Here is a 576,716-nt window from a genome sequence, read left to right on the forward strand (position 1 = left end):
GTTCTTGGATTGGAAGAATCAACATTGTGAAAATGACTCTACTACCCAAAGCAATCTACAGATTCAATGCAATCCCTATCAAACTACCACTGGCATTTTTTACAGAACTAGAGCAAAAAATTTCACAATTTGTATGGAAACACAAAAGACCCCGAATAGCCAAAGCAATCTTGAGAACGAAAAACGGAGCTGGAGGAATCAGGCTCCCTGACTTCAGACTGTACTACACAGCTACAGTAATCAAGACAGTATGGTACTGGCACAAAAACAGAAAGCTAGATCAGTGGAACAGGATAGAAAGCCCAGAGATAAACCCACACACATATGGTCACCTTATCTTTGATAAAGGAGGCAGGAATGTACAGTGGAGAAAGGACAGCCTCTTCAGTAAGTGATGCTGGGAAAACTGGACAAGTACATGTATAAGTATGAGATTAGATCACTCCCTAACACCATACACAAAAATAATCTCAAAATGGATTAAAGACCTAAATGTAAGGCCAGAAACTATCAAACTCTTAGAGGAAAACATAGGCAGAACACTCTATGACATAAATCACAGCAAGATTCTTTTTGACCCACCTCCTAGAGAAATGGAAATAAAAACAAAAATAAACAAATGGGACCTAATGAAACTTCAAAGCTTTTGCACAGCAAAGGAAACCATAAACAAGACCAAAAGAAAACCCTCAGAATGGGAGAAAATATTTGCAAATGAAGCAACTGACAAAGGATTAATCACCAATATTTACAAGCAGCTCATGCAGCTTAATAACAAAAATCAAACAACCCAAGCCAAAAATGGGCAGAAGACCTAAATAGATATTTCTCCAAAGAAGATATACAGACTGCCAACAAACACATGAAAGAATGCTCAACATCACTAATCATTAGAGAAATGCAAATCAAATCTACAATGAGATATCATCTCACACCAGTCAGAATGGCCATCATCAAAAAATCTAGAAACAATAAATGTTGGAGAGGGTTTGGAGAAAAGGGAACCCTCTTGCACTGTTGGTTGGAATGTAAATTGATACAGCCACTGTGGAGAACAGTATGGAGGTTCCTTAAAAAACTACAAATAAAACTACCATATGACCAAGCAATCCCACTACTGGGCATATACCCTGAGAAAACCATAATTCAAAAAGAGTCATGTACCAAAATGTTCATTGCAGCTCTATTTACAATAGCCCGGAGATGGAAACAACCTAAGTGTCCATCATCGGATGAATGGTTACAGAAGATGTGGCACATATATACAATGGAATATTACTTAGCTATAAAAAGAAACGAAACTGAGCTATTTGTAATGAGGTGGATAGACCTAGAGTCTGTCATACAGAGTAAAGTAAGTCAGAAAGAGAGACATAAATGCTGTATGCTAACACATATGTATGGAATTTAAGAAAAAATAACGTCATGAAGAACCTAGGGGTAAAACAGGAATAAAGACACAGACCTACTAGAGAATGGACTTGAGGATATGGGGAGGGGGAAGGGTAAGCTGTGAGAAAGAGAGAGAGAGGCATGGACATATATACACTACCAAACGTAAAGTAGATAGCTAGTGGGAAGCAGCCGCATAGCACAGGGAGATCAGCTCGGTGCTTTGTGATCGCCTCGAGGGGAGGGATAGGGAGGGTGGGAGGGAGGGAGACGCAAGAGGGAAGATATATGGGAACATATGTATATATATAACTGATTCATTTTATTGTAAATCAGAAACTAACACATCATTGTAAAGCAATTATACTCCAATAAAGATGTTTAAAAAAATGAGGTGCTATTTATCATTACTGTATCAGTTAGGGAAATGCTAGATGCTGTAACAAATGAACCCTGATATTCCAGTGCTGCAATGATATATAGAAATATATCAGTTTACCCATGTAACAATCCAGTGTGGGTGTCTCTGGGAGTGGATAGCCTTCCTCTGCACAATCATTCAGGGATTCAGACTCCACCCATCTCATGACTCAGCCATCTAAGCCTTGGAATCCTATGTGTGCAACTGGTGGGTGAAGAAACAAAAAGGTGGAGAAGGGTCAGCTTTTTCACTGCCTTAGCTCAGAAGTAACATACGATAATAAGTGCTTGTGCCAATTGGTTTTTTTTACCCTTGGCCTGTGGCTAATGCATTGCTTTAGAACAACAATTTAATGAATATAAAGGGCTGGTTTGGGGAGGCTCTTTTGAATTTCTATTTGTATCTGGTCACTCTATCTGTATATTGACCACTTAAGCTTTTCCACCAGCTTCCTCTTGGTTAGATACTGGACCTTATTTTTTGTTGTCTTTGATTGTGCAATAGAATTCTTCGAAGCCTCATGACATAAAAACACGTAATTATTTTATCAATATTATGCTCATGGGTTCTATGGGTCAGGAATTTAGGCAAGCGAAGTAGGGATGACTTGGTTCTGCTTCTCTGTGACTGGGGACTCAGCTGGGAAGGCTTGAACACCTGGGGACCTACTCAGATAGCTGGGAGATGGAATCATCTGATGGTTCCTTCACTCACATATGTGAAGCCTAGGCTATTTGGGACTGTCAACTGAGGTGCTACACAGAGCATCCTTATGTGGTTTTTTCTTTTTAAGATTTTTTTTGATGGGGACCAATTTTTAAAGTCTTTATTAAATTTGTTACAATACTGCTTCTGTTTTAGGTTTTGTGTTTTTGGCCACGAGGCATGTGGGATCTTAGCTCCCTGATCAGGGATCGAACCCACGCCCCCTGCATTGGAAGGCGAAGTCCTAACCACTGGACCACCAGGAAAGTCTCCTCCTTATGTGGTTTGAGCTTCCACACAGCATGGCAGCCTCAGGATATTCAGTCTTCTTACGTGGTGGGTCAAGACTCCAAGAGTGAGTATTTTTAGCAAACAAGGCAGAAGCTCCATAACTTTTTATGATTTAGCCTTGAAAGCCACATGACATCACTTCTATAGTACACTATTGGTCAAAACAGTCATAAGCCAATCTTGATTCAAGGGAAGGGGACATAGAACCCCACTTGATGAAAAGAATGTCAAAAAGCATAAGGCCGTGTTTTAAAATTGATATACACTGGCACATTAATTGACATTCCTTTGCACATAACATAAAGCAGGCCATTCAGCTAAAGGAGTAAAGTTTCATTAAAAGCACAAAATATCTCTAACTTGTGATTTCTGTAATTATCTCTTACCAGCCTGCGTAAGTAAAGTGAATGAGGACAATTATATTTGCCCCAAACTGTGAGATATGCTACACATCCCCGGTAATCCATTTAAAAGTCTAGGTTTCTTCTATTGGATTTTAACATATTTGACTGTGAGTCAATATGGAATTCTCTCTAGACCAACATGTGGATTCTGTTTGCTCTCAAAATGTGTCTAAATCTTCAAGCCTTACTGCAGACCAACCAGTCCATCTTAAACAGGATTCATAATTCTGAGTATGCATGGGTCTAGATCAGGGTCTTCATCTCAGGTCCACAGATGAAATTCAAGGTGATCTTAGATGGGACCAATTACATATTTACTTTCACTAACCTCTAACTGAAGCACAGCATTTTTTCAATTATGAATGTAAACAACAAACCCCATTAATATTAGCAGAACCTATGACTCTGGGACTTTGCCATCAAAAAAATAAACCAATGATACTTCCAAATATTATTATATTTGTTACAGTTATCTTGAAACACTATTTATGCTCATTATTACTTGGTAATTATCATTGTCATTAATCGTGCTAGATTGCATGTGACTGCAGTCTTCCTGTCTACAGACACATGTTCGACAAAGCTGGAGAGTTATCCATGCAACTCTGGCCCCAGACATGGTTCAGCCCCCACCCCACAAAATCCTGCTTTCTCACCTTGTCACCAGTCACATACATTGCTTTGCATTATTCTCTACCATCCACAGTTGTTGAATGGCCAAAACATGGTAGGAGGTGAGTTATTTTTTGTGACTTTTTGCAAAACTAGACAGTCTAAAGGTGAATTCACAGCCCTCCATAGGGTGGTACACCTTTTCTTCCTGGAATTCTGGAGGTGGCTGTGAGTGAGGATTCAGGTGAGGCTGTTGGAGAAGGAGCAGTGAGTATGAGCACAGGAACTTGGGAGAGTGGTACAAGCCTTGGTAATACTTTTATGTGGAAGTTTAGGGTTGGACAGGGCCATGCTGTGGAAAGGCAGAGACTTTACAATATTATTGTTTTGGGGGTAGGTGATACATGCACATGGCACAAAATTTAAAAGCTACAAAAGGAATTCAGTGAAAGGTGCTCATCTTACTCCTGTCCCTCAGCCATCACTTTCCTTCCCTAGTGACAACAACTGCCATCAGATTTTTGGGTATCGCTCTCATCTATTAAATCTCTATGCAATCAACACACATACCATGGCTTCATTATGGAAGAGCCTCCAGTTGTTTGAATATCATGAAAACAGTGCATTACATTATAAAATTCTAATTGCATGAGAAGACATCAATTTCAAAATAAAAGGCCCTCTGATGCTTCTCCTTGAAGAAAATTCTTAGAACCATTTATTTTTTTTTAGTGCTTCTGATCTCTAGCTTCGTACTTTGAATAAAATGCATATACCTCTATTTCTTCACTTACCAAATTTAGATAGGATCTAGTATTCTCTATTTTGAAATACTTTAACTAAATCAACTGAAACGTTAAGTCCTCCCTTTCCAGTTTTTAAAATAAGCTATTCTTACCTTTTTTTTTTTTTTTTCTCTTTGCGGTACGCGGGCCTCTCACTGTTGTGGCCTCTCCCGCTGCGGAGCACAGGCTCCGGACGCGCAGGCTCAGCGGCCATGGCTCACGGGCCCAGCCGCTCCGCGGTATGTGGGATCTTCCCGGGCTGGGGCACGAACCCGCGGCCCCTGCATGGGCAGGTGGACTCTGAATTACTGCACCACCAGGGAAGCCCTATTCTTACCTTTTAATTCTTTTTGTTATTTATACAACTTTAAGAGCTATTACTTTCATAGTGTTAATGTTAAAAACATTTGTTTTCTGCTCCACAAATGTGATTCATTGTTCTATGCATTGTCCACATGTTCATTCTTAACATTAAAAATAATCAAAATTTATGATATTTTATTATGTAAATGTTATTTATTGCCTGATTATTGTGATTGGACACTGAAAGAACAAAATATAACCTAACCTGCTGTCACTAGAAGCAATATTAATAATAACACTAGTACATATGGAACACTACCAATCTCACTTTTTAAATTTAATAAATAAATATTATTTTAAATAAATTATTATTTTAAATAAATTTAAAAATAAAATTTAAAATTTATTTAAATTGAGATAGTGACATATAACACTGTGCAAGTTTAAGATGTATGATGTGTTGATTTGATACATTTATATATTGCAATATGATTTCCATTGTAGCTTTAGCTAACATCTCTATCACATCACACAATTATCATTTATTTTTTGCAGTGGGAACAATTAAGATCTAGTCTTTTAGTAACTGTGAACTTTATAATACAGTATTGTTGACTATAATCACTATGCTGTGCATTAGATCTCCAGGACTTATTTATCTACTAGTTGCAAGTTTGTACCTTTAAACAACATCTCCTCAATTCCCCACCCCTACCTAGCCTCTGGTAACCACCATTCTACTCTGTTTTTACAAGTTCAGCTTTTTAGATTCCACATAGAAGTGATATCCTACAGTATTTGTGAGATGTCAGACAGAGAAGGACAAATACTGTATGGTATCACTTCTGTGTGAAATCTACCAATCTCACTTTAAAGATGAGGATGCAGAGGTCCAGGGGATTAAGAACCGTGCCCAAAGTTTACATAGTATTAAGTAGAGCAGGGTGGACAGGATTTGAAACTGGGCAGTAAGATTCTAGAGCCCATGATCTTAACTACTGTACTGTTCTGCCTAAGCAACAAAATCAAATGGATTATCTTGCCTTATACTCCATCAATTTCCTGTCTCCTAAAATTCCTTTGTGATAAAGAATACATGGAAATGGTTGAAGTAAAATGTAAAAGTAACCCCTCCACCTTTCCCATAACCATCACCCGCCCCAAAGGAAACGAACATGAACAGTGTGGTGGATATATTTCCAGTCCTCTTTCCATGTAATTTAATGGACTCATGTGTTCTATACTTTACCAATTGACTTGCTTTTTGATTTGGAGATCTTCCCATATCAGCATATAAAAATCTACTACCTTCTTTTTAAAACAGCAGTATGAAATTTCTTTAAATGGGTATATCATAATATATGCAATTACTCCACTGCTGATGGATGTTTGGATTGTTTCCAGTTTTCAATATTGTAAACAAAGCAGCGAAGAACATCTTAGTTCATGCTCTTTGGCACATGTGCATTTTCTCTAGGATAGGTTGATAGCAATGAATTTGCTAAAAGTGTAGACATATTTAAAATTGTGGTAACCCTTGCCAAATTGCTTCCCACTGCACACAAAAGACTTTAAAATGTATACTTCTACATTGAATGAGAAGCTTGTTTCTTTATAGCATCTTCAACACTTGAAATCATCGATGTTTTCTTTCTTTTTCTTTTTTTTTGCCAAACTGACTGGCAAAAATTGAAATCTGGTTGTTCATATGCATTTGTTTTATTATTAATGCAGTTCACTATCTTTTTATTGACATTTCACCATCTGTTTATTGACATTTGTAATTCTGCAAATTGTCTGTTCATAGCCTTCACTCATTTAACTATTGAGATATGGGCCTTTTGTAGATTTTTTTAGGAAATACTTATATTTTGGATAGTATCTTTCATTTAGTATGTGTACATACTTTCCTCCAATGTGTTGTTTGTCTTCCAGTTTTATTTGTGGTGGCCTTTGTCATACAGAATTTAAAACTTTTAAGTAGTCAAATCTGTCAGTCTAGCATACATATTTCAATTAGCATCCTAAACCCAACATGTCTAAAACTGCATTTCCCACTGTTCCCACAGTTACCTTCTCCTCTTGACCATTCATCCACTCATTTATTCAACAAATGTTGCAATGCCTAGGGGACAATTGAGTTTTATTTTGTTTTGTTTTTATCACAAGGGTGACTGGCAAAAGTCATGACCCATGGTTTTGTAATTTTTTTAAAAGCAAGAGAGAAGTTCAAAGACATTTTAAAAAATGCAATTATTATGGACTCTGCTTAGAAGTGGAAAACAACAGATTGTTCAGATTGCGTCTTTGCAAGTTCCTGCACTGAAATATCATTGCAAATTACTAAGTGTGTTGCCTCAGGATAGCTTTCTCAACCCTGATGTTGTCAAAGTTTATTTGGTTCTCTTTGGCTCACTAATCTCCAAACCAGACCTCTTTGCAGCCCACAGAGACCATGTTTTTTATTCTAGGCATAACAAGAGTAGGATGAGTGTGGAGAGAATGGTGCAAACTTCTGCACGAACCCTGGGCAGGTGTTCCCTCACTGTGGTGGAGATGGTTCCTTAATCCTTCTCATGCTGGAGTAGGAGTTGGGAAGCAAACTTGGGGGAAGGTATCCGTTTGAAAAATGGGGTTTCTTTCCTTTCTTCTTGGGATTTCCTCTCCATGCTTCCTCCTCCTGCTATCCCTCCCACTGGTCCTGTCAAGGAAGGGAGCAGGTTGCTTTATGTTCATTCTTGCCCTCCCCCAGCATCCTTGGCTGTCCTTTGGGAAACTCACAGCAACTTCCCATCACAGAGCCCTTGACAACACTGGAACCTGGATTGACTCACACCCGTGAATTTCTCTTCCTGAAACCTTAGGATGCCATGGGGTCCCCCAGCTGATCTCATAAATGTGGTGTCACATTGTAAATCAAGCAGCTGCAGAGTGGCCAGAACATCTGCTTGGTTCTGCTATTCTCTTTACACTAAAAGGAAACTAGCTCTAAAGAGGTCAGTAAAGTGTGAGCATTGCCAGTTATTACTCTTCCCAGGCATGGACCAGAAATATCAGTATCTTTTGTTTCCTAAAAACAATACCTTAACACACACACACACACACACACACACACACACACACACACACACACACAGCATAGCTCCATGGAACTCTGCCTAAAGGATTAGATAGTAGGAAAAGAAAATGAACAAGCAGTTTCCTGGAGTTTATTCGGATCTTTATTCATCTTAACAATTTAAAGATGTTGGGAGCAGTGATAGAAAGTAAATAGAAAAACAGAGTGCAAGACAAGAACTGTATCTATAACTACTAGGTTGGGCATTTCTCATTAGGCTAGACTTTGCTGTGGTAACAAGCACACCCTCCCTTCAATTTCAGCAAACTGAACACCAAAAGGTTTATTTATGGCTCACACAAGCTTGATTGGGTTCAGGCAACCCTCCCTGGGCCGTCGACCTCTACGCTTGTGGGAGAGGAACGGAGTGGCAGAGAACCGCACACAGCTCTTAAGGGTTTATTCTGCACGTGACATACGCCACTGTTGCTCACTGCCAGAAATAGCCACATGGCCACACCCCCTGCAGGGAGTTTTGGAAATGTGGAAGAGCACAGGGATATCTGGCAAGTAGTAAATGTCTCTGACACCCCAGGCTATATTTGAGGCAGACAGAGATAACAGTTCCTCCTTGTTATTACTTAAATCTTAGCTTTGGACTTAGCAGCTCTCCCTTCCTCTCTTCTTCCTTCTTCTTCACTTCTACTACCAATATCCATGACCATATGCTAAAATCCAATCTTAAAAGAAAGGTATAAAGTCAATATGACTTAAAAGATGTGTATGTAGAAGAATATCTATGGACTATATATTGCTCTGTATACATAAAGTTATTCTAATTCAAAATATAGATTTTTTAACTAGAAGTTCTCAACCAAGCAGATTCCCAGCCCCTAAACAGTTTTTACAGTAGACCACTTGGTCAGGAGTTCAAACCCATCCTCACCGTACCCTGGCAATCACTTGGGACACTAGTTAAATATCCAGATTCCTGGGTCCCATGCTAAGTTCACTTAAACCAGAATTTCACTGGGTAGGGCTCATTTTGGAAGAACGCCACAGATGATTCCAATAAACACTGAAATTTGAGAAAGCTAACTTGTATTAATTTTCCCAGGAGTATTTGCATCTTTTAAAAGGAAGGCTGAAAGAAGAAAATATTTCATATGAAGGAATGATTTACTAAAAGTTGAAATTCAAACTCTAGAGGGGGAGTGGTCCTTGGGTGAGGGGCTTTCTAGATTTGGTCATATTAAATACGTTTGCTTATTCAGCCATGTAAACTTAGCGTGTACAGTTTTGTTTGTATTGTTTTGTTGGTTTTTAAAATCTCTTTCAGATATTTTATTGTATTCTTGGGTTGTGCCTATGGGGTCTCTCTCATGGGAGATAGTTTCCTATTATAAGCTTTTCATTTCTGGTTGTGAGCGCATCTTCAGTGGGGGCTATTTTCTTTCCTACAGGGGTCTCTGGTTTCTGGAATGTGGAAGCATCCCTACAGAGTGGATTTTGTTTGTTTCTACCAGGTGTCCGATGGGTTTTACCTGCTTAGGACCATTTATGTGCAGCTGGCATCATGGCACCATGAAGGTGCCCATACAGGAAAGGGTATATACATGGGATCCCTAACTCACACATGGCACAGGCATGTAATTTTTAGTTCCATTCATCCGAAGCCATGGGTGGAGATAACACTTCCCTGCTGCAATTGTATTGGTTTTTTCTAGACCCTTCTTCTCAAAGAAAGTAGCCCTTCCAGGGCTCAAGGCCATATATCTTATCCCCTCAGAACTCCTGGATTTTCCCTAGTACCCGCAACTCCCTTCTTTGGGCATCCATGGCATCAACTGTAGGATCTAGCTCTGTAGCTTTTGATTTCTCCTTTATTTCCTGGTTCCTGATTTGAAATCAGAATAGAATTTTTTAATGGTTCTATTTTATCCACTATGTGTTTGGAGCCAGACCAAGGAAAGGGAATATACTCTATAGAGCCTCACTCTGACCTTTTCCTGAAGTTTTACAAGACTTTTTAGGAAGCACATTCCTTTGTGGTTAGTTGTATTCATTTGTTTTGTATCATCATTGCTGTTTTGTTTGGTGAACTTCCTTTGCTCTTGAACAGTATTTGATGGTAAAAGGTCCCATTTTAGGCAGAAAACAGACCATTAATCACATTCTCTCATGGGGCTTAGTTCATTTTCCTCATATACCTGTCATCACGTTACATTGTGGTTGGTTCCAGACAGCGTTGCCTTCCATTCTATAGGCTTCTGGGTCCAGAGAGCAGATCTTTCATCTTTTAATCTCCAGTGCTGGACAGGAAATGTTTGTGTTGGTAATAAGACAGGAAAACTTGATGATGATGATGTTGATGGTTGTGGTGATGATGGTGATGATGATGGTGGTGATGATGATGATGGTGATGATGATGGTGATGATGATGATGGTGATGATGGTGATGATGATGGTGATGGTGATGGTGATGATGATGGTGATGATGGTGATGGTGATGGTGATGATGATGTGTGCTACCACACAAGAAGAGCCTCACTCAGAATTCTGGTTCTGGTATGAATGGTTAGAACATCCTTCTTGGATTTTTGGATTTTAAAGTGCTATTAATGGCTATTAATTAGTCTGTGTAAATTAGCACCTTCTCCCTGCCTGGATGCTCACACAGCCTTTAGTTTCAGAGAATAACCTACCTGAGGGAGTGGGAATACATAGAAATTCGGGAAGACACTTGTCTCCTTGTTCTCAGTGATGGTCTCGGTCCCCAAGTACATGCTCAGAGGACTTCTGTTAGATGTTCTGCTTGCCCAACTCCCTCCCTTCTTTCTTCCTCTTTCCCTTCCTCCCTTTCTCTATTCTTCTCTCTCCTTTTTACCACTATAGGTGAAAGTGCTTAACCGAGATAAACTACAGTGTTTTATCAATAAATATTTGATGAGTGAATTCTTTTAATTATCCTTAAAAGGGAAAAGTATTGTCTACCTTACTTTTTAATACAGAGGCAGCCTCTAAGGTGTAAACTTATCATTTACTAAGAGCATCATTATCCATTTGGTACTTGTTGCTAAGCATTTGACACCTATGGAATCATCTCAGAAACCACCTGTGAGGTGGGGGATATGAAACACATGTTGAATCCTACTCACCTGAGGCAGACAGTAATTTATCCCAGATCACACACCCCATACATTGTAGAGCTGAGCTTGGAGTCCAGGCTGTCTGGCTAGAAAGCCTGTTCTCCTAGTCATTGCACCACACTGCAAACAGTACTCATCTGCTGAAGAGCCACTTCACACTGGAGTGCCCACCGGGCCCAATCACATAGTTGGGATCCTTATATTTTTATTCAAGAGTGATATAGAGAGATAGAAAGTGCTGGACCCCTCATCACCTTCCAGGTTGGCAAATTTAGGAAGGAGACAGGGAACCAAAGCAGTCAGGTTATCTATGGTAAGTCTGAGTCTGAAAGCTTAGGTCTGTGTCATGGATTTATGGTCTAAATATCTTGGACTCTGCTCCTGGTTTCTTGATGATAGTGTTATATTTTAAGAACGTAATGACAGCAATGTTAAAATATTAATATTAGAAAGATAAGGTAATAGGCTCAAAAGAATACTCAAAGTAAGTTTTTTCAATGATCCAAAATCAATTTTGAGGTGAAAGCAAGTCTATTTTACAGTAAAAAGAGATAGAAATAGAGAGAGAGATGGAGATAGAGAGGGAGGGAGGGAGGGAGAGAGGGGAGGGGGGAGAGAGAGAGAAACAGAAAATACTGACCTTAATACAGGCTCTAGAGAAACTGGTGGTCTGTGTGTGAGACGTCTGGCACTGCAGACAGGAAGTCTGGCTAAGGCAGCACTCTCAGTAAGAGATGATGCTCACCGGTTCTACCTGCTCTGGGGACCAGGATGTAGACTGTGATAATGCGTGCGTTTGTGTGTAGGGCCCACTGGACCTGATATCTATTCATTACAGTATCTGGTAACTCTACATTATTAAGGACGATTAGGTAGAGGATATGCACAGGCTCCAGGAAATTGGTTTGTGAAAATGCTAGCATGCAATCTTTGTCCCTTCTTCTGGCTTATCTCCTTTCAGGTCACTGAAATTTAAATAATGATTAGAAATCCAGGAGCCATCTTAGACCATGAGGTGGACCATGATGGAGCAAAGAAAGTGAGCCTGGATCCTTGACCTCATGGAGAGCAGTACTGGCTCTGGACGGCTTTGGTTTAGACAAGAAAAATGTACTTTTAGCTAATTCAAACTATTGTCAATGTGGGTTTTATATCACTTGCAGCTAACCCTAATTGTAGTTGATCCGTCCCATACCAAATAACTCTCAATGGACTTTACACAGTGTGAGTGGAGAAAAGCAAAGCCTACTTCATGATTCGATCATTTGGAGGCTAGCAGACCAAACCAGAGAAATCCTGTCTGGACAATGGTGGAAGCATTCACCCTGCTTGGATACTTTCCCCAGTGTTCTTTACCTGGTTGACTCCTTCCCATTGTGATAGATGCAGAGGGGAAGACTTTGCACTTTTCTAAGGTACTTCCACTTCTCACTGTCTGCCTTTTACCAGGTGCCTTTGCTGTTTCCATCAGAGAATAGTAGGTTCCTGCTTATTCCATCCCATGTAGTGTAAATTAAGAGTTTGGTGGGGCCTATCCCTTGCATAACAGCAGAATACTAGAAGAGTCTAGGTGATGCTGGCAAGCCTGATTCCATTTCTTTTTCTCTGGAGGGAGAGTGAGTGAAGGTAACGAGATGGTAGGGGCAAGATAGATGCTCTGGGACAAAGCCCACTTTGCTTTTTGAAAACACACAGGTCTCCTCTCTGGACCAGCCAGCTCTGCTAAGTGTATCTAGGATAGAAACTAAGGGGGCTTCTAAGAGTTAATGGAATTGAAGTCCATGAACATGTCCAACAGGAAAACTGCAAAATACAATGAGATGGCAATTACACTGAAGGTTTTGCAATTACTTGGGCTGTTAGTGAGGGATCTTAACTGCTGCTTAACCCCTCTGGGCCAGGAAGCGGCTACTTCCTCCTTATGAATGAAATGGTATCTCTTGTGACTTGGCTCTGAAACAACTCCTGCTTAGAAGCTGATATTGCACTTGTAAAAATGTTACTAATTTTTGAATAATGACAATACACTCTGCCAGTCTTTCCTAACTTGGGCCACTTTTTGCTGCTCTGGCCTTGCTGTATTTGCTGTATGAGAGTTTTATTGAAAGACTGTGCTTGGGAAGATATGATTGTCTTTAATATATTTTTTTAGGGAAGCATAAACAGCATAAACAAACAGGAAATAAAAGTAATTTATATTTTTATAATTTGGGATATATGGGTAACCTCACATATAATTATACCCATAGTAATAGCAGCACTGACTATATGCTGGATACTTTGGGCTCAGGACAGGCCACCCCAAAATATGCCAAAGTGGCATATTGATTACTTAGAATTAAAGTTACTTGAGAAACGGCCAGTGGAATGAAAATTATATTTAAAAAAACTCATTCTGGCACCCTCTTCTTTCCCCTGAAAGCAGGAAATAAATCTCCCATGTGAAGGTATCCTCCTTATATCAGGAAGACAGAAAGTATCTTTTTCACCAGAGTTAGGGAATTCAAGGCTAAGAAAGCTGAAGAGACAAATCTAGTTACTTCTTCCTTAGTTTGCTACCCCAAGCACTAACCCTTTTGTTTTGTTAAGTATTCATGAAAAATTGTTTCTTTGTCTAAAAATGATATATAAACAGCCTGCTTTGGTCACTTTGGGGGTTCCACTTCTATGAGACCTCTGTATGTGTGAATTAATTTTTTTTCTCCTGTTAATTTCTCTGTGTCAATTTAATGATTACATCAGCCAAAGGAACCCAGAAGGGTGGGGGAAATTTCCTCCTTCCTGACACCTTCTAAGCACTTCTTATATGTTAACTCACCTCATACAACAATCTCATAAGGCGATTGCTATCATTATCCTCATTCCAATTTTCAAATGAGGAAACTGAGGCACAGAGAGATTAATCTGTCCAAGGTCACACAGTTAGTATAGGAAGAGCTGAAATTTGAACTGGGGAGTTTTATCTCCAGAATCCAAGCTCTTAACTGTTGTACAGACCATCTCTTGACATTGAATAAAAACACATGCTTGCTCGCTAGTGTGCGTGTGCACGCACATGATGTTGAAGAAACCTAAAAGGCAAATTATCTATCCTCAGATTATTCTTTTTAATAGTTATTTTTTTCTTTTTTTTTTTAACATCTTTATTGGAGTATAATTGCTTTACAATGGTGTGTTAGTTTCCGCTGTATAACAAAGTGAATCAGCTATACATATACATATATCCCCATATCTCTTCCCTCTTGCGTCTCCCTCCTTCCCATCCTCCCTATCCCACACCTCTAGGTGGTCACAAAGCACCGAGCTGATCTCCCTGTGCTACGCAGCTGCTTCCCACTGGCTATCTATTTTACATTTGGTAGTATATATAAGTCCATGCCACTCTCTCACTTTGTCCCAGTTTACCCTTCCCCCTCCCCGTGTACCCAAGTCCATTCTCTACGTCTGCGTCTTTATTCCTGTCCTGCCCCTAGGTTCTTCAGAACCTTTTTTTTTTTTTTAGATTCCATATATATGTGTTAGCATATAGTATTTGTTCTTTTCTGACTTACTTCACTACGTATGACAGACTCTAGGTTATGAGTCTGACTTACTTCACTTTCTGACTTACTTTCTGACTTACTTCACTATGTATGACAGACTCTAGGTTATGACAGCAACTTGTGCATGATTTTAAATAGTCACAGAGATTAAAAATGATCCTCATTCTCCAAAATTACAGTTGACACTCTCTGTGTGTCTTTGGACAAGTAATTCATCTTTCTAAGCCTTTTTTTTTTCTTATTTTGAATTCAGGATAATAATTCCTTCTTTACTGAGTGGTTAGGGACATCAAGTAAGAAGAGTATATAAAATGCCTGTACCAGTTGGGACTTTTTCAGTTGTCAGTGACTGCAAACCCAACTTAAATTGGGTTTAAGCAAGAGAGCTTTTGTAACTGAAAAGCCACAGGGTAAACCACAGGCTGAATTCATAGCTAAAAGGAGTGATCAATATTGTTTGTTTTGTTGTTGCTTCCCCACTTTTCAGTTCCGTTTTGCTCTCTTCTTTTCATTCTCACTTTCATGTGCGGTCAAGATGGTTCCTACCCCAGAACTTTTCAAATTCAAACCCAACTGGAAAGCAATGGCTTTGGGATTAACGGGAATTAGTTATGATTAGCTCTGATTGGCTTGGGCTGAGTCACATGCCCCTGCTCCAACCAATCACCATGGCTGGAGAAATGCTTGCTCTTATTGGCCAGGCATAAGTCGTGTGCTGGAGTCAGGGGTGGAGTCTCCCTGGAAGCAAAATCAGGTTGCTTACCCTTCCGGAGATAATAGTAAGTGGATGCAGAGCGCAAGAAACTACTCTCCACTATAGTGCCTGGCCCACGTGAGGAACTCAACAAATGCTAGGTTCAGGCCTGTTCTTTTGTTTGTTTGTTTGGTTTTGTCTTTTAGCTTTTTGAAGACAGTTTTATTGAGGGATAGTTGACATACAGTAAACTGCACACGTTTAGAGTGTATAATATCAAAAGTTTTCACATATGTATATAGCCAAGGAACCATCACCATGATTAAGATAATAAACATATCCACCACCCGCAAGAGTTTCTCCTGCCTTCTATAATCTTTCTCACTCAACTTTCCCCACACAACACACCCCCAGCCCCTTCCAGTCCCATCCCCAGGTAATCACTGATCTGTTGTTATGGATTAGACACATTTTCTGTAATATTATATAAATGGAATCATACACTATGTACTCTTCTTTTTTGGTCTGGCTTTCTCTTACTCAGAATGATTATTTTGAGATCCATCCTTGTTGTAGTGTATTTTAATAGGTCATTTCATGTATTGCTAAGTAATGTTTAAGTTTATGGATATACCACAACTAGTGTATTCATTCACCTGTTTAGTAGATATTTGGATTACTTCTACTTTTATTGCTATCTTTCTATACATTACTGACATTTCAAATAAAGTTGCTATGGGCCTTGTGCTGGAATCCTGGGGAAGAGAAGCTCTATTTCTGTTGGGCCCGGAGGGGACGTGAAGTCAGCCTGTGGCAGTTGGTGGCCATCTTGCTGTCATAAAGCAGGCCTGTTCTTGTATTCGAACGCACACGATGCCATTCTGAAGCATCTTTTTCAGGGTTATATAAACTTGAATAGCATTCGAGAACTTTCTTTTAACAGGGTAATAGATGACATCATTAGAATTGCAAGAAAGTACATTCTTAACTTGATTTTTTTTTTTTTTTCTTTTTTTCAGTACGCGGGCCTCTCACTGCTATGGCCTTTCCCGTTGCGGAGCACAGGCTCCGGACACGCAGGCTCAGCGGCCATGGCTCACGGGCCCAGCCGCTCCGCGGCATGTGGAATCTTCCCGGACCGGAGCCTGTGCTCTGCAATGGGAGAGGCCACAACAGTGAGAGGCTCACGTACCGCAAAAAAAAAAAAAAAAAAAAGATGGGGAAGAAATGGTTCTATAGATAAAGCTAGGGGCTGGCACCACAAGAAGGAGTCAAACTAGGCAAAAACAACGGTCATTTACTCTAGGCTCGGTACCTTTATGCCTTTTCTTATAAAATATTAAGACTTTACAAAGAAAGGCCATGTTGCAACCTAGAAAATAGGTACAAGATCTTTTTAGGCCCAGGAAAAATCTAATGATTAGCCTATTTGCCCTATCAAGCTACACAGTAATAAAAAGAATTAATTGAAGGCAAGTTTTTTACTTCATCAGTGCAATTATTAAGTTCTAGGGATAGAACTTATTTCCATCCCAATAAATTCCTTAACTGGCAATCCTTGAAAAATACCATGAAACTGTGTGTGTTGGCTAGTTTTATGTGTCAGCTTGGCTAGACTGTAGCACTTAATTATATTCAATCAAACTCCAATGTATGTGTAAATAAACATATGTATCTGTATATACATATGCTGTATATACATATACAAATACATGTTACACATATAGGTATATACGAATATGTATACATGTATTTGTATATATAGATCTGGATGCCTCTTCTACTGGTTCTGTTTCTCTGGTAGAACCGTGACTGATACACCATGCAATGTCAAATTATGGTTTGTAGTTGAAAAATGACATCGACCATGATGTTAGTGAGTTTTTAAGTCAAAGTTGAGGCAGAAACCCATTCCCCTTCAGTGTACAAGTTATGTGATTTGACTGAACCTGTAGTGTAGTAGTCTTATTCACATATTTCAACAGGAATGGTACCACTTTTTGTAGGTCCCTAAAAAATAAAGCGTCACTGTAATACTAGAAATAAATACTTGATAATACGTGAAATATAGCGCCTTTCTACTGAGGAATTTAAATGACTTCACGGGCATCATCTCATGAATTTACATGTGATGGTAATGAGGTAGGTGGCGAATATGACTATCCCCACTTTATAGACTGAAATTGGGACCCGATGAATGTGACTTGGTCCAAAGCTATGTTGAAACTCACTAACAGACTATGAATAGAAAAAAAAGTCTTGCAGGCTTTGGGCCAGTGTTCAGCCAGTTCAAAGAGTCGTGTCCCTGTCGCCTGTATGGGAATCACCTGGAGTTATTAAAATGCAGATTCCTGGGCCTCGCTTTCAATATACTGAATCAGAATTCTGGCAAGTGGATCAAGGAGTTTGCCATTTTGGTGAGCTCCTTAGACAGCCCTTAGCACATTAAAGGCTGAGAGCTAATCCTTAGGTGTAGTTTTTCACCTCATCTATACCTTCACTGTTTGGCTTCATGGGTGTATAAATTGAAAAATTTAGGAACTCAATCCTTGTTTTCCTGGTTCAAGTAGGAAAAAGAAACGAAAAAAATTCTGGTTTATTTTATTTTTTAAAAGCAGACATTTAAATAATTCTCATTATTTTCAAGGAAATTTAGGCTATCTATGAGTCACTGACGCGTATGTTCTGTCAACATCCTGATCTCCATTTATTGGCATTTGTATGATGTGTTTTGCCTTTTTAGCCCTTCTTGCTCACCGGGGAGACCTCTTCTGCTGCCTCCAAGAGGTTATATGGGTCCTTTAACCAAACAAATGCACAGACATTTGTAAGCCAAGGACATTTTTGCTAGGGTAGCACTGGCAGAAACTGCAGAGCAGCTCGTAAGCTGTCTCAAAGACGGGGGAATGTCTGATGGGGTGAATTCACTTTGGCACAATCATTTGATCCACCGGCCAAACAGACTCAGCTGGCAGTGGTGCAAACATTGATTGGGCTGATAGCTTTAATGTCCTTATCTTTTGTCATTGTTTTCTTTTTTAAAAGTTTGACAAAAAGAGGTTTCTATACAACAGAAGTTCTTAAAGGCAAGAAAAGGGTACTTTTCTAGAAAAAGAGTATAGGCTATGTTTGGACCTATTGTACATTTTAGAATGTTACAATAGACACTGTATAGAATGTTACAGTATCTGGAACCTAGATTAGAATCTAGAATGTTACTGCACACTGGTATTTGTAGGATCTCTTTGTAAGCACAAAGCTCTCAAGATCTAAAAGGGTGGAGCCATGGACATGGCTAACGGCTGGGTCTGTTCTACTAGTTACCACCCCTTGCCCTCCCACCAGCTCTCGTTTTCCTGCTCTTAAGGTCACAAGGCAAGTGAGAGAAATATGACAGTTAGGAGTGAGAACCTCTCATCACTATGGGCAAAATCCCACTTAGTGGAAAATGATTCACAAATCTTTACTACGTAAAGGTCCAAAATTATAAATGTGCATTCAGTCCCTCAAATCCCATTTTATACTACCCCCCACCCAAGATTCCAAAATAGATGATAAAAATAAATGAAGGTGAAACTCATATATATGCTTTCACAGACATTTCAATATGTAAACTCAAATTAAACAGTGCAAAAGCTCTGTTGCAATCATGAAAAACTGGACACAACACAAATGCCTATTTGTGTTGAAATGCTTAAAAATATAGAATATTCAAATAGTGGAATTTCATGTAGATGGTAATCAAGTGAGGTATCTCTATATGAATAGACATAGATGTATCTAGCATGTATTTTTCAAGCAAACTACAAAAGAGTAGAGTCTGATTCTATTTTGCAATATAATAACAACCAGACATATTAGCATGTGCATATGAAGAAAGCCTGGAGGTAAAAATACAGGGTGGTTAAGCGATTTGGGGCTACAGGAGATATTTGCTTTGTACATTATAAATTTCTGTCATATTCAAGTTTCTTATAAAGAACACAATTACTTTCTTAGAGCACATTTTATTTTATTTTTTAATACAGCAGTTACTATTAGTTAGCTAATAGTTAGCTATTTAGTTAGTTAATTAGCTAGCTATTAGTTAGCTATTTAGTTAGCTATTTCATACAAATTAGGGTATATATGTCAATCTTAGAGCACATTTTAAATGTCTAAAAAGTGAAACACTAAAAAATTCCTTTGGGGAGATTTTTCTGCATGGCACTAGCTTGGTTGAGGTTCCTATACCATTGGTCTAATGAAGTTTAGAAAAAATACCATGGGCGTTTGGGTCTCAGGGAAGCAGATGCCAGGACAGAGTTGGGACTGCAGCCGGTCTGTGGGGTATAACATCTGTGAAAGGAAAAGAGGGGAAGCAGGGTTGGGTGGAAGAAGCCATCAGACCCCGATGAAAACACCCTGGGAAGAACTGGATGCCCTTTAGACAAGTCCCTCACTGGGGCCTTGTACTGAGCCCTTGTACCACTGTTCAGCATGGTCATTGTCGGGGGTTGCCCCGGAGGAGACTGACCTGGGCAGGAAAGCTGAGATGAGCCCTGCGAGAGTTATCACTTGGAGGCTCGGGCTCCTGGAAGCCTCAGGGCCAGTCCTTTCTTGAATGGGGGTCTGAGCTCTGCATTCCTGCACTTACACAGAGCCTCCTTCACTTCGTCATGTGCAAGCTTAGGCATTTATGGTAAAAGTGGTTTGGATGAAATCTTCAACTTTCTCTGGGCTACAATACTTTTCCATCTACAATACTTACCTTTTCCATCTAACCATCTTGCCTCTGGTTCAGCTACATTTTGAAAATTTAGTTTAAGAAGCGGCTTATTGTATGTGAAAGTCATAAAGAATAAAGTTTTTTATATTAGAATATATAGATATTGTTAAAAAGCAAAATTCAGCTGAGTAAATTTTTTTTTTTTTTTTTTGGCGGTACGCGGGCCTCTCACTGTTGTGGCCTCTCCCGTTGTGGAGCACAGGCTGCGGACGCGCAGGCTCAGCAGCCATGGCTCACGGGCCCAGCCGCTCCGCAGCATGTGGGGTCTTCCCGGACCGGGGCACGAACCCGTGTCTCCTGCATCGGCAGGCAGACTGTCAACCACTGTGCCACCAGGGAAGCCCGATTTTAAAGATCTTATTGTCTCTATACAATGATTCATGAATCAGGCAGCATCTGATCTAGCATATGGAATGAGCTCTGAAGGGCTGTACAAGGCAAGAAATTTCATAAGCAGGGGAGAAGAAGCAAGGAAGTTGTACTAGGCAAAAAAATCGGATCAGTTACTGCAAGATTACTTCCCTTTTAGGGGATGGCAGGGGTTTTTCAGGCATATTTCAACAAACTAATGCTTATCAGGTGATTCCCAATTGACTGGTTTAAGATTCTGTTTCTGGGGGAACTGAAACTGTAGTCAAGTCTTCGTTTGGTGATGTGGGGCTTAGCCTAAGCGACTCCATTTTGGGCCTGCTGACTTATTTTTAACAATATATACACGTTTACTTTTGTGCACTTCTCCAAATGACTTCAGAGAAGGTATTGGGAAATATCAATCGCAAACACTTAAATACATAAACACTTTACATTCATTCACTTTGCATCCTTACAACAGTCCTCTGAGGATGTTATTATTATTATCCTTGTTTCATAGATAAGAAAACTAAGGCACAGAGTGGCTAAGCCACCTCCCCCATGTCACTCAGTAAGAAGTAGAGTCAGAATTCGAACCCAGGGAGTCTGGTTTCAGAGTCCATATTTGTAAATACAACAATAAACTGCCTCTTCAGTGAACTAGGTTTCTTTACTGCTGGTTGGAGATATAACATGTGCACAGGAAAAGAAGTATCAGTGGTATTAGGTAAGAACTACCCACTAAGACAGGGGTCCCAGAGGCTATGCAAGGAAGCCTCAAATGCTGATGAGGACAGGACAGATCCAGTGTAGGCGAGGCTGTCACTGGGACCAATGCTTTAGCCTCTATTAGCCTTTGGTGTGTTAGTATGAAGAGAAACTTGAATTGGCCACCTCCAAGTGGAGCAGCCTCACCTTGGACTATAAATGGATGGCGTTCACCTTGGAATGTAGTGAGAAACACCTCTTTCTGACTGCTCATGTGTCCTGAGAAGTCCCTTGGACCTACCACGAAATCTGTGAGATCCTATACAGTTTCCACCCCTCTCCCCATTTCCCTTTGCTGTTCTTCCCTGGGCAAATGAGAATTAGGCTGATAAACAAGCTTTTTCAAAGACTTGCCTTTTGTTTCTATCCCTAAGTAGTCTTGGGGCAAAACTTCTATTTCAAAGAAAAAAATTATTGAGAGTAGTAATTACAGGTATTGAAATTCAGACTCCACACAGCACTCTTTGTTGCTCCAATTATGAACAGTGTTAAAGTAGGGTCACTTATCTGGGAAATTATTAAAAAGAATTCAGTGTACATGAAAGCCTCAAAAGTCCTTAAAGGCAGATGTTAGGTAAGGGCTGGTTCCACGATGCTATCTCTTCTTCCTCACTGACCCCTTGCTCCCTGTCTTCTAGCAGATAAATACCTGTTTTGAACAGCAACCTTCTTCTTTAATAATTTCAGCAAAATGTTCAGGAAAATATGTTGCTCATTCTTGACCAGTGATTGGAATTTTCCCCTGAATCCTGATGCTATGCTAACCAGTCTTTTCCTGAGCCAATCAACTACTTTGCCGGAGTAGAAAACATTTTCCTGACTCTACCTTTTCTAGAAGATTTAAAGAGTGAGGGTGTCTTTGCAGCAATGCTTACTTGGTTCAGAGACAAGTAGATTTGCAGTGTCTGACTATGCCCCAATAAAATATTTTTCCTTCTCGTAGTTTAGTCTATTGACTTACAACCAAGACCATCAATTAAAAGTTAATTCTTGTGGATTTCATTGACTTAGTGAACCTGTTTGTCAACACGATCTGTTGGTTTGCTGGTCAAATCATTAGGGAGTTATAAATTCATGTTTGGAGTTTTATTTTATTTTTTTTTGTGGTACGTGGGCCTCTCACTGCTGTGGCCCCTCCCATTGTGGAGCACAGGCTCCGGACGCCAGAGCCTGTGCTCCACAATGGGAGCCAGAGGCCCCCGGAGCCAGAGGCCACAATGGGAACCAGAGGCCCCCGGAGCCAGAGGCCATGGCTCACGGGCCCAGCTGCTCCTCCGGCATGTGGGATCTTCCCGGACCGGGGCACTAACCCGTGTCCCCTGCATTGGCAGGCGGACTGTCAACCACTGCGCCATCAGGGAAGCCCTGGAGTTTTATTTTTAATAAGAAAGAGACGACAGGGAAGAAAGCATGTCATAAGCACAAGTCTGAAAGATTGACTCTGTTAGAAAAGTAATTTCAGCAGTAAGTCTGTATCATCTTTGTGCTTGAATAGCAGCATGTGATTTAACCCCAAACAATTAACACGTGTGGTAATAATAATAGTAATAAAAACATGGAAAGGCAGAAACAAAGATATTCATTTCCCTAAGAAAAATAATTTTATAATCACAGAATTCAAGTTCTATAGTATGAACTCCAGGGAGGAGAATGCCTTGAGGATTGGTTTGATATGCTCTCCAACAGGTATCTCAAATAGGAAGATGTACCCAAAAGAAAAATTTGGAACTCGAACAGTGAAGACTTTCTCTTTAGTCTGGAAAAACCGAAAAACGGCCATTTATACCTTGTGCTGAACTTGGAAAAAACTCTAGGTGCTTCGAGGTTTATTTTTGAAAGAGAGTAAGAAAAAGGAGGGACAGAATAACAGAGAGAAAGAAAGAGGAAGAATCTGGGATTTTTTTTTTTTTGGCCAAAAAATGTTAAAAAACAACGAATGTTGCTTTAAGATAGGTGGTGATAGTAAGGTAGTTCTTTTGGTAATCTTAGGTTTGAGGTAATAATTCTTGGCTCGTCCTATGGAAGCGGCAGGATACTAACAGCAGAGATTGCTGGCTCCTTCCACACCCTTTGACAAACATCCTTTCTCTGACAGAACAGCTATGAATCATTTCAAATAAGGCTGACTCAGCTCGCTACGTTCAGACATCTTTGATATGATCCTGAGGGGAGAGGTGGAGGGAATAATTTAGGGAAAATTTTTTTTTCGGTACGCGGGCCTCTCACTGTTGTGGCCTCTCCCATTGCGGAGCACAGGCTCCGGACGTGCAGGCTCAGCGGCCATGGCTCACGGGCCCAGCCGCTCCGCGGCATGTGGGATCCTCCCGGACCGGGGCACGAACCCGCATCCCCTGCATCGGCAGGCGGACTCTCAACCACTGGCCACCAGGGAAGCCCCTAGGGAAAACTTTTATACCAAAACCTGAAATATAAAAATTTAACCTGAAGTACAAAAATTTAAACTAAAAACTATGAAGTATTAGAAATGATAGTTTATAAAGGCTTTAAGAATATACTGTCTTTTTAGATTAAAAAGAAATATGTATTCATTACAGAAGACAAGGAAAAAAGGAAGAGTAGAAGGAGGGGAAAACACTATGTGTTACTTATACACAGTTATTTGTATTTTGAGATATTTTATGTTTTTCCTTGAGAATAGCTCATGTGTTTGTTTGACGTAATTTTTTGGCATAATATATGTATTTGTATTCTACATTTTAAACTTTGGGTTAACAGTAAAGATTTGCTGACCGACCAACACAACACTAGAATTTTCTGTGTTATTTCAGACTTTCATAAATGTAATTTTAAAAGGCTGTATTCGATGTATCATGTAGTTATGGCATAGTCTGTTTACCCATCCTCAGATTTGGACCTTTCCATTGTTGCCAGTTTTTTACTATGATTCCAGGTGGACCCTATCTGACTATCAGACTACTCGCAGTCAAACCAGGTTAATAGGCCAGCTTGCAGCAATCTGTCCTAATACAGCTAAACCTACTGCAGCTTCTGGGTATTACATGTCACGCAAGCCCTGCGGTAAGCTTGAAACACATAAAGATCAAAAAGAATGAATAAGACATGGTTGTCCTTACATTCCTGTAGGATAAAACCTATGTAAGCAAAAAATGATAATGTAGGGAATCAGAGTCACAAGTGAGACATGAAAATTGTGCGGGAAGTAACTCTTTGGGGAGTCAAGAAAGGCATCTAGGAGAAGGTGACATTTGAGGTAGGACTTGAAGGCTAAGTGGGCATTTGCTCATCAAGGAAGCGAGTTCCTCCATACTGGAGGAAGGGTTGCGGAGGATCAGAAGACGAATAGGAATTGGAGATTTAAAACTGAGTAGGTTAAAACCTGCAGTGGTTCCTAATGCAGAAACATCACTGAGTTGAATCTTTAAGGAGCAAAGTTTCATAACTGATAGAAGAGGGAGGAGAGGAGATGAAGGAGAAGAAAGGGTACTCCAAATGGTCAGGATTGGCATGAGCAAAGCTGAGGAGGAAGGACCTTGGAGGCTCTTTTTGGGAAATAAGAAAGGTACTTTGGCTGGAGGTACGTGAGGGTGTTCGAAGAGGAAGGGTGGAAACAGCTGTAGAAGGATGCTAGCATCAGATCATGGAGAATCTTGAGGCTAGGTTGAGTTTGGGAATGAGAAGCCAAGAAACGTTTTTAAATAGGTGAGTGACAGATGAGAACAGAGTCAGTAGACGGGTGAGAAGGTGATGATAGTAAGGTAGTTCTTTTGGTAATCTTAGGTTTGAGGTAATAAATACTTGAACTGGAGTAATGACAGTGACCCCAAAGAAAGAGGCAGATCTCAAGGGCTACTTCAAAGAAATAATCAGTAGGAATTGGCAACTATTTAGATGTGGTGGGAGAAGAGAAAAAAGTGTCAAAAATGACTTAAAAGTTTTGAGCTTGGGTGGCTTGAGTGATACAATTGGGCAGAGTGAGTTTTGTGGAGAAGATGAGTTCAGTTTTTTTTTTTTTTTGCGGTACGCGGGCCTCTCACTGTTGTGGCCTCTCCCGTTGCGGAGCACAGGCTCCGGACGCGCAGGCTCAACGGCCATGGCTCACGGGCCCAGCCGCTCTGCGGCATGTGGGATCTTCCCAGACCGGGGCACGAACCCATGTCCCCTGCATCGGCAGGCGGACTCTCAACCACTGCGCCACCAGGGAAGCCCAGGCTGCTTGATTTAAAGAAGTGACTGGCATCTTCTTCCACGTAGCTTGTTGATCTTCTCATTATGCTAGTGAGAGAGAAAGAGGGATGTAAGAATGACTCAGATTTCTACCTCAGACAGTCAGATTCATGGTGACACCATTAGCAGAAGAGACCACTCCAGAAGCCTGTGCCAGGAGCAGGTGGGAGCAGTATTTGCACTGTGGGTGCGTGCAAAGATTTTGTGGGGCATTCAGAACCAGAGGGGCATTTCCATGGGGTATTTAGTGGGGATGTTGGGTAGAAATAAACCATGTTGGGCTAGAAATGGGTCTTTCATAAATATTTAGAGGGTTTGCTTCACATTCAGAGCATTGTATGATAACTCTTTTTATAACCCACCTGTACCATTGAGAGGCCAAATTTAGTCCTGTTGAGGGGTGTGGCCAAGGAAGAGATGTGTTACTGGGTCTACTCTCCTCATGATGCAACTGAATTTCTTATTTGTAAGTTCTGGCAGTTTCCTGTACGGCAAAGAAAGATGTCTAGAAAATTGCATTTTCTTGAAGCTATGGGCATTCCGTGCTCTAACTCAGCTTTAGCTTCTTATAAGGGAGGAGTTTAGTGGGAGAGTTTTCCTCTTTTTGTGACTCTATTTGGTGAATTATTTCACCTTTAAGAAATGGGAGGGGAGAATTGAGGTCTGAATAATTTATAATGCATAACTATTACATGCAGTGAATAAGTTTTAGCACACTATCAGTGTAAGTAACAAGAAAAATAACTGGCAAAACGTATGGGATCACACCACCGCAGCTGTGAGAGCGATTTTCAATCGTGTAGAAATTTCAGGATCCCTCCGAATGCTGACAAGTTATAGTTTTCTGGTAGTTTCTGCAAATAGATCCTCCATATAGAACCTTCTGTGTCCCACACTCAGCTACTTCAGTCCCATGTTGCCTCCTATATGTCATCTCCTCTTTAGTCCTTCAACAGCTAACTTTCACTTTCAGGAAAAGGACCTCTACAAAGGTTCGTGTAGCAGAGACTTGCTATGTGCTCACCAAACCCATTTCCTCTTCCTGGGCACCCAGCTGAACTGCATCCCGCAGCCCACCTGCTTGTAGATGGAGTCATGTGAGTAGCACTGGAGGAAGTGATGCCTGCTGCTCCAGGGTGACACAGAAAGCATCCTGGTCCATTTAGTATATTCCCTCTGCCCTGCTCTCTGCAGTTGGGTGATGCCGGAGCAAGTGGGTATTGAAGATGGTGTAGATGAGCATGAAGGAGCCTGGATCCCCTGAGTCACTGTGGGAGGAGACTCGTCCAATCAGGAATATCTGCTTTGGACTTGGCATAATGAGAAATAAACTTCCATTGTGTTAGACCACTTGGAATTGGGGGTTGTTTCTTAAAGCATTTAGCTTGTCCTGGCTAATACACTGAGCCACTCACTCCACTGTCTTTGTGAACATTCATTATTCATCAGCTAATCTCTAAGGCAGGTGACTCACAGTTCACTTAACGTGAAGGAAAGTCCTGAATCGATGGGATTTTGGGGAATGACAAAGACACTTTTGTTCCTGGGATGTTTGATTTAGTTTCTTCTGAGGCCATTGGATTAGTCAGTAATTGTGAAAGCCACTGTATGAGGTCATTTAAGTGCAATCCATTTTGGAGGGAAGGAGAAGGGCCTGCGTTTTCAGTTCAGGTGCAGTGATGCACAGTGTGCTATGTTCTGTTGCAGAGTGTAGCATAAATGATATATTATTATTTATAGTTGAAGTGCTAGAATTTGTGAATTTTAAAAACTTTTTATTTTGAAATAATTACAGACTCAGAGGAAATTGAAAAGAAATGTACAAGGAGGTTCCATGAGCCTCCTTACCTCCTCTCGGCCCAGTGTTTATATCTTGTATAACTATAGAACTATATCAAAACCAGGACACTGACATTGGCACAATCTACAGAGCTGATCCAGGTTTCACCAGTTATACCTGTACTCAGTTGTGTGTGTGTGTGTGTTGTTGCATGCATTATATCACACACGTAGCTCTGTGTAACTGCCATTCATAATCAAGATGCAGAACTGTACCATTACCACATGGATCCTTCATGCTCACTCCTATAGTCACACCCACCCTCCAGTCCTTAGTGTTCTCCCCTCTGCCAATCTTTAACACTTGGCAACCACTAATCTGTTCTCCATCTCTACAATTTTGTTATTTTGAGAATATTATACAAATGGAATCATATAGTATTTGACTTTTTGTCACTCAGCGAAATTCCCTTGAGGTTCTTCCAAGCTGTCGTGTGTATCCATAGTTTATTCTTTTTTATTGCTGAGTAGTATTCCATGGTGTACACATACCACAGTTTGTTCAACAATTAACCCACTGAAGGGATTTTCAACTATTATGAATAAAGCTGCTATTATTGTTCATGTAAAAGTTTTTGTGTGAACATAGGTTTTAATTTCTCTAGGATAAATGCCCAAAAGTGCAATTGCTGGGTCATATGGTAAGTACATTTTTAGTTTTAGAGGAAGCTGCCAAACTATATTACAGAATGGTTGTACCATTTTATATTCCCACCAAAAATTAATGAGTGAACCTTGTCAGTATTTAATGTTACCGCTATTTTTTATTTTAGCAATTCAGATAGGTGTGTAATGATATTTCCATTGTGGTTTTCATTTGCATTTTCCTAATAGTTAATGATTTTGAACTTTTTCTGAATATTTATTTACTATCTGTATTTCCTCTTTGGTGAAATATCTGTTCATGTCTTGACCCATTTTCTGATTGGATTCTATACTTTTTTCATGCTGAGCTTTGAGAGTTCTTTGTGTAATCTAGATATAAGTCCTTTTGTTAGCTATGTGGTTTGCAAATGTATATTCCACTCTGTAATCTGTCTTTTCACCCCGTTAACAGGATCTTTGACAGAACAGATCATTTTAATTTTGATGAGGTCCAATTTATCGATTTTTTCTTATGGATTACATTTTTCATGTCAAATCTAAGAACTCTTCACCTAGGCCTAGATCCCAACCATTTTCTCCTATGCTTTTTAAAATAACAGTTTTACAATTTTATGTTTTACATTTAAGTCCATGATCCATTTTGAATAAACTTTTGTATAAGGAATGACGTTAAGGTCAAGGTACTTTTTTTTTTTTTTACAGATGTCTAATTGTGTGAGTGTTTTTTGAAAAGAAATGAGGTAAGTCATACCATCAGTGATACTACCTTACTTCTGTTTTCACAGACTTTCTTGAATGAGAGACAGGGGGACAGGATGGAGGTACAGCTATCGTATCTATTTATGCACCCATGTTTCAATAAAAATTTTGTGTCAGGCATAGAGGAGGGTCTTAAACTAGCAGCCACAGGTCGATTCTGGCCTCCATACATATTTGTCCCACACAGTGTTTTTTAAAAAAATTTGAGCCAACTTTAAAAAATTGTGAAGATTTCACATGCAAATGTAGATTTATGGATTCTCCTTAAACATCAGAAGATTCAGTATTTTAGAGCCATTTTACTCCCTGACAACTGTGTCCTTGAGTTGAGTTCTTTGGTTGGGACATGGCCTTTCCAGTGTATGACAATCCCTGTGGACTCCCTGGCACTGTGAGCTCTTGTCAGTGTCACCTCCCCTAGTTATTTTTTTCTTGGCATTATTGTTTTAACTGTCCAGTGCTTGTTCCTGTAGGGAGCTCTCTTCGCTTACTTCAGCCCATTGTATGTGTGATCACTTTAGGTTTCTCTTCTTGGCCTGTGGTTCTTTCCTTTCACTCTGTTTCCCCTACCTTTCTCCTTTTCTCTGTCTTTCCCAGTTTATTGATTTAAGCCCACTTTCTACTGTGATTGGCTCTAAAATGTCACCTGAGAGTGGCCTATCTGGGTGTTCCTAGATCCTGTGGGATCTTGGCCCCGCAGGACCTCCCGCCAGGGTCAAGACATATAGTACACCATCTGTGTGTGGTCAGTTTCCAAAGTGGAGATGGTGGTAGGGTATGGAGAATACCCACTAGGTCTTTGGTTTTAAACTACCTGTCATGCCATAGTTATTTAATGCCCCCTGAGCATTTAGTGGCCCATAACTTGAGCCACTGAGCTCAGTCATAAAAGCATAGGTCGTGGCATATCAACTATAATTATTCTAAGGCACACTTGGTGTCATTTGGGAAAAAAAGACTTTCAACCAAGGGATGACTCATGGCATCCTGGAGAGAGAAGGCCAAGAAAGAGTAATGCCAAAGGATGGGAAATTTCAAAAGCTTCTGGGAAAACTTAGGTCAGAGAACGTCAGACCTGGACTCCAAAGCTTTCTCTCAAATCCCACAAATCACTTTTGATTTCAAAAGAAACAATGATAACTGTCTTGAGCACAAGATGGCAGTCTTAGGTCTGCTTCACTCCTTGCGGCTGTCTGGAGAAAAGTGATAGGAAACAGAGCAGAAACAAAACTGCTCGTGGTGCTGAGAAATACTGAAAAATAAATAGTAATCAGGAAGGATGATGAGGGAAGGAAAGACACGAAAATAAATGCAAGGTTTTTTGTGCTGTGTTTTGCTTTGTTTTAAAATTTGGCTCCATTGCTTGTCTTGGGTCTCTGCTAAATACGTGTGGGCGTGGGTCCCACGTGCATGTTTTGGCCGTTCTAGAGCAAAGGTCTTAAGAAAGTCAAGGGATGTAGGGGAAGCAGAGACCATATGTGCTGGGGAGGTGGCAGGCAAAGAGCCCTAGTTCTGGGATGGAGGGGGCCTTGGGCTAGACTATGATGACCTCTTTTCAGTGTTCTTGTGAAAATAAGAAAATGAGAAGTATCTTCTTTATACAAAGAGCTATGCCAAACTCTAGCAAGCAAACATTTAGCAAACTCATAGGCAAATAATAAAAAGAAGAGTAAAAGACCCTCTTTTTCTCCTGTAGCCACTGAAATCCAAAATGAAGGAGGAAACTACTCTGGGGCACCCTCTTTTCTGCACAGAAAATCATATCCCAGGATGAAAAGATGAACAAGGAAGAAAGGCTAACTTAGCAAGAAGCTCTTTGACATTCTCTAATGAGACACCCAAGATAGCCCAGGTGGTATGGTAGCCCAGTCCTTACAGCCAACCCAGAACCGTGTCAAAAGCCCCAAAGCAAAGGAAGCTGACAGGCTGCTGCTGCTGGGATGAGGCGAGATCATTCTGTGCCTTGCCACTTCTCATGATGGCCATCTGCAGGGCAGTCCCTCTTAGAGGCACAGAGGTAACTTCTCTGATGACTGTTGTTTCTTCCATCCTGCAAAGGGTGGGCTACCTCGACACTTTCAATCCCTCAGTAACTTTCAATGAAGTGATGTGATGCCTCCATTGTATGACTTTCTTCACTTACAAAATGAGATTAATAAAAGCAATACCATCACTTTTGGAGGTGATATCCATCACATAAAGAAAGTTTCAGAGTTAAAGTTTCAGACACTCAAATACAATATCTAATTACTCATCCAAGAGTCCTGTGAGATAGGAGATGTGCGAAAACATTATCCTTGTTTGTTAAATGTGGAGTTACAGGCGCAGAAAGGCAAGTTGAGAATTTAAAACTGCACATCCTTTTGCTTCATAAATAATCTTGTGATCTTTCTTTGAATATTCTTTTTCAGTTATTTAGAGAACAAAGAATTCAAAGGACACTGTAGAAACAACAAAAGGCAGTGGCCGATAACATCTTTGGGGTCGTAAGATTACTGGGGATGGCTCTCAGGATGTCGCCTCTTAATCTAAAAGTACCAAGTGACAGAATGTTTCAAGTTGAAGTTAAAAAATATTGCTTTTTTGGGTTGTGTTTTATGGATCTGATAACACTATGTGAAGATCATTAGAAATACCCTGGAGTACGGAAAACCCAGAAGTAGCTTTATCTACCCTGAGAAATTGAAATAGCCTTTGGGGACAGAATCTTCTCTTCTGCTCAGCTCACTTGTGAGGGTAAGAAGAGCTGGTGGTAGGAGAGCATCTCCCATCTCCAGGACCCTCTCTCTTAATCCACAAGAAATCTTACCCTGTGCACAGGAGAAGTCTTCCAACAGTAGAGAAGGTATACTGAAACTTTAAAAGGGCAATAGAGGAAAGGCAAAAGCTGCGGTTTCTATAAAGGGCCTTGCAGAATCTCCAAGACCTCTGACAGAAAAGAGGTACTTATAAGGCATGAGGTCAGTCAACATGAAAGTCCTTTTACCACATAGGTGAAAAACAGACTCTCAAGAAGAGGTAGATTTTGTTCTACAGATTTTTTTTTTTCTGGGATGACTTCAGAAGTGCAATTATGATACGGACTTTGTGTCTGTAAGGGTGTCTATTCATCAGACTTAGCATTGAATAGTTCTAAGGTCATATAAAGCCAAGGGCTAGGGTCTTTCCGTAGAAGGAAAGAAGAAGAACAAAAGTTTCAGGGTCTGTCCGATGCAGGTCTTGGCAGGAACCGCCAGTCACCCTTCAGAGATGCTGCTGCTTTGCTGAAGGTAGACCGGTCATAGGGCAGACTCTGATTAGAGCAAAAGGAAGTGGTAAGAAAGCAGTCACCAAGTTTTCTTAGAGTTTAGTTTTGGGGCAAGAGGCCAGCATAGACAGTTGGTGCTAATTTTGTGAGTAGAGTAGAGGAAAAGTGTAGGCAGTGACCACCACTCAAGCAGCATGTAGTTCCACACACAGGCCATGCTGCTTCTGGCCTCCTTGCACTTACTCACGTCATCCTCCTGGTCATTTCTGCTGGAGAATTCAAGTGCATCCTTTAAGACTCAGTTCAAGGGTCATTTTTTCATTGCCTCCTTGAAACCTTAGCTGCATCTCTGATGGAGATCTCTGTTCCTCTTTTGTTTCCTATAGCTCCCAGCACATGCCTTCAGTCTTACATCTTGTAAATTGAAAAGATCTACTTTGTACATCTTCCTATAGGGCTAAAAGTGCTTAGAAGACAGGGATTATGTCTTATTTCTCTTTATATTTCCAGTGCTAAGCAGTTTCTGTCAGTTAAGAGAATCGAAGTTCTGATGGCTAAGGAACCACCATTCCCAAATATCTCCCTCGAAGTCAGGGTATGAGAACTGATGTGGGTAGCTCTCCACTGGCTTGTAGATGTTGCTGGTTGTAAGGAAGTCTCAGAGTGCCTTCAAAAGTTCCAGGTTATAGGAAATATCACTTTCACAAGCAAAAACCAAATATTATTGTTTGTATCATTACAGAAATTATCTTTTTGCTGGAGACCAGTTACTTTACAGATGGACGGCTAATTAATTAATTATGTAATAGTGGTTAAGAATCTGCAAAGAGAAGTATAAGAGACATGGAGAAGATTTAGTGCCCAGTGAAAATAAGGTAGCTATACCTCCATTTCTTTCTCATAAAATCCTAGAATATCAGTGCAGAAAGGGACCATTGAGGGTATCTACTTCCTTATGATTTCGGCTATCCATTGCTGTGTAGCAAAACTACCCAAAACTTAGTGGTTTAAAACAACAACATTTTACTCTGCTTCACAGTTCTGTGGGGCAGGAATTCAGGCAGGGTCAGCTAATTCTTCTGTTCCTAGTGGCATCAACATAATTCACTCAGTGGTATTCAGTTGGTGGACAGATTGGTCTGGAGGGTCCAAGAGGGTTCATTTTATGATTTTATGAATGGGGTCTGGATAGGGTCTAGGTACGTCTGGAAGGCTGAGTGTAGCTGGGACTGTCGACAGAGATGTTTTCCATCACGGTAGCCTCGGGGTAGTTGGGCTTCTTACATGGTGATTCGGAATTCCAAGATATAGCAAGAAGCAGAAGTTGCATCTCCTTTGGTTACCTAGCCTCAGAAATCACATAGTGATTCCTTTCCTACTTTATATTAGTTGAGGCAGTCACAAGCCTGCCCAGATTCAGGGGAGGGGCTATGGAGTCTACTTCTCAGCAGGAGTGGTATCAAAGAATCCACAGTCCAGCTTCCAAACTGCCATACTCATTTTACAGATAGGTAAACTTGAGCCTTAGGATAGGTAAATTATTTTCCCAAGAGCACCACGCAAACTACTAAGTGGCGTCGTTGAGAAACAAAACTCAAGCCTAATGATTTCTATAGCAAAGATGAGAATATTGTGAGACGCTGTGGATAGACTTCTTCTATGTCAGCTCACTCTTTTTTGTTTTTTTGATAATGAGAAAAACCTTTAGTTAAAGCTACTGGAGGGCTTCCCTGGTGGCCCAGTGGTTGAGAGTCCGCCTGCCGATGCAGGGGACACGGGTTCGTAACCCGGTCCGGGAGGATCCCGCATGCCGCGGAGCGGCTCGGCCCGTGAGCCATGGCCGCTGAGCCTGCGCGTCCGGAGCCTGTGCTCCGCAACGGGAGAGGCCACAACAGTGAGAGGCCTGCGTACCACAAACACACACACACACACACACACACACACACACACACAAAAGCTACTGGAAAGAACAGACACAAACAAGTTATTTTCCCTATAGATTTTTTTTTTGTTTAGAATAATGGTCAAAATTTAGAGCTATCCTCAGAAATGAAAATTAAGACAGTAGTGCTTGCCTCTCACAGTATTATGCTTATATTTATTAAGAAGTCCTGTGTAAAATGCTGACTTTTAGAGCTGACTTGAGGGAGCAATGTGGTAGAAAGATGGTTTTTCTTCAGGGACCGAAAGGGAATGTGTCAAGGTGTCACCTGAAGTTCAAGTTATCCATTTAATTCTGCTTTAAGTTAAAGATTATGTAGTCAGGAAAAATCTAGACAATATCTTACTGAAGTTCTGTTTAGGAAATGATGGTAAATGCTGTTAATTGGTCCCCAGTGTCCATTCTGCTTTTCTTCTCCTGAGTAATAGAACCCTCTGCTTCAAATTTCTCAGAACATTTGGTCAGATGCAGTTAAATGGCTATATTTCCCAACCTCTTTTGCAGTAAAAGAATGGCCACTTGGCTAAGTTCTTACCAGAGAAATGTAAGTGGAAGTGATGTACAACTTCCACATCATTTCCTCAGAAGGAAGTTGTTTGCCCTCCATTTCTTGTCCCCTTTCCTTCTTACAGGCTGGTGAATCAGTATATGAGGACACACCCTGGGAAAATGACCGAGGAACAAGATAGAAGGAGTCTGAGTCTGTGGATAAGCCCATGGAACAGGTACATGAATCCTTCTTGGAATGTGCATTCTTTCTGAACTGTGACATGAGAAAGAAATAAATTTCCTACTTGTTTGAGCTACTGTATTCAGGGGTCTCTTTATCAAAGCAGGTTAACTTCTACCCTACCTATTACAGAAATGGAAAACCTTAGGGATATAAGCTTCCAACACAGGTGTTTCCCATCTCTGTTAGTTGAAATTACAACTTTGGAAGAGAAGACATGGGCACAGGCATGAGGGGCCTCTCATTAAGACAAAGCACAGCACAAAGTTTGAGCCTCTCAAAGAGCATCTCTAATTGGAAAGGAGTGTCAGACAACCCTGCTTCAGCCTGATTCTGCCCCGTTGTTCCTCTTTTCTGTTAGGATGCTTCCACTTCAGTCATGGATAATACCATTGTCCTGGTCCTGAGGAAATGTTGCTTGGTTATTATAGGGGTTCCTAGGACTCAGTGGATGGGGAGGGAAGGTCACTCATGACAAGCCCATGGAAACCCACAAGATTGCCCTGGTTGCAGCACTAGAGATCATACTGGCTAAGTATGGGCTGTTGAGAAGACTGTTATGTATCCTAGACTTCAGAGAATACTTTTTTCTTTTCTTTTCTTTTTCTGAGGAAAAAGAGATAAAATTCTTCGACTAGCTGACTCCATAAGAGAATATTAATTTGAGAGAGAAGGGAAGCTCTAAAATATAAAATTCTGACCACATAGGCATGAATGATCCCCATGAGGAAGAAATGAGACCTTAGGTAACTAGGCTGTGGGTTTTGGTGTGAAACAAGTTGGAAGGTGAGGTATATAGCCAATTTTTGAACACAATAGAGCTTCACAAATCTGTGAGAACAGTAGCAGAAGGACTTGAAGCCCAGAATGCATTAAGGTTGTAAAAAAATACAGAGAGCAACAAAAAAGAGCTATTGGAACCAGGCTTAGAGTACGAAGAGGAAGAATGAAGAGACAAGCTCAGAGCTGGGGCGGATGGTGAGACAGATCATAGAAACAACACAGTATTATTCACCTCTTATTCTGTGTTCTCTGGTGAGAAAAAGGATCTGTACATTGGAAATGGTAGAGGTAATATGGTTAACAAGAATTTGACATCTTAGCTAAGTGAGACCTGAAAGAGATATAACATTTTTTAATGTAACATTTTAAACAGCTGCAAAGATGATAAAGGTCATTACTGGGCTTATTTATGTCATCAAGGAACAACAGATGATAATACTTGGGGAGAGATGGTACATTGAAGAAAAGAATAGAAAATGCCTCAGTTATCCAAAAAGGACCAAAAGTGGGTTCCAGAATGTACCTAAATTACTGTTCATTCTGTTTCTCAGGCCAATCCTCCCTTGTCTACTCTACTCTTCTTCTCTTGAAGAAATGTGTCTTTCCACATCAGGGGAAGGGGAATGATTGTAAAACTGGCCAGGTGCCGTAGCTGGGTTTCACAAGCCTAAGCTATGAAGGAGGAATTACTATCCAAGACAACCCAGTGCCACAAGGACTGAAAGGGCAGTCAAGACAAATTCATTTGAAGAAGCTGATATTTTAATATTGGAGAAACAGGGTATAAGGATGAAAAGGGACCAAAGGAAGAAATGGGGGTATAGGTCACAAAGCCATATGAGTACTTGTTTGACATCAGGTTAGAATGAGGACAGATCTGGAGTTGGCATGAGAGATGAGTTCAAGGGGATTGAAAAAAAAGAAAAAGAAAAAAACCCCATACCACAAACAAAACAACAACACCCTCTTCCCCTAAACAAAGAACTAGTAGTAGACTAGTGGGCAATACTAGCTTGGTCTTTATGCAGTTGAGTGTGTGGCACATAGGTGGCTCAGGCCAAGGGTCAAGGGAGACATCAGATGGAATTCAGTTTGGTGAATTCTTAGCTGGTTAAATAGACACATTCAATGTAAAGATGAATTAACTAGTTAAGGAATGAATGTCAGCCTAGATAATGTCTCTAGTTGAATGTCTGGACCTGTCATGTTGAATAATTTTTATCAGTGATTTAAATGGATGCATGAGAAGCATATATATTAAAACTGCAGGTGAAAAAATATAGGAAGAACAATGGGGTTGTTGGATGGAAGATTCGAGATTTTGTAAGCCTCAAAAAAACTCAATGATCTGGGTCATTGATTCAAAGATAACAGCAATGGGGTTTTTAGGAAGGATAAATGTTGAGTTGATAACTTAAAAACAAAAGTAAATAAAATTTTCCACACCAAAAGAGTAAAAAGAAACAGATAAAAGATGTATTGATATATTTTATGTAACCTAATAAATTCAAAATATTATTTCAATATAAAATCAATCAATATAAAATTTTTTGAGATATTTTTCCTTCTTTTCTTTCTTTCTTTGTTTTTTTTTCTTTTTCTTTTTCTTTAACTAAATCTTTACTCTTAAGTGTGTATTTTACACTTACAGCACATTTCATTTTGGACTGGCCACATTTCAAGTACTCAGCCACTCAGGCTACTGGCTACCGTATTGGACAGCATGGGTCTAGAAGGATATTGGTCATAAACTATGGACGTTGAAGATCACAACCATGATGTTGAAACCTTTGGAAACAGGTAATAATAAATGGATAAAGAACCTGGAGATGTTTAAAAAGGACATGAACACTACATTTGAATACTGAAAGGGGTGTGACATGGAGAAAGGGTTTCATCGTTTTTTCTTTTGCAGCTAAGAGGTTAAAACTAAGGAGCAATGGATGAGAATTATTAGGGATGCAGATACAGACTTCCATAAAAATGGAACTTTCTAGTAATTAGAGGTGTGCAAAATGGGATTAACTTTAATTCGACCAACATATTATTGAGCTCCATTCAAGGTATTCTGTTAGATGTCAAGGTTACCATGACAAATAAGAGAATTACTTCCCTCAAAGAGTTGGTGACAATTTAATGACTAACTTTAATATAATCTGTAAAGTTCTTATTACTAACGTGCTGATAAGGGAGGGTTGCTGGAAGTGTTCAGGCCGACTTAGAATTGTATCCCCTTGTAGAGAGGATTTCTGCAAATGACTGAGACATTGTACTTTGCCAGTGGATCTCAAACTTGTTTGTGAATCACAGTAAGAAATGCCTTCATAACACAATCCAGTGCACCGCATAATGAAAGAGAGCTTGTGTGATATACCTGTGTGATATACCTTGATGTTTTGTATTCTAGTATAGCCTAGTCTATTTCATTAGAAATGTCCTCGTCACAACCCACTAAGTTGACTTATTAATGGGTTGCTACTTCAGTTAGAGGAACTTTTAGTTAAGTATCTGTAGAGGTCTGTTATAATTGAATGCTTGTACCTTTTTACCTTTAAGGGTTTTATGGCTCTAAACACTGTTCTTTGCATGGATTGTAATTGCCAGTTGAATTGGAGCCAGGAACTTGACTGCCCTAATAAATCTAGGCTGGGTGGCACAGAAAAGACATACCATAACTGTTTATTGAGGAATAAGTAAACTCCTTTGTAAAAAACAGAGTTCTTTGATGGTGTGATAAGATAGCTCTTGATCAAATAGGACAACACAGGGGCAGGTATGGGTATTGATACAGGACTATTGACATAGACTAGGAAAACAACTTAGAGTTTACCATGAGACCTAGTCAGACTGATGGTTCAAACTTATATTTCAGGGTCACCCAGTTATCCGTGACTTCAATTTCCTGGAGCTCTGTCAAATATTCTCCATATGCTCTTACCTTTAGGTGTTCATAAAATCTCCATAAGTCTGTTGACTTAGCATGTGTTAAGTGTATGACTAAGAGTTAAAAGTGGAAGGTTTGGACACAGGGAAGGAAGGAAGTGGGATGAGCTCATGGGTGTGGCTATGGTTCAGGGTGACAGGGCAGCGTGGAGTTCACCAACTATGTGGGGAGAGATGGGAAAATGTGAGACCCTAACTCAGAGCTGGAGGGTGTGAGGTTGAAAACAGTTTGGAAACTTTCTGAACAGCAAAAGAGGGGATTGGGGTGAGAGGGAGAGTGGAGCTAGTCATGAATATCAGCCTCTGGCTCCAGTGTTGAAGGTGCTACATCCCCAAACACTTCCCATTTATGGATGCTGTGGTACCTGAAATTCCTTTGGATTATGTCTTCTCCCCAGTGTCCTCTACTAACATACAGATATTCCCGGGAAAGTGAAACATCCAGTGGTGAACATTATTTAGGTTGTAAACATGCTTTAGATTCAGTTCTTTCCACCAAAGGGAGGGACTCTAGAAATAGGATAACACTGGATCTGAGGGGAAAAGAGGCAGCAAAAAGAGGAAAAGGTGAAAAAAACAAAAGGCATGTGATGGGTAAGGAGGTTACTAATGCCAAAGAAACATTTCACAGGTTTTCTGATCTGTCCTCCTCTTCCTTCAAACAGCCTCTCTGATCTTTCTAGGTTACCAATGTTACATTTGGTGTCAGTAATTCTCTGCCTTTCTCCATATGCACACACCCACAAAACACATCATCGGCTTTCTTTGTAGGGTCAGACTATATATTACCATGTGACTTGCCTTATTCACTTAATATACTATGGACAAGCCTCCAGGTCAATGCATATAGTTTTAACTCATTTTAATTAGGTGTGTAATGTTAAAAAAATGGAAGCATTGTAATTTACTGAGTTTCTCTACTATTAATGGCCATTTGGGCTCTTGTAGGTGTGAGCCACTATCTTTTGAATGATGGTTTCCGCAAACATTTTTCAAAATGTGAAAACTATTACATTGTAGGTCCCTCTAAAATTAGAACATCACTGAATCTGAGTTTATTAAAAAGTTTCCAGACTTTGTAATTGCTTCCTTAAATTGGAGGTGCTAATAGCATTTCAATGGGAACAAGAAGCTGATGATAGGAGGATCTAGGACAGTGTTTCTTTCTTGCTTTTTTTTTTTTCCAAATTTTTATTAAATATTTTTATGCAGTTTTAAGATCACAGTTAAAGTACTTTAGCATGTTATAGCTTTACAGAGGTATAATTGAAGTATAATAAACTAAACATATTTAAACGTACAATTTGATAATATTGAAACCATCACCACAATAAAGATAATGAATACATTCATCATCCTCTAAACTTCCTTGTGTCCCTATTTCATTTCTCCTTCGGGCTCTTCCCTGCCCACTCCTTGCACCTCACTAGCAATCTCTGATTTGTTTTATGTCATGATAGTTTACATTTTCTATAGATTTATAAAAATGGGATCATACTGGGTATACTCTTTTTGTCTGGTTTCTCTCACTTAGCATAATTATTCTGAGATTCATCCATATGGTTGCAGGTATCAGTAGTTGATTGCTTTTCATTGTTGAGTGGCATTTCATTGTATGGATATGCCACAATTTGTTTATCCATTTACCTAATGATGAATATTCGAACTGTTTCAGTTTTTGGCTATACAAAAAAAGCTGCATGAATACTCATGTTAAGTTGCTGTGTGGACATATCTCCTCGGTAAATTCATAAAAGTGGAATGGCTGGGTCACATGGTAGGTGTATGCTTCAATTTTTAAGAAACTGTTCTACTTTTCCAAAGTGGTTGTGTCATTTTACTCTCCTACCAGCAGTGTATGAGAGTTCCAGTTGCTCCATATTCTCGCCAACACTTGATGTGGTGAGTCTTTTTAATTTTAGCCATTCTAAAATTACAATGAGATGTAGGTATCTCATTGTAATTTTAATTTGCATTTCCCCAATGACTAATGATGTTGAGCATCTTCTCTTGTGCTTATTTGCCACCTGTATACCTTCTTTGGTAAAGTGTAGGTTGAAATTATTTGCACACTTTTAAAATTGTTTATTATTATTAAGTTTTGAGAGTTCTTTATAAACTCTCCACAAGCCCTTTATTAGATATTTGATTTGCAAATATGTCTCCCAGTTTTGGGCTTTTATTTTCATTCTCTTAAAAGCATGTTTTGAAGAGCAGAAATTATTAATTTTTATAAAATTCAATTTATCCATTTTTCCTTTTATATATTGTGCTTTATTTCTAAGTATTTTATATTTTATGCTGTTGTAATTAGTATTATTTAAAAAATTTAATTCCTTATTTTTTTGTTGCTAGTATATGATACAATTAATTTGTAAACATTTAACTTGTATCCTGCCAACTTGATAATTCACTTATTAATATGAATAGCTTTTTTTGTAGATTCTATTGGATTTTCTATGTAGGAGATCATGTCGTTTGTTTATAAAGGTAGTTCTATTCTTCTTTTCCAATATGGATGTTTTTTATTTATATTTCTTGACTTATTGCACCCACTAGAATCTGTAGCAGAATGTTGAATAGAAATGGTGAAAGTGGATATCCTTGTCTCCTTCTTGATATTTGGGAAAGAGCATTCTGTCTTCCACTTTAAGCATTATGTTAGCTGTAGAGTTCTTTTGTAGATTCTATTTATCAATTGAGGATATTACCTTTTATTTCTAGTTTGCCAAGAGTTTTCAGGAATAGATGTTGGACTTGGTCAAATACTTTTTCTGTGTCTTTTGAAATGGTGATATAATTTTAGCTTTTTAGTCTGCAAATATGGTAAATTTCATTGATTGATTTTTAAATATTAAACTAAAATTCATTTGCTTGATCATGATGTTTTTGGGTGTATGGTGTTTTGCTGGATTCAATTTGATGAAATTTTGTTTAGAATTTTAACAGTTATATTCATGAGGGATATTTACTTTGTTGTTTTCTTTTCCTGTAATGTCTTTGTCTGATTTTGGTATCAAGGCAATGCTGGGCTCACGGAATGAGTTGGAAAGTGTTCCTTCCTCTTCATTTTCCTGGTATATTTTGGTACTATTCATTTTCTGGTCTTATTTTTCCTTAATTATTTTGTGGAATTCACCAGTGAAGCCATCTGGGCCTGGAGTTTTCTTATAGGAAGATTTTAAATTATAAATTTAACTTCTGAAATAGATACAGGACTATTCAGGTAACCTATTGCTTCTATAGTGAGCTTTGTTAGCTTTTATCTCTCATTTCATTTAAATTGCCAGCTTTATCTGCATAGCGTTGTTCACAATATTTTCTTATTATTCCTTTAATATCCATAGACTCTCCAGTGTTGTCATTTCTTTCATTCCTGTTATTGATAATTTGTGTCTTCTCTCTTTCATTTCTGGTCAGTCTGGCTAGAGGTTTATCAATTTTACTCATCTTCTCAAAGAATCAGCTTTTGGTTTCATAGATTTTCTCTCTTGTTTTTCTGTTTTTTTGTTTTATTGCATTGTTTTCCATTCCTCTCTCCTGTTTACTTTGTGTTTAATTTGTTCTCCTTTTTCTGGTTTCTTAAGGTGGAAATTGAGGTCATTTGTTAGAAACCTTTCTTCTTTTCGGGTATTTAGTGCTATAGAATTCCTCCTAAATACCTGAAGATGCTTTAGTGGCATCCCACAAATTCTTTTTCTAAAAATTTGTTTAACTTCTGCCTTTTTTTCCAGCTTTATTGAGCACAAATTCTGATATGTGGTATTTTCAGTTTCCCTTCTGAATGTTTCTTTGACCCTGTTCCCTTTTATCTTTTCTTCCCCTGCCCTCAGGTAGTTTCATTACCTGCATGTGCTAATCAGTACTTTGCTGAATATTTAAGAGGGACCGTCTGCAGACCTCTGGGGTGCTCTCTCACTACATCACTCTCTTCCATGCTACTCTGTCCTTGTGAACTCTGCCCTCCTTGATTTCCCTGGACTCTCAGCTATATCTCGTTAACTCAGGGAGTTGGACTTTGCCTGGGTTCCCTCACCCTGAGCCACAGCCTTCATTGTCTTGTGTCCACTGTCCTGAAAATTGTTGTTTCAGGTGTTTTGTTCAGTGTGTTGTTGGTTTGACTGGGAGGTTAAATGTTCCCTATTACTCCATCTTAGTCAGAAGCAGAAACTGGCAGTATTTCTGTTTCTGTTTTAATAACCCAGTATTGAATGTTAAAATCAATTTATTGTGTTATTACAAGCATTAGAAAATGGAATCGTATAAAATAGAAAACAAAATATCATTGTATTCTATGCATTAAGAGAAAATAAGTTTTGTTTAGTGCATATGTGTATGTGTGCCTTGGATTGTGATATAAAAGGCATTTCTTTCTGTAGGCCATGGTGAAAATAGTTTGAGAAACATTGTTCTAGGTACATCATGGTCCAGTACAGGCAAGAGTCTGCAATACTTAGTCTCCATCTCTGCCTTGAAGTGTTCATATGATCTAGGGAAAATTATCTCTGTTTTATTTTGTCCACCTGAAAAATGTTCACTATCACCTACAAAGCCATGGTCTGAGAATCCGTGATATCTCTGTGAAATACCTTGTAGGTCTTAAACTGAGATAGATTCATAATTCTATGGGTTGAGAAACAGTTACTGATTGCCCAGTGTGTTTCAGGCACTGTGCATGAAAATGTTGAGGTACCAGCCTTAACCAGAGGGAAGCCTTCCCTGACCTAGTGCCAGAACATACCTGGCCACTAGAGAAGGCAGAAAGTCAGGCTTCAAGAAATGCTGTGAGTTTTCACAGCACAGGGAAGATTGTGGAGACAGGAAGGAAGGTGTCCAGGGATAATCATTCAGGTAGACTTGCAGGGTTAGAGGTTAAGAAAGTGAGAATGTGGGGACTTCCCTAGTGGTCCAGGGGTTAAGAATCTGCCTTCTTAGTTCCCCAACGCGGGCTCCATCCCTGGTCAGGGAACTAAGATCCCACATGTCCTGGGGCAACTAAGCCCACGTGCCACAACCAGAGAGCAGCCCAGCGAGCTGCAAGGAAGAGCTTGCTTCATTGCATGCAGCAATGAAGATCTGGCAGGTGCCAACTAAGACCCGACGCAGACAAATAAACAAATAAATATTTTTAAAAAAGAAAAGAAAAGAAAAACAAAGAAAGTGAGAATGTGGATGGCCTATTTGAGGAATCTCAACTTCAGTTTATTTCATTAAACACACACATATACTTTAATACCCACTGCATCCTTGAGATGTGTTAACGAAAAAATAAAGATCCTTGCTTTCATGCAGTTTACATTCTACTGGGAGAGATACAATAACTAGTAAATATAATAAGTAAATGATCTGTTAAAAGATGGTAAGTACTATAGAAGAAACAGGGCAGGAAGGGAAGGGTGATTAGAAGTGAGGCCGCCAGTTTTAATTTTAAGTGAGAGAAATTCAGTGGGGGCATATTTAGAATCTAAATATAATAGTATTATATATCTATTATAATACAAATTCTAAAGATATCCCAACATAATTAGAATCTTCTGGTCTGCACACCACTCTAAAACTGTCCTTTGGATGTTGCACTGACAGTTTGCAGCCACTAGGGTGCAAATGGGCCATTTCTGGGAAAAATGGGATGAGAGTGGAGGTGTGAGAGAGATGTGGATATTTCTGTATACACTCTTCCCCCAGGTGTTCCGCAGGGGCAGCTCCATTAAGGACATCGGCAAGGCAGGAGGAGGAGTGTTATTGTATGACCTGGACCAAGACATTTTTGCCCTTGGCTTCCCTACTTTGGCACATCCTCACCCAGCAGGGGCCGAGCTAGAAATGAACTTCAGTCTGGCCATTCAGCATCCAATGCGTGTCACAGCCGAGTGATGATGGAGAGAGGAAGGCCTACTGGCCTTGTCCTCCCGCCCTGCAACGAGATTTTTGGATGCTGCGCAAGGATTCCCGCTTACACTGAGCGCCCAGGGTCTGTACGAAAAGCCCCACTAAATGCTCTCAGTTCCCTTGTAATATTTAAGGCGTTGCCGAGATCTGAGCATTCACTTTGACGTTCGGGGTTCTCGATCCTTCCCACCCCAAGCATCTTCGGACAGATTGGTGACCGTTCTTATCTTTTGGATGAGATCCCATCCCGTCGCCCTTTTTCGCGCGGAGGGCAGCCCGCCTTTTCCCGGGGCGGAAGCTAGGCGAGGACTGGATAGCCGAGCTCGAGTCGGGCAGGGGCGCGCACGCGTCGGGCGCCGCCGGTTGCGCATCTGGAGCCAGAGCGCGCCCCCCGCGCAGTGCGCGGCGCGGCCGCGGCAGTGGGTTGGTGCTCCCAAGCGTGCCGGGAGCTCTCTTCCCGCGCGGGGGCACCAGAGCCCTCGGAAGTGTGAGGCACTGCGGTGCATTTTCCCAGTTCCCTTTTAAATGACTGCGGAAAAACAGACTCTCCGAGCCGCAAATGGGAAGACGGATTCTCAGACAAGGCTTGCGAATGCCCCGCAGCCATCATTTAACTGCACCCGCAGAGCAGTTACGGTTTGTCACCCGACCCTCCCGGATCGCCTCATTTGTCCCTAGTGAGATCCCGAGGCTCTGCCCGCGCCGGGCTTCTCAGTAGCTGGATGTATGACGTGCTCCGGGCAGCGCGGGCGCAGGGCACGCGTTCGCGCACACCCGCGCATACACGAAAAGGCGCAAGGTACGGCAGGGGAGCAAGGGCTCTGGGTGCCCCGCGTGGGGGTGGGCATCGCGGGGAATGAAGCTAAGATCTGGGAATGGCTTCATCCTGACAGGTTGAAGGATGAGAAAAAATGACGCGGCGCCACACATCGGACAGGCCAGGGTTGCTGCCGCGCATTTAGGGAACCCAATACGCGTCAGGCGCGCTCCCTTTCCCTCACATGTCTCTGTTTCCCGGGCGTGTGATGCCAGAAAACAGCAGGAAAAAGACCCACTTAGAGAGCTAGAGTTGCGTTTGGAGACTCCCCTTCCTCTGCCAAAGCACAAACAGGAAGACCCTCCAAAAACACCGATCCCCAAATAGATGGCCCGGAATGGGGGCGGTTATCCTTGGTTACCAATGCTGGACACGTTTTGGTGTTTACAATATTTATTTATTTTTAGGATAGCTCGTCCTCCCTTTTAGGCAGGATGGGAAAGGAGAATGCAGCCTGGAGGGAGAAGGGAGGGAGGATTCCTATAATAAGAATCAGCGCATTTTTCAGAGCTGAACCGAGACCGGTTTCCATTTCAAAAAAGGAGACGGCCTCTTCTGCGTTATTAGAAGAGACCGTGGTGTGTAGGGACTGGGAGGCGTCAGAGCGGAGCAACGGTTCATCTCAGAGGTACCTGGATCTAAATGCACGCACACACAAGCACACACAGGCGCGCGCGTCTATACGGCCGGGCTGTGTGCGGGTGTGCGCGTGTGTGAACTCCCACATACTGCTGCTGTCTGCTTCTGGCCAGTGGCACCGATGCTTCCCTCCTCTCTGCTCGCCCCCAGATTCCCCTCCTCTCCCTGTTGCTTTTGTCTGGAGGGTGTTATGGGTTTGTGTGTGTATGAGCGTGTGTGTTTTTGGATTTCAGACTAATTTTCTGGAGTTTCTGCCCCTGCTCTGCGTCAGCCCTCACGTCACTTCACCAGCAGTAGCAGAGGCGGCGGCGGCGGCGGCGGCGGCGGCGGTTCCCGGAATTGGGTTGGAGCAGGAGCCTCGCTCGCTCCTTCGCTCGCGCTCTCCGAGCTCCGTGCCCAGCGGCAGGAGGAGCCTGGACCCAGGCGCCGCCGGCGGGCGGTAGGTGCCAGAGCCCGGGTGAGCAGCGCGGACAGTGCCCTCCGTCGTCTCGGCCCTCACTGTCCCCCGCTGGGGCGGCCGCGGCGGCTCCCCAGGTGGGACGCGCCGCGCCACCTGCCCGCGCCCCCTGCGCCCAGGGGCCGTGGCGGATTCTGCAGCATCATTCGGGAGCCCCGTCGCGGAACCATCGTCCCTGGCAGTCTCCGCGTCTCCCTTTAAAGGGTCCTCCCCCTGGTCCGTGTCATGGAATACTGTCGCGGGGACCCTTGCCCTATTTCCCCTCCCTCAACCTCAGGCTCAGGGAAAGAGTGAGCACACCGGAGGCCCCGCGGCGTCAGTGCCATCGAGGAGCCAGTTTATTCCTGGGGCCGGAGCTGGGCACTCATGCATCCACAGTCCCCGGCGGGGCTCGGGGTGGGGGTGACGCGAGCGCGGAGGGAGAGTACCCCAATTCGTGGTGTATGGGGTCTTCAGCTCAGTCTTACGCGTGTCTGTTTGTCCTCAGCCCCGAGGTGCGTCCCGGATCTCAGCGCGAGTCTAGCCAGGAGCCTGCGCCCCAGAGCGTCCCGGGAGCGCCGCGGGCCGGTGCTCGGCTCGCTGGGCCATGCAGCGGCGGCCGCGGCGGAGCCCCGAGCGGCGGTAGCGCCCCCTGTGAGGAGGCCCGGGATGCCCCTGCCACTGTGAACGGTGCCGTCCGCCAGGACACGCTCAGCCCCGGACACGCTCGGCTCTGCACCCCTGAGACGAGCACCAAGAGGAGACAGCGGCGAGCGGGGCAAAGGCCACCCAGCACCGGCAGGGGAGACCGACCGGTGCCGCGCAGGGACACGTACTCAGTCTGACTCGGGCTGGCACTGGTGGCTAGGAATGTCGTCCTGGACGAGGTGGCATGGGCCCGCCATGGCGCAGCTCTGGGGCTTCTGCTGGCTGATCGTGGGCTTCTGGAGGGCCGCTCTTGCCTGTCCCACATCCTGCAAATGCAGCGCCTCTCGGATCTGGTGCAGCGACCCTTTTCCTGGCATCGTGGCATTTCCGAGGCTGGAGTCTACCAGTGCAGACCCCGAGAACATCACCGAAATGTGAGTTGCTGGTGCTTTCCCTCCTTCCTCCTCTCCTGGCCTCTAGGGCCGGGGCTGGCCAGGCGGGTCCGTCCTGGGCATGAGTGTTGTTTCAAGTCTGGGGAGAAGTCAGAGGTGAGAGGTGCAGGGCTGGACCATCTGTCAGTTACCTGTTTCACTGCCTTGGGGCTGCTGACACGAGAAGTGTGACAATTTAAAATGTTCCAAATGTCTACTATATTATATTCCTATGCACTTTATATTTCAAAGCCCTGCTGGGTGTACTTTAGGCTTTCCATATGCAATAACTTAGTTTTGGATATTTTTGTTTCATAAGGTGCTCTGTATATATTGTGTTAGGAGAAGTTCCAGTCATATTTATGAGAAAGGAGGTTAAAATAATTAACTTTAGAAAAATCTGTTGAAGGAAGTTAGAGTCCCCCCACTTAGCTTCATTCTTTGAGGTTTGGAGTTCACCAATTTCCCTTTTCATTTTATATATCAGATTTTGCTTGGGAGATTGCATCCAGAGATGGCCTTGAAAATGATCTGTAAGAGGAGAAGTTCTGAGAGTTGAAATGCACTGGCTCAAAAGAGAAAATGTGATCGTTGGAAGCCTAAAAGCCTGGTCTGATTTAATTTGGACTTGACTTCCCAGAGATATAATTTTGAGACCATTTGGATTATAAATCTTAATCGCCCATTGAATAGTTCCCCAGGACGAAGTTGGATGATAAAGCAGTGTGTAATAATCTGATGAATGCTACCTTTAGCCTGGGACCCCTAGGTCCCTGGAAATGCTTGAGCTTGTCCTGGTCGAATGGAGAAGCAGAATTATGTATTTCTGTCCTCCTATTCTGATGCCTTGTGACAAATCCATTACCAAGTAGGAATTCACCAGTCCTTTCTCCAGCATGCCCCTGTCCCCTCTATTAGAGATTCCCTGCCCCCCCCCACCTCCCAGGGACTTTGCCATTTTATGTGTTTCATTGACATGAGATTTTATTCATCCATATAGAGGCTTATAAGGCCAAGTTTCTCCTGGTTTTCTTGAGGCTGTTTGACACCACGATAGGCAGCCCTGAAAGTAGGGCTTGGGCTGTGGCCTTCCGGTTGGCGAGTGCGCATGCATTTCCTCCCCCCCACGGATAACGCCCACCCTGGTTGTGCCAACGTAGTTGACCGAGACAACCTGTTTTTTAATGTAAGTAAGAGACCTTCCCAGTCTCTGTTGTTTGTTCTGCTGGTGATGCTCCTGTTAGAAGGCTCAGGCAGAAGGCAATGACAACAGAACAGAGCAGAAACGTGCCGGCGCAGCAGTGCTGAGATGTGCCGGGAGCAGCCAACTGTCAGTCTGGCTCTGGGATGCTCGGATGGCAATCGTTTTGGCAAGGAGGGCAGAGGCAGGGCTGGAGAGGAAGGGTGGGTAGGGCCCCGACTGCGCTGGCCCTGGCTTGGGCTGGTGGAAGCGTGCCAGGCTGGTCAAAGTGTCCGTGGCCCTCTGTCAGGATCTGTGTCTTTTTCATGAGATGGGGTGTCAGTAGTCAGATGGAGGAAGCCATATGGAATTCAGAGCTCTTTAGACTATTCTGAGGCCATGGGGAGTGTCTGTATACAGTTCGATGTTGTTTTCTTTTGTGATTGTTTATAAATTCTGTATTAGGTGATAGATACGTAATGAAGGAGGAAAACTAGGGCCTATTTTTTTCATTTTAGTACTTTTTAAGGCCATAATTGGAGGAAAAATAAAACTCTTTAAATTTCAAAAATATTACTTTACGCCTTAGTGGTCTTAGCTGCCTGATATATATGAAATTAACAGACTTGAGTAGAGCTTTCATGTATTAGTTCTCACAATTGTTGTTGCTTTTTTATCTGATGGCAGGTTCCTATTTTCAGGCTTAATTTTTTTTTTTTTTTACATTTACCAAAGCATTTGTCACAGTTATTCATTTAATAATGGCTAACCATAACTCCTAATTTCTACTCATTTTCTTCTTTTGATTTGAAAATCCACTGAGACTGATAGAACGGAGAGGTGTGTAGGCTAAGTGTTCATGATGGAGAATTAGGTTAGAAACATGAGTCAGGCTGATAGGGGTGAACTCTGAGAAAAAGTACTTTTGTCTGCTCATCCCCTCAGCTTTATTTGAGCCTGGGCAGTTTGTGTCCCAGTGTCTTTGTCTGTAGAATGTATTGAAATCTTTGTTTGGAAAGCACTTTGTATAATTGTTTTGAATTTTGCTGCTTTGATATCAAAGTGACATCAGTGGTAGGGCTTGTTTCACTCTCATCCTTATATGACACCATCTGTGCTGTCTTTCTTACATATTAATATTTGCTTAAACAGCTTTTAAATTCTCGGCCAGTGGATACCAGCTGCAGTTGAAACCAAATTACACTTTTTTTTTTAACTTTGTTATTAGACCCAATGGTATTCCTAAAATAACCTGTTTTAAAGTTCTAGTTTAATGGAGTTTAGCTGAAATTATATGTTTCTATCTTTTAAAAATAGGACCAATGTAACTAAATAAACCATGATTAGAACTTGCTGAAACAACAGTTTACCCTATCATTTAAAAATAGTAAATCTTTTAATATCTATATCTTGGGGGGAAAGCACAACCATTGTGCCTTTTAAGGTGCAGAGAGAGCGCCTGGTAGAACATTTTACAAATATATGTATAGACCAATTAAGGGAGAGGATTTTATTTTTTGATGCTATATGCATATTTTAAGCCACATTGACATTTCGTTTTCAGTCACTGTTTGAACCTATTTTATTAAAAATCTCCCCTTCACAGTATCTGTCTCATACTCTTTACCCACTAACGTGACCCCTGTCTAGATCTACTTCTGTCTATAGATACATATCACAGCTGCCTAACATCACACTGCCAGTATGTGCCAGCTTCTGTTATTTGGAGATGGTTACACCAAAACAGTGCTAAGTTAAACTTACGAACAATACTATTGTCACATATAAATGGGATTCAAGAGTAAAGTCTGTGGTTGGAGTTATGTAACCAGACCTTTAAGTCTCAGAATGTGGCAAAATGCTTTGCAAAGGACAAGTTCTGTCTCACCTAGTGGTAAAAGGTATGGTTGAAATATAAAATAGGTCATGGATTTGTAAAAATTGTGGTCAGAAACACATGACATAGAGTCTGCCGTATCAGAAGTGTTAAGTATATTCACATGGTTGTGAAAGGGCATTTTTATATTGCCCATATTTTATGAAGACCAGCACTGACCTTTTATTTCTAATTTTCCTTGGTGACATTTGCTGATTTTGGATTAATATTTGGAGACCAGTCTAATATTTTTCCTCTTAGGACAACATAAATAGAATTTGTAGCTTCTGCTGCCAGAGCCTCTGTATGCAATTTATTGTTGGCTTGGTTAAGCAGCTGTAATGTTATGTCATTAACCCATTGATTTTGGCTCTCTCACCTTAGTAAGCTTTTCCATGGCAATTAATTGTACTAAAAAAAATTCTGGATCCATTATAAGGGTTCAGTGAAAGGCATCGGATTTTATTACTCTGATATTACTTCTCAGCCCCTCCATTGGGGCTTCTAGAACCTTGAATTGTGCTTTACATGCATTTAAGAACCACAGACTAAGTTTTGAGTGTGGTTGCATAAGCCACACTGGACTTATTAATAAATAAGGTGGTCTTATTTACATCATTCATTATTCAATACAACTTGCAAGCTGGAGTTGAAAGCATGTTGTCTTCCTGGTGAAGGTATTTACAGAATTCAGCTCAGCACAACCATTTGAAATCTTCTTAGTTTCATATCTTCTATCTCTACATTGAGGAGGTTTTTATTACATTGGGTAAAACAACTGAGAGATCCCCTGACCTTCTGACCCTACTTTCTTCCACCTCCCCCTTTCCATCACCTCTCATTGACTATAAAGGAAAATGTGTTTGATTTTTTTTTCTTCTCCGAAAAGTGATATTTCCTTATGGGAATTCGGAGCATTAGAGTTAAGAGAAGAGCCTGGGTTATATGCTATTAGAAGCAAGTAATGGGAAGTTGAGATGATGTGGTCATAGCTCTGCAGCACTGTGTTTAGTTCTGTTTAAGATCTTTCAGTGTTTCTATCCCATAAACCTCTGTTTGTGTTTTTTCAATATTCCCTTGTAAAGACATTTTCTAAGCCGAAAAGTTGGCTGAGCAGCTGAGAGTTGAGGTCTCTTTCTCCTCAGGAACATTCTGTGTGATTTCTTTGACTATCTCTAGGTCATAGGGCTATAAAACCTAGAGTTTTTATTTAGCTGGGGAAAGGGAATTGAATTTCTTTTCTTTTTCTGTTTTAGGTTTCTTTTTCTTCTTTTCTTTCTTTCTCTTTCTCTCTCTCTCTCTCTCTCTCTCTCTTTCTTTCTTTTTTCTCCCTTGCTCCCTTCTTTCCTTTCCTTTTTTTTTTTTTTTAACCTTTGGTACCAAGCAAGTGCCTCCTGTTTTAACTCATTGCTCATCTTGCCTGTTAGGAAGAGAAACATTATCAAGCCATTACTGAATATCATACCCTGACATTATCCCTCCAACTAACTTTACCACTTTTCTAGAGACCTTCTTATAGGTTCAAAAGCTGTGGGGTAGAATGTGACATTGAACCTGCTGTTCCTTAGAGCAATACCAAGTTTTGGTTCTTCTTAGTGTTTACAAATCAATTGGGTGATTTGGGGGAGTGGTTATTTAGACATGGCGATGTTTTTCTTGTTTGATGTATGTGAGAGAAAGAAAGGGATAGAAAAAACCTGAGCCTTGCGTTATTAATAGTTGATTGACCATTGTCATAATTTATTTGGTCTAAGTCTTTAAAACACAAATCTCACTACCCAGGTGGCAGAGATCTGAGCTCTGCATTGGCCTGATAATTTTAGCTCCATATTTGATTTCTTTATTTTTATTTTTTAACATCTTTATTGGAGTATAATTGCTTTACAACAGTGTGTTAGTTTCTGCTGTATAACAAAGTGAATCAGCTATACATATACGTATATCCCCATATCTCCTCCCTCTTGCATCTCCCTCCCACCCTCCCTATCTGATCCCTCTAGGTGGTCACAAAGCACCGAGCTGATCTCCCTGTGCTATGCAGCTGCTTCCCACTAGCTATCTATTTTACATTTGGTAGTGTATATATGACCATGCCACTCTCTCACTTCATCCCAGCTTACCCTTCCCCCTCCCCGTGTCCAGATCCCACATAATCAGGATGCCTTCTCACCACTCACTTTGCTCTCTGGGCTGTCCAAAGGACTGGGAAGTCATAAATATTCATCTCAGAGATGAAGGAGTGAATGAATGCATGTGTTTGTTCTAAAACTGGGAAGAAAAATAATGCATAGGTACTAAGCTTACATATTTCCAAAGAACCCCATATGTTACAGAAAGCTGGAGTCAGGAGTTACCTGATCTTGAAACAGCTCCTTAATGTTTCTGGGCCTGAGCTTGTCAGATGTAAACCTAGGACTTTGGATTCCATGCTCTGATTCTGAAGCTCCGCAAAGCTTTCGTTCAGGAGAAAGTGCAGTTTATACATCAGCTATCAAGTAATAGTGGTGCTGTGTGCTCAGAGCCCAGCAGTGAGAGAATCTGAGGACTTTTAGTGTCATCATGTCCTATGTGCATGTTTTCAGTATCTGCTCTGAATTCTCCAAGCCATCCATGTCTTTTTAAAAATTTTTATTTTTAAAGACGCAGACGTAAAGAATGGACTTGAGGACACGGGGAGGGAGAAGTTGTAAGCTGGGGTGAAGTGAGAGAGTAGCATGGACATATATACACTACCAAATGTAAAATAGATAGCTAGTGGGAAGCAGCCACATAGCACAGGGAGATCAGCTCAGTGCTTTGTGACCACCTAGAGGGGTGGTATAGGGAGGGTGGGAGGGAGACGCAAGAGGGAGGGGATATGGGCATATATGTATACATATAGCTGATTCAGTTTGTTATAAAGCAGAAACTGACACAACATGATAAAGCAATTATACTCCAATAAATATGTTAAAAATTTTATTTTTGATTATTTTTATTAGAATATAGTTGATTTACAATGTTGTGTTAGTTTCAGGTGTACAGAAAAGTGAATCTGTTATACATATACATATATCCACTTTTTTTTTAAGATTCTTTTCCCATATAGGTTATTTCAGAGTACATCCATGTCTCTTTAAATGTGAGCTGCTCAGAAGACTCGTGGCATGTTAGTGCTGGGCTGATGAGACCAAGGCCACAGGGTCACTTAAAATCAGGATCACGGGAAAAAAGGGGCTTTAGAAATGCTTTGCTCCAACCTCCTCTGCATGAACAAGGGGCAGTGAAGAGAGTCGCTTTTAAGGACACGGTGCATTAAAGACATCGTGGGGCCTAGAAGCTTCCTCCTGGCATCCCGAAGTGCCAAGGTCCTCACTTTAGGATGCCTCCCCTCTGTTCTGTGTCCTTGGACTGGTCCTGACTCCAGCTCACCATCTGAGAAGCATCAGAGATGTGCAGACAAGCTTGGTCTGGCTAAGTCCACGTGAACCCGTCTCCACTGGAGACAAAGCAGTTAAAAAGTTCATGAGCTCCTGATCCCAAAGCAATGACTTGATCTTTACATGGGAAGAAATACAGTTTTTTTGTTTACTTTACTGTGAGTGTGTTTGTTTGTTTTAATTTTAAGTCTTCCTCTTCTGTAAGTAATGCATACACAAAAGTCAGACTACAGAGAAAAGCCTTCATGAGTTGGCTGCAGTGAGGGACGCTGACCTTGCACCTGCTGGACCATCTTGGTAGGTTGGGATAGGAGGGAGGGCAGAGCAGACACAGCAGAATGGAGGCTGCTGCCCTGGAGTCCTTGCCACAGTCAGGGGTGGTTATGTACGTGGAGGAACCCACAGCCCTGTGTACAAAGTCTGTCTTAGCTCCCATGAAAGCCCTGTGGCCAGAGAGTACTATTCTTTCCAGCCTTCTCTTTTCCCCTGACTTCTCACTGCCCCAAGATTGATGGCTGAGCCAGTGAACAAGCTTAAGGGGTATGGACTCACGTTCAGAATTCATTCTGCTACCATTTACGCAGCCTGCACTAAGGCTTTTCCAGTTATGAGCACACTTCTGAGACATACACAATACCTCTGGTTTCACGCAGGGCTTCTCCCCAAGGGGCCTGGAAAGCACTTTACAGACATCTGCTTATTTAGTTCTGAAGTAGGTGGGAAGGTCCTGACAGCCTCGGAGGGACTGTCAGGTTGATTGGCTTGCCCAGGGCTCTCTGGTCAAGCAGAGAATAATCCAGGAGAGAATTTTATCTAGCGTCTGGCTTAGGGCTTTGTCTGCTCAGCCCCACCTGCCCAGATTTCGCCTTGAGAGTACAAGCAATTTTAGGAGGAGTAGATATTCAAATGTTCACAAGTTAAACAGCATGGCAGCGGGAAGGAGGTGGACTGAGGCTTCATCCATGTCTTTTCCCTTCTACCATCATCTCCTCCTTTGTAACCTGTTATACTATTAAAAGATAAATGATTTGTATGTCCTTGGGAATATGGCATCTTCTAGTATAGGGTAAAAATTTTAATAATCACACATCATTTACAGTTCCCTTTTTTACTGCAGAGAATGACCTATTGCTATCTAGTACCCCACCCTTTCCTGTAATCTTCATATCCCAATAATTTCTTGGGCAGGCAGACACCCCGCCCACCAGAATTCTATTTATGTGTGTACCATGTGTCTATGAATATATACATATACGTATAAAACTCTACTAGATGTGGTCCTTTCAGACTTAATTATCTTGAATTGTACAATTTTTCTAACAATTTAGGATTTACTTCCTTAAACCATCCAGACTTTAAAAAAAATTGAGATATAATAGACTTACAACACTACATTAGTTTCAGGCATGCAACATAATGATTCAATATTTGCGTATTTTGCAAAATGATCACCACAGTAAATCTAGTTAACATCCATCAGCACACATAGTTAGCACATTGTTTTCGTGTGATGAGAATTTTGAAGAGCTACTCTCTTAGCAAGTTTCAAATATATAATACGGTCTTGTTGATTATAATCACCATGCTGTACATTACATCCCCACCCAGACTTTTAAAAAATTTGTTTTAATCATTCTGCATTTCTCTCGATGAGGACCTGACAGGAGGTCTTCTCTGGGTGAAATATGTGAGCTTTATAGCAGCGAGTCCGTTAGCCGACCTGGCTACTCAGAAACCCATGTGTCTGTGCTCTTTGATCAGTCCTCCACAGAAACAAAAATTTTATTTCAGTGAAGTATTTTTGAACAGTTCTACAATAGCGTCATTTAAACCAAAAGACATTAAAATTTTGGTTTTTGACCTCTGAAATACGGTGCACTTTAAAAGGTGGGTTCTTCTAAACTCTAATCTTTGTCATAAGAGTTGTTTCTGCTTCATGTGCCCTGGAGTTCCCTGCTGGGAGGTGGTAGAGGGGTCTGGGCCCAAATTCTCTGACTGTGGCGCGCCGTGGGGGCAGCTCGCTTCCCTTCTTGAGCCTGGGCTTACTTACCATTCACTCCCGGGGCCGGGGAGTGGTGGGCCAGAGAGCTTGACACGGTGGCCGCTAAGTTCTCTGGCAAGGCATGGTAGAAAAACAAGCACCTCTCTCCAAACAACCCAACCAACCAACCAACCACATACCCTTTTTGGTCTGCTTTCAGCTTTACTTCACAGTCCCTCTGCTGTCACCCTGAACTCAGAGTGTCACGGGGGATTTTGCTTCTGGCGTGTTGTCCTTGCACTCTAGGTTTGGCCTTCTCCCTCTGTGACCCTTCAGTCTCCTTCCTCTGTTTCTGGTGATGTTTCTTATCCCCCTCCCCGCTGCCCCCAACGCGCACACACAGACACAGACACACACACACACGCGCTCAGGCAGGTGCTTGGCTGCAAAGCCCCTTTCGTGGATTGTGAAGAAATCTTGGGTTACAGGACCTGTGGGTCATCACCATGGTTCCACCTGAACCTGGCCTACTAAGGTTAATGTAGTCAGAGAGGCAGCAGCATAAAGGAACCTGGTGTAACTGAAGGGGACCTGGATGGGGGGAGATGGGAGTGGGGGTTCATATCCACACTCTCACAGCATCAGAACCTGGGATCCTGGGTGAGCCGTTTAATCTCACCAGCCAGTCCCCTAATCCTGAAACAGAAGGTTGGGATTCAGATGGACTCTAATTTCTGAAAGGTTCTGTGGTTCTGAATCAGTCAGCCATGGGCACCAGTGTTTCCTTTTCTGTCCTGGAATTCGCCCTTGCCTCCTCCTCTGGGCCAGCCCAGAGCTTGCTCTAGTCCTCCTGGTGGCTTAAACAACAGAGTCCTCTCAGTGAGTTTCTCTAAGTCCACCTCTGTAGCTCAGGTCAGATGGCTTTGCAGGTTACCTGCTCCCTGCCAACCTGGGTGGCAGTGCTCCTAAGGTTTCCCACTCATTGAAACAAACATTTTTTTGATCGTTTTCTTAACGTCTACTCTCTACCTGCACTTTTAGGTAATTGCATCAGCTAAGCCATATGTTCACATGTGATCGGAACACCCGCCACTCTGGTGTGTCCTGACCTTTTCAGCCCACTCTTGGTGCATTCCTGTGGGTGGTGCTCCGGAGGGATCTCTTACTGGCTTGCCTCTTTGCCAGTCTCGATCTTCTATGACCCCCAAAGCAGGAATGTGCACTGAAATCAAATCTCATCTTCCTGCCCCCATCAACTTTTCCTTTCCTTCTGACTGGAATATGTTTCCCGATTGTCATTTGGGCTGCCTGCCATCTAATTCAAACTTCATGCAAACATTAGTTCAGTTCAACTAGTGTTTATTGAGGACATTAGTGATGCTACAGACAAATAAAGTACTTTACGGAAGCAAGAAGCCCCTGAGTAGTTTATATCTAGTGGGAGAGACAGATCTAATTTTAATATGATGTGATAAGGACAGTCAGTGCACATGAGGCTAAAACCCACATTTATATGGTGATTGTTTCAGCTTCAGCCAGACGTGGGGCCCATCACAAAGGGTGCTCCCTTTCAAACGTGCATACATTACACTGTTAATAGTGGGAGCCGTAGACATGTAGACTGGATGTGAGCAATCCCCATTTCTACTTCCTATGATGGCAGTAACCCAGCTGAGTTTGGTTATTTTTTCTCTGTCAATATTTGTGATGTTCTTGTGGCCTCATCCACTTATATTCCATTTGAACAAACTGCCTGTATCTGAAACGAACCTTTTTCTTCCAGTAGACGGGAAGGGCTGGAACGCCTTTGGCTGAAACTAGTCACTCCACCTCTATTACAGATCCCATCCCCTCAGACTTTTCACTGTTGATGACTATCCTTCTCTCATCTGTATTTTCAGTCTCTTTCTCTTGTCAACATCAGAATTTAAGCAGGACCAGGTCCCTTCCTTCTTAGAAAAGTTTTCCTTTAGCTCTGTCCCCTCTCCTTCCATTTCCCTTTAGTCTCGGCCCTTTCCTCTCTCCCTTCCAATCCTGATCTTAGAAGACTGGGCTGTATTCGTTGTGTCTGTTTCCTCCCCTCCCAAACCAGTCTCAGCCCACTGCTTCATCAAACTTGCTCTGCCTTCCCCAAAGACCTTCACAGGACTAAATCCAAGGCGTATTTCTTTGTCCTTCTCTCATTTGCTTCTTAGCAGAACTTGGCCTCATTTCTCACTCTCCCTGAAGCATCCTTTTTCTTTGGCCTTGGTGTCAATGAACTTTCCTTGTTTTCTTCCTATCCCTCTGGCCAGGGAGAGTCTTCTTACTTAAGGGCTTCCTTTTCCCTGCTTCTCTCCTAAAAGTTGATGCCTCTTTGGCTTCGTTCCTAGGGCTGCTTCTTTTCCTGGGATATGTCATCCTCACCTATGACTTCCGTTGCCTTCTGCATGCTGTTTATGTCCTAATAATCGTCCCCATCAACTATCAGGGATGACCTTTGGGTCGTCTGCCTACTGAACATCGCTCCTGGATATGTCATAGTGCATCACGCTCGACATTTCCAAATTAAATCATCATGGTCACCCCAAACCATCTCCAGTGTTCCCTATGTTAATGGATGGCGCCACTGCCCACTTGGTCAAAAGGTTTTGCACGTCCAGAACCTTGGCTTCTTCCTCTCTTTAACCCCTGTATTCACTCAATTATCAAGTCTTGCCAATTCACTTCTCTAAATATTTCTTAAATTTGTCCAATTCTTTTTATCTCTACTACCCGCATTCATTCTCTCGTTTATTCTTCCTTCCAACAGATATTAACGCATCTGCTCTGTGTCATGCTAAGTACTTGGGATCTGGTCGAAAGAAAGACTGACCTGGTTTCTTCTCCTTACCAAGCTTGCAGTCTGGGAGGGGAAATGAACATCAAACAAGTACTTACATAACCAAAAAGTTAATTCATTCCACCGTCATTTTTGCCTACAATGCTGCAACGGCTTCCTACATGGCATCCTGGTCTCCAGTCTTGCCCCCTCTCTACCCATATACCACACTGCGCTAGAGTGTTCTTTCCAAAATGCTATCTTATGTCACTGCTTCTAATTGCCCCATGGCTCCCCATGTCTCTTAAAATAAAGTCCAAAGGTATTTTTTTTTCAGGTTAAAACAAAACCAAATCAAACCAGATTGTCAGTATATCGCTATATAGCAAAGCATGTAACTATCACACATAGACCCGAATAAACAGATCAACGTAACAGTTGCTTTCTACACTAGCAGATCTATAATGGAGAACAAATTATAACTGGAAGCTTGCTTGGTGATCTTGGAATTAGAGCAAGGGCACTTAATTCTGCATTTAAAATGTTAAATGGCATTAAGCTAAGCTTGCCTGAGGCATCTATCTCCATAATGGGAGAGCCTTCACAAAAGGGAATGCAGAACTTGAAGTACTTTGGCCCAGACCTGTGTCCCCTGGATCGACACTCCTTTCTCTCTCCTTCATTCACTGCCAGGCACCAACTCTGATTGACACATTCTTTCTTTAGAAAGGTTAGTGCCTTTAGCCAAGACTTCCTCAAGCCTGGGAGCCTTTCTGAGTCTTTAAAGTGATTTTGCACATTTTTTCTTTGAAATGCATTAACTTTATTGTATGGAATTTTATTAGTAATTAGTTTTTTTTTAAAAAGTAATATTTGAATGTGATAAGACATATGATCAGTATAAAGAAGTGTATCATGAGAAGTTAGTCTCCAACCTACTAATCCCTCAGCCTCTCTCTCCAGTAGAAACTTTGATTTTAGTTTGTGTGTCTGCTTCTAGAAATAGTCTACTCATAACATGAGTATGTGAGTATGTGTGTATATATATATATAATATATATATACAATTTTTATGCAAATGAGGGGCATGCTATAGTGTTCTACATCTTGGTGTTTTTTTTACTTAACAGCATATCTTAAAAATGTTTCTGTATCCGCATATGTACTCAAACCTTTTTTTTTTTTTCCCACAGCCACACATTACCCATTGAATGAATAGTTTTTATTTAACTCACCTCCAGTTGAACAACCTTGTGCTCAAGTTCTTGCACACGTGCATGATTTTCCTAGAATTTGAATTGCAGGGACATTTGCAAGACATTTGTGATTTGATAGATATTGCCAAGTTGTCTGGCAAAAAGATCACACCATTTTATTTTCCCACCCAAACTGGAAGCACCTCTTTTTCTACAGCCAAGCCAATACTGTTTGTCATCAAACCTCTTGACCTTTGTCAATCATATTCTTGGGAAATAGCATCTCATCATTGTTTTATTTCACAGTTCTGTAATTATGATCTAGGTTAAAAATCTTTTTATATACATGTAAGCCATTTGTATTTCTTTTCCTGTGAACTATGTATCCCTTAACCATTTTCTTTTTGTTTTTTTTTTTTTTTTTTTGGCATTACGCGGGCCCCTCACTGCTGTGGCCCCTCCCGTTGCGGAGCACAGGCTCCAGACACACAGGCCCAGCCGCCGCGCGGCATGTGGGATCTTCCCGGACCGGGGCACGAACCCGTGTCCCCTGCATCGGCAGGCGGACTCTCAACCACTGCGCCACCAGGGAAGCCCCCATTTTCTTTTTCTATTGGTTTGGTGACCTTTTCAAAAAATGGATTCCTAAAATCTGTTTAACAATAAGAAAAATTTATGCTTTGTCTAATGTTTTGCTTGTCTAATGTTTTGCTTGTCTTCTGATGTTGATTATAGTTCTTTTTTTGGTAACGCAGAATTAAATATTTTTGTAGTAAAATTTATTATTTCCTTATGGCTTCTGTATTGTAAATGTAGCTAAAAAGAGTCTTCCCTTCTATAAGAGATTAAAATAAGTCTCCTATATTTTCTTCTGTTACCTTTACTATTTCATGCTTCTGTATTTAAAGCTTTGCTCTATCTGGAGTTTTAAAATATAAGAAGTGAAGTAGCAAAAAAAATTGTTTTATATTTTTTCAAGAGCTAATCAGCCCATCAGGTCTCTTGACACCATTGATTATATAATTCGAACTTTCCCTCACTAATTTAAAATAACAATTTGATTAAGTATGAAGATCATCTTTGTATTTTGGCCTATTTTGACATCTGTCCTCTTCTGTTAATCAGTTTGTCTGTTTACATGCTAGCACTAAACTTTTTATCTCCTAAAGTTTCGTATACATATATATAAATTTTTCTACCTGAAGTATTAGTCTTACTCATCAATTACCTTCAGAATTTTCAAGAGTATTCTTGCATGATAATTTTTTCCATATGAATTTTAGGAACTGCTTGCCTAGCTCCCCCCGCATGATATTGATGTTCTAAATTAGGGTAACATTATATTTATATATTAAAAACTCACAATTTCTTAACAAGTCTTAAAAGCCTTGCATCCTCAAATTCAAACCCATTTCTCTAGCCTCATTTTTTGCCTCTCCCTTTCTTTAATACGATGATGCAGCCTCCTTGAGCTTTAAATTCCCCTATGGAGCTCTAGTCTCCCAGGCTTCACACTGGCTGTTCTCTCTGCCAGGAACACCATTTTCATGGCTTCTGCCTCCTGCTAACTTCCTCTGCCTCTCCACCTCTGGGCTATGTGTCTCTTCTGTGTGTTCTTATAGCCCCCTACCCAGTGTTTCCCAATCCCACCATAGGTCACCTAGTATTGTAAATGTGCACCTGAGTACCTGTCTCTACACCCCCTTAGAATATAAACTGCATGAATTTAGGCAGGAACCATGTGGATCTTGTTTATTGCTGTTCCCCAGCACAATGTTCTAGATCTCCATGTTATACACAGACTCAAGGATATATGCATATGTATTCCCCTCCCCTACAAATCTATCATTTAGAATTCCAAATTAGAGTATTTATAGGTTGTTCTTTGGGATGTCAAAGTGTAAATTTCTAGACATGACTTTTATAAAGTCATCAGATTAAGATGTTTGTTTACATAAATAACCTTTATGGAATTAAGTAGTGCTATGTTGGTTCATGCACAATAAGAAATCAATTCATCGTAGAGACAGTATAGCTGGAAAGGAAGAAAGGCAAAGCTTTGATGAGGCAGGCTGATTGTGTATCCAACAGGAAGGAGAGACAGGGAAGAGATGGAGGGTGAATGTAAGCAGACGAAGAGAGATGCAGAACAGGCCAGCTCAAAAACAAGGTAAATCCAGGGAAGAAGAATCATTCCAGGAACATCCGATCTCCAACAAACAAATGGGTCTAATGGGGAAGATTTGTGCCTTTTCTGTTGTGTAATAGCTAATAATGCATATCCCAGTGGATCAATTCCAGTTTTCCCTGTGACTGCATTTATGGTGCTTCACTTAAAAAGCGATTCTGGAGGGAGGAGATACGGGCATATATGTTTATGTATAGCTGATTCATTTTGTTATACAGCAGAAACTAACACATCATTGTAAAGCAATAATACTCCGATAAAGATGTTAAAAAAATAAAAAAATAAAGTGCAGGCGAGCAGGACAGGGTAAAAAAAAAAAGCAATTCTGGTGTGAGATTTCTGATGTGGTTTATCCTTCTTGTAGTATGGATGGTAGAGGCTGTTCATTTTTCTTAAAGAACTGCAGACATCAGGAGTATAAACAATGTGTCAAGTCCAATTTAATGAAGCATCTGATGCATATACTGTTGCACCTTTACAATCAAGCTGCGTTGGACTGATCCTATAATGTTTCATGGGACTTCCTTTATATTTATAATAATTGACATTATCAGGCGTCTTAGAAATTTCAATAGTTGTTTGCAAAACTGATCATTAAACAACTGATAGACGTACGAGATTGGAAGGCTTTTAAAAATAGAGTGGGGAAGTATATAGGTGAACAGATTGTGTTGAATAATCCAAAAAGATAATTTTCCTTTGAGATAAATAACATCCGTTTATTTATGTTTACACGATGCAGTATGTTCATAATATGCATACAAATGAAAATAGTTTAGACTCCACGTGTATTTTGAAATTTAAGCTTAAAAAGGAATGGGTATTATGGAACCAGCATATAATGTTTAATTCTTATGAGAAAAGTCTTATTTTTGGTTGAGTTGTTGGCTCTCATGGTAAGCCTAGGTGGCCCTCTGGAGTTTAACTTCTTTGCCATCTCATTTATTTTTTCAGGGAATTGCTCTCTCACCAAAATAAAAAAGTGTTTTCTGGAGCTTAATTGCCTGGAGCCTTGAAGGCACTACTGAGCCTTTTATTTACCCCAGCCTACCCTAGAGTCCACTCTGTCATGACTCTCCTTTCATTGTAGTTTATATCTATACATGTACAGTTCAGAGTGCCATAGACATTCTCTTGACGAAGTCATCTTTTCCCTCAGATAGCTGAAATGGAGGACAGGAATTGACTGTTTATACATGCATGGATAGATTGCTTGATTGATCTATTCATTCATTCATCTAGTCAATTAGTTAACCAACAAATATACTGTGAATATGTCCTCCCACCAGGTGGTTTTCTGGGTCCTGGGTAATAAGACTTAGGCCAGCTTCTCTCATCTATATGGTCTGTTGTAGGGTCTCCAGTCAGATCATTGTCCTACACATTTGAACTCCATCAACAGCCCTACAGACAGCAGCCTTGGACCCCCCGACCCCAAACACCTCCCCCCCCACACACACACATGCAAAGTTGTGCCTAGGAGCACGTATATCTATAACAGGAGGACATACCCACAGAAAAGGCCTGTGTGGGCCTTGGGAATGGGCTTAGGGTCTTTGGGTAGGAAATTCTGAGATCCTACTAGGTCAAGAAGGGAAGGAGTGATTTCCAGGTGGGGGCATCCCATTGCCTCATGTGGAGGAACTTGGCTGGAGGAATACCAGAGTGAGGGCCTCTGACATGCCTGGGTCCATTGTCCAGAGTTAAGGGCACCAGGGACAAGGCTGTCTGGGCCTCTGCCTTGTGGATCTGACCTCTGCATCATGGTGGTTTTGAGCCATGATGATGCTCTGGAATAGAGGAAGTGCAGGGCTTCTGCACAGGAGCATGCAGGGGGGTGGCCAGGCTCCCCAGACTGCTCCTCCCATTGCAGCACCCTCACCTTCTTCAGGGGAATTCTCAAGCATGGGGGTCCATGTTTCCAAGAAGAGCTGTGCAGGATTCCTTCCCTGACTTGTGTTACAGCGAGCTTTGTGATATCACAGACACAGACCAGCAAAGCATAGATCCGTCCCCAGAAGTTAATGGGGCTTGTTAAACATCAGTAGCTACCTGTTTCTACCTTTCTCTCTTCCCTGTACAGATTCTATCATTGACCCTGAAAGCTCTAGATCTGAATGTACTATTTTAAGAATTATTCAGCTCATTATGGCTGAATAATTTTTTTACTGGCACCCTAGGAGGATCCTAGGATTGTGGAAACTGTGCCTAAAAAGTTCCTTTTCTCATTATATACTTTTATCCAAATTGAAAAATCACTGAATATGTCCATTGCCACGCATAGGTGGATCAACAAATTAAGTTTTCATTTTCTTTGGGAGTTCGTGTCTGGGAATCACACAGGTTATGAGGCTGGGTGGCTGGGAGGTTTAAGAGCCCTACTCTGAAGCTGGTCTGCCCCTGCTACTCTGGACTAGTTTATAAAGCCCTCCGTGTCTCCATCTGTAAAAGTGGACAGTAATAGAACCTTTCTCATGGGGTTTCTGTGAGGTTAAAATGAGCCGATGCATGTAAAATAATTGTACCAGTGCATAACGCATAGTTAGAGTTCGACTGTTCATTTTTATTTTTATTGTCTGGTTATCCTCAACTATGTTTTGAAGGAGAGTAGACTCTCTAGGTCTTGGGGAGGACAGAAAAGCAAAAGAATCTGTCTTGAGTGTGGCACTGAACAGGCGCTGGGGTTAAAGAGGATAGATGTAAGAGGGTGTTGGTTCTCCTTAGGTGCCTTTTCCCTGGTTTGCATGTTACTTTCATCTTGGCATGCTCAGCTGATTGGAATATTGACCGGAGCAGTGATGGGTCAGATTTAGCCACGGGGACTCAGGTCATGATCTTTGTTCTGCAACTGTTTTCTTCAACAGTCCTGGTCCATTTCATTTATTAGGTTGTTTACAACAGCTCCCCTGCACTCTGGAGGTTATCAATTTGTATTCCGTTTTCTCTTTTCATCGTCTTTCTCTCTTTTTAATTGCAAGGCCTTTACAAAATATATATCTTCCTTTTTTCTTTGTCTTAAAACTCTGGTAAAATGTACATAACAGAATTTACCATCTTAACCATTAAAAATGTACAGTTTGTGTCATTAAGTACGTTCACATTATTGTGCAACCAGCACAGCTATCCAAATAATCCACAACTCTTTTCATCTGCAAAACTGAAACTCTGTACCCATTAAATGATAACTCCCCACTCCCCTCCCCCTAGCTGCTAGCAACCACCATTCTACTTTCCATCTCCATGAATTTGACTCCTCTAGGTACCTCCAAAATATACGTCTTTTCTAGCAACGATATATCCCTTGAATTAAAAGTTTTTATAAGAGATTTGTTTAGGACTTTTTGATGCACTCACACTTCCTTTCTGTAAAATAGCTTCCCTTTATTGTGGCCTTACATGACCACTTATGACTGGGATCCCTTTCCACCAATATCTTTGTAGTTTAACTCCAAAGAAAATAATCTCTAACCTTCTATAAAAGCGACTAAAGGTTAACACGTGAAGGGAAACCAGTGAAGATGAACTTGGAATTGTTCCTCACATGCTATCACTCTCCTTAGTCCCACAGCCTATACATGTGGGCCGAGAAATTGTGTCAAAATCAAAACAGACCTTCGAAGAGATCCTAACATTTTACTGCTTGAATCATTCTCTTTTCTTGACATTATGCCTGATGCTCATTTTTCCCTGTGCCATGCTTGATCTATCCTGAAGTTGGAGCAGAAATATTAGTTCCAAAAATTCTCTTGCTATGGAATGATTTGGCCCGATTGGAGGCCAAGAGCTTTCAAAAGTGTGTTCTGCTGTGATTTGTGCTGACTTGAATGCTTCTTAGAATTCTTAAGTCCTGGGCTAATCATTGGAAGTTTTTCTTCGCTTTTCATCAACGAAACGTTGACTGACGTGAAATAATGGGAAAAGAGGAAAAAACTTTTTTGGAAAAAAGATAATTTTGTGTTCAATTGGAGTTGCAAGATTTCACTTTTTATAAACACTTTGAAACACACAAAAATAGTGGATAATATGGTTTTCCAATTCATTTCTTGAAAACAACTGTAAGATGATGCTATCATACCAGTATATTGATCGTAATGGCCATATAATTTGTATTGGACGAGTATAGAAATGTCACAGTTCATCAATTTATCATTAGTATTTGAATAACTGCTGATAATTATTTTACACAATAAGGTTAATAAGGTAAAAATGAGAGGGAGGAGTGAGGAAAAAAAAAGAGACAAGAACTCCAACTAACTCTAATGGTTGACATAGTTGCTGTAATTGAGCACACCATTTGTCCTCAACTTCCTGGCAGTGAAAAGAGAAGCTCATTATTAAGGAGGAGAATGCCTACTAATTCCACAGGAACATAGCTTTGTTTGGCACTCTGTTCTGAAAAGAGTTTCTTTTGCAGAGAATATGAGTGATGTAATTCACAGCTTTTATGAAAAATGCAGAAAGTAGATTTCATTTTCTTCTTACTGAGAAAGTCAGTGAAAGTTGGGGGAAGTGACAAGGATGACAATTCTGCAAGGACGCTAACGTGGTCCAAGAATTTCATCTCCCGATGCTGTAATTATAAAACTCATACAATGCAGGATCTTAGTTGCCCATCCCCTCATACCCTTTGCTGAGCCAGGCTTTGCTAGAAGCTGGACTGCAGATGATATGAAGTTGTCCCCTCTGACCAGAGCTGGAATATGTTAATTTCTGTTCCTGGTTAAAGCCAGATCCATTCTCTTTGGAAGCCAGACAAGCAGATGGTGGGGCTGACATCCTTTTACAAAGACCAAGCAGCCTGGCTTGTGTGCGCATCCAGGTGGAAGCCACCCTGTCTGCGGACGAGATGAGATGTGGGGGTACCAGCAGGCTGCAGATCCAGGCTTGCCTGGGGAAGTAGCGCTATGACTGCCTCGGAATGTGGACAGATGCTTGATTGAGACGGCAGAGATCCACCCACAGAGCACAGCAGAGATGGTTTTAGCCTAGAAGCTGTTAGGAGCAGGTGTGACCAGACGGCTTCCCAGCCAGAGGAAAAGCCCTCTCAGGCTCCCGGGGTGCCCCCAGCCTTGAGAGGGATGGCCCCTTGTGGGCCTGCCAGGATAAATTAGCTGCAGAGTGTACCCCGAGGGACCCAGTGAGCTGACTCATATTTCTGGTGGTTTCATATTGACTGACGTTAGAGTACACCTGTCCAAAATAAAATTTTGGCTCAAACATCACTTAAGCCTCTTTCTTGATGGCAGTGCTATATCAGGACCATTTCTATCCTGGGTTCTTCATCTGATATGGCGAAACCATGCCATGGTACACGGTTAGTTAATTGTCTTTCCATTTGCTATGGCAAGTTACTATGATCTATCGAAAGATCTGAAACCTAATGTAAAATATTAAATAAATTAGTGGGAAGGAAAACAATTTTTTGTCAGGAAAAACACATCCCTTGCTCCTCTTGGGGATTCTGTACCATTGTACCAAGTATAAAATTATACTTGGCTATGTCTGTGTCAGTTTTAGTTTGTTTCTAAACAGAGGAAGCTTCTAAAGGTTCTGGAACAGGTAGAAGTAACTGCTTTAAGAAAAGGAGGTATTTTTATTGTGGTCTTTGTGTCATTTTATCTGAGCAAACTCATTTAGGGATCTCTGTTAGGGATCTCTGTGCATGGAGATGACATACCGATGTAGGAGAAGGGTAGGAGCATTGAAGTCTCAGAGGAAATTACAAGCAAGAATTAGATCAGGTGTCATAAAAATCTTTCTATGAGCCAGTGAAATAGCTGAGGTCAGAATGTGACCAACTGGAAATGTGCTGCAGACCCCCAGGAGCAATGTTACTCAGCTCGCCCTGACTGTTGCCAGGAAGAAATGCTAGTCCAGTTTGGAGGACCTTCTGGCTTCTTAAGAGAATGTGGAAATTCAGATTTTTAAAACGGGAAATCTTCCCATTTTGAAAAGTTAGCAGCTAAAAAGAAAATTTATTTATTTTAAATATATTGACACCCTGCTCACCCTCCAGTATAAGATTTACACGTCACATTATTTGTAGGCTGGGGTCAAATGCTAAATTTTCATGGAGGCTATTATTTAGTTAAGTCAAATTAAACTTACATTTTTTCTGCTGGAGACGGATACGTTTTAGGTAGAAAGCCAACTCTAAGGGTTTTTTCATAGTTAATCTTTCTGGTCACAAATTGCAGTGTTTCTTTTTGGGCACCCCCTCATTGAGAGAGGTGGATGAGAAAGATGCTATATAAATACTCAGAGAGAAACTCAGTGTGTAATTTTTTCTTCATAATATGTTGCAGAAATTTTCTTATAATTTGAGTGCTGATGGGAACTGAGACATTCTCCAGGCCAGGTTTCCTGTTCCATGCCCGTGGGCCCTGGAGGCAAGCTGAGATTCAGTTCACCAGCTAGTTAGTGACCAAGCCAGTCCCTGAACCCCAGTCTGCTGCTTGCTGTTAATAATCAACAGTGACTGTGGTCCTCATATGGGCTAGGGCAGTTCTCTTATTGTTCCAGCAACTCCCTGAGGCAGGTACTGTTACTACCCCATTTTAAGACGAGGAAACCGAGGTGTAGGGACTTGCCCAAGGTCACATAACTGGGAAGAGGTGAAGCTAGTGGAGTGTGTTTATCCCTCACTTTACACCACTTATTATTTTCCAGGCACTTGAATTCTTTTTTTTTTTAATTGAAGTATAGTTGATTTACAATATTTTGTTAGTTTCAGATGTACAGCAAAGTGATTTGGTTATATATATATATATATATGTATATACGTATATTCTTTTTTTCCAATTCTTTTCCATTATAGTTTCTTACAAGATATTGAGTATAGTTCCCTGTGCTATACAGCAAATTCCTGTTGTTTATCTATTTTATATATGGTAGTGTGCATCTGTTAATCCCCTACTCCCAATTTATACCTCCCCCCATTCCCTCTTGGTAACCATAAGTTTGTCTTCTATGTCTATGAGTCTGTTTCTGTTTTGTATGTACAATACATCATTTGTATTATAAAACATCTTCTTTATCCATTCATCTGTCGATGGACACTTAGGTTGTTTCCATGTCTTGGCTGTTGTAAATAGTGCCACTATGAACATTGGGGTGCATGTATCTTTCGGAATTAGATCTTTTGTCTTTTCTGGATGTATGCCCAGAAGTGGGATTGCAGGATCATATGGGAGCTGTATTTTTAGTTTTTTAAGGAACCTCCATACTCTTTTCCATAGTGGCTGCACCAATTTACATTTTCCCCAACAGTGTAGGAGGGTTCCGTTTTGTCCACACCCTCTCCACAGGCACTTGAATTCTTAAGTTCCCAAGGAATTTAGGCTATTCTAGGAAGCTGCGCTTCTCAGAGCTTGGCATTGTGGGGAGCTGCAGTTCTCAGAGCTTGGCATTGTGTAAGGATCTGAGAAGATATTTTATTTATTTCCTGTTACCTCTGTAGGTATAACACATGAGAGCAGCCTGTAAAATGTCCTCATTCCTTTTCATTGACTATTGTTTTCAGGCTGTGATTATTTGTCAAGATGCATTTTGCAGAAATGTTAGAAAGTATTCTTCATTGTAGGTGCAGGACTCCTAAGTCCATGGTCCTGGTGGGGCGGTGGAGTGGGTATGAGCTCAGAATTCAGAGGCAGGTAGATTTGGGTTCAAATCCTGTTTTGGCAGTTATGTAATCCTGGGGATATGACCTAGCAAGGTTGGGCCTCAGTTACCTCTTCCAAAAAGTGGAAGCAATCATAGTGCTCTCCTGGTAGCTTTGTCGGGTTAAGGGAGACACCCCCTGGGTACCTCAGTGCCTGGCACACAGCACTCTCTAAAAGGAAATTACTGGGGCTGCTTCTATTCCCGTGGCCAAAAAGAAGATGGAGGTGCTGCAGCTAATCAGCCTGTGCTCGTAGGCTGGTGCTGGAATTCAGGTTCTGAGTCCACTTATTTGGTGTTCTCTGCGTTCACGTCGTCACAGGTGGGGTGGTGGACCCTCTCTTAGGAATGGAGGGATAGATTGAGAGGTTCTTCTTTTGAATTCTGCTTCGGCCCATCAGGGACTGCTTTTCAAAACTCTTTCTTAGCATTTTGCTGAGCAACTGAAGCTACCTGGTTACGGACTCAGGGAACAAGGACACATTTTAAAAAATGGATTATTCTCTTCCCCGTGATGGAAATCTTATGGCAGAGAGGATCCTGTCGGAGCCGAAATGCCTCACTCCATGGCTGTAAGCCTGAGCACGTATCACAATCTCTTGTGACATTTGAGTTCTATCTACTTTTATTAGCTTAATTATTTATTTATGTGGTGGGGGTGAGGTGAGGGTAGCCAGGGTAGTGGGAAGCAATTCCATTTTGAAGAGCAACCATTAGAAATACTCACGACTCTTTCCATTTCTTTTTGATATATCGTCAACCTACAGGTCAGGTAATAAAGCCTAAGGTAAAAGGAAATTTTACTTTGGAGCAAGCCTGCTGTTAAGCTAATACACAGGAAGAAAAGATGCATTAGAAACCACTCTTTGTTACTTGGAAAGATTGCCCGGAGGAATTATTTGATAGGTTGTTCAAGCCAATGTGAAATCTTTTCAAATGAGATGAGTATCCTTTCTAGGAACCTGTAATTCAAAAATGTTTCCGTGAATTTTTCCTAAAATTATCTGTTCTTTTTTTTCCCCCAAAAAGCCACCTACGGGCTTTTTGGTAAGCCTAAGGAAAGGAAATTCTTTACCCTCAAGAGAATGTCATAATGAAGGCCCTGGATGTCATGTTGAGAATGGAAAAGCTTTGGTGACAACACAAAATAAAATGGCAAATAGTGTGGACTTTGCTTATGTTCACATTTTTTATCTGTTGACTTTCTGGGCACCCTTCAAAGCCTGACCTCATGGAAGCCTTCACTGCCCAGTGATATCTTGTAATTCCTTCCACTGTACCCTCGCAGTGCACATACTTGACCTCTGCTTGGAAACTTCTCCCTTTTGCTCATCAAATACCGTGGCAGTGAGCACAGACCTTCAGGAGCATCAACCCCTCAAGGTCAAGAAGAGCTGGATCTGAAGATTCTTTCTAGCCTTAACATTTCTGAAACTGAGATGGCAAATGAATGCTCATATTCCGAGGGCAATTAGTTTTCATCATTTACGAAAAATAAATGAGTGTTTGGTTTGACTGTGTTGTATGCTTGTGATCTAAGCTTGCTTTCTAGATTGGACAAATTTTGCTTTCAGAATTGGCTGTCTTCCTCTGTTATGGTCGTTACTTTTTTTCCTTTTTTTCTATGTGACAAATGAAGTTATGTTCTATTACCACAATCTTCATTTAGTGTCTATAGTGTGTATATGTCTGGTCTTTCCAGTGAGACAACAAAAACTCCAGTGGAGGATCTGTGGGTCAGATTGATTGCTTTAAGTCAGCCAGTGTTCTATGAGCATCAGCTCTGTGTTCGGAAATGGACGTGCAGTTTGATGAATAACACTCTTCCATCTGAGGAGTTAACAGTTCAGCAGGAGAGTTAGGTATATTAGTACAAAAATACAATGATGGGTACAAAGAGTACCTCCATCCCCTCTGATTCTTAATTATAAAGTTAAGAAGGAGAATAAATGCTAAAGAAATGCTTGCCAACTGATGGAATAAACATGTTTTGATTGGAAAAAGGCTTTTTGATGTTGCCTGTGAATCAAGCAGCATCTCAGATATTGTAGGGACCCAGAAGAGTTTTAGGTGAATTCATTGAGAAGTTCCAACTTTAAGGGCAGAAGACAGTAGTCTTGGGATGTAGTAAAAGTAAATAACAACAATAAAAAACAACCCTCATAATGTGAGGCCCAAGAAAGAGTACTATAGATGGCTTTTAGAAAGGAAGAAGGCATATTTGGGCAAAACAGGATGGTCGAAGGCCGAGAATGATTCCACACAGATTGCAGATGGAGGGGTGGGCCTGAGGGACCTGGAGGCCAAGGAGGTAAGGGAGAGAAACTCTTAAGGTTGGAAGGGCAGAAGCTCGAAAGTTTGGCTGAACTCGTGTGAGCACTGGGGCATGGGCTCTAGGGGGAGGGCTTGTACCTTAAAGCCCCTGGGGCCTAAGCTTTCCAGATCGGTGGGCTTGGGTCAGAGGAGTTAGGGGCTGTCATGGAGAGAGAGGTCTGTACCAAAATGCTTGTCCTTTCCACTGCTTCAGTGGGAGTGGGACCCTTCTTGGGGATTCTATTAAGCAAAGCTTGACTTAGTAAAGAGCCCTCAGAGCTGGCCAGCACTTTGACTGGAGTGACAGGGAACAGTTTTCTGGGGGAGAGCCTACCGCATTGCCTGTCCACACATCTTTCAGCTGTCTGTCCTGGCCTGGTCTTTCCTCTCTCCTTCCTAACCCTGGGTTGGTCTCTGCAGCCGCTGCTTTTCTGATCACTGGCAGTGATGAGATGGCAGAGCTCGAAAGACCTGGTGTTGCCAAGGTCCTTCTGGAGGCACGTGGAAGTCACCAGTAGGGGGCAGCCCAGCATGCTCCTTAGTCTTCTTGGTCCCGTCCAGGGGCTCTGGGGCAGGGATCAGAAGGCTTTTAGACTGTTTGCTTTTGGGTGGTCCAAGGAACCAAGGACTTGGGCCCTGGTGTATTTGGTCACCTAGTAACTGAGAAGCCCTGGGGTCCAGCTTCCCTGCGGTCTTTTCCTTTGCAGCTTTTTTTGGCTCTCCCTCTTTCTTTCCCCCCTTCCTCCCTCCCCTCCCTCCTTCCTTCCCTTCCTTCCCTCTTTTTTCTTCATACATTTAAAAAATTCATAAAAATGTAATGATATAACAATAACTTCAGGTGCATATATTCAGAACTGACACTTTAACATTTTTGTCTTTTTTGTTACAAAGGCTTTTCTCTTTTAAGAAAAGAAATAGTTTAGTAGTTTAATAAAACAGTTTAACAGTTTCAGTTTCTTTATCCCTGTTGCAGATCCGTCTCCTTTCCCAAGGTGACTTTCCTTGCAATCTTCCTTTTGTACTTTACAACTATCCTTGACTATGAACACTATGTGGTATTGTTTTCTGTCTTTTTAAAAGTTCACATCAGTTGTTTTATATGATATGTACATATCAGTTTGAAATTTTGCTTATTTTTCTTTCTCACTTAGCATGAGTATTTCTTTCTGCTCAGATATAAAGATCTGGTTCAATCTACCGTAATTATTTAACACGCCTCATTTTATTCTCTTTCTTAACTGATGGACACTCTCCGTGCAGCCAGATTTTTATTCTGACTGTGTTACCATGAATGTTCTTGTATATGTCTCCTCGTGTGCAGGAGTGAGCATTTCTCTCAGGTGAAAACCTAGAAATGGAATTGCTGGACTCTGTAAAGCGTGTGATGTATAATTTTCCAAGATGCTGGCAAATTACTCTTCAAAGTGCTTGTGCCAATTTAGACTCCCTCCAACAATATAAGAGAAATACCCCACATCCTTAGCAATGCTTTAATATTGTCAGATTTTAAACATTTTGTCCAGCTAGTGGCAGAGGAATGGTAAGTCCATGTGACTTTGGTTTGCATTTCATATTCCTTGAGGGGTGAGCAGATTTTCATATGTTCCTGGGTCGTTGAGGTTTCTCCTTTGTGAATTGTTTGTTATTAACTTTACTGGCTCCCATTCTAACCCTATGATTCCTCACTTAATGGTGTCTAAGGAGTGTTTCTTAAGGGGTAGATTTCATGAGCAATTTATAGCCCACGGCTATGTTGTGGGCCTTTCTGCAGATGGTAACTTATGAAAGGGAATTCTTGGCATCTAGAGGGGCAATTGCTGACCTTTTAATCCAGCTCTTCTGTTGCTTTTTTCCATTTTGACCAGGAGAAAAATTCATTCTTTATCCAGGGCATCCCTGCCTTCACAGTGGAAGAACATTCTTTAATGACCATTTTTAATACTTTCACATGGTTCTTTTGATGGTTTTCAACAAAATCTTTTGTCTGGTCTTAGATTCAAGAACAGGTACGCTTTGCTTAATATCTGACTTATTTTCACCTCATGAACACTGTGAAGTTACCACTGGCTAAATGTATCCCCCTTTCCTTCTTTTCAGGGGCAGTGGTCACTGGAAAGCTTACAATTATGCTTGTGGCCCTTTCCCAGCATTTTAAACCCAATTCCTAGCTCCACTGATGTCTCTGCCCTGGCTCTTCTTTCTATTATGCCTTTCATTTTTATTTATGTTAGCTTGCTGTATTTTATTGAATACAATAGGAGAGTTTATAAATTAAAAATCTGACAAAAATGAAATACCAATAAAATAAAGGGCATAAATAACTAAATAAAAAGTTAAAAATAAATGCCTTGTGCCACAGACATTGACTAAATACCTCCTGAGTGTCAGGCCCCTGTCATAAGCATGGAGGATGCAGTGATGAGCCAGCAAAGAGAGCTGGAGAATCTCTCAGACAGTTTCAGAACAGTGACAGCCACCATGCTAGCGCAGCTGTAAGCAGTGAACAAGCTTCTCGGGAATTCTGGTTGTGACCCCAGAGGAAACCTTGCCCACGTTATTTGTCCTTTTTTCTGCCAGTTGCATGAAAAAAAGCATTAAAATGTAGGGCCCTCTTGAATGCAGCTCTTATTGGGAGACAATTTAGAAGAGGGAGATCACTGTGGTTTCTACTGAAAATGTTAGTGGATTGAAAATCTTGGAAAAATGTGTGATAATTTTGAAACATTTCATAAAAACTCTTAACGTTGAAAATTGTTGTTTGAGAACCAAGATCTTTGAGCAGAAGATGCCCTTCTATCTTGGACGTTTTTTTTTATGTAACAGGGGCAATGTTTATGTGGGTCCTTTTAAAATTATTTATCTTTGGTGTAATTTTGTTCCCTCAGAGCATTTACTTATTTTGCTTTATTTCTAAAATATATTTTCTAAAAATGGGTGCCCCAATACTTACCATGTATTTTGACATCTATTTTTTTTCCTTCTTTTGGATTGGGTAGAAGGAATCTGTAGATGCTGTATCTCCTCCCTCATTGGTTACTGTTGTTTTCATTTTAATTCATGTTGTTAACAGTAGAGCTACATATTTGTTTTCAGTGTCTTAATTGGAATGTTATGTATCTTAAATTTTTTGAAGAAGAAAGGAGAAAATCCATCCTAATACAACTTCCTGGAGTGCCTTTGGAACTCCAAGTGTTGCCCATCCATCCATCCATCCATCCATCCATCCATCCATCCATCCATCATCCTTGAAGACCTACATTGTGCAAGGTTCTTTGCTAGATGCTGTGGTGCATGTTAAGAATTATAAAGCAGGATCCAGCTGTCTTCAAAAAGAGATCGTGATCAAGAAAAGCGAATAGACAGATACTCAGATAACTGTAGCACAGGGAAATTCCATGGTAGTAGGTTTGATAGCTTTGTGTTTGTGTTACCAGGGATTTTATTGGTTGCAAGTGACAGAAATTCAGATCAAACTTCTGTTAGTGACGGCTAACCTCAGAGATGATTGGATCCAAAAGCTCAAGTAACATTTTCAGGGTTCTGTCTCTCTTTATATCTCTTAGCTCTCTTTCCTCCTGTGTGCTGACTGCATACTTGGACATTCTCTTTCCTTGTGCCGGAAATATTTCTCATAGAAGCGCCAGGCCTATGTAATCTTTCAGCTATAATCCCAGAGAAAGAGAGACTCTGTCATGGCATTCATGTTTTAATTTAAGGGAAGCTTCTCATTAATCTAGTTGAGGTCACAGGCACATTTCTAAGCCAGTCCTCATGATCCAGGGGATAGAACTCTCCACGCAGCCAGAGTTACCAGTTTACTCCTGTATTTGAGGGTTTGGTGAACGGGGAAGAGGAGATTTCTGTAGAGAGCGCACTAGGGCAATGTGGGGTTTGTGAGCTGTGGTTCCTGAAAGGAAAAATTGGTTTTATTACTAACAAAAGCAGAACGAGGGGATCCTGGGCCAGGAAAAGAGAGAGCTGGAAGGAAGGGAGGGAGGGAGAGAGAGAAAGGGGGAGGGGAATCTTCTTCAGTGTTTCAGGAGGTAAAAGGAGGGAGTGACTGCTTCTCTTGGAATGTGAGGAAAGATGTGTTTTGTCCTCTGTGTGGTGATGCCAGCTTCCCTGTGGCTGTCACCATAAGGGTGAAATGCTTTTGAGAGGTAGTAGATGCATTTCCAAGTTATTTTCACCTCTATACACAGGGGATACCTTGAGTGGAGGGGCAAACTGAACTTGTTAGTTGAAAGAGTAATAAAAGTTTAAGAAAAGAAGATGAAACCGGGTGATCCTGTCATTGACAATGAAACCTGCTCAACCATGGTTTCTCCTCAGTCTCATTTGGTTTTGCTGCCCTTGCTGTATTTAAAATAAATGGTGGGGCTAGGCGGGTGGGGAGGGATTGCCTTGAGCAGCCTGGTGAGGTTGGATGGAAATTACCCATTTTTTTATGGACTGCCTGAATTCTGAGTTACTAGTTTGCACTCTGCTTTTTTTTTTGCAGTTACATTGCAAATCAGAAAAGATTAGAAATCATCAACGAAGATGATATTGAAGCTTATGTGGGACTGAAAAACCTGTGAGTACTCAGGGCTTGCATACCTTATCTCAGAACTTTTTCTTATGCTGTGTTACCGTCAGAGGGACAGTCGTCTGTTAGCTCTAACATACATGCAATTATGTGTTTTCTTAGGACCATTGTGGATTCCGGATTGAAATTTGTAGCTCATAAAGCATTTCTGAAAAACAGCAACTTACAGCACATGTAAGTAAAGGTTGATTCTTTTGCTTCCCAGGACCCAACTTATTCAATATTTTCCCCCTCTGTTTATTTTTCCTTCTTCTCCAGCTCTAAACCTCCTTTTAAAAAGTTAGTGTAGCTTTGACAATAGCTTAGAAGCATTAGCTTTGATTTCTGAATAGCTTTAGAGGGGTACTTAGAACAGCCTGCTTATTCCCTTTCATGAATTTCTGGGCCATTTCCATCTTGGACAGAGCAATAGGCCAACAGCAAGGAGTCTGATGTGAAAACTATGTCCTGGTACAGCGTCCTCGATTCTTTTCCTTGGAATCATGACATGTTCCCTGGAAGACATCAAACTAGTGGAATTGAAAGAAACTGACTTGGCCTTGGCCTTTTTAGGGAACTAAAAATTGCTAATGCTCTTCCTCCCCCAACAGATCCTCTTTTGAACCTTCTTTTCCCAAAAGCTATGTGTCATGATTGATGGAAGCGGAGAAAACTCAATCATGGAACATGCCAGAGGTTCAGGCAACTGTAACAATAGCAAATGCTTCCACCGAAGTCAGGGTGATACCAACTGAAGTCAAATGGAAATACGGACAGTGGGAGCTCTTAGGTTGTTTGCTGCTAAATCTTCTTAGATGATGGCAGTTGGTCAGTAAGGTGTGGCCTTCCTGAGACGTTTCTTCATGAAACAGAGGATCACCCTTAAGCTCTGATGGGCGCCTTCCACCCCGAGTTTTCAGTAGGAACTTCTGTGGCAGGAAGGTTGCCTGCATTCATTGGCCCTTTTGTGCTTTGCAGATGCTCTGCAACAATACCTTATGTGTTTCATAGACTACGATCTACATACAGAACTCTCACGTGGTTGATCTCACTTGATTTTTCTGACAGTTGGTAGGGAGGATCTTCTTGATTCCCATTTCATAAGTGCAAAATCAGACTCAGGTCCACAGATGGGAAGTGGCAGACTCAGGGCTCACTCCTGGCTATCTTCTTTTAGTAAGAGGACAGAAAATAAAGTGTGTTTTCCATATAATGAGAGAATCAGCCCTTCTTGTAACATTTGTCCTCTTTCTTTTTCTTGGGGAGAACTGTTCCCTGACTGATTTCCAGGTCAGTTTGTAAAAGAAATCGTTCTCTTCGAGCAGATTGCCTGGACGCTCTATGGAGATCTGTGGATCTTACGAAAAACCTTAATTTCATCAAGCCAGTACAATGACTTCATATTTCATAGGTGGCATTAATGAGGAAGTCAATTTAAAAATAAAGTCAGTAGAATTAAGATATAAAACTTTTGGCAAAAAGGTGACAAAACTCCAAGGAACTTTATTAACACATTTCATGTAGAGGCTTTTTGGCAACATCTCCGTAGTTGGTTTGCCTGCACAAATTCTGATGTCTCGCGTAGGCCTTGCTAGCATAAACAAGAGAGAAGTTGGACACAAGAAAAAGGCAAAATGCTCTAATGCAATCACTTAAGTGTAATTAATGACCTCAGTGGTTACATTCTGGTATTTTCATTACTGCTGACTGCAGCCCTGAATTACTCAACGACCACGTTTTACTGGTTGTTTTACTACATCACTTCCCCTAACGTAGTGATCTATATAGTGGGCTATGGTTAATTGTTTTAGAAATAGACCTTTTTATGACTTTGCTATGCCTCTTATATTTTCCCTACTTTCCTTGTTCCAAGTTATTTATATGAAAACCAAAGCCACCTTTTGTATTTTTTTCAGGCTGATTTACGGAAGAATAATTTTAATGGTATTCTGTGTGCTGTACATACTTACATAAAGCCAAATATTAGTCCCAGTCTCCCGAAGAGGTGTCATTTGAAAATAGGAAACCAAGGAGATGGACGTATCTTACACAGCTTCTTTAAAAGCCAATAGTTGGGAAGCCCAGTTACTGATCAGACCGCAAAAATTACTGGTATTTGTAGCCATTGTCAAATGGTAAAGCAGTAGGAAGTCAGGCTAATATTCAGACAGTTAGAAAGAAGTTACAATGTCAGTAAGCTTCAGATATTCACGTGATGAAAGAGGCTCCTAATCGCCAAAATAGAAATTAAATTAAGCAGTTGGCTCTAGGGAATGGCAAGGAGGAGGAAATTAAGTCAGTTGTCTGCCTTTCCAGACCTGGGTCTCAACTTCTGCTCATGACTGAAGGTGCTGGCATGTTCTCCCTGATTGCCGCACGTAGTAAACGGCATCTTTAGTTGAACATCAGCACCATGGCTGCAAGGGAGCTGATAAAGAAATGTGTATGAGAGGCTGTTTCTCCGTACCCTTGGGATATAATGATTATCTCTCTGAGTTTCTCCAATAAAATAAAAATGTACACAAGAGCATCTATTTCACTTTGGGTTTTAGCGGAATTCAGACTGGATCCTGTCTGTCACTTTCGTCATTTCCTCCCCTAACCTGTGCATATTTAGCTTCCCATGCTGACTGTCCAGAGCCCCTAGGACTGGTCCCTGAGTTTATTTCTTGGTGCCTTTAATTCCTGCCTGGCCCCTGAGAACCCAGAAACTGTGAGAAAAGCCAGTATTTGTGTTTTCCAGGGACTTTGCAGAGGTGCTAATTAGCTCCTTTGCAAAAGTTCTATAATCAAACAGTAACAGGACTGTTGATTTTTTTTCCTTCCCTCCTCCTCCCATTTGGCTTTTGGACCCAATAATAAGTATGGTTCATACAACTCATCTTGTTCTTTGGCGTGTAACCCTGCTCTGGGCTGTGCTGCTAGCAGCCTGACAGGGCAGCTGCCCCGGTGCCGGCCTTGCTAGCCGACCCGGAACCTTGACAATGAGTGTGTCCTCTTTCTTTGCCTCCTCGCTCCTCTTTCTTCTTGGGAGGAAGAATAGGGTTTTTGTTTCTGTTTTTGTTTTTTTTTCCTTCAGAAGGATGGGGATTTCTGATGGAGATGAAAACATTTGTGCCTCACAGGCTCTGGTGAAGACAGGCAGAGTGACTTGTCAGTGTATTATACTGCAGTGAAACCCATTCTTAATTCACGTTCCAAAAGAAAAGATTTATGTGGGCACATTTTACAACTTCCCGCTGGATTATTTTTTCACGTGGGTGAGCACTTTACACTCAGTGTGAGGAGAGAAGATGCCAGCGTAGAAGGAAGAGGGCACCCTCTTGTAGATGGGGGTTTGGATGAGAGGAAATCTCAATATAGAATTAAGCTGGGAGTGGCCGTGTGCCTTCTTCATTGATGAGATGCTAAAGTGGCATTTTCTTTATCCATCAGCTGACTAGTCTTAGTTCATGTATTAGCTCCCCCTGGTCTTTAACCCTTCTGTGAAAGAGACTGGCCAGACAGACCAGCAGACTTCAGCCCGCGATTTGGTGAGACAGACGCAATAGACTAGCCTCAGTGAGGCCAGGATTGCTGTCGCGGCAGATTTCCCGTATTTACCTGACTCTCAGACCGGCGCTCACCTTCCTGAACGGGAATCAGGTACTGAAAGGCTCATGGCAAACTGTTGAGGGCTCAGCTGTTTTGTAAAATTTGATGTTTGTTTTACATTCATGTGACTCATGAAACACACGTCTAGAGGACCAAGCACTGCACACGCTTTAAATAAATTTGACCGGTAAACAAATTCACAGAGCGAGTCAGCTGCCAGGATTAAGGGTCTGAATTTCCCAGCTCAAGGTCTCATGGCACTGATCATTGGAAACCGAAACTCCCATTCCCTTGAATAAAACTACATATTTGGAACACGTCAGTAAATTCATTATTATTTTTCAGTCACAAATAGGACATCTTTTCATCGTCTGGTTGGTCCACATCTTAAAATGATATGTTGCTAGAATATTTCCAGATAAAATTTGACATAGTTTTATCTGATATTTTGTTGTTATTCTCATCACGAATTTATCTAGTTATTTGGAAGTCATATATAAACAATCTCAGCAGAGTTTATCAATCAATAGGTGTTATCTTTCCTATTAGGATGTGTTAAATTCAGTTAATATTCAGAGTTTCGTGTGTCGTGTAATTTCAAAATATTCATGATGCTTTTTAGTTTTCAAGTATCTTTTCCCCTAGTGAGTTTATGGTTTAAATTTAACTTAGTTTAATTTAATTTCCCTATTAATTGTTCAGTAGATCAGATATCTCTAGGAGGTATATAACTTGGCTCTGAATATGAAAAAGAAAATTTTGGGTAAAAAAGAGATTCAAAATAACCATTACGAAAATTAGGCCCCCTCAACCCCACTCTCAAGCAAGAATTATAGGAGAGGCAGGGAAAACTAAGGTATTACTCTAGGTGAAAGGAAGAGATTACTGGATCTAAAGTACGGCATGAACCATGATCACATAAAATTACATTTTGAAAAAACCTCTATTTGAATACTTTATTCCTGAAATGTACACTTGTAATTCACATTTAATGTTTTTGATTCCTTTCAGCAATTTTACCAGAAATAAACTGACGGTATTGTCTAGGAAACATTTTCGTCACCTTGACTTGTCTGAGCTGTAAGTAATGATTTTGTATGGCATTTGGGGAAAAAATTTCCAAAGGAAAGTGTAATCACGTATTTTTTAAAATAAGTGATGCTGCAGGTCTATTTTTATATCAAAACTCATGAAAAATGACTTCTTAAATTTTGGTCATTTGTTCTTTTATTCCTCCATGAAAACATGATTCAGCAGTAAAAAAAAAAAAAAAGAAAGAAAAGAAATCTCAGTAGTAATATATCATTTATAATGAGTTTAAATGTTGTTTTTACATAAAAGACTTGTTTTCTAAAGGAGGGAAAATGAGAAAAAGATGAGGGTTTTGTGTGAAAAAGGCGGCAACATGTCTCATAGCATCTGTTTGGTCCTTGTTCTGTCCAGGCACTAATGGAAAGCAAACTCATTCAAGGAGAAACAGCAATGGGCAAAACTCGTCAGTTTATACCCCGACGACAGTGCCTGCGCTCCCTTAGTGAACATTTGGGGAGAGGCAGTCCTCTCCCTACCCGACCATCCTTGTGAGATTTCCTTCTAGGTCTGCCACTGCATTCAGGATTTATCCTTATCCCCAAATCCCCTTTGCTGAAAAATGATAGGGAAGATATTGAAATGTATCGATTACTAATAGCCAGCATTTCCAAGTGTGCTTAATTCTTGTGTTATCACCGTGAAGCAAATATAAACTGTTGACATTCCTATGGGTCAGGTACCCAAAGAACCTTAAAGCACAGGCTCTGTGTGTCAGAGGTGGGCCCAGATGGACAAGGCCTTTGAATACCAGGCAATAGCTTTTGCTAAAACTATCTGTTGCCTGAGTTGTAGGGTCCACCCCTATTCACAAGGAAATCGTGCAGATTAGAAGATGCCACTAGTAGTGCGATAACAAGTTAATAGGTAGTCATGAGAGTTACATGGTGGCAATTCTTTTGGGAGAGACTTAATTCAGGGAGTTGAAGCGCTGGCTTTCTAACCCAGGGATACGCATAAAAAACTTAAGGAAGTTATGTGCAATAAAGTAGGCTACTCAGTGTAAAAATTTTGAGCATCATTGCAGAGAATTTTCTTGATGGGTTAAAAATTAGAGTTCTGATTTCAAATTCACATGTCTCAATACCACCCCTGCAGCATATTTAATTAATTCATTCCACAAATGTTAATTGTGTATCTGTTGCAAATCAAACTAACATGGCACTAGGCCATAGGGATATAAGGAGAACGGTATCTGTACTCCAGGACTCTGCTATCCAGGGGGAGCGGTAGAAGCCTGAACAAATTAAGTACAACACGCTCTAACAGTCGCTGCGAAAGGAGTTTGTACAGTGTGTGAGAGGAAGAAGCCAGCTGTCTGCCCGTGCCGTGTGGTCAGACGAACGTTGCTGTCTTTGTAGCTCAAGATCCCTTTGCTTCTTTATCTCTTCTGTGGATTCAGTCGTACCTGCTTTCAAAAAAGATTTCTTAGTTTTTCATGGACTCAGAACACCAGGAAACCTCTTGGATTAGTTGGGGTTTAAACATTGTGGATATCATCTGCATTATATTCCATACCTAGTAGTCTCAACTCTTATTTTGGTCTTGGAGGGATATTTGGAGGCAATCAAGCAGACACAAATTAAACGAGTCTGCCAGGACCACATTTTCTCCAAGGAAACTCCTGGAAAAGTCTCCAGGGATTCCCTGAGATTGTTAGAACCCAACCAGAAAACCACAGGAGTAAATGATGTTGCAAAGCCCAGGTCCTGTCCTCATGGAAATCTTAAGTATTGTGGTTAATGCCAGGCAGAGCCTATGTAATGATTTTAAATGGCCTCATTTAAAGGCTCATTGCCATAAATGGAAGTCATTTTAAACAGGCCACTGAGTGTTATAAATAAGCATTTAAAGATTTTTTTTTTTCTTGTGGTTTTTATTTTCCTCTTGACTACTTCCTCCTTGACCAATCACAGGCCACAGGAGTCCAGGCAGCATGGCTGAATAGTGACTTTCTCTTTGCAGACCCTCCCACAATGGGCTAAGTAGCTCAGTCTGGACCTTGGTTGCACTTGCTCTCGGAAACCCTGAGCTTGGCGTGCGTGTGTGTGTGTGTGTGTGTGTGTGTGTGTGTGTGTGTGTGTGTGTGTGTGTGTGAAGGAGGTCTAAGAGCTCCCTTCCAGGTTCTGTCTCTCACATTCACTCCAGCTTTCTTGCATCAGTCAAACTGAACTGTGGTTGCATCATTTGGAAAGCTGGGAGTGCACCCTCCTGGCTCTCACACTTTAGTCTTAGCCTTGTATTCACAGTCTCGTTTTCAATTCAGATGAAATTGCTCTGCACTCTACTGAAGTTCGAACTTATTAAGTGATAACACTTGAATCTCTAGCCTGGTTAGACATAAGTATGTTAGTGTTCCCGAAAACTTAACGTTGGCTTCTTCACTTAAGATCTTCATAACTGTATAATATCTGTGATAAATTTGTTACGGTATCTTATTTTCCCCCATCTTTTGAGACATCTTTTTCTATCCTATATTATAGTTATTTCTGTTCCTACCTTGTTTCCCTATGGGTCCGAAAGGTCTCACATCACTTTGCATCCTTTAGCCTCTACAGGGGTGTTTGCACATAGCAGAATATCAGTAAGTATCAGATAAATGAATGAATAATAAGTACCGTTATGCTATAAAGATGGGTGTGACTTCCAAAGATAGCCGGCTAGAAGAAATTCATAATGCTGTTAGTGCTTCGTAAACACTTCTGTAGCTAAAACTGAAAAAGAGAAGGCTGACTGGATTTCATTTTTGTTCCATGTAGGATCCTGGTGGGCAACCCATTTACATGCTCCTGCGACATTATGTGGATTAAGACTCTTCAGGAGACTAAACCCAGTCCAGAAACTCAGGACTTGTACTGCCTCGATGAAAACAGCAAGAATATTTCCCTGGCAAACCTGCAGATATCCCATTGTGGTAATTTACTTTTAAATCAATAAGTTCTACTTGCTATTAATTATTCTAATTCCCTGGGTGTGGTAGAGAGTCTGGGAAGGTTACCACTACCTGGATTTTATATGTATGCTGTTGATAGCTCCACTGAGTTGGGCCACTTTCATGTGCAGTGTAGAGAAATCAGCTGGGAGAAACTTTGCTGAGTGTTCTTTGCCAGTAGAATATTAATTCTGAATGGTTGACTTTAAAGTGCACAGAGAAAAAAAATACACTGTTTATTCCTTTGTTTCTTTGTTCGTTTGTTCATCCATCCAACTATTCATCCAAAAAGTACTGGCTGAGAGTGTGGTACTTCACTGGCCACAGATATACTTGGTTGGCACCTAGGCCATGCAGAGGAAGGATCTCAGGGGGATCAAGTGTCCTGGCAGCACAAGAACATGCAGCTCAATCCAGAACATTCCCTTACACTTGTCTTGTTGCCGGATGTCAGTGTATCTTGATGGGGCACCACAAATCCGCCCTTTGACTTGCTTTCCCCCATTTCTGGGTTTACAATCTCCAGAATTTAAAAGGGCATCATATGATAAAATTACAGCTCTGTGAATGCCAATGTGTTTACAAGAAGGGAAAATCCAAGTGTTCTGGTTAGGATTTTACTGCTAAGGGCTCTTGGGACATGCCTCTGCAGTACCCACATATGCATATTATTCCTGAGTTGAAATTTTAATCAGTCAACCAGTTAATCAGTTAACAATTAAATGTGATCTTCTCGCCTAGTGGCTGGTGACACAGCAGAAAGCCACATAGCACCTGGTTCTTGCCCGAGAGGAATCTGTATATTAACCATAAACTTCCAGGTCTTTGTTTTCAGAGGATCCTGTTGTTTGGAGTCAATTTTTATTTAAGGAAAATATAGCTGCTGCTCTTTTTTTTTTTTTTTTTTTGCGGTACGTGGGCCTCTCACTGTTGTGGCCTCTCCCGTTGCGGAGTAACAGGCTCCGGATGTGCAGGCTCAGCGGCCACGGTTCATGGGCGCAGCCGCTCCGCGGCATGTGGGATCTTCCCGGACCGGGGCATGAACCCGTGTCCCCTGCATCGGCAGGTGGACTCTCAACCACTGCGCCACCAGGGAAGCCCCCCTAGCTCCTGCTCATTTTTAATGAGAGTGTAATAAAGGAGTGTTAAGTGTTTGTTTCTTCCCCTGCAGGGTCTTAGAAGACAGCAGTTACTCTTCCCACAGATTTTTGTTGTAACGAGAGCCCTTTGGTTTCATAATGGGGGAATTAAGCTTTGTTCCCTTGTCAGCTTCCCTTGACTTTCATTATTAGCCAGTATTAAAAAATTTTTTTAATATCTATCTTTTCCTGATTGATAAGAGGATAACTGTTCTCTGTTCTGGTATAAATTTGTACCGCTGAGAGAAATTGCCCAGAGGGACAAGAAATTCAATGTTGAGTCACCTGGCTGCTTGGCCAGCTCCCAGATCCCCATGGCTGTGTGGCCACATTGTTTCAGCAACCACTGAGAGGAAAAAAGAGAAAGCATCTGACTCCTGCTCTGATTTCACAAAAGGCCTCTTAATAGACGTCTGCTTTGCCCTTGCCTGAAACCAATTCTCTTTTTTTTTTTAATTTTAATTTTTGGCCATATTGTCTTGACAGCATTCCTGTAATGTACCCACCTAATGTGCTGTTGATAGACCGCTGTGACTGGAGCAGGGGAGGGGTAGGAGTGAGCTGGTTCTAATTTTTCCTGACTACTTTGTCAATTTTCAGTGTTTTAAAATTTGTTTCCTACGAATTTGTCAATGAATTGTGTGTATGAGAGTGAGGCTTTGAATCCACTGTCAGAGGGCATGTGTTTGATTGATTAGGATTGAATGATTACATTTATGGTAATTTCAGGGTCAGCAATGCTTTTCAGAAAGCAACATTAGAAAAGGTGAACTGATAGACTTACTTTTTTGTGTTCTTAAACTGCCTTGTTCTTTCTCTGCTAATTTTTATTTTCTTTCCCAGTGTTTTTTACTTATTTATAATTGCACACATACTATTGATACATTTTGTTGCAAAAATATTTTCTACATTTACACATAAAGCTTATCTTTACTTGTTTGTGACCATTTCAGGTCAGAAGCCATCGATCTATCCTATCTTTTTAATCATTGTGTGTTATTCACGGTAGAATATATCTTTTTTTTTTTTTTTTTTTTTTTTTGCGGTACGCGGGCCTCTCACTGCTGTGGCCTTTCCCGTTGCGGAGCACAGGCTCCAGACGCGCAGGCTCAGCAGCCATGGCTCCCGGGTCCAGCCGCTCCGCGGCATGTGGGATCCCCCCAGACCTGGGCACGAACCCGTGTCCCCTGCATTGGCAGGCGGACTCTCAACCACTGTGCCACCAGGGAAGCCCTAGAATATATCTTGATTATGTTAAATCTTCCATATTGATGGGCATTTCCCATTTTACTACAAAAGTGTTTCAACCAGCCTCCTTATACATGATCTTTGTACATACATACAGATGCAAAGATTTTTCTAGAGTACATAGCGGGAAGCAGAATTTTTGGTTAATATGGTTTGCACATTAAAAAGTGGTTGTACCAATTTATAGCCACCCCAGCAAAGTATACCTTGATATTAGCCAACTTCTTATTTTTTGTATCTCTAAAACATGGTATGTCATTGCTTTTTAGTTTGCACTTTCCTGGTTGCTATTGAGTATCTTCTATGTTTATTAGACATTGTGATTATTCTTCCTTGAATGGCCTATTTATACCTTTTGTCTATTTTTCTACAAGTTTATTCCTTTTCCTTCCTTTTCTTCCACTGACAGTGTTCTTTGTTTTATTTTTTCTTAATTTTTCGAAAGTTATAAATTATGTTTCTCTGTTTGTAAATACACAGTGCCAAAATTTTTTTTTTAAGAAGATGTTGGGGGTAGGATTTTACTAATTTTATTTTTATTTTTGCTGTGTTGGGTCTTCGTTTCTGTGCGAGAGCTATCTCTAGTTGTGGCAAGCAGGGGCCACTCTTCATTGCAGTGCATGGGCCTCTCACTATCGCGGCCTCTCGTTGCGGAGCACAGGCTCCAGACGCGCAGGCTCAGTAGTTGTGGCTCACGGGACTAGTTGCTCCGCAGCATGTGGGATCCTCCCAGACCAGGGCTCGAACCCGTGTCCCCTGCATTAGCAGGCAGGTTCTCAACCACTGTGCCACCAGGGAAGCCCAGTGCCAAAATATTTACCACACATATTTAAACATATTTTCTGTAAGTATCTAGAAAGAACCCCCAACAAGATTAAAAAAGATACTTTTGCTTCCCTTTACTTTCTCCTCCCTTCTCTGATTGTTATCATCTGAGATTTTATTTTTTATTTATTTACTTTTTAAAATTAATTAATTAAATTTATTTAACACACATAGAGCTAATTCAAGTAATGAGATTTTATTTTTAGACTGTTACTTGATGTTTTTGAGGATTTACTGTTTCTTTTTATATCATTGATTTTTGTATTCCACTACTTCCTCTTGGAGTGGTTTTTCTTTTTGCTGGAGTATATCTTCTAATATTTCTTTCAGAGAAATTAAAAAAATAAAATTCACGTTCTTGCCCAGTGCAAAAGCAGCCTGTATTTTTTCTTCTCATTGGAATTGGCTGAGTGTAAAATTCTAGACTCCAGATAACTTCCTCTTAGAATTTTGCAGATATTATACCACGTTCTCTGTGTGTTCATTGTTGCTGATGAGAAGCCCGAGGCCAGTCTGATGCTTATTTCTTGATAGGTAACCTATGCTTTTCTTTTTCTCTAGAAGCTTTTAGGATTTTCTTCTTATCCATGTTATTCTTAAATTTTACTACACTGTAACTAGGCATGTGTGCATGCTTAAAATTTTATTTTGTTTGACATGCAGTGAACCTTTTCAATATGAGTGTTCACATCTTCAGTTCTGGAAGAATTTTCTAATTTATTTAGATGGTTATTTACACTTCAGGCTCCTCTCTCCATACCTCTCACCCTTCCTGTAATACTTTCCATCTGCTTGTCCTTTTGTGCTGCATAATGGGAGAATTGTTTACTCACTACTTTGCCCTTCAGCTATTTCTCCAGCTACTGAATTTTCCCTTCTGCCAATTGATTTTTAATTTCTGAAATCTCTAGTGACTTTTTTTTTTTTAGTGACTGAAATACGCTTTTCCATACTGGGGTTCACCATATCTCTAGGGTACCTAGCATGACTGACTTTCTCCTGTAAACTTCCCACACTCATTGCTTCTACTTGGGGGCAGCTGCAGCAGTTGTTGGATGCTGTGCCTGAGGTGGGAGGGCAAAGGTAGGATGTGGAGAGTTTATTCCTGTGTGCTTCTACTTGTTTTCTTAACCAGTGACCCCGTGGCTTAGTGGAGGGGAGGCCCCACTCTGCCCTGCCGTCCACCCCTAGTCTCAGGTCAGCCCAGCAGCTTCCCTGTTTTGTGTGGCACATACTCATGTGTCTGTTGGGAACTGTGCTGTTTTTCTTTCATTTAATTTCCCCACTTTCTCTTGTTCAGGAGTTTCTCATTGTTCTTATCCACCAACAGTTATACCTTCTGATTTTCCAACGTGGTTCTGGATTTTTAAAAAAATGAACCTAATTTCTAGAGATTTGAGATGAGAGGGGGAGCCTTCAGTTTGGGTCTTAGTCATGTATTAATTTTCCTCTTGATGGTTTCCCAACTTTGGTTCTTTAAGAGAAGTTAGGCAGATTGAGCAGTAAATTATGCTACATTGTTGAATTTAAATTCTGTCTCTGAAATTCCATGTTGGAGAAGTTGGATAATATCCCCAAGTCTTCAAGTTAGATGTCTTGTTTAAAACATGAATTCATGGTCAGTTGGCTTTTCTTTTAGGTCTCACCCTCAGCAGACTTTTAAAATATACCTGTTGTGTTTAAGTCACAGTTTCACGGAGGTCATCGTACTTCCACTTTTTTCTTTTTTTTTTTCTTTATGAAGCTTGTTAGCTAACTCAAAAAGTAACTCATAAGAGTATGGTCTTGTGTATTTCATCACTGTAAACCCAACAATTTGCCAGTAACTACGGCCATTGTATTTGGTTTGCAACTGGTAATATTTTAATTTCCATAAAAAAGAGCTATTGGGATTTCATTCCTTTATGAGGTGGGCTTTCTTTAAAAAATACCTCTTTTAGTATTTCATCATGTAAGCATTATATGATGAACAAATTCTCTACATTTTATAAGCAAAAATGTCTCCTCCATGGTGCCTGATGTATCCCCTGAACATAACAGTCATTTGATTAATGTTTGCTGAATTGATCAATTAATAAATGCATGATCCACATCATATTAATGATCAGATTGAAACAGATTTTTGATATAATGGTGCAGATATTTCAGTTAAGTAAAAATAACTGAAACATTTATATTATTCTAGCCAAATTATTCCGTATTTTAGCACTTCGTAGTTCCCTTTGAAATGTCTGTCATCATTGCATTTTGAAAGAATCTCCTTTCTTTTTCCTCTGCCGTTAGCGATTGAGCGAGCATGGTAGGCAGGGCTGGGAAGTTTAGCTGTGCCATTCCCGATCCCATTAACAGCACAGTCAAAATGTCTCACAATATTTTTCTAACAGCCCCTCCTGCTGTGAATTACTGTAAATTTATTCATGCTGTGAAACATGTTGTGGTCTGTTTCTCCACCAGGTCCTTTTTAACCTTAGAAAAACTTTGTTAATTACCAGGCAACAAAACATATTCATGTAAAATTTCCACATTAATCAGAAAAAAAGGGGTGCTATGAGCAGTGGTTCTGAAGACAGAAACTGAATTACACAAGTGTTAGTGAAGAATAGTTATTTTTCCAGATTGTGCTGATTTATCACTCCAGATAAAAGTGTTCCTGCTACTTCTTTTAGTGTTTTTCAATGACATTATTTATAACATTGTATATTCTAAATTCTTGTACTCAATTCCTGTACATTTGTTTGATCTTCAGTAGTTAGGTTTGCAGTACAAACCTTTCAATCTTTTCCCCTGGCTGGATGGCATTATTAAAGAACAGTGTACTTTATACTTTAATTTTTTTGTACTATAATTATGATTTAAATCTCTGGAAGAGAGTTTCTTCAGGAAGTGTTAATAGTGGATGATATGCTCTGTTCTAAGCAGACAACAAATATATTTAAAAGGCAGTATTCTTTTGGGTCAAATCAAAACAATCCCTCAACCCATTTTACTGGTAACTAGCTACCGTAGAACATGCTAGCCCCACAGTGAAGATAAGATGGTAATTCAGTTGAGGGTTGAGTGTAGTTACTATATAAAACACTCTTAATGGTCCCATGGATTGAAATCAGCTTTGCCTTTGGTTTCTTTATTTATAATGACAATTTCAATTTTCCATTTTTCCAACCTTCAAACTTTTAGTGTAGAGCCTCCTTACAACACATTGACAAAATATTATTTATGTTGGGAAAGGTCGGTTCACAGGTGCCCAGGAGGAGAGGCCTGTTTCCTTGAGGTAAACTGATTTGAATGATTTATTTTTAAGATTTACTTTTGGTTTCCACTATAATTTGTAGTATGCATGTCTGTTTAGCATATTTGTACATACTCCTTCTTTTGTTTTAAACTAGGAAAATAGGATAGTAATTCTATTTTGTTAGCATTCACAGAAGATTAAAATGAAATGCTGTATTAATACTCCATGTATAAATTAGATTGGTAAAAAACATTGTTTTCCTAGCATCTTAGCTGGATTGATTTTTTTTTTTTTTTCTGAAAAGCAAATACAAAGTCTAGTTTACTGCTTTGCTTCCTTTTATTAGAGATCAGGTTTTACCCACTAAAACACAGCAAGCCACACAGTGGACCAGTGCTTTTCTTTGTCTTTTTAGAAAGGCAAATAAAGCAGGTTTTCTAACCTGTCAGCTGCTATTCAGATTTTTGTGTTTAGAAGTTTTGTGGTTGCTGTCACTGTCATGACATGGCTCACACAAGCCTAGAAGCACAGTTTCCCATTTGAGCTGGGAAAGTCACTTTGCTAATTTTCTGTCATTTTTGCAACCAGGTGTAAGGCAGCCACTTCTAAATAGGTCAGGCTCATTCTGGCTTCATTCCTGGTTGTGAAATATGTATGTTTAGGGGACACAAAAATGGGAAGATATTTCTTCCCAAGAAGAGAGAAAGTGAGTGGAGAGAAGACAGAGAGCTGACAAAAATCATAATTTACTTGAATATTTTTATACCCATGGAGTGATGATCCAATAAGAAATGAACAGAGCTTAGGCTTACTAAAATGAGGTGAAAAAGAACACAACTCAGGCCTACAGGTGGATATTGAAAAATAAAACCCTAACTTGACCCATCTCATTTATTGCAAAGCCAAGTTAATATTTCAAAAAGTTTAGAGGTTAGTTTTCCTCAATTATTAGGAAGTGAGAACGTGCATACTTTGAATTAGTGATCAAAGGGCCTAGTCAATATGGTCAACTTTCAAGAAGTGTGCACCAGTGGATGGCGCAGTGTCAGTGGCTGTTCACCTGAGTATGGTTGGAAAGGACATACCAGCCAGTAGACCTCAGCAGAAAATCATCAATCATTCAGTGAAAAGGCTGACTGTCTTTAGACCAGGGCTTCCCAAACTTTAATGTGCATATGAATCACCAGCAGATCTTGTTAAAAATATTGCTTCTTTTCCAGCAGGTCTGGGTTGGGGCCTGAGAGTCCACATTCTAACAACCCCCTTGTTCCATAGATCACACTTTGAGTAGCAAGGGTTTAGACAATGGGTGTTGGACTATTCGTTGGGTTTTTGCTTGTACAACTATTATTCTTACACCTGACAGGAGCCTGAGCAATCATCTAGTCCACCAAACTTTCCCCACTCTATGTTCTGTGCAACTCTAATTCCTTGAGATGCTCTGTGTAGGAAAAAGAAAAACCCAAGGTTAAAGAAAAAAATATAGAAAATTCTGTAACTCTGGACGTTCACTGTGCACATTACTATATTAAAAGCTCTAAGAATTCCTGCTCGAAAAGAACCATGTAACTTCCATTGATCTTATGGTCCTCAAGGTTGTTTGAGTACATACCATTTCTTTGTGATATCATGTTATGGCTTTGCTATTTTTACTTGAAGTAATTTGACAGAATATCAGATATACACATGTATAAATTCAGATGTAAAATATATTTAAAGCTAAATATCCATATTGATATTGGTAATAACATTAATAGCTAACGTTTATTAAGGACTTAATATGCACTAGACCTCATCTGAAATATTTTCCATATTATCTTATTAGGCATCCTAAAAGCTCTAGAAAGTAGATGTCATTAGTATCCTTATTTCCAGTTGAAGAAATGAAAGCTTACCAAGCATCATGAGTAAACATCTAATGAGTAGGGGTTGGCTTTAACCCACATCTGTCTGTCTAGGGCCTTAACCAATACACTGATCAGCTGCATCCTTTACTGGGCTCTTCCATGCCTCAGAGGTGTCTGTCTGTCCGGGCAGCTGGTCTTCTCTGATCTCCAGCGAGGTTTCCCGGCGTGTAAAGGAGGACAGCCCTGATACTTAAGTCAGGATCCCATTACCATAGAAGCTCTTGGAGACATTGCTGAGCTTTGCTCTGTACTTGTGCTGATTTCAAATCTTATTAAGCCAGGAAGTAGTGCCTGGCACATGGTTTATCCTGCCTTGGCTATTCATGCTTCCCAATTCATTTTTATTGTGCTAATTAAACCTCAAGTGGTATTTCAAGTACAGATTGTTTTTTCCATTATTGAATCTTTGGCCAGCCTATTAATGCTGTAGAATTAACGTGAGTCAGATGCTTACTCATTTGTGGAAGACTTTACATTTAAAAGATCTAGACTTGGCCAATTTTGCACAGATTCCTTTGGAAACTGCTATGACGGGGTGATACAATTTCTCTATAAATAAAGGAGACTCACTCTTCTCTCACAGATAGACACGTAATTATTTTTTTAATGAACCAAATTCCTAGATTATGGATATGTATTGGTATTTATAGTCTGTGCTAAAATGGATATTACAGTCTGGGAAGGGTAGTCTATTGTAGTGGTGAACATCTGGATCTTTGAGTTCAATTCCTAGGTAGTTGGGCAACTTTGGAAGATGTATTGGACTTTTCCAAAACTCACATTCTTTATTAATTAAATGAAGATAAATACTTAACTTCAAGCTTGGTTGTAAGGATTAAATTAAATGAAACAAAAATGTAAAGTACTAGACAGGAGTTTCTGGTTCAGTGAATGCCCTATAGATGTTATTGCTAGTACTATAATTAAGCAGACATTTTTAGAGATATTAATCATGTAAATTTAGGCTTGAAGGAAAAAATAAACGACATTAGATTTTACAGGGGAGATTAAGATTATAGCATAGCATTCTCTGCTGAGACTCTCTTTATTTTAACTTCTTTTCTTCTTAGAATTTCCACACTTTTAGATACATTTATACAAGGTGGAAGTTTACACCATCGGTTTATATTCGAGGTGCCAGGAAGGGTGTCACCAAGATCCATTGGTGGAGTCTGCTGGTGGGGGAGCTCATACCTCAAGAGCAAGCACCATGGCAAGCCCTGGCTCCATGGTTTCTCCAGATTCAGCCAGATAAATCTATAAATACAAGAGAATGGGAGAGGAGTCAACACAGCTTTGTGTTTCTGCAGTTGCCATTGGAAAGTAGATGGATGAGTAGTGACTGACTTAAAGGCTGAGAATGCTGGTTACCAAGTGGACAATGGGGAAAGCCAAGAGGAGAGCTTGGTGTATATTGCAGAACTACTGCAAGGCTCAGGAAGTGAGAGAACAGGTAACACCAAACACAGGAGAGTGGTTGAAAGATTTTTGTTCCATACATCTCAGGTGTAAAAACTGGAAGTTTGTTCTCTAAAGAGGATAAAACAAAGGCCCAGAGGAATTCCAGGTAGAGCTGAGGCTGTGAGAGACATAGAGAGGATGATGGATTTACAGACAACTGAGTTTTGACACAGGTATCCTCCAATTTTTGGAAGTTTTCTTTACACCACTTCGCTTTTCTGAACGTAATCGGAAGAGGATTTTTGCTTCTCCTAAAAAAGGTGAAAAGCAAAAATAGCATTCAGCATTTGTTTTACATGGAGCTCTTTAGAGGCAGCGCACATCCCAAGCAGGGAGGGGGCACCACTAAGCTCCTTCCTGGGAGCTACACTCAGCATCTCATCATCACGCCGCCATAGCTTTGACTGTGTCTGTGAGAATCTGTGCTTTATTTTGATTTATTCTGTGCATCTGTTAGAAGGAGGTGTCCTGAGGTAATTACTTCTTTACTTTATGTCATTTCGTCAAAAAGTTTCATAGGAGCGTTCTGCGTTCTGATAGCCAGGAAAACCTGTGTTTCCAGCCTCTTCCTCTTCCAAACAGTACACTGCAAGAGAATTATCTGAATAATTTGATCAATCCCATCCCCAGAAGGAGTTAATGATACTGACATCAGGTGGTACCCATTACAGAGGCCAGTAATACTGCCCTAGTGATGCTGACAGTTAATAAATGTGCAATGCTTCTATTACCCCATTCTTAAAGATGAAAGAACAGGGACTTCCCTGGTGGCGGAGTGGTTAACACTCTGCGCTCCCAATGCAGGGAGCCTGGGTTCGATCCCTGGTCAGGGAACTAGATCCCACAGGCATGCCGCAACTAAGAGTTTGCATGCCACAACTAAGGATCCAGCGACCCCCAAATAAGGAGCCCACCTGCTGCAACTAAGACCCAGAGCAACCACATAAATAAATAAATAAAATAAAATCTACATTAAAAAAAAATTAATGAACAGTCAAGGATCACCAACTGTTTGAGAAAAGTTTATAATATGAAAGAAAACCACAAAACAGAGAGAAAAAAAAATTGCAGAAACAAAGTTGATATAGACAGAAGAAAAATTCACAAGAAATTATAATTAATATTTCATAGATATTAGAGATCAACAGAGATATTGCATCCGTGAAACAAACACATGGTGTTAAAAAAATAGAAGACCATTCAGGAACAACAACAAAAAGCCTTGGAAAAACTAAAAGTATGACAGAAATAGAGCAAATAGACAAAAAGATGGAAAATAGGAGAGAAAAGATTGAAAAAGATAGGCCACCCAGAAGGTCCAGCCTCCAAATAATAGGAGAGCTAAGTGGTGAGAGAAAGCATTACAGCGTAGTTGAATTGGCATCATTTTTTTTTCCCTTTCATCGTGGTGCATATCACAGTGTTGTGTCCTATAATTAAAGCTGTCTTAAATTTGATAAAATATGATAACTATTACACACAATGGTTCAGCTGTCTGTAGAGTTTATGTATTTATAGTAAACTTTATTGTACATTTAGACAACAAAACTTCATAGCGGGCTTCCCTGGTGGTGCAGTGGTTGAGAGTCTGCCTGCCGATGCAGGGGACACGGGTCCGTGCCCCGGTCCGGAAAGATCACACATGCTGCGGAGCGGCTGGGCCCGTGAGCCGTGGCCGCTGAGCCTGCGCGTCCGGAGCCTGTGCTCCGCAACGGGAGAGGCCACAACAGTGAGAGGCCTGCGTACCACAATAAAAACAAAAAAACAAAAAACTTCTTAGCAGATGGTAAGATATGAAGACAGAATAGTGTGAGTGTGGTATGGGCATGTGGGGAGAGCTGGCTTTCTGTGTGAACATGAGCCTAGTTCTCACCTTCCAGGGTGAGAGGTCAGTAGATAATGTTAAAACAGAAAAAACAAGAAGTAGCAATATAAACATGATATTTAGTGATATAGAGATCAATACCCAAAGAAGTTAAAAGAGGTGAAATGAGTGCTTCTGGGAATAGGAAATAGTGCCACATGGGTACTATTTCTCACATAGTAGTTTGAATATTTTTGTTTCTTTTTTTCCCCTGAGTTTGTAGTTGTTTTTATATTTTCTCAGTTTTATTGATATATAACTGACATACAGTACTGTATAAGTTTAAGGTGTATAGCATAATGATTTGACTTACATACATCATGAAATTATCACAATAGGTTTAGTGAATATCCATCATCTCATATTGATTCAAAATTAAAGAAACGGAAAAAAGTTTTCCCTGTGTTGTACATTATATCTCTAATATTTACTTATAACTGGAAGTCTGAACCTTTTGACTACCTTCATCTAACTTCCTCTCCTTCCACCCACCCCCCAACCTCTGGTAGCAACAAATCTGATCTCTTTTTCTATGAGTTTGCTTGTTTGTTTGTTTGTTTTTGAAGTATAACTGACCTACAACACTCAGTTTCAGGTACACAACATAGTGATTCGGTATTCTGTACATTTCAAAATGATCACCATGCTAAGCCTAGTTATGATATGTCACCGTACAAAGATATTACATAGTTATTGACTATATTCCTCGCTATACATTTCATACCTGTGTGTATTTCGCAACTGGAAGTTTGTATCTCTTAATCTCCCTCACTCATTTCTTTCCTCCCTCCACCCCTCTCCCCTCTGGCAACTACCTGATTGATCTCTGTACCTGTAACTCTGTTTCTGTTTTGTTATGTTTGTTAATTTGTTTTGGTTTTTAGATTCCCCCTATAAGTGAAATATGGTATTTGTCTTTCTCTGTCTGCTTATTTCATTTAGCATAATACTCTCTAGGTCCATCCATGTTGTTGCAAATGGCAAGATTTCATTCTTTTTTATGGCTAATATTCCACTGAATATATACACCACATCTTCTTTATCCATTCATCCACTGATGGGAACTTAGGTTTCTTCCATATCTTGGCTATTGTAAATAAGGCTGAAATGAACATGGGAGTGCAGGTATTTTTTCTGATTAGTGTTTTTGTTTTCTTTGGATAAATACCCAGGAGTGGAGTTGCTGGATAATATGTAGTTCTATTTTTAATTTTTTGAGGAATCTCCATACTGTTTTCCATAATGACTGCACCAATTTACATTCCCACCACCAATGCATGAGGGTTCCCTTTTCTCCACATCCTTGCCAGCACTTGTTGTTTGTTGTCTTTTTGATAATAGCCATTTTGAAAGGTGTGAGGTGATATCTCAGGGTGTTTTGGTTTGCACCCTGATGATTAGTGATGTTGAGCCACTTTTCACGTGCCTGCTGGCTATCTGTATGTCTTCTTTGGAAAAATGTTTATTTAGATCCTCTGCCCATTTTTTAATTGATTTTTTTTAATGTGGAGTTGAATGAGTTCTTTGTATACTTTGCGTACTAACTCCTTATCAGATATATAGTTTGCAAATATTTATCCTGTTCAGTAGGCAGCCTTTTCATTTTGTTGATAGTTTCCTTTGCTGTGCAAAAGTTTTTTAAGTTGGTTGCAGTTACATTTGTTTATTTTTGCTTTTCCCCCACTTTTCTGAGGAGACGTATCCAAAAAACCATTACTAAGACCAATGTCAAAGAGTATACTGCCTTTGCTTCCTTCTGGAATTTTTATGGTTTCAGGTCCTACATTTAAATATTTAATCCATTTTGAACTTATTTTTGTTCGTGGTATGAGAAAGTAGTCCAGCTTTGATTCTTTTGCATGTAGCTGTCCAGTTCTCTGAATACCATTTTTTGAAGTGGCTGTCTTTACTGCATTATATATTCTTGCCTCCTTTGTAGTAGATTAACTGCTCATATAAGTGTGGCTTCATTCCTGGGCTCTCTATTCAGTTCCATTGATCTATGTTTCTATTTTGGTGCCAGTACCATACTCTTTTGATTACTGTAACTTTGTAGTATAGTTTGAAATCAGGCGGCATGATACCTCCAGCTTTGTTCTTCTTTCTCAAGATTATTTTGGCTATTTGGAGTCCTTTGTATTTCCATACAGATTTTAGAATTATATGTTCTAGTTCTGTGAAAAAAACATTTGTAATTTGATAGGGATTGCACTGAATCTGTAGATTACCTTGGGTAGTATGGTCATTTTAGCAATATTAATTCTTCAAATTCATGAGCACAATATATCTTTCCATCTGTTGCTGGTGCCTTCAATTTCTTTCACCAGTGTCTTATGATTTTCCAAGTACAGGTTTTTTACCTCCTTAGTTAGATTTATTTTTAGGTATTTTATTATTTTGATGCAATTGTAAATGGAGTTTTTTCTTAATTTCTTTTTCTGATAGTTCATTGTTAATGTATAGACATGCAACAGATTTCTGTGTAGTAATTTTGTATCCTGCAACTTTATCAGATTCATTGATGAGCTCTAGTAGTTTTTTGGTGGTATCTTTAGGATTTTCTACATATAGTATCATGCATCTTCAAACAGTGACAGTTCTACTTCTTCTTTTTCAATTTGGATATATTTTATTTATTTTCCTTGACTGGTTGCTGTGGCTAGGACTTCCAATACTATGTTGAATAAAAGTGGCTAGAGTGGGCATCATTCTCTTGTTCCTGAACTTAGAGGTAGTTTGAGTGTTTTATATAACAAGTTTTGTAGAATTATAGACTTTTTAAACTATGTGACTATGTATTTTGATTAAAAAAATGCATATTTTGAAAAAGTCACCTAGATCATACCACTGGCTTCAAGGAGATTTAAAAAAAAATAAACCCATTTCTTATATCTTGCCATGGCATGCTTCTTACATTGGGAAGCTTAATTGTCATGGAAGTTGTCATCAGATATTAGAGCTAGAAAATTTTAGAGCTAGATCTTCTAATTGAACAGTGTAATTTTACAGAGAAGAAAACACATTGAGAGGAGAAATGACTCACCCAAAGTCACACAGTATGTTCCAGATTTAGGGTCTAGGGTTCCTGACTCCTGACCCAGTGTTCATTCCGGTTAACTGCAGTGCCTCTTGATCATTTGTATACACTTCATTGCCCTGTTCAACTCAGAGTATTAGGGGGCTGTTTGAAACCCCGTGAAATATATAACATTGCTCTCTATTGGATGCTGGCAGGAAGGAAGGGCTCTGAAGAAGTCACACCAGCCACTGAAAGCCAGATCTTATTGGGAAGTCCTCTATCAATGGTGGGAATACCATGAGACATATACTGTATAAGTCTTGCTATAGTGTAGTTTCAGTAATAAATAATAATGGCTTTGTCAGTAAGGACTGCATTGTAAGAGAAGGATTTGTGCATAGTATGGTGAAGATGACGGGTCAGATACCACTAGGTGGGCAGATTAATTGCAGTTTAATGGCCGTTGAAGATGAATTGCCTTTTCTGACCTCTGGGTTCCTCCTGAGGGTCATAGTTCCATGGAACACAGCTGTTGGGGTGAATATAGTCCTAAGCAGAGTTTCTGATACCAAGGGAGGGTCTTGCTTGACTGGCAGGACGTGATGTATTCTGAGACCCACCTTCATGTTAAAAATACTATGATTAAAAGCAGTATAGGGTCTCCCTGGTGGTGCAGTGGTTGGGAGTCCGCCTGCTGATGCAGGGGACACGGGTTTGTGCCCCGGTCCGGAAGGATCCCACATGCCGCAGAGCGGCTGGGCCCGTGAGCCATGGCCACTGAGCCTGCGCGTCCGGAGCCTGTGCTCCGCAACGGGAGAGGCCGCAGCAGTGAGAGGCTCGCGTACCGCAAAAACAAACAAACAAACAAACAAAAAAAACAGTATAAACCTCCAAATGGTGTAATAGTTTAATGAAGTGATAGCATTAATAAAGAAGAGCCAGCTTTTGAAATATCAAAGTATAAAAATGATGCTGTCCTGAAATATTAAGAAATGTTTATAAGCATCAGAATTTCATCCTGTAACAAATACTTTCTCAAGGTTTTTCCAAAAAAGAACTTTTCATTGGAATAACGATCCATAAAACTTTTTTCATCATATCATAGATAGGGTGACCAATTTTACCTATAATATTTAACTATGATTTATATAGCTTTGAAACATTCTAATGCTGTTATGGTTCAAGCTTCATGTCTTTGAAAAACGCTTTGAAACTGACTTCCACAGTTGGACTCTTTCAAAATGTAGGTCTGATTTTTAAACTTATATTTCAAAATCATAGTTTGTCTCTTTCAAAATCTAGTTCTGGTAGTAAGTTAGATTTATGAGTTATTTAATGCAAAAAGTGGATTTATGCAAAAATTGTAGATGCCTCCCACACTTTTGTCCTTGACTATAAAAAATGGAAGAGAGGAAACTGAGGGAAAAGTAAGATGATCTACAGATAAAATGACTATTTATGTGCAACAACTGGATTGATAACAGTAAAACAGAACAAGAGCTAGAAGACATAGCTCTATAAACTAGTGGAGTTTTTAAAAATAAAAGGTTACTCTGCAATGATATTTTTAAGAAGTGTGCAAAATTTATTTTCAGATCTCATCACATATCTTTTAGTTCACATCAAATCCGTAAAGCTCATCAATCTGGCAACTTTTCAGATCAACATAAATCACTCTCAGAAAGTAAATAATTATTGAGTTTAAAGCAGAAAGAGTTTTCAGCTTGTTGCTGTTATTTTGATAATGCATCTAACTATCTGTATATGTCTTCCTTTACTTTCCTTGCTGCACAGGTTTGCCATCAGCAAATTTGGCTGCACCTAACCTCACTGTGGAGGAGGGAAAGTCTATCACATTAACTTGTAGCGTTGCAGGCGATCCAGTTCCGAATTTGTACTGGGATGTTGGTAATCTGGTTTCCAAGCATATGGTAAGGCTTGTGTTTGACTGTGCGTTCATAGAGATGAGAGTGTCTCAGAACTTGAGATTGTATTAACCTAGTGAAAATCACTTAATATTTTATAGGGCCACATAGAGAGATTTACAATGAGTTTTTGCTGTGCATTTACTTTCTATCTATTCTTATTTAACAAAGACTAATGCAGGTTGCATTTTAGTTATTTGTACTCCATAGATTGGAAAGTCTGTAGGTCTCTAGTAAGCTTTTTATGTCACTGTGAGCAAGGTGAGTGACTCTCCTTGTGGTCTTTTCCCTCGGAGGAAAGTAGGTAGGAATTCAAGGATTAAATCAACTTTCACACATTAAATAATTGAAATCTAGAGAAATAGAATAGCTTCTGATTAACTCCTTTGCCTAAGCCCAGTTAGGCTAGAAACTTTTTTCTAATGTTATAGATGATTTTCTGCAGTTAGGGGAAGAAACCCCAAATCTTGTTACTTTGGTTTCAGTCCTAACCAAGATTATGTTTGTCTGTTAATTCATTTGTAGAATGAAACAAGCCACACACAGGGCTCCTTAAGGATAACTAACATTTCATCTGATGACAGTGGAAAGCAAATTTCTTGTGTGGCAGAAAATCTTGTAGGAGAAGATCAAGATTCTGTCAACCTCACTGTACATTGTACGTAATCAGATCGGCATGTGTTTTTAATAGCAGATGATTGTGGCTACACCTACATTTGTGGTTGGGGCACTCTGGGTGCTGCTTTAGTGCATTAAAAAAGTACATGCAGTGTTTTGTGTATCCTTAATTAAGAAATATTATCAGCCCCTTTCACTTGTCCTATTTCTTCTAATCTCTCTTGTTCACGCGTTATCTTTAAGCTTCTTCTCCGATTTTAAGCGTGTCCTCTTGTGCCTTCCCCTGTCTTGTCTTGATAGAACGTATTTTGAGCTGGTTATCCTCTTTTTGTTAATAAGTTGTAGTTTAAATTCTGATAAACCAGTTTCTAAATTTTTTTTCTCTGTAAAAGCAATATGAACCTTTAAAGTTGTGATACCTAAAGTACTGAGCTGGCTATTCACAAACACCTAATTATACTGTTGATACAAAAAAAAAAATTACCCCATTTATTTGACATCAAGCTTCTGTGGGGAATTGGAGGAGTCCTACTTAAATGACTGAAAATTATTATCACCTGCAAAAAAACTTTTATAACTGTTTTAAATTTCTCTCTACTGAAGACATACGATATTAAAGTTTCTTAAGCATATGTGCATTATTTTCCAGTATCATAAGCAACACAACATATAACTTAACATTCCAGATGTTGCATTCAGTGTGAACGGTGTATGTATTCAGTAAAAAATACATAATCTTCACATGAGTGGAAATTCTGAGCTGCCATGGTATAAAGTAACGAGGTTTTACTCTGTTTGGATTAGGATTTGGATGAGAAAAACACGAGTGTGCATGTGTGTAAGTATGAATATGCATTACACACATGTAGGCACAAGGTTTGATACACTGGTTGACATTCACTTATAACACACATCCCGTATGTGATTGTTGGAGTGAATGATTGAAATCACCAACCTTTTGTCACTGTCAATACTACCCCGACGCCCAGAAGGTCCTGGACTCATAATTTCTCATCATTTTGACCCACATGGAAGCTTGAAGTCAATGTCATCCCCAAACACATGCAACCAGTTTCCAACTTTATGTCCTTAAGTCAACACCTCACATAAAGCTAATTTGAGCGTGGTGACAGGAAAAAGTGAGGCCTAGGCATGGGCACCTGGGCTGGTAGGAGGAAGGTAAGTATTGTCCCTGCCCCATCATGGTCCTTGTGTTTGTGACACAGACCTATAAGTAAGGGCACTCCAATTCAAATTTTTCTCAGTTTAGGTTAATATCTATGTAGTCTCCATGGTCTTGAGAATTGGCCTTGTCTATCAAAGTTTAGATAACAAGTAGAAGGAATAAGTGATAAAGAATATTAGCAACTGAGACATCCTTTGCAGTGATCCCACTCAGAGTGTATTTGTTAGCAGGCTATGATCTCCCCCGCTTTGTGTGATGAACATATACAACCAGGAAGCAGTGCATGAGGGGAAGGGCTACTGGATTAGGTATTAGGAGATCTGGATTCCTGTTCCAGATTTTCCTCACTCAGTAACCTTGACCAAGTCACTTAACCTTATTGCACTTGGGTTTCTTCATCTGAAAAATGATGCTATTAGGTCTCAAAGGTCTCTTCCAGTCCTTGATTTTATAATTATCAAAGTCAGATCACATAAAAATAAACAATTATGAGGGATTTTAAATAGCTTCACTCAGGATAAGTACTCTGTTTAAAGATGCTACTTGATAATGTTTGTTTCCCCTAAGAATAAAGTGCTTTATACTTCAGGTTAAAATAATCTTTAGTTTGTTTGTTCAGGTTTAGATAGGACCTCAGACATTTAAAGGATCAAAACTTTGATATCTCCAATTCCAGCAAAAATGGGTGTACTGTAATGAAAAGTAGTGCTTTTAAAGAGAGTTTCCTATTGACCATCGGTGAAAAATACTATCAGTTTATCAGACTTTATAATAGTCAATCAACATCGATAGCAACATTCATTGCATTGACCAGTTTTACTTGTTTTAGAAAAGTTATGCAAGATCAAGGCTTCAGGCAAGATTTGCAAAGTCAGTTTTGTCGTTATTTGTATTATTTAGTGAAGTCCTGTAAAAATAGTAGTCCTCAATGTTTTGGTGATTAATCTCCCTAGTATCAAAGGCATATATATTAGAAACCAAAGTCAACTTCAAATGAACGCTTTCCACTGTCAGAAATCTCAGGGATCTGTTTGGAGTTGGTTCTCACACTGAATAGATGTGAAAATGACTACAATGCATGGGCTTTAAGCAGAGCAGGGAAAGGAGTCTCTCTGAAGCTCTCTGTAGAAGTTAAATCAACCTTGATGATGATACAAAATATTGATGGATTCCAGAGTTGTGGGTCATGTGTTTTCTTAAACCAAACAATGGTTGAATAAAAATCCCCTATTGATGACACAGAGATCTGGAGATGGGGAGAATTCTGAGCTTTCTGATGCTATTAACTCTCTCTTTTTCAATTTAGTTGCTCCAACTATCACATTTCTCGAATCTCCAACCTCAGACCACCACTGGTGCATTCCATTCACTGTGAAAGGCAACCCCAAACCAGCGCTTCAGTGGTTCTATAATGGGGCAATTTTGAATGAATCCAAATACATCTGTACTAAAATCCATGTTACCAATCACACGGAGTACCACGGCTGCCTCCAGCTGGATAATCCCACTCACATGAATAATGGGGACTACAAGTTAGTAGCCAAGAATGAGTATGGGAAGGATGAGAAACAGATTTCTGCTCACTTCATGGGCTGGCCTGGAATCGATGATGGTGAGTACCTGATGTTTTTGCATCTGGGGAGAAGATAGGGTATATCACTCAGTTACTGACAACATCATGCCAAAGCCAAGTCCAGGGGCAAGGATTCATACTCTTTCCATGGAGGTGATGGGGATGAATAACTTTGAACAATATTCTGATAAACACACATTATTTTTCTCTCGAGTGTTACATGAGATTTTGTATCCACAATGGCAAAACCCAAACAAATCTGTGAGTGGGTGAACTGTATTTGGTTGGCTCATGAACTATTTAAGATATATTTTCTAGTCCCTTATCCATTTGGGACTCAGAATCCTGCTCTGTCATCCATGGATGAGAAACTAGTGTTGTGGAATGTTTTGCTTACCTGGGCTGACTGCGTTGTGGCATCCTTTGATGGGATCCTGAATTGTTTTTCTAGGAGTGGTAAAAGTTCCAATCTGACCAATGGTTTGGGTTGGGAAAAGGATGGCTGGCATCAGGAGTCCGGTACATGGTCAGCAGAAGAATTTCAGTGGGAGCCTCAGTAAAAGCAGGGATGATGTCATGCATTTACCTGCTCCAGTTACTCTTGCTCAGTGAAGTATTCTTACTTGATTGATTGTGTTGCCCAAATACCTGGCACTATTGTAGAGACTGAGCCCTCTGGATACTGGGACCTGTACATGATTAGAATTCCTCACCATAATAGTCCCGAGTTAATCAAAGCCACACAAAAACAGCCTTGCAGAGGGGAAGAGAAAACAGAAACTTGGAGGCCCATGGGGTAGGGGCTGCTTGGGCAGCATGTACTAGTGTGGCTCGCAGGGCAGCCACATGGACAAAGGTGATGGCTGCAAGCCACCTTCACCAAACGAGAAGGCAATAATTCTCATTACACAATACATCTTCCTGTTATCCTGGTATTTATTTAACAGCATTTTAATTAATTAATTATTTATTTATTTTGATTTTAAACTCTTTATTTATTTTTTTGCATCTCTATTGGAGTATAATTGCTTTACAATGGTGTGTTAGTTTCTGCTTCATAACAAAGTGAATCAGTTATACATATACATATGTTCCCATATCTCTTCCCTCTTGCGTCTCCCTCCCTCCCACCCTCCCTATCCCACCCCTCTAGGTGGTCACAAAGCACCAAGCTGATCTCCCTGTGCTATGCGGCAGCTTCCCACTAGCTATCTATTTTATATTTGGTAGTGTATATATGTCCATGCCACTCTCTCACTTTGTCACAGCTTACCCTTCCCCCTCCCCATATCCTCAAGTCCATTCTCTAGTAGGTCTGTGTCTTTATTCCTGTCTTACCCCTAGGTTCTTCATGACATTTTTTTTCTTAGATTCCATATATGTGTTAGCATACGATATTTGTCTTTCTCTTTCTGACTTACTTCACTCTGTATGACAGACTCTGGTTCCTTCCACCTCACTAGAAATAACTCAATTTCATTTGTTTTTATGGCTGAGTAATATTCCATTGTATATATGTGCCACATCTTCTTTATCGATTCATCCAATGATGGACACTTAGGTTGTTTCCATCTCCTGGCTATTGTAAATAAAGGTGCGAAGAACATTTTGGTACATGACTCTTTCTGAATTATGGTTTTCTCAGGGTATATGCCCAGTAGTGGGATTGCTTGGTCATATGGTAGTTCTATTTGTAGTTTTTTAAGGAACCTCCTTACTGTTCTCCATAGTGGCTGTACCAATTCACATTCCCACCAGCAGTGCAAGAGTGTTCCCTTTTCTCCACACCCTCTCCAGCATTTATTGTTTCTAGATTTTTTGATGATGGCCATTCTGACTGGTGTGAGATGATATCTCATTGTAGTTTTGATTTGCATTTCTCTAATGATTAATGAAGTTGAGCATTCTTTCATGTGTTTGTTGGCACTCTGTATATCTTCTTTGGAGAAATGTCTATATAGGTCTTCTGCCCATTTTTGGATTGGGTTGTTTGTTTTTATGTTATTGAGCTGCATGAGCTGCTTGTAAATTTTGGAGATTAATCCTTTGTCAGTTGCTTCATTTGCAAATATTTTCTCCCATTCTGAGGGTTGTCTTTTGGTCTTGTTTATGGTTTCCTTTGCTGTGCAAAAGCTTTGAAGTTTCATTAGGTCCCATTTGTTTATTTTTGTTTTTATGTCCATTTCTCTAGGAGGTGGGTCAAAAAGGATCTTGCTATGATTTATATCATAGAGTGTTCTGCCTATGTTTTCCTCTAAGAGTTTGATAGTTTCTGCCCTTACATTTAGGTCTTTAATCCATTTTGAGCTTATTTTTCTGTATGGTATTAGGGAGTGTTCTAATCTCATACTGTTACATGTACCTGTCCAGTTTTCCCAGCACCACTTATTGAAGAGGCTGTCCTTTCTCCACTGTACATTCCTGCCTCCTTTATCAAAGATAAGGTGACCATATGTATGTGGGTTTATCTCTCGGCTTTCTATCCTGTTCCATTGATCTATATTTCTGTTTTTATGCCAGTACCATACTGTCTTGATTACTGTAGCTTTGTAGTATAGTCTGAAGTCAGGGAGCCTGATTCCTCCAGCTCTGTTTTTCTTTCTCTAGATTGCTTTGGCTATTCGGGGTCTTTTGTGTTTCCATACAAATTGTGAAATATTTTGTTCTAGTTCTGTGAAAAATGCCAGTGGTAGTTTGATAGGGTTTGCATTGAATCTGTAGATTGCTTCGGGTAGTATAGTCATTTTCACAACGTTGATACTTCCAATCCAAGAACATGGTATATCTCTCCATCTATTTGTATCATCTTTAATTTCTTTCATCAATGTCTCATAATTTTCTGCATACAGATCTTTTGTCTTCTTAGGTAGGTTTATTCCTAGATATTTTATTCTTTTTGTTGCAATGGTAAATTGGGAGTATTTTCTTGATTTCACTTTCAGATTTTTCATCATTAGTGTATACGAATGCCAGATTTTCTGTGCATTAATTTTGTATCCTGCTACTTTACCAAATTCATTGATTAGCTCTAGTAGTTTTCTGGTAGCATCTTTAGGATTCTCTATGTATAGTATCATGTCATCTGCAAACAGTGACAGCTTTACTTCTTCTTTTCCGATTTGTATTCCTTTTATTTCGTTTTCTTCTCTGATTGCTGGGGCTAAAACGTCCAAAACTATGTTGAATAAGAGTGGTGAGAGTGGGTAACCTGGTATTGTTCCTGATCTAAGTGGAAATGCTTTCCGTTTTTCACCATTGAGGACGATGCTGGATGTGAGTTTCTCATATATGGCCTTTTTATGTTGAGGAAAGTTCCCTCTCTGCCTACATTCTGGAGGGTTTTTATCATAAATTGGTGTTGAATTTTGGTGAAAGCTTTCTCTGCATCTATTGACATGACCATATGGATTTTCTCCTTCAATTTGTTAATATGGTTTATCACATTGATTGATTTGCATATATTGAAGAATCCTTGCATTCCTGGAACAAACCCCACTTGATCATGGTATATGATCCTCTTAATGTGCTGTTGGATTCTGTTTGCTAGTATTTTGTTGAGGAGTTTTGCATCTATGTTCATCAGTGATATTGGCCTGTAGTTTTCTTTCTGACATCCTTGTCTTGTTTTGGTATCAGGGTGATGGTGGCCTCGTAGAATGAGTTTGGAAGTGTTCCTCCCTCTGCTATATTTTGGAAGAGTTTGAGAAGGATAGGTGTTAACTCTTCTCTAAATGTTTGATAGAATTCGCCTGTGAAGCCATCTGGTCCTGGGCTTTTGTTTGTTGGAAGATTTTAAATCACAGTTTGAATTTCAGTGCTTGTGATTGGTCTGTTCATATTTTCAATTTCTTCCTGATTCAGTCTTGGCAGGTTGTGCATTTCTAAGATTTGTCCATTTCTTCCAGGTTGTCCATTTTATTGGCATGGAGTTGCTTGTAGTAATCGCTCATGATTTTTTTTTCTTTTTTTTTTTGGTACGCGGGCTTCTCACTGCTGTGGCCTCTCCCGTTTTGGAGCACAGGCTCTGGACGTGCAGGCTCAGCGGCCATGGTTTATGGACCCAGCTGCTCCACAGCACTTGGGATCTTCCCAGAACAGGGCACGAACCCGTGTCCCCTCCATCGGCAGGTGGACTCTCAACCAATGCATCACCAGGGAAGCCCTCTCATGATCTTTTGTATTTCTACAGTGTCAGTTGTTACTTATCCTTTTTCATTTCTAATCTATTGATTTGAGTCTTCTCCCTTATTTCCTGATAAGTCTGGCTAATGGTTTATCAATTTTATTTATCTTCTCAAAGAACCAGCTTTTAGTTTTATTGATCTTTGCTATTGTTTCCTTCATTTCTTTTTCATTTATTTCTGATCTGATCTTTATGATTTCTTTCCTTCTGCTAACTTTGGGATTTTTTTGTTCTTCTTTCTCTAATTGCTCTAAGTGCAAGCTTAGGTTGTTTATTTGAGATGTTTCCTGTTTCTTAAGGTAGGATTGTATTACTATAAACTTCCCTCTTAGAACTGCTTTTGCTGCATCCCATAGGTTTTGGGTCGTCATGTCTCCATTGTCATTTGTTTCTAGGTATTTTTTAATTTCCTCTTTGATTTCTTCAGTGATCACTTCGTTATTAAGTAGTGTATTGTTTAGCCTCCATGTGTTTGTATATTTTACAGAACTTTTCCTGTAATTGATATCTAGTCTCATAGTGTTGTGGTCGGAAATGATACTTGATACAATTTCAATTTTCTTAAATTTACCAAGGCTTGATTTGTGACCCAAGATATGATCTATCCTGGAGAATGTTCCATGAGCACTTGAGAAAAATGTGTATTCTGTTGGTTTTGGATGGAATGTCCAATAAATATCAATTAAGTCCATCTTGTTTAATGTATCTTTTAAAGCTTGTGTTTATTTATTTTCATTTTAGATTATCTGTCCATTGGTGAAAGTGGGTGTTAAAGTCTCCTACTATGAATGTGTTACTGTCAATTTCCCCTTTTATGGCTGTTAGTATTTGCCTTATGTGTTGTTGGGTGAATAAATATTTACAATTGTTATATCTTCTTCTTGGATTGATCCCTTGATCATTATGTAGTATCCTTCTTTGTCTCTTGTAATAGTCTTTATTTTAAAGTCTATTTTTTCTAATATGAGAATTGCTACTCCAGCTTTTTTTTGATTTCCATTTGCATGGAATATCTTTTTCCATTCCCTCACTTTCAGTGTGTGTCTCTGGGTGTGAAGTGGTCTGTTGTAGACAGCATATATATGGGTCTTGTTTTTGTATCCATTCAGCCAGTCTGTGTCTTTTGGTGGGAGCATTTCATCCATTTATATAAGGTAATTATCGATATGTATGTTCCTATTCCCGTTTTCTTAATTGTTTTGGGTTATTGTAGGTCTTTTCCTTCTCTTGTGTTTCTTGCCTAGAGAAGATCCATTAGCATTTGTTGTAAAGCTGGTTTGGTGATGCTGAACTGTCTCAGCTTTTGCTTGTCTGTAAAGGTTTTAATTTCTCCATCAAATCTGAATGAGATCCTTGCTGGGTAGAGTAATCTTGGTTGCAGGTTTTTCTCCTTCATCACTTTCAGTATGTCCTGCCAGTCCCTTCTGGCTTGCAGAGTTTCTGCTGAAAGATCAGCTGTTAACCTTATGGGGATTCCCTTGTGTGTTATTTGTTGTTTTTCCCTTGCTGCTTTTAATATGTTTTCTTTGTATTTAATTTTTGACAGTTTGAGTAATATGTGTCTTGGAGTATTTCTCCTTGGATTTATCCTGTATGGGACTCTCTGTGATTCCTGGACTTGATTAACTATTTCCTTTCCCATATTAGGGAAGTTTTCAACTATAATCTCTTCAAATGTCTTCTCAGTCCCTTTTTTTTTTCTCTTCTTCTTCTGGAACCCCTATAATTCGAATGTTGGTGCGTTTAATGTTGTCCCAGAGGTCTCTGAGACTGTCCTCAGTTGTTTTCATTCTTTTTTCTTTATTCTGCTCTGCAGTAGTTATTTCCACTATTTTGTCTTCCAGGTCACTTATCCGTTCTTCTGCCTCAGTTATTCTGCTATTGAACCAGTCTAGAGTATTTTTCATTTCATTTATTGTGTTGTTCATCGTTGCTTGTTTCATCTTTCGTTCTTCTAGGTCCTTGTTAAATGTTTCTTGCATTTTCTCTATTCTGTTTCCAAGATTTTGGATCATCGTTACTATCATTATTCTGAATTCTTTTTCAGGTAGACTGCTTATTTCCTCTCATTTGTTAGGTTTGGTGGGTTTTTACCTTGCTCCTTCATCTGCTTTGTGTTTTTCTGTCTTCTCATTTTGCTTAACTTACTGTGTTTGGGGTCTCCTTTTCGCAGGCTGCAGGATCGTCGTTTCCATTGTTTTTGGTGTCTGTGCCCAGTGGCTAAGGTTGGTTCAGTGGGTTGTGTAGGCTTCCTGGTGGAGGGGACTAATGTCTGTGTTCTGGTGGATGAGGCTGGATCTTGTCTTTCTGGTGGTTAGGTCCACGTGTGGTGGTGTGTTTTGGGGTGCCTGTGGACTTATCATTTTAGGCAGCCTCTCTGCTAATGGATGGGGTTGTGTTCCTGTCTTGCTAGTTGTTTGGCGTAGGGTGTCTAGCAGTGTAGCTTGCTGGTCGTTGAGACAAGCTGGGTGTTGGTGTAGAGATGGAGATATCTGGGAGATTTTCGCCATTTGATATTGCATGGAGCTGGGAGGTCTGTTGTGGACCACTGTCCTGAAGTTAGCTCTCCCAGCTCAGAGGCATAGCACTGACTCCTGGCTGGAGCACCAAGAGCCTTTCATCCACACGGCTCAGAACAAAAGGGAGAAAAAGTAGAAAGGAAGAAAGAAAGGGGATAAAATAAAATAAAGTAAGATAAAATAAATTTATTAAAATAAAAAATAATTTTTAAGAAAAAAATTTTTTAAGTAAAAGAAAAAAACAACACAAAAAACGGACGGATATAACCCTAGGACAAATGGTGAAAGCAAAGCTGTACAGACAAAATTTCACACAGGAGCATACACATACACACTCACAAAAAGAGGAAAGGGGGAAAAATCATAAATCTTGCTCTCAAAGTCCATCTCCTCAATTTGGGAATATTCGTTGTCTATTCAGGTATTCCACAGATGCAGGGTACATCAAGTTGATTGTGGAGATTAAATCCGCTGCTCCTGAGGCTGCTGGGAGAGATTTCCCTTTCTCTTCTTTGTTCGCACAGTTCCCGGGGCTCAGCTTTGGATATGGCCCCGCCTCTAAGTGTAGGTCGCCGGAGGGCATCTGTTCTTCGCTCAGACAGGACGGGGTTAAAGGAGCCGCTGATTCGGGGGCTCTGGCTCACTCAGGCCGGCGGGAGGGAGGGGCTCGGAGTGCGGGTGGAGCCTGCGGCGCAGAGGCTGGCGTGACGTTGCACCGGCGCGACGTCTCACCAGACTGAGGCACGCCGTGCGTTCTCCCAGGGAAGTTGTCCCTGGATCACGGGATCTTGGCAGTGGCGGGCTGCACAGCCTCCCCGGAAGGGAGGTTTGGATAGTGACCTGTGCTCGCACACAGGCTTCTTGGTGTCGGCAGCAGCAGCCTTAGCGTCTCATGCCCGTCTCTGGGGTCCGCGCTGTTAGCCGCGGCTCGCTCCCGTCTCTGGAGCTCCTTTAAGCAGCGATTTTAATCCCCTCTCCTCGCGCACCAGGAAACCAAGAGGGAAGAAAAAGTCTCTTGCCTCTTCGGCAGGTCCAGACTTTTCCCCGGACTCCCTCCTGGCTAGCGGTGGTGCACTAACCCCTTCAAGCTGTGTTCATGCTGCCAGTCCTCTCCCTGCGCTCCGACCGAAGCCCGAGCCTCAGCTCCCAGCCCCGCCTGCCCCGGCGGGTGAGCAGACAAGCCTCTCGGGCTGGTGAGTGCCGGTCGGCCCTGATCCTCTGTGAGGGAATCTCTGCGCTTTGCCCTCTGCACCCCTGTTCCTGTGCTCTCCTCCGCAGCTCCGAAGCTTTCCCCCTCCGCCACCCGCAGTCTCCACGCGCGAAGGGGCTCCTAGTGTGTGGAAACCTGTCCTCCTTCACAGCTCCCTCCCACTGGTGCAGGTCCTGTCCCTATTCTTTTGTCTCTGTTTATTCTTTTTTCTTTTGCCCTACCCAGGTACGTGGGGAGTTTCTTGCCTTTTGGGAGGTCTGAGGTCTTCTGCCAGTGTTGAGTAGGTGTTCTGTAGGAGTTCTTCCACGTGTAGATGTATTTCTGATGTATCTGTGGTGAGGAAGGTGATCTCCACGTCTTACTCTTCTGCCATCTTCCAAAAAGCCCCTCAACAGCTTTTTAAATGCACAGGCTTCCTTAGTGTGCTCAAAATGTGATTTGAATTACATAAGTTTGATTTACAAACAACATTTCAGGAGCACATAAAAGAAGCTATGTTTGGATGACTTACCCAGACACCTTGGCAGTTGTTGTCTGTTTCATTAAATCTTCCTCTTAATTGCGAGTTTAGTTGCTTGGCTACATTTGCTGTAGTAAATAGCTAGATTGCTATGTTTCTTTTCCTGCATGTTTGGAGGGATAACAGCTTTATAGTTAAATTCAGAGACTGCTTTTGGGACAAGTGCTTTTTGTCTGTTTTTAAATAAACTTTTGATTTGTGAATAATTTTAAATATACCGAAAAGTTGCAAAGATGGTATCCAGAGTTCCCAGATACGCCTCACCTTGTTTCCCTGATGCTAACATCTTGCATTACTTACATTTGTCAAAACTAAGAAACTGACATTGGTATGTTACTCTTAACTAAACTTCAGACTTTATGTGAATTTGGCCAACAACTGACTTTTGAAACAGTTGGAGGTGAACTTGATTCCAGGGTGAAGGTCTAGTGTTTAAAAGTTTTAGAAGTGGTCTGTGTGCTTTGATATGAGCACTGTTCTGTCAGTGTAAAGCCAGTAGCTTCTATTTTAGATAAGATTTTGATGTATTTTCTTTTGAACATTTCTGTATGGTACCAATATTTGGTAGAACTTATCTCCTCTTATCTCTGTGGCCTCATTTTTATCGATCACTTTGTTAGTTTTAACTTAGCTAGTGATAGGAAAGAATGGTTTTCTGGCATAAGAATATTTTGGAGTCTCTCAAATATTCCCTTAAAAGGAAATATGTATTTATCTAAAACAAAAATTAAGCCACATTTTATAAAGATGTTTTCTTCTCTCCTTTTTTTTTCCATTTTCTTGTTCATTTATTCCTTTTTATCAGATCTTCAATGTAAATACGGCTTTTAGAAAAGTCTGATTTTTTTTTCTTTTTAAGTATTTACTCAAGGACCAGCTATCAAGGAGTAATAAATGAAAGTGGAAATGAAAGAGACTTGGCCCGGGTTGATCATGGATATAAATGGCCCTTATGGGCCATAAACCACTTTGACCAATTAGAGTGTGATCTTACTTGGCTTTGTGTGATAGAATCTTTGTGGGTATTTATGAGATTTGTAGCCGTAGCCCACAGATAATGGCTTTTCTTAGAATTGTTTTCTTTCCCTCTTAACCCTCTTTAAAACTAAAGAAAAATCGACAAATAGCATATATATATGTAATTTCCCTTCTGGTCTAAATGTACATTCCAAGTTAAGGACATCAGGTCACATTTGGATTTATAGCCCTTCAGTATTTCTGCTGTCATCTTATAGTAATTGCTCAAGAAGTTTAGCTCCCACAAATCTTTATGATAAGAAGTTTCAGCTACTTTTTTTTCCTAGTTGTTTTGATGAGATCCCCTTCTTTCACACTGGGAGTTTCTGGACTTACCAGGAAGCAAGCAGCTTGGGATCCCTGTGAAGCTGGTTGCATCACCGTATGAAGCCAGAAGAATTAAAATGGCAGCTCTTTCGTCCTTGCATGTGTATTCCTCATTCAGCTCAGAACTGAAATTTCTGTGAAATGGTCCCTTTGCTTAGGAATTCACCCGCTATTTGGAGATAGAGAGTGAAGCGTGTTGAAAGAAATTAAAACAGAAATAAAAACAAATAAAAAGTCCCTGATAAAAGAAAAATGGATGAGCATGGAAGATGATGGCTGACTGAACCTAGTGACAGTCCCGATTGCCTCTCGCACAGCATGGTGTGGGAACGCGGGATGTGGTGGCAGACACTCTGCTTTCCACTTGGAGCAAGGATGGGGCAGAGAGACCCCGAGCCAGCATCAGCCAGGCCAGGAGGGTGCCATTGATGGCATGTGAGGTTGGGAGGAAGGCAGTAAAGATCCCCATATAACGTCTCTCCAGGGTGCTGGGACCTTGCAGAGTCCGACACCAGACACCAGCCCTAGCCAGGGTGCTGTGAGGAGGGACAGGTGTTATCAGGTCTCCGGATGTCAGCAGGGCCCGGGTACCAGGCCAGTGCTTTTTCTATCTGATCATCATTGGCAGCCTGGCTAGCAACTGAGAAAGGGAGGAAAGACTTTCCCAAACTTCAAACACTAGATGGATTGTTTTGGATCCCATGCTTAGAACTGAACTCTGCTCTGGTCAGTTTTGAGTTATGTCTAAAGCACGACATGCAGTGCAATCTAGAGAACGGTGGTGTTTATCTTTCTAACACATGGAAGAGCACAACTGGTGACAGTCAAATTAATTTCATTTTGTTTTGGTTTTCCATCGGCCCTTTACAATTTAGTCAGTAAGAGTAATCTTCTCGGGTTCCTAGAACAGTAGCATCGCACTCTATATTGCACGTTAGAATCAACCGGTGAGTTTTAATTGTTGTTTTATCTTATTTCATTGTTTAAGACACATTCCTGGGGCCCATCTCTGGCAATTCTGATTCAGTGGCTCCGGCTTTGGCATTTTTCATTTTTGAGATTCCCAGTGACTCCAATGTACAGCCAAGTGTGAGAGTCACTGGTCTGGATGGGAGCTCTGACCCAAGTAAGATTTTTCTGCTCATTGTTGAGTAACAGACAATCCTTTGGTCACTTGAGGTTGCAGACAAAATCTCAACTGAGAAACAGGATGTCTCTTCTGAGTTAGAAACCAACTCTGGACTTGGTTTGAGGGTCAGTGTCCTCTCCCCTCCCAGTTCGGGCTGGCAGCATGGGGGCGGGGGCTGGAGCTCGCTAATGAGGCGGAGGGGTTGGGCTTGGGGTACAGAGGGCGGGGAAGTGTGCTGGCTGGTGGCTCTGTGCTCTTGGGACCTGGCGGTGTTCAATGCCGATTCACCGATCTTGTTTCCTGGAGACCTTTGTGGAGATTCCTCTCTCTGCAGCACCCTCTCCTGCAGTTCCCACGACATAAATGCATTTCTGTTCTGGCTGCTGGAAGCACCTCCTTCCTCAGCACCCAGGAATGCAGCTTTGTGCTTTTGGGGTCCCTCTGGCCCTCTGGACTCCCTGTGCAGACTTCCTCCATCTGGTCCACGCGGAACCCTAGTGATCCTTTGTCCTGCCTGACATTTCTGGGTGTACAGGTGGAACCCAAACGTTCCACCACAGGTGGCCTGAGCCTTCTCTGGCAGAGCCAGACACTTGTCCTCTGAGCCTTTCACCTGCAGAGAACACAGGACACGTCCTCAAGCGCAGCCGGTGGAAGCCCCATGGTGGGGTGGTGACGTTGGCAACACTTCTCCCCAAAGAAACTTCTTTATAAGTCCTTCCTTTTTCTCTTCTCTCTGGGACCTTTTGAAGTCTCAGCGTGAATCAGATGTTTCAAAGGACAGTGGATTCAGTTCTCAGCCATTTCCTTTGTGAATTCCGCCTGTGAGTGTCTCATGTTCACTTTGGTGTCGGTTACTAAGGCAGGAGAGTCTTGCTTAACATCCTGTTGTACTAGAATCCTAGGATTTTGAACAATTTGTCAGATCTGTCTGGAGGTTTAACAAACAGAGGGCGCTGGGCTACCCACCAACAGGCAATAAAACAAAGCCCTTTCTCCCAATAATAGAAAACACTGCAACCACCCATAAAATGATGAAAGATGAAGAAACACTTGGGCTTTCATTTCTGTCCCCTGCTTCTGTTTGTGGTGGTCTTTACCCTGGCTTCTAATTCCCAGGGATGTCCCCGTCCCACTATTAGGCAGGATCTACTCATGGAAGGCAGGAAGGAAAGCTGTTCAGCTGAAGGTGTGCACAAATGGCAGGCAATAAAGAATTAAGCACCCCTTCGAATGTTCTCTTTTTGTGGAAGCTGTTGAACAGAAAAACTAAGTGGAATAGGTAGAACCTCAAGAATTTTACTTTTAATGAGATAACTCCTGTCTTTTGCTGTGGATCCAAATGACTCATTCATATCTGGTGTTTGAGCTTGGAATTTAAACATAGTTTTCCCCCTCTCCTCATTATTCCAAAGGAAGCTTGGCACAGGGGGAAGGGTTTGGGTTTGGAACTCAGATCTGATTCACATAAGAGTTCTGTCTTTCACGACCTGTGTGGCTTTGAGTGATTTTCTTACCACCTCTAAACTTAGCTTTGCTTCTCTGTAAAATGTAGGGTTCTAGCACCTCCTTAGAAGGTGGTTGTGAAGATGAGCGTCTGGGAGTGCCCTCAGGGTACCTGACCCAGAATAGGGAGGAGCTCAGTGTGGTCCTCTCCTGAGGGAGGTGTGAGAGCATAATGACACGGTACCCATCCTCACGTCCCTTTGTGCTTATGCTCTGTAGCCTTTAGGAAGAAACTTGCTGACCAGAAACGCTTTTCTCTCAGCTTTGTCCTCCCTCATCTAGAGGCTTGGGCTTGCCCAGAGAAGAGGACCTCCAGACTCTGCCCCCTGACTACCTGAGCTTTCTAGACTAGGCCCTTTCAGGAGAAAACTAAGTCAGCGTTGGGCTCCTAGAGAGGGTGGGTGAATGTGAGCTCTCTCAGGTGTCTAAGCTGTCTCCTCCCCCTCTCCATTTGGAGTGGGGTCCAGACATGTGCCACTGGGGACAAAACACACCTCTTGTCCTTACCCCTAATATTTTCTGCAGTCGCTGCCCTCCCCCCTCAATATTTAGGTATGCTATTTTCAGGTTTGCTCTACGCTTCACTTGGGGCCTTTTGACTTTGGTCAGACTTGCCATGGAGTTGTAAACCAGGGTTTCTCAAACTCTGATGAGCAATTAGATCTCCTGGGAATCCTGTTCAATGCAGATTCTGATGCTATGAGTCTGGAGAAGGGCTTAGAGTCTGCATTTCTAACAAGCTCCCAGATGGTGCTCAAAATCCATGGACCACACTTTGAGTAGTAAGGATAGTTCGCTTCTGCCCTGCAGAACCTAGCCAGGGTCAGTGGTGGTGGTGGTGGGGTGTGAGCACTGAAAGAACTGGTCAGGCATCCATCGAGGTTACCTCACTGACTCTCCAAGGGTATTAACCAGCAATAATGATAAAAATATGGAATAGTTGGTGCACAGAGATGCACTCTAATTGGGCTTGGCAAAAGGTAGGATGGCTTAAGGAGGCTTGGGAGAGTGAATAAGTAGAGACAGCAGTGCAGGCACAAACATAGAAAGCATGGGGTTATCTGAGGATTCTCTAAAGATTCTGCTGTATCCTATTTAGCTTACAGGTCAAAAATAAGACTTGTCTAAGATGAAATTGATCCATTATGTGGATGTCACTGGAATTCAATCCCACCTATAGAGAAGTCCCTTCATGAGCACGAATGTGTGGGTGGAGACTGAGTGGAGATTAGGAGTGGTGAGGGCACCTTTTAAGCACAATTCTAAGCAGAAATTCATGGCAGAGAGAATGCTTGCGAGTGCCATGAGGAAGAAACCTGGAGCCTTTGTTACCATCTTTTGATTAGATAGCACAAGTTCTAAGAATTTTCAAGGTCAGATATTACTGTAAACGTGAACACGTTGATTGCTTAAGAGTGGATTCTCCTGTTGAAATCATTAATCAAATGATTAATACTTTAGGCTTGGAACAAGCCTAGCCAGAGCACTAGATGATAAAACACCCGGGTTTTAAAGCTTTCCATTCTTTAGGCTGTACATAAAGAGTGCCTTTAAGGCCCACTCATTCAGGAAGAATGTCACAGCTCAAGAATGCTCATTCACATAAGCAGTGGGAGTCAGTGACTTATGCTGCCTAATTTGGGAGCAGTTGCCTCCTATGCAAAATGCGCGTCAGGAGCAAACTATAAATATTGGAAGAGTTTTCCCCACGGCTTTTCATTTGTGCCGTTTTATCCGAAGACTCATGACGTCTGGATGAGCTAGAGCTCTCTACAGCACTTAGAATTGCCCTCGAACCGGCCTGTTTAGGTTTGGTGTACTTAGGCCAAAGAATGTACGGTGGGGAAATTTCTCCAAATGTTACACATTAAGAAAATATAAAGCCCCCCACTACTTGTTCTTAAGGCCATTTGTCAGGACCCATGTCTTGTCCTGGGAGTGAAAGGACAGAAAGTTTTACTTGCTTTTCTGCCTTAAAAACGGAGAAGGGTATGGTTCAGCTATAGACTCATAATAATCATGATAATTAAGATTTATACTTAAATAGCTCTTTTTGTCTCAAGAGTACTAATGTTAATTAATTATGCCTCCTGAAGCTCCTGAGGAGTTGCCAAGCCAATGCTATTATCCTCTTCTGTCGGATGAAGACTCCTTTGTTACAGAAAATGGGAAGAGGCTCCCAGTGCTTCATGGCACAGTAATGGTTCATCCAGAAAGAAAACCCAGACGTCCGAACCCCCGAGGTTTTCAGGCCCCGAGTTCAGCCTACCATTTAGACAGGGAAGAGGAGAAGGATCTGGAAATCAAAAGGCAGACTGCCATGAGTTAGAAAACACTGTTGACAAAGCAAGGGCAGTTTATTTGAAAAGAACAAATCTTTTGCTATGCCTTTATCATATGGAATTCTTTGAAATATTTTTTAAGATCACACTAAAAAGAGTCTGCAAAAAGAATTGCAAGAAAAGTCTTAAAAAAATTTTTTTTGAGCATTAGAGAGAGACTAAAAGCTTAAAGGAAAGAAACAGATGTGTCTCTTGGCCTCCACTATTATTTTTATCTTTAGAGCAGAATGGAAAGTGAACCCTCTGGTCAGGCTACCTATCTTCCCACAGTTTTTTTTTAATCCTACAAATGTGCTTTTCCTTTTACTGTAGAGTTTTACAGTTAAAAAGTCATAAAGATTTTCTCATGAAGATTTATATAAAGTCATAAGATTTACTCACCAGCTATAAATGAGATTAGAAAATGGAAGTAAACAGGTCCTTGCATGAAGTCATTTAGCATGGAATTAAGAGGATGGCGGAGTGCTTTGGTTTGATATTGTTGAGGGGAGAAAAATGATTTTATCATCCATGTTTAGAAGCCTAAATGCCCAAAGGGTCTGTGTCTTGGAGGTGCAGACGTGGCACGTTGAATACAAAGCTTTGTCAGGAGTGTGTGTGTGGTTATAATACAGTTTCCATTGCTCTTTTCACTTGGGGCGTTTCAGATTTCAGGCTGCACCCTGGACCTTAGTCCTCTTCCCATAATTCCTGACAACATGCCTTGGATCAAGAATGAGGTACTGACAGAAATGGAAGAATTTGTTGCACCCATCTTCTCAGACCATAAAGAGATGCAGTCCTTTTTCCCTCCCCTTGAGCTTTGGTTGACCTTTTGACTTTTTTTTGGCCAATAGCAAATGGGAGAAATAACACTGTGTCAGTTCTGAGTCTAGACTTTAGGTTGGCTGGAGATAAACACCAACCTTGGGAAAGAGGTTGTGGAGGATTACAAAGATATGGAGAGAAGCCCAGCCAGCCCCAAGCTGTCCCGGTCATACCAGCCGAGGGGCATGGAGGGAAGGGAAGCCAACTTGGATCTTGCAGTCCCAGCTGGGCTACCCCAGTCAACATCACGTGGAGCCCGCTAAGCACTGCCCAAATTGAAGTAGGGCAAATACATGGTTGTTATTCTTATTGTTTTAATAATAAAAAAAAAAAGCACGAGATACTAGTGAGTGTAGCACCTGGAGATGCTCAGCAGACTCTTGGGAAGACAGTACTTGAACATCAGACAAGCAGACATTGGCACTCGTCTGGTTTTGGTTGGTGTAGCTTCTGCTCTTGGGTGAGCTGTGGAGGTAGAGATGGTCTGCTGCTTGTTCAGAATGCCAGTGGGTTAAGGGAGTTCCAGGATGTCCATATTTTATTCTGGAGATTCCCAACATGAAGCGTTAGGTCTTGAGGCCACCTCTGCTACCTCTGTCTAAGATTTCTTACTTAAACAGAGCTACTCGGATAGCCTTCAAGGAAACATAACCCTTCTCAAATCTCCACGACAAGTGCATTACTCAAGTGCATTTATTTTTCATTCATTCTCTTTTCACTGGCTTTTTCCCTTCTAGCTCATGTTTGTCTTTTCTCACTCACCTTTTAATCCTGATTATCTCCCAACAGCGGTTCCTACCTTTAGCATATAATGGTACATAATGAATGAATTTAAACTAAGTAAATTAGACTTTAAAATGGCAGGGTATCTTCAAAATTTGACCATTGCCAAAAGTCTAAAAAGGAAATGGTGATTTTTTTTCCTGTGTCTGCATTTAAAATGATGTTAATAACTACTGTGCTATTGGTGTGTAAACCTCACTGGAGGTTAGCTTGACTGAGAAGTTGCTAGAAGCAAAATAATCTGCTTGATAAGCTGGGGTCAGCTGGAGTAATGTGACCCTGGCTTTTCATAAAGTCCTGGTCTGTGCATCCGTCCACACGGCAGGCCTCCTAAACCTTCGTACAGAAAGAGGCGTTTCTTTCTTTCGATGAGTAGGTCCTCGTCAGAAATAGTACAGTATGGTAGGGAAGGAAAAAAAAAACCCATTATTGTTCCTCCTACGTTGTCTTTCTGTGAGTTTCATAATCTTGCACTAAATTTGGCTAATCCTGACAATGAAAGTGAAATGACAATATTTCTCATGCATCTGGGACAATGAAACTAGGAAAATATAGTGCTTCTCAGAAAGTGTAGACATGACCTAATGGTTTTGATGGTGAATTTGGTAGAAAAGGCATGCACTGATATGAATCGGAAGTCTGGAAAAGGACCTGTTTTCCAGATTCTGAGCTAACCTATTTCCTTTTGATCCCACCCCAGACCCCAGTTTTCTGTACCTGACATTTGCTAAATTAAATTGATTCGACATTTTGGATCTTCCTGGGGCTTTGTGTGAGTAACGTGTTTGGGTGTTCCCTGTCTGCGATGAACCTGAATACACCTGTATGTCAGTCATATTCACTGAAACCCTTTCACGTGTGTGGTGTAGATACATCTGGCTCTGAATCCTGAGTCTTTTTACTTTCTTATGGAATCAGGTGGTGGCTACATGTGGAGTTGCTGAGAGCATGAGAATACATCAGGGTGACTGACTGGTCCCAATTTTAGCACTACAAGTCCTATGTCCAGGGAAAGCGCTCATCCTGGACAAATTGCAAGGATTTGTTCGGAACTATCCCAGTTTTAAAACTTAAACTCCTTGGCCTCAGGCAATCTTGGTTGGTTGGTTGGTTAATCTAGTACAAATGAGGATCCACATACTTATATCCAAATACTTAAAAAATATACATCCAGTTAAGGAATTGTTAAATAGGTTCTATCCTCCTACCTTGGCAAATGTATGTTCATAATGACCTGAAAGCCTGGGTCTGAAGATCAAATTCTCAGACTCTTGGAGTTCCAAGCCAGAACATAGTGGTTTTGGTAGAGCTGGTCCCGGCCATGTCCCCTGCCCTGTGCCTCCGGCTACATGGCGAGAGGTATAATGAGAGGGGATGGGTGTGCATGTGGACACCTCAGCCCACCCGTTCTTGCTCAGTCATCACCCCACCCTTGGGGTCTTGAGTCAGAGGGAGGGAGCTCACACTGATGGTGAGGCCGCCTGGAGCTGACCAATGTAGGGGAGAGGCTGCCTAGTCCCAGCAAGTGTGTGGGGGGCCTGTGTTGAGGGAACTCTGGGTCCTGGGGACCTGGAGTCAGGTCTAGAAGTGAAGAGTAGACTCTAGTGGGCGGATGCCTTGCAAATTCAGATGGTAGGTTGAGGGCACAGTGAGAAGGGGATCTGAGTGGGTTCTTCTAAAGTAACAGATTACTGAGCAGTTCAAAGAATGACTTGCTCTCTTGGGATTATAGAACCTTTCCTTCAGCAGGGGTGGAAAATCCTCACCTTGAGGGGACACCATTAGGTCCAGGGACTTTGCAAAGAGAAAGGACTTCAGGGGATGAGTGGGTGTCCTGCAAATGATATTCCCAGGGCTGCTCCTGGGATATTCTCCTGCTTTATTCACTGAATTACCCCTCAACCTGCAGGGCAACTTTCAAGATCCTTCTCAGGAATGTCATATCAGCTACAAATAATTCTGACAATGCATATTAGCATTTTGTAATGCAAAGCTACTTTGAAGTGGTGTTTGAGATTATAGAACTCAAAATACAATTGAAAATGACTGGAATCGATAACTTAGCATGAATTCATCAGAAGTGGCTGCACAGGTTGTGCACTGCACAATTCCAGATGGTTCCATTAACATAGATGATAGTCTTAATGGTGCCCCCAGGAGTTGTACAAAGCATGGACTGCATGGCAGTATGTAGCATTCCTGAATCGAAGTGCCCAACAATCTACTTAATTTTTCCCCTGCTAAAATAGATATTCTTCTAGTTGAACTGGGTTGAAATTCTAATTTAGCATTAGGACTAATTTTATTTGGTTCTTCATTTAGACTAACCTTGATTCTTTACTGGGGAACACATGAACAGAAACTTGGCTCAAGTTTCAGTTATTTTAAGTATTTTTCTGCTAAGAGTTCAGAAATGAAATGAGAACCAAGTAAACTTTATGGTTTACAAATTTTACTTTTTCACATGGTAAGGAAAGACTAAAAGCATAGAAAGTGGCTTTGGAAATTCATTGTGTAATCACTTAAATATTACATCAAAATTTAATTTTAATTCCAAGCAGGCTTTCATATAGACACCCAGTTACTTCTCAGTGAAGAGTAAGTGGCAAATGTTTTTTGGCACCGTTTTTTTTTTACATCGTTTTTGGAGTATAATTGTTTTATAATGGTGTGTTAGTTTCTGCTTCATAACAAAGTGAATCAGTTATACATATACATATGTTCCCATATCTCTTCCCTCTTGCGTCTCCCTCCCTCCCACCCTCCCTATCCCACCCCTCCAGGCGGTCACATAGCACCAAGCTGATCTCCCTGCGCTATGCAGCTGCTTCCCATTAGCTATCTACCTTACGTTTGGTAGTGTATATATGCCCATGCCTTTCTCTCGCTTTGTCACAGCTTACCCTTCCCCCTCCCCATATCCTCAAGTCCATTCTCTAGTAGGTCTGTGTCTTTATTCCTGTCTTACCCCTAGGTTCTTCATGACATTTTTTTTCTTAAATTCCATATATATGTGTTAGCATATGGTATTTGTCTTTCTCTTCCTGACTTACTTCACTCTGTATGACACACCCTAGGTCTATCCACCTCATTACAAATAGCTCAATTTCGTTTCTTTTTATGGCTGAGTAATATTCCATTGTATATATGTGCCACATTCTTCTTTATCCATTCATCCGAAGATGGATGCTTAGGTTGTTTCCATGTCTTGGCTATTGTAAATAGAGCTGCAATGAACATTTTGGTGCATGACTCTTTTTGAATTATGGTTTTCTCAGGGTATATGCCCAGTAATGGGATTGCTGGGTCATATGGTAGTTCTATTTGTAGTTTTTTAAGGAACCTCCATACTGTTCTCCACAGTGGCTGTATCAATTTACATTCCCAGCCAACAGTGCAAGAGGGTTCCCTTTTCTCCACACTCTCTCCAGCATTTATTGTTTCTAGATTTTTTGATGATGGCCATTCTGACTGGTGTGAGATGATATCTCATTGTAGTTTTGATTTGCATTTCTCTAATGATTAATGAAGTTGAGCATTCTTTCATGTGTTTGTTGCCACTCTGTATATCTTCTTTGGAAAAATGTCTATTTAGGTCTTCTGCCCATTTTTGGATTGGGTTGTTTGTTTTTTTGTTATTGAGCTGCATGAGCTGCTTATAAATTTTGGAGATTAATCCTTTGTCAGTTGCTTCATTTGCAAATATTTTCTCCCATTCTGAGGGTTGTCTTTTGGTCTTGTTTATGGTTTCCTTTGCTGTGCAAAAGCTTTGAAGTTTCATTAGGTCCCATTTGTTTATTTTTGTTTTTATTTCCATTTCTCTAGGAGGTGGGTCAAAAAGGATCTTGCTGTGATTTATGTCATAGAGTGTTCTGCCTATGTTTTCCTCTAAGAGTTTGATAGTTTCTGGCCTTACATTTAGGTCTTTAATCCATTTTGAGCTTATTTTTGTGTATGGTGTTAGGGAGTGATCTAATCTCATACTGTTACATGTACCTGTCCAGTTTTCCCAGCACCACTTATTGAAGAGGCTGTCCTTTCTCCACTGTACATTCCTGCCTCCTTTATCAAAAATAAGGTGACCATATGTTTGTGGGTTTATCTCTGGGCTTTCTATCCTGTTCCATTGATCAATCTTTCTGTTTTTGTGCCAGTACCATACTGTCTTGATTACTGTAGCTTTGTAGTATAGTCTGAAGTCAGGGAGCCTGATTCCACCAGCTCCGTTTTTCGTTCTCAAGATTGCTTTGGCTATTCGGGGTCTTTTGTGTTTCCATACAAATTGTGAAATTTTTTGTTCTAGTTCTGTGAAAACTACCAGTGGTAGTTTGATAGGGATTGCATTGAATCTGTGGATTGCTTTGGGTAGTATAGTCATTTTCACAACGTTGATTCTTCCAATCCAAGAACATGGTATATCTCTCCATCTATTTGTATCATCTTTAATTTCTTTCATCAGTGTCTCATAATTTTCTGCATACAGGTCTTTTGTCTCCATAGGTAGGATTATTCCTAGATATTTTATTCTTTTTGTTGTAATGGCAAATGGGAGTGTTTTCTTGATTTCACTTTCAGATGTTTCATCATTAGTGTATAGGAATGCCAGAGATTTCTGTGCATTAATTTTGTATCCTGCTACTTTACCGAATTCATTGATTAGCTCTAGCAGTTTTCTGGTAGCATCTTTAGGATTCTCTATGTATAGTATCATGTCATCTGCAAACAGTGACAGCTTTACTTCTTCTTTTCTGATTTGGATTCCTTTTATTTCCTTTTCTTATCTGATTGCTGTGGCTAAAACGTCCAAAACTATGTTGAATAAGAGTGGTGAGAGTGGGCAACCTTGTCTTGTTCCTGATCTTAGTGGAAATGCTTTCCATTTTTCACCATTAAGGACGATGTTGTGTGTGTATCTGTCATATATGGCCTTTATTATGTTGAGGAAAGTTCTCTCTATGCCTACATTCTGGAGGGTTTTTATCATAAATGGGTGTTGAATTTTGTCGAAAGCTTTCTCTGCATCTATTGAGATGATCATATGGTTTTTCTCCTTCAATTTGTTAATATGGTGTATACGTTGATTGATTTGCGTATATTGAAGAATTCTTGCATTCCTGGAATAAACCCCACTTGATCATGGTGTATGATCCGTTTAATGTGCTGTTGGATTCTGTTTGCTAGTATTTTGTTGAGGATTTTTGCATCTATGTTCATCAGTGATATTGGCCTATAGTTTTCTTTCTTTGTGACATCCTTGTCTGGTTTTGGTATCAGGGTGATGGTGGCCTCGTAGAATGAGTTTGGGAGTGTTCCTCCCTCTGCTATATTTTGGAAGAGTTTGAGAAGGATAGGTGTTAGCTCTTCTCTAAATGTTTGATAGAATTCGCCTGTGAAGCCATCTGGTCCTGGGCTTTTGTTTGTTGGAAGATTTTAAATCACAGTTTCGATTTCAGTGCTTGTGATTGGTCTGTTCATATTTTCTGTTTCTCCCTGATTCAGTCTTGGCAGGTTGTGCATTTCTAAGAATTTGTCCATTTCTTCCAAGTTGTCCATGTTATTGGCATAGAGTTGCTTGTAGTAATCTCTCATGATCTTTTGTATTTCTACAGTGTCAGTTGTTACTTCTCCTTTTTCATTTCTAATTCTGTTGATTTGAGTCTTCTCCCTTTTTTTCTTGATGAGTCTGCCTAATGGTTTATCAATTTTGTCTATCTTCTCAAAGAACCAGCTTTTCGTTTTATTGATCTTTGCTATCGTTTCCTTCATTTCTTTTTCATTTATTTCTGATCTGATCTTTATGATTTCTTTCCTTCTGCTAACTTTGGGTTTTATTTGTTCTTCTTGTTCTAATTGCTTTAGGTGCAAGGTTAGGTTGTTAATTCGAGATGTTTCCTGTTTCTTAAGGTAGGATTGTATTGCTATAAAGTTCCCTCTTAGAACTACTTTTGATGCATCCCATAGGTTTTGGGTCGTTGTGTCTCCATTGTCATTTGTTTCTAGGTATTTTTTAATTTCCTCTTGGAATTCTTCAGTGATCACTTCGTCATTAAGTAGTGTATTGTTTAGCCTCCATGTGTTTGTATTTTTTACAGAACTTTTCCTGTAATTGATATCTAGTCTCATAGTGTTGTGGTCGGAAAAGATATTTGAAACAATTTCAATTTTCTTAAATTTACCAAGGCTTGACTTGTGACCCAAGATATGATCTATCCTGGAGAATGTTCCATGAGCACTTGAGAAAAGTGTGTATTCTGTTGGTTTTGGATGGAATGTTCTATAAATATTAATTAAGTCTATCTTGTTTAATGTATCATTTAAAGCTTGTGTTTCCTTATTTATTTTCATTTTGGATGATGTGTCCATTGGTGAAAGTGGGGTGTAAAGTCCCCTACTATGAATGTGTTACTGTCAATTTCCCCTTTTATGGCTGTTAATATTTGCCTTATGTATTGAGGTGCTCCTATGTTGGGTGCATAAATATTTACAATTGTTATATCTTCTTCTTGGATCGATCCCTTGATCAATATATAGTGTCCTTCTTTGTCTCTTCTAATGGTGTTTATGTTAAAGTCTATTTTTTCTGATATGAGAATTGCTACTCCAGCTTTCTTTTGGTTTCCATTTACATGAAATACCTTTTCCCATCCCCTTACTTTCAGTCTGTATGTGTCTCTAGGTCTGAAGTGGGTCTCTTGTAGACGGCATATATATGGGTCTTGTTTTTGTATCCATTCAGCCAATCTGTGTCTTTTGGTGGGAGCATTTAGTCCATTTACATTTAAGGTAATTATCGATATGTATGTTCCTATTCCCATTTTCTTAATTGTTTTGGGTTCATTATTGTAGGTCTTTTCCTTCTGTTGTGCTTCTTGCCTAGAGAAGTTCCTTTAGCAGTTGTTGTAGAGCTCGTCTGGTGGTGCTGAACTCTCTCAGCTTTTGCTTGTCTGTAAAGGTTTTAATTTCTCCAACAAATCTGAATGAGATCCTTGCTGGGTAGAGTAATCTTGGTTGCAGGTTTTTCTCCTTCATCACTTTAAATATGTCGTGTCAGTCCCTTCTGGCTTGCAGAGCTTCTGCCGAAAGATCAGCTCTTAACCTTATAGGGATTCCCTTGTGTGTTATTTGTTGTTTTTCCCTTGCTGCTTTTAATGTGTTTTCTTTGTATTTAATTTTTGACAGTTTGATTAATATGTGTCTGGGAGTATTTCTCCCTGGATTTATCCTGTATGGGACTCTCTGTGATTCCTGGACTTAATTAACTATTTCCTTTCCCATATTAGGGAAGTTTTCAACTATAATCTCTTCAAATACCTTCTCAGTCCCTTTTTTTTTCTCTTCTTCTTCTGGAACCCCTATAATTCGAATGTTGGTGCGTTTAATGTTGTCCCAGAGTTCTCTGAGACTGTCCTCAGTTCTTTTCATCCTTTTTTCTTTATTCTGCTCTGCAGTAGTTATTTCCACTATTTTGTCTTCCAGGTCACTTATCTGTTCTTCTACCTCAGTTATTCTGCTATTGATCACATCTAGAGTATTTTTAATTTCATTTATTGTGTTGTTCATTGTTGTTTCATCTTTAGTTCTTCTAGTTACTTGTTAAATGTTTATTGCATTTTGTCCATTCTATTTCCAAGATTTTGAATCAACTTTACTATCATTATTCTGAATTCTTTTTCAGGTAGACTGCCTATTTCCTCTTCATTAATGTCTGGTGGGTTTTTATCTTGCTCCTTCATCTGCTGTGTGTTTTTCTGTCTCCTCATTTTGCTTATCTTACTGTGTTTGGGGTCTCCTTTTTGCAGGCTGCAGGTTCGTAGTTCCCGTTATTTTTGGTGTCTGTCCCCAGTGGCTAAGGTTCGTTCAGTGGGTTGTGTAGGCTTCCTGGTGGAGGGGACTAGTGCCTGTGTTCTGGTGGATGAGGCTGGATCTTGTCTTTCTGGTGGGCAGGTGCACGTGTGGTGGTGTGTTTTGGGGTGTCTGTGGACTTATTATGATTTTAGGCAGCCTCTCTGCTAATGGGTGGGGTTGTGCTCCTGTCTTGCTAGTTGTTTGGCATAGGATGTCCAGCACTGTAGCTTGCTGGTCGTTGAGTGTAGCTGGGTGCTGGTGTTGAGATGGAGATCTCTGGGAGATTTTCTCTGTTTGATATTATGTGGAGTTGGGAGGTCTCTTGTGGACCAGTGTCCTGAAGTTGGCTCTCCCACCTGAGAGGCAGAACACTGACTCCTGGCTGCAGCACCAAGAGCCTTTCATGCACAAGGCTCAGAATAAAAGGGAGAAAAGGTAGAAAGAAAGAATTAGTAGAAGGAGAAAGAAAGAAAGAAGGAAAGAAAGAAAGAAAGGAGGGAGGGAAGGAAGGAGGGAAGGAAAGAAAGAAAGAAGATGAAGTAAAATAAAGATAAAATATAATAAATTTGTTAAAATAAAAAAATAATTAAGAAAAAATAGGAAAAATAAAAACAAAACAAAACAAAAAAACGGACGGATGGAACCCTAGGACAAATGGTGGAACCAAAGCTGTACAGCATAAATATTGCTCTCCAAGTCCACCTCCTCAATTTGGGATGATTCGTTGTCTATTCATGTATTCCACAGACATCAAGTTGATTGTGGAGCTTTAATCCGCTGCTTCTGAGGCTGCTGGGAGAGATTTCCCTTTCTCTTCTTTGTTCTCATAGCTCCCAGGGGCTCAGGTTTTGATTTGACCCCGCCTCTTCGTGTAGGTCGCCGGAGGGCGTCTGTTCTTCTCTCAGACAGGACGGTGTTAAAGGAGCCGCTGATTGGGGGCTCTGGTTCACTCAGGCAGGGGAGAGGGAGGGGCTCGGAGTGCGGGTTGAGCCTGCGGCGGCAGAGGCCAGCATGACGTTGCACCAGCCTGAGGCGTGCCGTGAGTTCTCCTGGGGAAGTTGTCCCTGGATCCTGGGACCCTGGCAGTGGCGGGCTGGACAGGCTCCCTGGACGAGGTGTGTAGATAGTAACCTGTGCTCGCACACAGGCTTCTTGGTGGCGGCAGCAGCAGCCTTAGCGTCTCATGCCCGTCTCTGGGGTCCGCGCTTTTAGCCGCGGCTCGCGCCCGTCTCTGGAGCTCCTTTAAGCAGCGCTCTTAATCCCCTCTCCTCGTGCACCAGGAAACAAAGAGGCAAGAAAAAGTCTCTTGCCTCTTCGGCAGGTCCAGACTTTTTCCCGGAATCCCTCCCGGCTAGCCGTGGCGCACTAACCCCCTGCAGGCTGTGCTCACGCCGCCAACCCCAGTCCTCTTCAGGCGCTCTGACCGAAGCCCAAGCCTCAGCTCCCAGCCCCGCCCGCCCGGCGGGGGAGCACACAAGCCTCTCGGCCTGGTGAGTGCTGGTCGGCCCTGATCCTCTGTGCGGGAATCTCTCCGCTTTGCCCTCCGCAGCGCTGTTGCTGTGCTCTCCTCCGCGGCTCCGAAGCTTTTCCCCTCCACCACCCGCAGTCTCCGCCTGCGAAGGGGCTTCCTAGTGTGTGGAAACCTTTCCTCCTTCACAGCTCCCTCCCACTGGTGCAGGTCCTGTCCCTATCCTTTTGTCTGTGTTTATTCTTTTTTCTTTTGCCCTACACAGGTACGTGGGGGGTTTCTTGCCTTTTGGGAGGTCTGAGGTCTTCTGCCAGTGTTCAGTAGGTGTTCTGTAGGAGTTGTTCCACGTGTAGATGTATTTCTGGTGTATCTGTGGGGAGGAAGGTGATCTCCGCGTCTTACTCTTCCGCCATCTTCCCGGAAGCCTTCACCGGCTCTTTTTGACAGTGATTTTAAAAAGTTAAAAAATTTTTCGTTTTTTGCAAATTCTCTTAGGAATATTTTTAAATGAATATTCTGACCATCTTGGAGACTAAAGACACATCCAAAATAATTAAATGATATACTCTTGAATTTCTCTGTGATATAACATTTATTTATAATCTCAGTAGAGAAAGTACGTTTGTTTTTCTATGTTGTATTAGGGTAAAAAAAAAAAAAAGTTTATTCTGTCATAGAAATGTCCCTGAAGACCAAGTGGAGAGCAAAATTGTGCTTTAGGTATTATTATCTAGGCTGGTTAATAACGTGTTTGTGAATACAGATGGACCTGCCACAACATAGTTTGAAAGTAACCCCCAAATCATCAGAGAATAACAAAAGTGGTATAGAAATGATCTGTTTCTGGAATAGAAATACCAAAGTTACAATTAAAATGACCAAGTGTTTAATAGAAACAGTTTTAAAAAAAGGAAATGGTCATAATTCATTGATTGTTGAATATTTTCTTGCTAAAGTGATTTGTAAATTCTGTTTATCCTTTTCTTTCCTTTTTTGGAAGAGGGATGGAGGTTGTGGGCTTGGAGAGCGCAACAAGGTTAACATGAAGCAAACCTAGAATTTCAAATTTTATTCCCCTGTCCTATAAAATAGTCTATTCAATTAGAAAACTTTCAATGTATATTTAGCTGATTTTAGTGAGTATAAGTTAGTAATTTTTTAACTTCAAATGCATACTTAACAAGATATCTTTGTTTTGTTTTCTTTTTAGGTGCAAACCCAAATTATCCTGATGTAATTTATGAAGGTAGCTATCCTGTGGTCTGTATTTTTTTCAAAATGTTTGTCTAAAATGAAATAAAACAATTAAAAGAAGAACTAACTTTAAGCTCAGTTAAATATATACTTCAAGCATGACATAGGCCAAAATAATATTTCAAAAATCATTCAGTATTGATGGCTGTTTTCCCTTGATATTTACAATGCCTGTAAATAACGTTTTCTCTCTCCTGCTTGTTCTTGGAAGTAGTAAATCCATTGCGCTGCAACAGACATTTTGTTTCCATAATTGGGAACTAATTACCTGTTTAAAAGCCATGACTACCAAGAAAAGGGAGGTGTATCAGTTTCTGGCCGTGACAGTAAAGCCAATTCAAAATTATGTTTCTTACAAAATGAGGAAGGCTGGCTCACACACAGGAGCCTCAGAGGCAGGGCATGTTTTTTTTTTTTTTTATTAAATTTATTTATTTATGGCTGTGTTGGGTCTTCGTTTCTGTGCGAGGGCTTTCTCTAGTTGCTGCGAGTGGGGGCCACTCTTCATCGCGGTGCGCAGGCCTCTCACTATCACGGCCTCTCTTGCTGCGGAGCACAGGCTCCAGACGCGCAGGCCCAGTAGCTGCGGCTCGCGGGCCTAGTTGTTCCGCGGCGTGTGGGATCTTCCCAGACCAGGGCTCGAACCCGTGTCCCCTACATTGGCAGGCGGATTCTCAACCACTGCGCCACCAGGGAAGCCCCAGGGCACGTTTTAAGGTTGGTGAAACCAGCAGCTCAACCATGTCATCAGGGATCCAAGTTTTTTTTTTTATCTCTGCACTCTCCTGCCCATTGTACTGGCTTCACTGAAGGCTGGTTTCTCTTACGGTTTTAAGATGAGTCATTCACATTGATGAGAGAAAGGGAAGAGCTTTTGAAAGTGTTCCAGAAGAAAGAGAACTTTCCCAGAGACCTCCACCAAGCCCTCCTGTATCTGATTCAAGACTCAGTTGGGTCATGGTCCATTTTTGCCTCCAGTACTGAGAAGAGGGCTGGATTACCCTTGACTAGCTAGACCCACGCCTAGAGTTTCGATCAGCTTCCCCAGAGGATGTGCTTGATCCCCTTGAATAAAATGGGATTCTTCTAGGAATGTGGAAAGGGAGAAACCCAAAGATTCACTATATTAGCTTACCAAATATCTTATATTTGTTATTTTAATTGAATCCCAGGGCTGTTTTACTAGGTATGAAAATCCATCTTTAACAGTTTTCAAACCACCTTCATGACCAGGAGGCTTCCGTTTGGGGAAGTGGCAGGCTAAATTTCAAGACTTGGCTTGAAATTTAAGATTGATTAAAACTTACATTGATTAAAAGGATACATTTATATATTTATTCTATAAAATCTATTCTTTAATTTTATATACACGCCTTGACAAATGTGTATATTTATATTTTTAATATAAATATAGTTTATAATTTTAATATAAAACAATTCTCTGTATGTTTATTGTACATGTGTATATTTAACTTGAGCTAATTTTAACTAGGGAATTACATTGTCTTTACCTGCTTTATGCATGTTAAGCCATCTTTCCTCCAAGCTGTGGTTTGGATAATTTTGTGCATGTGATTTGTGTATTTTTATTTTTATTTGTTCTGATATGGCTTAAAGAAGGTATGTCAAATTGTGTCACAGAGAAATATGTTTGAATTGTGATTTTCAGTTTTAAAATTATGTTTTGGACTCCTTTCCAATAACTTTTAAGACTCTAAAAATGTCATCTTTCCATTGGTCTCAGATCACACTTTGGATCTTTGGGCTACAATGTCATGATATTAAACTATAGATACTTTAGTGGTTTAATTTTGCATGAGTAGCTGGATATAATATGAAAAGGGAAAATAAGCAAATAAATGATATCTCCTACTGTTTGATTGAAATATTAATAAGTTCTAATATATTCAAAATGAAAATGGTGAGAATGTAGTTTTGCAGTTAAAAATAAAACAACTACAGATAGAAAATATATGCTTTTTCTGTTAATTTTCATTCACATTCAAAGGAACCCTCTGCTAGTAAAATTATAATTTAAATTGGTTGCCCTAAGGCCAGCTTGATAATTCTACCAAGGGAAGATTAGCTAGGGCTGACTTAATGAGTTTGTTTGTTCAGGATGGAAATTGAAGGCACCATACCTATTTAGAATAAAAATACAAAAATTTATAAACAACATGGTCTGCAATAAGCTTACCAAAAACTTTTTATGACTTTTATATGTAATATGTTAATAAAAACTTTGCCTACAAAAAAATCATTTACTTATATCCTGATCCCTGTAGACTAAAATTGATTCAGAAGAGCAACTACATTTGAGAACTGAGAACATACCCTCACAATTCTAAATGTTGTATCGGTGAAGTTCCCTACACATTAATTCTGAAACTGATATATTGGCAATTCAGAGCTCTTCAAAAAAGTTCAGATGTGGACCCAAGTTCCCTATTGGTGCCGATTCCACATTCTACCTTGAGTGCTTCTGCCTCGGAAATCAGAGGTGCTGATTTCAAGCCTGGTTCATGTCTAGGCTCTGTTGCCTTCTTGCCAGTTGACTTTAGACTAGTCATTTAACATCCCTTAGCTCTCATTCTGCAGCTGTAAAACTTGTGGTTAGACTCGATTTCCAAAGACCCTTCCAGGTCTGTAAATCTGACTCTTACATGATCGATTCTTTTTTGTATTTTCATTAAATACTTTATCAAAAAAGGAATATATTCTTATGTGCAAAGAAAAATCCTAGACCTGGCTTGGAATTTGACCAAACAAAACAATGATGTAAAGATCTGGGCTGAATATAATTTTCGCATCGCACAGTCCTAACGCTGCAATGGATTTAACCCAACGGCGGGTCACGCTTCTCCCCAGCCACGCTGTCAGTGGTTTGGAATCTTGTAATTTGTCTTGCTTCATTCTGGGTTGTACTGTGGCCTCATGTTTGTTGGCAGCCTAATGACAACTTCATACTTCCTTCTTTTTCCCCTTTCTCCAATTTAAGATTATGGGACTGCGGCAAATGACATTGGGGACACCACGAACAGAAGTAATGAAATCCCTTCCACAGATGTTGCTGACAAAAGCGGTCGGGAACATCTCTCGGTGAGTGGGATACTTAAGTGTTTCGTGGAATGGTTCTGAGCATTTTGGATGCTTGAATGTTGAAGGAATGGAGCTGCTTCAGTGCCAGTCTTTCAACAAAACATTTTTATTGTTCAGCTATAAATAGAGTGTTGAAGTGTGGAGGAACTAATGGAAAGGTTTAAGAGAGTGATAAAGGTACCATATAGCCTGTGACCTACTGCTGGTGATTCCTGTTTTAAATATCTGTCCTTTAAAAGATTATTACTAGAAGAGCAAGAAACCAGCTTTCTCATTCAGGGACATGTAGAGTTCTTTCTGTCTCCACACCTGTCTCCTTAAATATTTTAATAAAAATTTCAGTGCCCACCAAATGTAAGGAATCCAGTAGGTTCTGGAAGGGACAGGCCGTGGGGGGATATAAACATACGAATGAAACACATATCTGTCCCTTTGGAGCTTACACTGAAATTAAGTCAGAGACCTGAGATGTGAATATTAGCACCTAAATTACAAACAGAGGCTGAGCAAGGCAATGCGAGAGAGCGAAGGAGAGGGGCAGGCGCCCTGTTCCTTCCTGCTGGGAGAGCCAGGGGAGTCTTTGCGGGACAGGTGGCCTTTTCCATGGCCTGTGCGGAATGCCTGGGATTTGGACATAGCGGAAACGAAGGGCAGGGCGTTTTGGGTGTGTGAGCCTGAGCCTGCAGTCTGGAAGCATTCTTGCTTGGAAGGTAAGGCGTATGAGGGAGGGCAGTCCGAGGCAGGGCCACGAGGTCTTGAACCACAGTGCCAGGTAGTTAGCTTTATGGCGCAGGGAGGAGCATTGAATGGGGCGTGAGTGAGCAGCAGGGCTGCATCTCCCTAGGACTGTGTGGCGGGGCTGGTCTGTCAGCTGCTCAGGTCAAAACCCAGCAGATTCCTCCATTCTTTTCTTTTCCTCCCTGTCTTGTGTGCCCAGTCTAACATCCCGTGAGTTCTGCCTCCTTGTAAACCACCAACCCATCCATATCTCCCCACTTCCCCAGCCTCAGCCACAGGCTAACCCAGGGGCTGGCAAACTATGGCCCTCGGGCCAAGTCTGGCTTATGCCTGTTTGGGGGCAGTCTACAGGCTAAGAATAGTTTTTACATTTTTAAGTGGTTTGAAAAAAAAATCAAAAGAAGCGTGACATTTTGTGACAAATGAAAATTTTATGAAATTCACATGTCAGTGTCCATAAATAAAGTTTTATTGGAACACAGTCATGCCTATTTACATATCATCTGTGGCTACTTTTGCGCTACAGGGGCATGTGGAGTAGTTGCAGCAAAGTCTGTATGGCCTGCAATGCTGGAAATATTTACCATCTGGCCCTTTGCCGAGAAAGTTTGCCACAATTGCTTGTTCCTGGATGACTGCCACAGCCTCCTACCCTGTCCCCCCTCCCACTCTTGTGATCTTCTGGCCTTTCTCCATATAGCAGCCTGAGTGACTTTTTTAAATAAGTTTTTTATTTTATAAGTTTCATCTGTACTACCTTGTGATCCAACATCTGAATACACTAAAAAGTGATCATCGCCAGAAGTCTAGTTGGTATCCATCACCATACAGTTGACCTCATTTACCCATTTTGCCCACCCCCAGCTCCCTTCCTTTCTGGTAACCACTAATCTGATCTCTGTATCTATGAGTCTGTTTCTATTTTGTTTTCTTTGTTTGCTTGTTTGTTTTTTTTTTGATTCTACAAATGAGTGAAATCATATGGTATTTGTCTTTCTCTGTATGACTTATTTCAGTTAACATAATACCTTTAAGGTCCATCCATGTTGTCACAAATGGCAGGATTTCATTGCTTTTAATGGCTGAGTAATATTCCATTGTGTATATATACCACATCTTCTTTATCCATTTGTCTATTGATGAACACTTAGGTTGTTACCACATCTTGGCTATTGTAAATAGTGCTGCATTGAACATACAGGTGCATATATCCTTTTGAATTAGTGTTTTCGTGTTCTTGTATAAATAGCCAGAAGTGGAATAGCTGGGTCATGTGGTAGTTCTATTTTGAAGTTTTTCAGGAATCTCCATACTGTTTTACATAGTGACTGCACTAATTTACAGCCGCACCAACAGTGTATGAGGATTCCCTTTTCTCAGCATCCTTGACAACATTTGTTATTTCTTGCTTTTCAATAATAGCCATACAAACAGGTGTGAGGTGATATCTCACTGTGGTTCTGATTTGCATTTCCCTAATAATTAGTGATGTTGAACATCTTTTCATGTGCTTATTGGCCATCTGTATGTCTTCGGAAAAATGTCTATTCAGATCTCCTGTACATTTTTAATCTGGTTGTTTGTTTTTCTATTGTTGAGTTGTATGAGTTCTTTATATATTTTGGATCTTAACCCCTTATCAGATATGTGATTTGAAAATATCTTCTTCCACTCAGGAGGTTGAATTTTTATTTTGATAATGGTTTCCTTCACTGTGCAGAGCTTTTTTGATGTAGTACCATTTGTTTATTTTTGCTTTTGTTTCCCTTGCCTTTGGATTCAGATCCACAAAAACATTAAAACTAATGTCAGTGAGGTTACTGCCTATGTTTTCCTGTAAGAATTTTATGGTTTCAGGTCTTACATTCAAATCTTTAATCCATTTTGAGTTAATTTTTGTGTGTGGCATGAGATAGTGGTCTAGTTTCATTCTTTTGCTTGTGGCTGTCCAGTTTTCCCTGCACCATTTATTGAAGAGACTATCCTTTTTCCATTGTATGTTCTTTGCTCCTTTGTTGTAAATTAATTGTCCATATACGTATGGGTTTATTTCTGGGTTCTCACTGCTGTTCTCTTGATCTGTGTGTCTGTTTTTGTGCCAGTACTATATTGTTTTGATTACTATAGTTTTGTAGTACAGTTTGAAATCAGGGAGTGAGATACCTCCAGCTTTGTTCTTCTTTCTCATGATAGTTTTGGCTATTCGGGTTCTTTAGTGGTACTATTCAAATTTTAGGATTATCTGTCCTAGGTCTATGAGATATGCCATTGGAATTTTGATAGGGATTACACTGAATCTGTAGGTTACTTTGGGTACTATGGACATTTTACAATATTAATTCTTCCAGTTCTTGAATATGGAATATCTTTCCACTTATTTGTGTCTTTTTCAATTTCTTTCGTCAGAGTCTTATAGTTTTCCGTGTGTTGGTCTTTCACTTTTGGTTAAATTTATTCCTAGTTATTTTATTCTTTTGGTGCAATTGTAAATGGGATTATTTTCTTAATTTCTCTTTCTGATAGATCATTATTAGTGTATAGAAATGCCATACATTTTATCATGTCATCTGAAAATCATGACAGTTTTTACTTCCTCCTTTCTGATTTGGATGCCTTGTATTTCTTTTTCTTGCCTAATTTCTATGACTAGGACTTCCAACCCTGTGTTGAATGAAAGTGGCAAGAGTGGGCATCCTTGTCTTGATCCTGATCTTAGATGAAAAGCTTTCTGCTTTTCACTACTGAGTATGATGTTAGCTGTGGGTTTGTCATATATGGCCTTTATTATGTTGAAGTATGTTCCCTCTGTACCCACTTTGTTGAGTTGTTATCATAAGTGGATGTTGAATTTTGTCAGGTGCTTTTTTCTTCATTTATTGAGATGATCATGTGATTGTTTACCCTTCATTTTGTTAATGTTCTGTATCGCATTGATTGATTTGCAGATATTGAACCATCCTTGAATCCCTGGAATAAATTATATTTCATTGTGGTGTATGATCCTTTTAATGCATTATTGGATATGTTTTGCTAATATTCGTTGAGGATTTTTGCATCTGTGTTCATCAGGAATATTGGCCGGTAATTCTCTCTTTTTTTGTGGTGTCCTTGTCTGGTTTTGGTATCAGGAAAATGCTAGCTTTGTAGAATGTGTTTGGAAGGCTTCCTTCCTCTTCAATTTTCTGGAAGAATTTGAGAAGGACAGGTCTTAAATATTCTTGGAATGTTTTGTAGAATTTGCCATTGAAGCCCTTTTGTCCTGGGCTTTTGTTTGTTGAGAGAATTTTGATTGCTGTTTCAATTCCCTTACTAGTAATTTGTCTATTCAGATTTTCTTTTTCTTCATAATTCATTCTTGGAAAATTGTGTTTCTAGGAGTTTATCCATTTGTTCTAGGTTGTCCAATTTTTTGGCAAATAATTGTTTATGATAATCTCTTATGATCCTTTGTTTTTCTATGGTGTCATTGTTATTTCTCCTCTTTCATTTCTGATTTTATATATGAGTCCTCTCTTTTTTTATTAGTCTAGCTAAAGTTCTATTGATTTTGTTTATTTTTTTAAAGAACCAGCTCTTAGTTTTATTGATCTTTTCTACTTTTCAGTCTTTATTTATTTCTGCTCTGATTTTTATTATTTCCTTCCTTGTACTAATAATGGGCTTCATTTGTTATTCTTTTTCTAGTTCCTTTAGGTGTAAAGTTAGACTGCTTATTTGGGATTTTTCTAGTGTCTTGAAGTTGGCCTGTATTGCTATGAACTTCCCTCTTGTAACCACTTTTGCTTCATTCCAAAGATTTTGGTATGTTGTATTTCTGTTTTTATTCGTTGCTATGTATTTTTTTTAAATTTCTCCTTTTATTTCTTCAAAGACCCATTGGTTGTTTAGTAGCATGTTGCTTAATCTTCACGTTTTTGTAGTCTTTCCTATTTTTTCCTTGTGATTGATTTCCAGTTTCATACAATTGTCAGTGGAGAAGATGCTTGATATGATTTTAATCCTCTTGTATTTATTAAGACTTGTTTAGTGACCTAACATGTGATCTATCTTGGAGAATCTTCCATGTGCACTTGAGAAGAATGTATATCTACTGCTTTTGGGTGGAATGTTCTTTGTATGTCCAGTAAGGTCATCTGGTATGCGTCAAAGTCTGATGTTTCCTTATTAATTTTCTGTTTGGATAATCTATCCATTGGTGTAAGTGGGGTGTTAAAGTCCCCTACTATTATTGCATTACTCTCAATTTCTCCCTTTAAGTACATTAATATTTGCTCTGTGTATCTTGGTGCTCCTGTGTTGGATGCATATACATTTGTAAATGTTACATCTTCTTGCTGGATTGACCCCTTTATCATTATGTAATGCCCTTTGTCTTTTATTACTGTGTTTGTTTTGTCTGTTATTCCAGCTTTCTTTTTTTTCCATTTGCCTGGAATATCTTTTTCAATCTCTTCATTTTCAGTCTTTGTGTATTCTTTCTTCTGAAGTGAGTATCTTAGAGGCAACATATAGATAGACTATGCTTTTTTATCTGTTCAGTTGCTCTTTTAATTGGTGAATTTAGTCCTTTTACATTTAAAGTAATTATTGACCAGTATGTATTGCTGTCATTTTGGTAGTTGTTTTATGGCTGTCTTTGTAGTTCCTTTCTGTTCCTTTCTTATTCTCTTTCTCTCTTACCTTGTGTTTTGGTGGTTTTCTTTAGTGTTATGTTTAGATTCCCTTATCATTTTTTTCCTGGATTTACTATAAGTTTTTCCCTTGTGGTTACTATGAGGTTCACATATAACATCCTATGTAAGTAGTAGCCTATTTTAAGTTGGTAGCAACTTAAATTTGAACACATTCCAAAGCTTTATCTTTCTTACTCCCCATTCCTCCATTTTATACTTGTGATGGCACAAGTGGAGGCTTTGTTCATCTAGTTTTCAGGTCCCTTTCTGAGGGAATTATTTCATATTTAGTTGAAAGATTTGCTGTGTCCATGGTAGGAGATGAGTTTAGGATCTTCTTACACCACACTTGAGCCTTCTCCCTTGAGTGATCACTCTTTTATTATCATTCTCACAGTCTTCCCAATGCATTGTAATAAAACTTTTGTTATAGAAACCAACTCCTCATGGTGGTTAACAGGGCCCTACATATCTTGACCTTGTCTGTCTCTCTGACTTCATCTCCATACTCTCTTCACTGTTTACCAACTATCTTTTTAAAATACTCTCTTGCATGTTCCAGGCTTACTCTTGTCTCACAGCCTTCACATTTGCCGTTCCCTTTAGAAGGTATGCACTTCCCAATGGTCATCACATAGCTTTAGCTAGAGTGACCAGCAGCAGCCATTACCCTGTTTCATTTTCTTCTGAGCAGTTATTATTGTGTGTAATTACCTTGATTATTTATTTGTTTACATGTTCAATATCTTTTTCCCTTCCCTGATTCTTTAGTAAGATTCTTAGTATAGGCAACTCAGTGTTTTTCATGGCTGTATCCCTAGTCCTTAGAATAGTGCCTGGCACCTAGGAGGTGATTAGACTAATGATGAACGCTATAGAATGGGTTTCAGAAGAGAGGGATTAGAAGTGGGGTGATGATGATTTAGGTGTCTGGTGCAATGATAAAGAGATGTGATGGGTATTTAAACCAGGGCCATGCAGTGGGACCAGGAGGCTCATAAATAGATACAACTTAACTGCAACTCAAAATATGCACATCCAGTATTTGGAGACACACACCACACACACATTTTCACAGATGACTATATGCATTGCATTGAAATAACAAGGGAAACTGTTGTGTTAAATCAACTGAAGAATGTTTTCTAATTCCTGCCTTATGCATTTATTTCAGTTTTTACTCTCATACCAAACCACTTAATGTTTCTTGGTTTGAGAACGTTGTTTGCATATGTAAGGAATCCAAGGAACATGTGTTAAGCCCACAAATGTGTATGTATTCCAATTACTAAAAATTATATACCAACTTCAGTTTTCTCTTTTGAACCCAAATGATAAATTTAAGCCCCCAATTGGCGTATCTTGATGTTTGAACTATCTATAGTAGTGTCATTGGAAGGCAAGATGAGTGAAAATAATCTTCATTGAAAGTCTGTATGTTTCGACTTCACCTGTGACTCTTAGAGATCTGCATGAGAGATACAAGGCAATGTTTTGTAGAATTTAAAGAAAACTTTTAAATTATGTGTGGATCAAATATTTGATACATAACAGTCCCTGATCACAGGAAAGATCATTAGATTAGAAAAAGAGTTTCAGAGTCAGGGAGCTGATACAAAATTCAAAGGTGTTTTCAGAGCATTTGCAAGACAGCCTTAAGCAGTCACCTTTCTGGTCTAGCAGATGCTCCTCATGAACCCTGCTGGATTTTCAGAGGAGAGCAGCTCTTTGTTCTGTGCTGAGAGGTAGCCTCAGATAAAAACCAACTAACCAACCAACCAACCAAACAAACAAACTCACTCCTGCTTTTCTCCCATGTGAAGACCACCCCCACCCCAGCACACATGCACAGAGTACATGAAATTCTGTATTTATCAAATAACTTGTTTTTGAGGAAATGATTCTTCTCATTGTCACAGGAGTTTTTGTTTATTAAAGGATTCTTTACGTTTAGAACTGCTTCAATAGGTTTAAATATTTGTTAGCAGATCATCAGCTGCTTTTCTGGAGAAGAACACCTTTCCATTTTCTAAGATGACTTAAATATTCTTTAATGAAGTAGATAATGCAGGGCAGGTATTATTATCCCCACGTACAAGTGAGGAAACAGAGGCTGGGAGAAGTGAAGCACCTGTGAGGTCTCACAGCTGGTAAAGGCAAGGTATCCTGGGTTCATTAGGACATAGGTCTCTTGAATGCCAGCTGAGTACTTTCCAAAGTGGGTAAGACTGTGGTTCTGCAGAGTGATCCTGGGACTCAGGGCAAGTCCTCCAAATGTCTCTCTGTCCCAGGTTCCTTATCTATAAAATAGTGTTTGAACTCATTTATTAATGAATTCTTCTTTCATCTGTAGAATTTTGGAATTTAATAATAGGGTAGAGAAACTTATAGCTAAAATATTATGATCTCTTTCCCTTGCAAATGTTAGTTAGAAATAAAGATTGAGAAAGAAACATCCGAAATCATTAGGTAAGTTTGAGGGAAATGATCTTGGTTAGAACAAGTTGATTTATAACTAGCCTTTTAGGAATCACTACCACTCTATTTATATATAGGCCACAGAGACAGAGTTAAGTTTGTACTCAGACATCTGCAAAAGCATTCTGTGGGACAGCCACTCACAGCTGAAGCACCAGAGGAGAGAATGATTACACCTTTGCTCCATCCTAGCCAACTGTTTGGCATGTGCTCTTTTCTGTGCTTTGTAGCTTATTTAATGCTGTCCCCATCTGACCCCATCTGAAGGTGCTGTGGAGGGATTAGCCATATGTTTTTATTATCCTGCCTTCGCTCTCAGCCACATGCTTTGGAGAGGCAATGTAGTGGGTAAATCACACATAAATCACAGGTTTTATACTTGAGCAGACTTTGATTCCAATCCCAAGTTTGAGAGGTATGATCTTGGGCTGCTTATTTATTTATTTATTTTATAAATCTCAGTTTTATCATCATCATCATAGCCAACATAATTAATTACTTATTATAGTAAGCACTATGTCAAGCCCATTATCTGCATTGACTAATTGAGGATTTATAACAACCTGCAAGGTAGTGTTATCATATTTTCTATTTTATACATGAGGTTTATGAGATGCTGAGAGGTTAAGTAATTTGGAAACCATGTAGTTAGTAAGTGGTAAATCTAAATTTCAAACTCAGGAACAATCCATATTCTTAATCTCCACTTGACACTGCCTCTCACTGTGGGCTGGGTATATCAGTCAGGATAAGCTATGCTGCAGTAACAAAACCCCCCAAATGTCAGTGGCTTAAAACAACAGACGTTTATTTATTGCTTCATTACACGTATCGGCTGGGAGCTCTATCAGCATCATCCTCATTCCAAGATGAGGCTGACAAGGCAGCCGCCTTTTGAAAAGTTAGCATTTATTATGGCACAGAGAAAGAGAGCACTACCCTTGCACTGTTAACGCTGCTATTATTGATGAATAATTTTTTTTGTGGGGGGCTCTCCTGGGCACTGCAGGATCTTTAGCAGCATCCCTGGCCTTGACCCACTAGATGCTAGTAGCACCTTTCTCCCAGTTGTGACAACTCCAAATTGCCAAATGTCCCCTGGGTGCAACATTATCCTCGGTTGAGAACCACTGCTTTAGTCTAAGATCTTGCAGTAAGCAGTGAAATCCTCCTCCTGGCAGTGATACAAGTCTCAACTCATTGGCCAGAACTAGTCACCTGAACCCATCTCACCACAAGGAAGCCAGGAAGTGAATCCTACAAAGGGAAACACAGGGGAAAACAGAAATGTTTGGGAAACAGCACTAATGATTACCGCAGATGGGGACAATAATAATATGTCATATGGACTGTTATGTGGATTAAATGAAACTTAGACATTTAAGTCAGTATGGACATCTAGGACAGTTTAGGCAAACTATATCCAAATCCAGCTGTCCATCTGTTGTGGTAAATAAAGTTTTATTGGAACACAGACATGCCCATTTGTTTGCATATTGTCTGTGGCTGTTTTCACACTACAGCAGGGGAGTTGTCTAGTTGCAACACAGACTGTAGGTCCCCAGAGCCTAAAATATTTAATATATGACCCTTTACAGGAAAAGTTTGCCAACTCCTGGTTTATAGAAACAAATTTATTTTGGAAGCAGGACTTTGGGGTAAACAGCCAAAATGGAAGATGATGCATAGTCCTGTGTCGATCTTTGTTTCTAAATTGTTAGTGTGTACTTAGCATTATGCACTTGTGCCTCTGTGATCCCCAGCTTGGGGCTGTGACAGGATTCACAAAGATCTGCATCTACTCTCTCTCCTTGTATGATTCACAACTTGCAGCTACACCTTTAAGTTAAAAAAACAACTTTGTATTGATCTTTCTCATACATACAGAAAAGTTCACATGTCATAAGTCTACAGCCTCATGAGCTTTCACAGGCTGTGCTCACCCACAAGTGCCTTCCTGCTCCCTTGCAGACCTACTCACTGCTCTAGGGCACCCTGACTTCTAAGAGCAACAGTAGTCAACTTAAAAAAAAAAAAATTTATCATGGACAGTTTTCAAACATGTACAGTGGTAGAGAAAATCATGAATGAACCCCATTATATCTTTCAGCAGCTTCAAAAATTATTAGTATTTTGTCATTCATGTTTTATATACTCTCTCTCTCACTTCTCTCTCCAGATAGGTAGGTAGGTAGGTACATAGGTAGATAGATGGATGGGGAGAGATAAAATATCTATTATCTATACATTATATAATAATATAGGATGTATTAGTATATGTTAATCTGTATAATATCAATTGGGTCCCCATTTTTATAAGCTTTAACTTATCTTTTCTCATTTGTAGAGATAGGGATAATAATAGGACCTGCATAAATCTTCCTAGGGTTGTTAAAGATTAATTGATATCCATAAAGCTCTTAGAAAAGCAGGTAGTAAGTATTCAATAAATATTAACCATCTCCATCAAAATCAGCATCACCTGGATTTAAGAAACTAATTATCAAGACCATAACTGCCCTCCCTTCCTTTCTCTAGGTCTATGCTGTGGTGGTAATTGCATCTGTAGTAGGATTTTGTCTGCTGGTAATGCTGTTTCTGCTGAAGTTGGCAAGACACTCCAAGTTTGGCATGAAAGGTAAGAAGGGTTGTGTTTATTTTACTTCTTATGTGGAATCATTTTTGGCTTGTGACTAATGCTAATTACCACTAAAGAAGGAAGCAGCTAGATTTACGATGACTAGGGGTGAAGGCTGAAAAAATAGGAACAAGGCTATGATACTACAAATCAAGACAGAGCAAAATCATGTTGATTATTCAGCACTACTCATTTTCCAATGAGGACAGTTATCCCAGAAGACACAGAACTGGTTTCTTGAGTTTCAAGTGCCTAATAATGATATAAAAAAATAGTACCCGAGTTTTACTTTTGTTTCAGAAAGGCAGGCCAGGCTGGGTGGCAGTAGGCTAGTTATGGACACATGTATTTTGTGTAGAAAGGTCCTTTCTGTTGTACATTTGACTTCTAGAATTTCCATGGTGTGCTTTTTGTGTTGCTGCTGCTTTTTCAGAGTCTCATTTTGAAATTTAAAGTGTTGGGAAGCAAAATAACAGCCTTTGGAGGTACATTGATGCTTTGTGAATGAGTGGCTTTTTATTTTAGTGGAAAAGTTCCTAGTGCTCGATTAAAAATTAGGGTCTCTGTTGCCTCTCAGTAGAACATTGGTCTCTTTTAGAGGATTGAAAATTCATTTTGGGGGACAGGGGAAACGTATTTAAATGTTCTTGTGATATAAGTAGCCAAGAGTTTCAGTGATTAAAAAGCATTTGCTCTGAAATTTAAGCGTATGTATTGACTCATATGTTATCGTTAAATTCTGCGTGGTCTCTTATGAATAGCCACTCGCTTGGGAAATCTGTGAGGAAGGTTTAGTGGTGTCTTTCTTAATTGTGTTGGGGAGACAGTCAGGTGGGCTTTCTTGATCTGTACGGTTCATTACAATTACCATTAATGTCACTTGCTTACTTGAAAGTGATCTTTAAGTAGCAGTAAATTGTCCAATGTACACTGGGCTCTGGGGTGAATCAGATCCATTTCTGATGCTTTTTCCTCTGCCTTTGTTGGTGCCCATGACCAAGATTCCCAAACCTGAAATGAATGAGGAGGAGCCGTGGTAAATTAAGCCTTAAAAAAACACCTAAACCTTCTCCTGACTCCCTGTTTGGCCTGTTGATCCTTGACATTTCTTTTGAAGGAGGGAAGACCTCTCATTCTCCAGTTATGAATAAGGCTTGGGAGAGGGACTGTACTGCAGTGATTTTAATTAATCCTATGGTGGTGGTTTGCAAACTTGACTTTGCCTCAGAAACTCATGGAGAGCTTGTGAAAACACAGATTTCTGGGCTACCCTGAGAGTTTCTGATTTAATAGGTCTGCGGTGGGCCTGGAAATGGGCATTTCTGATGGTTTCCAAGGGATGCTGCTTTTTCCCAAGCATTCTCAGAGAATCACCTTTCTGTGGGATAAACATGGGTTCCCAGGTCTCTTTCCAAGCATGACAAGATGTGGGAGAGGCATTTCAAACCAAACCCACCCATGGCTTCAAAGACCTTTCTGGGTCCCCATGTTCGGCTGGCGCCCAGGTCTGGCCTAGGCTTCTCCTCTCTATATGTTAGCCGCCTCCCATGGGATTTTGTTCTCTTCATCCTGATCAGATGCTTTCTTTCCTTAGAGGCACTTGGGGTGGATGTCCCCGAGCAGAGTGTTTACTGGACAGAGCCAGATTCTAGCTCTGTCACTTTCCTGTCTTGAGGGTTGACTTGGAAACTTTCATCTTGTGGGCTCTTCAGAGAAAGGGTATGTTCAGGTCCTACTGGGAGCTCAGAAAGGCTTTGGGAACCCTAGGAGCAATATTTGGGAGTCACTCCCCACCCCCACTTTGTGTTAAGAAAACAACAGAAGAATGATCTGTAAATGTGAACTCACTCTCTGTAGTGCAGTGCTGGAGGAGAATAAAAGGCAGACGTTTTGTTTCAGAGAAGATTGTATTTCATATAGTGACTCTGTCACTAAGACTGACAAAGTCTTTTATTTAGATAATTTGGGGTGACCACTGCTGAAGCACCTACATTTTCCGGGTATAACCTAAGGGTATCATTAATGATTGGTAAGAAAGATTTTACTTAACCTTGTCACAGATCCAGTAAATGACTTTCTTCAGGCAGAAACTACTAGAGCATATGTTTTACTCCCTTATTTTTAGACATAAATAAAATTATTTTTAAAATTTTGTCTCAGAGACTCAGGTTCTTGTTTAGAATAGCTTTTTTCTCTATTTTTAGCTACACGTCTAACTGTGCCATGGTTTGGACAAAATGGGCCTGAGTTGAGGTTCTTGTTTTATTGGTCAAATGCTGAGCTGTAATTTAGGGGACCTAGAAGAGAAGACGAGGCTCATGTAATGAAACTACCTAAAAAGTGGTGTTTAACAATTAATGTAAGTTAAAAGGACCTCTTGTATAGCATAGGGGACTATATTCAGTATCCTGTAATAACCTATAATGGAAAAGAATCTGAAAAAGATATATATATATATATCACACACATATATACATATATAGATGTAAAACTGAATCACTTTGCTGTACACTTGAAACATCAACTATTCTTCAATCAACTATACTTCAATCAGCAAATTAATGTAACTTAATGTACTTTAAATGCTATTAGAGCTGTTGAAAAAACATACATTTTTAAAAGGGGAGAATGTGTAAAAACACTATTATACTTCCTGAAATAACCAGAAAACATGTCACTTGTGATTTCTGAGTAACAATGGTATGAAATGTGCATATCCTTGGCCAGAACCAGTGCCTTGGTTCTGTGTAAGAGGCCAATGGCTGACGTGCAAATGAGCTATTCCAAATGTAATTCTTGCCCTCCTAAGCACCTTTGGGGAGATTCTACCGCCATGCGTATTCCCTTGTCCTGGGGACAGATTGAGACTGAAGGACGGCAGCCAGCCCACTCACAGGTGTTTCCAGCTTTTTGCATCCCCAGCATTGCGCACTTCAGCCTCCACTGTTTCAATCCATGGTAGCAGCGTTGGGATTATAGATTACGGTTTAATACTATTGATTCAACTGATTCCCAGGGTAACACAAACCAGAAATCTCTTAAAATCACACTGCAGCTGCATGCAGGGCAACTCAAGATTTATGGATCAACCCTAGAATCCAAACATCATTGGTGGCATTGCTTTCCATGGGAAGGTGATCCCTAAATTCCAAATCAGGGAGTTAAACCTAGATCTTAGAATACAGCAGTGAGCTGTGCTGTGTTCTTTGGAGATGGGTCTATGTGACTGTAAGCTTCATAGGATTTTTTTTCATCTGTTCTGTCAGTTCACTATAACCAAATCCTGATGGTGCAATCTAGAACATAGAGGCCAGACTGTGAACTCCAGAGTTCATATTGGTCTTGTTCATCATTACTAACCCAGTGCCAAGGCCAAAGTTGGCAGTTGATAAATATTAATTGATGGAATGAATGATCACAGAGAGTTTTCAACTCCATCCACTTTAGGTTGTTAATTGGAAAACAGTTAATGTTTGGAGGGCAGCTTGTATATGAATGGTTAAAGAGAGATATTGGAGCTTTTCTAAGCTTCTAAACTTAAAAGAAATTATTCCAGATAAGTAATGGTCATAGACAGGAGGTCATTTTTTCCAGGTTTTGTCTTAGGATGTGTGGGTTTTCACACACTGTTTTAAACTGTTATTGTTGTTGAAGTTTGGAGGATTCATTTTGACTTTCCATTTTGCACGTGAGCCTCTTCAATTTCTGCCTCTCTCCCTCCAAATGTGTGGCCTCGTAATATGTGTCTTTGTCCAGCTTTGAGGCTGGCAGAAGTGCCAGATGGTGGCTCTCATCTTGGTGTTAACCTAGAAATTATGTTTCATTATCGTTTGATATGTTTTAAGCCTCTTGTTGCGAGTGTCCAATAGACTACCAGCCCTGTTTCAATAAAGATGTCAAGAGGTAGAATTTATCCTATTCCATTTCTCCATGCTCATTTCTGTGCCTTAACACCATCCTTTTGGCTTTTGGTTGAATATCTAGTTATCATAATTGCAGAGTCCTGAATAAAGCTCCTCTGTTAGCGTTTGGCCATCTGTATAGGGATTATTCATATGCGTGTTTAGTATGGGTGCATGAACTATATAACACATCTATCTAAATCTATGCCTGTATCGATACCCTGGAGGTAAATGTATAATTTTATCCCTTTTCTTTGAAGAATGCCTGTGATTTATTTTAATTTTCACTGAAGTAGGGCTCAAGGACCTTTCCAGAGCAGCTCTATTGCCAAAGGAACAGGCAATCAAGCCTTTGAATGCTCTCATTTTTGTTGTAACCAAGTCTTATGTTTAGTTCTCACATTGCTTCCTGGCTCCCTTTCTTCGTTGAAAATGTAGAAGTGCACATAAAGAGGAAATGGAAGCATCTAGGGGCACAGGGGCTGCCAAGTCTTCTGAAAGTGATCCACATTGGGAGCCCCGCCTGATGGCATTGATAATGAACAGGGTTGGGAAAAAAAAAATAAGGGAATCAAAAGGGTGGAGGGGGATTGGCAGTCATCACACTGGTGAAGAATAGCTGTGACCATCAGCTTTCTGTTACTTGCGTTTCCTGATGGAAGTCCACATACGATATTTATTCTCTAAGTACCGATGCATCCTTTGTCCTTCTGGAGTAAATATAAAAGTGACCTGAAGCGGTCCCGCAGGAGGAACTGGAATAGGAAGGCTTTTCCCTTATTCAGGTTTGATGGCCTGCAGATTTCCTCTGCAGCCTCCTGTCCTTGACATAAACCGCTCATATGTCTTCATTCCTGCTAATTGAGCAGTAGGCATTTCCAACTCATAATTGACCAAAAAACTACACTGCCTGAGAACACAGAGCCAGGTTTTAACTCCAGATTCAATGTCCCCAGTTTAAGTTTCTCCTCTTATATAAATGATCTTCTAAATGTCTTTCAACAGCAACCAAAAATTTGGTTCTTTAAAAATAGTCATAAACATAGTGGGACCAAAGCTAAAGAGGTTGAAGGTTAAAGCCTTTTATATGAGCTGAAAATAATTCTGGAAAATTTAGGAGGTTGACTTTAGCAGATATTTGGATCAACTTTTAAAAGAGGGAAAAATGTGACTGAAAGCCAGAAACACAGTTATAGAAACTTCTGTAAGGACAGACTGTTTTCCGTATGATCCTTCCCCCCCCAACCATTTTTTTAAAAAGACAAATAACATTTAAGTATTATAACAGTAACACATGAATGCGTTCTCATTTTTCAAAATTTCAAGCACTTTAGAAATACATAGAGCTAAAAGGGAAACTTCCTCTTCATCTTCCTTTCCCACTACCATTTCCACTCCTAGGGATAACCTTCTTTAACCATCCCCAGTGCATATATTATGTCAATAATAAGATATATAGCTCCATTCATTATGTAGATAATCAAATATATTCATTTTTGTTTGCATAAAGACATTATATTACCAATCTTGTTCTGCATCTTTTTAAAGGTAACTGTTTGCCTGTAGATCTTTCTGAATCAATTCTTTTCTGAATTCTATTCCATAGTATTTCTGAGTACTCTGGTGTCAGGCTACCTCGGTCTGAATCCTGACTCCACCCATTACAAGTATGTGACTTTGAGCAAATTTCTCATCCTCTCTTACCCCAGTATTTCCATCTGTAATGGGGCAATAACTGTACCCACCTCAGAAGCTTGTTATAAGATAAACAGAGTTCATGTATGTGAAGCACTTTGGAAAGTTACTGGCATTTAGTAAATAAAAATAATACCTTACTTATAAAGACAGACATTTGGAAATGGATTGCTGAGAGAAAAGGTTTGTATATTTTAAATGTTGATTTTAAATGTTGATAGATTACCTTGCAGGAATGCTTTATCAATTTACACTCCCACCAACAGTAGATGAGGGCATCGTTTTATGTTTTCACCCATATCAGATATTATCAAACTTTTTTAGTTTTGCCAATTCACTTACAGTGTTATTCTGATTACTAATAAGGTTAAGCATTTTTGTCATGTGAAGAATAGAAAGAAATGTTTATTTTTATTTGTTGACTTACCTTATAAATTATATGTACTAATCTTTTATTGGTTATATACATTGCTCATATTTTCTTCTAATCTTTTGACTTTTTAAAATAGTGTCTTTCGGCAAACAGGAAGATTTACTTTTTTTATAGAAGGAAACCTGTCCATCTTTTCTGTCTAAGTTTTGCATTTTGCTGAGGAAGTCTTCCCATCCCTGAGGTTGTAAACATACATTTTAATATTTTTTCCACTAGTTTTACTTTGTTTGTGTTTTTTCTTTTACATGCTCTTTAATCTCTTTGAAATTCTTTTTTATTTTTAACTTGATGTGAAATACTGTCTCTTTCAGATATATATGTAATAAAGATATTTGCGTGACATTTTCAGAGAGACCAACAGTACTATTTTAACTTTCTGGAATCAGAAAGTCATTAATAAAAAGAAATTTTGAAGAGTTTAGTGATTAACTTTTTTTTTAAAGTAAGTAATAGGCTTTGTTTGTTCTCTTATTTTATTCTTACAAAAGAGTATCAGAGAATATAGGGTTTTTGTTTTTTTTTTTAACTGCCCTCCCCGGCTTCAGTATATTTTAGCATTCTCTTAATAGAGAACAAAATTTGTCAATAACAGTCAAGTCCTTGGAAATTTCATAAAAGACATTCAGTTGAAAGAGTTATTGAGTAATTTGACAAAGTGGAAATTAATCAAAAGAAGAGTTAACCCAAGTGTGCTTTTCTTGTCCTTTGGAGATGTTATATAAAGCTTTACCCTTATATTCGTGAGGTGAAGATCTACTTTCTGAAGTCTCTTCTTGTAGGGTCACCATTTGGGTTATGCCTCTGTGAGGGCAGAACGTGCATATTCTTTGCAGCATATTGAAAATGGGCCCAGAACTTTCAGGAACTGGCTCGATCAGGCAAAACAGGAAGCAGAAGTAGCAGCGTTTTTCTCATTAGCTTTCGGAGTACACTGACCTTGAACTTTTAAAATTCCCTCTCTTACGTGGGTATCCCATAAGCCCAGTGTGATTCATGGGAGAACCCAGGTTTGCCTGTAATGTAGAAAGTGCAGCTGTATTGTTTAGGGACTTCCCACGCTACTAGTTTCACAAAAAGGTAAAGGGTCCCTTAAGAAATTAGATTTTGTACTTAAAAGTCAGAACTTGCTACCCTCTCTTTGGTCCTCCATAAATCCTGTGGTGAACTCACTTTGACCTCCTTACACAGATCATCACGCACTTTAAAAAAGACTTCCCAAACTGTAAAGTCTGCTACTTTTCTTCTTCTTTTCACCCTTCATTTCTCTTTTTTTTACCTTTCACTTTTTTCCCTGCCATTTTGTCTTTCCACATCTCTGTGCATCCTAATTTTACATTCTTCCCTCCCTATTTTGGTTTTCTTCCTCCTCATTCCTAGCATCTGATTTTGGTGGACCAGCTTTTCAGAATTTGTGAAGACGACAGATAATAACTTGGCTTAAATTGTAACATATGCTCTGACTTTATCCTACTTTATTTTGAGCAAGAATACTGAATGACTCGGGGAATAAATTTAGCTCTAAATCAGTGGAACTGTCACGTGGTAATTCAGAAGACAGCCTGTTTGAACACTGCACATCCTTCATGTTTGTAAGTTGTTAACTCTTAAGTCTTCAAACCGACGAGTGTATAGAAATGTAATATTGGAGACTTATGAATCAGACAAGTTTGGGTACAAATCTCATGTCTCCCACCTGCTAACTATAATTTTAGGCAAAATTTTAAACTCTGTAAACCGTAGGTTCCTCTCTGGTAGATGCAATAATACCCATCTCTTAAGTGATTATAAGAATTAAATCAGTGCTTAGTTTCATGCCTGGTGCGTTGAACTAATTCTTTGAGGCAGTTATTGTTCAGATTTATGTTTTAGTAATATATCACTAAGGAAAAGAGTATGAGGAGAGTCCTGTCTGAATTTATACTGATTCAGAATTGCAGAAAAATGTCCCAAATGCATACAGTGTATATTTAAGGTTTATTAGTTGAATTTATAGAAAAAAATTGTAATTTTAATGTGTTATATTTTATGGGTATGTATTATGAATATAAAGTTGCTGAATCATATGCTTATTTTAAGTCTTTGAGTCCTTAAAGATACTGTGTGCGAATAATTGCAAATTCTTTTTTTTTTTTTTTTTTAATTGCAAATTCTTAACTTTACTGTCCTTTGAACAATTCATCTGTTTGAATTGTTTTGGGGTTTATGAAGACTCCGTTTTATCTGTTGATTGATTTGGTATGTAGACTTTTGTAGGGAAGGGGCAGAAAGAGCAGGCAGAGGTGGGATGGGGAAGAGAGCCCCTCCCTCTTCCCTCAATAACATCAGCTTAAGTCTAGAAATATGAGCTCATGGAGCCTTCTGTTCTGATGTGCTTCCTTTTTTCAAGGGGGGATTGCAAATGCTAAAATAATTTAACAAAAATAGGCTTTAATTTTTGATATACAGTAAGTCCCCTGCATACGAATGAGTTCCTTTCCAAGAGCACGTTTGTAAGTCCATTTTGTTCGTAAGTCCAACAAAGTTAACCTAGGTACCCAACAAACACAATCAGCTATATAGTACTGTACTGTAATAGGTTTATAATACTTTTCACACAAATAATACATACAAAACAAACAAACAAAAAATAAAGAAAACATTTTTAATCGTACAGTAACTGAAAAGTACAGTACAACAGCTGGCATACAGGGACTGGAATCGAGTGAACAGGCAAGAAGGGTTACTGATTGGAGGAGGGAGAGGAGGTGGGAGATGGTAGAGCTGAAGGATCGTCAGCAATAAGAGACGGAGGGCAAGCTGCAGTTTCACTCACGCCTGACGTTGATGGAATGCACGTTTGCATCTTTGAGAGTTTGCAACTTGAAGGTTTGTGTGTAGGGGACTTATTGTATTTACAGCTTCCTTGAATGGGTCATCCAGGACATCCACCTTACACAGAAACAATGTTAGCTCTTTGTATATAAAATAAAAAGTTAAAAACTTCCAAAAGAAAAAGATGAAAAGAGCATTCTGGAGAAAATAAATTCTTCCTTATGCAATTGATTGTCACTTGTGTTATTATAATCACAGACCAAGATGCTGCATTTCCAGAGAAGCCAAGGCTTTTGGCAGGCAAGTGGTGGTGGAAGATCTTTGTTTTTATCAAGACATCAACACAAATAGAATTACATTGGCTTGTTCTGTGATCACCTAGGAGCTTTAGTGGTCTGAGGACAGACAGAATGAGAGAGAGAGAGAGAGAATGAGAGAGATTAATATCCTGAGTTGAAGGCAGAGATGTCATCTCAGCCCTAACTGTATCAGTGGAAGGAAGGAAGGGGACTCAAGTTCAGGGCGGGAGTGGAGTGGGAGGGGAGAATGTTGGGAATGAGGTGGTATTCCTACTTACAATCATGGTTGTCATCTTTAGTAGTTCCGGCAAGACTTGAGTAGAGTAAGCCGTGATTTTCCCGCACTTACTTCCTGCATCATCTGTAAAAGAAAATTGTGTAAAGACCAGAATTAGCAGTATGGGACCAAAAGACATCTGAGGGTCTCCTCGAGCTTTAATATCTACCATCCTGTAACATAGCCATTTTTCAAAACAATGACACACTCACTAAAAGAGTCTGCCATGCATTTCTGATGATGTCCTTTATTATTATGGCGTGTAATGATAATCTTTTTTTTCTTCACTGTGAAACCACAATCTATTATTAACATATGAAATATTGTGTCTATATGGTCAATGCTAAATAATCTTGGATATGTTTTCAAATTTATGGTCATCTTAAGAAAATATTGCCTCTCAGTTATAAACAGAAGATATTTCTTATTTAGTTACATTCCCAATAATTCTGTTTACTATTAATTTGCATGTAGCATATGCCCTGGCAGGGGTACCTTTGACATCCCAGCTCCAGAAAAGAGAGGCAGCCCTGCCTAGCTCTCTTTTCCTGGAATGGTGTGGGTTTTTCGAGAAGCAGATCAACAGCTGATCTGCTTCCCAACTCTTTTGAGTCAGACTTCACAGCATGGCTTTTTAATTTTATTTGAATAAATTTTTATTTATTCATATTTAAAAGCCACACACATTCCATAGGCTGTAAACAATTTCTGTGTTACACTCCATGTAGCTATGAGTGTGGACAACTGCAAGGTCATTTCAGATGGATATTTATGTGCATAATCTATCCCTCACACTATATCTTGGTTCTCCTGTGATGCTATGGCAGTGGGTGAAGGAATATTAAAATGTCTAGGATAGGATGGAGAATGGGGCAGGCACTTATCTCAGACACAGACTGTAAGATATGTGACTTTATTTTTCTATATATGAATTAAATGTCTATTTTTTGCCCTTTTTGCACGATGTAGTGGAAATCTAACCTCCTACCATTCTGTGTAATCTTAAAAATTATGGGCAATCACAGAACGTTTCATGTTCGTCCCATCAGGTCCGGTTCTCTCACTCTCATCTTCATTTCCTCAAGTGGAGTGTGGGCTTAGGGATGCTGAAGTGCCACTGCACGGAAGGGGACATTCTGTGGCCACTGGTGGTCATTTCTCCATGTTGGTAGCTGCTGTGTTGTCCCACTTGTCCTCGGCTATCAGTTGGTGTAGTTCTCAGCTGTACATCCTGTGTTCCTAGCCAGGGTCCGCCACTTTCACACACCTCTCTGTAAGGGTATCAATGAAGCTTTGGGGACACAGGAAATGCTGGAATACTGGCCCGGGCTCTCTCTGGAGAGAGACCAGAAATGGTCTCTCATTTCTTCCATTATAGGCTTGAGATTGTCTTCTTGGCCGCCTTTTCAGGTCCACCCCCACCAAAAGGGGTTCCTCTTTTCTTGAATCTCCAAACTTGACTAGAGGTTCTCCGGTTCCCCAGCCCCCATATTTCACTAGGGGACAGGTTACACACTTCCTCCTTCCTGTCTCTAACTTATTTATCTCCCCTCTGCCTCTTGCTGCTTCCCATGGGGACAGAGGAATATGACAAGCAGTTTTTCTTGATTTCTTCTTCCAAATAATTTTTTCATACATGTGAATCTTGTGTTTTTTGTCCAAATTTTTATTACGAGATTTTCAACATGGAGGAAAATTGAAAGACTATTCCATCTGTATACTCAATACCTGCATTCAACCTCTGATTAACATTTTGCTGTCTGATTATGAGTTGCCCATATCATGTCACTTCACTCCTAAACTCTGGCACATTTCTCCTACAAGCACAACGCCAACACCATTATCACTGTACTCGAGAAAGTTAAAACAACTCTGTAATAGCAGATAATACTTAGTCCAGCTTCAAATTTCCCCAGTTGTTCAACTTGCCTTTAATAGCTATTTATATTTCAAACCGAGATCTACTCAAAGTTCACCACACTGTATTTGCTCATTGTCTTTCCTTGGCCTTTTTCAGTCTGGATTGCTACCTCCATTTTCTCCCCCTCTGGACATTGACTTTTTGAAGAGACCCGTCAGTTGTTCTGTAGAATGTCCTTCATTCTGGTGGTGTTCGATAGTTTCCTTGTGGGATTCTTGAACTTGTCATTTATTCCCATATTTCCTGTGAACTGGAACTTACTTCTAAAGGCTTGATTAGATGCCAGTGAAATGTTTTTGGGAAGAAGACTATAGCAGAGGTGCTGAGCACTTCACAGTGTACCACAGTTAGAAACACATGTCACCTTGATACACTGTTACTGTAAGTTTGACCACTTTTAAAAAATGGTGGCCACCAAAAATGTCAATAGTGACCTTTCTTTGAAAATACAAGTTTCCCTTTGCAGTTGGTAGATAATTTGTAGAATGATAATTTGACATCTAGCAGATATCTTCGTTCCCCAAAACTTGAACATAATGGGCTTAGTACCCAGTTCTGACCCTTTCCTGAAAAAATTATTTTATTTCTGAGGATTGCAGAGGGTTGTTTTTCTAATTCAATCATTCCTTCTACATACTAGCTTCTGCTTAAGAAAAAAGGAAAAAACAAAAAAAGAGCATCCTGGTCTTGACCAAGAATTTCCACTTCTTAATTTTAGTTCTGCCTGGATCCTGGATAACCCTTTCTTGAGGCCATGGAGGTTTGGTATCCAGCTGCCTACACTAGGAGGGTCATGGGGTTACAGAAAAGATTTATGGCCACAGTATTACTGTATCCAAAATATTATTTTATTTTATAAAATATTTACTTTGTGCTTCTCAAAGTCATCGAGCTTTGTGGAAATTATTCTATTTTTCCTTTTCATGATGATTAAACATTAAGTAGGTATAATAAACCTAATTGCTTTAGGATTCTTTCCTGCAACTTTGTGGTTGTTGGTAGAGTCAAAGACAGTGAGAGCTGCCAGTGAGTTTAGGAATCATCCCAAGTCCTTATTACAGAGATGAGGACATTGGGGCCCAGAGAGCTTAAGTGTCTTGCCTAAGGTTACACAGCTAGTTTGTGGCAGATATAGGGCTGGGAGCCAGGCCTCATGACTCCAGTTTTACTGTTTTATGCTGTGAGACTAAGAAACATTATAAGAATAAACAAATTTTATTTCCATGTCAAATTCACTGCTTTTTATGTACTGCCATTGATGTCACTAGTACATGTTGCCACTGGTATGTGTTGCTGTTGGATGATACTGTATTTCTCAAAGCTGGGGATGTATATCCTCAGTGGTAGCAAGATGGTTTGAAGGGATATTTGGGGCTAACACCTTTAATATTGATAGTTCTATATTTAGTATTTATTAGAAAAAATATACCTGGCACATCATACCCTTGGTTTCACGATATTATTGTTTAGGATAAAGCTTAAGCTTAAAAAATATGAAATAAAGAAAAATATTAAATAAATAATTCTGATTTCAATTTTAAAATGATTATTTGAGTAGGACTGTTCTAAGGCACTGGAAATTTAATACTGAACAGAACAAAGTTTCTGCCTCATGGAGCTTAAACTCTAGTTGAGGGGAGAGACAGAAAAACGGAGAAAGATATCTAGATGTAATCTATAGGTAATCTCAAATGCTATGAATAAAGTGAAACAAGGTAAGAGGAGGATAGTGAGAGTTTTGTTATTTGTAAATAGTTAAAAATGGCCTTTGGTAGTTTGATAGGGATTGCACTGAATCTGTAGATTGCTTTGGGTAGTAGAGTCATTTCCACAATGTTGATTCTTCCAATCCAAGAACATGGTCTATCTCTCCATCTCTTTGTATCATCTTTAATTTCTTTCATCAGTGTCTTATAGTTTTCTGCATACAGGTCTTTTGTTTCCTTAGGTAGGTTTATTCCTCGGTATTTTATTCTTTTTGTTGCAATGGTAAATGGGAGTGTTTCCTTAATTTCTCTTTCAGATTTTTCATCATTAGTGTATAGGAATGCCAGAGATTTCTGTGCATTAATTTTGTATCCTGCTACTTTACCACATTCATTGATTAGCTCTAGTAGTTTTCTGGTAGCATCTTTAGGATTCTCTGTGTATAGTATCATGTCATCTGCAAACAGTGACAGTTTTACTTCTTTTTTTCCGATTTGGATTCCTTTTATTTCTTTTTCTTCTCTGATTGCCGTGGCTAAAACTTTCAAAACTATATTGAATAATAGTGGTGAGAGTGGGCAACCTTGTCTTGTTCCTGATCTTAGTGGAAATGGTTCCAGTTTTTCACCCTTGAGAATAATGTTGGCTGTATAAAATAGATAGCTAGTGGGAAGCAGCTGCATAGCACAGGGAGATCAGCTCGGTGCTTTGTGACCACCTAGAGGGGTGGGATAGGGAGGGTGGGAGGGAGACGCAAGAGGGAGGAGATATGGAGATATATGTATACGTATAGCTGATTCACTTTGTTATACAGCAGAAACTAACACACCTTTATAAAGCAATTATACTCCAATAAACATGTTAAAAAAAAAAAAAAGACCTGTCTGATCAGATGACATTTGAGCCAAGAGTCCAAGGCAGCGAGGGAGTGAGCACGCTGATACCTGAGGGAACAGCATTCTAGGCAGAGGAAACAGCACAAGCAAGGGGTGGAGGCTGGGGGGAGCTCTGTGTGTTGAAAGAACTGCACAGGCCAGTGTGGCTGGAGCAGAGTGGGGTTGGGGTGGGGGGAGCAGTAATTGGGACCAGAGAGGAGACGGAAATGCACAGGGACTTGCAGGCCTTCAAGAAGGCTTTTCCCTGAGTGAGGGCTAATGTACAGAAGGTACTTGGATGAGGCCTAAGTTGTGAAAGTGTTTGTGAAGAATTTAAACGTGGATGACACTGAGGTATTAATGTACTGAGTAAGAATCTAATAACAAAAGATGACTGGGGGAAAGGGTATTTCTTGGAGGTAGGAGTGAGAAGTTCATGATACAAGGGTGTGGAGAAAATTCCTTGTCAGGCTCAAGATCACGACCATGATTCCCACCTGTTCCCTATCCCCAACATTCATACACATATACCCACACATACACACATTCAACACACACTCTGAAATGATGGTTTGTAGAGTTTTTTGTCATCAGCATTACCCAGCATTATATACGCATAGGATACTGTGATTGTTGGTTTTCACAAGACCATGGCCACTTGAGAGCAGAAAGGGGTAGGACCCAGGCTTTGAGTTATCTTATAATTTTTCTTATCTTCACTCTGATTCCTTTTATGCAGCCCAGTTCACTCCAAGGGCTGGGTCATTATACTGTAGTTAATTTCATGGCTGATATAATTTGAGTAAATTCTCTCTTTTTGAGATCTCAATTGCCATTGGGAGAAAAGCACCAACTGTTTGAAAACTCAAATGATGCATTTTCACAGTGAGCAAAGACATTGTGGAGATTCTTCTGTTTTTTCTTACCATGATGATTAAACGTTAAGTAGAACCTATGTTCTCTGCATGGTGTTTCTTATTTTTGGCTTGAAACCCAGGGCTAGAACTTAAGGTCGGGCTGCACTTTTTGAAGCTGTGCATTTCCAGAGAGGAGGAAGCACTTGCTTTTCCTGCTTCTTATCCTCCCAACAAGTTACTGATAACACTTTGCCGTCTTGTGGTGTCGATAAGTCTTCTTTCTTGAATCACCAAGGGAGGTGGGCTTGGTACAGTGTAATTATTCTATGGCCAGTTCTCCAGATCTCCTTAAATGTATTTTTCTATCTCTATGCTTCACCCTCTTCTTATTCTCTTTCTTTGGGAAGAATCTGACCATCACCTTTGGGGACATTCTTTCCTCTTCTTTTCTCCACACCACTGTCCCTCTCCTCTGGCTGGGGTGGTCTAGAGCAGAATCCTCTGCATCCTTCCCCCATAAGATCTGTGCATTGGGTTCTTCCCAAGTCTTTGTAATTGTCATGTAGATCTTCCTCCTTATCAAGTGCCTAGTGATATGTATTTATTCTAGTCTATTTTCTCACCCATCACCTAATATGCTAATGGATTAGCAAATTCAAAGAAAAAAAACTCAGATATTACCAGCAAAAAAGCATATTTGAAAAGACACATCTGCCATGTACAGACTTGCATAATGAGAACCTAAAATGGAAAACAATGGCCACGGTTTTGGATAATCCCATTCTTTGGTACAGATTCTTGGACAGCATTAATTTTGGTTGGACTTCTGAGTTTTCCCTCTGTTCAGCATCTTATACTACACATCATATTCTTATCAATTCCAAACCTTTTTCATTACAAAGCAATACATGGGAAAGCAGAGAGCTATAATCAGACTCTGAATTCTCAGAATTCAAATATGCCGAGAGTGGGGGACACCAAGTCTTAGTAGATTCATCCTATTGTTTTAGCACCAACTTTAGCAAATGTTTCACCTTGAAAGGATAGCTCATTGCAGATATTTTGTAACAGTAGTAAAGGTTGACAATTTTGTTTGAAGAAGACAGTCATTTTTAGGCTCTGTCCTTTCCCCTCCTCCCACCCTCCCCACACCCATAGGTGTGTCTGCTGAGCTCCTGAGGTGTTCTGAGAGTCCAGAAGTAGAACACAGCCCCTGCCCTTTGGTGGAAACCATTGTGGTTACTGGCTATTTATTTATAATTGGAACTTATTAGGTGCAAAAACTTGAAGTGCCCATTAATCATCAGTGTTATCTGTCTGTTGGGCTCCTCAGAAATTCTCCATGAATTTTATTTTAATGTATCTGTTGACATAATTGCCTTAAATTATGAATTGCTAAATTATAAAGCTTATTGGAAATTTTTGAAAAGGGGGTGTATGGAACCATTTATGACCCTAAAAAATTAATTACATGTGTTATTTAAAAAATATTGTAATATTTCATGTTTTTGTAGTCATTTATAATAAGATATTAGTTAATCCTCAGGTGACCTTGTGATCCAGTCTACCTATCCAATTGGCTGTCTCCATTGAGTCCTTATTACCTGAAGTCCTAAAGTCCCCTTACCCTTTCTACAGATAAGGACGTGAAGGTATAAGAAATTATATTTTTACATTATAAGAACTTATTTGAATAAAGCAGTCTTGAATCTGTGTAATATAGATCTTTCTTAACCAGATGCGCAGATTACACAGCTCAATTTAAATAGCATCCCAGGATCTCTAGCTACATGAATGGTTAAATGAGTATGCATGTGTGAAAGAGCCCAGGAGTTGCTGCTGCCAGTTTTTTCTTGGTAGTTGAGGAGTTGCCCACTGCCCTTTCTCAATCATTTCTGTCTGAACAACGTCTGTGCCCTCTATTAGTGACTGGCACAACTTTCTTCAGTAGAAATCCATAACCGTGTAGGTTGAAGAGCTCATTTTTTGATGCCTCAGGGCAAACCTTCAAAATTGAATTTCATACTCCTAGGAAGTATTTACTTCAAACTTAGCTTTGTACATTACCAAAGAAAAATGAATGTATTTGCAGTGAACTGTACATTATTTGGTGATCACCCAACTCCAATGAGCAGAAGGCAGAGTCAGCACAGATGTGGGTCCATGAAATTCTCTTGATTAATGTTGCACACGTTGTCTATGCTCTGTCCAGCTGCCCTCAAACTCCTCTCACCGGTCCTGTGCACTTTCCCTGGTTTCTGTGTACAATTGCTTCTATGGGCTAGCACCTGAGACCTTCTTCAAAGGGCTAGCCTTGAACTAGTGGGCCTCCTACCCCAGCCCAGGGCACACACATGTGCGCGCGCGCACACACACACACACACGCACAGCTGGAAGTGGCTGGAAGTTCAGTACCCTCCTCTCTCTTCCCTCAACCCCTCCTTTGCTGATGACTGACTGGTTTAGGAGCAGAAAGCTCACTCCCTTGCCTTTAGGCTGGGCCAACTCCACTGGGTAATTTACAAGTTCTCTGTAGGATCTGTGGTGTAATTTACACTCCAGAGCTTCCAGCAGGATCCAGCTGGAGGCTGAGACTTCACCTGAAATTGCAGCCTTGCTTGGATTCCCTTCGTCTGTCTCCTGCTTCCCCCTCTCTTGGGAACCCTCCTTTAATAAATCACTTGCCATGAACACTGCTCTCTCAGCATACTTCTGAGCAACTGACCTAAGACAGCATTTTTTGTAGGAGCTCTAAGAAATTGAATATGTTATGTGATGCTTTTTATCAACATATTTAAATCTATTTAAAAATCTCTTGTTTGCTAATTTGGGCTACAGTCTGCAAGTGGGTGATCTTAAAATTTAATTAAAATTTTAAGTGAGGTATAGATTATAGTTACCATTTATTGAGGGGAACCACTGTGTGCCACTTTACTGACACATTTTCTTTGATTTTCATAGTAATCTTGCTTTTTAAGGATGAGTTAATTGAAGTCCAGAGACGTTTATTAACGTGCCCGAGCCACAGAGCTAATAATTGGCAGAACCACAATTCAAACCCAAATCTTTCTGCTTTTAATGATTTAGCTTTTTCAACTGCTGCCCTGCTGACTCTCTTACCTTGTTGGAGTATTAAAATGTCTATTTCTATATGCTATCAAAGAGGCATTCCAGCATCAAAGTTCATGACTTACTAAAATTGGAGGAGACTGTCTCTTTATTAAGTGATAACAAAATGCATTACCAAACACCAAACTTAATTTCCCAGAATGAGAGTGATTGAAAATTATATCTAATAAGTGTTTGAATCAATTCACATCAATTTGTTGTGTACAGAAAGTTCTCTGTCCAGTTTATGACAGAATCTGGAGTGGTTCATAGAAAAATAAAATTACAGAGAAGGTGGAAAACAGGACAGGGCACCAGGAATGCACTTCGGGGGCAGAGGATGGAGGTTTCTCTTTTGGTTCTCCTTCTGGGGTGGCTACGCTCAGTCCTGTGACTGTATTGTACCAGTATGCTATTTAGAAAATGACTTCCCCAGGCCTCTAAGTGGAGCATAGTGTTCTGAAAGCCCTAACTCATCTCACACGAGTTATCAGTCTGTTCCACTGATAAGGAAACGATCTTTAAGAAAGGATCTTTAAGAAAGATCCTTAAAGAAAACAATGAAGAGATAATGGCAATGATGTCATGGTCATCGAGATGGACATCCATCAGGCATCTGTGTTGGGTTCTGTTTGAATTATTCATTGCTGACACAAACCCTACACATGTAAAAATTTCAGCAAGAATACACAAAAACCATATCAGAAACTTTTAAATTTTCTGTAAGGTGATGTCAGCACTTGTTACAAACTGAAGCTGCTCTCTCTTTCTCAAGGGCCCTCCTCTACCCCTTTGCCTGATTATTTCTTACTTATCTTTTAAAGATGAAGCTTAGGCATGACCTCCTCCAGGAAGCTTTCTCTGATACCTCACGATGGACAAAATCCTTTTTTTGTGGATTTGTATTTGTACCATGAGCAATCATCCAGAAGAATGCTTATCCCATCATATTGAAAGAATATGCTTACTTGTTAGTCCTCCCATTAACCTAAAAGCTCTCAAGGTCACCAATTTTGTTTTATTATCCCTCTGTCCCTAGTACTTGGTATGGTGCAAGTCAGAGTTAACAGTCAGTAAATGTGTTTTGAATTGAACTATAAGGAAAGCAGAAAGCTCCATGTCTTTTTGGTATACATGATATGTTCTTGCAAGTTGTTTTAAAGCCATCCGAGTGACTTGGGCAGAGAGATATTGAAGAATTAGAAGGCAGTGGAAACACTAGGTCAGGCTTTTAGGGCAAGAGGATCCGGGAGAGAGAGGAATGTGGGTTGTGTCCAGTAGGCTGGGAGAAGTTTGGTAGGCAGATGCCATCTGAGGGCTACTTGGGGTCTTGATTTAAGAGGTGAGAATTATGATAGAGGACAATGAGGAAGAGAACATCCTTTGAAATGGTAAAGGATGAAATGAAATTTGCATTTGAGGCCAGATAGGGTAGCAGAAGGAGCATGGACTCAGGTTTGACGCTAAGTCCTGCTGGGTTCTTTTCTGGTGGCTTAACCTCTCTGAATTTCTTTTTCTTTCTTTTTAATCTGTAAAATGAACATACCAGCGCCAATTTCATAGAGGAATCTTGATTTATTCTAAAGATTAATAAGATAGTGCTCAGCAGATATTAAGTGTTCCCTGAAGTTCCATAAAGTTCAGATCCTTCCCAGTGGTTTCCTGTCAACGGTTGAAAGGCGATTAGTTGGGAGGGATAGTGATGGGAGAATAGAAAGTGTGTAGCAGTGGACATGCATCCATTTGTTTGTTCTTCCATTAAACATCTTGCTGAGGGTGTACAATGTACCAGGCACAGGGAATACATATATGTACATCACTGTTTGTCTTCAAGAAGTTTGTAGTCTAGAGGAAGAGTGACATCTAAGAAGGTGACATGGCAGTAGGTACTCTAAATAGCCCCACACAGGAGGGGACTGATTTATTCTGTTTAGAGAAATCAGAGAGCACTTCACAAGGTTGTCAGCTCTCAAGTGGAGTCCGAAAGGATGAGTAGGAGGTCACACATGGATGAATTGGAGCAGGCATCTGTCAGGCATGGAGGTCTGTATCGGGGTAGTTTGGCTGTTGCTGGAGTGGAAGATACAAGAGGGCAATGGCAGGAGATGAGGATGGAAAGATGGACAAGGACCAAAATGCAAAAGGCCTCCCTGCATGCCGTGGAGTTTAGATTTAGTCCTGAGGTTACAGCGGAGCCACTGAATTTAGGGATTGATGAGGAAGTCGTTGAGAGGCAGGGTTAGAAAATCTCAGTGTGAAGAATGATCTTGTTTATGTTGATTTCTTGGCTCCTGCCACGACTTTTTACTTTTTTCCTTGATTTGCTATTAAATTTGGAAGTGATTAATAAAGCTGTTCATTTGAGTTATAACAACATTACTAATTAAAAAAAAATTCTGTTTTCATGGTCTTCATATTGTTTTGATGGACTAAAGTGGTCATGCTTATTAAATAAATAATGTGGGATTTGTTCATTTCTTCAGCAAGTACTTAAGGAGAGCCTGCTCTGGGCCAGCCTGTGATAGACCCTGAGGACATAGAGGGAGATGACATTAGATTGATAAATGTATAGGGCGTGGGAAAAACATAGTTGTGAGTGGAGGAGGTGAGGAGAGTCCTGTCTTAAGGAAGTGATCTCTCTACCTGACTGCTGTGGGATGGGGGAGTCAGGGGGTCCTTGTTCAGCAAATTTGAAATGTTGTTTTTCCATTGCTGACCTTAAGTTTTTTGGAATCCAGTAGATAATAGAGACTGTCTCTCAATCAATCACGCACTCAAAATGGCAGCATTAAAACTACATCTACCACCACTCATTGGGTGTATCTGAAGTCAGTTGTAGGGAATGATGCCCTGTGTGTGTTCGTTTTTCTGGCATTTCCTCAGAAGGATTATGATATTCAGTTTCCAATCTAGAAATCAGAGAATTGGATTTGAGAATAACTGCATCTGTTTTTTCCCCTTAGCCCCCCAAAGAACATTTAGCTTTGTTTTTATTTTTCTTATTGAGTTCCTACTCTGTGCTAAATGGTTAACAGATCTGATCTCTCTTAATTCTGTGAGATAAGGCATCATTATCTTTATCTTTTAAATGGAGACCCTGAGACCCAGGGAGGTTGTTTCACTTGCCTGAGGCCACGTTCCACCTAAGAGGTAAAGTTGAGGCTGCCTCAGGACAGTCATGCCTGGTGCTCTCTGACCTGGCCTCATTTCTGCCTCTCTTTATTTTCTGTGACCTTTTCTGTCTCAATATTTTCTTTCTCTCCCTCATTCATTTGGTAAATGTCCTCTGTTGGGACTGACCACAAACAAACACAGCCGGGTGGGCAGCCCTTAGAAGGGAATATTCAGGTTTGAGTAGATGGGACTAGGCAATGCCAAGTCAGGAGAGGCCAGTGGCCTCATCTCAAAGAGTAATTTTGAGTAGCATGGATGCTTTTCCCGCCAAGCCCTCGAGGGACATGGGTTAACCTCACCTGTGAATCTGAAAGCCCTGGCTGGTGAGGGGGCTCTATGTCTGGCACTTTTTGTACTTTGTCTCATCAATGGCACCATCTGTTAGATGTCACTGACCCCCTTCTACACGTGAAGAAACCAGAGGCTTAGAGAGGTTACGTGACTTGCCCAAGGCCATGAGGTTTATTCAAGGTAAAACTAATTAAAACATGATAGCTTGACTCTGGTATCCAAAATCTTCATGCCAGAACTCTCTCAGTGTGAATTCCTTAAGACACTAGCAGGGGGAGGGCTAGTTTCTGTGGTCCTGTGGTCAAAGATAGAAGACCCAGCACCCCCCAGCCCCTTCTCGGAGAGTCAGGTTATACATTGCCTATTAAAGACCATCTCTATTGAGACTGTCCTCAGTAAAGAAACCTTTGAACTCTGTTTAACCCAGGATTTCCTAAGCATATTCAACCACAAAAATCTCTTCAAAAGTAAGTCACTGAGCTCATGAGAAATTAGTGTGTGGAATACTGAAATCCACCTTGCTGCCTCCCCAGCTGTCTTTTTGTAGAGAGACAGTGAAGAGGGAGAGGGTAGAAAGGAGAAGACCAAAGAAAGGAAAGAAGGAGACAGTGGAAGAAGGAAAAGGAATAAAGTAAAAGTGTGACCAAGTATTTCCCGATAAAATTGTAAAATAAATTTCCACCTTTCTTTTATTTCTAGGCCCTCTCCCGTGCTTTTCAAATTGGCTCACTAACTTTTCCCCAAGTGAATAAGATGAGACAGAAAGATTGATTTCTTCGGGCTGTTGACAGTATTAAAAAATGGTCCATGAGGCTGAGAGGCGGCCTGTGCAGGTGAAACCTATGGCCAAGATGCAAGAGTTAGGAAGTGGCCCAGTGGGGACCAACTCTGCTTCCCTGAACTCCCATAGCAAGGGAGTAACAGGGTGGGGACCACAACCTAGGCCCCTGACTCTCTGCCCGCTAGGCTTTCTCTCACAGCACGTTTGCTTTCTCAGAGTCAGTCTTATGTCCACATATTATTTTCTCTTTCCCTGTTATGCTTAACCCATCAGCATTAACTTCGCCAGAGATATAGTTATCAGCGACGTAAACTGTAAGATCGTAATTGGCCCTGTTTCTTTCATTCTTGCTACAGTTAAAACACTGTATTGCCTAGGAAGGTCTTTTCCTGCATGTTCCCTTTGCTCCTGGTTCTTTGAATAGAATGTGTTTATGATTTACAATGAAGGATAATTCATAACCAATATTGATATTTCCCACATATAAGTATACAGGCACCCATAATTGTGTACTCAGGAATGTTTTCATTATTCTTTCCTAAACCAGTGTAATAGTTCTATGATTCACGTGGACTTCCTGGGTTGGTGGAGATATTTGTATGAAAAATGTTAGCGTTTATGCAAATGTCAGTGTTAATATGTATAGAATTTATATTAGTTGCTGTTAGAGCCTTGCTGTCAAAGTGTGGTCCTTGGACCAGCATCATCCGCATCACTTGGGAAATTGTTAAAAACATAGAATCTTGGGCTTCTTCCCCGACCTACTGAATTCAAATCTGCATTTTAATGAGATTCCCAGGTGTTTTATATGTTCATTAAAGTTTGAGAAGCCCTGCCTTAGAGTACACACAGGGCATTAAGGTCAGTTTTGTTTATGCCCACTTTACCTAGTTTCACATGGCTACCTTTAATAGAGGGCAATGGCTCTGCAAGTTCCATCCCAGTAACTTCATTGTGGGCTGTCTTATACATGATTGCCCAAGAGAGCTATAAAGAATCTCTGAGGCACACAATTCATCCTCATTAGATAGGTAGGTGGGTAGACAGATAGATAGAGATATAAATATAGGTGTAAATTGCTTCTTAAAAGCTTTATAGGTAGCAGGTATTGAAAACTGTGAAGGGGCTGAGATGTTATTCTGCTTGCAAGCCAGAAAGCTGGTGTGCCACAGTTTCACAGATGACAGCAGAAGACATGAGACTCATGGGTCAGAGTCCGGGGGCTGTATTACTCTTTCCACAGGAAGCAGCATGAACAGTGTATTTACGTCAGTTTTCTCTGCCCCATGTCTCACGGTGGTGATACAGATGGGCCCTGATGGAAGCCTGCACATATTCTGATGGCGTTAGAGAAAAGGACCCCTGAATTTAGGGAATCTGAATCTCTTTAAGTGGGCAGTAAACACAATTTCCCTTTGCTCCAGAGATTACTCTCTCTGTCTCCTAAGACTGTTCACCATACAAACATCCTTAAAACGATAATCCAGAGCAAGTGGCAGTGAGTGCCTCTCTTTGTAAGATGTATGGAAATGCAAGGAACCCAGGGAGTACCATCTCCCAACACTAGACAGTAGAACATCTTTATTATTAGGTTTTAGGGCCAATAAGTATTTTTTTGGAGGCCATGGAAGAAACGTTTCCAAATCCCTGGATTGTACTGAGGGTTGGTTCTATCAGAAAGACTCTAGGAGGGAAATAACTTCCAGTCTGGGCATTCAGCTAAGCGCCTTACAGGAGGGGAGAAGTTCTATTAAGAAAACAGAGGGTTTGTGCATTATAAACAGTGGGGTTGCTGGTGTCACTTGCACCATTTAAATGCTGAACCTGTTCTTGTCTTCAAGTTTGAGAGATAGGACATAATTCAGAGAGCTCTGAAGAGACTCTGAGGGATGTTTACAAGATTGGCAAATAGTAGTAGGGAGAACAGCAGACATAAATTTGGGCTAATGGTAACTTTCTGATACAGCAGTTTTCTTGCCTGTAAGTGGATTGTCTTGCAAAGTAGATTTCCTTTTGCTTTGAATGTTTAAGTGGAGGCTAAACCTTCCAGAAAATTGTAGAAGAGATTTCTTCTTTGACTTCTGGAGTTTTTCACTGCTCTCAAAGAATTTAAGAGCTGGAGAAGAGAAAACTGGAGAAGTTTTACAAAGCATATGACAATGATATATTGATAAATGTTTAACAGATGAAAGGGGCGGTGTGGGATTGGGGCCATTTTGTAGCGTTTGCTGTTTTCCATGGTGTGAATATTCCCACTGTGGCTGATTTCAAGCTGTCAGCATGAAGTCAGTGGCTCACAAAATTCCTAAAAAGTTAAGAAAGCAGTGTGAGCTGGTTCCAACAATCCATTGCAAAACAGTCATAATTAGTAATTTTTTGACAGTGAAGGCAGCCTGACCATGCAAGTTTGCTGATAGAAGCTTCTCAAGATCTTTCACAATAATGTATGTCCTGTTTGCCCCTGGAGATTCATAGATGGACTTACCTTAAGGCAGGATGACAGCCTAAATGATTTTTTGAAGTTCATTTCAACAGTACGATTTCATTTTTTGTAAAAAGTCTTCCTTGACGTGGTGGGTATCACCAGCCTGGCTATTCGCTTCCTTTAAATAAACCAACTGCCAACTCAGCATATTTCTCTTCTATGGAAAGGCCCGTAGGTGTAGTTTGATTGCCACTGATATTTCTGGAAGATCAGGAGGCTATTCGGGCGCCAGCCAGTGTTGATTCCTTATAACTGGGTGGTCTGTAGAATCATAAAGACTCATAAATCCGGGAACCAGGCACCTGCATCTGTGGTTGGACCGGGAGCAGGATGAATCCTCTTTGCACTAATGAGGCTTTGTGCCTCTTTAAGAGACTTACCGTGGAATTCCCCTTGGGCTCAGTTTGGCTGCAGAGTCTTGTGAAGTCCCTCTCTGGAGTGCTTTACTGTTGTGTTGACAGAAACATTTTCCCAGGGAGTTTAAGTGTGAGCCCAGACACTGCAGTTCCAATGAAGCTCATGATGTGCAAGTCGCCCTCCTGAGTGAACTGCCCAGCTCACGCTGGGGGACTGGGTTTCATGGGCACCCTTGTGATGTTTCCATCTTCTGGCCTATCTGTGCCCATTGTGTGGAGCCTGACATGATGGACTGACTGCTCTCCACTGCGCCCTCTCCCCCAAGCCATGGAGGGGCAAGTAGAAGTAGCCAGCTCTTTGCACTCAGCTCACCCCAGTGAGATGAGCTTTTCCTGGCCTCTGGCTTTCCCCAGGCCTGTCTCTTCTTCCCCCAGCATTTACCAGAAGGGAGGACCTTGACTTTAATGCAGACTTGAGTGCCTCCTTCCCTCTCCCTTGGGTGGTATTGATTGGGAGGCTTCAATTATTTATCAGATTTATAAAATGTTCATCTTGCCAAGGTCTCCGGGCACATGGACAAGAGTAAAAATATTAATGAGTAATAATAATAAAAAGGCCCACCAAACACAGATGCACATTCTGAAGGGTCTACATCAACTCCGTTGGAAACCTGGTAACATTGATTCAGAGCTTGCATTACAACTTGATTCTTTTCTAATAATATGATGCACCCATTTCCAAGGGGGCTTGCTTTCCAGCGTAAAACAAATGCATTAACAAGCAAAGAGGTGGAACACGTAGATTTGCTGTTTAGGCTAAGGCCAAATTGAAATGACATCTCATCTGCCATGTTCGAGATGTCAATTTCTCCCCATCCCCCACACTCCCATCTTCCCTTTCTTGGGGAAGGCAAAAATAGAAGTACATTTTTAAAAAGAGGGTTTTGCATTATCTGTCCCAGATTTTTGTCTAGACACACTGAGACAAATTATCTTCAGGAGTTTTCTTGCTCTGCAAGAGGGGAAGATTCTCTGAGAAGGGTGTGTGCTATGCCAACCCATATGTCTGCTGCACATTCTTTTGCCCCTGTCTGGGGAATGGCACAGTAGTGATGAGTTGTTTTGAGCTAGGTGCCCATGACTTACTTGCTCCTCAAATTTTCAGGAATAGGAAGGTGAGGCATTTAGTTAGATAGGAGAAGAGTGTGTAAGTTTGAGGAACTTTTCTCAGTGTGTTGGATCTGAAATTCCAATGCCACAGTGGACTTTTTCTTTGGAGAAGCCTCCCGCTCTATTTCTATCCACTGCTGAGAAAAGCAAACAGCAGAGGTACCAAGAAGAAATCAGGACACTTCTAATCACGACCACCAGCATTAACAACCTACACCACTGGTGGGTCAGAGAAGCATCCTTAGCAGCTAGATTTTGCAAATAGAAAATAAGTCACTATAGTTGGGACTATACATTATTTTTTTCCCTTAAAAATCTAGTTATGGTTAATATGTTTGCCCTTAAGGACCCTTTGGGCTGTGGTACATGTCAGAGTTCCACCAGTACAGGAGAAGGGAAAATACTTGAGCTACCCCCTTAAGACAGAAATTGTTGAACTAAGGCCCACAGGTCAATTCTGGCCCATTGTTTGTTTTTGTAAATAAAGTTTCATTGGCACACAGCCCCACCCATTCCTGTAGAAATTGTCAATGGCTGCTTTCATGCTACAGAGTCAGGGTCGAGTAGTTGTGACTAAGACTGTGTAGCCCAAAAAGCCTAAAATATTTGCTATCTGGTCCTTTACAGAAAAAGTTTGCTGACCCCTGCCTTACAAGAGCAAATAGAATAGCTAATAAAATAACAGCCCACCATTCAGCACTCTACAAATCTTGTAACAGGTCACTGCTTTGACTTCTTTTAGGCAGGTGCATAAGCAGTGAGATGGGGGCGGAAGGCAGTTCTAGCTGAAAGGAATACCAAGGCCCAACTCCCTGTTGCAACTTTACCTTAAGTGTCTGTGATCCCCACTGCGGATGCTTTTGCTTTATATACAAAATTAGAGACAGTTTAGAAAGAGAATGAGATTTGTTCATAGCTACCGTCAGGGTCAGGACTGGTGCTAGACCTCACTGATTAATAGTCTTTATTGATCAATTGATTTATAGTTAAGAGTTAACATATCAGATGATTATAGGTAAAAATATAAACTATTATACTTGGGTTTTTTTTTTTTTTTCTATCTGTTTTGTAAATTAAAAAATGAGGGCTTCCCTGGTGGCGCAGTGGTTGGGAGTCCGCCTGCCGATGCAGGGGACACGGGTTTGTGCCCCGATCCGGGAGGATCCCGCATGCCGCGGAGCGGCTGGGCCCGTGAGTCGTGGCCGCTGAGCCTGCGCGTCCGGAGCCTGTGCTCCGCAACGGGAGAGGCCACAACAGTGAGAGGCCCGTGTACCGCAAAAAAAAAAAAAAAAAAAAAAAAATGAGAAGTTTTCTGCCTTGGATGGGTTGTGGTAATTTCAGGGTTATGGCTGACGTTGTGTGCTATGTTCTTGGGAGGTAAACAAAAAAAAAAAGGAATGATGTTGATACGTATTCTCTTAGGAATTCAATATTTGAGTCCTTTTGGACAGTTTGTTATAGCGTTACGCTGATTTTATTTTTTATAAAAGACTGTTGGAGTCACAGTATAAAATGGTAGATGTGTGACATTTGTATATGCCATTGTTTTTTTTCTTCCTCTTTTCAGAGCTTTTCCAAAGAAGGACAGCCCTGTTTCTTCTGTCTTCTAGTGTCCAGACCTACATGTGCAAAGTAACTGTGTAGTCCGGTCAGAAGAAAGATGATACAATGTTTGAGAAGCAGGCATTTTTTTTTTAAAAAGGATAATCCTTGCTTTTGCAGAGTCTTTTAATACTTTTAGGATGTGGAAGAATTTTAAGAGTGTACCAGTTATAGCTCCTCAAATTAATCTAAAATTAATGATATCCCCTAAAATTAAGAGCTGGGTGCTCTTGACATATACGTTTTGTTGACACTTGACACTTGTTTGTTGAGTTCATAACATTCTCCAGCATATATTACCTCTTAGAACATAAGAATAAATTTCCCATAGTCATATAACATCTTTCCGTATATACAGAGCATCTGATTCAAGAACAACCCACTAAAAGAATTAGTCTTTATGCTTCCTGTTGAAAGTGTCAATGTCCAGATTCATATACAAATTATGTGCTTTAGTCATTCCAGTATAACTAGCACTCTTTCTCTTGTACCCTGAATTTAGCCCAACAGTTTAAAAATATTTATTTTCAATGAGATGAATGCCCTCTGGTGGCAACATTACCAAATATTTGCACTTGGCTATATTTTGGGGGCCCATGTAGGACTAGTACAAATATATCAAGTATAGTCATGGGGCAGTCTAGGGATATAATTGACATAGCTCACAGTTATTTATTTTTTTAAGCATATGCCCCATTTAAGTGCAGTAAATAGAAGATATAACATCAAGTTGTAGGGGTCTTTTTTATATTGACTGAAATCAAAAGATTCAACAACGAGCTAAACTAATCCCTTATTATGATAATTCCTTTAATGCCATTTACTTTAACTTGGGAATCTCTTAGCTGGTAAAGTCATTTATAGCAGGGTCATTTGTAATGATTTTTTAATGGAGGACTTTTAGATAATACCTTGGAGGGTGTTTGAAAACTAAATAGTTGTATAAGAGAGAATTGCTTAAAGGAGGTAAGATACCCTGCTAGGAAGAAAGCCAGTGGGAGGGAGGAGTACGGTTTGACACTGAAGTTTCACCAAATGGCAACTTTATGTCATTTGTTTCATTAACTGCTAGACAATTCATCTTCAGTTCAACAGCGAATGCTTACCGAGCCAGGGACGCAGGCCTGCCAAGACTCAAGTTTTTATAGAAAGCTTTATTTTGGAAATTTCTAATCTGAACACACTTGAAATCTAGCTCTCAGAAGACTTTGTAAAATCATTTATAAGAAAGTAGGGAAAAGAGAAAGCAAGAGTTAAGTATGAGGTGTGGCCCCTCTTTAGGGGACAGAATTGTGAAGAAAGAAGAGGTTGTTTACTTATGCTGTTGAGTACCCCTCTGCCCAATAATACCTAGTTTTAATGTGACCGTAGCTCCAGCAGAAAAGCTGTAGCTTGTTCCGCTTCTCCATTTTTCCCATTTGGATTGGATGGAAACCTTTGGATATGAAAAAGAAAATCATCAAGGACCATCTTGTGTTGAAAGATGATGTTCTGCATACTTAATAAGCTGAATCACCCTTTCCCTTTTCAGATATGGCTCATGTCCATTAAGCCGTGGATGCGGATGATAAATACTATTGTACTTTTCATATCACCAAGTGCCACATTTTCCGAGGCAGTGACGTCTCTTTGCCTCAGCATTTGTAAGGGACTGCACTCTGGAGTCTTAACAGCCTAGCCTGACGCTGTCTGTTAACTTGCAAGTACTTACAGATATGTTAATGGCTTGGTGAGAATTGACTTCTGTAGAAATTATGTTTCTTAAACCAGTGCCTTTGATCAAGCTTTGATGCTTAATCTTATGTTATCCACTGGCTTGTATCCTGCAGTGGGTGGGAATTTGGGATTTGACTTCCCTAGTGTGAAAAGGCAGATCGTATATGAGAGTCCAAGAGAGGCTTGCTGAAGCTTCTTCTGGGGGACCTGCAAGAATTTCTCAGATAAGAAATCCATGGCTGTTGTCATCCTATGGACACCCTCTCACTGCCCTCTACACCCCAGTATCAGAGACCAACAAAGTGTAATGTAACAAGCACTCCTGATGACATTTCCACTCGTAGGTATATATTTAGGAAATGCTGAGCAGCCTGTGAAGGGACATTTTGTCTGAACAGGGATTGACTTTCTTTTCTTGACAATAATAGTCTTTCCCTTAATGTATTTTGCTGAAATGGTTTTGAACCCTAAACAGTGTTACCCAACTTGATCAATCCCATTATTTACACAATTTGGCTCTGAATAACTCTCAGCTATTTCTATGAGTCAGATTCACCCCCAAAGGTTGAGTGTTTACTGTCATCTCTTCTTACTTACCTTTATTCATTTACAAACATGTGTCCGTACTAAGCATTGGATCAGATGGTTCCATCTCCAAGGAGCATACACTTTACTGGGAAAGTAGAGAGTCAGTGGATACTTTAAATATATCAATAATTTGAAAGGTGCTTTGAGAGAAGGTAAGTGCAGGTTGCTGTGGGAGCCCTGAAGAGGAATATCTAAACTGGCCTAGAAATTAGTCCTAGAGAGGAACACTGGAGGGGCCTTTGGAGCTGGCAGTGTGAGCGTTGGGAGAGGGGCAGAGAGGAGGAGTATGGGAGGATGCTGGGTAGGAGTTTCCCGTCTTAAGACATGAACGTATCAGAAAGCTTGTGGCATTCATACATTTGCAAGGACTTTGGTTTGGCTGAGCGGAGTGGGTGTAGAGAATTGGGCGGAGAGACTGGAGGAAAGTTGGGGAGACTACCTTGGAGGCCTTTGGGTACCCCATGGATAGGATTTGTCCCAGAGGATTTTGCGTGAGGGAAGCATCTTAATGATGTACATGTGGTAGGAAGATCTTGGGGGCAGTGAGAAGAGTGGGTGGGAGGGCTGGGGACCGGGACTGGAGGTGGGGCCCTCAGCAGGGTTTACCGAGTTCAAGTGATTCAAACTAATATTAGCGGGTTTCCAGGGTAAGATTTTAAAAATGAGTTCCAAAAATGCTGTGGCAAAGGCAGCATGGTTGAAGGAAGCAGCGTGGCCCGATGGAAAGGCATGGGCAGAGTATGGCAGATCTGGGTTCAAATTCCCGTGTGGCCGTTGCTAGCTGTGTGGCTTTGGGTGGTCTTCTCATCTCTCTTAGCTGCTTTCTTCCTCTTCTGGACAGTCGGGGTGGTGCTTCTTCTTCAGAGTGTGTTGTGAGATGAAACGAGTTTGTATCTGTTTGTTACAAACAAACGTGCAGAGTTTGATAGCTGCTCTTGAAGGTGTGTGCGTGTGTGTGTTGGGGCATGCGCAGGAAGAGAGAAGGAGAGGGCCTTCACCCAGATACGTATTTTCTGGGTGCTGATTCAACACTGTTTGTTTCCAAACAGTGTCACACACTCAACCAGTCGTCCTTCAGTGGTTGCCACGTGCAAGGTCCCAGGCCAGGACTCTGTTCCTCTCAGTGACATCTCCTGAGGGGTGGGGGCAGAGAGTGTTTGAGAATTAATGTTCGTCAACTAATTGTTTGTCAACAAGTGTCCAATGTCCAGTATGAATCAAAATACTAGAACACCACTCATCTGAGTTATTACCATTTTAATTCAGATCAGTTGGGAAAAATAACCCTTTGGGGGTTTTATTCATATCTTATTATTTTTTCCTTCTCACATTTTAGTTACCTTGGGGACTGAACACTTATAAAATGTTTTAGGTGAACCCAGTAAGAATCCATTTTCTCTAGGAGGTTGGATAAATGGAGAGAGAGAGGAAGCAGAGAGTCATAAATACTATTTAATGCGGGTTCATGCATTTCATGAGAGAAGGCCCCTTCTTTATCTTCTCATTGTATTCCTCCTCAGGTCTATAAACAAGATGGTGTTAGCAGCGATTTAAAAATGCAAATAGCGCCACAGAAGTTTTAGAAAGGAATATCTCCACTTCTTTTCGCCCATTTAAACAACAGGAATGGTAAACCCCAACCAAAACCATGCTCCACAGGTCAAAACCGTTTATTTCCTGGAATAGCTTGGCTGCCCTAGTCCAGCTGTCTTTATCATCCACACTGGTTAAAAAACAGGAACTGTTCTGAATCTAAAGAAGAGTGTATTCACTGACTCATTGAATGTTTGTGAAGGGCCTGCTATGTGTATACATGGAGAACGGAGTGTGATTATGAGGCTAAATAAGCAGTAGCCCTTGCAGTCAAGTGGCCTCTGTATGACTCAAGGCCAAGCTAACTAATTTTTAAGAAGAGGGACGGAGGTATTGCCTTGGACCTTCAGAGAGAAAGATTACTTCTTGCTCATGCTAACAAAATGCTTTCATAGAAAAATTGGCTTCTAACTGCGCCTCCAAAATACTGGCCTAAAGAACCTTTGAGTTTGAGAAATCCCTAATTACACAGTGTTAATGGTACATGCTTTTTAATTGTGTACTGTGCCTTATTTTTTCCTATGAGATTTTTGTTTGTTCTTTAGTAACTTAAATTACGTGAGAAAAATGTCCTTGGAAGGCATCCATTGTTGGACTAACTGTTCTTAGAACATCAATTTGGAGAGCCAGGGAAAGCTCATCATTGCAGACAAAGGATGAACTGAAGTTACTTTCATTCCCAGCCAACTCGGTGACTTACACCACAAGCACCATGCTCTTGGAGCCTCTCCCCTGGCAGCGTGCACCAGAATTTAGTGCAGCTTTGGTCTGAAAGGAACTGAGAAGTCTCTTAGAAACATGACCTGAGAATTCCAAAAGTCATGCATGCTTCTGTACAAAACCAGAGAAACCAGAGCATGTTGTGTCCCAGTGTGAACCCTTAGTCTTTACATTGTTCGCTGCCAACCCCAATCCTCTAAGGGTCTCACATTCCCATAGTGCCCTGGGAATGATCAAGATGGTGAAATTTATGTCTTCCTTAAAATAATCATCACCACAAATAGCTATCAATTTTTGAGCATGTGCTTTGTTCCAGACACGACTCCGTACTTTACATGTGTTATCTCATTTGATACCATCAACAACCTCGTGAGTTAGATGCGGAAGGTACAGGTCAGGAAACTGAGATACAGGAGATGAAGTAACTTGCCTGATAAGTGGTGATACTGGGATCCAGATCTGGGCAGATATCAGTTACAAATTGTCCGTGATGTTCAGTATTAGTATTAATTCTTTTAGTTATTCTTTTCTGTTTTTTTCCCCCCTTTTGGTTTTTTGATCCATCTGTCTCTACTTCTGGTTCCTTTTTCTGTTTTTCTCCAAAATAGGATGTGTTGTTTTCTTTATCTTTATAGGCTAACCTTTTAATCTTTTTAGCCGAATAATATCTAACCAGAAAAATGTAAACTTTGTGAAAAGAAAGGTGCTACCTCAAAACTAAAAAAAGGGACAATGGGAGAGAAGGTTATTTTTAAGAAAGATTTTATGTTGCATATGTTTGAATTACAGGCTTCCAGGTCCCAGAGATCATCACACATCTGTGATTGCAAATGCCTTGTCTGCTCTAAGGAGCTGTGGATTTGCTGGGGGTGGGGGTAGGGATTCTCTAACAAGGAATCATAGGCTTCTTGAAAAACATGTTTAAAATCCACTCTCAATTTGAATCCCTTTTTTGGAAACGTCATTGTTCCTGAACTGAGGGAGAAGCAATTCTATTTCCACACTAGTCAGATTTCCGGAAGCTCGAAATGATGCTACCGAAAACAACGCATATTCAAATGACCAGGTGCAAAATGATCTCATATATAATGACAGAGACGACTGAAAAGGGCCAACTCGGGAGTCTCAGGACCCCGGGGACATGGTTCCTAGACTGAGCTAGGCACTGGCTCCTTACCCATCTGTGAAATTAGGATGATGTGAACAGATCTCTCAGGTATTTGGGGTGCTGGGGCATGGTGAAATGCGGCTGCCTAAACAGTAATGACTGTACGGATGGGACTTAATGAACTCTGTATGTTCTTTCCTCACCTTATCTTTTCAAATGTGAAAAGTTAGGCAAAACACTGGGTTTTCAATTCCAATGTCCACCCCTTCTTAGCCGTGTGACTTTTGGGGAATTTCTTAACCTCTCAAAAACCTCTGTTTTCTTCATTGCCAAACATGGTGATGATTATTACCCTACTTTACAGAGTTGCTGTCAAGACTGAATAGGAGAATTTCTATAAAAGCCTTTTATGGTGGGTGGGATAGTGTGCAGAGAGGTGCTTGGTCTAGCTCACTAGTCAGTTTCTTGGGTTTGAACTTGGGCTCCAGCACTGACTAACTTTGTGAGTTTGGCCATGTTACTCCACCTTTCTGTGCCTCAATTTTCTCACCTCTAAAAGGCAATAATGATAATACTACATATAGGGCTGTTATGAAGATTGAATGAATTGATACATGTGAAGCACTCAGAAGAAAGTGTAGCATATGGTTAACGTCACTTATTAGCTATATGACTGTACATAGTAAGTGTAAAAATAACATGCAGTAAGTTGATTATTATTACTGAGTTTAATGATTAGGATCACAATTGTAATATTTTATTATAATATATATAATTTCCTCATATAATATTACCTTTGGGAATTAAAATATTTTATAGAGACCAGGAGTAGTATACTTGATAAGAAAGTGAAAGTGAAATTTTTAAAGAAATGGGAAAATGGGAGGAAAATAAAAATGAACAAGAATGTACATTTGGCTGATACTGATCAGATTTATTGAGTCCCTCTGCCATTTTTCAGGCATTTGGTTGAGTGTCTGTCTGTTCTATATGCTGGGCTATAGAGAGGAGAAGTTCACCCTGGAGAAGTATTTGCTGAATGAATTTGCTGAAGAGCCAGTCAGAGAGAGCCATGTGATACGCTCTGTCATCCGTGTCTGTTCTGGGGGCTTGGATGGGGGCTCTTCCACCCCAGCCTCAGAGACCCAGGGCTGGTTTTATGTAGAAGAGGGCACTTGAGCTTGGCTGTTGAAGGTAAGAGTCCCCCAGGCAGGGAATTAGCAAAGGGAAATCTGTGCAGAGGTTTGAACTTGAGGGATGAGGGCAGGGTGGGGTGCTCTGGGGGAATGGTGTCATGTGTGACTGAGACAGATGCATGAGGACAGAAAAGTGTCCAGTACTCTCCAGGTAGACTGACCAAGGGCAGCTGACAGAGCGGGAGAGGGTGCTTGGGTGGCCTGGGATGGACTTGTACCTATAGGGAGCCTGGAGATGACTTAGGTAGGAGAGGGGCTTCATCAGCCTTGGGAGCTACCATGAGTTGAGGGTAGGGCTCAGGTCCTTCCAGAACAGGTGTCTGTTTCTCAGCAGGGAGAAACAGACCAGAGAACACAGACCAGACACCTGGATTGGGAAGGCATAGCTGTAGGAGAGCTGCCAGAGAATGAGGAACAGGGAGCCTTGGGGACCATAAAACTGTGGAGGGGGAGGGGAAGAGATGGCCAGATGGAGGCTAGAGAGGCCTGAAAATGGTGTTAGAGGAATCAAGGGAGTAGAGGCATTTAGAAGTAGGCTGTGCTCACCAACACCAAAGGCCTCAGCTTGGTCAACTGGAAGAGGCTGGAGAAAAGGCCATTGAGAAATTGTTGCCAAGGCCTTTGTGGTGGCTGTGAGGGGATGGCCAGGAGCGGCAGGGCCCAGAGGCCCAGCTCCAAGCGAGCTGAAGAACGTTTCGGTTCTGACATGGCCGGAGCTGAGGTGTCTGCCTCTCCTTTGCGACGAGAAGGGGAGAGAAGAAGCAGAGAGGCTCTCGGGGACCTGCCCGAGAGAAGCTGCTGCCTGTCCTCAGGTGTGGCCTGAAGAAGTGACCACTAGGCGAACGAGCTTCCACCGAGCAGATTGTGAAATTGCTGAGCTCTTGGGGAGTAGCCAGAGGCCCGGGTGAGGTGAACTGAATTAACTGTGTCCATGCCAGATCTTGAGAGCCCAGAGGTGACACTCAGCGTTTGGTCTAGGGATACCAAAGAAAGACAAGTTTGCATCATAGAACCTCTGGGTGTTTGACCTGGAAATGCGGGTCCGAGGCCGCTAGTTCAGCTTCCTTGGGGAAACTGAGGCCCTCAGTGACCCTTGAACTTGCCAAGGTCAGCTTGGAGTTAGTGGCAGTCTTAAATCCAGGAGGGCTTTCTTGCACCTGCAGACACTCCACTACACACCCCTCCAAAGCCTCTGTCTTCTCTCTTCACCCCCTGCTTTGTGCCCTTTCTTGCCCTCTGGCTACAGAGATTATCAGTCAAGCTCATCTTAACCCTAAACTTTATGACCCCTTTTCTATCTTCCTACCCATAACAGCTCTTGCTACTCTCTTCCCAGGGTCTTGATAGGTGGTTGGTTAACAAAATAGCTTGTATATTAGGGATACGTAATAAATAGCTTGTGTACTAGGGTGGCAGTGGATGTAGTGGATGTGACATTCTATTTCTTCCAGGTAATACAGTTGCATTGCATTTTAAATATGGGTTTCTCCCCAGTGCATAGACATACTCTCAGTCTGTAATCTAAATGGTCTATATGCCGATCTCAATATTCCATCAGAGAAAACTTTTAGCTAGAAAAATGAAGTCAAGCAAACTTTTACTTAAAAATCATTCTCTTCTTTGCTGTTACCTTCTTAATAAATTTCTTAGGGAGGCTTAACCATCAGTCCCACAAAAGGAGCAAAAAATAATACATCTTTCCAAGGCAGTTGATTGTGGATCAATTTTTCCTTGGCTGTTTTAAGTAGTGGTGAAAGAAAATTGAACTTTCTTCTCGAACATGTTGACAAGAGAAATTTTACTGTTTCCCACCAAGATGTAAAGATGAAGATTCCTGGCTTGGGTGAGGGACAGGGGACTTGAATAGAAGAACAGAAAAGGAATCCATTAATGATTTAGAAGACTGTTTCACTTCCCTACCTTGAAACAGAGAAACAGGGCTTGATCAATATTCTCAAGGTCACTCAAGGATGGTATTTGCTATGTCAGCTAGTCTTTTTTAGAGTTTTGAAAACCATCCCATGCATCCATCCTGAAAGATTGGGGTGGATATGGTGCAGGGAGATGGGGTTTTGAGTGTGGGGTCAATGCGGGTGTTGGAGGCAGTGTGGGTATGTGTGGTGGATATATGAAGGGGAATCTACAGTACAGTTTCAGGGGCTTGAAAGACTAATTTAGTTCAAGATAGAAACTAGGGAATTCAGAGAGAAACCCCTCTTATGATTGCCGATCTGCACCGATGAGGCAATTACTATTACTAAAATGAACCCTGGCTGTAATGTGGTTTTATTAATCGATGTGTCTCCTCTTCAGTTATTTCTGTGTCATATTTTCATTGGCTCTTTCCTTTCAAATGTAACATTGCCCCCTAGGGATTTGCCTAGTAGAGTCATACATTCTGTTTATTTACTTTAGTATTCATTGGCTTAGTTGAGCTTTTTAGAACAGAGGCTCTGTGACTGACTACTGTTAGAGAAATGTGAGCACCTTACCTCTTCTGCTGAATGGAGCAAGTGTGACGCTCTCTTGGTACTTACGAAGGGGACGTTGATGGTTGCACAACCCAACATCAAAATGGTGACCGGGAGATAAAAGGGGGCCTGGCCTATGACCCCTCTCCCTCCAGGAGATGTGTTCCCTTTGATCATCTCATTATTTGAGGACTCTGACCAGAATATCTAGATTAATACTTAGAGTTAACTGCTTTTGCCCTAATATTTACTTATAGTTGCTTATGTCTCCATCAGCCAAAAACCAAACAAACGAAAAGAGCCAAATAACTGACCATTCTCTCTGCAACATTCCAGAGCAATCCTTGGTTCCATGCAGACTCAAAGGTGCGCAGAACCAACAGTGATAACAGTTATTTTTAAACGTTTCTCTCCAGAGAGTTTTTCTGACTGTGGACACCTCAGGGGTAGACACCCTGAAAACTTCTGGAGAACACATGTGGTTTCCAGTCAAAATACTATGCAAATACTTTCAAATGTTTTCTTGACTGTGGTATTTCCTCTCTATTCATTACCCGAAGAATGATGTTTTGTCATTTATTTAGAAAAAAAGCAAGTGGAGAAATTCCTCTTTCTGATTGGATTTTACAGTCTTATGAGGCAACACCCTGGAGATCAGAATCTCATATTTTAGGGAAAAAGGTTTTTTATAGTTATCTCTGGGTTTGAAAGATGTTGTCTAAAAAAGCAGCTCAAGCTTGAAAAATGTGTGGACTCTTTCAACATATGTAGCCACTGGGAACATGGTAAAACAACAAGAAATGGTTTAGTTTCAGATGGGACGTTATTTCTTTGAAGCCTGTCCATGAGCAGACAGGCATTTGAGGGGAAGTCTCTTTACCCTAAGATTCCGCATCCTGGGAAGAGAAAGTGGTTTTTTTTGTTTGTTTGTTTGTTTGTTTTTGCGGTACGCGGGCCTCTCACTGTTGTGGCCTCTCCCGTTGCAGAGCACAGGCTCCCGATGCGCAGGCTTAGCGGCCATGGCTCACGGGCCCAGCCGCTCCACAGCATGTGGGATCTTCCCGGACCGGGGCACAAACCCGTGTCCCCTGCATAGGCAGGTGGACTCTCAACCACTGCGCCACCAGGGAAGCCCGAGAAAGTTATTTTTAATCCCAGTTGCCATCATGGAATATGAAAGAGAAAACCTGATTGTTCTTTCATCGAATGCTGCTGAATTATCCTCCTAGTTTTAATCAACTACAGCAGCAATTCCACTGTGGAATATTATGAGCAGAGTTAATTATAACTGTTTAATGAGGCAGATCCCAATTTTCAGTAGATCATGACCCTTCATACATTAAAGGAGAGAGATAGTTCACATTTTTATTCAACTGACATTTGGTTAATATACTTCAAACAAGTTTTGGATATACCAAGCTGATTATGAAATGGACTTTGTCCTGTTCATAAAATGCTGTTAGTAAAATAAAAAAATACTCATGTTGTTCTTGTCATTTACCAGCTCCCTGATGTCAGTTTCCGTTTATCAAGAGAATCCTCCATAAGAAATATCATTGTATTTCTGTAAAGGTCACTAAGTTAGCAAAAAAGGACTGGCCTTTACCATCAGTCACATTCAGATTAAAATCCCTTTTGGCTACCTGCTATCGTTCTGGAACAATAATAACAATACTACCCTTTGCTGAGCCATCATCAGTTTGAGCCATATGAAATTATCACTTTCCTCGGCTAAGACAGTGGTTAAACAGAGGCCTTTTCATCTGGTTCAGACTAATGCATGTGCTAAGGCATCCATCTAGGAGCTTATAGATATCATCTCATCTGGTTCTTTCAACACAGTCTTAAGGAAGATGTAATTATCACCATTTACAAATGAGAACACCTAGCCTTGCCCAAGGTTAAGAAAGTTGCTCAACGTCACACATTAGTAAGGTGGAGATTTAAACTCTGAGCTATCTTTTGACCTCAGTGTTTCATAGCCTCCCTGTAGAATAGACGTTATATAAGCCCCCTAAGCCTCGATTTCCTCTTCTGTAAACAGGGAGAGCAGAGCTGTCATGAGGATTTGAGATGACACGTGGGAAGTGGTTCCCACTGTGTCCATTATGTAGCGATGCTTAATAAAGTACATCTGTCATCACCGTCAGCACCACCATCAGGGTCTAACATGCCACTCACTCAAGGGTGTGTACAGAACACACACAATGAGACAGTAAAGGAAGGCAACTGTGTGTGTGTGTGTGTGTGTGTGAGATTACTGAGGTCTCTTCTCTATTTTCAGTCACTCCTTGCACACATTGTAGTGGTTTGAGCCTAACACTGGCACATGCATTTCACCCACTTTGCTATTTTCAAAACAAAAGAGAAATTTGGGTTGAAAATGCCCTATCGAGAACAGAGGTGTCTGTGACAAATTGGCTTAATTGAAAACAACTAAAAAAAAAAAAAATCTCCTGGTTTAGGGCGGGTGGAGGGGGGATCAAATTAGCCGTGGAGAATCTAAGTGGAGGGTTTTATTGATTGCCGTAGGCATGACCTAAATTGCAAAGCGTGAGTCATAATGAAAGTACTACTATTTCTGCGCTACTAATTGAGAGGCAGCATTTTTCATATGGTGAAGTTGGGGATGGTGAGTGCGGCCAGGAATCTTCTCCCAGCTGTGTCCCACTGGCGCCGCACTGCTTCAGGACCATTTGCCCGCCCTGAGGCATTCGTTTCTCCAGTCACAAACACAGATGATAATTTTATGAAACGAGATTTTGAATTTTTCCAGAAGACACTTGGGGTACAGCATATAGGTAAGCTTATATTACACAGGTTGAGATATTTTAACATGAAAGAATTTCCATGCTCTTCTATTTCAGAGGGAGGGAGGACAGCTAACCCTCCTACTGTGTGGATTACAGAAACAACTACAGAACACTTGTGGGCCAAATCTATTTCTGTGAATAAAGTTTTACTGGAGTATGGCCACGTCCGTGTGTCATTGTCAATGGCTACTTTTGCACTAAAACAGCAGAGTGGAGTGGTTGCCTCAGAGGGAGACCATGTAGACAGTGCAGCTGGGAATCTTTGCTACCTGGCCCTTTTCAGAAAATCCATGCCAGTCCCTGATGTGGAACACAGAGGGGGTGGTTTCAGATAACCTGTTTGACTCCACACAAGCTCAACCTGCCTTCTTTTCATGTCCAGAGATGCAAGTTTGGCAAGGAGGGAGGCTTGGTGGTCTCAGGTGTTAATGTTTGCATCTGCCTGGGGCTACATCCAGGAATATTTTAACCCTCACCTTCAGCATTTGACAGTATTACCAGGGGACATTGTATCTATGAAAACACCCAACTACAAGAAAGAAGATTTGGGAGAAATTGACTAGTAATGAGAATGAGGCATCACCTCAAAATGGGGGCTTCCGTGTCCTTTGCCATTGGTACATTTATTTATGGGACGAGGGCAAAGGCTCTTGAGGACTCTTTACTTTCCTGTTTGGGAGAGAGAGTTAACAGGTTACAAAGGCAATTCAGATGGGCTAACAAAACGGCACAGTGAAAACGAAAACCAAACCGAAACAGTACAATGCAGTATGCGTTGAGGTTGGATATAGCTGTGTTTTATTGTTTGTTGGAGATTGGGAAAATTACTTATCTTCTGTTTCCTGGACCCCCCTCCCCTGCCCCACATTTCTTTTGTCTCCTTGATCATGTAACTGAGGGCAGCATTCTTCTCTCGGGGTCTCTTCTGTGACCCTTTCAGAGGCATGGGGGAGGTTTTGCTCCCCCACTCCCTGGCTGTCTGGGGCCCCAGGGTGGCTGTCCCTAGGGCATTTCTGTCCTGTCTCCCCACTCAGCCCCGCATTATTGTAACATGGGTCTTTGAGGAGAGTTCCAGGTGTCACACAGATGCCACAGTGTCACTTGAAAGCTGATTACTTCTCTCTGGTTGTAGGTAGGGCTCTTTAGTTTAGAGTCATTCTTTCCCTCCACCTTTTCCTCTTTCCCTCTCCCTACCCCTGAGAATAACGAAAAAAGCCCAAAGCTTCCTTGAATTGTGTCATTTAGAATTGCAAGCAAAAACAAGCAACCACTTAGACAGAAGTTTATTTGTTTCACACAGCCAGAATTCCTGGATCCAAAGCTTGTATGGTGGCTTAATGGTGTCTTCAGGGACCCTGGCTCTTTCTGCCTTTCCTTTCTCCTATCCTTAGCAGGTAGACCTTTTCCTCATGTTCATGACCTTGTGGTCTCAAGATGGCTGTGTTGCCTCCAGGTTTCAAATCTACACCCCAAGTAGAAAGAAGGAAGAGGGCAGTGAGATTTGGCCTTTTAATTCCAGAAGAGAGGACCCCCGCCCCTGGACTTCTAGCTGTACCTCAATGACCAGGATCGTGGCCCATGCCCACCCTTAGCTTCAAGGGAGACTGGGAAATCAATTATATTGGCTTTTCTCCCTCAAAAAGTAGAGGGAGACAAGGGAAAAGGGGTTTGTGGATGGATTTTGCATAGCCAACCCACGATATCTGCCAAAGGTCAGATAGAAGCACTCGGAGAAAGAGCAGTAAAGCTGTTTCAAAGGACGGTATGAGTCTATGATGTCATAGGATTACAATTTGTGCAGTTTTTCTGATAGTTCAAAAACTCTGGCTGACTCAGATCATGAATTTAGTGAGACATTGGCTTGGTGGAGTATTTGGGCATCTTCTGTGAACAAAGGAATCACCAAATCAATTCATAGTTTAATAGTGGAAATAAGATGGGGTGGTAGGAATCAAATTCCACTGTCTTAGGGAACAAACCTTTAAAGCCTTTTAGAAGAAATCTCATGAAACCAGTTGATGAATTATGTCATTTTAAGTTCTTCGTTACTTTTGGGTAAGGCTGAATTACCCCCTACTTGCCAAAACATGCTGGAAATGCTTTATTGGCTTAATTTCGATTCCTATATGTATACGAAAGTAATAAAGCTGCATTTCTTTAAACATATTTCATAATTTAGAGCTTTCATAAATTCATGCTGGCTTTTCTTTCTAGTATGCCATAAATTAGATTCTACTGCATATCGATCATATCGTGGTAAGAATATTGAAACAGTATGAACATTCATTTAAGGAGGAAGCTTAAGGTAGCAAAGAGTAGAGGAAATAAGGTAAAAACACTATCAGGCAGGTGGTTGCATTAATCAAAGATCGCAGACTGTGGCCCATGGGCTAAATGCAACCTGCCCTCTGTTTTTATAAATAAAGTTTTATTGGAACAAAGCCAACTCATTCCCTCACATATTGTGTGTCTGCCTTTATGCTACAGTGGTAGAATGACACACTAACTGTGACAGAGACTATATATCCCACAGAGTTGAAAATACTTACTATTTGGCTCTTCCCAGAAAACATTTGATAACCCCTGTATAACCAGTCATGGGTGATTCTGTGATAGCTGAACACAGTGACTGGGTTCCACTTCCCCTCCACGTGGAAATCAATTTAATGTTTCAGTAAAAATAAAATAAAGTAAATAGGTAATTTAGCAGAAACGCATTCAGAACTCCCAGACCAGATCCACTGGGACATTTATTTTCAAATAAAAATCAACTGGTTCCATTTCTGTCTTTGGCTTCCACCAAAAGAGAGAGGCTCTCACCATGTTGACATTTTGTTCCAGCTCTGAGTCTGTAGCCAGCACCACAGGGCCCTGAGTTTGCCCTTTGCCAGCTCTGTGTCCTTGAGATGAAAGGGGTAGACTGTCTGGGGTGCGTGGGCTGCAGGGTCTCTTAGTTCCCTTTCTTCACTAAGTTCTCTGATTCTGTGACAACATAGATCATTTCTTATCTAAAACACGAGGATTCTTTTTATTCACGATATCAACCCTGAATTGTCTTCTCCGTTTGGTGCATGTATTGACCAGAATGTCCAACAAATTAGGTCTGTATTAGTAAACATTCGCAACTCTTTTTGAACATACAACATTAGCTGTTTCGAAGGGACAAAAGCTAAGAGCTACAGTGCAGAAATAGCTAGTACTTACTGAACGTGTATTAGATGCCAGACCCTGTTTTAAGCACTTGCTATGTATGTATTAGCTTATTTAATCTGCAGGAGCCCCAAATTAAATACTATCATTAGCTCCATTTCACAGATGACACTGAGACAGCCTTCCCAAGGTCGCACCATCATTGTGTGTTCTAGCTTCAGACCCTTACTCTCAGCCACTCTTTCTCCTACCTTCCCGTGGGTCAGATTTTGCATAGCAGCTATTCTCCATCTTCACTGCAATCAAGGGGGAAAACAAGTATGAGAGATGCAGCCTGGAGTTCCTAGAAATTACGGCCCCTTTTGAAAATTAGAACAAGACTTTTTTCACTTACCAGAAACTTACTCTGCACCATCAAGATCATCCTCAAGGGTCCTCTTCTCAGCCTCTTCCTCTCCTAAGTCAGATAAAAAAAAAATTTAGGACAATAGTTCAGGCAATACAGGTTGGAAACTGGGTCATTTTTGTGAAATCATCTTTCTTTGCCAAAACGATTTTTGAATTCTTTCTCGGAATTAAAAAACAAACAAGCAAACAAACCATGTGGAACAATCTGTGGCAGATGGTTATTTTGGCTCTAGGTGAGTTTTTGTCATTGTACTTTGGGACAGAGAACTCTTGCTTTGTATAATCATCTGTTATTTCAGCAAACTGCCAGCTAGGAATTATTGGAGCTATGATGGTTTAGGATGGGAATTCTTCTTTTTCCTAGAGATTAGCACAGAAACTCTCTCCATGTGAAATCTGTAGGATTTTAGATGCTGCGCTACTGAGTATAAACCAGAAATCTAAACAGTTCAGTTGAGGGTGGGAGAGGTGAGATGGAATTAGTTAAAGCACAAGTTAGCCCTCTTCTCCAGGTTTAGCTTCCCCTGGAAAATACAGCACTAAGCAGCTAAACCTCAGTGCTTTGTGACCACCTAGAGGGGTGGGATAGGGAGGGTGGGAGGGAGATGCAAGAGGGAGGAAATACGGGAATATATGTATTCGTATAGCTAATTCGCTTTGTTATACAGCAGAAACTAACACAACATTGTAAAGCAATTATACTCCAATAAAGATGTTTAAAAAAAAAAGAAAAAACAAAACAAAAAAATAAACAGCTAAACTGTGGTGTTCATTACGAGCACACGTCCCTAATTAATTTATTTTATGTTAATTAAGTTTATAATTATATAGTAAAACATTTACTTTCTCCCTCAAGAAATTGACCGAATCTTCTGAAGGGACTTTGTGACTGTAATTTAGGTGCAATTAGCCAGTTAAATTTAGTTAGGGTTTGGTTCATTTAGCTACTGCTGGAAGGTGTTAGATGGGAGGAAACGAGCGACGTCTCAGAGGCAAACCTGGATCTAGAGGACGTGTGTCTGGAGGCTGTCTCCTGGCCTTGGAGCAGCTGGTGCAGGTGTCTAGGACAAGGGCAAGCTGAAAATCTATCAAGGTGAGGTTTCATATTTTTTATCTATGTGTATTCCTCAGTTGTGGAACTGTAGACTCCTAGGACTGTGGATGAAGGCAAAATCCTTTTGCAAATTTGTTTTGTGGTTCTGGAAGTGAACTGAAGCCATGGAATGGTTCTCAGATGTCTTCCACCATGGGTGTGAAATCCCTGAATCCCTGGCACTGGCCAGTCTTCAGACTCAGTGATATCACCAACCAGTGGCCACCATTTTGGCATCAAAAAGCATCTTACCTCCTGAGAGTGGTGGGAGAGGACCCTTGGCCAGCCCATTGGCTCTGGTAGCTATGGTTCGGCACAGCCCTCCTCCAGCAATCCCAGGGCTTCTAACTGTGAGGACCACCCTTTTGCAGGAGTGTGAAGATGGAAGTTTTGGGCAAAGTTCTCTTATGGGAGTTTTTACTTTATAGCTCATAACAAAGAATTTATCTGGACCTGTGCCTGAAAATGCAGTTGAAAGCAGTTGTTTGCAGTGGCTGTTGAATTGACTGTATGCAGGGTTAGAGTGTCCTGCTCGTGACTGTGACTGGAAATCTGGAAAGCACTGAGGCAGGATTATTCTAGTGAGTAGCACAAGGGCATCCCAGCAACACCCCAGTGGTGGGTGGAGCAAGGGTTCATCTACTTTAAAGTCCCCTTGGTTCCTGAGGCATTTGTTTCTTGGTGGATGACAGAGGTCCTTACTTTGGATAGGAAGCTGGAGAATTTTTTGTCCTAAAGTGCTAGGCTGAATTACACAAGATAATTTAAAAAAACATTTTGGTATCCTGTTATCACAATGGAAGGTGGCTTATTACTGTGTGACTAGTGAATGAAACATATACTTACAGTAAGGATTTACTGTATAGCACGGGGAACCATATTTAATACCTTATAATAACCTATAATGGAAAAGAATTTAAAAAGAATATATATATATGTATACACACACATATGTATAACTGAATCACTTTGCTGTACACCTGAAACTAATACAATATTGTAAATCAACTGTAATCCATTAAAAATCATATACTTAAACGACATATGATCACTTAGCCCCCTTCTGCCTTTGTTTTCATCCATAAAATGGAAGTGCTAACCTTCCTTTTCATTTCACAGTAAGCAAATGATAGCCCCCTTCCCAAAAGAAGTGTGTTAAATGTGACTCATATATACTTGAAAAGGTGTAGGGAAACCAGATTTTTATAAATTGCCATATTTATCTTGCTTACATTATTTAGTAATATTTTCAGAAATGGTGTATCTTCATTTCTGATTGGTACTTAGCTTTAATGTTCTTTGCCCCCAGTGTTTTATCAGAGTAAAACAAAACAAAACAACCACAGCAGCACAATGGCAAGATAACTTCCAATAAAGTAGAATCTATATTAGGATTTTTAAAGAGGAAACCACATCATATTGAAATTTAGAACATAAGTTCCACTCGAGAAACAAATATAGCGATGTCAACATATGCCGCAGTTCTTCCCAGTCCACAGGAGAAAATGAGAGAAGGACCCAGAGATGCAGAGACAGTAAGACATGAGAGAAGGAGAGAGAAAAAGAGAGAGAGAATATATATCCCCAAAAAGTCATTTTGACAGCCCAGAAAAATGAATCAGGAAGATGGGAAATTGGGAGATGAAAGTGAAAGACACTTGGTTACACAGCCTGGAACCAGGCAAGCATTTGTGAAGGTATCTTCCAATCTTGAGAGCTTTAAGGATATAGTCATTAATTGGTTCAAAGTCATAGTGAGCATTTACTACAAAGTCCTAAATGGGCTCAATGAAAGTGGACCAAGGTCAGGAGAGAGATTATTCCAACTGTGTTTTGTTAATCAGTGGGACAGTTTGGAATTTCTAAGGCTTGGCACTTTGTCTAAATGTCATAATTCTAGCAACTGTCTTGAGCTGAGGAAACTGTAAATGGCATGGAGAGTATTAGGTACTCATATCAACTCTAGTCATCACAATATATTAGATTTATTTCATCTCTGTTCTAGAATGGGCAGTTGAGGCAATTAATATTCTAATTCCAGTGGTAGCTTGTGAGTAAAGTTCTAGGGTCTTGAATAGTTAAACGATGGATGGTAAAGGGCCATAATTATGAAGAATGAAAGAAAAAACTTATACTCCAATCATTCCTGCTATGCCCATGTAATTATACTCTGTCCTTTCGTCTATGTGACATTTTAAAATTGTTACAGCTTTCACATAAGGCGATGTGTTTGTCCCTCACATGTCTTTCTTTGAATGTCTCTTGTGCTTACGTAGACGGTGATTTCTGTTTTGAACTAAGAATATGTGTAGAGTTACAAGGTAAATAGCCTTTCCCTTTTAGTCACTTTGACTCAGCAAAGAACTTCCTTAAGGTATGGAAAACATTCCTTAAAATAATGTCAGATGTTTGGCTATACTAAATTTTCATTAAAAGAAAAAAAACCAAGAATACATTGTTTTTCCAGTGTCTTGGTTCTAGTTGCTTCTTGGCATGGTTGCTATAATTCTTAACCAAGCTATTATATTTGGTATGCCATGTATGCCATGCATACTTTATTTAAAAAGGAAAATAAACTGAAATCTGGTGTGTGTAAAAATGCACTCTTGAAAATTCAGAGTTTTCTCCATGTGTGAGTTGTACCTGAACCAAAGAAATATGAAGGGACTTTCTGTGTTACCACATGAAAGAATCAAGGCATCGAGAGGATCTCTCCATCTCTCAGATAGGGGTGTTGCCATGCCAACTCTGAGGTTGGCATATGTCCAGCTGCCGTAAGGCATTGCTGCAGGGTTAGTCAGGGTAGTGAGGTGGGAGGGACTTTTTCCAAAATGAACTCTTTGACCAAATAAAAATGTCACAACAGTGGAGACTTCCAGAACTTCGGGGTTAATTAAGTCATGTCAGGGGTTCTGCTGGCTGCCTAAGTCTGAATGCATATAAGGCTGTGACTCTGGGATTGACTTTGCACTTTTCAAGTTTCCTATCGAGAATAGAGTGTGACCTTCATTTTATTGAGGCTTTTTGAAATGGGTCACCTACTATTCATAAGGAGCGTGCAGACCATTGGCTGTGGCACCAGAATCCTGTGGGTTCTACCTGATGGAGAAACACTTTTGGAGCATAGATCCTGTTTTTGGTGGCGGGAATGGGCTGGTACTCTTTTAGACTGATGAGCAGTTCTGGGATATTACCTTATAAACCTTGCTAGGGTAAGAGATGACCACTGGAATTTGAGTTGGATTCACTTCTGAAGGGTCTGATCTGGGACTTTTAACTTTTACCTACAAGAGAAGTGTCAGGTAATGTCCCACATAGGCTCACCAAGGGCAGGTGAACCACCTTCCAGACCCAAAATTCCCCGTCACATCTCAGATGCTGTGGAGCAGAGGCACGTTTTATTTCTCATTCTAGTGAGATAACATCTGAGATGATGGAAGTCCTTCTGCTAATGGTGTCCTGGAGAAAAGGTACCAGAGAAAAAGGGCACGTTTGGGTGGAGGACCTCCTTCCCGCCCCGTGATCATCTCCTGTTTCTGAATTTGGGCACATCCACTTCTCTGGATAAAAGGCGGAGGGCAGAGAAGGATCTCTGAAGCCAGGCAGCATGCTGTGTGTGCCTGCAGCAGCCATGGAGGCAGAGCTGTGGTCTGGGGGCAGGAACCAGGGCAGCTGGAGGTAATGTCATTGCCTGCGGGGCTGGGCAGTGAGGAGGGAGTGATGCAGCAGCAACACATGAGAGAGGGAACCGTTGCAGCGTGGGGGAGCGGCCGCACAAACTAGACTCCTTGAAGAGCCACAGGTAAGTCCTCAGGACGTGGCCTCTGGCAGTTTCACCTTGTCTGCACCAGATCATCGGACGGCACTCCACCTCCCAAGATGTCCACTGCCAGACAGCACAAAGGCCTTTGTTTCCGAGCCCGTTCTCAGGCAAATTTGGATAATTCATGTTTATTGTTGTCAGTTCATGGGGATTATCAACTCCACTTCTCTTTGTTTTGCCTCCTGGAATACTTGGTGCTTAGCTGAGGTTTCATTATCTTGTGCACTTTGCTAATTTAAATGGAGATGAGATTTATGAGGTACCTCTATTCAGGTGAAGGTAATTTGTTAGACCTTCCTCTGCTTTACTGGAACCGTTAGTGGGTCTGACTTTTCAGCTTTGCAATAATAAGCAGAGACACTGGGCACTCCAAAGACACCCCAATAGTTGCTTCCTTAGCAAGCATCCTAAGTATTAATAATCTTCAAACTCTGTTTCTGAAGTGTGGCTTGGAGTGCCTAATGAAAAAGCGGAGCTCCAGGACAAATTTTATTTTTACCTACTCTCTTCTTTGAAGGATCAGCTTAAACTTGGACATGGATTTGTGGTACTGCTCTGAGACCTTATTATCTCCATGTTCACTTTCCAATAACTGGGGTTACCCTCTTTACATGCTCCCAAGTGTATCAATAGCAATGCTTTTCCTTTAAGTCCTCCTCTTCCTCCTCCTGCTCTTCCTTCTTCCATCTCCTACTTTCATCTTCATTATTGTCACTATCTGCATCACCACCCTCATCATCATTACCACTGTCATCATCATCACCACCACCATCACCACCTACATTGTCATCATCACCACCATCATCACCACCACCATCACTACCACACCACCACCACCTCCATCATCATTACCACCATCTTTATCACCACCTCCATCATCATTACCACCATCATCACCACCATCACCACCATCACCACCACCACCTCCATCATCATTACCACCATCTTTATCACCACCTCCATCATCATTACCACCATCATCACCACCATCACCACCATCACCACCACCACCTCCATCATCATTACCACCATCTTTATCACCACCTCCATCATCATTACCACCATCATCACCACCACCATCACCACCATCACCACCACCACCTCCATCACCATTACCACCATCTTTGTCACCACCTCCATCATCATTACCACCGTCTTTATCACCACCTCCATCATCATTACCACCGTCATCTCCACCACCATCACCACCATCACCACCGCCACCTCCATCATCATTACCACCATCTTTATCACCACCTCCATCATCATTACCACTGTCATTATCACCACCTCCATCATCATTACCACCATCATTATCACCACCTCCATCACCATTACCACCATCTTTGTCACCACCTCCATCATCATTACCACCATCACTATCACCACCTCCATCGTCATCACCATCATCATCATCACCACCATCACCACCATCATCACCACCTCCATTATCATCATCACTACCATCATCACCACCACCACCACCTCCATCATCATTACCACCATCATTATCACCACCTCCCTCATCACCACCATCATTATCACCACCTCCATCATCATTACCACCACCATCATCATCATCACCACCACCACCATCATCACCATCAGACAGGCTCTGGCTGACCCATGTCCACTTCTTTTCTCTTGCTTCTGTTATGCATTATTTACTTTTCTAGAAATTTATTTCCAGATCCATTTTGGTCTGTGGGCAGTGGTTTCACCCACAACTGAGCAGAGAGCTGAGCAACTTCCTTTGTGTGTGTTTGAGGTTCTTGCTGGTTTCTGTAGTTATAGGTTAATTGAGCAATAGGTTTTATGTCATTTGTTTCCTGTTTGGACACTAGACTGTAGTACTCTGGCTTCAGGTACTAAGAAGAATCACTGTCTGGAGTATTTTGGCAAAAACAAATCTAGACACAAATTTATATTTGTGACAGCAGCAAGTACATGGTCTTCTATAATGAAATTAATAATGCCATGCTTATGCACTGAATGTTTGAGTCATTGGTGAGTGTCTGGTCTGAGAATCATGAAGCAGTGTCTTTAAGAAGATGTCATTTCACCTTACAAAGAGCTACCCTATAGATTTTGCAATATATGTTTAGTGTCATAAGCCAGAAAGCAAGACACACCCTACAGGAGAACAATAGATTGATTCAGGTTTCTCACTGTGGTTGTAGTGAAAGCCTTCTGAGTATTTTAATGCCCCTGAAACCACAAGCTCTATCTTTTTTTTTCCTATTCTGCCTACAGCACTTTTAGGTGATTCCCCAGATAACGGCAATGGCCTGGGTCTTTGGATAAACTCCCCATCCTATGTGAAGTCCCTGACATGGTAGTGCTTGTGGCCTTGGACACTTTTCACCAGGCCACTTTTCATAAGGCCCTGCTGATCAGATCACATCCTCCTTAGAATCATTGAATTGTAATTGTGCAGTGGCTTTTGCTTTCCTTACATATTCGAGCTTTGCCAAGAACTTTGTGTTTCCTGCTTTAATTTTCAGCTCATAACTAAACTTCATTTTGCAAAGTCAAACCAGAGCTTTAAGAGCTATGCTGACTACCCTCAGCCATTTGCTTTAGTTTTTTGCCTCCAGCTAACAAGTGGACAACAGCTTCCTTTTTTCCATTCCCACACCCCTTAATTTTGATTATCATGAGAATTAGAATGAACTAAGTCTAGCCCTTTTTCCCCAGGAGCTTAAAGTGCTTCAGGAGGAACTCACTGGGTGTTCTTGTGTCTAACCCTGCAAGCTTCAGTACACTTCTGACCAAATGTGTGATTTTGTACAGGAAGTTTGAAGTGATTTGATTAACCCAGTTACCAATGAGAAGCAGTGGACCCTACATTGTATTGTCTCCTCTCCTCTCTTCCATTTTGGTTCTGTTACCAAGTCCATCAAAGTTCTCCAATAAAACTCAGAGTTTAGATATTACTATACTAAAACTTAAAATGCATTCTGTCCTTGGTAGCATGCGAGGCAGCATAGGGCATAGAAGATGTGGAGACGTGCTCTCTCTGCCCTCCTGTGCTTAAAGTCTGGGATGCAGGAAAGTAAACAGAAAAATATGAGTTTAGCAAAAGTACAAAAGAAGAACATGTGAATGAATGGAAGAGAATGCCAGAGAAGTTAAGAAGGGGTGAACTAAATTCTCATAGGAGACGGCTTTTACAATGGATCCTCAAGAATGGTGAAGGCTTGCTTGGTGGAAGGAGATCTTAGGAGACGTGATGGTGTGTAGACAAAAGGAACATCCTTAGGAAGCAAAAGGGGTGTTTGAAGAATGGTCAAGCAACTTTTGGAATGAGTGCAGAGAAGAAAGTACCAGGACCTAAACTTACCTATTGGGAAATTTCCGCCACAGGTGTTGGTGATACCATTTTAAAAGATGGACTGACCATCCAGAGGTTTAGATATCAGCTCTCACTGTGTTCCTGGGTGACCTTGGACATATCACAACAGCCATTCGGGCTGAGTCACCTATAAAATAAAATTGAAAAAGCATGACAGCAAGGGCTAGTTGATGCAACAACCAACAGATATTAAATGTTCCACAGATGTCAAGTTAGGACAATCGGGGTTTAAGCCCAGGTGCTGAAATAAAACGGAATTGCACCTGGCTCAAGTCTAACATTGTGAAGGAAACCTTTTGCCCCCACCATTTCCTAGGTACCTAATACTATGAGAACACAGGAGTATATTCTCTGATTTTTACCTGGTAAACATTTTCCAGAAGGCTCTGGGGACATTTGCTTTGTTTTGCTTTCCAATGAAGGTGAGCTGCTATCCTGGCACCCTAGCCGCCATCCTGTCTCCAAAGTGGCACCGTGCCTTGCAGACACCAAGCTGGCCGTTTTCTACTTCTCCAAAGACAAATGTGATAAGATTTGCTTTTTTAGATTGCAGCTGCATCTTTCTTCCGCTCCCTTTGCATCCTTTCGACTCAGCAGTTTTCCTTTTTGCTCCAGATAAATTGCTGTTAATTTAAATGTACTGCAGATCCTTGCCATTTTATGGCTGATTGCTTCTGAGTAATAGGAGGAAAATGTGTGCACGTTTGAATGTAAAGAAATCTAAATGAGCCGGAAGCCAATGGCAAAGAAAGCACAGTGCTTCACTGACCTTCAGCCCCCACCCCAGTCCTTCCCTTTGGAGAGGTCAATGAGCAGATCCGGAATCAGCAAATAGCAGAGACACATCCGGGTTTTTCTTCTCTGCTTTCAACTTTACATCACATTTCTCATTCAGCACCTGCTTTATCCTTGTTCTTATTTAGCTCAACTAAGTGTAAGCAGTGGTGGCAGAGTTTCTCTAGAGTTGTTTTTGATAAAGGAGCTGTTGTCACGATAACTACCGTACACCATCGGAATTCTGCAAACGCTTCATAATGTCACATTGTCAAAATATCTATATTTCAGGCTCAGAAGCTAGACAGCTCATTTGGCTGCTAAACCCACAAGATGTTCAGCCATTTGTTGTGGTCTAAAAACTTTCCCCCTCACTAGGAGAAAATAATTATCTATTGTTTTATATCATTTTGTGGCCCCTTTTGTGAGTTTCTTATAACATGAGAGGGCATAAGTCATAAGATCCCGGTAGGTAAATTGGGGCCCTAATTGAATTTTACTGTCAACCCCTTGGAAACATGAAGCATTGGATGCATTTCCTTATAAATAGTCAAGTCTTTAAATCAAACTAATTTTTCATGAGATGGTGGCATATCTTAAGTGTATCAACAGTATGTGAAAATCAAGGGTATGGAGAGGAGGTTGACGTGCCTTCCTTGAGGTGAGGGGTGGTATAAGTGATGCTTTGAACAGAGACACTGCGTGTTGCTTATCATTGTAACAAGTTGGCTTTTCCTCAAGAAAGTCATCGAGTGTGTTTTTAGGGTGGCTTCACTTGCTTTTCTTGCATGGGTGTGTGGAGCTGAGATGTGTGTCTCTGAGAAGGGTACAAAGGCAAAGCAGAAGAAGGTTAAAGAGCGACACGACATCAGCCTAGATGGGGAAGATGCTGTTGCAGCCTGAGTGGATGGCAGTCCGAGAGAGCTTGCATTTAGCCAAGCAAATTGTGTCTCCCAACTGGAATAATTAAAGAGCCTGTAGTGGAGGTTGGGGAAGTTCATGACAGAAGAAAGTGGCAAATAGAAGTAAAGGAAGAGCGGCCTGGCTCCGATTAAACACTCTGACATCAGTACACTTTTCAAGTTCCTGTACCATAACCCCAGCGGAAATAAGATTTTCATTAGCAGTTTAATCTGTTCTGTTATCTTCATCAAATAAACCCTTCAGAATTGCATGTGCAGAGAAACTGGTATATTGAATCAACAAATCATTTCGTTTGGGGGTGATGTCTTCTATTTGTATCACCAAGTGTTTCCTGTTTTGGCAAACTTGGCATCCTCAAATTAATCCACTTGTTTCAGTGGGAAGGAATTTGAGATCCACCCTCTTAAAACCTGAAAGGATAGCTCAGGTGTTTGGTTAGTTCATTTGGTATGCTCGAGCTGTGTGCCCACTGTGTACTTCTTAAATTCTCAGTGCTTTGTGGGAGATTAAATCCATAAACGATGTTTGGCCTCTGTCCCCAGTTATTTTCCTGAGACTTGGAGGGGCGGGAGAGAGAAATGCGATGGAAATTAAGCTCCGTGGACTCTTTTAGTGTTGTAGTAAATGATGATACAGATTAGTGATGGTAATGACAGCTCTGGAGGCAGATGACACCAGCACTTGGCAGACCAAACACCAGGTTGAGGAAGATCGAGAGTCTGGAGGGTAGGGTTTAGAAGCGTCTTCCAAAGCTGAACTTTAAAACGTCTTGGAAATATCTTGGGGGTCTCTACTATGATGTCATCTATTTTGTCACTTAGGAATCTGATGAAGATTCATGCACATTACCCACAGAATTCTATGTGATAGACCCTTCCCTGTTCCTGCTGGGTTTTCATAGGCAAGCTCACAGAGAGTTTGTCCCTCCACATAAGGTCATGGCAGGGTAGCTATAGCAGCCGAGCGCCTGGGTCAGAACCTGAGCTCCATCACACACTAGCTGTCTAACCTTGAGCAAGCTGCTTCACTCTCTGGGCCTCAGTTTTCTCACCAGTAAAGAGAGTGCAATAATAGAACCTATCTCCTAGGGTTATAGTGACATTAAAAGGGCTGATTTGGCAAAGAGCTTAGAAGACAGCCCCACAGAAAGTAGATTAGCTTTTACCTGTTGTGTAAGTTATTCCCTCATCTTTCTCCATCTGTGGCCAATGAAGTATTTGAAGTCAAGGAATCCATTTTCTTTATTTTTGCACCATGCATTACAGTGTCTACTATTTGGTCAGTTCTCAGTAAATGTTTGTAGAATGAATTGATGTTAAGTATTATATATGTTTTATATATTATATGTACTAGACACTATATGTCTTATATTGTGTAAGTAACGTATATACATACAATATACTTCATGCTGTATACCATATGCTATGTAATAGATTATATATATGTGCCATAGGTATGGTATGGTACTTAAATATAGGCGGTTAATTATTTAATAGTAGGATTTCTGAAAAAGAATCTAAATCTTCATGTGGGCTCAATATTGTACTGGTTAAAGCCAGCCAGTTCTCTGATATGGCTGAGTAATTAATCAGTTATTTTAGAAATAACTTGGTTTTATAGGCGGGAAAAGAAAATGAGAATTTGGGTAGATATTTGTTGTTGAATTTTATTTTTTTCCCTATATATAAAAATTATTCAGGAGTCATCTTATGTTGTGCAGAGATTTCTCCTCCTTAAATTAAGACGTTAACATCTGATACAGTTGTGGGCGGGAACGCGTGCAGAAATCCTTTGCATTTCTCTCCTGTGTTTCATGTGCCACGTAAAATCAGTCTTAAGTTTAAAACTAAGTTGCTCGGTAACGAGACTGCCATTTTCTCCTGATTTCTGTTTTGTAATTATATTGTATTTATGTTTTCAAGCATATTCCATGTTGTGTCTTAATTTTGATTTTTATTTATTATGTTCTTTTAATAGTGACTGTACTTGCTTGTTAATTTCCATTGATTTTTCTTTTGAGCATGACTTATGTTTTATTTTGTGTTTCTTTTAGGTTTTGTTTTGTTTCATAAGATCCCACTGGATGGGTAGCTGAAATAAAGGAAAAGACAGAGAAGGGGGCTGTGGTGCTTGTTGGTTGATGCTGCCTTGTAAGCTGGACTCTTGGGGCTGGCATTGGCTTCTCCCGGGAAGTGCCACTGATCTGGGGTTTTCTGGTAGATGTGGGTGGTGTTTGCAGGAGATACTGCACGAAGCCTGCAGGTGCTGTGAGCTGTGAATGGGGGACACCAATGCAGAGACAGCTCACAGGCAGCTAAGAAAGTCAAGATAACATCTTAAATTAATGCTTCTCTTTTGTTCTCACAATCGTTCAAATACAAAATGGAAATGAAATGCCATTGGATTGTGCTTCTCTTTGGAAAGGTGTGCTGTTTGACCATACTGGAAATGTATTGATTTTCAATGTTTCTGTTTATTAAAGGTGAACTGTAAAGTTTAAAAAAATCTAAATTTAGGGACAGGTGTAAGTACACACTAAACAGTCTAATCTCCATTTAACATGAATTTTAGCATTGTTTTCTGCTGTTGTTTAATCAGTACTGAATTCAAAAAGTTTCACTTTCCCACCTAGAATGCAGTGACTAAAAGAGTTAAGGGCATATCCACCATCGCTGTGGGGACTCGGGGGTATCCCTGAGAGGTTCTTTCCTTCACTGGTCATGAAGGTCCAGAGCCACGCAGTCAACAGTAACGATTTCCTTAAAGTTTTCACCAGGCAAAAAAAAAAAAAAAGAAAAGAAAAAGCTATTTGGTCAGGGGCTGTGGATTTCAGTTAGTCATAGTCAGTTCCAGAAAAAGAGTGAAATATATGCATATGGTGCATATGTCCTTTTATTTGACCTCTGTGATCCACCTGCTTTTTAGAAGTTTGCCGAGTAAGAAGGCCGCAGCATCTCATGCTGTTCCCATGACAGAAGTGCAGCTTTTCTACTCTGAAAAGGCCTGTGAGCAGAATGGCTGGCCTGCTGTGAGCAGGAGACTATATTCTAAGAAGCCTAGTCCCCCTACAACGTACTACACTCTGCTGGGTTTTCCTGGGCTGGACGGTTCTTCCTGACCCCAGCAGCACAGAGGTGGCAGGTCGCTAATGAATATGTGCTTTATAATGTCCAGCTTCAATGCTGCAAGGGCAGCCTTAGAGCTACAGAATCCTGCATCTCTGCCTTAGTCTTATGTGGACAACTGTCTCACGCACTTGGCCTTCACGGTGGCCTTTGTACGCTTTGCTTAGTGTGCAGCAGGCAGGATCCCTGTCCTGAAGTGAGGTTTGGCTGCCCCTGCCCCGCTTCACACCTTTCTTGTTAGGGGAACTTCAGAGCCAGGCCTGGAGCATTTTGTTTGAAAACACAATTGGCTCTGACTGTGAGCGTCTGCATATAGATGCCACAGCTGAACTGGAAACTTACTGACGTTTTCAAAAAGCCTTTTCTGGAGGGGAGATGGTTACTAAGGTTTTGCAGTTCAGCTTTAAGGTTTTATAGTTTTTTTAACTAGTCCAACATATTTGGAAACATTGTTTTGAATCCTGTGTAACCAAGGCATTAATCTCAATAAACCAGGATCCATTTAGGCACCGCTTGATATAAAAAGGTTATGCGTGATGAATATTTTATACTCTGTCTTTTACATTAGCCACTAAGTATGTTATTGCTTGATGCAGACATTTCACGGAGTCCTATGGATTACAGCATTTGACTTGGCTATTCTATACCCACTCCTGAAAGAAGGGCGGTTTCTCCAAAGCATAAACAGGCTGCTGTTCTCAGAAGTTGTCTTTCCAAAAAGATATTTGAGTGTGAGGGCAGCTGACCCTGCGTATGGGGAGGTCTCAATATTCTCTGAATTCCCATTTTCTTGCTCACTGTTGAATGGCTGTTCCTGTCACTACTTAGATTTTGATCTTTCCCCAAAGTGTTGATTTACAAAAAGGCCAGCTAATTGTAGAAATCCTGCCCCCTGAAAGAAAAATGAAATTCAAACTGAGAGCCAAGCAGAGGCTGTCAGGACAGCAAGCGTTCTTAAATATCGGCCATTTGGTACAATTTTTTTTAAAGCTTTTATGTTATTCCGTGGAGCTATAAAAAGGCAGTGAACAGTTTAAGGACTATTTTAGAAGTATCCCAGACCCTAAAAAAAAAAAGAATATTTGCCCTCAGCAGCTAAAAGAATTGCAGGGTAGATTTTTGTTTTAAAATGGAGAAAAGTGGACAGATAAGGCAATTGAATCTATCAACAAGCAGTTGACATCTCCTAGGGAACGATGAAACCATCAGGCTATTGGAAAATGGTTTCATATGGTCTTGTGTTCTTTTCATTTTTTTTTAATCCCTGAAGACCTCAATCAGCAACCCAGCTTCTCATTTCTATACTCCAGACCACCTCTGTCATCCTTTGCTTTTGATGTCCCCTATAAGGAGTCTTTTTCGAGCTTCCTAAAGGCACGTATTGTGCATATTTTCAGCATTACAGAAGGAAAGGCGGCAGTTTTGCTGAAATCAAGTCTGTCACCCTCCAACAAGGCTGTGGCATTTCAGTTCGAGGCAGGTACCCTAAATGAACAACGTGAGCCAGATAAGTGAACACCCTCCGCTCCAGTGGGGCAGCTGTCACCTAGACCCAGCCAACTCGTGCCTCCCAAGGATAGGCCCAAATTTCCAAACCTTCTGACTCTTTAAGAGAAACTTGAAACCTGGACATTTTATCTGAAATGTCCCTATTTTTAAAAAGTTGGCTCAGTTATTTTTAAAACATTATGTAGGCCAACAAAACATGTCTGTGGGCTGCCAGTTTGTTACTTTGGTCTTAAAGCAAGATCATTGTTCTCTTAACGTATCCCACTATCTTGCCTTTGCTAACACACTTCCTGGCACCGCCGTCGAGCGCTTTAGTACCCTTGAGTTTAGCAACCCAGGGATCTGCAGCATGTCACTTAATTTGGGGCTGTCTTATAGCTTCGCTAGCTGGGACCTTGGCTCTCTCACCCTGCCTGGAACTCTCTTGTAGCAATGCTTTCCCCCAGTCCCGCAGTGGGCCCCACTTCCACGTGGCCAGAAGCACCTAGTGAGTCCTACTTCCTGTTTTGTCTGACACGACTTTCTTTTCACCGGTGTTCATGTCGCTTGGCCCTCTCAGGGGCAGCCATGTTCAGATGGGAAAGCACATGGCCCCATTTCATGGATGTCCTTAACATACCGATAGGGCCATTGGTAAAAGAAAAACAGGTGTGTCATCTTCAAGAGGCGTGGTTCAGGTCCTGTATCTTGAATCGGGTCCCACTGAGACCCTCCGAGGCAACTGAGAAAGATGAAGAAACTCCCACTGTCATCATGTGATACATCAGTCTGAGGCCAAAGGAGGTCCATCTCTCAACAGGCGAAGTGAATCCCCACGTACTTTAGAGACAGTCGGATTCAAGGATTTTCCCTCCTGGTCTCCAGCAGGGACTGGTTTCATTTTGACCCACGGAGTCTTCTTTCCAAGAGTAAGGAGCAGAGATGAGACGTGAACAATCCCAGCTCCAAGCCCGCAATGCAGAACCCAGAGCTTTGCTTTTAGCTCCAAGTCCTTCAGGTAATCCTGAATCACACCCAGAGTGGTTGAGGCTTGCAGCTCCCCCTCAGACAGAGCAGAGGCCATCAGGATTCAGCAGCTGTAGGAGTAAACAGCTCAAGGAGTACAGGCAGGAATTCAGGTCACTGCCAGGAGTGAGGGCCAGCATGATGGAGGCGCTCCTGCTTTTCCTCTCCTCTTTATTTTTTTCTTGATTGTCTTAAAAACCTTGGCTCTTTTCTCTCTCTCTAACACTCCAAATTGACTCCATGACAAACTGAGAGTTTATTTTTATTTGCTTTATTGGTTGCTTTGCACACACCAATTTTTTTTTTTCCCATTGCAAAATGGAATCAAAGCAGTAACCGGGACTGATACTAACTCTTCTCTCCCTCCACCCGAGAGTGGATGATTTCCGCTTTCACCTGCTCTATTGTTTTCTGTCTAGAACTCCTCCCTTTGTTTTCATCTAATTTCCTCCCACTACAATAGAAGCTCATTTTATCTTCTTTTGTCCAGACTCTAGGTAACAGACAGATTCCATAAAATCCAGGGTCTTCACAGGGTTGCTGCATGCAGCCACGTGTGCTGTGCCATTCCTGTGTGGTCAAGGTCGGCGGACCCCTTGGGGTTCTGCCACTCAGCAGACTGGACTCCCAGGAAACTAGGACAGAGGTAGCCGTTCTATTAAGTGTGTTCTGTTGTGTTCACACACCTACAGCACCTGCAAACCATGTCAGGTTTATTCAAGGGCACCTGGGAAGGTTAAGGACCCTGCTGGACAGGGCAAGGATGTAATTTTCTGCAGGGTGCTGCCAGGCTGAGTTAAGTTAACAGAGTTCCCAATCCAGAAAGTGACATGAAAACGGTTGTTACAGAAGGCAGTTTTCATCTCAAGTTAGCCCATTTCCTTGTTTTGGTCTTCAGGAACAAAGGGACCTTCCAGCCATCTGATTTTGACAGAGAAATCACCCTGAGTTTAATTCAGGCTAGTGTGGCTTGGAGCCTTGGGCTGGTCATTAGTGAGCACCCAAGATGGGTTGACATTGGCTATGTCAGGAGTCTTAGTTTTCACAGAAAAATAAGTGTGTGAAAGGCAAAGAAAAGAACAGAGATTTTCACCACCTTTATTTTAAGACAGTCTATTTATGAATGGAGCTTCTGTAAACAAATATAAAATAGCAAGAGATTCTATTCACAGTGTATACATATGTCAGATCATCACACTGTACACTTTCAATATCTTACAGTTGTCTTTGTTGATTATACCTCAGTGAAGCTGAAAAGACAAAAAGGAAAAAAATAGCAAGAGACTCCAGAGAACGGCAAATCCTCATGTCGTGTTCAGATCCATTTGCTGTAATCCATATAGGCAGCTTGTGAATCATTCTCATGCCCTGTTTTTTTTCCCCATAATGTTCCAGGTCTTAAAGTCATTTTTTTCATGTTTCCTGTAAATAATGGATAATCATTTTTATTTTATTTTTAAGTGCTGTTTTAACAATGTGGATAGACCATAAATGTACTTGCTGAATTCATTCATTTTTTTTAACAAACCAATAAAATTTTATAATTTATCTCCATGTGTCTTGCATTCTGTGTAGGGACTTGTATGTTTCCCCCCTTCTTCAAGTACATACCATCACCCCTTGTGTCGTTGGTGGTGTCCAAGACTAAAGGTGTTAGAAGAAAGTGTGAGAAATGTCACTGGGAGTTTGGGGGGAGTCCCAAATCCACTGTAGATTCTGAAATAAATCTCTTCTAAAAATACGACTTTTAAGATTTTCATCAATGTGAGTAATACATTTATGGTTTACTGATTCCTGCATCAGATCTATTTTCATTGGCTAAAAGGCAATCCTGAAAAACAACAGAAAAGTTTAAGGGAATTAAAAAAATAAAACTTATATCCAGTGAGAAATTCTTCGGTATTTTCAAAACTTGGAATGACTCGGCTTCCTGAAGGAGGTATACTTGGTGCTCTGCCCCTCCATTCTAAGTAACTTTGTGGTCAAATGGACATGATGACCTGTGCTTCATGGGAGGGGGAGAGAGAGGAAGACACGTGGGCACGGAGATAAGGTACCATCTTGAACCTTGACTGTTAACCTGGTGCCCGTACTTCACACTCCTTTGGTCTCCATTTCCTGCCTGGCCACACTGTCTCTTCCTCGTTTTCCCCTTTTCGGATAGGAGCTAAAAGCAAGGTTCCCAGCTCTGATTCATTTGAGACTGCTTTCACCTTCTCGTAACCTTGCAAAGGTTTTTGCTCCAAATCGAAGACTTAGGGATTAGAAAAACGTGACCTGATGTTCTACTGAGCCAAGTATGCTGACTGTCTTCAAAGAGCCTGGTTAGTGCTGGTGACTTGTGCTTTCTCTAAAGGCCCTTTTAAATTTGCTGAGCTGAGAACAGGTTTTTTTGGCCATTGGAAAGTTGTATGGTAATTTGAGGTGGTAGGCATTGGATCCCAGCTTTGCTCACAAACTGAATGACCTTGGGAAAGCTATTTCATGACTCCATTCCTCAGATGAGGATGATAGTAGTAGTGCCTCCGCACTGGGCTCCTATGAGAGTTGAATGAGGTGGTGCACGTGGGGGGGCACTTGGTATCACTAATAAAAATACTCGGAAGGACGTGGGTTTGCACTGCGCCTGGGTGTGCCTCCGTAAATGCCCTGGCATCACAGACTCATTTGCCTGTATTGGTCACACGGCGATTGCGTGGGTACAAATAACGGAGTCGAAGTGAAGGGGAACTTCCCTCCCTGGGTCATTCTGGATGTGATCCAAGCAGTGAAGACCACTTTGGAACGTTCTCAGGAGATATCCTAAATTCTGTTCCTAGATTCCCTCCAGGTGATTCTTGCACATTGATCATAACCAGATTTGGTTTTGATAAAAGAGGAGGACATGGTCTGTTCCGGCCTATATTATGATTATTCAGTGAGTTCAAATGATGCTCTGTAGTTTGAGGATTCTGGAAGAAAAGCATTGAAGGTCATATCCCAAATATGGTCTTCCTCTTTTGTTCTCATTTCATTAATTCAGAATTTTTAATCATTTGGATGGGGGTCTCCATTAACTGACTTTTGAATTATCCATTTGAAAATCTTTGCCTAAGAATAAAAATAACAAACAAATTGGCTGAGAGATTGTTTGAAAGGAAAGACTTGCTTCAAGTTCCCTTAGAAACAAGTATTTACAGGCAGTGGGTTACAAATAACTTTTCTGCTTCCTGAGGTAGTTTTTCGTGATAGCTCTAGCAGGTAACACGTGATTGGTCACGTTTGAAATAATAAAATTTCATTTATTTAGGAAACATTTGGTAATTTGGGCTTTTTTCTTGTTAAATCATTTTAAGTAAGTGGCACTGAAGTTTTTACCAGCACTTAATTTAAGGTACTTTTACTGTTGTTACCACCTTTTCTAGCACATTTTAAAGCAATATTTACCATAGGATCTAAAAGGTAGCCATAGTTAATAGATGTTGATTTCCAACTGTGTGCCAAGCCCTGTTTTAAGTGCTTCACCGTTCTCCCAACAACCCTATGAGGCAGAAGCTAATATTGCTCCTATTTGAAAGGTTAGGAAACTGAGGAATCGAATGACTGAGGGGCTTGCCCCAGGTTACCTAGCTAACAAGTGGTAACACCAGGATTTGAATTCAGGTAGGCTGGCTCTGAGAGCCGGTGCTTGAAACACCTAGCAGGCATGGGGGGGACCCTTGAGCAGGGCCAGGACTGGGGTGAGGCCAGAGAGGTGGCTACGGCACCCTCAGGATGATGCAAATGCCCAGTGGTCACTCCTACCAGCACTAGCAGTTGAGCAGAGATTATTGTTGTCAAAATGCAGGATTGGGGCTTCCCTGGTGGCACAGTGGTTAAGAATCCGCCTGCCAATGCAGGGGACACGGGTTCGAGCCCTGGTCTGGGAAGATCCCACAGGCCGTGGAGCAACTAAGCCCATGCGCCACAACTGCTGAGCCTGCGCTCTAGAGCCCATGAGCCACAACTACTGAGGCTGCCCACCACAACTACTGAAGCCTGCGCTCCTAGAGCCCGTGCTCCGCAACAAGAGAAGCCACTGCAGTGAGAAGCCCGCGCACTGCCACGAAGAGTAGCCCTCGCTCGCTGCAACTAGAGAAAGCCCACGCACAGCAAGGAAGACCCAACACAGCCAAAAATAAATAAATGAATACATAAATTTATATTCAAAAAAGATGCAGGATTGTAAGGCTAATTGAAGTCACTGGAGAGGCTCTTCTATCCCAGTAAACACCTCCCCATTACCCCCAGTAATTCGTGCCTCTCACAAAGCCCTTGCCAATCTTGACTCGCCAGTCTGTGGCACCATAGTGAACTTGGCACGTGCTTTCTAAATTTTACCTTATGAAACAGAGAAGTTGCATCCAGTATGTGTTTGTTGCTAATTAGCTAATGAAAACCCAGAGCATGTTTGCTTTGTCCGTTGTACCTGAAGAAGGATTTGTTGGTTTTCATGGTTGTAAAGCGAATTTTCTCTTCTCTCTTGAGCTGGAGTACTTCTCATTCAAAAGGAGCAATCACTGCTCTTCAGTGAGTGTATGTGATGGCAGGGAAACCACCTTGGGGAGGGTGTGGGTCTGGGACGTGGTGGGAAGCTTCGCTTGAGGACACATCTTGCCACCTCCTTGGAGAGGATCTGCACTTTGGAACAAGGTGTTGGGAGATGCCTGAGCGGCTCCTTGCCTCGGAAACACAACGAGACAGGCCAGCATCTGAGCAGTGTGGTCACATCGTCGCTCCTGTCCCCTCATGTCTTGTCTGCAGCCAGTGACTGAGAGAGACTGCCAAGGGCACATGCTAATTTTCCAGTCATTTGGTCAAGTCACATCTCACATACCGCGAGACCCCGGTGCCTGTGTTTACTGAATTAAAATTTCTGCTCAGCCATAAACTAATGAACAGACAGTTCTCTCTCTCTCTCTTCTTTTAAAGAATTTATTGTATTCTCAAGGAGGAAAGGCAAAGCCTCTTTTGTGTTGATTTGCCACCCTTCCATCCCTTTCTACTAATTCTCATCATACAGTAATTAGTCATGCTGAATCGCTAAATGAAACTGTAGATTAGATTGCTTTAAGAATTGGCATTCAGCTTCAGATAAAGCTCATGCAATTTCACTAAAGACCCTTGAGCCGGGTGGGAAGTATAGAGGCGCCAGCACTGTTTGGCCTTTTGGGGGAGTTCTAGGTTTTTAACATGAACTAAGACAGTCTATTAGGGTGCTTCAGGCTTTTCAGAGATTACTCCCTGGACAACGTTTTCTCTCTGCATTTGCCCAGGCACCTGGATTTAGGGGAGGCCAGCTACCTCTCCATGGCCCTCCTGCTCTAAATACTGTTGAGTTGAATGCCGATGGGCTCCTCTGTCCCTTCAACCCTAGAGGTGGGAAAAGCTTCCCACTATGGTCCGTCTCCATGCCTCACTGCCTCTTGTGCGTCCCTTTAACCTGCCCGTATGTCTCTACATCATCCCATGAATTCTTTTTACTTGACACGACTCCAACTGAGACATAAGTATACTAAATTCTTTAATACATGATCTTGTTTTATCTTAGATCAAGTCTATTCAAAATTCAATAAGTATTAATTGTTAATTATAGGTCAGACATGAGCCAGGCATTGGGGGGATTACCACAGTTATCAAAACAGACACCATCTTTGACCTCCTGGGCTATGGTTATACAGTTACGGTGTCTGTAATGTTGACACTGTTATCATGCATACTTTACACACGAGGAAAAAAAGGCTTGGAAAGTTAAGTAACTTGTGCAAGGTCACACAAATAAGATCTCTCTGCCTAGGAAATCCATGCTTTTGGCCCTGACTCTCTAAGGACAGTGCTTTTTTTGTCTCTTGTGGGAGCCTCGGCTGCCTGCTCCGAGATAGTCATCAGACCTCTGCGCTTCACCTTGGTGGCTCTAATTCTTTCTGACCCAGTGTAAACTGGTGAAAGCTATCCCAGACCTTGGTACCTTGGTACCTATTTTCTCTTCTCCTTTTATTATTTTTCCCCTCTACTTTTCCTCTGGTTCCCTTTCCACCCAACACAAACACACACAAATATGCTTTATCCTTTCTTTAATTTTCACAATTAAACTTTAAATTTACAATTGGTTGGGTGGAATATGTTCATTGAAGTGGGATGGTGTGTGTGTCTGAATGAGAGAGAGAGAGAGAGAAAGCAAGAGAGAGATACCATCAAGGAAAGACTCAATTCACACACACACACACATACACACACATACACATATATACACATACACTTGTGGAATAGGAATATTGCATATGTTAAGCCTTGTTTGAATAAATGGGAAGTTAATCCCAGTACCTATACCATTTTTACCATTATCCCCTCCCCATTAATGCTCACTTGGCGTTAATGCTCCTTTAAAGAAAGACTTTCCATATTGTATTTTTTTGCTTTTTGTTTTTACTCCCTTATAAATAGCAAAAAGTTTTGCTGAGAAAAAGTTATTACAAATCCCAAAAGGTTGGTGTTCCATTCTGAGCTCCAAGATAGAAGGATTGAGTGGATTTCAAACTTGGCAAAATTTCTGACTTGGCAAATGCTTCCATCCTTATTTATGACAGCTTGGAGACTTCCATTTTCCAGGGCTTATAAACGATGCTGCTGATTTTGTCTCCCTTTTCTGTTTTGCTGTGAATTATGAAGTAACCAGCCTGAAGCCTTCCTTTTAACATTAACCCTCTTAGCATCATAAGTGTGTGTGTGTGTGTGTGTGTGTGTGTGTGTGTGTGTGTGTCTTACTGTGTTCTTTCTTTTCTTGGTTGTAAGGCACATTTTGCATTTTCACACAGGCAGTGAACTTCCCTTTTTCTGCCTTTCCACAAAACGACAGTCGGAAAGGTTGAGGTCTGGGGTGTGGACAGCAATTTTCTAAAGGACTGTACATCTCGTCCCCAAATGGCAATTTAACAGCTGGGACTCTAGAGCAAGACAGGTAATCTGGAAAGTCTCAGGAAGTTTTTCCCAGAGGTGTGAACTCATCTTTTGGGGATCTCCCTGCCCATTTTCTCAGTAGAAAAGTGTCAAAACGGAGGAACTACTGAGAAGCTGTCTCCTCCTCCTTTTTCTTTTTCTCTCGACTCCATACCCAGTTCCTTGAAGCCCACTCATCTTAAGCTCATTTTGTAAGTACTTCCTTCTTTGGATTCCTGTTACCTCACAGAACTCGGGAGCCTCTTATTATTAGGTAGAGCTGACAGATTTTTCGGAATACAGGCAGGAGGAATTTTCAAATGCAGAATGTGTCCTTAGAGAAGCGGGCGCCAAGAGGGGATTAAAGCTGCAAGGATTTTTAATCAGGAGAAACTCTTGCATGAGAAAATGGAGAAGGAACTGGAGAAGACAGCGGAGCATCAGAGTGCAGTGCAAGCATGGCCACGGGGGACGGGGGGAGAGAAGAAAGGCTGGGTCAAGCATCCCAGACTGCCATTCAATCTGAGGAAGTGTGGGCAGAGCTATTAGGGGTAGATCTGGGTGATTTGGGGCTTCTGGGAGTCTGTGAGCCAGAGTGGGCCATCAGAGGTGTCCCTGGTCTCCTGGGATGCGTCTGCCTTAGAATTTCTGACCACACTCAGTCATTGGTGCTGGAGCAGCCCATGGGGGCACGGACTCTGTGCAAACGAGGGGGTGGATTTCAGAGTACAGATGGATTTCAGGGTGTGGCTTGATCAATCATGCTCCCTGAAGTTGAGGGTCCACAGAGTGCTCTCATACAATAGGACCAGTATTATCTGAGCTCCACTTAAGCAATGTACTGGATAATTTCTGCTTCCCCCACTCTCTGTAAATCATACTGCCCATCTGACAGTGCCCTGAACACTCCTGCTTGGACCATTGGGTTCCAGTATTCAAGGGAACCGTTACTTCCTTAAATGACCTCCTACCAGTTACACTGGTTTAAAGGGCTTCAGCTATAATCAGTTTTTTTTTTTTTTTTTAACTACACAGACTGGGCAAGTCAACATTTTGAAATTTTTGAAAAGTTTAAAATGCAGCCATCCTTTTATTTATGGCAACATGAAGCAACATCTGAAACTAAGACCTGCTTTTGTTTTTCTCGTCTATCTCCCCAAACCACCAGTGATTCGATTTCGTTTCAATTTGTGTTCCCTGTCAAACAAATGTTCTGTTGTGGCAGCTCTCCTCATCGATTCAGCTTCTTTCGGAAGAGTGTTTATGGAAGTGTACATCAGTACCTTGCCAGGCATGAGGAAAGAGCTGGAGAGGAAAAGACAGAGGCGTCCTCTTACACAATTCTTCACCCCTGCTCTCCGGCAGCCTGGAGTTGAATCATTTTCAAGAAAAATCCTTATTCGGATTCAGCAGACTTTACTGAGTGCTTTCTATGGGGCTGCACCATAGGTTGCCAACTCCACTGACTCCGGAGACCAGAAGGGTCATGGGAATGAGTAGGTGGGCCAGCGGGGATTGGCCCCGTGCATGGGCACAGCTGCCCTCCGCCCCAGCCAATGTTGCTGTGCAGCAATGCAGACTCAGGGTAGCCAGATCTTCTGATTTTTCAAGGCAAGGGGAGATCTGGGGTTTTGTGTGAAATCTCCCAGTTTTTAAGTGTTGGCAAGGCCCTTCACATTTTTTACAGTCTCCACGAGCCAAACAAAACACGTCTTTTTGCCAGATTTTGCCTCTTGTGACCCTTGTACTGGATGTTCAGCGTGCTGCCTTTAGGGTACGTTCCTCCATAATGGCCTAGAGCAGACACTGGTCTTTTGGTTGAGCTTCCTGGAGGCTGACTCTGCCCTGAGGATGCCCTTGGGAGTGACGGGTGAAGGGGGTGTCCCAGGGATGCCTGGGGGAGGAGTGGGGAAGGCAGGACAGGGCAGGGGCCTCACAGGAGAATGGTTTCAGACAAAGCCCGGTGGAGGGGGAAACCCTGAGTGTAAGTTGCCCCCCAGAGATTTGGTACTTGGGTTTTCGTATTCGTGTACCCACAGATCATTGGCTGAGGGTCCCAACAGGCAAAAGTGGGCTCCAGTAGCTCAAGGGCAGTCCTCCAGCAAAGAGATGCAGGCGCTGGCTGCTGCCCGGGCTGGGCGCACAAGAGCAGGGGCCCCAGGGGCCCCAGCACATCCCACCACCGAGAGCTGTGACCTTGCCAAGCCCATAGGTAATAAGAATCACAGGTCAAGTCAGAATTTGAACCTCGATCTTCTGACACCAGTCCAGTCCCCTGCTTATTGACACTTTTTCCAGAAAGAGATCAGGGTGCAGAGTTTGGATTATCTTAGATCCTGACTACTTGGTGTGTTGACTCCAGACTCCTAGCTGGTCTCATCCTCTTGGGTTGCCTGGAGGGAGGACAGCGTGGCTCTTTGGAGAAGGCGGGGGGCAGGTCGATAGAAACTAGGAAGGTGCTGTAAGCCAGCAACTTCCTAGTCAGAACTGAGAGGGCTCCTGCGAGCCGGAAGCTTGGAGCTCCCAGCTCCAAGTTTTCCTCACTGAGTTTGGTGGTTCATATCTGAGATGCCGACAGTGTTTGGGGTGCTCTGTGCCCCAGTGCTGAGCTCTGGGCTTACAAGACACATCTTGCCTGATTCAAACCTAGAGTGTCCTATTTCCTTTGGAGAGCTGAAAATTCTTCATGTGTTTAATTTAAAGATATACCCTCTAAACTCCAACCAGTTCGCCTTGCAGGGAATCCATTGGAGGCAGGCAAAAAGGTAGAAGCTACAGCACCATCTGCTAACCAGACATCTCTGGAGTGTGAGGGACCCAGAGGCAAAAAAATCAGATTTTTTTTTTTTTTTGCGGTACGCGGGCCTCTCACTGTAGTGGCCTCTCCCGTTGCGGAGCACAGGCTCCGGACGCGCAGGCTCAGCGGCCATGGCTCACGGGCCCAGCCGCTCTGCGGCATGTGGGATCTTCCCGGACCGGGGCACGAACCCGTGTCCCCCGCATCGGCAGGCGGACTCTCAACAACTGCGCCACCAGGGAAGCCCCAGATTTTTTTTTTTTTAACGGAATTCACCATGTTGGCCCCTGCAGCCCTTGCCCTGTGTCCTCTGCTGTGGTTAACGGCTCACTCCTCCCTCCAAACCTCCGGGTGAGCCAGGACGGCTTCCTCGCCCTCACCTCTTGAAGGCCGTCCTGAAGTCAAGTCAGGTCTTGCTCCCCAGTCTTTCACACCTGCCCTGTGTTTCCCACTCCCATCCCCCCTGCCTTCCCTCAGGCCCTTCATATTTGAGAGGAGCAAACGGGTGTTCTTGTCCCCTTGCTTCTATCCCCAAGTCCGAAATTTTCCTCCCAAGATACAGACTTGCGTTGGTTGGGCCTGTACTCATATACCTCTGGCAACTGACACAGCTAAGCGGATCATGTCCAAGCTCCTCAAAAGGGCATTTTCCGTCCCGCCTGTCTTTGTAGCCACGTCATCCCCATCTATCACCTCTATTCCTCTTTCCCAAGGCACTCACGCCACCTGGTTTGACCCTCCTCCTCTCACCACCTGTACATTCAGCTGTCAGAGTCCTGCCACTTACTGACTGGGTGACCTTGAACTTGGCATGCCCTTCTCAGTCTCAGATTTCCCCTCAAGAAAATGATGGGGGCAGAGGTTGAGCTTGTGGGGTAACTTGGATAATTACATGGGAAACTTATGGCAGGTCAGTAAGACTACATGTGACATGTTGTAGGTGCTCAGTAGATAATAGCATTGTCACGATGATTATCCTTACTTTTGTCCTTTTTCAAGACCCAGCTCAATCCTCGCCTTTCTCCCAGAAGCTTCCCCAGAATGGCTCACACAGAATTCACACCTTCTTTCCTATCCTCCCGTAGTAGCATTGCTCCATATTTGATCCTCTGGTGAGGAGAGCCTGGGTCCTCTCTTGCTGCTTTATATTGAATTTGAGATTCTTGACAGAGGTACTCACTGTACTTGCAAAGAAGCAAAGGAAGTATATGTAATTCTCAGTTGAGTTCACTTTTGTAGAGATTCGAGCTGGTTTTTGGATACAGCTGCGTAAGGCCTCAGGCTGAAAGGCTTGTTCAGAAATAGGGAGATTCTGAAGTGAAGAAGATCAGTAAATTTTTAGGATCTGGAATGCAGCCTAATCCTCACCGTGTACAGTACAGACACAGTTTTCTGGGGAGCGTCTCCATTCCGTGCACCAGGAATATTTTAATGTATTAGTTTCCTAGGGCTGCTGTAACAAATGACCACACGCTCGGTGGCTTCCAACAACAGTATTCTGTCATCATTGTGGAGGCCAGAAGTCTGAAGTTGAGGTGTTGGCAGGGTTGGTTCGTCCTAGCAGATCTGACAGAAGGTTGGTCCCATGCCTCTTTGCCAGCTTCTGGTGGCTGCTGATACTTCCGGGAGCTCCTTGGCTTGTAGACACATCACTCCAGTCTCTGCCTCTGTCTTTACATCGCCGTCTTCTCCCTGCGTCTCTGTCTTCTCTTCCTCTTAAAGGATAATGGTCACTGGATTAAGAGCCCACCCTCAATCCAGGATGATGGCATCTTGAGCTCCTTAATTGCATCTGCAAAGACTTTTTTCCACATAAGATCACCTTCCCAGGTTCTAGGGATTAGAATTGAAAATATCTTTTTGGAGGCCACTATTGAACCCACTCCCCTTGAGAACAGAGTTTAGCTCAGAGGTTGGTAGCATACTGGATTGCACACAGTGGGGCTGCCAAGCAGATCTAAGCTCAAATCCCTGTTCTGCCCGTGCTGCGGACCCAAGTCTCAGCTTCCTTTTCTACAAAATAGGGACAATAATTTCTAACACACAGGTCGAGGTTTAGTTAAGTATGTATATACCTGGCACATAACAGATTCACAATGTATTTCTTGTCTGTAGTGGTTCCCACTACTTATTCATTCATTTAATAAAAATTTAAATCTCTGCCTATCAAGAGACATATCACATGGCCACTAGCACTTAGAAATGGTTCAGTGTTTGTTGAATGAATAAGTGAATGCTCAGATCTGAAGCCTGTCAGTGATGCTTGCTCTGTTCCAAGCACTGGAAGAGGTTCTGGCAAGTCTCTTAGGCCTGCTTTCTGCCTGCAGGATGAACGTTGATGCCAACTCTCTAAGGGAAGCTTGTTTTTGGATGATTTAAGTCCTTAAAGAATATTATTTGCATTGTCATTTTGCTTCAGTGGCCCGCACATGAGGCCATGAGAATGGGTTCCATGGGGAATTCATGTCATGAGGCAACATGGAGTGTCCCAACTAAACAAAATCTTACAGTGCAAAGTGGAAAACTCAAATGCCTTTAGGGGCCAGGCAGGTAACAGTGTGGGCGGGGAATCACCCGGAGAGTACATGTCTTATATAAAGAGGGCAGCTGCTGCTCTTATCCATTCAAACATAGTTGTGTACCTTCTACATCTACTACATGCCCTGCACTGTTCTTGGTGCTCAGGCCACAGGACTGGACAAGGCGAAGCTCTGTCCTCATGGAGTTTATGCTCTCTGAACCCATCTCCTCTCACCAGCCACACAGGAATCCAGGCCTGTTGCTGCCAGATAATCTGCTTTTTAAAGAGAAGAAGCCAGAATGTTATGTCAAATCTCCTGATTTTTAAATGTTGGCAAACACTGTACATTTTTAAAAGAACACTGTGCAGGCCAGAAAGAACTTCTCTCTGCACTCAATTTGGCCTCAGGCTGCCAATTTGTGACCCTTGGAGTGGAATCTCCTGACCTTTAAGTTAAGAAGCATTTTTCTAGTGTCTGATTTTAAGCTAACTCTCATTTTTCCTGACCTCAGTGGAAGTTGCTAATGCTTTATTGCTTGTTGTCTGTGTCCTCCTGGATTGAATGATTCTTCGGTGCTTCATCCCTCTATTTCCAGGTGAGCTAACCTCCGTCTATCAGCTTTTCCTTTCTAATGACATCTCCAAATCTTTGCTTTTTTGAGTTCTCTCAAGCTCGTAGAAAGCTCTGAGCACTGTCATCTGCCCTGAGCATTTCTTCTCTGGAGGGTCAGAATCTACCCCAAACTCTTCACTAAAATGCTTATGGATTAGTCTGCGTCTAAGCCTCTCTTTCTGACTCTGCCATCCCAATTTTCACAGCCTCTGAGTTGCACTGACTCCCAACCTTAGGTGTGATATTAATTTCTCTCAGAGGGACATGGGTTTAATAGATTTTTTAAATTAACATTTTGTAAAATTGGAGCTGTCATGCTTTATGGCAGACTGATACAAATGTCTGTAATTACATTTTTGGCACTACATCTTGGGAATAGTCTAGAAATGTTTGTTTTAACCCCTTCCTAAAGTGTTCTGATTTATGGGCAGGCCTCTATGTACACCTCTAACAGGCCCAGTTGTCATGACAACCCAGAACATCATTTGTCAAAAAGCTATAACTTCAGTCTATGTTGAAGCTAAAAATTTATCTTTTAGGATTTATTCTCATGACAGGGAAATTTTGCATTTCCATAGATCTGCTTCTTCTCCTTAATTCTGCTTGTCGTTAGAGACATTCAGGCTGCAGAAGACTTTCTAGAGAATAAGACAAATTTCTCACCTTCCATCCTCCCCTCCAAACAGATGAATTCTCTTATCCATTCCAAAGAGGACTCAAATGGACTCATTAGTAACCCCAACAATAAAAGGAGAATTATCCCTCTTTTATCTCTCACTCAATATGTTTTTGTTTCTTTAAAAAAAATGAAATTTTTTTATTGTTGACTTTTGTTTTTGCCTAGTAAAGTTCAAAGAAAGGGGAGGAAGAAAATGTCAGTCTCTTCTACAAGCTGCAGTAGGGTGAGATGTTGTTACATTTACTTGTATCACCTGTGATTCAGGGAGTGTGGACTCATTGCCCATTATAGGGTCCTGGCAAATACATAAATCAGTGCAGTGGGCTCCTGGCCACATTGCATGCCCTGTCTACAGGGTGTCACTTCTTCATTTCTGCTGACAGAATATAGATCATTCTGCAGCGTTGTCCATTTCATTTTTTTTTTTTAAAGAGAAGCCAGGAATCAGTATTTTTGCATGAAATTTCCTGATTTTAAAACGTTGGCAGATCATGTATAGATTTTTCTGAACAATGTAATAGTCAAACAAAGCACATCTGAGGGCAAGTTTACTCCACGGGCTCCTGGATGCCATTTCTACCGTACACCATGCTCCTCAATAGTTTAGGATGGCTTTGCTTCTTCCAAATTTAACAATTAAAATAATTTTGCTCTCTTATTCTTCTTGGGATCTGATTTGTTAAATCATCTTCTTGTTGGCCTCACTGGATTGGGTAGCTGTCAGGCTCCAGATCAAGTGTGAGAGGAGGCTGTGATGGGGGCGCATCTCAAAGACCCACACTCGCTCCTCTCTGACGTTCCAAGGTGGATGGTGGGGTCCATCCGACGCCTTCTGGGACTGCTCATGGATTTTTGACTCTGTTTTTGCCTCTGATGGATGAGGCAGTTTAATCCTCTTCACTAAGCTCCATGTTTTTCTTTTGTACTGGGAACTCCTGGATGGCCATTACCTTTCCACAAGAGATAGCAAGGATTTTTTTCCCCCTCACTGAATTTGAAGGTGTGTTGTTTCTCATCTATCAGTGCATGAGAACACTAGTCATTCTTGGGAATATGCCATCAAAAACATCTCGGGGCAGAGCTGCTCTGGGCTACTCCACAATAGGAGTGGTTTCGATCCCTCCACCACCCCAACTGTAGACACTCCTCACCAAGCCTGCTTGCAGTTGGATTTAAGGCATTATGAGATTCATGTAAGTTATGCTGAATATGGAAACACTCAGTGGCTCTGGCAGTAGGAGCGGGTTAGGAGATGTTTTTTCATTCAGACCCCACGGTTGTCTGCTTTTCCCACCTTTCCCAGCCCCCTCCTGGGGTCACACTCTCTTGGATCAAGCCTTCCTGAGAGAGAGCCCCTGCCAGTTGTGGTGACCATCGCGTCTGTGTAGTGTTCTACACCTGGAAGGCTCTCCACCACGTCATCTCATCTAAACCAGACAGGGGTTATGAGTCTTCATGAATGTTTCCACTTTGGCAATGTTGGTTAGAAAGGTGATGGAGACGATCCGCAAATAAGTAGCTCTTAGAAGCTGGAACAAGCTACGCTCCTTATTACTCCCTTTTCTCCCTCTCATGCTTTACTGAGTGGCCTGAGGGTGTGTGTGTGTGTTGGGGTGTGTATGTGTGTTGTTTTGTTTTCATCTTTCTTTGAACTGTTCTTAGCCTATGAGAGAGAAAGATCGTGTGATAAATAAGGTAGGTTATTGCGCAAATATGCTTTACCCCATTTCAGGTAGGAGCAGTTTAATCTCTAAAGCTTTTCTCAACATCACATAAAATGTTTTGAAATTTCTATACAATGAATGAACTAATTCTGGTGTCCATATTCTATGTTATGTCCTTTCCCAAGTGATTTTTAAAATTATACTGGTACTGTGTTTTTATTTATTTTTTGGAAAATTTATTTTATTTATTTATTTATTGGCTGTGTTGGATCTTCGTTGCTGCACGTGGGCTTTCTCTAGTTGCAGTGAGCGGGGGCTGCACTTCGTTGTGGTGCACAGGCTTACCATTGCGGTGGTTTCTCTTGTTGCAGAGCATGGGCTCTAGGCGCGCGGGCTTCAGTAGTTGTGGCACACGGGCTCACTGGTTGTGGCGCACGGGCTTAGTTGCTTTGGGGCATGTGGGATCTTCCTGGACCAGGCCTCGAACCCATGTCCCCTGCATTGGCAGGCGGATTCTTAACCACTGTGCTACCAGGGAAGCCCACGGTACTGTGTTTTTTTTAAAATTTATAAACTACAAAGAAAGAAGTTAAAGTAGAACCCTGCCATCCAGAAATATTTTACTTTTTTCCTCAGTACTTTTCTCTCTCTATAATTGTTACAGTATTGAAATAATGCTGTACAGCTGACCTTTGAACAATGTGGGGATCAGGGGCACTGACCCTCTGTGCCAATGAAAATTACCCTCCATATAGTCAGCCTTCCATATTCATGATTCCACATCCCCGGATTCAGCCAACCGCGAATGTGTAGTGCTGTAGTATTTACTACCATAAAAACTTCGAGTATAAGTGGACTCACGCAGCTCAACTGCATGTTGTTCAAAGGTCAAGCGTATGTAAATATTTTTAAATTTCCTATTATATATACTGAACAGTGTATTATAAAGATTTCTTCTTGAAATTAACATTTCTCATAAATAACACTTTTCATGGATTCATAATATTTCATCCTGTGGGTAAACCATAATGTATTAATCATTTCCTAGTATTGGGCATTTAAATAATTTCCAATTTCTTTATTAAAAATAACACTTTCATGGGCTTCGTTGTGCCTAAACCATGTCTTTGGGGTTTTTTCCCCTTTCAGATTGATTTCCAGACATAATGTTTCTAAATCATGACGTTTTAATATTTTTAAGATCCTCATAATATTTACTTTCTGGAAATATTGGCTAATTTGTAGTCACACCAAAGGTGTACAGGATGCTCACTTCTTACACTATTGTTAGCAATGAGTTTTTTTTTTTTTAATCTTTTCTTTTTTTTAACATCCTTATTGGAGTATAATTGCTTTACAATGGTGTGTTAGTTTCTGCTTTATAACAAAGTGAATCGGCTATACATATACATATATCCCCATATCTCCTCCCTCTTGCGTCTCCCTCCCACCCTCCCTATCCCACCCCTCTAGGGGGGAAACAAAGCACCGAGTGGATCTCCCTGTGCTATGCACCTGCTTCCCACTAGCTATATATTTTACATTTGGTGGTGTATATATGTCCATGCCACTCTCTCACTTCGTCCCAGCTTACCCTTCCCTCTCCCCGTGTCCTCAAGTCCATTCTCTACCTCTGTGTGTTTATTCCTGTTCTGCCCCTAGGTTCCTCAGAGTCTATTTTTTTTAGATTCCATATATATGAGTTAGCATACGGTATTCATTTTTCTCTTTCTGACTTACATCACTCTGTATGACAGTCTGTATGTCGGTCCACCTCACTACAAATAACTCAATTATTTCTTTTTATGACTGAGTAATATTCCATTGTATATATGTACCACATCTTCTTTATCCATTCATCTGTCAATAGACACTTAGGTTGTTTCCATGGCCTGGTTATTGTAAATGGTGTTGCAATGAACGTTGTGGTACATGACTCTTTTTGAATTATGGTTTCTCAGGGTATATGCCCAGTAGTGGGATTGCTGGGATTGCCGCGAATGTGTAGTGCTGTAGTATTTACTACCATAAAAACTTCGAGTATAAGTGGACTCACGCAGCTCAACTGCATGTTGTTCAAAGGTCAAGCGTATGTAAATATTTTTAAATTTCCTATTATATATACTGAACAGTGTATTATAAAGATTTCTTCTTGAAATTAACATTTCTCATAAAATGTTAATTTAAACTACCATATAAAAATATGGTAGTTCTATTTTTAATTTTTTAAGGAACCACCATACTGTCCTCCATAGTGGTTGTATCAATTTACATTCCCACCAACAGTGCAGGAGGGTTCCCTTTTCTCCACATTCTCTCCAGCATTTATTGTTTCTTGATTTTTTGACAACGGCCATTCTGACTGGTGTGAGGTGATACCTCATTGTAGCTTTGATTTGCATTTCCCTAATAATTAGTGATGTTGAGCATCTTTTCATGTGCCGCTTGGCCATCTGTATGTCTTCATTGGTGAAATGTCTATTTAGGTCTTCCACCCATTCTTTAATTGAATTGTTTGTTTTTTTGATATTGAGCTCCATGAGCTGTTTGTATATTTTGGAGATTAATCCTTTGTCAGTTGCTTCGTTTGCAAATATTTTCTCCCATTCTGAAGGTTGTCTTTTCATCTTGTTCATGGTTTCATTTGCTGTGCAAAATCTTTTGAGTTTCATTAGGTCCCATTTGTTTATTTTAGTTTTTATTTCCATTTCTCTAGGAGGTGGGTCAAAAAGGATCTTGCTGTGATTTATGTCATAGAGTGTTCTGCCTATGTTTTCCTCTAAGAATTTTATAGTGTCTGGCCTCACATTTAGGTCTTTAATCCATTTTGAGTTTATTTTTGTGTATGGTGTTAGGGAGTGTTCTAATTTCATTCTTTTATGTGTAGCTGTCCAGTTTTCCCAGCACCACTTAATGAAGTGGCAGTATTTTCTCCATTGTATATTCTTGCTTCCTTTATCAAAGATAAGGTAACCATATGTGCGTGGGTTTATCTCTGGGCTTTCTATCCTGTTCCATTGATCTATATTTCTGTTTTTATGCCAGTACCATACTGTCTTGATTACTATAGCTTTGTAGTATAGTCTGAAGTCAGGGAGCCTAATTCCTCCAGCTTGTTTTCTTTCTCAAGATTGCTTTGACTATTCGGGGTCTTTTGTGTTTCCATACAAATTGTGAATTTTTTTGTTCTAGTTCTGTGAAAAATGCCATTGGTAGTTTGATAGGGATTGCACTGAATCTGTAGATTGCTTTGGGTAGTAGAGTCATTTTCACAATGTTGATTCTTCCAATCCAAGAACATGGTATATCTCTCCATCTGTTTGTATCATCTTTAATTTCTTTCATCCGTGTCTTACCGTTTTGTGCATACAGGTTTTTTGTCTCTTTAGGTAGGTTTATTCCTAGGTATTTTATTCTTTTTGTTGCAGTGGTAAATGGGAATGTTTCCTTAATTTCTCTTTCAGATTTTTCATCATTAAGGTATAGGAATGCCAGAGATTTCTGTGCATTAATTTTGTATCTTGCTACCTTACCAAATTCATTGATTAGCTCTAGTAGTTTTCTGGTAGCATCTTTAGGATTCTCTATGTATAGTATTATGTCATCTGCAAACATTGAGTTTTACTTCTTCTTTTCTGATTTGGATTCCTTTTATTTCTTTTTCTTCTCTGATTGCCGTGGCTAAAACTTCCAAAACTATATTGAATAATAGTGGTGAGAGTGGGCAACCTTGTCTTGTTCCTGATCTTAGTGGAAATGGTTTCAGTTTTTCACCATTGAAGATGATGTTGTCTGTGGGTTTGTCATATATGGCCTTTATTATGTTGAGGTAAGTTCACTCTATGCCTACTTTCTGAAGGGTTTTTATCATAAATGGGTGTTGAATTTTGTCAAAAGCTTGTTCTGCATCTATTGAGATGATCATATGATTTTTCTCCTTCAATTTGTTAATATGGTGTATCACATTGATTGATTTGCGTATATTGAAGAATCCTTGCATTCCTGGAATGATCCCCACTTGATCATGGTGTATGATCCTTTTAATGTGCTGTTGGATTCTGTTTGCTAGTATTTTGTTGAGGATTTTTGTGTCTATGTTTATCAGTGATATTGGCATGTAGTTTCCTTTTTTTGTGACATCTTTGTGTGGTTTTGCTATCAGGTTGATGGTGGCCTCATAGAATGATTTTGGGAGTGTTCCTCCTTCTGCTATATTTTGGAAGAGCTTGAGAAGGATAGGTGTTAGCTCTTCTCTAGATGTTTGATAGAATTCGCCTGTGAAGCCATGTGGTCCTGGGCTTTTGTTTGTTGGAAGATTTTTAATCACAGTTTCAATTTCAGTGCTTGCGATTGGGCTGTTTATATTTTCTGTTTCTTCCTGGTTCAGTCTCAGAAGGTTGTGCTTTTCTAAGAATTTGTCTGTTTCTTCCAGATTGTCCATTTTATTGGCATATAGTTGCTTGTAGTAATCTCTCATGATCCTTTGTATTTCTGCAGTGTCAGTTGTTACTTCTCCCTTTTCATTTCTAATTCTGTTGATTTGAGTCCTCTCCCTTTTTTTTCTTGATGAGTCTGGCCAATGGTTTATCAATTTTGTTTATCTTCTCAAAGAACCAGCTGTTAGTTTTATTGATCTTTGCTATTGTTTTCTTCATTTCTTTTTCATTTATTTCTGATCTGATCTTTATGATTTCTTTCCTTCTGGTAACTTGGGGTCTTTTTGTCCTTCTTTCTCTAATTGCTTTAGGTGTAAGGTTAGGTTGTTTATTTAAGATGTTTCTTATTTCTTGAGGTAGGATTGTATTGCTATAAACTTCCCTCTTAGAACTGCTTTTGCTGCATCCCATAGGTTTTGGGTCGTCGTGTTTTCATTGTCATTTGTTTCTAGACATTTTTTAATTTCCTCTTTGGTTTCTTCATTGATCTCTTGGTTATTTAGTAGTGTATTGTTTAGTCTCCATGTCTTTGTGCTTTTTACAGTTTTTTCCTGTAATTCATTTCTAATCTCATAGCATTGTGGTTGGAAAAGATGCTTGATATGATTTTAATTTTCTTAAATTTACTGAGGCTTTATTTGTGACCCAAGAAGTGATGTATCCTGGAGAATGTTCCATGTGCACTTCAGAAAAGAGTGTATTCTGACACTTTCACATGGAATGTCCTATAAATATCAATTAAATCTATCTGGTTTGTTGTGTCATTTAAAGCTTGTATTTCCTTATTAATTTTCTGTCTGGATGATCTAGCCACTGGTGTAAGTGGAGTGTTAAAGTCCCCCACTATTATTGTATTACTGTTGATTTCCCCTTTTATGGCTGTTAGCATTTGCCTTATGTATTGAGGTGGTCCTATGTTGGGTGCATAAATATTTACAATTGTTATATCTTCTTCTTGGATTGATCCCTTGACCATTATGTAGTGTCCTTTTTTGTCTCTTGTAATAGTCTTTATTTTAAAGTCTATTTTGTCTGTTATGAGAATTGCTACTCCAGCTTTCTTTTGATTTCCATTTGCATGGAATATCTTTTTGCATCCCCTCACTTTCAGTCTGTATGTGTCCCTAGGTCTGAAGTGGGTCTCTTGTAGACAGCATATATACGGGTCTTGTTTCTGTATCCATTCAGCCAGTCTGTGTCCTTTGGTTGGAGCATTTAATCCATTTACATTTAAGGTAGTTATCAATATGTATGTTTCTATTACCATTTTCTTAATCGTTTTGGGTTTGTTATTGTAGGTCTTTTCCTTCTCTTGTGTTTCCTGTCTAGAGAAATTCCTTTAGCATTTGGTTTTTTTTTGTTTGTTTTTTTTGGGGGGTTAGCGGGCCTCTCACTGTTGTGGCCTCTCCCGTTGCAGAGCACAGGTTCCAGACGCACAGGCTCAGCGGCCATGGCTCACGGGTCCAGCTGCTCCGTGGCATGTGGGATCCTCCCGGACCAGGGCACGAACCCATGTCCCCTGCATCGGCAGGCGGATTCTCAACCACTTCGCCACCAGGGAATCTCTAGCATTTGTTTTAAAGCTGATTTGGTGGTACTGAATTCTCTTAGCTTTTGCTTGTCTGAAAAGCTTTTGATTTCTCCATCAAATCTGAATGAGATCCTTGCTGGGTAGAGTAATCTTGGTTGTAGGTTTTTCCCTTTTATCACTTTAACTATGTCCTGCCACTTTCTTCTGCCTTGCAGAGTTTCTGCTGAACTCTGAACTGTTAACCTTATGGGGATTCCCTTGTATGTTTTTTGTTGCTTTTCCCTTGCTGCTTTTAATATTTTTCTTTGTATTTAACTTTTGATAGTTTGATTAATATGTGTTGGCATGTTTCTCCTTGGATTTATCCTGTATGGGACTCTCTTTGCTGCCTGGACTTGTTTGACTATTTCCTTTCCCATATTAGGGAAGTTTTCAACTATAATCTCTTCAAATATTTTCTCAGTCCCTTTCTTTCTCTCTTCTTCTTCTGGGACCCCTATAATTCAAATGTTGGTGCATTTAATGTTTTCCCAGAGGTCTCTGAGACTGTCCTCAATTCTTTTCATTCTTTTTTCTTTATTATGCTATGCAGTAGTTATTTCCACTATCTTATCTTCCAGGTCACTTCTCCGTTCTTCTGCCTCAATTATTCTGCTATTGATTCCTTCTATAGAATTTTTAATTTCATTTATTGTGTTGTTTATCATAGTTTGTTTGATGTTTAGTTCTTCTAGATCCTTGTTAAACGTTTCTTGTATTTTCTCTATTCTATTTCCAAGATTTTGGATCATCTTTACTATCATTACCCTGAATTCTTTTTCAGGTAGACTGCCTATTTCCTCGTCATTTGTTTGGTTTGGTGGGTTTTTACCTTCTTCAACTGCTGTGTATTTCTCTGTCTTCTCATTTTGCTTAACTTACTGTGTTTGGGGTCTCCTTTGCGCAGGCTGCAGGTTCGTAGTTCCTGTTGTTTTTGGTGTCTGCCCCCAGTAGGTAAGGTTGGTTCAGTGGGTTGTGTAGACTTCCTGATGGAGGGGACTGTTGCCTGTGTTCTGGTGGATGATGCTGGATCTTTTCTTTCTGGTGGGCAGGACCGCATCTGGTGGTGTGTTTTGGGGTGTCTGTGAAGTTATTATGATTTTAGGCAGCCTCTCTGCTAATGGGTGGGGTTGTGTTCCTGTCTTGCTAGTTGTTTGGCATAGAGCATCCAGCACTGTAACTTGCTGGTCTTTGAGTGGAGCTGCATCTTAGCATTGAGATGGAGATCTCTGGGAGAGCTTTTGCCATTTGATATTACGTGGGGCCAGGAGGTCTCTGGTGGACCAATGTCCTGAACTCAGCTCTTCCACCTCAGAGGCTCAGATCTGACAACTGGCCGGAGCACCAAGATCCTGTCAGCCACATGGCTGCACAGGCACAGGGATTTAGGTCATCAAGGCCTTGCTTCTTGACCCCAGAAATGAGGACACTGTCTGATCAGGAAGCTCACTGCTCTGCTAGTGTTGGAGGGTCTCCTGAAGAGGCGGGGCGTGGCTATGGCTCACCACAAGACAAGGACACTGGCAGCAGTAGTTCTGGGAAGTACTTCTTCTGCATTGAGTTTTGGTAGTTTTTTTCCCCTTATCTTTGCTTTAATGTTTATGTCTACCTGTGGTTGAGTGTGTGTGTGTGTGTGTGTGTGTGTGTACTCACTGCCAGTAAGAAAGAACAATGTGTCTAGTCTCCCAGAGCCAAGAGAGGTGAACTACCAAGTGCTAGGTAATTTAAGTGTTCTGTGTATGCCAACGCCTGTAATCCTCATAATACTCCTATTAGATAGGATGCTAGTGGTTGATACTATTCATAGTAGATGCTACTACTGTCCCCATTTTTCAGAGGTGGAAGCTGAGGCCCAAGGCAGCTGCATTGAGTTACCTGAGGTCATAGAGCTATTAAGTGTCACAGCCAGAATTCAATCAGGCTCTCCTGTCTCCAGTCTCCATGCAAACATTCCTGGAGAGCTTTCAACAACTGTAAGGGGAAAAAGGAGGCTTCGGGGCTTAGGCCAGGTGACAGAATGTGTGGTAAGCACAGGCACTCAAAGGATAGAAGTAAACTTAGATTCTCACAGGTCTCTGTGAATGGGAGAGTAGGTGTAGGTTCCAGGCTTAAAGGAAGATAAATCTGTAAGAAAGAAAAATATTTGAGTTCAAACAGGAAGGTCTTTTATAGTCTCAGAAAACAAAATTTGTAAATTATTCTTCATGGTAAGATCCAAATCAACTCCAAAATATTCAGAAGTTACATTTGTGGTTGTGTCCAGAAAACATAATTGTTTTAAAAACAGAAAGAGGAGTAAGCATTTTCCTTTCATGCTGATCTTGAGAACATGAATTCAGTGAACCTGATCCTCCTGTATTCTCTTGCCACCTCTGCTGCTCTCCCTTTAACTTGAAACGCAGTGGGTTTCCTGGATTCTTAGCTATAGGCTTGAAATGCTATATCAACAATCATGATTTAATTCAGTACACAGTTCATGTGGTGATGCTGGGCATTTTAAAAGGGACACAGAGATATGAGGCATAGCTTCAAGAGGTTTATAATCTCACAGGGAATTTTAAGTTTGCAAAACACACAGAGCAAGGTAGAATAAGATAGATACCATTCAAGAGATTTAAAGAATGATGGGGATACAGTGAATAGACAGACACAATTTCTTGCTTCATGGAGATCAAGAGAAGGATTCACAGGGAAGCTGGCATTTCTGCCGGGTCTGGAAAGATGGGTAAGATGTGTAAGAGATGGAGGTGAGGGGGACCTGGGGACACATATCAGGATGGGGTAGATGTGGAAGCCCAGCTGTGTCATGTGATGAGACACTGTTCTTCAATGTGTTAAAAATATCACATTGTTGTCCACGGCTCCGGCTTCATGGAAGGATGCAGGCGAATTGGCCCCAATCCTTGCTTTTCTTGTTGGGACCATAAAGTGATATGAGTGACTGTTCCAGCCCCCAATAGAGTGCATGCAGACCCCTCACCTCTCTTGGGTCCTGTGAAGGCGAGACTGGGTGGAGGAGGATTCCTGCAACTGAGGAGCCCACCACCCGCCCGAGATGCAACGAATCAGCTTGTTAAAGTACCTACACATCGTGGGATGTTGGTTTGGGGCAAGGAGGAATCTTCATGTTTAAAACGTTCCCCGAGGGGTTCTGATACACACTGAAGCTTGAGACCCCTTGTTAGGATCCCTGGAGGGCCTCTAAAAATACTTCTGACCCCCACCAGATGAAGTAAACGCAACTATCTGGGGATGTAGTCCAGGTACTGGCTGGTCCTAATATGAAGCTTGTGCGTTTAGTGCTTTACGTGAAAAAATGAAAGAGAGAAATGATCACTTCTGTAGATATTAAAGTGAATGTCCAATCCATTTCTTACCCTTGGATTTGGGGGATATATATACTTGTGGTTTTAATAGTGACTTCCATTGATAAACCAAATCCGGTAACCCACTGGGGTTTTAGTGCAATAATTCTCACCTGAGGAACTTTTAAAACTCCCTCTGCCCTGGCTACCTCCCAGACCAATTAAATAAGGATTTCTGGGGTACAGAACCTTGGTGTCAATGTCTTTAATACTCCCCAGGTGATCCCAGAGTGCAGGGAGTGTTGAGAACCACACGCAGGTGAAGATGGGCACAGAGGCGTCTCCACTGCTTAGTTCATTTGAGTTTCCCTTCCACTCAGGCAGCTTGGCTACAGTCTGCAGGGCCACTTCTGCCTGTATTATACTGTCATCTCCCTCAAATTCTAGCTTAGCTGTGAGAAGTTGACATTTTCTTATAGAACCTTACAAAATAGGGAGGAAGAACCATCAAGAACCTATCAATAAGGTTGCCAGATTTAGTAAGGAAACACAAGGTGCCCAGTTAAATTTGAATTTCAGGTAAATGACAGATGACTTGTTAATTATAATTATGTCCCATGCAATATTTGGGAAATGCTTACACAAGATATTATTTCCTGATTGTCCGAAATGCAAATTTAGCTGGGCATCCTGTATTAATCCAACCTATAGAGGAAATGAAATCAAGTCAAAATAAAATTTTAAATGGCAGGTTTCTGACTTTCCAGTTGATAACAGAACTCCAGGCTAGCAGGCCCTATGGTGCCCTAGTGCTTGCCTCCAGGATAATTAGACTTGAGCCCCAAAGGGTTAGCACTTCTTCACTGAGTGCTAACTTCTGAGGCTCTGTTCACTGAGCATCTTTTCACAGGGTGGGAATGACTTTATATCCCACCTCATGAAGTTAACTCCTAATCACATTTTCCCTTGATTATCAAGGTCAGCCCTTAGCCTGGAGCTTCTAGGAACCCTCGGGTGGCCTATTCATTTTCCGTTTCTTGTTTGAGGGAAGTGTTTCATGTGGAGCCAAGATAACACTTGACCTAATCATTCCCGACTCAGGTTACTGGGTCTGTCCACCTGTCAAGCCATCTGGGACTCCAAAAGCCCACCGATTACAGGTAATAAGAAGGATAACTGTAACATTACGTACAAACCGTTACTCACGCGCAGCACCAGCTTCACGGGTGTCGGTCTGTGCCTTCACACAAGGCCCCCGGTAGAAGCACTGCATTCTTGGTTTAATACTCTGCTGCCAACATGTTTGAAATTCTTAATAACTTATGAGCAAGGGGTCCCCGTTTCATTTACTATTGGTCACTGCAAATTATGTCACGGGTCCAGCTCATACTACAAAACATAGGCAAAATAGACTAAAGTTAGTGGCCTTCCTGCCCAGGCACTAATTTATATTCCTTGTAGCAGATGTGGACTTAGTCTTCTCTCTTGGGTGAGCACTATTCCTTTGGCAGGGGAAACCTATAACAACTACTTACGCGTTTCTTCCCACTGCTCCAGGCATGCCTGTGTTAAGAAAGACTTGCACAATTCAATCCCAGGCATTTTATCTGGGAGCTTGAATTAACCTACATATCTTTTCAAGAGTAGATATCTTTTAGGATGGCATTTAGTAGCTGTCACCATTCATCAATCAGCGATTATTGAGTACCTTGCCCTGTGCAAGGCACCTTTCCTCGCTTGCCCCATCATCATTATCAATCATCACAGCACACGTATTCAGTGTTCATCTGTGCATGACCTGGCACTGCCAGATGGAGTGTGCTAAGCTATTTTCTGTCAGTGAAACTATCCTGGCTTTGAAAGACAGCCATTGTTGCCTTTGGAACAGTGAGTTTCTCCACATCAAAAAAGAGTGTGTCTTTCAGGTGCCAGAACCATGGGATAACTTTTCTGGCGTTTGCCACTGTGAGATTCAGATAGAGATAACAATTAACCTACAAAAATCCGAGGATGATGCATTAGGTTGGCTACACATCAAAGCTGTCCTCCCCCCACATCCGTTGTGATCATCCTGTTGTAAAATCCTACAAAATCATTCCTCTTTCCATCAGTGCTGAAGATAGCCGTGTGGGAATGGCACATAAGGTTGACCTGGGGAAGCCAGCTGGTGGGAAGCGATTCAGAAATCGTGTATGTGAAAGTACTTTGAAAAATATAATGTGCGAAAGTAATGTAAGTCATTGTTCTTCCTATTCATGGCTTATAGAACCTGTTTGGGGCAGTTTTGGAATCTCCCCTGCAGTGCTAGCAAATCCTAATCTAATATACAACTCAAAACGATTGACAAGATGAAACAGCTCCAGAAACATAAGAGACCCTTGTGGTTGAAGTGTAAGACAAGATTTAATGTCTCATGCCGTGTGCCAAGGCAGAACGCTGTATCCCATCACATCTTGGGGCCATCCTTGAGCAGAAAGCTCAGAGAAACAGAGCTCCTTACCAACTGAGCAAACACCATAGTTCTGTTCTTTGCCAAAACGTTTTGAGTTAGCCTTAAGGTGGAAGTAAATTTATTAAAATGTGCCGACAGCTTTTGAGCATTTTATTAATAAAACAGCTACTTTGCAGATATGTAAGGCCAAACATGTTGATATGAGGCAGAAAAGCATCTCTAGGTATACAGAAATGTACAAGTCAAGGGCAGCCCTTGCTATGGTCTGTCCTGCCCATTTTTCCCACAGTTGGTTAGAAAACGATGGCTCTGTTGATATTTTTATCCAAGGGAAGGAGCCCTTCAGGGAACTGAAATATCTTGGATCAAGGAACATGCTCTTGGATTGAATTAATTTGAGCAGAATGATTATCAGGAACCCACCAGGGACTTGGAAGCATGTGAATTACTGTGGGAAACAGTGTGATGGGCAAGACAAGTCAGTGCCTTCAAGGGACCTGCGTTCTTTTTTTTTTCTGAGAAAGCCATTATTTTATTTTTTAAATTTTTATTGAAATATAGTTGATTTATAATGTTGTGTTAGTTTCCGGTGTACAGCAAACTGATTCAGTTATACGCATATATATAAAAATATGTATATTCTTTTTCAGATTCTTTTCCATTATAGATTATTACAAGGTATCGAGACTAGTTCCCTGTGTTATACAGTAGGCCCTTGTTGGTTATCTATTTTATGTATAGTAGTGTGTATATGTTAATCCCAACAAACTCCTAATTTATCCCTCCCCTCACTTCCTGGGATTTGCATTATAATTGAGAGAAGAAATTGATCACACTGTTGTATTCTCCTCGACCGTAATGTGATTCTTTTCTGGCATAATGTAATATTACCTCAGGTTGTACAGGACCACACTTTTTTACCCTTGGAACCAGGTGCTTTGGATTCGGGGATTTATTAAATTTTAGAAACACAATATGGTTCCTCCAGTGAATATCACTACCACCTCCAGTGCGACCTGGGGGAGCTCTTTGTAGTCACAATCTGTGATATTTCTTCAGTGAAACTGAGGACTCGTCACACCTACAGGAATAAGTCAAGTCTACAAATAGCCTCATAGCAGTTCAGGTCCGGTTTTAGCACCAAAGGAGTTTAACTCTGGGGTTTGGGAGCATTTCAGGTTTCAGAAGTGCAGATAATAAATTGGGATCTGTGGTAGAGTGTCCTATAGAATAATGTAATCTCAAATAATTTTGGAATATACAGTGACAGAAGTTCCATGAGGGCAGTGTTATTTCCCAAATACCCTGAATAATGTCTGGCACTGAGTAGGCATTCAGTCAATATTTGTTAAGAACATAAAAGCAATAATAAGAAATGTTAACTGTTATTTCATTGAATGTCTATTCCATGGCAGACATAGAGAGCTTCACATCAATGCTGCTAGGTACTCCTACTATTATCCTTACTTTAGAGATGAGGAAACTGTTTCTAGGAGAAGTCAAGTGACCCGCCGAAGGCAACCTGGTGGCAGATGATACAGCTGTGATCCCAACTAGGGGGTATGGCCGTGGCAGCTGTGAGCACACATTGGTGTCAGGCTGTCTGGGGTCCAAGTCCTCATTCTATCACTCACTGTCTGTGTGAACTCAAAGGAAAGGTTTGAAGTCTCTGTGCCTACATTTCCTCAATCGTAAAATGGGAATAACAATAATATCTACCTCATAGGGTCATTTAGAGATGTATGTAAAGTGCTCAGAAACTGCCTGGAACTAATAGATTCTCAATGAATGTTAGTGAAATCTGAGACATTGGAGGGAGATATTGTCACCTGGCATTTTGTCCAATGGAATAAAGAGGGCTTTTAGCTATATAGATAAAACTTCAGATAGCTTTTCATACAAGCTAATAGTAAAAGAATAACCCTAATGCTACTATAATAAGCTAAGAATCCAGTGACTAAGTCACAAAAGAAAATCTGGTGATCCCCATTTGGTTTAGGTGTTGACAAAATTAAATAACTTGTAAAAATTACGAGACTGAGAAGGAATACCCTCTTTGTGTGATAAAGGGGCTACATCTGATACGATCACCATCAGACTTAATGGTGAAATTTCAGTAGCTTTTCCCATTAAAATCTGAAGCAACACAAGAATCTGTACATCATCTCTATGATTTTATCATGTTTGGGAAGTGCTAGCTAACGGATTGAGACAGCAAATATAAGAGATTTATTGAAGGAAAAGGGAAAGATATGATATTTATAGATATTGTGAGTGCTTAGAAAATGGTGGAGAACCAATTTATAAACCTAGTACTGAATCTAAAGTTTCCATAATCTGGCAGGATACCAAACAGATTATTTAGTAGCTCATCCATAAGTTAGCAATAATGTGAGACAATAGAATGGTAAAAAAAAGGTCCCTCAGAGTAGGAAAACAACAACAGCAATCACGACAGCACATCCAGAACAAAACAGGGACAGAGATGGGGAGGAAGCGGTGTGTATAAAGTTGATACTCTCCATAGAATTTATAATAGAAAAGAAAAAGGAAAAGAAAAGAAAAACTCTAAATGTTCCATAATATGAGAATGATTAATTAAATGATGGTGAAATTCCAAAGATAGTAAGATAAATTATGTGCTCCCAATGTAAAGTCAAAAGTTTAGAATATTAAACTGTATTCTAGATGGATCCTGATTTCAAACTTTTTTTTTTTTTTTGCGGTACCCGGGCTTCTCACTGTTCTGGCCTCTCCCGTTGCGGAGCACGGGCTCCGGACGCACAGGCTCAGCGGCCATGGCTCGCGGGCCCAGCCGCTCCGCGGCATGTGGGATCTTCCGGGACCGGGGCATGAACTCACGTCTCCTGCATCGGCAGGCAGACTCTCAACCACTGCGCCACCAGGGAAGCCCTCAAACTTATTTTTTACACGGAAAAAATGAGATAAAAGCATCAGAATGTTAATCATTATGAGCTGTGGGATTATAGGTGATTTCTATTCTCTTTTTTATACTTTCTTCACTTTTCAATGTTTCAACAAAAGGCAAGCACATGTTTTATAATGCAAAAAGTTATTCAAAAGCTTTTAAGGAAAAAACTATTCCCACAGGAGTGAGTTCACCTACCTAGTGTTACTTTTCTTCCCATAACATATACTATTTTGTGAACTTTCATTGCTGATATATAATTTAAAGGAAAATAAATAATGGCTTATTTACTGAAAATAGCCAGATCTTGTGTTTAAAATATAGAACAATACTATTTACCTTGTGCTTCATTGTAAAAATAATTGAAATTCTGCACAGAAGCTTTAATGATTTTTTTTTCATAATGTCTTCCTACAAGACTTGGATTCAATTTCTGGAACAAAGAAAGCACCAAGATGTACAAGATGGCCCTGGAAGGTGAAACATCTATTTCATTAACTCTTAGAAAAAATAAATTACCTCACTTCCTTTATTACTGTAGTAATTAACCCACATTTGTGCTGATTCTGACGAATGCTATGTATTATTTATTACTCTCCATTTGTGGTTTGGTGGTCAACTTAATGGGTATTTTTTATTTTTGTGTGTGAAATATTGAGGTAGTTCTCATCTTCTCTTCTGACAACTTCTCACCAGAAGAGTCAAAATATACTTTTAAAAAAACCTGAAACAATATAGACCACAGGTGAGCACAAATTTTAATTTAACTTCCTTTGGCCTCTATTTTCTCTTATCCGCTTTAGTAAATATGTAATATGGACGGATTACATGAGACCCCCAGTTCTTTGCACAGAGGTTAGTACGTGATAGTTGTTCACTATAGGTTTGTGGGTTGGAGGGAAATGAGAATAAAATCTGGGACTTCAAACTACTGTCCCCACAATCTCCTTTCACTGGGACACGTCCCTCCCCCAGCAGGGTCTCGGCAGAGTTTGGCCCTCATCTGAAGGGCCAAAAAGAAAGATCCGGAGCAGAGGTGGTCTCCTTCATCTGGACAACACCAAACATTTTTGGAGTGCTCGCGCCATGCCTGGCTCTGTGCTGAACTTGGCCAAGCGTGAGATTTTCTGATGTGGAGCTGATTTCTTTCGGAACCCAGAGCCAGCACAGGATAGGCTGCTCCCTCTCCAGGCCCCAGCGTGCCTGTGGGTTTTCTCAGTTTTGCTGCCCGGGAGTCCTGCCGCCGCCTTCCCCCTAATCCCTACAAACCGGCAGTGTGTGAGGAGACTGCCAGCACGTCAAGCGGGTCTGCAAGATGCAGACAAATTGCTGCCCTTTATTAGAGGTCCGGACAAAGGAGTCGGGGAAGCTCTGAACTACATACAGGGTGTTGGGTTTCTCGGTTCCTTTTTCTCAAGCTCAACTTTCATAAATTCCGTGTTTTGAGTTTTGTGTTTTGCCACCAACGTCCCTCCTTCTCTCCCTCCCTTCTCCCCTCCCTTCCTGAAGACTTTAGAAATAAAATCAGATCTCTTTATGGATTATTCTCACTGATTAGGAAAAATACACAGCCTGTTTGGTCCTTTGTGAGAAACGTGCCGTCTGTCCTGCTCTCCTGGGGACATTTTCTTGACCTTGTCATTACCAGCCTCTCCGTAATCTCAAGAACCCCCATCCCCGATCCCGTTTCCAGCTCACTCTCTGCCATGGGCCAACAGTCCTTCAGTCTCCCCAGACCACAAACACTGATGCCCACTCTGTCTCTGTCTCCGTCTCTCTCTTCCCTGATCTCCCTCCTATACTACCTGGCCTCCCAAATCTTCTTGCTCTTCAGAGCCCGCCCTGGGCACACTCTTTCCCCACGACCTTGTATCTGTGGTTTCCTCTTTCTGGAATGCTCTCCTTATCTCCTTCAGATCTTTGCTCAGATATCACCCCTGGGAGGCCTTCCCTAACCATTTATCAAATTGCGGTACTTATTCCTGCTCGATGGTCGCCGTCCCTCTTCCCTCTCTTACTTGTCTCTGGGGCACTAATCACTAGCAGACATGCTACACATTCAGATATGTTGCATCTTATAGACAAAACATTAAAGCAACAGGCAGAATTATTAATCCTTTTCCCCCAAATTTGATGACCCAGCCAATGTGGGTGACTTTGGAATCCCACCTCTCCTCCTGTTTCCATTTCCATCCACCCTTGCATGCCACTGCAGCTCTTAAGCACAGTAAGGGACTAAGTAATCTTAGTCTGGGTGTTGACATACTTGGGGATGGAGTTCTGTTCCATGTGAAGAGGTCCTGGGCTTCTTTGATTAACAGCAGTGACCTCGTAGCCCATCACCCTCCTGATTCAAGTCTTGCCCTCTTGTAAATCATTTTTCCCATGACTGCCAGGGTTATCTTCATAAACACATGTTTACATTCTCTGAGGGTAAGCACTATTTTTCAGGCACTGTGTGTGAATGCCATCCTCATCCTGGATGAATTAATAAAATCGGCTCTGAGCTCAAAGGAAGACCCTTGGCCAAAGTTGTCGATTTGCGTCTGGACTTACCCTCCACTCCAGGACTGCTGGTATCTGACTGAGCTCCCAGGGCTAGGTCTCCAACTCGTCCTCTCCTTGTCATCCACTCAGTGCTGCTTCGCTTGTCACACTGTGTGTCAGGAAGTGACCTGCATGCCTGTGGGAACCTGCCCTCTCCCTGGGCCCCTGATTTCAGTGAAGGATTGGGGTTTTCCTCTGTATGAGAATTGGAACCTCACTTTGTCCACAGTCTGGCAGCACTGATGAGAATCCTCCATTCTTTAGGTTAAATTTGGGGAGAGCTAGACTTTGTTGAACATCTGGGAAAACAGCTGGACAGACAAGTTCTAGACCCACTACTAGAGCCAACTTGAAGGCCTTAGGAGACCTTAGACTGTGAACACCCAGTTTTCCAGAAGTTTACGAAAGACCATGAGTGTTTGTGTGCGGAGAAGTATGAGAGAGGGTACATACTTAGATGACCCCACAAATTATCACTGTGACCCAGCCTTTCTGACTAATTATTTTTTTTAATGTTTATTTATTTATGGCTGCATTGGGTCTTCATTGCTGTGCGCAGGCTTTCTCTAGTTGTGGCGAGAGGGGGCTACTCTTCCTTATGTTGCGCTGTCTTCTCATCGCGGTAGCTTCTCTCGTTGCACAGCACGGGCTCTAGGCACACAGGCTTCCGTAGTTGTGGCTTGAGGGCTCTAGAGCGCAGGCTCAGTAGTTGTGGCGCACGGGCTTAGTTGCTCCATGGCATGTGGGATCTTCCTGGACCAGGGCTCGAACCCATGTCCCCTGCATTGGCAGGCGGATTCTTAACCACTGCGCCACCAGGGAAGTCCCTGACTAATTCTTGACTGTACATTTCCTCTGCTCCATTTCCCATCTGTATGATCCAAAGATTACTGAATTCCTCTGCATCTTAGGAATGGGGATAATAATACCTACTTGATGGTGTAATGGTGAGGATCCAACAATAAGACGCCTAGTACCTAGGAAGAACTCAGTAAATGCTAGTCCTTCCCATAATCACACTTTTAGTTGATGGGTTGATTCCCTGGGTCTACAATAACTGAGCAGTTCTTATACCTGAAGATGTTCAGAAAGGCTTGTAAAGCAGATAAACCTTGATTCCTGTAGCCCTCACCCCCTTCTCAGAGCCTCCTTTCCCAGTACAGGATTCTACCAGCCCCCAGGAAGTCTCCAAAGCTCCAGGATTTTCTTATTTATATTGACGTATAGTTGATTTAAATATTGTGCTAGTTTCAGGTGTACAGCAAAGTGATTCAGTTATACATATATATATATATTTTCAGATTATTTTCCATTATAGGTTATTACAAGATATCGAATATTGTTCCCTGTGTTATACAGTAAATCCTTGTTGCTTCTCTATTTTATGTATAGTAGTTTGTTAATCCCATGCTCCTAATTTATCCCTCTCCGCTTTCCCCTTTAGTAAACGTAAGTTTGTTTTCTGTGTCTGCAAGTCTGTTTCTGTTTTGTATATAGATTCATTTGTATTATTTTTTAGATTTCACATATAAGTGATATCATATAATATTTGTCTTTCTCTGTCTGACTTACTTCACTTAGTACGATAATCTCTAGGTCTATCCATGTTGCTGCAAATGGTATTATTTCATTCTTTTTTATGGCTGAGTAATATTCCATTGTATATATACATCTTCTTAAGCCAGTCATCTGTTGATGGGCATTTGGGATGTTTCCTTGTCTTGGCTATTGTACATAGTTGTTTTTCACTTTCCTTCATGTAAGGTGGCTGCCCACTGTCCTTCATTCCTCAGGGCCCTACTGACAGGTTGGCCAGCACCTCAGTCAAACAGTGCTTGGTCTTCATGGCTATGCTGGTTTGATGTGTTCTATGGCCAGGGATGGTTGCATTTTCCACAGTGGTTTTTGAAGGCTGAGAGCTAGAGCTCAAAGATGTGGACCTCTATTGAGGACCACATGCAGCCTGGCCCTGCCCTGAGTTGAACAACTCCAGGGGCACCAGTGAGGGGGTGTGCAATGCATCAGCCTTGTGTGTGCCTGTTGTGGGGCAGGGGGAGCTGTACGCCATGCACTGTGTATCAATAAACCCTTGAAAGACTAGAGGCTTCTCAAAGCTGTATAATCTAGTTGAGGACTTGGTTAGATATGTGAAAAGATTGTTGTAATGCATGGTTTTAATCAAGATCTGCAAAGGGTATCATGTGAGCAGAGAAGAGACACGTTAGCCCAGTCTGAAGTGGTCAGGAAGGCATCCTGAAGGAGATGAACCTCGAGTAGTAAAGGATGCATAGGAAAAAACTAGGGAAAGGACTGGAGTTAGCAAAGACATAGAGCAAAGACACAGACAAGACACAGCACAATTTAAGCATAGAGCTACCAATCGCTACCTCAGTTGCTAGGCGTTAAGATGAGAGAAAGGGACTGGAAGAGAGAAGTCTGGAAAGGAACTTGAAGCCAAGACCCAGATTAGGACTTTGGGTTGTAAGGCAGTGACGTGGAGCCCTCGATTATGTTGACGAAAAGAAGAGGATCTGCACATTTTGGCAAGTTCTGTCCAGCTGTAGCATGGAGGATGTACCTAAGGAGGGCAAAAGAAGGGCAGGAGACTGCAATAGGCCAAGGTAGCAGCTGTCATGAAAGCTGGAGAGGCCTGGACCAGAGCAGCAGCCATTGCCTTTTCAGCTAGCATTAGTCTGGCCATAGATGGTCCACTATTCGGAAGAAAAGCAATAGGCTCTATGTTTATATGTGTAGCCTGTCATAGAATGTCAGAGAACTTTCATAAAGGAGGTAAAATGAAGAAGCAGACAATGGACCCCCTGATATTCTTCTCTTATTACATTTCCTGATGGTTCTGGGTAACATGTACATTTCCTAGGTCTTTGGTCTTTGCCTGTTTGCTAGAAACACCTGACATTTCTGAAGGGGAACTAAGACAAACAGTTGCTGTTAGAAGCTATAAAGTGTTACAGAATGCTGAGGGATGTGCTCTTATTTGTTTCTGCCCATGACAGAAAGGGGAACCTTCCTGAAAAAGGTTTTTACAATTTCCTTGGTTGAAAAAACCGAAGGAAGACTTGCATATAATTTTCAACCTAGCTGCTAGACTTTCCTCTTGCTAACTTCCATATTTGAGAATGCTTAATTGTGTAGAACCAAGCTTCCAAGCTCAAGGATTCAATGTTAATGGCAATTTAATCAGCTGGCTTAACAGTTATGCCTACCGTGGACACTTACTCTTGAAAAGTACATTGTCTCGTATTTTAATAATTTTAAAAACGATCTGAGAAATGGACCCTCACAGACAGACCTCTCATCTTCCTCTCCGTCTGATCAATAGAATGCAGTTTTTCCAAGCAAAAGCTGTATCTATAAATCATTTTAAAAGAAAAGAGTGTAAATTAATTTTAAGCCAAACAGTTTTTTCTTTTATAGGCAGTTCGCTCTTCGTGCTTCTTTATTTTCCTCACCAGCATGTTTCAGTTCAGTGCTTTAGAAAAGGAATATTTTATTGCACAAGTCTTCACCAACATGGAGGCCTACAAGCAGTGATAAAGAGTGGGTTTAGATCATATATATTAAAAATGATAAATCATTTTCCAGCCTTCCATGACATTTTATTTTCTCTGCATCTTTACCTCTTTCTGACTCATGTACCTGGGCTGATTAATGCCCCATCTCCCCTGTTACACTTTAATCCAGGGCCTGTGTTTCATTCACCTGCCAATAGTGATCGCCAATAAATTCATCATGCAGGCTGCTGCCAGCATAAAAATGCCCATCAAAAAGCAGGCAATTCTGAGTCTCCATTTATCTGGTACCCTCAGGACTCACATGGTTCCACAATTGGAGCTGCAGTTGCTCATTTCTTCCTAAGCATGGGCTGGGAAAATGAGAGAAGGCTAATTAATGCATTCAAGGGATCCCACTGAATCAGCAAGCCCCTTAAAGGCACAACAGACACAAATAGGCAGCTGCAGCTCGCTGGAATTCAAAACAGCAACAAAAGAGCTAGTTAAATATTTGAATAGCTGAAGTATATGTCTATTCATTCCCATGGAAATTGCTAAAATAGGCTGTCCCCCCACCTCCTGAGGAGTCAAAGTCATTGAAATCCCAAAGCGTTTCATCCTGTCAAGCATGCCTTTGAAGAGCAGGACATTTACATCTCCATAACAGGCCAGCTCAACATTAGTGGTAATAAAACTTGGGGGCATGGAAGGACTCTAGAATATGGTACCCATTTACTCCAGCCTCTGGGGACACAGGAGTGACTTACGGACAATTAGACTACTCTTTTGCCCCATCCCTGTATTAGTTTGGCATCTTAGAGTTGCAAATGTCTCGAACAATAAATATACCATCCAGGAGTAAATACCAAGCTCTGGATATGGCTTGATCCAAGGCCCAAACACTTTGGCTCTCTTCTGTTGGATTGGCTTGACTTGGAGACAAACTTTTCTCTCATGGTTGCAGCAAAGATGAGTTCCATTCGGTCCTGGTGCTAATCCTCCCAGATGTCCATCCAGCAGGAAAGAAAACATAACTTACGCCAACCTTTGTACACACATCCCAGGCTTGGTTTTGATCAGACTAACTTTAGTCACATGCCGATTCTTAAGCCACGCTGTGGGCAGGGAATGGAATTATGCTGAATTTTTATGCCTAAGCCATTGGTTCCATCTTGAATCACATTGGCTGTCTGGGGGTAGGTGGATAACCGAATGAAAATCATGATCAGTGAGCAGGAGGAAGTGGTTACAGGGTGGCAATCCAAACAGTGATGACAACAACAAATAAACTAAATAAACAAATAAACAAACTAGAATATTCTGCTCAGGATACCGTAACACAACATCACTGATTGGGTGGCTTAACAACAACTTTCTCACAATTCTGGAGCCTAGAAATCTAAGGTCAGGTGCAGCCGGTAAGGTTCCTGGTGAGGGCCCTCTTCCCGGCTTGCAGACAGCCACCTTCTCACTGTGTCCTCCCATGGTCTTTTCTCTGTGGCTCGTGGAGAAAGAAAGAGAGGACACCAGTCCTGTGAGATTAAACCCCCACCCTTATGGCCTCATTTAACCTTAATTACCTCCTTAAAGACCCAAATACAGCTATATTGGGAACTAGGTCTTCAGCATATGAATTTTGGGGATATAAAATTCAGTGTGGAACACAAGCAACAATGATAACCCCCAGCCGTGCATCTCTAATTAATCCTGTTTTAGGTGGGCTTTTATCCACCAGGAGTCAATTGTTTTTATGATCTTATAGTCTGAGAGTAAATGTGCTTAGGTAGCTTCTAATGGATGCTGTGAGGAACACCCAGCCATGCATTCAATCGGGTTGCATCTACTTAACGGCCATGAATTAAGGGACCGAGGAAGTTCCTGGAGACTGACATTTAGTTATGATTCTAGGACTATGAAAAAGTTTGAGAATCACCGGAAAAGAGACCTTGCGCCTTTTTGGAACTCATCTTTCAGAAGTGCCTTTAGTGAAAAGTTATGAGCTCCCCAGTAAAGGTGGAGACTTGAGACTACAGAATCAGACCCCCTGACATTTTGAATAATAGTGACGTGGTCCAGCTTAATCGCCCACACGTTCTGTCAGATCTGGCTGCAAATGATCTTTGGATGTTAAAATTTCCTCTCAAATTTCCTCTCAAATAATGAAGCTTTCCATAGTTTGAAGACTCTGCTACATTAATTAAAGATAATTCCCCAAGACGAGCTCTGAAAACGTGATAAACAGGAACAGTATCTTTGCAAAGAAGGCATGGCCTTGCAGGAAGGCCAATGAAGGAATTGCTTGCAGGGTTACAACTCTGATTTCTTAATGTGAGTTACAACGAGCTTTTAAAAACTTCTTGTATTACTTTATCATGAATATTTATACATTATGTATTTATACACACACCTGCATATGCTTTAGAGAGTACATATGTGAGCATATATTCTCTTAACCGTACATGTCAGTCTTTTTATAAAATAAAAGCCTGGTATTTTTATAGATAAGATTACCTTTTAGTAAGGTTCACTTGGAACTTCACTATTGTATCAGTCAGAATAGGCTAGGTTACGTTGCAGAAACAAATAACCCTTAAGACAGAGAAGATTATCTCTCCTCCTGCTCCATGTACAACACAGTTTGTCCAAACATGAGACTTCATGGTTCACGATGATAGGATGAAGAGGAAGTGGAAAACCTACTACTAACTATTAAGTCTTCTGCCCAGGAGTAACACATGTCATTTCTGCTCCTTTTTCACTGGCAAATGCAAGCAATGTGGATTGGTGATGGTAGTGGTGGAGGGTGGTTTCCAATCCTCTGCTGGGCCAGGAAGGACAGGGGGCAGTGTGGTGTCTAACACAATCGGGATCCCATGTCACACCAAGTTGGGCTCGTGATCGAAAAATTCAAAGGTGAAAAGTTGGAATTTATGGGGCTTCCCTGGTGGCGCAGTGGTTGAGAGTCCACCTGCTGATGCAGGGGACACGGGTTCATGCCCCGGTCCAGGAGGATTCCACATGCCACGGAGCGGCTGGGTCCGTGAGCCATGGCCGCTGAGCCTGCACGTCCGGAGCCTGTGCTCCACAATGGGAGAGGCCACAACAGTGAGAGGCCCACGTACCGCAAAAAAAAAAAAAAAAAAAAGTTGGAATTTGTTCACCTATTCATTCAATACATCTTTACTGAGCACCTAAAATGTACCAGGCACTGTGCTCAATGCTAGAAGTACAATGGGGAGACAGGATAGAAATATTTTTGTTACTCGTAGAGACCTTCCAGTGGGGAGAGGTTACAACAAGTAAGTAGATAATTAAAATTCAGAGTGAGATGAGCTATGGCGGGCAAAGAACAGTGTGTCTTGGAAATACAGAAAACAGTAGTCGGCATAATGAAGGCTCCTACTGTTGTCTATCTCTCGCTTTCCAACTTAGTCCCTACTATTTCTGTGGGCATCTCGTGCCCTGTTTTCAAATCATTCTACTTGGACCCAATCAGCAATTGAAGTATTTGCTAAGTAGCTACCACATGTAAAGTATCCTGCTTGACACTGTTGTAACTGTTAGGAAGCTTATGGAAGAGGGTGAATGAGAAGATTTCTGTTTAACTCAGAGTGCTTAAAATCTAATAGGAGCAGTAAGACTATATAAATATGAATACAGAAGAGAATGTGGTATTTATCGTGAGACAGACCACCTAAATGTCAATGGGGGTATTTCTGATTTGGGGAATGGAGAAATGCTCATGATGAAGTGAATTTTAAGGTGGATTTTGTTGAATAAAGGGGATTTAATGATTAAAAAAATTGAGATTGAAGGTTATATTTCAGTAGGAAAAATCAGCTGGTGCAAAGAAACAACATTTGGAAGCTCCACATGTGCAGGGACTGTAATTACTTTATTCTTTATTACATTCCCAGCACTGTCTTGTGTCTTGTATCTATCAGGTGGTCAAAGAATAGTTTTTCAGTGAATTAATGAAGAAATAGGAAAATAAGGCATGCTCATTTAAGGAATGCAAACTAACAGTTTAACTGAAAGCTGGGGTTTTTGTTTTTTTTTTTGCGGTACGTGGGCCTTCCACCGTTGTGGCCTCTCTCGTCGCGGAGCACAGGCTCTGGACGCGCAGGCCCAGCGGCCATGGCCCATGGGCCCAGCCACTCCACGGCATGCAGGATCCTCCTGGACTGGGGCACGAACCCATGTCCCCTGCATCAGCAGGCGGACTCCCAACCACTGCACCACCAGGGAAGCCCAAAGCTGGGGTATTTTAAGGCAAGTCATAAGTGATAAAGCTGGGGCCGAGTCAAGGTTTTGAATGCCATTGAAAATTTTCCTTACTCTTATGTTTATATAATACCAGAGTTTATGGAGGTGTCACAGACACATCGGTCCGTTGATCCTAAAACAGCCCCTTCAGGTGGGCAGGGTGGTAATTATTGCTCTGAGGAAGGACTCTTAGAGAGACCAAGTCACTGTGGGGTGTCTGTCAGGAAGTGGAGGACCCAAGACTCGAACCCAAGACTTGGGGTCCACATGCAATTCCCATCCCTTCATACTGCATTGCCTATCTGTTCTGGATCAGAGCAGCACTTTTTGGTGTTTGGAAGCAGCAGAAATGACAATATCATAGACATTTCTTGCAAAATATGGGCAACTGAGAGAGAGGGACCAGTGATAAGAACATTGGAATAACATGAGAGAAGACTAAACTCCTGTAGTAGCAGTGAGCTTAGACAGGCTAGGATTTCTTTTTGACAGAGCTACAAGATTTGGGGATACATTCCGCCTCTGCTGGGCTACGGCTTAGGCCGGTGTTTCTTAGTGTCGGCACGATTAATGTTTCGGGACTTAAGTTCTTTGTTGTGTGGGGACTGGCCTGTGTATTGGTGGCTGTTTGTCAGCATCTCTGGCCTTTACCCATCACACGCTAGGAGCACAGCCTCTCCACCTCACCCCTCCCATGGTGACAACCCCAAATATCTCCAGACGTTGCCAAACTCCCCCTGGGAGGCAAAAGTCATCCCCATTCAAGACCACTGACCTAGCCAGTCAATTTTGATTTGTTTCCAGAAAGGCAGTGGATCTTAAAGAGCACATTGGGCATTTAGTGGGAAAACATGAAGGAAGGAAATGCGGTTTCATCTTATGGATTTGGGTTTCCTCCACTGACAGTGTGTAAACCACCTCCAGTGATATTAAGCAGGAAGTGGGTGGCCGATAGTTAATTCATATGACTGGTGCTGCATTTTCGACAATGAGTTTTCATTTTGTTCTGTTTATGGTCATTTTATTCAACTATTTGTGTTCAGCACCCAGCTTTATAAGTGTATATAATCCTATTATGTTCTATTCCATTATGGGAGCTTCCTAATAGAAGAGCACAAAGTAATAAAATTAAATGAACATCTTAGCTATTGTGTTAGCCTCACACATTTCCTGACCTTGGCTGGATTTAAGAGTGTTGTTCGAGGGTGGTGGGGAGGGGAAGGTTGACAATGGGTCACTGGAAAGAAAGACAAAGGTGCGGGCTTCCCTGGTGGCGCAGTGGTTGAGAGTCCGCCTGCCGATGCAGGGGACACGGGTTCGTGCCCCGGTCCAGGAAGATCCCACATGCCGCGGAGCGGCTGGGCCCGTGGGCCATGGCCGCTGAGCCTGCGCGTCCGGAGCCTGTGCTCTGCAACGGGAGAGGCCACAGCAGTGAGAGGCCCGCGTACCGCAAAAAAAAAAAAGAAAGACAAAGGTGCATGAAGCAGGTCTTTCCAAGATTGGAGAGAAGAATTTGGATACAACTGAAAATATTTTAAAGTGAGATGGCTAGAAATGCTGCCATCCTCCTACTCTTTCCAAAATTCCATAATAGAACCACAGAAAAAAATTCCTACATGGTGCTTTGCATTAGCTGCAGCAAATGTTGGTTTAGAGGAACTGAAAAAAGAATTTGCATGTTATATATATATATATATATGCATAAATATGAATATAACTATGACTTTATAGCAGCAATTACAAAAGCATTTTCAAATGCATGTCATGTGGCGACAGTCCTTGTGCAAGGAAGAGCAGAGAGCGCATTTTGACCTCACTCGGTGACTGGGCACGAGAGACAGGTCTGAGCAAGTCAGTTCAGGTCTCTGAGTCATTGTTTAGGTTTTCCATGGAAATGAAAGCTCAGGGGAATTTGACATAAAGTGTTCGCCGGCCTCTCTGGGTTTGTTACTCTCTTTGAGGGCCACTAATATCACTTCTCAGATGATGAGTATCAGCCAGTTTCCCTCCCAAAAGACTTGCTCTGAGTGCTTACCAGTGTTGCTTTGCAGAGAGATGGGGGTTTGGGGATGGGTCTCAGGCAGTCATTCCCTCAATGTGAAGACAGTATTAGGGAAATTTTGTGTGTGTACAACCAGACATCGCCTGTCTTCCCTGCAGGGAGCTTGTGACAGCTGAAAAAAATTGTTTATAGAGTGTTTTGAGCTCTCACTGGGGTGGTACCACAGAGACAAAGCTTTGATATGCCTCTTTCATCTCTTTCAACTATTACTAGTAAACAGAGGCTGCCTCTACCTTTCTCAAAGTCCCAAGTTTAAAACGAACCATTAGGGGTCCCAGGTTCCATTTTTTACCCACTCAGAGAAGATCGTGTGACCTCCTTTGTTAAAGAAAAAGCCTTCAGAATTTACAATAGATTTAAAAAAATCCAACACGTTGTAATGTTTAACTGTGAATGACTAAGATGTAGACCAAATGAATTTTCTTTGAAAGATTCCACACGTTCAAATGAAAGAGGGAAATAGTTGGCAACATTTTGTGCTCAAAATTAAATGTTTGAAATATGGGAAGGGGACAGTTTTCCACATTCCGAGCAAGTCTATTTCATCTACTCCCACTTGAGGCTTCTGAACTTTGTAGCGTTTAAAAATCATTTGAGTCTGATTTTATTTTTTTAATGCTGCCATAGAAGCTGACCAATTTTCCCTGATTAAAGTAATATCTAATCTCTAGTAAGTGTCCTAGCATCTAGCAAGTAATCAATAAGTACTGTTTTTCAAAAATTGCTTTTGCAGAGCACAGGCCCTTCTCGCAAGATGAGGAAATAGTGACCCCAAAGCATCTGAGTAGGAGGAAATCTAGGCCAGTTGACTGAATGCTTTTCTTTAAATTGCACATGATCTCACATTCCCAAAATACCCATGCTCAGGAAAGCTATATAAGGCCATGTGGCAATTTACTCCCAGTCATATGTGCCTGATGGTTAATACTATAGACTGCTAGGGCTCAAACGGACCTTTGATGCCACTTCTCAACCTCTGTCTTTGTGGAGTAGGAAGCAGAGCCTATGAGGGAGGGAAGTGACTCACCCAAGGTCATGCAGTTCATTTCTTACAGCATCTAGAGAGACCCCGCGCCTGACATCTGATCCAGCATCTTTATTCCACATTCCTGCCCAGAATGCTGGGTTCTGGGTATTGCTCACTTTTAAATACTGTCTACCATGAGATTCCATGGGAGGGCCATAAATGATTCAAGAGGGCAGCAAATATGCTTGCAAAATATTGTGGTTTTTACGTTGAGTGTATAATTTGCATGTTGGTATTTTCATTACACTTGCTGTACTTCATATTGTTATGCTTTTAAAAATGGTTGTTCTCATGCATTCATTCAGCAAGTATTTATTGAGGGTCTGTACTAGGCACTGAAGGTGGTGGTGAGCTACATAGACAAGATCCCTGTAGCAAATCCTGTTGATGCCCCACCAGGTCCTCCCAAGTCCCACCATCCCCATGCTGGCCTCCGTGCTGGCCCCCAGTGTCCTACTGCAAACACCCGGGAATCTACCCCAGTGCTCTCTCTTAGCAGAATGACAGATGGTAGTTGGAAGGTAAATGACCCAACTTCCTCATGTTTTGGATGGGAAAACTCTGAGATGCATTCTACACCCTCTCCCCAAGCACCCCAGGGATTTGAACTCTAGTTGTCCACAGTGTAACCCGCTGGATAACGCATCCACTGCAGGCTTCCCTCACTCCCTGTGTCACCGGCTCACTCTCCCTCTAGTTTTCCTGGATCCCTTCCTACTAAACTGCCTTCACTTGAATCCTTGTGTCAGAGTCTGTTTCCAGTGGGGGTGCGGGGGCTGAGCCTCTTCTAAGACAGTCACGGACTTTGTGAAGCTCCAGTCCTAGTAAAGGATACAGACAAGAAATAATACCTGAAGTGAGTCAGGTCCTTTCTTGGTACATACTGAGAAGGAGGAGATGATAGTTAGTGAGAGGGGCTGAGAGAGGCTTGGGTTAGTGGTGAGGTCGGGGCTCCTCTGGGGTGTGATAGTTGCCCTGAAACCCGAAGGATGAGAGGTGGTGGTTAGGCATGAGAAGAGCCCAAACAGAGGATTCTGGAAGGAGGCAAGGAAACGTGCAGAGTGAGCAGGAACAGGAAAGAGACTGCTGTGGTCGTTTCACAGGAGATGGTGGGGGGGGGGCGCGGGGGAGGCTGGGGGAGGCCACGTCGTACAGGACTCTAGTCATCATCAGGAGTTTATTCTAGATGCAAGGAGAAACCTTTAAATGATGTTAAGCAGGGGAATGCAATAATCTGACTGATACCTGAAAATAATTATCCCAGCAGCTCTGCAGAGGAGAGATTCCGGGGAGGCAAGAACAGAGCAGGAGATGAATGAGAAGGTTGCTATAGAAGTTTAGGTGAGAGATGATAGATGGTTATCAGCACCCAGGTTCAAGTGTTGATAGGGAATATAATCAAATAGAATTGAAATGCAGAGTACCTATGCATTGATATCTTTGTCTCTGAAACCATTTGTATGTATTTCAGGGGTTCTTAGCATTTTGCAATGAAGTAGCTTTGGAAAATCTAATGAAATCTGTGGATTTTCACACTGTGGATTTAAAAATGTAGATATACATGGAACACAATTATGAATTTGTGATGGGGGGTTTAGAGGTTATGGAGTCAGTTAATTTCTATGTGTACATGTGTGTATATCTTTCCCTTTGTACTGGTTAGGATAGGCTCTCTACCATAGTAAAAAAAGTCCTGAAGTGGAAAATGGTTCAAACACAATAGTTTATTTCTTGCATATGGATGAAAGTTGGAGGATACATAGCTCAGCTTCATTGGACCTCAGGTAGAAGAACTCGGTTTCTACACTGTCTGCATTCACCAAACAATACTGGGAGAATGAGCAGAGAATTTCTTTGCTATCTTCAAGTCATAACTTCCAAGTTTACCGTAATCATTGTCTTCAGTCTTCCTTCTGGACAAGTAGAAGGGGAAAGAGCATGGGGTAGCATACATTTATAAGTCATCCAGCCCAGAAGTGGTGCTCAGTGCTCTGCACACCTTCCATTGGCTGGAATTTAATAGTATGGCCACGACTAACTGCAGGAAGGGCTGGAAAATGTAGTCTAGCTGTGGGCCCAGGGAAAAAGAGGGAAATACAGACTTCAGAGAGCAGCTAGCAGTTTCAGCCACAAAACACATATTTTTCTTTAAATTGTCACATTGGAGGTCTTCAGTGTTCCTTTTCTTAAGAACAGTGGACATAACTCACATTGGAAGTTTGAGGGAAGGGAAAGGATGGAGCCAATGAAGGCTGGTCAGGAGAAATCCAGGGACCCTTTTTTTTTTTTTTTTTGTGGTACGCGGGCCTCTCACTGTTGTGGCCTCTCCCATTGCGGAGCACAGGCTCCGGACGCGCAGTCTCAGCGGCCATGGCTCACGCGCCCAGCCGCTCCGCGGCATGTGGGATCTTCCCGGACCGGGGCAAGAACCCGTGTCCCCTGCATCGGCAGGCGGACCCTCAACCACTGCGCCACCAGGGAAGCCCTCCAGGACCCTTTTGAACTGTGATTTCGGGAACTAGTTTAACTCAAAGTGAGCCCTCTTCTTGGTCTGTGGAGATGGGACTTATATATAAAGGTTGTGTCCTTAAGTAAAAGATTAAGTTTAAATTGAAGTGGAAACTTGGCCCCAAACGACACTATTCTGTGCCCTGAGGAACTGGAATTAATTTGAAGCAAACTATTACTCACTCCGATTATGTGTCAGTTGGAAAGAGAGATGATTGTATTGTCCACAAAGCGGTCCTTTGCATTCATTTCCTTTCCACTGCAATGACCAGTCATCCTACTTTGTGTGAGGTAACAGGCAGTCGGCTGCTCACCCAAGCACTTATGGAGTCTGCTCTGGGCTCAACACTTTCCCGGCAGCAAGGAGCCCATAGCTCCTCTCTTATGTGTCCTTCGGGGAGTGGGTGTGGCCCACTCTCCGAAGGAGAGGAAGAAGAAGTTGGAAGTGAAGTGCATTTCTGTCAGTGAATCATATTCTCCCATTAGCTTCCATTTAGAGATGCTTTTCTTGGGGGCAGAGGGTGATGAGTTTTGCCTTAAAATATAAAGAAATTTCAATAATTAAAAAAATATATATATATATATAAAGAAATTTCAATTGAGAACACAGCAAATTTTAATTCCTCCAGAGTTAGAAGAGCTGCTTTTCCTTCTAATATACAAAATCAATTTTTTCTGAAACTTACAAAAAAAATCCAGAAATGGCATTCTCTTGAGTTCAGAGCCCTTCTAAAAATCACATTTAGTGTTTGTACCATTCAGCACCACAGGGAAGATTAAATTTCTTCCATGTTGCCTGTTTCTCGCTCTTTCCTCTGATTCTCTCCTTTTCATCATAAATATTCCTTTTCAACCCCCTAAATTTTAGTGATTTCCTCTGAGAGACATTTGAAAAGGAATCTTTATTGCTATTTATTTTATTTAGAGTTCCATTTTAGAGCTGTTAATGTGTTAATACGCTATTTTCTTTTCTACATTCCTCTTCTCTGGATAGGGAAGATTGAACTTTCTTCAAGAAGAGATGGATTTAATTGGTTAATTTCATAATTTAGACTCTTTGTTGGTCTTGATTCCAAAAGAAGGAGTTCCTTTAAGCTCGCTGCAATTACATTTGCTTTTGAAGGAGCCCTTTATGTTGCAGTGAATAAAGTGTCTCTTATTAAGTAGAAAATAAATGAATCTTTGGCAGGACTCTGCTCCCAATGGGTGAAACATCACAGGAAATTGAGAAATTGTTTCTTTTTGGCCTTATGGGAAATTTTTGCGGGTGAAATTTAGTACCACGGTTTTAAGACTACTGCTTAAATTCATCAAGAAAAAGTCGAACAAAGGACAGTTCTTGGAAGGGAGACGTATCAATGTGATGGTGCTCTGCCTAATTTGTTAAATTTTCCAAGAACTCTGGCGTATGGTCAAGAAGATTATAGTCTCTCTTATGTAATAATTGTGTGACTGTTAAAAAGAACTTAGAAGTATTTTAGCAATTTAGGAATAAGTTTGTCAAAAGTTAGCCTCGTTGGATATCCTTTTATTTGTACCTACAAAAAGGGGTGTTTTTTTATGTGTCCAAGAAGAAATGTGTCCCAGCTGCAGCATCCAGCTTCTGTTCTCAGTTGGACTCTGGGCTCCACTTAAACTTGAGCAGATCCACTTGGGACACTAGACCTGGGTTCTGAGCTCCAGACCTGAGCCCCAGACACTGGATGCCTCCCTCTGAGGCTTTCTGCACGTAGTCACCTTATTTGGGAATTATGCCCCACACGCATGCTGTGAGTTGAACCCCTTGCCTATTTTCCTGCCAGGTTCCTTGGAGACACTGGGCAGCATCACCATGTGTCTTGTAGTCTAAACCCAAGAACGTCCCTGTTCATTTCCGATATTCCCCTCAACTTGCAATCGATCGCCAAGTCCTCTTGATTCCCCTAAAGAGGCCGGACAGCCATCCCCTCCTCATCCCTGCCCCACCTCCCCACTACCTGGCTCAGGTAACAATTCTCTCAGGCCCTGATTTCTCCAGCAGCCTCTTCAACCAGTCTCTTGCCCTCAGTCTTTCTATTACATCATCCTGTTTCCATCCTGCAACCACTTTCTAAAATTAACTGTGATTATGTTCCTTCCTGGCCTGAAGTTGGTTGGTTGGTTGGTTTCTAGGGCCTACCTGCAATTTTCACCATAGATTCCAAACTCTTAACCTGGCCCTTGCTTATGTGTTTCAGCTTCTTTCCGCTTTCCAGCTTCATCAGCCCCTTGACAAATGAATGCTTCCCTCTCTAACCAGAACTGGACTATTTACAGTGAGAATGTCCTCCTCTGCTTTTTCGCATTCTTGGCAAATTTTAATCTATTGTCCAGAAGCCAAAGAACTCTCCCCCCTTACCTGCTCCCCCCTTACCTGCTTCCCAGATTCAGCTAGATACTCCTTGTTTGAGTTCCCATACACCCCGGTTGTACTTCCACGAGAGTTGATCCTTGATTGTAAACTCCTTGAGCGCAGGCCATACAGCTCTTTGTATTTGAATCTTCTGCTATGCCTGCTGAATAAATAAACAAGGAATGAATAACTACTTCTAGTGCTTTTCTATATATAAGATTGAATCCTAATTGAAGCGTTGTAAACGCTACAACATTTACATCAGCTTTGGCTAATTTTGGCTAAGTATTTTGGAGGATTGGAAAGGCAACTAAGAAAGAATGGAAAAACTGGATTTGGCATCGAAAGGCTGTGGCCTTTGCTAAGTCTGTCGGCCTCTCTGAATCTCAATCCCTTGTTAAGGAACTGGGATATATTACAGGGTTTGACTGAGGACTAAGGGAGAAATGTCTGAGGTGGGGGAGGCATTTTATGAATTATGATGATTGCACAAGTGTTACCTGCTTTATTCTTATGCTTTTCATACCTGTAGTTCTCCCTACTGCACCTGTGTCAAACACCAGCCTAGGACACATGGGGGGTGAGTGGCATCATGCGGCACAGATGGGAGGAGAGTACTTACCAGGTCTCTGTTCAGTTAGGTGGAGACCTACTAATGGCAGGATAGACGTCGGAAATGGTTCACCCTTAGCTTTCCCATTGGAAATACACTCCACCCTCTTGTACGCTGTTGGTGAAAGTAATACCTCATGTAGTGGGAAAACAATTAGGTAACGTGCATCGAGAACCTTAACAATATTTCCCCCTTTTGACACAGTAATTCCATTTCTGGGATTTATCTTGAGGGAATGATTTCTGAAAATGGGGATGGGAGCACCTAAGACGTGCAAAGATGTTCATTGCAGTTGTGGTTATGATAGTGGATGGTGGACAATAATCTGAATCAGGTAACCAGTGAGGAGTGCTATGGCCTTGCCCTTCAGTGGGCTCTCTGTAAGACAGAAACATGATTTTGAAAAAATACTCAAGTGAAAAAAGGAGTCCAGATATTCAATCCACGATTTAATTAAAACTATGTAAATCAAACAAGTATAGAAAAACAAAAAGTGACCAGTAGGAAAATACACTCCATTTTGAAAGAGATAAGTCGTAACTAAGAAATCCACAGGCACAGCCTGGCCTCGCTACACTGAGGACCCAGTGAATGAGGTCACTTTCTTCTGTGCAAACGAATCTTTCTTTGGCATTGGATAGAGGCCAGAGGCCTGCCTTTTAAAATCTGGAAGAAAGCATTCAGAGGAATAACAATCAGAAGTAAAAATTGGCTTAGAGCTGAAGTTGTAGAATACTAAGAAAGGAAAGGCTAAATGTACTTGAAAAAGATAGTATTCATGACAACTTTGTAAGGCATTTTTGAGTGTGCAGAGTGTTTTCGCATGTATTTTTCATTTTGATGGGCTCTTCTCTTATGTAGCTTTTTATCCTGCCTGTAAAAATCACTACAGATGTAAGGAGCTGAGAAACACAGTTACTACTTATTTGGGCTCCATTCCCTTTATTGGCCTCTTATCCAGGGATTTCCCCACTGTGCAGAGTTTACTTTGAACCCAGCGGAAATTACCTAGAAGGGAACAGTCGGGCCCAGGAAATAAATAGGCATTTCATTGTGGCATTATTCACTGGAGGACCTCCAAACATTTGGCACACTTTTTCCCACACGTGCCTCATGGAACCTTGTGTTATAAAGAGGCGCAGAGCTGCTGGGAGCTGCCCACCGTCACACAGCAAGTCAGTTGTGGAACTGTGGTCCCCTTTTTTCCTCTTGAATTCCCATCTAGTCCAAGTGTCAGTTCTCCCAGAGGATTTCACGTTCCTTTTTTGTACTGTCTGTCTTAGCTCCAGAAAAGATCTGTTTTCTTTGATTATTTTCCCATATGTCTGTGGTTGAGAGCCATGGTGCATTTGTTGAATGCACTGTGTTGTTTTCATCCCTGCAGTTCCCTGTTTGATGATTCGATACTTAAGGGAGAAGAGAGACAGTGAGAAGGAAAATCTGCTCAGTGCCTTTAACCCTAGGTTTGGGCAATTTTTCTCAAAGACAAGCTCTTGCTGTCTCTTATCTTATTCCAACCTCCATGTTCTCAGGATGAGAAATAAATCTTTACACAAAAATCCAAGGGTTAGTTTCCAGGTGTTTGAGGGGAAGCTTTGGTCCCCAGTGGAGCTTTTTGGGGCCGTTTGTTATTTCTCTAGGGACAGTGCTGAATGCTTCTGGTTTACGCTTCTGTTTCGAAGTTTATTTTATGTTTTGTTGTGGTTTTCAGATTTCTCATGGTTTGGATTTGGGAAAGTAAAATCAAGACAAGGTGTTGGTAAGTAGTTCCTCATTCTTTGGATAAGTAATGAGTTTGTGTTGTTTAATTAGGATGAAACTGCTTTGACTCTCTTTATACTTGTTGGTCCTTGATTCTTTTTCTGTGTTCCCGGTTTCTGATTTGCTGAAGAAAGATGCCTAGAATTTTCCAGAAAAGGAATATTGACTTTAGTAAATGGTTTTGTATTTTTGACATCACCTTGTTTTTATCCTATGGGGGAGTGTTAACCGTCATCCAGATCTAGCTTGTTGCTGCATTTTTAAGCAGGTTAAGGAAATAAAATGCAACTACACTCCAACTCCATGTACAGCAAACATTTGGCTGAATATTCAAGTCTGGGCAAGTTCGGATCTTAACTTTCTTCCATTGGCCAACATGTAATAAATTTCTGAATTGGGAAATCAGCTGTTCGTTTATGACCACTTCTCTTTCAAAGCAAGACTCTAACGTCCAGACGCTACGATTTGTGCTTGATTGCATTCTGTTCCTTGCATTCAGACTATGTGCTGGAAATTGAAAAGCAGAGTTTGTAGCTATGAAATGAATGCAGATAATGTACCTCATTACTGGGACTGGAATCAGGTGTGATCTCCCGGGACCTCCAATTTGTTCAGTATTTTCTATGGGTACAGAGACAATGAACAGGAATTGCTTAGAAGGCATGAAAACACAAACTGTCTTTACATCTTGCCTGTGTGTTTCCAAGATCTGGCCCCATCTTTAGTATCTGTTGGTTAGTATTTATTTCGGTAGCAAGGTTGGCTATAGGGAAACTTGTAAAATAGGGGAAGTGTACCAGGGTCATGGAGCCTTCCAGTTCTGAGCCATCCGCCCCGTACGTGTTCATCCCATCCATACAAGGAAGCCTGTTTCCTTTCTCTTTTTGAGCCCGATAGCAGATCTTTCCTATTGGACAGCCTTTCTCAGTGTCGGTCCAGTGATCCAAAATCACTGAACCCAGAGGTGGCAGACACTGAGCCAGAGAGGGCCTGAAGGGGGAACGTCACCCTCACCCTTAGCTAGCCCCAGGAATTCCAAGACTAAAGCTCTTAACCAGCATAGAGAAAGTGGAGTGTGGCACAGTTGGAACATTAAGCTCCACCAGCTCAGGACTTGTCTGTGACTCCCCAGGGACAAATTTCAGATCCAGCTGATCATAGGCACTTTGCCAAGATAGCAGAGAGATTGTCCATACAGTCTTGAAGGTACCCTGTTCCAAGGCTTTGTGCTCACTCTGTGTGTGGAGGTGAAGAGGGGAGTTGAGTGACAAACTCTCTCACAACAGCGCCATGAAATGGGGTCTTCCTTCCACTAAACAGCAGATCGGTGCAACCATGTAAATGTTTTGCTTTGGTTTTGTTTAAAATTTTTTTGAAGTAATATTTATTTTTTTAAAACAGAAAAGGATAAAGAATAAAACAAACAAACGAAAACACCATTTATCCCTGTACCCAGAGAGTGTTTGTTAACATAGAGAAAAATTATACATCCATAAGATTTTTCAAAAATTAACAGTACAGAAATGTAAATATTAAACAATGTCTCTCTTACCCACCTCCATGGTTTCCCCCCACCAGCTCTCTCCCAAGAGATGTACCTATCACATATTTCTTATGTCCTTACAAAGAAAATAAATTTTATGGCATATATAGATCCTTTGAAAATGTATACACCATACTCTTACTCTTTATCTCCCCTTTAAAAATAAAATTAATAGTTAACTATGCTTATTGGCATTTTACATGGTGCAACCACGTACGTGTTTTCCAGGCCGGTTTGCTCTGCGGAGAGGCACTTGTTCCTGGAAAGCTTCAAAAACTGGGCTTCACCCTTTTAGGCTACAGCAGAGGGAATTCTTCTCCAGAATTGTTATTTCAGCTACAGTTCATCAGAAGTGCCGCTGCTTTAAAATGTAGGTTTTATGATTTTTCAGCTGTGGGGAGGCCACAGGTCTGGAGACGACTGCCACTGAAAATATCCTTTGTTACTCACAGATCCCAAGAGAAGAGGGCAGGCCATGACACAGTGGGGACCGTGGTGCTGAAGGGGGCAAGGGTCCATCAGGAGGCAGAGGGAGTAAGGGGAAAACATAGACAAGAGCCTCTATTGCGGTTTCTGCAGAAAGGAATGGGCGAGGCAGGGTAAGCAGGTTTAGGACTGGCTGGGTTGAGTAAGGTCAGTGGGCTCTGGGATGTAGGGACAGTCCCCAGTTGTCTTATACCTGGCTCTGGGATGATGGGGCAGGTGGATAGTGGACTGGAGTGTGAGAGCCTGGTAAGTGATGCGGTTGGGGGCGTAGACTGTGGATTGGTCAGTTTGTATATGAAACGTACTCTCGTAGGCAGGTACTTTATTATCTCTAGGAATTGGCAGTCCCTTCTCTGTCACCAAAGCCTCAGATGTTGAAGCATCAGAATACAGAAAATAAAAGACATGGTTAATACAGCTATTTAAGAAGAATAATCTGTCTCTCTCCTTGAAGACATGTTGGTCTTGAGAGAAGGAATCTCTTTCTCCAGATGACTTACATCAATTCTTATCAGGGAAAAAAGTCTCAGTCAGGTTTAAAAATGTCTGTAAAGTCATTTATGCAGGATACGTTACTGAGCAGCTCTGGTAAAAGAAAAGTGCCTCTTTGCATGTGAGACATATTAAAATAAAAATGGGCTAAAAATGTTTCCAGGCATAGCTCCTACTTGTCAGCTCAGTAATTAGAACTATGTACCCCAAGCTCAGCAAGCCGCACATACCCAGCAATTTAAAACTTTGTTAACATTGTAAGACATCTTTTCAAGTCCTCCTATGAATTTCTCACCCGCTGTGATGTGCCCCTGACTCTTCTTCTGTCTGTCTTTTTGGGGTGTTTTCCCCACGTGCACAGACACATAACGAGACATCCATGATATGCGCAGACAGGCTGCTGTCAAATTATATAGACATTCATCTTCCCCCCTGAGAGCTTTCCCCCTTTGCAGCTTTGCTGTGCTCCATTCGATCAAAATGTTCATAGAAAAATGGCTGAATCTCTGCAACCTTGCCAGCTGTATCAATCTTCCAGGATTTGGAACATCAGTAATGAAGAAAACAGCACTTGAATTAACATTCCAGTTGATAAACTGTTGAGGTTTATATGTCGCTCAGATTTGTCAACAGTGACCTTCTGGCAAAGTGAAAAAGCTTTTGAAAGATTACCTCTGGTGCTTTATACCGCTTCTGTGCTTAAAAAATTTCCCCCCAAACAGAGAACCCCTCCCCTTGGAATCTGTTACCTCAGAGTTGGGGGTTTTACTCAGCGAGGCCACAGAAAGGAAAGGGTGTCCTCTGATGATGGAGAAGCGAAGAGCAAGTCCCTTGGTTGAACTCTTTAAGTAAGGCTCCACTGTGTGCATGGCAGATGCTTCAGAGCCCTAATTCCTGGAGGAATTTCAACATTGTCTTCTAAGTATCATCCTCCTCCAAAATGATTGAATGCTATGGGAATGTGGATAGCCTGTCCTGGGCCAAAAGGGAATCAGAGGAAAAGCAACTAGGATCAGTGCGTTTCTAATTGTTGCAGGGAGTCCAGAAGCAGATATCGCTGGCCTTCTGACAGCATGTGGAGTGTTTGAACATGACAACTCTTGCATTTCTGGGGGTAAATGTGAAGCCTGGAATCTGTTGAGAAATGTGTGGCCTCTACCGCACCCTTCCCGGGGAGCTCGGACAGTAGCGTGCTTTGGTAACGTCGAAGGAGGGGACAGCTGCACCGGGACTGGAGCAAGGGAGCCCATGATGGGAAGGTTTTATTGACAAGATGCAGAAAGCTTAGCATAACACATGTCCATTTTCCACCTCTGGGTTTAAGCTCTGGGTGTCACGAATCATAAAACAGGGATGGTTAAGGATATTAGAAAGGACTTGTCTGTGTAGCTATTCTTGGCAGAATTTCCACTGTTTACTAACACTGGTGAGCTAGGCTCAAGATGAATACAACTGGTAAGCTTGCCTTTGCTTTGAGTGTTCTGTGGCTTCTAAATTGGCTGTGTGAGGACTTGCTTGCAGAATTAAGCCAGAGTGTATCATTAAAAGCAACTTAAATACACATCCCCTTGAGAGAGTGTTTTTAAAAATTACCTATAGGGCTTCCCTGGTGGCGCAGTAGTTGAGAGTCCGCCTGCCGATGCAGGGGACACGGGTTCGTGCCCCGGTCCGGGAGGATCCCACATGCTGCGGAGCGGCTGCGCCCGTGAGCCATGGCTGCTGAGCCTGCGCATCCTGAGCCTGTGCTCCGCAACGGGAGAGGCCGAAGCAGTGAGAGGCCCGCGTACCGAAAAAAAAAAAAAAAAAAACCTATAATAGCAGTTGGCTGCCTCCTGCCTAGTTTAAGATTCAGCTAGCTGGGGAATGTCGTTATCCCTACAAACTGTGATAATCCCCATATAAGAGGGAAAATGGATCTTGGAGGTTGGGGGATGGATTACCGTGATATTTCGTAGGGAATTCAAAAAAGTATGATACAACAACTTTTGTTTCTATTGCTGTGCTTCTTACAGAAAAAGTAAAATGTGAGGAAGAGGGAGAGATTTGCTGGAGGTGCTGAAACGTCCTGGGGGGCTGGGCAAACGCACGTGGTCTTGCTCAGGAAGTAGCGATTAAGGCTTTCGTTTAACCAGTACACATTTGTCTTCTCCGCACATTGGATTTTGCCTTCTCATTGCCCTCCCTTTGTCTTTCCTCCATATCCTTTTCTTCCTGTCTTCCTCTTAGCTTATTATAGTAACCCTGGCCAGTGGGAGCCTTCTGGAAGACCCTGCACCTATTCAGGATACTGTAGAATCCTGTGTACTATACTAGGGGGCTTTGTCTACTTTCCCTGTAGGGCGTGTCTGTCAAAAGCCACTGAGATCTTAATTGTTTGCAAGTTTTCAATGAATGTAGACCTTTATCTTTGTGAATGTATTTTTGGTTGCAAACATTATAGGTCAATGGTTGAATTGTTTAGATAAGATACAGTAGACTGTATTTATGGGTATATACGTTCTGAGACTCTGGACTGGAAAGTTTAAATCTGGTATGAAAAATGTTATGGTTATTGCTTTAGTATAAAGACATCCATGTAATGACACTACAAATAATGTTATGGCTAAAGGCAAAACAGGGAACTTTGCTATGGGATTGGACCATTATTTTGCGCGCAAAAGTGGTGCCGCTGCTGAGAGAATATACAGAAAGTGGAGCATAGTAATAGGACAGGCCGATGCAATTCTAGTCAACCAGTTATTCGTAAGTTTATTTAGTAATACTTAGTAGTAATTCATACTCATGAAGCACATTTTCATGTCAGTAGTTTCATTCCAGTCTCAGAAAGTAACAAGCAGATACTATTTTGCATATTTTACACATGTAAGCAGATGTAGAGGTACAAAAAAGTTAAGTGATTTGTCCAGAGAGTGGTGAAAGGATCAGACCTTTGAACTTCTAGGACGTCTTTCAGTACACTGTACAACAGGAATCCTAGATTCATGCTGGGAGTTTCAATGAGAGCGTGCTCTAAAGATGTTCAGAGAACAGAGAGGAAAGCTGCATATGGAATTACAGGAGAAGGAAGTAAAGAAATTGGAACCCTCACACATTGCTGTTGCGGATATAAGATATGTTGTGCAGCCACTTTGGAAAACAGTTTGTCAGCTCCTGAAAAGGTTAACCGTAAAGCTACTATATGACCCAGCACTTCCACCCAAGAGAAATGAAAACATATATCCACACAAAAACTTGTACACGAGTGCACATAGCTATATTATTCATAATAGCCAAAAATTTTAAACAACCCAGATTTCTATCAATTGATGAATGGGTCAACAAAATGGGGTGTATCCATGCCATGGAATATCACTTGGCAATAAAAAGGAATAAAGTAATGATGCATGCTACCACGTGAATCAACGTTAAAAACGTTAGGCTAAGTGAAAGAAGCCCCAAAGATCACATATTATATGATCCCATTGATGTGAAATGTCCAAAATAGGTAAATCCATAGAGGTAAAAAGTAAATTTGTGGATGCCCAGGGCTGGAAGCGGGGAGAATGGGAAGCGACTGCTAATTGAGATGATAAAAATCTCCTAAAATTAGATTGTAGTCATGGTTTCACAACTCTTGGAATATGCTAAAACCCACTGAATTGTACACTTTAAATGGGTGAATTTTAGGTATGTGAATTATAGCTCCACAAAGCCATGAAAAATTACAGGAGAATATGTATTTTTCCAACTCCAGGCCCAGCCTCAGTTATCAGCAATGATGATGACTCTGCCAGCCCACTCCATCACATCTCCAATGGGAGTAACACTCCGTCGTCTTCAGAGGGTGGCCCTGATGCTGTCATTATTGGAATGACCAAGATTCCTGTCATTGAAAATCCCCAGTACTTTGGCATCACCAATAGTCAGCTCAAGCCAGACACATGTAAGTACAGCTGTTTATACTTATTGGCCCATTTGCTGCATAGCTGTATCAAGCAGCATGCTTATCAGAGTCCCTGACGAGGATGACTGAGGGGAGGGTACCATGTGAAATGTCTGAGTATCCTTGGGGCTTTGAGCCCAAGGAATAGATCATTTAGTTTGTTGATTATGGAGTTCTCAGGGTGTGTCTGCTGCTGGGATTGGAACTGTGGGCAGATACTGACTTCTCTTGAGATCCATTTTCCAAAACCATTTGTCAACATGAAGTTGGAATCGAGGCATGCTTATCTTGAAAAAGATAGACAGAAACCAGAAGTGTCATTAGAATGCACATACATCAGTTACAGAAGACAAGCAATTGGTGGGATTTAAATTTGGTTTATTGAAAGTCCTTAAAATATACACTAATGGTAGTCAGGAATGCTCTGTGTTGCACACAGGTGGTATCAATTTAGGTAGTTCTGTTTTCTTTGTTCAGTCCTAGTTCCCAGTATGAGGCTTGTTGTGATGTCACAATAGCAAAGGGACATCACAACAGATGGTCTGCCTGTTAAGTACACTGAGTTATATTTCTTAGAACCAAGTTAACCCACTAGCCTCTGTTGGGAAACTTGGAATCTTTATCTTATCCTATCTTCTGAGCCAGTGCTCAAATATAGAGGCTGGAACACAGCCTGAAGGACAAGAAATAAAGTCACAGTAGACAAACAGGCTTATGCCAGTGGAACTCCAGGCCTTCCCTTACACATGAATAAGGGGCCATAAGGGCTAGAATATCAGGTGGCTAAGGTCCCAGGGGTTCTCTGGCACTGACAAGTGGGTACCTTTTGTCTATCTGCATGTTCTTGCCCCATCTTAAATACTGTTCTCCTGCCCTGTCTCAGGTAAGGTAGGACTATTTCAAGGTTAGATATTGGGGACTGACTTTCCATTGAGAATGCTCATGGATAAGGGGACTTAGCAGTGAGTGTCTTTTCAAATATAAAGAAACATCTGTAATTTCCTCCTATTCATTCAAATTTTTCCTGAGGTATGTTTAACAATGGATTTGAATTTAATCATTAGGGTGAACAGTATTACAGTCTTGTAATGTGTGAGACTGAACCTCAACATAGCTTTCAGTTGAATATGTAATATGATAAGATAAATAGAATAGCATATGTGAAGAATATTGAGCTCCTTGAAATAAAAGGTATTCTTTGAAATCAAAGTATTATTAATTCTAATATTATTATTATGGTGTGAACATGATGTGTGGAGGTTTGCTTAAAATGTGCATTCTTTGTTGAGATAAGCATCCTCCAATGGTTCCTGAAATGCCCTGCATGTGTAACAGTCAAATACTGAACAAAGCAAAGCAAGATAGTGTAATGAGAGATTCTGTCATCATTTTGATTGTTCTCCCTAGGAACAGAGTACTTTGACACCCCTGTCACCACCACCAGCACCAGTCTGTATGATGTACTTTAGTTAACCTGAGACTGCATTAAAATTGAAGTTGACTAAAATCAACCTGTACTCAAAAATTTGCTTTTCTTTGTCAATGGAGGAAGGATAAAGCTGAATAATCAAGTAGATAGCATTAGCCTAGCAAGTCCAATAAGAGAAAATGAACCAATGAGCAAGAAAGCAAACAAATGAGAGCCTATAGAATCAAGTGAGCTAGATGGCTTCTGAGTCTGTGGTTCTTTCAAGAAGTGCTTTCTTCCCTTAGAAGTTCCACAGGAAAATTTCCAAAGGTCATTTCCTTAATCTAGAGTTCATAGAAGTTTCTACAAAGGTTTTGGATTAGACATTTTGGTAATTTTGGAGGAGTCTTGGTTTTGTGGCTCAGCCACTCCCACTTAGAAAGAGTTGGAAGAGTTGAGGAGACCTGCAGCTTCCCCTCAGCTTCTGCCCTCTACCAGAGGGCACCAGACCATTGATTGTTTAGTTGTTCCTTATAAAGTCTTGTTGGGTCCTTCACTCAGCAGTCCTTACTGGCTCAGTGTTCTCAATCACTTAGTATCTTATATCAGAAGAAATTTTATTTCTTCCAAGCATCAAGCCATATGCTCTTTCATGATTTTAAGAACACTTAAAATAACACATCTTCCATAAATCCTTTTTCAAAGAAATGGGAATGAAGAAGCAATTTACTTCTCTCATTCCCTCTACCCTTTCTTAAATGCCATCCTTTACCCCATACTTTTTATCTTTATCTTCAATGTATCTGTTGCCTTTTGTGAAGTCCTGAGTATGACCACTCTGGTGTATGTTTCTCTAGTCTTGATTAGGTTAGATTGTAAGCTCCTAGAGAGCAGAAACTATACTTGTTGAACTACATCTTCGTAGCATGGGACATGATGTGCCTTTGATGTTGGCCAGATGTTGACCAGATATGGCTATATATTGCTGAAATATTAATTACTAACAGACTTGTAACAAGTATAGAGGACCTTTTACATTGACCCTTTTACATTGGGTCCTTTCCTATTAAATTTGCCTGTGTAGACTTTGTTAGATGTATTTTTAACAACATGTTAGCCAGTTTAAATAGATTTAGATAGCAAATTTAGCAGAAATAAGCCTTTAACAAAAAATCCTTTCTTTGAAGATCCTAATTGTAGTCGTTCAGAAATTTAAATATTTCAAAATGCATAGATCTGATGTACAGAGGGATCTGTTGCTATAGACCCATGATATTTTGGGAGCTTAGCTTTCAGTTAAGTTATTCCCATCAAGTATTTTTACAACCAATCTCTAAAGAAGGGCTCTTCCAAGAAGTTGGATAGGTTACATCTGAAAAACAAATTTAAGAAGCTCTCAGAAAAAGTATGGAATTTTTCCCATGTGCTTAAAGCAAAATATCACATAGACAGTATACCACCAAGCTCTGGATCCATCAGAGGCTTGGGTCACAAACCAGCACTTTTACTTCTCTTTCCTAAAGCTGCCTGCTATTCAAAGATGTTGGCTTTATATGTGTGCTCTTACAAACAGTGATCCCAGCTTATTTCACTGAATTGTAAGAATCTAATGTAGAAGGTGAAGTTCAATTCATTACATATTTATTGGCTACCCACAATATTCCTACAATACTAAGAATTGGAAATTGGTCATAATGATGGCATGTTCCTTGCCCTCAGGGAGTCTCCTTGGGGAGGCCAGTGGTGAAAGACTTCATCGTATAATCACAGTGCACTATGATAGCATAGCTTAGAGCAAGGATCCTAAACCCTGACAAGGATCGGGCAGGTCAATATGAGAGAAACAGGCTAGATCAGAAAGATGATATGGTATAGTGAAGGTCATGATGGCATGTGGGCTTGGTATTACCAGATACTCCAAGTTTTCCAGAGAGCGCAGGCATTTTATATTTTATGTGAATTCTCCAAGATTTAAAACGCTGGGTGGAACCAACAAAATACATCAGCAGAGTCAGATTTGGTCCACAATCCACCAACTGTTTGTGACCTTAAAGTTCAATGAATACATACACCTTATTTTACAGACAATGCTCAGAAATGGCTTGTCCAAAAGTAATACAGCCTCCCTGCTCGTGTAGCTTTGCTCTAAAAATAGAACAACAAACAAACAAAAAATCATGATTAAACCATATTTCTTTAAATGATGTGTAAGATCATTTGAGTGAAGGATGATGATAAATTTTATCCCCCTAAGTAATTTTTCACTCTCAGGAGCTATGTGAGGTTTTCATTTACAAAGTCCAGAGGTTGTTTGCAGGATTTTAGAACAATCTGAACAGGGCTGAATTGCTCCTGAGCACTTTCCAATAGCAAGTCTGTCTACTTTATTGCAGGGCCCAGAGGTTCCCCCAAGACCGCCTGATAATAATTTGGTATTTGGAGGCTCCTGTGTCACTGCAGGAACTAAAGGAGGCTAAATCCATGCCTGATGGAGGAGAAGAGTTCTATGGTTATCTGCAAATTCTGGCCAGAGAACAACTTGACGTCACTCCTTAGCTTCCAAAACCTAGCCAAGCAAGAAGTTGCCTTCCCAAGAGAAAGCAGTGTGCTCTAATGACTAAAGTGCTATGCCACTCTAACTATAGACCCATCTCCTCGATCAATCAGGATGGCAAGATGGAGCTGAGGAGCTCAGCAACATCAAGGCTGGAGTTGGTCTTTAATTCAACTAGTCTGTGTAGACGTGTCTGAAAACCACATCATCTGTCCGCACGGGGTGTTTTCCCAGTAGGACTGACCAACCCGGCTCAAGGGCAGCTGTGCTGCTATCCTCTCCTTGACTGCTAAGAACATTTTTGACAGGGTACAATGGAAACACACCTTCTGAGCTGGAAAAAAAAAGAAAGAAAGAAAGAAAGAAAAAGAAAGAAAGAAAAAGAAAGAAAGAAAGAAAGAGAAAAAAAACCACTCTAACCAGCAAAACCCCCGAATCATCAATCTTGGGTTCTCTTGAAGGGTGGGAACGCGTTATAGCTTCCCCTGCAGGAAAAGCAAATGCCATAGACTCATTGTCATCCCTAGAATTGTGTCTTTCCTAGAGCAGCCTTGTAAATTAGCTAGGGTCCTAGGCGGAGGGCCTAAATTAAATGAGAATTGTCCTGAAATACATACTGTATGTGTTTGTTCTTACAGCGCATGCCCTCTGTGTATATCTAGGGCTAGTAACTCTGTGGCAGATGCAGATAAGGAATTCTGACTTTTTTCCACTTTAATTCCATTTCCAATGAAATGGATGTTTATTGACTTCCTGCAGCGTGTGCCATACTTCAAGTATTATCGTTCACGTGTGTATATATGTTCGTGTGTGTGTTTTCCCATTGGTTACATGCTTATTAGGCAACTATGTAGATAAGCACAGATTCATAGACCAGCTAAGACTAAGGAGATTAAATATAATAAAGGGAGGGAGTGTTTTAACAGTAGTTGAAAAGATCACACAGGACACCCCTCTTGCGCCCCTTAACTGCCATACCCACCCTGTCATTGTGTTACCAACCAGGGGAGGGAATGGAAGTGGTATTTTTCACAGAACTGCAGAGGTTTTGAAAATGTTTGTAACATTACTTTGGGTACACATGAGCAAAAATTCTGAATCATATCCAAGACCTCAGGAGCTCGTTATATCAAGGGATGAGAGTTATCAGAGGTTATCTTTGAACTTCAGTGCAATCTGTGCCCATGGTCCCTTTTGATGGTCCATTTGATGGAAGTAAAAACAGGCAGAAACAATTGCTATAGCACTTTCCTAGGTTCTTTGCCTACTAATTTTGTCTTTCAAAAGTATGTTTTCTTCGAAGTATTTAATTGGCCAAACAATAACTGCTTTGGGAACTGTTTATATCCCTTTGAAGGCCATGGCCTGCACTTTAAAAATAACCTAAGTCTGTTTTGCCCAGCATGAGTGTTAGGGGCGAGAGAACGCAGTTATTTTAGGATCCTTAGAAATTGCTTCGTTTATGGCACAGTGGGCTGACGACTCGTTTCATGGGGGTCTTCATGGCACGTTGCTCAGCCTCTGTAGGTCCCAGTGCAATTCTGTCTCTTGATACCATAGTCCCCCATTGCCAGCTATAACAGCTTGATACTATATTCTCCTTTCAACTCCAGAGGACATGGTAAGAAGCTATCAAATAATGCTGAAAAAAAAGCAACTTGAGTTCCCTCGAAGAAAGGAAACGAATACATGCTGCACAATTACATGTAAAACGTAAGCCATGTTACAAACTCTATTGAGAAGGAGATTTGTTAGGAAACCAGTTTCAAGCACATTTACAACTAAGTAAAATAAGAGACATCATTCTATTAGCATTTGACCGCTGGGTGACATTATTTGTTATCAAAAAAGAAATAACCACCCAGTTACAGGGTACCTAGACCTCTTAGAGAAAACAGTCCACCTTACATTTAATGACTAAAAGGGAAAAACAATTATAGATTTAGATCAGGGAGACACTCACAATGGTATTCTGATTTTACTTCCACATTATCGGCCAACCAAGAGGGAATTATGCACCCCTCACACATCAGGCAGTTCAGTCCACTTTCACCAAATCATCAGTGATGTGCTGGAAGCATGCAGGCAGATGCAGGATGCTACTGCATTTCTTCTGGGTATTTCCCAACGCCCAGCCCAACTGGAGAGCGGATACCAGCATGATGAATTTATCAAATGCACCCCCATTTTGGTATCTGGTTGGTCACTCTTGCACGTGCCAGCAGATTGGGGACCAGGACCAGCTCAGCAAACACATATGCAGAGGAACCTCTTATGTTGCTAAGCAGCTCCTGCTACCCAGATGCTTTGAACACTGAATGCTCCCTGTCGTTAAGGAGAAATGAAAGAACAGGAGTTTTTCTTGGATGCGGTGCTCGCTCACAGTTCAATTCTTCATGGCAGCTAATGTAACAGAGTGCAGGTTTTCTCCTTGTGAAGTTTTCTCTGCCTTTGCTAATTCTGCCAGCCAGAGAGGGTAAGCCACCATGGTTGGGATCTTCTCAGATTAGTCATTATGCCAGCTCTCCTTATGAAGTGCAGCCATGCTGCCTTTCATTCACGATGTTGTACTTGTTTATTTGTTTGCTGTTTTTCTTGGTAGTCGTTACTTCTCTTGAAAGGCATGTAAGATGAATTTGCTCCACACCATGGACAGGAAAGAATTGGAGAGAGATCTACTTAGTTCAACCTGATAACCAAGCACAAAGGCAGTCTTACTCCTTGAGCTCAGCCTCTAGGAGGAAAGCTGCTTCCTGAGATGGAGACAGCAGCCCAAAAGGTTCCTGAGTCCACGCTGCCCTCTGTCTGAGCCGGCTCCCTCTGGCTGAGAAGATGCTGTGTGTTTCTGAATGCTTGGGCTCCCTCAGGGAGGGAAAAATTAGAAGGCGGCATTTGTGTCTCAAAGGAAAAGGACATGTCAGTATCACAGTGACCTCCCCTCCACCCGCAGGGCTGAGGAGGTTCTTAGGCTGCAAAACTTTCAGTTTTAAAACTGGGATAGTCCTGGGCAAATGATAATGGATTGGTCACCCTAGTTGGTATAGCTCTGATGATTTCTGCTACTAAGACAGAATTAAGTCCTCCTTACCCAAAATGCCTGCAGATACCCTAAAATGTGATTCTTTAAAATAAATAATATAGGTTGTAGTTGGAAATTTGGAAAACGTAAGAAACAAAGATGAAATAAAAACTCATCTATAATTCCAACAGAGATAATTGTTGATAATATACTTTGGATATCCAACTTCCTCATCTTATGAGTGTCCTTTTAACCTCCTGTGATATAAAGTCTAACCACTTGTACCCTGGCCTTTATTTGTACTGGGCTTTGTTCATATTTCTATAGTAAAGGCTTGTCTTGGGTGAATTGTGTTGGAAGGTCCATAGGAGGCTCGCTGGGTATATTATTGTCAGTGTCAGATTTTCTATTTGCTTGGTGATGCATAGGGATTAAGACAGAGCTGGGCTGGACTGGCCATGGCAGGTCGGGTTTCAAGGGACCGTGAATCCAGAGGAGCTTAGCTTTTGCAGGGTGAGTGTCACAGAGGAGACAAGCCTTGTGTTATGGGCCAGGAGGACTCAGGGAGCAAAAGGGTCCCGGATCTGCCAAGGCAGGCTGAGCACTCCAGTTTAGGGTCAGCTCTCTGGATGACTCCAAATGTAGTTGTCTGCTCCGCTGGAGCAGATGATCAGTTTTTGCCCCCAGTTCTTCACCCCAGCTGGGTAGCTCCTTTCAGAGAGCCAAGCGTGCTGGATCTGAAAGGGCCAGTCTGGTTACATCTGATATGATTCTCACTATTTAGAGATGCCTTTTCTTCCACCCAGGATTCCTCGGCTGTGCAAGGACCTCTGATGAATTGGAATCTCCCCTTAATCATTCAGCCTCACCTAAACTTGATGGAGTCAGTAGCCTAATATTCTCCAGTCTTCCCCTCATGAAATGCTTCCTCTTCTCATGTCTCAGGCATCAAGGCCCAAGCTGGGGTTCTGGCCAGGGAACTTCTATCAATAGTATGACATACAGCAGTATTTCAGAGTTGGCATTTTGCACAGTAATATTAAAGTTGATAGGTTCTAAAAATGAGTTCAGAACACATATTTTCCTATGCTTTGTAAGAGATTAGATTTGTGCGACTTTGAACCAAAGGGGTTGGGAAGAATTCTAGAAAGGAAACAATAATCTAATGCCTAGTTTCTCTATTATGCTTATCAATTACTATATACGTTATGAGTATGGGTAGACATCAACATTCTTTTTACCCTGTTGCTATTATTTAGCACATTTATTTAACCATGCCATTGACCTTCTGGGTGCATTAAAGTAGAACCCAGGTCATTATGAGATAATGATGGCATTTAGACTAAGTGCAATATTCCTAATGTTCCAATAAGTGGTTGATATAGAGGGGACAGGATACCATCCCACACTATCTAATTATATCAAAAGAGCTAGTCTCCATATTATGGAATGCTTTCCTTAGAGGAGATTACATGATATATCTGCTTATAAAATAAGCAGAGGTGACACCACTGAGTAGCCATCTCACATGTTTTCCTGAAAGAATGATGGATTTTCAGATCTGTTTATACTCTCATACCCACTACCGATCCCCACCCTTGCTCCTGAAAGGAGTTTGCTTTTACGAGTGAGTTGCTAATGAACAGAGAGAAGCTAACTGGTTACCCAGGGACCTAGTCTTACTTTCTATTAATAGAGTACTCCGGCTAGCTGGACTAATTGGCCTCACATTGTCTCTATCCTGGCTTTACTTCCTCTGACCCATAAACATCAAGTCCTTTTTTGCCCATCTCATTCTGTCATCTTCCCTCCTTTTCTCTATATATTAGGGTTCAGGAACCATGATGCTAATGATGACATTTCATCCAAGTTCCTAGTTCCATTAATGCCATTTCCTGATATCCAGAGAAGCAGTTATGATTCTGTCTCACTGCTTAAGCCTTATTTTGAGAGGACCATTTTCTTCTTTTCCAAGTGCTGTTCACTTTTAGGATATTTCTCTCCCTCTTAAGAGCCTTAGTTTTGACTAACATACCTTTGTGTACATATAAGGTTTTAGTTTTCCTTGAGCCCTACCTAGACCTTTATCAACATTGGTTTTGGAAGAGGAAAACTCTCATTTTCTTAGTAACATTTTGATGATGGGGAGCTCTGCCTTAGATTCCTGAACTCCTGAGCTTTGAGGAAGAAGACAACGGCCAAGTAGCAAAGGGAATGACCTTATCACTCACTTCCTGAGTCATGCGTCTCCTCTGGGCTTGTGTATACTCTCTGCTGTTTCCTGCACATTGCATCCCAAGTTTTAAATTAAAGTGGATCTTAGCCGGAATGGGGTCTAATGACTGATGCATGGGTACAGTCCTTGGTGTTAACAACCCAGGGCCTTCTTTTGTTCTTGTAGAAGAGATCTGTGTTTTCGAGGGCCAAGCTTCTGCATGGGGGCCAAGCTATGGGAGGGGGTTGTGAGGTTGGGGGTGAATCCATATGGTCTTCACACCTTCTGCCCACTTTTGGAAAGAGGGGGCTTGTGTGGATTGGTATGTATGACATTCCCCAAGCAGATCCTTCTGCTAACGGGCACCCAGTGTGGGTGTTAGCGTGGTCCTCTCTCGGAGGTCTCCCTGCTTCCCCATGACAAGCAATGAACCCCTTACCGCTTGCTGGGCACCTGCCTGCTGCTTTGCCGTGCTGGTCTCAGCACGGCCTCTCCCTCTGATGCTGCACCACGATCTGCAGAGGTGGGAGACGGAGGGGTCTCTGTTGACTGCTACGTGTTGCTTAACTTTATTTCCCTCTCTTATGTTTGAAGAGAGTGGACCTGAAACATGACCTGCATTCTTTTACTATGTTCAGAACCTCCAGGGCTTGTCCACACATATGTATAAATGATAATAGAGCTTGGAAATCTTTATTATACAGACACACTGATGGAAATGAGATCTGTTGTATTGGAATTTGTGATGTAGTTGATCAGTCAGAACCAAACTCGTACACCAATAAAGACAAGAGTGTCAGATTAATGGTCTCCATTGCCTACTTTTTATCACCTACTAATAATTATTTTTACATAAACTTGAGAATATAATTCAGTGTTGGGATTCCTAAAGGCACTACAGACAGCCTCCTAGAAGTTGTCCCGCTGATTCCCATTTAGCTCCCAAGCAGCCCCCTCTGCACCCAGCAGGGCCAGGATTAGGGTAATGTGGGGAGGCCCTCAATTAAAGTGCAGAATTTAAAGGGGCACCAACAAACTCAGCCATCAAGGTAAATCATATTTCAGTGCAATATTTTAAAAGCCAAAAATTAATGAAAGAAATCTATGAAGAAAATTTAAAAATTTTTAATTAAGACAGGATTGAGAGGGTGGGGATTAGGGTGAGGTGAGTGCTACAAATTCAAGGTCAAATACTGTCGTTATTTGAAATTTCAAGTTTTTTTCTTCATAGATGTTTTTGTTAAATTTTATTTTTTTAATATTACATTAAAACATTATTCATAATGTTTTGATATTTTATATTAACTATAAATGGAATATAATCTTTAAAAATTGTGAGTCATATATTGTACACCTGAAACATATGATATTGTACATCAACTATACCTCAATAAAAAAATAATTTAAACAAAGGGAAAAAATAAAACATTATTCATGTCGATTACTGAATTTGTGGTGCTCCCTTAAATTTTGTGCACAAGGCAAGAATCTCACTCCCCTCACCCTAGCTTGGCCCTGGACTCAGGCTCCTTTTGGCCAGGATCTTGTGTAAACCTCTGGCCTTTGCAAAGCTCTGTTTTGTATACATTAGCTGCTGGGTTGATTAGCTTTCGGTCTTCTCTCTTTTCCTGCATTCCTGGCCTAATTGTCCTTCCTCCCTCCATCCCATCTGCCCCTGGAGATACATTTCTCTGACTCCCTTTTGCTCAGCCAGCCTCAGCATCCCTGGCACTAACCATCCTGTGCTATCTGCTGAAATATCTGCATAGATGGGCACTCTCATCTTCTGATGGCCTTTTTTCTGTATGTGACTCTCCAGAGTGAGGAAATGAATCAAGACTGCCACAAAAAAAAGAAAAAAAAAAAAAAGAAAAGAAAGAAGACAAGAAAGAAAGACAAGAAAAGAGAGAGCAAGAGAGATTCTTTTAAAAAGGCAGAAAGGATAGGAGGGTCCAGGGATCTTCTTAGCAAATTTGAGAATTAATCTAGGGAAAAATTGGATAAAATTTTTAAATATAAGTGAAATTTAAAAATATATTAGATATTGCTTCATTTCCCCACATTTGGAGTTGTAGTGTTAGATTTGCTAAGTTAGAGATATATACTCTTTGAGATTTAAAATACTCCATTTTCACTTAGCCTATTCCTTAATGTCATGAGCCCCTTTTGTAATGTGTGCATTTTTGATTATTTTAAACAACCAATACCAAATGCCTTTTATGTGCCAGGCCTTATGAGTTGCATTTTCACATTAAAAAAAAAAAAAAAGAGGAAGCCCTGTCAGCACTGCAGGATAGATATTATTACTCTGTTTTATAGATGAGAAAACTAAGGCTCGGAGAGCTTGAGAGGAAAAATAATGAACCCAAATTACAGCCCCAATGTGGGGGAGTTTCTGTTCAGTCCCCAGTCGGCCTCCCTGAAGTCTGGGGCTCTTTCCAGCTGAGTGCGCTGCTGATCTTTTCCAAAAATAGCATGGAGCAATTTTGAAACTCTGCAAGAGGAATTGTAATGTTGGTGTTGTACCTTTCATGTGGGCTTATCAAGGTAGGCTGAGGGTATTAACCTTCAAACATGCAGCCAGGGTCGTGCCAGACAGCGGGGAGTGGGTTTATTGCTGGGGAGAAAGGAGCCAGTAGTAGGCTGACCCCGGGCCCAGTCTCTAATGTAAGGGTTGACACAGGGGTCACTAGGGAGGTCTTCTCAATGGAGTCGTTACCAGAAGTACTAAATAATCATGAATAATAAACTCTTATTTTTATTTTTTCTGGTTAAAATCATGTAAAATCCCTCTTCCCCCACCCCAACCCACTCTAAAATGTTGGCCTTTTTTGTTTTATTTCAGAAAACCCTAGGAAAAGAATCCTATATCATAGATCTCTGACTCTTTCTTGGTCACCTTCACTCCTCTGAGATAAGCACATCACTTTTCCTAGGTGAACTTGATGTCTATCTCTCCAAAGACAGAGTTCAAAGAGTACCAAGAGTTTTAGGAGTCAGGTGAAGTGCACACATTTACTGAGGTTTGTAAACCAGTGTTGCGAGGGTTAAAGCACCCACAGCATCTGCCTGGGTCACCCTGTTCCAGGGAGACCAAGAGGACACAGGCTAATACTGCCTTCTCGATAACCATTCTACAGACAACCAATTTCAATGCCAGCCATGTGTGAACATCTTGTAGGACAGACAAGTCACTTTTCTGGCTTACCCTCTATGACTCATTGTTTTCATTTTCCATGCAAAGGTCCATGTTTCCAAATTGCCTACTCGAAAGGGGTCAAGATTCTCATAGATATTTAGCCTTTAAGGAGTCTTTTTAAAAAACAGGAATCACCTTTGGTACGTGGCATTTCTTCCATGGGAAGAGCATACATCAGGAGCTTCATAAGGTCAGGGAGCTGATATTCTAAGGTATCTACTTTGTCACAGGGGCACGTACACCCACAGATTTGTAAGTGTGACTTCATGGTAATCTTGTAAGTAAAGTAACACGTGCTCCCCCAAAACATCACATAGCAGTGCCTCACTGCACATGACGAGTGCAGATGAATTACAAATGGGGAGGTTAGCCAAAATGAATAAATTCTTTTCTGACCCAATGTTTTACTCTCTTAATTATCTTAATGACTTAGAAAAGACCAGAGTTCGGGGTATGAATTATTCAGTTGCCGTTCAAAGGCCATCATAACAAATAAGGTTACAATCAAACTATTGTTTGTTGGAGACTTCTAGGCCCCCTAGACACCCATGCCTGTAACAGTACAAAGCTGTAAAGCTTGGGCAGCCCTTTAGTGTTTGTTAAGATGCAGCCCGAGAGCGGCTTGGAGAGACTACAGAGGATCAGACTTCACACAAGCAGAGTTGAAATATTTCCAAAGAGAATTTGATGAGTCTTTTGCTTACCCTGGAATAAGTATTGTGTGTGTTTTGCTTGTACCTACCATTTGCCAATATGGAAAAGTTTCCTAATGAAATGAAATCAAACAAATCTCTGACTAATGATACTGTGTGAAATCTTTAACAAAGAAACTCCCGGATAGGGCGGCATAGAGGGGATGAGGATGAAAGTTCAGATTTGGTTCAGCCTGTATAATCATATGTCTTTGTCGGATGATGAATGTGTATAATCAGGAAGTCACGTCTTACCCGGGAATTGAGTGGCAGTAGTCATCGAATGATATTGAAAATCGCAGATGGAAAGACTTATTGACAATTGTGTAAGTTTCTAACCACAGACTGTTCAATGGACAAACAAGTGCTTTGGCATCTCCAGCTCTTAGAACGGTACCCAGGACATTGCATAATTAACATGTGGTGAATAACTGAAGGAACACGTGAATGGATAAGTGTATTTGCTGTGCTTGTAACTGTACTGTAGCTTTGGGAGAAAAATACGTCTCTACTTCACCAGGCATCTGACATGGCTAATAAGTTAAATTCTCCTCTGATTCTGTTAGGAGCAGAAGTTAGGCAACCTTTCCATTTGAATTGCTGAATTTGGTTACCCTCTCTGGTCTGCTCTTAGAGCTCTTAGAGGTCTCTAAACATGGAAATATTTAACTCATGATGGGTTAAGGCATACGAATTGTGATTTGGAAGGTATGGTAGCACAGGGGTTTAAAAGGCATTTAGGGGATAATCTTGTCATTCTAAGTATAACTGCAATGTCTCCATGAGAAAATGACTCCCATTTCTAAATAATCAACGTGGAAATGGACTTTGGTAACTAGATTCATTTATGACTTGAGGAGTCCCTACGTATGAACAATATACCTGACACAATAGGTAAATAAATATATTTTCACAAACACTTTTTATAAAGTTACCAAAATTTGAGAATTCCTAAACTCCCCAATTTGAAGAGGAAAGTCAGTAGGAATTTGGCAAATTTTGCAATCCATTTAATACACAAAATGTCAAGGTGCGCAAATGGGGTCAGATTAGACTCAGTGCTTCTGATGATTCTGTATCAAGACAATTAGAAACTACGATTACTTCAAAAGTTTACTTAAGAAAGTCAAGTTCGCTAACTCAGTTAATTTTCTTCAGAGAAAATATGCTACTAGAATGCAAAGTGATAAGAATGCTAACTGTGGTATAACTTAGTATTCATAGTATAAGAAATTATTCGGATATTATTTCATTCCCGCCCGCAAGTTCTTAAGTTTCATTCGGAATTTCATCTTATGTGATTTGATCTGTACCAAATAATGTGAGAAGAGATAATGGGATTTAAGGAGAGGAATGATTGAATCACCATGTCCCAATAAAAAGTGTTCAAATTGGATTTCACTACATAATGAATTCTGCTTCAACTTACTTTGACATAAATAAGATTGGGTAAGGGAAACCAGAGTAAATCAAATAAATTAATAAAAGCTATCAGAGCTGCTTCACATTTGTCCCCCAGACAGTGTCTGCTTATTTGTATAATAAAACCTGCTCTCATAAATTAAAACCTAGGCATGCCACTTGGTTGAAAGCAAAAATTTAAGGAAAAGTTAGCACATTTTTGGGGCCTGATTAAGGTGCCTTCTGGTTTCATCAATATCAATAGTCCCTTTGAAAACTGAAACCTGAAACCCAGAAGAACAAGGTTCAACTTTCAACTAGAATTTTTTTACAAAATAAGATTGGAGATACAGGCATGCATGCAATATTGATGATTAGCTGTCCTTCATATTTTCTTAATTACACACATTTACTGAACACGAAGAAATTTTTTCATTTTGTCTAGATGGAGGCCGTGTCTCTATCAGCATAATATATCACGGTATTTGTGAGTCTCGTGCAAAATTGAATTTGCATCTCTCCTGCCACTCACGGGGAGTTCATTATCTTACAGTACAACCACTGGGGAAAATGCAATTTCCAGTGTTTAATAAAACTGTGGTCTCTTCACAAGGCTTATGATGCTTGAGCAATTTGTTAGTCACAATTGATCACAGATGCTTAACCCTAATTATATGGTGGATAGTGCCAGTAAGGGCGATTTTAAATATTTATTTACTATATTTCAATGCAAACAGGGTATTTTGCAACTGCACTGTTATTTGTATTTCTCAGAGTTGAAGTGTCTTCTCAAAATGTTAAACATAAAAGATATGTCACAAAGCTAAACATACAATATATAAAATATGTGCTGGATGTGGTTAAGAGGCAAGGAAACTGATGGGAAAAGCCTCTACTCTTGCTTCCTAGTTTAGCCATGGACAGTGGAAAGAAATAGGGCATTGACGGTCCTGAAATGTGTCCCTTGGACTAACTAGTACTTTTTAACTCTCTGGGGTAGAGATGATCACTGCGGCCCCTTTAAGCTAGTCAGTTTGGAAATCTGTGATCTAATTAAGCCTCACTGATCAAAAATTATTAAGCATTTAAAATATGACCTCACTAATTGGAAAACTGAAAGGCCAGAAGCCTGTTTTCTGATGATCCCTTAAAAATGAGGTTCAAGTGACAAATCACTGAAAAAGAACTGAGTTGTAAGTAGTGGGGTCGAGCCCTCAAAACGGGATCTTCAGCTAATTAAACAGCTTTTTGAAGGATGGCTATCATATGTGCATGATTTCAGTGGCCCTAGATCTTTATATTAAAGATGCAATTTAAATTTGAACCACATCTGGTGTTCTTTGTGCTGTAATAAACCAAGTGTGTGAAATTAACTTGTAGTAGAAGTTATCCTTTATTTTTTTTTGCTTTGAATAATCTAGAGAAGCATTATGTCATGCACTTACGAAAGCCCTAAGCTGAAAGCATAAACAAGAGTTAGCTTGGGCAACTTCAGAAGAAAAAGGTGTCAGGAGGACCTATTTCCCATGAGGTTTTTTAAACCCAGTATTCAAAATGGTTTTCCAACAGCAATTTTGAAGATGCTGTGCTTTCTTACCTTGTTTCTACCAACAGATTACTTAGCCAGAAAGATGAGATCTTCAAAGAACTCATAACACACAGGTGGGAAATGGGATTTATACTCGTTAGGGCAGCCCTGTATGATTTTGTAGATGTTCCTGACTACTATGAAGAATCTGATGTGGACTCAGCTAACGCAGTTCACGGGCAAAGAACTTTCCACAGAGAGAAAGTTAAGGTTACCACACTTTATGAGGTTGAAGATTGCATCCCCATATTTTCTTTTAAAGGTAAAATTTCAGTTTGGACCGTGGATCCATGGGAAGTTGCTTCCCAAGCTTGTGGAGCTGTTGGGCCCCTAAGCTCCAAATTGTCCCACATTTGATGGTTTGGAGAAAGGTAATTGCTACCTGAACACTATCTAGGCTTGGCGTTCAAGTTCAGCCTTAGTTATTATCACCCAAACCTCGTGCTACTGCCACCCCTGGAGCACCCACTCCAGCTTGGTGCCTCAGTGTTTCAGACCAACTTTGCCTCAGTAACATGCACACATTTCTGTTCTGTCGCCATGCAGAGGTATCTGAGACTGGTCACTGGAGTCTGGAGGCCAGATGCCTTTCCCTGAATGAGTTGATTGAGAAGATTCCATCCTGTCTTTTCATCTCACTATCTCCCATGACCTTTATCTCAACACCTTCTCCTTGACCTGACCCTTCACCAGCTTGGAACCAGTTCTAGCTTCCAGGTTTTGCTTAACAGGCATTTTCTGGGCCACTGAGTATTTTTCACTGGGTAATATAAAAAGGAGACAGAGTGAGCCAGGAAGCAGATGTCTCTTGGGTGGTGCGAGTCTTTGAGAATTGGAATTTGAAATCTCTGTCTGAAAGAAACAGTGAATGGGTGTAATTAGTCAGGCTGATGAAGGAGTAAAACCTGGTAAGCAATTTTTTTTGACTGGCTTAATGAAGAGCATTAGCTATCAGTTTCTGCCTAAACTCGCTGCGGGTAAAACAAGTGTGGGGTTTGAACAAAAGATAAAGATTCCACGTGGGTTTGGACTCTGTTCCTGAGAATAAGTTTTGCTTGGGCGGTGGTTCATCCAAAACAAAAAAAACAAAAAAAATCAATGACTTGTGTCACTTCTTCACACATTTTATTTTAAGAGAATGGATCATATTTCAGGAAATGGAAGAGGTTCTTGCAAAGGCCACAACTGGTATTTTGTAACCCAGTGTGTGTTGCTCATTTTCTTCTCATCCCCTTAAGCCAGGCGTTTTCCCTACGTTAGTTTTCAAGGCAAAGGAATTTTTAAGGATTGACTTGAGGTTATCTCCCATCGCCGTGCATCCTCCCCTGATGGCGTGAATCTGGCCAACAGCTGCCAGAGGCCTTGAGACCTATTCATCATCAAGTGACTAGCAAGAAATTAAGTGCCCCATGGAGGGGATGTTTTACTGCTGTCAAAGGAATTAAAAAATGATCCTCTAGCATCATTAATGACAGCTGGTAAAGCCGTGGAGCCAAAAGATGTGACATTCAAGAAGAAAATGGTTTGATATCCAAAAACAAAAATGGCAGCCTCTCTGAATCTTGATTGTAAGCTGTACTGAGCATCCTTCACAAGCCCAGACCAAATATATCAGCGATGTGTAAGCTCGAGTCCAGAGTGTGGTCCCAGATGCTGTTTCTCTTTCTGGCCATCAACAGTCACTGCCTCTTGAGATGTTAGGTAACCATCTCCAGCAAGATGGCAGTATCCATTCTCAGATTCGCTTTGTTATATAAATTTCAGCTTTCTGGCTTGGATCCCAGTAGAAAAATCTCTTAACTTGGGATTGGACAGAAGGGCTGAATATACACTTTTTTTTTCCTTAGGGGAAAGATTATTTATTAGTGTTACTTGAGGTCACAAATTATTTTCTTGATAAAGTGGGGGAAAAGAGGGACACATGATCTTGTTTCATGTCCTATTTGCTTAAGATTCAGATTAATTTTACAAGAAGTGACAAAACCCATTTTTTAAGGTACATGGCTTCTTGACAAACCACAGAGTAGAACAGAAAACAAAATAAATTCTGCCTCATTACTTTCCAAGTAGTTAATAAGGCAAACAAAAGTCAGCCAGGACAAAGAAAGCAGAAGAAAATGTTATTCTTGGGTTCAGATGTTAGAGAGGAGCTTAACCAGTTCTAGAAAGGGATGAGGAAAGGAAACTTTTTTGAGACTTACCATGAGCTGTTTCCATGTACATTATCTCAGCTAAAGTTCAGGCAATTTCTTATGAATGAGGAGAGTGAGACTTGGAGAGTCTAAGTAAGACTCATGGTCTAGGTAGAAAGTGGAAGAGAAAAGACAAAAACCCAGCTTCTCCCACCTCAAAGCTACCTGAACACTTCTGTCTCCACCACTCATCTCCAAGCACCTGGCCGCCAACCCTACGGAAATCCCTAAGGGATGGGGCCCCATCCTTAGAGAGCCACACACTATGAAACTGACCTGACCCCAGACACTCCAGCCATAGTAGTGGAAGGTTGAGTCCATTATCAGGACAAATCATGGGTTACAAAATTTGCTTTGGTTGAAATCCTTGAGAAGCTCAGCCTTTATCTGCAGGCCGATTGCCTCATGAATGAACTTTCTCCATTTATTACCACTGATAGCAATTAATTTTTTTTTTTTTTTTGCGGTACGCGGGCCTCTCACTGTTGTGGCCTCTCCCGTTGTGGAGCACAGGCTCCGGACGCGCAGGCTCAGCGGCCATGGCTCACGGGCCCAGCCGCTGCGCGGCATGTGGGATCTTCCCGGACCGGGGCACGAACCCGTGTCCCCCGTATCGGCAGGCGGACTCTCAACCACTGCGCCACCAGGGAAGCCCAGCAATTACTTTTTTAAATGGCTCTTTTAAAACATTTTTCCCTTCCTTTAATTCCAAAACACCCTTGATGCTTTAAGCAGGACCCAAAATATTTTTGTATTTTGAATTTGTATATAACTTTAACATATCATTGGGGCATAGTCTAAGGGTATAACTTTTTCAGCCCATTGCCAGGAGGAAACAGCTGTCCTTATAACACCATCATTATTGCTCGTATGGAGACAGTGGCATCAGGAAGATTTGGACTTTAATCCTGGCCTCCCACTGTTGCTCTTGTGTGACCTCGGGCAAGTCACGTAACCTCAATCAGCCTCAGTTTCCACTCTGTAAAATGATATTAACATGATAAAAAATACCCATGGCTACTCTCTTGGGGTACTCATTAAGAGCCAGCTGCTGTGCTAGGTAATGTGCCAACATCATCGCAGTATGCACAAAATGAGGATAGTAATGCCCAGCAGGTCTGCTTCTCGTGCATCTTCACGGATTTGGAATGCATATAACGCATCTAGTATATTATGCACAGCTCACTGTGGTCAATACATGTCAATCGTGGTCAATAGACGTTCTCCTGTGTCTCCCCTTCCTTCTCTACCTCAGCTTTGGGTCACATTAGGTCCCCATCGCTCAGGCTCCCGTGCTGGGAAACAATGGGTCCATGGATGTGACTGATTCGTACTAATGATTGAGACCCTTATTGTCCTCATGTGACAGGTCCTGACCCAGGCCGGGGCTTCTTCATTATGTTAATTCAGAGATTTAAGGGGTCTTGCTATGCAGGGGCCATTTGATGAACTGCTGGAGTGAGGGTCCAGTCCTTAGCCTTAGCTTTAGGTTCTTCGCGCTGTGTAGAACAGACGTAGACCAGACTTTCCTGATGTTTTCTCACCGTCTAGGATTAGTTGCAACTGGCCATATGGCTAGAGGCTCTTAGAAACAAGAGCAGTAATTTGAGAGAAGAAAATACACTTGATATAAATGAGGTTCCTACTTCCATAATGTCTTGAAATGATCCCTTGGTACGAACAGGCATGATTAAAAAATGCTTATGTCTGATCATCTACCAAAGGCTTAGGATATGAGGCTCCTCTTGATCATGTAACAACTAGAAAATACACTTGAATCTGGGGGATTATCTTCTCGTGAATTATATTCTAAAGAAATGCCTCTTGATCATTTTCACTGAAGTACCTTGACTGGTAGATAGAGGTCTCAGGGAGTAACTCTAAGTAAGATGCCTTTTTCGATTATAAAATTTCTTTGAGGGGCTTCACTGGTGGCGCAGTGGTTAAGAATCCACCTGCCAATGCAGGGGATACAGGTTTGAGCCCTGGTCCAGTAAGATTCCACATGCCACAGAGAAACTAAGCCCGTGTGCCACAACTACTGAGCCTGCGCTCTAGAGCCTGTGAGCCACAACTACTGAGCCCGTGTGCCTAGAGCCCATGCTCTGCAACAAGAGAAGCCACCGCGATGAGACGCCCGCCGCACCACAACGAAGAGTAGCCCCCGCTCGCTGCCACTAGAGAAAGCCCTCACAGCAACGAAGACCCAAAGCAGCCAAAAATAAATAAGTTAAATAAATTTAAAAAAAAATTTTTTTAAGTTAAAAACTAAAATAAAATTTCTTTGAAATCACAAATTTTATTTTAAACATAAGTTTTGGTTATCTAATTCTGTGTAGCAAACTGCCCCCAAACTTAGCAGCTTAAAACAAGAACAATTGATTATTTCTCAGAGTTCTGTGGGTTGACCAGAAGGTTTTCTACTTCATACGGTGTTGGCTTAGACTTTTGGAGGGTCCAAAATTGTCTCTTGCACATGGCAGGAAGTTGGTGATTGCTGGCTGGGAATTCAGCGGGATTATGTCAAGGCACTCAGTTCTCCTCTACATGGACTTCTGCACATGGACACTTGTACTTTCTCACAGCGTGAAAGACTCAAGGTAGTCAAACATTTTAAAAAGCGTAACAGTGAAAGCTGAAAGGCCTTCTTAAGTCTTAAGGTCTAGAACCAGCACAGTTTCACTTTCAGTTATTGGTTAAAGCAGACTGTAGGGCCAGCCTGGATTCAAAGCCAGAAGCTCACACAAGAACATGAAAATAGGGAGTCATAGTTTATTGAGACCACCAACGTAGCAGTCTACTACAACATGGGAACTTTGCACACTGTCCCAGAATATATGTGTTATATTTTAGTATGAAAATGTATTCCCCCAGATAGTCAAGTAAAATGAACTCTTATGGAAGTTCCACAGTCTTACTTAACCTTGGCATACTACCATGGACATGCCACTTGGGAAAGCAAGTTCCAGGTTTTTCTTCTTTTCTCAGCTGTCTGGTTGGGTCTTGGGACTTAGCAGGAGGGATGATCTGGGAGGAAAGTGGGATACACCCTAGATAGTTAGTTCATGTATTTACCTCACTTAGTAAGCATCTAAGACTGAATCCCAAAGCAAAGACCAGTAATTTTTATTGATATTCATGTCTTTGTTCTCATCCTTTAGCCCTTAGACTTGAGAGTTATAAATTAGAACCTAAAGAAGTTTAGAAAGGACCCTGTGTTGTTAAGGTGTCCAGGGATGTAATTTAACTTGTTTGGTCAGCCAATATATTCTGCTTTTTTTAAAAAAAGAATTCTTTACCAGCATGTATCACACTAAAAGAATTTTTTTAAAGAGGTAAACTTAGGTCAATATGATAGTAAGATGGATATAGGCAGGAGAGCTGTAGTGTAAGGTTTTAGTAACTCAGTCTGATTCATTTCCCTGATGGTGGAGGAGTTTTCAATCACAAGCAGTAACAAAGATACTTTGAAATAGCACAGCAGCCAGAAAACAAATCATATATCTAAATGTATCTGCCCTTATTTCAGGTCAAAGTCTGCAAATTATCCAAAGGAAATTTTTCTTGCTTAAGTTATCTGAGCTCTGCTGCCAAGCAGAATTGTGTATTACAGTCCAGCAGAGCTGAGAGAGAGAGAGAGAGAGGCCCCAAGCAGTAGAATCCATGCAGAGCACAGGAAGAACAGTGTGTACTGCTGTTGTTTGCGACAGCCCTGGGTCTTACATCTTAGACTGCTCTCTGGGTGAGAGATTCCATCTGGCACATCCCCCAAATCACCAACTCTGAAACCTGACTTCTGAAACATAGAATTGAATTTCTTCCTTCCATTCCCTTTATTTTATTAACAAAAAGTTTCAAACATACAGAAAAGTTGAAAGAACGGTTCAGTGAACATCCATACACCCATCTGGATTCTCCAGTGGAGACCTCTTTATCATCATCCATCCCTTCATTTTTAGAAGCATTGCAAAGTAAGCTGCAGACAATAGGACACTTCAACCCTAAACACTTCAACAAGCACAAGCTAGAGTTCAGTATTTGTTTATGGTCTCTCTCTCCCTCCCTCCCTTCCTCCCTCCGTTCCTTCCTTCCCTTTCTTCCTACCCTTTCTCTCTCTCCTTTTTTTCTCTCTTTATTTCTTTGAGATGAAACTTACATGCAATGAGATACACTAGTCCTAAATGTCTTATTCCCTGAGCTTTGACAAATACATACTCCCGTGTAATCAAACCCCCATCAAGACCCAGAGCATTACTGTCACCCCATAAAGTTTCCTCCTGTGCCTTGCCAGTCAATCCCTTCCACCCACCCTCCATCAACAACAATCACTGTTGTGATTTTTTTAAGGCTTACATTCATTTTGCCTATACTAGAGCTTTATATTAATTATACAGTATGTATTCTGGGTTAGAACTGGGCTTCTTTATCCAATACTGAAAAAAAATCTTAAACCTGGAAAGTGTACCTCTCCTTTGTGCTCTCAGAGCCATGGCTCCTTTCGCTGCCTCATGGAGAAGCAAGAATTTTTCCGCAGGGAGTCATCCTTGACTGCTCAGCAATTTGGGGGCAGTTGACCCTGAGTCTTGATTTCGGTCCCTGCAAGCCTGCAGCAACAACAGCTTCTCAATGACAAGGAGGATGAGAATGTTCAGGTGGGCACATGGCAGTGATCAGAGAGCCAGGGACACCCACGCAGACCCCATACATCCCCTGGCGTGGCTGTGTTTATTAGCGGGTCTGCCTTTGTGTCTGTGAACTGGACTCTGTATTATTGGTTTGATTCTGGTTGTTCCATGGGACAAAGGAGGAAATAGCTTGCCTCAAAGCATGCAGCACAATCCAGGGACAGAACTGTGTTTATCTCCTGAGCAGGGTGAAGATTCTCAGCTAACCAAGCAGATGCTGCCCTCTCTGCCTCCAGTGTAGAAAAAGGAGCTGCATGGGGAGCTGACGTTATATTTGAGGCTTTTCCAAACCCACAGGGCTCTTTCGAGGACAAGAAACAGGTCACCCTACTTTCCGAGATAGATGTGGTACATTCAGTAACAAAGAGAGGGCAACCCAGATGAAATGCACCCCAGGAGGCCTCTCCAACCGAGTGCTGCAAGGAGCTATCATTAGGCTGTGAAATCCAGAGGGCCAGGCTGTGCAGCAGGTGTGTTCCCAAATGAGTATATTCAGTGTTATTTGGATAAATGAAAAGTCTTGCAGGTACCCAGCGATCTCACGCACGCTCGGAGGGGTTTTAATAGTCTGCCTTGTACACCCACATTAATCTAAGAGAGCTGCTGCTCCAGCGCCTTGAACACATGCCAACTGTGAGCTCGTTCTCTTTGTTTTGCATCTCACGTGCTTAATTTAATGGGACACAGTTTGTATAACCAGACCAGCAGCAATCACGCTTATCTCCACTAGCAGATGACTTTATTTAGCTTTGTGCTTTAATGGGTCATGGGCTACTGAGCTAAGGCAAAGGTGAGCAGTTTTGGGGGGATTATTGCAGTTTAGTCGTCCCGACTTTCCGTTCTATCTCATTACATGGATCAGTCAGCAAATAACAGGAAGATTCCCTGTCTTCCCCCACCTCCACCAAAATATCCTATCTGAACTTCAGCATACCTTGCTTAAGGCTGGCCGAGAGCGGGAAGCTTCCTTGGGTTTCCCAGTATGGAAATATTGTGTTCATGTAAAATTATCATCCAAGCAATAGTTCCTCTACAAAAATCTTACCCTGAAGTATAATTTACAAATACATGGAACCATGAGTGATGACAGACATCAAATTAACGAAGCGCCGTATGCATCTCAAGACAACAGATACTATCAATCACCTCTAATATTATCTATGATGACTTCAAAAAACAATACAGGATTGGGTGCACAATTCATAAACCTTTCCTCTAATTAGCTGCAGACAAAGCTTAATAGGTAGAGGGAAATTGGACAGGCATCGGAGAAGATAAGGCATTTGCTACTTGGCTCGGCTGGAATAAAATTGCAGGAAGATATAGAGATCTATGATTTAAGTTTATCCAAGAATAATGGGGAAAATATAATGCTTAGATAATAAGGCAACCTGAGACAATAACATGCACAACTTACGAAACTCGGGACAGAGGAGGAAGTGAAGGGTGAGGAGACAGCAGGATATTGGCTGTCAGACAAACAGACAAGAGGCTCCGTGGACTTTATACTCTTTTTGTGAATGTCTTTTAAATTTTAAAGACATGCTTTGTAACTTTCCAGCTCTAACATGTAAGCAGGGATTTTGGCACAGAGACTTCCACTTTCTCTGAATCCAGGGATGCTGCCTGGATGCGAGTTTAGAAGTGGATAGGTTGGGAAGTTCCTGGCACCGTCTGATCCATTACCTGTCTCGTTCACTGCAGCAGTTTTTGATGAAAGGCTTTTTTAATTGCTTTTCCCTGGAAATGATTCTCCCCAAGCAGTTCTCCTTCCCTTTTCCTGCCTGTCATCCTGTCCTGGCAGCCAGTTCATCAAATCCTAGAGGAGGGACGGGGAATTTTCTCCATGTGTCTCTGGAGCCCGTAGCCAGGCATCCACGGCCACAGTTAAGGAAGCAGAGGTCAGGAAGGTAGGGGCCGTCTGTGGCGCTGCCTTGGCTTCTTGGTAAGGTTTATGGCTTTTAAACTGATGCTTATTGCCTCTTTAAATGTTAAAGAGGGAAGTCCTCATGAACCCCTGCTGGCATTCAATTATGGTCATGGTTATAAAATGTCTCAGATCTTTGGGGAGTGTGAGCCAGTCAATTGAGTATTGCAGAGAAGGAGCATAGAGCTGCAGAGGCTGGTCTTTGCCAGGTTTCCTTTTGCTCCCTTCTTCTATTTCGCTGCTGGAGAAGCTTGTTTATAAGGGGCTTGTTTACTGGCTAGAGGGCATTTGGGGAATTATTATCTAACAATAAAGGATGAATGGTGCCGGAAGACGAGGTGTGATACGTTGTTCTCTTTCAGAACCTATGTTAATTTCTTTAAAAAAAATTTTTTTAAATGAAGTATAGTTGATTTACAATGTTGTGTTAGTTTCAGGTGTAAAGCAAAGTGATTGAGTTATACATACCTATGTATCTATGTTTTCCAGATTCTTTTCCTTTATAGGTTATTATAAAATATTGAGTGCTATACTCAAAATATCGAGTGCTGTACCCAATATACCCAATACTTCCTTCTCACAGCTAGATACCTGTGCTGTGCAGTACGTCCTTATTGGTTACCTATTTTATATATACTAGTGTGTATCTGTTAGTCCCAACCTCCTAATTTATCCCTCCCCCCTTCCCCTTTCATAATCATAAATTTGTTTTCTATGTCTATGTTAATTTCTAAACAGCATTTTCCTAAGATTCTTAGGCTGCTCACATTTGAGTAAGCCTCTCTGTCTGTCTTTTGTTTTGTTGTTGTTCTGTTGAAATAGGGTCTCTGTGAAATGAATCAAAGTTTGTTGGTTTGTTTAAAAATTTTTTTCTGAACATGGCAACTTCGGTTATGCACGTGGCTATGCTTGTTGAAGAACTTACAGAGCTACTTCAGATCTAGCGGCATGGTCTGGTCAGTAGGGTGAAAGTGCACGCACGTGTCCATGCAGCAGGCACTGTACAAGAACGTAAGCCCCACGAGGGTAGGGATTTTGTCTCGTTTACCCACTGCTGTATCCTCAGTGCCTGAAACGCTGCCTGGCACCATGGAAGTGCTCAGTAACACGTTGCATGGATGGAGCCTGCGGTGATGGGAATTGAAAGCACATATTTTCTTCCGCAAAACTAACCTAATTCTAATGACTTGTGTAATCCCCCAAAATTGGAAAGAAAGAAGTAATTTCATGTTAGGCCTCTGTGGTGTGTCTCTAACGTGATTTAGCATCCTGCAGGATTCTGGGCCATCTCGCTCTTTTAACACATCTCTGAAGGGAAACTGGCAAAGTATAAGTGCATTTGAAGGGTCTGCTTGTTTAAAAGAAACTGATTTTTTTAAAACACCTTTTTTTAAAATCCCATTACTTTTGACTATACTTTTACATAAATGACCTCATACCATACATCTTAAAATTTAATAATGAGATATTTCAAAGCCCCAACTTCAGGATGGCTCAGGTAGCAAAATTCTTATTCTGCTTTCCTCTAGGAGCGGCTTCTGGTAAGGATGGGGAGAATGACGACTAGGAAAGGTGAGAGGAAATGGGTTGGTGAAGAGTCAGATAGCCCTTGGGAAGTCCATGACAGTAGCTGGAAATTAAGAGCAGGAGAGATGGATGTCATGTGGGGGGTGAGTGGGCCACCTTCTTTCCCAGAGCTGCTCATCTGACTCTTCCCGGAATCACAGTCACAGACCTAAGAGAGAGATGCTGTTATTAATGCTGTTATCTGCATTCCACACACGAGGCAAGCAAGCCCCGGTGGGGTGTTGTGCATTCCTTCTCACAGCTAGGTGCCTGGCCAATGGAAGAGCTAGACTAGCCCTCTGGAGGTCCCCTTCTGAGCCCAAGCTCTTAACCACTATGCTCTACATCCCTCGGGACCCCGTGCTCTGGGTATTGCTGTGGTTCTGACTTCTGCTCCGGGACCTCTAACACCAGCCACCATGGTCACTTGCCTGTTCTGGCACAAGGGTCCCTTGGGTGCTGGCACCTCTTGTCCTGTCCTTGGACGAAAACAGCGGGAGGCTGAGAATGATGCCTGCACCCATGTGTGATCAGTGCCTTAGGACCCAGAAGGATGGGGCGCAGAAGCAAGCCCTCTGTCCACACCCTCCCAAACCACTTCCTCGGGACGCTTCTCTTCCATCACTCGCTTCTGTTCCATCACTCGCTTCTGTTCCATCACTCGTAGGTTGGTCATCACCCACGTTAGGCGGGGCAGTCGTGAATTCCATCTGATTCCTGACACACGGGGATCTGAAGAAGATACATGAAATGCCAACTGAAAAGGCTCCTGAGGGGAAGCCCAAGGGATGTTCTTGCCTTTGTAGCCATGGCAACTACAGCCTAGCCCCGGGGTGGGTAGAAGGCGAGACCCACTGTCTTGTGTGAGGTGATCCCTTTGACTTGCAAAGAAACCCAGAGGCAGAAAAGCCTACAGATCAGACAAAGGTGAGGGGTTCTATCTGCTACCATTTGTTCTTTCCGTGACATCTATAACTGGTTTTGAAAACCCCTTTTATAAGACAGATTCAACTCTGATGGAAATGCTACAGCCTCTGATGCCTTAGTGGGAAATGACTTTAGCTGATGCGATTTGCTAAAGTCCCATAAGAGTAGCTTGGAAATCTTACTCCTGGGCTTGAGGAGCCTGCTTCTTTCACAGCTGGCATCCATGGTGCCGTCGTTTTCTCAGAAGAATATCTATATTTCACAAGAGACACACCTCATTTTGTTGCACTTCACTTTATTGTGCTTCGAAGATACTGTGTTTTTTTTTTTACAAATTGAAGGTCTGGGGCAATGCTGCATATTACATGTGTTATGGTGATCTGTGATCAGTCATCTTTGATGTTACTACTATGAGTCGCTGAAGGTTCAGAGGATGATTTATCATTTTTCAGCAATAAAGTATTTTTAATGAAGGCATGTACATTGTTTTTTAGACATAATGCTATTGCACACTTAATAGACTTCAGTAGAGTATAAGCATAACTTTGATTTGCACTGGGAAACCAAAAAGTTTTGTGTGACTCACTTTATTGTGATATTTGCTTTGTTACGATGGTCTGGACCTGAACCCACAGTATCCCTGAGGTGTGCCTGTAGTTGTTTGTGGTTTTCCAAGTAATGCTGTGATATAAAAAATTGGGTTTGCCTGTGGCCGGGAACAATCTGTTTAGGTGAAGTAGATTTTTCTGATTGGACAAATGGACCTGGTTCTTACTATAGACACACTCAGACTTGAAGAATTACACGGTGGTTTTAAAGTTACTGAGGAAAGAGCTTTTTTAGTGTTTTCAGTTTATTTCTGAACGAAAGCTCGCTTTACTGAGATACTTGTCTTCAGTGCCGGCAAAGGCTACTGTAGCACAAATGTGCCGTTTTGAGTGATCTGAGCACTGAGATCTGGGGGCAGGAGGATGATGATTCTCAAAACTGATGCATTACTACTTCCTTTGGAAGGATGCCATCATGGATGTTTAGCTCACTGCATTGAGAAACACTAAATACGTTTCTAGTAAAGACAATCAGAGTATTGATTTTTCAGAAAATTCTAATGACCTAGAGATTTTATTCTTTCTCTTATCTAATTCTACAGCAACTCTCCATCAAAAGCTGAATATGTATTTCAAGAAATAACAGGAGAGTGTGCCTAAAATATCCAAAGGGATGTGCAGAAGACTCTAGGCATGGTAGCAATGTTTTTGTTTTGGTTTGTTTTATCGTAGGTCCTTGATGGTTGTCTCTTTTATATATACAGCAGTGTGTATATGTTAACCCCGTCCTCCTAATTTATCCCTTCCCCCACCACCTTCCCCTTTGGTAACCATAAGTTTGTTTTCTATGTGGGTTTTAAATATGTACCTTCAATCCAAAAAGAATGTTTAACAGTTCTATCAGTCATTATCATCTGATTATTTTTTCTGTCTCTGGAAAGTTGGGAGGTCACATGCCCTTCCAACTGTCAGGCCTCACTCCTGTGTCTGGTGTTCCCATCCCTGGGACTATATCTTTGAGAACGAAAAGGGCATTGTTTTCTTTTTATTGAAGTATAGTTGATTTACCATACTGTGTTAGTTTCAGGTGTACAGCAAAGTGATTCAGTTATATACGTATATATTTTTCAGATAATTTTCCGTTATAGGTTATTACACGATAGTGAATATAGTTCCCTGTGCTATACAGTAGGAACTTGTTGCTTATCTATTTTATATAATAGTAGTTTGTATCTGTTAATACTATATTCCCAAATTATTATCCCTCCCCTCCTCTCTTTCCCCTTTGGTAACTGTAAGTTTGTTTTCTATGTTTGTCAGCCTGTTTCTGTTTTGTATATAGATTCATTTGTATTATTTTTTAATTCCACATATAAGTGATATCATATAATATTTGTCTTTCTCTATGTGACTTACTCCACTTAGTATGATATTCTCTAGGTCCATCTGTGTTGTTGTAAATGACATTATTTCATTCTTTCTTAGGGCTGAATAATATTCCATTGTATATATATATACCACATCTTAAACCAACCACGTCTGTTGATGGCCACTTGAGTTGTTTTCATGTCTTGGCTATTGTAAATAGCCTTTCCTTGAACATTGGGGTGTATATATCTTTTCAAATTAGAGCTCTCATCTTTTCAGAATATATGCCCAGGAGTGGGATTGCTGGGTCATATGGTAATCCAAGTTTTAGTTTTTAAGGAGCCTCCACACTGTTCTCCATAGTAGCTGTATCAATTTACATTCCCACCAACAGTGCAAGAGGGTTCCCCATCTCCACACCCTCTCCAGCATTTATTGTCTGTAGACTTTTTAATGACCAGTGTGAGGTGTTACCTCATTGTGGTTTTGATTTGCATTTCTCTAATGATTAGCAGTGTTAAATGTCTTTTCATGTTCTTGTTAGCCATCTGTAGGTCTTCTCTGGAGAGATGTCTATTTAGGTCTTCCAAAAGGGCATTGCTTGAGTAACATATGTGAATGTGGGTCAGAAATTTGAACCAGCTCTGAAGGTAACATGCCATACTACCCTATACTATTTACGTGGGTATTTCTATTTCTATTTCTACTGCTTATATTTGAGTCATAGAGAAAGAGAGAGAATCAGGGACAGAGAGGACTATGAAGACTGAGAATGTGCCTGGACAAAGAACAGAGCAACATAATAGCGTGTGCAAGCTAGGAACCCCCCAGAACAGGAGTCTAGTCCCCTATCGTGTGGACAGTCAGCTCCTCAAATTCTTAGTTCCTTGGTCTATGGAAAGAAACATACCTGCACTGCCTATATTTTAGGGCCAGGCAGAAAATCTAAGGAAAGAGTAGATTTAACAATTCCCATCAGTGTGGATATAAAGGAAGGAGGCCATGTTAAGGAAACAACTTACTTTTGGGACATCTCAAGCAAAACAAATATTTCATAACTCCATGTTTTCCCATGAGACACAGCGCCAAATGCTTCTCTTGTTGGAAATCAGATGTTTCATTCATATCAAGGAAAGGAAGTGATGGCATCTCTACAGCCATAATCACATTCAGAATGTTAGTGTTGGCTGGGGCTTTAGAGGTCCTCTAGTTCTACCTCTTTAGTTAAAAGATAAGAAAACTATCCGAAGGGTAAGGGACTGATCCAACGTCTCATAGCTAATGAGTAGCAGAGATGGGATGAGAAGTCTATTAACCTGTTTCTGTCCGGGGCTCTGTTACTGCCCTTCTCTCCCCTGCCCTCCTGGGGTTCAGGGTGTGTGAAAGATTCTGTGTGTTTCTGGGTGTGTTCTTCGGGTTGAGGACTGTGAAGAGAGGATATTCTTGAAGTTTTCACCCTTAAATCTGGAACCTCCGCACAGTCCTAAGAATACCATGGGCACAGTGAGGGCTTGGCTTCCATGGTTTCCTTTTTACTTTGTACATCATCTGTGTCTCTGAGCCTCGACAATTCTAGATGGAGCAATTCGAAAGTCAACCGCAGCAGCTGCATTTCAGAGGCATGCTTTGGGAAGATCACACAGTGCTATTTAAAAAAAAAAAATTGCACTTGTGAGTCTAAATGTAAATTGTCAACTTTTCCAGTGACTGAATCATTAATATCATCTTCTCCAATCATTGAATTGGAAAGGAAGCCTCCCCAGCTCTTCTGAGATGACAGAGGGCAGCCTGGATAAAACCATAATGAAAAGGCCTCATTTTATTGATTCATTTAAAATGTGTTTCCCCGAATCTTCCGTTAAAAAGTTTTTTTAACAGCCAAAAACGTCTATCAATTTAAGTACAAAAACTTTTTTTTCACGTATAAGGAAGCAGCACATTGATCAAAAGATGAGTGAGTAGGTAACAGGAGGGCGGAGCCACCTGTGCCAGTGAACTGCATACAGTTGGTTCACATTTTAACTTAGAAATAAAATCACTAAGGGAAACATTGTAAATAGAATGATATTTTCTAAAAGAAAATGTGCAATTACAGGTTACGTGTTTGCTTAAGCAATTAACTTGCAGATAGGACCCCCCAAATGAAGAGATAAATATAAATTACTCTAAGCTCTTTTATAATTTTAAAAATTTAAACAATTCTGAGTCCTGTAAAATAAGCATGAATGCACCATATTAATAATTATATAAGAAAGCCCAAATTATTATGAAGAGCATATATGTTTTCATCTGTCTCTTTATTTATAACCCTGCTTTATCCAAAATATTATGGTTGTGCCCAAAATGCAATAATGTTGGTGGTTGCAGAGAAGGTGACTCACCCCTGGGTCTTGGCTCCGCTTTCCTTCTGCTACCTCTCCTGCATCCACCTTTGGGTGCTTTCTTCTCAAAAGCCCCAGCTCCACCCATATCTAAACCATAACTCCACAGCTCACAATGCCCAGAAATTCACCTTTCCTTTGAAGTATATACACATGTTACTTCATACCGTTGCCTAGTAAGAGTTTAATCTAAAGAGTACCATCAACCTTATCAGTGCTTTAGACTTTAAGGAACGGTGTCTTTTTCCTACCAGTGAGAAGGCAAGAAACGTAAAAAAATTCTTTTGTGTTCTTTGAACAGCTTGAAGGATCCATGTGCATCCTTTAGAGACGTGGGGATTAGGGTGAATCTGTGAATCTGTATTCTATTTCACAGCAGTTCAAGACAAAGAGAGGTGAGGTGAAAAGCTTTAGGACTGGGGTGGGATTTGGGGTACTTTTTTGTTTTCTGTTGTTAGCACTTTTAGAAGAAATCTGAATTTTTGCAAACAGTGAGTGTACATTGGCTTAAATTTCTTAAACATTTTAAAATTTCAGATTATTGTAGGGAGAAGGGAAGTAGGCAGACTAATACACAGGGCTAGTAGTAGAAAGGTAAGGATGGCAGAAGGGCACTCCAGTTAAAAAGCACCTGCTACCTCTCCCGCCTCCACCTTTGGGTGCCTTGTCTAAGAATCCTGCTTCCTCCTTGCTGGTCCCTGTGACTTCTCTGTGATGGTGAAAACAACATGGGCTCTGCTGTCAGAGAGCCCCAGGTTCAAAACTCAACACCACTGCTATTAACTCTACGGTTTCAGCCAAGTTATTCAAACTGAGCCTTAGTTCTTTCTTCTGTAAAATGGGTACAGCAAAGCCTGCATTAGCTTTTGTAGCTCTAACTGCAAAAATAATTATCAAGTCCCTAGCATGGTTTCACATGTTTACAAACAAGCTATCTCAATGATTCTTCATCCCTTTCCTCACCCCAGCTCATCTCATCGCAGTCACCATGTAACTTGGAGACTAGGGAATTTTCTGATTCTATTGGACTTCCTAGCTGAAAATCTACACATATAGTTATTTAAAGTTGAGTTAATTAAAAGGAAATAAAATTAGAATTTCAGTTCCTTATTTCAAATGGCTATGACATAGAACAGCACAGATAGAATGTTTCCATTATTGCTAAAAGGTTTAGTGTTCGGCTCTCTAGACTGTCTTGCAGCTATAGGTGTGATGCAGTTCTGGCCAATAAATATAAGCAAAAGCCCCTGGGTAGAGCTTTCTTGGAGGGCAACTATAGCTGCAGGGTCAATGTTGTGATCAGAGGTGACTTTGAGGATGGAAGCTATGGGGATGGGCTGGAGACAGAGCTGATCATTTAGAGATAGACTATAACTAATCATATTCTTACAACTTCATCTGCTTTCCCAATTCCCATGTTACAATCATTCCAGCACTAAAACACTTACTCTGTCTTAAATTGGACAAAGTCTTTGATCTCAATGTATCATGTTTTGTTTTTGGTTTTGATGGGAAAAGAGGCCAGTTAGAAAAAGCAATGTACTCTTAGTAGGCAGGAAAATCTTTCCTTCTCTGTCCTGACCTCCATTTGTTCATTCATCCTTTTCTTCTCCTTCTTCCCTCCCTCCCTCCCTCCCTCCCTTCCTTCCTTCCTTCCTTCCTCCCTCCCTCCCTCCCTCCCTCCCTTCCTCCCTCCCTCCCTCCCTTCCTCCCTCCCTCCCTCCCTCCCTTCCTCCCTCCCTCCCTCCCTTCCTCCCTCCCTCCCTCCCTCCCTCCCTCCCTCCCTCCCTTCCTCCCTTCCTTCCTTCCTTCCTTCCTTCCTTCCTTCCTTCCTTCCTTCCTTCCTTCCTTCTGGCTTTACCTCCTTCCAGAATAGAGTAAAGACATGACCTGACCTGGGAGCTGTGATCTTTTTATTGAATCAGGTGGATGCTTCATCAAATGAATCTGCAGAGCTCCCTGCCTAGAGTATTACTAAGCAGATGCTTCAACTATTACCAAGAAGCTGCTTCAGGCTGTTCAAAAATTAGTGAATCTAAGCAAACGGTGCCTACAATTTCAAAGAGAAGGAATGAGACCAAAATCTGATAGGTGCTGCAAAACAGCTTACCTATGGAAATGCCCTTACTTCGAACTACCTTCTTCTCTGGCCTCCCTTTCTTAATCAGAAGTTATTATAGGTTATTTTCTTCTACTGTGTATGCTAGGCACATGGTGTTCTGAACTGAGAATTCATGAATTCTTATCCTCATCATTGAATTGGCTTCTTGCCTAACCTTGGGCAGAGGACACAACGTGTCTTTAATGCATTCCTCTAGGAATCACATGGAATGCTATAAAAGTTTTAATTATTAATGGAATTTGCAGAGAACTTGCCTAGCTGCGTAACTGCAGCCAACCTTAATTTTTAATCTTTATAAATACCTTTGAATTTTAATAAGCTCTCAGCAAGGCAGCCATTTATTCTTTAAGCATGATTTCTACCTTATGGTTTGTTCACATGCGTTGCCTTATCTCCTCTTCATACCTCCACTATGGATGGCATTTTCTGCTATCATCCACTGCCCTCATATTTTATCTTCTCGTAACAACTCTAGTTTAAGAAAATGTAGTTAAGAAAGTGCAAGCTAATTGCTAAAAATGGCATCTGAATTTTCTGTGAATGTTTGCATTCAAACTCTGTTTCCCTTTTGATATCAGAGATGAAAATTCAGGGATATCACTTTAAATAACAAGATATTCTGTGAAGAGAGAGGAGAGATTTTTCTCATATTACATATGCTCGCTGAATATAAAGCCAGTTTTTTGAATGCAGTACTCTCACAGGAACAATTTCATACACGGTGGTTAGACTGTGAGGCTAGCTCACACAAGTCTGTTTCACTCACAGTCAAATCTCTAGTTTTGCCATGAAAAATAGTGGAAAGTAATGCTGTTTTAATCCAAGTATTTAAGTGAAATAGAAAACATCTCCATTTTAGTTTATAAATTGCTGTCTTTTCTTCTCCTTTATACCAGTATTTTCCTAGCCTTACTTAGGCTTGTCAACCTTAAAGAGCATTAGAGATTTATTTTTTTTTCCTTTAATAAAAAGGAGAAAAGAAAGGTGGATAGAGAGATGGTGCTGTTGTGACTGTGTAGGCTTAGGTGAAAGGAGGCACACAGGGCTCTTGAGTGTGCCCTCGAGGTGTACACGTTCATGAGAAAGGATTTGCTAGTGTAGTTATCTTTATTGTGGAAGGTACCATCCAAGTGGAGAATAGAGGAGGACAGCATGTCAGACAGTCCCTCTGAAGGGGAAGAGGGGAGATGTTGGAGATGTGGAGGGAAGGGAAGTTTCCTCAAGTGGAACACCAGGTGGTACTATTGTCCCCATATGTACTCCGTGGTGGAGGTTTGGAAGGTGTGTGTGTTTGTGGACGCGTGTGTGTGTGTGTGTGTGTGTGTAATAGAAACTAGGAATGTGCAGGGAAATGATATGGACACAGAAGCAGGGCTTTAAAAGTACAAGGTAAAGTGTCCATCGATGGATGAATGAGCAAACAAAATGTGGTGTGTACATACAATGTACACAGTAGTCAGCCTTAAAAAAGAAGGGAAATCTGACATATGCTACAACATGGATAAATTTTAAAGACATTATGCTGAGTGGAATAAGCCAGCCACAAAAGGACAAATGCTGTATGATTCCACTTATATGAGGTACAGTAGTCAAATTCGTAGAGACAAGATGTAGAATAGTTGTCAAGGGCCAGGGGTGAGGGGAATGGGAAGTTTTTGTTTAATGGCTACACAGTTTCAGTTTTTCAAGAAATGAGATTGGAGATGGATGGTGGTGACAGTTGCACAACAGCGTGAATGTACTTAAGGCCACTGAACTGTACGCTTAGAAATGGTTAAGATGCTAAACTTTATGTTATGTGAAATCTATCACAGTAAAAAATGTGCTGGGCATAATTAAAGAATGATGAAATTTTCTGCTTCCCCTGAATGGTAGAAGATAGAATATGAGAGAGGATAAGAGGACAATGTTTCTACTAAGTTGTCTTATAAACCTATGCTTTTTAAACTGCGTGTTTCAGTGCATTAGTAAGTCATACTGTAACCGTAAGTGGGGTCTGGCTGCTCACCAGTCAAAAGCCACTAAAGAGGCAAGGCTGGTGGAAAGGAAAGCTTGCTTTATTTCGGATGCTGGCAACCGGGGTTGGGGGCTTGGGGAGGTAGGACTCCTGTCCAAAGGCCGACTGCCCCCCACTGACTATCAGTGGAGAAGCGCATTTAGAGATGGAGAAAGGGGGTTACAGGCAGAAGCAGCACGGTCAGCTCTGACAGTCATCCTTGAAATTGGTCATGCGGTGGTCTGACCAGCATCATCTTGATTGTTTTAAGTACAGTTAATCTTCAGTGCCAGGGTCAGTTTGTTCCCATTTCCTTGAGGCCAGTTGGAATTGTGGCAGCTTATGTCATGGCTACAGTCTGGTCATCATGTAGTTAACTTCTTCCACCTGGTGGCGGTTTCAGCATCTATAAGACAGCGCACAGGGTATGGCTCTGAATATTATCTATAGCCCTTGAGGAGGAACCTAAAGGTCCTTGACTTTGTTTCATGACTAAACTATTATTATTTGGTCTCCTTTGACTGTTTTCCTTTGTTTCTGCATTTTCTCACTTCTCTGATTAAAGTTATTCTTTGGCTGAAGTTGTTCCACAGACAAAAGGCAGGTTGAGGACATGGGGGGAAGGACTATAGGGTCCTGCTCTGTTTCAATACCAGTCATTCTTTTAAAGAAATTAAAATGAAGTCAAATTGAATTAAATTGACTTTCAAAAAGTGACCTTATTGAAAGTAGATATATGTGCTTTATGAAATTTTAGGTAAAGAGTGGCTTATGTGTACTAGGTTACAATGTAAAAAATATTTCTTCATTTGAATTGCGGTCAAAATCAGGGAAGGATCCTGTCTGTCTCGTGCCTTAAGGTAGTTAACTGGGAGTGTCAGGTAAGTGGGTTCTACATAGGTGACTATTATATTAACACAGATTAAAGGACGAAGGGCCTTTCTTGTGATGGCAGTGAATGGAATGAAGACAGGCAGACGTGGGAGAAATGATAGAGGCAGGATAGATGAGATTTGGCTACTGATTGGATGTATATTGTGAAGACGGGGAGAAACTTAAAGTTGATTTGTTTCCATCTGGGTGTGTACGAGAAAAGGTATCAGGGACATACAGGGAGGATCAGATTGGGGAAGCCAAAGATGCATTCAGTTTTTAATGCTTGCATTCAAAGAGCAGGAAAGACATCCAGGGGAAAGTGTCCTAAAGGAAGCAAGAAATGGAAAACGAGCTCAGAAGACTATGGGACTAGAGATGTTGATGAAAAGAGATCAGTACAGAAAGAAGATTTGAAGCTTGGAAAAAAATGGGTAGTGGTAGTTGGAGAGAATGTGTAAAGAGGAAGAAAAAGAGGATATCAATTCCAGAATTCAAGGTGTGGGAATGCCTAGAATTCAGGAGCAGAAAAAAAGAAAATAAAAAAAAAGAGGGAAAAGAGGAAACAAGAGAACTAGTGTCATGGAAGAGAAAACACAAGAGAGGACAAAGAAGATAAAGGCGGAGAGTAAAACTGGGTCCAAGAGATGGAGCCAATCAGTGGCCTTGGAGGGCAGTTTCACCAGACCACCAGTTGGTGGAGGGACCACCATGGGTGGGGATAGTGGCTCTGTGATCTGGTGGTGAGGCCCCAAGGCAATGAGAGTGGCAGAGACAGGGAGAGTGAATGAGATTTGATTTGGCGCTTCCAGTTGACTGGTTTTTCACACTTCTGCCACCCCTACATCAATGACCTTTGCTGAACTTAGTGTATTTTCCGTCAAAATGGACCCATCAGAGCCCTAGGGTTGGTGGATGGTAATGAGCCCTCTCCAGTCACATAACATCCAGTCTGTGAAGACTGTAGCTCACTCTGGGACTGACAGAGCTGCTGAGGGCTAGTTAGAGAGGTTTTCAGGCAGAAGGGTCCTTGGTGTTCTTGATCGCATGTGGGCAGTTGCCCATTGCGCCTGTGGACAGACTGCTTTGTTTTCACTGCTTCTGTTTATTCCTTTGTAAACTGTACTTATCAGTATACAACAGCACCCCACCGTTTCTGACCTGCAGCCTGGAATTATTCCTTACTTTTTCCCTTTTGTAAAAGTAATGTGTAAATGGGTGCTCTTTTTTTTAAAAAAGGAAAACTTTAATAAATTATGTGGCTCAGAAATTTCCAGTATGCTTTTGGGGAAATTCAAAGCATTTCTATAAACACAGTGGGTGTTGGGGCACTTGCAACAATCCTGGAGCAAGTGTGGAATCAATCTTTGTTGAAGTGAAACATGCGAATCTCCTTCAAACCACACAAAAAATATATTTAGCATCACCTACCACTAATAATAAGTGGTGGTGAATGTGAACTCGACACCTACCACTCTGTTCATAGCTGGCAGTACTGCTTCTAATGCAGGTTTTGACTAGATCATTACACATGAGAGGTGAGGAAATATGGTGAACCCAGTTAGAAGGTCCTCACCTGGGAAGAATGGTTTTCATTTGGATAAGTTCAAAGCCATTTCCATGGCAACAGAACTTTTTCAGGAAATGAACTGAAAAGCATGTTGCTTTTGGCATCCCACTTAGTATTTTGGTAAAAGTCTGGGTTCTTTGGTTCCCCACTATCGTTAACGGGCAATAAACAAACAGAAACACACTCTGAATTAGTTTACTTCTCTTTCAAAATGTGGAACAAAACAAGAGCACACATAATTTTTGTACCTGCCTGGCAAAAATTCCCAAAGCTTTGCTTAATTCTTCTCAGGCTGGTAGATAAAATCTATACCAGCAACAAATATCAGGGGAGGAAAATAATGCATTTCTCTTAATAAAGTAACAGCTTTTGCCTGGTTGTCTTTGGAGGTATTACTTTTTTCCCTTTAAAGGTTAATGCTTGTTTTGCTTTTCCTAGTTTTTCCAAGAATATGGATTTGATGTAAATGTAATGTGGTTACGGACCCTAGCATCTTGTCCTGTGTTGCTTTTTGCTATCTTCTGTTTCTGATGCATTTGAATACATTCAGAATCTTGCCCAAGTTCACAGTTTCTGAACTCCCAACCTCTTATTTAAGACTAGTCGATAACCTTTCGCTATTTCTTGCCTTCTCTGTTGATTGTGGTGCCTGGCCGGGACATGTGCCCTGGAGATGTCCTCTGGAAACCTTTACTGTTGGGGAAATACTCAGCTGTGTTTATCATTAACCAGGGAGGACTATCCTTCTAAGATATCAAAATACAGGAAACAGGTTATTCTGATAACAGAAAAGAGAAACAGGCTTCCTCTGGCTGAACCCTTCAAACAAGTGTGTTCATTTTATTTGTAGGAGAATGCAGGGGGCCACGTTTACTTCTTGGTCTGCATGACTGCCTTTGGTAGGTCCTCAGCGTAAGTCTGATGAATGGATGACTCAATGAACAAGAAAATGGAGGTCAAGCACTTTGGAAACATACCGTGTCAAATTAGAAGTGACTCATCTGGTCATTAAAATAGTACAATGAAAGCCCTTTTCACCTTTCTAGACTTTAAAACTTTCCTACAATGAACACTGATTACATCTGCAATCCAACAAAAACAAAGAAAAGTAAATAAATAGAACACTAGTGAAAAAGCAAAGAAAGAGATCTAATTGCTTTGTTAAGGATGGCATTCATTGACTCCATGACACATTTATTTAATGTCTTCTTCATTTGCAGCAAGCAATGTTTTAACTGTGCAGCATACATGTACTCACATACTCAAGGCATTACTGATAAAAACATTAAGTCAACAAACATTTATTGAGCACTTATTACATAGCAGGGTGCTTTCTATGCACTACGGGATATTTATGGATAAATAATACATGAGTCAGGCCCTCAAGGAGCTCACTTATGATTCAGGTGGGCCCAAAGCCAGAATTGTTCATAATGAATGGTAGCTTTTAGTGGCAATCTGTTCCTTACAAGCAAGTAATGTGCTTTGTCCATATTAAAAACTTAACCGATGGCACAAGGCATGTCTCTGACATTTTCAAACTTTTTACTTTGAGATAATTGTAGGTTCACAGGCAGTTGTAAGAAATAATACAGAGTGAGCCCATGTATTTTCTACTCAGTTTCCCCCACTGGTAATATCTTGTAAAACTATAGGACAGTATTACAACAGGGATATGGACATGGGTACAGTCAAAATGCAGAGCATTTCCATCACTACTGGGATCCCTCATGTTGCCGTTTTATAGCTACACTCTCTTCCCTCCCTAGACTCCTCTCTCCTATCCGTAATACCTTGGCAACCACTAATCTTCTATTTCTATAAATTTTTCATTTCAAAAATGCTATGCATATAGAGTCATAAAGGATATAACCTTTCGAGGGTTTTTTTCTTTCTCAATCAGCCTAATTCTCCAGAAGTTCATCCAGGTTTTTGTGTGTATCTATAAATTGCTGAGTTGTATTCCATGGTATAGATGTATCACAGTTTGTTTAGCCAGTCACCTATTGAAAGACATCTGGGTTGTTTCCATTTGGAGGCTATGATGGATAAAGCTGTTATAAATATTTGTGTGTACTGTGTGCACATAAGTTTTCATTCCTCTAAGATGAATGCCCAGAAGGGCAATCGCTGGGTGGTATGGTAGTTGCATATTTCGTTTTTTTTTTAAGAAACTCACAAAATGTTTTCCAGAATAGCTGTACCATTTTACATGACCATTAGCAATTTATGAGTGACCCACTTTTTCACCCTCATCAGCATTTGGCATTGGGTCACGATTTTTATTTTAGCTATTCTGATAGGTGTGTAGTGATATCTCATTGTGGTTTTTCTTTGCATTTCCCTAATGACTAATTATTTTGAACATCTTTTCATGTCCTTTTCTGCCATGCCATCTGTATATACTTTTCAATGAAACGTCTCTTCATGTCCATCTCATAACTGGACTTTTTTGTTGTTTTTTAACAATTGAGTTTTGAGAATTATTTATGTATTCTAGATACTTTGTCACATATGTGGTTGCAAATATTTTCTTCCAGTGTTTTGCATGTCTTCTCATCCCCTTAACAGAATATTTAGTAAAAATTTTTGCTTTTGATTAAGTCCAGTTTATTAATTTTTCCTTTTATGTATCATGCTTTTGGAGTCAAATCTAGGAGTGCTTTGCCTAGCCCTAAATCCTGAAGATTGTTTTCTGTTTGTTTTTCTAAAATGTTCTATAATTTTATGTTTTACATTTAAGCTTAATTTATTTTTTAGTTAGTTTGTTTATAAGGTGTGAGACTTAGGTCACAGGTCAGTTTTTTGCCCAAGGATGTGTAATTGTGGGAGCACCATTTGTTGAAAGGCTATTGTATTAGTTTCTACAGCTGCCATGAAAAATTACCACAAATGTGGTGGTTTAAAACAACAGAAGTAGGGCTTCCCTGGTGGTGCAGTGGTTGAGAGTCCGCCTGCTGATGCAGGGGACACGGGTTCGTGCCCCGGTCTGGGAAGATCCCACATGCCGCAGAGCGGCTGGGCCTGTGAGCCATGGCTGCTGAGCCTGTGCTCCGCAGCGGGAGAGGCCACAACAGTGAGAGGCCCGCGTACCGAAGAAAAAAAAAAAAACAGAAATATATTCTCTCACATTTCTGGAGGCCAGAAATCTGAAATCAGTGTCTATAGGGCCTTGCTGCCTCCAGAGGCCATTGAGCATGGTATGTTTCTCTATTTATTTAGATGTTTGATTTCTTTCATCAGCATTGTAGTTTTCAACACGTAAGTCCTGAACACATTGTTAGATTTCATCTAAGTATTTCATATTTTTGGAGCAATTTTAAATGGTATTGCATTTTTAATTTTGGTGTCTACATGTTCATTGTTAGCTTATAGAAACAAAATTGATTTCATGTTTATTTTGTATCCTGCAACCTTGCTGAACTCATTTATTTTAGAAAGAATTTTTTAAATAGATTTTTTGGAATGGTCTGTATAGACTGTCATGGCCTTTCACTTCTTCCTTTTCCATCTGTATGCTTATTTCCTTTACTGCTTTATTGCACTGACTAGAACTTCCACTACTATGTTGAATAAGAAGGGTGAGAGCTGACAACCTCGCCCCGTTCTAATCTTGAAGGGAATGCGTTGTCTTTTACCGTTAAGCATAATGTTATCTGTAGGTTTTTCGTGTATACTTGTATCCAGTTGAGGAAGTTTCCCTCTATTCTCAATGTTTTGAGAGTATTTGCCAAAAACAGGTATTGAAGATTATCAGATGCATTTTCTTCATCAGTTGATAAGATCATGTGATTTTTCTTCTTGAGCCTGTTTATATGGTGGATTGCATTGATTGGCTTTTGAGTATTGAACCAACTTTCCATCTCAGAAATAAATCCCACTTGGTCATGGTGTATAATTCTTTTTATATATTGCAGAATTCTATTTGCTAATACATTGTTAAGAATTTTAATATCTATATTTAAGAGGGATATTTGTAGTTTTGTTTTTTGTGCTATCTTCATCTGGTATTGATATCAAGGTAACACTAGCTTTAAAATGAATTTAGAAATACTCCCTCCTCATTTATTTTTTGGAAGAAATTGTATGGAATTGGCATTAAATCTTTAAATGTTTGGTAGAATTCTCCAGTGAAACCATTGGGAATTAGAAATTTCCTTTTGGGGAGTTTTCAAATTACCTTAAAAGTTATAGAACTATTCAAATTATCTCATTTTAGGTGAGTTGTGGTAGTTTCTACTTTTCAAAGAATTGTTTCATTTCATCCAATTTGTTGATCTTATGTGTGCAGAGTTGCTCATAGTAGTCCTTTATGATCCTTTCAATGTCTGTAACATCGATAAGGTTTCATTCCTGATTTTGTTAATGTGAGTCTTCTCTTTTATTTTCTTCGTCAGTCTTGCCAGCGACTTGCCAATTTTATTGATCTTTTCGAAGAACCAACTTTTTGGTGCAGTGTTTTTCTCTATTGTTTATGTTTTCTTCATTGATTTCTGTTCTTATCTTTTTAAATTTCTTTACTTGTTTTGTGTTTATTTCGTGCTTCTGGTTTCTTGTGGCAGGAGCTTAGATTATTGGTTTGAGGTTCTTTTTCTTCCTAATGTAAGAATTTCGTGCTACAAATTTTCCTCTCGGCATTGCTTTATCTGTGCTCTACAAATTTTAATATATTGTGTTTTCATTTTCATTCAGTTCAAAGTATCTTAAAAAATTTCCCTTGAAACTTCCTTTTTGATCCATGGATTATTTAGACATGTTTTGTTTAAGTTGCAAGTGTTTAGTATTTTCCTGTTATCATTCTGTGATGATTTCTATTTTGACTCTATGGTGGTCAGAGAACACACACTACATGATTTCAATTCATTTACGTTTGTTGTTGTTTGTTTGATATGGTCTACCTTGGTACGTGTTCTATAGGTACTTGGACAGTTGAGTTGAATGTCTTATCAATGTCATTCAGATTCTGTTGGTTAATGGTGTTTTCAGGTCTTGTTCATCCTAGCTAACTGTTCTGTCTAGTAGTTTTATCAATTACTGAAAGAAAGATATTGAAGTCTCCAATTACAATTGTGGATTTGTCTATTTCTCCTTTCAGTTATCTCACTTTTTTCTTACATATTTTTCATCTCTCTTGGTGCATTTACATTTAGGACTGCTATGCCTTTTTGGTGGATTGACTGTTTTATCAATTATGTAATGTCTCCTTCTGTCCCTGGTAATTCTCATTGCTCTGAAGTTTACTTTATCTTATATTAATATAGTCATTTCTGCTTTCTTTTGACTAATGTTTTCATGATCATCTTCCATTCATCCTTTTATTTTCAACTTACCTATATTGTTATATTTGAAGTGACTTTCTTGTAGATGTCATGCAGTTGAGTCATGCATATATCATCATATATCAATTTCTATCTTTTAATTGGCCTAATTAGATCCTTCCATTTAATGTAATTATTGACATCTTAGGGCTTAAGTCTTTCATTTTTTGTTTTCTGTTTGCTCTATTTTGTTGCTGCTTTTGTTTCTCTTTTTTCTTCTTCCTGATTTCCTCTGGGTTACTTGAACATTTTTTATAATTGCATTTTGATGTATCTATACTTTTTTTGAGTGTGTCCCTTTGTATACCTTTTTTAGTGCTTGCTCTTGGTATTATATTAACATAGCTTATCATAGTCTACTGGTTTTGCCATTTTACCAGTTCAAATGAAATGCAGAAAAGTTACCCCCCTTATTACTTTCTCTTTTCAATTATAATTATATATAATTATAATCTTCAATATTTTTTCTACATATATCTACAATGAAACAATGTTATAATTTTTGCTTCATCCCCCAAACACAAGTTAGAAAACTCAAAAAGAGAAGGAAAAAATATTCTATTTGCCAAAGATTTTTTTTCTTTCCTTGTTCTTTTTTTTTTTTCATTTTTTTTATTGGAGTATAATTGCTTTACAATGTTGTGTTAGTTTCTGCTGTACAATGAAGTGAATCAGCTATATGTATACATATATCCCCTCCCTCTTGGACCTTCCTCCCACCCCCACCCCCATCCCACCCATCTAGGTCGTCACAGAGCACGGAGCTGAGCTTCCTGTGCTTTATATCATGTTCGCACTAGTTATCTATTTTACACATGGTAGTATATATATGCCAATCCTAATCTCCCAATTCATCCCATCACCCCTTCCCCCTCATGTCCACGTATTCATCCTCTATGCCTGCGTCTCTATTCCAGCCCTGGAAATAGGTTCATCTGTACCATTTTTCTAGATTCCACCTACATGCATTAATATACGATATTTGTTTTTCTCTTTCTGACGTACTTCACTCTGAATGACAGACTCTAGGTCCATCCATATCTCTACAAACAACCCAATTTCGTTCCTTTTTATAGCTGAGTAATATTCCATTGTATATATGTGCCACATCTTCTTTATCCATTCATCTGTCGTTGGACATTTAGTTGTTTCCATGTCCTGGCTATTGTAAATAGTGCTGTAGTGAACATTGGGGTACATGTGTCCTTTTGAATTATGGTTTTGTCAGTGTATATGCCCAGTAGTGGGATTGCTGGGTCATACGGTACTTCTATTTTTAGTTTTTTAAGTAACCTCCATACTGTTCTCCACAGTGGCTGTATCAATTTACATTCCCACCAAGAGTGCAAGAGGGTTCCCTTTTCTCCACACCCTTTCCAGAATTTATTGTTTGTAGATTTTTTGATGATGGCCATTCTGACTGGTGAGGTGATACCTCAATGTAGTTTTGATTTGCATTTCTCTAATAATTAGTGATGTTGAGCAGCCTTTCATGGGCCCCTTGGCCATCCGTATGTCCTCCTTGGAGAGATGTCTATTTAGGTCTTCCATCCATTTTTTGATTGGGTTGTTTGTTTTCTTGATATTGAGCTCCATAAGCTGTTTGTATATTTTGGAAATTAATCCTTTGTCTGTTGCTTCATTTGCCAATATTTTCTCCCATTCTGAGCGTTGTCTTTTTGTCTTGTTTGTGGTTTCCTTTGCTGGGCAAAAGCTTTTAAGTTTCGTTAGGACCCATCTGTTTATTTTTGTTTTTATTTTCATTACTCTGGGAGGTGGGTCAAAAAAGATCTTGCTGTGATATATGTCAAAGAATGTTTTTCCTATGTTTTCCTCTAAGAGTTTTATACTGTCCCGTCTTACATTTAGGTCTTTACGCCATTTGGAGTTTATTTTTGTGTATGATGTTAGGTAGTGTTCTAATTTGATTCTTTCACATGTAGTTGTCCAGTTTTCACAGCACCACTTATGGAAGAGGCTGTTTTTTCTCCATTGTATGTTCTTGCCTCCTTTGTCATAAATTAGGTAACCATATGTGCATGGGTTTATCTCTGGGCTTTCTATTCTGTTCCACTGATCTATGTTTCTGTTTTTGTGCCAGTACCATACTGTCTTGATTACTGTGGCTTTGTAGTATAGTTTGAAGTCAGGGAAGCCTGATTCCTCCAGCTCTGTTTTTCTTTCTTAAGATTGCTTTGGCTATTTGGGGTCTTTTTTGTTTCCATACAATTGTAAATTTTTTGTTCTAATTCTGTGAAGAATGTCATTGGTAATTTAATAGGGTTTGTATTGAATCTGTAGATTGCTTTGGGTAGTAGAGTCATTTTCACAGTATTGATTCTTCCCAATCCAAGAACATGGTATATTTCTCCATCTGTTTGTGTCATCTTTGATTTCTTTCATCAGTGTTTTATAGTTTTCTGCATACAGGTCTTTTGCCTCCTTAGGTAGGTTTATTCCTAGGTATTTTATTCTTTTTTTGCTATGGTAAATGGGATTGTTTCCTTAATTTCTCTTTCTGATCTTTCATTGTTAGTGTATAGGAATGCAAGATGTTTCTGTGCATTAATTTTGTATCCTGCAACTTTACCAAATTCATTGATTAGCTCTACTAGTTTTCTTGTGTCATCTTTAGGATTTTCTATGTATAGTAACATGTCATCTGCAAACAGTGAGAGTTTTACTTCTTCTTTTCCAATTTGGATTCCTTCTATTTCTTTTTCTTCTCTGATTGCCGTGGCTAGGTCTTCCAAAACTATGTTGAATAAGAGTGGGAAGAGTGGGCATCCTTGTCTTGTTCCTGATCTTAAAGGAAATGCTTTCAGTTTTTCACCACTGAGAATGAGGTTTGCTGTGGGTGTTTCATATATATGGCCTTTATTATGTTGAGGTAGTTTCCCTCTATGCCCATTTTCTGGAGAGTTTTTATCATAAATGGGTGTTGAATTTCATCAACAGATTTTTCTGCATCTATTGAGATGATCATATGTTTTTTTATTCATTAATTTGTTAATATGGTGTATCACGTTGATCTGCATATATCGAAGAATGCTTGCATTCCTGGGACAAATCCCACTTGATCATGGTGGATGATCCTTTTAATATGTTGTTGGAATCTGTTTGCTAGTATTTTGTTGAGGATTTTTTTGTCTGTGTTCATCCGTGATATTGGTCTGTAATTTTCTTTGTTTTGTGATATCTTTGGTTTTGGTATCAGCGTGATGGTGGCCTTGTAGAATGAATTTGGGAATGTTCCTCCCTCTGCAATTTTTTGGAAGAGTTTGAGCAAGATAGGTGTTAGCTCTTCTCTAAATGTTTTGATAGAATTCACCTGTGAAACCATCTGGTCCTGGACATTTTTTGGAAGATTTTTAATTACAGTTTCAATTTCATTACTTGTGATAGGAAAGAGAAAAAAAAAAAAAGGCCAGAAAAGCCATGGCTGTGGGGGCAGAGCTTAGGCGGGCACAGGCTTAGGTGGTGATGGGGTTTAGGTGGGGGCGGGTCTAGGCTTAGGACCCACACAGCCAGAAAAGGCCCTGGGGGGTAGGGGTGGGGCTGCGGGGCTTAGGCTTAGGGTGGCCAGAAGGCCCCTGGAGTGCCTTCAGCCTCAGAGTGTGGATGATCAGGCCTGGGGCCTCAGTAGGCTCACTGGGGCCTGAGTGGGAGGGGGAAACTCTAGTCACATTCCTCCCCATCCTCTGATCCCGGAGGGTCACTCCCCCTTGGCCTCTACTCTTCTTCCCCCCACCCTCCCTCCCATGCCTCTAGGACCCATGTGGCTGGAGGGGGCCCTGGAAGGCAGAGGACCAGGACCAGGACCCCAGCAGGCTTCCTGGGGCCTGAGTGATTGGGGGAAATGCTAGCCATGTTCCCCTGGATCCTCCAGATGTGGGAACCCCTCCTATCCCCCAGCCACTCCTCAGGGTCACCAGTCCCATCTGGCTTCCACTTCTCCTCCCCCCTCGCTCCCCACCATGTCCTACCCAGTCCCTCTGGGGTTCCTCCTGTCCCCTTGGGTGTCGAGGTCCCCCACCAGCGTCTGGTAGGTGCCCTAGTACTCTTTCCTTGTTCTTAATGGATATTTTCACTGGACATAGGATTCTGAGTTGACAGTACTTAACTTTTTTTGATCACTTAAATAAGGTCAGGCTACTTTTCTTCTGGTCTCCATGGTTTCATATGAGAAATCCACTGCCATTAAAATAGTTTTTCCCTTACAGATAAGGTGTCATTTCTCTCTCACTACACTTAAGAATTTTTTCTTTGTCTTTAGTTTTCAGAAGTTTGACTAAAATCTTCATAGTGTATATTTCTTTGGGCTTATCCTGTTTGGGGTTAACTTCTTGAATCTTTAAGTTTATGTCTTTTGCTAGATTTGGGAAATTTCAATCATCATTCCTTCTTTTCTCCACCTTTTAGAGTATTCTTATGTTTGCTTAATATACATTGTTAAGGGTCCTTAATGGTACTTAGTGGGAAACATTGAGAAAATGTTTCTCAATGGTACTCAGTGGGAAACATTGAGAAATATTTCACTGAGAAAAGTATACCTACTTTGTCTTCCTAGAAGTAGAGGTCACACCTCTCACATTTTAATTTACCACTCTATATCCCACATTTTCTGTTTAGCTTTCTGAAAAATTAATAAAACTGCTCCAATATAGATTCAGGACTGGGGGAATTCACCTGGCTAAAGTCTGGCATTTGAAATCTATCAGTCTTGAGAAAGCAATGTACAGTGCCCTGAAGAATGGGTCAGGTCTGCCTCCATTCCAAGGGAGTCCAGTCTGGTTGCTGGATCATGGCATCAAGAGCCATGTAACAAACAACAGAGTCCCAGTTTCAGTTACTTTGCCCTCTCAGAATAGAGTTCCACCAGGGGCCCGGGAGGATGAAAAATAAAGTGCAAGCATTTGACAAAGAGTCCTAGAAAGACTTGGCTGGGGTTCAACGTGGGTTCATGACTCAGATGAGAACTGAGATGCTGTTTAGGAAACTGAAGAAGAGAACTCACCAAAGACAGGACTTTGGTGATCAAAGATCAAGGTGATCAAAACAAGAGTGCTGATACCTACAACAACACGAACCTTGAAAACATTAAGTGAAAAGATGCCAGACACAAAGGACACATATTGTATGATTCTATCCATATGAAATTTCCAGAATAAGCAAATCCATAGAGACAGAAAACAGATTAGTGGTTTCCAGGGGCTGAGGGGAGGGGGAAATGGGAAGTGAGTGCTTAATAGGTTCAGGGTTTCCACTTGGGGTGATGGAAAAATTCTGGAACTAGATAATAATGATGCTACTATGTATAAAATAGATAACTAATGAGAACCTACTGTATAGCACAGGGAACTCTACTCAGTGCTCTGTGGTGACCTAAATGGGAAGGAAATCTAAAAAAGAGTGGATATCGGTATATGTATGACTGATTCACTTTGCTGTACAGCAGGAAACTAGCACAACATTGTAAAGCAACTATACTCCAATAAAATTTTTAAAAAATGATAGTAGTGATGGTTGCACAGAATTATGAATGCAGTTAATGCCACTAAATTGTACACTTTAAAATGATACATTTTATCTTATACGTATTTTACCACAATTTTTAAAAATGTGGAAAATTAAAACAAAACAGAACAAACAAAACCACAGTGCTTCTAATCCTAGTGCCTAGCAGACATTACTAGTTGCTCCTGGCACTCTTTCCCACTAAGCCCCAATCCTTTCAACATAATGTTCCAGGCAGGTACTTCCAATCGATAGGAGACATAAATGAAGAAATCTGTTCTCTGTCTCAGGCAGGAAGCTCCTTTTGGGAACACTGGACATCCAACTAGGGTAGCACTATGGATCCCAGATCCTACCAGGAACTCGGGCTGATCATTTCTTGCCTTCCTTAATCAGAATTGGTTCAGGGCTGGGGTACAGTGGAGCCTACTGATGCCAACCTCAGTTACAACAGCTGAGATTTGTCAAGGGCCAAGTAGCAGAGCAAAAGCTGTCTTGCTTTCATATTAAGATCCAAGAGATAGAAGGTAGCTCTATATTGTTCATTCCTGAAGATTTCAAGGCAGCCTACTTGCAAGTTCAGTTTCAGGGGAGAGATGAGAGTGATTTATGGTGACATCTATTAAGCTTTTATAGAACATAATACATGTGTTCTTGCTCCTACTGTAAAATTAATTGTTGCTAATTAGTTAGGGTTGCCAGCTCACTTGTGTGTCAGACTCTGTCACACTCCCTTCCCTGGTCCTGTTAATTAGCCATCCAGGGTCTCATCCTATCCCAGTGTCCTGGAGATTTCTCCCACTGTACACTTCTTATTTGAACAATGAAGCCTGCTTGTTGGCTTTGGTTGGTTTTAGATAGAGGTTTAACTCTGGGGGCAGGGAAGTCCTTGTAGGTAGTCTAACAATGTCGGGTGAGACAAACCATTATTTGCACACCATCAAGCATTATGTAAGTGTGTTTGACCCAAAATAAACATCTGTCTTTCATAAGTTCTTGCCATGGAGTACAAAATCCCTATGGAATAATAGAATTAAGCTCTCAGGTACTTGGTTTAAGTCATCCATGTCTGGGTTGCTGGAGTCTGGGATGGAGGTTCTTCTGCTGGAATGAGCCATGAATATGCGTGCAGCCAGGGGAGCGCCGGGGCTGACAGATCCTTGGCAGCAGTGACAACTGCCTGGCATGGAGCACTGTGATCCTCAGCACTAAGGGAGATGCTTTGAGGTGCTGAAGCTACCATGGCAGTGATGGAGCTTGTCCACAGCCTTGGGGCCATTGGAGGGGCTCTGGTATGCCTGCCTAGGGAGTGAGGGTTGTATATTGCTGTCGACATTTTCATGGGAAAAAGAGGTCAATTCTGTTGGATTTTTCTGAAAGCAGGGAGCCTGTTTCATCCAACCAGTGTGAATCTAAAGGTGACAGTCTCCTGAAGTCATTATCACATATAATGGCAATAAAAAGAAAAGGTTTTTCCTAAATACAGTTCTGCACCCAGTGAAGCTTGTTCACTTCTCTGCTCAATGAGCCAACAAAACAGGCGCAGGAGACAGAAAAATCCTGTTTACATTGATTGCATCGTGCATGCCTCTGCCCACCTCCCGGGAGGCGGCTGATTTCACACGTCCTCATGACAGAGTAACGTGACTTCATTGACTGGCAAGCAGCTGTCGGTGCAGCGTGCGAGGTGTCTGTGTGTGTGTGCGTGCGTGTGTGTGTGTGTGTGTGTGTGTGTGTGTGATGCCCACACGATGAAATGAAGAGGGAATGGAAAACACAGCAGAGCTGTTGAAATTTAAAGGGAAAGTATGTCTTTATTAAAATTCACTTAGGAAAATGGAGGCTGTTCAAATCAGACCATGTTTATGAACCCACCTGCCAACCAAAGAAAGGGGACCAATTTCAATCCTTAACCTCTTTGCTTTGGGGCAGGGCTCAGGTAAGTGTTGAAAAGGCAGACTCAGGCACTGAGTTCAGGCTGGACCAAGCAGCCAAGTTACTAGGATCCAGGCTCTCCATCCACGATACCATACTGGTCCACATCTTCCTGCCCTTCTCCTCCTCCTTCTCTGCTCCACACTTGGCACTTGGGGCTTCTTTGCCTCTGTTTCTTCTCCCCATCTTCACGTCACCTCTTCGGAGATGGTATGGATCCAATGAAAGGTGACACGACAACATCTTCTGACATTAGATGCAGGGATTCATATGATATGAGTACATAGTTAAGAGCATTGGGAAGGTCTGAAGATGACTCTAGTGGTGTTTATGTGTGTATATAATCGTTCCACTTCTGAGAAGTCTTCTTGGAAAGAAGACCAAGGGGTGAATTAAAGAACATTTTAGACAAATTCCAGAGATTTTTAATGAACTCTTTGCTTTGGCGACTCTGGGTCACTTAATTTGGCAGCATGGTTAAGGGAAAATATGATTAAGAAAACTATTGATGTTTCTGAGAGTCATTTGGAGTGTGGTAGCTGAGCGAGTAATTCTCTTGCTCTGATTATCCAATGACTTGGCTCTTAGGATTTGTAGCTTTCCTTTTCTTTTCATTGCCACCACTGTGACACAGGGACTCCATGACTATGCTGTTATTAATGCAACAATCTTCTAGTTACTCTCTGTGCTTCTGGGTGCATTTAATACACTGTGTGTATTCCTACCAGACAGTATACTAGATATATAATGCCACTCCCTTGTTCAGGAACCTACAATAACTCCATTCTGCTTATAGGGTCAAAGCTAGACCCCTTCATCTAACCTTCAGGCTCTCTATGATCTTGTCCCATTTAACTTATCAAAACTTCTCTTAAAACTTCTATCCCACCACCTCTTACTATACCCCTGGTTAAACAGAGCAATCTTATTCCCACCATCCTGACTTCATGCTTTCGCTTCTTCTCCTTTAACTCCAACTATTCAAAGAAATCCATTTTTCACATGAAAACCCAGACCTTTTTTAATATGTGAAGCCTTTCCTGTGATTACCCATCCGCATTAATTTCTCCTTTCTTGAGTTCATATCTGTCTAGTAGACAAATGCCTGGCACTATTTTTGCACTAGTATCTTGCATTGATCTTAGCATCATATCTACAAGTCTTATCCAGAATGAATTTTTTTACTTCTGTCATTCTTAGTCTCCAGAATCCCTGCTATGCCACTTTGGTGTAAAGAATATTGAACTTGGAATCAAAAGGCCGAGCTTGGTGTCTAGTTCTATAACTGTCCAGCTGTGCAAACTTGGATGAGCCCCTCAGCCTCTCTGAGCCTCTGCTTTCTCAACTGTGAAATGGAACTTGGGAAATGTTCATAGCCCATTTCACAGAGCTATTTTCATGCTCAAATAAAGTAATATGTGAGAGTACTTTATAAGCTTTAAAGTGTTCCGAGAGCAGAAGGCCCCATTAGTATTGTAGTTTGTTTATAATATTTAATGTTAAATTGAACCAATAAAATGTATCTGTAAGGCACTGTATAATGTTGAGCACTAAATTGCTCTATAGCAGTGGTCACACCATGTAACATTTATAGTACATTTTACTTTTCAGAGTGCTTTTTATTTAGAATACCATGTTGTTCTCTCTAGGATGCAGGGGTCAGGTATTTCTATTCCCATTTTACAGCGAGAGAAGAGGAATCAACAGATACATTAAGTGAATTGCTGTGACTTATGCAGTTAGTTATTAGCAACAATTGGACTGAGACTTCCTTTCTGCCTCTTAATCCCTGCCTGTAAATTGTGGTCATTTTCACTCACTGCTTCCCCCATCATCACCCTGGGCCCTGCCCACGGGACACTTTCCTCCTGGTTTTTCACTTTTCTTCCTCAATGGACATTTTCCTCCTGGGCCTTCATTGGTTCTTGCATGGTTATAGTGTTTTCATCTGGGCTTGTACTGATCTCACTCCTGTTCAGTTCATTATAATCATATGCAAATTCATAAGGGGTGGGGGACAAAATTTAAGAACATTTTATTGTTCCTTCCAAATACTTTTGGTTCACTCAGGTATTTTACGGTGGAGGAGCCTGGATCAGATAAGTGACCTGAGTCCCATGTTAGATCCTAACTATCAGTTCAACCCCATGCAGATATCAACCCTCCTGAGGAATCAGGTTCTCCCTGGAGGCTTGTCCACTCAGGCCCCAGGTGGAGTTACAAGGCAGGGCTGGACATTGTTTAGCCACACCCATAGAGACAAATTGTCATCAGCTGATTATTGCCTCAACTTCAGCATACCATATGATTTAACACTGGCTTATTCTTTTTATTGTATTGGGTTGGCCCAAAAGTTCGTTTGGGTTTTTCCCTAAGATGGAATGGAAAAACCCGAACCAACTTTTTGGCCAATCCAATATTTTTCTTATTTATTTTTTTAATTGAAATATAGCTGATTTACAATGTTGTGTTAGTTTCAGGTGTACAGCAAAGTGATTCAGTTATATACATATATATATTCTTTTCCAGATTCTTTTCTATTATAGGTATTATTGTAAGATATTGAGTATAGTTCCCTCTGCTGTACAGTAGGCCCTTATTGTTTATCTATTTTATATATTGTAGCATGTATCTGTTAATCCCAAACTCCCAATTTATCTCCCACCCCTTTCCCCCTTGGTAACCATAAGTTTGTTCTCTGTGAGTCTGTTTCTGTTTTGTAAATATGTTCATTTGTATCATTTTCTTTTAGATTCCACATGTAAGCGGTATCATATGATACTTTTCTTTCTCAGTCTGACTGACTTCACTTAACATGATAATCTCTAGGTCCATCCAGATTGCTTCAAATGGCATTATTTCATTCTTTTATTTTACGGCTGAGTACTATTCCGTTGTGTCTATATACCACATCTTTACCCATTCATCTTCCATGTCTTGGCTATTGTAAGTAGTGCTGCTATGAACAATGGGCCGTGTGTACCTTTTTGAGTTAGAGTTTTCCTCTTTTCCAGATATATGCCCAGGAGTGGTATTGCTGGATCATGTGGTAACTCTGTTTTTAGTTCTTTAAGGAAACTTCATGCTATTTTCCGTAGTGGCTCCACCAATTTACATTCCCATCAACAGTGTGGGAGGGTTCCCTTTTCTCCACATCCTCACCAGAATTTAATATTTGTAGATTTTTTGATGATGGCCATTCTCACTGGTGTGAGGTGATACCTCATTGTGGTTTTGATATGCATTTCTCTAATAATTAACGGTGTTGAGCATCTTTTCATGTGCCTGTTGGCCATCTGTATGTCTCCTTTGGAGAAATGTCATTTTAGGTCTTCTGCCCATTTTTGATTAGGTTTTGTTTTTTTTGACATTGAGCTGTATGAGCTGTTTGTGTATTTTAGAAATTAATCCCTTGTTGGTCCCATTGTTTTCTCGAATGAATTTGATATAATCTACTCTGAATATTTGATGCCATTTTAATAATTTAGACTAAACTAATCCCAGCTGTAAATGGTTCATATTAACATATAACAACATAATTTTTAATCACCCGGCATAAGTAGTTCCCTTTGTAATAGTTGCATTGAAACTCTCTCAGGAGAAGGCAATTTCTAGAAAGGACTTCATTATAACATTTGGGGAACCATAGCAGGAGCCAGATTTGTGTGACCCTCTACAGCAGTACCCCAAGCCCGATGGATAGGAATGGCCCTTTCCTCTAAAGCAGTGGGATTAGGTACCGTAGCATAACTGTGCACTTTTTATAACTGTTCTCCAAAAACCGAGTTTGTAGCATCGACTGTAAAGGTTGGAAGTGTTCCAGTTGACAGAATCACAAAAAACACATCCTTATCCCAAGACAGAAAGGAAGGAAACCCAAGCACCACGAGTCTCACGTTATAAATCTGCCCTCAGCTCATAAACTGCCTTCAACACCATGCTTCTTGACGTGAGTTCACACCCAAGGTTTTGCAGCTCATCGAAGATGGAGCGTGTGAATAGGCAGAGGACAAGAGAGATAAATCTGGTAGCTGCAGAGGAAGGGTGATGTGACTTCTGAGGACAGGCTATAGCAATATTCTGCTGACTTCATACAGCCTTTATCTTCCCTGCCTTCCCCTCTTCTTACACGTTTGAACTATGTGTTGTGTTTGGTTGATAAATATCTATAATGAGAAATATCATGGTATAATGAAAATGGCACTGGATTTGAGGGCAAGCAAATGGTGGGTCCTGGCTCAGCTCTGGGAAATTAGCACTTTTACTGTGCCTTGTTCTCATTTGTGAAATGAATAGGTTATTCAAAGTCCTCAGGCACGCTGGTTGAGCTCTTGGAGAACATTCCATCTGTGTGGAGACTCCAAGGAACACTTCCCTAGTAAGGTATTGAAGACATTCCATCCAGATCGCTGAGCAGAACATATCTGTTGCCTCTTATTCATAACAGTGAAGCAGAGGCTGAGGCTTTAATGGCTAAGATTTTTCAGTAGATTTCTGGAAAAGAGATGGTGCCTGGTTGCCATGTTGATGCATGAAACATAGTGGAAGAATCTTCAGCTCGGAATATGCTATGGGGGTCTGCAGTGGAGGCAGGAGTGCCCTGTTTGGTGGAACCTGGAATGGTTGCAGGCTTCGGGCCATCATGTGCATGCAACAGTTTCAACAGAAGGAAGCAGTGGGAAAGGGCTTAAAACAAGGGAGGCACTGCATGAGTGGTATGCACTCCCACCTCCAACTGAGCGGAGAAGCAGATAGCCCATTATTTATCCTCATACCCCCCCCAAAAAAAATCTAAAACACTTCTGTGCAGAAATTGCCAGATTGTCCTAGAGGATGAGGGCTAATATTAGTATGGGTATGGGAGAATAGAGTACTGTTCTCTTTACTCTGGCATGTTTATACTCCAGCTGAATGGTCCATTCTCTGCCTATTCACCCTAAAGCAAGCCCTTCCAATCTATGTGTTCTACCCATGACCCAATTCCTAACCAAACTTCCCATTTGAAATCAGAAATACTGACACAAGAGCCCAGGAAACCCTTATTAGCGATCCAGTCTTTCTTTCTTCAATACAAATAGAATTCAAGATCCACTCTACATGTAAGGACAATAAGCACCTGAAAGAGAAGATACAAAGAGAATAAATGACTTGGAGGGAAAAGAAATTTTTTAGGAGTGTAAGAAAATTTAAAAGAAAAAAGTGTTCTCTGATCTGAGATTTTATGCACATAAATCAAAGTTAAGTACCTAGGAAAAAGGAATTATAAGATAAGGAACTCATAAAAATTAAATATATGGTGGTGGAAGTAAAAGTTTCAATCACAGGTCTGAAAGATAGGCAAGAACGTTTTCCAAAATAAAGAGCAAAAAGGCAGAAATAGTGCTGGAGAAGAAGAGAAATAGATAACCAATTCATGAGAGAGAATTCATACAATTCAATTGTATCATGAGAGGCGACATATGATTATTAAGATTTCCAGATAATGATGAGAACTGAGAAAAATGGCAGGGAGAAAATTATCAAAGAAAAAAACAAAGATGACTCCTCAGTGTTGAAGAAGCACCGTGGACCTCAAATTGAGAGGTCCACTGAGTGCCAGCAGGAGAAATGAAAAATCTGTCTGCCTGAATTTGATGCTGTAACAATCTTGATGCTTAAGAGAGAGAAGTCTTTTGATCTTGATGCTATGAACATCCTCCTTCAAGTGGCTCAGAAGTTCTCTGCATGACCATTAGGCATGAAAAGCGAATGCAGTCCTGGCACCCACTTAGCCTTGTAGTATACAGTATTAAGCTGGTCATATTAACATAAATTCTGTTTATTGCTGTTCAATTTTTAGAAGCATAAGACACTTAATTGTATCATATTGGGAATGGAATGTATATAACAATAATATTGACACAGTTGTAGGTCAAGCTCAAAGAATATACCTCAATATGTGAGTGGGGTAGAGGGAAGATAGGGGTGCTAATATGCTCATCATATACAGAAGAGTGTCAGGATACTGGCTGAAATAGAGGTATAGCATAATAGATAATCAATGGAAGAACTAATAACTAATACAGCACCCAGTTATTGGGTGGAGGTGGGAGACAGTGCAAGCAAAATCCTCCTCTTATATAGTGGAGAATCAATAAGTGTCTTAAATTGAGAAAACAGGAACAAGAGGTATACCATATTAATTAGAGTTGTGGAGCTCACCACTTGAAAACCAAAATCTAAATTGTATTGTATTGGTTGCCCAGGAGAGTAGGACCAAGGACAGGGATGAGTATGGAAGGGTACAACTTCTTTCTGTCTTAAGGCTCGTGGTTTGTTACCATGTGCATGTATTGCTTTCCTTTATGTTTTTTTGTACATTAAAAGATATGTATTTTCTAACATTCAGAGTTTCTGTTTGTAAAGATACAACCTAATGTTAAGCCACATGAAATAGCTGATATTTGTCTCATTTGGGCCTGCACAAATGGAAATTTCATTTGGTTCAACCTAAATAGGGTTCAGATTTTGGACTTTAATGCAGGTATGTCTTAACATGAAGGTCCAGTACATGATCAAGTCAGTGACATCTTGACAATTTGAAAATGTCATAATTCATTACATTCAACAATGCCCTTCTTTTCCAACCAACATTCAAGCCCTGCTCAACTTACAAGGGAAAATTCAAATGGCACACCCTCCAACCCCAAACCCTGTATTCAAAGAATGTTTTTCTTCTGAACACCCACAACCCTGTATTTCTAACATCTGTCATGGTGGGTTTTACATTCTTCTTTTTACAACTGTTATTTGTGTACTTTGTGTCGCATCTCCCTGTTAGACTACAGTTCCCTTAGGGGAAAGATTTGTGTTCTACTGTGAGAGACTGCTTGGTTTTGAAGCCATTTCTAGCTTGCCTTGGCCACTTTCCAGCTGTGTGGCTTTGGGCAAATTACTTAACATCTCCAAGACTTACTTATTCCATTCCCCAAATGGAGTCAGTGATGTCTCTTCTTAGGTGCAGAAGGATGTCTGAATAAAAGATTGTATGTACAATGCTTGACATGATACCTCTCGCGCAGCAGATGTGCAATTAATGAACACTGGCTTCCTGTGGCCCTTATTCACCCTTGAACCTTCCACAGCATCAAACACAATTCTTTACACATAGGTGCTTAAATGGTGAAATGAAGAGGAAAAAAAAAAGGTATGTTGGGTTGAAAGATGCTGAAAATATTGCAAAATCCTTTAAGGAAAACAAACATTAGTCCTACCTTTGAAAATATGAGTTCTCAAATAATCATATTGAAGAGGAAATAGCATAGTACTCTGCTCGACATATCAATTGGACAGAAATCCATCCAGAGATGGAAAACTCTTGGGATGCAACCAAAAATCTTGTCTGTGATCCTGTCTCTTTCATTCACCACATATCATTGGTTGTGAGCTCTACTGAGCATTGCCTTTCTGTGGAATTGGGGCAGAGTCTACAGCCATGTGAGGCAGCCTGGGAAGCTGGCACAGAACTCCGGACCTCATGAAGTGCCCACTGGCTCCCCACTGCTTCTTAGGCTAAGCACTTGCCCCATTCTCTTGTGTTCAGAGCTTTCTTCATAAAGACTCTAACTTGCTTTTCTAGAATTGGCTCAATGACTCCACAGAGCCTTTCCTGAATGGCCTCACTTACAGAGCACTTGGCTGGCCCCTCTCATTACCGTTTGTCGCATTCTGATCCCGTTTTCATTATATCTGCATTTCTCTAACCCTCACTAGAGTGTGTGCACAGAAAAGAGACTCGATATATTTATGCTGGGGTAAACTATTCACAATTAAGACACAGGCTAGGAAAGCCCCTGAATGCACACTGTGTGTGTGTGCACGCATGTGTGTGTGCGTGTGTGTGTGTGTGTGTGTGTGTGTGTGTGTGTGTTATGTGAATTATCTCCACCAAAGACAAAACATGTCTTTCACGATGGAGCATTCATTCAGATGTACGTTGGTTAAGGCCAGCTGACTTGAAGAAGTCAATTAGGAAGACATAGTGGCTACCAGCTGAAATTATTGAAGGAAGGAAGGTTTCTGTTTGGAGGGCATGGGAGTGGAGGATCCCAAATGATAAAACAGACATCAGCATAGAACTCTCAAATGGAGGTTGATGCACACAGCTTGGGAGGGGGGAAGCAGGATGTTAAAGGGGTGTTTTCCATCCTCGGGCTCAGGGACACAGCGTCGGAGAGGTAGACAGCTAAGCCTGTCTGGCCCACCTGCCAGGATCTTGTACAATCACTCTGCATAATTATTCTTGAAAATACAAACATTGCCGGGGCTGACTGACAAGTATTGTTCCAGCAGGGAGGGCTGTCAGGGCAAATCAATCCAATTCTACCACATGCCAGTGTGTAGAACAGATATAATTTTGTCTGTTAGGGGCTGTCAAAGCGAAGGATGTGCCGTATGTGTATTTTGAAGTGTGGTGTTCCCTTCAGTCTAACAGCTTGAAAGATTTCTGGGGCTTTCCCCCTCCCTGGCTGTTTTCTACAAGAACTTTTGGGAATTTTAACTTCAAATAACTCAAGTCTTTTATCTGATGTGATGTTCAGGTTAGATTAAGCCCAATCCTGCCTTTCTCTCCATAGCTGCTCTGTTCTCATTCAACATAGGGTATTAAAATTTGGTTTAAGAGGAAAGGGTCCTTTGCTGCTGTTGGATGTTGTATGGGGCATCCAAGTAAGTACCTGGTGCCCTTCCTTCAATGCCAAGTCACCTTGCAAGAGTCTTATCTTGTCCATCACTGGACCCAATGCAAGGTTTAGTCCAAAGGTTCCGACTGGGCCCCTTGGGAATCCCTGAAAGTCCACTTCCTCTTTCTGTGGCCCAGTGCTGTGTCCTCTGCCCCCAGAAGTCTGCCTTCTGCTCTCCTCATGCCCATCCCTGGCCCTTTCTCCTGCCTCTCTCATTTGTCCATTTGGGTCTTGTTCTACTGCACCTTGTTCTCTGCCTTTCCCTGAAAACATCAGGATTAGTCCTTGGTGACATCCTCTGTTCCCTTCAGGGTCACGGACTTGAACTCAGCTTCCCTGGAGTCTGTCACCTTGAGCTGTGTGCATTCGATGGGCAAGGGGCTGGAGAGGAAAGATGGATGAGTGACTGCTGGAGCCCGCTCTCTGCTCAGCACAGGCCTCTGTGAGAGCGAGGTCTAAGTTATATCAGAACTGGCTTCTCTGCCTCCAGTTTGATCACTGCCAGAATAATCTAATTTGTCCTCGTCACTTTTCTTCCATGCTCAAAAGTCTTCTACATAAGACTTACATACAGAACCAAGCTACGGGCTCACCTATTATGGAACTGCGTGTGTGCTAGAGCAGATCTGAAATGCTGTTTAGTCTAAATTCCTTCATTTAAAGATGATGAAATGAAGGCAAAATAGCAGTGAAGCATTTGTCTGAGTCCATACTTACTAGTGCCCGAGATTGTTTAAACTACTTAGTGAGGTGTTCAGGGCCCTCTATGGTCCAACCTTGTCCTCCTTTTACTGAGTATTGCCTGCTTTTTCTCTTCAGAAAAAAACAATATAAATCAAAGTTTCTTTTTTTAAAATTTTTATTGAAGTATAGTTGATTTACAATGTTGTGTGAGTTTCAGGTGTACAGCAAAGTGATTCAGTTATATACATATACATATTCTTTTTCAGATTATTTTCCATTATAGGTTATTACAGGATGTTGAATATGGTTCCCTGTGCTGTACAGTAGGTCCTTGCTGTTTATTGTTTATCTATTTTATATATAGTAATGTGTATATGTTAATCCCAAACTCCTAATTTATCCCTCTCCCCACGCCCCTATTCTCCTTTGGTAACCATAAGTTTGTTTTCTGTGCCTGTGAGTCTGTTTGTTTTGTAAATAAGTTCATTTGTATCATATTTTTTTGGATTCCACATATAAGTGATATCATATGATATTTGTCTTTCTCTAACTAAACTTGGTATGATAATCTGGACTTTTCCTCCTCTTCATCCTTGCTTTTTCTCTTCCCCCACTTTAAATGCCCTCCTTCCCACCATTCTCATCTCTTGTTCAACCACTCATCTATTTTTTCATGTTTATGTTATTATTTATTCATAAAATACTACTGATTGCCTAATATGTTCTAGACCCAGTAGTGGGTGTGGGAAATTACATCTATTCTTTAACCCCATCCGTAAAGCATTCTTTTTTTTCTTTTTAATTTTTGCATTTTATTTTATTTACTTTTTTATACAGCAGGTTCTTATTAGTTATCCATTTTATATATATTAGTGTATATATGTCAATACCAATCTCCCAATTCATCACACACCCCCGCCACTTTTCCCCCTTGATGTCCATACGTTTGTTCTCTACATGTGTCTCTATTTCTGCCTTGCAAACCAGTTCATCTGTACCATTTTTCTAGGTTTCACATATATGCATTAATACATGATATTTGTTTTTTTTTCTGACTTACTTCACTCTGTATGACAGTCTCTAGATCCATCCACGTCTCTACAAATGACCCAATTGCATTCCTTTTATGGCTGAATAATATTCCATTGTATATATGTACCACATCTTTATCCATTCATCTGTCGATGAGGATTTAGTTTGCTTCCATGACCTGACTATTGTAAATAGAGCTGCAATGAACATTTTGGTACATGACTCTTTTTGAATTTTGGTTTTCTCAGGGAATATGCCCAGTAGTGGGATTGCTGGGTCATATGGTAGTTCTGTTTTTAGTTTTTTAAGGAACCTCCATACTGTTCTCCATAGTGGCTGTACCAATTTACATTCCCACCAACAGTACAAGAGGGTTCCCTTTTCTCCACACCCTCTCCAGCATTTGTTGTTTGTAGGTTTTCTGATGATGCCCATTCTAACTGGTGTGAGGTGATACCTCACTGTAGTTTTGAATTGCATTTCTCTAATAATTAGTGATGTTGAGCAGCTTTTCATGTGCTTCTTGGCCATCATATGTCTTCTTTGGAGAAATGTCTATTTAGGTCTTCTGCCCATTTTTGGATTGGATTGTTTGTTTTTTTAATATTGAGCTGCATGAGCTGTTTATATATTTTGGAGATTAATCCTTTGTTTGCTGGTTCATTTGCAAATATATTCTCCCATTATGAGGGTTGTCTTTTCATCTTGTTTATGGTTTCCTTTGCTGTGCAAAAGTTTTGAAGTTTCATTAGGTCCCATTTGTTTATTTTTGTTTTTATTTCCGTTACTCTAGGAGGTGGATCAAAAAAGATCTTGCTGTGATTTATGTCAAAGAGTGTTCTGCCTGTGTTTTCCTCTAAGAGTTTTATAGTGTCCAGTCTTACATTTAAGTCTCTAATCCATTTTGAGTTTATTTTTGTGTATGGTGTTAAGGAGTGTTCTGATTTCATTCTTTTATATATAGCTGTTCAGTTTTTCCAGCACCAGTTATTGAAGAGACTGTCTTTTCTCCATTTTATATCCTTGCCTCCTTTGTCATAGATTAGTTGACTATAGGTGTGTGGGTTTATCTCTGGGCTTTCTATCCTGTTCCATTGGTCTATATTTCTGTTTTGGTGCCAGTACCATATTGTCTTGATTACAGTAGCTTTGTAGTATAGTCTGAAGTCAGGGGGTCTGATTCCTCCAGCGCCTTTTTCTTCCCTCAAGACCGCTTTGGCTCTTCAGGGTCTTTGGTGTCTCCATAGAAATTTTAAGATTTTTTGTTCTAGTTCTGTAAAAAATGCCATTGGTAATTTGATAGGGGTTGCATTGAATCTGTAGATTGCTTTGGGTAGTAGAGTCATTTTCACAATATTAAGTCTCCCAATCCGAAAACATGGTATATCTCTCCATCTGTTTGTACCATCTTTAATTTCTTTCATCAGTGTCTTATAGTTTTCTGCATACAAGTCGTTTGTCTCCGTAGGTAGGTTTATTCCTAGGTATTTTATTCTTTTTGTTGCAAGGGTAAATGGGAATGTTTCCTTAATTTCTCTTTCAGATTTTCATCATTAGTGTATGGGAATGCAAGAGATTTCTGTGCATTAATTTTGTATCCCACAACTTTACCAAATTCATTGATTAGCTTTTGTAGTTTTTCTGGTAGCATCTTTAGGATTCTCTATGTATAGTATCATGTCATCTGCAAACAGTGACAGCTTTACTTCTCTTTTCCAATTTGAATTCTTTTTATTTCTTTTTCTGCTCTGATTGCTGTGGCCAGGACTTCCAAAACTATGTTGAATGATAGTGGCGAGAGTGGACATACTTATTTTGTTCCTGATGTTAGAGGAAATGCTTTCAGTTTTTCACAATTGAGAATGATGTTTGCTGTGGCTTTTTTGTATATGGCCTTTATTATGTTGAGGTAAGTTCCCTCTATGCCCACTTTCTGGAGAGTTTTTATCATAAATTGGTGTTGAATTTTGTCAAAAGCTTTCTCTGCATCTATTGAGATGACCGTATGGTTTTTCTCCTTCAGTTTGTTAATATGGTGTATCACATTGATTGATTTGCATATATTGAAGAATCCTTGCATCCCTGGGATAAATATTGATCATGGTGTATGATCCTTTTAATGTGTTGTTGGATTCTGATTGCTAGTATTTTGTTGAGGATTTTTGCATCTATATTCAACAGTGATATTGGCCTGTAATTTTCTTTTTTTGTAGTATCTTTGTCTGGTTTTGGTATCAGGGTGATGGTGGCCTCGTAGAATGAGTTTAGGAGTGTTCCTTCCTCTGCAATTTCTTGGAAGAGTTTGAGAAGGATGGGTGTTGACTCTTCTCTAAATGTTTGATAGAATTCCCCTTGAAGCCACCTGGTCCTGGAGTTTTGTTTGTTGGAGGATTTTAAATCACAGTTTCAATTTCATTACTTGTGATTGGTCTGTTCATATATTCTATTTCCTCTCGGTTCAGTCTTGGAAGGTTATAGCTTTCTAAGAATTTGTCCATTTCTACCAGGTTGTCTATTTTATTGGCATAGAATTGCTTGTAGTTGTCTCTTAGGATGGTTTGTATTTCTGCGGTGTCTCTTGTAACTTCTACTTTTTCATTTCTAATTTTATTGATTTGAGTTGTCTCCCTCTTTTTCTTGATGAGTCTGGCTAAAGCTTTATTAATTTTGTTTATCTTCTGAAAGAACTGTCTTTTAGTTTTATTGATCTTTGCTATTGTTTTCTTTGTTTCTTTTTCATTTATTTCTGCTGTGATCTTTATGATTTCTTTCCTTCTACTAACTTTGGGTTTTGCTTTTTCTTCTTTCTCTAGTTCCTTTGGGTGTAAGTTTAGATTGTTTATTTGAGATGTTTCTTGTTTCTTGAGGTAGGCTTGTATTGCTATAAACTTCCCGCTTAGAACTGCTTTTCCTGCATCCCATAGGTTTTGGATCATCATGTTTTCGTTGTCATTTGTCTCTAGGTAATTTTTGATTTCCTCTTTGATTTCTCCAGTGATCTCTTGGTTATTTAGTAATGTATTGGTTAGCCTCCATGTGTTTGTGTTTTTTACGGTTTTTTCCCTGTAATTTTTTTCTAATCTCATAGCGCTGTGGTCAGAAAAGATGCTTGATGTGATTTCAATTTTCTTAAATTACTGAGGCTTGATTTGTGATCCAAGATGTGATATATCCTAGAGAATGTTCCATGTGCACTTGAGAAGAAAATGTAATCTGCTGTTTGGGGATGGAATGTCCTATAAATATCAATTAAATCTATCTGGTCTATTGTGTTGTTTAAAGCTTGTGTTTCCTTATTAATTTTCTGTTTGGATGATCTTTCCTTTGGTATAAGTGAGGTGTTAAAGTCCTCCACTATTATTTTGTTACTGTTGATTTCCTCTTTTATAGCTGTTAGCAGTTGCCTTATGTATTGAGTTGTTCCTATGTTTGGTGCATATATATTTATAATTTTTTTACCTTCTTCTTGGATTGATCCCTTGATCATTATGTAGTGTCCTTCCTTGTCTCCTGTAACATTCTTTATTTTAAATTCTATTTTATCTGATATGAGTATTGCTACTCCAGCTTTCTTTTGATTTCCATTTGCATGGAATATCTTTCTCCATCCTCTCACTTTCAGTCTGTATGTGTCCCTAGGTCTGAAGTGGGTCTCTTGTGGACAGCATATATATGGGTCTTGTTTTTGTATCCATTCAGTGAGCCTGTGTCTTTTTGTTGGAGCATTTAATCCATTCACATTTAAGGTAATTATCGATATATATGTTCCTATTACCATTCTCTTAATTGTTATGGGTTTGGTTTTTGTAGGTCCTTTTCTTCTTTTGTGTTTCCCACTTAGAGAAGTTCCTTTAGCATTTGTTGTAGAGCTGGTTTGGTGGTGCTGAATTCTCTTAGCTTTTGCTTGTCTGTAAAGCTTTTCATTTCTTCGTCGAATCTGAATGAGATCCTTGCCGGGTAGAGTAAGTTCTTCCCTTTCATCACTTTAAATATGTCATGCTACTCCCTTCTGGCTTGTAGAGTTTCTGCTGAGAAATCAGCTGTTAACCTTATCAGAGTTCCCTTGTATGTTATTTGTCATTTTTCCCTTGCTGCTTTCAATAACTTTTCTTTGTCTTTAATTTTTGTCAGTTTGATTACTGTGTGTCTCGGTGTGTTTCTCCTTGGGTTTATCCTGCCTGAGACTCTCTGTACTTCCTGGACTTGGGTGGCTATTTCCTTTCCCATGTTAGGGAAGTTTTTGACTATAATCTCTTCAAATATTTTCTTGGGTCCTTTCTCTCTCTCTTCTCCTTCTGGGACTCCTATAATGCAAATGTTGTTGCATTTAATGTTGTCCCAGAGGTCTCTTAGGCTGTCTTCGTTTCTTTTCATTCTTTTTTCTCTATTCTGTTCCGTGGCAGTGAATTCCACCAGTCTGTCTTCCAGGTCACTTATCCATTCTTCTGCCTCAGTTATTCTGCTATTGATTCCTCCTAGTGTATTTTTAATTTCAGTTTTTGTATTGTTCATCTCTGTTTGTTTGTTCTTTAATTCTTCTAGGTGTTTATTCTTTAATTCTTCTAGGTCTTTGTTAAACATTTCTTGCATCTTCTCAATCTTTGCCTCCATCCTTTTCCTGAGGTCTTGGATCATCCTCACTATCATTATTCTGAATTCTTTTCCTGGAAGGTTGCCTATCTCCACTCATTTAGTTGTTTTTCTGGGGTTTTACCTTGGTCCTTCATCTGGTACATAGTCCTCTGCCTTTTCATCTTGTCTATCTTTCTGTGAATGTGGTTTTTGTTCCACAGGCTGCAAGATTGTAGTTCTTCTTGCTTTTGCTGTCTGCCCTCTGGTGGATGAGGTTATCTAAGAGGCTTGTGCAAGTTTCCTGATGGGGGGACTGGTGGTGGGTAGAGCTGGGTGTTGCTCTGGAGGGCAGAGCTCAGTAAAACTTTAATCTGTTTGTCTGTTGATGGGTGGGACTGGGTTTTCTCCCTGTTCGTTGTTTGGCCTGAGGCGACCCAACACTGGAACATACCCGGCTCTTTGGTGGGGCTAATGGCAGACTCTGGGAGGGCTCACGCCAAGCAGTACTTCCCAGAACTTCTGCTGCCAGTGTCCTTGTCCTCACAGTGAGACACAGCCACCCCACACCTCTGCAGGAGAGCCTCCAACACTAGCAGGTAGGTCTGGTTCAGTCTCCTATGGGGTCACTGCTCCTTCCCCTGGGTCCTGATGCGCACACTACTTTGTGTGTGCCCTCCAAGAGTAGAGTCTCTATTTCCCCCAGTCCTGTCGAAGTCCTGCAATCAAATCCCGCTAGCCTTCAAAGTCTGATTCTCTAGGAATTCCTCCTCCCATTGCCGGAGCCCCAGTTTGGGAAGCCTGACGTGGGGCTCAGAACCTTCACTCCAGTGGGTGGACTTCTGTGGTATAAGTGTTCTCCACTTTGTGAGTCACCCACCTAGTAGTTATGGGATTTGATTTCATTGTGATTGTGCCCCTCCTACTGCCTCACTGTGGCTTCTCCTTTGTCTTTGGATGTGGGGTATCTTTTTTGGTGAGTTCCAGTGTCTTCCTGTCCATGATTGTTCAGCAGTTAGTTGTGATTCCAGTGCTCTCACAAGGGAGAGTGCCCAAAGCATTCTTGAATAAGCCCATAGACATTGCTTTTTATGCCATTACGATGATAAGCGCTGTGCATATTTGACTGAGGGTGGCTTTTGTGTCATACGTTTATTTCTCATTGAGCTCTGCCATGAGAAATATTCTTAGGAAATTCACTATTTACTTTACAGACATTGTTAAGGACATTGATCTCCTATGTAAAATCCATTCCATAAATTCCTTTCAAAACTAAATGCTGTGAAGAATCTTACTTACCATAAGACATATCTGTGTTCTTACTTATGGGTAGTCAAAATTTTATAAATTATTTTGTTTCCTCCTGCCTTCGTCTGCCAGGAAACTCAGAATCAATTTATGACTTAATTTTAATAAGCATGAGGAGCTTAGAATCTTAGAACCTTAGAATCTGCATGTTTGCATTTCTACTTAACATCTTGTTTTAGCCTTCTTTTCCGTTTTCTCTGACTTCAGTTCTTGTTTAAGTTTTTGCTTTCTCTTGCATGATCACATAAAGTACCTGAAATCTTTTGTGAATGAAGCAGAGGTGCAAGTAAAAGTTACGATAGGTATAAGCATGTGTTTTTCTGCCCTTTTATGTTGTGAGTTCCTTGAGAAAAGGGATTATTTTGTGCATCCTTTATACTAGGCCACAGAAAAATGCCCAGGCTATAGTAGGTGTTTAATAAAGGTTTGTTGAAGTAAGTTGATAAAAGTCGACCCATGACTCCCTAGGTGGGCAAAGTCAAGCTCACTTTCTCTTACACTTTGTCTGTTGTAAGAAGGCCAAGGAAAGGTGGAGTGCTGTAGTGGAAAGAACTTAAACTCTGCCTGTTACCAATTGTACAAACTTGGGTGACTTATTTAGCTCATATGATCCTCTTCTTTTTACTTTAATCTGAAAATGGAAATAAGGATGCCCTACTGGATAGCTATGAAGATTGATATTGCTTGTAAACCTCTCAGCACATTTTCAGGCCCATAATAGCAATCAGCACATGTTAGGGCTCCTCTCTTCCCTCCATATTTCCTCATTTCATTGGAAATTGCACTTGGAAAAGGATAAGTGGCTTGCTCACAAGATAATCAATTAATTGAGGTGTCATATGTAAAATAAATGTGACTATTGACCTCATGCAGAGGGATATAAAAATTAATCGATGGTAATGCACATTGAGATTTTTTGCTGAAAAGTGCTTAAGAATGGCTCAGTACTATTACGTTTTATTTCATCATTAATATTATTTATGAATATTTGGCTTTGTCTTGTCCTGGTGTGGTTATATCTCTGGTCTTAATTGCATTTATTTTCAATTTAGTCCCAATTTATATCTTAATAAAAATATAGATGAAATCAAAAAGCATAGTTCCTGTCTTTCATACAAATTTATTTTTACAAGGTGGATGATTTAACCTGTTTCAATATGCTCCCTATGAAATAGACATTAAGATATTTAGTAAATAATTTTTGTTAATTGCATTTAATATCAAGCTCAAGCATTTCTCATAGTTTTGACATCACGCTTTTTGCGCTCATATTTTATGTTTATTGGCCATTTTCTAATGAAATTCTTCATTATGAGATACTTGATCCATTTCAGATGATAAACGTCAATGTTTCAAGTATTTCTAGTAGAAGAGATAATTAACTAAATGAAATACCTGTTATCACTTTACTGTCAGGGAATGCTCGCTGCCTGCAGTCTCAAATGGGGTTTGTGTTACAGAGTGCAAGGTCATTCTTCTGAGAGTCAGGGGATCTGAGTTCTAGCTTGGTCTCCTTCTAGCTGTGTGGTCCTGGGGAAGTTACTTCATCTCTCTGAGACTCACTGGCTTACTGTCAAACACGAGGGAGTCAGCCTCAATGATCTTTAGCTTCTGTTCCCATCATAGCATCTGGTCCTTTGCATTGGAACTATTGAGGCAGGCCCTACATTCAGGTCTGTAGGGCAACAGAAAGATTGATCCTAATACACAACATTATCTTCTGGGGTATATTACTTTTTACCATCCTACTCACAACTTTAAAATATCTTTCCTTTTAACTGCAGGTCACTTAGTACTTGACATATATTAGAGACTCAATAAATGTCTCAAATGTCCAGGTTCTGAGCAGGATGTGTCCAGGAGGCCAAGGATCTCTATGAAACCCCATTACTGAGGAAGTGGGAGGATATATTTCCGATTTCAACCTTAAGTGGGTAGAGTTGTATTTATTTATTTGTTTTGTTAGTTTTAGATTTAGTAATAATGAATACAGAGATGGGCTGATACTATAGCCTATGTGTAAATATGGAATATTTACTTCTGGGAGATACTGATACCAGGAATTTGATTTAAACCATCTGAAACTGCAAAGCATCTCTATAAACTATTGAAGCTACTTTGTGACAAAATACATTTTTCAGTGGCTGTAATGTGATACTAATACAAAACCAGAAATCTACTCAGTTCTGGTACATGGGAAGCAAATGACTAAGGGCACCAAATTTTCACTCTGGAAAATTCCATTAGTGATAAAGACATCCAGACAGTTTTTAGCCCCTCATCACGATTATTATTGCTGGTCATCAATTTCTCCCCAATTCCACAGAGCAGATTTCTTTGCACAATAATCTAATCACACCCTTTGTTTTGACTATGTGAACGTACATAGATCAGTCTGCAGACCACATGAGTTTGTTGGTATAGCTCCTACACCACCTACACCTCTTCAAGATACTCCTTTCTTTTTTTTTTTGGCAAGGTGAATTTCAAAGAGATACTTTTTTTATAAAACTTTTTTAAAAAAAATCAATTATTGTTTTGCGTTTTCCTCCAAAACTAAGGAGCCATTTATGGTAGAGTCTGGGCTTTCATTTATTTTTTTATTAGTTATTCATGTTGGGTTTGAGGTTTTTTTACTGGGGTCTCCAAAGTTAAAAGCAGAGAATTGACTGACCTCAGAGAAATGAAGCGTGTAAAAATTTTAACATGCTTACCTGATAGCTTATTTATCATGGAATCTTTAGACTCACTTCACTGAGGATATTTTGTGTACAACGAACCCAGGGTTCCTAGGACCCTTTAAGGCAGTGTTATTCAAAGTGCTTGTCCACAGTGAGACTGTCTAGAATAGGAACCAGTGCATTGCTTCCTTCATTAAGAAAGTCTTGGGACTTCCCTAGTGGTCCAGTGGTTAGGACTCCACACTTCCACTGCAGGGGGGCACAGGTTTGATCCCTGGTCAAGGAACTAAGATCCTGCAGGCCACATGGTGAGCCCTACCCCCCCCCCCCGCCAAAAGAAAATAATAAAATAAAATTTTAAAAAAGGAAGTCTTGCTCCCAGAAAAAGTCAGCTAAATGCCATGCAAACAGCCAAACCAGACTTCCCAATGCCTCGCCTCTCAGCCACACTATTGAAAGACACAAGACAAATGGCAGCCGAGTGTTTGTACAGCTTGGGCAAGCTCCTTCAGCCCTCTGTGCCTTGGGCCCTGAGAATGATGGCATCGGGAGGATGGAGAGGGAAAGCTTGAGCCAGGAGCTCAGTGGGTGAGAGGAGTAGCCCAGATGTCAGAGCGAGGGGGCAGACATGGTCAGGCTGATGGTTCTGTAAGATAGATGCTTTCAGCTGGCTGGGGCTCTAGCAGGAGTGGGGTGGGTAATGGTCAGACATCAGGCACACAGACCTTGAAGAACCTGGGGGTGAGGAGTGGGGATGGCTTTCATTTGAGAGGGCTGCAGGGAGAAGGCATGAGTTTCCTCAGGCATAGCCAAGGTTTTATTTGAGTCGAGGAGGTGAGAGATTGAGGATACAGGGAGCTTGTGGATGACAGGGGAGCGAGCCCAGAGGGACCGATGGAAGGGGTTGTGAGGAAGGTGAAGACGTGAGCATTGGCTCAGCCTTGGGCACTTATGAGCAATTTGGGGGTTTGAGGCTGGATAAAGAGGGAGGCCCTGAGAGCGTACCAGGGACTTCCCTTGATTGAGGGAAGCAGACAATGAGGCAGGTTGGGATAAGCCCCGATGCTCTCCTGGAATGGGAAGAAATTCTTAGCTCAAGGATGTAATAGCTCCAGACTAGTTGTTCTCCCTACTCCTGATATCTTGGAGAACTGGGCTGCTTTATTGCCTACATACTCAACAGGGTTATTGTCAGTTAACTGAAATAATATAACTAAACAGTATTTGTCTGTTGTTTTTATTGTCATTCGGCACATTTTTCAACAAATGTTTGGGTAGCACCAGCTGTGAGACCCTGGCAGGAATGCAAATACAAACACAAAATTGTTACCTGTGCCCTTTGGTGGCTTCCAGTCTTAGAAAAGAGAAATTCATTCTATTTAGAGGGAGTACATTTGCAAAAGGCCAGCATTCTTGTAATCTATTATATCTCAAACATAGCAAAACAAATTAATGCAAAATAGCCCATTTCTTAAAGAAAAGGTACATTTACTGCCTTCAAGGTCAACATGGGAAAACTGGTCTCATCAATTTTAGCTTTGAAGATGACCAAGTTGTGGCTTTATCCATAGCTTTATGAACTTATTTGCCACCAACTTTTTTTTACTGCTTGGAATGAAAGAAAGAAAGAAAGAAAGAAAGAGAGAAAGAGAGAGGGAGGAAGGAAGGAAAGGAAAGGGAGAAAGAAACAAAGAAAAGAAAGAAAGAGAGAAAGAAAGGAGGGAGGGAGGAAGGAATGGAGAGAGGGAGAGAGAGAGAGAGAGGGAGGGAGGAAGGAAGGAAAGAAAGGAGGGAGGGAAAGAGGAAAAGTATAAATCAAATGCAAAAAAAAGAAGAGTTAAATACTTGCCTTGATCTGGTTGGAGTGTAAAGTAAATCAAGTGGCAATTTAATTCCCAATGAACATGTGACAACCATGGAGTTAAATATTAGATTTAAATAGGGCAGCTAATTCTCTGCAAGAATTACATTCGTCTCTTCATATGGGCACTCTCCCTAATGAACACATTTCTCCCTCTTAAATTCAATCATTGCTACTGGAGCATGAGAAATTAATATACATTCTTAGATTCATTAATAATGTTGCTCATAAAAGACCTTTTGGTTTTTATCACCCTGAGTTCCCAGAGGCCCATGGAAGCAGCCGTAGCTCCAAACCACATGAATTATAAGGGGAAAAAATCCTATTAAAACAGAACCTTAATCACCAGTTGCATTTTATATCGAGCTGTATCTAAAAAGAAACTGTATAACATATCCATCAACATAGAATGGATAAATAAATGGTGTTACAGTCCTTCCACAGAATATTATAAAGTAGTAAAAGCAAAAGAGTTACTACTACACACACAGTGTAATTCAATCTCAAGGACATTGTTGAGTGACAGGTGTAAGACATGGAAGGATGCTTGTAGTACGATTCCATTTATATAAGTTCAACACAGGCAAAGCCCAACACTCTCTGGTTTAGGATACGTCATTGATAGCAAACCAATAAGGCAAAGGATTAACACAAAATACAGGATAGTGGTTACCCCTGGGAGGTGAGTAGGAGGTGGGTACAATCAAGAAAGAACACAGTGGTGCTTTAAAAGTACTAGTGATATTCTGTGTCTTACAATGGAATGGTGGGTTCCTGGGTATTCACTTTATTATTATTAAAACTACGGAGATATGCCTTGTATTTCCTTTTGAACTTTTGAGAGTTTGAACTGGCCTTTGAAGAGTGAACTAAGCAGAGAGGAGGTGGGAAGACTATTTTTACTTTTTAGTCTATTATATATTTCTATTTCTCTTGTTATACTTAACACAATTTACAATTGGAAAGGAACTTTGTGGTGTCAAAGAAAAATCACGGACTCTGGATTCAGGCAGACCTAAGTTCAAATGCCAACTCCTCCATTCCCATGCTGTGCATCGTTGAATTTCTCACAGACTTAGTTTCTCCAAGTATAAAATGTAGGAAGGAATGCTTCCCAGTGTGGTGAGAGTCAAATGAGAGAATATTGTCGGCTGCACATTCCAAGCTCTAGAGGGAGTCACAGTCCTTTTAAACTCTGCCATTCAGGGATGAGTTGTCCAGAAAAGCATGGTGCCATTGACCTGGTGGAAACCCTGGTCTAAGGGATCCAACACTTGATGTGCTGGGTGAAGAGGCCCAAGCTCACACGGCAGCTCCGTCCTCTGCACAGTCTCTTTTTGGGCTTCTCCACTGGCTCTGTCCTGAGAATCACTCACTCCCCTCCCACCTTGCACTACTGGGCTCTAAAGGACCCTGGACCACCTCCTGCCTCTTTCCCCAGTAAGGCGCATGGATGAGTGACATGGGCCAGCTCTGCTCTGAACGAGAGGGAGGAATATTCTCCCTTCCCCAGATGCTCCTATTCTTGTCTCCTCTTATCTTTGGAGAGCCAAGACTAGGACACAATCTTAGAAAGGAGCTAAGGAAGCCAGCCTTTTCTAGACATTTCTGGTCTAAACAAAAGGAGTCCCTACGGCTCAACCATGGAGCCTACCTCAGCAGGAGGTGAAAAGTGAGGTGAGGACACAGCCTCAATCAGCAATGCACAGATCTTGCATTTTCCCTTTGTATCCTCTGAGCCTCTCTCCCCCAGGAGTCTGAGGGGGCTTAACAAAGACTTAAGGCTTCCTGGCTAGCTCTCTGCCTTTCCCACCAGACACATAACTGACAAATACATGCAAAACATCTGGCTCGTGAGAGGCCTGCCATTAATATCCATTCCCTTCTCATTTCTCCCCTTTCCTAGTCTGTAAAGCTCATTAATGACACTCTGCAGCCAACGGCTCGGTGGTTCCTTTAGTTCTATCAGAAACAATAATTCCACTCCGGAGAGCAGGCCAACGCCACCACCTTCCAACCCTTTGGGGTGGACCTTGCGGCTGGACACGGAGCTTCCCGTCTGGTTATCCTTGTGCGGAGGAGAGAACCGGGGGCCTGCAAGCTCAGGGTGCAGCCACTGACTCCCCATCCTCTGCCTGCAGCTCCACATGCCTCTATTCCAATGTCCATTCTGTCTTTGTTTTACAGTTGTTCAGCACATCAAGCGACATAACATTGTTCTGAAAAGGGAGCTAGGCGAAGGAGCCTTTGGAAAAGTTTTCCTAGCTGAATGCTATAACCTCTGTCCTGAGCAGGACAAGATCTTGGTGGCAGTGAAGGTAAGCGAACACCCCAGAACGTCTCATTATCCGTGGTCACACCCAGGTGTGGAAGTGATGCTTTATTTTATGTTATTGTAGTGGCCAATTCAGGAGCAAAGTACATCTGCTATGGTGGATGTGTTCAAATTCCTTTAGGGGAATGGACAGTGGGAAGGATATTTGGGGCACAACCAACTGTCAGAGGTTCTGCTCAGGGACAGCCTTCCAGTCTACAGGCTGTGAATGGCTCTGAGCTACTCTTTCCGGTCAATGTGAACTAAATTCTGGATAGAGGTCAGTGAGGTCAAACAGAATCCAACCGGCTGAGTCTTGGAGACTCCACTGTCTCCTCAGGTTGCTTGGTGCTCGTCCAAGCTCAGTGGGAGTTTGTCTCCTGTTCGAAGGTTCTGGAAGGGAGACTGTGGCCTTCACTTCCCCTCTCAGCCTCAGTTCTGCTGAGAACTTCTGTTATACTTACTTTGTCCCTCCCAAATGTCTCCAAGGCCCTAGGCATGATTCCATCTGGGATGGGTGACATCTCTGGTAGATCCCACCTCCCTAGGAGACACAAGATTTTACACAGAAGTCTGAAAGTCCTTCATCATAGCCATGTCTTCGTAAACTCAAAACAGGAGACCTGTTCTTCAATAAGATAAACATTATTGAAAGGGCTAAAATTTCCACTGAGCTCTCTAAATCACAAGAATCAACATAAATAGCACAAAAGACTTCAGCATATCGTTTACACATGGCATTGTCAAAATTACAAACGGAACAACTCACCCAAGTATAATATATATAAAACACTTAAAAGAGGCATATGTTTATAAAGTGAATTAAATGCCGAATGCATACGGATGTGGCTAATGTAATAAAATGTAACTTCTTGGCCTCACATGATGAGTTTGGGTTTTTATTTGTTTGTTTGTTTGGCCAAACACAGAATATTTGTACAAATGACATTTATTTACTCATTATAACCAGGACAGCTTTTTAAAAATGAGACATGTATTCCATTACTGTTGTACTTAGCCTTAAAATACTTTAATATATGTGTAATGGGTAACAGAGGAGAGAAATTAAATGATTCTTGAACTTCCCCAGCCTGCAGACTAAACACAGTTTCTGTTAAAGTTCATCCAGATGAAACACTGTGTATTTGCTTTCCTTGTCATCAAAAGTAACTAAGCTGACTGGCACGGATACTCTTAGACTCTCAGCAAAGGCTCCTAAAAAGCTGCACTCTGGGGCGAATAAAGGACAGACCTTTCTAGGGATGAGCAATGTAATATCAATCAAATAAACATCATCTCTAAGATAGGTAAATGGAGGAGGGGAGTGAGACAGAGGAGAGAAGAGGGGAAGGGAGATGCTAGAGAGATGCGAGGTTAAGTGCGGTGAGTGGTGTAAAGTGAGAATCCTGAGGGGACGCTGAGGATGCTTAATTCCTGCTGCTGCAATTGCTTCCTCTTTTCTTTCATTTACTCAAAAAGTTTGTTATTTTTTAAAGCACAAAATGTTCAGAACATTTGGCAGTGCTATATCTGCAGTCTTTGCTTTCTTCTGCTGCTATCTTTTTTTCCCCCCTTTGGAAAAATGGGACCAAAAGGTGCCTCTGTTTTTGTAGATTCATAGCCTGATGCAAGGTTAGAGCTGGAAGACGCTTAGGGAACATATAAGCCTAGTCTAGCATGTGTCATAGGCAGGGAGACTGAAGGCCCTGGGGAGGCCAGGAGGCCATCCAGGGAGCTAAGTCAGGCCTTCAGAAATTCACTTCATGGGGTCACAAGGTGAAATCTTTGAATGTGAGAAAATCCTGGGAGATTAGGGAAACCTAGAGGACAGTGTAGGAATAGCTGAAAGACCTCAGCCTGACAAAGAGATAGACTCACAGAATTTCTCAGTGGGTATTGCCTTTCATTTCCGTATCACTCCTAATTCTGCTCCTGCTTCGGCGTACTTCTTGCGGTGTCCTTAAGGAGACTAACGCCATGGCGCCCTCAACTCAGACATTACATTTCCTTCCAAACTAGTGCTAAAACAGGATGTCAGGGCTTGGGCTCGTCATGATGAAGGATCAGCCAGCATCAGCAGGGTGTAGCCAGCTGTTCTGTCCACAGCATGCTTCCCATCACTACTGCCGGTGGGGCTTCTTTCTGGTTTAAATCCCAGTCATAGCCCTAATCCCACCCCTGACTCCGACCCAGGCCCTAGTCCCCATAAACCTCCTGGCTTTGCCATAAATGTTTATAAATTAACGACCCGCGATGAGCGTTTGCTCTTTAATCAACATTGCTGAAAAACAAAACAAAAACAAAACCAGGGCTTCCCTGGTGGCGCAGTGGTTGAGAGTCCGCCTGCCGATGCAGGGGACACGGGTTTGTGCCCCAGTCTGGGAAGATCCCACATGCCGCGGAGCGGCTGGGCCCGTGAGCCATGGCCGCTGAGCCTGCACGTCTGGAGCCCGTGCTCCGCAACGGGAGAGGCCGCAACAGTGAGAGGCCCGCGTGCCGCAGCAGTGAGAGGCCCGCGTACCGCAAAACAAAAAAAACAAAAAAAAAAACAAAAAAAAAAACAAGCAAATTTGTCCCCTTATCTCACGTAGAGAGAGCAAAATATCTACAGCTTAAAAATTCATTTCAACTTCAAGGTCACACAGCTAAGAAATTGCATCTCGATGACCTTGAATGTGAACTTTTGTTGAAATCGGAGGCTTTGCTTACATTGGCCAGAATGATTTCAAGCTTCAGAGAGGAGGCCCATTTTAACTTTCTGGGATCCAGAGGCCACAGCCACGGAAGAAACAAGTCTGATTTTTCATGGGCTCCGGGATGAATTGGGTCAGAAAAACACATGAACCTTTCATAGAGCTGCCTCTCACCAGCCTGATCTGCTCATTTTTAAGCGTGTGGGCCAATTGAAAGTGTATTCAAAGACTATCTAATAAGCCTGGGAGGAAAATGTCTATGGTTCCGTCCTGACCACAATAAAGGGATTTTTTTTTAAGGAATGAGACAAACTGAACGTGGCCTCCAGGGCCTGCATAGCCCTTCACCTCTGAGGAATGGCTTCCAGGGCTGCTTCTTCTCCATTGGAGGCACCCAGGGATGTTTGACGGTCTTCCTGCCTGTTGCCTAGCAACCCCTGCAGCATTGATTATGCATGCTAAGAAATAGCAGCTATTGTCCTTTTTCCTTCTCTAGAAGGAACTGACGGGTTTGAAATCCGAGGTTTTGCTTTCAGACTGACAGATGTCAGGTTCCTGTACATTCTGGCATCGCTTGCCCCGAATGACTTAAGGTTTGAGGGACCTACGGAAGCCAGTTTAAGGTGGGAGCGATCCTAAGGCATGCGCAAGGCCCTCAAGGGCGCGTGGGAGGCTGAGCACGCCCCTCCCATTAGAGGATCTGCTTGTTTGGATCCAGCCGGATTGCCCTTTTCTTGATTTTTTGGATGACCTTTGTTTTTTAGTGAAATGGATTTATCACTTTCCACTGAATGACAACCGAAGAACCCACAGAGAGGATGAGCAGCAGAGAAACCGGTCTTTGATCAAAATGAGTTCCTTTACCTTTAAGTAACTCAATTGCCAAGGAAACACTGCATCACCATTTCCCTGCATTAGCTGTGGATGCGTTAACTAATTTTGGCTCCATCCAACCTGCATTTCAATAGCTACAATTCCTACAACCTTTCCTTGTGCTGTGAATGGGCGCTAATTTTCATTTTTTAAATACAGCCAGAAGTGGGCTTTGTAGGATTCATGGCCTCTCTTCCCCCTCTCCACTAACTCAGGTGTACTTCTAGAAACAGAAAAATGGTGAACACAAGAGAGGCCTTAGGAATCATATCTATAATCCAAGTCCCATGTTTTATAAATGGCAAATCCAAGACCCAGAGAAGTTGAGTGGCTTCCTCAAGGTGTAAGTTAAAGCGAGTCAGAGATTCTGCACAGGAAGACTTGGCGAGATGCGAAATGGTGACATCTGAGTTCAGCAGGCACTTTCTTTAGCACCTAATGAAGGCTTTTTGTTTTTCACGTTTCTGAATATTTGCTTGTCAGCAACAGAGGAAATGATGCAAGCGTTCTGGCAGAGTTGACTGATACACCCCGTGGCACGTTACCATGGGCCAGCCCAAAGTAGCATCCAACACGCTGTGGCCACGCCCGTGCCTGGAGGGCCCCAGCGCAGCCTCGGGGCCACACAGCTCCCACTCACCCATCAGCTCTCAGCTAGAGTTGCTCCCTCAAGGAGACTTCCCCTTGCTGCTCCCCCGTTAAGGTCAGAACTCCCAGTTCCACGTATTAAGGCATCTGTACTTGTCCTTTACAGCATATGTCAAGGTTGTTAATTATACATGTATTCGTGGGTATATTTAATCAATGACATGAGTGTCTATCTTCTCCATTAGTGTGGCATATTCTTGAGGGTAGGAACCATGCCTTTTAGCACATTGCCTAATATGTAGTAGCAGGCAATAAATGCTTGTTGAATGGATGGATGGATGGATGGGCTATTGAAATAATAGCCTTTTGAAAAAGTAAATAATTGGCAGTTGGCATTTCTAGGTAAGAAATAATTTCATGAGATTATATATATATACGATATAATCTAATGAGAAATCATTTTAGAAATGATCGAATCACTGTGCAGATATATAGAGCTATTATTGAAATTCTTTAGCTTAACTGATACATTTTGCCAACGAGGTCCAGGGAAGATAAATGACCTATCCAAAATTACATGGCTTGAATGAGATCACTTCATGTCAGACCTAGGACTAAAACGCCGACCTCACCAGCCCCATGCCTACTGTGCACCACGTTTTCACGTCCTGAATTCTACACATGCCCTAATAAACCAAGCTGAGGAAATTCAACGTAATACCACCTATCAAGTAATACAAAGGAGTGTGTAGTTGTGCTTATGTGTGTGTAATGACGAGAGAGATTTTCATGTTTTCCTGGGTAGCAATGTAATTCAAGGCAATAGGTGGAAATAAGGAAAATGATTCCGGATGAGTGCTTGGCCTCAGGAGGATACAAGCAAAATACCTTAATCAGCTTTGATAATAAGAGCAGTATAATATTCATCGAAAACCCAACTCAAGCTGGTTTAAGTAGAAAAGGGAATGTATTTGCCTAAGCTACTGGAAGACCTTGCTGCTGGTGCTCTAGCTTCAGGCACTGAAAGATCTAGGGCATCAGCAATTCTCTCTCTCTCTCTCTCTCCATCTCCTGGCTCTGCTTTCTTCTCTGCTGACTGTATTCTCTGGCAGGCTCTCCCCACACTATGCTAAAGACTCGTCAGCAGTGGCTCTGGGCTTAGATGCGGCCATCCTAGCAACCCAAAAGAGAGCTCTTCTTTCCCAACAATTATGCAAAAGTCGAAGGGCCAACTCGTATTGGCTTGTCTTGAGTTGTTTCACCAGGCCCTCCAGCCAAGGGAATAGAATGTTCTGGTTATCTAGGCCTGGGTCACATGCATATCCTTGCAAATGGAAGATGAGGTCAGCTCTAACCACACACATGGACCAAATGTAAGGAGGCATTGGTTCTCTGAAACAATATTAGAGATGCTAAACAAAAAGACAGGGGAAAGAGACCTGACAGGACAAACTGAAAGATGAATGACTCAAATAGGACCTGCAGGACCACTGGGCCTCACTGTGAATGAGGCAGCTGGGATCCAGAAGCCCACCAGGATCTGAGCTGGCCCTTAGGACGGGCCCTTTGTTACCCTCGCAGGAGGCACCAGGGCTCTCCTCCAGGCTTCCCTGCTGGTGTGGCGCAGCTGTCTCTCCCCTCCGCTGTTCCCTAGCATTGGGCTGCTGCCTCCTGCCCGCTGCTGCTCCTGCGGTCTCTATTACTCACCTTCAGATTCCTTAAGAAGGAAATGCCATGCGACCAGTTACTCCGGTCAGTGTTCCTGCCAGGCAGCTGCCTGAGGTCCAAGCATCCAAGGTGGGCATGTGACACAGGCGAGGCCACCTATGGGCCAGAAGCAACTAGAGCCAGTTGTCTCAGAATATGTGTAAGGGCAGAAGAAGAGCTCAAAAAAGACAGCTTATCCTTCAGTTCTGGAACAGGGAAACAATTTGTAAATGAGAAAGAGCGTCAAGAGTTCATCCATTCAAGTGCTTTCCCCAGGCAAGTTTATTTTTAAGGCAGATGGCTGTTTTCTTTCTCCTCTCCTCCCTCCCTTCCTTCCCTCCTCCCTTCCTTCCTTCCCCCCTCCCTCCCTTCCTTCCCTCCTTCCTTCCTTCCTTCCTCCCTCCCTCCCTTCCTCCCTTCCCTCCTTCCTTCCTCCCTCCCTTCCTCCCTCCCTTCCTCCCTCCCTTCCTTCCTCTCTCCCTCCCTTCCTTCCTCCCTTCCTCCCTCCCTCCCTCCCTTCCTCCTTCCCTCCCTTCCTTCCTCCCTCCCTCTCTTCCTTCCTCCCTCCCTCGCTCCCTCCCTCCCTCCTTCCTTCCTTCCTTCCTTCCTTCCTTCCTCCCTCCCTTCCTTCCTTCCTTCTTTCCTTCCTTCCTTCCTTCCTCCCTTCCTTCCCCCCTTCCTCCCTCCCTCCCTTCCTTCCTCCCTCCCTCCCTTCCTTCCTCCCTCCCTCCCTTCCTTCCTCCCTCCCTCACTCCCTCCCTCCCTCCCTCCTTCCTTCCTTCCTCCCTCCCTTCCTTCCTTCCTTCTTTCCTTCCTTCCTTCCTTCCTTCCTCCCTTCCTTCCCCCCTCCCTCCCTCCCTTCCTTCCTTTCCTTCCTTCTTTTTATTTTCTACTGATAGTTGTCACATCAGTCCTCACATCTTGATTAACTGTGAAGCCTCTCAACCATTCCTTCCTCCTCCCGTGTCCCCCTCCATTTCTCCATTTAAATTGGTGTGTGAAATCCCTGTTCCCACAAAATAGAAATTGATGATGACAAGGTTAGTGTATTTAAGAGAACATTGGTCAGTGTTGCCCTAAAAAAATTGATTGTATTCCTTAACAGAATATAATGTTGCAGAAAGTACTATCAATTCCATCTTTACAAGTTTCTGGGAACAGAAATGGTAGAACTTTTAACAGTGGCTTATTAAAAGGCTTAATCATCTTTATGGTCCGGGCATTGCTTAATAGATTTCTATGTCCTTTAGTGGAAGTTCATTCTTCCCTGGCACATATATGAGTGCATGTGCTTGTGTGTGTGTGTGTGTCTGTGTGTGTGTGTACGTACACACCCACATGTGCTGTAGGATGGTCAGTAACATTTTCCGTGTCAGAATCCCTCTTGTACTTGTCATGGCAGGCCCCCATTATTAAGTTTCTCCATCAATGTCCCTTTCCCAGTAACTTCAACTTTTAACCTTTGATGGGAGATCTGTTTTTTGTCTTGTTAATTTGTCCTGTTAACCCTTTTTTTCTGGCTTTTCTCCAATTTATCCACATCTTTTCAGAAATGCTGAAAACAAGCAGTGCGTTTCACTCTAATGAGGTCTCATCTGATACAAAACATAGCTGGAGTATTCATTTCACTCCTCTGTATCTCTAGAACATGTACATTGTGATAGATGGGCTGCTTTTTAATTGACTTTAACGTGACAGCAGAACTCGTAATCGAGTCATGGTCTACTGTGACCTACCAGCTCCTTTCTGTCTAGTGGAATTGTCTCAGTCAATTGTATGCTAGCATATTTAAAGCCTGTAAATATCTTGCAGTTGTCCATGTCGGAGGCCAACTTCTGATTCACTCTTTTGAGTCCATATTTCTCTAATATGACAGTTGCTATGAATTAGTTTCCCATCTTTCAAAGATTGAGCATTTGTACTATGCAACTTGATGTAATATACACGCACAAGCCATCCATTTTATCCCCCAAATTATGGCAAGTATTTTAAAGTATATGAATTAGAAATTAACCTCATGTTTCCCATTGGATGGTTGGCTTGTTAGATTTGGAACCATGAGAGCACCATTGTGAAAATAAACATGGCAGCGGTCAGCACCCTGGCTATGAATCTTGTATTTGATAGAGTCCTTGCAAAGGCCAGTTACATATGATTGGCTGGCCTTTGCCGTCAATCATATGTAACTGCACAGTTACACAGAGTGTTGGTTTCTAGTACAGCGAGCACTATCTGAGTGTGTGTGTGATCCTTACTGTTTTTACACAGTCATCTAATTAGCTTTTACATTTGTAGGAATGTTGGGGAGACAGCTACTACACTCTTCCTAGTTTCTAAGATTTTGTTTCTATCAAGCTCTTTCTATCTCTGAATTTATTACAATATACTCCTCAAAAGTTCACTCTTGTAAGCATTGGTGAGAAGCTTCCTCCACTTTTCTTTAGAGAAGACCCTGTAAGTTAGAAGAATCACATAGCCTCGTGACTGTGGCTTACCCTAAGTACTTGAATAATCATTGCCTCTAAGGACCTCATAGGGAGGGTGTCTGCCTTAACTCTATTTCAGTTTAGCATTGTTTTCCAACATTCCCAAGAAGTAGGTTGACCCATTAACAGCTTACTAAGGTGACTTTTATAGAACAGGTCTGTCCAATAGAAGTATAACATGGACCACAAAAGCAAGCCACATTTCTGTTTTAAAATTTCCTAGTCTACCTGTTAAAAAGTAAAAAGAAACAGATGAAACTCATTGTATTGATGTATTTTATTTAATTAAACCTATCTAAAATACCATCACTTCAATATACTATTAATCTAAAAATATTAATGAGGTATTTCATGCATACCAAGTTTTCAGAATCTGAAATCTGTATTTTACACACATCTCAATTTGGACCGTATTTCAGATGATCACTAACCACACATGGCTATTGGCTACCATATTGGACAGTGCAGGTCTAGAAGATATCAGAAGAGTAAACAGTCTCCATTAGCAACAGATCTTGACCCAGAAGAGCTTAGGCATGTGGACAAACATTCTAATGCATCTTGGTTGCCTCGTGGGAGGGTTTACTCATTTCTGTCTCTGCTTTAAGCCCAGTGGTGTGCATTGGGCATTGTGAGGTTTTGCCATAATAATCTCTTCTTTTTTTTCTCTTTCACCTTAACTCTGTGGCTATGCTCTCTAAAAAGTATAGGAGAAGAATATGACATCAGTATTTTAAAAAGGACACAATCTTCGTGTTACCTTGTGCCTCCAAAACCACCTATACTTTGAAATGCACAATCATTTGTCATGACTCACAACATCCAATCACACCAATGGTTTCAAATAAGTGATCTTGCCTCCGCTACCAGCTTCCCATTAGCCTTAATATTCTGCAGAAGCATTTCAGACGAATGTTCAGCTTCCTTTTGTTTTTATTTTCTTACTTCTATTTTACTTTCACTAGTTTCTCAGTTCTGTGCTTGACTTTATGTCATGCTAATCCACTCTTCCAACTCTGACTCAGTGTGTACTCCAGACAGCAACTCGCTGCAGCTCAGGATAAGACCTCTCCCTTGAGAATGTCTTCAGACAGGATGGCATCTTTAAAGTGTCAGGAAATTCACCAGGAATAAGAAGAAATGAAGCTACAAAGCAGACACTAGGAATAAGAAAATAGCAATGCTCAGTGATGGGGCAAATATGCCTGTCAAAATGAAACTTCAGTGGAGGGAGTTGTCAGTGAGGGAAGCTGCCGCCTCATGTCCATTGCCAAGGGACACAGTCAGCCATGGTGCTAAAACAGAGATGAATTCTATAAATAGGGTTGATAGCAGAATTTTTCCAGCTTCTGATTGCTGTCTGGCTATGGTTCCACCCTTAGAAAAATTCTGTCCTTCGAGTGCCAAATTCAGAAGATGATTTTGCCCAACTTGTTACCGCCATATTTTCTGAATCTCTTAAAATAGAATTGGATTATAATTTAGAAAAAGAACTTGACATGTAAAAATGGATGGGCACATAGGATGAGGCCAGGTTTGTGAAATGCATTTGTCCCATGAATAGTGAAATCTCCTCTCTTAAATTCAAAAATGTTACTGAAGCACAGTTTTTAGCATTGCACTAAGAGCGGAGTCTCTTCCCGTAGGATTTTGCTTTGAGGAAATGGAAATATGAAATGCTTGTTAAGTCTTTCAGTTTGGTGCCTCCCCAGTGAAAATCCTATCTTCTTTCCCACTCTACCCCACTGTCTGACATCCCCCCACCTCTTTCTCTAACACGCACACACACACACACACACAGACACACACAAAATTTAGCATTCTTGAATCAACACTACATAGCTGAAACTTGAGAAGAAAATTTACATGCAGAATTTGTCCATGCTTTGTGAAAATGACCTGAAAGTTTCATTTGCCTTCTCCAACACACTGTTAAAGATGGACCAAGGCCATAGAAATAAGCTGTCTCAGCGACTCAGAGAAGCCCCTGCATAAAAGACTGGATCTCTGAGAAAACTCTGCAGGCTTCAAGGGATTTCAGGAGGGAACCAGTGGCAGACTCAGGGGCACTTTCATGCCCTGGGCTGGCCCCCTGCCTTATCCATGCACCTTCTGGCCTTCTTGGATCCTAGCGTGAGCAAATTGAATGCAACTAGGTTGGAGTTTCAAATTCAAATCTCCCAAATCTCTGCCTGTACCAGGGAGCCTGGGAGGCATCTCAACTTAGTCTATCTCGTCCAATCCTCCCAGGGACCCTGTGAAGTAGATGATATTGTTACCCTCACCCTACAGAAGAGAAAACCAGGGTTCAGAGAGGTCCAGAGCAGAGCCAAAGTCTGTGTTCTCCTTTCAGTCAAAGGCAGATCCTCACACTATGGTACCCAAAGGGGAGGAGTTCTAGCTTCTCATCAAAAGGTCCAGGTTTAAACCCTGGCTCATTGCACCAATAAATCTTGAATACCTGCCATGTGCCTGGTGCCGTGCCCAATGCCGGCAGTGTAGAGGTGGAAGGCACAGTCCCTGGGTCAAGAAGCTCACCATATACACCAGAGATAAGCAAATAAACATGCAGTGAGAATGTACTGTGGCTGGCAATAGGATAGAGGTGGGTACGAGGTGTACCTAGAAGGGTCATCCAACCTAGCCTGGGAGGCCAGGCCGTGGGGATGTGACAATGATGAGGGGGTCAGCGAATGTTTCTCAAAAAGGTGATGGCCAAGCCCAGTCTTGGAGGACTGCTAGGTGTTAGCCAGGTGTATTAGTTCTTATGGCTGCTGTAACAAACTACTACAAACTCAGTGGCCTAAACAACGCAAATTGTTTCTCTCACAGTTCTGGAGGCAGAAGTCTGAAATCAGTTTACTTAGTTAAAGTCAAGATGTCCTGGCTCCTTCTGGAGGGCCTAGGGTAGAATTTGTTTTCTTGCCTTTTCCAGCCTTTAGAGATGCCCACATTCCTTGGCTCATGTCCTCTTCTTCCTTCTTCAAAGCCAGCAGCACAGCATCTTCTCTCCTCTCTGACCTCTGCTTCTATCCTAATAGCTTCTCTCTCTTCCCCCTCCTGCCGGTCTCTCAGAAGGACCCTTGTTTATGATGACACTGGGGCCCACTCGAATAATCCAGGCTCATTTCCCCATATCAAGATCCTTAATCATATCTGCAAAGCCCGTTTTGCTCCCTGGTGGCACAGTGGTTAAGAATCTGCCTGCCAACGCAGGGGATGCGGGTTCGAGCCCTGGTCTGGGAAGATCCCACATGCCGAGGAACAATTAAGCCCGTGTGCCACAACTACTGATCCTGCGCTCTAGAGCCTGTGAGCCACAACTACTGAAGCCTGTGTGCCTAGAACCCGTGCTCCACAACAAGAGAAGCCACCGCAGTGAGAAGCCCGCGCACTGCAACGAAGAGTAGCCCCCGCTCTCCACAACTGGAGAAAGCCCGCACGCAGCAACAAAGACCCAACGCAGCCAAAAAATAAATAAATAAATTTATTAAAAAGTCCCTTTTGGGGCTTCCCTGGTGGCGCAGTGGTTGAGAGTCCGCCTGCCGATTCAGGGGACACGGGTTCGTGCCCCGGTCCGGGAAGATCCCACATGCCGCAGAGCGGCTAGGCCCGTGAGCCATGGCTGCTGAGGCTACGCATCCGGAGCCTGTGCTCTGCAACGGGAGAGGCCACACAGTGAGAGACCCGCGTACCGCAAAAAAAAAAAAAAAAAAAGTCCCTTTTGCCATGTAAGGTAACATATTCATAAGTTACAGGGATTAGGATGTGGATACCTTTGGGGCAGGGCATTATTCAACCTCCAACACCAGTGACCCTGACCAAGTCAGCATCCCAGGCAGAGGGATGAACACGGGCAGGGGCAGGGGGGCATGGCCCGTGTCATTTGGGCAGCTGCAGACATTTCATAAGGTGGAAGCATAAGTTTCAAGACAGGCATGTCAAGAGATCAAGCTGTACAGAGACGCAGCGGAGCCGGTTCATTCAGGCATTGTGTTTGGAGCTTGAATTATCATTGTGATGTATCACCCTATTTGCTCATGAATGTCTGAGGCCCCTGTTTGGGTCATTGTCTTCTTGATGCCACCACAGCTCTGGTCAGTGACTGACACAGGACAGGAGCTCCGCATGTGTGCGTGGCACCAACAAATGCCAGCTGTGTCCTGCTGTGACACCGTGGTGGCTGAGCAGAGAACTAGAGGCACCAGAGGCCAGCTGGCATGCTCCTGGGCATTGTCTTTGTGGCAGCATGACTGGCCTTCTTGAGCTCACTGGCAAGGGTGTTTCCTGAGCCAGCAGTGTGTGTGGGCACACGTTGGGGAAGGCTTTTTGGAGACCTCACTTAATAAAGACTGGCAAAGTGATCATTGTTGAAGCTGGAAGATGGGTACATGAGGGGTCATTATGATCTTCTCTCTACTGAATATTTCCATAATATAAAGCTTTACAAAGGTTATATGAGCAGGGGCGAGGTGTGCAGAGCAGCCTAGAAAGTACAACCAGCCCCCAAATGGGAGAGATGTCCGAGGTAGTAATTGGGACCAGGGTTAAAAAGGATGAAGGTGATAAAAAGTTAATGTCTGCACCTTGCACCCATCAGAATGGCCGTCATCAGGAAGTCTACAAATAATAAATGCTGGAGAGGATGTGGAGAAAAGGGAACCCTTCACATTGTTGGTGGGAATGTAAACTGGTACAGCCGTTATGGAGAACAGTATGGAGGTTCCTTAAAAAGCGAAAAATAGATTTACCGTTTGATCCTGCAATCCCACTCCTAGGCATATATCTGTAAAAGAAGAAAACTCTAATTCTAAAAGACATGCACTCCAGTGTTCACAGCAGCACTATTTACAATAACCAAGACATGGAAGCAACCTAAATGTCCATTGACAGATGAATGGGTAAAGAAGATGTGGTACGTATGTACAATGGAATATTACTCAGCCCTTTAAAAGGACGAAATAATGCCATTCGCAGCAATATGGATGGACCTAGAGATTATCATACTAAGTGAAGTCAGACAAATATTTGTGGAATCTAAAAAATGATACAAATGAACTTATTTACAAAACAGAAATAGACTCACAGACATAGAAAACAAACTTATGGTTACCAAACGGGAAAGGAGTGGGGGGGATGAATAAATTGGGAACTTGGGTTTAACAGATAACAGATACACACTACTATAGATAAAATAGATAAACAAGGACCTACTGTATAGCACAGGGAACTATATTCAATATCTTGTAAAAAGTTCATGTCTGTCACTTAATGAAAGAACATCTATGTAAATCCTTCATAAACTAAACCTTTGCGTACCCAGAAGGAACTTTTCCTCAGTTATTCATACAAACCTTATTTCCTCAGGAATTAGGCTAGTTTTTCAATCTTTTGGGTGATACATGAGATGAATGTCCTTCCCATCCAGGAACCTCAAAGCCCCCTAAAGGAATCCCTCTCAACGCAGCTTCCCTCTCACGCCCTCAGTCTAAGCTGTGTCGGTTTTCTCCCCTCTGCCCCGGTCCCCAGACGCTGAAGGATGCCAGCGACAACGCACGCAAGGACTTCCACCGCGAGGCTGAGCTGCTGACCAACCTCCAGCACGAACACATCGTCAAGTTCTATGGCGTCTGCGTGGAGGGTGACCCACTCATCATGGTCTTTGAGTACATGAAGCACGGGGACCTCAACAAGTTCCTCAGGTACGGGGGGCACCGGGGGCCACGTGGGAGGTGGGCTCCAGACAGCCTGGGGGTGAGGAGAGGGGGCTTCCTGGGAAGGACCAAGGGGCCCTTGGACCTTTCTCTGGAACAGCCTGTCCTGGTGACAACATCAATGCCTACTACAGAGAAAGAACCTGAAGCCACTGCATGGCTCCTTTTCCTGAATCAACAAACTCTACATAATGTGATACTAATGATTCCACTCCATTTCACCTGTGTTTATTGAGTGTTGCTTCATTAAATGGTACATGACCTGTGCGTTTGAGATGGGCCCTAGGCTCTGTAGGAGTTTACCAGGTGGATAAGGGAAGAATGTTATTCAGGCGAAGGGAACAGCAAGAGTTCAGGCACCCAGGTGTCACAGGGAAAGGTCTGGTCTGGTGAAGAGTGGAGAGTCTGGAGATGCCAAACAACACAATAAACCAGGGCAAGGGGAGGTGGAAAACAGGGTAGGAGAGGGTCACGGCTGGAAAGGCGAGCATTTGGACTTTACTCTGAGGACAGAATGAAGAACCAGGAAGTCAGTCGGTCAGAGGATAGAGCGCAAAGAACAGCATCGAAAGAGCAAAACGTCTAGGAGGAAGGAGGTAAAACGACACTGGACAGGACCATTGAAGACTGAGGACTGGGGCCCTTACTGAGTCCCGGAGGTCAGAAAAAGATGGTCAGCTTCGACATGAGGGGTTTTGTGACCAGCGGGGAAAACTGGAAGGCAGCAAAGTGAGGAAAGGGAAAATGTCGAGGATAAAAGGGAGTCGTTGGGTTGTTAAATAGCGTTGTAACTTGGATTTCTAGCATGGGCCTAATTGGGTTTTGGTTCAGCAGTGGGTTCTCAGGAAGTCCCTTCCTTGCGGTGATGGGTGCGGGGGCCCGCGAGGGGCCGCGGGATAGAGCAAGTGAGAGACGGTTTCGAGTGTGCATAACCGGGGGTGGGGTGCGCGGGTGGGCGGCGCTGCTTTGAAACAGTGAGGACAACGGTGCAAAGTAAAAGGGATCGCAGGGCAGCGTCTCTCGAGGAGATAGTAATGATCCGGGCAGCACGTTGAGCTGGAGTTGAATCTCAGCTCTAGCATTTATTAGCTGAATGACCTTGGGCAAGTCTCTTAGCTGTTGTGATGATAATATTGAGCCAGCAGGGTAGGCAGGAGGGCTGAATTAGAATAAATAGAAAGCTCGTAGCATAGGAGCAAGTAGGAAGTTTTCAACAAGCAGAAGCTTGAATTCTGCTAGTAATGATTTCTACTCAGACACCAGCTGAGAGAAATCGAAAGGAGAGCTGAGTTTGATGAGAGAGACAGAGGAAGCTGGTGGTCACCCTGCTGGAGCCCATAGTGAGTGTTCTCATCCTGTATCTACCAGGGGAGAGAAGAAACGTGCTGATCCAGACCCTCCTCGGTGAAGGAGAACAAGCGATGCTTTCATTTGCATTAAGCAGAGGCACGATGGAAGCCGCACATTTATGGTCTCGAACAATGGAAAGAGTAAGAGGTCCCAGTAGTGAGGGCTGGGAGACCCGGGTTCTCCCTCCTATTCAGCATCAGATGCTTGGGTCCCTTGGGTGGGTCCCCAGCCACAGCACCTCAGCCGCCAGAACTCTCAGGTGGATCTGAGTTAGATACTCTTAAAGTCACATCTGGCTCTCGCACACTGTTTTCTTTAAAATATAACTAATCTTTGAAAGCTTAGTATAATTTAGGAGAAATAAGAAAGATGTTCCTCACTGGCCTCAGTTTCCTCACCTGTAAAATGGGTGTGATAACACCCATTTCAAGGCCTAGTGTCAGGACTCTTGTGATGGCAGGGAATCAATAGATGTTGTCCCCACAACCCTTCTTCTCTGACACATTTTCCTCTTTATTTTGGCTGAGGCATCCGTAATCCCGGGGAAGTGACGCCTTTTGCGTTACAGCAGCACCTAGACTGCCCTGTCCTCCTCTAGTTTCTACGGGCACTGAAGAGAGCTTTCCACAGAAATCGGCACCAGTAGCTTCATGCAGCCCCTGGAAGGTTCAGGAACTGTACAGTTTAAGGAATAAGTCAATTGCTGAGACAACAGTGGAAGGGTAAGAGAGTACTGCTGTGTTTAGAAATGTCATCCCATGATTTGTACAGTCTGGATCATTTTGACCATCCCTAGCCTCGTGAATACATGTGCACGGGTGATAGGGGAGAGGATGATGGGAGCTTTTGCACATTATCTTGACAAATCTAATATGAAGGAAGAAAAGAAGCTGAATTTGGTTGAGGTCTGCTGCTTATAGAGCTAATTTCCTTTGTTCCCATGTTTTAGGATATGTCCCTAACTTAAAATGGTACTTTCCCAAACTGTAGCATAATAAATTCAAATGTACTCACCTGGATGCAATTAAATGCCTCTGTGAGCTCAGACTCGTGTGTGTGTGTGTGTGTGTGTGTGTGTGTGTGTGTGTGTGTGTGTGTGTGTGTTGATTCTTTCAGTTCCATCCCTTGCTCTCCTTCCTGCCTTCCAGAAGGAGCAGGCACCTAACTCTCCCTTAGCAGCTTGCACAGGGCATGGAGCTGCGGAAAACCTCCTGTGCTCCATTTCAGAATCTGCTGAACTCTGGGAACAAGAGCTTTTCCATGCCAAGAATCAGGTTCTCAGGTCCAAGGATGTGCTGTGAACTAGTCTGTCCTCTCCTTCTGGAAGGGAACCCAGCCCTTACACTGCCATGAATGTGTCCCCAAGTGTCATTGGAACTGCCCTACAAAGACAGCTGTCTACAATTACCCTCCCACCCTTTTTATTCATCCAAAAGCCATACATTGAGGACCAACATGACCAGGCCCTATGCTAGGTTGGCTGGGAGATGAGCAGTCAAACATTGTCCTTGCTTTCAAGGAGATGACAATTTTTCCCCTTAGAATTCTCCTGAATCCCCTTCCAATGAGGGGAAGATAGACACAGCTTTTTTTTTTTCAAGCAATAACAGCTATTTATCAGGAATTCCCTGGTGGTCCAGTAGTTAGGTAGGACTCAGTGCTTTCACTGCCGGGGCCAGGTTTGATCCCTGGTCAGGGAACTAAGGTCCCGCAAGCTGCGTGGCAAGGCCAAAAAGAAAAGCTATTTATTTGTTGAGCCTTTCTAAGCATTGTAAATGTTTTAAATGTATCAACATAGTAAGCTATTATTACCATCATTTCCATATTACAGTTGAAGAAAGTGAGTCAAGCAGCTAGTGAGTGACAGAGTTGAGATTCAAACCCATAGCCAGGGCTGCAAAACCCATAGTCTTAACCATGTCACTACTTCCTCTTGAAGTGGCCATTAAAAAACCAGAAGGAAAGCAGTGTCCTGTAGAATTCTGGAGCCAGAGGAGTGTGGCTAAGGGCTGCCGTCCCCCTCATTGGGAGGCAACAGGCCGAACAAGGCAGGGTGGGCAGCCTCCCTCGTCAGAATCCCGCTGAAGCTACTACCTGCTCCCCGAGCCAGGGCGCCGGCGGTGCTTTCCCCTCTTAAGGTGTGTTCTCCTGGAAGAGGTGAAATACGTTTTTATTTCCAAGAGCTGAGGGGTAACCTGTGGAGTGAAGCAAAGTGAAGCAAAGCAACATTGTTTATACTCCTCTTAAGAACTTGTTTAGAAGACTTGCCTGCCCTGGTTTTATAGCAGGACTTTCTGCCCAAGCAAAGCATTCAAAGGCTTCTTCTATTAAAATGAGCCTTGTTCAAATACCCAGAACCAAGCAGGAGCACCAGCTGGTTAAAAATGCAGGAGCCTGCCCCAACTCCAGGAGGTGGAGTGCAGAGGGCCCTGGAGGGCGCCAGCTCTCCGGTGCCGCAGAATGGAAAGCTGGCAGATGGGGGCTTTGCACAGAGGTGGCCTTTTGTGCTTGGCCTCTAACGTTTCCTCTTTCCTGGAGTCTTTGCAATAGACAGATTCTTAGAGGAGTCTGGATTTCTGGAGCTGAAATAAGGCTGTGAAAAATCAACAATTTATTTCCCTCTTTGAACTAAATCTATGAAGATTTCATCCTGGCCTATATTCTCTGGGTGTTTCAGGATTTCCCATAATTCATGTGCATCCCTAGATCCTTTTCCTGGTGTCTCCTATGATGAGTGAAAACACTGTCACTTTCCCCTGCCCCTTCAGTGCTAGGAAGGGTTGGGCTTCAGTGACCTTTAGTGAGGTGGGCGGGGCTGACCCTGAGAGCCCCATCACAGGCCAACCACAAAAAGAAATGCACGGATGATGACTTGTGTTTTCGTATCACCGTCCATTTCTTTTTTTAAAGAAAACTTTGTTTGCAAAGCCTTTCTCTCCAGCTTTCCAATGAAAGTCTACAAAGCACCATACAAGCAGGGTCTCACGTATCCCCTGTCAGTGTCATATTATTAGGAAGGTGTAGTCAGTATCTCCACTTTACAGAATGAGGAAACAGGCCCAGAGACGTTCTGTAGCCTACCTCAGCCCACAGCTAGCATGTTAGAAGGAGATCACGTCCAGTTCTGATACCCCAGAACGCTGCACTGTAAGACTTCTTGGCCGCTGCACTGTAAGACTTCTTACTCCAGAGGGAGATTCTGAGCTGGAGAGAACCTGAAGCTTTTCCCGTATTCTCCTCCGTGTGACCATTGGCAGTCGGGGCTGCAGTTTGAATGGAGGTGAAATAAATGTGTCAGGACTTGCCTTGTACAAAAACAGGAATGGCTAAATCCAGATATTCAGAGATAAAAGGAACCTAAATGATCACCCAACATAATACCCCTATGGATTTTTGCCTAATGGGGAAATTGCAGACTGGACAAGTTAAAAGTCTTCCCCAGGTCATGGGGCTGGACACCGCGAGGACTGGGAAACTCCTCACCTCCTTGTCCAGTACTTGTTCTCTGAAAATGCAAGAATGACTGATCTGGTGACAGCGTGTTTTGGGAACCACTGTGGCTGGAGCCATGACGGGAGGGTCTATGGGGCTGGTGGGTCGGAGGAGGGGCAAAACGAGCTGGATGTTCTTGGGTAATTCTGGCTCTCTTATTTTCAAATACTCATATAGCTCTGGACGCCCATAGGTGGGGTCACCCACTTTAAATTCTAACATTTAGAATCCTCTATGTTTGTTTTAAGTGCTTCCAACTGTCCTGAAGGAGATCTCCTCCCTTGCTTCCCTTTGGGAGACAGAAGCCCTTTGACTCCCACCCTGGCACGTCCAGCAGCAAAGGACGCATTTACTCCTTGCCCTGCAGCACCCCTCAGGGGCAGTGACTCCAGTCAGCTCAGCAGGGTTCCGGGGTGGGGAATGCGGAAAGGAGGGTGGGAGCGGTTCATGATAGCATCCTAAGACTGGGACCCTCCCCTCCCTGAAGCACATGCCAGTGTTAAGATGCCTTAAGTCGGGCTTCCCTGGTGGTGCAGTGGTTGGGAGTCTGCCTGCTGATGCAGGGGACACGGGTTCGTGCCCCAGTCCGGGAAGATCCCACATGCTGCGGAGCGGCTGGGCCCGTGAGCCATGGCCGCTGAGCCTGCGCGTCCGGAGCCTGTGCTCCGCAACGGGAGAGGCCACAACAGTGAGAGGCCCGCTTACCGCAAAAAAAAAAAAAAAAAAAAAAAAGGTGCCTTAAGTTGTCGCATAGCTGGGAAAAGGCTGGGTGTGTAAGACAGAGGATAAAGAAGATATAAGACACCGTACTTCCCAGCTCCCCCCGCCCCCCCACCATAGTGTGGGGAATAAGACTTGCCCAGTAAAAGAATAAATGTGTTGTGATTCAAAAGGCTCTCCTGTGTGGTGCCCAGGACATGTGTTGAGCTGGAGGTCGGGGTAGGTGTGGGCCGAAGGAGATGGTATTTTTCACTGGGAATGAATGTCCGGGATGAGGATGCCCTGGGATTCTGCTGAGTTGGGCTTGGGGATAACATGGGCAGCTTGAAGCCATGTTGGGCCACCGGGCAGGTGGAGTAGGGGAGAGCAGAGCTGCACTCTGGAGGGAGTGAGGGCCCTCTGCTGCAGCATGTGGCTGGGAGGACAGAGTTGGGGCTCCTGCTAGGGTGCAGTGACCCCTCACTCCAGGAGAGCCAAACTCTTCCCCCAGTGTTTTATTTTGATTTGGGTTTTTTTGTTTGCTTGTTTTTTGCTTCATCCACCCACTGCTTTTCAGGGTCTTGGGATCTAGCCAGTGCCTGATCCCAGCATAGTTCCAGAACCCTAAAATGTGAACCTGTCTGTGTGTCGAGGGGGGCACTATTCAGGCCCACATGGCCCAGGAAATGCTAGACTTTCTGGGAAATAAAGCCTAGGTGCTCTGGAGGCTTTAGAGATAAAACCGTGGGTGAAGCATCCTTCCCTCCTCTTTTGCTAAGTCAGGCAGCATCTTTCCATACCAGCAGCTGATGTGGGGCAAAGGGCCCCTCAAGGCAAAGAGCTGAGGCTCCAGCAAGGCCCTCTGTGTTCTCCCCAGGGCGCACGGACCTGATGCCGTGCTGATGGCCGAGGGCAACCCGCCGACGGAGCTGACGCAGTCGCAGATGCTGCACATCGCCCAGCAGATCGCCGCGGGCATGGTCTACCTGGCGTCCCAGCACTTCGTGCACCGAGACCTGGCCACCCGGAACTGCCTGGTGGGCGAGAACCTCTTGGTGAAGATCGGGGACTTCGGCATGTCCCGGGACGTGTACAGCACTGACTACTACAGGGTGAGTGGCTGTACCGAAAAAGAGACCCCAGGGCCATCCTTCCCTGGGGCTCCCTCGTTGTATTAGTTTGCTAGGGCTGCCACAACAAAATACCACAGACTAAGTGGCTTACACAACAGAAATTGATTTTCTCACCGTTCTAGAGGCTAGAAGTCCAAGATCAAGGTGACGGCAGCATTGGTTTCTTCTAAGGCTTCTCTTCTTGGCTTACGGACAGTGCCTTCTCACTATGTACACCCTCACATGGCCTTTTCTCTGTGCACGGGCATCCCTGGGGTCTCTCTGTGTGTCTAAATTTCCTCTTCTTATAAGGATACCAGTCAGACTGGATTAGAGCCCACCCTAACGGCCTCATTTTAGCTTAATCACCTCCTTAAAGGCCCTATCTCCAAATATAGCTGTGTTCTGGGATTCTAGGGGCTAAGCCTTCTACATATAAATTGGGGGGAGACACAGCTCAGCCCACAACACCATCCTGCTCTTTCCATGGCTCTCCAGAGCTGTCTGTGAGATCTCCAAGAGGAAAGAGTTCTCAACATGAGAGTTCTGCCAGGGGAACCCTTGGAAAAATTCCAGGAGGCCATGAGGTTAAAGGATTTTGAGGTTTGGATTTGATTCTGTGAAACTATGCCAGGAGCCTTTGTTTGAGGCTTGATCTAGGGTGAGCTGGTTCACATAAATGAAAGTACACTAAGACCCTGGAAGTTCCCACTCAGAACCATCTTGGCTGGTGGCCATCTTGGTAAGAGGTTCTGTCCTACCGAGTCTGCCTGGGGTTCCCCCATTTGAAACACTAACAGCTAGAGTTATAGACAATGATTCAAATCCACTGATTACCTGGAGTTGGCATCCTTGGCGTGTTAGATTTAACTGACATCTCAGAACTTGGGTATGAAAGAAAAGGGTTATTTCTGGAAACCGGGAAGTCATGATATTGAAAATTTGGGTTGTGTTCTAACACCTCAAACCACCAATTTTGTTTTCTTATTGTTTTGCTTGATTTTTAAAGGGAGAGGGATGTAGGAAGAAAAAGAAATAAATGTTCTAGAAATATATTACCTAAGAGGGTACAACTTAGAACTCCACTAACTTTCATACTAGGTTAGGGCTGGTGAAGAAAATGCCTGTGCTCGCCTTTGCTCTGCCCTTGATGATTTATGCTTGAGGAGGAGCCTTCTCAGTTTGTCTCCTGTACTCCTCCCTGCAGCCTCCCTCACCTCCAGTGCCTCTGCCCTGTAGCCGAGCTGACTCTCCTACAGTTAGTCTAAGACAATGAATCCATTGCCTTGCTGCGTATTCTTCTAGAGATTGATACGTGGGGTTTCTTCCTTTGTCACCTTGATGAGCACTGTCCACGTTTTATACAGCAAGAAAGGATGGAGACCAAATCGTAAAGGATTTTCTTGGGTGTGTTTGCAGGAAACATGGGCAGTCTTAACTTCAGGTGTTCAAAACAGAGTTGCAAAGCACCTGTCCTGAGTCTAGCAATGACTGACTAGTTTATTCCAGAGAGCTAATGGCGGGAGGTTACCTGCCAATGGATGCATCTTCTCCGTTAGCTCTGCTCCCTTGGCAGGAAGTGGGGATAGGGGCGTTTCCCGGTCTCAGGAGACAAAGGAACACGTGAGTTCTTCCTTAAGTGCTGATCTTGATGAGCATCCAAGGAAGAAACATGTGGCCCAAGCAATAGCTCTCCCTTTCGCAGTAAGTTAATAAAGGTTTCCGAGTGCCTGGCACAAAATAAGTGCTCGATAAATATTTTCAACCTTATCATTATCCAAATCGATAAAGTTATGCTTCATTCTCAAAACCGGGACTGAACTAAGTAGAACTCAGTGTCCTTTTCTACAATCTCTAGAAAAATAATTCAGAGGAAGAAGACTGAAAAGCTCAATGATATGAAGATAAATTACCCAATCATAAAATAGGCAAAGGGTTTAAGTTTCTTTTGGTGTCCCCAAAGAAAATGTACAAATGGCCAATAAGTACATAAAATGATGCTCAACATCATTAGTCATTAGGGAAATGTAAATCAAAACCACAGTGAGGTACCATTTCACATCCACTTGGCAAAACAGACAATAAGAAGTGTTAACGGGGATGTGGAGAAATTGGAACCCTCATAAAGTGCTGGCAGGAATGTAAAATGGTGCAGCTGTTTTGGAAATAGTTTGGCAGTTCTTCAAAATGTTCAACACAGAGTCACCATATAACCCAGCAATTCTACCCCTAGGTATATACCCAAGAAAATTGAAATCATATGTTCACACACACACACACACACACACACACACACATACATACACACATGCACACAAACTTGTACACAAACGAAATAGCGGCATTATTCATTATAGCTCCAAAGTGGAAACGATTTCAGTGTCTGTTAACTGGTGAACAGATAAAATGTGGTCATCCATATGATGGACTATTATTCATTAATTAAAAGGAATGAGGTACTTATTCATGCTACAACGTGGATGAACCTTGAAAACGCTATGGTGAGTGCAGAAAGCCAAGTGCAAAAGGTCACATACGACATGCTTCCATTTATATGGAATGTCCAGAAGAGGCAAATCCATACAGACAGAAAATAGATTAGTGGTTGCCAGGAGCTGGGGGGCAATGGGGCACGAGGAGTGACTGGATATGGAGTTTCTTTTTGGGGCGATGAAAATGTTCTAGAATTCTATAGTGTGATGACTGTTTAGTATATGTGTAAATATACTTAAAACCATTGAATGTATACTTTAAAAGGGTAAATATTATGGTATCTGAATTGTATCTCAATAAAAAAGCCTAAAAAATACTAACAAAACAGTGACCATCGTTATAGACACGAGAAGTTAGCCTTGGTCATTTATGCATTATAAAAACACTGTCATTTGTCATCTACCATATATTCTGATTTGTTGAAAAGAAAATCCTCCACTTAAGTGACATTTTCCTGAAGTATTTCCTTCTGAACTGATTGGAGGAAACAATGATTCCCAGTTCCTTTATTTATTAAATGGTCTTCACGGAACTATCCCAGTCATTAAGAAATGTTCTTCAGATGCCGCATTGATTTAATCCCCCCACCATGGTCATTACTCAGTGGCAGCTGCAGGGTTTGTATGTTTGCTTGGTTGTTTGTTGTTCCCATTGAGAAGGAGGAGAAAAAAACGGCCTTTTGTTGGCTTCTATGATAGGTGGGCCTGGGTGGGAGCCGGTAGGAAAGTGGATGATGGGTTTAAGAACCTGACAATTTGATGGTAGCTTAGGACAACTAAGAAATTATGCATTCTATTTTGCCTTGTCTAAAATTTCAAAATGGTGGTACACTTTTTGGTTCCATGAAAGTATTTATTGTCATAGAACTCATTTGTAGAATATTATTGCTTATTTAAATATCAAAAGTCTGTCAGTAGAGTCCATTCTCTTGAGTTTGTCAAATCGACAAGTAGAAGCTGGTGCTCTGTTTCTGCAGGTGAGTTGAGTACATCATGCAATGGCTATTTCCCAGGACACTCTTGCTTTCACATGAGTTACCCGCCTGTTGGATCATCCACAAGCTTAGCATTGAGCCTGTCCCCATCATAGTGTCTCTTCATCTTCTCTGCCACGTCAGCTGGGGAATGTGTTCTCCTTACAGCTCTGGTTTCTCATTTGTGGGCATGTTTTCTTCATTGCTTTGTTTCTAGCTTCTCCCAAAGCCTGCACACTCCAAGGTGGGGAGCTGCTGTGGCCAATGTGGGCCGTCATCACCAGTGTTAAGTATCCTTCCTGCCACAGTAACAAAGGAGGATTTTTGAGTTCAGCAAGGCTATCTTATATGGAAGGATGGCGATTGGGCCTAGAGTCAACTGGATTATTAAGGAGCAACATGTCCCTCATCTTTAAGCAAGAACCAGTCCCAATGGCAGCCTGAGCCTCTGTTCATGGTGGCTTGTGAGCAGCCTTGCAGGGTGGCCCCAGCTCTGTGCGATCCATGGCAGGAGGGGCAGGTGGCAGCTGCTTCTCCATCATGGGGGAGCTGGCAGCACCAGGAAACGGCTGCCTCGAGGCTTCCACCCTGTTGCAGCTGAGCTAATTATATCTTCCCAAAGAAGGAAGAAATCGGAACACTACATTTGCATTGAAACCAGCCTGATATGGCAGGTCCAAAATTACTCTAGCATTTATGTTCTCTGAATTATTTTAATTAGCAGCTCTGCAGTACCAGTCTTTCATTTCATTTTTATTCCTTCCCTCCACTGGCAAAGCCTGGCATTTAGGAAGCATCTGAACCAGATTCCTGTCAGAGACCTAGGATCTCACTCTACTTGGTCATTACTATGCCACAGTGTATCCACTGAATTTTTTTTAATGTGCACTTTGGTATTTTCCACAATTTGGCTTCAACATGCATTTAAAATGAATGTGACCGTTGGCAAGTAGAGAGCCCCAAACATCTGAAATCCTCGCTTTTAAGTCTTATACCCCTTTGGGCTTTAGTTTTATGGTGGCAAGAGGTAAGAAATCCTATCCTTAATCCATCTTTCACTTAAGAAGGAAAGAGAAGGACGCAGAATCGGCAAATTGCTTAATGGTGGAGATTAGAAGAAGCAAATAAGTATAGCTTGGCTAAGCAAGGCCATGGTCAGAATCCTAAAGTGTTAAAATGATATAAACAACAAGTCTAGAAATCATCTTCAAGTGCTTAATACAGTTTATGAACAGCAGAGAGAAAAGACGATGGTTTTTCTTAAAATAAGCTGATATAACAAGTAGGAAAAGAACTGTTTTGAACTTCAGTACGTTGTCCCTTAATCTGCCCACCCTGAAGGAAGAGGGGTAATAAACTGGAAAATAAAGTCCTGAACCATAGAGGAGAGAAGAAGGCTTAGGTAATTTAAGAACTGGACAAGCACATAGGAAATAATCAAGGATGAACTTTCATACCTTGGTCTTTGAAAAATTGTATTTATTTTAAAAGAAATATTTGTATGTAATGTGAACATTTCTAGATAGGTAGGTAGGTGGACAGATGGATGGATGGATGGATAGATAGATAGATAGATAGATAGATAGATAGATAGATAGATAGATAGATCTCAGCTCATTCCACAGATGTTTTTAGTGTGTTGTGTAAAATGCCCAGGTCATTCCCGCTATGAGGACCAGCATGGCATCTACCAATTCCAGTTCCACCTCCTCCCTGATGTTCTCCACACAGAGTAATGGCTCACAAATCTGTGATCCCTCAATACTTCATATAAATAAGCATTACAGCATAGAGCACGTTGCATCATGGAAACCTGTTCATGTGCATGTCTTCTCATTGATATGAGAGCAGGGAGAGGACAAGTCTAATATATCTTTGTATTTGTGCAAACTGTAAGAGTGCAGGGCACACACTATGTATGCTGAACAGGACACACATAAGGAAAAGCCTTGATGAGCATATCTTTTTAGCCCTGTTGATGAATACAGAAGATACTCAGATTTGCAGATACCCTGTCTGTGAGTCTAGGAGTGCTGTCTTCAGGAAGTAAAGCCAGAGATATAGGGACATCCTTATTTCAGACAATTTATTTTCAGTAGAAAGCTCAGAGCTTAAACTTATTTACATTAATACTATAATAGAAAAACTTCTGATATACTTTGCCTAGAACCCATAAAGCCAGGCATGGCATTCATTTTAAGAGGCAACACAATCCCTTCCTGAAAGAAGAATGCCTCTATGTCATTAACTCTCTTTTGCTGATACCATTTCCTTATTTTCCTCCATAATAGATACTCACACAATGACTCTTAACTTTCACATGAACAATTATAGACCTTTCTGGTTGGGTTCTTTTGATTAAAGTGGCCCCAGAAATGTAAGAGTTTGTTTATTCTTTGAAATCATCTTCAATTTATGCCTTGTACAACAGTTAGAGAGAGCGCAGTTCAGAGGAACCTGTCTGTTGGAGAGAAATCAGAACACTGAGTTCAGACTAATTCTATATAAAAGCTGATTGGCATAAATTGTTTCAGGATTCTAAATTGGCTTAATTTGTATTCAAGCCGCCCTGTGAACCTTTCACATATGCTTTGGAGTTGCAACAGGGTGGGTGAGTATTCATTCATTCATTCATTCATTCAACACACATTAATGAAGCAGCTGCTATGTGTTAGATACTGTACTAAATAATAAAGGAGGATGTTTTAGACACGTGATAATGTGATGAATGCTGTAATAGAAATATGTACTGGGAACCCTAAAGAGAAAGCCACCAGCCTACACTGGGAAACCAGAGTAGGGTTCACAGAGACATGACATTTGAGCTGGTATTTAAGATATGAACCCAAAATTGCTCTAGAGGCAAGAAGGCTGTGGGCCAGGAGGGGAGGGGCGGAATTCTTGGCATAGGAGGTAGCATAGGACAAGAGATGGCAATGTAAACATTGCAAAGCGTGGCCAGGGAATGGGACTCCTTTGCATGCCTCTGAGGCTAAAAAAGTAGGCTATTTAGGCTATTATCAGATTTCACGGGGGCCTGTTTGCATGCCAAAGACTTTGGACTTGGTCCTTTTGTCAGTGGGAAGCCACTGCGAATTTTTATGCCAGAAAGTGACATGTCAGATTGCATTCTGGAAGCTTATGAAAATAGATCCGCCCAACAGATCCCCACATCTCCACTGCTGTATATATTTGCTTGGCCTAGAGCAGCCTCTCTCAAACTGGAACCATGAGCTGTCAGAGGCTGTTCACCAGTAAAAGAGATCCATGGTCACTAAGGTAAGAATAATTTCCTTTCTACAGAACGCCTCAGAGCCTTTAATCTATTACTGGGACTTGTGGCCTTTTAAGAAGGGCTATGGAAAGCGGCCAAAGCCTGCACAAGAGAGCTGGCCTGGAGATCCTTTGTCCAGGGGCCTGGTTTCATCCATTTCCTAACTAGTAAAGTCTGTTAGCGGGAGATGGCATAAATCCTCTTGTTTTTTCAGTCTTCTTAGTCTCTTCTTCTTGAAATCAAAAGTCCATCCGCTTTGTACATGGAAGTACTACATACAGAAATTAAGTGTGCTTTCAGGTATGCTGGAAAGGAAGGTAGGCCATAGCCTATTGACTTGGTTGGGCCAGAAGGATTCTTATTCCTCAGAGTACTGAGAGGTATCCTCAGCAGGTACGTTCTCCCATTTTTACCCATTTTTGAAGCAGTCAGGCCTCAGCTATCTCATGTCTGTGACATTCCATATCTTTGCATCACTGAGACCGGAGCTCCTTAAAAAAGGAAGCTGGCAACAAAGAGTTAGCTGGAGTATAGAGGAAAGAGCATCAGACTGGGGTCCTAAGGGCAAAGGTTTGAATCTCCAATTTCTCTCTTCTAACTTTATGATTCTATCCATTAGGAATGAATTTAACACTTAGCTACTAGCAATGCCCTGAGCAGATAGGGAGTTGCTTTTGTTTGCATGACAAGAAGTTCACAGGTAGGCAGTTTCTGATTGGTTCAGAAGCTTTTCAATGTCAGAGCAATTTTTTGGCACTTGGCATTTTCTTGGTCTTTTCCTCATGGCTGAAAGATGGGTGCAGCAACTCCAAACGTGTCAAACATGCAATTGGAGGAGGAAGGGGGCAAGATGGCTGCAGAGAAAAGATAGTTTCTACCTGCATGCCTTCCTTTCATCAGGAAGTAAATCTTTCCCAGAACATCTCCTCTGCAAAGACTCCTTCTTATATTTCACTGGCCACACGTGGGCCAAGACTAAGGACTGAATACACTTGCAGAGATCAGTGGCTTTCTGAAGACCTAGACAAACTATGGTTCTACTATAGGTAAAAAGGAACTGAAAGTGAATGGGTGAATGGGTTTGGGAAGAGCAAAGAAAACCATGCCATACTCACCTGATGCGCCCTCATGGTCTCTGTTTCTTTATTCTCAATGAGCTCCTGCCTTTAAAGCTTGTTGAGGACAATAAATTGAAGTGGCACATAATCAGTGCTAAAAATACAAAAGTGCTGGCGTTTTTCAGTAGGAGATTTTTACTCCTCTGTATGTAATGCTTCTTTTTTCTCAAGCCGCTTTTAAGATTTTCTCTTGGGTTCATTGGCTTTCTTGGATTTGTGGGCTTATAGTTTTCATCAATTTGAAATTTTCTGACCATTGTTTATTCAAATATTTCTTCTGTTCTCCCTACGTACCGGCTAGGGACTCCAATTTCACTTTTATTAAACTACTTAAAATTGTCTCATTGCCCACTGAGCTCTTTTCATATTTTCAGATTCTCTTCTCTTTGTGTTTCATTTTGGATAGTTTCTATTACTCTGTCTTCAACTTCCATAACTTTTTTTCTTCTGCCGTGTCTCATTTTCCATTATTCCCATCCAATATATTTTTCATCTCACATATTCAAGTTTTCATTCCTACAAGTTCAATATGGGCCTTTTCTTATACTTTCTAGTCTTCTAGTTAACTTTTTAAACATGTGGAATGCAGTTATATTAAATGTTTTCAGTATATTTGTCTGTAGTTCCATCATGTGTGTCAGTCCTCGATCAATTTCCATGGATTGATTTTTCTCATCATGGATCTTATTTTCCTGCTGCTTTTTATGCCTGGTAACTTTAGATTGGATGCCAGACATTGTGAATTTTATGTTGTTGGATGCTAGATATTTTGCCTTCCTAAAAATATTTTTGGGCTTTGTTCTGGAATGTGGTTATATTGCCTCGAAGCTGTTTGATCCCTTTGTGTGTTGCTGTTAAGATTTATTAGGCAGTATCAGACCAGTGCCTACTTTAGAGCTAATAATTCCCCACTACTGAGGCAAGATCTACTAGGTACTCTACCTAATTCCCCATGAATCATGAGGTTTTCACTCTGCTTCATCGGGAACTGGCAGTATTACTGGTCCTGTGTGAGCACTGGGCACTGATCCTTTTGGACAGTCTTCCCCAGCCATTGATAGTGTCCTCACATGTGTGCAGTGATCAATACTCAGCTGAATACGTGAGGGGCACATTCTATAAATCTTCAGAGTTTTCTCTGTGAGCAGCTCTCTCTTCTTAGGTATTCTGTCTTTTCCATTCTAGTCACCTTGATCTTTCCAGGCTCTCTGCTCCATCTCCTTAATCCAGGGAGCATGCTGGGCTCCACTTGGAGCCCTCTGTCTCTTTCAGTGAATTAAGCTTGGTAACCATAGAACTCACTATGTTTGTTTCTCATCTCTCAAGAATCGTTATCCCTCATTGCCTGTTAACTAGTGTCTTGAAAATAATTGTTTCATATACATATATTTAAGCCGGTTTTTGGTTGTTTCAGATAAGAAGGTATATTTTTTCCCTGGTACTCCACCTTGCCTAAAGGTAGAAGACAGTCGCCATTTCTCATGATTAATATGTCATTAAAAAGAATCTATCAGTGAACCACTTACAAACTGCAGTAAAGAAAACAAGTTCTCCCACATCTTTAGAACATCTACTTCCTGTGAAGGATTTTTTTCTTTTTAATTAAATAACTTACATTTACATAATACTTCTTCTACAATCAAAGTTTTCCTGCCTACACAAGATTATTACTTTAGTAAGACAGTAGATTGTCTCCATCTTCAGTGAGTATTGAGCAAAAGGAAATTATCTAAGCTTCCCTGTTACCTCTGAGAGATTCCCCAGGCTCAAAGTGTGAACTGGTTCAAGAAGGCTTTGGAAAAAGATGTGTGGGCAGAATATTAATAATGCTCCACACTTTTTACATTTTCCCACAGTCATTGTCCTGTGGTCAGAGACAGAGCACCTTGGATGGATAAATGACTGAATTAGTCCAAGATGGTACTGCATATATAATTTTTAGCCATACTTCTTCAATATGTAGATTCTGAATGAGACATGTTCTGTTCCCTAAAGAAAACCACCAATCTCTTGGGGAGAAGAAACATAGTGAATCACTCTGATGCTAGGCAGTATGATACAAGTTGTGAGACGTAGAGATAAATTGATTTTTATTGGCATGTGGGATGAAATCTGGAAAATTCTCTGGAAGAAATAAGATTTGACCTGGGTCTTAAAGGAAGAATAGCAGATGAAGGTGTTATTGAACTTAAAGACTATTGCAGATGACTGAAGTTATAATCAAGACTAGGTGACCTGATTAGAAGTGCTTCTTGGGCAAAATGTGCATCTTCTAACCTTGACCTCCACAATGCCTCACACAGTGCTGAGCACTTTCTAGGTTCTTAGTGATAATGATAATTGCCTAAAAGGAAGGTCTGAGAAAGATTATATACCATTCCCCCTGGAAGTCTTTAAAAGTAAAGATGTTATCCACCATAGTGGGTCTTCAGGATGGAAATAGCTCCAAGTGCAAGTATGATTTGACTCCATCTCTCAACTCTCCATAAAACTTTCTTAGAATTCTGTCCTCAAGCAGTTAGTTCGCATTCCTGTTTGGTCTATTTGTCCAGATTTGAAAAAAATTATAAAACTACAAAAGATTGTTACGACAACCTCACCTAATGCTGTGTACATGCAAAGACATTAAAACCTTCAGGATTGGACATCCCTGGTGGCGCAGTGGTTAAGAATCTGCCTGCCAATGCAGGGGACATGGGTTAGATCCCTGGCCCAGGAAGATCCATATGCCGTGGAGCAACTAAGCCCGCAAGCCACAATTACTGAGCCCATGTGCCGCAACTACTGAAGCCCGCCTGCCTAGAGCCCGTGCTCCACAACAAGAGAGGCCACCCCAATGAGAAGCCCGTGCACTGCAACAAAGTATAGCCCCCGCTCACCGCAACTAGAGAAAGCCCACACCCAGCAACAAAGACCCAATACAGCCAAAAAATAAATAAAATTTAAAAAAAACTTCAGGATTGATTCCTCTGCAGAGTTGCAGCAGCTTCTCTTGGTGGTCATTCCATTTGTGGTCATGAGAACTTAGTACAGGCATAAAACCTGAAAAATTCTACTGACCAGATAAAAACGAATTCCAAATTGGACTCCACTAAGAGAATTTTCAAACATAAAGTTGCTTTATGATATCCAACTGTGAGACAACTTCTCAAATTCTCTTCATGCTAATGGAAGCATAGCAGGGTTACCTTGCCTGGTACTATCGTGCTCCCCACTATATAGGCTCCCAAGCTTGACCATACCTCTGAATAGCTCAAAGTGCTTTCTTCAAAATATTGATGACTAGGCCTCACCTTAGATATACTGATCCAGCATCACTGAAGATGAGAATTGGGAATTTATATTTTTAACAAGCTTCTTAGGTGAGTCTGATGGACAGCCAGGTACAAGAATCGCATGGGTCCTGCTCAGCAGCATTTATAGAAAATAGCTAACATGGTCTCAGCTATGCTAAGATTCATATAGTAACTTTATAAAAGATCTTAATTATCAAGCTTCAAAAATAGAATAGGTGCTGTTAAAAATTCTTTCAAACTTGACCCATTGTTTTCCTGATGGAGATAGTGCTATAGTAATTAATGGATTTTTTAGGACTTCCAGTGGGAAAAACTCTTTGGATTTTAATCACTATCGTACAGTCATATCCTACTCTCCTTATCTTCAGAGCCTAGATTCATTAAACCATGGCATTTCTGAATTGGTAAATGAAATATTATTTGATACTCTCCCCTCTCATCCTAGGAAGTAAACTTAACTCATTGTCTGGGTAAGTATTGTCAAAGACAACAGGAGGATAGAGAGAGAGACAGAATAAGTAGCAGGTTCAAACTGCTGTGACAGGTGCCTGGACAAGCCAACATCAGATCAGCGATGGCTCCCTCCAGGAAGGAACCCGGGCTCCCTGGCTGGCGCCGCAGACTAGGCAGACCCCTGCTGGCCTTCTCCGTCACTGCATGGTTGTATAGCCGTGTGGGCGATGGTTCGGGCCCTGTGCAGGAAAAGCAAGAAAAGACTTGTGAGGAGTCAAACAGCTTGTCAAGGTATCCTTGTGGGTGTCTGTATTGAAGTGTCACAGTATGAAGGCTTTTTATTAGCAGCTATTTTAGAATTCTCACACTGAAATGGAACAGTTTCTTCCCTACATGGCATTTCCAGGCTGGCTTCCTCCCTCACAGCCCTATGACAGCATCAGCCGTCTCCTAAGGGGGTGGAACATGACGCTGGGCTCCTTTGACGGCAGAGCCCGGCGATGTGGCCCACACCCTCAGCCCTGGAGATAATTTGGTTCATTCACATGTTGCTGATGACGGGGATACGGCCGTGGAGGGTGAGGAAGATTTGAGACTCATGCCTCAGAATTCGTTTGAACACAGAAACCTTTTGCGAGGGTATAGAGGGATTGATGCCCCAATTTTCAGGGCACAGAGGGAAAATTTACTCCAAGGTGAAGCTGCACAGGGAGTTAAATCCAATATCAGCATGTGTGTGTGTGTGTGTGTGTGTGTGTGTGTGCAGCTACCTCAGGTGTCTGCATGCTTCCCAGCTCTTTTAAGGCAAGTAGTGAATTTCTTCTGGAAAACTCATTAGGCTTCATTGTAGGAAACAATTGTGACCTTAAAAGACTCGTGTTAATGTGTTAGAGGGTTGACGTTGGGTCTTGTAAGGAAGACTAACATTTACTGGCCTTCTTTAATATCTCAGCTTGACATGTAACCTTCTCAACCATCTTTAGCATACTGATGAAGAGAGTAATATTCAGAGAGGTGAAGTCAGTTTCCTGAGATGCCTAGCTCACCCAGGTGGCAGAGCTGACATTTGAACCCCTGTTCTGGAAGGAGAAAACCGTGTTCTTCCCACTCTGAACCTCCCTGGTGCCTTCAGCACAACCACAGCTGCCTGGTGAATTCTCAGAGTTCTGCCCTTAGTGGTCATAACAGGTCCATCTAGGACACTGGCTCACTGGGTAGGACCGTGTCCTAAAGCTTTATTGGCTGCAGGAGAAAAAGGGATACTTTAAATTTCAGAACAACAATGTCGTGGCCCAAGCGCGGTTTGGAAGAAGAATTTCCAAACACAAAGTATTTTAGAAAAGAGTGAGTTTATTGAGAACAAAGAGCAGAGTTAGTGAGGGGCGCTGCAAATACAGTGGGCCGACTTCCTGATAGACCAGGGAGAGCCGACCTGCTTTGTGGGCTAGTGGCCAACTTTTACAGCCTCAAGACAAAGAAAATTCCTGCTGGCAGGCTGACATTAGGTGATTGGTCAGGATGCTACAAGGTTACTACATGGTGATTATTTTACCTAATAAGGAGTCAGGGGGCTGTCTGGTTTAGATTAGGAGAGCCCCTGACAATAGTTGCTATGGGGGCTCAGTTAATTCCGGAGTTTTGGTCCTGTGTCCTTGACGTAGGGCTCCACACACAACCTTAAAGGGCTTCAGATATAGCCAGTCTGACTTCTCAAGGAGGGAATCTGGATTCTTTCCAGATGCCAAATCTGCTTACTACGCAAAGGAACATGGAACCAGCAGACCTGGCTCCATTCTCACCTGCAGTATGTATGCAGCATGCAGCTTTGAGCAACTCACTTCACTTCTCTGACCTTACTTTCCATCTTAGTGAAATGGTGAAGAAGTCTGTTCTGCCTGCTACTTAGCGCTGTCATGAAGCCACCATGGAAGGTGTAGAGAATATGTATGTAAGTTCTTCTTCTTGATGTTATCAGTGAACAGGGACAACGTGGAATCCTGTGGTATATGTTGGGCTCCGCCTCCCTTGTTTGGAGGAGTGCTCTCTTAGATAAACATCCCTGAAACTGGGATGGGTTCCTAAGAATGTGGGCATAGTCTCACATCATTATGGAATAGTCTCAGGGTGCTGCCTTTGGGGCACATACACTGGCCATCACTCTTTCCTTCAATTCTTACCTCCTGGATTTATGACATACATCCCACAAGTGTTTTACAGCCACTCTTTATACACTGTTGGGCACCACCACCCCCAGGCTAGAGTGATGTGTATGAGGTCTTTGATAATGTCAAAGGGCTTCCCTGATCCTTTCTGGCTGTTGATTTTTACTCTGTATTTCTTCTACTATATCCATAAAGACAACTTTAGCTGCTACCACAGGAAGCACGTTTTAATATTCTGTGTGATATACTTCCTTTGTCTCTTTGTGGTTGGTTCAGAACTATCACTTGCTTACCTTTGGCAGCCATGATGAGTCATAACTATTTGCTTGAGCATGAAACACGTGTCATAAAAGGGAAATCATCATGGCCTAAACTACACACACTGCAGTGCAAACTTGACTTAGACAACGTAGGACGGCCTCTGCCCTTTAGCAATCTGATGAAGCCTAGGGACTCCTTCCCCGAATAAGGCTTTAAATGCATAAAATAAAGTACACGGGGGCTTCCCTGGTGGTGCAGTGGTTGAGAGTACGCCTGCCGATGCAGGGGACGCGGGTTCGTGTCCCGGTCCGGGAAGATCCCACATGCCGCGGAGCGGCTGGGCCCGTGAGCCATGGCCGCTGAGCCTGCGCGTCCGGAGCCTGTGCTCCGCAACGGGAGAGGCCACAACAGTGAGAGGCCCGCGTACCGCCCAAAAAAAAAAGTACACGGGGATGAAAAGGAACACAATTACATTGCAATACATTTACGTGTTTAAAATGTGATATAATAATGCAAGTGTTTTTGTTAAAACATTCAATAATGAGAGCTGGTGGCAGGTCTAATAACCACTGTAGTTTCAAAGTGATGAGCATAAATGATGTTTTGAGATATCTGCAGCAACAATAATGTAATATGAAAATATCTGATCTATGTGTGACAACTTCACACATGCTGCTGATACTACTGTGGTTTGTGGCTGATGTTAAGAATTGGAAATGCTAACTTTTTGATAGGTTAGTGAAAATTAGATGGAATCCAATCCAAAGAATCCACACATTCTTTTAAAAACAACTTTGAGGGGCTTCCCTGGTGGCGCAGTGGTTAAGAATCCGCCTGCCAATGCAGGGGACATGGGTTCAATCCCTGGCCTGGGAAGATCCCACATGCTGCGGAGCAACTAAGCCCGTGCGCCACAACCACTGAGCCTGCACTCTAGAGCCCGTGCTCTGAAACAAGAGAAGCCATGACAATGAGAAACCCGTGCACCGCATGAAGAGTAGCCACTGCTTGCCTCAACTAGAGAAAACCCATGCACAGCAATGAAGATCCAACACAGCCAAAAAAAAAGAATAAATAAATTTATAAAAAAAAAACAACAAAAAAAACCTTTGAGCTCTCCATGTATTCATCTCCTTAGGGTTTCAAATTGCTCTTGATAATACTTGTGCCATTTTTTCTAGATTTAAGGTCAATTTCTTTGATGGAACCAGAGAATATCAAAATAGGAATTGCACAGTTAACTCACTCAATAAATACTTCGGAGCACCTTATGTGCACTAAGAGGAAAAAAAGTGAGCAAAAATCGACACATCTCAGCCTAGTGGAGCTAATGATCCAGCTGGGGAGCCAGGCATTAGTCAGATAAACATATGTAAATAAGAGCTGTGATAAGTGTCATGAAGCAGATGTCCTGAGGGCTGCAAGAATCTGTAACAAGGGATCTGACCTGGTATAGGAACTTTGGGAAGACTGAGGTAGGAATCTTTGAGCTTCATCCTGCAGGTTGGGTTAACTAGGCTGAAAGAGGAGAAAAGTACCCTCCATGCAGAGAAAACAACAGGTAGGAAGGCCGTGTGGCAGAAGAAGCAGAGCAGAGTGAAGGAAACAAAAGATGGCCAGTGTGCTAAGCACAGAGCAGGGGGTGCAAAATTCAGATGGAGAAGCAGAAAGGAATTACATCACATAGGACATTGTCAGCCATGCTAAGGATTTTTCATTATCATCAAACAGTGAGATGCTGCTAAGAATTTTAAGTAAGATGTGGGATGGTGCAACTCTGGAGAGCCAGAGCAGCTGTAGGCAAATGGGCTAAGAGGTTCTTACAGAAGTTCAGGAAAGACACGATGGTATGGCGGTCACAGGTGATGACAGTGGAGGCAAAGCCAAGTGAAGAGGCTTATAAGCTATTTAGAAGGCAAAATTGCAGGACTTAGTGGTGGATTGGGTGTGGAAAGTACAAAGCACAGGAAGTCAAGGATGTGAAATAGATTTCTGACCTGCATAGCTGGACAGACAGTGGTGCTATTCCCTGTCCTGGTTTTGGAATGGGCTGGCAGACAAGAACTCAGTTGGCACATGCTGAGTTTGATGTAATTTTAAGCCATCTGTATTTCTAGGGTGTATATTTCTTGCTCTAACAAGCAAGAGGACACTCAGAGGAGGGTGGTCAAGAAGTCTAGGACCATGCCATAGGAGAGATGATTGAAGGAATGGGGAACGTTGGGACGAGAGAAAGGAAGACCTAGATGTAGACTCAGTAGCTGTCTTCTGCCCCGCAGATGAGGACAGTAGTTCTAGAGGCCAGAACTTGGACTGCTGGGTAAAAGTTTCAGGAAGAAGATTTGGCACCATGTAAAGAGGCTGTGAGGGAGAACTGTGACAGGGGTTGCCTTGACAAGAGATGAGTTTCTTGTCACTGGAGGGAAGCGTCCAAGCATAGGCTTTCCATCTTCCATGATGCTGTAGAAAGGGCTCAGTGTTTTGTAAATTGTGTTCTGTGGAACACAGGGATTTTTGTGGAGGGTTTCAGTGATTAGTTCTATAAACAGTTTATTTAAATGTCATCTGCTTATGTGTACTATAACCATTAATATAACTATTATTACTAAGTGCATTATAACCATTAATAAAAACTAATGGAAACCAACATGCTCAGATGGGTTGCACATACAGTTTTAGTACACTGGGCAACAGCAAACCTTTAATGTGTTTTTGTGGTTTGATTTATAATCCATAAATGTTACCAAGGTAAAATTTTATAAATAAATTCAGACTGATATGATGCATTTTTATTTGACTTAGCTTGGTGGATTCTGTTTTAAGATTGTATGTGAGGTAGATAACTTCTAAAGCCGTTTATCACTCAAAGATTTCAAGGTTTTCATCCTGACAATCAAAATCAGCTACCATATTCTCATTTACGTAAATTATTTTAGCCCAAACAAAAAGGATATGACCAGATATAGTTCTTCTATGTACAGGGAGAAATTCATGAAACAATCTGCTTCCAGAATCAACTGTGGTTCCAATTCACCCAACACTCTCCAGTAAGCCCTCTCCTTACTTCTTTCAAACTTGCCAAACTTCATCTGAGCTTTCAAGCCATTGATGATATGTGCATGGACTATTCTAACAAGTCTGAGGCTTAGTATCTCATTATACTTATGACATAATTATTTAACTGGTTTAAGGACCGTGCCCAACAGTTTCTCCATGTCACAGAGAGGAGAATGTTCACAGCTTTGAAGCTGTGAATAATGAAGTGGCAGTAGTTAAAGAGGAAAGAGAGAAAATAGCAAGCAGATCAGAGAAACCCAGAGAATGTTTGATTCAACTTTTTACCAGATGACTGCTTCACTATTCTCTAGATTCTCAGCAAAACTCACCAACTTTGCAGTAGAGAGAACATTCACCCAAGGACACACCTGGCTATAACCATATTCTCTTCTTGCCCGTTCAGTGGTAGAACACCCAGTGTGTCCTTAAATACTCCCACTGAAATGAATGAGAAATGAATAGAAATATGGCAGCCTACTTCAGCCCCTTGCATAGCATTCTAGGTTCTTCATTTCCAAACGCGGCAGCCTACTTCAGCCCCTTGCATAGCATTCTAGGTTCTTCATTTCCAAACGCCTATACCTCAAAACCCTTTCAAGTGACAAACAAAGTTGGCCTGCTAACAAGCATAGTACTCCCATTATTAATAAAGTCAGCTGCCTGTGGTTACATGAACCCAAAGTGTCATAAGTAATGATTTCTGTGCATTAAGTACCACCCATATGATTTGCCTGTCATCTGGGCAAACCCAAACTTCCTTGGGCTTCAGTGTATGGGCCTCAATTGTGAAATGAGGGCAGTGCTTGGGTCAGATGACGTCTATAGTCCTTCTAGCCTTAAAATTCTAAGCTCAATTCCCAATTCCACTGAATTAAATATTTTCTGCCCAGAGAAGACTTAAGATCAATTTTTAGAGAATTTACAAATCTGGCAAAAATAACAAAAGCAGAGCCACACTTATGTCCTTCCACAGGAGGTAAAATTTTGGTTAGTGATATTTTTTTAAATGTGTTTCTTTGTTCTGTTCTCATACCCCAACTTCCATGAATCTTTCAGAATTTTCTTGGGGATGCATTTATCTCCTGGCCTAACAGATAAGAGGATTAGGTGGTATTATCTCCTTCTACCTTTTCTCCCTTGGAGGAGTATCCCTATAGCAGTTAAAGAAATTTGTTTATTAGCTTTATGCAGGTTTCTTTGTCTTGGATTGTATGTGTACAAGGAAATACATAAAATGGCAGAGGAATGCAAAGTTCTATAAAACCTGATAACGTCTTAAGGCAGCTGTATCTGCTATCATGTTGTAGATCAACATCATCTGTGGAAAACCAGGGCCTCTCCTCAAGACTAATATCTTAGAGAGGCAGAAGAACCAACGTAAACACAGTCATGAGATGGTTTTCATTAAATAGTACACCCCAGGGTACATGCCTTGTGCTACTTGGCTCTGTTCAAATAAATTAAACATTGTCAACAGTTGTCAGTGTAATTCTTAAAGATCTCAGTTTTATAGATGGCAATTCAGAGCTTCAGAAGATTAAAGGCCTTGCCCAACTTGAAGCCACATAGCCCAAGAGTCTTCTTTACCTCTTTAAGGCATAAAAGAAGGAGGGCTCCAATCTCATCACTCTTCACACATCACTTATAAGAGGACCGTCCTTTATTCCTTCAGCATGGAGACTGAGCAGGACAGAGAATGAGATGTTTTTGGCAGGAGGTCTCCGGTTTGGAATAGTGATTTTTCCATATATAAACCCAGTTCAGTTTCTCAAATGATGGGAAGAACAATCTTTTTTCTTCTCTTGGTTCCCACCTCCTGTAGGTCGGCTAAGTGCTTCCGAGTGAGGGTTATAGCTCCTCCTCTTTCCCTGTCCCTGTTGGCTTCAGCTTTCCCTAAGCAAGTTCAAGGAACTCACCGGCAGTTTGGAGGTTAAGAACAGCAGGCCTGGACATCCCCTTGGTGTGGCAGGTTTCCAGGAAAGAAAGCTACAAAAGGAAAGAGTAGTGTGGGAAAGCAATGTCCACTTGAATGAGATCAGGATGTTCTGAGCCCTGTCCTGGTGCTGCCTGCCTGGGGCTGCAGCTTGGCGCTGCCAGAAGGCACTTGTTGCCCTCGGCAGCCCTGGGTGCACCTTGGAAGGCGGCACCCACCCCCAGGGGAGTACACACAGTGGCAGCAGGCAGAGACAGGCCACCCAGGGGGAGTTCTCAGAGGAAGGAAGGTTCCTGTGAGGAGTGGTCAGCAAGACATTCTTACCCCGGGACTCATGAGAAGGGGAGCATTTTTCCTTCTTTCCCAAAATGCAAATAGCCTCTGTCCTTGGAATAAGAAAGATGGGTTGCTAGGCAATCAGTTCACAACAAGCACCCACCCTGCCTGTGTTTCCTGACCCCTAGAACAATGGAGACTTTTCAGTGAATGGAACCAAGATGCGGGAAAAGACATGGCAAAAATAAAAATGGAACCAGAGATTATGGACAATCTGGCTCATAGACTATGGGAAGAAAAATGTAATATGAATAAGTTTTGCTCTAGGCAGATCAGAGAAGATTTCGTTTCTTACCATCACACTGGCATTGTCATCACACGCCAAGCAGTATAGGCCATGCAACAGCCGCTGTCCCATGGTGACCCCATTTGAGGATGTGACATTGTTACCAGTTAATTAGGAGTTCTTGGGTCTCAGTCTCTTTATCAGAGAGATAATGTTTGGAATTTTGTTTTTATAAAAATAATCTTTTTAGCAATTCCCATGTTTTGTTGGATCCTGTCGGAGTTTTGGTAGGAAAAAAGTGCCACACTGAGTAATAGAACCATATTTGAATTAAAGGACTATTTACAAAAATGTACATAGGTTTTAGGGAAACCACAGGGATAGTGTTGGACCCCATCACCTGTTGGTCTGAAGTGACAGGGGAAGGAGTGAATCCAAGAAGGGTAGCACCTGGACAGGGCCATCTGACAGGAGCTGTGACTTTTGGTAAAAGGATGTAGCCAGCCTGTGATGATTCCACACCCAACGCTCTGTCCTCTGAACCCAAGTGCATGAGTCAGCTCGGGATGCCGTAACAAAATGCCATAGACCAGATGGCTTAAAAAACAGAAATTTATTTCTCACAGTCTGAAGGTCAGGGTCCCAGCATGGTCAGCTTGTTGGTGTGGGCCTTCTTCCTGGTTATGTCCTCACATGGCCTTCCTTGGCATGTGAACACAGAGAGGAAGCAAAAAGAAAAAGAGAGAGAAAGAGAGGTTCCTCGTTGCCTCCTCTTATTATAAGGGCATTAATCCCATCATGAGGGCCTAATGGCTGCATCTAATTCTAACTGCCTCCCAAAGGTCCCACCTCTTAATAGCATCTCATTTGGGGTTAGGGTTTCAACTTGTGAATTTTGGAAGAGAAAACTCAGTCAATTGTTACCAAGGAACAATTTAGAATAGATACTCTGAAGACATTGATAGAGGCCTAAGATAATCAGAATATCTCCCTGGGAAACTTACTGCAAGATTTTAATGTATACATTCATACTAGGCCCGATATTATTCTTACCTCTTAGTAGAGCCAACTTAAACATTGCAAGATCAGGTGACGTGTCCAGGAAAGCAGCATGAAGGACACATGCTGGCCAACCTGCTTTGTTTGATGGAGGTTGTAAGGCACTGATTCTAAGAGACCTATACATATGACTAGAGAGCTCTGTTATTAGTCAACAGGGGTTCTTTGGCTTTTGTCCATTTTAAATGTTTTCATGGTAAAAGCCATGCTATAAAAACATTTTAAAAATTTTAAGAGAGAAGCTAAACCATTCTTAAGCTCACATAATTACATATATGTGTATTTGTACACACTAATCTCTTATATTGTGTGTGTATATGTGTGTATATATATGTATCTACGTCTAGGTATATATGTACATATGTCTAGGTATGTATATACAGTCAGTTCTTATTATTAGCGGTAGTTGTGTTCTACAAACACTGAGATAGTAAATACTGAACCATTGCTCCTAGGGGAAATACACGGTTAGGTTTTTGTGAGCCTCTGGTCGTGATATTTTTGTCAGCTGATCAATACATAGCCTTGTTTTATGTGTGTTTCTGTTTTAAGACACTTTCTTTAATATATATTTTTGAGCCATTAACACTGAACTCACGGCCAACTGTATAACTATGCTTGAATGCAGCTTATCCTGCACACATATTTTTTTCTGTAAGGTACATCATGTCCTTCTTGCCCTTAGGAATACTAGACAGCCCTTCAGCATTACCCTTGCAGACCACTTTAAACAGTGAATTCATCAGCAAAAAACATACAAATGCAAAAAACATGGCACTAAATAGACCATGAAAAAGGTGCTTATTTACAGTGTCAGAGCCAAAACAAGAAGGCAGAGTGTTGCCTTGTTGCAGCTTAACTGGGAATGTGAAGATGACCCCAAATTTTCACTGTGAATAACTAGGAAAGCACTGTGAGTATTGATTACAAATACATATTAGGGAGTAGGCGAATCTGCAAATACAGACTTTATGATTAATGAGGATCTGTAGCATATACACTGTGTACATATACACACATTATGTAGTTGTAATCATGTTGAACTTAGAATTCTTATTTAGTTTTTGTGCATAGTCTTCTATGATAGACATTTCTCTTGTTACAGTGAATGATCACTGTATAATGATCATTTTTGATGACTAAGTAATGTTCCATCAAGTTGAGTTACCGTAATTAGCCTAATTGTTCCCTATCGTTGGATTTCCAGATTTTTCCTTTTCTTACTATTTTAAATAACTGTGCAAAGCGCATGATTGCATGTAGGACATTTTTCTTCTTTTGAATGATTTACATAGGATAAGCTCCAATAGAGGACTCATAGGCTCACAGAATATGAACATCATTATGACTCTCAATCTGTATTGTCATCCCGTTTTTAAAACAGCTGCACAGGATACACCGCGATATAAATGTTGGTGACCACCAATCCCTGGGTGTTTCAATTGCATCCAAGCCTGAGATGATTGGTGATTAAATGAAAAGTTTGGCAAATTCTTAAATAAAACACTGTCCCCTGGGTGTGAATCTGGATTCCTCTGATTATGGATGCATGATTTCTGTCCCTCTGACTGTTGATGAGTTCCTCTGGGGCAAGGCAGGAGGTCAACAGCCAAGAAGGTCCCTCCCGCACCATCCCAATACAAGGGCAGAGGCTGAATGTGAATCTGAAGGAGGGCATGCCGGGTCCCACTTGGGTAGTGTGTCCAAGATGGGACATCAAAGCATGTAATGCTGAACATGTACCTTAGAGTAGATGTAATGAAGAAACTGGGACGATAGAAGCAAGAGTTAGTGGGTCAAACTGTGAGAGAGGAAGTAGTCTGAAATAAATTCTTCAGATACCCATGCCAGGTTTTAACATGAATTTAGGTGATGCCTTCACAGGTAGAGAAGATCTTTCCAAAGGAGCTGGAAAGGACAAATGACTAAATCAATCACTCCCCAATTTTTGTAACCCATTCTTGTTTTTTCTTATGTAGATTTTCTGCCTATGTGCCTTTTACACATTGAGGACTTAATTTATTTTTAACTGAGTAATTCCTTAAAATATGTGGGATGTGAGTGTGTGTGTGCATGTGTGTGTGTGTGTATGTAATTACTCATCTATATGTAATTAAGCAAATATTTTTCCTAATCCGTTGTTTTCCATTTTATTTTGGAAACAAAACATAGTTTATCTAACCTATAGTTCAAGTTGTATAATCATTGGAACTTGTTGAGTTTTTCATTGTTTTCTTCAGTCCGTTGAGGAAGCATGATACTCCAATGTCCTTTTTCTCCATAAGCGGAAGAATTGTATTTTTTAAAAAATACCATTTCACTTCAGTCATCATGTCCACAGGATAAAAAGGAAAGAGTTTTGATGAGAGAAATCATTTTGAGATGCCTGTGTTTTGAATCATTTAGCCGTTTAACCTTTAAAATGATAGTTTCTGGATGTTTATTGATTAGCCTGAAGAGGAATCTATGCAGCTAGAATTAAATTGGCTTAGTCAAGGAATCAGCTAACTCAGTGGGCAAGGGGAATAACAATCCAGTTGATGGACGGGCATCATATGGCATAACTAACCAAGAGATTTAATTTCTGAATTTCTACCCAGTGCCTTTGTTGTTGGGTAAACATTCTGATTAACGCAAATGTAAATGTACATTCTTAATGTACATTCTTAATGTACATTAAGAATGTTTTGCATTTTCTTAGTGCTTCCATGCAATAACACTTTTCCTTTTGATTAGGTTGAATCATGAATTATACACCTTCATGGTACAAAGTTTTAATATGAGATGTCAGTATTAGAGGTTTAGGAAAGGGAGCAGAGTTTGGTGGCCTTTAACCAAGGTGGCTTTTAGGAAAACCCACCCATGGCCACACTGCGAGGAGGGACCCAGTTTCCCTGGGTGGCTCTTACTGACTGAGGACTAGCAAAGCGCAATTGATCAGGATTCTTTCTCAGCAGGACCTTAACCTTAAATTATATGAAAGGAGGCATCTACTCTAAATCCACATGGTAGCCAAGTGCCTCTCCCTTTACATGCTAACACTGTCCTCACAAAAATCCTATGCTTTTCGCAGATCCACCTTATTCTCTTTGTCCCAAGCTCTCTACCTATTTTACCTCTTAGCTACAAACCAATGTGCTAATGATAAAATTACACTTCTGTGCACATGCCACAGAATAGACAAATGTAGGGTAACACATCTCCAGTACATGGCATAGCTACTGTTTGATGTTCATATGACCATTAGGTTTAAAGGAAGTAATTTATATGCTTTGACTTAAAAATAATTTCAAAGATAGCACATATCCGCAGTTAATTTCCATTTCACAAAGATTTGTAAACAAAATATAATAATGCATGACTATTTATCAAAGGGGATGGACAGCATGCAGTTAAGGACATTGTATAGATTTTCTTTCTCAGAGCTGTGGTGGATTCCTTCTTCTGTCTCATTCTTTCCCCACCCAACTTTTGTTGGGTAAAGCAAGGATAGGGAGGTGGGAAAGGGCACATACTATTATTCTGACCCTTCTGAATCAGTTCTTGGTAGCGAGGTCATTTTGCAGATGCATGAGCTAAGGACAAAAAGGCCCCTTAAGTGTTCCCAATTCTAGTCTTAAAAATTACTACCCTTTTGCCCTTTGACAGCATCTTAATACCAAATTGCTGTCCTTTAAGTTTATCATCAGTTCTGTTCCCATGGCTCCCTGAAAACTTAATGACCCCAAGGTAAGACTGATGGAGTGAGAAGCAACATTAAATGAAATATGCAACCTCTTAAGCACAGGCCCTGTCCTGAGATTAGCATCAACAGATTCCAGGACATAGCCACAGAGCACCTGCTGTTCTCTGAAAAGTATTTCAAGACTTCCACTGGGGGCTTCCTCTGCTAACTCAGGCCTTCACCATTATTTTAAGTCTTTACCTGACTATAAACAACTCTCTTTGCATCCTTGAGCTAGTTCTAGTTATGGAAATGGAAGTCAATTACATTTTTATTCCCTTAGAAAATAAGTGCCAACCGTTTGAGGAGGTCAGCGACCAAAAGTGTTCTTCAGGGCTTCCCTGGTGGCGCAGTGGTTGAGAGTCCGCCTGCCGATGCAGGGGACACGGGTTCATGCCCCGGTCCGGGAAGATCCCACATGCCGCGGAGCGGCTGGGCCCGTGAGCCATGGCCACTGAGCCTGCGTGTTCGGAGCCCGTGCTCCACAACGGGAGAGGCCACAACAGTGAGAGGCCCGCGTACTGTAAAAAAAAAAAAAAAAAAGTGTTCTTCAATTCCAAATTTGGAGTAGTATAAAAAGTGACTTAGGCTATATGAGCCTGGATCCCACTGGAGTTGGGTATTTGTGTGATCATTTTGTAGAAAAGCTCAGATCTCCACTGTCAAACTGATTATGTTAATACTTGATCCCCTAAGTTATATGATGGGAGTAGGGGGACATGATAGCCATCATTTTAAATGGGAAGTTCTTTTGTGAAGAAAAAGAATAGCCTTTTTTGGATAGAAATTATAGATAAACAGATTTGAATACTTTCTAGTAAAATTCTTTCTGACAATTACACTTGTTGAGAGGCAATGAGGCAGTGGGTGTAGGAGCTGGACTTCTGGAGTCAGGCAGACATAGGTGTGAGCTTCAGTTTTCTCTTATTGATCACATGATGTTAGAAAGATTGACTGTTCTTTTAGAGCCTTGGTTTCCTCTATCTGAGATTGTGATGATGATATTACATATCTTGGAGCTGTTGTAAAGACTAAATGAGATAATTTAGTTATTACTAGCCTCCTTGTTCTAGGGGAGTGGCTCTCAAACTTTGGTGTGCATGGGAATCACACAGAGGGCTTGGTTAAATAGACTGTGGGCCCCACCCCCAGAGCTTCTGATTCGGGAGGCCTAGGGTAGCCCCAAGAATTTACACAGCTACCAAGTTCTCAGGTAAAGCAGATGTTGCTTGTCTAGGCTTACTTGCTGAGAACCACCACCACATGGTATGACAGAATGTTTACTGCATGTACTCAGATTTTTAGAAATTAACTGTAGTTCATAAGGGAGTATTTCATGGTAAACTAAAAAGAGCTGGGTGTTTAGAGTCAAGGTACCTAGGTTCCAGTCTCACTGTTGCCACTAATTCATTGTATTGCCAAAGTAAAACTTCTTAACCTTCTCTGTTTCACTTTGATTCTCTCTCTCCTGTATCTTTGGCAGATGGTGATCACATGAATGAACATACGTTATGAACCCTTGAAACAGTATCAGTATGTTAACCAGTAGGACAGTAGAGTTGCTGCTGTCATTATGGGCTGTGAGCATGACTTTGTTCTCCTATTATAGAAATGCCTTTGAGTAAGCTACCAGTACAAGACTGTGTCTTTTTAGGAAAAAGAGACAAAAAATCTCTTATCTGTCCTTGCAAGGTTGTTTGTAGAAACAGCCATGCCCTTTGTCCATATATTATTTTTACTTAGACAAATCAGGCACATAGGGAACTAGTAATCAGGTATGAATCAATCTCTTGATGTTATTTTCATGTCCCTTTCCCATGATGGAAACAAAGTGAGGTTGCCCTTTGTGAAACCCCATAATTTGTATCTCTGCTTGAGAGAGTAGTACTGTGATCAGCTGGCTGATGACTAAGGTTTCTTGAGCCTTACTAAGGACAAACCTCTTTGAGAACATTATAGGTGCTACTCATAAATTCAGCCAACAACTCCACGAGTATCCTGGGCCCTGCTGTAAAGGCCTACATCCACACCGTCAACAAAGGTTGAAAGCCAGGATTTGAACCTGCAGCGTGTTCCCTCCACAGCCAGAGATCTTAACTATCCCTCTGCCAAAAAGCTAAGCGCTAGTAGCCTGCCCTTTCAGTATGCGATTGACTCGTTAAGAGTGATACCTACCCGCGAATTAATATTTATGTTCATTGTTTGGTACAAATATGGGTAAACATTATTGTGGTATCTTCTTGAAGAATAAAATCTACCCTCCTTGAATGGGTTAAGCACAATTTGAGAGAGGATTGAAGATTTTAAGGTGCATGATTCATTTGCACGCAAGTATTGTTTTTGCCAGCATCATCATCGGCAAAGGGAACTTCCATTAATTCCCCCAAACATTTATTAAGGCTCTGTGTTAAGATAAATAGGACATGCCTTCAAGGAGCACGCAATTTAGTTAGGAAGTGAGACTATTAGTTTCTTTGCAGTTTGTCTGCCACAGTTTCAGAGATGAATTATAAAGCCAGAAAGGGCGGGAAAAAGGAGGAAACAAGAGAGAATGTGGGAGGGGACAGGGGAAGCCTCTGAGACACGGGTCTCCGGGACTCTGAGTTTCTAGTGAGCAGATCCATGCAGCTGGAACTTTAATTACACAGAGATACTCTCTGTGTTCTTTGTAGAACCACCCCCAGAGTTGAAAAGGTGGCTGCTAGACAGTAAGGTATGAATAGGTTAAATTACAATTCTTATCTGGCTGCTATATGAAGGCCAGAGATGACTAGCCTTGGACAAACAGCCCTCAAGCCAAATGATAAAGTTCTCAAGCCCTCCCCAGTTCAGACTGACTGATGGTAACTCTTTAAAAGGAATGCTCCAGTCACCACTGAAAGGGTGGTGAAAGCTTTGCCACCCTCAAAACTTCTTCCACTTACGATAGTAACAACTTTCATGGTCATTTATGCATCTCATTTGTTGGTAGACTTCATTCCTTTAGATCTGCTGAAACGATTTAATAAATTATTGACGAGAGGAGCAAAAGAGTTAGAGTGAGGGGGGAGAGAGAGACTTGTGCCCATAATTGGGGACCCACTTTCGTACTCACTGTGTTTCAGTCCAGAAAGGTGATTTTAATTTAACTGTCCCACTCAGGACATTCTAAGATATATCTAAACACCCTGTAAAAGTATCCTTTCAATCAGAGGAGATCATCTGATAAGTGGGCCTTGAAACACAGGTGATGTCACCAAGGAAATGTGAAGGCAGTTAGCTGGGGCTGTTTCTGATGAGACTGAGGGAGAAAAGTCACACTTTCTCTTGTAAATGAGACCATAGATTTGATATCTTTTGATTTAAAAACGTGAGAATTTGAGACCCAAAATGGCCCAATTTTGCATTTCAAGGTGAAAGGAAATTGTTAGGAAATTCAGCCTTGTAGCCTAATACTCTACTGAAAGGGCATTATTGCAGATTTATGTTAACTGAGCACCCAGCTTTAAATGGGTTGGGCTGTCATCAATATCTGGTCATAACTGATTTGGGTGGAAGAAGAAATGATCCGGTAACTACATTTAGGTGACTCAGCACATGGATTGTGATGGAGTTTTATAAAACACATGGATAAGAAACCCCACCCCCATTTTCTTTTTTAAGTTAGGAAAATGCACGTAGTATTGTTTACTCACTTCAGAGAGGGGAACACCAGTCTTTGAAGAAAGCAGAGAATAAAATTTTCTTTCTTCCATCATTTAAACTCCCTCCTTTTGCTTTTCTTTAGATCCGTCCTCGTAGCCTCACAAACATTCAAAGCTCATGATTCGTTTTTGAGGAATCAAAGGGTAGCACAGCATTAAGAATGAAAAATTAGTAACACCAAATTGAACAACTGAAGTATTTTTCTGAGCAGAAGGATTAACTAAGCAATGGTGCACGTGAGGAGATAATTCTGTTCCTGCTTTTCTCTTTAAATAATTTCTTCTTTTTTTTTTTAACATCTTTTTTGGAGTATAATTGCTTTACAATGGTATGTTAGTTTCTGCTTTATAACAAAGCGAATCAGCTATACATATACATATATACCCACATCTCCTCCCTCTTGCATCTCCCTCCCACCCTCCCTATCCCACCCCTCTAGGTGGTCACAAAGCACCTAGCTGATCTCCCTGTGTTATGCGGCTGCTTCCCACTAGCTATCTATTTTACATTTGTTAGTATGTATAAGTCCATGCCACTCTCTCACTTCGTCCCAGCTTACCCTTCCCCCTCCCTGTGTCCTCAAGTCCATTCTCTATGTCTGCATCTTTATTACTGTCCTGCCCCTAGGTTTTTCATAACCATTTTTTTTTTAGATTCCATATATATGTGTTAACATACGGTATTTGTTTTTCTCTTTCTTCACTCTGTATGACAGACTCTAGGTCCATCCACCTCATGACAAATAACTCAATTTCGTTTCTTTTTATGGCTGAGTAATATTCCATTGTATATATGTGCCACATCTTCTTTATCCATTCATCTGTTGATGGACACTTAGGTTGCTTCCATGTCCTGACTATTGTAAATAGAGCTGCAATGAACATTGTGGTACATGACTCTTTTTGAATTATGGTTTTCTCAGGGTATATGCCCAGTAAATAATTTCTTCTTCATTGTTAAACTTACCACTACTAAAGTATATTTATGATGCAGAAAATACAAATTTTCATTTATTTTTACAATAAGAATTTTAATGATGGAACTTCTGAACTTTTATTGTACTTAAAATTTTTTTTACAATTCTGGTCCACATATAATTAATGCTCTATATTTGCCTATGCTTAAAAGTTGTAAATTTCTAATTTGACACTTTTTAAATGCTGCAGTTACTTCCTTAATGTATTTATTATGCATACCATTATGTATTTATTATCCATTGTTAACCAAAATTTTAGAGGCAGAAACCTGATTGAAATAAAAAGGTGTTTATTTGGGTTTGTTAGGACTACAGCCCAGGAGACACAAGATTTAAGAAGCACCTGAATTATGTTCCACTAGACTGCAAAATGGGGAGGCTTTGCTATAAAGGCAAACACAGCAAAGTTATAGTTAGTTATATGAGTTGTTTATTGAGAATTATAATTGGAGCTGGCAAGAAGTTACGGTGCTTGTTAAGTAAGGGTTGGTTGGAGCCCGAAATGATTGCATGATTATAAAGGGAGACCTTGAGACTGTAAGGTTGCAGCTGGCAGGTGTTGTTCTGAATATGGCTGGTGATGTCCTTGGACCTGGTACAGCTCAAAGAAAGTCCAAGTTTTCAGGGATGCAGAGACGTGTCTGAGACCAGATGGTCAATGGCCGCCCAAGTCCATTTTTGTATGCCCAAACTGTGATTACGCCATGAAAATTTCAGTTTGTCATCACCATCAATCAACAAATGCTTATTTAACACCTCCTGGGCACTCTGGGGACACAGATATGCACCAAATACAGTTTCCACTCTACACATTTTAATGTTATTGGAAGGACAAAGTTTATGCATAAAATGATAATCCCGTAAGTAGTTTTATCAGAAAAAGTAAATGCTAGATGCTCTCGTGTATTGGGCGGGGGGTTCATAGAGTGATACTAAGAAGACTGTGCTGTATTTTGAAGAGAGTTGACAAGATCCAGAAGAATGAGCACATTTCCCCGGGAGACACAGTCTAGAGGTGTCAAGTCCTTCAGGGTTCACCTACACAGCAGACAGGGTGGACATAAGCTTGGGGGCACTGTCAATGTGACAGCCCACAAGCCAAAATGCCAAGGAGCAGAAGGGACCATGAGTGACTTATCTGATGGCAGGAGGTGACATCAAATGACAAATGTCTTTGCTATAAGCTGGGACTCTGGACTTAAAACTGATGCTTGGATCTGCACAGAATTGTGTTGGCTTGGGGCTGGTTGCGTTTTCCAAATGCAAATATCTAGCATCAGAGAACACAAGCAACTCAGCTACTTAACAATAAATCACCAGACTAACCTTGAGGAAACAATAGTAGGACTAAAGGAGCAAAACTAAAACTTCTTGTACACATGTACCCACCCACCCCACTTCCCTGCAAGGGACTATTTTGTTTCCTGGTTGCGTGGCTTTTGTTTTTGGCGGAAGATACTTTGATACACTTCTCAGAACCATATCCTTTCGCATTCTCCAGGTTGTCGTCAGGACAAAATTCTGTTCTTTGCTCCCTAAGGTCATGTGTCCCTCATTTATTCATTCATTCATCTGTGTCTTCATGTGTTTATGAAGCAAATGCTGATGGAATGTCTGTTTTGTTCCAGGCATTATGCTTCCCATCCTTATCCTTCCTATAGTACATGTGACAGGAGACCTCAAAACAAGACCTAGAAAATGCTATTTAGCCCTTGACATTGGACCAGTCTTGGCAATTATGTAAATACACATATAAGTAACAATAATTGCATAATTTCTAAAACTGCATTTGCTCAAACCTTTTTCAGAAACTGCTAAACAACATTTAAAGTGGCAAACCTGTCTGGTCAATCATGCAGAATTTTTGACCTACAGTTTAGAAATAATCTGGCCCAATTTCCTCATTTGCCAAAAGCCACAGCGTAGGACCAGACCATCAACCTCCCAACTCCTTGTTCAGTTTTCTTTCTACCTCATTAAGCCAGCTCTTTGCAAATATCTTCTTTGCAGTCTTCTTTGGGAGTAAAGCCAATTTTCTTTCTGAATAAAGTGTCCTCACTTTCAAAGATTTCTTTGAAGGATAACATACTTAATCTCCCGAGAGGCTCTGCATACTCAGCCTTGCACTTCGGTACCCAGAGAACACGTACTTTTAGCACCTAAATTTCCTAGGTGCAAAGTGAGTTGCTAATATCAAGGATAAGACCCGCCAACCCTGGTGGCATCTTTTGTCAAGGGTTTCCTGCCTCTCGTTCCTTGCTCAGGCAGCCCAGGCTTTATCTACACTCTGCCGGGTAGGCTGGTCCCCAGAATTAAATGAGATGATGTGTGTGAAGTGCTTTGGAAACTAGAAGTAGTCTGCAAATGTAGGAGATTACTATCATCTCCACTACTCTCTAAAAGGAGGCCAGGCGGGTATTTGTCTTTGTGTTTCTGGCATATAGCAGAGTTTGCTCAATAAGTATCTGTTGAAAAGAAATGAATGAAAGATTTATCAAATGTCACATTGAAAACCAGGGCTTGGGAGTCAAGCATGTCACAAAGTCTTTGTGTCAAAAATGACATCAGAGGAACAAAGGTAAATATGACATTGTTGTGTATCTTACACAACCAAAGAAGGCTTTTCTCTGTTCCATCTGAAAAACAAGTGCTTCCTGTTTTTGTGTGGTTTCCAGTGCTTCATTCTCCAAGCGCAGGCCATCTCCTGCTCTCAGGCTTTTCTGGCTTGGATCTGAAGGGAGCTCCCAGCCCTGGCTCGGTTCTGGGAGTTGTCAGGCACATAGAAAGGCGTGGGGGAATTTGCCCGTTCCTTTGAGAGAAGGGGACTGTCAGAAACACAATCAGCTTGTGGTCGGCCTTTAGAAACTCTCTCCCACGTTGGTCCCGGAGAGAACATTTGTGTGTGTGTTTGCTTTGGTTTTGAGAACTAAACACCCCTTTTGACATTATGTGCGCCAGCTTCTGAACACTGGGGTGTTTCAGAAATGATGCCACGGGCTCGTGACGCAAAAGACACTGCCTTGCTTTAGAAACAGGAAGAAAAGGGATCTGAAGGGGAGATTGAAGGAACAGAGGGGAATGAATTAAAGTATTTCAGGAAGGATAGAGCTTCAGACAATGCTGAGGGGGACCCCAGAATTAGAGGGGATAACCAAACACCCCTGTCTGTTGCTTTGTCCTATTTAAGAGGCTCCAGATGCCGTTGGCCTGGCATCTTTCCCCACAGCAACATCACAAAGTCTTGGGTCATGGTGGGTGGGAGCAGGCTGCCTCCAAACAAATGCACCAGGCAAACAATACACACGTCATGTAGAATATATTTCCTCTCTTTTCAAAGAAGATATAATTTCAAATATGCTCCAAATATGATTTTATTTTTTTTTTTTTAGGTTTTTTTTTTTTTTTTTTTTTTTGCAGTACGTGGGCCTCTCACTGTTGTGGCCTCTCCCGTTGCAGAGCACAGGCTCCGGACGTGCAGGCTCAATGGCCATGGCTCACGGGCCCAGCCGCTCTGCGGCATGTGGGATCCTCCCGGACCCGGGCACGAACCCGTGTCCCCTGCATCGGCAGGCGGACTCTCAACCACTGCGCCACCAGGGAAGCCCAAAATACGATTTTCTAGTAGAGCAAAAACAATAACAAAAGCTCTCAGTGACAAAGTCCACATTTTGATCAGAGCACATTCGAACTTCTCTGTATTTTACAGAGGATGGAGGGAGCATTTTATTAAGGAGACAGGCCGTTGCAGACGTGTTCCTGTCTTCACTCTTCTGTACTGGCCACCCTGTGGGTGAGGTGATGTGAACATAAGCGTATGTAGATGGTGTCTCAGAGAGCCAGGCCCCCTCTGATCTTATCTCTGTGGGTTTATGTGACTGGACGCACATTTGTATGGGGCACCCACAGCCCTCAGCCGGGAAAGCTCCCTGACTCCAGTCACATCCTCTCCCAAATCTTTGTTCTCCTTCTCCCTCCCCTTTGAGCCCTTCTTCTTTGGAAATCCAACAGTGGAATTTTTCTCCCCACATCTCTATGGTGAGTTTTCTCAGCATTGGAAGGCTTGGTTGCCATGGTAGCAGCCTCCTCCGCTAGGAGCAGGCGATTTCGGAAGAGGGGATTGTTGCAGTTGCAGGGAGGGTATGAAAAGTCATTTAAATGGGCCAATTAGTATGCAGGACCAGAGCCTCCTGTTACAGCTTCTCTCACACAGCAGCCAGCACTCTTTAAGTCCCAGCAGCTGAGATGGAATGAGGCAGGCGAGGGGAACCTCCCAGCACACCTGTCTAAATGAGGCTGACTGCAGCCCCAGTCCCGTGGGGATCCAGGTCTTGCTGCCACGTTCCATCTGTGTCTCTTCCTTTGACTTCCTCTTCTTTGCCTCCTTCCATCTTGAGAACACAGCTTCACGGAATGAGCCCAGTGGGGTAGGAGTTGGAATAAGGAACAGCAGTAATATCTATCCTCACGGTTTCATCTACTTAATTATTTTTCTGGTTGTTGACCATCCATCAGCCGTAACAACAGACAAATAGAAAACATGTCCTATGATACTGTTGGCTATTTGATACCTGGGGGTAGCCAACTTGGGTGGTATTAGAGAAAAGAAAATCTTCAAACTTTCATAGGAGGCAATGACTACTTATACTTACTTATACTACTTATACAGCTCAGTAGAATCTGTTTCTTGAGATCCAGGGCAAAGCAGGAAGAAGGGACCTCCCCGGCAGTGGCTAGAGAAAGTACACATACAGAGACAGAAGCATCAAGGCTCTTCCTTCAGGACAGATTTTCTGGGGATTTTGTCAACCCGATGCCTCTCAGATTTTAGAGACTTTTAAGAGCAGGGGACCTTTCTGCAGTGGAGCCCAAAACATTTTACATCTCTTACGTTTTCTACTTGAATTTTAGAGGGTAATTTAGCTAGTGGGTAGGAGTAACACATTCATAACAAGCCCACTTTATAGATGAATGCACTGAACCCCAAGACACAAGGGAACTCATGTCGCCCAACCCCATAGCAAGGGCCTTCCTAGATCTTGGAATTCAGACTTGATGACATTTCCTTTCTCCAGCCACTGCCGGGGTTCAGAGCCTGTTCTCAATGACTCACCACTAGTGCCCCTGATCCCTGACCCGCTGTGGCCTCTGACGTTGGCACCCACTGCCACAGGTAGATTTTTACCCTCAGCTTTCTCTTCCCCTGAATCCCTGTCCAGATCCTGGGAACGTGAAGGATGTCAAGGTTTCCGCAGGGCTCCACACTGTGCCCAGGGCCTGGCCTCATGCTTAGCACAGAGTGGAATACAATAAATATTTACTCTGTACCATGTCTCTCTTCCCTCCTTTTACTCCCTGCCCCACCCACTACTGGCCTCATCGTTCCATCAGAGCAGCTCTTACTGTAATATGATTAAGGTCTGTGGTTGAATTCATTGTATTGTGCCAATGTCCGTTTCCTGGTTTTGATGTTGTAGCTGTGTGAGACGTTACATCTGGGGAGCTGGATGATGGTTCAGGGGACCTCTCCGCACTATCCTGGCAATTATTTGTGAGTCTTTAATTAGTTCAAAGTGAAAAGTTAAAAGAAATTATAGCAGCTCTCACTAAATCGTCAGTGAAATCTCTCGCGAGCTCAAGCCGATGGGCCTTTCCATCCTCATCCCATTTGACAATTGTCATCCATGCCCTCTTGGAATTTTTTCTCTCCTTGGCTTCCTTGATACTGGACCACTTTATTTTTCCCCGTCCACTCTAGTTACTCTTTCTTAGATAGAGGGCCGGCCATTAACTTTTGGAATTTCTCAAGCCCCCTCCTCGGCCCACTGCTCTTCCCTAGGCTTCTCCTGCACCATCTGGCCATCAGTGACCCCTGCTGCAAAGATGACTCACAAATGCCCACCTCCAGTCCAGACTATTTCCCAGCACCCAGGTTTCCCCTTGGATACTGCAGTGGCCCCTCCACTGCAACATGATCAGCCCCTTCCCTTCCAACAGTCTCTCTCTGGCTCCCAACTCCAGCATGGTCCCAGCCTACTTGAGTGTTTCCTAGCTCAGTGGATCGCTGTCATCTACCAACTTAGCAAACAAGAAACTATATACTTTTTCCACTCTTATCACCAGTATCCTAGTCTGAGCCGCCAACCTCTCCCCTGGATGATCACAGCAGCCTTTTCAGCTGCTCCTAGGGCCATCCCTGCTCTACACAGCAGCTTAAGTGTTCTGTGTAAAATGCAAATCTGGCCATGCCCTTTTCAGCTTAAAATCTTTAATGATTTCCCATTGCTCAGAGGGAAAAAAATGAAATCCTTTCACTGACCTTCAAGATCCTGCAAGTTCTGGATCTTATCCAAATCTGCTGCCTCATCCCCTATTTGCCTCCCATTGCTTCCTGCACTCCTGCCCTTCTGGACTTTTTTAAACTCCTCAAACAAGTTTTGTTCCCTTCTGCCACAGGGCTTTGGAACATGCTCCACTCACTATGCCTAGAATAATCTTCCTCCTCTCTTCCCCTAGTTAGTTCTTACTTATTCTTCATGTCTTGGCCCAAATGTCTCCCTCATATGAAGCCTCTTACCAGTCTTCCAGCCCAAAGCAAATCCTTCTCTTAGAAGCTATTGGACAACGCCAGTATTCAGCCAGAGCGCTAGTTGCAAAATCTGAAATATTTCTGCGCCAGTTAGTAAACAGCCACCACCCCAAGTCTACTTCCTTCAGCCACCGGAGGGTTGTCTCCAGACACAACATGGAACCTTCAGACCCCAAGCTTTATGTAGGTTACCTTTAGTCCGCGCTTATTCGATATTTTGACTCTCTCTCCTATTTTTATGTAGCATGTACCTCTCCTCTACAACAGTTATTACACTTGAATTTCACACCTATTTTGAGATTATTTGATGAATATCTCTAAGTTCTGTTAGGGGGAGGACCATGTTCACCAATATTTTCCCCGTATGGAATACAGAGTAGACACTGAATAAATACGTGCTCAACGAATGACTCATTTAAGTGAATGAGCAGACCTTTCTCAGGCATCATCCAATTTGACCCCCGAGTCCCACAAAGAGGAAGCTGCCGGCTAATTCTGCCCTGGCTCAGCTGCAAGTCCCCATCCAGCGCTCTTTCCATTCTCCCACCCCGTCTCCTTCAAGATGTCTTGCAGAAGACACTTTTTATTATTCCCATCCCCAGATAATTTCAGTGCTTCCAGACTCTTCAGCATCCCATATCCTCCATCCTGTTACCATGACCCAGTTTCAGACTTCGAAACTCAAGCATTGCTGACAAATCTGTGTGTGGCTTTTTTTTTTTTTCCTGTTCTCTAAATAAAAGATTAAATCAGAATGGTCATGCATATGCTGTCTCAAAATAGTGCTTTATTTAGAGAGAGAAAGTGTTAGTTATTACTGGCATTTAACATTTGTTGAGTGAACAAAATCTGCTGAACATTGAAGAGAACATGGGATTGAAGAGTTCCTGCCCGGTGTGTGTTGGGGCCTAAATTAGACCCAGATGAATCACTAACGTGCAGAAGGACGGATGTACAGAGAGCCCAGTTGCAGTGCACACAACATGCTCCAACCGGGGGTGGCGGGGTGGGGGGGGAGGGATTGTCCCTGAGAAAAGGCGACACTGTTCAGGGCTTAGACGCAGGCTTAGACCGTTTTAAAAATAGCAAAGTGAATGATAAGCTCCACGTGAGTCCTTAGAAACAGAAAAGTCTTGGAAATTGTATATATTTTTTTCCTTGCAGAGCCTTCCCTAAGGGAAATGTAGTCCATAGATTCCTACTGAGATGCAGGCAGCCCCTGGCCCCCTGTCAGCAGGAACTGCTGTAGAAAGCCTGCTGGGCTTCAGAAAGGATCACACTGCACTGGACTGCATGTCCAAGGATGACTACATACTGTTGCTGTTCTCCACCTCTACCCCGAAAAATTACAAAGTTGGTAGAATTTAAGGAAAGGTCACTCCTTATCCCCGGCATTTTTTCTTGTTTTTTTTTGCATCGGGGTGGACTCTTGAGTCTCACTCTGCCCCATCAGGGCCCATGGCATCCCAGATGCCCAAGCAAAGAACAGGTATGACTTCCGTAGGTTCTGAACTGAATCCAAGGCACCATGAGAATTCCAGAAAATTAGATTTTGGCCTGGAAGTCAAGGCGCTGCTGGAGTGATTCTGTCACACACTTGGGCAAATCGTTTAGCCTCTCTGAGCCCCTGTTTCTTTTTCTGAGAATTGGACATCATAATGCCTAGCTTGCTGGGCTGTTGCAAGAATTAAATAAATGAACCTATGTAAAGAACCAGCATATGGCCTGGAACGGGCATTGGTGATGTTTCCAGCACTGGAACATACCACCTGTATCTAGCCAACTAAACAGAAACTCGAGATCAGGTCCAAATTAAGCTAACAATTACAGACTCATAAAGTTTTTAACTCAGTAGATCACGTTCATTTGTCTAAAGGTCATTAGCCTTTAAGAGGGGACAAGAAACACATGGACACCTGAGATCCCCAGGGAAGTCAGCATTCTCTTCTTAGCCTTTCAATATTGTTAACAGTCCTGGGAAAATACAGGAGGCAGAGCTTTAAAAGGAAGATATCTGATTGGATGCAAGTCTCAAATATAACAAGATGCTTAAAATTGACTTAACAAAGTATTTTTTGTATTGTGAAGTGATCATCATGCTCTTTCAATTTGAACATTATTGTGAACATATGAGACTGCTGTACACAGGTCACAAAAATGTCAAAAGGGTGAATAGACTTAGCATGAAATATTAACCTTGGGAAAAAGCATTTCTAAAGATGTAACCCCCTTCCCATTAATGTGAGTGATTAAGCACTCAGCATGAAAGTCATAGCTGTGATAAGACCATGACCTCCCTCATGGTTTTTACTCCACCAAGCTTACCAAAGAAGCTTTAAGGCGTCTTGTCAGAGGGACAAGCTACAGCAAGACAGTGATTCTGCCCCAGGTGACTCTGGGCTAGTGGACAGAGCACAGATGCCCAGAGGCAAGTCATTTAAAGCTCAGTTTTGCAGGTGGAAAAATGGAGCTGTTTCTTACTCTGCCTGTCTCCCGATCACATCTTATTGGAGGAGAGAGATCCTACATTGGAGTCTCAGAGTCTGCCCTCCCTGTGTGGTTCCCAGGAGAGGACACAGATTGGTGTCCCAGGACACCATGCCCACTACCCTCCACCATGCAGTGGAGGGTAGTGGGCCCTGGATTCAGAGTCAGAGAGCTAGGGCTCTATTCTAGGTCTGCAGCTGGGAAGCTGCTAGCCTTGGGCAGGCCTTTAAGTACCAGATCTGCCATCTGTATCGTGGTATTACATGAAAAATAAAATTAAAAGAAAGTCAGAGGAAGAAGAAGTACAGAGAGATGGAGAGAGAAAGAGATGGAGAGATAGATAACAGCCTGCCCCTTACCTCAGGTATGTGCTGCATCGCAGCATGTGCTCTGGGAAGAGGCTGATTTTCTTGCGCTCTCCCAGTTGACCTTCTTCCTCTCCGTGGCTGTTTCCAGGCTGGTGAACCCAGTTTCACCCACATGCAGAATCACCTGGGGCTTTGTCCACATTAAGCCACGTGATAAGTAACACGTGTCTGCATCCCTGTCTCTACCTGGCCATGGAGGTGAGCATGTGCACCTTTTTACCCAGAACTGTGCCAGAAGGCAGCTAAGGATGAAGTCTCCATCAGCTCCTGATTAGCTGTTGTCACCGTAGTGTCGAATTCACAGAGATGACGTAGCAGCGAGACAGGGCAGGTGTAGGGCCAGGCAGCTGCTGGGACTTAGACCTGGGCACAATGATGATGAGCAGGTCCAACAAGTGGTAGGGAATTAGCCCAGGGGCAAAGTTTGTGTCTGAGATTAAAATCAGTCTCCAGTGGTTGAGAGTCCGCCTGCCGATGCAGGGGACACGGGTTTGTGCCCCGGTCCGGGAAGATCCCACATGCCGCGGAGCGGCTGGGCCCGTGAGCCATGGCCGCTGGGCCTGCGCGTCCAGAGCCTGTGCTCCGCAACGGGAGAGGCCACAGAAGGGAGAGGCCCGCGTACCGCAAAAAAAAAAAAAAAAAAAAAAAAATCAGTCTCCAGTCGAGGCTAGGGGTCAAAAAGAAGCTGAGTGTCCCTCGAAACAGACAGGCCCAGAAATGAGAAGTGCTATGCACAGGTACCTCAAAGATCTGTCAAGCCGGAACTGGTTTTAAGGAATCTGTCTTGAGGGACAGGGATAGTCACTGAGCTTGTGTTTAGAGGCACAGATCCAGGTATTCCTGGGAGCCTGAGGGACAGGTAACGTTACTGGAGTGATAACTAGAATGAGATCAAGCCGACTCCCTGTACCGGGAAAGAGCCTGCCTGGAAACACTCCAGCACTGCGAGCTTTGAGCTGGGAGCTTGTCAACACAGACACTCGCCGCCCCTTGGGGCAGGAGAACAAGAATGAATCCAGGCATAAGGTGGGAGAGTTGCCAAGTCAGCCTGACATGGAGGCAGATTTTGTATTCAGCAAAAAAAAATTTAAGAAGGGATTGGGGTAAGCTTAGGCTGCTTAAGCCATAATGGGTCTGTAAACCTGGGTGGGGAAAGGTGGGTCCAGCCATGGTGGAACGGCAGAGGAAAGAGCTAGTGGGGTCTTACTGCCTCGCACCCTTCCTGTAGCAGATACCTCTCACGCTTCAGATCCTCTTGGCTTTGCCTGTCTTTGGGACCATTGACCACTTTGTTCTGCTCCAGCTCCTGTTGCGATGACCAGCTCTGTGCAGGTTCCCCAGTGGACTGCACAGCACCTTACACCTTGCCCACAGTACGTACCTCTCACCTCATGGCTGGGTGTCTCTCTATTGATGCTGAGATATCAAACTCTGTTGGACTCACTCTGATACCAATGCAAGCTCAACATGGAAGTGCAGGGAGGTCGAGACCCAGTGTTGGAACTTTTGAGCAATAGGAGACGGGAGCCTGTAGATAAATTATGACCCGATCTTCCCTTCGCTCAGACTCTCTTGAGACCCAGTATTCCCTGTAGCCTCCCAGAAGCCCGCGGGCAAGCAGTCAGTCACATGGACCCCACATAGGGGCTAGCTCGCTAACTCTTCCTACCGCCTCTGCCTCCTTTCTTACCTCGCTCTCCTTACCCCTCACTCTTGCTTCCCTGGCATTGCACTCCCTGAGAAAGTAGGAGCAGGTAAGCCTTAGCCTCGGGCTCTGCTTCATGGAGAAACTCTCCTTCCTGCTACCATTTTCATTTCTTAGCATTTGACATGAGGTGAATTCATCCAGGAAAGAAAAGGAATTTGCTACAGGAAGGACCTCATTTATACATGATACAGTGTCACCCCTGATGTGGTTCTGCAATACAGACTCAGATCTTCATTTTTGTGAAGCCCCAGGGTGTGAAAATTTGCCCCAAATGGACCCTCATCTGTAGTTGAGGTTTGTCAGTCTCTTTTTTTGAACCCCCGGAGCAGCTTTTCCTTTCTCTCAGCCAGGAAAGCTCTTCCCTGTTGTCCTCTGTCCTTGGGGGTTCTTGGTCCATTTTTCGAACAATTTTTCTCGAGTGCCTCCTGGGCTCCCCCCCGCTCTTTGGTTCACATAAGAGAACCTGGTCACTTATTCATATGTCACTTATTCCTATGAATACCCAGGCAGCTCATTTAGCCATTTGTCTTTTTTTTTTAAATAAATTTATTTATTTATTATTCTTGGCTGCATTGGGTCTTTGTTGCTGTGCACGGGCTTTCTCTAGTTGCAGTGAGCGGGGGCTACTCTTCGTTGCGGTGTGCGGGCTTCTCATTGCAGTGGCCTCTCTTGTTGCAGAGCACGGGCTCTAGGCACGCGGGCTTCAGTAGTTGTGGCGCACGGGCTTAGCTGCTCCACAGCATGTGGGATCTTCCCAGACCAGGGCTCGAACCCGTGTCCCCTGCATCAGCAGGCGGACTCTCAACCACTGCGCCACCAGGGAAGCCCCCAGTCGAAGCTTTTAAGAACAGTCATAAGACATTCACTGCTCTCAGTTGATACTCCTCCCCATCAGTAAGCTATGAAAGCTCATTTTTTACTGTCTGTTAAGACTCCAAGATCCTTAAGAGAGAACTATCATGATGAAAATCATATTCTAGTATCTTTCGCTATGGCACTAACAACATATTAGGCCGTTAAGGCATAAGTCATTACAATTAAAGATGCTTCTCACTAATATCCTTCAGTTCTTCCTCATCTTAATTTTACGCCAGCTCAGCATCGTTGCTCTACTGATATGCCCAACATCCTTGTAATTGTCTTTAGCGAGTTTAGCTATCAAGTTCTCAGAATTAAACAAAAAAGTGTTTTTTGCTCCAAGTCATATGTGGGGAAAACAGTGTGTACCTTCCACAGGAAACTTAATTTCATCTTGGTAGGAATGGTCCTGCCCCAAATTCTCGTGGCCTCTTTCCCCAACCCTCACTGCACGCCCATTTCAGAGATTCCTGAGCATCTCAGCTTCCTGCTTCCTGTTGAGGGTGGACTTCCAGCCACACCGACTTCCGCGCCGGGGCTGGGCAGGTGGATGGCTCCGTGCCAGCCTCCACCCTGCTGTGTTCTCTGTTGCTTTCCTCCAGCCACGCTTCTGTGTTCACTGCTTGGGTTCTCAGTCCCTGTGGGGCAGCCTTCACAGCCCAGTGAACGACAGCAAGATCACAGTGAGAACCAGGCGGGCTGGCAACCTCTTCTCCACAAATTGTAGACGGCATGGGTGCTAAGTGAGCAACAGAGCCTCCCTCAGTCACTGCCACAGCCTGCTCACTGTAACACTTAAAAAAAAAATGCTTTCTTTTTTAGAGTAGTTTTAGGTTTATAGACAATTGAGCAGAAAGTAGAGTTTCCATACACCCCCTAACCCCACACACGCACAGCCGCCTCTACTATCAGCTCTCCCACCAGAGTGTACATTTGTTACCATCGTGAACCTAACTGACACATCATTATCACCCAAAGTCCATAGTTTCAATAATAGTTCACACTTGGTGCTGTACAGCCTATGGGTTTCGATGAATTTATACTGACATGTAGCCACCATTATAGTATCATACAGAATAGTTTTACTGCCCTAAATATCCTCTGTGCTCCACCTGTTCACCCCTCCCTCCTGCTAGCCCCTGTCAGCCACTGATCTCTTTACTGTGTCCATAGTTTTGCCTTTTCCAGAATGTCCCGTGGTTGAAATCATACGCCCTGTAACCTTTTCGGATTGGCTTCTTTCACTTAGTAGTGTGCGTTTAAGATTCCTGTCTTTTCACGGATTGGTGGCTTATTACTTTTCAGTGCTGCATAGTATTCCAGTCTGGATATACTACCGTTTATCCATTCACCTACTGAAGGACATCTTGGTTTCTTCCAAGTTCGGGCAATTATGAGTAAAGCTGCTGTTGACATCCACGTGCACATTTTTGTGTGGACATAAGTTTTCAACTAATTTGAGGTAAATACTGAGAAGCATAATGGCTGGATTATGTGACAAGAATATGTTAGTTTTGTCAGAAGCTGCCAAACTCTCTTCCCAAATAGCTGAATCTTCCATTCCCACTAGCAATGAATGAGAGTTCCTGTTGCTTCACATCCTCATCAGCATTTGGTGTTGTCAGTGTTTTGGATTTTCATCAATCTAGTAGGTGTGGAATGGTATGCATTGCAGCACTTTGAAGCCAATATTTCCTACCACTTAAGAGCATCTTGGATAGATTCTAAGATTTTTTGTTCACTTTCAGTTATGAAACCAGTCGTATCCAGTTTACATCTTCATTCTTCTATCAGATGCAAATCTTCCCCTCTGTCATCACTGGGTGGACGTCTCCCTTTTCGTCTTCTGTCTCTAGTTCCCATAAGGTTAGGAGCTGGGAGGAGAGCCTGAGGATAAACAGCAAACATCTCTTTATTCTCAGTTGTGATCTTCTTTTTCATTACTGTTTCTCTGCAGGTACAGACAGGAAGGCTCAAACAGTGTTCACTCATTCATGAGAATCTCACACACCTCTGTCCTTCCAAACGATGGGAGAGCAGGCTCTTCTGCCACCCATGGTCAGTTCCCCCATCTTCCTCCATCCTCTTCCCTTTTCCTGCGCAGGGCACACCGTCTGCCGCCTACACAGAAGTCCAAATGCAAAATCAGGTCCCAGTCTCCCCTTCTTAAGGCACCCCAGTCTTCATGAGGAATTCTCTTGAAGTCTTCTACTGGATTTCAGGTTGAGGATGGGCTGGTGCAGAGAGAAGGAGAAGGGAAGGAAATGACCTCTGTTCAGGAACATTCCACCAGTGGCTCCCAGACCAGTGGCCCCATTACTCTTGCTCACTCCCCTCCCCAGTTCTCTCCCCACACAGACTGAGAGATGGTGGGGGGATCTAGGGTGGGGGTGGTTACTGAAGGGCTTTTTCTATTATGGGGCAGGAGTCTGGTTCAGCTTTCAGATGCTGGACCCTGACTGATATAGAGACTTTCTCTAGAATAGGGGGTACCCAGAGCTCCTTCTCCTTCAGCTAAAGCCTAGAATTTTTAAATCAGGGGACAACTGGGAAAGCCCCACTGAGTATCTCAATACAGGACATCAGAGGGGGACTTCACAGCCGCCCTCATCCGAGCAGTCAAGCAGTTAATGACCTATTGGTATTCACGTCAAAAAGTTGACTATGTCAAACATGAGATGCTCATGCTAAGTCCACCCTCACCTTTACCTGCCCTGCCCTTGGGGACGAGCAGGCAGGCATTATTCGCCCGATGATCCTGCTTCCTCACTTGAAGATGACGTTTGGTTACACCTTAGCCTGCTTCCCTCCAGGTGAATAAACTCCTACCCACCCCCCCACCCATTGCTTAGCTCCTAGTTTTCCTGACCAGGACTGTGGGTGATATAAATGCAAAGCAAGCCTGGTCCTAATTTCTGGAGACCCCAAGAGGATAACTCTCAGAATGAGACCAGTTCTGATTGGCTGAGTTTTCATTAGCGGAGATCGTTGAGAGCCTGGCCCGTGAGGCTGGTGGTTCACGGCTGGTGTGAGCCTCAGGCGTGTGGGAGTGCGGGGCTTCCCAGGTGCTGTTAGTTGCCGTTGTCTCCCCAAGGTGTTCTACTCTATAAAGCTCACTTTGGGTGCCTTTTCTGCTGAACCTAATTTTTCCCTCCAGGGGTGACTACTTTTCCCACTTTAAAATAATGGTGCAACTTTAGTGATTTAATTTAGAGAGGCGATGAAGTGACCATTAACGTGTTTAGCAAATGGATAAAAAGCCTTTCACAAATTCCTCAAAAAATAAACATTCCTGTCTTCGAAAGTTTTACCAAGTACAGCCCTTAGAGAACTAACCACCTGAGCCTATACTTTTTGTCATTTGACTGCTCCAGGATTCAGTTTTATTCAAATCTGGTTACGGTGATGGGCAAAGGTTAAAATATGACCCCAGGGCGAAGCGACAGGCCATTCAGTGAGTCATTCCTATGGGGCAGAGGTGGCAGGCAGCAAGACCAGGAAGGAGTTTCTGGGAGCAGCGTGAGGTTGTCTTCAAAGGATGCCCTCAACATCAGGCCAGGCTAGGATACGAGGAACTCGGGTCACTTGCCCTCCGAGTTGGGACAGCACTTGGAGGGTAGGGCTAGAAGAGCTGGGAGGGGACTCCTGCAACAGTCCGGGTACACGCACATGATGGCTTGGATTAAGCGGTAACAGTGGAAATGAGGAAGTGGGCACATTCAGGGCATGCTCTGCAGGTCGAGCTGAAAGAACCTGATGATGACTTGGACATGGCAGATGAGGGAGGCTCAGTGGTGACTCCTAGGTGTTTAGCTTTGAACAAAAATAGTGGTGGTCGGTGGATATAGTGGTGCTATTTAGGGGAAAAGGGAAGACGGAGGGACGGACAGGGATTCAAATGGGGGAAGAATTTGAGGACGTTTAACCTTGAGGTAAGCAGAAGACACACCACTGTTGGAAAGGGGGACAGATTGTTTTAAAGTTCAGTGTTCTTCAGCTGGGAATCATTTCTGCCTTTTCCTACAGTGTTCAGTTAATTTGCAGTAGCTTGTTCACTCTGTATAAACCTTGCCCTTCTCTGGAGTGTTCTTGTCTTCATCTCTGAAGACAAATTCAGGGCTGAAGAGAATTGTTATGCCAGAGTCTGTGCTCACAGAGTAGACGGTGGTGCTTGAAGACCTTTATGTGTTTCATGCAAGCTATTTCCGTAAATGAAGTCGAGCAGATATTAACCAGTAAATATAGTATCCTAAATGCCAATGATCTGTACATAAATGGATGATTTGGTATAAACAAAATATTATTGCCAGGGATAGTGACCTTGGGAGGGAATTTGCAGGAAAATAAAATGCCACAGGGTTTGACTAAGGGGTTGAGAGGCAGGAAGGAAGATACACAAAGAAAGGACACTAACAGACCCGCATTAAGGACCCCAAGGCTATGGAATCTTTCCTCTTCTCCCCTGGGCTAACTCAAGGGGAGCTTTCTTCCTCAAAGGAAACTCAAAGTGTTTTAGGAGTCAAAGGGTGACCTCAGCAGTGATGTGATTGTATAACTGTTGGAATATTGGGGGAATAATCAGGAAAAACAAGGTAATGTGGAGGGAGCTTCCTACTTCTCTGCTGACAGAGAGAAGTATGCTGGGACCATTAGCATAAGTCCTAAAGCGGAACACCAAGGGTGCTATAACTCATCGTTCTGCGAAACTCAGGAATGCATCTGTGCTACTTAAGGGACTAGAAGTAATAGGATCCCTCTCCTGCTCATTCCTCGTCCCACTGAAAGAAAGGGTGGGGGACCCACACAGTCAGACTCACTTTGTTTCCTAAATCCATCACTTCGTGTAAAAAAAAGCATTGGTTATTGCTGCATGCAGTGATGTCATTGTTGGCTTGTCTGGACCAGGGAAGAAGGGATTTCCTCCTGAACAGGACTCAGAGAATGTGGCTGATAACTGCTTTAGCTGGCTTGCATGGCTGGTCATGCACCAGGTGGGTTTGGGGAAGTGGTACAAAATAAGGGGCAAAAATCAAAGAGAAAGAGGCAAGACTCGTGGATTTGGGGTCTTGCATTGTCACCTCAGACCCTGATTCTGATTGTGGCCTTGGGTTTCTATGTCATAGTTTCTCTACTTAGAAAATGGTAATGATGGTTAGGTCATAGATGATGTATTTGCTTTAAAACAATATTAAGTGGCTTGCCTTAAAATACTATCCGGACACAGCATATTATTTAGATATCGAACTTAAGGCATACATATAGATACAGATACACAGCTATAGACACACACACACCCAGTGCAGCTGTGCCATTACATAAAACCCCACCAATGATGGCCCCAGTAACATTGCACCCCCTGTCCTACCTGTCACCACCTTGCTACAGTCACTGCAGCCACACTGGTCCCCTTACTGTCCAAACACATCAAGATTGTTCCTACCTCAGGGCCTGTGCACCTGCTGACCGCAGTGCCTGAAATGCCCTTCTTCCTGATGTTTGCATGTCTTGTTCTTCCACTTTATTCAGATCTCTGCTTAGATTTCACCTGCTTAGAAAAGCCTGTGCTGACCTACCCATCTAAGATATCGCTGCCGCTCTCACCTTTCCATCTCTTTACCTCCTTTTCCTCACAGTATTTCTCACCTCCTGGCATTATCAAGCACAGATATCTGTTTACTGATGTGTGGTCTGCGCCTCTCACGAAAATGAGAGCTTCGTGAGAACATGGAGAGGACGCACGTCCACACCCCAGTGCCCACGACGTTGCTCAGCACCCAGCCCAGGTAGCTCAGTAAGTTTTTGCTGAATGAGTGAATGATACCAAAACAAACAAATGATTGTCAATTCAGTGCTGAAAAAGATCAATCTTTACCCTGTGCAATGAGGGTTTGAGAATCCAAAACATGTTGTAACAACTTTTTAAAATATCATCTGCTGAGATGGCAGTGGATAGTCCTCTGAAGTTGAGGGTTTGGCTTTTAGCTGAACTTCTCCAGACTTTGGCTACTCCGAGCACTCTGCTCAGGATTTAAGACTCTGGAGCTGTGGTGGAGGTGAGAGTCACAGGGTAGCTGATACAGGAGGCAGGGGTGATGCTGAGTGGAGGTTTGGGGGCTTCAGACCTCCTCTCGTGAATCTCTATCTGCCCCCTTTACGTCTCCAGCCATGGAGACTAAGCCTCGGCGGTGCCGTCCAAGGCGTCTTCAGGACGTGCCTCTCCCACCTCCACGCGTCTACGCCCCGCCCACAACCCTCAAGCCCCTCCCTGGGGAGGTTCTGATGAGACCACACGGGGGCGCTGTAAGTGGGAATGGCTTCATCAAAGGAAGTCGGGACGGCCAACAGGACGCATTACAGGACAGGACGAGCAAAGGGACGGGAACCCCCAGGACAGGACGCCCAGCCTTTCCTCTCTGACTCCACCCTCCCCCGCGCCCTCACCCTCTTCTCCAAGGTGTCACCTCAGCTCAGTAATCTTCAGCTTCCACGGCTTTTCTTGGTAACTGATCCCATATGTTCATTATTCTGTGTACAGCACACGTCTGTTTCCATTCCTTATTTACAGTTTAAATTAGAAACGAGTGTTGCTCTCTAAAGCAAATTGGCTACTGTCCGTTTTTTCCTTCCCCCCCCCCCCACTCCGTCCCGGCACCCATCCAGGCTCCAAGGGCTCTGTGCTGACAGCCCCGAGGAAGGCTGACGGGAAGCTGCCTTTGGGGCTTTAGCCCGTTCTTCTTCTTCCATATTTATTTTATAATGTATTGTCTATCCACCAAGACCATGCTCCCGGGCAGCCAGATGCAACTGTTTTATTTGACAGATATCTGTTGGGCCTCCAAGCGCTGGCTAATGCTTCCTTCATGAAGTTTGTAGTCAGACGCAGAGGAAGAGAGCAAGCATGTAACCACACAAATAAGCACATCATTGCTACTGATCGGTGCTGTGAGGGGAAGGTAAGTAGTGCTACCTGAGAGTCTAACTTGCTTCTGGTGGCTAAGCATATGGTATTGAAGTTTATTCCTAGTAGACAAGTAGAAGTTAACCAGGTAAAAATTGAGGAGCTGCATGTGTGAAGAACCAGCGGTGAGAGAGCGCTAAGGACATTTAAGACCCGGATGGATAGGTTACCGCAAGGAAAGGGGGAAAGAGGAGACTGCGGAAGGAAGCACTGAGATCAACCAGGGTGCTATCAGCCATTCCAGTGACTTTTAATTTTATCCTAAAGGCAACGGGAAGTCATTGGAGAGTTTATAGCAGAAAAACAAAAGATTTGATACAATTAATTATTTTAAGACAATTGCTCTTGCTATTGTAAGGACAGTGGTTTGGAAAAAGGTGAGAAGGGAAATGACAGACCAGTTAGGAGGATGTTACAGTGGCTGAGGGAGGGAAATGACCCAACCGGGACATCAAAATAAGGGTAGAAAGAAGTAAACAGAGTTGTCTTTTGAAGGATGTCCTCAGAAGGACTTCTTAGAGTCCCACCAGCCCTTGACTGCATGCTTCAGGACTTCTAGTAAGGGAGAAAAGGGACCCCTTCCCCCGCTCCGTGGTTAAGCCACTGTCTCTGTGCCATGGAGCTGACAGTGATCCGTAACTGTTGTGTCCTCTGCATCCCTGCATTGGCTCAGCTTGTGGTTCATTGCAGCTCAGTGGGGTAGCATGTGTAAAGTTCTTGGTTGTGCCTGCAGTACGTGGTATCTGGATGTGGAACATGAGCCACAAAGCGAAACACACCCCAGCCATCGCAGCCTCTTTGGGGCAGTTCCTTCTTCTCAGGGAACTTCAGTGGGGAATCAGGACCTTCATCTTCGTTGACAGCTTTCTCTCCAGCTCTTTCCCAACAGTCTCCTTTCCTGTGACCCTCCGGACACGGTGGCAAATGTTCAGGCATCCTGATATCAACTTCTTAGTGGAAGGGGGCTGAAAGCATCACTAGATTAAGGAATGGGCCAAACTGTGCCGGTATCATGAGCCCCAGCAGTTGGTCACATTTCCACTATGGCATCAACTCCCCATCTTGCGTTATGGTTATAGAACAAGCTCCCAAGGGCAAGGACTTAACCTCATCCAACATTGTCTCCCCATAGTGCACGTAGCACTAAATGCAAATGGGTTGAAATGTACTAGCATAAAGCCACGTGGATTAGGTGTTACCATGTAAGCCATATTTTATCTCAGCTTCCTCACTTGAGCCTCACAGATAATGACACGGTCTCCATTCTATACGTGCAAAATCTATGGCTTAGAGGGAGGCAATGACATTGCCAATGTCACATGGAGAGTCTGGTAAGCACCAGAGTAGACCCCCGGGCTTCTGATGCAGGACACCGTGTTGGGCAAAAAGAGGGAGCATCTGCAGGGACCGCAGTGGGAAAAGGGCCCCTCAGGACTGTGCAGGATCCTGGTCCAGGCGTGTTGCTGTTATCCCAAGGCGACTGCCTGAATATTTCTTTCTGCTTAGTTCTGGCCATCGGGCTGTTTACCACCGTTTCTAGAACTTAGCCTGTTGAGGAAGGATATAGGCTTGATTTAGGCTTATAAGGTTTTATTCCTATTTATAGACAATGAAAGACATTAAGATATGAAGTAATTTATTTATATTCACTTAGTAAGTGGCCAAGCTAGAATAGGAAACCAGGTCTGTTGACTCCAAAACCCTTTTACTTTCTGCCACCAGTGCCTCTCAAATAGGAATCTGGGTAGACTTTGGACACAAGTTGGTGTGTCCAGACCAGAGACTCAGGAAGCCACAAAATCAACATGGCCCAAGTTTCTAAAGCATCACTTTAGAAAGCGTCACAGATCACACTGTGGAATCGAACGCCACAATTATATCAGACGTTAAAGATGAAATACAAGACTTTAAAGAAATTCCACGCCTGCCATAAGCACCTTGGTCTAGGCCTATAGACGTGGTCCCAATTCCTCCCCACTGCCCTGGTCCTTTACTTCTCTCTGCAGTTGTGGGTGCTTTGGTGGAATGGTTTGAGAGGCCCCCAGCGCCAGCACACTGGTTTCCCATAACACTGTTATTAACTCTTTTCTGTCCACCCTGCAGAGGAAAGCTGCTCGTCAGAAACTGAGTTCCAGTTTCACAATCACAAAATAACTGCCTCTTAGAATATGTGCACTTTCTAGGGGTATATTTTATCTGTAATTATGTCGGGAGAGGTGTGAAAATAGGAGCTTTAAGTGTAAGTGATGTCTTTAGCACACAACATCTCACACAGCCTAAGAGCTCAGTAATTGAGAGTTACTTGTATTACATGATTTCTTAGCTCTCCCAATCATCATAAGAAATCACAGTGTCTTTTATAACCAAGGTCACAATCTCTATGCATTCCTTGTATCACAGACATAACAGGAGGACCATAATGATGCCACGTAGGCATTCAGAACTCCCTGGAGAAAGCAACTTTCCCATTAATGTTACACTCACAAGGACACAGACATCAGTTTCTGTATCAGAATGAACTGGGAAGAAAGACAACTTATTCATTTTTAACTGGCTCTGGCGTATTAAGTTCTCATCTCAGGTTAATGGTGGAATTACATTCTGGCAGGTCCTCAGTGTTAACTAACAAGCTGGGGTTAATGGTGGCACAGATACGCGCCGTCCAACCAGAAACCTGATCTGTCCACGTACTAGACATGATGCCTTGAGAGCAGAAGAATCACGGTAATTACAGCTGGTGTGGAGAGTGCTGTCTCTAGTACAGAGAAGCTTTTTCCCCCTACCCTGTTGGCAAATCGCTGATTTCTTCCTTTACTTAAAGCTAGCTGGAATACCAGCCTTTCTGAGTTATTTCCATAGAAACAATTTCACACTGGAATTTTGGTACTAAACCAACGTAATGTGATCATTACGTTGACATAGACAGTGACATGAATCTATACAACTCCTGCTTTCCTGGTTGTCTTTGCTCATCACGTGTCAGTCTCTGTTGGCTTTTCATCCTTTCATAAAAGGATGCGATGCTTTGGTCTCAAGTACTAAGGAGTCAGATGATCTCCTGCGTTAAAAACCATAATGCTCAGGAGGCCATAGAAAGCTCAGTAATACTGAACGTTAAAATAATGACAGCTTGATGAGATGCGGATCGTTGGAACGTACAAGTTCCCATTGCTGAGTGATGTGACATTGCTGAGTACAGTGACCACACGGCAGCCTGCATGCTGTCTTCGTGCTTTCCAAAGGCTTCATCCTGCCACTGAGCCACTTGGGAAACTCCCCATTAAAATGGGTAAGACTTAGTGGGGCGAGGAGGGGGGAGGCAGTCAGAGGAAGGGGGATGCTGTTACTGTTTAATTTCACTGTATTGTTAAAATGAAGAATCCTCATTTCTAGATCTCAGTGTGATTCTTAAACATGAGTGTGATGGCAGTTTTAAGCTGTACTGAGAGAAGACGTTTTGCTCCTGATTAGAGCTAATGTGAAATAAGGTGAAAGGGGCTCTTGGCTCCTGAAAGTATATATAGTGCACAAGCAGCGGACAATAGGGCCCACGAGGGATGTCACTTGAGGTGACATGGAGTCCAGGAAGCCCTTCTGCCTTTATCTGTACATGACCGGGGAGTTCCAGGGTCTGCTCCCTCTCCCTTAGCTACCCCCAGGGTAGTTGGGGTGGACTGGGGGTGACAGCGTGAGGACTAAGATTGCCCTAAGGTTTGCCATGGAAATAAGCTGAATCTGGGGGCTGCTGTGGAACAACAGCACCTGCTAAGCTCTGGAATCAGTTGATGACAGGGAAACTGTCAAGAGTAACCCAAGAAGGGAAAAGAGAAGTGACGTTGAGTCTTAACTTGGGGCCATACAAATGCTGAGAGAGGACTACAGATCTGCATTATGGACCAGAATTGCACAGCTCCTAGTATTTGAAGCTGTTCTTGCCCCTGCTTGGAGTGTGCTAGTATCAGAAGGGGAAGCATTGACAAGGAGAGTATTGTGGCCTGAATGTTTGTGTTCCCCCAAAACTCAGATCTAACCCTAACCCCCAGTGTGGCTGCATTTAAAAATGGGGTCTCTGAGGAAGTAATTAAGGTTAAGTGAGGTCATAAGGTGGAGCCTCCATCCAATAGGATTAGTGTCCTTGTAAAAGGAGACAGCAGAAGTTCACGCACTCTCTGCACACACACAAGCTACACACAGTCATCTGTAAGCCAGGAACAGAGCTCTCACCAGGAACTGAACTGTCTGGAACCTTGATCTTGGATTTCTAGCCTCTAGAACTGTGAGAAAATAAATGTCTCGTTTAGCCACCCAGTCTATGGTATTTTGTTATGGCAGACTGAGCAAACGAATGCAGAGAGCCTTTCCTAGCCCTGAGTCTGACTCCATGTCAGACTGGAGGCAGAATGCGTTTGGTTTGGAGATATGGGTCCTGATGTAGATGCTACCACGTCTAAGCTGTGTGGTCTTGGGTAGGTCGCATTGTCTCTGGGCCTGGGGAATTCCTCATCACTTAAACTGAGATAAAAGAACATGCCTGACTTACCCCAGAGGATTACTGGAGAATCAAATACTTAGCATAACAACAACAGCTAATATATTTTACACTTTTATTATGTAACAGGTGTTATTCTAAGAGCTTTATTACGTATAGTAAAATTCACCTTTTTTAGTGTACTGTTCTGAGTTTTGGCAAACACAGTCATTTAACTGCCACCACAATCAAGACTTAGAGTATTGTCATCACCTCCCCCCAAATTCCCTCATGCCTCTGTAAGACAAGCCCCCACCCCCAGTTCCCAGGCCCTGACAACCATACGTTTTCTAGACCTACAGTTTGCCTTCTCAAGAATGTCATACAAATGGCATCACAGGATGGGACCACAGAGCTTTTCTAATATCAACTCATTTAATCTTCACAACCATATTCTGAGGTAGGTACCATTATTGAATGCATGGATGCGGAAATGCTATGGAAAAGCAAAACACGTATACAAACATAAGGTATTATTATTTTTCACTGTTTATATTATTATTTCATGGTAGAATAAAGACAAAATCAATTCTCAATGGAAAAAATATTCCCAAAATATTGTTAGCAATAAGGTCCAGCATACCCTCTCGTGACTAATTCAAAAACCCTTGGCTTGTAGTTAGGAAGTCACAACCCTTGTATCTGTGACAAAATTGGTAATGGTAAAAGATAATGGAAGATGTTCCAGGTTTCAAGCAACAGCAACTTCAGGTATAGCGATAAACATTTCCCGCTGTAAGAGAGGGGCAACCAGGCTGTCCCTAGCACTCCTCCTGGCCCCATTCATTCATGACCGCCTTCACTGAGTTCCATTCATTCAGGACTTATAGGCAAGGCAGGAAGAGCTGAATCACTTCCCATGAAGTATCCCCTGGTTCCGTAGCCACATGCCACGGAAGCACCCCATCACTCTTTGTAACAGGAGAACCCTGATCTTCCTGGATGTGGTCATAAAGCACCCACAGTCTGACCACAATGGTCCCAGGTTCTCCAAGGAGAAGATTTTGCACAAATTGTTTCTCCTTTTTTTAAACTTCATATTACAGATGCAACACATAATAAATAATGTCCAGTTATTTCTTAAAGTTTACAGCTATCATGAATTTTTAAGGAACAGATCAGGAGAAACTGTTGAAACGAAGGAAGCGGGTGCAGGGTGTGACAAGAAGGTCTATGAGCCTCTTCAGTATTTAATGTGGCCAAAAGCCTCTGACAGCTAATCATCTCTTACTGGGGCTTGCCCTTTGGCCTGCACGTTTCTAAGGAAGTAAAACGTTTCGCTTCCAAACAAGTTATCACTCACTCACTTAGTAAAGACCACAAGCTGAAAGTGGCCTCCCAGGCATCACTGCTCTTTGCTACTTAAGTAGAGAAGGTCCCAGATTAGCTTTTCTCACCTTTAAGTCACCAGTGTTTTCAAAGCCAGCTAGGCATTTGCTTTGGGTCTATAGAAGGGCTCCAGCCTGCCACCGTGCCTCTCATATACACAGAAGGGAGACGAGGCATCCCCATGGATGGGGAATGCCTTGTGGGGAAGACAAGCGTGATCCTCTGGGGAGATAAAAGAATTGGGCAAGACAAAAGGCAACGCTGGAATTTGAAATGGGACTGGACAAGTGAGATTTGAGAGGAGATTCAAAGAAAGGGAATCGGGAATGGACTGGGAGGGCCCACACTGAGAGGGATGGATGCTGAAAGAGAAGAGAAGACAATGAGGGAGGAAGGAGGAGGGTGGATGCTTGTTACCTCCTCTCTCATCAACCGAGGTCCCTGGAAAATGGGTTGTGCATTCCTCATAAACTTGTACCAGGGATAAAGATGCTTCGTATGTTTGTAAAAATTAAGTAAGAACCTAGGGTCCCAGCATGAATAATAGTGGGATAGAGAGCTGTCTTCAATACTGCTGGTCACCAATTCATATCTCCACTTGCTCAGCAAGTTTCTTGACCTTCCTAAATTCTAGTTTTCCAGTGTAGAAAAATAAATCATATTGTTTGTTAAGCCATGGGGAAATAGTCACCATTTACAACCTAGTCACCAAAGAGAATGTACCCAAAGAGTATTTCTTGGGTAAGAAATAAATATTGTAGTTGAACTGATTAGATGTTCCCAATTTGATTTAAAAATAATAAAATCATCCATTTCTGTTTTTGTTGTTGTTAGAGTATAGATGCTTTACAATGGTGTGTTAGTTTCCGCTGTACAACAAAGTGAATCAGCTATACGTATACACGTATCCCCTCCCTCTTGGGCCTCCCTCCCCTGCCCATCCCACCCATTTAGGTCATCGCAGAGCACCGAGCTGAGTGAGCTCCCTGTGCTATACAGCATTTCGGACACAAGACAGTTTTACCAAAGGCCTTTTAGTATTCTTGCCAGGATTTATTGTCTTTACACCTTTCAAACAAGTAGATTTAAAGGATGCTCAGGCCTAGGTATTTTTCCTAGAACAGGTTGTTGTTTTTTTTAAAACCAGATCATTCTGTACATTTCACCATCAAAATTATGAAGTGTCATGGAAATAAACAGTAAGAGCTAAACAAACAGTTCTTTTTGCAGATGTTTTAAAAACAGAATCCATTATTTCCCATAACTTGATTTATTTTAGACACTATGGAATTTCTTTTTGGTCATTGGCTCCAGACATTGTTCTGATTAACGTCACCGATTTAAGCAAGTCACGGTGATTAGCAGCCCTGATGGCCATTCATTCTTTCCTTTTTCATGGTTTAATGTTCTTCTTTAGTCTCTGTCCTTCCTCTCTCTCCTCAGAGGATATGAGATGCTATCTTATAGAGCAATATTCTCTCATGTTATTCATTATGACGTCTTCCTAAACTTCATTCCCAGGTCGAATAGTACCAGGTCTGCACCACAGACTCCCCCATCTACTGTACAGATGATAAACTGAGGAACGAACGGGATTTCACACACAGCTTAGAGAGTTTTTATACTCCATGTGAATGCCAGTATTTTGGATTGCATTTTATTAAGACGTTTTGAATTTCATCGAATGGTTCTTATTTGTAGCATCAATTAGGTGAGCCAGTTTCCATCCATTTAATCTCAGGTTGGTTCTATGAAGAGTTTAGAGAAGTTATTGGCGGTGGATGGGAAAGTAGTGAACACTGGTCTCTTTGAAGGAGCACGTTGAGAATTCCTCCCCGAATCTCAACAGTCAGAAGAAACTCGAAGACGTGGTCTGCTTACCAACCAACCCCCTCCATGCCTTGCCAGCCATAACTGCTCAGCGTCCTTCCTCTTGAGGCATGTGATCCGTTAGCAAAAATAGGGAATGCCTGCAGTGTTACCAGAGCTGTACTGAGGGGTGCTTAAAAACATTGCTGAGCTATAGCAGGGAGGGTACATTCCTTGAAGTGATGGAACTTGAACTTGCCTTTAGGAGACCTTCCAGAGTAGGTAGAAAAAAAGATCAAACTTTCCAAGAGGCATGAGTAGGTTCGGCCTGGGTGAGGAGCCACAACTAAGTTTGCTGGCAGAATATAGGGCATGAATTGGAGAATGCAGAAGCCAGAAACACAGAGTGACCCATCAGAGTGAGTACAAGATGTCCTGTGGGGAGGGGTTATGTGTGTGTGTTTTTAGATAAGCTACTTAAACTCTCTGAATTTGGGGGGCATTACTTATAATGTGAAGGCAAGTTGACATCCTCTCAAGAGGGTAATTATTGGGCTCAAGTGAGATCATCGAGTAGAAGTTCTTTGTAAAGATCAACTGCTCTGTGTTGACAGATGATTATGGTGGGAAGGTGGTGACAAGTGGTTAATTACAGAGCTAAAACCCCAGGCTCGTGGGTTGAGAAAAATAAAACCTGCAAGTCCGAGTCAACTCCCCAGCTAAGTGGATTTCCCATGTTGCATCAGCTCATTCTGGTGCGTTTAGTGAAGAGCATGTTCCTGACCCAAGTCGATCACTGAAAGGCCTCTCCTGGCACCACTGAGTACCTGAGAGTCAAAGCAACAGTTCTGACTCCCAGTGTCACCCTTGGGATCACATTCCATCTCACAAATATTTAAGCAAGAGTGTGAGGGCCGATGGCCAAGTTGCACATACAAGACAAATATCTCATTGTGTTTGTCACTGCACAGTATGTGGTTTTGTGAGTTCTAAAAACCATCCAGTGACTGTGACTGGAATGTGACAGTAATTTGTAACCACGGTGGCTCTTTTTTTCTATTTTTACTTTTTGGGCCCACTTTTGTGACATGCTCCAAAATCCTGAGAAAGGGCTGCGAAAGAAATATTCAGAAATGTTCTAAACGGGTTTAGAAAACTTGTGAACCCTGTCTGAACTTTTATTAGATGCTCCCACCACTCACCCATTTGACATCAGAACAAGGAAAGCATTATTTGTAATGGCATGTGTGAAATCCCAGAGGGGATTCTTGAAAGAATTAGAGTGAAAAATCTGTCCCAAAGAGACTGCAAGCATAAAATAAATGATCAGATGGGAAAACATGTAAATCAGAAATTGAGTCTTTTTTTCCCCTTCTTTAAAGGACACAGGAGCCTCTTCTTTGGCCATTAGCAATACAGGACAGAGAATCCGGAAGAGTAGGTGTAATCAGAGGGGCCCCAGAGTACTTGTCATTGCAGAGTGAGGAGTGTGGGAGAGTTGTAGTGTTGACTCTTCTTAATGTCTCCCTGGCTGCTTCCCATTGAGAAAATAAAGGCTAGATAATACAGGCTACAGAGAAAGAGGCAACACCTAGAAAGCATTTAGTGCATTAAAATTCATAAAGGGCTTTCACAAATATTGTCTGCTTGAGTTAACCCTGGGAGGTATATATTGTTACCCACATTTTATAGTTGGAAAAATTAAGACACAGAGAGGTTTGGCAAGTAGTGAAATTAACTCTGGAGCCCAGGGTGTTTTTTGTTTTTTGTTTTAATTGAGGTATACTTGACATATAACATCATATTCGTTTCAGGTGTACAATATAAGGATTTGATATCTGTATATATTGCAAAATGATCACAGCCATAAGTCTAGTTAACATGTGTCTCCTCACATAGTTACAATTTTTTGTTGTTGTGTTGAAAACTTTTAGGATTTACTTTCAAATATGCAATACAATATTATTAACTATAGTCACCTTGCTGTACCTTACATCCTCAGGACTTATTTATTTTACAACTGGAAATTTGTACCTTTTGGCCCCCTTCTAAAGTCATGAATTGAGTGTTGTCCACTGCACCACAGCTGGGAACACAAAAAGAATATGGAAAGCCTGGCGTCTCCATAGGTTAACATGTCCCAAAGTGGGATATTTACCGTCTGGTTCTAGGAATGTATGTGAGTGGCTCTCCATCTCTCTCCCTCTCCCCCACAAACACACAGCCAAATTAGTTTAATTCACTAAGTTAAACAAAGTTAAATCTGTTCTTTCTGCCTGAGACACTTCAAGGGAATTCTGTGCATTATGAATCTCCAAGAAATGAAGAGGGTTACAGGTTATAGTATATTGGACACATCTGAACTAGGAACACATGTGGCAAGCTAGCTCTTAATACTTTGAGGGTCAGGTATCCAAAAGAACACCGAATTGGTCCATAATATCCCACTCTTCCCCTTACTACCACAGACCAACTGTACATTGGATGTATGGTCTAATTTCAATATTTTTCTAATTCTACTTTCAATATGTCAATTTCAATTGTTTCACTATTCCCATTCAAGAAAGAATTATGTCTTTTTCACTAAAAACCTGGGCAGAGACCTCTCACTCCCCATCACTCTGTGCATATAGCTCCCTGCACTGCCACAAAGCCTCTCCTTGGTGCTGGGGTATAGGCTGCCAGCACCCGGGGGACCATTCCGCCTTGGTATCCTTTGTGTTTGTAAGTATCTGAAAACGTAGGAAACTCTTGTGTGTTGGCAGATTTCCTTTCCCAAAGTCCTGGGTACGTGGGGTTTCAGAGTTGCAGAGTCAGGCAGATAGCCATCAGCCAGAAACACGCCCATTTGGCTGTGCCAGTATGAACACCAGCAACCATCTGGTCAGTGCCTGTGTTGCACAGGTTGTGTTTTCGATATCGACCCTGGTGGTGAGTATTGTCATGTCCAGGCAGCTCCATGAGGGAAATCTGCGCTCGTTGAACAGTGACAACCTGTCCTGCGGAATGAGGAGAAAGCGAGGAAATTGAAAGCTGATGGAAGGCAACAAGCTTGCACTTAGCGCATGAACTTTTGGTGTATTCAAAGCTGAACAGTAAAAATACAGGGGCGCCTTAACCCTGAGCCAGCAAGTCATGTTTCGACTTGTCAGACTTGGATTCCTCGTACAGAGAAGAATGGGGAAAAATCGTGCATGCTTTCTTTGATGCTAAGAGCATCATTTGAAATCACCAAGCAAATTAGACATCTCTGACACTCTCCACTCCTTGGGCTACGGAGTTGAGCAGCATTTTTCAGGCACTGTTAGTCCATTTCCTTCCCTTAGTGAGTCAGAAATGGATATTGAGAATTATAATCGGGCAGAAACTCTGTGTGGCATTGGTCTCAGAGGTCAGGGGGTGGGAGTTGTCTGGGAAATCTAATTCCTGCTGTCCTGTGAGCTCACCCACTGCCCCGCTGTCAGCATGGCATTTGGGCAGGTAGCGCTGAGGTTCACCAGCGTGAAAAGTAGGACCTGCCACCCATTGGGCTACTGTGCAGAAATCTTATCTTGGTTTAAAAATCAGACAGCCTTGATGGGCTACAAACCTGTATGGAATACACTTAATTTTTCTCCAGAAAGTAGGAAATCGTAAACAAATCTCTTTGGTCAAAGTTTTCTTTGCCTGTGCTAATGCTGTTGCTATCTAATGCCTCAGACTTGGTGCTTTTACTAAAATGGGCTTTTCAAAAACCATACTTATGTATTAACTTTTTTTTAACATTTTAATTGGAGTATAATTGCTTTACAGTGGTGTGTTAGCTTCTGCTTTATAACAAAGTGAATCAGTTATTCATATACATATATCCCCATATCTCTTCCCACTTGCGTCTCCCTCCCTCCCACACTCCCTATCCAACCCTTCTAGCTGATCACAAAGCACCGAGCTGATCTCCCTGTGCTATGCGACTGCTTCCCACTAGCTATCTATTTTACATTTGGTAGTGTATATACGTCCATATATACACTACCACTCTCTCACTTCGCCCCAGCTTACCCTTCCCCCTCCCGGTGTCCTCAAATCCATTCTAGGAGGTCTGCGTCTTTATTCCCGTTTTGCCCTAGGTTCTTCACGGTCTTTTTTTTTTCTTTTAGATTCCATATGTATGTGTTAACATACGGTATTTGTTTTTCTCTTTCTGACTTACTTCACTCTATATGACAGATTCTAGGTCCATCCACCTCACTACGAATAACTCAATTTTGTTTCTTTTTATGGCTGAGTAATATTCCATTGTATATATGTGGCACATCTTCTTTATCCATTCATCTGTCGATGGACACTTAGGTTGCTTCCACGTCCTGGATATTGTAAATAGTGCTGCAATGAAGATTGTGGAACATGACTCTTTTTGAGTTATGGTTTTCTCAGGGTATATGTCCAGTAGTTGGATTGCTGGGTCATATGGTAGTTCTACTCTTAGTTTTTTAAGGAACCTCCATACTGTTCTCCATAGTAGCTGTATCAATTTACATTCCCACCAACAGTGCAAGAGAGTTCCCTTTTCTCCACACCCTCTCCAGCATTTATTGTTTGTACATTTTTTGATGATGGCCATTCTGACTGGTGTGAGATGATATCGCATTGTAGTTTTGATTTGCATTTCTCTAATGAGTAATGATGTTGAGCATTCTTTCATGTGTTTTTTTGGCAATCTGTATATCTTCTTTGGAGAAATATCTATTAAGGACTTCTGCCCATTTTTGGATTGGGTTGTTTGTTTTTTTGATATTGAGCTGCATGAGCTGCTTGCAAATTTTGGAGATTAATCCTTTGTCAGTTGCTTCATTTGCAAATACCTTCTCCCTTTCTGAGAGTTGTCTTTTCTTCTTGTTTATGGTTTCCTTTGCTGTGCAAAAGCTTTGAAGTTTCATTAGGTCCCATTTGTTTATTTTTGTTTTTCTTTCCATTTCTCTAGGAGGTGGGTCAAAAAGGATCTTGCTGTGATTTATGTCATAGAGTGTTCTGCCTATGTTTTCCTCTAAGAGTTTGAAAGTGTCTGACCTTACATTTAGGTCTTGAATCCATTTTGAGTTTATTTTTGTGCATGCTGTTAGGGAGTGTTCTAATTTCATACTTTTACATGTAGCTGTCCAGATTTCCCAGCACCACTTATTGAAGAGGATGTCTTTTCTCCATTGTATATGCTTAACTCCTTTTTCAAAGATAAGGTGACCATATGTGCATGGGTCTATCTCTGGGCTTTCTATCCTGTTCCATTGATCTATATTTCTGGTTTTGTGCCAGTACCATACTGTCTTGATTACTGTAGCTTTGTAGTATAGTCCAAAGTCTGGGAGCCTGTTTCCTCCCGCTCTGTTTTACTTTCTCATCATTGCTTTGGCTATTCGGGGTCTTTTGTGTTTCCATACAAATTGTGAAATTTTTTGTCCTAGTTCTGTGAAAAATGCCAGTGGTAGTTTGATAGGGATTGCATTGAATCTGTAGATTGCTTTGGGTAGTATAGTCATTTACATAATGTTGATTCTTCCAATCCAAGAACATGGTATATCTCTCCATCTATTTGTATCATCTTTAATTTCTATCATCAGTGTCTTATAATTTCCTGCACACATGTCTTTTGTCTCCTTAGGTAGGTTTATTCCTAGGTATTTTATTCTTTTTGTTGCAATGGTAAATGGGCATGTTTTGTTAATTTCACTTTCAGATTTTTCATCATTAGTGTGTAGGAATGCAAGAGATTTCTGTGCATTAATTTTGTATGCTGTTGCTTTACCTAATTCATTGATTAGCTCTAGTAGTTTTCTGGTAGCATCTTTAGGATTCTCTATGTATAGTATCATGTCATCTGTAAACAGTGACAGCTTTACTTCTTTTCTGATTTGGATTCCTTTTATTTCTTTTTCTTCTCTGATTGCTGTGGCTAAAACTTCCAAAACTATGCTGAACAATACTGGTGAGAGTGGGCAACCTTGTCTTGTTCCGGATCTTAGTGGAAATGCTTTCAGTTTTTCACCATTGAGGATGATGTTGGCTGTGGGTTTGTCATATATGGCCTTTGTTATGTCGAGGTAAGTTCCCTCTATGCCTACTTTCTGAAGGATTTTTATCATAAATGGGTGTTGAATTTTGTCAAAAGCTTTCTCTGCATCTATTGAGATGATCATATGGTTTTTCTCCTTCAATTTGTTAATATGGTGTATCACATTGATTGATTTGCGTATATTGAAGAATCCTTGCATTCCTGGGATAAACCCCACTTGATCATGGTGTATGATCCTTTTAATGTGCTGTTGGATTCTGTTTGCTAGTATTTTGTTGTAAAAGTTTGCACCTATGTTCATCAGTGATATTGGTCTGTAGCTTTCTTTTTTTGTGACATCTTTGTCTGGTTTTGGTGTCGGGGTGATGGTGGTCTCATAGAATGAGTTTGGGAGTCTTCCTCCCTCTGCTATATTTTGGAAGAGTTTGAGAAAGATAGGTGTTAGCTCTTCTCTAAATGTTTGATAGAATTCGCCTGTGAAGCCATCTGGTCCTGGGCTTTTGTTTGTTGGAAGATTTTTAATCACGTTTTCTATTTTAGTGCTTGTGATTGGTCTGTTCATATTTTCTATTTCTTCCTGGTTCAGTCTTGGAAGGTTGTGCGTTTCTAAGTATTTATCCATTTCGTCCAGGTTGTCCATTTTATTGGCATATAGTTGTTTGTAGTAAGTGCTCATGATCCTTTGTATTTCTGCAGTGTCAGTTGTTACTTCTCCTTTTTCATTTCTAATTCTTTTGATTTGAGTCTTCTCCCTTTTCTTCTTTTTGAGTCTGCCTAATGGCTTATCAATTTTGTTTATCTTCTCAAAGAACCAGCTTTTAGTTTTATTGATCTTTGCTATCATTTCACTTATTTCTTTTTCATTTATTTCTGATCTGATCTTTATGATTTCTTTCCTTCTGCTAACTTTGGGGTTTTTTTGTTCTTCTTTCTCTACTTGCTTTAGGTTTAAGGTTAGGTTGTCTTTTTGAGATGTTTCTTGTTTCTTAAGGTAGGATTGTATTGCTATAAACTTCCCTCTTAAAAGTGCTTTTGCTGCATCCCATAGGTTTGGGGTCGTTGTGTTTTCATTGTCATTTGTTTCTAGGTATTTTCTGATTTCTTTTTTGATTTCTTCAGTGATCTCTTGGTTATTAAGTAGTGTATTGTTTATCCTCCATGTGTTTGTATTTTTTACAGATTTTTTTCCTGTAATTGATATCTAGTCTCATAACGTTGTGGTCAGAAAAGTTTCTTGATACGATTTCAATTTTCTTAATTTTACCAAGGCTTGACTTGTGACCCAAGATATGATCTATCCTGGAGAATGTCCCATGAGCACTTGAGAAAAAAAGTGTATTCTGTTGTTTTTGCATAGAATGTCCTATAAATATCGGTTAAGTCCATCTTGTTTAATGTATCATTAAAACTTGCATTTCCTTATTTATTTTCATTTTGGATGATCTGTCCATTGGTGAAAGTGGGGTGTTAAAGTCCCCTACTATGATTGTATTACTGTCGATTTCCCCTTTTATGGCTGTTAGCATTTGCCTTATGTATTGAGGTGCTCCTATTTTGGGTGCAGAGATATTTACAATTGTTATATCCTCTTCTTGGGTTGATCCCTTGATCATTATGTAGTGTCCTTCCTTGTCTCTTGTAATAGTCTTTATTTTAAAGTCTATTTTGTCTGATATGAGAATTGCTACTCCAGCTTTCTTTTGATTTCCATTGGCATGGAATATCTTTTTCCATCTCCTCACTCTGGCTGTATGTGTCCCTACGTCTGAAGTGGGTCTCTTGTAGACAGCATATATACGGGTCTTGTTTTGTATCCATTCAGCCAGTCTATTTTTTTTGGTTGGAGCATTTAATCCATTTACATTTAAGGTAATTATCGATATGTATGTTCCTATTCCCATTTTCTTAATTGTTTTGGGTTTGCTATTGTATGTCTTTTCCTTCTCTTGTGTTTCCTGCCTAGATGAGTTCCTTTAGCATTTGTTGTAAAGCTAGTTTGGTGGTGCTGAATTGTCTTAGCTTTTACTTGTCTGTAAAGGTTTTAATTTCTCTCTCTAATCTGAATGAGATCCTTGCTGGGCAGAGTAATCTTGGTTGTAGGTTTTTCCCTTTCATCACTTTAAATATGTCCTGCCACTCCCTTCTGGCTTGCAGAGTTTCTGCTGAAAGATCAGCTGTTAACCTTATGGGGATTCCCTTGTATGTTATTTGTTGTTTTTCCCTTGCTGCTTTTAATATTTTTTGTTTGTATTTAATTTTTGATAGTGTGATTAATATGTGTCTTGATGTGTTTCTCCTTGGATTTATCCTGTATGGGGCTCTCTGTGCTTCCTGGATTTGATTAAGTATTTCCTTTCCCATACTAGGGAAGTTTTCAACTATAATCTCTTCAAATATTTTCTCAGTCCCTTTCTTGTTCTCTTCTTCTTCTGGGACCCCTATAATTCAAATGTTGGTGTGTTTAATATTGTCCCAGAGATCTCTGAGACTGTTCTCAATTCTTTTCATTGTTTTTTCTTTATTCTGCTCTGCAGTAGTTATTTCCACTATTTTATCTTCCAGGTCACTTATCCATTCTTCTGCCTCAGTTATTCTGCTATTGATCCCTTCTAGAGAATTTTTAATTTCATTTATTGTGTTGTTCATGATTGTTTCTTTGCTCTTTAGTTCTTCTAGGTCCTCATTAAACATTTCTTGTATTTTGTCCATTCTATTTCCAAGATTTTGGATCATCTTTACTATCATTATTCTGAGTGCTTTTTCAGGTAGACTGTCTATTTCCTCTTCATTTGTTACGTGTGGTGGGTTTTCACCTTGCTCCTTCATCTTTCTTTGTCTTCTCATTTTGCTTAACTTACTGGGTTTGGGATCTCCTTTTGCAGGTGGCAAGTTCGTAGTTCCCATTGTTTTTGGTGTCTGCCCCCAGTGTCAGGTGGTTCAGTGGGTTGTGTAGGCTTCCTGGTGGAAGGGACTGGTGCCTGTGTTCTGGTGGATGAGGCTGGATCTTGTCTTTCTGGTGGGCAGGTCCACCTCTGGTGGTGTGTTTTGGGGTGTCTGTGGACTTATTATGAGTTTAGGCAGCCTCTCTGCTAATGGATGGTGTTGTGTTCCTGTCTTGCTAGTTGTTTGGCATAGAGTGTCCAGCACTGTAGCTTGCTGGTCGTTGAGTGTAGCTGGGAGCTGTCGTTGAGATGAAGATCTCTGGGAGATTTTCGCCATTTGATATTACGTGGAGCTGGGAGGTCTCTTGTGGACCAATGTCTTGAACCTGGCTCTCCCACCTCAGAGGCACAGCCCTGACACCTGGCTGGAGCACCAAGAGCCTGTCATCCACACGGCTCAGAATAAAAGGGAGAAAGAGAGAAAGAGAGAAAGAAAGAAAGAAAGAAAGAAAGAAAGAAAGAAAGAAGTAAAATTAAATTAAATTAAAAAGTTATTAAAGTAAAAAACAAAAAATAATTATTATAAAAAAATTTTTTAAGTAAAAAAAAAGAAAGAATAGCCAAACCAAAAAACAAATCCACCAATGATAACAAGCACTGAAAACTTCACTAAAAAGCAAAAAAAAAAAAAAAAAAAAAAAAAAAAAAACGGACACACAGTACCCTAGGACAAATGGTAAAAGCAAAGCTATACAGACAAAATCACACACAGAAGCATGCATACACACTCACAAAAAGGAAAAAGGGAAAAAACTATATATATAATTGCTCCCACAGTCCACCTCCTCAATTTGGGATGATTCATTGTCTATTCAGGTATTCCACAGATGCGGTACATCAAGTTAACTGTGGTGATTTCATCCGCTGCTCCTGAGGTTGCTGGGAGAGATTTCCCTTTCTCTTCTCTGTTCACACAGCTCTCGGGGTTCAGCTTTGGATTTGGACCCGCCTCTGCATGTAGGTCGCCTGAGGGCGTCTGTTCTTCGCTCAGACAGGACTGGGTTAAAGGAGCAGATTCGGGGGCTCTGGCTCACTCAGGCCGGGGGGAGGGAGGGGTACGGATGCGGGGCGAGACTGCGGTGGCAAAGGCCGGCATGATGTTGCACCAGCCTGAGGTGCGCCCTGTGTTCTCCCGGGGAAGTTGTCCCTGGATCACGGGACCCTGGCAGTGGCGGGCTGCACAGGCTCCGGGGGGGCGGGGGTGTGTGTGGATAGTGACCTGTGTTTGCACACAGGCTTCTTGGTGGCGGCAGCGGCAGCCTTAGCGTCTCATGCCCGTCTCTGGGGTCCGCGCTGATAGCTGCGGCTCACGCCAGTCTCTGGAGCTCCTTTAAGCGGCACTCTTAATCCCCTCTCGTCGCGCATCAGGAAACAAAGAGGGAAGAAAAAGTCTCTTGCGTCTTCGGCAGCTCCAGACCTTTTCCCGGACTCCCTCCCGGCTAGCCGTGGTGCACTAACCCCCTGCAGGCTGTGTTCACGCCGCCAGTCCTCTCCCTGGGATCCGACCGAAGCCCGAGCCTCAGCTCCCAGCCCCGCCTGCCCCGGCGGGTGAGCAGAGAAGCCTCTCGGGCTGGTGAGTGCTGGTCAGCACCGATCCTCTGTGCGGGAATCTCCCCGCTTTGCCCTCCGCACCCCTGTGGCCGCGCTCTCCTCCGCGGCTCCGAAGCTTACCCCTCCGCCACCTGCAGTCTCCGCCCACAAAGGGGCTTCCTAGTGTGTGGAAACTTTTCCTCCTTCACAGCTCCCTCCCACTGGTGCAGGTCCCGTCCCTATCCTTTTGTCTGTGTTTATTCTTTTTTCTTTTGCCCTACACAGGTACGTGGGGAGTTTCTTGCCTTTTGGGAGGTCTGAGGTCTTCTGCCAGCGTTCAGTAGGTGTTCTGTAGGAGTTGTTCTACATGAAGATGTATTTCTGATGTATCTGTGGGGAGGAAGGTGATCTCCGCGTCTTACTCTTCCACCATCTTGAAGCTCCTCCTGCTTCTTTACTTTTGTAAATAAGCTCAGTTGAAGTTTCCTGTAGTAGATGAAATTCCAAAGACTGGACTTCTTTGTATCCATAGCAACCTGAAACTCAGTTTCCCCTTCTGTAAAATGTGAATAATCATTTCTGCCCTGCCCATTGCTGGGTTGTGGTAAGCATGTTCAAGGCAGCTCTGTGTGCGCTCCTTACACTTTAAAGTGGAAGGAAGCTCCGGCCTTGCTAAGGAAGCAGAGTCCCTCGGTGGGTCATTTTGGATGCAAAACTCTCTACTTGTTATCCTGACCAAAGTTATCTTGTTAATTACAAGATCAAGTCATCCTCATACCAGAAAGTAGGTGTGTCTGGGTTTTTTTTTTTTTTTTTTTTTGGTTCGCGGGCCTCTCACTGTTGCGGCCTCTCCCGTTGCGGAGCACAGGCTCCGGACGCGCAGGCTCAGCGGCTATGGCTCACGGGCCCAGCCGCTCCGCAGCATGTGGGATCTTCCCAGACCGGGGCACGAACCCGTGTCCCCTGCACCGGCAGGCGGACTCTCCACCACTGCGCCACCAGGGAAGCCCTGTCTGTGTTTCATACAGGATGAATACCCACCCAATCACCATCTCTGCTCCTGTCTAGTTGTGAGAAAGAGAGAATTGCAAAAATGTGAGAAAAATCCTTTGACCACTCTTTGCCCTCTGTCTCTGTTGCTTGGGATTATAAACCAATCGTCTTTCCCTTCTGTTTTATAAACAATTAAAATTAATAAATACAAATAAAGGAAAGGGAAAAAAATGTCCCCCACATCTCCCTTCCAAACCTTTTCTCCTGATGGTGGGCACTGATGCCGCCTTGCTTACCCCTTTTCTGCCAGGTCGGTGGCCACACGATGCTGCCCATTCGCTGGATGCCTCCAGAGAGCATCATGTACAGGAAGTTCACCACCGAAAGTGACGTCTGGAGCCTGGGGGTCGTGTTGTGGGAGATCTTCACATATGGCAAACAGCCCTGGTACCAGCTGTCAAACAACGAGGTGAGAGGCGGGTGGCACCAAGACCCCTAGAGAGCTGACGCAGAGAGGCATCCCCGGGCTGGAAGTCAGGACACGCTCTCCTGTGGCTTTGTTGGGAGAAGCACCTCCCAAACGGCCTGCCATGTACCTAAATTTCATGGCCAAATTATAGTCACGCTCCAAACTTAAGAGTTCTAGAAAGAGAAAAGCACGGCATTTGCTGACACGCCTGTGATCCTCTGGCATTGGGACCCAGGAGTCATTTCGTGCTGTTCATCTAGTAAATTGATAGCAGATGTGGCATTCCGGTACCCTTCGAGTCCAGCTAGCTTTGGTATTATTCCATTAAGGTTTCAAGCTTCTCTCCTTTTTGCATATTTCATTAGAACATTCACTTCTAGTGAAAACTCAAACATTTTATTTTCCTTTTCTAATCTGTTTGCAAATATGTCTATATTTGAGGCATCACTTCTTGGTCAAGCACCTCACTTCTTCAGGCCCATGTCTGTCTTTTATCCAATTCCATTATCCAAAATGACCGCTCATTTCTGTACCCTGGGGTTCCCTGGCCAGTTAGCGCCCTGACACAAAAGTGACCCTGGTCCCATCTCAGGCCAGTAAAACATTGGAATTCCAGGGTGTGCTTTGGGAGCATTCCATATAGATGAATTATTTCTCTAGCAGTTTGGTGAAATCAGTGTGGCTTGAAAAATGAATATAAACCCATCAAATTAACCATGACATACCAACCTAGAACAGTCACTCTCTTGCCTCTGAAAAAAAGTAAACACTGAGTGGGTTTCTATAAAGCAGCCCTCTCTTTGTACTGACATTTATTGTATCCACATTGTTTTTCCTCTGGTCTGACCCTATCTTTGCTCTCCGTCCCGTCCAGGTGATAGAATGCATCACTCAAGGCCGAGTCTTGCAGCGACCTCGAACGTGCCCCCAGGAAGTCTATGAGCTGATGCTGGGGTGCTGGCAGCGAGAGCCCCACATGAGGAAGAACATCAAGGGCATCCACACCCTCCTTCAGAACTTGGCCAAGGCATCTCCGGTCTACCTGGATATACTAGGCTAGGGCCCTTTCCCCCAGACCGATCCTTCCCAAAGCACCTCCTCAGTTGGGCCGAGAGGATGAACGTCTTTTAACTGCCGCTGGATGCCGTCAATCTGCTGTTCTTCGCTCTGACAGTATTAACTACAAAGACACCGAGAAGCTTTCCGAGGGAAGCAGTGTGTACTTCTCCATCCGTAGACACAGTATGGACTTCTTTTTGGCATTATCTCTTTCTCTCTTTCCATCTCCCTTGGTTTATTCCCTAGTTTTTTGTTTGTTTGTTTTTCTTTCCTTTATTTTTTGTCTTCCCTGCTTCACAATCCTCACCCTTTCCTTTTTAATCAATCTGGCTTCTGCATTACTATTAACTCTGCATAGACAAAGGCCTTAACAAACCTAATTTGTTATATCAGCAGACACTCCGGTTTGCCCACCACAACTAACAATGCCTTGTTGTATTCCTGCCTTTGATGTGGATGAAAAAAAGGGAAAACAAATATTTGACTTAAACTTTGTCACTTCTGCTGTACAGACATCGAGAGTTTCTATGGATTCACTTCTATTTATTTATTATTATTACTGTTCTTATTGTTTGGGATGGCTTAAGCCTGTGTATGAAAAAGGAAAACTTGTGTTCAATCTGGGAAGCCTTTATCTTTGGGAGATTAAAACCAGAGAGAAAGAAGATTTATTATAAACCGCAGTATGGGAAGAACAAAGACAACCATTGAGATCGGCTGGCGTCAGTCCCAACTTAAGAAAACCCAGCGACTGTTAGCTGGGAACAGTGTATTCGGCACCTTCCCCCGAGGACATTTCTGAGGAGTAAAAAGACTGTTGAACTCTGTGCCATGGACTATTCTTTTCCCATCACCGGAAACACTAGAGTGTAGAACAGAGAAAAGATGGCTTCCGGGAGGTAAGATGGTACATCACACGTTCCGACAGTCTTGTCTTCGTGGGCCACGGTGATGGCGCTGGTTTGTTTTTCCAAGTGTTATCCACTGAGCCTGTGTCAAGTTCAGTTGAAAGGAGGTGGATTCTTGTCCAGCGATCATTTCAGGGTCAGGTGGGAAAGCCAAGGACTTGGAAAAGATAGGACAAGCTCTAAATTTGGAGGCAAGTTTCTCTTACAGTGAACTTTTCAGATAGCACTTCCTTCCAACCCCTAGCCTCCACCCCACCCGTCCTTTTAACTGTGCAAGCAAAATTGTGCATGGTCTTTGTCGATAAAAATATCTTGTGTGCAGAAACTACCGCTCCAGACGTCGTGCCCCAGATATGTAGAGCAGATCCATAAAAGGTATAACTTATATAATTAGGGGAAGCTAATGGAATTCATCAGCTGAGTATAAGTGTCTCTGGGTCGTATGGTGGCGATGGGTTTTAACAAATATGGTCCCTGAAACCTGGCTATCCTCCACCATGTCGCACCCACTGTGGCCCTGTGAGAAGGGCAAAATCAACCCCCAAGGGACAGGAGACCTCACCCACCCTGGGGGTATCACAGGCATTGATGTTCAGTGTACACAGGCCGAGACCTTGCTCTGGGCTCTGGTTGGGAGAGTGGTCTCATTCTAATTGTACTCCATTGTCAATATGCTGTTTTGTTTTTTTCACTGCATTTTAAAAGAAAGTAAAAACAAAACCTTAGGCACAGCATACCCATGGGACACTGTGCCCAGGCCAAGCTTTGGAGGTGTGCTTCTGGGCATAGCCACGGGTTTTGCGAAAAGAGGTTGTAAATTTAAATAGAAATTTACAGTTATCTGGGTGATCAGTTATACCAAGGAAGAAACATTTTTCTGTTCCTCAAGAAAACTTGCTACCCTCTGTGAGGGGAATTTTGCTAACTCGACATCTTTATAACACGAGCCAGATTGAAAGGGAGTGATTTGAATTCAACTTAGGTCATTTTATTTCATATTTGTTTCTGAAGGTGCAATTGCTCTGTTTAAGTTTTGCTTGTGCCCTTAGTTACTGAAGCACCTTATTTTCCATTCTAGACACTGAAAACCAGTTCTCAAAAAATCAAAAGTGTCCATTAACAGAGAACAAAAGGAAATCCGGTAGCATCTGCTGTCAAGTGAAGGGGGTTGGACAAGGCGATGCCCATAGTCCTTTCAGGTTCTGCGCTGCCTATGAGACATGGGAGTTGAATTGTTCTCTTTGTCGGTGACCAAAAACCCTCCAGAACACACATAATAATATAACGAAAGCCATATCTCCATGATATATACCTGCACGTATATATCCCATTAAGGGCCCATGGTACTGTTAAAACACTGTGGCACCCTGTGAAGCAGTAAGAAGAAGCAGATTTGTACAGAACTTTTCTAGATTCCACCAGTGATGACCTGAAAACCTCCACAGGTTTGTTATTCTGTGCGACTGGCCAGCTGCTCTGGGGGAAGAAGCTGCAAGTTACTTGTTTTATTTTAACAGAGAGCAAAGGAGGTAATACTCTAAGGGGTCACATTCAAGGAGGGCTGTGCTGTTTTAGAGCAAGGATTTGTTTAAAGCAGATGAGAGGATGGGAGCATTCCCTTCCCCTTCCAGTGTTGTGTTTTCCTCTGAAGGAAAAAAGAAGAAAAAAAAATGTCTCTTTACCTTCTGACAAGTCCCGCAAGGTCTTGAAATGAAAGGTTCTATGCAAGTGCAAAGTTTTATAGTTATTTATATTGCTGATTATTATTCATTTTTTCCCTCTGTTGTCTCAAGAGTATGTACTGATGACAGAGACGTCTCGCATTGAAAGAATCCCAGATTGCTTTTAAAGTGACCGAAGGAACCACAGACTATCTTCAAGTCTCCATCCCTGTTCCTCCACAATCCCCTCTTCTCATGCTCTTGTAATATTTAGAAAAAGGGCATCCTCATTCTGCAGTGTAAAGATCACAGAATAGGGCCTGCCATCAAATTCATTAAATACTACGACAGGAGTGGTGACAAACCTAATTCTCTAGCCTGAACTCATCCTGACAGTTGCTTCCATTTATACATTGTTTAATAGTTTCCCAAACACTTTTCACATATGTTGGCAAATTATTCCCACTTTTTAACGGTGAGGAAATTGAGAGTTGGAGAAGTTAAATGGCATGCTAGTACTCTCCAGGCACCTCTGGGACTTAATCTAGGTACTCTGACTCTGATGTTCATGATTTGGTCCACTAGAGACCTTAATATATACACAAGCAGTCCAGGAGAGAAAGCACGCTAACCAATTCATGAAGCAGGATATGAAGTTAGAAGAGCAAAATGAAATATGTGAGATGCAAGCAGCTGAGATCTCATGACATATAATCATGCTCATAGCTTCAGCGAAATCCTTGTACAATGAACCAGTGTCATAATCAGGCTTATTTAGAAGACATTTTGAACTATGCTATAAAAGACTATATCAGAATTCATATTGTATGTTCACATCGGCGCTCCCTGTGGTATTTCCATGTATTTATATGTGTGTTATAAATACTAGATTTATACATAGACAAACACACATGCGTAGTGTGTTTGTGAGCTTATGTATAAATTTATAGGCACACAGTAATAGAGATAATTATAAGTAGGGTGCAGTTTGAATAATTTGCTTAAAATCTGCTAAATAACCAAAACTTTTTTAAAGTCATGTTGCTGTTCATGCTTCCTTTCTCCATGTGGGTAGGACCCCATCACACTTTTCGACTCTCTGCAATACTGCATGGGTGGAAGACATATTTAAGATAATGTGCTTCCCAAACACATTATCACACAACAACTAAATCAAAACCATCCCACTACGTTGAGTCCTTCCTCTGGCTCCCTGCAAAGGAAAATGCAGCCGGAAATATATCTCCTTATGTAAAGGTCCAGAAAAGGAAAACTGATTTTTTTTTAAATCCTTTTGCACATTTATTTGTGTTACGCTCACCTGTCCCACTGTGACCCCTTTACACTTGTGTTCAGAGTCCAAGCATTCCAGAAGAGAACTGGACTGTTGGGAGCCCAGTGTCTTGAAGGCCAAAGGTGAGAATCCAAGACTCCACGGCGAGGCGAGTGACTCTTAGGAATTCCCACATCCTAGCGGAATGCAAGAGGCAGCAGTGTAAAATGCTGGCCTTTGCAAAGAGCCATGACAACAGGATCCCCTGTTGTCAGGGGATAGAAGTCAGGAATAGACTTCTTTTTTTTAAACTTACCCTTTTGTAAATTGGACCTTCTATAATGCCAATAGCTTTAAATTGTGTATCTAATTAAATAAATGACTGCAGACACACATAGTCTCAATTCCCTTGCTCTTTCTTTTCTTTTTTTTCCCATTTGAGGACTTTTGTTTCCAGTGTGGAGCTTCGGTTTGGCCCTATATCACTGCTACAGAAAATCCCAGTAGGGGGATGGCCGGTGACCCACCTACTCAGGTGGCTAAGTGAGCAGTTAAAGCAGTTTCCTCACAATTCGTAATGGTGGGATGCTGAGACTCCGAGGTTGAGACAGCAAATGCTATTCTAAAGAATTTGCGGTGGAAGGGATTTGTAGCAAAATATGACAGCATATGAAGGGGTATTTTCTCGTTTGTCAGGGCTGGAATGAATCACTGCTGCTATAAGTCAAAGGTTCTCGAATATCCTTAATTTTTGTATTTATTTCCTTTTTTTTCTTTTACCTTTATTTAAGTATTTATTTATTTATATATATATTTCTTTGCTCCATTCATCACAGACACAAAGCGAAGCAAAAAATATATATATATATATATGTATATGTGTTGCAGGCAAAACACTGTGAATTTCACAAGAGCAACCAAGCAACTCTTTTGCCATCTTAACATACGTCTCAGGAGACACAATGGGAAAACATGGGATGTCATTTTTTTTAGTCTATGCATTCTAGGCCAGGTCTGTGTTTGTTTTATTTCTTTGGTCTGTACATTAATGAAAATGATCCTGAGTGAAGGTTGGCCGAATGTCCAACATGCTGGAGCAAGCATAACTAAAGCTGCTAATTGCCACAGGTTTGAACTGGAAAAAAAATTTGGAGAAAATGAAATGTAAAGGCCTACATTTTGCAAGTTGTATATCTTCCTATTGCTTTAAAAATGTAAAAAAAAAAAAAAAAAAACACTGGAAATGTTTAAATACAAGGTCTTTGAATTAAATGTGGATTTTGAATATATAATCCCCTGATAAATGACCAAATTATGGTGAAATATTGCTCCCTGCGTTCATTAATCATTATCCATCACTAACAAATCTGCCTAGAGGTGTGGACAGTCTCTGCATTTGCTTCTGTACATGGAGAGATGTTTGTATATATCCGGGCCGTATCCACACACACATTTCAATACCTCTCTGAAGATATATTGCCCCTTTCATCGTGACCTGGTATTTGAAACTCCCTTTTCATTTGCTTTATTTTCCTTTTAATGTGACGTCTCTGTGCTGATAGTTACCGGTTCTTGTTTTGCAATCTGTTTGGAGGTCCATTGCTTTATTAAGACCCACTGCATCTTGGCTGATTTCAAAGTGACACCAGAATATCAGTGTTTAAAAAAAAAAAAAAAGTTTTGTTTGTAAATCATGTGACCAGCTTCTCTCAACCTGACATGGAAAGTCTCGTGTACTAATAAAAATGATGTCTTAAAATAAATAACATCCTCTAAAAGAGACACTAAAAGTGACATGATGATTACTAGAATTTTCACAAGGCATGGTGTGCTCTTTTGTCTGTCTGTACGTATGTATGTAAGGTCACTGCAGGTGACTGCCGTGTTCAGCAGTTAAAGCAACGAGAGTACAAGTTCCCTGGCTGAGCCCTCCATAACCTGACGTTTTCACCTTCTATCTTGGATAACTAGAACATCACTGCCCAGTAGAACTTTCTACAATGATAGAAATGTTTTATCTGCACTGTCCAATATGGCCAGTAGGCACTTAACCTGCGGCCAGTGAGACTAAGAGCTGAATTTTAAATGTGATTTAATTTCAATTAGTTTACTTTAAATAGCCACACGGGGCTCATGACTACCATGTGAGACAGCACAGGGTGAGCAGACAGAATCACCAGGATTTCTAACAGATCAGACCTAAGAAACCTACCATAAAAGAAATGTTGTGAATCGTGGCCTAGGGTTGGGGCAGCTTTGAGAATCATAATGACCCAGGAGCAGAGGTAGCCAAATAGAAAATGCCACATCCTCTCGGTCTCTCTGTTAACCAGTGTTTCCTAAAAGGTGAAGGAGGACAAAAGAAGGGTGGTTTCACAGGGATCCGGCAGCCTGTCTCTTCCTGGCCATCAGAGCAGCCCACCCACATTTGTATTTCTCAGAGTCACAGTCGTGTTTCCCACTGTATGACCGTTTCCCCTCCATCTCCTCTGAGAGGCACAGAAGGCTTCTGGGCAGCATACCTGATGGAGGCTTCAGGAATGTAGAGTTTGCCAGCAGACTGTCCTCAAATCCAACTCCTCAGGAACTTTGCCCGTGAAAACCCCTCTTACTGGCTCAGGTATATTTTCCTTGAGTTAAAAAAATACAACCCAGGGCTTCCCTGGTGGCGCAGTGGTTGAGAGTCCACCTGCCGATGCAGGGGACACGGGTTCGTGTCCCGGTCCGGGAAGATCCCACATGCCGCGGAGCGGCTGGGCCCATGAGCCATGGCTGCTGAGCCTGCGCGTCCGGAGCCTGTGCTCCGCAACGGGAGAGGCCACAACAGTGAGAGGCCCGCGTACCGCAAAAAAATACAACCCAGTTAAACTCAGCAGAGACTTGGGGAATTCAAAGCTGTGTAAGGGGGGAAAACAACTCGTCTAAAAATCCAAGTACGAACATGTAATTGTTGCTGTGGGATTGAAGTGTGTATCCCACTCAAAGAAACAGGATTAAAGAACAAAAGTTAAACCACTGATGCCTTGGCCAGTGGATTATTTGGATTATTAAAGATCTACACCTCTACCAGACAACGTTTTTATATTCTTATTATTTGTATGTTTGTAATCAGTAATCAGTTAAATTCCAAACCTGAAGTCAAGTTTTCCAGAGCCCTGCCTGCTGTTCTGTAGACCCTGTCTCATTTTCTCCCTCAGATACACGTTTTTAGTTCACTCTTGAGGATGCCTAATTGCTTGGCTAGGAACAACACTTCTGAGGTATTGTGATTAACAACCTCATTCAAACAGGCATCCTTACCTTTAGAACAAATTGACTAATAGAACAAATGCTTACTGCATGCCAGGGTGTTATGTATGTTGTGTTCTTGCTGTAACAAATTACCACACACTGAGTGGCTTAAAACAACAGAAATGTGTTCTCTCACAGTTCTGAAGGCCAGAGGTCTGAAAGTGAAGTGTCGGCGGGGCTGCACTCCCTCTGGAGACCCTCAGGGAGAATCTGTTCTTTACCTGTTCCAGGCTCTGGGGGCTCTAGATGTTCCTTGGCTTGTGGCCGCATCACTCCGATCTCTGCCTCGGCGACCACATTGCCTTCTCCTCTTCTTCCTGTGTCCTCTCCTCTGTGTGTGTGGCTTGGAAGTATACGTGTGGTTGCATTTAAGGCCCACCGGGGATAATCCAGGAAAAGCTCTCCCTCACTCTTTTGCCTTATCAGGTCACGTTCCCAGGTTCCAGGGATTACTACGTGGACATATCTTTTTGAAGGCCGCCATTTAAACCTCTACAGTATGTTAACTCACCCAGCTCTTACGTCAACACTGGGAGGTAGGTACTATTATTATCCGCAGTTTACAGATGAGAAAACTGAGGCACTGAGAGTTAAGGAACTTGCCAAAAAGTTAGGTCAAAAGAAATTGACCAGCAAATGTAGTGTTTACTACTTGCCAGAAAGGTAGTCATTGAATCCTGAAAACAAGGGAGGAACTCAGGGGTTTCCACTCCAGGCAATAGGCAGAAATGCAGGCACCTGGCTGGCCCACAGAAGCCTGCAGCTGGGGTTTGGGCTCACCACGTGGCATGGTGTTGAGAGTCTGGGCTCCAGGCCCCTCAGAGACTGGTAAAAACAATTCAACATCCCAGCCCTGTAGGAATGGGCTTATCAGTGGGATCTAATGCCAAGATTCAAGGTTCCAGGAGGCTAGAGAGTTTCCAGGAAGTTAAACCTGGAGTGTAGGGATTTCGGTCACTAGGGATGAGGTAAGAATTTGGCCCCAAATCTGGCAAGGTCTTTGGTGCTTTCCTAGACCCATTACTCCTTTTCCCTCTTCCCACCACTCATCAGCCTCGGGGAGGGGGAGCCTGCTGCTTAGCAGCGGGTTCTGAGGCTTTCAGTGATGTGAGACTCTCTCTCTGCGAATCTGTGTTTCCCGAAAGTCAGGATCTTCATTAGGCTCCCGTGGTTAGAGCTGTATGAGAGCTAAACATCCCACCCCACCTGCCATCTACAGGTGGTGCTTCACAAGGATTGCCAGGTTCAGACCAAATTCATCCAACAAGCAATGATTTATTACAAGCCTGCCATGTAGGCCCAGAAACTTCCCTTGCCTGACCTTGCATGGAAGTCACAGATGCAAAGATGTACTGATGCCAGGACCAGCCTGGCCTCTGTTCAGGTGACAGGGAGGGACAACGGAAGACCCAGGGAGCTCTGGTCACTGAGAGCTGCATTCCTGGCATTAGAGAGCTGGGCATTGCCGGATTCTTCTGCCTCCTTCATGCAGGAATGATGACACTTGTACAATAATTCTAATAAATATTCAATCTTTGGGATCAGTCACTTCACATACATACAAAAATCTATGTCCCTTATCCTGATTAGCAAACCATGTGACATGGATAACATTATTTTAAATACCAATTAACTACTAAAGTCACTTCTCACATGGGCAGTGCGTATGTCATCTATAGTACATCCGTGTCTCACTAGATACGTCATGATATCTAATCACTTCTAGTGTATAGGCTATATTTGTACATATACATCCCATTGTATACACTGATTTTAAAGTCACACAGATGCTATAACAACCTCCCTATGGACAACTACAGCCTCTTCTCCTGTAGCAGGTACGTATGGATTTGTAGATACCAGCCTATGCGTGGGAAATGCCGCTTTCTTCATTTCCTTTAAATCAGGCCATATTTGACTCAAGTCCACATCCTGCAGGGGCAAAACCAATCTCAGCAATTACTGGGTGTGACTCCCCTTCCTAGGGTATCCTTTGGATCTCAAGGTTCATTGATACCCAGGAAATACGATAGGGTTTCGCATTTACTGTCCATCACAGTCCAGTGGCTCTGGTGCCAGAGCTAAGAGCCTCGCCTCTAGGACAGATGTCCTCTGACACACTGCAGCCTCCCTGCAAGGGCCACCAACCCCTCGCACTCGATCCACTAGGTATGATGGCTGTCTGCTCTCAAGATGAGTCACGAGGCCTTAATTTGGCTTTTAGTTTCCTCTGGCTTCTGGAGATTTTGTTATATTTCACCAAGCATGTGTGTGTGAACAAGATGGAAGCCTTGTGTGCTTGTTCCGTCTTCCATCTTCCCTGGAAATCTCAACGCTTTCTTCCTGCATTTAGATGAGGATTCTCTTCACACAGTCCTAGTTTTCTGGCAAGAGCAGTTCTTGTTGTGGATCAGAATCACTTAGAGAACTTTGAAAAATGTAGACGCCAAAGCCTCACCGTGTTTCTATTCGTCTGCGTTGGACAAGACATAGGCTGGCTTGTGAGAGAGAGAGAGAGAGAGAGAGAGTGTGTGTGTGTGTGTGTGTGTGTGTGTGTGTGCAAATCCTCTGGATGTTTCTAATGTGTAGCTAAGGTAGAGAATTATTGTTCTTGAGGATGACAATTCGGCCCCAGAGTTTCAACCATCCAAATAGAAACACCTGGTGCTAGCCCTAGGCCTTGACTCAGCAGAGCATGGGCCAGACCGAAAAGGGCCTAGAACTTTCAAGAATGCTAGATGGAGTGCTAGATAGATTTAAAAAGCAAATCATCAGTTTCCAAGGAGTTAAGTAGTGAGCTACAAGTTCTCTCAGAAATTAAGTTTTCTGCCAAGCTCCGTGAAAACCCATTATGGCCCAGTATCGAAAGCAATCAATCAATCGGTCCTGATCAACTGAAAGATTGGGGCTCCAACTCCCCATTATGGCAGAAGAACATGGTAGTTCTCCAACCATGGATTCTGATGAAGAGCAGCCTGCAGCTAACTTGCTGTAACAAGCAGAGCAACCACAAGTCTTGGACCCAGCCTGTGACCATGAAAACCGAGCTGGCTGGATACATTGGAGTTCGAGTTCTGCCACATTGCTATTAAATGCTGGCACGAGATCACTACAGGGGAGGGGCCGGTACCTCTTAATCATGCAACTTAAAAGTCCCACAGCCCCAGGGTCAGGATCCCTCTTCTGGAGCCTAAATTCAGTCCTACGGGATTGCCGTGTGCAATCGCAGAGAGTGATGGGCAACTGGGAACACAGCTACAAGCTACTGTTTCTGATCCCAAGAGTCTTCCCCCAAATCATGACACTCCCGCAGGGGTGTTATATGCAGTATTTGGCCACTTACCCTTGTTTGTGTGACAATATTATTATTTTTATTTATTAAAATGTTTGTTGGCCATTTCCTACAATTAGAATGTAAATTTTACACAGGCAGAGATTTCAGTGTGTCTGGTTCACTGTCTAGGATGACTCTTGACACATAGGTGGTGCTCAATCATTTTCAGATGAGTGAACAGAGCAATGAATGAATGACTGAATGAACAAATGTTAAGGAGCTTGAGATAAGAGGTCAGGAATCTAGGCAGGTAGTTACAGTAGACTGATGCTTAGAAATAGATGGTGTGACCCTAGGCAAGTCATTTTAACCTTCCTAAGCCTTAGAACTATTGAAATATAAATGATAATTTATCTTATTTATAAACTAATATGGGCTTTTTCTCCAGCTTCAGGTGAGCTAATCCATGTTTTGAAACCATAAAGTTAGCTATTCGTGTAAATGACTTCAAATGTTCCCACGTGAAAGGAGAGTGATTTTCCTTCTTGACTTCGTTTGGGGACTCCAGACAAGCCTCCAGAAGAGGCAAGGCTACCATGAGTGAAAATAAAAATGGCTAGGCTTTTATTTTCAGTTGGACAGCTAAGCCATTTCCCTTTCAAATAGAATCCATATCTTCAGAAGTAAGAGATTAAGGGTCCCTCAGAGAGGACCTCCTTCCATGCTTGCTGGAAATCAGGCAATGAGGCCAAACGAAAAAGCATAAAAAGAATTGTGGCATCTCTAGGATGACAGTTATTTTTGTTCAATTCAGCTGGACCTGGGGACTTTTCTAGAGTGGACTTTAAACAGCACTTTGCAAAGTTACTCAGTGCTTTCTTAGTTTGGGGACAAAACTTTCTGGAGACCATCAGTGGCCTTTCTGGCTTTAGGGTAGAGGGCTGATTATAGATCAGAATGGTTCTCCTGGAGCTCCTATAGCATCACAGATTCACAGGGCTGGAGGGGCCACAGAGGGCAATCCTGTGGACACCCTTGCCAGGGAGTCCATTCCTAGTGAAAGGGAATTTATTTGAAGACCTCCTCCCCACCCCCCCGCCCCCAGCCTCCCCCCACCACCAGACCATTTTGCGTTTTACAAAGCTTCCTTAGCAAGCGCTTCTTGGTGCTGAAACAACATCTGCCTCCCATGGGCTCAGAGCTCCTGAGAGTACACAGAATAACTCTTATTCATTATTACTTGGCATCCCTTTACAACCTCCTTGTGCTCTTCCTCCCATGTCCATCCTCCTACAGAAACCTCTGGAACGTTTGCCAAATACCCAGGACAAAAGAAGGAACCCAGCTCTGCCTGGTAAAGCTAATGTGCAGCCCACAAGTCCCATTTTCCCTCCCTTGTCCTCCAGGCTTCAGCTCATTCTTGGCACAAGGAGGAATTAACTTTTAATGGGATCAGAAAGATTAAAAGTAAGGTTTGTCTCCTCCTCTCCACTGATAAAATAAGTTATCAGTGATGTCAAGACAACTAATGGTCCTCACAGCCCTTATATCCGAGGTCCATCCAAAACCTCCAGGATGCTTTCAAAAACAAGGAAAATGAGGGGGCTTGGGTGTTCCAGGGGACAGAGAGCTTTGTCGTCTCTGATGAGAAAAAAAGGTGAAAAGCATTGCTTAATTGCCCGCTCAGCCCAGGGTGGGAGGTGTTTGCTAACCTAAAGACAGGCTTAATTTTATTTGTTTTTGCTGAGGAACATCTGCTTGTACAATGATTAGGCACTGGCACTCATTAACACAGGAAATAAAGTGTCTGAGGTTTGTGTCACTGGGAGTGTTCGAGAACACAGTAAGACAGACACTCGTGGGAGTGATTTAAGAGCATTTTTCATACTGGGCAGAGGTTCAGCCTGGGGGAAGGTCTAGTACTCAGACGGTGCAGTTGTTGAGAATTCAGTTATCTGTAGTAATCGAGGGTCCCTCTCCCCAGAACTGTGGGTCAGGACAGACGATGGAAGACATTGACCATGGGTATATGCCATGTGAATCAATACCTAACAAGGGCCTGGTGGCAGCAGCATCTCAGAAAATGCCTGCTGAATAAATGAATAAATTTCCCAGGCACACAGTGAAAAGAATGCAGAACATTCTGTGCACCCTTTCTACGTTCCAAAGTGCATTTACATATATTATGGCATTTTGTTTCCTAACATTCCTATGAGGATTGGAGCACGGGCTTTTTCCTCATTTTACAGAGAAGGGTCTGGTCATGGTTCCAGAAGCTGAAGATAGAGTCAGAACTAGAAAGTGAGTTTCCTAATTCTGGATAGAATTTTAGAACACTTAATCATACAGCCAGTGAGTTTAAGGAAAACTCCCCAGATTCTTAGTTCTTATTTATAAGATCAGGATATAATGTCAATATATCCTGAACCCCCTGCCTCCTTCCATCCTCTGCCTTTGGTTAAAAAAAAAAAGTAATACTATTAAAAGTGGATTTTTGAACACATTATGTATTGTATGAAAAGTGTCACAAAACGGAAAATAATAAAATTTAAAAGTAAGTTACTTCACTTGCAAATCTACTCTTCAGGACTTCCAGCAACAAGTAATTTGAATCGATATTGGAAAAAATAAAAAATGCAGAAATCAATCAGATAATTAATAGGAAAGAATTGAAAACCTCCACAAAGAAATGATATGACATTGTCCCCTGGCTCTGGGGAGAAGGTGGGACTAGATGTAGACGCCAATAAAGGTGGAGGTTTGGAGTGTACTTTGGGGATGGACTAGCTCAACCCTGTCGGGTTACAGATAAGGAAACTGAGGCACAGAAGGGTCACAGACGGTCATGTAGCTGTTAGGAGCAGTGCTAAATCTCATCACTGGGTTTCCTAACCTCCAGAGACCCTCAGCCGTGGGCCTAATGTTCTATTTCTTTGGCTCCCTGCAGGTGAAGCAGGCATTTTCATCACAGTGGCCCGTGTGCATGTATGCATGGGTGTGTGTCCACAGCATGCCTATTTCTTACTCCCCACCCCCCGCCCCCTGCCCCACAAACGAGGTTCAACAACTATAATCAAGCACTATAAAGGTTGTTCATTTATATTTTAAGTATCTACAAAATAAAATCTTTCTCCTAGCCTTGCTGTGTCAATAGTAAGAATGAAAAGCAAACCACATTACTCTCCAGATTTTAGCTGTCTCTACCAATTTCCAGATTCCGCTTAGGAGATCAGTCCTAAATAAGAAAGCTGATGATAGGAAAGAATCTGGGAAACCTGTAAACAGCTCCCCATTTCTATCCCCAACGTGGGTCCTCCCCTCCCCCCACTCCGCTTCAGTCCTGACTTTGGGAACCCGCTGCCCTCTGAGGACACAGTCCGCCCTCCACCATCCTACCGACTGGCTCCGCATCCTTCTCACGTCTTTTTAAAGAGATATTTTGGGAAGCAGCACACGCACATCCAGAGACCAATTACTCAATCTCCCAGCAAGTATGGAGATGATGGAAGTATAGCCCTTCGGTTTCCTAGCAACAGTGTTTGGGGGGAGGCTGGAAAGCGATCTGGTTGCCCAGCACCACCCTGCGTAGAAGGCATTTGCGTATTTGGCTTTTGTTGTCTTTGAAGGCCATTTCTAAAACGGGTTCTGTATTCTTGGGGGGATTTTAGGCACTTAAATTATTCTTTTAAAAGATCTCTGCTGATATCCACAGGTCCTATAATTAACATCTCAAGCCATAACAGGCTGGACGTGTTCTGTAACCCCTAAAACTACAAAGCCCTAGCTTGGTCTTCTTCCTATGGTTTATTAGGAACTTCTCCAGTTCCCTACTTCCTCCCTGCCCTCTCTCACCTTTACACACATTCACCCCAGATGTGGATAATCAGTACTCCTTTCTCTTTGTCTTTCCCCCAAACTGTGAACTCTGCCCTGTAGGAAAAGTCAAAAGATTACCATCACTGGACATCTTAGTTAGTTTGCTTTTTATTTATTTATTTATTTATTTTTGCTGTGTTGGGTCTTCATTTCTGTGCGAGGGCTTTCTCTAGTTGTGGCAAGCGGGGCCACTCTTCATCGCAGTGCATGGGCCTCTCACTATCGCGGCCTCTCGTGGTGGAGCACAGGCTCCAGACGCGCAGGCTCAGTAGTTGTGGCTCACGGGCCTAGTTGCACCGTGGCATGTGGGATCCTCCCAGACCAGGGCTCAAACCCACGTCCCCTGCATTAGCAGGCAGATTCTCAACCACTGTGCCACCAGGGAATCCCTGTTAGTTTGTTCTTTAATCTAAAAGGATTTCCACACTTGTTGTCCCAATGCTTCCAGGATCCCCAACTCTGCTCCACCCTCCCCCATAGCAAAGGAAACATTTGACAAACTGGAGGAAGAATTGATTAAATGAGGGATGAAGGTGGGAGCTAGCATGATAGCTGACTCCCCTAACTGGAAATACCCAGGATCCCAAGAGAGAAGACTGTGGAGTGGAAAACAGTCGTTTCTGTTGTTTATGGGAGAGGAATGTTTGGGGGAAGAGAAATAGAGGTAGGATCGAGAGCAATGTGGCATTTCCATTATCAGTAAAAGAAAACTCAAAGGGTGAGATAGTCGAGGAGAGCTGGGTCTGCTCTAAATCCAGGCGCACATCTGTTAGTTCTGGCCCAAGGGTCTCTCAATCATGGAAACCCTCGAGAGGGTCCAGCCTTCTGGTTAAAGCTTGGGGATAAGGGAGGGCCAATGGGAGCGCCAAGGACTGAGATGCTTTGGGGGGCAGGGGTCACCAAGGATCAGGAGGTGGGACACCGAGTGCTTTGTTGCAGGAGCGCTGAGTGAAAGAACAGGATGGGGCCCTAAGCCTGCCTTTCAGTGCTAAGTGTACAACCACCTCTCAAATGCTGGAGTAGGAAATGATGGTTAATGTGAGAAGCTGGGATTCCTAGATAATCTTACAAATTTTATGTCAGCCAAGTAAGAGGCTGTTTCTCTAATAAACAGGGAAACCCTTCCACTTTCCCTCCTTTGCCCATCTGTGTCCTGATTCGCTCTCCCTGGGGTCAGGAAATTTGCACAGATGGTACCCTTTCCATTAGCCCTCCCTCTGGGACCTATGGCTTCCCAGAGAAAGACTTGTCAGGCATCTACTTTCAGTCCTTCTGAGCAGGCTCCTGAAACATGGTGATCGTGCTTCTAGATTGAACTCAAGCCTGAATAATTTAGCTCATGAAACCATGAGCAGTGACTAAAACTAGTGGAAAAGAAGAAGAAAGACAATTCTCACACTAGCTTTGAACCCCAGGACGAGTTCTAGGGAGTGGCCCGTAGCCAACCCTAGGCACATGAGCTCCTTTCTACTCCTGGGTCTGACTCAGGAGCTAAACAGAGCCTGAGCTGATAGGCTGAGGGGTTCTAAGAAAAGGAAGGAGTATGGGGGAGAGATGGGGAAGGAAGATCTGGACCTGGTCACTGCTTGTACTTTTCAGTGTCTCTCAGGAGTGAGAAATTGTGTGAAAGTGACAAGACTGCTATTTCTATGCAAAATCCAAAGGAAAATCCTCCAGGGAAAGGAGTTTTGTTCATGTGGACTTCCTCTGGGTGTCCTTAGTCCCTACAGACCTGGGCTGTAGGAAGTCAGCATGGTTTAGGTGCCCACTCCCCGCAGGAACACTGAAATATTCTGGTTCTACAGAGAAGGGAGAATCAGGCAAATTCCTCCCCATCTCCCCCTGCACCAGATTCAGGAGGAGCCTGACATTAGAGCTCCCGAGTCTTCCAAGGGCATCCAAGTGCATAGGTGGGAACAAAAATCCTAGTTTGGGGAAGCCCCTAAGCTAGTTAAGGGCAGAGCCAGGGCCACATCTCAGGGCTCTGGAGTCAAGGCCAATCCTCTAAAGCCACCCTGGCTCTCTGAAGGCTGAACACCAGCTTGTACTTTCTGCCTAAAGCTGTGAGCCTGACCCAAAGGCAGAGCCACAAGTAGTGATGGGGGGGCTAAGAGACTGTGAAAATAGTCTTTCTTCCACCCTTTCACTCAGGACCAGTGGGATGTCCAGTAAATCCCATGATCTGCCTCTCAGAACTTCCCAACTTTATGGATAAAAACACCTAGGAGCAAAACACAGTCCTCCAAATTGTTAGTTTTGAGCCAGCTGAGGTTGATTCTCTATTTCACCACTTATCTGAAGTTCTGCATGTTCAAGTTCGGCTCTGACACAGGCCTTTGTCAGGAGCCCAGTTACCATGGCAGTGCCTCCTAAAATAGAACAAGTCCAACACACATCAATAGACGGCACAATAAATAGAAGAAGTACTACCTACAATACATGCTTCTGTTTCTACTGGGTAGTAATTTGTGCCGAGAATTGAAAATAACTACACCTCCCCCCTTCACTTAATTAAAGGAAAACAATTCCACAAGTCGGAAATGCACAGTGTTTATATCAGAATGGAACTCGAGTGGCTGTGTGATTAAGAGGCCAGGATTGTGGTTGAATTTGCAGGGGAAAACAATGCATGAAAGGCAGGGCCATTCAGTGAGTCACTCTGAAGCACTCTCTCCTAAAACTCAACTTATAGTGTGATTTGATTTGAGACAATAAGTATGAACTAAGAATGACACGTAAGAAACATAGAACATTTTTTTTTCCCCAGTAGTAGGGGGAGCATTCCTTTCTGTTTTCCCATGACCATCTGTTTTTCTCCTATTGTCCCCTGATACTCTCAAGTATCATGCTTTGGATCAAAAATTATGTAAGTACCTTATTATAGGTAACCACAGGGTTTAGAAGGCTGGTGGGAGATCCCTTTGGAAAAATTTCTAAAGCTCGGTCTGAGAAAGAAGATACACTTCTTTATGGTCGATAAGCCAATGAATACTGCATAGTTTGGGATGGTTCTAGGTAAATACGTGTTTCAGGGTTTCCAGTCTCTCGTGCTCTCTCTGGGTGGCTCTCCGTCTTAGAGTAAGCAGCCTGACCTAGAGAAGAATGTGCCACCTTTAGAACCAGACTGGCTTGGGTTCCACAACCAACTTTGCCTCTTATCTAGTGAAAGTCCCTTAACCTTGGCTTTATCGATGTTTACAATGGGGACAACACTCTACTTTAATTGGGTTGCTGTGAAATTGAGTGTTGTGTAGGTACAAGGGTCTAGCAAAATGTCTGGTCTGTGGGAGGAAATGATCATTAGTGTCCTTTTCTTTTTTCTTACAATAGGTGTAGTTACCCTGGTAGACGTCCCAGATGTGGCCTTTGGAGTGGCTCTTGACCTAATAGTGATAGAACCCTGGGCAAGTTCATTAACCTCTGAGGCTCCCTGCCCAAACTCTTAAAGGTAGCCACCATTCAAAACATCTCACAGGGTGTTGTGACGAATAGTGGAGATGACAAATGTAAGTCACCCAGCATAGATCTTGACACTGAGTGGACACTTGTCACAGGTTAGGTTCCTAGGGATGCAGCTGCCTGGCTGGAGATCAGCATGTAAGATGTTTATTAACGAGTGCCCTTGGGATGAATACTTGTGGACAAGAAGAAAAGGAAGCATTGGGAATGTGAAAGAGGTCCAGTGTAGTTGACTTGACCACTTGACACCAAGTGGTCATTTTGCCTTGTTGAGAGATGGTGCCAATATCAAGGTTCATCACTGGCCCCCGTAACAGGCAGGTTGGACATTCAGCAATGGACACAGCTAGATCAGCCTTGGTATGTTGGAGTACATGCTGGTAACCCATGTGGGGCCTTCAGCCCTGGCCCCTGCATCCATTTCATGCATGCACCTTTGTACCTTTTCCGTGATGGCTGATGGCAGAGCCTGGCTGAAGTTCGTGGACCAAAGCATTTTGCCTATTTGGTAGATGAGTGCCTCTTTCAGGGGTGAATACTCTCTGCAGGACTTAACATGTTGTGCGCTTATCAAGTTTCAGTCTCTCAGCTTCAAATCTATTCTTTTTAAAATAAAGTTTTTTTTAGAGGAGTTTTAGTTTTACAGAAAAATTGTGAAGAGAGTACAGAGAATTCCTATATATCCCTCACCCAGTTCTCCCTATTACTAACATCCTGCATTTGTATAGTACATTTGTCACAATTAAGGAAACAATATTGATGATACGTTATTATTAACTAAAGTCCGTTCTTCATTCAGATTTCCCCAATGTTCTTTTCTTTGTCCCAGGATCCCATCTTGGAATCCATTTTACTTTTAGTAGTCAAATCTCCTTAGGCGTCTCTTGGTTATGACAGTTTCTTGGATATTCTTTGTGTTTGTTGATTTTGACAGTTTTGAGGTCAGTTATCGTATAGAATGTTCCTCAGTTGGGATTTGTCTGAGGTTTTTATCATGGAGTAATGTGCTTTGGGCAGGAAGGTCACAGAACTGTGGGCCATTCTGATCACATCACTGGAGAGTACATGCTATTAGTATGACCTGTCAGTGTTCATGCTAACTCTGGTCATCTGGCTTGTGGTGATGTTTGTCAGGGTCTCCATTGTAAAGTTACTCTTTTTTTTTTTCTTTTTCCATGTTGTCACCGTGAAGGTGGAGGAGAAGCCACATTAATTATTCAGAATTCTTTGGCATGGAAGATTTGTCTATTTTCTCCCACTTATTAATTTATTTAATCATTTATTTATATCACTATGGACTCATAGACATTTAGTTTATACTTTGAGCCATAATTCAATGCTCCATTATTTATTTTATTGCTCAAATCATTGCAGCTCTGGCCATTTGGAACTCTTTTAGTTGGCATCTGGATTCCTTTGCTTTACTGTGGGATTTCCCATTACCGTGTATTTTTCTGTTTTGTTTTTGTTTTTTAGCATTTTCTTATTTTTTGGCACCATGGATACTCCAGGCTCATTTTGTATATTTCCTGCCTCAGTCCTAGTATAAGCCATTTCTTCAATTAGCCCCGGTTCCTTTTATTGGAGAACAGTATTAGAAACCAAGATCTGGGTTCTAGGTATACTTGTTGCATACTACCAGTGTATACATTCGTATGTATAAATATTTCTATATGTAACCAGGTAAATCTATATTGAGCCAATCATGGGTTGATACTGATGTCTCCAACTCTAATCTATTACCACATGGAGCATTCTAGCCTCATTCCCTTGTTTATTCATAATCTCCCACTCCAGCCTGGCTCCCACCGTCTACTTAAATGCTCAACCCAAGTATACATGCATAATGGTTTCAGAATTGTTAACCCAAACCCTCATGAAACCAAACTATCAACTAGAACTCAGTGCTTACGTGCAGTTCTTTTTGCCTTTAGCCTTTCAAACTCCGCTCTTTTCCAAAGTGACTTAGGTCAATTCTTTTTTCCTCTAAATCCATTCTCTGTCTTGCATTGTGATGCTGGAGCTGGACCCGATCTTCTCATTGCCATCTGGCATGGCATTAAGCTTTGTTAGAGAGCACCAGAGGGACCCTGGTGGGACGTGGAAAAGAGAAGGCACTTCTTTTCTTGGTTCTGTGTGTTCTCCCCTGCTTGCTCCTATGACACTTTTGCAGCCAGCAGCATGGAAGACATCCAGTGACACTCATTTTTTGAGCAAGTTCTGCCAGCAGGACATGGTCATGTAACCAGTGTAGTCGCACAGGACTCCACTCTCCTAAGGGGCTGCATGCTTGGTTTAACGCTCTGTGGATACCATCTTGAAATTTGTAATGGTTTTATCTTTGAACTTATGCCTTGTTGGTGAAGTCCAATGGAACAAGAGGGCATGGGTGTGCGCAGGGGAGATAACCAGGGAACAGCGCACACACACCTGGGCTCAGATCCACAGGCACAGCGGGCAGTGTTCAGCATGCATGCCCAGCAGTTGGCCTGGCTACCTGGTGCACACAAGCATACTTGGGGCAGGTCAGGGCCCTGAAGACCCCAGAGGTATTCTGGACTGGGATGGTAGCAGCAGCAACAGAAGCAGCAGTGGTGGCAGCCACTGCCCTGGGAGAAAGGGGAGAAACCTCATGAGTTTAATGCTGGGACCTGTGGTGAGAGGCCAGCCTTCCCATCCATCCCTGGAGCCTGTGCCTGTGGCATCTGCACCAATATTAACTCTTCAGCCTGAGGACCAAGATAGGAACTACCTGGGCTCAGCCAGCAAACATTTCAGTGAATTATTACAAAAGGAAAGTGTGGACTGTGAATTATAATAAGAAATACCTATTTGGTCTTCATTCCCATTTCTGGCACAGAGCTCCTAAAACCCTTGGGATTTCCTAAGTGCTGAGAGCTACAAAGGTGTCTTTTGTTATGTTAAACAGGTGACTTTTGGAAAGCAGCCAGTTGCCAGGAGAACCAATCCTATGATGAGAAAGTTGAAACTGTCAGTCTCTCCTGACCTCCCTGGAGGAGAGAGGGGCTAGAAGTTGAATCAATCGTTAATGGCCAATGGTTTAATTAATCATGCCTATGTAATGAAGTCTCCAAAATCCCCCAAAGGGTGGGGTTTGGAGAGCTTCTTGGTTGGTGACCACCTGGAGATTTTGGGAGAGTGGCTTATCGGGAGAGGGCATGGAAGCTCAGTGCCCTTTCCCCATACCTAGACCTATGCATCTCTTCCATCTGACTGTTCCTGAGTTACATCCTTTTATAATAAACCAGTGATCCAGTAAGTAAAAGGTTTCTCTGAGTTAGATGAGCTGCTCTAGCAAATTAACCAAAACCAAGGAGGGGGTCATTGGAACCTCTGATCTCTAGCCAGTGGGTCAGAAGCACAGGTGATGACCTGGACTTGGCATCTGAAGTGTGTGTGTGTGTGTGTGTGTGTGTGTGTGTGTGTGTGTGTGTCAAGAGGAGGGGGAGCAGTCTTGTAGAACTGAACCCTTAACCTGTGGAATCTGACACTGTTTTTGGATAGATAGTGTCAGAATTGAGTTGAATTGTGGGACACCCAGCTGGTGTCTGAGAATTGCTTGGATATGTGGGGGAACTGCCCTCTACTTCCATACACACATATCTATATTGGAACCAGAACCATTTAGAAAGCATAAACAAGGACATAATGCATATCAGGGAATTGCTAGAATTCTTCTCTGGTTTTGAAATCTGTTGCAAGATTAGAAAGCAAAGATCCATATATCTAGAAATAGAAATCAAATTTCAAATTGTTGCTTCCAATGGAAAAGAGCTGTAGTTTCATATAAACTTTCCAATGAACCGGTTGCTAACAAGAAAGGCAATCTGAAAATCAATGTTTTCTTGCCATTGAAGAGCCAGCGATAGATAACAGACATAACAGACATTTTGAATGGTATACAGATCACAAAGCCACTTTTAGTTTCTTGCACAAACTCCATGAAATTTCAGAGGAAGCATTAAAATGTCATTGTATAAATTTATGTTTAAAATTGAACTCAGACTTCAACAAAAATGATTTGTATAAAGAGTTAAATCTTTTTAGAAAAGGATTTAGAACCATGCTCTAGAAGTCCTGAAATCTCATTTTGAAATAATTTATCAGAAATTTGTCCCAATGTTATCACAGACTGTAATATACTCTTACCAGCTCCAGTAATGGTTGTATCAGCAGAAAGATCCTTCTAAAAATTAAAAATTATTTTTGCTCTTACACTTTCCAAGAGCAACTGATATTGCTTTCAGTTATATCATTGAAAAGGAGGTCGCTAAGTTTTGATGAATTTGTAGAAAAGTGAGTCAGAAAAATCACATGATCAATCAAGATATCACAGTAATAAAGTACTATTATTTATTGTGTTACATGAAACTATGACACCCAAAGTATTAATAAACTCCACGTGGCCTTTCTTCCCAGCACTTTTCCTCTAATACCATAGGGTATCTCAGGACCTATGGCCCAAAGAGCCGTGCTGTTTGCACTGCACTGTGGACCTTCCACAGAGCCCTTTCCTGTTTTGGGTACTTTAAGCTGGCAACCTTTTAGATCACCCAATGTGGGAGAAAGATGCTAGGGTGCTCCTATATTCTTATCCTGTAACGTGGGCAGGACCTGTGATGTGCTTTTAACCAAAAGATTATGGCAAATGTAATGGTATGTCACTTCTTATCATCCATCCTTGATGTGGTAATGGTACAAATTGATCAGTACCCTTGTTAGCCAGCCAACTATTTTGCCCCAGGAGCATGCTGTGTTCCACAGAAAGAGGTGCAACTCTGGGCACTTGGGCTCTCTCCAGGTGAAGGAGACCTGAAAGTACTATCGAAGGCTATCTGCTGAAAGCACACCCAGAAGCTGGGGCAAAAAATCTTTCATTAAAGGGGCACTTGGGCAATATATCACAATCTATCCATCAGAGTAATTAATTAATTAAAGGGGCACTTGGGCAATATATCACAATCTATCCATCAGAGTAATTAATTAATTAAAGGGGCACTTGGGCAATATATCACAATCTATCCATCAGAGTAATTAATTAATTAATTTTCTTTCTTTTTCCTTTATATGTAGAAATCAGATACAGTATGAAAAAATACGTGCAACTCTTACTTGACAAATTCTGGGCATCTGGGGAAAAAAAAACCCTATTATCCTGCAAAAATGCAGAACTAGGGTCAGCCTTGTGTAGAGGTAAATTAGATAGTCTCTTCTATGTTTTGAATGGCCCAGAGAAGCTTTGTGCCTTAAAATGTCTACCCCAACTACAGTCCTAATTTCTTCCCATTGCCCTCTCTTCCCACACTCTAAGGAAAGGAGAAATTTGGGCAGCTATAAAACTTAATATGTGTAGTAATCAAACGTAAAAAGTTCCCACCCAAATTCCATATGCTAAGGGCCATTCAGGAAAGGAAGCCTAAGATCAAAATTAACAGCTCGATTAGGATTCTTAAAATCTGTTTTAAAAGCATCCTCTAAGGGCTTCCCTGGTGGCGCAGTGGTTGAGAGTCCGCCTGCCAATGCAGGGGACACGGGTTCGTGCCCTGGTCCGGGAAGATCCCACATGCTGTGGAGCGGCTAGACCCGTGAGCCATGGCCGCTGAGCCTGCACGTCCGGAGCCTGTGCTCCGCAATGGGAAAGACCACAACAGTGAGACCTGCGTACTGCAAAAACAAACAAACAAAAGCATCCTCTAAGACAACCCAAAGGGATAAGACAATTAAGGTGGCCCCCCAACAGCAGGTGGGGAGTTGGAATTTGTTCCCTGAATCTGCTGCAGCCAGATGATGGTAGACAGAATGTAGACTCTGAGGTGTCCCTCCTGCATGCATATTCACATCCAAAGTTACTGCGGCACCAGTTGATGACAGGTCACTTCTTACCTGATAGCCTACAGATAAGGTGTCCTTTGAAGATATGGACACTGCATGTATATCTTCAGAGGAAATGGGGAGATATTGGGAAGGAGTCATTTTACTCTAGCTCACTTCTATTGCAAAAATTTGCCCCAGTTCCCATGAACTCTTGCATTGGTTTTGTGTGTCTGCTCTAATTTGAGGAAGATATTTGGTTTTAATTAACCAGTTAGGTCTCCATGATGGGGAGTTGAGAGGGCGGGATAGAGTTTTAGGAGCCTGGCAGTATTTTGAATTCCAGGCTGTCTAAAATGCTATGATTCAGGGCAGATACACAGCCTCTGATTTTAGAGAGAGAGGGAACTCTCCGGGAATTTGATTCCCTCTCTCCCCCTTCCCCCAGAGTGGGGAGGTATGAAAACCACCTGTCACCATGAGGAGTCAAAATAAGAGCCAGGACTGCAGGAGAGATGGGTAAACACAAGCAGACTGAGGCAAGCGTGAGGTATGAGGAAGCTATATTCCCTTTTTCCATTTCCTCCTTTTATAAATTTTAACCTTTTAACGCTTAAACTTTTCCCACGATTCTTATTCCTGTGGCTAGCTCTTTTCTTGTTATTACATAGATATGATAAATGAATTTAGTAAATGACTACTGAAGGTCAACCAGATGGCTTGATGACTTCATTTACTCTCTCTCTGGGAAAACAATTGAAAGAAATCCCAGCTATTCATTCTCCTGCAGGCAGAGGTGTGCAGTGATTGCTTCTGAAAATGAAAAGATAAACATTCTTATTGTGTGCCTGGAATCTCTGGGGATCCTGGAGACACTCTCTGCTCCACCATTTTATTCGAGAACATAAGGAATTAATTGTACATCTTGCTGAGGGAAAAAGGCACATTGTGTATTCCAAATATCAAGGTCTCTCTTTTAGGATTAGAATATGTAGTTGACACAGAGAAAATACTTTCAAGATGTTGTGGGGAAAAAACAACAACAACAACAAAAACCCCTTAACACTGCAGCTCTTTAGAACTCGATATCATTCAGCACCTGCACAGTTTCATATCTCTGTGGGATACGAGTGTCTATTGTTTCTCAGAGACCATAACCCAGGCATCCATACTCAAACTTGAGTTCTCCCAAAAGATACAGAAAGAAAGCAGGGGAGAAGACATAAGAACTGTTCCCAAGAGTTGATAAATATTTTCAGATATGAGAACTTGAGAGACCAGTTTCCTTCTCAGGGATTTCCAGGCATCTGAGTCTGAAAGGTAGGCACTCTGCTTTGCAGTTCATCCACCCTGGATCCCAGCGTGAGCCAAGCACACGGACGGGCTTTCTCTGCCTGTGCAGATGCATTCAGACAACAAGCAGGGATGGAGCAAATAGGCGAATGGACGGGACATTTGCAGTCACATCAGGGTTCTGATCCATCTCCATCTCTTAGCTATGTGCTTTTTCTGTGCCTCAGTTCCTTCATTTGGAAAATGGGCTTGGCAATGTCTACTTCAAATGGCTATGGCAACAATTAAATGAAAAAAATGGGGCATAAACTCCCTGCACAAAAGAGATATTTAATAAATGCATGCGTGGTTAGCTCCACGAGAACGGGACTCCCTTGATCCCCAGCACTTCTCAGGTATGTAGTAGATGCTCAAGAATGTTTGTGGAATACATGAATCATGCTAATTCTTTTCCACTTCCCATCACTGTCACCTCTAAACTAGACAAAATGCTTCACCTCCTATGAAGGGGAGATCACATTGCCTTACCAGGAGAAACCATAGCAGGGCCTCACTTTCCAGATTCACATACTCTAATATCCTGCTGGTGGGGATGCAAATGGACACAACTACTTTAGAGAACAATTTGGAAAAGTAGTTTACTGAAGTTGAACATGCACGCCCCTTGAGACCAGCAATCCCACACCTAGGTATACACCCTAAGAAGCGTATACAAGGTTACACATACCAAAACATGGTTGTTTGTAATAGCAAACAACGGAAAACAACCTAAATGCTGAGCAGCTGGAGAATCAATACAAATATTCTGTACATTCTTAAGACGATATTTTACAACTAAGAAAATTAATACACAGAGACTAGACTACATTTACATACGTCGAGCTGAAAAGATGCGTAATAGTATCATAGATTGCTTAGGAGCATAAATGTATATAAAGTATAAAGAAATGCAAGGAATAATAAACACTATATTCAGAATAGCATTCCCTCTGAGGTGGGGGAAGGGGATTGAAATCAGAGAAGACAGTGCAAGGGAATTTGACACAGAGGCGTATTGGTGATTTTTGGTGTTTCAGAAAGGAGGTGGGCACAAAGGTGTTAGATGTGTGTTCTATTCATATATCTTAAAAAATAAAAATGCATGTCTAACAGGATCTTATCATGTAAAAGCTGAAGGAATCCTACGGCACTAGCCCCATCTCTCCATTCTAAAGAAACTTTAGGCCCTGAGGAGTGAAGTGATTTGCCTAAGGGTGAGCCGGCGGATGGTGGTGGCAGGGATGGGATGACAATCTAGATTTCCAGGTCCTGGGACAAAGGTTTTACACTGCTCTTTTTTATTTTTATTTATTTATTTAATTGAAGTATAGCTGATTTACAATGTTGTGGTAGTTTCAGGTGTACAGCAAAGTGATTCAGTTATACAAATATGTACATATTTTTTTTCAGATTCTTTTCCCTTATAGGTTATTACAAAATATTGGCTATAGTTCCCTGTGCTGTACACAGGGTTATCCTTGTTGGTTATCTATTTTATATACAGTAGTTACACTGCTCTTTCTGATTACATTTGATCCTCTTCCCTTTTCCTTCCTGTAGGCAGGAAACTGAACATATGTGTCAGCAGGGCCGTCATCAGAAGCTTCAGATGCACCACAGGTGAGTCACGCAAAGAAGGTGCAGAGAAAGAGCTCTTGAGTCCAGGCAGACAGGATGTTCTCCAAGAGCTGTTTAAGCAGTTTCTCAGAGGCTTTTGAAAAAAAGGCTTTTGAGAAAAAAAAAAAATAGGATCTCTGAACCTACAGAAAGACAGTAGTCTTTGGCAAGAGAGAAAACTTTTCCTAAATTTTTAAGCAAGGGGTGCTGTGTTATTTCTTATCAATGCAGCATCATCACTTTGCTCTTTTGAGTTTTTCTCTGAGCTACAGATGGGACTCAGAGAATACACTCTCCAGCATCCTTTTTTGTACATGTTTCTGGGCCCGAGTTTGCAGGAAGATGGAAAATTCTGTTTCGTCCCCCAAGGTGACAGGAGATTCTGAGAGGCCTGAGTCCTGACACACACCTGGGAGTGGGCAGAGAGGCCACCAAGGTCGGGGCCTCAGTGGTAACAATATAGTTCAGAGTCAGCAGGACAAGAGGAAACAATTACATTCCTGCGTTTATTCAAGAAATGATCCTCTTGCACCAATTATGTGCCTGATACAGCTCTTAGAAGGTGCCATGGAGGCAGAAATGAGCCAAACAGACCAAAATCCCTGTCCTTGTGGAGCTTCCCTTTGAGCAAGGACTTGAGCAGAGACCAAGCTTGTGTGTAGTAATAAGTGGGACAAAGCTCCTCTCCCAGAGCCCAGTGGAGGACAGCACTTGGATGGGCCACCCTACGGGTCAGCTTTAGCTCAAGTGGTTACTCCATCCCATCAGATTTCTGGATGGGCCACTACGGCCCATTTTCCTTTAATCAGTCAGATCCCCTAGAGATAACCTCACCAGACACCATCTTGGAAGGAGGATGGGTAGGAGGAGCGTTGAACTAGTCCCCCTCCCATTCATCATTTGCAGCAGGTGGTGCAAAGGAAATCTGACGTCACTTGTAGGAGGGGTCCTGGGTTCCTTTAAGGTGAATGAGAGAGGCTGCCAGCAGGCGGAAATCGCTCAAGATTTTGGTGATTATTGCAATCATCCCAGTGAATTCACGTTGCTTATATGGAAACACAGAATGAATATGGTCTGATTAGAAGGTGAGGAGAAGTCTCAGAGGGTCACTGCAAAGTAGTAAGAATCTGAATTATGCAGTATTTTAAAGGAATGAAGTTTTGTTACATTTAAGTTGGGAAATTCACTAGATATAAAATATTTACAAGAAGACGATGATACTCCTTATAGAGAGATTTTGAGTGAATAAATGAGTGAGAGTCATTTCCCTCATGGGTGACGGACACATACCACTCATGGTATAAAATATTATTGGGGGTTATAAAGGAATAATGTATTAACTAATATAAAATTGGATAGCAAAAATTATTTCATTTGCAAGTCACTTCATACATTCTGATTCCCCAAAGGAGAAAGACTCAATGCAGGACTATGATTTGATCATCACTTTTTAACACTTGCCAATCTCCATTGGAAAAGAGAGAGAAAGAGAGAGAGAGAGAGAGAGAGAGAGAGAGAAAATAAGTGACAGGCAGGGAGCCTTCAGTAGGCAATATCTAGACAGAAGTTGATAATTTGTTCTTTTCCTTTGAATTAATATTTACTGGTAGCTTTTATTTATGGACTTAGTCTTATTTCCCACCTATCTGATGATATGAAGTTTTCCTTAGAGATACATTTATTTATGTAAAAATGAGAGGTAACTTAGGAGTTTGGGATTAATTGATACACACTACTATATATAAAACAGATAAACAACAATGACCTACTGTATACCACAGGGAATTACAATCAATATCTTGTAATAACCTGTAATGGAAAAGAATCTGAAAAATAGTATATATACACATATATAAAAAATATTTTTGCCATACTCCTGAAACTAACAAAGCATTATAAATTAATTATACTTCGGAGTCTGGAGAAGATGGCGGCAGAGTAAGAAGCGGAGATCACCTTCCTCCCCACAGATACATCAGAAATACATCTACACGTGGAACTGCTCCTATAGAACACCTACTGAACACTGGCAGAAGACCTCAAACCTCCCAAAAGGCAAGAAACTCCCAACGTACCTGGGTAGGGCAAAAGAAAAAACACAGACAAAAGAATAGGGGGCTTCCCTGGTAGCGCAGTGGTTGAGAGTCCACCTGCCGATGCAGGGGACACGGGTTCGTGCCCCAGTCCGGGAGGACCCCATGTGCCGCGAAGCGGCTGGGCCCGTGAGCCATGGCCGCTGAGCCTGTGCGTCCGGAGCCTGTGCTCCGCAACGGGAGAGGCTGCAACAGTGAGAGGCCCGCGTACCGGGAAAAAAAAAAAAAAGGGATGGGACCTGCACCAGTGGGAGGGAGCCGTGAAGGAGGAAAGGTTTCCACACACTAGGAAGCCCCTTTGCAGGCGGAGACTGCAGGTGGTGGAGGGGGGAAGCTTCAGAGCTACAGAGGAGAGCGCAGCCACCGCGGTGCGGAAGGCAAAGCGGAGAGATTCCCGCACAGAGGATCGGTGCTGACCAGCACTCACCAGCCCAAGAGGCTTGTCTGCTCACCCGCTGGGGTGGGCGGGGGCTTCGGTTGGAGTGCAGAGAGATGACTGGGGTTGGCTGCGTGAACACAGCCTGAAGGGGGCTAGTGCGCCACAGCTAGGCGGGAGGGAGTCCAGGAAGAAGTCTGTAGCTGCCGAAGAGGCAAGAGACTTTTTCTTGCCTCTTTGTTTCCTGGTGCGTAAGGAGCGGAGATTAAGAGCGCTGCTTAAAGGAGCTCCAGAGACTGGCACGAGCTGCAGCTAAAAGCGCGGACCCCAGAGATGGGCGTGAGATGCTAAGGCTGCTGCTGCCGCCACCAAGAAGCCTGTGAACAAGCACAGGTCACTATCCACACCTCCCTCCCGGGAGCCTGTCCAGCCCGCCGCTGCCAGGGTCCCGTGATCCAGGGACAAGTTCCCCGGGAGAACGCATGGCGCGCATCAGGCTGCTGCAACGTCCCGCTGGTCTCTGCTGCCGCAGGCTCGACCCGCATCCGTACCCCTCCCTCTCCCCGGCCTGAGTGAGCCAGAGCCCCTGAATCAGCTCCTCCTTTAACCCCGTCCTGCCTGAGCGAAGAACAGACGCCTTCAGGCGGCCTACACGCAGAGGTGGGGCCAAATCCAAAGCTGAATCCCGGGAGATGTACGAACAAAGAAGAGAAAGGGAAATCTCTCCCAGCAGCCTCAGAAGCAGCGGATTAAAGCTCAACAATCAACGTGATGTACCCTGCAACTGTGGAATACCTGAATAGATAACAAATCAACCCAAATTGAGGAGGTGGATTTTGGGAGCAAGATATATTATTTTTTCCCCTTTTCCTCTTTTTGTTAACGTGTATGTGTATGCTTCTGTGTGAGATTTTGTCTGTATAGCTTTGCTTTCACCATTTGTCCTAGGATTCTGTTTTGTTTTGGTTTTTTTTTTTACTTTTTAAATTTTTTCCATAATAATTATTTCTTATTTTAATAACTTTACTTTATTTTATCCTACTTTATTTTTTCCTCTTTCTTTCTTTCTATTTTTACTCCCTTTTATTCTGAGCCGAGTGGATGAAAGGCTCTTGGTGCACCAGCCAAGAGTCAGTTCTGTGCCTCTGAGGTGGGAGAGCCAACTTCAGGACACTGGTCCACAATAGACCTCCCAGCTCCATGTAATATCAAACAGCGAAAATCTCCCAGAAATCTCCATCTCAACACCAAGACCCAGCTTCACTCAACGATCAGCAAGCTACAGTGCTGGACACCCTATGCCAAACAACTAGCAAGACAGGAACACAACCCCACCCATTAGCAGAGAGGCTGCCTAAAATCATAAGTCCACAGACACCCCAAAACACACCACCGGATGTGGACCTGCCCACCAGAAAGACAAATTCCAGCCTCATCCACCAGAACACAGGCACTGGTCCCCTCCACCAGGAAGCCTACAAAACCCACTGAACCAACCTTAGCCACTGGGGACAGACACCAAAAACAACGGGAACTACGAACCTTCAGCCTGTGAAAAAGAGACCCCAAACACAGTAAGATAAGCAAAATGAGAAGACAAAAAAACACACAGCAGATGAAGGAGCAAGGTAAAAACCCACCAGACCTAAAACAATGAAGAGGAAATAGGCAGTCTACCTGAAAAAGAATTCAGAATAATGATAGTAAAGATGAACCAAAATCTTGGAAATAGAATAGACAAAATGCAAGAAACATTTAACAAGGACCTAGAAGAACTAAAGAGGAAACAAGCAATGATGAACAACACAATAAATGAAATTAAAAATACTCTAAAAGGGATCAATAGCAGAATAACTGAGGCAGAAGAACGGATAAGTGACCTCGAAGATAAAATAGTGGAAATAACTACTGCAGAGCAGAATAAATCTAAAAAACTGAAAAGAACTGAGGAAAGTCTGAGAGACCTCTGGGACAACATTCAATGCACCAACATTCCAATTGTAGGGGTCCCAGAAGAAGAAGAGGAAAAGAAAGGGAAGGAGAAAATATTTGAAGTGATTATAGTTGAAAACTTCCCTAATATGCGAAAGGAAATAGTTAATCAAGTCCAGGAAGCACAGCGAGTACCATACAGGATAAATCCAAGGAGAAACATGCCCAAACACATACTAATCAAACTATCAAAAATTAAGTACAAAGAAAACATATTAAAAGCAACAAGGGAAAAATAACACACAAGGGAATCCCCATAAAATTAACAGCTGATTTTTCAGCAGAAACTCTGCAAGCCAGAAGGGAGTGGCAGGACATATTTAAAGTGATGAAGGAGAAAAACCTACAACCAATATTACTTTACTCAGCAAGGATCTCATTCAGATTTGATGGAGAAATTAAAACCTTTACAGACAAGCGAAAGCTGAGAGAGTTCAGCACCACTGAAGCAGCTTTACAACAAATGCTAAAGGAACTTCTCTAGGCAAGAAACACAAGAGAAGCAAAAGACCTATAATAACAAACTGAAAACAATTAAGAAAATGGTAATAGGAACATACATATCGATAATTACCTTAAATGTAAATGGATTAAATGCTCCAACCAAAAGACACAGACTGGCTGAATGGATACAAAAACAAGACCCGTATATATGCTGTCTACAAGAGACCCACTTCAGACATAGTGACACATAAAGACTGAAAGTGAGGGGATGGAAAAAGTTATTCCATGCAAATGGAAATCAAAAGAAAGCTGGAGTAGCAATACTCATATCAGACAAAATAGACTTTAAAATAAAGACTATTACAAGAGACAAAGAAGGACGTTACATAACAATCAAGGGATTGATCCACGAAGAAGATATAACAATTGTAAATATTTATGCACAAACATAGGAGAACCTCAATACATAAGGCAAATGCTAACAGCCATAAAAGGGGAAATCGACAGTAAAACAATCATAGTAGGGGACTTTAACAGCCCACTTTCACCAATGGACAGATCATCCAAATTGAAAATAAAAGGAAACACAAGCTTTAAATGATACATTAAACAAGATGGATTTATGTGATATTTATAGGACATTGCATCCCAAAACAACAGAATACATATTTTTCTCAAGTGCTCATGGAACATTCTCCAGGATAGATCATATCTTGGCTCACAAATCAAGCCGTGGTAAATTTAAGATAATTGAAATCGTATCAAGTATCTTTTCCAGCCACAACGCTATGAGACTAGATATCAATTACAGGAAAACATCTGTAAAAAATACAAACATATGGAGGCTAAACGCTATAATACTTAATAAACAAGAGGTCACAGAAGAAATCAAAGAGGAAATCAAAAAATACCTAGAAACAAATGACAATGAAAACACGATGACCCAAAACCTATGGGATGCAGCAACAACAGTTCTAAGAGGGAACTTTATAGCAATACAATCCTACCTTAAGCAACAGGAAATATCTCAAATAAACAACCTAAACTTGTACCTAAAGCAATTAGAGAAAGAAGAACAAAAAACCGCAAAGTTAGCAGAAGGAAAGAAATCATAAAAATCAGATCAGAAATAAATGAAAAAGAAATGAAGAAAACAATAGCAAAGATCAATAAAATTAAAAGCTGGTTCTTTAAGAAGATAAACAAAATTGACAAAACATTAGCCAGACTCATCAAGAAAAAAAGGGAGAAGACTCAAATCAGTAGAATTAGAAATGAAAAAGGAGAAGTAACAAATGACACTGCAGAAATACAAAGGATTATGAGAGATTACTACAAGCAACTCCATGCCAATAAAGTGGACAACCTGGAAGAAATGGACAAATTCTTAGAAATGCACAACCTGCCGAGACTGAACCAGGAAGAAATAGAAAATATGAACAGACCAATCACAAGCACTGAAAATGGAACTGTGATTAAAAATCTTCCAACAGGGATTCCCTGGTGGCGCAGTGGTTGGGAGTCCACCTGCCAATGCAGGGGACACGGGTTCATGGCCCAGTCCAGGAGGAACCCACGTGACACAGAGCAGCTGGGCCCGTGAGCCATGGCCACTGGTCCTGCCCGTCCGGAGCCTGTGCTCCGCAACGGGAGAGGCCCATGTACCGCAAACAAACAAACGAACAAAAATCTTCCAACAAACAAAAGCCCAGGACCAGATAACTTCACAGGTGAATTCTATCAAACATTTAGAGGCGAGGTAACACTTATCCTTCTCAAACTCTTCAAAAATATAGGAGAGGGAGGAACACTCCCAAACTCATTCTATGAGGCCACCATCACCCTGATATCAAAACCAGACAAAGATGTCACAAAGAAAGAAAACTACAGGCCAATATCACTGATGAACATAGATGCAAATATCCTCAACAAAATACGAGCAAACAGAATCCAACAGGACATTAAAAGGATCATACACCATGATCTAATGGGGTTTATTCGAGGAATGCAAGGATTCTTCAATATATGCAAATCAATCAACGTGATACTCCATATTAACAAATTGAAGGGGAAAAACCATATGATCATCTCAGTAGATGCAGGGAAAGCTTTCGATAAAATTCAACACCCATTTATGATAAAAACCCTGCAGAAGGTAGGCATAGAGGGAACTTTCCTCAACATAATAAAGGCCATATATGACAAGCCCACAGTCAACATAGTCCTCAGTGGTGAAAAACTGAAACCATTTCCCCTAAGATCAGGAACCATACAAGGTTGCCCACTCTCACCACTCTTATTCAACATAGTTTTAGAAGTTTTAGCCACAGCAATCAGAGAAGGAAAAAGAAATAAAAGGAATCTAAATCGGAAAAGAATATGTAAAGCTGTTACTGTTTACAGATGGCATGATACTATACATAGAGAATCCTAAACATGCTACCAGAAAACTACTAGAGCTAATCAATGAATTTGGTAAAGTAGCAGGATGCAAAATTAATGCACAGAAATCTCTGGCATTCCTATACACTAATGATGAAAAATCTGAAAGTGAAATTGAGAAAAGACTCCCATTTACCATTGCAACAAAAAGAATGAAATATCTAGGAATAAACCTACCTACGAAGACAAAAGACCTGTATGCAGAAAATTATAAGACACTGATGAAAGAAATTAAAGATGATACAAATAGATGAAGAGATATACCATGTTCTTGGATTGGAAGAATCAACATTGTGAAAATGACTCTACTACCCAAAGCAATCTACCGATTCAATGCAATGCCTATCAAACTACCATTGGCATTTTTTCACAGAACTAGAACAAAAAATTTCACAACTTGTATGGAAACACAAAAGACCCTGAAGAGCCAAAGCAATCTTGAGAATGAAAAACAGAGCTGGAGGAATCAGGGTCCCTGACTTCAGACTATACTACAAAGCTACAGTAATCAAGACAGTATGGTACTGGCACAATACCAGAAATATAAATCAATGGAACAGCATAGAAAGCCCAGAGATAAACCCATGCACATATGCACACCTTATCTTTGATAAAGGAGGCAAGAATATACAATGGAGAAAAGACAGCCTCTTCAATAAGTGGTGCTGGGAAAACTGGACAGCTACATATAAAAGTATGAAATTAGAACACTCCCTAACACCATACACAAAAATAAGCTCAAAATGGATTGAAGACCTAAATGTAAGGCCAGACACTATCAAACTCTTAGAGGAAAACATAGGCAGAACACTCTATGACATAAATCACAGCAAGATCCTTTTTGACCCACCTCCTAGAGAAATGGAAAGAAAAACAGAAATAAACAAATGGGACCTAATGAAACTTAAAAGTTTTGCACAGCAAAGGAAACGATAAACAAGAAGAAAAGACAACTCTCAGAATGGGAGAAGATATTTGCAAATGAAGCAACTGACAAAAGATTAATATCCAAAATTTACAAGCAGCTCATGCAGTTTAATAACAAAAACAAAAACAACCCAATCCAAAAATAGGCAGAAGACCTAAATAGACATTTCTTCAAAGAAGATATACAGATTCCCAACAAACACATGAAAGAGTGCTCAACATCATTAATCATTAGAGAAATGCAAATGAAAACTACAATGAGATATCATCTCCCACCAATCAGAATGGCCATCATCAAAAAATCTAGAAACAGTAAATGCTGGAGAGGGTGTGGAGAAAAGGGAACCCTCTTGCACTGTTGGTGGGAATGCAAATTGATACAGCCACTATGGAGAACAGTATGGAGGTTCCTTAAAAAACTAAAAATAGAACTACCATACAACTCAGCAATCCCACTACTGGGCATATACCTTGAGAAAACCATAATTCAAAAAGAGTCATGTACCACAATGTTCATTGCAGCTCTATTTACAATAGTCAGGACATGGAAGCAATCTACGTGTCCATCAACAGAAGAATGGATAAAGAAGATGTGGCACATATATACAATGGAATATTACTCAGCCATAAAATGAAACGAAAGTGAGTTATTTGTAGTGAGGTGGATGGACCTAGAGACTGTCATACGGATTGAAGTAAGTCAGAAAGAAAAAAACCAATACCGTATGCTAACACATATATATGGAATCTAAGAAAAAAAAAATGGTCATGAAGAACCTAGGGGTAAGAGGGGAATAAAGACACAGACCTACTAGAGAACGGACTTGAGGATATGGGAAGGGTAAGCTGTGAAAATGTGAGAGAGTGGCATGGACATATATACACTACCAAATGTAAAATAGATAGCTAGTGGGAAGAAGCTGCATAGCAGAAGGTGATCAGCTCGGTGGTTTGTGACCACCTAGAGGGGTGGGATAGGGAGGGTGTGAGGGAGGGAGATGCAAGAGGGAAGAGATATGGGAACATATGTATATGTATAACTGATTCACTTTGTTATAAAGCAGAAACTAACCTACCATTGTAAAGCAATTACACTCCAATAAAGATGTTAAAAAAATTAATTATACTTCAATAAAAAAATGGTTAAAGGGCTTCCCTGGTGGCGCAGTAGTTGAGAGTTCGCCTGCCTATTCATGGGACACGGGTTCGTGCCCCGGTCCGGGAGGATCCCACATGCCGCGGAATGGCTAGGCCCGTGGGCCATGGCCGCTGGGCCTGCGCGTCCGGAGCCTGTGCTCCGCAACGGGAGAGGCCACAACAGTAGAGGCCCTTGTACCACAAAAAAAAAAAAAAAAAGGTTAATTTTTTTAAAAATGAGAGAGTAGATGTAAAGGAAAGCTGTATATGTAATTCAAGATATGCCAATATTTTGTGCATTTTATATGAATGATAGGTATTTTAGAAGAAGTTGTTAACATAAATAATGCAAATACCATGGTTCTTCAAATATTTGTTCCTTAAAGCAGGTCAAACATGTCCCTGGTTTGGACTATTACTTGCTTAACACATTATTTCTTTATAGATGCCCCCCTACACATGCAAAAAAACAATCATCTCTCCATTTTTCCCAGTGCATGGGCTTTATGGGACTTTCCCAGTGACTTGAGGCAAATTTAATGAAGTTTTATTGTAAAAGAAACCTAACACGGCATATTAGTCCCCAAAAGAATAATATTCCCCTTAGGAAATTAGGATATTGTTATATGATGAACAAATTTAGATGAGGGGACTTGTTTGGAAAGCTCATGGTATCCTTGGTTATCTAGTGCAATTGATGAAAAATAACACAATCATGTTTACATGCCAATCCTCTAATCGATCTCCTTTCACTGTGGCTCTTTCTGCCATTGCAAAGTAAGAATGGACGGAGACAAAAAAAAAAAAGCTCTTAATGTAGCAGTGATATTGGTAGGGGCTGGGAAGTAGGTGGATGCGCTGAAGTAAATGGAGAAGGAAAAAATAAAAATGGGTAAAATCTTGATGAAGGAAGGGTTTTATAGATAATCTATTCTAGGAGAATGCAAAACACGTATCCTTTGGAAATTGACAGATGTGAGTTCAACTGCCGGCTTCCCAGCTTAGCAGCCGCAAGCTTGAATTTCTCCATGCTGTAACGGGGTAATTCATCTGGAGAAAATACAGGAGTAGTGGAGGCGAGGGACCATGGCAGGGAATGGCTCTGGGTGGTTAACTGAGACAGTACTCCCCTCTCTAAGAGAATTCGGAAGTCATAATTCTCGATAATAGTAATTAGGGCCTATAGAAATTATTTTCATGAAGATCAATCAAATTATATCTGTTGTCAGACAAATATTTTCAAAGCACAGCTAGAGAGCAACGCAATCGCTTTTTTAATAAAAAAGCACAGGTGTTATTTTTCAAGGGTCTATCAAATATTAAATTGAAGTTTAAAATCATACCCATCTTTGCCTATGAAGATTCAGGTTTCTCCTGCAGTTTGGAGAACCTGGGCCTCTTTCTAAGCATCTATGGATTTTAGAGCAGCAGGGTTCAGGCGCTGCTCTCAATCAGTTGTATTAAGGGGAGAAGATGTGGGCCAAATTGCCCACCCTAGAGCCATGAGTCATATTGGCAATACAAAATGTGTTTTCCTACAAGTGAATAGCTCTATTCGCCCTTTCTTTCTTACAGATCTTGAGCCTTTGGATCTAAGCTAATTTGCATGTCTGTCATAAGGGCTGGCCTTATGCTGAAAATCTGGCCCCAGTGTGTTAGGAAGTGCAGTCTAAACAATGTCATCTTTACTCAGTGGGGACAGTCCCTTAAGTCTGAAAGCCAGTGATTAAGAGTAAGTAGGAGAGGAGGAGAGCAGAGTAGTGACAGGTCTTGGTGGAGTACAGCAGGGTACACATGTGGCAGACAGTTTGATGAAGGCAGGGTGGAGAAGTGAGCAGATGGAAAACAGAATTGGCAGAATGAGGCTCCCACACTCATTCCTCAGATGTAAGAGAGGACTAGAGATTTAAGATGAGGCCAGTGTGTCTAATGCAAAAGCTAATCAAAGAAGCCAGACAGACCTCCCCATCCAAAGTGGGAATTGGCTAAGTTAACCTTTTCTGACTGTCTGGCAGGTATGAGGCAGGCCCATGGCCATGGAGAACCTTTCCTTATTTCATTGAAATACCAAAATCAGCTCATCACAGTGTGCTAAGGAAGCTGTTTGGGGGACCAGGAATTCCAGCTTTGGGCATCAAGAATATCCTTAAGACCCTTATAGCTTACAATTTTTTTAGCTCACAAATTTCAGACAGTCTTAAAACAGGATGCATTTTAAGGTCACTAATTTAGTGAGAATAATGTATGGGGAAGCATGTTGTAACTGGACAGCTTTGCACAACTGAAGAGCAGGTTTGTTAATAAATGATCCAGTCCTTTGGGTGATATTCCAAGGAGCCCAGAAGAGGATCCCTCAAGGAAGGAGCAGGGAAGTTAGGGGTCTACTGAGATGCTGAGGGCCAAATGCTTATGCCTGACTCAGCCAGAGCACCCTCATTTTTTACTAATGTTCACATTAGGATTCTAAGATTGTTACTTTAGGGGTACTTCTGAGGCTAAAGTCACCATAAGAATCATTTATATGGCCCAATCACCCCATTTGCCTGGGGAGGACTTCCACAAGAATTTTGTCTTGTTGCTGTCAGATATGGGTATAAAGCAGTGATCAGGAGACAGTCCCAGCACTCTTGGAAGTTGCATTCCACTGGGGTGGAAGTGGAAGACCTGTGCATATTAAATGTAGTGTTACCAGAAGATACAGTAAGATGTGGTCTAGATCAGCGTGGAGTGCTCCAGAGCACTCAGCCTCTCTAGAAGTCTATAACCTTTCCTTATTCCCCATCAGGCTTCCAGAGATCCCCTTGGGTTCACAGATGTCCTGGGGCTCTCCTCACATAGGGGATGGAGAGTGGCTTAGGTACAGGTAACTTGGAATTGCCACTTGCATGAAGGCTGCCTGGTGGGCTTTGCCAGCAAATCCACTCACAGAGAACTAATCTGGATCAGGCCCCCCCATGGGGAGTTCCCAAGAAGTCCTCAGACACAGAAGCCTCTCCTTCTTATCACAAACCTCCCTCCGCCCGAGGTGTCATCAGTTCTGCCCTTGGTCTCTTAATGTTTTAGCTCAAAACCCTTATGTCTTTTCTAACAGAATCTCGCTCATCAGGAGAAGTTTGAGTCTCTGTGAGATCTGCTCTCAAGTCATTTTCAACAGAAAGCATGTTTCCCCTTTCTCAAGGGTGCAATGCCCTTGGTCTTGAGAAAGAATTCCCTGGTCTCCATGTGATGGAAAGAGTAGAGGGAAAGAGGTAGATTTTCACTCAGACCTAGAAAGAGTCACCCTTGCATCAAAGATGGGCAAAATGACTCTTTTTGCAACAAACACACAAAAAAGAGAAAGAAAGGAAAAGAATATATACATATGTATATATATATATTTTTTCACATATCAATGATACACTGAATATTCAAACATTAAGATGCTGCTACCATTCCCTTTGTGGCAAATGGTTTGATAGAGAAACATGGAATAAGGTGAGAACTTGTAATAAGGTCTGACCCACCTAAGGGTCAGGAAGTCACCTCTAAGGGGACAAGGAGAGAAGAGAGTGTTCTTAGCAGGGGTACAGCATGTAAAAATATCCTGGGGCAGTATGGGGGCCTGACATAGTCAAGAACTGAAGGAAGGCCAGTGCAGATGGAGGAGAGAGCATAAAGGGGAGAAGAATAGGATGAGCTTGGAAAGATACCTGGGCGCAAGTCATCAGGGGCCTTGTAGCCTGTGTCACAGGTTGGCTTCACTCTAAGGGAGCAGTGAACTGATGCACTGTTATTTATTTGTATTTACCAAAACTGGAGGAAGGTAAAGATCCATGTGAGTATGTGAGTTAGGAATCTACGGCAGTCATTCAGGGGAGAAATAATGTTGTCTCACATTAGCTGGAGGCAATGGACATGGGATATGTGGATGAATTCAAGAGATATTTTGGTGGTTGAATAGTGAGGCTGGGTTGGGTTCCATCAGAAGAGAAAGATATTTTAAAATTGACTCCAAGGTTTGTCATCAGAAAATCTGACTCTTGACTAAGATGGGGAAGATGAGAAAGAGCACATCGTGAGTTCAGCTTTTGACATGCTAAATTTGTGATTCTCCTGAGCCCCCCAACCAGAGCTGCTGTACTATAGGTGATGCACTGCACAGATCCAGGGGGCTCCTTCCAAGAGCACACACATCAACATTATCCAGGCAGCCCTAGAAGGCAGTCTCTAATCTCTGTTCTCTACCTTCAGGTTCCCAAAATACCATGGCTGTAACTGGTCATTTTTAAAAAGTAATTTTCTCTAGAATTCCTCTGAGGAAGATCATGTTTCTGGCCTGTGACTTTGTTGTCAGGTGTTAATCGTACCCAGACTGTGAAGGAGACGTTAAAAAAAAAAGAAAAATCAAAGGGAAAGGGGGAAAGGTTTCCTTCCCCTTGGGACATCTTTAAGTTCCTATTTCAGGAAGAAAAGAGGGGTATGTGTTAATGTTTCTCGATGTTCAATAAGTCTTTAAAATTCCATTGACAATTTAGCAACAAGGAGAGACTTTCTCACATTTTTCTAGCACATTTTAGAAGGTGGTGATAAACCAGGACTTCTCAGAAGTCAAGTGAGGCCTCTTCCATTTTTTGAAACTCCTGATATATCAAAAATAAATACCAAAACAGAGATACAAGAATTATGCCATAATTTAAACGTACATTAAAGAATTTAATGCTCTTAACAAACACATAATAGCATATGACCAAGCTATTCTCAAAGGGATTGACAGATTTATAAACGGTACTAGGTCATAGTTCAGTATAGGCATTGTGGGTTGGTAAAAGGTGTGAAAATACAATTTTGCACAATATATAGGGAACATGTGCCGAAGTTTTCACAATATATTATTTCACTCATTAATGGAGAAACAGAAGGATGACAACACCAGTTCAAAAGGAGAATATGGGAGGAGCTTCAAGATGGCAGAAGAGTAAGATGTGGAGATCACCTTCCTCCCCACAAATACTTCAGAAATACATCTACATGTGGAACAATTCCTACAGAACACTTACTGAATGCTGGCAGAAGACCTCAGACCTCCCAAAAGGCAAGAAACCCCCCACGCACCTGAGTAAGGCAAAAGAGAAAAAACAGAGACAAGAGAATAGGAACGGGACCTGCACTTTGGGGAGGGGGCTGTGAAGGAGGAAAGGTTTCCACACACGAGGAAGCCCCTTCCTGGGCAGAGACTGTGGGTGGAGGAGTGGGGGAAGCTTCAGAGCCGCGGAGGAGAGCTCAGCAACAGTGGTGCAGAGGGCAAAGCTGAGACATTCTCACACAGAGGATCGGTGCCAACCGGCACTCACCAGCCTGAGAGGCCTGTCTGCTCACCGGCCGAGACAGCTGGGGGCTGGGAGCTGAGGCTCGGGCTTTGGGTCAGATCCCAGGGAGAGGACTGGGGTTGGCTGCGTGGACACAGCCTGAAGGGTGCTAGTGCACCACAGCTAGCCGGGAGGGACTCCGGGAAAAAGTCTGGAGCTGCCAAAGAGGCAAGAGACTTTTTCTTGCCTCTTTGTTTCCTGGTGCGCGAGGAGAGGGGATTAAGAGCGCTGCTTAAAGGAACTCCAGACATGGGCGCAAGCCGCGGCTAAAAGCGCGGACCCCAGAGACGGGCATGAGACACTAAGGCTGATGCTGCATCCACCAAAAAGCCTGTGTGTGAGCACAGGTTACTATCCACACCGCCCCTCCCAGGAGCCTGTGCAGCCCACCACTGCCAAGGTCCCGTGATCCAGAGACAACTTCCCTGGGAGAACACATGGCACACCTCAAGCTGGTGCAATGTCATGCTGTCCTCTGCCGCCACAGCCTCACCCCGCATCCGTAACCCTCCCTCCCCCCAGCCTGACTGAACCTGAGCCCCCGAATCAGCTGCTCCTTTAACCCCGTCCTATCTGAGTGAAGAACAGACGCCCTCAGGCGACCTACACGCAGAGACAGGACCAAATCTAAAGCTGAAACCCAGGAGCTGTGCAAACAAAGAAGAGAAAGGGAAATCTTTCCCAGAAGGCTCAGGAGCAGTGGATTAAATCTTCACAATCAACTTGATGTACACTGCATCTCTGGAAAACCTGAATAGACAATGAATCATCCCAAATTGAAGTGGTGGACTTTCGAAGCAACGTTTATATATTTTTTTCCTTTTTCTCTTTTTGTGAGTGTGTATTTGTATGCATCTATGTGTGATTTTGTCTGTATAGCTTTGCTTTTAACATTTGACCTGGGTTCTGTCTGTCCTTTTGTTTTTGTTTTTTTTAGTATAGTTTTTAGTGCTTGTTATCACGGCTGGATTTGTTTTTTTAGTTTGGTTGCTCTCTTCTTTCTTTCTTATTTTAATTACTTAAAAAATTTTTATTTTTAATAATTATTTTTTCCATTTTATTGTAATAACTTTTTTTTTTCTTTCTTTCTTTTTCTCCCTTTTATTCTGAGCCATGTGGATGACAAGGTCTTGATGCTCTGGCCAGGCATCAGGCCTGTGCCTCTAATGTGGGAGAGCCGAGTTCAGGACATTGGTCCACAAGAGACCTCCGAGCTCCACATAATATCAAATGGTGAAAATCTCCAGGAGATCTCCCTCTCAATGCCAAGGCCCAGCTCCACTCAACAACCAGCAAGCTACAGTGCTGGACACCCTATGCCAAACAACTAGCAAGACAGGAACAAAAATTCCACCCATTAGCACAGAGGCTGCCTAAAATCATAATAAGGTCACAGACACCCCAAAACACACCACCAGACACGGACCTGCCCACCAGAAAGACAAGATCCAGCCTCATCCACCAAAACACAGGCACTAGTCCCCTCCACCAGGAGCCTAAACAACCCACTGAACCAACCTTAGCCACTGGGGACAGACACCAAAAACAACGGGAACTACAAACCTGCAGCTTACAAAAAGGAGACCCTGAACACAAAAACTTAAACAAAATGAGAAGACAGAGAAACACACAGCAGATGAAGGAGCAAGGTAAAAGCCACCAGAACAAACAAATGAAGAGGAAATAGGCAGTCAACCGGAAAAAAAATTCAGAATAATGATAGTAAAGGTGATCCAAATCTTGGAAATAGAATGGAGAAACTGCAAGAAACGTTTAAAAAGGATCTAGAAGAACAAAAGAGCAAACAAACAATGATGAACAACAAAATAAATGAAATTTCAAATTCTCTAGAGGAATCAATAGCAGAATAACTGAGGCAGAAGAACGGATAACTGACCTGGAAGATAAAAGAGTGGAAATTACTACTGCAGAGCAGAATAAAGAAAAAAGAATGAAAAGAATTGAGGACAGTCTCAGAGACCTCTGGGACAACATTAAACGCACCAACATTCGAATTATAGAGGTCCCAAAAGAAGAAGAGAAAAAGGGACTGAGAAAATATTTGAAGAGATTATAGTTGAAAACTTCCCTAATATGGGAAAGGAAATAGTTAATCAAGTCCAGGAAATGCAGAGAGTCCCATACAGGATAAATCCAAGGAGAAACATGCCAAGACACATATTAAACAAACTATCAAAAATTAACTACAAAGAACAAATATTAAAAGCAGCAAGGGAAAAACAACAAATAACACACAAGGGAATCCCCATAAGGTTAACAGCTGATCTTTCAGCAGAAACTCTGCAAGCCAGAAGGGAGTGGCAGGACATATTTAAAGTGATGAAAGGGAAAAACCTACAACCAAGATTACTCTACCCAGCAAGGATCTCATTCAGATTTGACGGAGAAATTAAAACCTTTACAGACAAGTAAAAGCTGAGAGAGTTCAGCACCACTGAAGCAGCTTTACAACAAATGCTAAAGGAACTCCTCTAGGCACAAAACACAAGAGAAAGAAAAGACGGACAATAACAAATGCAAAACAATTAAGAAAATGGTAATAAGAACATACATATTGATAATTACCTTAAATGTATATGGATTAAATGCTCCAACAAAAACACATAGACTGGCTGAATGGATGCAAAAACAAGACCCATATATATGCTGTCTACAAGAGACCCACTTCAGACTTAGGGGCACATACACACTGAAAGTGAGGGGATGGAAAAAGATATTCCATGCAAATGGAACCAAAAGAAAGCTGGAGTAGCAATTCTCATATCAGACAAAATAGACTTTAAAACAAAGACTATTACAAGAGACAAAGAATGACACTACATAATAGTGTAGATGTTATTAGATAGATAATAGATGCTAATAGATGCTACATAATGATCAAGGGATCAATCCAAGAATAAGATATACCAATTGTAAATATTTATGCACCCAACATAGGAGCACCTCAATACATAAGGCAAATACTAACAGTCATAAAAGGGGAAATCGACAGTAACACATTCATAGTAGAGGACTTTAACACCCCACTTTCACCAATAGACAGATCATCCAAAATGAAAATAAATAAGAAAACACAAGTTTTAATGATACATTAAACAAGATCAACTTAATTGATATTTATAGGACATTCCATCCAAAAACAACAGAATACACTATTTTCTCAAGTACTCATGGAACATTCTCCAGGGTAGATCATATCTTGGCTCACAAATTAAGCCTTGGTAAATTTAAGAAAATTGAAATCGTATCAAGTATCTTTTCTGACCACAACGCTATGAGACTAGATATCATTTACAGGAAAAAATCTGTAAAAAATACAAACACATGGAGGCTAAACAATATACTACTTAATAACCAAGAGATCACTGAAGAAATCAAAGAGGAAATCAAAAAACACCTAGAAACAAATGACAATGAAAACACGATGACCTAAAACCTATGGGATGCAGCAAAAGCAGTTCTAAGAGGGAAGTTTATACGAATGCAATCCTACCTTAAGAAACAAGAAACATCTGAAATAAAAAACCTAACCTTACACCTAAAGCAATTAGAGGAAGAAGAACAAAAAACGCCCAACTTTAGCAGAAGGAAAGAAATCATAAACATCAGATCAGAAATAAATGAATGAAACAATAGCAAAGATCAATAGACTAGAACCTTGTTCCTTGAGAAGATAAACGAAATTGATAAACCATTAGCCAGACTCATCAAGAAAAAGAGGGAGAAGACTCAAATCAATGGAATTAGAAATGAAAAAGAAGTAACAACTGACACTGCAGAAATACAAAGGATCATGAGAGATTACTACAAGCAACTCTATGCCAATAAAATTAACAACCTGGAAGTAATGGACAAATTCTTAGAAAAGCACAAGCTTCTGAGACTGAACCAGGAAGAAATAGAAAATATAAACACACCAATCACAAGCACTGAAATCGAAACTGTGATTAAAAATCTTCCAACAGACAAAAGCCCAGGACCAGATGGCTTCACAGGCGAATCCTATCAAACAGTTAGAGAAGAGCTGACACCTATCTTTCTCAAACTCTTCCAAAATATATCAGAGGGAGTAACACTCCAAAGCTCATTCTATGAGGCCAACATCACCCTAATACCGAAACCAGACAAAGATGTCACAAAGAAAGAAAACTACAGGCCAATATCACTGATGAATATAGATGCAAAAATCCTCAACAAAATACGAGCAAACAGAATCCAACAGCACATTAAAAGGATAATACACCATGATCAAGTGGGGTTTATCCCAGGAATGCACGGATTCTTCAATATATACAAATCAATCAATGTGATACACCATATTAACAAACTGAAGAATAAAAACCACTTAACATCTCAATAGATGCAGAAAACTCTTTCGACAAAATTCAACACCCATTTATGATAAAAACTCTCCAGAAAGTAGGCATAGAGGGAAAATACTGCAATATAATAAAGGCCATATAGGAGAAGCCCACAGCGAACATCTTCCTCACTGGTGAAAAACTAAAACCTTTTCCACTAAGATCAGGAGCAAGACAATGTTGCCCACTTTCACCACTATTACTCAACATTGTTTGGAAGTTGTAGCCATAGCAATCAGAGAACAAAAAGAAATAAAAGGAATCCAAATCAGAGAAGGAGAAATAGAGCTGTCACTGTTTGCAGGTGACATGGTACTATACATAGAGAATCCTAAAGATGCTACCAGAAAACTACTAGAGCTAATCAATGAATTTGGTAAAGTAGCCAGATACAAAATTAATGCACAGAAATATCTTGCATTCCTATACACTAATGATGAAAACTCTGAAAGTTAAATTAAGGAAATACCCCCATTTACCACTGAAACAAAAAGAATAAAATACCTAGGAATAAACCCACCTAAGGAGAAAAAAGACCTGTATAGAGAAAACTATAAGACACTGATGAAAGTAATTAAAGATGATACAAATAGTTGGAGATATATATCATGTGTTTGGATTGGAAGAATCAACATTGTGTAAATGACTATACTACCCAAAGCAATCTACAGAGTCAGTGCCATCCCTATCAAAATACCACTGGCATTTTTCACAGAACTAGAACAAAAAGTTTCACAATTTGTATGGAAAGAGAAGAGACCCCATATAGCCAAAGAAATCTTGAGAAAGAAAAACAGAGCTGGGGGAATCAGGCTCCCTGACTTCAGACTATACTACAAAGCTACAGTAATCAAGATAATCAAGACAGTATGGTACTTGCACAAAAACAGAAATATAGATCAATGGAACAGGATAGAAAGCCCAGAGATAAACCCACACACATATGGTCACCTTATTTTTGACAAAGGAGGCAAGAATATACAATGGAGAAAAGACAGCCTCTTCAATATGTGGTGCTGGGAAAACTGAACAGCTACATGGAAAAGAATGAAATTAGAACACTCCCTAACACCATACACAAAAATAGACTCAAAATGGATTAAAGACCTAAATGTAAGGCCAGACACTATAAAACTCTTAGAGGAAAATATAGGCAGAACACTCTATGACATAAATCACAGTAAGATCCTTTTGACCCACCTCCTAGAGAAATGGAAATAAAAACAAAAACAAAAAATGGGACCTAATGAAACTTAAAAGCTTTTGCACAGCAAAGTAAACCATAAACAAGACGAAAAGACAACCATCAGAATGGGAGAAAATACTTGCAAATGAAGCAACTCACAAAGGATTAATCTCGAAAATATACAAGCAGCTCACACATTTCAATATCAAAAAAACAAAGCCACCCAATCCAAAAATGGGCAGAAAACCTAAACAGGCATTTCTCCAAAGAAGATGTACATACTGCCAACAAACACATGAAAGAATGCTCAACATCATTAATTAGAGAAATGCAAATGAAAACTACGAGGTATCATCTCCCACCAGTCAGAATGGCCATCATCAAAAAATCTAGAAACAGTAAATGCTGGAGAGGGTGTGGAGAAAAGGGAACACTCTTGCACTGTTGGTAGGAAGGTAAATTGATACAGCCACTATGGAGAACAGTATGGAGGTTCCTTAAAAAACTAAAAATAGAACTACCATACGACCCAGCAATCCCACTACTGGGCATATACCCTGAGAAAACCATAATTCAAGAAGAGTCATGTACCAAAATGTTCATTGCAGCTCTATTTACAATAGCCCAGAGATGGAAACAACCTAAGTGTCCAACAACAGATGAATGGATAAAGAAGATGTGGCACATATATACAATGGTATATTACTCAGCCCTAAAAAGAAATGAAACTGAATTATTTGTAGTGAGGTTGATGGACCTAGAGTCTGTAATACAGAGTGAAGTAAGTCAGAAAGACAAAAACAAATACCGTATGCTAACATATATATATGGAATCTAAAAAAAGAATGAAAAAAATAGGTCCTGAAGAACCTAGGAGCAGGACAGGAATAAAAACCCAGACCTACTAGAGAATGGACTTGAGGACACGGGGTGGGGGAAGCGTAAGCTGCGTCAAAGTGAGAGAGTGGCATAGACATATATACACTACCAGATGTAAAGCAGATAGCTAGTGGGAAGGAGCCACATAGCACAGGGAGATCAGCTTGGTGCATTGTGACCACCTAGATGGGTGGGATAGGGAGTGTGGGAGGGAGCGAGACGCCAGAGGGAAGAGATATGGGATGTATGTATATGTATAGCTGATTCACTTTGTTATAAAGCAGAAGCTAACACACCATTGTAAAGCAATCATATTCCAATTTAAAAAAAAGGAGAATATGAAAACTTGGGATGTTTATGATCAATGGGAAATCCAGGAATGCCAACGTATGATTAGTAAAGTAGATGCTCACTGGTGAGTATGCCATAGAGCCATGAAAGTATCATCTTTGGCTGTCCTGTCTCAGAATCAGTAAAGAAATTCAGCACAGCTTAACAGTTTCACAGAACTGTAAATGTCTGGACCTTAATCAGTTGTGCAAACCAAGTTACATTCCCCTAGAGAGTTAGCTGTCTTTTTAGCAGGCTTGTTAAGCAATGCTTTACCAGGGCACTAAAGGATGCATAGTCATCCTTTTGCCTTATTTCTATGTTGTGGATAATTTTTCTTGGCAGGATACAAGTTTAAAATCATACAATGAGCATCTTCTGCCTTCAGTCCTATCCCTGTGTCTCTGTGACCAGTTGTCCTTTGTGCCCTGGAGACCAGTGCAGGTAGCCCACTCTGCTCTCCCCAGCAGCATCCTAGCTTTTACATTGAAATCCACAAAGACCAGTCAGTTGCATCAAGCTCCAAATTGAAAAAACATTCTTGCACATTCAGGTTGTTTGATAGTGAACTGCAGATTCATCAGGCAGACTTCCCATGTTTAAAAGTACTGCTGTGCTCTCCTGCTTGGAGGCAGTGATTTATCAGAGAAAGCTGTCGAAGGGGTGAAAAGAGGCAGGATAAGCTGAAGGACAGCTTTTTTAGACAAGGTACTTAAGGAGGGAAATTCAGTAAGGAGAAGCAGGGAAAGTGAAATTTTTATATAATAGAAGATATTGTCTCATAAAGTTATTTTTAGAAATGCAAATTTTCTGATTATGACCAAAACATACCCATCCAAAGCTACATTCTCCTGCACAGTGAATACCATCAGGGGATGACTTGGGAGTACGTTTTATGTTTGAAATTTACATATAATATTCATCATTTTCTAGAGTTCTATTAAATCTGAAAAACTTCCACTAGCATGGTTTTAGTATGCATCCATTATTTTTAAAACCAATTCTAAATTCACTTCAAAAATAGATTACAGGAAAAATTACAGGGAAAGTTACAAGTTTGACATTGAAAAATTCTAAATACTCACTCCAAATCAATCACTAGTCTTTTCCAATTCAGCATCAATCCTGAAAAATATCCAGACAATCCAGAAACTGATGTGTCTCCAGAGTCCTATGCAGATTTAAAAGAAGTGCTGAGAACAAAGATCTCTCACCTGCATTTTCTGAGGAGGATTGCTAAAGGCAACTTTAACTGCCTTATCAACAGGGCCCACCAGCCTCACCTGGGAGGATTGGGACATTTGGGTGGTATCTGTAAGTGAACCTAAGTTTTATGTTTCAATCACATTCCTACTTGGTTGGACTTAAGGATGATCCTGGGATTTTAATCAAGTACCCGTTGAATAGTAACTATATGGGTACCTCTGAGCTTTATCTTCCCTTATACTTTTTCTCAAGATGCGTCCTCATCTTGTTTTATTCATCCGTATAGCTCCAGCACATATCCAGATGAATGTCACATGCATAGAACATATTCAATAAATACTTCTGACTTGACTGGCTGCAAATACTGGGTGCAGTTTCTGGTGTGATGCCTCATTATCCACAACGGCAAACTGTATAAACAGTGTATATTGAGTGCAGAAGTGAGGAGAGTGGCTATATGATGATTGCAACAAACATCCAGTAACTTCTCATGGAAAACCTCAGAAGATGTAAACCAGTCAGAGTGACAGAAAAGCCAGGAAAGCATGTGTACCATTTCCTAATGTTAGTGCTTTAATGGTGTAGGTGCTATAGACGGAATGTTTGTTCTCGCCCCCCAAATTCATATGTGAAGTGTGATGGTTTTTGGAGGTGGGGCCTTTGGGAGGCAATTAGGTCATGAGGATGGAGCCTTCATGAATAGAATTAGTGCCCTTATAAGAGATACCAGAGAGATGATCTCTCTCTTCATCATGTGAGAACACAGTGAGATGGCCATCTGCAAACTAGGAAGTGGGTCTTCACCAGTCACCAAATCTGCTGACACCTTGATCTTGGACTTCCCAGCTTCAGAACTGTAAGAAATAAATTTCTGTTGTTTAAGTCACCCAGTAAATGGTATTCTTGTTGTAACCATCTGAACAGACTAAGACAAGAGGAGACCACACTTATGGGGTTTGGACATTTGTCAATTAGGGCATAATCTACCTTCTCCCTTAAGAAAGAAAACTTGAGGGAAATGGCCAATGGAGCCCTTTGCTACATGCTCAGCTGGGAGGCTTGAGAGAGTAGGGTGCCTCTTGCTTAGCAGTTTTGGTGCCTTAGGTAGGATATGATATCCTTGTCAAGTTTTGATCCTAAGAATGAGGCCTTTATTTTACCTCTTTAGAAACTTTGGTGGTTGGGGAGGAGGGATGATCACTTAACACCAAGTTTCACGCAAGCCCAAGGTCTGAAAAGTCAGCTTCAGGCACTTAAGAACTGAAAGCTGAACATGACTAGCTGATTGCAATTCCTGTATTTTTTTAAATTGAAGTATAGTTGACTTACAATGTTATGTTACTTTCAAGTGTACAGTAAAGTGATTCAGTTCTCTCTCTCTCTCTCTCTCTATATATATATATATGTATGTATATATATATATGTATATGTATATATATATGTATGTATATATATGTATATATATATGGAGAGAGAGAGAGAACTGACTCTCTCTCTCTCTCTCTCTCTATATATATATATATGTATGTATGTTTTTTCAGATTCTTTTCTTATATTCCTATATGGGTTATCAGTATAGGTTCCACTGGTTGCCATTCTTGTATTACTTTTTTCCTATCAGCTCATAATTAACAGTGAAAACAAGGAAGATCAATAAGGAAAGGAAAAGAAAACTGCAGTGAATTCAAAGCTTTCTTTGTTGAAGAAATACAATCAGTAGGTATCATTTTGTGCCCTCTGAGCAGAGCCAGCACAAAGGGACCTGATGAAGGGAGAAAACCATTAAGAAACTAAGCATAATTAACCATTAGAATTCTTTAGTGAAAACTATCAGAGTGCTTAGCTAATTCTGCAGATTTAAAATTAGGCTTAATTTCCAGAAATAGATACACAGTGGATGTTTCTGCTGGTAAAGCAGTTAGGGGCATCTGAGAACCTCCTTTTGTCTACAGGGTGATCTTCATGTTCTGGGATATTCTCTGTAAACCTTGCTCTCTCCACAGCTGAGAGGGACCCCATCCTAGTCCCCATGACCAGTCCTCCTCTTTGGAGAAAGGGGCTTAGGATGTAAGAGATTCCCAACATTCAGGGCTTTATTTGCTCATTCATTCATTTAACAAATACTGATTGAAAACCTAAGATGGGCCAGGCACTCTTGTAGATGCTGAAAATAGAGATGTAGACAAGACGGAAAAAACCCTCTGCTCTCAGAACTCATTCTAAAGCAGGGGTAGGCAATTTTTTTTTTCCTGTGAAAGGGCCAGGTAGTAAATATTTTAGGCTCTGCAGGCCATATGATCGCTGTCTTAACAGCTCAGCTCTGCCGTTACAGCATGAAAGCGGACATAGACAATAGACAAATGAATGGTGTAGCTGTGTTTCAATATAACTTTATTTATAAAAATAGGTAGTGGGTGAGATTGGCCCATTAGGCCATAGCGTGCTGACCCCTCTTCCAGACATTCATGGTCAAGTTGACTTCCCTTTGGGTTTTTCCCCATTTTCAGTTTTAGTAGCCTGCGACACTTCCCACTCATTTTCTCACACCTTTACCTTGTTTCTGGGGCAACAGTTCTGTGCATTGAAATAGAGCAGGGGTCTGCTCCCTGCTGTGAGATTTCGCTGATGCTCCCCAAGTTCCTGCAATTGAGAACACCAAGCAAATCCACCCATGTGTGATTAGCTGCTGCTGGGTTCTCCATTGTCAGTCCCTGCCCACCTGCTGGACATTGTGTCACTGAGTCTATGTAGACTCCCCTGGTGCCAGAGGAAGTATTAGACTATTCCCTTTTATCTGTTACCGTTTGTCTACCAGTCTGGACTTTGTCCTAGGACTTCAAATTGTCAGGGGACCACTAAGCCCACTAAGAGTCTGCAGTTCTAATTTCTGGATCTAGTATAGACCCCATCTGTCTAATCTATTGCACTGCAATGAACCAGAAAAAAACTCAGCTGTGTCTGAACCAGAAAAAAACTCAGCTGTGTCTCAAAGGCTATCAATTATTTTAATTCACTTGGCTTTCATATTGGTTAAGTTGCTTTGTAATGCACAAAGAGAGGCAAGGGGAGAAGTATGTGCATGTGGATGGCTGTGTGTGGTGGTAGTCGGAGTGTGATGGGAGAAAGCAGTAATGGACCTGTTAAATGTAATGTAAATACAACGAGGTAGACAACATTTTATGATTTCGAGTGTTGGCACCAGATTTCCATTTGGGTACAAATCTGTCTTTGTTGGAAAAAGTCTATGTGGTCTCTCCCCTTCCTGCTGGGCAACATTTCAGGGGAGGGAAATAAGTCCTTAGACCAGCGCAGTGGGGAAGATGGTGACAAACAGAGGCAGAGTGTTAGGATGGGGAGAAAGATGGTGCCAGAGTGATGATAGAAAGTTTCACCCAAAAGTGTCTTCAGTAAACTCCACTCCACCCACAAAGATTTGGCATGAGGGATTTTCATTGGTGATTGGGTAGTGACAGTGGAGGAGGATCTGTGTTTGCCTGGGGTTCACATGCGGAGCTGGTGAACAAGCTGAAGATGAAGAGGCAGAGGAAGCAGGAGAACTTAAGACTTCCAGAAATTCTCAAAAATGCTTGAATGGGCTTCAGACCATCCAATGTCTCTCACATCTCAAGGGGCACGGAGGCTCAGAATTGACATCTCTGTATTGCATGAGAAAACTCCAAAATAAAATTGCACATATCTCAAAAGCAAGGTATCCTAGTTAAGTTAGTCTTAGAATTATTGTGAATAAGCAAAATTCACTCTTGGAATTTCCAATTTTCTCTTCCTATACACTTGCCTCTTTAGTGGAAACTTCTCTCTCTACACCAACCAGCAATTTTCTTTGTCCCATCATTCCATCGAATAAAATCTACACTTCTCAGAAATGTGACCCAAAGCCTTGAGATGAAGGCATGATGTGCTTATGGTGGGATTTTGTGGACCAACCAGTATGCAGAGGGCTTTCTAGGCTCATTCAAGTGTCCATAGCACAGGGAAATCAGCTCGATGCTTTGTGACAACCTAGGGGGTGGGATGGGGGAGTGAGAGGGAGGCTCAAGAGGGAGGGGATATGGGGATATATGTATACATATAGCTGATTCACTTTTTTGTACAGCAGAAACTGACAACATTGTAAAGCAATTATACTCCAATGAAGACATTAAAAAAAATACACACAAACACATTAAGGCAGAAAATTTTAAGTTAGATTACTTCCACACATCTTATAACAAAATATATTTTAAATGAATCAAAGAATGATATTCTTAACCATGGAAATTTTCATGAACCTTTTACATTGTAAAAATAAATAAATAACCAAGGGAATCTAACAATGAAAAAAATTTTTGCAACACATATTGGGAGTAAGAGGGCCTAATTTTCTTACTGTATAATGATTTTTTAAATTGTTCATAATTTAACAAATACTATCTGCCTACTATGTGTCAGGCACAGTTCTGGGCATTCATCAGGGGCTACAGTGGGCAAAAAAGACAGATAAAGTCCCTGTATTCTGGAAGGATGAGGTGTGGATGAGGTGTAGGAGGTATTAAAAAGAGAAACTCCAACACCTCAATGAGCAAAGCATGAACTGACGGATCCCATAAAAATAAACATGAAAGGTTATGGTTTATACAATGTTATACAATCATATACAGTGGACTTTGATTTTCACCTACCAAATTGGTAGTGATAAGGCTCAATGTTAAGGAAGATGTTGAGGAAAAGGAATTCTTATCTCCTGTTGGTGGAGAGTTGATTCTGTGCAACTTTTCTGGAAGGCTATTTGTCATGATGTATCAAAATCTAAAACACTTACCCTTTACTCAGCAATTCCACACCTAGGACTTTATCCTCCAGTTACATTCACTCATTTGTACAAAACTACCTGTATAAGGATTAGAAATTTTAAATAGTTTGTAACAAACACTGGTGACTACTTAATTGTTATTAATAAGGGAATAGGTCATTCAAATGTAGTACATCAGTCAAAAGAATACTATGCTGCTATTCAAAAGGAGCCAGATTTGCATTTGCTGATGTGGAAAGATCTTCTCATTATATTGCTAAGTTAAAAAGAAAAAAAAAAAAAAAAGAAGCAAGAAAGCAAGAGCCAGGACAGTAGGGCAACTTGTTCCCCATTGTATAAAGTAACACACATACATACGCACACACAGATTAAGGATACACAAGAAACTCTCAATAGCAGTTCCTTCAAATTTGGAGTCTAGGGTGGAAGGAAGACTCTTTCATTGTATAATTTCTCCTTTAAAAAAATTATATTAGTCTTTTGTTGAAAAATACTTCTCAATTTAAAAAATACCCCGAGTATGTAGAATATTTATAAGACTAATCTTGAACACCAGAATAAGCCCTAAGTTCCCATGAGGGCAGTGCTGGGAAGGTGATTCCCATGGATTGGGGTGGCCCCTACAACTTTAGAGAAGAGGGTCTGGTCCCTCGTGGACCTTGAGGGAACCTGCCCCAGAGGCCATGAAGACAATTCCGGAAATGGAAATACCCCCAATGTGACACTTTTCTGAGCCATCTAGATAGCCCGATCTCCACCAGGGTCCACAAACCCCTTCCATAAAGGGTCAGAAAGCAAATGTTTTAGGCTTTGGGGGCCACATATGATCTTTGTTACATATATTAACTACATGTATATAGCCATGGGCATACAGAGAAAAGCAGGATAGGGGAGTTTCTTCTTTAATAGATACTGATTTCTTCATGTATTCCTGCTGCTGTGCCCTTGTTCATGCTGTTACAATGTTCCTCACACTCACTTCATGAAAATCCTACCCATTTACAAGATCCAGGCATTCATAGTACGATCAGCTTATCTTCTGCTCTACACAATTACAGACTTACCCACTTTATTAATCTCTAAAGATTAGCTGTGCTTTTATGCCATCTTTCTCCTACCAGGTTGGACACTCCTTCAGGGCAAAGACTGGGCCATGCAATTTTCAATGTTACCCACTGTGCTGGGACACAGCAGATGCTCTAAAAAGACTTTTTGATTCACTGGATTAGAATTGAAAAAATGTTGACATTCGGCAAGACCTCACTCAACCTAACCTCTTAGAATACGGAATGGAGAATGCAAACGTCAACTCACATCAGGTAGTATAGAGAGGGAGTATATCAGGAGCTTTGGAGACAGAGGATGGAGTTAAAAGGCCTGACTCTGACATTTATTAGCCGTTTAGTGCTGGGCAAATTACTTAACAATTCTGCGTCTCCATTTCCTTTTCTCTGATCCAGAGTTAATATCATTTACCTGACTGGGGTAAAAAATATTAAGTATCCTTGTCGCTTAAAACATGTTAAGTAAGGATTTATGTCTTGCAACCAAAAACATCCTAACGTGGAATTCGAGGGTAGGAAATTTACGTTTAATATAGAAGGATAGGCAATGACTTTTAAGATTGTTGATGGGTTGCAGTTTTTACATGTGATACGATTATGTGATAGTGTGTGTTGTGTGACAAACGCAGTAACACGTGATGTAATTGTATATTAGTGTGTACTATGAGAAGAGTGATGTAGGAGAGGACAGAATTTGATTGTGTGACGGTTTGTATCTTGTGACATGATATGTGATAGCATGTGATATGACTTGTAGTAGTGTGTACTATGTGACACACAATATATGATGACAGTGTGTGATATGATTGTGTGACAGTGTGTACTGTGTGACAGGCAGCATGTGATGAAGTATGGGATATGATTGTATGGTAGCATACACTGTGCCTTGTGTGAATAGGATAGAGTGGCATACAATTGTGGTCTCGCTCTGGGATGATTAACCCAGCAGCACAGGGGAATTTGGGACAGGAAGTAGAAACCAGGAGACAGAGACCCCATTCAGCTGGCCTGTTCAGGCTGTTCAGTTGGCCCAGGTGAGCAGTGATCAGGGCACTGGCAGAGGATTGGAATGGGGGGAGATGTGAGAGATAGGACAGCAGCATATGCCACCTGGATGTCTTGCAGGCAGCTCAACCTAATGTGTCTAAAACTGAAGTCCTTATCTTCCTCCTGCTTTCCCTCACAGGTGGTGGCAACTTCCCTCACAAGCTGCCCAAGGAGGAACCTCCGAATCATCTCAGCCCTGGCTTTTCCCACTCCCTCAGCCACACCATGTACTTGGCCACTGAGAGCTGCATCAATGTCAAAAGGCTTCTGACTCCTGGCCTCCACTCTTCTTTCCTAGGGTTCTCTGAGCACTGCAGGCTACAATGTGACATCTCGGGAACAAGAGGAGGAAGAGACATGATCACAGAAGTAGAAAAGAAAATAGGAATGGAAACCAAGGAACAACAAAGTGTAAAGGAGGCTGGTCAGCAGGATCCAGTCCAACAAAGATGTCAAGGAAGAGGTGGACGGCTAGAACAAAAAGCAATGTCCCCAGTCAGAGCTGCAGCCGACTTCACCCATGAGAAGGCAAGGAAAGGCTGTTTCCGTAATGCTGAGACACAGGATGCAAAGGAAAAATCCATGCAAATCATCTTTTTTTGGCACTCTGCAGATGACAAAAAATAAGGGGGAAGTTACTGAATTCAAACCTCAGGAGGTAGAAAGCAGAATCCTTAATTCAGATGAGCACAGCAGGTATACATTTCTTCAGTTAACAAACACAGGTGTGGAAAACAAATTTAATTTTCTTTGTTTTCCTACAACTGAACTTAGCTTCTGTCTTAAGTTTCCTTTTCATTTAAAAACTTAATATAAAATATCCCATGGAAATGGGTACAGCTGCTATGGAAAACAATAAGGTGGTTCCTCAAAACATTAAAGATAGAATCACCATATGTCCAGCAATTCCACTGTTGGGTAGGTACCCAAAGGAATAGAAAGCAAGAACTCAAAGGAGATATTTGTACACCCAGGTGTATGGTAGCATTTGTTCACAATAACCAAAATGTGGAAGAAATTCAAGTTGTCATGGAGGAATGAATAAACAAAATGTGGTATATCCATACAGAACAATATTATTCAGCATTTAAAAAGAAGGAAATCTTGACTCCCTCTTGCAAGAGCACAAGAATCACAACTAACTGCTGAACAGTCATTGAAAAGAAAACACTGGAACTCACCAAAAAAGACCCCACATCCAAAGACAAAGGAGAAGCCGCAGTGAGATGGTATGAGGGGCACAATCACAATAAAATCAAATTCCATAACCTCTAGGTGGGTGACTCACAAACTGGAGAACAATTATACCACAGAAATCCACCCACTGGAGTGAAGGTTCTGAGTCCCACATCAGGCTTCCCAACCTGGGGGTGTGGCAATGGGAGGAGGAATTCCCAGAGAATCAGACTTTAAAGGTTAGTGGGATTTGATTGCAAGACTGTGACAGGTCTACAGGAAACAGAGACTCCACTCTTGGAGGGCACACACAAAGTAGTGTGCACATCAGGACCCAGTGGGGAAGGAGCAGTGACCCCATAGGAGACTGAAACAGACCTACCTGCCAGTGTTGGAGGGTCTCTTGCAGAGGTTGGGGGAAAGCTGTGGCTCACCACAGGGACAAGGACACTGGCAGCAGAAGTACTGGGAAGTACTCCTTGGTGTAAGCCCTCCCGGAGTCTGCCACTAACCCCACCGAAAGGCCTGTAGGCTCCAGTGCTGGGTTGCCTCAGACCAAACAACCAACAGGGAGGGAGCTCAGCCCCACCTGTCAGCAGACAGGTGGATTAAAGTTTTACTGAGCTCTGCCCACCAGAGCAACACCCAGCTCTACCCACCACCAGTCCATCCCATCAGGAAGCTTCCACAAGCCTCTCAGATAGCCTCATCCACCAGAGGGCAGACAGCAGAAGCCACAAGAACTACAATCCTGCAGTCTGTGGAATGAAAACCACATTCACAGAAAGATAGACAAAATGAAAAATCAGAGGACTAGGTACCAGATGAAGGAACAAGATAAAACCCTGAATAACAACTAAATGAAGTGGAGATAGGCAACATTTCAGAAAAAGAATTCAGAATGAGAGTGAAGATGATCCAGGACCTCGGGAAAAAATGGAGGCAAAGATCAAGAAGATGCAAGAAATGTTTAACAAAGACCTAGAAGAATTAAAGAACAAACACCTAAAATAATTAAAGAACAAACAAACAGAGATGAACAATACGATAACTGAAATGAAAAATACACTAGAAGGAATCAATAGCAGAATAACTGAGGCAGAAGAATGGATAAGTGACCTGGAAGACAGAATGGTGGAATTCACTGCCATGGAACACAATAAAGAAAAAAGAATGAAAAGAAATTAAGACAGTCTAAGAGACCTCTGGGACTACATTAAACTCACCAACATTCGCATTATAGGGGTCCCAGAAGGAGAAGAGAGAGAGAAACGACCCAAGAACATATTTGAAGAGATTATAGTTGACAACTTTCCTAATATGGGAAAGGAAGTAGCTACCCAAGTCCAGGAGGCACAGAGAGATCCAGGCAGGAGAAACCCAAATAGAAACCCACCGAGACACATAGTAATCAAATTGACAAAAATTAAAGACAAAGCAAAATTTTTCAAAGCAACAAGGGAAAAATGACAAATAACATAAAAGGGAACTCCCATAAGGTTAACAGCTGATTTCTCAGCAGAAACTCTACAGGCCAGAAGGGAGTAGCAAGATATATTTAAACTGATGAAAGGGAACAAAGTACAACAAAGATTACTCTACCCAGCAAGGATCACATTCAGATTCGAAGGAGAAATCAAAAGCCTTACAGACAAGCAAAAGCAAAGAGAGTTCAGCACAATGAAACAAGCTCTAAAACAAATGCTAAAGGAAATTCTCTAAGTGGGAAACACAAAAGAATAAAAAGACCTACAAAAACAAACCCAAAACAATTAAGAAAATTGTCATAGGAACATACATATCGATAATTACCTTAAACGTGAATGGATTAAATGCTCCAACCAAAAGACACAGGCTTGCTAGAATAAAAATCATATTCTATGCAAATGGAAATATATAGAAAGATGGAGTAGCAATACTCATATCAGATAAAATAGAATTTAAAATAAAGAATGTTACAAGAGACAAGGAAGGACACTACACAATGATCGAGGGATCAATCCAAGAAGAAGATATAACAATTATAAATATATATGCACCCAACATAGGAGCACCTCAATACATAAGGCAACTGCTAACAGCTATAAAAGAGGAAATTGACAGTAACACAATAATAGTGGGGGACTTTAACACCTCACTTACATCAATGGACAGATTATCCAGACCGAAAATTAATAAGGAAACACAAGCTTTAAATGACACAATAGACCAGAGAGATTTAATTCATATTTATAGGACATTCCATCTGAAAACAACAGATTACATTTTCTTCTCAAGTGCAAACAGAACTTTCTCCAGGATACATCACATCTTGGGTCACAAATCAAGCCTCAGTAAATTTTAGGAAATTGAAATTGGATCAAGCATCTTTTCCGACCACAACACTATAAGATTAGAAATAAATTACAGGGGAAAAAAAGTAAAAAACACAAACACATGGAGGCTAAACAATATGTTCCTAAATAACCCAGAGAACACTGAAGAAATCAAAGAGGAAATAAAAAAATACCCAGAGACAAATGACAACAAAAACACAATGATCCAAAACCTAGGGGTTGCAGCAAAAGCAGTTCTAAGAGGGAAATTTATAGCAATACAAGCCTACCTCAAGAAACGAGAAAAATCTCAAATAAACAACCTAAACTTACACCTAAAGGAACTAGAGAAAGAAAAACAAACAAAACCCCAAGTTAGTAGAAGGAAAGAAATCATAAAAATCAGAGCAGAAATAAATTAAAAAGAAACAAAGAAAACAATAGCAAAGATCAATAAAACTAAAAGCTGGTTCATTGAGAAGATAAAAAAAATTGATAAACCTTTAGCCAGACTCATCAAGAAAAAGAGGGAGAGGATTCAAATCAATAAAATTAAAAAGAAAAAGGAGAAGCTACAACTGACACCACAGAAATACAAAGCACCTTAAGAGACTACTACAAGCAACCCTATGGCAACAAAATGGACAACCTGGGAGAAATGGACAAATTCTTAGAAATGTATAACATTCCAAGAGTGAACTGGAAGAAATAGAAAATATGAACAGACCAATCACAAGTAATGAAATTAAAACTGTGGTTAAAAATCTTCCAACAAAGTCCCAGGACCAGATGGCTTCACAGGTGAATTCTATCAAACAATTGGAGAAGAGCTAACATCTATCCTTCTCAAGCTCTTCTAAAAATATAGCAGAGGGAGGAACACTCCCAAACTCATTCACCATCATCCTGATACCAAAACCAGACAAAGATACTACAAAAAAAGAAAATTACAGACCAATATCACTGATGAATATGGATGCAAAAATCCTCAACAAAATACTAGCAAACAGAATCCAACAACACATTAAAAGGATCATACACCATGATCAAGTGGGGTTTATCCCAGGAATGCAAGGATTCTTCAATATATGCAAATTAATCAATGTGATACACCATATTAACAAATTGAAGGAGAAAAACCATATGATCATCTCAATAGATGCAGAAAAAGCTTTTGACAAAGTTCAGCTCCCATTTATGATAAAAACCCTCCAGAAAGTAGGCATAGAGGGAACTTACCTCAACACAATAAAGGCCATATATGACAAACCCACAGTCAACATCATCCTCAATGGTGAAAAACTAAAACCATTTCTCCCAAGATCAGGAACAAGACAAGGTTGCCCACTCTCACCACTATTATTTAACATAGTTTTGGAAGTTTTAGCCACAGCAATCAGAGAAGAAAAAGAAATAAAAGGAATCCAAATTGGAAAAGAAGAAGTAAAGCTGTCACTGTTTGCAGATGACATGATACTATACATAGAGAATCCTAAAGATGCCACCAGGAAACTCCTAGAGCTAATCAATGGATTTGGTAAAGCTGCAGAATACAAAATTAATGCACAGAAATCTCTTGCATTCCTATACACTAACAATGAAAGATCAGAAAGAAAAATTAAGGAAACAATCCCATTCACCATTGCAACAAAAAGAATAAAATACCTAGGAATAAACCTACATAAGGAGGTAAAAGACCTGTACTCGGAAAACTATAAGACACTGATGAAAGAGATCAAAGATGGCACAAACAGACAGAGAGATAGATCATGTTCTTGGATTGAAGAATCAACATTGTGAAAATGACTATACTACCCAATGTGATCTAGAGATTCAATGCAATCCCTGTCAAATTACCAGTGGCTTTTTTTTCAGAACTGGAACAAAAAAATCTTAAAATTTGTATGGAGACAGAAAAGCCAAAGCAATCTTGAGGGAAAAAATGGCACTGGAGGAATCAGCCTCCAACTTCAGACCATACTACAAAGCTACAGTAATCAAGACAATATGGTACTGGCGCAAAAATAGAAATATAGATCAATGGAACTGGATAGACAGCCCAGAGATAAACTCACGCACCTATGGTCAACTAGTTTATGACAAAGGAGGTAAGGATATACAATGGAGAAAAGACAGTCTCTTCAATAATTGGTGCTGGGAAAACTGGACAGCTATATGTAAAAGAATGAAATTAGAACACTCCCTAATATCATACACAAAAATAAACTCAAAGTGGATTAAAGACCTAAATGTAAGATTGTACACTATGAAAGTCTTAGAGGAAAACATAGGAAGAACACTCTTTGACATAAGGTTCAGCAAGATCTTTTTTGACCCACCTCTTAGAGTAATGGATATAAAAACAAAAATGAACAAATGGGACCTAATGAAACTTAATAGCTTTTGCACAGCGAAGGCAACTGCAAACAAGACATAAAGACAATCCTTAGAATGGGAGAAAATATTTGCAAATGAATCAATGGACAAATGATTAATCTCCAAATTATATAAACAGCTGATGCAGCTCAATATTAAAAAAAAAAACCCAATCAAAAAATGGGCAGAAGACCTAAATAGACATTTCTCCATAGAAGACATATGGATGGCCAAGGGGCACATGAAAATCTGCTCAATATCACTAATTATTAGAGAAATGAAAATCAAAACTACAATGAGGTATCTCCTCACACTAGTTAGAATGGGCTTCATAAGAAAATATACAAACAGCAAATGCTGGAAAGGGTGTTGAGAAAAGCAAACCCTCTTTTACTGTTGGTGGGAATGTAAATTGATAGAGCCACTAAGGAGAACAGTATGGAGGTTCCTTAAAAAACTAAAAATAGAATTACCATATGACCCAGCAATCCCAGTACTGGGTACATACCCAGAGAAAACCATAATTCAAAAAGACACAGCACCCCAATGTTCATTGCAGCACTATTTACGATAGCCAGGTCATGGAAGCAACCTAAATGCCCATCGACAGACAAATGGATAAAGAAGAAGTGGTACATATATACATGGAATATTACTCAGCCATAAAAAGGAACAAAATTGGGTCATTTATAGATGGACTTAGAGACTCTCATACAGAGTGAAGTAAGTCAGAAAGAGAAAAACAAATATTGTATATCGATGCACATATGTGGAATCTAGAAAACTGGTACAGATGAACTGGTTTGCAAGGCAGAAATGGAGAGACAGATGTAGAGAACAAATGTATGGACACCAACGGGGGAAAGCAGGGGTGGGGGAGGTGGGATGAACTGCGAGATTGTGATTGACACAATCTTCGGCAGTTCCAGACCTTTTTCCCGGACTCCTTCCCGGCTAGCTGTGGCACACTAGCCCCTTCAGGCTGTGTTCTCGCAGCCAACACCAGTCCTCTCCCTGCACTCCGACCGAAGCCCAAGCCTCAGCTCCCAGCCCCACCCGCCCCGGCAGGTGAGCAGACAAGCCTCTCGGGCTGGTGAGTGCTGGTCGGCACCGATCCTTTGTGCGGGAATCTCCCCGCTTTGCCCTCCGCACCCATGTTGCTGCGCTCTCCTCCATGGCTCCGAAGCTTCCCCACTCCGCCACCTGCAGTCTCCACCCGCGACGGGGCTTCCTAGTGTGTGGAAACCTTTCTTCCTTCACAGCTCCCTCCCACTGGTGCAGGTCCCATCCCTATTCTTTTGTCTCTGTTTTTTCTTTTTTCTTTTGCCCTACCCAGGTACGTGGGGGGTTTCTTGCCTTTTGGGAGGTCTGAGGTCTTCTGTCAGCGTTCAGTAGGTGTTCTGTAGGAGTTGTTCCATGTGTAGATGTATTTCTGATGTATCTGTGGGAGGAAGGTGATCTCCACTTCTCACTCTTCCACCATCTTGAAGCTCTCTCTCTCTGCAGACTTTTTATTTAGACTTCTCAATCTTCTTTGTTTCAAGTTGAGAATAAAAGTGAGGTTTTTATAATATTTTTTCTGCCATCTCTTCCAATAAGTGCCATGTGCAGTGGTATGTGGTAAATTGATTCTATAGAGGAAAAAAACCCTGATTTTCAGTATTTTCATTCCTGTGGTGTAAATACCACCATCATGGCTGATTTCAGCTGCAACATGATGTCACTGAGTTTGGAAGTTGGGAAGAGCATACACGAATGGCTTTCATGAGCCACTATGAACTGGTTTCAGGACACCACTAGCTGTGTGCCATTTTAGGTACTCCTGCATTTCTCTATTTCTGGAAGAAACTTTACAAAGTGTTTGATATTTTATAGTTTTGATACAAAAATTGCAAACTTCCTTTTGTAACAATGTGTAGAAAAATTATATTTCCTGGCAGCAGCATCCCCAATCCAAGAAAAGACCTATATTTGTTGGGTTAATATTTTCATAGACTGCTTGCAATAGAGGATTAGAACTTGGAGTTATGTTTGAATAACAATAACATAGATTGTTGCTGCATCTGAGGAGTGAGGGGAGAGCCAACTAGTTTTTGTTTTGTTTTGAGGATTTAAGTTGAGAGCCAGAGGTTAACTCCTTTGGACAGTAAGGGGGCTGTTGTACAAAAGTTGGTGGAAGTACAGAGAATGATGACGAAGAGACTTGGATTTTGAGAATAATCAATAGCAAAGAACAAAAATGTCAAGAAATTTTCTTAGGATCTTTGTATGTGATATAAATATTCTTTCCTTTTTTCACACAGAATTTTCAGTCAAATTTACTAATGCATATGGCACTGTATATTTTATTTATTTTGGAGGGGATGAGAAATAGGCTAATGTAGAGCATCATGGTAGAGACTCTATAAATTATGAGGTCACTGCATGGGAGCTATGCAGTTTCAGTGCTACGCTTCTATTTTCTCATTCTTTAAAACATATGTTTTGCTCATTTTACTGTATTTTCGGGATGGTGTAGAGTTTTATTGTAGTTCTATGCCATAGCCCTTCCCCTGAAACCTTATTACATTGCCTTAAATTAGGACACAATTACATATTGATGTTCTTGGTTCTAATTAGTGTAAGAGGTTTGTGACTTTTTTTTTTTTTACTCTCCCTTCAAAAACATGTCTCCCTCAACGCCTACCACTGGGCAGACGCTCTCTTCTCTTGTGTGACTCTTTCTCTGATTTTTCCTCTGCCACTCTGGACTAGCTATAACCTAATCCCCAGATTAGATAGCAGCCAGAGTGAGCCTGGTAAAGACAAATCAGATCATAATACTCCCCTGCTCAAAATCTTCCCATATTATTCCATCTTACCGTAGTAAAAATCAAATCCCTTTACAGCCTACAAAAGCCTCTCTTTCACCTTGTTTCCTGTTATTTTCTCAATCCAGTCCTTCACTCCAGACCCACCGGCCTCCTCACTGCTCCTGGAACACACCAGGTGTGCTCCCAACTCAGGGCCTTTGGACTGGTTTGTCTCTCGGCATGATTCACTCTTCCTTTTTCTCCTGATAAACACAAGTCTCACTCCCTTCCCTCCTTCAAGTCTTTGCATAAATGTTACCTCTTTAATGAGGTCCATCTTGCCTTCCCATTTAAAACTGCAACTCATCCCCTAGCATCCTAGCTCCTTATCCTCCTTTTAGTCCCCGAGGCAGCTTATCATCTTCTAATGCATGAAATCATTCCTTATTTATTGGGTGTATTCTTATGTCTGCTCTTCCCACTAGAATGTAATCTGCAAGTTTCAGAGATTTTTGTCTATTCTTTTCACTGAAATATGCCCATCACCTTCTACAGTGCCAACCATGCCTAGATACTCATGAAATATTGGTTGAATTAATGAATAAGAAATTAAAAGATACTCACTAAAGATGTGGATGGAGTAGAAGGTAGAGACAAAACTACATGTTTTCATGCTCAAGACTTTGGTGAACTTCACTTACTCTTCTCCAGAGAAGAACCTAGAAATTTGACTCTTAACACCCATATTATAATTCTCAAGGAAAAAACAGTTAACTAAATTACAGCCAGGACCTTTACTTGCAGTTTCTTGCCCAGGATTCTGACTGGAGATGTTTACCTTGTCTCATCAGGGACAACCCACACCCTAATCATTATAATTTAATTCAAAACATCAAAATTTGCCCCTCCCCGCTTCCACCCAAATCATGGAATAGACTTGTTTCATGCATGAGAACAGAAAAGGCATAGCAGGAAGGAAAGGAAGGAAAAATGAGAAAGAAAGAAGGGAGTCACACATTTCTCCTTTTCTCAAAGACACAAATTCACCTGGGGGAACAACCACACATCTCTGTTCCCACTTCCTCCCTTTAATTCAAAAAAAACTGCAAAAATGTCAACCTGACCTCAGCTAAACTCACTTTTTAGTGACTGACCCAATATATATTTTTTAGGTATGTTACCTCTTCATGATGAAATACATTGCCTTCCACAGATTTTTAAGATAGGTATAATTCATAACTCCGAAAAAATAACAGGGTTTGACGTCATTATCGCGTAAGTGCCCCAAAAAAGAAAAAACCTAAAAACACCTCCTCGCAAATTTTAGGAACTGTGATAAAGGTAATCAAAACTGTATACTTCTTTTTCATCATCAATGAGTATCACTGGATCTCATTTTGTTTCTGCATTTTCATTTGTGTCTGCAAGTTGCCGTAGGAACAAATGTTCTCTTCCAGGACCTTGCAGAAGGCCAACTACCACAAGATTCTGATACAAGGTCAATGGGGTGCAGATCACAGTGGGATTTCTCAGACTCTCTTAGCTTTCCTTCCAGGCAGGTTCAACCACATTATGTAAGAGCAGTCTTGCTTTCAAGGTTGTAGGAAGAAATATCTGGGTGCCATAAGGTGGCTTAGGACTTAGTGCTTTTCCAGCTTCCAAGCTCTGCTCACTTACTTAGAATGAGCTTACCTCCATGCTACCCTAAACTCTGCCTGACTTACCCCTTAGAACCACCTCAAACAGACCTTCTCCATGAGTGTATCCTGGTGCTTTGTAGTAGAGGTGTGCATTTGTGGATGTTGCAACTGTCAGAGGTTACAAACTCAAAATCAATTCAGGGTCCAAGTAAGTACTGTAAATGGGTGCAACAGTGAGCTGGAGATCACAGGTGAGTCTTACACAGGGACAGATGCTGCTGATATCCAGTTGTGTTGCTATTGAGGATTTGGCCCCAGCTTATCCAGATCTTCTCATTTTTCAAGAAAAGACAGAGATCTGTATTTTATATTAAACCTGATTTATTTTCTGGCAACCAGTATTTTTTTATTATATGAAAGTTACATTTACAGATCAAAAACAGTCAAATAATAATTTCATAGGGTGCGGTAGGCTGAATATAACCCCCAAGATATCCCTGGGATCTGTGAATACTACCTTATATGGAAAAGGGGTCTTTGCAAATGTGATTAAGTTAAGGATCTTGGGATGGGAGATTATCCTGGATTATGTAGGTGGGCCCTAAATGCCATCATGAGTGTCTTTATGAGAGGGAGGAGAGGGTGATTTCACATAGAAGAGGAGAAGGCAATGTGAGTGCTGAGATTAGATGATGAAGCCACAGGTCAAGGAATGCTGGCAGCCACCAGAAGCTGGAAGATTCAAGGAACATATCTTCAGCTAACGCCTCTAGAGGGAGCATGGTCCTGCCTACATCTTGATTTCAGCCCAGTGAAATTGATTTTGGACTTCCAGCCTCCAGAACTGTAAGAACCAAGTTTGTGGCAATAATACACATGGGTAAAATTTTAAATATACATATATGTGTATATATATATATGTGTGTGTGTGTGTGTGTGTATGAAAGCAATATGTAGGTCAAATAAAGCACATCTGCAATGTAGATCCGTTCCTCAGACAACAGATTTTGGTCTGTTTTAAACTGTTTTATTTTAAGCTCTGCTTCTTATTCACCCTTTCCTTATCTATGGCAACTGGCATTATGATCTACGCCTTCATCAAAAACTTTTTTATATCACTGCCGATGGAAAGAAAAGGCTTTTTCAAATACATTGCTTAAGCCCCAGTATTTTCTAGAAACCCCAGAGGCTTAATAACTCCAGTTTCCTTTACCTTTAATGGAATTCACTGAGAGAAGAGTGACCTCAAATTGAATTAGATTCATTAAGTGCTAGATACTAAGAGATACCCAGTCAGGAGGGAGTGGAAACTGTAAGTAAAAACAAGGGAGTGAAATGTCTCCAAAACCTGTTAATTGAACAGCATAAGTATGTGGGTCCACACTTTTGCTGCTGCTCCTGTTAGAGAACTTTTGTTCTGGAGCTGGCCTCTGGCACTAGCTTCTGGGAGTTTCAACTCTGTGATCTCAGATCTTGGATTTCCATGAGGTTCCATGTTTGTATCCCTAAAATAAGTTCTTTTCTTGGGCTGGCTTGAGTGTATTGCTGTTACTTGCAACCAGAACTAGTTCAGTGGCTTCTTCAGGAGTCAGTTCAGGAGTTTTCCTTACACCATGGACAACCCAGTGCTACCCAAAGTGTCAGTCCAACAGAGACAAGTTTACCCCAGAATGTGAATCAAGACACTGCTTCCTTCATCAAGAAAGTCACCTTGTGAATTTCAGCTGGACCCAAAAGTCTGCTTAATGATGGAATGGATTTACATTCCCTTGCAAGTTATCTGTCTTGTTAACAGCAACCAACAGTGTGAGGACTGGCAGCCAGTCCTCACTTAAAGTAGCACTGGCCCAGAGCTTTCCCAGGGAGAGGAAATTCTAAGGGTATGATTAGTTTCTCTCTCTCTTCTGCTGCTTCCTCACAGAAGGCACAAACAGAACAGGAGAGAGGAGAGGAAAGTTTTTGCATCAGAATGATGCTTCCAGTCTGCACAAAATATACCATTTTCTTTTTAATCATAAGGGAGTAATTTTTCTCCACTTAACCATTAGTTTTGCCCTTTGAAGTCAGATCTTGTACTAAGTCCAATTTGCATGGAATGGTCCTCTAGGAAACTTTCTAATCACTCACAGGATTGGCCTGTTTCTAATGCAGAACTGCCTTGGTCCCTGAAGTGAATCACATGCACTTATTTGGTACATTTACCAGAGGAAAACTTTTAAAAAAATTGAAAATCAGATTAGCAAGAATTTAAGCAGAAACATGATATGGCTTCGCTGTGCTCCCTCTTCCCCTGGGGTAGGGGGCATGTATTTCTGGAAGTAGTTTTAAAATTGGGACATTTCTTTAAGGTTAAAGGAAGGCGCCTTCAGTCTGCTTGGCAAATTTGCTGAAGTCTTTCACAACAGTGCGCTGTCAGGTGCCTCAAGGCATCTGCTAGAGACAGGAGGACATTTTTTTTTTTTTGGTCCAAATGAAACCAGGGATGGAAGTGGTAGTGAGTTAATTAAAAAGTACTTAGTTGAGATCTTCCAGGGTTCATAACATTGTCTTGGGCATATACATGTGAAGGAGGAGATTAAATTCATTACAGGGATTAGAAATAAGGAGAAAAAATAAATACCAGGAAAAAAAAGTAAACCACCAAATGAGACAGAAACTATATAAACGCCAAAAATATGTTTTCTTCAAACCCTGAAAATAGACGTGCCGACTTCTCTAGGAAACAAACATTTTAAACTGTTGGAAAACATAAAAGCAAACCTAAAGGTAATAAGTGGGCATGCATTAGAAATGAAGCCTTCTAATAGCAAGTGTTTTTGTGTTATTATTAAATATCTCTGTGCTTTCAAGTGTTTCATTAAAGTCTCCATTATTAATTAAAACTAAGTGTGTATCGTGAAGTAGGCCAAAGGGGGACATCCAAATTCTCAATATGCACCTGAAAAGATGGGAGGCCTCTGTGCTCCTTGCCAGTTCTTATTCATGCCACACCAGGGTTTTCTTGCTCCCAGCTTACCTATGTACATTTTTTTACATGATATCTGCCTTCCTCATAAGATGATAAGTGATGAGCCTCATAGATCCATTTCTTCATTTGTTCAGTAAGTTTTTACAGAGGACTTGTTTATGCCACACCATATTTTAGATGCCACAGATACTTCAGTGAACAGATAAAGCAGGTCCCAGGTCCTGTGGAGCGTATATTGTGGTGTGATTCTGCACGTGCCAAAGGGACAAGAGGACAGGCCATTTTAAGGATGGCTGCTCACCTTCCACCAGCTCTGGGTTTTTCAGACTCTTGATTGCATTGTAATTGGGGACCACCTGGTTCAGATTTATCTACAAATGTCACTTACCATTATTGTATTTTTATTTTCAGACGTAACGCCATCATTCACAATGAGGCAGACCAGGCAGCAGAGTATCTGCCCACGTTGTGCTTAAAGTGTTCTGTCAAGAGCCTGATGTCACTCTGATACTCATTCCTTTGTCGGCAATTTGTTTTTCCACTGTTTTTTTCCCTCTATATGCCTTTATCCTTGTTGTCCTGAATTTTCACAATGATGTTCCTGAGTTTGAATCTTTTATCATTCATTGGGCCTTTCTAACAAGGAGACATGTATCTTTGAGGTCATAGAATTTTTCTGGTATGACTTAGTTAATAAATACCTCCTGTGTGCGTGTGTGTGAATGTGTGTGTGTGTTTTAACTTCTATAATTCCTGATAGTCTGATGTTAGATTTTTTTCAGGTCTGATTCTCTAAATTTACGTTTTTTTCTCTCATACTTTTATGTCATTGTCTTTGGATTTATCTTCCCGAAGATTGTCCAGACTTTATATTTCAAGCCTTTCACTAAATTTTTAATTCAATTTAATTTCACTTTGGAAATCATCTTGTTCTTTGTTCCATTCATTCTGCTGGTAAACTGTCTTGTTTTATTAGCAAACATGAGGGCAAGCTAATTTGCCAGAATAAATGGACAACAGGCCAGGATTAAGGTCAAGTGATTGAGGCAGGGTACTCTCTCCTCCGGTGCCCAATTTAAGTTGACACCAAAAACTCAGGAATCAAAACAAATAATGTCCTAGTATAATATTTTATCAAAATCAGTATAAAAATGTAGGACTAACAAAATATCAACTTTTTAAATATAGTGCCAATAACAGTGATGTGCCAAGCCACATCACAGCCAAAGTCAAAAGGAAACATCAGTAATACTGATCCTGTCTTTATTTAAAATGTTGAGATTTTGTTTATCATGTACTTTTTGCATTCATTTTGATTTTTAAAATATTGCCTTACTATTTTATCATGACTACTAAGTTTTTCAGCATCTTTTCCAATTTAGGGCTCAAAATAATTACCTCACTTGGTTCATTTACTTCACCCTAGCCACAGCCCTGAATGAACACAAATGTATAATGACTTAATACTGTAGAAGCTTCCCATTCATATACCCGTTGATCTGGAATATAATTCAGCCATGAGAATGAATGGTGTACTGACACATCTTACTACATGAATGAACTTTGATAGCATTATGATGAGTGAAAGAAACCAGATATAAAGGCCACGTGTTATGATTCCACTTATATAAAACATCTAGAACAAGCAAATCCATAGAAACGGAAAGTAGATTAGTGGTTGCCTGGGACTAGGGAGAGGAGGAATGGAGAGTAATTACTTATGGGTCCATGGTTTCCTTTGAAGGTGATTAGAATGTGCAGTATTACAACTAGACAGTGGTTATGGTTGCACAATATTGTGAATGTACTAAATATCACCAATGGCAAATTTTATGTTATTTGTATTTTGTAACGAGAGAGAGAGAGAGAGAGTAAAGAGAAGTAAATGGATACAAGGTTTCTATATTTCACTTGAAGTGGTTAAATGTCTGTAAGGTACATGTGTATATTGTAGCACATAGATAAACTACTAAGAAAACTGTATAAAATAATATACTCAAAACAGTATAAATAATGTTCAGTATAAAGAAAATTTTAAAACAAATACTTCAGTATAAAAAATGTTCAAATAACCGCACTGTGTTTTAATTACTCCATATCCCATTTGATAACCTGAAATAAATTCTAAATGTATCAAAAATGAAATGGAATAAATGTTTTGTCTTTGAGAGCTCAGTACACACCTTCTAGGCTGCTTTTCCATTCCTGAGATTCTGGGATTCATGGTTTCATAACCAGGTCCCTCTATAAAACTGTGGGCCTTTTGGTTTATGCTTAAGAAGATAAATCTAAATGAAACCTATATCCGTAAGTTCAATCATACCTTTGATTCTCTAGCACTATTGTGTGGACAGTTTCCTTTTTGCAATTAAACAAGTCCCACATCACCCTTACATGGCTTTGATGGGACTAACTCCCACGAATGTCCCTTAGAACCTTACCACTCTAAGTGCAGCCTACGGATCAGCAAAATCACCATCCCCTGGGAGCTTGGTGGAAATGCAAAGTCTTGGGTCCCACCCCAGATTTAATGAATGAGAATCTGCATTTTAACAAGATCCCCAGGCCATCTGCATGTGTGTTACAGATTGAGAAGTCTGCCCTAAGGAGATAATTTGTATACAGAAGAGATACCATTGAGGGGAAAAGCAAGGTGGCTGGGGGAAGGGAAGCCCATTCATGGATCTATTTCCATGAAATTCTTTTTACTTCTCAAAAACATGGGATGCCTTGACGCGCTTATGATAAAAGGTGAGCAGGCCGTGGGAAATCATCCACAGTAGTCCATATGGCGCGTTCAAGAGAAGGCGTGACTCTGAGCTGATCCAAGGGAGACTGGCAGGAATTCAGCTTGTGAAAGCTCCAGACCAAATGGAGAGGGGGGTTGCCCATGAGAGCACAGCTGGAAGAAAACATGTTTCCTTTAAGAAAGGAAATTTCCAGGTATCCAGGTAAATCCACAGGAGATGGAGACTCCGGGTTGCATAATGCTGTACCCACGAAAAGGACAAATTAGAAAAAATGTTCAGCATCCTTCCCCTAACAACCCCCTGGAGGAAGGCGAAGTTGATGGGCGTTTCTGGGAATAAGACACTATCAGGGCTGAAACTTATTCCTAGCGTTTGGGAGTAGACACAGAGAATCTGAACCAGAAATCTCTGTCAGAAAGTATTAAAGTACAGGAATGGAGGGAAACAGAAGCCGCCCTCTAATGATAAGAGTGATTGAAAGAATGGGAAAGAAAATCATAGTGGTTGAAATACAGTGGTTTGTCATATCCCTTTTCTATGTGTTTAGAAAGGAAGGAGTAAAATGTATCACGCTGAAAAATTTTTGTTTGTTTGTTTCTGTCCGTTTACAAAACAGTATATACTCATGGTAAAAATTTGGAAACAACAGCTCAAAAAAACTAAAAACTATCCATTACCCAGCTTATATTTGAATATGTATCTATTTAGTCCTCTTATCTTTATTTTTCTCATTATTTTAAAGGTTTTTTGAGGTAATTAATTGCACAATATAGGGGTGCAAACATGAAAAAGTTCAAACCAATGTAAAATGATATAGGATAAAAAAATAAGAGCCCTTCTTTACTCTCCTTCTCGACATCCCCATCTCCATCCCACTCCCCTAACCAGAGAGGGCTATTTTTAAAAAGTTCTTTCCCTATGTATTTGCATTCTTATAGACACAAACGCAAAAACATATTGTCTGCAGTAGTTTGTTACATATGTGGACTCATACTCTTTTCATATTGTTCTGCATCTTAGTTTCATCCTTTGAACCATATGTTTTGAAGAGTATTTCCATGCTGGCACACAGAGAGCTATCAAGCTCATTAAACTGCGGCACAGGCTGCCGTTGTACGAATACATCCATATAGTATTTAATCATTCCCTTATTGATGCATACTTTAATTATCCCTTTTTCAATATTATCACTAATATGACGATTCCATGCATACGCATGCCTCTGTACACATGTGCCAATATTTGTGTAGGATAAGTCCCTAAAAGAAGAATTCCTGGTATAGCCTCTGCATTTAAATTTTGGATAATTCTTTGTAACTTGCCCTCAGTCTAGGACAATTAATAATCCCATCAACAGTGATTAAGAGTATTCATTTCCCACACTCTTTCCTACTCTTCCTAAAATACCGCCAATCTAGTTGGCCAAAGCCACTATTTTATTGGTTATATAATTTGCTTGTTCTCTGTTATGAATGAGATCGCCCGGACTTTTCTCATATGTGTGTGGTCATTTTTTAGTTCTGTGAATTGCTCGTTTGATCCAATGCCATTTTTCTGAGTTGTTGGTCTTTTTTGTATGGATTTGTATCACCTTTTTATATATTATAAATCATCTTGTCCAGGTTTTTTTACCTTAATATATAACATTTCTACAACCCGGAATAGTAGAACTTGATGGAATCACAGCCTATTGCAGGTTGGAAGGAAGCAGACTTGAAAGGCCATTTCTTTCACTGGAACTCAGTAAAGTGAGCTCCACATGAGGGTAACAGATGCAAAGAGCCATCTAGACTGGCCACAAGAACTCATTCTCCTGATGACCGCTGATGTTCCTGTGAGGTGTTTGTCCCTTTGCTGCTGGGTACAGATTTCTCTCGATGAGATCAAGTGCTTTTCCTGTCTGGCACACAGATTCCACCACAGTCTGTATTTTAAGGGCAGGAAGATAATGCCTTTTTACGAAAAATGCATTTGTTTTTACCCTATCTCCTTTTTCAAAGATTATCAAAAAGAGTTTACCAAAATGTTATAAGTAAAATAGAATTTAAAAAGAGACAAGGGGAAGAAATTAAAAGCCACTTTAACACTCCGAAATGAGTGTCCAGAGGTTCTGTACAAATGCTAGAAGTTGATTGCAAATTGACTCTAAAAGACCTCGAGCTAAAGTAAAGGGAAACACCATCAGAGCAAGATTCACATTATTTGCCCAATAAAAGGATACCATTTCCTCAAGTAAAGCATAGTTTCTCCTAACACCAAAGGCTCATAAGAAAATACTATGTGACAGGAAGTATACTGTCTTTAAAGTAAATTCTGAAGAAAGCTTTGTATTTTCCCTCCACACCAGATAAAGCTGAAACAACAGAAAAGTCGGGGAAAACATTTTTTTAAAGCAAAGAATATTCTTTTAAAAAATTGAAAAAAACAAAGGCATGTTTGAAATTTTCCACGATAAAACGTTAACAACAAAATAAGCAACAGGCAGATAAGTGCAAATTTACATCTCACAGCAGACTGTACCCTTGAGGGTAGAAATATATAAAATGGATGATTTAAGGAGAAAAGACATAATTTACAAAAATGCTCCTTATAGGATTACTCTTAAGGATATTTTCTATAAACACATTTAGAATTGGAGTCTGTTTTCAAACATAATTGTGCACTCTGCTGTTGAGATAGAGGCACACATGCAAAGAATATCCCTCGAACCAGTGGGCAAGAGATACACAGGAGTTATCGCTGTCTGTGGTTTATCAGAGGAAACTTACTAGTGGAGGAAAACATGGGGATACAATTTCTTTTTCTAAAACTAGTGTGGGCCCTTCTCTGCATGCCCTCCTTGATGTTGGATGTGCAAGGAGGGGGACTGAGGTGACTGGTCAGTTCCCGTCATACAGATGAGTGGGCCATGTTTGAAGGGCAGAGTTTCTCAACGTTGATGGGGAACAGTGGATGAGGGAGTGGCACTGTCTTCTTTCTTCTCTTCCACCCATGGGGCCCAGTAGTGAGTCTCTCTCATCCATCAGGCAGGCCTGGAGCTACTAAAATGCAATGCAATGCCCAGGGTACTGGGATGGGGCCAGTTCAGTGCCAGGAACTCGGGGGGTTTTCCTGACATCACAGGGTAAGATCAAAAACGTGGGTGTGGACTTGAAGGGGCTATAGGCCAGTCGGACCCTGTGTTTTGCTTTATCTTGAGGTGATGAAAACCTAACTCAGTGGGTCTCAAAGTGAGAAATGCAAATTCTCAGGCCCCACCGCAGACTTACTACATCAGAAACTCTGGGGATGGGATCCAGTGATCTGCATTTTAACCAGGCTTCTAGGAGATTCTGATGCATGCTCAAATTTGAGCAACTTGGGTTTAACTTGTAGAAGGAAAATCTCCTTTCCTGTAATCCAGTATACTTCACTCAAGTTTTTCATGAGGATGGGGGTGAGCTAAAAATAATGCTACTTTATTTTGCATTTGCAGTTTATCACCTGTGGTTACATCTGCTTCTCAGGCATAATCCATGGAAGGGCGAGTACTCAAGAAGCATGATTTGGGGACTTGTGTTCCCTTGGCCATAATATTATCTAATAGTGATCTTACCCTGATTTTCCACGAAATTCATAAATCATCTGTCTCTAACATAGTCAAGCTGGAGTATTTATAGCCTAAAGAAGCTAGCCACAGCATAGTTCTAAAAAAATATCTGCAATTTGCATCAGTAAATGGTGTAAAAGCTCATATGTTGCTAAGAAAAAAAAGAAAAAGAAAGAAAAGGGCAGAGAACTTTCAAAATGAGATGTTCGATTTATTCAAGCTTGTGAAATAGAGAAATCCAGACTGCTGGCTAAGCTCAAAATAGTAACGCTGCTCCCATCTAGCAAGGATTGAAGAAAGCATTTCAATCCATGTTTTACCTATGTAGATCAATCATGAGAACAGGTGTTTCCCAGGTACCTGAAATTGGAGAGGGTTGTGGCCAAGTTCTCAGTAGACCAGGGTCAATCAAAGACAAAACCCTTGTCTTTGATGTTCAAGGGTTTGGCTCCATGGATAAATCTGCAATGTTAAAGCAAATGCTTCAGAAAGCAGCTACAAAAAGCTCCATCTTAGCGCTCCTACCAACTGAAAAAGTGACTGGTTGCCTAAGCATTTTTTTTAAAATTTCTTTCTTTATTTTTGGCTGTGTTGGGTCTTCGTTGATGCACACGGGCTTTCTCTAGCTGCGGCAAGCAGGGGCTACTCTTCATGGCGGTGCACAGGCTTCTCATTGCTGTGGCTTCTCTTGTTGCAGAGCACGGGCTTTAGGCGTGTGGACTTCAGTCGTTGTGGCACACAGGCTCAGTAGCTGTGGCGCATGGGCTCTAGAGCGCAGGCTCAGTAGTTATGGCGCACAGGCTTCGTTGCTCCATGGCATGTGGGATCTTCCCGGACCAGGGCTCGAACCTGTGTCCCCTGCATTGGCAGGCGGATTCTTAACCACTGCGTCACCAGGAAAGTCTTGCCTAAGGATTTTTATAGCTAAAGAGAAAGTGAGTGGTGGATTGAGTCAGGAAGTCACATGAAAGAAAATTCAGGCTGTGATTTATTTGTATCTATCATGCAGTTGCCAGTGCTATTAAAATAATGTCAAGGACATAATGATGAATTTAATAAGATATTGATGGTGGATCTGACAATGGTTTAGTGCCTGAAGTAATGAAACATCAGGGTAAAGTGCATTATGTGCTCCCTTGCATCGTTAACGTGACTCCAGGCTAACGGGGGAGCCACACTGAGACTTCCTTCAGATGCACTAAATGGCTACGCTTCAACTAAAAACTCTCCAGCTCTTATCGTGGGATGATGAATCAGGACTGAAACGTGTGTATCTAAGGGAGAAAAGAGAGAGTACCCCAAGAGATCTAAACAAGATCAAGCTTGTTACCTCCAATGCTCACACATTTTTAACAAAGCCAGGCTAGTTATTAAAATGTGAAATATGCAACATGTGGATATTTCATGAAGGGCAGTCAAAGCTCCAAATTTACTTAATTCCTAACTAAATTTCCAAGTGAACTGGTTTCTCCATTTATTTCCAGGCTTTGCTCAATGCAGTCAACAGCTAATTCGATTTTTAAAAGTCACTTTTGTGATCTAAGTTACCTAGAAATACAGTTCAACTCTAAGGGATTTCTTTAAAATGTATTTCTATTATTTTTTATTCCTTTGCCCTGAGCTATGAGAAAAACAAATTGGGGTTTTAAAAGTTATCTCAAAACGCAGCTTCTTTCAAGTTGCCTTTTGATCTTTGCATTTTGAGAGTTCTCAGAGTGGATTTGATAGGCTGGTTCTCTGTAGTCATAAAATTAAATGAGTAATTATCAGGTCTCTGTTTTGCTTTGTGCTCTGTACACAAGAAAAGTGTAACAACATCAGAAAAGAGAAATGAGGGAGAGAAGGAGAAAGAGGGGGGCGTAAGAAAGGTAAAAGGGATTAAAATCCAGAGGAAAAAAGAGAGAAGAAAGAAAGGGAAAGAATGAAGGCAAGGAGAGAAGAAAGGCAAAAAGACGATTTACATAACTATTTCAAAAGGAAATAAGGAATCTAAATGTTCCATAATTTATTGTCCCATTAACCTAACCTACCAATCATTCAGCTTTTAGCTTACTTTGATTATGAAGTCAAAATGAATGAAATACATTTAGTTCTGACTTTAGAACCTAAGTCTTGAATTTAGGACGATGCCACAGCTCACATGGAGCCAGAAGTGATCGTGGCTGGGCCATATATTTCCAAAATTAGCTGACAATGTCAGTGGCATGTCAAGAATGCCCACCAAAACACAGAACTTTTCATTGGTTCCATTATTATACTTGAAGGGGGCTTGAAATGAAAGCAATCTTGTTAAAACTTTTGAATTATGATGAAGGGTTTGTACTTGGCAAGGTACAGTTGATTTGTACTATTCACAGTTATTACTTTCTATGAAGTCACCTAAAACATACGAATTAGCTAATACTGAACGATTGCTTCTAAGGGAAACATAGAGTTAAGTTCCTGCAAGCCTATGGTCACAACACTTTGATCAAATGATCAATACATGATCTTGTTTTACGTTTTTCTATCTATTTAAAGCAACTTACAATGTGTGTGTGTGTGTGTGTGTGTGTGTGTATATACACTAAATATATATACCATATATGTGTGTGTGTGTGTGTGTGTATACATACTGTGTGTGTGTGTGTGTGTGTGTGTGTGAGATTCATTAACATTGAACTTATGGTCAGCAGCAACATAACTCATGCCTGAATGAAATTATCTAACACACGTTCTTTCTCCATAAGGCACATCACACACATCTTGTGCTAAACAACACTGTTTGGGAGCCATTTTAGAGAGTGAAAACATCAACAAGAAGCAAAAAAATGGAAAAAAAAAAAATTGCAAAAAGACACATGTTTACAGTATGAGACCTGAAACAAGAAGGCAGTGTCACCTTTTTCAAACTCAGCTAGGAATGCGCGTTGTTGGGTGATTCATGTTTTTCACTGCTCTGCTCGTGTCTGCAAATGACTACAAAAGCTCCAGGAGTATTGATTCTAGAATTACAGATAAATGTTAACCAGTAGGCAAATTTGCAAATATAGAATCTTCAAATAACGAGAATCAGCTGTATTTGGTCTTTCATTCAATTTTGCCACAAACTTTCAACTTTTATTCTGCCTTGGCTGTTTGATAAGCCTACTTGTTGGTCAGTTTCTTTGACTGTAAAAGGAGAACATTTTTCTTGTCTCTTCTAGATATCTAGAGCTGTGCTTCAGCTCTTGCCTTCTTTTTCTTAAGTAAAATAAAATAAAGTAAAATGTAGAGGAGAATGCATCATCGAAATTTAAAAGAAATGGAAAACAACGAAACTTAAAAGATAACTGGATTGGAAACTGAATTGGTGTTCTTGGTGTTGCCGTTTACAATGCCTTCACAAACTCTACCTCACTTAGTCCTCATGTCCACATTTTTTTGTTTCGTTTTGTTTTTTGTTTTTGGCTGTGCTGTGCGGCTTTCGGGATCTCAGTTCCCTGACCAGGGGTTGAACCTGGGTCATGGCAGTGAAAGCGTCAAGTCCTAACCACTGGACTGCCAGGGAATTTCCACGACCACCTTTGTACTGAATGTTTTATGAGGGTTCCGAGAGGCTAACAGATGCATCTATGGTCAGACAGCTAACAAGTCATAGGATCAACACTTCAACCTAGGTCTTTAGGTTGCTAATTCTATACACCTTCCATGAATAGAATTAAAAGAGGAGGCATGGCCATTCATAAAATTTTCATTAAAATGTACAGAATAATATTTCTTATATATACTTGCTGACAAAGCCCACACTAGATGTTTCCCACAATCTTTGAGTGACAAAATATCAACCCACAGGAATACAAGAAGGTTGTTCTCACAGGCAAAGTGTGAGGAAGTGTACAGAGTCACTGAGGAAAATGTAAGGCAATGCATTTAGGGAGAAATGATTCTAGCTCTGGTTATAAAATGGATTGCCTTGGCTTGTCATGAGCAACTTAGAGCAAGCCTTCTGAAATCATTCAAAACTGTATTCTGACACTATTGGGCCCCAAAGGTGAGATGTTAAATGGTAAATAAGACACATTGGAAACCAATTTCTCTGACTAAAGGGGGCAGTTGAGGAGCTCCTGTGGATCTTGCCCAGTAGAGTTGAGCTGAGTTTGCTACATCTGATTTTCCAAGAAAAGTTGGAAATTCTAGTTTTTATGTGAAATCTCTATAGCAGAGACAACCGATGCTCATCCCAAATCCACGAGCTCTGCTATACTTTCCAGCCTCCATTGCAGTCCAATTAGAGTCATGTGACCAGTTCTATCCAGTGGTCTGTGAATCGCTGGTGTCTTTACAGATATCTTTCTTCCTTTCCCGTTTGTCTCTCCCTCCAGGAATATGGCTTGCTTGTACCTCAGATTCCTATTATCCTTGATCAGTTCCCTCCAGGAAGTCCCAGATGCCTTTATACTAGAGGTATCACACTTTTTTTTTCCTTCTGAAATTTAGATTGGCCATTAAAATATACAGCAAAGATGGAGAGGTGTGCCCCAATGTCCATTCTTGCCCTCTTCTTTGCTTCTTTGGTACTAGACTTTAGTCATCCATATAAATGTTCCCAAAAAGGCTAATTTTCATGCTATCCTTATTGCTATGTGTGAGTATATGACCAAGCCATTTTGGGGGTGTGCCTTATCTTGCCCCACTTTTCTTCATCCTTCCAGTTGGAAGAAGACATCATGAAGAACCACACTGGACCATGTGGGTGAGCAGGGGCTGTAGTGCCTTCCTGGCATTGTGGAGCTACCACAACAGTCTTGGATTGCTTTTGTTCAGGCTGAGAAAAATTAAATTTCTAATCTGTATAAGCTACTCTTATCTTGGGTTTTCATTACAGCAGTCACACAGTATCCTAGATAATCTGGGCAGTTAGATGCTACGACTACAGATGTAAGCCTTATCAAAGCTCTTGGGAAGCAAGGTGGAAAGTGGCATGACAAAGCCATGAGGCATAATGGACTTTGAAGTCAGATAGAAACAACACAGAATCTCATTTGGCCACTTCCTAGCTGTGTCTCCAAGGCCAAGATATTTAAACTCTCTGAGTCTCGTTTCCTTTGCTTCAAAGTTGAGTAAGAATCATACATCATTGGGTTCTTGCAAAGGTTAAGTGAGCCTATGTATGTACAATTCTTGGCACATAATAAATATTCAACAAATGGCTGTTGCTGTCGTTCAAGAGTCAGACACACTAAGGAAGTATGACGGTGGGAGAGAGGGTGGGCATGGCTTCCTCTGCCTGCCTTGCTTTGTAGCCTGGGTGAACTGTGCGTGCCACGAAGAGGCCACAGGCTGCCAGTCTGTTCTGTGAATCCCTAATCACATCCTGTCGTTCACTGCTGTCCTCTGGATGGAAAACACCGTCCCATGGCTGACAGACTTCCGGACCTGCTGCAATGTGCTCGTTCATCCAACTTAAACGTGACCTCATTCTCTTTGCCTGAGTGGAGGAGAGTCTCCTTCTCCACCTTGGGCCGCAGGTGTTGATGAACAAGATGCTCCTTCTGAGGAAAGATGGGCTGTAACCCCTCCAAGCTCAGTCAGTGCTAACAGTCCCAAAACTCTGCCAAGTGCCAGAGTCCACTGCAAAGTTCTGAATCCAGCTGCACGTCCCAGATGTGCACACTGACTGGATGCCAAGCCATTCCAAGCTGAATGCTCAGCTCCAGTGCCTGGTAGCCTGGGGTCAAGGCTTGGGATGCCATTCCAGGGAGCAAGCAGCTGGGGAAATGGGACATGCATTCCCACTGTAAAAAGAGACACTCCTCCTCAGGGTTTCCCGCCTGGCCAATGGCATCTCCACCTTGCTAGTACAGCACCTGTCCTCCAGAGTATCTGACTTACCTCGGGCTAGTGTGGGCAGCCAGGTTGGCCTTCACGTATACAGCCAGCATCTACCTTGATGATGAGAGTCAGTGTACCCTGGGAAGGGCTCTCACTTCATAAGCTTCCCTTAGTTGCCACATTGCCTGAAACTGACCGGCAGAGGCTTATGCCTTCTTGTTTGAAGATCCCCCCACCGCTCCAAACATACACCTTTCCACTCACCTCCCTGGTAGGATATTCCCCATCTCTCTATAAAACCTCAACCATCGTCCTGCCTTAGCAAGTTGGAATTGGAGTGTTGGTTCACATACCAACACTCTCAGCCTCGGGGGTCAGGTTCTGTTATGACCACAGTGAACCTCAGACTCTGGGTGGAGGTTGGGACCCAACCTCCAAACACAACCATTCTAGGTTCTAACACAAACCAGAAAGGGACCTTAGGAACAGGGTCATGGCATGTGGGAGGCTGTCTGCTGGTGAAAATAGACAAACCTCTGAGTCAGGGTAGGAAAATACAGAGAGACGCACATAGAGGCACAAGTGGGGAGAAGTTACCCATGTAAGGGACAGAGTCAGACTTCATTTTAAGTTTATTTCATCCCCAAAACAGTTCCTCCTCTGTCGAGTAAGGAAGGAAGATCTCAGCAGGGGGAGTGAAGGAAAGAGAAGCAGCTCAGAGCAGAGGAATTTTACCGACGTGTTCCTTCAGGAGCAAAGCTGATGTGTGCCTTTCCCAGACTCTGCCGTGCCCATGAAACCAGAGACAAGCCCATTTCATTATGAAAAAGAGAAGCAGGCGGTCGGCCTGGGTTACACAACCCATTTCATGTGGCCATTCAGTATTAATGGATGAAAATCTAATTTTAAGTAAAAACGATGTTTATTGTGTTTTCGATTAACAACCAACGAAGTCTCAAGTCCAGCTCTCTCCAAAGAAAAGCGCAAGGAAAATAAAATCTTCAGAGGAAAGAACTTGACAGAAACTACGGGCACAAGAGTCCCACGGTCAGTTCCTGTTTTCACAAAGCACATGTGGGCTCTCTGAGCTCACAGCATTTGGCCATCCATGGGTGTCCAGAATGGCTCTCTTTCTGACGTCTCCACTGCATGTAGGCAGACACACTCGTGCTTTCCCTGTTTCCTGACGCTCTTTTTGGGTAATGTCAAGGGTCTTGTGAAATCTCAGGGGGAGCTCTTTATACACAGGTGTGGTGTAAATAAATAGTGAAGTGAGCAAATGCTCCTACCAAGCTCTCAACCAGCACAGACCACTTTGGAGTAAGCTGGGGCTGAGGAAAGGTTAGGAGGGGACCTCACGGTCCCCGAGGAGTGAGGGGGTCCCTGCCGAGGTGGGGTCATCTTGTTTACCGCTGGCCCCTCCCCTGTAAATTTCCAACCTCACAGCCACCCACATGAGCAGTACTTTGGCTGTGTGGAGCCCACAGGGTGCCTCATTCCTATCATTTCCAGCAGCCCTTCCCAGTTCGGCTTTCCCTAAATATATATGTAAGATGTATCCCCAAGATCACCAGCTGCCTATAATGCTGTGAACAGGAGGGAGGGAGGCTGGCTCACTGGAGTGATCACAAAGCCCAGCGAGCAAGAACTTCCGTCCAGCTGGTTCCACATCTGGAGTTAGCAAAGGGGCCAGACTGCACACATATGCTTCGTTTATAGGGTGTCATGTGCAAAAGCAAATACATTCACGATCGCACAGCGTGATGTGTGCATTTCTAAAATGTCCTTTCTGAGGACATCCATTAATAACTGAGATTTGATTGACATGCTGTTGACTGAGCTACCTGCCACGAACAAGACAAGAAAGCAGAGAGAAAGACCATTGCCTTCAAATGTTACTCTCTGAGAGATGATCTCAGTTTGGGCAGGGATCGACCTGCATATACTAGAGCCATCAGCCCCTGGAGAGCTCTTAAGTGCCCTTTATAAATAAAAGGGTTTAATATTCAAAGCCAAGTTTCAAAATAAACAATTGTTCTCCCAGGCTCCAGATGCCCGTCACAAATAAGGAAGTGGACCCTATAGAAAAGCAAGAGAGAGATGGTACATTTCTTGCTGTACTGAATGAAATGTCCATGACTGTCAGGTAATCTGGAGGAAATTTCAAGGCCAAGGCCACTGTGAAGTCCTGGAACAGTCAATCAAAAGACTTAAAATTGGAGTATTAGACTGAAATGTTTTTGAATCTTAATGCTTCCACTTATAAATGGTGTCACTCACTCAAGTCTCCTTTTCCTCATCTGTAAAGTGAGGCTAATAATACGCCTCTAACAGATATTATGGAAAAGATGCATTTTTGTAATGTTCTTAGTTCAGTGACTGTCAAGAGTTTGTGCTCAATGCATCTTAGTTCTCTGTCCTCTTTTGTCCCCATTCCTCCATCAACCACGGCCACTTAGTGTCCAGTTGTAGGTAGTCTCAGTGACAACCCATCACCTCTTGTTACAAAGACACTGTGTGACAGAATTTGAAAATTTTAAAAGTAGATTCTGCCCCTAATGTTTAAGAGCTTGTAATTTTATAAGGAAGATGAAGTACATATACTGACATACACTGATACAGAACACAATTAGGTGATTTGTATTATGGGAAGTTAGTTCAGTTGAGTTCCAATCCCTTGGACATGTAGGCAGAGGCTTGCTGGTACATTAACGTCAATAATGGAAGTTGAAGTGTTTACTCAAAACACATGCAGATATAGTTGGTCACATCTATGCAACATCCTCCTGTGAAACCTGATGCCTGAGAGAACAGATTTTGCTTTTCTTGTACAAGAACCGACACTCAGTTTTGGCACTTAAGAGAGAAAAAGAGAGGATTAAATTCAGGTACCTCAGCATGCAGTTAAATGGTAAGGCATAAGTGAAGCATTGAAATTGCTCACTGAGGGGTCTGTTGTTGTTGTTATTGTATATCATGACTTTCCAACAATTAGGGACAGTTACACATGGGCAGGCAGGAAGTGCTCAGTTTAAGAGAGTATCAAGAATCTCTCTCTCTCTCTCTCTCTCTCTCTCTCTCACACACACACACACACACACACACACACACACATATGCTTTAGCTTTGGAACTATCCTACTTGTTTTGAACCACTGTCGACAACATTGGATTCATCCATTTGGAACAAGAACTTGCTGCTGCTTCAAGTCTACCTGTCCCAGAACTGATAAAGAGCAAAGCCTTCTGGTTCTGAGTTACTTCTCAGTGGATTGTGATGGGTGAAAAAACATTTAAGCTGGGGCAAAAGATAGCTCTGGAAGCAATTTAAATTACATTAAGATTTGTGATTCTAGTGGCTACTCTCCTCAAATAAACTTCTGATCCTGTAGCTTACATTCCCAAAAGGAGAGTTTGGCTATCCGTTGGCATTGCTTAAGTGCTGAAAGAAAGCCCAAGTAGAGGAAATGCAAACTTTAAACTTGTGTTGTCAGCTGTGTTCAGAATCTCAAAATATGATCTTGGAAAATAAAAATAACTTATAAATTATGCCTCTCTATACTTTGTTTTCTTATTATTATTATTTGCTTTGTCTTAAAATTTCAAATTAAAGAAATAATGTTAGTTATCAATACATATTTATTTTAGAATATTTGAAAAGTATAGAAATGAACAAATACTAGGTGGGAAAAACCATAAGTTAACTACACAAAGGAAACCACAGCTGACATTTTGCATACTTCCATTCTTTTTGCTATACATGTTTTTATGTAATGAAGACAATACTTTAGATTTACTTTTACATGCAGCTTTGAACACTTAGTAAGACAGCATAAGCATTTCTCCATGTTATTAAAACACTGTTACATATTTGAAAGCACAAAAGACTCTTGGTTAGAATAAAAGGGTGGACTTAGGAGGGGTTAATGACCCTTCCTGGTTTCAGTAGCAGAGATTTCCACAGGAAGTTTAAAGTGAACCTCTGGACAGGTCTGAAGCCCCAACTTCAATCATGGGAGTTGAAGAGAGAAGACTACTGACCCAAGCTGCCCTTTCTCAGAAAAAGAGTTGGACAGTATGAGTCGAAAGAAACCACACTGTACCTCATAAAACTGGACTTTTACAACCAGCTTCTAGAAGGAGAAGGACTTCAAATTAGCAAATCCAAGTTCAACTTCTTTATTTTATAAACAAAGATAAACTGAATCCATAAATGATAAAGTGTCTCGTGCAAGCCCCATAGAATGGAAGTTTGTGGAAGACCAAAGTGTAGAAGACATTGGATCCAGTGTCCTTTACTCTGCATCTCCCTGCCTTTTACCTACCTTCTCCCATATCCCACATTAGTACAGAAGAGGCACTTGCCACGTATCCTACCTGCTTCCCAGGGTGGTGAGGCTCAGGTGGTTAACGGTTACAAAAATTCTTTGTAATCTGTCAAATGGCTGAAAAAAAGAGTAAGCCTTTATTAATGATGGTGATATGATGATGATGATGAATGTTTCCTACCTACTTAGGATGGGAATGGATGCAACCACTTTGCCTCACTGATTTGTTCATTCAACAATAGTACTGAGTATGTCAGGCACTGATTCTAGGAACCAGGGATACGGCAGAGAACAAACAGATAACACACTTAAGGAGTTTACATTCTAGGGGAGGGACTAGCAATGAACAGTAAAGAAGTAAATTATGGAGGATGATGGTTAATGATAAGTGATAAGGAGGGAAAAACAGACAAGAATAAGATATGTGATGTGCTGGGAGTGGGGTTAAACGTCAGATGGTGTGGCCAAGGAAGGAAACCGTGTGCACATCTGAGGCAAGGGCACTCTGGGCAGAGGAAACAAATGCCCTGAGGTAGGAATGTGTCTGTGGTTTTGAGAAACAGGGAGGACGCCAGTCTTGCTGGAGTCCAGAGAGCAAAGGAGGAGGAAATGGGGTGAGTGAAGGCATGATAGGGAACCAGATGACGTGGAGTCATAAGGTCGTGTTACCAAGGGAAGAGAGTGGAGAGTTCTGAGCAGAGTTTTAAACAGCACCTCTCTGACTTTAAACAGTCATCTCTGCAGAGAATAGACTCAAGGGAAGTGAGGGTTAACTCAGCAGGCCTGGGATGCTCAAACTCTGCACATTCAACAGAAAAGGCCTAGTTTCAGGAGAGGCCTTTGTTGGGCTCCTGGGAGATAACTTTTGTGCCCTTGGAATCCTCTGCTTGAAAAGAGTTCTGTTGAACATGAGACCTTAGGCCAGGCTGTACCAGTTTTACCAGATAAGAGGGCTGCAGTCTGGGTAGCCAGGGTCGGTCAGGTAGATGCTGCATGCCTACACGACTGACCCACAATAGAAACCCTGGACACAAGCCTTCCCTGGCTGAAACAATTCACAAGCGTTGTCACACTTGAAAGAAATATGTGTGTCCTGTGCAACTCCACCAGGAGGGCACACCTGGAAGCTTGTGCCTGGTTTCTCCTGGACTCCACCCTATGTGCCTTTTCCCTGGGCTGATTTCCATCTGTATGCCTTTGCTATGATAAACTATACCATGAATATAACAACTTTTCTGAGTCCTGTCTGTCCTTCTAGCAAATCACTGAGCCTGAGAGTGGTCTTGGGGCCCCCCAGCACACAGTTGAGAGCAGCTAGGAAGGGGAGACATTAATCCATGTGAGAGATGATGGTGGCTTGTCCACCATGATTTTGTCTCAGCATTGCCCTGGGGATTTCTGTTGAACATTTGGAAGCTTATTGGCAGGGAAAAGATACCTTTCATTAATGGCAATTGATGTAATCCAGGATCACTTTATGAAAAAGCCAATTCTGGTCTAATCTGTCAGTGAATCCTTTCTTCTTTCCCTCCAGTGAAGAAGATCTTGAGAAACGTGGTAACTCTAAGTGCCAAGAAAAAATACCAAAATTTCTTTTTTCTCTCTGAGTTAGCAGGTCTGCATCTGTCAGCAGATACAATTGTAATTGGAAGATCTCAGGAACAAGGAGAGGCCTGTGCCATCAGAAACATCCCTGACCTCCACCTTCCCAACATGGCCATTAGTCACCCCGTCATTATCCCAAATGAGTGGACGAGACAATGACCTTGGGAAGGTCACTGTAGGAGATGGGAGAACATGAGAAAAGAGATTCTTAAACTTCCACTTGGGGGGGAAAATAAGAACATTTCTATATTCTAGGTCATTTTGTTTATTGTAATTCCTCACCTAGAATATTTATAACAACAATGTTAATAAATTGTGCCAGTAGGTGTTTGGGATAAAATACAGCAGGTGTTTGTGAATAAAATCTGAGCCTTTCTGCAAAGTAAATGTTCTGTAGCAGGGCTTTTGGGTGGGAGCGGGTGGGGAAGGGCATAGTGTGCTTCACACAGCTGTGAAGCTTTGGAGAACTTAAGGGTTTTTACAGGCAGGAGAGTAAACTTTTTCTCTAAGGAGTTCAGTGTATGTTTAGGAGACAGAAGGCAGGAGCTGAAGCTATTGGGAGTCGTCTGCTTCCTACGTTCTTCAACTGCCTGAATTATGATCTTTGTCTCCCCAAAAGGCAAGGGAGTAGGACCAGAGAAGCTATTCTAGGGAACTCACTCTTACGTGTGCAGGGAGAGGCAAGGACTGAGACATCAGCCAAGCCTTGGATCAAATCCCATCTCCACGACTTACCAGGAGTGTGACCTCGGGCAAGTTATTTAGCATCTTAGAGGCTCTGAGCCTCCCATTCTTTCCTTATTAAATGTGGACTATGTTACCTGCCTCCAAGTATCAGTGTATGAGATTTCAGTTATATACGTCTGGCACCCAGCCCACAGCAAGCACCTGATGAATGTTCATTTTCTCTGTCTAGATATTTCATGTACTAATAAATAATATCAATAATATCAGTGCAGTTGGAAGGAAAATTAAAAAACAAAGGACTTGCCCTGGCCAGTGAGAGCGTACATCTTTTTTTTTTTAAGATTTTTTCCTTGTGAAGAGGATTTTTTTTTTTTAATAAATTTATTTATTTATTTTTGGCTGTGTTGGGTCTTCGTTTCTGCACGAGGGCTTTCTCTAGTTGTGGCGAGCAGGGGCCACTCTTCATCGCGGTGCGCGGGCCTTTCACTGTCGCGACCTCTCTTGTTGCGGAGCACAGGCTCCAGACGCGCAGGCTCAGTAATTGTGGCTCACGGGCCTAGTTGCTCCGCGGCATGTGGGATCTTCCCAGACCAGGACTCGAACCCGTGACCCCTGCATTGGCAGGCAGATTCTCAAGCACTGCACCACCAGGGAAGCCCGAGAACATACATCTTTAAACTACTCCACTTGTGCTTGCAGAGTTTGGTAAGGAGGGAACTTCTACCTAGGAAAACCATAATTTCATAGTTTCTGTTCATGCTTTTTCCCCACAGTTGAATATTAATGGTGCACATGGTCTGGCCATGTGGTGCTTTATGGCTGGCACTCTGATTAATAAGGTCCATGCTATACCAGTTGTTAAATATTTTAATATGCCCCTGGATTTGTGCCAATAACATGTGGATAGCTGGATGGAGTAGATCATCCTTTGTTTTTCAGAAGACCTCAGTAAGTTTTTGCCTATGCAGATGTAGCCCTATAAATTAATGTGAGGTAGGAAGTCAAGAGCTTGTCTGACATGTAAGGAGTTTATGTTCTGAGACAGGAAGCAGGGAGGAAGAGGGGCCATCAAGGGAGGATGAGGCCCCAAAAGATGGTGACAAGATGGTACCCAAGAGAGCCTGGCTGCTGATAAACTGCCTATGGTGAGAACTGGCTGATGGAATCTCTGGACAGGGATTTCCAGTATCCAAGGTGAAGTTTTTGCTTGCAGTAATCTCCTTCTGTTAATTCAAACTCTCCATAAATTTCACTAGACACAAAAGACTTAGTAGTACTCTCAGGAAGGAAAGGTTTCGGAATGACTTCCTGTGTGGGGTGAAGGAAACCAGCAAGACAGAACCTAAAGCCTGTTGCCAAACTGGATGCTGTGTGGACTTACCAGGAGACCAAGAGCTCCCCAGAAATCTCCTGGGATATTGGGAGGAGTCCCTCCTGGAGGGTGGGATGGGGGCTTGGGTTGTCTTATTGAGTCATACTAAGATCAAGGGCCACCCCAGGAGTTTGAGACATTTGGATGGCGAATTCTGGGGTCTTTTGAATAGAGTATTTTGTTTTCTTAAGCACACTTGGTAAAAATAATAAAATCACTTGCAAATGCTTTTACCTTGCATCTGCCTGTGTGAGTGAAAGAGCTATACCTGCTCCCAACTCTGAAGGGTATATTGTGATAACCCAGGGGGTTTACAGGTCAGAAGGCAGCCTGGATCACTGCCCTGGGGTCCCTTTGGGGGTTCTGAAAGCTGAAGTAAGGAGAGCATGTGTTTCAAAAACAGGCAAAAGGGCAGGTCTTCCCTGCTTATTTACGAACAGCTTGATGCGAGGTTTAAAACGCAGTGAGGACAGAGTCCATTAGCAGGGTCTGCAGACTCTTGAAGCCCTCCCATGCCCAAGCCACTGAATTCTATTTCTGGATTTGCCTTCAACTCCAAGTAAAAATTTTTAACCCAGGTGTTTATATCCTGCCCCTGAGTCTCCCACAACAGAATCCAGGCAAGTGTTTCAAATAGAAACATCAATTAATCAGTGGGAAAGCATTCAAGGCAGAGAGTAAGGTTTGGTTGTTTTAGAATAAGTGAAAGAGACATTTTAAAGAACTTCCAGAGCTGATGCTGAGGCAGAATAGAGCTTCGCCCATGGCAGATTCCAAGTATAGGTGCTTTGTCTTCAAGAGTTTCATAAGATATACGCTGCTCAAATGAAGGAAGGCATGCATTCATTAAAGGTGAAATAGGAAAAGATTCTTTACTTCGTGAATTCCCATTTGAAACTTCGCTGGCACATGTATGAGACATAGGTGTCAGGAATATTTCTGAATTTTACTTTGGCTTATTCTCATCACTAACATACAAATTGCTGTGAAGGAAGTACCATATTTTGCTCAAACGCCATAGCCTTCTGTTACAGGGAAAAAATTCAGGAGGATATAAACCAAGCAACAGTTTCTATTTGGGCCTTTTTGGCAGGGAAATAAAGGGGAAAGGAGGTGGGAAATATATTCGCTAGCCTGGACTGGGGCAGAGGAAGGATTCCTTAATAAAATGTATGTGCTACTAAATCCTGCCTGGAAACAAAGAACGATGTAAACAAGTCATGACTTACAGTTTCAAAATCCTGTAAATTATATTTATCGTTGTGCATTTGTCAAGATAAGCAGCTAATGGTAATCCAATAAGCAGATAAGGGTAATAAAATGCACTGATGCAGGGCAGAAGTCAGTCTTAGTGCTGGGGATGCCCTTTCACATGTGAGGTCCTAAAAGACCTGATCAAATGTTTTTGGACAGAGATGACGGCCTGGTTGGGGGCAGGTGGCTGGCAGAGAGTGGGGTAGAAAGGTCATTTTTGTTTGTAGCCTTTTAATAATGACAGAGCACTTAGCCAATTTTCTAGTTTTATCATAGATGAAGTGATACATTTTATAAGAAATAATCTACAGCAATACAAATAAGAGAAATGTTTCTGCCTTGAAAAGACTTTTAGAAAAGAAAAACTAGGGCAAGGACCAGCATTCTTTAGGAGAATTATGTACCTAGGTAGCAGAATAAGCACTAAAGACATTTTCAGACTCTAGACTAAAATAGAAATCCTAGCAATTGTCAACCTCCTAAAATTTGCCCGGGACTGATTCTAACAGACTCCTTTAGATCTACATCTGTTGTGTTGTGGCTGAGTAACAGGAATAGATTCAGCTCCAAACCCTGTTTCTGAGGTGCTCTGTTCTCCAGGTGGCCTCCTAATCTTTCTCTGGCAGAGTCTTATGGATGTAACAAGATGCTGGGGGAAGGGTCACTGTGAAATCAACTCTCAACAGTCAAGTCTTTTAGTCACTGAACAGATATGAACAAACAATCCCACTGTAGGTAATAAAGAACCTTCCATCAAGTTAAGTCTGATCTTTGTGCCGATGGGTAAGGAACATATTCATGTCTTCACATCTGGGCCTCAGGCTGAAACATGCAGTCCCATTGGGGAAAGAATCACAGCCCATATTTGACGTGAAGAGGCTGGCTTCACAGCAAGGCCAAGGCAGGGCTGACCACACTCCCTGCCTGAGTCCTTGTTGCCCGTCTGTGCGTGAGGGCTTAGAGCCTCAGGTTCTCAATGACCCAAACACACAGCTCAGATGAACGGAGCATGTGCACGCGGGACACTTTCTCAAAGACCACCCAAAGTAACCAGTGAAATTCTCTAGTTTCTCAATTTTCTTTGGCATAGACTGAGTTATTCTTACAGAAAATTCTAAAAATATACAGGCTAAAAGTTTTCATGTGAGCTGATTTAGTTTAGTTGTCAGAGACCATTCCAGACAAGTAGAAACATGTAGGGTTTGCTGTCAACCTGACCTGTGTTCAAATTCTTGCTCAGTCACTGTGATCTTGCACAAGTTATCTAAGTTCTTTGAGCTGCAGGTTTTTCATCTGTGAAAAATGATACTTACAGTGCAAGGTGGTTGCAATGATTAGAAGTCATGTGTGACAAACACTTGGCATATAGAACACACTCACTTAACAGGAGCTATCCTTAAGCTTTATTGTAACCAGACTGCAATTGTTGAAGTAGATGACAATTATCCTACACCTAAAATTTTCCTGAAATAGTTCTTTAAAGCCCAGTTTCCTGGACTTTATCATAAGTAATATCTTAGAAATAGTTCACTAAGTTCACAAAGTGTTTTCAGTTATTATCTCATATAACTCTCACCTGTCAGAAGGTTTGGTTTTAGGATTATCTTCACTTTGGAGATAAGGAAACTGAGACGTAGAATAAATAAATTACTTATGGTCATTAAATGAGTAAACTGGCAAATACAGGTATCAATGATACCAGGTTGACTAGAGTAGTGGTCAGGTTCATGAACACATTCATTCTTTTATTAAACAAACACTTATTGAATCCCTGAAGGCCCTGAGCTAGGTGCTGCGAATACAGCGGTAAGAAAAAAGTCACAGCCCCGGCCTTTAGGGGCTTTATGTTACTACCGGGAACACAGGCATTAAACAACTACATTGGAAAACGAATAACCTGATTTAAAGATGGGCAAAGAGCTGAAGAGACAGCTCACCAAAGAAGACAAACAGATGGAAAACAAGTATATGAAAAGATGTTAAAAATCATATGTCGGGCTTCCCTGGTGGCGCAATGGTTGAGAGTCCGCCTGCCAACGCAGGGGACACGGGTTCGTGACCCGGTCCAGGAAGATCCCACATGCCGTGGAGCGGCTGGGCCCGTGAGCCATGGCCGCTGAGCCTCTGCGTCCGGAGCCTGTGCTCCGCAACGGGAGAGGCCACAGCAGGGAGAGGCCCGTGTACAAAAAAAAAAAAAAAAAAAAATCATATGTCATCAGGGAATTACAAAACAATGAGACACTACTACACACCCATTAGAATGACCAAATCCAAAACACACACAACACCAATCACTGGCAAGGATGTGGAGCAACAGGAACTCCCATTCACTGCTGGTGGGAATGCAAAATAGTGCAGCCACTTTGGAAGACAGTGTGACAGTTTCCAAATAAATAAATAAATAAACATATTCTTGCCATACGATCAAGAAATTGTGCTCCTTTGTCTTTACCCAAAATAACTGAAAACTTATGTCTACACAAAATCCTGCACACAGTTGTTTATAGTAGATTTATTCGTAATTGACAGAACTTGGAAGCAACCAAGATGCCCTTCATTAGGTGAATGGTTAAATAAACTGTGGTACATACAGACAATGAAATGTTAGTAAGTGCTTAAAACAATGAACTATCAAGCCATGAAAAGACATGGAGGAGCCTTAAATGTATATTAGTAAGTGAAATAAGCCAATATGAAAAGGTGTATTATTTCAACTGTATGTCATTCTGGAAAAGGCAAAACTCTGGAGACAGTAAAAAGATCAGTACTTGTCATTAGGGACAAGGGAGGGATGAGTAGGCAGAACACAGAGGATTTTTAGGGCAGTGAAAGTACTCAATGATACTATAATGGTGGCTACATGTCATTATAAATTTATCACAACCCATTGAATGTACAACACCAAGAGTGAACCCTAATGTAAACTATGGACTTGGGGTAATAATGATGTGTTGATGTAGGTTCATGAATTGTAACGAATCTTCACTCTGGCACAGGATGTGTTATGGAGAGGTTGTCCATGTGTAGAGGTAGGGCGTGTCTGGAAACCCTCTATACCGCCTGCTCAATTTTTCTGTGAACCTGAAACTGCTCTAAAGCCTATTTTTTGAAAAGGAAAACTTCACTGATTGTGGAAAGTGCAATGAAAGGGATAATGCAGGGACCTTAGCAGTCTAGTGTAGTCTTGCAGAGTCAAGAAAGACTTGAGGATATGGTGAGGGGTAAGGGTGAGCTGTGACAAAGCGCGAGAGAGGCATGGACATATATACACTACCAAACGTAAGGTAGATACATAGTGGGAAGCAGCCGCAGAGCACAGGGAGATCAGCTCAGTGCTTTGTGACCGCCTGGCGGGGTGGGATAGGGAGGGTGGGAGGGAGGGAGACGCAAGAGGAAAGAGATATGGGAACATATGTATATGTATAACTGATTCACTTTGTTATAAAGCAGAAACTAACACACCATTTGTAAAGCAATTATACTCCAATAAAGATGTAAAAAAAAAGAAAGCAGTTCTTAGCAAGTGATCTTTGAGCTGAAGTCTGAAACATAAATAATGAAAAAATCAATTGTGCTAAATGTTATAACTTGACAAACTGAAGTCATCTTATGAACAGCATGATCCTGATAAAGGACAGTGAATGAAATCCACTTAAGATTATCATCATAGGCAGCAAATAATACTTGTTGTAACTTTTCCTGTGAAGTGAGGCACTGTGAAGTGTGCCTCAGATCTGGAAAAAGAAAACATGGGAAGGGACCAAATATTGTCATGGTAACCGAAACACAAAGAACCCATGCTAAAGGTTTTCCAATAAGCAAGAACAGACTGCATTCAGTGAGTAGCCTTCCATGAAAGTTGACATCTCTTATTCATTTGTTGATCCTAGGTTTGGAGAAAAGCAGAGTAATTGGAAATACTTCTACATTCTGGGAAAGTATTGAGTGGAAGAGCTCTTAGTGCTTCTTAGATATTGGTCCATTACTTTTAACATTTAGTGCAAACTTGCTCTCTCCACTTACAGAATGGACAAGAGAGTTGGGCAATATCTAGATTCAATCATTTCAAAGCTATGGAAGATCAAAGACAGTGTCTTGCTTACGCTAGGAGAAAGGAGCTCTCCCATCATTGAAAGGACATCTTTTGGGTGCTTGGGAAGAAATAAGAGAAAATGTGTATTAAGGAGGAGGTGAAAGGTGGAGAATATTCAGGAGATAATTGTAAGCATACAGCTTTGGGGAAAATAGCAAGGAAAAAATACCCATGAAGCTACCTATATAGCTATAGAGTATAATGATCCAGAGCAAGGATATTGGTATCAAACAGTACTGGATTTGAGTCCCAGTTCTACCCGTTGACTACCACTAAGCTTTAAGCAAGTTTCTGAGTCACTCTACAACCCAGTCTCCTCATCTGTAAAATGGGAACATTACCAGACCTACATCATGGGTTTTTGGATGAATTAAATACTTCAGTGTACACACAGTTACTATCACAGTCTAGCACATAATAACCACTCAATGAATATTAGTTGTATTATTATTTTTTAATGGGCTGAGTAGCTCCACCTGCATAGATGTTTTGCTATACATCAATCCTGTTAATCTTTAAGTCCCATTGGACTGCAAAAGTTTTAAGAAAGTTCTAGAGGAAAGTAAGAATCCCTCGGTGAGTTGCCAGAGAGCTGATAGTACAGAGGCAAGTGTCAGACAGTGGTCGCTTCCTGTCTCTGAGGAGCTTCAGCTTTGCCTCTAGATGATCTTGGTGTCTAGATGACCCTATAATTCTAAGAAGTGCTGATGCCTTCACTCCCCTGTTTAATATCTCTTTGCAGCAGAACTGGTGACTGACCCATGGGAAGCATCAGAATTGCTGGCCAGCACACCGCCCTCCTCACCTGTTTTCATACACTCACCTGAGTTGTCATCCACCCCCTTTGAGAAAACGCGAGTCATAGCTGTGTATCCTGCAATATCTAATGATACTTGCTTTGTGTTCCTGAAGGATGGAGCACAATTTCACCAACTCCTCTTAATATGACCTCGGCCAAGGCCAAGTTACTTATGCAATCTGAATTTCCAGACCCTCATCTCTACATACAGGGCCCAGGAGGGAATCAGATGGCCCACTCAACCTGAGGTGTTGGGGAGATTTCAATAAAAGGATTATCTACAGGGTGTGTGCAGGGTTTGAAGAAACCTGTCCCACACTCAATATATCAATAGATCTCAACATATATATATATATATACTCACCTATGCACGTAATGTTAACTGTAATGTCAGGCTTTCTATTTTTGTTTTTGATTTTTAGGTTTTGGATTAAGTGTTTATTTACTCCACATTCCTTAGCAGAGTTTTTAGCAACCGAACTTCAGTCTGCTCTTTCCCAAACTTTACCTAGTCCATGGGATATCGTCTACAGCTAATTATGTTGTTGGCTTAGAGGGGCACATGTGTCAGCATCAACTTTTCCACAATTACCAAAAGGGTGAAATATCCTTATAGAAAAAAGAAGGGAAGACTCGGGGGCCATAGTCTTCACAAGGATTTGAGCACCACATATAACGGAGCAAATTTCCAGAGAGCACCAATAGCTTGATCTTTGGAAGGAGGGCTTTCTGAGTTCACAAACAGGCAGACATTTGTTAGCTAGCCCAGCAACAAACCTCTGCTCTGGTCAGTCAGTTTCACTAAATTAGTCTTAAAAACAACCAGTAAAAGGTACCAATCATTCTACTTAACTATGTGGCTAAGCATCTATTATTAATCAGAGCACATACTTCTAGAAGAGTAAATGGGGTCTCAAAGAGCTGAGCTCGATAAGTCCCATACTGCAGTCAGTCACTCCTGTGCTTGGTACCACGAGAAAAATGGAATGATTGATCGGAACCGCACACAAAAGATAGATGGTCTCTCTGCGCTCTCTCAGACCTCTTTTCCTTCTCCCATGGTAGCATGTCTGAAAATGCTAAGTGGAAATATATTTTTGTATAAGAAGCAAATATACCTTTGTTTTAAATGCTCATTTGTGAGAGGTTAAACCCTGGTAGCTTGCAAAAATCAAGAGAAGAAAACTTGCTGAGCATTTCTGCTATGTCACTTTTCAGCTATATTTTCTTTAATAGGAAGAGATTTCTGGTAGGGCTATGTGCTGCAGTTAGATTGGAAATTTAGGGTGTCTTTACAATTATGTTCTGATGTGATTGGAAAAGCATCTTATGTGCCATGAGATGTTTTGATCATAAATATATTTCAGAATGCAGGTAAAAAGGCAAAGTTCTGTTCTCCCTGCATCTACATGATGAGACACATGGCAAGCTGAAGTAACAGCAGGGTGTGATCTGAGTGAACCCTTTAAGGAAACACTGTCTTGTCCTCATTTCTGCTCAATAGTAAACGCCAAATGCCACAGCTCTGTTAACATAATCTCTCGGTCACTTGATCCAGGAACCTCAACGTGCTTTACCAACGTTAGCCTGTTGATCCCAACAAGAGCCCGAGGAAGTCACCAGACTGCCCCTTCATGTCATTTTAGGTGAATTCACAGATAAATGCCAATTTAGTCACTGCTCAGGGCCTGAGAAAGTGAGTTCTCATTCCTCTTCCAACAGGGCGTAGGTATCAAGGTATCATCACTAGGGCATTGGTAATGCTCCTGGCAGGCGTTCAGGGCCTCGACAAAATAGGTGGCCGAGTGCCCAGTTGTCTCTGATCCCTGAGAAGGAAGAAGCAAGAGCTGGCATAGGGACAGGCACCCACGTGGCCCATTAGACCAGGGGTCACTGTCTCGACTGCACATTGGAGTCACTCGGAGGACTTCAGGAGTCAGTGGTGCCTGGATCTCACCTTCAGAAGTTTTGATTCAATTGGACTGAGGTGTGGCTTGGGTCTGGGGATTTTTTAGAGCACAGGTGATTCTAATATGGATGCAAAGTTGGGAACCACTACTGAGGTCAGGAGTTCCACCAACAACCATGCTTTTCAGGGGTTTTTGCTTTGGAAAGACCCTGTTTTGCTAGTGAACAGCAGACTCTGATGGAATTTTAAAGAAGTTATTTGATTCCAACTTTATGGTGGTCGCGCATATGCCTGATGACTGCGGGCCTTGCACTAAGGGTTGTGTGCTGGTGTTTTTCAGACTGTGGGCAGTGGCTTCCTAGTAGGTGATGAAATAGATTTAAATGGTTGCAACTGGCACTTTTTATTTAAAAATAAATGAAATAGAGTCAAAAACATCAGTCCACCACAAATAACAAGAGTATCATTTTGTAAAACGTTTTGTTTCTGTGCATGTGCATGTATATAAAGTTGTATTGGGTCCCTATGTAAAATGTTAAAAGTTTATCTTAATGAAGATCATGGTCAAAAAAGTGTATAGAACTTTAATGCTAATACCCCAAATGTGAAATGTATCTCTTCTCTTTTACATGAGAAATCTGGGGCTCTGAAAGAGTTCATAACTTTCTCCAAGTTTACCCAGATACACCCAGGAATGGCGATTCAGAGTTCAAGTTCAGGCATGCGTGTCTGCAAGGCCTGAGTTCCCTCTGTTACGCTAGGATGCCTTACTACCATCCACCACCCAAGCTTACACCAATGTCATTGGCCTATCTTTAAGTTTCCTCTTGCCTTGATGCACAAATTAGACAGACAGACAGCTAACAGAGGAAAGTAAAGTGAAACAATCTGAAGTCCTTTCCTTTTAAACTTCTACCAAGGGAAGGAGGCTCACCTGCTCTTATTCCAGGGCTTCTCAGCCTTGGACCAGGAGTGCTTTCTCTGCTCCAGCCTGGTTTCTCCTCCTCGCATTAACAGGGAGTTGAAGAGCACCTTATATTGTCCTGCCTGTGATAACCCCATATGCTCTTGCAGATGACACTTGGGGGGGTCCTCAAGAACAGATTCACAACATACTAAAATGGTAACAGCTCATTCCCTCTGAAGAAGCACAAGTTCCCTTAAAACCGATTCAAATCCAACTGGTTGTGAGCTCTGAGTGTACTAAGCAGTGCTGAAAATTTTTTTTTAAAGTAAACTCGTTACTGAAGCATAACATACATATAGAAAAAGGACTTAAACCATAAGGGCACAATGCAACGACTTATACACTGAACACGCCATGTAACCATCACCCACATCAAGAAAGAATGCAGTAGAGCACCCAGAAGCCCTTCAATGCCCCCTTCCTGTCACTAACCGCCACATGAGTAACCACAGCCCTGAATTTTTTTTTTTTTTTTTTTTTTTTGCGGTACGCGGGCCTCTCACTGTCGTGGCCTCTCCCATTGCGGAGCACAGGCTCCGGACGCGCAGGCTCAGCGGCCATGGCTCACGGGCCTAGCCGCTCGACAGCATGTGGGATCTTCCCGGACCTGGGCACGAACCCGTGTCCCCTGCATCGGCAGGCGGACTCTCAACCACTGCGCCACCAGGGAAGTCCAACCCTGACTTTTAATCATAACTTGTTGCCTATTTTGAATTTTTTAATAAATGGAATAATCATACTCTTCCATGCCTGTTTGTCTTCTTACATTCAACATGGTATTCATAAGCTTCACCCACATTGTGTGGTTATAGTTTGTCTATTGCCATTGCCATTTAATATTCCATTATATTAATATACAACAGCGGGTTAACCCATTCATCTATTATGGCCATTTGGATATTTTCCAATTTGAAGTTCTGAACATTTCAGTGCTGCTATGAATATTCTGCTACACATCTTTTGGTGAGCATATGTTTGCATTTCTGTTATTTATTAGGAATGGAATTGTTGGACAAAGGTATGCATATGTTCAGGTTCAATAGTTCCTTCAAAAGGTTTTCCAACACTGTACGTTTTTCTTTCCCACCAACAGTGTTAGGAAAGTTCCAGTTGCTTCACATCTTCACCAAACTTGGTATTTTCTGTCTTTCTCATCTTAGCCATCCTGAGCTTGGGTTGAGTGTGTGTGTGGTGGGTGGTGTGCAAGCACGCACTTGTGTCTGTTTAGAGTTTACCATATTTTTTAAAAATCGATTTCACTGAGGTACAATTTATATACAAGGAATTACATCCATTTAGAATATAAAATTCAATGAGCTTTGACAGATGTTTACACCCATAAAACCACTGCCTCAATCAACACAGAATATTTCCGTTACCCCAAGTTTCTTCATGCCCCTTCTTCATTTTCTAGGAGAGAGACTGGAGCAAGGAAGAGCTTCTGTTCCTGGTTGTGGGGTAGCCTGCTCCCCAGTCCCCGGGAGAGCAGGCTCTTTTCTTCACTGCTGGAAGAATGCAGTTTCTACGGTGCTGGGTTCCTGCAGGGCACAACTTTCCCCAGCTCTTGACTCAGGCAGTATTGGCCAGAGACCCCAGAGAGTAGAGCATTAATTGCATTAATTGTATTTAATTTCAGTTGGAATAAACTTAAATGTAAATATTTGCATAGAATTAATGGCTACCATATTGTACAATGCAGGTTTTGATTTTACTAAAAGTTTATTTCAGAATTATTGCATGTTATACAAATATCTCTTTTGTACAAATGAGTTTCATGGACTATGAGTGTCTTAGGGACAGATTCTTGACTTATTCAGGACATTTCACTATTTTCTTTACTTAGGAAAGCAAAAACCGAACTCTGCATTCAAATAATCTTCTCCCTACCAATTTTTAGTAATAATACACCTGTGGCAAGTCCTTGACTCTCTCTGTGATTTGTGTTAAAACTTCAAGCTCTGGGAATCAAGCAGATCCTTTTTTAATTGAAGTATAGTTGACTTACAGTGTTGTGTTAGTTTCCAGTGTAAAGTGATTCAATTATACATATATAAGTGTATATATATATATATATTCTTTTTCAGAGTCTTTTCTGTTAGTTGATTACAAGATAATGAATACAGTTCCTTGCGCTATATAGTAAGACCTCGTTGTTTATCTATTTTTTATATGGTAGTTTGTATCTGCTAATCCCAAACTCCTAATTTATCCTTCTCCCCTCTTTCCCCTTTGGTAACCATAAGTTTGTTTTCTGTGCAAACAGGCCCATTGTTGATTTTCATCTCTGGGTCTTCCCATCTGTGTTATGGTGAGCAAGCCCATTGGTCTTCCTGCGTTTCATCTTCGTCATCTGCATAACTGGGATATGAGATCTATTTCATGAGTGTCTGACACATCCTAGCCCCTCCATAAATGTGAGTTCTTGCCCACACTCCCTTGATCTGTTGAACCATGCTGATAAATACCCCTATTCCATAGAATTTTATTGTCATATGAACCCTCTGGAAAGTGCAAAGCATTACAAAAAGAAAAATGTGAAGTGTTATTCCCTGTGTTAGTACGAGTAGGAGAAGAAATAGTCATTCCATGAGCTGAGGTCCCTGAAATAAGGTATAATTCATATAGGGGAGAAGGGGTCTGAGAGCTGTGGCTACCGCGACAAGCAAGTCCTAACTGGGTGCAGGGGGAGGAGGCTGCTGGCAGGTCCCAAGGGGTGGGTGCGGAAAGAGAGGAAGGAGGTAGAAAACAGGTGCACTGAGCATCACCTATGGGCTGGGTGTTGGCTGTGTGTTTTATTGACAACACGGTTCACTGCTGTTTATTGATTGCTCAGTGGAACTCAGGCCAGAAACTGCTAAAACATTTAATGCTCACAAAAATAAATAGCACTGCTATCCCCATTTTACAAATAAATCTAAGGTCTAGAAAGGAAAAATAACTTCCCCAGGGCCACATAGCTAGCTGACGTATGTGCCCAGCTTAGTGTGGTTCCATATCGTACGCCCTTGACCACTATGTAATTTATCCCTGCTTCCATGTGCTTTCCTACATAATCCTCTCGAACTCCATAAAGTAGACTCTACCCCCTTTTATAGATGGGAAGCAGACTTCAGAGTTGAAATAACATTTCCCTCCCAAACTCGTAGATCTGGAATTCCACTAGGAGAACAAGGGTTTGGACCCAGCGATTTTGACTCCACATCCAGGACACTTTCCATCATAGTATGTAGTAATAATGAAGATATTAAGAACTCACATTATTAAGACCTACTATGTGCCAGGCACTATTTTACACATTCTACGTGTAGAATTTATTTTGTCCTCATAAAAAATTTAAATATTTTTGCAATATCATCCCCATTTACAGACAATGAAACAGAAGCACAGAATGGTTAAATACTTTGCAGGGTGCATAGTAGATACAGAAGTTGGGATCTGAACTTGAGCAATGTGCCTCCAGAGTCTCTTTTCAATCACTGTGTTAGAAGCAACCCCAGTGTCAGGGTGTCTCTGCCACAGGTAGTCTAGTCTCTGGGACTACACAAAGGCATCTGGGCAGGGTTGAAAGCCATGCGGTGAAATGAATATCTGAAGAAAGGAATAATAAAATGGACAATTGCAGGTGACAGAGCTTCGAGAAAAGCAGCAAGCTCTTTAACTGAGAAGGACTGTCATGGTTTTTTATGGTCCACAGAATTGCTTTGCTTTAATTCTAACACACAAAACTGGCCTTGCTCTATCAACAGTGGAAATCACTCACATCTAGAACTGACGTGAGAAGCTGATTTATTTTCATTGTTCATTACAGCAATTCAGTGCAATTTATTTAGGACCACTGTCTCTCACTCAGAGGGAAACTCATAATGCAAACACATTAATCTTGGGAGACAGTATCTTGGATACCAGCAGTTTGGATAATTAGATTGTTACTCTCAGCATGCATGGCCTGTTATAAGCAAGAAAGAAGCTTATCAGATTCTAATAACCCTTAGTGAATATTATACAAACTACTATACACAAAGACATTCACAATTTGCAAAGAAAATTCCATAACTTAGACTCTTCTTTGCCTCCCTTCTTTGCCAAGTGGAGGTCCAATAGATATTTTTCTCTTATAACTGAAAGGCCATATTCTGTCATCAGCAGCCTGGCTGGAACATTTTTTATTGATTCTCTAAAGGTTCTTCATGAAAGAAAATTTGAAATTAAAACCAGGAGCAGTGTGACCTTGAAATCACTAGGGCTTAGGTTCAGAGACAAAATCCATCAAATATATTGGTAACGCTCTATTGATTTGTGTAAGCTGAACCCTCAGACACCTACTGACTTTCAGCCAATAGAGTCCCCCAACGAGGGTCTCAGAAAACAATGGTTCAGATGATGAAGAGGTCTTGGCACAAAACCTCAAGCTTAAACCACCCTCCTAGTTGGATATGAAGAAGCACCTGGGATTGATAACCCTCCTGCTATTTCCCCTGGCCAACCACAAGATGTGACTCTGTCTTCGATATGGACAGTACAATACATATTTGGATACAGATGTTCAGAGAAAGTGACTAGGCCAGACGGTCAAGCTCTCAGGAGTAAAAAAGTCACCAGAAGTCCACAAACAGCTGTTTTACCTCAAAGATACTGGAAGTTGTGCCTCCCTCTTACGTGCTTCCGCTCTCTGATCTACATTTTACACTACTGAGTTCCAGTCTACTACCATGATTTTGTGGATCTGACCCAGATTTTTTATTCTTGTGAGTTACCTCACTCCTCCCCACTGGCCTGAATCATTGCCCTCACCACTATTGACATCACCTACCTCTGACCTCAGACAGCTGCCCATTGGGTGTAGAATTCCACATTGCTTAGGTGGACTGTCACTTCTATCCAGCTCAGTTTTTCTGCACAGTGTTCCATGAACCAGGGAGCTATGGAAAATGTTGTGGCCCCAAAGATTTTCCTCAAGTTCTGTCTTTTGGCAAATGGAAGTAGAGAAGGCCAAGTGGGCAAGACTCTAAGCCTCCAACTAGCCTCAGTCTCAATCAGAGGTCCATTTTTAACTGAGTTATTTTAGGTTGTGTTTGAACAAAAGGATCCTGATGCTACAATGAAATGCTTGACAACACTGATCTAAGGGAAATGGCAAGGCTTGAAGGAGTTAAATCTATTCTACATGCTCCTGCTGAGAGCACCACTCTCAGCCTTCTTTCCTTCTCCTTGTGTGTTTTCTTCCAAACATAAAGATATTATTAGTCTTTCCTCTTGTCTTGTCATTGCTGCATGTGTTATTGTCATTGTTTATAGAACCTATCTCTCATTTCCCATTTCCCGTTTGCTTTTGTGTCTCCATCTAAGCCGTTTCCCAACCTGGAAGGCTCTCCCCCTGCCAAAACATTTCTCTTGATAGGGAAGGACTCCCCTTATGTGTTCTATCAGCACAATGCACGTATATTCCTGCTCTGAGCACAGGGCATATATATGGCAAACACTGATTCTCAACCCAAGATGAACCAGGATTTTAATCAACTCTGTGGGCCCCCTTTCCTAACCTTTAAGAAGGGTGTGATGATATTTAACTCACAAGTTTATTGTAAGAATTAGAGGAAATGATGTATATAAAAGTGTCAGGGAGGGCCTTCACTTTATAGGCATTTTAAGAAATCGGCTCCCCTTCCCTGTACACAGCTATCTTGCCTCCTGACTTTGTGCTATTACAGGGCAAGAAATGGAACTCAGTAACAGTTTAATGGACATAAGTATTATTTATTGTGAGTTTACTATATGCAACATGCTGCTTCCAGCACTTTCCCTTTCTTAGCTCACTTAATCCTCACGAGAAATTCATGGGATAGGTTTTATTTATTAGTCCCATTTTGAAAAAGAGAAAACTGAGGTGCGGAAAGGTTATGTAGCTTGCCCGACTTACTCTACACAGAGAGTAAAGTTGAGATTAGGTCCGGGTTGAGTGTCATCTGAACACATGCACTTATCTCAGTATATTACCTTTAGTGATTGATCATTAACTATTCGTTGTGTGTTGAAGGTTCAGCTCAAAATGCCACTTCCTTTCTCAGGTTGTTTCAACCCGCAGTGATTTCTCCTTCCTCTGGACTCCCTTTTGTGCTGTCAGTGTTTCTCATCCATATTCAGGTGTTTTTTGTTCCGCCCATCCAGCCCACCCCAACTAAATTGTAAGTTCCTGACCTGGCACCGGGCAGCTTCTAAATAAATACGTGTCAACTGGATAATGACTGACATGACTGACATTTATTATGGAATATATAAGTCTGAATACTCCTGACTAAAACAAAATACATTTTAAAAAACAATAGTATTCATTCATTCTTCCATTCAACCATCAAAGTACCTACAATATCTTAAACAAGCCAAGAAAAATTATGAACTTTAAAATGAGCAAAAAGTTTTGTTTACTATATCTCCTCTCTAGCACATCTTTCTGGGGGTTTTCCTCTGCCTTTTATTGATTTTGAGCTATTTCAAAACTTTGTAAATTGAAGAATACCGATAGTAATGCAAATGAGTCTTGCCCATAGAAATGCAAATACATTATGTCCTGTGGAACACAATTGATTATTGCCCTGTGGGTAGGCTAGTTTTATATTTATTTTAAGGTTTATTTCATTATCCCTTACTGCTCATCTATTTCTCATTCTTTGAATACTCCTTGAACCTGCTGTTATATCTTACTAATTTCCTCATTAATTAATAATTAAAGCCTCTGATATGGGTTCATTTTATATTTGCTTTATTTATATTTATTGATATTTGAAATTCATGATTTTACCTTTTCAAAAAAAGTATCTTTTTATAGACATTATAAAGTGCTCAAAATGAAACATGTCTATGCAAGGTCCCAAGTAAGCATGCGAACCTCCAAACACAAATCTAGATTCTGTCTCTTAGCTATAAGTTTCTAGAGTGTCTTTTCACTTTGGAGATTTTTTTTAATTCAGATATTTTTACATACCATGAAATTCACCTTTTAAACTACACAGCTCATTGGGTTTTAGTATATATCAGTACTGCGTTCCTTTTCACGGCTGAATAATATTCCATTATGTGGATATACCACATTTTGTTTATGCATTCATCTGTTGATGGACACGTGGGTTGTTTTCATTTTTTGGCTATTATGAATGATGGTGTTATGAGCCTTTGAATATAAGTTTTTTGTGGACATATGTTTTCAGTTCTCTTGTGTATATACCTAGGAGTGAAATTGCTGGGTCATAATGTAACTCTACGTTTAACTTTTTGAGGAACTGCCAGGCTTTTTTCCAAAGTGGGTGCCCTGCCTGCAACACTAGGAAGTTTCCAATTTCTCCACATCCTCATGGAGGAGGTTTCTTTTTGCAAATAGTGAAAGAAAAACATCTGAGAAAGCAAAGCCCTGAAAAGTAGCTAAGGTAACTCCTGAGTAGTTACCATCATGCACATCTCACAGGCACCTAGGAAAATGCCATCCTGCACCAAAGATGCTGGGCTCCACTGGCTCTTTCTCAAGGGGAGCACTCTTTCCCCTACACTCTGCAGCCCCAACTGTGACAATTTCCAGCTGAATATCAGCATTTGCTTTTCCTCATTGATATTTTTTCTTGGCTCATGGGATGAGGCTGGGTGATTTTATAACTGTACCAAGTCCAATTTAACATATCCACACCTGGAGACTCCTGAGAGCCACTGGGAGCTCTGAGATGTGGCAGAGGTCCTGTCCTTAAAGCCATAATCCTCCTGTGGCTGACCCGATTGGCTACCGTTATCCTCATTTTAACTCTTGGGAACCTTATGACTAAATTTTGCTTAAATAACATAGCTCTTTAAGCCAGCACAATAACATAGCTCTTTAAGCTAAAGCCCAGGCTGGGTACTGAGAAAATTGCTCTGAGAGCAAATATGAGTCCTAATAGAATAATAAATTCTCCAACCTATGTCCAGACCTTTCTCCGGGCAGTTTGCCAGTGCCTGTGCCGTGGCTGACAAGGGTAAGTGTGGGAAGTGGAGAGAGAGAAATGTGCTGTAGGCTGGCCAGAACTTGTGTGAGCTCAGAGATTTTAGTTTTTGGCTTCCTCTTCCAAGGCTTATGCAGTGAGTGACATGAGTAACAGGGCATCCCAGGCTCCTCACATCCACCTTGTGGATCTTCCAGCTAAGAATGTGTTTCAGCCAGCCTATCTGGGACGGCAATCGAGTTTGCCGCTGGAAGCCTGGGCTTTGGTGTGGTTTCACACCAGGCCTCTCAGCTGTGCCCTTTAAAGTTTCATCACTCCCAACCAGCTGTTATTTCACTGCCTGTGGTTTTCTGTCTAACAGTCTCTAAGAAGATTAATAGTTCCACGGCTAATGGGATGGTGATTTGAACACAAATTGCAGCCAACTCCAAGCGAACGCCGACAGAATTCTCTTGCAGGCTGAGGGGTCCTTAGGATCTTGGAAAACTGAAACTGGCTTCCTCAGAATGAGAGTTCTATGTCTTTCTGAGTTGATAATAATAAGCATAGCCAGGTCCTCTGTGTAGATCTCCTGAGAACAACAATGACTTCACACTAGTTATGGCAGATCAGTTCCCCTCAAGCCTTTTGAGTCTGTGTCTTTTGAGCTGAAGAAATAAAAGAATTCATTTAGAGCAGTGGTTTTTCTGCATGGAGAGCAAAGGACAGCTGTTTGCATATTGGTCTTTTTAGCTACAGATATTCCAAAGTTATTCCGTGATTCTCAAACACACCAGCTTCTTTGCAGATGGGTCTAATAGGTCCAATAGTCACCACTATTGACTTCCCATCTCTGGGTGATGAATCCTCTGTGGCCAGAGGCTGTCCTCTCTTCCTGAGTTCTGTCCTGACATCCTCTCCACAGGACTCTACTGTCATTCCTGTGGACCTCCTTTCTGTCCTCGGAACTGCTATTTGGGGTCATCAGTTTCCTCGTTGTGTGTGTCCAGGCGCCTCAATTAACTTATAAAGAAAGGTGATAAAGTAATAAATATTCGTTGGACATCTACCTTTGTGTATTTGATTTCACTTAATCTTCAGAAATGAGCATTATAATTCCCATTTTACAGATGACAAACCTGAGACCCCACACAACTTAGGTCATTTGCCCAAAGTCACACAGCTCATGGTCAAGCTTAGATTCAAAGCCCAGGTTGGGTGATTCCAAATCTCAGGCTTGATCCACCAACCTATATCTGGGGATAAACACTATAGACATGATCTGTCATGTGTCTTAGACCTCTCACACTATAGTGCAGTATCTTGTTCTGCTAAATACTCAAGGTTTCCGTTACTGATGTGGGCTGTCTGACAGATATATGGACATATCCTTGGACCCTAGAAGCCACGCATAATATATATCAGGTCATGTCAGGTCAAAATGAGATCAGTACTACAAGATCATAAACAAAGACATATTTTTAAAGCCTAAACTAGCTTGTCATGAACACATCTTTCCATTTCCAACTGGATTCTAACCAAACCATATTAGGTTACATTAAGCCCTACATATATGGGAAAACCCATTTTCCGCTAAACCAATTAACGGGGTCATGTTTCACAATTATTGCTGTAATCAAGCTAATGTGTTATTAAGAAAACTGAAATAATTGGTTATGATCTGGTTACTTTGGTCAATAAATAATTGAACTGAGTGAACATTAAGGAAAATCTAATCCATTATTCTGCACTGAGTCAGTCCACAATATGGAACATGAAGTTGTATGTACTGAATTTTAGGGCTAATAGGAGTGTTCTGACATCATTTCCTTCAACTTTGCAAATAAGACTAAACCATGTGCTAACCCTCTCCACTTTCCTTTATGGCTTCCAATATGCTTTATCTTTGATGGCCTTTTTCCTTTCCCGGGGTACCCCATGCTCCCTCCCAACTTTGCACATGCTAGTCCTTGTTAGCCCAGTTATGTCCTACTCATCCTTTGAATCTACACTCTTTTTTTTTTTTTGGCTGCACCACACAGCTTGCAGGATCTCAGTTCCCTGACCAGGGATTGAATCCGGGCCCCGACAGTGAAAGCTCGGAATCCTAGAAACCAGGCCACCATGGGGCTTCCCTGGTGGCGCAGTGGTTGAGAGTCCGCCTGCCGATGCAGCGGACACAGGTTCGTGCCCCGGTCTGGGAAGATCCCACATGCCACGGAGCGGCTGGGCCCGTGAGCCATGGCCACTGAGCCTGCGCGTCCGGAGCCTGTGCTCCGCAACGGGAGAGGCCACAACAGTGAGAGGCCCGCTTACCGCAAAAACAAACAAGCAAACAAACAAAAAACCCCACCATGGAACTCCCAGATCTTTACTCAATTTTAATTTTCTCAGGGAAACCTTACCTAAAGCCCCATAATGTGTATTCTTAATAGCACCAAAATCTCCCCTTCGTATCAAGCATCCCAGTTATAGTCTGATGTCTAATGTCTTATTAATGTCTGTCTCCTCTACCAGTGTAATAGCCATAAAGGGTCAGAATCATGGGCTTTGGGCTTTTTTGGAGGGAGGGAGTTTTGTCCTCGTTATATCTCTAACACCCGCCAGAGTACAATCACACAGTAGGTGCTCAATAAATATCTGTAGATTGAATGACTCTATAGAGGCATGAATAAATGAAGGGGAAAGACAAATAACAGTTACTGAGTGCCTGTTGTGTGTGTTCCTCACAACAATTTTGTGAGAAAGTCATCCCACCCATATGTTTTTTCAAAAGAGGAAACACAGTGCAAGGGACTGACTTTTTTCTGGCAAAACCTTGAACTCGGACCTATCACTATATAAATCTATAAGAGTGTGAATCCACTGCTCTTTCCACCAAAGCCTTCCTTTTATTTTTAAATACTAGTGCATCCTGAATTCCACTTTCACTTTTTAAGGCTGACCTCAGGTTGGTGAGTTGCCTCTCGGGCATGTCCTGGATGCCTAGCTAGTGCCCCTGTGCATCTTCCCTCAGTCACCATCCCATTGTTAAAGAATCTCTGTTACCCGAAGTGCTGCCTTATTTTTCTGTGAATCCCACCTGCTGGCTCTTCTGCTTTTCCTCATCACCTCTTCTAACAGTAACCTGCAAGCAATAGAATGGCATGAGGATTTTGCTAAACCCTACACTCAAACCAGGAGAGAGCAACATGCTTCTTGGTGTAAAATTGAAACAAGGACAGAAAATGTAATGTTTTGAGAGGCCATTAGGAGAAGCATTATAGAAAGAAAGGAAAACCCTAGAGAACATTTCTATGAATGAAGTTTACCTTCTAACCAGGGAATATGTTAATGGAAGTGCTGCTGCTACTTAAGAAACACTAAAAATGCAACCCAGAGACTCCCAGATGCCCCCAGGGATGGGCAAGCCTCAGGTAGACAGATTACGCACTCCTCTGTGCTCAAACTCCTTCAAGGGAAGCATCTTCCGGGGCTCAACATTAGCTTTGTCTACAGTCAGCAAGAGCCATGAGTTACTTTTATGTAAACTGTGACTTTTAAAAAGTCTACAAAGTAATGAAAAAATTATACAAGTGTGTCGGCTGTCTATTTGCATCTTTCCTGCTGTTAGGCTATTGAGGCAGAGCTGAATGTCCATCTTTAGTGATCGGATTTCTTCTCCTGTTGGACCAGACAATTTCCAGAGTTCTACGTCTACCCGAAGACCATATAATTATCATGGATATTTTTCCTCTTTCTTTCATGATCTGTTTGTGTTCAAGATTGGTTCCTAAGTAAGTCAGATCGCTTAGGAGAGCCCCGAGACATGCTCCATTTGACCAGGGCTGTCGGATTAAGCAAATAAAGATATGCAATACTCAGGTAAATGTTAATTATTTCAAATTGCCCATGCATTGTAGATTGATACAAAAGAAAAATACTGCATGACATATATGATACTAAAAAGATTACTCGTTGTCTCTCTGAAATAGCCGATAAGTATCTAAATTACATACCTCTTTCTTTAATGATATTTCTCTGCTGATTTGGCTTTCCTGACAAGTTACTTATTTTGCAGAATTTGCTTATGAAATTTCTTACAGTTACAGTCTAGTTTCCCATCACATTGTAACATAGTTTATACATCCAACTTATTTTGGTTGGTCACATCCAACTTATTTTGTTCTGTTGTCCATTGAACATTCATTAATGAGACGCTACGGTCAAATTAGCATTATGAGCCATTTCACTGAACGTGTACTTGCATAAAATTAACAACTCTAAGACTTGCTCTTCAGATTTGATTTTTTTGCAGCACATAATGCTATCTTTCATGGCATAGCTTCAGGATTACATTCTTCCGTTCTTCAGGATTACATTGAATCTCTTGATCAACAATTTTTTAAATGTTGTCCACTGACAAAAAAGAAAGAGCATGGGGCGTCCCTGGTGGCGCAGTGGTTGAGAGTCCGCCTGCAGATGCAGGGGACACGGGTTCGTGCCCCGGTCTGGGAAGATCCCACATGCTGCGGAGCGGCTGGGCCCGTGAGCCATGGCCGCTGAGCCTGCGTGTCCAGAGCCTGTGCTCCCCAACGGGAGAGGCCACAACAGTGAGAGGCCCGCGTACCGCAAAAACAAAAACAAAACAAAAAAGAAAGAGCATGATCATCAAATTTCAATCCCTTCTTCAACACTACACATACTACAAGAGTATTTAGTAACATCCATATAACATAATTGAATTCTTTAAGCGATGAAATCCATTTCAAAAGATAGTCGTGGCAAGTACTGTAATAATTATCCACTTCAAGTCAGATTTTCTTTTTCTGCTCATAAGTAAGTTTGTCCTTTTTTTTTTTTTTTTGTGGTACGCGGGCCTCTCACCGCTGCGGCCCCTCCCGTTGCGGAGCACAGGCTCCGGACGCGCAGGCCCAGCGGCCATGGCTCACAGGCCCAGCCGCTCCGCGGCACGTGGGATCCTCTCGGACCGGGGCACGAACCCATGCCCCCCGCATCAGCAGGCAGACTCCCAACCACTGCGCCACCAGGGAAGCCCAAGTTTGTCCTTTTAAGAACAGCCTTGACACTTAAAAGGATAAATTTTTCTGTCATTTTTCTTTAACACACTTGATGAGTTTCTTTAAGCAATGGATTCTTCAATAACACCGTTTGCTTTTATTTTAATTTGCATTATCCTATTGCTAAAGAGATATTGAAAACTGTGAGTGATAAGAAATTAGTAGACTTCCCTCAATAGATTACTTTAAAAGTCAGTAAGAATTTGGGAAGGGGCTTCCCTTCAGAATAAAAATATGATTTCAATGCTTCAGATAAACTGAGGATTCTCTCAGTTGCATTTGTCAAAGAGAGACAATGGGTTTTTGGAATGTGAGAAGACTGAAAAATATTAAATACCAACAAAATCACAAAAATCCTTTAATTGCTCAATTCCGACAATACAAATGCCAAAGTACGAGAATTTCATGACAATTACCTCAATGCCAATAGAAAGGACATCAAATGCTGCTTGAGCAGCATGACACAGAGTATGGGCAGGTCAGCCAGCACTTCCCATAGAATCATCTATGCTTTGCTTCAACTCTGACTATATATTTTCTGTGCTTTTCTGCAAATATTTACTAAAATTTGTGTTTGTATTATCTCCCCAAAGGCAGTAAAAATTTTCTAAATTCTAACTCAACTTGAGAGTCTTCACAAAAATTTGGTATTATTTTGAACTCTCATTTAGAAGGGATTTTATTCACAATAGGCTTACAAGCAAGTCTTTTTAGGATAATACATGTATTATCCTATATGCATATATATTATATAATATATATACTATATATATATATACACACACACAGTATTGCACAAAGGAAAATTTTCTGCGCTGTGATTACTTGCATCCATGGCTACGCCTTAAAAAAGATCTCTGATAATCTCTATAATTATAAATGGAGCTAGAACATTTTTAATAAATATTACTGTAGGTTTCTTCTTGGCACTTGAAAATTTGCTTGCAATTTTGGAATCTGAAACTACTTCTGGCAGCAGTCTTTTCAAACACTCCTTTGTGCTGAAGGACTAATGATGATATATAGTGTGAAAGGAGCTGCTACAAGGCCATCTCTCACTTGTCTCCCTGTCTTCCTGGGAGGCTGTCACCAGATGGTTCTTCAGTGCCTCCTGGATTCTGACAAGGTCGGAGGCTTTCTGTCTCACTCCCACTTAGGGTAGATCTGCAGGCTGTAAAATGGCTTACCTGCAGCAAGGCATGGGCTTTTCAAGGCCAGGATGTTCCATTATTCATGCTGTAGTATCTATAACCCCTTTTGTTCTGGCGTTGTCCTGTGGAACAAGGAACACAGAAAACTAGCACATTTACTACTCTTGATTTTGCTGTCTATATGAGTAATAAGCTAGTTGACTAAAATAAGAGATCACTGTTTCTTTACTAACCGAATCTGTCAGCCTTGCCTGACACAATTCACATGCTAAGTCTCTTTCCAACACAGAGTGCACATCCGGTCTATAGGAGACACTCAAGCATGTCTTTGGATGCACTGAGAGTGGGGGCTGATTCTAACGCAGCAAGCAGCAGATCTCTTTTTCTCTACCATCAAAGCAGTAAGACAAGATAGCAATCAGCTATGACTACAAGGATGCTGCATAGCAAACAACTTCAAATCTCAGTGGCTTCAAATAATAGTTGATTCTTACACGTGTGGATTGGTTGGAGCAGCAGGCCTGTTCCACGAATCTTTCATTCTCCTTGGACCAGGGGCTAGCCAGGCATGTTCTTCTCATGACAAAGGCAGAGGCACCAAGAGCCATGCCCAACCATGCAAGCATATTCTAAGCCCCTGCCTGAATCAGCTGTTAACATCCCATTGACAGATCAAGCCACATAGTACAGGGATGAGTCAAGGGGCAGGTGAGGTACCCTTTACTCATGGAGATGGAGAGGGAGAAACCATGTTTTAAAGATAAACTCATCTTCCACAACCAAGAACCACTGTGTCTTCCAAGTTCAAGGGACATAAGACAAGCTCTCAGAGTAGCTCTGTTGCCATCTCTCTCTAAAGACAAAGTACCCCTTGCCCCTTATCTTAGGGAAAAGGTGGTGGATGGGACTCAGCCTAGCTCTCTTCAAAGAAATCCTTGCCACAACTCCTCCCTTCATCTCCACCTATCTAGACATTTTTTTATAATCCTCATGAATGTTAGGGGAGTAATTGACTTCTGATTTCCTTCTTGGAGATCCTAGAGGGTGATGATTTGCAACTCACTTTAATGTCTAATATTAGTGCATAAGGGTCTCTACCACATACCTTCCATTTTAACATCCTCTTCTACAACCAAAACCTGGGAATACACACAGCAGTGACCAACTTGGGAACCTGAAAAAGAAATTTTAACTTCAGTGAAACAGGGAGTTTGCCATCTCTCTTCATAATCAATCACCTATTGGTTAGGTTTTTGAAAAAACAGAAAGCTGCCTACTCAGGAAACATGGAAAGAGTCCTAGAGAGAATGAATTTCCAGTATCTTTCCCGGTTTTCCCACCAATGAGAAATCATGTCCCCTCTCTCTTCAGACATCATCTACCCAGAGATTAACTTTCATTGTGCAGCAAGTATACAGTTCAACCAATAGACATTTCACTCTATTTTCTACTCAAAACTTTCCTTCTAAATGCTCTTGTACGTGTATTAGAACAAAATTTCCCTCTCCTTTTATCGGTGGCTTTTTCCCACATTAAGTAAAAAAGGGTGAAGCACTGACAGGAGTCAAAGGGAAGAAGAGACAGAAATATTTTAAACAGAAGAAATATCAGTGTCTTCATTAACCATACTTCAGAACATTCAGCAGTTCTAGTGGAATAAGCCACAAACTATAAAAATTGGGATGCAGCCTAAGCATATCCTTCTACTGCTGACTGATACATTTTGACTGGTATCAAAGATATATTAACTAATTAATAATGGACCCACTAAGATGATAAATTTGATTTAAAAATATTTTGAGAAACTGGATATTTATAGGCATTTAAGAAAAAAAGTAACAATAAGATTGCTAGGTGAATGCCTTACAGGGTTTATCTCTTCAACTGGAAAAAATTATTTGCATCTCTGCTGGACAAGACCTACATGAAGTTAACATGTAACTTCACAGAATCTGAGTCTTTAATTATCAATAGATTTTTTAAGGAACCTCCACACTGTTGTCCATAGTGGTTGTATCAACTTACATTCCCACCAACAGTGCAGGAGGGTTCCCTTTTCTCCACACCCTTTCCAGCATTTATTGTTCCTAGATTTTTTGACAACGGCCATTCTGACCGGCGTGAGGTGATATCTCATTGTACTTTTGATTTGCATTTCTCTAATAATTAGTGATGTTGAGCATCTTTTCATGTGCCTCTTGCCCATCTGTATGTCTTCCTTGGTGAAATGTCTATTTAGGTCTTCCACCTTTTTTTTTTTTTTCTTTTTTTTTTTTGCGGTACACGGGCCTCTCACTGTTGTGGCCTCTCCCGTTGCAGAGCACAGGCTCTGGACGTGCAGGCTCAGCGGCCATGGCTCACGGGCCCAGCCGCTCCGCAGCATGTGGGATCTTCCCGGACCGGGGCACGAACCCGTGTCCCCTGCACTGGCAGGCGGACTCTCAACCGCTGCGCCACCAGGGAAGCCCCCATTTTTTAACTGAATTGTTTGTTTTTTTGATATTGAGTTCCATGAGCTGTTTGTATATTTTGGAGATTAATCCTTTGTCTGTTGTTTCATTTGCAAATATTTTCTCCCATTCTGAGGGTTGTCTTTTCATCTTGTTTATGGTTTCCTTTGCTGTGCAAAAGCTTTTAAGTTTAATTAAGTCCATTTGTTTATTTTTGTTTTTATTTCCTTTACTCTAGGAGGTGGGTCAAAAAAGATCTTGCTGTGGTTTATGTCAAAGTGTGTTTTTCCTACGCTTTCCTCTAAGAGTTTTATAGTGTCTGGTCTTACATTTAGGTCTTTAATCCATTTGGACTTTATTTTTGAGTATGATGTTAGGTAGTGTTCTAATTTCATTCTTTCACATGTAGCTGTCCAGGACACGGGGTGGGAGGGGGAAGCTGAGGCGAAGTGAGAGTGGCATCGACATATATACACTACCCAGTGTAAAACAGTTAGCTAGTGGGAAGCAGCAGCATAGCACAGGGAGATCAGCTCGGTGCTTTGTGACGACTTAGAGGGGTGGGATAGGGAGGGTGGGAGGAAGGCTCAAAAGGGAGGGGACATGAGGACATATGTATGCATACGGCTGATTCACTTTGGTGTACAACAGAAACTAACACAGTATTGTGAAGAAATTATACTCCAATAAAGATCTATTAAAAAAATAATAAAGTGAATACCCATTTCCAAAAAAACAATAGATAGCAGAGCCATAAAATGTATTGCATTTCCACAGACAAATGGTCCTTGTTGGGCTCGTTAAACCATACCCCCGTACGTTTTTTAGAAGGTCATTTTGTACTGTCTTGGCCCTATTCAAGTTTTGAATAATTTTTCTTAAAGAGCATATCTGGGCATGTGTACGCATTCGTGGATGAGGTCTGGTGAAATTCTATTTGCATAGGGATTGAGGAACCTCCTGGGAAATCATTTATGCCATTCCCACTGGTGAACTGAGCTATGTCTGGCCAGGTCCGGCAGTGGCGTGTCAAGGGCAGAGCAGTGGGAGCAATCCTCCCTGGGTGCCGGCAATAAAGGGATGCATTGTCTGTAGAGAATTTAACAACAATAATAAAACCAACTAAAAGTTCATCTGCTTTTGATTATCACCTTGCACCAATAATTCTGAACAACATGAGTGATAAAATACTCATCTCCACTGGGGTGGACCACTCCTGCCTCTCTCCTCCTTGGTATGGCACTTATGTCTGGGCAGCAATGGGAAGGTGTCATGGAAGTGTACTGGCAGTGGGCTAGAGGAAAGAGAACATATCCCAAGGGAAGATAAGTTAGATTAACTCAGAAACAAACCTTTGCCTCTCACTAATCTGATCTGGCAAGGTATTCTGGGTACACAATTGTCTCCCCAAAATTCATATGCTGATGTCCTATCCCCCAGTATCTCACAGTGTAAACTTATTTGGAAATAAAGTCATTGCAGATGTAATTAGTTAAATTCAGATGAGGTCATAAGGATGAGTCCTAGGCCATTATGTCTGGTGTCCTTATAAAAAGGGGAAATTTGGACACAAAGACACACGCACAGGGAGAACATCATGTGAAGATAAAGGAAGAGATCGAGGGGATGCTTCCAAAGCCAAGGAATGCCAAAAGTTGCCAGAAAAACCCCAGAAACTAGGAGAGAGGCATGGATCACATTGTCTCTCACAGCTCTTAGAAGGAACCAAAACCTTGATCTCAGACTTTAGCTTCCAAAACTATGAGACAATAAATTTCTGTTGTTTAAGCTGCCCAGTTTGTGGTACTTTGTTATAGCAGCCCTTGAAAACTAATTCAGTAGCCCAAGGCTTGTTGTAGCACTTATCATATCCACAATCATTGTCTTAGTACACGATAGCTATCTGCTAAGACCACAGCACTTGGTAAATTTCACTTAAATATATAAAGCTCTTTGTAGCTTATGAAGCCATTTTCCATATAGGAAGTCATTTGATTCTTAGATCATCCTTGTGTGATAAGTTGGCCAAATATTATTCCCATTTCCAGAGGAGAAAACCGAGTTTCAGAAAAATTAAACAATTTGCTCAAGAACACAGAGCTTGTATTTGAAACTAGATTGATCCTAGAACCAATTTCCCATCTACTCCATGGCTCTTGGGAAATGCCTCCTGTTTCCTTAATCTCTCCTGGCATGATGACTGAGTAATTTCCTAGCTCTTCAGGGTCTGGAATAGAATTATGATAACTTGAACATGCTTTCTCTTATCTAGTCAAAAAGCTAATGTATTTATCTCAAGGGCTGGGCAGATCTATGTTAACTGGTCAGTCCATGCATTTGGAATGACTTCTACAGGATTCAGGTACCAGCCGAAATTGAGTTGTCCAGTTCATATGCCCCCATACCTTCCACAGGAGGCTCTAGAGGTACCAACACGAGGTGAGTTTGTATGTACTATTTACAAAAACTATTAGGTTAAAGACGTTAAATAGAGATTACCTTCACTAAAGCACAAATTATCTTTCTTAACCATAGGAAATCAGTCACATGGCTTCTCTTGTTCAATTACTTCTCATTAATCAGGATCTGTCTTAAGGGAGTCAGAGAAGGGATATAGTAGTGTCAGTTGTACTGACTGAACAAACCTTTTGGGGAACAGTTGAGAGTTGGGACTGGGAATTGAAGTCTAACTTGATTTAGATATTCCAGGCGGGAAGAAAAAAATGGACAAATGCAGGTAGATAGTCTGTAAGCTCTAATTAGGATATAACATCATACACTGTTATCTTTGTAACTCTTAGAATTTTATTCAACCATTCATTCTTCAAGTATTTATTGAATACTCATTAGGTGCTAGGCACTATTCTATAAACTGGGACTCAGCAGTGAATAAGGCAAAGTCGCTGCCCTCCTGAGTCATACTGGGATGAGAAAGATGGAAAATACACCAAGAGATAAGTACAGTTGTCCCTCAGTATCCACAGGGAATTAGTTCTAGCACACCCCGCAGATACCAAAATCTGTGGATGCTCAAGTCCCTTATATAAAATGGCAATATATTTGTATATAATCTATGCACATCTCTTGTATACTTAAAATCATCTCTGGATTACTTGTAATACCTAATACAATGTAGTTGCATGTCAACAGTTGTAAACACAATGTAAATGCTATGTAAATATTTGCCGGTGCATGGCAAATTCAAGTTTTGCTTTTTGGAATTTTTTTATAACTCAAAGAAAAGTATTTTCAATCCACAGTCGGTTGAATCCATGGATGCAGAACTCGCAGATATGGAGGGCTGTGTGTACCTACATACCAGATAGGAATAAGGGCTATAAAGAAAAGTAAAGCCAGGTAAGGAGACGATCTCTGTGAAATGTTGTATTTGCATAGTAGTCTGAACAAAGTGAAACACGGAGACATGTAAATATCTGAGAGAAGAGCTTTTGAAGCAGAGAAAACAGGAAGCGCAAAGGCACTAAAGCAGAAGCATAGTTGACATAGGAAGGAGGCCAAGATGGAAATGCTCAATACATAATTATTGATTGAGTGATCAGGCCAAGTGTAAGGGACTCAGAAAGGACTAGCATATTTCAAGTACAAGAATTACATTTTGTAATAAAGGGGAAAAGATTATCCATAGCATATGTTTTCTTTAGCTTTAGTTTTGACTCTTTTTTAGCTTTGTATGTCTTTTAGGAAATCATAATGCCTTCGGAAAAAACACAAAAACTTTCATTAGTTGAGTTCTGTACCAGTGTGCGACCCTACACTAAGGGCCTTACAAACATGATCTCACTAAACTTTTACAACAACACTTAAAGGTAGGTATTGTTATTCCCATTTTACAGATGAGGAAACTGAGGCTACCAAAGTTTAAATGACTTCCTTAACTTTGTAAAACTAGAAAAGGAGCATGAGGATTCAGTGAGACCTGTCTGATTGCAAAGCATTTGGCGCTTAAACACAAAACTTACACTTACAGGTCAAGTTTTTACTTAGAGGTTCAGTTTTATCTGAAGCGAATTTTTAAATATGCAGCTTCCTATATTATTCCCAAGTTACATAATATTGGAGATGGAATATATTACTTTTCTGGTTCATACGAAATATACTTTGTTGAATGGGTTTTCTCTCACACGCTTGCTCCTTATTAATGTTTTAATTCCACTTCCTCTGAGTGTGTTTGTTCACGTGTTTTTTAAACTTGTATTGCCTACTTACTGTGGGCTGGATGCTCTGCTGGGGCCACAAATGAAAATAAGGTGGCCCTGCCCTCGATAAGGCTGTACCCTCACCTAATGGCAAAAGGGAAACATTGTGGGTTTGGGGAAGATCTCCAAGGACCCTACCAGCAAGAAAGAAATGATACTCTCAAATTAAGCAATTCAAGGAGAGATTAATAAAGTACCTATGGAGGTCCTTTATTATTATTTAGGTGTAGGCAGGATATAGGGAAATCGCAAGGGGTAGTGCAGGACTCTGGTGTACTAGCGAGGAATAATCTTCTTAATAGCAAGTACAGGAGTTTCTCATTTCTGCTAGGATGTTCGAACTGGGTTTGCATAAGCTTTTCTATTTTGAAAATATTCACTGCCAAATCTAGTGTGTGAATGTCCCTAAGATTCCATTTTTGGTAAATGAAAATGTGTCTCATTTTTCCCTTGCTCCCTCTTCTATGAACATCAAAAACCTCTTGTTAACAGTAGCCTTCAGTGATTTCAGTTACCTTTACTGGAAAATTCTTCAATGCTTTTTATACTATTTGCAGCTTTCCCAAAGGCTCCACTTTTATGCCAACTATTCTCTTCTTAAAATGATCAAATCATCTATTGCTTGCAGTGAACATCTCTCTTCCATTTTATCAATAGAACCTGCATGAATCTTCAACTCAATTCAACTTCAATGTGTCTCCATTTCAGAGACATGCAGAAAATATTGCTTTCAGGGGTGTATAATTTATCTCTTGCTGCATAACAAATTACCCTCAAAACTTAGAGATTCTTAATGATTATTATCTCACTGTTCCTATGAGTTAGGAATTCAAGAAATATTTAGTTGAATAGTTCTGGCTCTGAATCTCTTATGATGCTATAGTTAACATGTCAGCTCAGGCTGCAATAATCTGAAGGTTTGACTGGAGCTGGAGGATCTGCAACCAAGATGACTCACTCACATGGCTGTTGACAGGAAGCCTCAATTCTTTGCAGTGGAGGCCTCTCTGTGGGCTGCTTGATGTGCCCTTATGTCATCATGCTGTCTTCCTTCAGGTGAATAACCCGAGAGAGAAAGGCTGAAGTTCTAGTGCCTTTTACAAAGTGCTAGGCACTAAGTTCTCACACTCATGAAGAGGAGACTTAAACTCCACTTCTTGAAGGGAGAAGTGTCATAGAACTTGCAGACACAGTTTAAAGCCATCGTCATATGTGCATGGGTTCACTATTCATGCACCATTAAATCAAAAGATTTACTGTCTTATAAGTCAGCCCATTATATTGTCCTATCTCTTAATTTTAGCTGATTGCACTGGCCTTGGGCCAGTCTCCTCACCACCAGCCTAGGTGGTCTTTGGTCATTACTAGAGGAATATGATTCATACTGAGAAAGTACATAAAAGCAACTGAATAAAAATAGAGCCATAGAGAGAGCTTCAAGATGGCGGAAGAGTAAGACGTGGAGATCACCTTCCTCTCCACAAATACATCAGAAATACATCTACATCTGGAACAACTCCTACAGAACACCTACTGAACGCTGGCAGAAGACCTCAGACCTACCAAAATGCAAGAAACCACCCCACATACCTGGGTAGGGCAAAAGAAAAAACAAAGACAAAAGGATAGGGACGGGACCTGCCCCAGTGGGAGGGAGTCATGAAGAAGGAAAGGTTTCCACACACTAGGAAGCCCCTTCGCGGGCGGAGACTGTGGATGGTGGAGGGGGGGAGATTCGGAGTCATGGAGGAGAGCACAGCAACATGGGTGCGTAGGGCAAAGCAGAGAGATTCCCCCACAGAGGATCGGGGCCGACCAGCACTCACCAGCCCGAGAGGCTTGTCTGCTCACCCGCCGGGGCGGGCGGGGCTGGGAGCTGAGGCTCGGGCTTCGGTCATATCGCAGGGAGAGGACTGGGGTTGGCGGCGTGAACACAGCCTGAAGGGGGCTAGTGCACCACAGCTAGCCGGGAGGGAGTCCGGGGAAAAGTCTGGACCTGCCGAAGAGGCAAGAGACTTTTTCTTGCCTCTTTGTTTCCTGGTGCGTGAGGAGAGGGGATTAAAAGTGCTGCTTAAAGGAGCTCCAGAGACGGGCGCGAGCCGCGGCTATCAGCACGGACCCCAGAGACGGGCATGAGACGCTAAGGCTGCTGCTGCCGCCACCAAGAAGCCTGTGTGCAAGCACAGGTCAATATCCACACCGCCCCTCCCGGGAGCCTGTGCAGCCCGCCACTGCCAGGGTCCCGGCATCCAGGCACAACTTCCCTGGGAGAACGCACGGCACGCCTCAAGCTGGTGCAACGTCACACTGACCTCTGCCGCCGCAGGCTCGCCTTGCATCCGCACCCCTCCCTCCCCCCAGCCTGAGTGAGCCAGAGCCCCCGAATCAGTGGCTCCTTTAACCCTGTCCTGTCTGAGCGAAGAACAGATGCCCTCAGGCGACCTACACGCAGAGGCGGGGGCAAACCCAAAGCTGAACCCCGGGAGCTGTGCGAGCAAAGAAGAGAAAGGGAAATCTCTCCCAGCAGCCTCAGAAGCAGCGGATTATATCTCCACAACCAATTTGATGTACCCTGCATCTGTGGAATACCTGAATAGACAACAAATCATCCCAAACTAAGGAGGTGGACTTTGGGAACAACGATATATTTTTCCCCCCTTTTTCTCTCTTTGTGGGTGTGTATGTGTATGCTTCTTTGTGTGATTTTGTCTGTATAGTTTTGTTTTACCATTTGTCCTAGGGTTCTCTCCATTTTTGTTTTTTAATTACTTAAAATTTTTTTCTTCTTAATGATTGTTTTTTTATTTTAATAACTTTATTTTACTTTACTTTATTTTATTTTATTTTACCTTCTTCTTTCTTTGTTTCTTTCTTTTTCTCCTCCCTTTTATTCTGAGCCATGTGGGGGACAGGCTCCTGGTGCTCCAGCCAGGCATCAGGGCTGTGCCACTGAGCTGGGACAGCCAAGTTCAGGACACTGGACCACAAGAAACCTCCCAGGTCCATGTAATAACAAATAGCGAAAATCTCCTAGAGTTCTCCATCTCAATGCCAAGACCCAGCTCCACTCAACAACCAGCAAGGTACAGTGTTGGACACCCTACGCCAAACAACTAGCAAGACAGGAACACAACCCCATCCATTAGCACAGAGGCTGCCTAAAATCATAAAAAGGCCACAGACTCCCCAAAACACATCACCAGACGTGGACCTGCCCAACAGAAAGACAAGATCCAGCCTCATCCACCAGAACACAGGCACTAGTCCCCTCCACCAGGAAGCCTACACAACCCACTGAACCAACATTAGCCACTGGTGGCAGACACCAAAAACAATGGGAACTATGAACCCGCAGCCTGCGAAAAGGAGACCCCAAACACAGTAAGTTAAGCAAAATAAGAAGACAGAGAAACACACAGCAGATGAATGAGCAAGGCAAAAACCCACCAGACCAAACAAATGAAGAGGAAATAGGCAGTCTACCTGAAAAAGAATTCAGAATAATGATAGTAAAGATGATCCAAACTCTTGGAAATAGAATGGAGAAAACATAAGAAACGTTTAACAAGGACCTAGAAGAACTAAAGAGCAAACAAACAGTGATGAACAACACAATAAATGAAATTAAAAATTCTCTAGAAAAGATCAAAAGGAGAATAACTGAGGCAGAAGAATGGATAAGTGACCTGGAAGATAAAATAGTGGAAAGAACTGCTTGCAGAGCAGAATAAAGAAAAAAGAATGAAAAGAATTGAGGATAGTCTCAGAGACCTCAGGGACAATATTAAATGCACCAACATTCGAATTATAGGGGTCCCAGAAGAAGAAGAGAAAAAGAAAGGGCCTGAGAAAATATTTGAAGAGATTATAGTTGAAAACTTCCCTAATATGGGAAAGGAAATAGTCAAGTCCAGGAAGCACAGAAAGTCCCATACAGGATAAATCCAAGGAGAAACACACCAAGACACATATTAATCAAACTATCAAAAATTAACTACAAAGAACAAATATTAAAAGCAGCAAGGGAAAAACAACAAATAACACATAAGGGAATCCACATAAGGTTAACAGCTGATCTTTCAGCAGAAACTCTGCAAGCCAGAAGGGAGTGGCAGGACATATTTAAAGTGATGAAGGAGAAAAACCTACAACCAAGATTACTCTACCCAGCAAGGATCTCATTCAGATTTGATGGAGAAATTAAAACCTCTATAGACAAGCAAAAGCTAAGAGAATTCAGCACCACCAAACCAGCTTTACAACAAATGCTAAAGGAACTTCTCTAGGCAGGAAACACAAAAGAAGGAAAAGACCTACAGTAACAAACCCAAAACAATTAAGAAAATGGGAAGAAGAACATACATATTGATAATTACCTTAAATGTAAATGGATTAAATGCTCCAACCAAAAGACACAGATTGGCTGAATGGATACAAGAGCAAGACCCGTATACATGCTGTCTACAAGAGACCCACTTCAGACCTAGAGACACATACAGACTGAAAGTGAGGGGATGGAAAAAGATATTACATGCAAATGGAAACCAAAAGAAAGCTGGAGTAGCAATTCTCATATCAGACGAAATAGACTGTAAAACAAAGGCTATTACAAGAGACAAGGAAGGACACTACATAATGATCAAGGGATCAATCCAAGAAGAAGATATAACAATTGTAAATATTTATGCACCCAACATAGGAGCACCTCAATACATAAGGCAAATGCTAACAGCCATAGAAAGGGAAATCGGCAGTACTACAATCATAGTAGGGGATTTTAACACCCCACTTTCACCAATGGACAGATCATCCACAATGAAAATAAATAAGGAAACACAAGCTTTAAATGACACATTAAACAAAATGGACTTAATTGATATTTATAGGACATTCCATCCAAAAACAACAGAATACACCTTCTTCTCAAGTGCTCATGGAACATTCTCCAGGATAGATCATATCTTGGGTCACAAATCAAGCCTTGGTAAATTTAAGAAAATTGAAATTGTATCAAGTATCTTTTCCGACCACAATGGTATAAGACTAGATATCAATTACAGGAAAAAATCTGTAAGAAATACAAACACATGGAAGCTAAATACACACTACTTAATAACCAAGAGATCACTCAAGAAATCAAAGAGGAAATAAAAAACACCCAGAAACAAATGACAATTAAAACATGATGACCCAAAGCCTATGGATGCAGCAAAAGCAGTTCCAAGAGGGAAGAGTATAGCAATACAATCCTACCTTAAGAAACAAGAGACATCTCAAAGAAACAACCTAACGTTACACCTAAAGCAATTAGAGAAAGAAGAAAAAAAAAAACCCAACGTTAGCAGAAGGAAAGAAATCATTAAGATCAGGTCAGAAATAAATGAAAAATAAATGAAGGAAAAAATGGCAGAGATCAATAAAAGTAAAAGCTGGTTCTTTGAGAAGATAAACAAAATTGATAAACCATTATCCCGACTTAGCAAGAAAGAAAGGGAGAATTCTCAAATCAATAGAATTAGAAATGAAAAAGGAGAAGTAACAACTGACAATGCAGAAATACATAGTATCATGAAAGATTGCTACAAGAAACTATATGCCAATAAAATGGACAACCTGGAAGAAATAGACAAATTCTGATACCAAAACCAGACTAAGATGGCACAAAGAAAGAAAACTACAGGCCAATATCACTGATGAACATAGATGCAAAAATCCTCAACAAAATACTAGCAAACAGAATTCAACAGCACATTAAAAGGATCATACACTATGATCAAGTGGCGTTTATCCCAGAAATGCAAGGATTCTTCAATATACGCAAATCAATCAATGTTATACATCATATTAACAAATTGAAGGAGAAAAACCATATGATCATCTCAATAGATGCAGAGAAAGCTTTTGACAGAATTCAACAACGATTTATGATAAAAGCCCTCCAGAAAGTAGGCATAGAGGGAATTTTCCTCAACATAATAAAGGCCATGTATAACAAACCCACAGCCAACATCGTCCTCAATGGTGAAAAACTGAAACCACTTCCACTAAGATCAGTAAAAAGACAAGGTTGCCCACTCTCACCACTATTATTCAACATAGTTTTGGAAGTTTTAGCCACAGCAATTAGAGAAGAAAATGAAATAAAAGGAATCAAAATCAGAAAAGAATTAAAGCTGTCACTGTTTGCAGATGACATGATAATATACATAGAGAATCCTAAAGATGCTACCAGAAAACTACTCAAGATGCTATCAGAAAGCCCAAGGTCTCCTCCTTGACATTTTGATTTAGTGAACTGAGATTGTTTCCATTACTTAAAGTTATTGTAAGGATGTCTATTACCTAAGACTGACTGAAAAAGTCCAGGGACCTGAAAAGTTTTCATCCAGAGGCACTATAGAAGATTCCTCCACAAAATACACTTTCAAGGTAAAGAAGAAGGGTTTCCCTGGTGGCGCAGTGGTTGAGGGTCCGCCTGCCAATGCAGGTGACACAGGTTCGTGCCCCGGTCTGGGAGGATCCCGCATGCTGCGGAGCGGCTGGGCCCGTGAACCATGGCCACTGAGCCTGCTCGTCCGGTGCCTGTGCTCTGCAGCAGGAGAGGCACAGCAGTGAGAGGCCCACGTACCGAAAAAAAAAAAAGGTGAAGAAGAAAAATATAAAACTTTTTTCATTACATGCTTGTTTAGCATTTCATTTATATATACAATGAGATCAGTGACTTTCCCCGACAAAACTGGACCATCTCCATCTGACTGGAGATGCCAGTTTTCATATTGTCAAGCCAGAGTAGAGAACATCCAAAAGACTAAACTCCTAGAATTGGAGATGTTCATTATGATGTCTGTAGTTGGGGCTATCAGAGTTGGGCAAGGTTAAGCATGAATAGATGATCACGAAGGTAGAATGATTCTGGGGTTTTAAAAAGTTCCTACCAACTCACTAATGTCTTCATTTCTGCAGTTAGACATTTACTTCTTCCATTTATGAGCTTATTTTCTTTTAAATGTGAACTACTGTGGGTACTTCCTCCTGTCATGCTTTCTTATCTTTTATCTTAACTGATTATGAACACATTAAATAAGTCTCATCTGCCCTACATAACTCAATGTAAATGAGTTTGTTAGATCTATTATGGAAAGGAGATTTTTAAAGGGAGAATGAAAATGAGGATACCAGGCTGAGAGAAAAGGAAAGGAGATAAGAGATCCCTTAAGGGAAAAAAAGAAAAGGCCAATAGACAGAATATAAACTTTATTTGCTGAACAATATCATCTGGACCTGAGAATGGGATCCAGTGAGGGTTACTATGATCCATCTCATGGGCCACTAGACAATCACTCATATGTGCCCCATTTAAATAAAACCAGGGCTACTGATGCCATTAATGCCTTCCACAGTATTTGATGTCAATGCAACTCTAGGATCTTTCCCAATAAAATGCCTTGTGGAAGGACTTGCTGGGTAGATAGAAACTCCTCTGAGAAGTTTGAAAGGAAAATAATTGTAAGCTGAGCACGTAAATGGAAGGAATCAAGATGTCAGTCTCCAAAATGACAGTAGACATGATGACATGAGGCACTGTCTCTTCTCATGGATCAAAAGCTGGAAAAGATCTCTCAGTATTTAGCATCCAAACATAAGTCCCCCTTCCTTTTGACACTTACCCCAATCCATGATAGCTGTCAAAGGAGTCAAGTGGCTCTTAAAGAACCCCCTAAAAGGCTAGTGGTATTGATTCTCAGCCCAGAGATGAGAAAGATTAGGCTTCTCGGTGAGTATGTGGAAATCCTCATTTATTGCCTCTCAGGACAATGGATGGATCCCATAAAACACAGTTTGAGAGACCTACATTGGACACCAAAAAGCTGACATTCTTCCATTGTTATTTCCTAGAAATCAGAGTCATTAATCAATGAAAAAAAATGACTATAGAACGCCTGGAAACGAATCACCAATATTATCTAATGCCATATTCTGTAGTTCTCTTCTTTGTCATCCCCTTGGCAATAATTTCAGTCTCTAACATAGCACTTGCTGTGGCTCCAGTGGAAGGCTCATGTCATCTCACTGAAGCTTGTTGTCCATTGATTAGGGCCCCAGAACCAACTGTTTCAGCCTTTTTGGCTCAAGATTCTGGCACTGTTCCCTAAGTATAAGAATTAAGCCAATTTGGCACAGAGGTGAACCAAGTTCTAAAAGGAATACATGCTTGAAACTGGAGTGGGCTTACCCTGAGTGTATCGTTGGTTTCACCAACATTAAAATACAATACTTCTTTTACTTCAATGCTCAAGGTTGAGGGTGTGCTCCACATTTCCATATAAACTATGTCTCAGATACCAGCTGTGTATGTTTGTGATGTAGGTGATGACAGTTCCTTACCCACACTCATTCACCTCAATTTGCACTTGGGCATCTGTTACACGTTTGGTCTATTCCTTTTATTATTGTTATTATTGCTCCATGTCAAGAAGAGTATGCAGACTGAATATTGACTTGCCAGTGATAATAGCTAAAACGTGCAGCTTCACATTCTTCACACTAAGAACGTTGTTTAGCACAAAACTCAGGGTTGGAGAATAGTTTAGGAGTTCATTGAGCCAAGACGTGAGGCAAGGCCATCCTTAAGCTGCCTTATAAAGAAAGGGGTAATTTTGTCTAGGATAGTTAAATTATCCTTCCTTGAGCAAATCGGTCTAGCCAAGAGATAATTAAGCTACAAGGAAGTTGCTCTCAGACAGGAAAGCAATGTCTGTAAGAGAGAATTTTCTAAAGTTATTAAGAGGTATAAAGAGATCCACTAAATATAGAATTGGAAGATCTAGTGGAATGCTGACATGAAATTTGGGGTGAGGTTGAAATGATTAAACCACAGAATCATAAAATGTTACGGTAGAAGAAACCCTGGATGTGATGGAGTTCAACGCCTCATTTTGCAGATAAATAAATGGAGACCCACAGAGGTGAAGTGGTTGACCTAAGGTCAAACTGTGAAATAGTGGCTGAGCTGCAACCAGAATCCATTCCTCTCCCCAAAACATCTTTACACAATAGCTGCTTCACATAGAGAGTTCAAGTTCAGTTGAGATCAAAACATATATTTTAGCTTTTTTTTATTGGTCAAGGTCCAATTAGAAATGCAGAAACCATGCTAGTTGTTTGAAAGAGTGGACTTGATACAAAAACTGGGTTATGAAATTATTGGAAGAGTGAAAGAACAAAAAGAGGTTGCTGGGGTAACCAGATACTAGAAATTTCAGGAAGCAGTTACCACCCGTAGGATTGAGAGAAGAAAAGAGAGGAGATGGGACATTCAAAACTGAGGAGATTGGAAGAGGGAACCCTCTGTCTCCCCATCTCAGGATTACAGAGCAGAGTATAAATGTCTGGGCATGTATCGATCTACTAAGTGCTTTATTCTGGAAATGCAAAAATGAATAAGAAAGAGAAGATTTCACAGGTACTTTGGGAACCCAAAGGAGGATCTTCTCAGAATCAATGTTAAGACTTGATTTAGAACAATGACTTACAGGCCCACCAACCCAACGAAGATCCCAAACCTTGGACACGACCTCAACACCGATGAACAGGTAGTCCAACCCTTGAAAATGCCACTGCTATGTGGGATAAAAAGGAAATAAATGACGTGATTCCTGCTCATAGGACTTATGCTCTGATTAGAGGGCATGTGCTGCTTTTTCTTACCCGTGCAATGACACCATTACTCAGGGGGGTTTAGCCATGCAATGCAGGCCAGAGGAAATGAAACAGAGTACTTAAATGGAGGCAGCCAGCTGCCTGCAGAGACTGGCCTGCTTTCTAGGAGATCTTGCGTACATGTCTGAGATGAGCTGGGGCAGGCAAGTGGCATGGGGCCTAGTCTTCATGGTGAGCATCCCAGGATGCTAGCAATCAGAGACCATGGTGCTAGGTTCTGGGGACTTATAGCTTGACTCTGGCTGGGTGAGTAGGGTCCATCAAGCAGATTGGAAATTCCTCTGAAAGTCCTTTAATCTAGTCTAATTTAAATCCCTTTCTTAAGGCACTCTGTGCTTTTCTATTGCTATTGTACTGTCAGAACTATAATTAATTAATTATAAGTAATTTCTTGCACATTTTCTTCAACACACTCTAAAATTCTTGGGTCAAGTACCATAATCTTTCTAGTTTCTGTATGCATGGCACTTAACACACTGTCTACCACATAGTAAGAACTCAACAAATGCAGAAATTTTTCTTATAGCATGGGATTTACTACCCTGATTTGTTTTAATGGAATTCATTAATTAAGAAATATGATTTGAATAGACAATCTGAGTAGGCCTATACAGGCCAATTGTGATTTGCTTTATTGCACTTCATAGATTGTAGGGGTTTGTTTGTTTTTTTACCAAATTGAAAGCTTGTGGCAACCTATCACCACCACCTTTCCAACAGCATTTGCTTGCTTCATGTCTCTGTATCACTGTTGGGTAATTCTCACAATATTTCAAAATTTTCATTGTTATTATATTTGTTATGATGATCTGCGATCAGTGATCTTTGATGTTATTACTACAACTCACTGAAGACTCAAATGATGGTTAGCATTTTTAGCAATAAAGTTTTTTAAATTCAGATATGTGTATTTTTTTTTAGACATAATGCTATTGCACACTTAATAGACTATAGGGTAAACTTTTATATGCACTGGGAAACCAAACAATTTGTTTGACTCCCTTTATTGTGATATTCACTTTATTGCAGTTGTCTAGAACAGAACTGCCAGTATCTCTGCAGTATGCCTATATCTATTAAGAAATTGAATCAATAATTAATAATCATCCAAAACAGAAAGCACCAGATCTAGATAGGTTCACTGGTGAATTGTACCAAACATTTAATGAAGAAATTATACCAACTCTCTACAATCTCTTTCAGAGGACAGAGGCAGAGAGAATACATCCTAACTCATTCTATGAGGCCAGTATTACCTTAATACCAAAACCAAACAAACATATTACAAATAAAATAAAACTATATACCAATATCTCTCATGAATATAGATACAAAAATCCTCAACAAAATATTAGCAAAATGAATCCAACAATGTATAAAGTGAATTACACACCATGGGCAAGTGGGATTTATTCCAGGTATGCAAGGCCACTTCAACATTCAAAAATAAATTAATATAATCTATCACATCAATAGGCTAAAAAAGAAAAAATCACATGATTATAGCAATAGATACAAAAAAATCATTTGACAAAATCCAACACCCATTCACTATAAAAACTCTCAGTAACCTAGGAATAGAAGGGAATGTCCTAAACTTAGTAACAAATATCTATAAGCAATCTACATCTAACATCATACTTAATGGTAAGAAGCTTGAAGTTTTCCCACTAAAATCAGGAAGAACACAAGGGTGTCCCCTCTCACCACTCCTTTCCAAACTCATACTAGAAGTTCTGGCTAATGCAGTAAGACAAGAACAAGAAATAAAAGGTGTACAGATTTGGAAAAAAGATATGAACTTGTCTTTGCTCCGCAGATGACATGATTGTCTACATAGAAAATCCAAAAGAATTGGCAAAACCTTCTGAAATTCATAAACAATATAGCAAGCTTGCAGGATACAAAGTTAATATACAAAAGTTGATCACTTTCCTAAATACCAGCAATGAACAAGTGGAATTTAAAATTTTTAAAAATATAATACTATTTTCATTAGCAACCAAAAAACAAAATATGATTTGAAATACATGGACTCCAAGCAACTAAATGCAGTTGCTCAGTTTGGGCACAGCGCAAAGGCATCCAGGAGTGGAGGGTAAGGACAGCTGAAATCCAGTTTATGCTCCATGTGCCAAGCTGTGTGTCCTTGTACAAGGCAATTTTAACCAGAGGAAGGGACACTTTTGTTTTAGCTCAGAGACATGATCAGCTTACTATGTCATCCATCCTATAGCTGTGCCTGCCAAGAGGTGGTACTTTTTCTAATTCACACATAGACACTATATTGTGTCTATTTTATAAAGCTATTTTGCATGTAAACCAAGACCCCTAGCTTAGCTGTCTTTCGAGCATCATAGAGTACACAGCTTCTTGGTTTGAGGGTCTGATGCTCAACTGTCATCATGCTCTTCTGCTTAACTCTGGTGGTTGTGGATTGAGCTATAAGCAGAAATGGCCCACAAAGTGAAGTTTGAAAGAAGTAACAGAGATAGAAGTATCTGAGTGTACAAAATAAAGAACAGGGAAGGAAGAATTTAAGCTTGATTTTGTCAGTTTTGAGCAACTATTTTTAGCAGTCATTTGTTTATTCAACAAATATTTACTGCTACAAGCTTTCTAAGGACCAGGAGATATACTAGCACTGGGAGTATAGTATGAACAAGACTGTATTCAGAGAGCTTACATTTTTGTGTGTATTTCAGCAGCCAGGAGATGGGGTGAGGAGAGGGTTGGGGCAGGGGAAGACAGGAAATTAAAAGGTAATTTTAGACATGGCAAGTGCTAAGATAAAAATATAAAAGTGTTATTTAAGAGAAAGTAATGCTGACAGGGGAGGCTAGTCAGGGAAGTTCTCTCTGAACAGGTAGCATTTGAAGTAAGTCCTGGCTGGAAAAAAGGAACAAGCATTTTAAAAAGGCAAAGGGAAAATAAGTGCAAAGGCCTTGAGGCAGGAATGAGTTTAGTGAGTTCAGAAAACAGAAAAAAGCCAGAATTGCTGGAGTGTAGTCAGAAGGCAGAAGGGTATTATAGTATATTAGATTGTATTTAGAAAATATTGATTTCCCCTACCCCATCTCCATGGGAGGAGTATATTTTGCTGTCACTTGATTTACATCTTGGTCATATGACTTGCTTTTGACCAATGGTATTTAGCTGACATGACAGAACCAAAGATTTGAAATTTTCTCATGCAGTTGTTCTTGTCCTTTTATACTCGAGCATTTCACCGTAAGAATAAAATGCTTAGGATGGCTGCTGGTCTAAGGAGGATGCGAGACATTGAGTAGATCTAGACACAATCTACAGCTTGGAGCTAAGTTCACCCAAGCCCAGCCTAGATCAGCAAGCTCCAGCCAACCTACAGGTGTTGAATGAATGCTTATTATTGTATGTCACTGAAATGTGGTGGATATTATACAGCAGTAACTAACACACTAGTACAAAATAAAATTAGAAAGATACTCAGAGGCCTTGAAAGTCAAGGCCTCTTGACTTTCAAGGAGTTCTTATTTTTGAGAATTTGAGGGTTTTTAAACACAATTATGGGGCTCTAAAGCAAAATTGATTGTGTTTGTTAAATGAATGAGTTCTGTGTAGCAGAGGGATGTTGACATTAGCTCCCAGAGGTAGAAAGCTATGTGGGGGCAACTATGGGGACAAAAGTGGCAGCCACCATGATCTTGATAAATTACACCTCAATTCAATCAACAGTGCAGAAAACTAGTTCAATTCCAGGCAGATGTTGAAATATAAGGAGAACCAAACTGCTCAAGCAGGACAGATGACACTGTTTTTAGAAGCAAAGCATGGAATAGGTGGAGAGCCAAACAGAGCAAGCATTGTGTCCAGGAAAACAACGAAGTGAAACCCAATACCTGGGAGATGCCTGGAGAGAATAAGGCAGGACATAGGTCCCAGGCATATGATCTAGCAACGTCATGCAGGTGGGGACAGAGGAATCCCAGGTTCCCAGCTAGGCTTCTGGTCGCAGAGGGGACCAGACTGGCAGGCTGAACCACACAGAGGTTCAGCATTTGGAAGGGTTAATTCTAAGATTTCTACAGAAGTCCTCAGTTACTTCAGCCATCTTGCCAGGAGCTATAAGAGAAGAGTAACTAACTGCACCAAGGGGTGCTTGCAGCATCTTGTTCTGGCGGCAATTCTCTGCCAGCAGCTAGCCTTTACATCTTTGGGCATTTTTCTTTTCCTTATTTCCAAATATCTTTCAACCCTTTGTCTGCTAAGAGCATCTTGTTTTCTTTGGTGAACTACCTATCTCTTTCCATTGCACACACTCTCAGTTCACCCCAGTTCCAGTGTTAAGAACAAGAATTAGGTACAGCCAATCACAGCCAGAGAAGTTGCTTCAGAGATGAGCACATGACCTACTCTGGATCAACGCATACTCCCTGGAACTTTACCTAGAACGGTGAGGGATGAAACATTCTCTCTGCTGAGGTTGTAACTTGGAGCTGTTGCAAAGCAAATTTGTTACCACTTAGGAAGAAGATACCCAGGAATAAGGTCAACAGAGAACAGAAAGATAAAACAAGATATTTTGGCAATATCATGCGAACACCTGAATCCAGCTGCTCCTAAAGATGATGTTATACCAGGGTTTTCCAGTTACAAAAGCCAACACATTTCCTTCTCTGACTCATGTCTGTTTAAGATTTTCTGTCATTTACTGCCAAAAGAGTCAGGGAAGTCACTTCAGCTCTCTGAAACCCTCTCTACCTCATCTGTAAACTGATGGCTCCTAAGACTTACTTCAACTTAAAGCAGTCTTCAGACTTTGACAGTGAGGCAGGACAAAACAATTAACACAGCTTGTCCACAGCCTCCGCATCTACCAGAACTCCAAAGACAGTCCTGAAAACACCAGCACATATCCTATCTCCCCTCCTTTCATTCTCCTTTGAAAGAGGAAGGATTCCTCCTTGCTAGAGAAAGGCTTAGTTAACCTATATGATAAGTAAATGGAGAAAGTAGAAGAGGAAAGTGGGAACGAAAGCAGGGCTGGCCTGGAAATTGAGAGAGTTTCTGTGAAAGACTGTGGGGACACTTACACAAGAATCTGTGCAGAGTGTGGTGGACATAAACATAAGTCAGAGGCTTCCTACGCGGGTTGCCATGGATCCGCATTTGGCTTTCGAAAAGCGCAAGTCAAGGGTTTGGCTGATTGCCACAACACTGTGCTTCTTTGACCATTAGTGCTCTCTAAGGCTGAGCCCTAGGGGCGTGAGTTCTGAAGCGTCCCTGTGGACCACCACTCTCCCTTGGAGTCTGTGACCACTACCTCCTCCAGGAGTGTCGCGATGGATCCTGAGCAGTGCTGCAGATGGCACCAGGGAGAAAAGGAAGTCACTCTTACCTAAGCAGCTGCGTCTGTGGAATGCCAGTGAATGAACTGTCAGGAGATTATTCTTAGGTTTCCCAGCTGTCATATGGGCTAAAAAATCAATTGATGGATGAGTGGTTTAGCCAGCTCTGTGGTTAAGCATTTGTAGTGGCACTTGCCTGGTTGTTCCAGGCATTTTAACAAATAAATTGGATTGAATCCTTGGCAGTTGATCAATGGCTCAGTGCTCAGCCATCACCGTGAATGCAGCACCTGAGATACGACGGTCACCAATGCTTTCGATGCAGGCTCTGCAGGAGCTTCTTCTACTATTGACTCACCTTCACAAAGTTAGTAAGCAGAAAAATTGCATTACTAAGGAATTACATGAAAAGTGCATTGTTAGCAGGTATTTAAAAGTAAAAGTTGTACATTTGTAAAACCTAATTAAGGGACCATCAAGAAAAGATTATTTGACTTTTCAAGAAATAGTTTGATAAGTCTTCCAAGAGCACATCTCCAATTGCATTATTTTGGTGCTGCAAACCCTCCAGTTATCTACCTTTAGCTATCAATTTCAGTAGAAAGTCTTGTTATTCATGATCCTCTACAATATACAATATAGTCCAAACATATCTTTCTAGTCTGGTACCCTTCTAGACTTGCAGTTCACTTATCTCCTCAAATTGTAGACTAAATTGGGTTTACATATGGATGTGCTTTTTTTTTTTTTTCCCCCAGAAGGGGGCATGTGGAAAGACCTACAACTTGTGTCAAATTCTAGAAGGAATGAAGAAACCCAGAGAGCTTAAAAACCATTGCTCGTGGCCAGGGGTCTGTGCATCTGGATGGAAAAAAGTAAATCTTCATTTTTACTGATCTCTAACAGAAATTTGGCATCTCTTTTTTTATTAATTAATTTTTATTTTTGGCTGTGTTGGGTCTTCATTTCTGTGCGAGGGCTTTCTCTAGTCACGGCAAGCGGGGGCCACTCTTCATTGCGGTGTGCTGGCCTCTCACTATCGCAGCCTCTCTTGTTGCAGAGCACAGGCTCCAGACGCACAGGCTCAGTAGTTGTGGCTCACGGGCCCAGTTGCTCCACGGCATGTGGGATCTTCCCAGACCAGGGCTCGAACCTGCGTCCCCTGCATTGGCAGGCAAACTCTCAACCACTGCACCACCAGGGAAGCCCTGGCATCTCTTTTGATTGTGAATGTAGGCAAAAAAGCACAGTAAGTGCTTACAGTACCTAAGATTTTTTTATCAGTAGAAATTACAGATCTTTTCCTATCACACTGCCAGTATGACAGACATCTCAAAATATCATACATGCTCATGATTACTTCAAAATTATGGTAGTTCTTAGACTTGCCACTAGATCCAGTCATTGAATGCATTAATCCAGAAGCACAGGTATTTTTATCATATATCCTAACTTTTTAATATTTATTTTGATAACTATTTTTAAACACAATTTTTGGTAGTTTTTGATGCAATTAAAAACAGTAATCTGCAAAGGGAATCCATAGACTTGGCCATATTGCCAAAGTACAAGGTACCAAAAAAAGATTAAGAACAACTTGATCTTAACTTATTGTCCCCAGCACTCCACGAGGCCAGAGCAGCTCCTGGTTTGACAAGTGTACCCCAAGCTTTCTGACTACAGCAGTCTTGGTCCATCTGTTTGTGCCACTTAAGACGCCTTCTCCCAGCTGTCACAATCTGTCCAAATCCTGCCCACCTTCAAGGACCACCTCAAGTACCTCTTCATATAGGTGCATTCTTTTTTCAGCCATCGGAGAGATGATTGCTCCATCCTTTGAATCTCTACTGCCATGTGCTTACACCTCACCTATGTTGTTCTTAAATTAAAAGCTTGGCAACATCGCCAAGCTCTGCATGGTAAAGAGTGTGTATACTTACACTAGCCAGTCTGGGTCTGAATCCTGTCTACGTTCATTTCCTAGGGCTGCCATAAAAGTTACCATAGTCTGGGTGGCTTAAACAATAAAAATGTATCTCCTTGTGGTTCTAGGGGCCAGAAATCTGAGATCAAGCTGTCAGCAGCATTGATTTCTTCTCTCTCCTTGACTTGTAGATGGCCATCTTCTCCCTGTGTCCTCACATGGTCTTCCCTTTCTTACCTGCCTGTGTCCAAACTTCCTCTTTTTATAAGGACACCAGTCATATCAGATTAGGGCCCACCTAATAACCTCATTTTAACTTAACTATCTTTTAAAAGGCCCTATCTCCAACTACGGTCACATTATGAGGTACTGGGGGTCAGGACTTCAACATATGAGTTTTGGAGAGATACAGTTCAGCCCACAGCACTGCCTATACCACAACCCAAGTGTTTTACCTTAGAAAAATTTCTTAACATCTATATTAGCTTTGGTTACCTCACCCATAAAATGAGGACGATAGTGGAATTTACTTCATATAAGTTGTAGGAATTACAACTGTTGCAGAGATGAACTGAGTCATTTCCCACAAAGCACCAGGAACAGTGCCTGGGACAAAAATGTGTCAACAAAGTTATTGATGGTCATATCTGGCACACTTGCTGGAAAGTTCCTAGAAGGCAAACATGGCTTCATATTCATCTCTTTATTCTGTTGTTTCTAGAACACTGCCTCTAACACAGTAAATATATTTTGAATTGAATGCTTAATTAATTTTTAAAAAACTGCTAATTGACTCGGGGCTAAAAGAGAGAGATACTGAGATACTGACAAAACATGATAAGCTGCATACAACTCAGAGAAAAACTAGTCCTATTTTTTCTTCTTGCCTTTCAAGAACCAAAGCCCCTTTCAAAACTGCTAATGCTAGCGTGCTCAGCCTAACCATCTATACACTTAACCCCCCAAAATGTCTTCTTTCTATAGGAATTGCAGGGGGTTAGAAGAGAAGTCTTCAATAAGCCTTGTTTCTGCAATAAGTTTAAACAAGGGATGTTATCCAAATTTTGTAACCTAAGTAAAAGGAAAATTCTCAGATCGCTGGGGATATCTTCATATTGAACCTGGTTCCAATTTTATCTTATTAAACTTAAATGAATAGACTACTTTGGGGATACAGATGATGTTATACTATGTAGAAAATACTCTGAGAACTCAATGTAAAAACCACTTAGTTCAATTCTTTCTACTCTATTTTTTAAAATCTAATACATATATGCCTACAAGGCCAGCCCATGCTTAAAGGAAACTTTGGAAAGACATTTTGTTTTGCAAGAATTTAAGCTGATAGGCTGCTATGGAATTAGCTTTATTTCTGTGAGATTGCCTTATAGTTATTAGGACTGGGCTCTACATGGCTGCCTCAAATGAAGCTGAGTTCTGTGAAAATAATTTTCCTAATGTTTGCATAACATACTTTTATAAAACCAACAAAAACAAAAAGACCTTAAGATGGTTAAATGTATTTTATTTCATATTCTTATTTTAATGGTGCTTTTGGCTCAAAGCCCTTCATTATTACCATTTTCTTTCCCTTTATATTTGAGCCCATTTTCCCCTACCATAAAATGCTCCGAACATGATACGATTTAGAATTGAGCTGGTCTCTGGTGCAATAACATCCGTGACTCCTCTCTCCGTGAGCAGGGAGGGGTCAGGCAGAATGGAAGGAACGGAATCTCTTCTCTCTCTGTGGGAATGAGCTCTGGGAATGCCCTTTAAAAGAAGAATCCTTTCTGGATGATTTTTCTAGAATACCTCCTCCTCCCCATCCATGATCCTACTTTTTCAACTCTCTAAAGATACTTTGTTTGTAAAATGCTAAATAAAGTACTATTGGGACATTTCTCTTTCAATTCTAGCATGTAATTTTAGCAAGACTGAGAAAACCAGGAAGTCTATATAGAAATCTGAGTGAAACTCAACAGAAACTCCTAGAGGTGAAGCCAGGGGCTGAGCTGCTAGGCAGCAGACCCCTGGGCAGGCACCTCCAGATCTCACAGGACCCTCCTGACAGCATTAAGCTGAATTGCTGAATCCATTTTCCTAGTCGTCTTTGCATCATCTCCAAGATCAGGTTACAAGAGGACTGGCTTCCCTACTGGATGTACTCTCTCTTGTTCTTTCATGGATGGCTCACCCAGTACTAGACCAGTTGCCATGTCATGAGGAGGCCCTGTGGAGTCTTTTCCTGCCTTTAGATTTGAACTAAAACATTGACTGTTCTTGGGTCAGCCTGCCAGCTTCACTTGGTGAAGTCCCAAAGATTACAACCAAACAACCACGTGAGAGTTCTTAGAAGCACTTAGAGTGGATTGTTCAGAGGTCTCCAGCAAAAGAGAACCAATAGAGAGAGAGAGAGAGAGAGAGTGTGTGTGTGTGTGTGTGTGTGTGTGTGTGTGTGTGTGGAGAGAGAGAGAGAGAGATTTATTGAACAAATCAGCTCATGTGATTATGGAGGCTGAGAAGTCCCAAAATCTGCCATCAGCAAGCTGGAGACCCAGAGGAATGGATCCTGTACTTCCAGTCCTGAGAACCAATGATGTTAAGTTCTAGTCCAAAAGCTAGTAGGCTGACCCAAGAAAAGCCAATATTTTAGTTCAAGTCTAAAGTCAGGAAAAGACTGCTGTAGCAGCTCAAGGCAGTCAGGCAGAAGGAGTCCCCCTCACTCATGGGAGGGTCAGCCTTTTCAGGACTTCAACTGTTTGGATGAGGCCCACCCACATTAGACTTTAATCACATTCAAAAACACCCTCAGAGGCACACCCAGAATAATGATTGACCAAGTATCTGCCCAGTCAAGTTGACACATAAAATTAACCATCCCACTGATTGCTGCAATACTTCTGGGTGACAATAGTCATGGTCAAGAGATTGACAGTAACCTCCCGCAAGACCTAGACAGACTTGCCACTAAAAAAATGACTTTTTAAAATTTTATGTATGTCTCAAATGTTGAATGGGACTGGAACTAAAAGATTATCCATTGTTCATCTAACATTCAAATTTAGCTGGGCATCCTGTACTTTTATGTGCTAAATCTAGCAACCCTAGACCTTGACTGAGAGGCACAAGCCAGCTACTCTCTACTAGCATTTCCTGACCCTCAGAAACTGTGAGACAACAAATGCTTGCTGTTTGCATCCACTATGTTTTGCAGTAATTTGGTATGCAGTGATGATAACTGATACAAAGGGGCATTTGTAACAGAAGTAACAGCACACAAGGCAGCGGTAAAGTCACACAAGTGCTGGTTGTGGTACCAGCAGAGCCAAATGTGGGTCCAAGTCATCTTTTTTTCATGTTCTGGATTTGGTTGAAAAATTACCCATTCACAGGAAGTGCTGTGTATGATTGGGGTATGAGCTGTACCAAGAATTCCTGGGGTCCCCCAAATGCCTGGGAGGTAAGAAACATCCTCAGGTCTAGACGTAGTACAGAGGGCAGTTTCTCAAATTTTAACATTCATTTGAATCTCCTGGTAATCTTGCCAAAATGCAAGTTCTGATTTAGTAGATTTAAGATGGGGTAACTGTGGGGTCCTGGAAACAATCCCCATCAGATACCCAGGGATGACCATATATGCTTTCCTCAGCTGCTGACCTGGCAATCAGACATTTGAATACAGAAAACTGTATCTGGATTGGCGAGTTGGATGTGAAGCAAGGTACCAAGAGTTAGGGATAAGTATAAAAGAAGAGAAAATTATTAACCCAAATGCTCTTAACTTTGAGAGGGAGGCAGGCAGCCACAGCCTGAATGGGCAGACTTGACACTGTCACAATCACATAGCATAGCTTTTGGTCAATGATGCAGCAGGGCCAAAATATCCTCTATGTCCTAAATTCTGCTGCAGTTGCCATGGCAACACTCTCCTGCATTTAGCCTAGGAAAAGATGACAGTGAGATGCAGAGTGTGTTTTTATTTCTTGGAAACTAATGAAGGCTAGGGCCCGAGGGGAGCATACCTCTGGTCCTTCCACAGGCAGGAATCACATAGAAAAGTTGTTTGCAATCTTAGAAAGGCAGAGTTAGTTACTCTCTCACTGAAAAATAAACCAGATATGGATTTGACTTTTTCATTCTGGGGGGGCAGGGAATGTTAGTTTAAGAGGCAAGGCAAGATTTCATAACGATTAGAGAGCTAGGTATTTCTGGAAGCATTACAGAGGAGGCTCAGGCAGGTGGTCCAATCAACGCCCAGCACGTGCCTTATCTTGAGAAGGTCCGTCTCTGCCCCACTGGGCACTCTCCTGGGTCTCAGTAAGAGTGTGGAAAGTAGGGTAAGTGTGTAAGCCTGGAGCCCTGGGGGTGGTGAGGGACCCTTTCTACAAGGGATCCCTCATCTCAGGTTCAAGTTGCCATGATGGATGCAACAGAGATCTCCTCACCCACTTGCCTCAGCCAGGCACTAGCCGTCTGACCTTGGGAAGGTCACTCACTTCTTTTTGCATCAATTCCCACATTTATTCTCCTCCCCCATGATTAATGGCCCCCATTTGTTAAGTGTGGATATTAATGACTACATACAGCATTCTTTCGGTGAAGATGAAAGCAGATGCTCCACAAAAACATCTAGCATAGTTCCTGGAACGCAGTGGGAATCAGGAAATAATAGTTTCCTTTTTTTGCTTCCCTGGAGAGGGTCCTGGGGCTCAGCCAACTTTTCTTGCCCCTGAGAAGCTGCCGCCATCCACTGAGTCTTCTCAGGTTCTTCTTCCGAGTTGGAGTACAGTTCCCTCAGACCCCAGATAAGCTCCCAGGACTACTATTTCAGGGATTTTCTAATAATCACAGTAAGGGGACAGATAAAGACTTTCAAAATAGGAAATGTTAAGGCATTTTGACCTGAATTACAAAGCTAGCTCCTGAGTCCTAACTCCCCTTTGAAAGGGCAAAGAAAACATCGTTGTACCTTCACCCCGCGGGCAGACTCACCACAAATACCCCCTCACTCACTCCCTTCATGACCTACTGCACCCAAGACAGGTCTGGACTGAAGGCACAAACAAGGTAGAAACAGCAGGTGTCACTGGCCCCCGATGTGCAATGTTTCATCCTAGACCTTCATCTTTTTTCAGGGATCTATCTATGGGATTCGGGGCTCCAATCATTTATCACTTCCTGCCTCTGTACCCTTGCTGTGGCCCCAATACAGATAAAGTGTACATCCCTGCCCCTTGACGTCGGACTCAGACATGTGACTTGCTCTGGCCAAGGGCACGTGGACAGAAGTGACGATGTACCAGTTTCAAGCCTCTGCTGTCACCATGAGAAGAATACAGCCTGGCCAGCTCTCTGGTCCCAGGAGGAGGATGAGAAATAGAGCAGAGCTGCTCCAGCTCCTTCCCAGACCTGAAGAGCAGAGCCAGCCAGCAGAGCCCAGCTGGGATGAACAGACCCCTCACCAACCCACAGATGGGGGGGCCAGCCCAGTGCAGGTGAGGGAGCTGCCCACAAGCCTAGGCTAGACCCATGGACCCCAGCTGACCCCAGTTGCAAGAGGGATAATAAAAGACTGTTGTCTTATGTCACTGAGTTTGTCTTGCCCCAGTAATTACCTGATCTTTTGCCTCATTCAAGAGTGGTTGCTTTGGGCCATTTCCTCACAAAAGGGAAGAACACTCTGATAATAAAAGCTTAAGCTAGGCTTTAGACAGTAGCTTCGCCACTCCCGGGTGGGTGGACTCTAATTTCACGTATATGTTTATATAATGTTGTGATTGATATAATATTTTGGCAAGGTTTATTATATTTATTATAAATTGTGGAATTATTTTACTCTTTGTAGCAGAGTTACATTTAGGTACATAAGTTATGGCCTTCTCATAATTAAAAATAAACATCTTAATGTTTATTTAAGGTTCAGGTTTGTTTTTGAATAACTAATGAAACGTGTATGTTGAAAGAGTACCACCTGCATTGTCAAATCACAGGTGACTGTTTTCCCACTGGTGGATTAAACTTGCTTCATGGCTAGCTCTTCCCCTGCCCTAGAACTAATCTCCAGTAGGGCACAGAGGTTTATCTGCCCATCCCCAGGTAATAAAACCACTGTCGTTCAGTTCAATCTCTAAATTTATCTCATTTCAGTATTTAGTGTGTCCATTAATAATCAGACTCTAAATTTCATTTATAAGCTGTTTCCCTCTTTGCCAGTCCAGACCTGCTTCAGGCAGGAACCTCCTGGAGAGGAAGAGAGCTGTGATTAGCTTCTTTAATTTCCTCACTTTCAGTTTCTCCTGAACTTCCACCCACCGAGCTTCCTCTACCCTTTTGGGGACTAGCCGCCAGGTGGTGGGGGGAAGAGAATGGGGGAGGTAAAGAGCAGAAAACATTTATTTCACTGACATTGATCTTGCAGTGGTGTTTTCTGGCTGTGGGAGAGGTCTTATCAGGGTAAGCTTAGCTGGAGTTTTGGGGGGTACACTTCCATGGGGCCCCCAACCTGCGGGTCCCTGGCACAGTGCTATCACATCTTCCTTACTCTGCTCAGCACATCCATGCTCTCTCTCACTGTGCAGGTCCCCGCGCCTCACTGCAACCTTCCTTTGGCTCTGCAATACAGACCACATCAGCCAGCCCAAAGGCCTTTAGATTCTCTAATGAGGGTCAGACACCATCCCCCAGACTTTAGGGGTCACATATCAAGGGCTCCAGCGGCCTCTTAGGTTGCTTCCATGTCTTAGCTATTGTAAGCAGTGCTGCAGTGAATATTGGGGTGATTTTAATTTTTCATTTTTTCTTCTTCAGTATTTTTACATATTATCCAATAAAAAATCTACACGTTTATCAGATAATTAAAATATGTAAATTGTTATGAAAACAGGATAATTCAGGAGAGAGAGAATCTTTCACTGAGAAGCTGCACCTACATACCAGATTCCAGGTGTGTTCTATGCAGACTGTCAGCCCTGCTGCCAGAGCTGGGCGCTCACACACACACCAGAGGACCAGTGAGACCCGCAAGGCAAGAGGGCCTCTTACTCTAAGGGAGGGAGAAGTGGGGAAAAGGTTTTCCTACCACTTTTTTTGCTGCTTGCCTGAGTAGTACAGCAGAAGGGAAGTCTGAGGAAGGAAAGATTCCACATCTTTGAACCCCTGCTTATGCCATTTTTTATATATGTTATATATTATACTAGGCTATCATTTATAATAACACAGCAGTGCAGTTTTTATTGAAGTAGAGTTGATTTACAATGTTGTGTTAGTTTCTGGTGTACAGCAAAGTGATTCAGTTATACATATATATTTTTTTCATATTCTTTTCCATTATGGTTTATTACAGGATATTGAAAATAGCTCCCTGTGCTATACAGGACCTTACTGTTTATCTATTTTATATTTAGTAGTGTGTATCTGCTAACCCTAAACTTCTAATTTATCCCTCCTACCCTTTGCCCTTTGGTAACCATAAGTCTGTTTTCTATGTCTGTGAGTCTGTTTCTATTTCATAAATAATTTCATTTGTGTCATATTTTAGATTCCACATATAAGTGATATCATATGGTATCTGTCCTTTTCTTTCTGACTTACTTCACTTAGTATGATAATCTCTACGTCCATCCATGTTGCTGCAAATGGCATTATTTCATTCTTTTTTATGGCTGAATAGTATTCCATTTTGTATACATACCACATCTTTTTTATCTATTCATCTGCTGAAGGACACTTAGGTTATTTCCATGTCTTGGCTATTGTAAATAGGGCTGCTATTAACGTTGTGGTGCGTGTATCTTTTTGAGTTAGAACTTTCTCTGGATATATGCCCAGGAGTGGGATTGCTGGATCACAGGACAACTCTATTTTTAGTTTTTAAAGCAGAGTAGTGCAATTTTGAGGGGCACTGGGATGTCATAGAAAGAGTGGTTGTCTAACATACAGGAGTGGTGGATCCTGGTCACAACTCTGCCATTAAATTTGTTGGACCTCAGGTAATTTCATTTCAAGTCAATAAACATTTATCAAGCATTTATTATATGTCAGGCACACAGCTCAACACTAACACACAACATTGAATATAATACTATCCCTACATTTGAATAACCCAAAGTCTAGCCAGGGAGATAAGCAAACAAATAAAGGGTATCAAACAATTTGGTACCCATTAGAGATATGAATAAAATACTATCAGATCACACTGGCAGGGGAAGCTGTATCATCTATCAAGGTAGACAGGGTTTGAGCATTAGAAAGAATATAACTTTTGAGGTGGGCCTCTAAAGATAAGGCAGAAAAGGGCACATCAGGCAAAGTCATTTTGCCTCTCTGGGTCTCAGTTTCTTCACATTGAAATGAGGGCTCGACTGGAAAAATCCCCAGCCTCTGCATTGCTCAGGGTGGATTGACTGCCTGCCATTCTGACAAAATCCCCAGCCTTGGTCATATGGCTGATGCAACCCTGAACTCCTAATCAGTCTGTGCGCGAGAGAGGTATTGAGTTGCTGAAATAGTTTCCCTACACTGGGTATTTGAATTAAAGCAATCACTTGTGTTAGAAAATGTACCCAAAGTGGGAAACAAGGCCAAGAGGATGACTGCAAACTCAATGCCATACTGAAACCTTGTTCCTCTGGCCCAGTACGGGTTATTTAATTCTCTAGGAGAATGTACCTCTGTTGACATTTCTATTTACTATTGACTAGAGCCCAGACACTGTGAAGTTATGTGTTAAGGTGTAGATTTTTGTCTGGTAGAAATGCAAATTACTTCTGTTCAATAGAAGAGATGCTCCAAAGGTTACCATTGTATTGTCCTGTAGGATACTCACCAGATTCATCTCTCACTTACACACACATACACACACACATACACATAGCACATGCACACACGCACATTTCTGTGTGTGTCCTCCCTACTGGACTATGTAAACTCTAGTTTCTTAAATGTTCTTCACAGCTTTATCATCTTACTGGTTCCCTTAGTAAAGACAATATATTTTGACACTTGTTCATTCTATATTTGAATAAGTCATGGCTTTAAATTTTTTTAAATGATGCTTTGGCATATGAAAAAAAGATTTTCTCCATTTTCTAACTGAGAATCAATTGCAGAGATTTTGCTGTTTCCAATATTTGCTGCAGTGGGCTGTTTTTTTTATGTGGACTTTTTTAGTTGCCTGCACTTACTTCTTCCTGAACCAACAGAGCATGTAGGGTTTATTCTTGTAACATCTAACCTTGTGACAGTGATCAAGGTGAGTCAGCAGCCCACGCATACATGTGCATGCACACGCACATATACGCGTGCGTGCACACACATACACACAGGCTAGTTTGTTGATTTACTGGATATTTATTAAAAGAAAGGGAGATTCCTGAGACATCTTTATTCCTAAAAAGATTCTCACACTTGGAGGTTATAAATTTTGACATACAACATTCAGATTGCTTTCAAATGGCAGCATTAATCGTATAGTGTCTTATGTTTCAAACAAAGATTCCCTCTTGCGAGAGCACCAGAATAACAACTAACTGCTGAACAATCATCAACAGGAAGACACTGGACACCAAAAAAGATACCCTATTTCCAAAGACAAAGGAGAAGCCGCAATGAGATGGTAGGAGGGGCACAATCACAATAAACTCAAATCCCATAACCACTAGGTGGGTGACTCACAAACTGGAGAACAATTATACCACAGAGGTCCATCCACTGGAGTGACAGTTCTGAGCCCTACGTCAGGCTTCCCAACCAGGTGGTCCAGCAATGGGAGGAGGAATTCCCAGAGAATCAGACTTTGAAGGATGGCAGAATTTGAATGCAGGACTTTGATAGGTCTGGGGAAAACAGAGACTGCACTCTTGGAGGGCACACACAAAGTAGTGCGTGCATCAGAACCTGGGGGAAGGAGCAGTGAGACTGAACCAGACCTACGTGATAGTGTTAGAGGGTCTCCTGAAGAGGCTGGGGGGTGGCTGTGGCTCACTGTGGGGACAAGGACACTGGCAGCAGAAGTTCTTGGAAGTACTCCTTGGTGTAAGCCCTCCCAGTCTGCCTTTAGCCCCACCAAAAGGCCTGTAGGCTCCAGTGCTGGGTCACCTCAGGCCAAACAGCCAACTGGGAGGGAACTCAGCCCCACCCATCAGCAGACAAGTGGATTAAAGTTTTACTGAGCTCTGCCCACCAGAGCAACACCCAGCTCTACCCACCACCAGTCCCTCCCATCTGGAAGCTTGCACAAGCCTCTTAGACAGCCTCATCCACCAGAGGTCAGAAAGCAGAAGCAAGAAGAACTAGAATCCTGCAGGCTGTGGAATGAAAACCACATTCACAGAAAGACAGACAAAATGAAAAGGCAGAAGACTATGTACCAGGTGAATGAACAAGGCAAAACCCGTAAAAAACAACTAAATGAAGTGGAGATAGGCAACCTTCCAGAAAAAGAATTCAGAATAATTAGAGTGAAGATGATCCAGGACCTCGGAAAAAGAATGGAGGCAAAGATCAAGAAGATGCAAGAAATGTTTAACGAAGGCCTAGAAGAATTAAAGAACAAACAAACAGAGATGAACTATTCAATAACTGAAATGAAAAATACACTAGAAGGAATCAATAGCAGAATAACTGAGGCAGAAGAACAGATAAGTGACCTGGAAGACAGAATGGTTGGAATTCACTGCCGCAAAACAGAATAAAGAAAAAAGAATGAAAAGAAATGAAGACAGCCTAAGAGACCTCTGGGACAACATTAAATACACCAACATTTACATTATAGGGGTCCCAGAAGGAGAAGAGAGAAAGAAAGGACCCGAGAAAATATTTGAAGAGATTAGAGTTGAAAACGTCCCTAACATGGGAAAGGAAATAGCCACCCAAGTCCTGGAAGCCCAGAGAGTCCCAGGCAGGAGAAAACCAAGTAGAAACCCGCCAAGACACATAATAATCAAGTTGACAAAAACTAAAGACAAAGCAAAATTATTAAAAGCAACAAGGGAAAAATGACAAATAACATAAAAGGGAACTCCTATCAGGTTACAAGCTGATTTATCAGCAGAAACTCTACAAGCCAGAAGGGAATGGCATGATATATTTAAAGTGATGAAAGGGAAGAACCTACAACCAAGATTACTGTACCCAGCGAGGATCTCATTCAGACTCGACAGAGAAATCAAAAGCCTTACAGACAAGCAAAAGCTAAGAGAATTCAGCACAATGAAACAAGCTCTACAACAATTGCTAAACGAACTTCTTTAAGTGGGAAACACAAAAGAAGAAAAGGACCTTCAAAAACAAACCCAAAACAATTAAGAAAATGGTAATAGGAACATACATATCAATAATTACCTTAAATGTGAATGGATTAAATACTTCAATCGAAAGACACATGCTCACTGGAATAAAAAAGATATTCCATGCAAATGGAAATCAAAGAAAGCTGAAGTAGCAATACTCATATCAGATAAAATTGACTTTAAAATAAAGAATGTTACAAGAGATAAGACAGGACACTACACAACACTCAAGGGATCAATCCAAGAAGATATAAAAGTTATAAATATATATGCATGCAACATAGGAGCACCCTAATATATAAGGCAAATGCTATCAGCTATAAAAGAGGAAATCAACAGTAACACAATAGTGGGGGACTTTAACACCTTACTTACACCAATGGACACATCGTCCAGACAGAAAATTTAAATGACACAATAGACCAGATAGATTTAATTGATATTTATAGGGCATTCCATCCAAAACCAGCAAATTACACCTCCTTCTCAACTGCACATGGAATATTCTCTAGGATAGGTCACATCTTAGGTCATATATCAAGCCTCAGTAAATTTAAGAAAATTAAAATCATATCAAGCATCTTTTCTGAGCACAGTGCTATGAGATTACAAATAAATTACAGGGAAAGAAACATAAAAAACACAAATATATGGAGGCTAAACAATACATTACTAAATAACCAACAGATCACTGAATAAATCAAAGAGGAAATCAAAAAATACCTAGAAACAAATGAAATTGAAAACACGATGACCCAAAACCTATGGGATACAGCAAAAGCAGTTCTAAGAGGGAAGTTTATAGCAATACAATCCTACCTCAAGAAACAAGAAAAATCTCAAATAAAAAATCTAAACAGGGGCTTCCTCGTGGCGCAGTGGTTGAGAGTCCGCCTACCAATGCAGGGAACACGGGTTCGTGCCGCGGTCCAGGAAGATCCCACATGCCACAGAGCAGCTAGGCCCGTAAGCCATGGCCACTGAGCCTGTGCGTCTGGAGCCTGTGCTCCGCAATGGGAGAGGCCACAACAGTGAGAGGCCCGTGTACCTCAAAAGAAAAAAAAAAATCTAACCTTACACCTAAAGGAACTAGACAAAGAAGTACAAACAAAATCCAAAGTTAGTAAAAGGAAAGAAATCATAAAGATCAGAGCAGAAATAAATGAATAGAAACAAAGAAAATAATAGAAAAGATGAATAAAAATAAAAGCTGGTTCTTTGAGAAGATAAAGAAAATTGATAAATCTTTAGGCAGACTCATCAAGAAAAAGAGGGAGAGGACTCAAATCACTAAAATTAGAAATGAGAAAGGAGAAGTTACAACAGACACCACAAAAATACAAACTATCATAAGAGACTACTACAAGCAACTCTATGCCAATAAAACGGACAACCTGGAAGAAATGGACAAATTCTTAGAAAGGTATAACCTTCCAAGACTGAACCAGGAAGAAATAGAAAATGTGAACTGACCAATCACAAGTACAGATATTGAAACTGTGATTAAAAATTTTCCAAGAAACACCAACCCAGGACTAGATGGCTTCACCAGTGAATTCTATCAAACATTTAGAGAAGAGCTAACACCATCCTTCTCAAACTCTTCCAAAAAATTTCAGAGGGAGGAACATTCCCAAACTCATTGTACGAGGCCACCATCACCCTGATATGAAAACCAGACAAAGATACTACAAAAAAAGAAAATTACAGACCAATAGCATTGATGAATATAGATGTAAAAGTTCTCAACAAAATACTAACAAACAGAATCTAACAACACATTAAAAGGATCATTCACCATGATCAGGTGGGATTTATCCCAGGGATGCAAGGATTCCTCAATATACACAAATCAATCAATGTGATACAGCATATTAACAAATTGAAGAATAAAAACAATATGAGCATCTCAATAGATGCAGAAAAAGCTTTTGAAAAAATTTAACACCCAGTTATGATAAAAACTCTTCAGAAAATCGGCATAGAGGGAACTTACCTCAACATAATAAAGGCCATATATGACAAACCCACAGCAAACACCATGCTCAAAAGTGAAAAACTGAAAGCATTTCCTCTAAGATCAGGAACAAGACAAGGATGTCCACTCTCACCACAATTATTCAACATAGTTTTGGAAGTCCTAGCCACAACAATCAGAGAAGAAAAAGAAATAAAAACAACAAAATTGGAAAAAAAGACATAAAACTGTCACTGCTTGCAGATGACATGGTACTATACATATAGAATCCTAAAGATGCCACCAGAAAACTACTAGAGCTTATCAATGTTTTGGTAAAGTTGCAGGGTACAAAATTAATGCGCAGAAATCTCTTGCATTCCTATACAGTAACAACACAAGATCAGAAAGAGAAATTAAGGAAACAATCCCATTCACCATTGCAACAAAAAGAATAAAATATCTAGGAATAAACCTACCTAAGTTTTCTGTACTCAGAAAACTATAAGACACGAATTAAAGAAATCAATGATGACAAAAACAGATGGAGAGATATACCATGTTCTTGGATTGGAAGAATCAATATTGTGAAAATGACTATACTACCCAAAGCAATCTACAGATTCAATGCAATCCCTATCAAATTACCAATGGCATTTTTCACAGAACTAGAACAAGAAGTTTTACAGTTTGTATGGAAACACAAAAGACCTCAAATAGCTAAAGCAATCTTGAGGGGAAAAAAAAATGGAGCTGGAAGAATCAGGATACCTGACTTCAGACTATACTACAAAGCTACAGTAATCAAGACAGTATGGTACAGGCACAGAAACAGAAATATAGATCAATGGAACAGGATAGAAAGCCCAGAGATAAACCCATGCACCTATGGTCAACTAATCTATGATGAAAGAGGGAAGAATAAACAATGGAGAAAAGACAGCCTCTTCAATAAGTGGTGCTGGGAAAACTGGACAGCTACATGTAAAAGAATGAAATTAGAATACTCCCTTATACCATACACAAAAATAAACTCAAAATGAATTAAAGACCTAAATGTAAGGCCAGACACTATAAAACTCTTAGAGGAAAACATAGGCAGAGCACTCTATGACATAAATCACAGCAAGACCTTTTTTGACCCACCTCCTAGAGTAATGGATAGAAACAAATGGGACCTAATAAAACTTGAAAGCTTTTGCACAGCAAAGGAAACTATGAACAAGACGAAAAGACAACCCTCAGAATGGGAGAAAATATTTGCAAATGAATCAACGGACAAAGGATTAATCTCCAAAATATATAAACAGCTCATGCAACTCAATATTCAAAAAACAAACAACCCAATCAAAAAATGGGCAGAAGACCTAAATAGACATTTCTCCAAATAAGATATACAGATGGCCAAGAGGCACATGAAAAGCTGCTCAACATCACTAATTATTAGAGAAATGCAAATCAAACTACAATGAGGTATCATCTCACACTGGTTAGAATGGGCATCATCAGAAAATCTATCAACAATAAATGCTGGAGAGGGTGTGGAGAACAGGGAACTCTCTTGCACTTTGGTGTGAATGTAAATTGGTGCGGCCATATTGAGAACAGTAAGGAGGTTCCTTAAAAAACTAAAAATAGAATTACCATATGACCCAGCAATCGCACTCCTGGTCATATACCCAGACAAAACTATAATTCAAAAAGACACAGCACCCCAATGTTCATTGCAGCACTATTTACAATAGCCAGATCACGGAAGCCACCTAAACGCCCATCAACAGAGAAATGGATAAAGGAGATGTGGTATATATATATATATACAATGGGATATTACTCGGCCGTAAAAAGAACAAAATTGCATCATTTGTAGAGATGTGGATGGACCTAAAGACTGTCATACAGAGTGAAGTAAGTCAGAAAGAGAAAAACAAATATCATATATTAACGCATATATGTGGAATCTAGAAAAAATGGTACAGAGGAACCGGTTTTCAAGGCAGAAATAGACACAGAAGTAGAGCTCAAACGTAGGGACACCAAGAGGGAAAGCGTGAGAGGGGTGTGGTGGGATGAATTGGGAGATTGGGATTTGCATATATGCACTAATATGTATAAAATAGATAACTAATAAGAACCTGGTGTATAAATAATAAAGTAAAATCAAAAAAAAAAAAGAAAACCTTTCATGTTTGTTATCTTACTTATTCCTTAAAGCATTCCTGTATGAAATCAGGAAGTGTGCTGCTACCAGCTTTGTTTTTCTTATTCAGAGATGTGCATTATATTATAAAAAGAGAGCAATAAACCCAAAGGCATACCCTTTATGGGATTTTAACATAAGTTAGAAAGTATGAATAATAAAAATAATAGAGAGAAAACAGAGTTAAAGAAAGACTGCCTGACTTCCCTTGTGGTGCAGTGGTTAAGAATCCGCCTGCCAATGCAGGGGACATGGGTTCGGGCCCTGGTCCGGGAAGATCCCACATGCTGTGGAGCAACCAAGCCCATGCACCACAACTACTGAGCCTGTGCTCTAGAGCCTGTGAGCCACAAATACTGAGCCCACGTGCCACAACTACTGAAGCCCACATGCCTAGATCCCGTGCTCTGCAACAAGAGAGACCAACACAATGAGAAGCCCACGCACCGAAATGAAGAGTAGCCCTCAGTCACCGCAACTAGAGAAAGTCCACACACAGCAATGAAGACCCAACGCAGCCAAAAATAAATTAATTAATTAATTTTAAAAATGTTTTTTAAAAAAAGAAAGACTGCAGAGGAAAGACAGACAAGGGAAGTTTAGAGTAGAATCAACCAATGGTCTTAGGCCTTAGGTCTTAGGTCTTAGACTAAGAATTCTTAGAAAATAGCAAAT

General features: G+C 41.5%; 1 protein-coding gene across 6 annotated transcripts; it reads left to right on the forward strand.

The window, feature by feature from the left end:
* The first annotated feature begins 45,876 nt into the window (after positions 1-45,876).
* Positions 45,877-429,742, forward strand: NTRK2 (neurotrophic receptor tyrosine kinase 2). 6 transcript variants are annotated; one of them, XM_060301090.1, is made up of 18 exons: positions 45,877-46,082; positions 46,588-47,161; positions 76,272-76,346; positions 76,461-76,532; positions 80,943-81,011; positions 83,780-83,934; positions 100,442-100,578; positions 101,098-101,230; positions 103,683-103,988; positions 130,816-130,851; positions 133,858-133,958; positions 144,386-144,485; positions 260,442-260,630; positions 334,674-334,804; positions 348,677-348,849; positions 355,280-355,514; positions 422,992-423,150; positions 424,025-429,742. In XM_060301090.1, exons 2-18 carry the CDS (start codon positions 46,950-46,952, stop codon positions 424,208-424,210), a joined length of 2,469 nt encoding a protein of 822 aa, XP_060157073.1. In that variant the 5' UTR covers positions 45,877-46,082; positions 46,588-46,949; the 3' UTR covers positions 424,211-429,742. The 6 variants fall into 6 exon arrangements, with proteins under 6 accessions (XP_060157073.1, XP_060157074.1, XP_060157072.1 ...); XM_060301091.1 differs by lacking the exon at positions 45,877-46,082 and adding an exon at positions 46,178-46,316; XM_060301089.1 differs by lacking the exon at positions 45,877-46,082 and adding an exon at positions 254,138-254,185 and having other exon boundaries at positions 46,767-47,161.
* Positions 429,743-576,716: the final 146,974 nt, after the last annotated feature.

This window comes from Globicephala melas, chromosome 6, assembly GCF_963455315.2.
Source record: "Globicephala melas chromosome 6, mGloMel1.2, whole genome shotgun sequence".
NCBI lineage: Eukaryota > Metazoa > Chordata > Mammalia > Artiodactyla > Delphinidae > Globicephala > Globicephala melas.

Coding starts and splice junctions, on each gene's coding strand:
- NTRK2 (XM_060301089.1), top strand. CDS start 46,950: ATGTCGTCCTGGACGAGGTGGCATGGGCCCGCCATGGCGCAGCTCTGG. Junction 100,579..101,097: donor ATCTGGTTTCCAAGCATATG/GTAAGGCTTGTG, acceptor ATTCATTTGTAG/AATGAAACAAGCCACACACA. Junction 254,186..260,441: donor AAAATCAAGACAAGGTGTTG/GTAAGTAGTTCC, acceptor TTCCAACTCCAG/GCCCAGCCTCAGTTATCAGC.